This window comes from Ambystoma mexicanum, chromosome 6p, assembly GCF_040938575.1.
Source record: "Ambystoma mexicanum isolate Mex_15411 chromosome 6p, UKY_AmexF1_1, whole genome shotgun sequence".
Lineage (NCBI taxonomy): Eukaryota > Metazoa > Chordata > Amphibia > Caudata > Ambystomatidae > Ambystoma > Ambystoma mexicanum.
Window position 1 is genome coordinate 536941064 of NC_090935.1, and position 576716 is coordinate 537517779.

The window sequence follows — 576716 nt, forward strand, 5'->3', positions numbered from 1 at the left end:
GGGACAAAGGGAAATGTAAATGTGGTTGCTAGGCAACCGATGAAAACGTTGAGAATACGTTCACAGTGGCGGCCATCTTACGGTGAGGATTCACGCCGGATTCTGGATGCCTCAATATTCCTCGCTGGCGATGGGCAGTTTACAGGGGCAGAATGCCAGAATGCCCTTCTAGGCCGGTGCAGGCACTGGTGTAGTGCAGTCTTCCAGCCCGAAGCTGGGCGGGATCATAGGATGTCGGGCGGCCTTCTATGCTCGGTTCCAGGCTGCTCCTGCAGCCTGGTGCCACGTCGGCTCTCGGTGCAGTTCGAAGAGTAGCCATGTGGAGAGTTGGCAGAGATATATGTTGGGGCCGGCCAGTCTATCTGTTTGTATATTGGATTTATATAATTGGGTACTCCCAGTTTTTTGTTTGTAGTCGACCTGTGTTTGTATATTGTATGTATTGCATGTGTTAAGGAAATTATGAAAGGTCGAAGAGCGACAAATGAAAGATTGTGTTAAAAGGCTGAGGGTAGATTATTTATTTAGTTGTTAAATATATTAACTGAACAGGTAGACTGAAGTTAAGTGAGATGTAAAGGTTTGGAGCTGTGACGATTGGTGCACGCTCATATTGTATTATTTTACTGAAAAGTATATTCTTTGTAAAATAACGGTAAGTATTGACAGTCGATTGTGACTAGTCATGATGGAGGATGTTACTCCGCTCATGCACCTGTGCAAACAGCTGCCAAAGCACGTACCCAAGCTTAAGCAGTATAGTGCAAAATGGGTTAAGGGCACAGCAGATAAAATGTTCATGCCATGGCCACAAGGGGGATCTCTGTCGAAAGCAGTTTTGCAACACTTGACCACATACTTGCTCCCTGCGTACACGGGAAAGAAGTTAGAAAAAAGATGAGCTAGCCTAGAGCTTTGGAAAATGTACCAGGAGGAAAGGGAAAGACCTGCTTCCTGAAGACTGGATGCTTAACCAATGTAAAGAAGGGGTTGCTGAGCCTTCTGCTCTCCCTACCCGCCTGAAGTAAATGGTGATAGTATGAAAGACAAAGGAGTGTATCAATTAAGGGAGCTTAAAGCTGCGGCAGGATACAGTAATCAAACGCATGAGCCACCTGCGTATAGTAGTTATGAGAGTCCAGAAAAAACTCCAGAAAAGGATGTGATCTCTAAAGTCTTATGGGACAAAGAAAGAAGTGAACGACCGAGCATGACTCTAGTTATAGAACGAGAAATTAAAAGATGGAAAGGAGAAAAGGCCAAAGTGGAGGAGATAGAGCTCATTCAGAATGAATGGATGGACTGTCAGATTTTGCCCAAACTTGATGGGAAGAGCATTGAGGAAGTACGGCAAGAGGAAGATCCAGACGAGCAAGATAAAAAAGGCAGGGAGCGAGAGAAGCGATTGAAAGAAGACAAGGCTAAAAGAAAGAGTAGACAAAGATGGGAACAAATGTATCAGGAAGAGCAGTTAAGAAAAGAAGAAAGATTGGAGGAGCAAAGAAAATATGACAATAGGCAGAGAGCAATCGAAGAACGTGACAGGCTAGAAAAGAAAAGAGAAGAGGAAGAACAGAAACTAAGAGACAAAATAATATAAAGATGCAAAGAAGACGAGGTGTGTAGGGCAAATGAAGGAAGGGAATCAAAAAGACAGGAAGAGGAAAGGATTAGGGAGGAAGCGAAGAAACTATGAGAATTTGCTGAGCAAATGGAACGAAAGAGAAGGCAGAAGGCATGCAACATTGATTGCACTGAGAAAGAGCTAATGGAACCAAATCCATTATTTGCATGGGAGGACATAGAGGTGTTGCTCCCATCACAAGAACCTATGCCAGGACCCTCTCGGTTAAGCCTAGAGGAGAACTTTAAGATAGGAAGCATCGGAGACAGGATCGAGAAGGCTTATCAGGACATGAGGACAAAAAGTGAATTTAGAAATAAAGGAAAAGATGATTGATTTGAAAGTACCCAGTCACGAGGCAAGGAGGGAGGCCTGTTTAGCCTCGAACATAGAGCCATGTCTTTGGGCATGCTAACTCTAAATATAGATGAGAAGGAGGACAGCCATGCTAGTTGGGGACAAGATATGTCAGACAAAGGCAGGGAAACCTTCCGTGGGAGCGTGGGAAGGAGGGAGCTGGTGCGTGTTGTCCCGAGGGATGTTTTCTGACAGACAAGGAAGTGAGATGGTCAGATTTGGACCTGCCTAAAGAAAGGATACCAGAGTTCATGGCACTCCCAGAGTGACCTAAAAGGCGACCTCTTAGTGAGAGGGGGAAATCACCACCATATGTGAGCAGGCTGAGGTAATTAACAGGAAGAAAGCAACTAGGAACCATTGTCCCTGCTATGACCAGGCATACGATGGAAGACGATTGCAATTTTGGAATTTGGCAGTGTCCCTTGTTAGAAAAAGGAGGGGCCAGACCAAAATATATCCTGTGGCCCCAGATGGATAAGGATAATTTGAGATGTAAGCTCCCGAGTTTGACTTCGGGCACCGGGAAATGGATCTATGAATTAGAGAATATGACAGGAGGAAAAACATTGGCGATAGGTGACATTAAGGGTCTTCTAGCAGCTATTCTTGGGGGAAGGGCTGACGACATTTAGACGAGTGCAGGATAGGCAAGTGTCACAGCACAGAACACAGCGCATGATGGAACGCCATTTAATAATTGGAGAGCAGCATTCTGGAAAGCGCTTAGAGTACAATATCCTAATACCTCAGATATTGGCGCAATCATGGCACGCAAGATGCAGGAAGGCGAGGATCCGCTTGCTTACATTCTGAATTTTCAAGTGCAGTGGTCTTGGGAAACTCGAGAGCCATGGGGAAAATCGATACCTGTATTCTATCATATTTTTTGTCAAGGATTGCCAGAACAGGTACAAAGACAGCTCAAGAAGCTAGTGGGTATGGAGGCAAAGCCATGGCCAGAAATACAGCTGACCATTGCTCATCATTGCGGATTGTTACAGTAGACACATTGAAGGAGAGAAGAAGCCAGGAAGATCAAGGAAGCTAAATTAGTTCAGAAGAAGCTGTCGAAGTATGCAGTAGAATGGGCAATGCTGACTAGTGGAGAAGGGCCAGGATCACAGCGGACAACAGGTATGCCATAGGTGAATAACCAACAGCAGTCGGATCAAGGAGGGAACAGAGTTTATGCCGAGAGGCAGGGGAGGTTTCCGCGGAAGAGTAGGCTTTCAGAATAATGAGGGACATTTTCAGAATAACCAAGGTGGTTTCCAGAGTATGCACAATGATAATCAAAGCATGCAGGGAGGGCAGGTTAGGAGAGTCCCTCCTATGTGTTGGACATGTGGAATGACAGGGCACATTGTGCGAACATGTGGGAGACAATTGTATGTGCAGAATGGGCAATTCTCAAGAGGGGGGCAGCTTATCCACCAGCATTTAGCCCACAAGGTAGGGACGGGTTTGCCCAAGATCAGACAGTGTATCAACCACAGGTAACGCAAACAGAACAAGCTTTGCCACCACAGCAAGCACCATTGAATCCGCTGCAAGTGCAGTCACAATACGCACCCATGAAAATACAGCAGAGCACAAACACAGGACAGCTATTGACTCATGGAGTAGGGGCTGTCACTGTTGTGGGAGGGAATCCTTTTACAGCTACTGAAATAAGTATGTACCCCCAATAGGTCAGCTCACAGGGTGACTTGATGTGTTCAGTACTATTGGTAAAGCCCAATCCTCAAGAGGAACTGAGGGTTGATGTTACCATAGGAGGCAAATCCTTTTCTTTTTTAGTAGACACAGGGGCAACTCGCTCATGTATACGAGAGGGAACATTTTAATTATCGGGAAAAGCCATGAATGCTCATGGGTTCTTTGGACCTACAAGTAGAGGTGCTTTTATTGAGAAATTGCCAGTCTCTATAGGAGAATGTGACATGTATGTCCCAATGTTGTATTAAAGGCAGAAACCAGTTAATATACTGGGACAAGATTTAATGACGCAGTTAAATATGAACATTTCTTTTACTGATGAAGGCATAGTGTGTCCAACGCCAGGAATACATTATTTAAATGTGGCCGAAATTATCATGGCATTTACTGGGCAAATAGCTCTGCAGGGAACGCCATTAGAGCCCGAAGTCTTTCACTATGGCGTACGCATTTTGTTAGCATGGCTAGCCGGTATCGTGGGCAAGTCTATGAGAAAACCTGATGAATTTCTGTTCAGGCCACAGATACCTATGGACCAAGAGTGGGGACGGGTTATTCCCTTTTAGTTACAGGCATCCATAGTGTGAGGGGAATTGGCCATGCTCGAAGTTTCAGATAGAGGCAGGCCATGGAGAACGGTGATTGCTATTGGGGAAGGATGTAGATTAACTGCCGTCACTGACAAGGATATGTTTAGAGACGACCCGTCAGATGACAAAGTAGTGTTTGAGATGAGCATGACATATTGGATCAAGACAGAAAGACAAGAGGTTCCACAGAAAATGTTGATAAAGCAGAAGCGTTCTTAATATTTTGATGAAGATATGGAGAAAGTGCCAATTTCTTTATGGACTATGGGCCCCTATAACGTAGGCCTGTTAAAAGGGGTGTGAGAGGTTAAGATTAAGCTGAAACCAGGAGCAATTTTACCTCAAGCAAGGCAGTATCCCATGTCTCCAGAGGCAGATAAGGGTATTTTCAAGACTATGTCAGCCATGCTGGATGAAGGCATCTTAGGGATGTCAGAGTCACCATGGAATACCATGGTGTTTCTGATCAAAAAATCAAAAGGGGGGTTGTGGCATTTAATTCAGTAAATTAGGTTATTAACCAGATTGTAGAGGTAGAATTCCCTCTAGTTCCTAATCCGACGATGATACAATGTAGTATCCCGTTTGTGGCGTGATATTTCATTGTGATTGACTTGAAAAATGTGTTTTTCTCAATCCTGTTGCATAAAGATTCCCAATATCTTACGTCAGTTACGTTTCGTCAGAATAAGATGAAAAGTACACGTTTTCCCCAGGGGTACTGTGAGTCATCATCGATTTTGAACAGGGTAATGCAGATGGACCTAAGCAGTATTGATTTTCCAAGTGTTGTGCTTCAATACGTAGATGATATTTTGGTCTGTAGATCAGAAGAAGAGTGCAGACGAGACTCAATTCAAGCTAATGATTATTTTAGCAGAGAAAGGATATAAGGTGGACAAAGAGAAATTGCAGTATTGCCAAGAAGAGGTGTTGTACATAGGACAGTTAATCTCACATGAAGGAAAGAAGGTTACACCTGAAAGCGCTGATGCAATTTTGAAAACATCAAAACCACACACGATAAAGCAAATGCAACAGTTTTTGGGCCTTTGCAATTATGTTAGAGCATGGGTATTTGATTATATTCAAACAGAAGGCCTGTGTTGCAGGCCCTGAAAAAGACACAGGTGAATCAGGAAAAAATTGAATGGACTGAGGAAATGGAGGAGGGGCTTGATGAACTAAAAAAGGCAATTTGCACAGCTCCAGTATTAGGAATTCCCAATTATTCTGAGGAGTTCTTATTATTGTTGCACACAAATGGGACATTCATGACAGCAGTACTCACACAGAGAACTAAATTGGGGTACTGACCCTTAGCATATTACAGTGGGATTTTTGACCCAGTAATGAGGGATCACTTCCCTTGTGAACAATTATTGGCAGCAGCTACGTTCGCTATGGCAAAGTCTGCCAGCATAGTGATGGGGTGTTCCATGACATTATTTGTTGAGCATGCTTTGCTCGTTGTTTTGGAGAAACCCAAGGGTACACTAACATCTCAAAGAGCTTCTGCTTATGAGGTAGTTATATCGAATCCGGCGATTAAAATAGTCAGGTGTAAAATGGTGACCCTGCCACGTTTTTGTAGCTGAACCACTGGCAGAGGATGAACAAGTGCATGATTGCTCAAACTATGAGGAATTTTATGACGAGATCCAGAGAGTAAAAGAAAATGTTCTAGCAGCTGGGGAGATTCTCTTTATTGATGGTTCTTCAAGTATCGCACAAACTGACGGAGAAAGGCATTCAGGCTCAGCTCTGGCACAGAGCTAATGGGCAATTTGAAGTGGTAGCAAGTGTGAGACTACTGTCTCAATTTTTCAACATCGGCTGAAGAATTGGTGGTGCTTATTGTCATGCTCGAGAATCACGCAGACCAGGAAGTAACAGTGTACAGTGACTCCGCCTATGTGATGTCAACTGTGCAAGCAGGGCTAGCACATTGGAAAAGGAGGGGCTACCTCCGAGCGGACGGCACTCCGGTGAAACATTATGCTTTATTGGACAGGCTTATTAAAGCACAACTCCCAGTAGCCATCGCAATAGTTAAGTGCGCAGAGCACACTAAGAGAACAGACTTTATTTCACGTGGAAACCAAGCCGCGGATGAAGTGGCCAAAAGAATTGCATATTCTTCTGATATTTTTAATTTTGAAACACCTGATGTGAAAGAGAAAATGGTTGTGAAAGAAAGCTTTAGTCACTTATCACAAGCACAGTTAATGGAAGTTCAAGGTGGAGCTCCACAGGGAGAGAAAGAACTGTGGACGCAGAGGTGGCATTCTTTATCCCTTTCCAATGTATTGTGGCAACAAGACAGCACTGGTAAACCAGTGATGCCTGTAGCCTTACTAAGGGTGGCATTAGAACAGCTACCCTACCCTGTGCATGTCACTATGGAGAACTTCGCAACAACTATTGTGGAGGACTGGTTCGTGCCGAACATGTTCGAACACATTGCTTTTTATGTAGTAAATGTCATTGTATGTCAAATGTTTGCTGCTGGGCACACGATGCGAAGAGTTAGAGAAGGAATTCCTCGACCAAATGGTCCTTTTCAGCATTTACATATCAATTATGTTGACATGCTGCAGGTCTGTAATGCATATAGGTATATGATAGTGGTGTGTGCCCCTTCACCAGGGTGGTCCATGCACACATCCCGACGCCACTTGCGCTGCAACGTTTTTAGTCCAAGAAGTGTTCTCTAAATGAGGAGTATGTAAGGTGCTGAGATCAGATAATGGTCCCCATTTTGTGAATGGGGTTTTTGAGCAAATTAGCCTATTGCTTAGCATTAAACACACATTTTCAGACAGGATATGTGGGAGACTCAATGGTCTGCTCAAAGAGAGAATAGCTAAGTTGAAATTAACACTGAAAAAGGTGTGGCTGCATTGCCTGCCCTTTGCATTATATACATTGAGAAATCAGCGCAGCTCAGACCATCATTTCACACTCCATGAATTAGTCACAGGGAGGCGAATGAGAACGCCTCTAACTCCTCCATCAAGGAATAGGAGTGATGTCCAGACAACTGCAGAATTGTTAGGAGATGAGCTTGGTGGGTACTTAACATGTATGACAGCCAGTATGTCTGTCATTTCAAATCAAGGCAAGCGGACGGGGTGTCAGTCTCAGAACACAGATGAAGAACATACAGCAACCGGACCTAAAGAACTATGTTTACATAAACTGTTTGCTGGTGATCAGATTTTAATCAGAAATTTCACACGAAAGTGGCACAAGCCTAGATTTAGTGGCCCTTTTGTTGTGGAGGACATTATTCTGTCAGCAGTCAAAGACCTAGCGAATCGAGTGCAGATACACCAAGGTGATATTAAAGTCTACGCTGGAGAGGCTGCCGCACCCACAACCCATTCGGAAGCAAGTCAAGAAGAAGAAGTTCTGCACATGCAGACTCCATCGATGAAGAGGAAAAAAGGACACAGTGACTGTCCAGTAGACAGATGAAAGTGTACATTTGGACTGTGGCTCCCGTAATACACTCTTTGTACCTGCTAAACAAGGAGTGAGTGAGTTATTGTTCTTGCGCCACAGGAGTTTGCTGACATTGGACTGTGGAGTGCGGAAGTAAACAATACACACCAGATTTGGACTTTTTGTTTGATGACTGGAAGAGGGAGCATTTCCCTGAGTCATTTCTCACTGAGTTTCTCTTTGGAGGTGCCCGTGACTTCTTGCTCTCTTCATATTTATACTCAGAGCTAACCTTGCTCTTGTTGGAAGGAGCACTGACATACGTACTTTTATCCAGGTTCCTAGGAATGGCCCGAACATTAGACTTTTATTGGCAGCAATTATAGAACAGATCAGTCTATTGGCTGAACATCTTTCCAGAGGTACAGATGGTCCTGTCTAACGAAGATGCCCACAAACTACTTTCTATGATCTTTTACTATTTCCTTCAAGTTCATCCCTATCTTGTTTGGTGAGACACCAATACTTTTGTGTCTATGCGTGCTCCTATAAATCGTCCAGCAATCAGCCAGTTACTTGTGGAGATTATAGAGCAAATTCAACAACGACCGAGTTTGCTGAATAAAATGAGTTTTCCTTCCTTAAAAGTAATTACAGGCAAACATCTTGTCCATAGAACATATTGCAGGTCCAGAAAGTGAGCAAGGTCAACGACGTGTGGAAAGACATCGATGGTGGAGCCTCATTTATTGGTGCATTATATATGCCTGTTCTACGTTTATCATTGTTTTTCCGATTTTTCTAATCCACACTGTGTATTTCATTGGTCCTAAGAAAGCAGTGGTCCCTTTGATCCTTCCCACACCAGTCACCTTGGCAGAACTAGACATTGTGAGAAAGCCAAGGCCTTATGCGATTGTCCCTTCTGCAGTAGTTCACATAGAGGCACACAATTTCTCTGACAGGTGTCCTTAGAAATCCTTTTGCAGGAAGGACTCTTTTAGATATTCTTACTGAGCGCCATATATATATTCTTAGAGAGAAGCAAAGAAAGAGACCTAAGAGAAGTGCAGGAAAAGATGATTATTAAATTGAATAATTATTTAGGGAGTACAGTACATTTGTGGACCAACATGTGGTATCAATACACAAAAGAAGTGGAAAATAGTCCTTCTGAGGAGAATTGATATGTATGTGCACTCCTGACTTATGCTATGGATAAGTCTAAGATATTCATAGCTATCGAAATACATGTTCAAATGGCTCATTGACTTACTCACCTTGCACACTGCCATACTAAAGGTCAATTCTAGGGTCGAACAACATGTTTGATATGGGTGACAGAATGGGCAGCACCAGATGAAGATGATTATGTTCAAGATATAAAGACAAGAGCGAGAGCACACACCAGAAATCATGCGATAAGATATGAACAGCCTGGTATGAAAGGAGCTGAAATTAGATGGGAAGTAAACAGAAGACTCGGAAGACTGAAGAAGAAATTTGAAGCTGCAAGGAAGGAGGCCTTCTCCAGATGGATGGGAAGAAAGTGTAGTCACTTGCAGAGCTGTGGCAGTAACTGGTCATCACAAGCTAGCCATTGAGAGAGAAGAAAAGGGATGCAAACCTATTTGTCCAAGGCATGCAAAACTTATGACGTGGGTCAAAGACAAAGGAGGTTGATTGCAGATAGTCCCTCTGGCAAGTGCAGAGCTATGCTTCAGAAACAATGGCACGAGAAAAGTTGGAGAGAATCAACAGTGCATTTTTGATGTGCCAGGAATGAAGGACGGGACAGTAGTGATAATGGATAACTATTGTGCCTGTGGATCAAGAGCTTACATGAAGCTGCCCAGAGACTGGGGAGGACTATGTTCTATAGTGATCGTTCATGTTCCAGCATTGGTGATTCCTAAAAGTGACTTGAACATTGGCGAGTTTCCAAAAGCAGATGCTCACCAGAGGAAGAAGAGATCTGCTGAGCTCTTGAATCGAATGAAGAGGGAGAACTATTTCTCAGCCAAAACGATAGAAGCTTTTGATGCCATTCCATATGAACATAGATTGTTCAGTCAGACTTCAGCAATATTCACGACAATCTTTATGCCTAGGATCCAGGTGATGATGAATGCCAAATGGTTACAGATAACCAGATGGGAGCTTCTACAGATGATCAACACCACCACAAAGGGATTCAATGCTATCAAAGAAGAGCTGAGAGCCATAAGACTGATGACACTTCAGAATAGATATGTCCTTGACATGATTACAGCTATGGATGGAGGTGTTTGTGCCAAAATCGGGGAATCATGTTGCACGTTCATACCTTCTCACGATGACGAGAATGGCACCCTGATGGAGGCTATAACAATGCTGACAAACCTAGACGTCAAGATGGAGGACGAAGTGGAAGACATTGCTGATGACAGTTGGTTTGTGTCAATCTTCTCATGGGTTCCACAGTGGATGGCGAACATTGAACATGAAAGGAGTCAGAAAGATATGGTTCCCAAAGAAGAAATTCTTCAGACGAGGATGTCATGATGTGAAGACTGATGAGAGAGTGGTCGATGAATTGCCCAAAAGGTGGAGTGTAGAGAAGGAGTCAAGTAACCCCACCAAAAGCTCCACCCCCATGCTGCCTATATGTTGGGAGCCAGAAATTGTGACACGTGCAGTACCAGTGAGGATGCCTATACTGCAAAGAATTCTTGAAACAAGGTATCCATTGAGAAAACCCTATATGCATTCACAAAGATATGATGGCTTTCTGGACAAAGTCCCAGAGGAAGTGTGAAAATGAATGAGACAGAAGACTGGTGACATCACGTGAAGCACAACTGTTGTACCATGACGAGGCAAAAGAACATAAACATTCTATAAGATCTGAAGAGGAGGTGTTAAAGATGAGCAACATTTCGGGCTCATGCTAAAAAAACACTGAAGAAGATGTAAAATCAGTTTACACTTGTACAGATGCAGTAACGTAAGTAGACCAAGTGATCTTAAGGCTGGCTATGTAGGGAATAGTTTGCGGCGATGCTCCAACGTATATACATAGGAATGTATATAATCGGGATGTTCCAAGATGCACTTTACCAAGGCTTGAATCCCTGTGATTGGAAAGGGTTTTCAGTGTGGCGCAGTTGGAAAATAACTGATGGCAAAGGAGAAATTCAAGAAAGGCTTGGCTGGCACAGCACCAAGAAGTCGAGGCCACCGTGAGCCTGGTTGTCCATTCAGTAGTTACAAGAACGTGGGAAAGAAACAAACATCTGTTTGATTTGAAATGGACAAGCACTGAAGGTGTCAAAAGTTCATCATTTAATATTATTAAATGCAGCAAAGAGCTCGAAGATATGGTCTCGAGTCACATGATCAGATCAAAATAGACATTGTGTCGAGCTACACCGAAACCAGAGTACAAACTATGCCTATACTTCCTTTTATTCTCAGATACAGAGCTTCTGCAAGGCCAAGTTCAAAGCCTTAATTGACTGGCAGACTGCAAGAGTGATGATAGATGTTGGGCAAATTGGGAGGGAAGACATGATCGCACAGAGCCTCTCCGCACCTGGAGTGGTAGCCTGCGTGCTGCTAGCGTGTGACTATTCCAGAAGGGTACAAGGGTGCCAAACAATTGTAGAGGACCACATATCTAAGAGCCCTTTAGTTTGTGTAACCAATGGAGCGCTGTATATTTGGTGACGATGAAGATGACTTACACTAGAGGAGGGCTTAGTTGTCCACATGATGTTAGAGACCAAATCCCTTCCCCCATTAGTATGGAACATATACTTAGATGTTCCTTGTAAGCCTATCACATCCCCAAGTAGGTTTTAGTAGTTTTCCACATAGTGTGAAATCAGTGATGATGAGTTTTTACTATAAAAGTTGTATTTTTTATAAAAATTAGTTGAGAGAAATCGAGCGAACGTCCGTTGATGTCCATTGTAACTCCCTGTTTTAGATAATTGCAAATAAAACAGTACCTTGTTTTGCCAACTTCCTGAGTCAGTTTAATTATTGATGTTTGAGTAACTTCTGCATCCCCATCCATCTCTACGTATTGCTACCTTGTCTTAAAGGGCCCCAGATCTATGGGTTCAACAGCAATGGTAAAGATAGCTTTTATTGGAAAGAAACATGAATGTACAAGAGGGGAGGAGCATATTCTATAGTGCCTCGCACAGAATCACCCACTAACTAGGGTCCTATTGAAGGGGCATTACCAAATGTAATGAAAGGGAAAGTCATGTGGGAATTCACCACTCTGCAGTATGACCACTGGTGAGGTAGGTTAGCAAGAGTCCTGCCTCCTCAATCATGATGTAATTCAGAATAACGCTAAACAACATTCTGAATGTGTTTCTGGTGTACACTATGTTATACCATGACATGTAGCACTGGAAAGTGATTGTCTCTTTGTAGCTGAGTGCATTGTGATGTATTGGGATAGATTGAAGGTCATATACTCTTCCCCAGGTTTTTCTGTCACGGTGGTAGTTGTCAAGGATCATGAGTGTTTTGGCTTCAGTGAAAAGGAGCAGTTTTTGATTGCTAACTCTGCCAATGCCCTATGGAATTGCTTTTTTTAAATGTATTTTAGTTCAGTTCTTTTTATGTCATCAAGCAATTACAATTCAAATAACAATAAGAGGGAAAAACAGCTTGAGCAAAAACACTGCTTTTGAGTAAGGAAGTCTAGTGGAGTGCACGTTCATCGACATATGTAATGCAAACTAGATAATTTTGGTTTGTAAAGCAAAAATGAAAATCATAAATACATACTCAAAAAGGTTGCAAATGTAAAAAAATTACAAATTAATGAGTGCCTTACAAGTATCATGGGTGGGTCGATTAAATCCTGGGGCCCATTTTATTTGGGGTCACCTACTTAAAGTGGTGCTTACCCAGTTTATGAGGCTTAAACCAGGTTTGAGACCTGATCCCCAGTTTGTCATGGGTACACCAGGTACGAGCAATGGATATCTGAATGTCTGTATGCTTGGAAGGATGCCTACATCACACTCTACTCCCACATGCCCCATGCATAGGGCCAAGGTCAGTTCAGAGGTGAGTGGGTGCTCCCACACCTGTTTAACAGGAAGGAGGCACCTACTGGTAAAATGAAAAACAGCATCTCAAAAAGGCTGTGTGTTAACTGTAGCAAAGAAATATTAGGGAAAACCAGTGCTGAGATCTGTGGCTGATACAGTCAATTCGGTCGATAACAAAGGCAATACATACTTATCATGCAGACAGGTTGGGGTGGGTGAAAAATCCTGCCGTGGAAATGGACTTGGCAAAATCTGCCAACAATTAAATTCCCCAGCTGGACGTATTTCCACCTTTTTTACAGCACTTTTGGAGGTTTTTTTTTAAGCAGAAAGTTTGTCTTTTGCTGAAATTTCCTTCTTTTGTGTTTGACAAAAACAACATTTTAAAAGGCGAAACACAACTCACCTCCCCAAAATGTAATTGTTTAAAAACACAATTTTGAATAAAAGACATTTCAGGTGGGAAAAGGTACTAAACTGCCAATTCTGCTCCAAAGTCAAAATTGGCATATTCGATGAAATTTGTCAGCAATCCACCAATTTTCCAAAGGAACGCAATTAGCCATTTTCTCCCACCCCTACTGACGGGTACTGTACATCCCTTGGCATGGACTCTTATTCTGCTGGATGACTATGTGCTTGTGTACTTGCCCATTTCCATAGCAGAAGTGAAGCGGGTTGGTGTAGCCTCAGAATATCTCTCACCTTCCTCTTCTGTATGTGTGACAAATTGCCTTCTGCCCTGCTGGAGTACAAGGAGAAGTAGAGGCTACAACGCCCACTCAGCCCTCACACTTCTACATACCAAGAGCCAACACAATCATAAAGGTAAAACAGGCATAGTCAAGAGATATACCTCCTTCGCCTTTTGTGGTAATGTGAGACAAGGGAAGGCTATACTCTTAAAAGGGGGGTGAATGCGGTTCAGCAGCAACCCAAACAGTGAAGTATAACAGTCCAAAATGAAGAAATGTCCAATCAATGTTCTATAAAAATATATACTTAAATCTGACACACCATGTACAATACTATCTAGAAAACACTCTAATAACCTACCTGCCTAGAAGAATCACAGAAATTGCACAGAGAGAATAGTTGCAGCACTCTTGGTGATGAGACAAGGGGAGAAAGGCAATGAAAAGACCACAATGTTCAAAAGGAGATGGGGCCCAAAGATGGACCCGTGGGGTAGCTATCAGTCAAGAATACCTTTGCAAATGTCTTGGTGGTTCAACAGCGTTGAATCAGGTTTCTCGGCATCGATCGTGGTGCCAGCTCAGGTCGAGGATGCAGGTGTTGCAATAGCCAAGCGGCAAACTGGCATCGAGTTGGGCTCGAACAGAAAGTGGCTGCAGTCTCTAATCGTCTACTCATGCACTCATGCTGTGTGGATCAAGTGGTTTCCAGGTTTAGTCGGCAGTTGCAGTTTGACATTGGTGTGCTGAAACGAGGATGCAAAGGTGAGTGGAGTCTACGCAGAGGCTCTGAGGATGCTGCTCGGGTAACACCAGGGTTGTTTTGTTTCGCTTACAAGAGCAGTGATAAAGAAACTGATGTTTCAGATGGCGGCTCGAGCAAGTCAAGGTAGCAGTACTTCGTGGTTAGAGACAAGGCAATGATGCGCATTTGTTGGTCCAGTGTAGTGCTGAACAGAGTCGAACAGTGGACGGTGGTTCAGATTACAATAGACACTCCTGCTAGATTGCCCAGCATCGAAAGCACTTGAGTCACAGCTCAGAGTGGGTGGTCGTTGCGAACAGGGGCATTGGCTGTTCTCGCTTCAAGGTGCTGTGTGTCCCCCTCCATGGTCTCAAGAGCCAATGTCAGTACTTTTCTGGCAAACACATGGAAGGCTGGTACACACCTTCAGGGAACTTGCAACACAGTGAGGTCCTAGTCAACACAGGGTCAGCTCTCCTGCAGATGTATGGTCCAGCAGGAGAGTTGACCCTGTGGTCCCTGTGAATGGTTTGGGGACAGAGCTTGCCTCTGCCTTCGAACATCTGCCTCACCTCACAACTGGAGGACTTTAGAAAGGACTACTTTCTAAGCAGGGTCCAGAGAATTTTCCCAAGAGGTGATCCAAAGATGATTCAAGATAATTCAAAGAAGTGGTGGGAGACCCATTTGTTTATATGGAAATGTCTCCAGGTGATTGAACTACAGTTAATTGCTTTAGGAGTCGAATCCCTGACCTTGAAATGAGTTGACTTTGCCCTTCTGATGTCACACCCAAGGTGTTTTGCTCCAGAGGAGTGGAGGGGCTCAGGAAAGAGACAGAGCCAGAGAGATTCAAAATGGCGGATGTCTCCTTTTTTTTAACAGAGTTCCCCTGACTTATCTTACTCTGGCCCCTTCCCTTCTCTCTAAGACCAAAAGGCCTTTCCTTAAATTCTGTTCCCTACCAACTCCCTGTGGAGTGGCTGTCCCTGGAGAAAGGGCTTGCCCTTACAAAGGAACAAAGAGAAGCAATCCCCCAAGTTTCAAGTCCTCCCAATGGGTAGGGGTGAGCCATGTATGAGGAGAATACACATAACCCACCCACAGCTGAACTGGGCCTACGGGGCTGACACATGTGGTATCAAATTGGATGGGGCTGCAATGATCATAAGTAGGGCCATGAACCATGTCTTAACCCAGGCATAGCTTTATTTTTATTTTATTAAGCCACCGTCATGGCTACTTATGGTCACTATTGTTTTAGTACAAAGGTGCCTATCTTAAATGTAGCCCCTGCACCAGAGACTTGGCTGTCAAATGGGCTGTTGTAACCTCTGAACCTGCTCTGTGCCACTGGTAGTGTAGGTGCTGTAAATCAAGATACTGATGCAGCAGGTCACATGTGACACTATGCTTTTGGCTTGAAGTCTTGGAGCCCATGAAAGGAAAGTTTGAACAATAGATTCCCCTTTCAGAGATGGAATTATCTTCATCCTTTTATTATGTATTATTTAATATCATTCATAGACGCCAGCGCTTTCACACCCTAGCCAGATGGCAATTCATCACATATGCCCTTGGGGGGGAGGGGTCCATTGGGCAGGGCTGGAGCAAATCCGGGCCTCGTGCGCTGCTCATAACCATGACGCGTGTCTTCTGAGGCCTTGGTGCTCAAGCAAAGCAGGAGTATATTCTGTACGAACATGGAGCTAAAGAGGGGAAACCTATCCTTCTTTACCACTGCCAAGAGACACCCATTTTGATATGGTTGTCCCTGCCTCTCTAGCACTACAGGAGCAGCCTGGTTGTCACTCGGCAGATTTTGGTTAGTACGTTGAACCTGTGCCCACTGCCCTAATGCCCTGGGTACAGCCCTTCACATTAGGGCTCTCTCACTATTGTCCTGCCCAGCTGGTAGGTTCTGGTGAGTTACCTTTATCCTTTTTTCTGTTCATTTTTCTGCGGCCCTAAGCCCCTGTCCAGTGGACATCAAAAATGTTGGAGGAACTAAGGCGCAGGAAGCGTTCAAATCCTCGAGAAACACAGGGAGGAGCAACAAAGTAAGGAAATATTACTGGATTGCCAGACCGGTGGGTGGGGCCTACCCTAGCATAAGTACTGGTTGAAGGAAGGATATGGGGTGCAGTATATTGTAGAACCAGAGTAGTCTCCCTCTGTGTCATTTTGTCATAGGAGGACCTTTCCATTTCCCCATAGTATTCCGACCCGTCAAGCAATATCCCACACAGACAAAACAGAGAGAAACACGTATTTTCTATTACTGACATAATTCATCTCCAGAATGTTATATTTCCATTTTCGAAATGCTGCCTCGAAGAAGCAGTCGATTTCGTTTGGCAAATAAGAAGTGCTTCAAGATGCGGTGAAGTGCCTTTTCCAGTGAGCAGAATGCGCCGCGCGACTGATTGTGGAGGCTCGCTCCGCCCTCCGGCAGGAAATGAGTGACCAAGACGCTCAGGTCAGCCCGAGTGGAAAGGGAAGAAAGGCCCGCCGTTCTCAATCAGCGACCAATTACAGGTTATCAGCAGGAGAGAAAATCAGAAATGAGTTTCTTTTCAATTGCGAATCTGCCTACACTGGAGCCCGCTCCTCTGAACTCATAAATAATCCATGAGATTTCATCCGTTCAGGACGGTTTAAGCGAGTCATTTCATCTACTGTAAAGTGGCTCCACATTTTAATATGCGAATTAAAGAGCAGCTTGGGGCGAAAAATGACTAGCAATATCTCTGATCGTTTTTCGTTGAAAAGATGTGTGTTATGCAGAGTGAAGCCACGGCGGCCGACTATTGACGTACTTCGAGAGGATTAGGCGCCGCGTTTTTCACGTTACCAATCCACACTCAAGCAACAACAGACCCATCGTATTATGAGAGCTCTACTCCTCCTCTGGATATAGAGATGTCCTTAAAATGAACCGGAAAAGAAACGGTTCGCGAATACTGACTCTACTACTCATTTGTCACTGTCACCCTGCTCCGGAAAAATGTATACCTGAGGCCGGGTGAACTAAAAGTTCGAAACTTTCGCAAACGTGTTTAGGAACAATTTTGTTGACTGTGCAATACAGACAAACACGTTTTCCCCAGATCCATATTACTGAAATAAATACAATGGTGTGAAATGTTTTTTTTTTTCTTCTTTTTTTTTGCAAGTGTGATAGGGTTGGTGCAAAAAGCCTTTGTCCCGTAATTGGCTAGCACAGCATTTTCAAATAAAACCTAACAAATAAGCACACAAACTGCAAGTGTCTTGGTTAGGACAAACATGCATGAATGTGCCTAACAGCAGATGTAAAAACAAGCAGCGATAGTTCAAAGTAATTATTTTGAAATAGCCTTGAAGAAACGCTGCAGCTCGTCACTCTGAATTCTTCTTGTGACTTTTCTCAATGAAAAAACGCTGCTTTCAAAATCGTATTACTTTTCTAGCTCCTCGTCCTTTTTACTCGAGTCTTCGGCCATCTTAACCACCTTCATCTTCCCCAGGTCCCTGATGTCGCTCTTCAATTTAAATTCTCTGTGTCGTTGCTCACTTCTAAAATCACTGCACTTTGTTCCTCCTTTGTCCCTCCCTTCTTTTCGTTCTCTGCAGTTCCTTCTCCCACTCTTCTTCCTTTTCCCGTTATTTGCCCTTCTTTCGCTCTCCTTTTTGAAACTGGACTCAGTCATCTTCTGCAATGCACCTATCCCATGGCCGCCACTTGATCCTTTAACCTTCTCTACTGATGCTACTGATGTCTGAAGACCACTGCCTATTTCAGTATCTCACTACCCTCTTTATTTCCCACATTTCCAAAGGAATAATTCCACTTTTGTTTAAACACGCCACCATCGTACCCATTCTGTAACATCTTTCTCTGGGTCATTTTCTCTCTGCTAACTACCAACCTGTCTCATTGCACCCATTTGCGTCTAAACCTCTTGGGCACGCTGTGTAACCGTAACCGGTGAACCCAGAGTTTGCAAGCTAATAAAACAAAACCACACTGTCTGCCCCAATGTGCCACATGAAACGTTGGGTGAGTGTTGGCAATAAAAAGGCTGTGGTTTTTTATTGCACATCATTATGGTATCATAAACAAAAAAACATCATAATCATCATAACCATAAAACATAATGTGTACTTTTGGGCATAAGGTGCCACCACGATTGGAAGGGGAGACGGCCTTCCAGGTTCCCCCAAAAGTTGTTACCAACATCCCCTAGCTGCCAGGTTGTCCACAATCTCTCTGTGGAAATGCTCCATTCCTGCCACTGATAAATGTATTCCGTCTTTGTGAAACAGCTGCGGGTTGGCAATGGCTATGGCGCTGTACTTTATGAAACCAAACCCCCTTGTGGTGCAGAATTTTTCTATTCCTCTGTTCAGTTTTTTTTGGCAATGTCCTCTGCCTTAAATGAATTTGCCCCCCAACATATTTTTCTTGGCAGGATGGCTGAATAAAAAAATGGCTGTGCCCTTCCAGTTGTGGGCTATGCCTGATAAAGAGGCGGATGTGTCCTTAGGTAGGTTTCTCCTCCTCATTGCTTCTAGGTCGTTCCCCCCCAGGTGTATGACCAAGTATTCGGGGGGGTCCCCGTATGCCACCAGGTCTGCCAGTTTTTCATTTATGTCCGGCCACCGGAGCCCCCTGTAGCCCCATCATGAGGTGATGGTGTTTTTAAAAACTGTCCCCTCTTTTGTTTCCTCAGCCCATCTCTCTGTTCTGAACACAAAGGAGTGCCCTACGATCCAGGCTGATTTGAACGGAGCGTCTTGATTGGTTTGGGGAAAATGAAAATTGGTTTAGTTTAAATCCAGTGTTATGTATTTTTTAAAGCATTCAGATCTCCAGCCCCCTATATTTTTTACCCGCTGGGCCCCCAGGTCTCCTTGCCATGCAGCTGTCGCCACCCCAATTCTAAATGAATGGGTCTCAAACTCTTTTGAACCCCAACCTGCTTTGCCAATGGCCTTCATTAGTAAACCTTTGAACTGGAAGTGACTCAAAGCAGATGAGTCCTTGTGGATGAAGAACCTGCCCACCGCCAGTGGGCGCTGCGCGCATTAGCTGTTTGTGATGCATACTGGACAGTTGCTGGCATCATGAATACAATAGATGTTTATTTCTCTTTTGCATCCTGTTTTGGACATCTGTACATCAATGGTGAAGTTGTCTGATCGTACTCTTATGTCCGTCATCCCAAGTCCATTGTTGGCTTGGTGTTTGATGCTATGAGTTCGCCCACTCTGAAAGCCCCAAAATATGCTAACGATAAGGCTGTTCTAAACAGTAATTCATCATATGGGTGGGAGCACATCCCCTCTAGTAATCCCGTTATTATAACTAACTTTTGGAAGTCCGGTGGGCGCCTTTTGTCAATTTGTGGCCCCTCAACTTTTCCCCAGACTTCTAAGGCATAGGAAATTAGGGAACTCTGTCTGGGATCAGACCCTCCCTGTAGTTTTGCAAAATAAGCTATTGTTGTCAGGTGTCTTTTTGCCCATTCCTTCTTAAAGCCCTGTTTGTGTGCCCATCCCAAAAAAAGCATTGATGTATTTTGTTGTTAATAATTCTACATGCTTTAGACCTGACACATTTAGTACCGTTTTCAGACACCTACTATATTGTGATGAGGTGCTTTTCAACAGGGCTTTCTTGGCCAGCTCTAACAGTAACCCTGTGTCAGGGTCTATATTTTCCATTGGGATCTTTTGACTGCATTCACCGGCGTTTAAGGGGCTTGTTGTGGCAAGCTGTGCATCCCTGCCCCGGCAGTTTGGCGTTGGCGTTGCTCCTGCTTTTGTTATCTAGGGTCTCTCAGCAGCCCATTGGGAATTTTGTCATATCTATCTGGGCATTTGGCACCATTTGGCAAAGTGTTGTCCAATGAAAATGAGATAAAGCATCAGCAATGTTATTGGCTGCTCCTGCCATGTGCTTAGCTCTGACCACAATATTTTCCAAAAAAGTAATTTTGGTGATGGCTCTTAGAACTTTTAGTACCAGCTGGCACTTGGTTGACCTTTTGTTGATATTAATTCCCACTACCGCAATGGTGTCTGACCATGCGGTTAACTCAGTGTTTGCCAAACGCCTGCCCCACATGTGCAATGCTATCCAGATCAGCATTATTTCGAGAAGCATAATAGTTTTGGTCCAGCCTGCCAGCTGCCAAGTGACTGGCCATTCTCTGGTGACCCAATCTGTCCCCAGGATGTCCCCAAAACCTTTGCTTCATGCTGCATCAGTAAAGAGTAACCTTTTACCATCTGTATTCGAAGGCGTGCGCGAAAGAGGAACGCTTCCCATACGCTTAGATCTTTCCTCACCTCTTCCCCCATCTTAAGGTGCAGATGGGGTTTGTTGCAGACTTTTGTCCTTATTTCTAGGCTCCTTGCAACAGCTTACCTTGCGGTATCACTATGGCTGCAAAGTTCAAACGCCCAGCAAGTGATTGTATCTGCCTAACCAAGCTTTTTTCTCTTTTCCCCATTTTTCTGATTTTATTTAATAGTTTTATTATTGTTTCACTTGGTAATCTGCATTCCCCTGCTTTGGTGTCTATTTCTATTCCTAGAAAAATTATGCTTGTTGCTGGTTTCGTAGTTTTTTCGGCTGCCATCGGTATGCCCCACTGAGCAGCCATTTCTATCATTTTTGCCAGTGCCCTATGACACTCTTCTGTGCCTGGTTGCCCTACCAGCATGACGTCATCTAAATAATGAACTACATGTGCCCCTGGTACTTGTTTTTGAAAAGCACACTGAAAAAATGAGCGGAACTGCTCAAATAGCGTGCATGATTCTGCGCACGTCATGGGTAGCCATCTGTCCATGTAGAATTGATTATCAAAAGAAAAACCTAGCCATTGTTGTGATTTCGAGTGGACTGGTAGTAATCTAAATGCTGACTATGTCTAGTCTTGCCATCAGGGCCCCTTTTCCACATGTCTTGACTATTCTCAGTGCTTCCTGGAAATGCGTGTATGTCACTGCCGTTTCCATTTCTGGGATCCTGTCATTTACGGACTGCCCTTTTGGGTATGATTAATGATGTATCATCCTCATTTTTCCCGGTTCCTTCTTGGGTACTAAACCCAATGGTGAAACTGTGTAGTTTTGGAACAGCATTTTTTCCTATGGCCCCCCAATTCTTCCGAGCTCTAATTCTTTTTTAATTTTTGCTGCACTATTTCTGGGTTGTCTCTTGCCGAGGTGAGATTTCTTGGGATTTTTGGTGACCCTGCTCCCTCGAATGGGATGTGGAAACCTTTTTCTATTGCTAAAGTATTCTTGTCGAGGTATGCAGCCAGCACTGCTTTGAAACCCTATATTTTGATGGGGGACTTCCCTGGCTCCATTCTCATTTTGTCTCTTGTTTCAATGCTGCTCTTTTTTGGGGCCTTTAGTTGGCAGTCGGGTGCAATTGCTGCCGAAATGTTCTCCCCCGCATTTTGAATGAGTGTGCCTGTGTCTGCATTCCTTGCCCCATGAGCACAACCCTTTTTCAAAATTCCAGCAAAAGGGAGAGCCTTGTTGGCATTTTGCGTTTTGAAATGGCTGCGGGTATTAGACTTAGCCCCCATGGCTGCTTCTTTTGACAGGGTTGTTTTCCCTTCCTGTGTTTCTCAGGTTCGCTAGTTTTGTTGTTGTCAGCATATATTGTCTTGCCGTGGGCCTGTGACTTTTCCCCCTCTGATTGTGGTTTGCTGTTCATTAAGTATAAATCATGTTGGACCTTATCCCATTCGATCACTGGTCTTTCTGAGATGTTCCTCATGAATCTTTCATCATAGGCTAATCATGCATCCCCTCTGTAGAATACTTTTACCTCCCTGATTTTGTCTATGTATGCTAATAACTTGAAACCGTCCCCTGTTTTTTTCCCAAAAATATGGTTGACAAATTAATAAAAGCTGTTAACTAGTTGTCCCAGGTGCGTTCTACTTGTGCATTTCCTGTAATAGCTTTCTCTTCTATCTTTTTGGGATCGTTGAAAGCATCCAGGCATGCTGGGCTTCTACCAGTGAAAATACGTCTACATAGCCCTTCTTCCAGATGGCCTCCCTCACTGTTTGATCAATGTTTTGTATCTGTTTAAAATCCCAGTCTCTAGAGCCTTCAACATTTCTCCTAATTGCACGCTTGTGACCATTATGCCCTTTTTCTGTGCTGTGATCGCTATTTTGTTCCCCCCTCCTTCTTTGTTTGTCACTACCTGTTTTATTGCTGTGGGGTCTGCCGGTGTGGGGGCCGGTGGCCTGGATATTGGGTTTTCTTCTTCCTGTGTGGGTTTGGGGCCTGCCCATGCTTTTAAAGGGCTCTCACCCCCCACCCTGCTCTATAATCACATTTGCCTCTATAGGTATTTGCCCATCTTTTTCTATGATTACATTTGTTCCTATAGGTATTTGCTGTCTTTCCCTCATTTCAGACATAATTTTCTCAATTTTCCCCATTTTCTCATTTTGCTGTGTCAAATATGTTGTTGCAAAATTATCAAACATTTCAGCTACTGTGGGTGCTTTGTTACCTCTCTTGCCACCTGTCTTTCCCTGCACTGGGTTCTGCTTGTTTGCGTCTGGACCTTCCTTGGTTTTCTTTGCTGCTCGGGGAGCAGCTTCGTCTTCTACAGTGATGCCTCCTACTTCCTCATCAGCTGTCCTCTCGTTTAGCCGCTTCCTCACCCATGGCCACCCATAGATTTCTGCTGCATTTTCGGACCACAGCATGAGCTGTGATTTTTTCTTAGCGGCTGGTTTCTTGGCTGCCATGCTGCTTAAAATTGTTGTGCCCTGTGAACAGGGTACTGCAGTTGTAGCTGTTATTTTATGCACAAAAAAAACGTATTTTGTTTTGTGGCACTTGCACCAGTTTTCCCCCTTCTGTTGTTCGGTTTTCTTCCTTATTGTAGAAACAGTGTGGCCATCTTAACTGCTGCTTGTGCTTCGTGCATATGTTTTGCTTTGTGTCCTCTCACTTCCAGAAAAACGTTTATGCTTTTTAACTACAAAAAACACTTTCGTTTTGTATGGATCACAGGCTGGGGCAACCACTCTTGGATCCGTCCTTCGTTACCATAAACGTGCGTGTTAGTGCCTCATTTTGATGGAAAGTAGCCAGCTTTTTCCCCTTCCCAGTTAAGAGATATGCTGCTGCCAGGCCTCTTCTGCTTACCGTCGGCTTCGACAGCCTTATCAGTGGGTACTTTCGCTGTGGTTCTCACCCCTCTCGACAGCTTCTGTCCTTCCATTTTTGGTGTGAGCGGGCAGACTCAGCTTTTCCCCCCGACACTGAGGCATGCCGAACGTTTCTTTCCTCAAAACCTGAGATTCCGTTTGTAGCAGGATAAACACCCACCGACCAATGCAACGAAAAAAGAAGGTATGTCCTCCATGTGAACACCGGAGCGAGAGCAAGGCTTGCGTCTCCCTGGATAAAATTGATGTGAACAGACACTGTTAAAAAAAAGAAAAAGTACTCTGCGTAAGCAAGGTACTTACTTGTTTGGGTCCCTGTGCAGGGTCCAAAACTGAATGTAACTTCTTGCTGCCAAAGCAGCTCCTTATATTGGGCCCACAGGCTGCCCTGGGCTTTGATCTGCCTGAGTGGGGGCTGTGGTGCCAGCCCCCGGGCCGGCTGGCACCGACGGAATGCTGCACCCCTGAGGTGCTCCTTTTGTTGCATTTAGCCTGCTTTCTTCCTGCCCTGCCCTAGGCGTTTGGCACCTCCTTGGTGTGGAGGGCAAGGTGTTGCTTCCACCTTGCCCTTCTTCCTGCCTGGCCCCGGGCACTTTGTGTAAGACAAGCGTGAATGGAGATGGAGAGGGGGGTTGGGTTTAGCTATGATGTATTTCCACCCCCCTCTCCCTGTCCTGTCAACCCTAGGGCACAGGTTACTGGCCCACACCCTGGTGCTGCGGGTTCCCCTGCGCGGTGCTGGCTTCAACTGTCTCATCACTGGGACTCTAACTCTCTTCCCTCCATCTGGCTTTTATCCCTCTCAATCTTCTGTAATTGCCTTTCTTCGTGTCACTCACTTTCTTACATCCACTCACCACACCATCCTCTTGTCACTTCTTATCCTTCCCAAGCTGAATTCTGCTTTGTACAGTTTGGATCATGGCATTCTAGGCGTCTCTCTCTTGGTATTACGGTCCGTGCACAAACCTGATTCACTCTCGATTGTTCCAACCAATCCTACTATGTCTCCTGGGCTGGTGACCGATCCCTCAACACCCTCCTTCTCTCCTCAAATATTTCCTCCTTTGGCTTGAGTTGCAACCTCTATGAAGCTGAGTTTCAGATCAACCTTTACAGTCATAGGCGTAGACAGGGTAGAGTCTGGGTGGGCAAGGCCGAGCCGAGTTCTATAAATGCACACTCAGAAGCACTCTGTGGGCATTTGCAGATGCTAATGTCATTGTGGTGGGCCCAACTACAGTAGCTTCAGGCCCCACTTGTTAGACAATCCTGACTACGCCTATGCTTTTAATTCTATCAGCTGAACACTACCATATGCACCATTGAACACTGTATGCATACTCATTCTCTTCATCTCAATTCCGCAGACACTGACCCTTGCTCCACCTTCACCCTTCTCAAAATCCACTCACTGGCTGGGATATGCTGCTTGCAACTTTTTAATCTTCATTAAATCTGTCCTCTCCTTACTTTCCAGCCACCTAACTGTAATCCTTAGATTTACCTTCTGCCGTCTGGATTACTTTTCTCGCCCCAAGACCTTGACACCGTTACTTATCTTTTCTTCGCTCCCCAATCCACCCTCAGCTCAACTTCTTGTCTCTTGACTCCTCTGCCCTTCTTTGCTTACATCTCCACTGCTTAGTTCTCAAATGGTGGTCCTTCACTATCTGATCCCTCCACTCATTTCTGTTTATTCTCACATTCGCTCTCTGCTCTCTTGGTACTGTGCCTGCCCTGTGCACTTTCCTGTTTCCATTGTTTTCGCTGCTTGCATTCAAGCTGTGGAATGACTACCTCCTCTCTATTCACTATGCTTTTGTGCAGCACTCGGTCAAATGCACTATATAGATGAATAATTATTATGGAAATTGTACGCATACGGATAGACCTATTATTCTATTAAAGCCACCTAATTCATTCAAAAGTTCTGCACCTTTAGAGCCTACTGCAGACCGCAGGATCTTGTCTAACTAGGGCCATCTATTGGAGTCTTATTTTTTTATTTATTTATTTGTTTATTTATTTTTGCCTTTGTAGAGTGCGTGTAAGCCCTCAGGCATCAGGACACTGTGGAGAACAGTTTACATGAGGCCACATAGGCCCAGAAGGCGGTTACAGGTTACATTGATGCATTGGTTACATTGTTGCATAAAGTCATATAACGTATAAACAGTGCATACATATTGCTGCAAGGGTCCGTAATTGGTGGGAGGCCAAAGACATTCAAGTTAATTGAAGAGCCAGGTTTCGAGGCCTTTACGGAAAGCCTAGTATGAGCCTTCTGATCTGAGATTCAGTGGGAGGAGCTCCATTGATTTGCTGCAATGACAGGGAATCTTGAGCCACTTGCTTTGGCACGTGTGAAAGTGGGTTGAACTAGTCTTTGTACATAGGGTGTTCTGATGGGCCTGGTTGATTGCGGTTGTGAAAATCTTTGAGACAGGTAGGGTGGCACTGACTTGGAGATGCATCTATGGGTAACGGTTAAGGTCTTGAAAATAATTATTTCTCGAATGGGTCGAATAGGGAGCCAGTGTACCTTCCTACGGGCAGCTCTTAGAGGCATTATTTTGGATGACTTGCAGTTTTTTTAGGTTGTAGGATGAGGTGCCGGCAAATAGAGCACTACAATAGTCTAATCTAGCGCCCACCACGGCACATGCGATCATCTGGCAGCTATCTGGTGATAGGTAGGGTCTTGAGGCGTTGAGGAGTTTGTGGTGTATGCAGCTGAAGAGGTGATGGTGTTGACTTATCTGGTGAGTGTAAGAGATGCATCTAGATAGACTCCCATGGTTTTTACTGAGGGTGAGACTGGGACAGGGATGCCAGCGATAATGAACGTCGAGTATTCAGGATTCAATTTGTTCAGAGCAGTCCTATGATAAGGAGTTCTATTTTGTCATCGTTCAAGCGGAGGCCGTGAGTGGCCATCCATGCTTGAATGATGACAAAGCTTAAGTTTAGTGCAGAGGCATCTTCTGAGTAAGTGCGCATGAGGGGGAGGAAAATTTGGGTATTGTCTGCGTAATTTCTATATGCAACGTCAACCGAGTCAATGAGGTTGAAGAGGGGTTTCATGAATATGTTTTAGAATGTGGGCGAAACACATGAGCCTTTGGGGACTCCGCAGTTGATTGGTGAAGGTATAGCGCTTGTATTCTCAGAGAAGACTTTCATTCTTCTACCTTCTAGGAAGGAGGCTATCCATGCTGTTGCTTCTGGTGAGAAGGAAGCTTCTTGGTTAAGGTGTCAGAAGAGTATGCTGTGGGCAACTAAGTCAAACCCTGCTGATAGGTCTAGTAGCAGCAAGAGGGCACGTTTACCTTTATCCCTATCATCCATTTCATTTTTTAAATCAAGGAGGGCAGATTTGGTTCTGTGCCCATGGCGAAGCCAGATTGGCGGATTCCGAGTATCTGGTTTGTTTCTAAGTGTTGCTGTATTTGCACGTGTGCTGCTCTGCCAAGTATTTTTAACAGGAAGGGGGCATTCGTGACAGGGCGGCAGTTATTGGGGGATGTTGGATCCAGGGTTGTTTAATTTTAGGAGCAGTAAAACCGATGCTTCTTTGCGACTTGCAGTTACCACACTTGAGGTGAAGGAGGAATTTATGGCTGCTGTGGTAAACAGGGCCAAAGTTTCAGCGCAGGGGGCTGGGCATGTGTTGCCTTTGCATTTAGATGGCTATAGGCTTTTCAGCATGTTTAGGGTGTCTTGATCGGAGATGGTAATGAATTTTAGTATCAGTGGGGTGTTGGGTAGGGCAGAGAGGGTGTCCTCGGGCTGGTGTCGGTCAGGGTAGGTTGTTTGGAGTGGTTCAGGGTGTTTTGTTTCGTGATGATTTTGTTTTGGAGTAAGCAGATTTTTTTTAACATAGCGCCCTGAATGCTGTCGCACCATGTGTGATCTTTGGATAGCGGGGACGGCGGGGACACGGGGTCCTCAAGATCCTTGAGGATGGAGAATAGTTCTCTGAATTTAGAGATCGCATTGGCTATTCTGGAATTTAACATATTGTCTTTGGCTTAGATGGTAGCATTTCTGTATTGTTTGGATACAATCAGAAATTCTTGTTTGACGGAGTCAGAGGCCCTTTTTCCCCAGGAGATTTCAGATTGCCTCTTTTTTGCTCTGAGTTCAGAGAGGTGCTGGTTAAACCAGGAGTTGGAATGTGCTAGAGGTTTGTCTTTTTTAGGAGCTAATGGGGCTATTGTTTCAATTGCATTAGCTAGAGTTTCAGTATATAGGTCTAGCAGATAGTTTATGTCAAGGCTGGTTAGGATAACTGGGTTGAGGGCTTCTAGATAAGGCAGGAGGTTTTCTTTAGTAAGCTTGTGGGCATTGCTGGCTAGGGAGGGGGGGCATTGTGGTGGTGGGAGTTTTGGTTTGTCGACCAGTGCGGATGGTGAACAGGATGATATGGTGGCCTGACCATGCGCATGGGGTCTTTGACTTGATATCGATGTGGCAGTTTAGGTCGGCTATCCAGTCTTGTTGTGTGTGGGGCTATGGATGCAGTTACTGAAGCCGACTCCGGATAATGAGTTGGTGAGAGAGGTGGCTGATGAGCTTTTGGGATCATTGAGGCCTAGTTTCATGACTCACAGGAGGAGTATTTGTGAGGGGGGTTTGGTGTTTTCTTGTAAGATTTGAAGAAGATCTTGTTCAAAGGTGAGGATGGGGACGGGCGACTGGTAGACTAAATGGGCGGTGATAGTGTTGGATGGAATATGGGAATTTTTTGTGAGAGGATGTCACAGTTGTTTTTGAGGGAGGTGTTGGCTTGTCTGATGCATAGGTGGTCTGATAATGGCTTCTCCGCCTCCTTTAAAGTCTATCATTCCTGAGTATGGTGTAGACTGGGGGTATGGTGAGGGAGAGAGCTGGTTCTGCGGCCGCATGGAGCCAGGTTTTTATGATTGCCAGTGCATCAAGGTTTTTGGTGGTTAGGTGGATGAAGATGTCTAGAGCATGGACTGGCAGGGATCGGGTATTGATGAGGACTAGTTTGAGTGAGGGGCTGTTGGGGGCAGCTGATTTTCTGTGGTCGGTGGTTGGGGAGGCAAGGTGTGCAGGCTGGATGGGGGCGCACCAGCAATGGCCGTGGGCGTACAGATAGACTGAGTGGGCATGCAGGCATTGTCAGAGGGCACAGAAGCAGCGGGTGGGGTTATGACTGTGGCATTGGGTATGTTACTGCTGGGTCAACATTATGCAAGCCTTCACTAACATTGATCAAGGCTTTGGTGAAGTGGGCATTGTTAGTAGTTACAAGAGGCATGTATGCATTGGGGTCGGGCATGCAGGTAGTCATAGTTGGCAAGCAGAAATTTTATGTGGGCCGGTGTAGACCAGGGGCCTGTCATGAGGGCTGTGTGTGTGTCAGGGACAGGTTGCTTATATTCATAAAAAGTTGTGAGAGTTGCATGCAGCGTGGGTAGAATCTGGAGACGATTGGAAGGTTGCCTGATTGCATAAGTACCGGGGCGGCTGATGTTGGGGCTGCGGACAGAAAGGTATTGTGTTAGTTGCGTGCGGCCTAGTAGGTTTCTAGAAGCGATTCTGAGGTTGTGTGACTGCGTAGGTAGCAGGCAGCTGAGGTTGAGGCTGTGGGCAGAAAGGTGTTGTGTACGTTGCATGCGACCTAGTGGGATTCTAGAGCCAATTCTGAAGTTGTGTAGTTTCGTGGATATAGTAAGACTAATGTCTGGAATGAGGGCCGTGAAGCATGTGATGCTGGGCGGAGGCCTGCCGGGTTCGGCTGGGTGGGGGATAGGTGTATTGGGTGAGCTGTTTGAGACAGTCGAGGTGTGGAGGCTAAACTCTCGGGGTCGGATGGAGGGCAGGAAGGTGGTGGGGGATGTTGAAATATGGGGGCAATATGTTTGCCATGCTGAGCTAGAGAGGGTGCGATTGACACTTTCCCAGCAAAGCAGGAGCACGTACTGTGTGAGTCTTTTGGGTGGATGAAGGTGGCCATCATAGCCGCTTAGGCATCAAGCATGACGGCACCATTCTGCAGCGCCTAACACCTGCGGAACACAACGCCACCACACCCTTGGCCTGTGGGCTTTGCTGCAGAGGGTCGGGTGTGTGGTTTCTATCATACATGTAGGTGGAGAAAAGTGTCGGTTGTGGCATTAAGCATTGTGTAGAATGAAGAATCAGGCAGCGTGCTCTGCAGACCTGCGGAGCACAACACTGTGCCCTTAGCTTGCTGCAGAGGGTCGGGTGTGTGGTTTTTATTGTACATGTGGGCAGAGAAAAGCATTGAACGTGGCATCAAGCATTGTGTAGAATGAAGAATTGGGCAGCGTGCTCTGCGGACCTGCATAGCACAACACCACGCCCTTGGCCTGCATGGCTTTGCTGCAGAGGGTTGGGTGCATGTTTTTTTTTGTACGTGTAGGTGGAGAAAGCGTTGAACGTGGCATCAAGCATTGTGTAGAATGAAGAATCAGGCAGCCTGCTCTGTGGACCACAATACCGTGCCCTTGGTCTGCATGGTCTTTGCTGCAGAGGCTTGGGTGCGTGTTTTTTCTCGTACGTGTGGGCAGAGAAAAGCATTGAACGTGGTGTTAAGCATCGTGTAGAAGAAAGAATCGGGCAGCGTGCTCTGCAGACTTGCAGAGCACTATACACTGCCCTTGGCCTGCACGGTCTTTGCCACAGAGGTTCGGGTGTGTGGTTTTTATCGTACGTGTGGGTGGAAAAAAGCATTGAACATGGTATCAAGCGTCATGTAGAACGAAGAGTGGGGCAGCATGCTCTGCAGACCTGTGGAGCACAACACCGCTCCCTTGGCCTATGCGGGCTTTGCCACAGAGGGTTGGTGTGTGGTTTTTATTGTATATGTGGGTGGGGAAAAGAGTCAAATGTGGCATCAAGCGTTGTGTAGAACAACAAATCAAGCAACGTGGTCTACGGACCTGTGGAGCACAACACTGCGCCCTTCACCTGCGCTGGCTTTAGTCCAGAGGGTCAGTGCGTGGTTTTTATTGTACATGTGGCCGGATAAAAGCATTAGACATGGAATCAAGCGTAGTGTAGAACAAAGAATCGGGCAGCGTGCTCTGCGGACCTACAGAGCACAACACTCCGCCCTTGGCCTGTGTGGGTATATCCACAGAGGGTCGGGTGCGTGGTTTTTATCATATGTGTGGGCGGAAAAAAGCATTGTACGTGGCATCAAGCGTAGTGTACAATGAAGAATCGGGCAGCGTGCTTTGCGGACCTGCAGTGCACAACACTGCATCATTGGCCTGCGTGGGCTTTGCTGCAGAGGGTCGGGTGGGTGTTTTTAATTTTACGTGTGTGCGGAAGAAAGCACTGAATGTGGTGTCAAGCATTGTGTAGAACGAAGAATCGGGCAGCATGATCTGCAGACCTGCGGAGCACAACACCACACCCCTGGCATGCGTGGGCTTTGCCACAGAGGGTCGGGTGTGTGTTTTTTATTGTATTCGTGGGTGGGGAAAAGAGTCAAACTTGGCATCAAGCATTGTGTAGAACAAAGAATCAAGCAGCGTGCTGTACGGACCTGCAGAGCACAACACTGCACCCTTCACCTGCGGTGGCTTTGGCTCAGAGGGTCGGTGCGTGGGTTTTATTGTACATGTGGCATCAAGCGTCTTGTAGAACGAAGAATCGGCCAGCGTGCTCTGCGGACCTGCAAAGCACAACACTGCGCCCTTGGCCTGTGTGGGCTTATCCACAGAGGGTCGGGTGCATGGTTTTTATCATATGTGTGGGTGGAAAAAAGCATTGAATGTGGCATCAAGCGTAGTGTAGAATGAAGAATCGGGCAGCATGCTTTGCGGACCTGCAGAGCACAACACTGCATCCTTAGCCTGCGTGGGCTTTGTTGCAGAGGGTCAGGTGCGTGGTTTTTATCATTTGTGTGGGTGGAGAAAAGCATTGAACGTGGCATCAAGTGTAGTGTAGAATGAAGAATCGGGCCTCGTGCTCTGCAGACCTGTGGAACACAACACCGTGCCCTTGACCTGCGTAGGCTTTGCCGCACAGGGTCGGGTGCGTGGTTTTTATCGTACCTGTGGTCGGAGAAAAGCATCGAACATGGTGTCAAGCGTTGTGTAGAACAAAGAATTGGGCAGCATGCTCTGTGGACCTGCGGAGCACAACACTGCGCCCATGGCATGCGCAGGGTTGAATCACTTAATGATCATGCACTGTTGCTCTGCGACCATGTCATACCTGCGAGATTTGATAAAATCTCGCAGGTATGTTCATAACCAGATCCTACTAAGGTAAGAGAAGTGATTAAGATGGTGTTTTATTTAGAATGAGGAAGCCCTCTGAACCAGCATGGGAAGTAAATAAAATTGCACAAGGACTCAGTTAGTCACTGCCAATTACTGTTGGAAGAATCTCTGATAGGTTCAAAGGAGGTAAACAAGATCATCTTGGGTTTTCAGTGGTTTCTAGCCACGGTCAAACACGTTTTTATCAGTGTGGTACAGTTTATAGATTTGGAAAGATTTGTAATAATATGGGAAAAAGAACAACCCTGAACAGGTGTGCGTACATTAGGTTTGTAACACTTAGGATGCTGACATCTGTGCATTTGTAAAACTGCACATTTGTGTAATTATGAATTCGTAATTAAATGAAAAAGTGATTTTTCTCTATGTGCAAAAATAAGATGTTTATCTTTTATATAATAAAATTAATATTTTTTAACAGTACCTTTTTGATTGCTCACTACCCTGTGTTTCCTGCCCTCCTGGAAAGTAGGTAGATTATTGTACATTTATGTTATTTTTTTCTTCTGGAAAACACACCTACTTCCGCTCAGGATTTACCATTACCGGGAATCAGCCATTTTTAGTCATGTTTAAATGGAGGTGGTCTGGAGACCACGAACATCTTCACTTACACTGATAGCCAGCGCATGCCACACTGGCAGTGTTAATGCACAGTGTGAATGTAAGTGTGTGTGCACTCCACATGCAGTGAGATGAGTTTATCACTGCAGCTCTCCGTGGGTGGGTGGGGAGGTTGCACTTTGGCACCTTTCATTTCTCCCTCTCATAGAAAGTATGTGATCTGTTAGTGCTCTCTACATTTGTGCCACCTCTTGAGGACATGCAAAACACACTAATTGTTCATGTTTCGACAATACAAATCATGGACATTAGGGAATGGCTCCTTAGCATGCGGCATGCCCCAAAACAATGAGAGAATTCCCTTACTTCATTTTGCATCTTACATTTAGCAGGCAAACATTTGGCCACGAAATAAAAGGGTTGTATGGCACCTTTATTTTTGTTCTTATATTGTATTTCAAGAAATGAAAGCTGACACTTAGGATAGATAGTTGGCACTGAACACAGTCGGTTTACAAACAAATGTTAATGATTTATTTGACTGTCTTTATTAAGGCAAAAGTACCTTAAAACAGCAGGTTTCCTTTCATGCAACTGTTCTTTGATGGGCAATTTGGGACCCTGATAATCTCAACAGGCCTCTTCATCTCGGCACTGCCTTCTTGCCGATTGCACTGACTCAGTTTTGGGAGCATTGCACCTCTGCTGGCCTAGAGAACCCATACGCTCTGGGGTATCTGAGGTCATCAAGTCCCTATTCACGGTGACAGCCGTCTCCCCAAGGCTGAGGATCGCATCTCTGCAGTGTGCTGACGGTCCGAGGACTGGACGATGGTGCCACCATCAATTCTGCCTAGCCTTTCTATAGGATGTTTAAATATCTATTGGGGACTCGGCCAGGGATACCCTGGTAGGCTGCCATGACAATGTGCCCTTCCGCCCTTACATCCCCTTCTGCAATACTAACCTGCAGCGCCAGCACATGTGCTATTTGCACTTGGGACACCCTTTTAGTAATATAACCCCTATATCAAGGGTGACACCTTCCTTTACTGGTTCAGGCTTTATACGCCATGCTGAGTTATACGTCTGAGTTTTCGTAAACAACGTGGTTGTACCTTTATCTCTTTAGTCACCACGATCGCGACACATTTACACCACAATGTGAAAGGAAACACAAAAAAGAACAGTCCTTGCTGAATGCCGGCACTAAATGTACACAAAAGACCCATGAACAGGTGACAGCAGGAAGGTGCCCCAAACTCACTCTAACATAGGGGTAGCACAGAACATTTTTCAAATTGCCAAAAGATCTAGATGATGTTTTAAACTTCCCTAAATGTGCTTTTTTTTGGGGATCATAAGATACCAAGTGTACATTTAACCAATAGCTGAATGTTTTAAAAAATAATTATACAGATATTTACATAAATGTATTGGTTATGATTCATTGTTCGCAATATATAGACAAATACACATGCGCGGGCACAGACACACCCACACACACACTATCGTGAGATAGATATCTAGAAAGAGAGGAGGGTAGAAATGAATGGCCCGGGGCAGGGGACATAAGGTAAGGTGTAACCTGCTCCTCAGCATCCATCCACAAAACTAACAATCAGCTACAAAGAGGTCAATGTTCATTATATCGCTGTGGGTACTCATGCCTCCCCTCTTGAACTCTCTGCAATCATCTTTGGTTATTCCACTTCCTTACTCCTGCCTTCATCAGGATACCCGCCAGATTGCACTCCTCCTCACCTATAGGCTCAGTGAGTGGTTGGTCTGAGACCAACTGAGGGAGGCTAACGTTGAGAGAAGGATCGGAGCCCGGCTCATAGGGATCCAAGGGTGAAGAGTAATCGCCCGACGTGAAGATTAGTAGAAAGAACTTTTGTTTTGTTGTTTATGTCACATCATGCCCTCTAAAGCAAGAGACTTTGCATGAAAGAGTCTTGGCCACAGAAGGCTCTGATATTGAGAAAAGACATTATAACCTCATGCTGGAGAAGCCCAGGAGTGTGCTGGGCTCAAGAGTCCCGCCTTGTCCTGTGCTAAAACACGTGTGGAAGGGAGACCCCAACCTTAGCATACTGGCATCATTTTGTCAACACTTCTTTCCTTTCTTGTGATCATTACCCCACAATATTCTTTAGCATAGCGGTAACGATTGCCAATATTTTTTTTGTTTTTTTGTATAGGCCCGTTTTATTTGACTAGGTCTCCACTAGAACTGTATTATTATGGTTTGATGGTCATAGCTTGCTCTCATCTTAGATTTAGGTATAAATTAGGCATTTATCTTACCTATTTTACAGTTTAATAAACGCCCTTGAACTGTGATCACTTCACAGTAGAGGACAGAGTCCACTTTAAGAGCATGACGATGTTTCGTCGATGTCTATTTGGGCAGGCTCCTTCCTACCTTAAGGAAAAAATCACTCTCTGTGTACCAACGCAATCTATAAGATCAGAGGCTTTGGGTCAGATCAACTGTCCCCCCCTGGAAAAGGTCCAACGCACTAAGCGGGCCCTTCCCGTGAAAGCAGCCCAGTAATGGAATAGTTTTCCGAATGAGCTCAGACAAGAGAAGAAATACCAAAAGTTTAGGTAAGCGCTGAAAACATATCTGTTTAGATGATAGCACCTGACACAGAGGCAGGGGCGTTGCTAGGGGGAGCTAAGGGGGCTATAGCCCCTGATCTTTTGGTTGTAGCCCCGGATAGAATCTCAGGAGCTACAGCCAAAAGACTAGCTAGCCCCCAGTCCCAACAGTTCCGACATCAGCTTAGCCCCGGGTCTTTTCCAGACCTAGCAACTCCCCTGCACACTCAAGCAAGGTAGGAAATTCTGTCTCATTTTATATGGTAGGCTGCGTCTACTTGTATGCACCCGATGCCTGTGGGCTTTCGGCGCAATATAAACACACAAATACATAAATAAATGAACCACACACCTGCAACCTGTTAATATCACACAGGTGCTTAAAAGGGGCCTGAAAAGCGAGAGAAGGCAGTTGCTCTTGGGAACAGAGGAGGGAGGCTGCATGGCTGAATCCGGCAGAGGATCCTTACGACAGACCCAAGCACACCAAGAAGCAGGAGGGAGCAGAGGAAGTCACGGAGAGTGCCTAGAGGAGGAGCAAGGGCAAGGTTGTGAGCCAGAACCTTTGTGGGGCTAGAGCCCAACTAATAAGCCTTACCTCCTAGAACTAAAGAAAGCAGACTGCAGCCTGATGGTCGTGTTTACTGCAAAGGTTACTTCCACTGGGCATGTGAGAGGAAGCCCAGGCGCAGGTGGGGCAGGTGGTGAGACCCTGACCTCCTACCAGAACTCTCCCCCCAGGGATCTACCCACCAACGCCACACTAGCTGAGTAAGTCTCACAATGTATGAAGAGAGGAACCCGGTAAGCGTATGGGTGGCTGGAACGGGGGAGTGAAGCAGAAGGGGTACTCGAGTGTGAGTAAGAGAAACCCTGAGTAAATATAAAGCAATTACATGTCCCAAGAGGCACTGGGGCGAACGTGAAAACAAGTGCAGCTTGAGCCCGGCTGAGGGAAGCGTACACAAGGAATGATGAGAGTGGAATAATGGTCAGAGTGGTCAGGCTGGGGTTCCCGTAAAAATCCTCGCCCACTCGAAAGTCTCTGACCTATCAAATAGTAGAAGGCGAAGTGGATCGAGCACGACAGAGGGAAGCCAAGGCGTAAGAGCCACTGAGAAAGGTTTGAGCCCGACGGAGGGGAACCTTATGTGATAATAGAACTCGTCATCATCATGAAAGTTTATTCGGAAACAAATTATCCATAAACCATTAACAGAATAAAAATGCATACATTACAAAAGTCAATTCAACGTATTAAAAAAATATCTAGAGTATAAATTTACAAACAATACATACAGATTTAAAATGTGCATGTGTGTAAGTCAGGTAATATCCGCAATGAGCAGCCAAACAATTCATACGATTAAAATTTCAAAGCTCAATCAAATTCTGTGCCACGGTTTTGGATCTCCGATACCAGGCCCGTCTCAAATAATCCACCATACCCCAGGCCACTGGAATCGTAGCAACAAATAACATAAGGCATTCTTAGCCTGAAACATGCCCGCCGATCTTAGTAGTGGCAAATGTGTTCTCCGTCTTAAGTCTATATAATGTGGGCAGAAAAATACAAAGTGTAGGAGATCATCCGCCGGCCACTGACAAAAGGGGCAAGCTGTAGGTTGCACACTATCTGTCCAGCTTTTAGTTCATGCCCCTAACCATAAGCAATCAAACCGTGCTCGAGTCAAAGCCCAGCGGTCTACAGGATTATCACTATGGAGTAGATATGGCTGAATAGCATCTGTTGTTGCATACACAATATGCCTTCTGTTTGCATCAATGCTTAAGGCAGCAGACTCCCTATTTGCCAGATGGTTTTGAACAGTTGCTTTTGTGCCCTGACCATACATGGGGTCAGAATATTTGGTGGGCAAACTAGATTGGTGCAGTTTAACTGTCTGATGCATTTCTGAATATAACTGAGCCATGGGATTTTCTTTACTGCTGAGCTGCTTAGGAGGGCTCTTAAAATCTTATGTGAGAGAATTGCTTTCTGATTTGCCCATAATGCCAACCAATGCGAGACCGGAGCCAATAACCACTCATCAGCAATATGGGGGCATCCTAGTTCCAAATGTGTCCCATAGTTTGAGGCAGACTGCGGCAATCCAAGAAGTTTTTTAAGGAAGGCATTCTCCACGTTTTCAATTTTTTGGATCCTTTCCATGCCCCACAGTGCAGCCCCGTAGTTAGTAGAAGTTTTTGTTTGAGCCCTGTATACTTCTAAGATAAGTTTAATTGTGCCCCCCACACACTTATGTTGAAAGCGTGACAGAACCCCTAGCGCCTGCCTCATCCTCAGACACTGCTTATCAACATGGCCCAACCCTCGCCAATTCTCCGTAAAGCAAATTCCCAGGTAATCAAAACTAGTGACCCTCGGAATGGGTTTACCTCCACTCCATATCTTGCACTTTTTAAGGTGTCTAACGCCCGAGCTCTTACATGCCATGACTGCAGATTTTTTTGAATTAACAGAAAGCCCAGGTGAAACCATAAAGTGGGTGTAAACATCCACCAGACTTTGTAGGGTTCTAGGGGTGCGAGCGATTAGAACCATGTCATCGGCATAGCCTAGGACTGGGAGGGGGACACCACCCACCGTGATATAGTCAGTGTCGGATTTGACCAAGGCTTGGTAGACACCATTTACATAGAGAACAAACATTACTGGGGCCACAACACAGCCCTGACGGACACCCAGAACAAGTTTCAAAGAAAGCTGTGCACTGTCCCTGTTCCCCAAATCTGACACAGGCTGATAATAGAACTGTGTGAAGCCTGACTGGGGGCTTAAGGGAAAGCCTCACTGGGTGCTTAAAAGAAAGCCTGACTTGGGCCTTAAGAGAAAGCCTGACTGGGGCTTAAGGTAAAGCCTGACTGGGGGGCTGAGACCCGGAATTGGTTAAGGAAAGATCCTAAGGGGTCTAGAATGACTTTCCTTTTGAACTGTGTTAAAATGGCAATGTGAACCCGATGGAGGGATGCCAGGGGAAAGCTAGGGGAAGTGAATCCCGCATTGTGAGAAAACTAAGTGAACAGTGTTATTTTGGCAAATATGAACCCAGTTGAGGGATGCCTAAGAATTAAGTTGACGTGTAATACACCTGTGAACATTGTGACGACAAACATGAACCGGATTGAGGGATGTCCACAGTGAGTTGTTGGTCTGAGCCCGACTAAGGGAGGCTAACGTTGAGAGAAGGATCGGAGCCCGGCTGAGGGGGATCCACGGGTGAAGAGTAATTGCCTGACGCAAAGATTAGTAGAAGGAACATTTGTTTTGTTGTTTATGGCACATCAGTCCTTCGAAAGCAAGAGACTTTGCATGAAAGAGACTTGGACACAGAAGGTCCTGATATTGAGAAAAGGTAACCTTGTGCCGGAGAAGCCCAGGAGTGTGCTGGGCTCAAGAGTCCAGCCTTGTCCCATGCTAAAAACGTGGTTTAGGGAGACCCCGACCTTAACATCCTGACTTATCATTTTGTGAACACTTCTTTCTTTTCTTGTGACCATTACCCCATACTATTTTGTAGCATACTGTTAAGGATTGCCAATAGGTTTTCTTTCGTATAGGCCCTTTGTATTGACTAAGACTCTAGCAGGACTGTATTATTATGATGTGATGGTCATATCCTGCTCCCATCTTAGATTTAGGTTTAGATTAGGCGTTTATCTCACACCATTTTACAGTTTAATGAACACCCTTGAACTGTGATCACTTGTGTCTATCTTACTTTGAAACCATGCCTTCCTTACACACACAGACATCAGAATAAGTGTGACAATGAAGAGCCGTGATAGACTGTCCAATGCTGTAGTAATGAAGAGTGGAGTAAAACGGGTGTGTGTGTTGGCCCCTGCACTGTTCAACTTATTTCTGGCTGATTTGGAAAACTATCTGGAAGGTGCCATGAATTTTCCACCTAATATAGGTGTAACTCACATAGGCCAACTAGCATATGCCAATGATGTTCTTGTATTTGATCACACAATGGCATAACACAAAGTCCGACCAAACTGTGCGAGCTTGTCAAGGACAACAATCTCGAAATTAATTGGGAGAAAACTAAATATATGAGAATTGGCACTGATAAAGATTGTGGGTTAGTAATTAAGGTGAGCTCTTAGTGTATCTAACCAGTAGCCTCTTATGGTTATCTAGGGCATGCAGTTATTTATAAGTGCAATAGTAAAGAATGAATTGCAAGTAAGCAATCGAAAGCTATGACCTTGATGCTTGAGATCAAAAGATGTGCTCGTGAATAATCTGCTTACAGTTTAGCAGGGGTTTGTTTGGCCTAAAAGCAGTTCATTACTACTATGTGATCATAAGGTTTGGAGGTCAGCTATGCACACCATGACCCCTGATTAAAAACAAAACTTGAAGGGTTAATATGGAGAGAGATACTAGGTCTCCAACTGGGAATCCCTGTTGAAGCCATTCATTTAGAATTGGGGATGACCTCCATATTTACTGCAGTTCTAGTGAAAAGGGGTCTGTTATATTTAAAGATAATGTTGGGTGCAACCTGTCCTTTGTTACAACTTTCAGAGGATGCCATGAAAAAGCAATTGTAGTAGGGGTTTATATAAATAATAAAGTTACTTTGATGATGAGGAATTATTTAAAAATTGTTGTGAGGAATATTTTGATTTGATTGGTTGGTCCCTGAATTGGGACAATGGTTATAATGTGACAGAGCGGGAATTTAAAACCAGAATCCTGGAATGCGATTTGATGGAGTCAAACTAGTTTAAAGAGCTACCAGGAATGTTTATTTTATGTATTTTTGGATTTATAGAGCGCACTACAGCCCACAGGCATGAAGGCGCTATAAGGAATGTAAGAAGATTTAATTCAGACTCACAAGAATGTGGCCCAACAGGGTATTGCCTGGTATAAGTTGTTTTGTTGCTTATAAAGAGGTCCATAAAGGGTTCAGGAGTGCTGCTCAACAGGAATAGCTTTGATGAAAGTTACTTATATACATAAACAGAGATACATACAGGTGGTAAAAATGAACTTTCAAACGAAGAGCCTAGTTTTGATGGCTTTCTGGAATGCTGCATGAGAGTCAATCAACCTAATCTGGGACAGGAGGGTGTTCCAAAAGGTGGCAGCCATAGTTGGGAAGCTGGTATGACCCACACACACTCTGCGGGTTGGAGGGACAGTGATTCTATTGGAATAAGCCACTCTGGAGGGTGTATATGGCGTGTTTCTGACAATCCTTTTAGCTAGATAAGGGGGAGCCAAGTTGTGGAGACATGTGTGTGTCAAGGCAAAGATTTTGAAAACAATCCTTTCCTTGATGGGGAGCCAGTGTACCTGCCTTCTGACCTCTGAGATATGGTCCCTTCGCAAAATGCCTGTTGCATCCCTCAAGGCGTGGTTCTGAGCTAGTTGAAGTTTGGCCAGATTCTTGCGGGAGCCCCCTACAAAGAGGGCATTACAGTAGTCCAACCTAGACCCAGTTATTGCCTTAGCAATGGTGAGGCATCTCTGTTGGGAGAGGAAGGGTCTGGCTGCGTTAACCAATTTGAAATGATAGGCTGAGGAGGATGCTATAGCATTAAGTTTTCTATCCATGGTCAGGTTGGGTTCGAGATACACGCCCAGTGTCTTGATGACTTGTGAGACAACAATGGGGATGTTATCAATGATAAAGGAGCAACATTGCTTATCCAATTTACCCAGGGTGGAGGGGGAACCAATTAGGAGAAGTTCGGTTTTCTCGTTGTTGAGACATATACGTTTTCTGCCATCCAGGGTTGGATCGTTGAGTAAATGGAATTGAGCGTGTTCAGGTCAGATAGATGATCACCCGAGAAGGGAAATGAGCACCTGAGTGTCATTTGCATAGTTAGTGTATGCGAAGCCCAGGGGGTCCAATATTTTGAACAGGGGCCTCGTGAAGAGGTTGTAGCGTATGGGAGCTATGCAAGAACCCTGTGGGACCCCACATTAAATGAGACTAGGGTTACCACATGAGGATTCAGAGAAAACCTTCATCACTCTTTCCTGTAGGAAGTTATCCATGCACAGGCCCTCGGGGAGAAATTGGCTGTGGAAGAGAGATGATGGCAGAGGGTGGTCCTGTGATCCACCAGACCAAAGGCTGCAGAAAGGTCTAAGAGAAGGAGGAGCGCAGGTTTTCCTGCATCTCTGAAGTGATGAATTTGATTTTTTAAGTCAAGCAGTGCATTTTGTTGCTATGTCGTGGCCGGAACCCGGACTGCCGTAGACCAAGAAGGTGGTTGTCTTCAGGGAATTTTTGGACTTGCAGATAGGCTTCTTTATCCAAAATATTTAGTAGAAAGGGGACAGTGGTAATGGGACTGTAGTTCCCTATGACCGATGGGTCAAGGGAGGGTTTTTTAGGAGCGGACAGACCCACGCTTCCTTGAGTCTAGTTGGGACATGACCAGACTGGAAGTAGGAATTAATGAAGGTGGTGATAAATGGGGCGAGAGGGGAGGCACAGTCTTTGATGAACTGAACCAGGCAGGCGTCACCCTTACAATTAGATGGCTTGATGGATTTTAGGAGGGCAATGACTTTGGGTTCACTTATAACCTTGAATTCAAACACTGGGGATTGGAAGGGTGACTGGGGCTGAGGTATTGTGACTATTAGCCAGTAGATTGGACAGGGCCTTTTGGTGGGCTAAGATTTTGGTGTGCAAGGTATCCAGTATGTCAAGCATGGCAGCTTGAATTTTATTACACCATGTCTCGTCCTTCAGGAAGTAGGAGGCTTGGGTGAGGGAGTCTCAAATACTCTAAAAATTTCAAAGATTTCCTTTGTCCCGGATTTAGCATTTTCAATCCTTGAGTTGAATAGGCGGCTTTAGCCTGATTGATAGCAGTTTTATAATCTTTAGAGATATTCTTAAAGGCTGCTTTAGAGGCGTCATTAGGGATGTTTTTCCAAGTAGCAAGTGCTGCCCTTTTTTAGAATGAAATTCCAGGAGCTCCTGGGTGAACCAGGCATTGGAGTGCTTTGCTTTCTTGGCTTTTTTAAGGGTGAGCGGAGCAATAACATCTACCACTTGCGTAATTACCTTATTGAATGCTGTTGCCAAAAGCTCCGGGTCATTAGGGAAGGGGGCCAAGAGAGCGGGTACTAGGAGGTAGGGGGATAGATTATCCTTAGTGAGTTTACGCAAACTTCTCGAGAATGCAGCAGGGAGAGAGATAGTAGACTTTAGAGGCCCCTTGGAGGTAATGATGTCTAATTTGATGCAAAAGTGTTGAGACCAAGGAATGGGAGAAATTTCCAAGGTGAGGAGGGAACAGTTTTGACTAGATACTAAGTTGAGCGTGCAACCTTAATGTGGGTAGGCTTAGAGATGGCTTGAGTAAACCCTAGGTGGATAGGGCTTTTTGCAGGGAAGAGGCATTAGCATCATTAGGGTCATTAAGCCCAAAGAGCATGACATTGGAGGATTTTTTGAGGTTATCTGATGCATGGATAAGGGCCTAATGGAAGTCAGTGGAGGGGCCTGGCGGGCAGTAGACAAGATGGAAGGCCTATAGTACAGTTAAGGGAGAGCTTCAGTTTGAGTAGGAGGTAGTCAGAGTTCTGACCCAATTCCGCTTGGATAATTCTGATGGTGAGCATGTCCTTGGCAATGACAGCTACTCCACCGCCCCTTTGGCCTGTCCGGTCTTGCCTAAATATGGTGTAGCTGCATGGGATGGCAAGGGAAAGGGCAGAGTCAGAGGTCTCACTTAACCAAGTCTTGCAGAAAAAGAGTAGGTCAAGATTGTCCTTAATGATAAGGTCATGCACATCCAGGGTGTGTGCTGGTAGGGAGCAGGATTTGACCAAACCACATTTAAGTGGGACATCCGAGACGGGAGATGGGGTGGCAGAGGGAGGGGGTACGGTGCACAAGTGGTCAGGAGCAGACGCCCTGGGCTGGAGGGAAGCCTGCTGATAGCATGAGCCGCTAATGTAGTAGTAGTGCAAGACAGGAATGGTGGGTGGCCCGCAGGCATGCCTACATGACTAGTAACATTACTAACATCAAATGGCAGTAGTGGTAAATGGGCTGCAGGCATAGAAACAGGGCTAGTGGCCTCACAGAGAAAATGTGCCACTAGCTGACTGGCAACAGTAAATATAGTAGGCCCTGCAAACACTGGTGATATTAATTTCGGTGGCACACACCTGGTGGCAGGATGGGCAATGGGCTGGTGCACAACCAAGCTTAAAGAGCCAAGACTGAGTGCAGCGCTGTAAGCAGAGGAAGGAGACGGGCACAGGACCCGATTGCGAGGAATTGTTATTGTCTGTGCCGGCAAAGTAGGAGTCTGGGTGCATGCGCCCATATGTGGCAGAGTTTCTGCGCAGTGTGCTACGGAAACAGATGACTGCAACGTCATTCAAAGTGTTGCAGGGGACCGCAAGGATTTAGGATCTGGCAGCGGTGAGTGGGCGCCTGGGCAGTACCTATCACACCAGAATGCATATCTTCATGAAGATGGAGGGTGCTGGCGTAATGAGCTTTGACCGTGGAAAGTTGAGGGAGGTAGGGAGGCAGTATGCTCTTCAGCGATCGGGTGGAGGGGACACAAATCAAGTGCGATGGGCTGTTGGGGTGAGAGTATAAGGCAGTGGGAGGCAGCATGCCCCTGCCTCCTAAGCGCTCGTTCCTGTGGGCTAGGCTCGGGGTAATGGACAAGCAGCACCCGACCATAAAGCGCGCTCTGAGGCGCAGGTTTCTCTGGGCAATTAGGTATAGTTTGGAAGATCTGAGAAGGGGGGAGCCGACGTGACCCTTACCTTGGGCCAGGCATCAGGAAGCAGCAACCAGTGACTCCAAGCAGCAAAGAGCTGCAGAGAGGGATTCATTCCTTTTCTCCTGGCCTTCCCTCTGCGGCTTCGCCTCCTGGCACACCTCCCCTCTATTTAAAGCAGGAGGGGAGGGCAGTGTGAGGTGTGGCAACAAATCCGGGTGCCAGGGCTGTATTATGTTTATGTTTTCCACAGAAACCTCAGCGATGGCCACCTTAATGGTCGTGGAGGCCTTGTGGTCCGGAATGGAGACAGGCTTAGTCTTCTTGCTCTGCGGAGCTTGCAAATAGGATCCAGCAGCTGTAGCTGGATGCTGGAACAGCTGATCTCTCCCGCCTCACAGCGGAGCTATGTTGGCGAATTTATATAGGAGATTCCTGAGTAAGGCCAGGTATTAAGTCACTCATCCCTCACCGGTACATCAGAGAATAACAATGATGCTGCTTTTGAATAATCTCACAACTCTTTCAGTAACTGGTCCCTGGCGTGGCATGGATAGGTCAAACTGTATATGCCACTTATGTAAATATGATATCGAGACAGACATATTTTAACTGTTCTTCATTACGTGTTTGGTGGTATTCTGGTGGTAAATCCACCAGAATACTGCCAAACAGTATTACTGCCACCGAGGTGTACATCCCCATTTTATGTAGCCCATATAACTTCATTGGGGATTTATGGCGATATTACCACCAGCACAGTTACCGGGTGGTAATATAGATGATTTTTGTGGATGAAGCATAAAGCTGGAGGTATATCCTCCACTTTACCTCTTAAATTCAGCCGTATTACCACCCAGTAATTCCGCTTTTGGTAATACTGCCAAACTTGTACTTTGAGGTGTGGGATAAAAGGAGGTAAAGAAATTACCTCCACCGTTTTCCTGAACTGTGAAACTCTTAATGAGGCCTAGTGTCCTGAATTGGCAGAATTCTATGGGCCTCATTACACGGATGGTTCATGCCGGTAAAATACTGGCACCGCCTTGGTGGAAAGGGGAATTACCACCCTATTCCAAGGTTGGCGGGGCGGTAATTCCCCCTTCCACCATTGCCCTTCCCCATTCTTGCCCCATAGGGCTCTATGGGAATGGGGAAAGCGCTAATTACGGTAACGCAAATTGCGGTACTGTAATTAGCTCCCTGGTCCCTTTGCGGGTTGGTTTTTAACGCTTGCGTTAAATTCCCCAACCCACAAAGGGACCTCGTAGTAAGGCGGTAAGGATTTACCGGTACCGGTAAAATACTGGTACCGGTAACCCCTACCGCCATCCGTGTAATGAGGCCCTAAGGGATGTTTTTAGTCTGCTTTGTAGCTGACCATAGTCGTATTCAGGGGATGTATGTTGGGTCCGATGTTTGGAATGTAATAGTTGACAGTGAGGTTGGCGCTGTCTAAGTTATGGTTGTGTGTATCTAAAATTCGAAATGCTAAAGAAATGGTGCTGGATTAGGCATGATAGTAGTATAATATTTAGTAATGATTTGTAATGTTATTGCAAACATATCTGTCAGTAGTGATATGTATAATTTGTAGGTATTTTCTATATTTGTTGTATGTGATGCATATTTTATGGTGGTATGTTTTAGTGTGAAAAGTTATTATCAAATGAAATACAGTTAATAAGAAAATTAAAATAAGTTTGCCCCTACACAAAGAAACTTTACAAAAAGAAAAAAAAAAGAAGGGCAAAGAAGATTGTGTGCAGAATTTAATGTATGGAATATTACTGCATAATCCTCAGCATGGAGGTCTAGGAAGTAATCTCCTACCATAAACAATGTACTACTAAAGAACAACGGAAACCTATCTTCCCTTTGCCATAGAGTGGCTGATACGCCTCGAAGGATCCTCTCACAAAGACATGGGCATCACAAAGGAACGCATTCTGAAGTGTAACACTTGAGAAAGATAGCAATACATAAACATATAACTATTCCTTAAGATTCTTGTTTCTCTCGAATATGTGCTATGCCAGGTTAGTACAGGGCAAACTAGATTTAAAAAAAGAGGAATAAGTAGTCTGCTCCTGTTTTGTGGATCCACATGCTGCTTGTGGGCTTGGCTCACAGGCATGGCATATATGCAGTGTTCACTGCCCGGACAATAGTTTGCTACTTCTTTTTTTGTATGCACATTGGGTGTAATTACGTTTTGCATCCGAGTCCCCCAACTTTTGAATAACTATACCCACCTTTGCTTATCTACACATTGGGCAATCATGGCACAATTAACACTCTCGCAATGCTATGATTGCATTTGCATTTCCCCTTTCTGGTCGGTTAATAAAGGTAATTCAGCACATTTGGAAAATGGGGGTACAAGAATCTATGCATGTGCAATTTAGATTTCTGAATCATTCATAAATGTCCAGAAGAAGAGACTTTCAAAAAATGTAAATTAAACAGAATTTTGCAACTAACGAAAATCAATGATATACTAACATCTAGACAAGCATAACATATGTTTTTAGGGCTAGGGTCACATAAAAAAGATATATTTATGGGGGGGGTGATGAAATGTATATTAGTAGAAAAGTGTTCAGGCATTGCTACGTCTTTTGGTAAATGGACAAGGTTCAAGGACTGGGCTGTGTTCTAGGGACAGGGACCTGGTGACGGAGAGATTCAGTAGGACCAGACCAACATTTAGTTCATGATGGGCACATTGAATAATACTTTATTCACATTTTGGTTTGTATTTGCATGCATTGTCACAGATTGACTGTATTCACATAATACATACATCAGCATCCAATATATACATTGTTTACAGAAAAATATTGTAAAGTTGGATAAAAAGTTGAGAATGCAAGTCCAGCACCATACTGCATATAAGAATATCACACCATTAAGAGGCACAATCACTTAAAATCTTCAATATCTATTCTCAATCCCGAGTGTCTGATGCAAGTTTCCTCTACAGCACTACCTATCTCTTGATATGAACAGTCGGTTTATTACCTGGCCTTTGAAAGTGAATACGTTTTCTGAAAAATTGCAAAGTTCAACATTGAAGTTGCACAACAGGAATAACGGTTGGTGCCAACAGTTTCAATGATCAATCAATGCAAGCAGATAAGGCTTTACAGAGTCTCCAGAAAAGGACTTTTAACTTAGACTGTGTTCTTGATTTCTTGCCAATGTTGTCACCCTCTTGGCCAGAAGAGCTGAGTGCTGAAATAGATGCCAGCTTCCTCCTCTCCTTAAGTGCATCCCTATGGCTCCACAGACGACAGAAGCAATGATGTCCCAGTGCAACTCCATTGTATGGGACAATGTTCCAGTCCTATGCATATTTTATGCTTGATAATCTTATTTTTCATAACTCAGACAGTTGGATAACCTAGTCCCTGAAGGGCAGTGGAGCATGCTAAGCTTTTTTCGTGTTTCCATCACTCTTGTCCGGGAAATAGAAAGGCAGGTTTTTATTTTTTGGGGGTGCTGGGTGGGGCGGTGGGAATCCATGTCTTGATGTGGTATGAGAAGGAATGGTTTGCCAGGTGGTCCCAAAAGTCACTTGCAAGCATACATGTGTGAATGATTGAAATCTGGAAAATAAAATGATTCAGGTAATTCTCTCTCAAAGATGGTGGTCTGCTGACCAGACCACCTCTCCACAAATGCATAGTGTACATTTGTGCCCGGGTTAATCAGTAGATTGATCTGCAGCCCCTGCTTTCTCACGGCACAGAGCAGGGTCAAGACACAGGTGCCCTCTTGAGAACTGCAGTGACAGCAATGTCCCTGGAGAACAGGGGCTGTATTTAAGATATGGCACTCTGTCCCAAAAACTACATAACTATGAGTAGGCTTTCAAAAGCTGTTTAGAGGTAAAGAATGAGTGTCCACTGCTCCCTATCCATTCCCAGGGCATTTTGGTGTAACCTTCTGATGGAACAAGACCTGCATCTCTTCCAGCCACCCTGTTGCACAGGACCTCATTGTGGTGGTATGGCCCAGCCTCCCTTGCTTGTGAGGCCGGAAACAAAGACTGAACTTGTACCTGAGACCTTAGAGTGGGTTTAACAGCTTTGTGAGAGCCAGTATCCCTGTTTTCAATTGCATCCAACTGTTATTACTGCCCTTGAACCGGGGTCGCTGCATCTTGACCCACAGGCCCCACCGGTGCTGCTTTTACCATGACATCCGATCTTTGAACTACTGTGCTTGCAACATTGAATCATCTGGACAGTGCACCATGTCTTCACAGAGCCCCTCATCTGCTTGGCTCAAATCAGCCACGTCTCGCTTGAGCCTGACTCAAATCGCAGGAGTGCCTCTCATCGACTCAAACCAACAGTTACTGAACAGCTAGATCCAGCTTGATTTTGAACTGCTGCTTTGTGGAACAGTACACTGAAGCATTAGGATCACCTTTAGAACCATCATCGACCTTGAACTCAAAGGTCGATGATGGCACATTGATGCTGGATGGATAGGTGGATCGATGGATCGATGCTCCAGTATTAATTTATACTGGAGCATCACACATCGACCTGACCCGTCTTGAACTGGTTCGATTCCAAACTGGTTCTGGTGAATGCTCCGACCTGCTTTGCCGAATGCAACCCTCGAAAAACATTCAAATTGGCTTGATGTCACCTTCCTGCTTGGGCCAACACAATCTGCCATACTGGAACTGAGCTTGATCTGCTTGCACAACACTTCAAAGCCTGTTTCGATGCTGTGGACCCACCAAGAAGGTACTATCGACTGATGACTCGCTCCCAGGTCCATTTTTGGCCCTTAGAACCTGGTTAGGTTATTTGTGCACCATTTTCATCACAAAAAAGTACTTTAAAAAGCTCATTGTGGTTACTGTATTGCCTTAAACTCCTATATGCTGTCGTAGAGTGCTGAATTTTCAGTGTCCTTGCATATTTTCTGTTCTTTGCACACGGGTCAGCTTTGTACAATGTTTCATACTTAGATATTCTTGCCTATGGTGTGTTTAATTAAAGTGTTTATGTCTTAAGACTGTAGCGTTCCCTCGGCCCACGTTAACACAAAAGGCGAAGGAGGTATATCCCTTAACTGTGTCTTTTTTACTTTTCTTATTGAGATTACTGTTGCTTTGTAGGCCGAGTAGGTGGTTTTAGTAACACTGACCCTTTTACGCCTGCAGAGAAGAAGTAATTTTGTCATGCCATTTGTCAACAAACCTGGAAGCTTTGAACCGCAGATATTCGGTTCTAGATCATACTGCTGCTGTATAAATGCCACCAGAAATAAACACTGCCGATGCAATTTCCTTTCCTCTTTCTTTTCACATGGGGCAACAGCCAGGAATATTAATCATTTTAAAAAAAAGAGAATAAAAAAGAAAAATAATAATAATAATAATAATAATAATAATAATAATAATAATAATAATAATAATAATAATAATAATAATAATAGCCAGGACATTTCTCCAAGCCCTTCCACTGATACTTAGTATGGTGTTGACGTATACTGCTCCTTCATCTGTGCTTGCACACGTATTAGGACCCATATATGAGCTGTCAGGCCTAGCTCTGAGGAGTGGAGTGCAATTCAAGATACCGGGCAGCAAGCCAGATTCCAGCAATGTCTAGTTAACAATAGTTGTATGTATTCTACTACCATTGAAAACCATGTGAACTTTGGCCCGGATGAAGCACTGAAGCTATTAAGCATTACTGCCCATGAAATTAAACACCCTGTAAAACCTTCTAATTTATAAACTAATCCTGAAATCAACAACAAACCACTTTTTCGAGTGAAACTTGTTGTGGGTTTACTTTCTCGAAATCTCTGCCCTTTTGGATTTAACATTCAACTTGATCTATATTTCCACCACAGCTTGTATCCAGAATCAGTCTCATTTGAAATGTTTTTGCCCCGATTCACGAAATGAGATGTCATCTAAGAAAGCCATATTCTTTTCAGTGACATATATCCATCCAATTTGGTCAAAGACAATATTGCATCTTTGTATCATCTGTGGACTACTTTAATGCATACCTCATACAGTCAATGCACCTTTCCAAACTCTATAAATCCGATGATTTAAGATCATTACTGGAGAAAATCTCTCAACCCGCTTCCCAGTAACTGCAGGCCAATTACCTGGCCATCATTTATTGAAAAGACTATGGAGTTTGAGTTTTCTATCTACCCCAGTAAAATTGTGCTAGATAACATCAAGCTATTGCCAAATCTATCAGAGTAAACCTGACTACCACACTTAAACTGTGACATTACAGAATCTGTATTATGTCTACTAAATGCTGGAATATGGAGCTGCCTGCCTACTGTTGTTATTACACCTCTACATGGCATTTAAAATGATGCCCCACGGGGTTCTGTATAACATCCTTCATCACCATATGGCAATGGAGCGAAGTGTGTTAGTGTTACACCATACAACCACTTATCCAGATGGGGAATACAAGGATGCCCCTGTGCTGTTGTCCATTGGTGTTCATCATTGGATCGTATATCAAACTACTAGGAGAATTACAGGCTTTGCATGATAATGTATTGTCCAATCAGGAGCCTTGAATATTGAGTCAAATCTCAGGATTATTTGTGGGTTTAGCCCTCTTGAGCAGAGTCATAGAGTTTGTTTGAGTTCATTAAGGCAATGTAAATACTCTCAATCCACTATTTAAGGCCCAGCTCACTTCCTGTTAATTTGTAGGTTTTGCTAGGTTATGAGGGAAGGAGGCACAGGGCAAGCTCACACTTGTAGGGTGCTTGGAGTGTTTCTGAAGAATTGGAGTGGGTTTTGAGGAGTTTTCTATTCTATCCATTTAGTGTATGTTTTTGTAGTAATTTGTTGAGCTCATTTGTTTTAATGTTAGTTCAATGGGCCTCATTACGACCCAGGCGGTAAGTTACCGCCTGGGCCATGACTTTACCACCATGGCGTAAACTATGTTTACGCCATGGTGGTTGGCGGATTTACCGCCCAATTCCAACCTTGGCGGGGCGGTAAATCCCCATTTTCCCATTTTCCCTTCCCCATTCCCATTTTGCCCCATAGGGCATAATGGGAGTGGGGAAGGCGTTAATTACGCCACCGTAAATTACGGTGGCGTAATTAACATCAAGGTCCCTTAGCGCCATGGATTTTAACACCTGCTAAAAGCAGGTGTTAAAACCTCCATGGCGCTAAGGGACCTCGGAATCAGGCGGTAAGGGTCGGCGCTGTTTACGCCGCCGTAAAACCCTTACCGCCTGAGTCGTAATGAGGCCCACTGTGTTGTTACTGTGTTGTAACGAATATGAGGATATTGTCCCATCTCCTCTAGCTGGAGACCTCTTTCAGTGCTCCAGGTCGATGCATCCACAGTACTTAAATCTCCCTGGGGGCATTGCGCAGTTGCGCAGTTGCGCAGTGGGAGGATCACCTCGGAAGGGAAGCCCCTTATGGGACTGGGGACGATCATCTACAGAAGACGCAGTATAATCCTGCTGAATGTCCTTTAACTCCTTGTCAGGAATTAAATTCCCCTCCCATCTGCCCTGATGTGACTGATATGTTTTACTGTGAAACTAATCCAACTAATTCATTCATGCAGAGTAAAAAGCAAATCAGTACTGACTTATCATATCTGACAGCATGTACTCAGACGAGGAAGAAGAGGACTATGAGAATAAAGATCACACAAGTAAGGCGAAGTGAGCAGTTTAGTTCTTTGGGGAATCTCATTGGTTCAGGAAAACTCCCTTTTCCAGCACTGAGGTTTAAATGTGTTATAGCTGAGAAGCAGAGATAGGTCCCTCAGTGTTGCTGTGACCAGAGAAACGAAGCTGCCAGCTAGAGAGCGGAATACTGAGACACAAGATGGACATGGAGAGAAGAAGCAGTCTTCCAGGGAAGGAGAGAGAATTAATGTAGCCTGTAAGCCGGCTCCTCCGAAGATCACTTACCTAATAGATGTGAGAGCATTTTACCAAGACCACAGCAATAGAGAGGCTAGGGTGACCACAAAAAGGACACAGAAATCTGAAAACGGGAAACTGAAACGAGAACATTCTCAAGGGCTACTGGAGCCTCTTGACGGAATCCAGCAGCCCAAAGGATGCAAACCAAGAAAAAAGGTATGTGGGCTAGTGTGAAGGAAGAGGAAGTCGGTGGAAGCTGAGAAGAGCACAGAAAGCACCAAATAAAGGTAAAAGAACATTTTGATCTAATATTCTGAGAAAAATACAGAAAACTAGGGGAGTAGTTACCCCAACCAAAAATGGATATCTGGCAAATGAATGCATAACAAGTAAGTGCAAGATAAAAGAAATGTTAGCTTGGCAGGAGAGAGAACCAGGCTTTCGTGGACAGCAATTGTGAATCTGGGACCCACACCCAAATGAAGTAGAGCACCAAAGGGAGTCAGGGACTTTGCATGAAAGCACGTTTGAAAAGAAGGAATGCTGTGTTTTGCAGAAGAGTACACCAAGCAAGCCCGAAGTTGCATCACAAGTCTGAGACCTGCACCCAAAAGAAAGACTAAAGATAAAAGGGTCCCGGACTCCAAAGATAATCAGAAATAACTGGGGCTGGCACCCTACATGAGAAATAAAAAGAATATAAGAAGTAACTTGGCTTTGGTAGGAGAGTATACCATGACCCCTCAAGTATTGCAAGTATGGGATTTGCACCTAAATTAAAAAGCAGGAACAAAATGGGTTTAAAAACTGTGTGACAGAGAAGCATGCTGAAGTATTGTTTGGAAGACCACTTTGTGTTTTACAAAAAGAGACATTCAGAAGCAATTTCCTTAGATTGGTACACTATTTCTTGAACATTGCTTTTAATCCTTTGGAAGCCTGACTTGCTGAGAACATTTGTTTTTTTCATGAATACAATTTTCTTTAGAGTGAGATCAGCCCTGCACCAGTGGGATGTAACTGGGACAGACTTTTACTTCTGATTATCCTGACTGTTTTCATTAGTTCCTTTGAGGCATGGAAACCCCTTGTCGATTTAGGGATAGAGGTGCTTTTCCCCAACCTTCTGTGAGCAATAAAAGTCTATACCCAAAATTATGCCACCCTTATGCCCAACCCTTATTTCTGGTATCTCACATATGGTGTTAGTAAAAGGATCAGCCCTAGTTGATACAAACTGGGAAACCCTGATTTTTACTAAACCAAATGAGCTACTATTCCTTCAGTTGTCACTAAGGGATCCATAGGGTTGGACCTCGCCAGTAGTAGGGAATTAATCATGGAACCCAGTTTATACAATTAGTTCTTACTGACTTAGTATTGATTCCACCTCCTGGGACATATATTGGACTGACTTCAAAGTCTGTTATGGCCTGGAAGCATGGTCTAATTGTCCTAGCCGGTGTAATAGATCCAGACTTTTGAGGAGACATCAAAATCTATTGCAAAATAACAGTAAACACCCTTCTCAGATTAAACCCCAGGAGAAAGTATCTCAAGGAATTTTGGAGAGAGCTCTATTCCTAAAAATCATAGAAACATTTTGTCCAGGGGATACTAAGAGAGGAAACAAAGGCATTGAGGATGCTGATATAGAAACATCCACTTGCCCTGTATTAATTCTAACCCTATCTACAGAAGATGACACATAAATTATGCCAGATTTCACCTTCACTCAGTAGAATGACCCAATCTAGGCTGAAGCCCTCCATAAGGTTATTCCTGAGGAAGAGGGAAGGGCTAAAGAGGGACAATTTATTTTTCTTTTACACTTGGATTGTTGTACTGGGGTGATGTTGGACCGAATGGAACTCCCCGCTCCTAACTTGTCAAACCTCGCACTTATAGGAGGATGGTGCTTGAGATTGCGCATTCCCATCTCACGGCTGGACATTTAGTAGCTGCTAAGACTCAGACCCAGTTAATAAATTGCTTTTATTGGCCCGAGGTACATATAGAAGTTAACAACATTGCTCAGACCTGTCCAATATGCCAGAAAACCAGTACCCATATTCCTCCTCCAGTGCCCTTACACAGACTCACTATCATTGATATCCCGTTCTCCTGAATTGGAATGGATATTGTTGGCCCTCTAGAACCCTCCAAACTGGGAAATCGATATATATTCTGGTGATTGTGGACCATACTAGCAGATATCCAGAAGCTTCTCCCATGAGGTCCAACACTAGCCAACAAATCCTTAAACATCGGCTCCCATTCCTATTCTGGGTTGGTTTCCCTAGAGCAATATGTATCGACCAAGGGATCACATTTATGAGTAAACTGATGGCTGAAGTCAAAGAGATTCTACAAATCCAAACTCTTCGTACTTCCATTTATCAGCCCAAACTGACCGTGCAAACAATCCTCAGAAAATCAGTTGAGGCCGATGGGAGAAATTGGGACACTATTGTACCATGGGCACTGTTTTGGTCTGAGAGACCCCAGAGGCATCCCTTCGTGCTTTGGTACAGAAGAGACCTTAGAGATGTTCTTGACATGGTGAAGGAAACACAGGAAGAATGAGAGGTGGCCGTGTTACCACTTTCCCAAACAGCACAACGCCTGAAAGTATATATCGCTGTAGTTAGATCAATTGCACATTCACATCTTAGTAAAGCTCAGGAACATGAAAAGATCCACCATGATAAGAGTTCTGTTACTCGTTCTTTTCCATTGGTCAGCAAGTGTTGATGCTTCTTCCCACTATGGAACACAAAATGACCTCCCAGTGGCACGGTCCTTATGAAATTCTAGAGCAAACATGACCCTGTAATTATCCAGTGTCACAACCAAACCGAAAGGCCAAATTCAAATTTACCATGTTAATTTATGAGTGGAGGGAAGATCACGTCAGCAAAACATCTGTCGGTTGCCAGTGTATTAACTGAGGAAGCAGATTAAGTCAGCTTAGTTCCCGTAGATTCATCTCCCGAAAGAAAACAGGACTTACAAAACCTTTTAAACCAATTCCCTGACATGTTTGACTGTGAACCGGGGAGAGTGAAGTTTTTTTTCACTATATTCACTATATGTGCTCCCCTCCCAATACAGTTCTTAACCTAATACCACTTTTGTTTATTGGACTAGTATGTCCACCATTGCTCCACGGGTCTCCTTACTATTCTATATATTGCTGTGTTTAAATATCCTTTTTATAACACCAAATCTGTCAACAAAAAGTGTTTAGGCCTTTCACTTAAGACTCGCCCATCCTGTAGTGTTCTTTTTTGTTTACTTTACATCAAGGTATTCATCAGGACAAAACATTAATTTGCATAACAAAATCCATTCTTTCGACTACCCCTAGAGTTTCATATTCATTCTGCAATACAATAAACACAAAACAAATTAAACCATTAGGTCAAGGTACTTATTCTATAACCACTTATATCAAACTATTCAAGCCACAGATTGCTACTGATACCAGTCATGCTAATAGTTGGGTAAGCATTCAATTTACATTCTTTATTTATGTACCGTGCATGTTCATGCTGTGGGACCAAGATAATGATATACTACTATCATTTATCCATCTTTTTCTCTTAAGTTTTCAGAGCTGACGTAATTGTTGGGAAAAAAAACACACTAACCATAGTCCTCAAACCGCACACATCCTTAATAAGGCACCTGGTACTCTTCTCCTGGTGTCTAGATTTAATTCTACACCCCTAATTACAGTATCTAAAGAAACATGTATATAGCAAGTATTTCATTCAGATTAGTTGCATGTGAGCCTTTAGCAAATTGACTGGGGCCATTATTAATAAAAGTGCCCCATTACTGTATTGCCACTTTGTTCCTTTTTTCACACACCTCTGCCTCTAGGGTAATTCACACACCACTTCTTAGTGTTGAACCATGTATCAAACTCACTTAAAGCTGCTGTGAATAAACATCCAGGGATTTTCAAAGCTTTCCCTTTCTGGTCTCACGTCAATTCCGGAAGTCGTTTCTTGGCTTGTTGGCTTCTCTTATCATGTGATAACGGTACGTCCTGACCGCATTCCTCAAGGCCGATTTTATTGCAGTAGTCATAATAGCATTGACATTCAAGATACCCAACGGCGGCGATCTTTGATCACATCTCATTGATTTATGACATTCATGCATCCTATTAGGGATCCCTAAACTCAGCAATTTTTTTCTCGTGATTACAAAAGCATTCACGCTGCCTTATTACATGGCTTTTTGACATTCATCTTCTCTATTTACAATTTTTGAAAAGCACCACTACTTACCATTTTTAAACATATTAGGCCTCATTACAGGGTAGGTGGGTTGCCGCCGGTATTTTACTGTGTCCGCCTTGGTGGATGGCGGAATTACCGCCCTACTCCAAGGTGAGCGGGGGCGATAATTCCCCATTCACCAAGGCACTTCCCCATTCCCATTTTTGCCAAAAATGGGTCATAATGGGAATGGGGAAGGCGCTAATTACGGTACCGCAAATTGCGGTACCGTAATTAGCACCAAGGTCCCTTTGTGGCACCCTACTTTAACGGCTGGTAAAACCAGCCGTTAAAGTGGGGTCCCACAAAGGTAACTCTTAGTAAGGCGGTAAGGGTTTACCGGTACCGGTGCCCTTACTGGTACTTGTAAACCCTTACCGCCTACCGTGTAATGAGGCCCATTATTGTGTTTAGTTGAGGAAGCAGCATATACAAACCTTTCATTAATACTCATTCCTTATTGGGCACTGATTTCTCTTTTATCTGTGTGTGGCTTTTCAAATAAAAAAGAACCACCACTTATCTTATCACACTGTCATTTACCAAGGTGATGCAATTGCATTAACTTTCATGTTTTGTTCCTATTTCCTTAATGCTCTCTATCGCCAATTAGGGAGATTCTTATCGCAGTTTTATATAGTCTAAACCTATACAGTTTCAATGAACCCAGCACTTTTTTCTCTATATATTTTACATCAACTGTGTCATTAGTATAGGTTATATTCTTTTAACTAGATGCATTACTGTCGACCCTCTCAGGGGACTTACTGAATATCTTATGAATTGACATGAAGCAAATCTTTTTTACAGGAACAATGTCCATTCAATGCTGGTATTGGGCCCAGATTTCATGGTATCAAGACATTTTATCCATCTCTGTTCTAGTATACATAATGCAATGTCTCGATCTCCTCCCCTTGGGAGTGGCGTCACTGTTTGAATAACAAACCATAAGATGTCTATGTGTTTGTGTTTCTTCATCATCACGTATTCCACCATACGTTTCTTTGGTTCCAGATTTTTCATACATAATCTGTGTTTGCAGATTCTTTGTCGTACCTCACGCGTTGTCTTCCCGATATAAATAAGGTCTCAGGGGCACTTTATGCCACTATAATTGAACAGTCTCAGAGTCCCTGCTGCTCGCCTATAGTCTTAGTATCAAAACCAGATAAGACGTGGCGGTTCAGTATTGACTTTAGAAAGCTACATTTCTATCCCAATTTGATAACTACACTTCGCCCAGGTTAGACACACCTATGGACAGCTTGGCTTCAGCAAAATGTTTCTTCATGATTGATCCAACTAACGGCTACTGGCAAGAACCAATTAATCCATAAGATAGGGAAAATACTTATTTCTCCAATCCTATGGGACTGTTTCAATTCAAAGTATTGCCCTTCGGGCTACATGGAGCATCGGCAACCTTTCAAAGGTTAATGGACCGAATCCTTAGGCCATTCTCCCAGGTTTACGGTGCCTACTTGGATGATATGTCATTCACAGGAGGACCTGGGAAGTACACCTAAGACACCTTTATGAAGTCAACCAAGCTTTAAGGGAGGCTGGTTTTACTGCTAACCCAATAAAGTGCCACTTTACCCAATCGGCTGTCAGATATTTAGGGTTCTTTGTCAGCAATGGATTCTTACAACCACAAGTTAAAAAGGTTAGAACAGTACAAGAGGTAAGCGTACCTAAAACAAACATGGGATTGAAGAGGTTTTCTTGGATTAGTGGGGTGCTATAGACGCTTTGGCCCAGATTTCTCTTCCATAACCTCATGTCTCACAGAAAAACCTATGAACAGAGAAACCTAGACACTTAAACGGGATAAAAAAGATCAGGCTTGCTTCAACACTTTAAAATCTCTACTGTGTAGTGCTCCAGTCTAGAAAGTACCTGATTTCACCAAATAATGTATCCTTCAGACTGACACCTCAAAGTCTGGCGTAAGAGTTGTTTTGTGCCAGGAACATGAAGGAATAGAACGTCTGCTATTGTTCATCAGCTACAAGCACTTGCCTAGGGAGAAGAATTACTCAGCAATTGAATTAGAGGCTTTTGCCATAACATGGGATGTGGGACATTTAAGATACAATCTTAGTGGTTGAAAATGTTGGTTAATCAATGATCATTCACCCCTTAAATGGATGAGCCTATATAAGGATACAAATCGCAGAATTATGCACTGGTTTCTTGATCTACAACCTTTTTGTTTTCGTGTGGAATACTGGAGAGGTAAGGAACAAGGCAATGTTGACGTGTTGCCTCGTTTCCCAATTGGAGATGGAGAAACCAGTAGCATAAGCAGAAAGGAATGTGATGAATTTGAGGAAATCATCCCATCTCCTCCAGGGGGAGACCTTTCCCAGGGGACCAGGGCTGTGTGTCTGCAGTGCAATAATCCACCTGGTGGCAGTGTGCAGCGGGAGCATCCCCTGGGAAGTGAAACCCCTTGTGGGACTGGGGACGATCATCTTCAGGAGATGTGGTATAATCCGGCTGAAAGTCCTTTAGCCCTTGCCAGGAATTGCATTCCCCTGCCATCTGCCCTGATATGACTGCTACATTTTACTGTGAAACCAATCCAACTAATTCATTCATGCAGAGTAAAAGCAAATCAGTATTGACTTTTTACATCAGAGACCATTTACTGAGAGGAAGAGGACTGCAAGGATACAGATCACTTAGGTAAACCAATGTGAGCAGTCTAGTTCGTTTGGCAAACTCATAGTTCAGGAGAACTCCCTTTTCCAACATGGGAATTTAAATGTACTACAGATGAGAAGCAGAGAGAGATCCCTCTGGGTTGCTGTGACCAGAGCTGCCAGCTGGAGAGCAGAACATGGAAATGCGAGCCGACACAGGGAGAAGACGCAGCCTGCCCAGGAAGGTGAGAGAACAAATGTAGCCTGGAAGCGGGTTACTCTGAAGCTCACTTACAGAATAGACACGAGAGCATCTTACCATGTCAACAGCAGTATTGAGGCAAGGGCTGACTGCAAGAAGTACACGGAACGCTGCAGACGTGAAACCAAAGCGAGAACAAACGCAAGGCTACCAGAGACTCAGGATGGAATCCCACAGCCTAGAGGAAGCTAACTGAGAATACAGATACGCAAGCTTGTGGGAAGGAAGAATGGTTCTGTGGAAGCTGAGAAAAGCACAAAAAGGACCAAATATGGGTCTGAGAATATTGTGGGCTAATATACGGAGAGAAATACAGAAAACCAGTCGAGTAGTTACTCCAACCAATAATGGATATGTGGCAAATTAATGCCTAACAAGTAAGCGCATGATAAAAGAAACATTAGCTTGGCAGGAGAGTGACTATTGTGGACAGCAATGGCGAGTCTGGGACCGACACCCAAATGAATTAGACCACGTAAGGAAGTCAGGGACTCCGCATAAAAGCAAGTTTGAAAAGAAGGAATGCTGAATTTGGCAGGAGAGTAAAGCAGGCATGTCTGAAGTTGCATTGCGAGTCTGGGACCAGCACGTAAAATAAAGACTAAAGATCTGGGATGCCAAAGATAAACAGAAATAACAGGGGCTGGAGCCCTACATGAGAAAGAAGGGCAAGGGCCTCATTATGATTGTGCAGGTCCATTGTTACCGGACCAGCACACTCTGTGTCTGCAGGCAGCTGCCGTCCCAGCCGCCGCAGATTTTTATGGAAGCACCGGCACCACTATTAATGGTGACGGTGCTTCCGTCATCTCCATTCCCATGGGGATTAATGATTTTCCGGCGCCTGACTTCCAGGATCACCAGGGTCGTAATCCCCTGGTGTATTTGTGAAGCCAAGCGTCATAAAAATTCACAAATCTGGCAGCAACCTGCTAGTTTTACCGGCACGGCAACCGCCAGACTTGTAATGAGGCCCTTGGCAGGAGAGTAAATAAAGACCTCTCAAGTATTGTAAGTCTGGGATTGCACCCAAAATAGAAAGCTGGAACAAAAGGGGTTTTAAAACCCTAAAACTGAGAAGCGTGTTGTACTATGTGTTTGGAAGATCATTTTATGTTTTATAAGAAGAGACTGGAAATACATCTGTCCATTTTGAAGTCTAGTGGAAAGGAGCAGACTCTAAGAATTGAACACTATTTCTTGAACATTGTTGTGAATCCTTTTGGAAGCACGACTGGCTGGAAACATGTATGTTTTCTTGAGGACCACTATTTTCTTTAGAGCGAGATCAGTCCTGAACCATTTTGCTAGTTATAGAGCAAGGGACAGAAATAGGTTTTCTCGGATACAACTGGGACAGACATTTACCGTTGGACATTCTAACATTTTACATTCATTCCTTTGAGGCAAGGAAACCACTCTTAGCTTTAGGAATAGAGAGACCGTTTTTCCAGCCTTTTGTGAACAATAAAAGTCTACATCCAAAAACATGCCACTTGGGTGTCCGAGCCTTACTTCTGGCACCTGACACTGTATAAAAAGAAAAATATCATTTTTTGCCTTTTCCCATTTGTTGTCTCTTTTTTTAAAAATTAAAAAGAAAATGTCTTGTCCCTATCCTTACTCCACAGAAAACATGATGTTTTTTGTTGTTGTCTTATCTCCCCACTTGATGTTCTGTTGTTTTTTTTTGTTATATTGTTTGTAGTGGAATTTGCTCACTTATTTTAAACTTCTTGGGGTTGGTTCTTGGAGGTCATTTGGGTTCACACTTTTGTTTTTCTTGGAAGAAGAAAGTTGAACAAGTGGACGAGGAAGAGCAAGAGACCATTTCTCGTTGCAGTAGGAGAATTCATCCACGATATCTGCAGAGGGGGGACCTTTTGTTGTTTGTTGGTCCTGGGGTTGGCCATGCATCATTGACAAATTTCTGAATTTGTGGGAGAGCCAGAAGTAATGAGGGCGGCATCAGGAGTTTGAAGAGAGGGAGAGGAAGCAGAGTCTTCAAAGGAGTCCCTAACTAGTAGCACAGAGACAGTAGAGGCAGGGCCTCTGGTAGATTCCAACACAGATTCAGAGGAGGTAGGGTCTCTTATGGATTCCCCCACAGAAGAGAGGCAATTCTTCCTGCACGTGCTGTGGCAGACCTTAAGAGCCAGATACAGGAGAAGCCCCAGGGAGTGTCAACCTATACCCTCTTGCAGCCCCCATTGTCCTGGGAGTGGTCATATTTTACCCTGCCACCAGGGAAGACAATCAAGGGTAGTTGTATGAGCTTTTCGGCATGGTGGAGGGCTGTGGAGAGAAAACGTATCAGTGATCAAGGCTTTCTATGTCACAACACAATTGTTCAAACATTTGATTGGTATTTAAACTTTTCTGTTTATTATAAAACACACATTTTTATTATTTTTTATACCAAAAAACACTCACCTATACACATTCTATGGCCTTAATTAGGGCCTCCATACGACCAACCAAGACAGTTGCATACAATTGAGATATATTAGTTACATACTGCCCTCTTCTTGATGCAATGTTTACAGATCCTGACGTAGTTCAGGATGGATACAAAGTTGTGTTCTTTTTTCATAGGACCTGGCCTATCTTTGCAGTGTCAATGGTTGCTATATTTTGTAGTCGACACAGTGTGTTTCGGCTGTCAGGTGTACTAGGGATGTTGTTCCACAACTATGCGGCCTTCATCAGGACGAAGGAAACAAATATATGTGTGTATTAGACAAACGGTGTGACATGTATATTCAAAAAGGACGAACAAATGCATCAGAACTGACTCAGGTTAGACAACTAATGCAAGGCATCCTACCTTTTCGTAGTAGCCCATCCAAAGGGGAATCAATAGCCCTCCTGTGAAAATGAGATCCAAAACCGTATTGCTCGGTTTGAAAACTGTGTTAAAATAAATGTATATCAGTATGTATCTAGTTTACAACCACATTTCAAACTGCTCCAATTCGCAAGCAGAAGAGTGCAGAGCTTACCCGTGCTTGAGTCTGGGTAGACTTCTCTCCCAACAGTCTCTTTCTAGTTGGTGATGGAAGAGGCAAACAATGCCTTTTTCGCGGGTCCTGCAATGGACATGGCCCAGGGTTAGCCGTGTGTACTGTACCCCAATCAGTTTCATTTTAGTATAAAGACTGTATGTTAGATGTAGGAAACAGCATAATTGCCTGCATGGTGGGGTAGTGAAATGATCCCCATCTGCGTCTAATGACCAGGATTAGTTATACAAGTAACTTCAGTGCAGTGCGGAACGGCACAACTTACTTGCCGAACACCGCAGAGTTGTAGTATGTCTCTAGCCGCTCGTACTTGTTGCTAGAATACCACGCCACGTCAAACCAATGGAATCTGGGCGTACAGGAAAAGCGGGGCTATCTGGAACACGGTTGCTAAAATACCATGCTGCACACAGCCGATGTGGTCTGTATGTGCAGAGCAACGCGGCAGCCCCTATTGAATGGCCCAGTGTGATACAGACGCACTGTCTCTGCCTTGATATCTCAATAACGCATATTTTTGAATAGTGGTTACTAATTTTTCTATATTTTGAAAGCGCAAAAATATATCAGCACAAATGATATTACTGGAAAGGAAACGAGTCGAAACAAGTTAAATACATAACATCCCCAAAAGGATCTGAGGTAAGTGTAGGTCACCTAAACCGTATACCATGTTCCATACCAAATGTCATGTCAGATTCCCTTGTATAATGTGATTTATAGCTTATTGGTAGGTTTAGAGAATGAATATGCAAAGTATCATTTACATCTTCTGAATGTAATTTCAAATAACCGATTTCAATCATGTGCCCTATTTACAAAGTTAGTTCTAACTAATCAGTGTGATACAGAGTATAGAACAGCACATGTATGCAGGATTTCATATCCATATTCTCATTGTGGAGAGAGAGTGAAGCTGTGTCATAATGGAAATGGCAAGGGCCATACCCTAGAGACAAACGTCTTGAGGGACCATGATCGCAATTGGCACAAGAGAATATGCCTGGTGAATGAGTCCTAAACTTCCCAGAGCCACTAGTGACCCAGCTGCCACCACCGCTTCTAGCAATGGTGACGAGGCAGGATAAGGTCTTAGCATTTCCGAGAGACATGGCACAGTTCAGCAGTGGCATGGCACAGTTCAGCATGACATGCCAAACCCCTGCTCACATCCAGTCAGCTAATTAGGAGCATCTCGAGCCATTCAGATATGGGCTTGGCCCATTGTCGCTTGCCAACCCAAGTAACATGCCCTCAGGCTCGATCTCCTTTGGATCACTATAACTCGAGCACTGAACACTGACTCAGCCCAGCAGAAGCTATTTTCTTGCTGGAGACTCAACCAATGGCCAAAACTTTGGAATGGATTGTCTCACAGTCTCAAATGTCTGTTTGACCCTTCCAGAGCCCGCACCATCAAACCGACTCAACTGTGACTTCAAGTGAGATTACATTGACGCAAAACTTCACCTCGGCTCGGCCACTGCTAAAGCACCAAGAAGCCCAGGTAAAATCTGTCGAAAATCCAAAGACAAAGAATAAGGTACTGTGAAGATGCCTCTCACCTTAGGTCATTTTTGGGATCATATTGACTCTAATTTTCCTCTTCTACTTTTGTCTTCTAATAACATTGAACATTGATATTGTTGGCCAATCTGATTGCTTGAGCATCATTTTCATCTGTCCAGCGAGCTGTTACTCAAAAGTCTGCATTCTATGTGTTTTCTTTTACATGGGTGTGTTTTCTAGTATTTTCTCGTTAGTTGACTGCAATTTATTGTTTAATTAAAAGACACTATTTTGATAGAACCTTGATTAAACATTCTTTGATTTTGGGGTCTTTGCACTATAGCTGTTTGCGTTGCTACTGTTATCAACGTGCAACCATCCTAAAGGCATAGCCTGTTTTTGGCCTGTGCTATCGCACAAGGTGAAGGAGGTATACCTGTCAGGCTGTGCCTGTTTTAGCTTTAGGCTTGAGATCACTGCTGGTTTAGTGGCAGTGTGGGGCTGAGTAGTTTGTTTAGCCACTACTCATCCCTGTTCTCATGCGGAGCAGAAGTCATTTTGTCACAGCAGAATATTCTTTATTGTAGGCATCCAGTCGATGGGAGGAGCTTGGCCATGTAGGGGTGGTGGTCAACTTTAAGAGGAACATGTAGCTCCATCCTGTTCCTTCCTGTAGGGTTGTGTGAACGTGGGAATAACAGAGGCAGTAATTGGGGAGGCTTTTCCCCACATATAACCTCATCCACAAGAATGCTGCTGAAATCTATCTCCCACCATGCCATGTTATGAACTTTAAACAAACGTTTCAAATATTTTCTCCAGCATTTGACTTGGTGAATCACCTAAAGTTCTGATGATATGAGGTTTGTATGGAAAAGTTCATCCAGGCCTATGATTGTGCCTAACCAAACTGTAAATAAATACATAACTAAAGACATGTGTAAATTAGCATAGTTCTTTGTTTTTTGCTGTTGGTCTATGGTGCGTTGCATTGACTATCCCATTGACAGCTTAATGTTTACTTGACATGTTAACTCTTTAATTCATCATATAACTGTCAATCATAAAAAGATAAGAAAATAAAGAGGGAAGTGAAGAGAGGGGTGTGAAAGGGAGGTTAAGGGCGAAAAAATACTGAGTGGGAACAGATGCATCTAGAACAATCCCCAGGATAAAAACCTCTTGTTTATGACTTTACCTATGCTCTCCAAGACAAGAAACTCCATAGCTATACCCTCTTCCTCCATCTTACATCCAGGATATACTTTCCCCACATGGATTCTTCCTGACTTGGCAGGCTCTTTGCAATGGAAGCCCTCTAGTAGTACCCAGTTAATGTTAGGTTTCTTTAACTGGCGCTGCGTGGGAAGCAGCTCTCTCTAACCTGTGTGTACTGCTCACCGTGTTCCAACAAACCTTCATTGAGAGTTTATGAGCCACCTTCCAGTTCCATGCAATATTCTAAAAGGCCACAGTAATCAACAATTCCCAGTTGGCAGTCTGCAGAAAGAGGCATGGATTCCCTCCACTGTCTGTCACAGACTATATTGATACTCACCAGATTTCTATCTAAGTGGAAAATCGTTTTTATTTTACAGGATACCTCGAACTAGAATTCCTTCTTGCACACTCAAAGCGCATGTGTTCTAACCCAGCCAATGCTGAGTTACAGCTTACCTCATTCTCTTACCGACCTTGCAAAGGGCATACAGGCTCCAAGGTGCACAAAGAAACTCTGTGCAGGCATACTCCAATCCTTCGCATTAAGCCCGAAACCTAGTTTTTCTTTACACTGGGATTAAACTCTCCTGAACAAATGAGCCACCTTCTGGCTTCCTGTTGGAGGCTGATGCCCTAATCGTGGTGATTGGGGCCACATGACTCTGGATTCATTTACAGTCATACACAACTGTTCTGGACCATGATCTTTCAACTGTGTGTGGCAGCTGCATGCACTTTAGGAATAATTATTTCTGTCTCATACCATATTTGTTCACAAAATCCCTAAAGGGCAAAGGTCTACCCCCCTTAGATAGCTGTCCTATAGTACATAGAAATATCTCATACCAGTCGCCCCAACCCCCATTTCCCCCCCTTGCCCACTTTAACTCATTCATATACTCTTGTGTATAGGCGCGTTACAAATGCCATATCATATTTTATCATATCATATCATTGCCACTGTTAAGGCTATGTTCCTAGACACGAGGGATACCTAATACTTGACATATCCCACCCAGTGACATTCTAGCAAACCTCGGCAAGCAGACATCCCTAACCACATGCCAGCCGTCAAAAGAAAATATAAGATGCTGACCGGATCCACTGAATTCTCCTCTCCATTTATCAGAGCTCACAATTCCTTCCCTTTGCAGGTCTGAAGCACCCCCCTGCCCCGGATGTGTTTAGTTGCAAAGGCCAGGTGGTACAATTTGAAACAAGGGAAGTGGACTACAGCTTTACATTACGGTTGTTAATATTGCCACAGTGCTATCCTGGCATGGGATTTCCATCCCACAAACAAAAACCTGACCAATTTACTGTCAATTGCCTCACAAAGATGTGTCTTGGAACAGAGGCATCTGCGTCATGCTTAAGGGGTAGAGATAATGGGCATCATCACGACTTTGGTGGTAACCCTTAAATCGGGTGGTCGCGCTATTACCGCTGGATTTAAGGGTCCGCCAAATCAGGGCTTTGGCGGATTTCACCCCAGCTCTGAGCCTGGGGGGAAATCCGCCGAAAATTTGCGCTATTACCGCCGGCGGGAAATCCGCCGGCGGTAAGAGTGCGAAAAATCCCCATTGAGCCCAATGGGGCATTCCCGAATGGGCTCAATGGGGAATGGGGATTAACATTACCGCCAAACTCGTGATCCGGCGCTATTAGCGCCGGGGAGTTCGGCGGTAGGGATAATACCGCCGGCAGTAATACATCCGGCAGTAACGCCCAAGTCGTGTTGAATCTGCCCAACCAGAACAGCACCATTGTCAGCCCAGCCATGACGCCTCTTTAATCTTGTCAACCGTCACATTTTGCAGTGAATCAAAAGTTGTGCGGCGCTCTCTGACAAACCTAATTCTGAGAAATGAAATGGCATCTGAAGCCTTAACCATATCATATTCGCCCATACTATCCCAGGTACTCACTACCTCAGCCACTCCTACTCAACTATTCTAACTTCACTCCAGTTGGTAGATCTTTCCCAAATGAATCCTGCCTCCAGCATCAGTCGCTTGCCTCTTGAAAGAGAGTATCCCCAAACTCATGCCCCCCTTTAAGCCATGTTATCGAACTTCTAAAAAACCTTTCAAATAGTCTGTCCATGGTTCAGCCTGGTCGAATCAACTGCAGTTCAGGGGATTAGAGGCTTGCATGGGACAGTCCATCCAGTCCTTTGCTTGTGACTAACACTGTAAAAAATAAATAATTACAATGCTGAAGCAGCACAGGTTATTTTCTTTTTGCTCTTCACTTTTTTTGCATTGTTTTTTTAAGTGTAACATGATTGCTTACAAGAAATCAATGTTAAAATACCTATCTGATAAAGTCATAGAAGCAGTGGATAGTGAGGCAAATACAACCACCACTACCGTGTAGAATCCCCACAATAATTAAGATTTTATTGAAACACTTCAAGCAGCCCAGCCAGTGGTCGAAGTGTTTGAAAAGAAGTAGTGGAGCTATGTTCCCTGCTGGCCTGCCCCTGCTCCCCACAAACCCATCACCACGCCCCCTCCCAAACACAATACAAACCCCCAAACACTTTCACCTGCTGTGTAAGGGAACATTCAGTGCAGTGCACTGAAAGTGCAAGCTGCAACGTCTTCCTACACTTTTATTTTAAAACGAAACCATTCAGGAACGGTTTCTTTTTAAAATAAAAGTATAGGAGCTGTAACACCTAATTTAAAAAAGTAGAGGAGCACCGCTCCCGACCGCTCCCGCTCACTTCGACCACTGAGCCCAGCCATGGCGACACCATTACAAGATACAGGATAGGCAAGGGCCTTTATGTCAAGATAAACAACCACTGATTTATTGAATTCATTATAGATTGTAAATCAGAAAAGAACAGAGTGAAGACAAAGGAGATAAATGGAAGGCTTTTGGGAAAGAAAAACCCGCGGGAACAGGTGCACCTCGTACAATAAGAAAGTCCCGAAATACAAACCTCTTCTTTCAGAGTGAATTGATGTGCTTCAAGACAGTACACTTAAACAACTATGCCTTGTTCAGGTTTAATGAAACAGTGTTTAATGCAGGATGTAGTTCCACAGTGTGCGTACATCTCAGCCACAGTTTAGGTGGCTTCCTGAATGTTCACATCATTTTGGAAATAACGTCCTCCGTCGTAGCCACTTAGCATTCAATTGTTTTGATTCAGCAGCTGAGCAGGCAGCTGCTCTCTCTAATCTGCACACTGTGTTCACCACACATGCATTGAGAGATTAGGAGCCACCTTCCAGTTCTGCACACCATTCTGAAAGGCCAATGAGATGAACAAGTTCCAGAGACTCGTCTGCAGAAGGGGTTTGGATTTCATCCAGTGTCTCTCACAGCCAATTATTTTAATAACCACACGATTGTTTTCCAGTTTATTTATTTTATTTATTGGATATGGGTAAAGCGCCTATGCAGCACATGGTGTTTGAAGGCGCCACATGCAGGAAAAGGGGGGGGGGGTTGGGCCAATGGGACAAAGATACAATAACGGTCCTACTGTGCTTTGTGGTATTCAGAACTTGCAAGTGCAGAACAAGAAGTGCGAGGGAGCGGGCTGCAGGGGGTAAGAGCCAGTCTGCGCAAAAAAGTGCTAAGGTGGGAAGGGAAAAGGGTGACCATTCAGAGGGAGGCATCTGCAGAGAAGAAACATCTAGCCCCCACTCTTTGCTTAGAAGCATCTGATTTGCAGAGAGGTGGATCTAGAAGACCAGAGAGCGCCAGCGGGGAGGAATTTAGGGAGTGAACATTGGATGTAGCGGGGTCCCAGGCCTCAAAAAGCCTTGTGGGTGATGCAGAGGGTCTTGAATTTGATCCTAGCAGTAACCGGGAACCAGTGGAGAGAAAAAAGGACTGGAGAGATGCAGTCCCTGCGCTTGAGGCCAACAACAAGTCTTGCAGTCCTATTCTGGATTAGTTGATGGCAATGAAGGGAAGAAGAACGAAGATTGAGGAAGTGGCTGTTATTGTAGTCAAGTCTAGAGAGGACCAGAGCTCTGGAGACATTGGGCCTCATTACGACCCAGGCGGTAAGTTACCGCCTGGGTCGTACCCTTACCACCATGGTATATGGCGGATTTACCGCCCCATTCCAAGGTGAGTGGGGCGGTAAATCCCCATTTCCCATTTTACCCTTCCCCATTCCCATTTTTGCCCCATAGGGTATAATGGGAGTGGGGAAGGCGCTAATTACGCCACCGTAAATTATGGTGGCGTAATTAGCACCATGGTTCCTTAGCGCCATGGATTTTAACGCCTGTAATCAGGCATTAAGGGTCGGTGCCGTTTACGACGCCGTTAACCCCTTAACGCCTGATTCGTAATGAGGCCCATTGTGTTTCTGGGGGAAGGTGAGGAAAGGGAGAATGCCTCTCAGGAGGTGAAGCTGATAGTGTGCCTTCTTGACAAGGGCCGTGATGTGAGGATCGAAGGAGAGCGAGGCATCTAATATGAAACCAAGGTTTTTTGCCTCACAAGAGGGCGAGGGGAGGGGACCCATAGAGGGCGGGCAGAGGGAGAGAGGGAAAGTGGGTGCTGGGGTCCCAATGCAAAGGATTTCAGTCTTACTGGCATTAAGGCAGAGATCATTGGCAACGCACAATGACTGAATAGCAGTCAGACAGTCAGGAATGAGAGAGGTGGAAGTTGAGGAAGAAGAGGGAAGCTTGAAGGAGAGCTGTGTGTCGTCTGCATAACACTGGAAGTGAGGAGAGAAGGAAGAGATCAAGTGGGCCAAAGGGGGAAGGTAGATGTTGAAAAGTCATGGCAAGAGGATAGGGCCTTGAGGTATGTCATAGGTGGAGAGAGTGATAGGGTAGAGAAAAGGGACAAGTTGAACCTGGGAAGGTCAATTGAAGAGGAAGAGCTAAACCAGTCCAGTGCCAGGCCCCTGATGCCAAGGGTGTCACAAAACCGATTTATCAGGATGGCATGATTGACCGTGTCAAAGGCAGAGGAAAGATCCAGGAGGATAAGAATGGATGGAGAGTTAGAGTCAAGATTAGAGAGCAAGTCATCACAGGTGTTTAGTAGAGCAGTTTCCATGCCTCTAGCAGCGCTGAAGCCAGACTATTGGTCATGGAGACAGCTGACAGATCTGGTGTGCTAGGTCAGTTGGGAGACGGCAAGTTTCTGCAGGAGTTTTCCCAGGAAGGGGGTGATGGAGATAGGGTGATAGTTAGCGGGACAGGAGGGGTCAGCCAGGGAAGTCACAAGGAAGGCAATGTTGTCCGTGATAGTCCTTGATAGTTCTGGAGGAGCAGGGGAGCACCTATTTGGAGGAGACGTTTATAGAAAGGACTAGTATAGAGACCTCATCTGGTGCTATGGGAAAGAATGAGGAGAGAAGTCGGGAAGAGATGGGGGGTTAAGGGTTGAATGACAGCTTGGGTGGGTGGAGGGGTGGAGGAGAGTTTGGACAGAATGTCCTGAGCTTTGGAAAGGGTGTGGGAGGCCATAGAGGAATAGAGGGTCAGGGAAGACAGCAGAGATGTGGAGACTGCAGAAGGAAAGGCTGTGCCTTTGGAGCAGGTGACAGGCCAGATTGTCATAGGATGTGTCAGATGTCCGCCACTTGCCACTCTGCACCTGCGTTTCAGAGAGGCAAGGTGGTGGAGAGAGTCAGCAACAGTGATGGAGAGACTTCGAGCCTGCAGATGAAGCATTCATAGGAGGAGTAGGATTGAGTGGGAATGATAGTAGCAGGGATCCAGTTCGGAAAGATCAAGGCCACTCTGCCTCCAGACCAGTTAGGCCTGGGCTTGGAGAGAATTTTGTAACCCTCAGGCAAGAGTGTGTCAAAAGCAGTGACAGAGCTGGCAATGAACCACATCTCAGTGAGGGTGAGAATGTTGAGGTCCAAGTCTTAAAGAAGGAGACAGATATCAGAACCATGTTTGACAGAAGAGCAAGAGTTGAGGGTAGCAAGGTGGACCTGGTTGCCACCTTTTGAAGTTTTTCCGAGGAGGGGTGCAAGGATGTGGTACGTGCACGGACGTGGAGTAGGGAGTAGGGGTAAGAGGTGTGGCCAATAGAGGAGCGGAGTTGGGAAGGATAAGGTTGGGCTGAGAGCCCTGGGCCATGATAGTGCAGTTGGAATATCAACCTTCATATAATGCTTACCTCTGATCAGAATTTCTTACCGCTTCCACTGTGAGCATGTGTTTAAAACCAGCCTGTGGTGAGCTAAGACCACCACACATTTGGATTACCCGGTGCTCTTACACACCCACATGGAGGACATATGGCCTTTCTGTTGCAAAAAGTAAAGCATCTGGATATCTTTCGCTGACAAAGTAATGGTGTGCTGCTGCACCCACTATTCCTCCCACTCCTTCAGATCTAGCCTAACACACAAGTCTACCTTGGACTCAATGCTCCCCTTTATAAGAATAGCCAAGCCACTGATTTGCTTCCTCTACAAGATCAATGCATTAATCTTCGAGATTGGGTCTATACAGATTAATATAGGATTAATCAGGATTAATGTATAATCATACAAAGCCTTTCTCAACAGTGATGTTTCAGTTGTGTGCGTGTCACTTGCATACATCTTTGTAATTCTGTCTATTGTATACATATTTATCAACAGGATCCATAAAGAACAGGGGTCCTCCCTCTTTCTACTTCTGCTCTACAATACCTAAAGTCTTCAAATATGATTCCCACCAAGCCTACCTACCCTCTGCAACCCATCCATATTGCCATGTAAGTGTATACTCTGAGAGGCTGGAGATACCTAATACTCAATAGTGTCCTACAAAGTTACATTTTAGCACACCTCAGCATATGGCGATCCCTAACCACATATCAGTCTAGAGATTGAATGTCTAAGGTGTACAATTGACTGAAACAATTATCCTCCTATTTTAACCAGGGCTCATGATACTTGCTGTGTGTGGTCTGAAACACTCCAAAATGTGTTAATCTGCAAAGGCTCAACGGTACAATTTGAAACAAGAGACGTTTTGGGAATCCGGGGCCAGTACAGCTAGGCTTGCAGATTAAAACAAAACCACGGACAAGACATTACAGACCTGTCTTGTGTAAGCAGATGCAACATTACCTGTCACAAACATGTGTGCTCTATAAAAAGCAGCATGGAGGCATCCATTTGGGCAGCCAGTATCTTGCCACATATCTTACAGTCAGAATGTATTATTGAAACAGGATGGTCAGTTATTCACAAAACTGTGTACCGTCCTTGCCTGTGCAGGCAGGAACGCATTGCTTCTAAAATAGTACCAGATATGGAGCCCACCTCCAGAAAGTGTTCATACGAGGACAGGAGATTAAGTGCCAGAATGTCAGGAAAGCAATGGTAAAAATCAGATAAGTACCCATCTGGTTCAGGGGACTTCCCTTCTTTAAACCATGTATAGCCTTGACCACTTCCTTCAAGCTGATAGGTTGCTCTAAAGTGCTAAAGTCAACCCCTTCCGACCGCATATGTTTAGAAATGCCCAGAGACTGAATTATCTCTGGGTTACACACGTTCTTCTAAAAGTCCACAAAAATCCACACAGTACCTTCATTTTTGATCATCATTTGCCCACTTGAATCTATAACATGGGCCATCTTTGTTCACGCTTCTTTGACCTGGAAGTAAGCTGCCAATAGCATCTTGCTAGCCTTGTTTGCACCTCCACAATGTTTCGCTTTGGTCTGAAGACGGATGCTACCACTCTGCACAGCAATCTCGCTATTATATTGCCATCTAGGATTTACCGACTCTTAGCCACCAACAAAGGGTCATTGCAAAATAAGCCTATGTTCTCTTATTATCCACAAGATTTTGGCCTACTTCACCAAAGAAGCCCTCTTGTGGGTGAGGGAAAGGCAGGAATGGATTGGGGATGTGGGGGGCGGGGGTTGTGAGTGGTCTTGAGGGACGGTGGGATCCAGAGGATGGTACATGAAGAGGCTGGGTGAGAAATCACCCACAAAAATAAAAAAGGCAGGGACTGGGCACGGGGAAGTTCTATCCCTGTGTTTACAATAACCTGATTGGATGAGCATCCTTCCCTGGGTGTGAATGCAAGATGTGTCATCAAGTCCACGTTGAACCTCAATCTTTTTCCCATGGTACTCTCTAGCACATGCGCAAATGACCCTTAATCAGTCATGATCAGAGATAACCTCAGAGTCAATAGATGCCTCCAACAGGCTTCCATTGACAGGAAAGTTTTTCTAATGAAAACCTAATCTAACCTTGACAAATTGTTATGCATGCTGTAAAAAAAGTTATAATCCTTGGTTATAGGATTACAGAACTTCCAGGAATCACAGAGGCCTATCTCTTAGGTCAACGTTAATAATGCTTTCCTTGCTTTAGAATTAACAAATGTATTACCGGATTGACTGTCCACCACAGGCATTACGATTCTCATACTCTCATCTCTTCAAATGCTTTTTCATGGAGACACATAAATATACACATACCACCATCCACCCATATTATTATAATAATAATAATAATAATGATAATAACAATTATTAATATTATATTTATTGAGCATGGACCTAGATTTGAGAAGCAACAGAGAGCTCTACAGAGGGATACAACAATACAAATATTAAATGAAGTGCTTTTCAGAGGTATACAGCAGTACAGATGCATAATAGAGTGCTTTTCAGAGGTAACAACAGAAAATATATACAGCGGGGGTTAGGATACAGAAGGGCACAGAGGAGGGGTACATCTGTGCAGGGTGGCGAGGAGGAGAACGGTAGATAGCGTCTAGCAAGTCAGGTGGCACAGAGTGCAGCTTGATGGGCTAGGTGTTGATAAGACTTCTTGAAGAATCATAGCAGTCATTCTTCTGGTATGACATCCTTTCATCGTAGGATGTTTTGCATGTTTTTTTTTACTGCAAATTCTTTGCCGAAAAACACATTTTTGGGGAGGGGGATTAGTAAAATATAATTTGGGTGTGGGTGTTTGGGATCATATAAAAAAGTAAAGGGGATGGGGGATACCCAAAACCACCCAAAAATAAAAAAATAAAAATGTGAAGATTTCTTTTGTAAAAAAATCCACAGTTAAAAAAACCCGCGAAAAAACATCCCGCGATGAAATTACATGGAACCTATTCTCATTTGCTCTAGTTGAAAATCACACATTATGAACCTTCTGGGGCAGTGCTCGAAGTGTGGGGAGCAGTTGCGAATGGTGCTCCTCTACTAAAGTGTTACTGTTCCTATACCTTTATTCGAAAAAGAAACCGTTCTAGAATGGTTCAGTTTCAAAATAAAAGTGTAAGAAGAAGTTGAAACTTGCACTTGAAGGCACTGCACTGAACATTCCCTTAAACAGCAGGTGTGTTTGTTTGGGGATTTGGATTGCGTGTAGGAGGGGGCATGGTGTTGGGGTTTGCGGGGAGCGTGGGCAGGTCAGCAGGGAACATTATTCCACTACTTCTTTTTGTACTCTTCCACCACTGTTCCGGGGTATTAGCTGTGCCAACCCATTACTTCTGCCCTCTGTTTTGGAGCAACACACCACATTCTGGGAAAAAACCTTGATGATGGTTGAGAACTTTTTTTTTATCATCCACACAGGTCTTGCTTACTCCATTTCACAAGTGGGCACATGCTTTTGCAATGGAATACTCTCATGTCCTTATTGTCCAAAGGGTAAGATTAGTGGCAACCCGTATTAAAGATCTGAAAGACATTTGCAATTTCCTCACTTTTAGTTCATCAACAGGGCTGGCATTAGCAGCCATAGCACCCTGTGAGGCAAAACAAAAATTTGACGCCCCCCTCCCTCAAGTGTGACCCTGGTCATGAGGGGGGGCACCAAATGTTTCAATAGGCGCTGATGCTTTGCATCAGCTCTCTATTGTTATTAAATGTGCTCCACTCCCGAGAGCAGAGCACATTTAATTTCAATAGGGCACCTGCCGGGCCTTCGCCCACCACGCCAGCTCAGGGGAGACCTTGAAAGACTCCCGGGAGCTGGCGTGGTTGGGGGATGACGGCAGGGCACACCGGGCCATCGCCCAAGAGGCCCACCGCTAAGGCCAGCCCTGTTCAGCAATGCCAACGCATCAGTTGCTTGCTTTGAGATATAATTATATTCACTCAGATGTTTAAATGTTTCCCCTAGGGTAGGTTATATAATTCACCTAGTTATGGTGAAAGAGGTACAGCTGCCACTCAGAAGGAGCCAAGTGTAGCCCCCATTTTAGGACATCGGTATTACTTGGTGGGCTACACCATTATCAATACCTGATTGCTCTGTGGTTCTTTGACATATGAATGAGGTGGACTGACTCACCAATTGTTTGTCACTTGCAGATGACATACACTTTGAGTGGAGAGGGAGAATCCCAGTCAGTATATTTGTGACCGTCAACAGCTTCAAATATTACAGCTGAAGGGACCGGAGGTTTATTGAAATTGCTTCATTGAACATAGCAGGTCCATGCAGTAAGCTAGCAGATGACGGCTGCATTTTTCTATTAAAGAAAATGGCATTATTACGAGTTCAGGGGGTATCCCGCCTGTGCTACCGGCTGGTTGCGGCCAAACTCTTGGCACCGTTCCGCCACCTGATATCCCTGTGCCACCGGGACATTACAAGTTCCCGCGGCCCAGGATGTCAGGTGGCATAAAATATAAGTCCCATTCCCGTGGAGTCCGATAGGACTCCACGGGAACGGGGACACAGAAGCACCAGCACCATTGCTAACGGTGCTGCTGCTTCTGTGAAAACCATGCCTGCAGTGGCCAGTGCCCATGGCAAGTCAGACCTAGTCTGGTGGTCCGGGAAGGGTGCCGGTACGCTGCTACCGGCACCCTTATTTCCAGAGCGGCACCCTTGTAATGAGGTGTCTTGTTTCTGGAGACACAGGAAGGAAACCTATATTGTTTTATTGTTTGAAGGAGTGTTTCTCAGACCAAAAACATGAAGACAAATCAATTTATGGCTGGAAGAATTGGAGGCTGTTCATGTTAGTTATATATTTAATCAGCACAATTAGTGGTCTTGCTAGTGTTCATAACGGCAGCAGGTGTTTAATTTGGCTAACTCATGGAAGAGGCCTGTCTATTTATAGACTTTTTGATTCTCGAAAGGAATATTTTGAACTAAATGATGGTTTAACATGATGACAAACAGTGGAAGTGTTTCTGTTAAAATTGGCGCTCAAGCAGAACATCATTTTCTAGATCAGGGAGAAAAGGGGCTGTCAACATTGAACATGTTGTCCTCAGTGATTCTGGTCAGGATTTAGGTAGTATGTGTTGAAACGGTTTATGGGTACATTTTGACTACGCATTTTCAATGGCTTTCCCAGTGAGAGGCATTTATAAAGTCCCTTCTTCAAGTGCCATTATGTATTTACTCAGAATGTGAGTTGACTATTCGGATACGATTACTAGCTTTGGGTGGCAAGAAAGGTTGAACGTGATACTACCCTCTGATTATGTGTTGCCTCTCCTGGAAATTAGTTCCAGTTGTCTATGTGCTTATGTCTCCTTCTAAAGGAATAACTAATAGTCACAAGCATTTAATGTGTTCTAGTTATAATCTCAGTGTTTTTCATGATCGATTTGTGACAGAAACCCAAGTGGACAGCCAGCAATATGTGTCTTCTTCATCTTATATAGTCTTTTGCAGGAAGGTAACACTGAATTACCTCTCGTGCTAAAGCAGTATTACCTTTCCAGTTAAGACATGAGCCTCATTACAAGTTTTGCGGCTCAGTAAAAAAGGTGCTGGTGATTTTGTTACAGGCACTTTTTTGGGCGGTTAGGGAATTACCACAGTTTTTATCTACTGCTGAAGTACGAGTTTGACGTTAAAGAGGAGGATTTACCTTTACTGTTCCTCTACATTCCCCCCTCTGGTCTAGTCCTCTACCACCTCCTCCATTGTCTCCACCTTGAAGTGCTTCTTCAGTGTCCAAATCTTCATCACCCCCCTCAGGGTGGCGGCTGATTTAACATGATTTAACATGCTCACCTACACTCTAGGTCATGTAGTTGCATTGTCCATTTGGATGACAATAGATCCATCGTACCACGTACTTCTTATTATTCTTTAAATACAGGAGCTGGCATCTATATATGTTCTGACATCTTGGTCCATCAATTCCTTGGGTCCAAACCAAGATTCAACATCGATTATGAACTTCATTCCTACCGCCTTCTTTTCTGTTTTCTTGCATTGGGCAATTGTTATCCTGATCACACAGAATCCAAACATCACCATCACTAATATTGCTCGAAGAATCTTGAATATGTTTGCCAGCCACTGCGGAATCCATGAGAATATGGAGGCGAAACAACTGTCATCCTCAATGTCCTCTGTCTCGTCTTCCATCTTATTATGCAGGTTTGTTAACAACGTTCTGGCCTCTGCCAATGTCCCATTCTCGTCATCATTAGAAAGTTGGAACGTGCAACATGAAGGCCCCATTCTGGCACAAACTCCTCCTTCCATCGCTGTGATCATGTCAACGACATACCTGTTCAGCAGGGTCATTAGTCGTATGTCCCTCAGCTCTTCCTTGATAGCATTGAATCCCGTTATGGTGGTATTTATTGTCTGCAGAAGCTCCCTTCTCATAATCTGCAGCTGCTTTGTATTGGCCATCATTTGGATCCCAGGCATGAACACAGTCATAAATATTGAGGCAGTCTTGCTGAACAACATGTGTTCATAAGCAATGGAGTCATATGCTTCTATTGATTTGGCTGAGAAGTAATTTGCTCTTCTGGTCCGATTGAGAAGTTCAAGCAATCTTCTTTTTCTCAAATGGGCATCAGCTTTTGGAAATTCTCTAATGTTTAGGTCACTCTGAGGAATCACTAATGCTGGAACATGGATGAGCACCAAGGAGCATACTCCACCCAATCCTTGGGCAACTTCATGTAGGCTCTGGACCCACAAGCCCAATATCGATCCATGAGGATGGCTGTCCCTTCTCCCATCCTACAATCGTTAACTGTAGTTCTGCATTCCTTGTTATCTCCCACACGAATATGTCTGTGTCTTTAGAAGCACAATGTGGCATTTGCCTATGGGATTACAACCATTGGGCCTGATTCATCTTCCACTCATGTCAATAGCTTGGCATTTTTAGCCCATGACTTCAAACATCCATCGTTCACCCTTTGCACCTCCTGTACCTATTCTGAGGTGCACAAGACATCAATCCTTCTTCCCATCCCTTCTTGGACTTCACTCGTCCATATAGTAAGAATTGAGTTCACTCCCAACATCCAGGGGATCCAGCTATTTCTGTCACATCAGGGCAGTTTATTCTCTTCATCTCTTCAATGACCACCTCGTCCTATACGGCTGCAGGATACGCAAGCATATTGCTCTTCCACCTGGTTCCTTTTTCATCTGTGTGGTCTTGGTATAGTCATCCTGGTATGGAAATGGCCATTTTGATCTCCATCGTGAAGTGGCCCAGCTTCCCTGAAATTGTCTTCTACTGAGGGGCCTTGCATTGTGTTCTGGGACTTCCCTGGCAATGAAAGTTTGCACTGTATTCATAGCATAGGAGATGAGAGAGGAGACGTAGCAACTCTCCTTAAATGTCCTTTCCCTCACTTTTCTCATGTGCTGGTCCCACATGTTATTCCTCAATTGTGCTTTGTTATCTAGATAGGCATGTATCCCCTCACTATCTTCCTCTGCATCTCTCTTGTGTCTTTTAGAGGCCATGTACTATTCATGAAGTATATCAAAAGAAGTTCCCATGGTAGTAAGGACATAGGGACCTCTTCTACAGTGGAACTGCTAACATGATAAAAACTGTGAAAGCTGGGGAACAGAAATACAAAAAGAGAACAATCAAGCAAGCATATATTATGCATAAGAACATAGGCATCCATCTCTCACACCATCCTACTAGTCATTGCACTTGTTCTTCAGCTAGAACCGTACCATTTTCTTCTTTAATCATTTATAATACAATCATCAAATTTCTTTATAATTGCAACTGTCAAATCTGCTCGATGATTGCAATTAGAGGCCTTCCTATCACTGGGCCATTTTTAGGATCCGATAAGAAAGTGTGAATATCAACGTCTCTTATAACAAGAGCTGGGTAAATCTGAAGTATAAACACAAAGACAGCAAGCACAAGTCGGTGACCATCACTATCAGTAAGTACCATATGTTTAACTGCTTAGAACAGGTATTCTCCAGGAATTGAATGTGGATGTTGATCTTGTTTCCTATTTCTAATGAAGAACTGACATTCAGGCATAACTCTGATGCTTCAAGGTATCTCTAAAAGTTAATTTAAAAATTCCTAGAATTCTCTGCAAGCCTTTGCACTCTATGCTAAAATATCTATCAGGAGTGCCCACTGAATTCTAGTCCAATATAAAAATCTGTATGAACCGCTGATTGCTTTATCGTCCTTCTTCTTCATCATCGATCGAGTCTGCACATGCTGACATTCTTCTTCTTGTCTTGCTTCTGGATCAGCAACAGTGGGAGGGTGGATCTCACCTTTATAGGCCTTTACGTAACTCGTGTGAAGCCAAGCTCGTCTCCCTTGGACCTTCACTGCGGAAGCAGTTATATTCTCAACATAAAAAGGACCATTAAAACGTGGCTCATGCCGCCTTCTAGTAAAATTTGTAATGAGTACTAGGTCTCCAACATATAACTTAGGTGCCGATAATAGTTCAATTCAGTTGGTTGTTGAATTGTCTCCTTCTGTGTTCTGAGACCAACCCCCCTTGCGCTTCCTTTGATCTGAAATGAAAGAAATGGTAGAGGCCATACATATCAAATAGTCATGCATTGATTCACCTAAAGTTTTAGCTACAATCTGCGCATTACTTTTACACCTAGATGGAGGTGTAAGGGGTGTTCACTTTCGGTGCCCCATCACTAGCTAATGCGGGGTGAGGTGTTGGTCCATTCCTGGCTGATTTCAAAGGGCAAATAAGGCTAGGGGTAGGCAATATAGCCATCCGTTCTTCAGAGTCAATCTAATTTTAGCAATCCTTTCTTTAAGGAGGCTGTAGAGTCTCTCACATATCACGTTCACTTGCAGGTGATAAGCAGAAGAAAAGGTATGCTTAATACGCTCATTAACAAAATGGGGCCCATTATTGAATCTCAGCACTTCACACACACACCCCACCTGGGGATAACTTTGGCCACTAAAACCTTTGATGCGAAAGAGGCGTCAGGGTGTGTACACTGACCTGCCTCGATACACCTAGGGAAGGGACACACCACCACTAATAGATACCTATATTCATTACATACTTGCAGCATACCAACAGGGTCAATATGTAAAGGCTGAAACGAACAATTCTTTTGTGGTATTGCCCCTCTATTCGTCCTCAGTGTATGCCCAGCAGTAAACCTTTGACACACGATGCAGTTTACCATAAATAGTGCAATGTGCTCCAACAAATTAGGACCAGTCTTCTGCAATTGTAACAGCAAGACTCTCCCTAGTTACATGTACGGGGTAATGCAGCTTTTCAAGCATAACCTTTAATAATGCTACTGGCATCACCGGCTTTCCAGTGATGTCTTGTCGCCATAATGCTTCTGTGGGGGATAAGAACCCCCCCTTTAGTTTCCACAATTCCTGCTCTTCCTGTTGTGCACTCCCTTGAATCTCCGTTAGCATGGTGTGACTACTTTTTCTTTAATACTCTCAGTATAAAAACTCGAAATGTCTGGGGAATATGCAACACTTTCAGCTTCTTCATATGAGGCTTTTTCCCCCGCAACAGATAATGTGTTTGCTTATTATGCGCTATACATTTAATGACCTCTATGGCCACTGGGACTTGTAGTGCCTTAATATGCCTATCCAGTAAGGATGCATGTTGGACTGGATTGCCGTCTGCGTGGAGGTAGCCCAACCCTTTCAATGTGCTAACAATGCCTGTAAGGTTGACGAGCGATGGGGACTCATAGTACCCTTGGGGCAGCATAATATGTTTCACTCGAGTTTGGCGGAACGTAAAATAAGTCAAGTCTTGTGAATCCTTGTGCAAGGGGATCGAGAAAAATGCATTCTTCAAATCGATCACTGTGAAATAGAAAGCTTCCACCGGGATACTGCACAGTATCGATTCCAGATTAGGAACTGAAGGAAACTCTGCATCTACAATCTGGTTAAGGAGTCTCAAATTGTATAAATCCACACAACCCAATACACTGCAGTATCACGCAAGGATTCTGATTGCACCAGAATCCCTTGTTTCATCAGTACTGTAATGGTCTGAAAATTACCTTCATCAGACTTTCAAGACATGGGGTACTGTTTTTCTTGATGTAAAATTGCTCCTGGCCTAAGATTTATTTTAACTTATCCTATTCCCTTTATTAAACCTAGATCATAAGGGCCTGTGGTCCAATGGATGCTTGGCACCTTTTTCAAGTTTCCTGAAGAAATGCTGGATGTTGCTGCATTATCACCATTCACTGTGGGACTTCTCTCTTTTCTAGCCTTATCCAGTATGTGATGCTCATGAAGAACACAACTTCATCATCTGTTCCGTCTTCCCTGAACATGTCATCATCAGTTATTTCAGTCAACTGTACCCTTCCTCGAGAGCTATTACTGTTCTCCATGGTGTTAGGCAGAATCATAGGAAGTACCCTTTGGGAACACCACACACAATTAAGACTACAAGTGACAGTATAAATTCACCTTTGGTACAAGCCTGTACTACACAGTAAAGTGGTAGCGATGGCTGAGCAGCCAGACTTATCTCAAGAGTAAAGTGAGCAGTATCAATAGTTACACAAAGGACAGCAGTTACTATGGTTCAAACAAATACTGACTCAAGGTGTCTGAATAAAAGAATATACATTTATTTACACAACAGTTGTAAAACAATTCACCAAAGTAAAGCAGTAGAAAAATCACACTCTTAATATACAATACCCTACCCAATAGATTCTGGACAAGTTAAGCTCAAAATGAAGTGTGAGCAAAATGGCACTCCAGCAATTCAAAAGGGAGGGAAAGACAAGTTAGACAAAAATTGAGCCGCACCAACAAGTAAGTAAGCAGGGCAATCTAGAAAAAGTTACTACAGTAAGGAAATCAAATCAAGAGGCCTGGGCCAAAGTCAATGGACCAAAGTCTTTGCAGAGGATAACACAGTTCAGGGTAGTTTGCGGTTAAGTCTTTGCCAAGAGTTCAGAACGAAGTTGGTTGGACGAAAAGTTACTTTAAAGAAGAGAGGTCAAGCACTCAGATTGGCGAAAGATTTCAAACACTTTCACCGCGGACGGACGTACGTAACAACCGGTTTTGAACAGTACCTTAAATGTAGAAGAAGGATGTAGCTGAGGCAGACGTTCCTGGCAGGTCCTGCAGGCTCACGGTTCCTGAAGTGACTGTCGGACTGATGCGAAGTAGGAAGACTGGAGGGTCATGCACTGCCTAGGGAAGAAAGCAGCAGCAGAGCAAAGCAACAAATAAAAGGTGCGCTCCTTAAAACCCAAGCAGGGTCTGGTCCTCCTGGCTATCCGGTTCACACTACCTGTGTAGAGCAAATTCGACCAGGGGAGGGAGGCCTGGCTTGCAGTTTGGCAAACTGGTTGGTCCCACCAGCTCAAGGGGAGAATATTCCTTGCAGATCTTCCCTGTCGTCGAAGTTTGGAGATTTGGACCCGCAGCAGGGATTCACTGGGAGGTTCAGTCGTGGTAGAGGTCCTCTTCTGTCAACTTCTCTTCGGTTCTCTCGATCCAGTGGCGACTCTACCTTCTCAGTCCCAGAGCATGCTTTTTATGCATTTTTCCCCCATTCACACAGCCTGGCTGTCAATCACAGAGCAGGGTGGCTGTCCCGGCGGGATAGTCACCACAGCCAATCATACAGATTGTGAAATGGGTCTCCAACGAGACCCTGTGGAGGGAGTCTCAAACCCCTCCCTCACATCCTGTCCCCTTCAGACATTCAGGCGCCTAAGGAGGGCTTCTGTGCAGAAGCCCGCCAAAGGACGCTGAACCAAGGAACTAAACCTGGTTTGGTGCGCAGAGTAAAACACGAGAAAGACATTTACAAAAAGAAATGGTGGATAAACACAGCTGGAAACAAATAAAAGTAAATGGGGTCCAGCGGGTTTAAGTTCAAGGCTACTAACTTAGCCTAAAACAGTACCAAGGCTATTTAAATAGACAGCAGTAGGAAAAAAAGGGTAGATACCACTGCCACCAGCCAAATCTTTAAGAAAGGGGAACAAAATAATGTTCCATGAGAAACAGACAAAAAGGAATAACGATTAACCCTTTCCAGAACTCTATGTAAGATAGTTTGTACTGGGTCTGTGAATTTAAAAAGACTAATAAAGTCAATAGCAACTTAAGTGGGAAGTCCGAAAAAGACAACCCTGTGTCACTGCAATAAAAATGCTGTGTAACACACAGTAAAAGGATGATGCCTGTGGAGTAGGTGAGGCACCACAGTCTATGAACACAAACATGTTAAACACACATAGCAAAACACATGTAAGAGTGGGAAAAAAGGCTCACACTCTTACCAGGTGAAAAATAATCAATCCTAGCAATCCAGAAGAGCTGCTGAGGGACTCAGTAGGTAAGGGAAATTAGCCATTCTGGAGAATTCTCCCAAACACATGGTCTACCCTCATACTCCTTCAAGCAGTGCCATTTCCGTTTGTACTATGGCTGCTTCCAACTCTATAGGCAAAGTCTGTCCCCCCTCTACATCCATGGGCATTCGTGGTCTGAACAAAAACTCATCAGGTATCCTCACAATTTTTCCCACCAAGCCAAGTAGCCATGTCAGTAAAATGCTCATTCCATATAGAAAAATCTCTGGATCTACTTGAACGCCTCACAGAGTCACTTGCCCTGTGAACGCCAGTATAAATTCTTCCACATTTAAATAGTGTATTCCTGGAGTGGAGCACACTATTCTTTGATCAGTAAATGAAATTGTCATGTTTAATTTTGTCATTAAATCTCTTCCCAAAATGTTAACCAGTGTCTGTCGTGAATATAACGAAGGAACAGATATGTCACATTCTCTTATAGAGACTGGTAATTCATTAGTAAAAGGAACTTGACTCGTAGCGCCAGAAAACCCTTCAGCTTTCATGGCAATTCCTGACATTGGATATTTTCCCTCCTGTATACACGTATGAGTTCCTCCAGTCTCTAGAAGAAAAGAAAGGGATTTGCCTCCTATTGTCACATCGACCCTTGCTTCCTCCTGGGTGTCTGGTGTCATAGATAGTACTGAACATATCAAGCCACCCTGTGAGCTGTCCTATTGTGGGTACAGGCTCATCCCCATCCCTGTGAAAGGATTTCCTCCTACCACAGTGACACCTCCTATTCTGGGTGTCGGTAATTGTCCTGTGTTTGCATACTGCTGTGTCTGTATAGGGCTTGTTGCGACTGCCCTTGTGGTCTATTCATTTGCACTTGTTCTTGTTGCTGTACCCGCTGTACTCCTTGCGCTTGTGTCTGATAAAATGTGCAATCCTGGGTGTAAAGCCCTCTCTGGTCTGTGTGTTATATGGTGGAGAATAAGCTGTCCCCCCCTCTTGAAAATTGACCATATTGTACATTCCCTTGGCTTCCACATACATGTACAATATGCCCTGTCATCCCAGAAGTCCAACATACTGGGGGTGTTCATCTGACAAGCCCTCCTTGGTTATATCTTCCCTGAGTACTCTGGTTCTCATTCTGCGTACCTTGAAAACTACTGTGATTAGTTTGGAATCCACCTCCTCTTCCTCTATAGCCTGTATCTCTGCCTTGTGGCACAAACCCATATCCACCTTGATTCATTGCGCGCAGATTGCTCATCTGTGATGCACCCATTACTTCCTGCATACCCAATCCTTCTCCGCTTGTCAATCCCACCCCTTCTATGGCACATTTTGACAATTATTTCTGAACTAACTTGGCTTCCTCGATTTTCCTATTCTCATTGTGCTTCTTATTTTTCTCTTGTAATAACCGTTAATGATGTACTATCATCAGCTGTATCTCAACCCATGGCTTTGCTTCCAAACCCACTTGTTTTTTCATCTGCCTTTGTTAGTTAGTACCGGCTCAGGCAACCCCTGGTATAAAATGTGGTAAAATAATGCCACTGTCTTTTCCCACGGCTCGTGAGTTTCAAGTTGCCATTTCTCCTGAATATCCTGAATGTAAGCAATAGGTTCTTCATCTTCCTTCATCTTTCATGTCATAATTGTACCCTAATCTGATGTATCGGGTTACTGTACCATGAGAGCCCTCCAAACGTCTGCTCTACAATTATTAAATGGTGCTCCATCATGCACTGTATTCTGTGCTGTCACACTTGAATATCCCACTCTTCTCCATATGTCATCAGCCCACTCCCCAAGTATAGCTGCTACGAGACCTTTTATGTCCCCTATGGCCAACGTGTTTCCTCCTGTCATATTTCCTAATTCGTATATGCATTTCCCAGCGCCAAAGTCAAACTTGGGAGCTTACACCTTAAATTATCCTTTTCCATCTGTGGCCATGGGATATACTGTGGCCTTGCTCCCCCTTTTTCCAATAAGGGAAACTGAGGGAACCCCCTCCCAGAGTCAGATCCCATCATTGGTCTATCCAATGCAGGGACGATAGTCCCTGTCTGTCTCCTCACGGTGATTCTGCTCACATATGGCTGCACTCTCCCTTCTCACTATACAATCATCCTCGGGGATGCTCTGGATATTGGATAGAATAAAAGAGTTCCTTCCGATAAAGGAAGCAACATCAGCGGTCCTCCTGCTGCAAAATCTTCTTCTGTGCTGAGGTACTGTGCTGGCTTAAGTATTTACTTACCTTAAGTCCCTTGTGATTCCTGTGTAGTTTTAGGGTGTTTTATGTGATTGGGAGTCCTCCTAGGGTGTTTTCTGTGAAGCCCCTGGACCCTCAATTAACTCTAAAGTAAAGTAGTTACTTGTTCTAACAGTCTTTCTGAGGAACTCTGACTTTTTCTGCTTAAGAACTTATCCTGACCTGCCTGCTGGACACTAGACCCTAGTGACCCCCCTTCTGCCACTTTGGAAACTCATGCATCAAGAATAAGGGAAAGACTTATAAGGATTGGGCCTTTTGCTTAGAAAGAGAATAAGTGTTTAAAAGTTACTTACTTGCAAATGAAGTTGGTTGGTAACTGTAACTCTGAGAGTGAACAATTACAAAAGTTATTATTTACCTTAGACATGTTCGGCCATTCTGAAATGTACGTAAGGTCATTACTTACCTTAGACATGTTTTGCCATTCTGAAACGTATTTGTAACATATTTTTTCCTTAGAAACTGTTTCACCATTCTTACAGAAAATAGATGTAAGGTTATATTACTCATCTGTGATTTGGTTGTGCCTCTTCCCAAAAGTAATGCTGTTGGTTTCACTTCACTATTCCTGTTAGGATAAATGTATGAGCATCCCCAACTGGGTCTTGCTTCCCCTGACTTGCTGTTAGCATGCCCAAAATAGGTCTGCCTTAGGCTTTACCTACCTAGAATAACTTTGAGTCATTCATAAAGTGTGACACTGGGTTTTGCTTTGCCTGGTCTGTTTTTAGACAGACACAAAACAGTATTAGGTTTATACCTGCCATTAAGTTGCTGATAGCTCCTGTAAAAAGTGTATAGGTTTTACTTACCTTGAGTATAACTGTGTTATCCTAAAATAGCTTATCGCTTCCGTTAGTCTGTGAACTGAAAAGCAACTGTAATTGAATATTACATCCCAAGCTACCCTAGAATAACTGTGGTAATAACTGTGCAGCAACACAAGGCCATGCAGTGACTCCAAAGTCACCCACAAAGCAAATTCTGCCCAGGGTCTAGTATTGCCACGAGACCCATTAGGATGGCCGCCGCCAGAGCGTTGACGATCAGTCTCCCTGAGGACCCACATACCAGCACAACAGGCCCTGATTGGCCGCATTGACTTCCTGTATGCCTGCCCTTGGCCCGCCGGATGGTGGAGCTGGCATCATCCCAAGGCACTCATCTAAGGCAGAGTCAGCTGTCTACTGCTGTGCTGCGACACAAGTCCATGCAGGGAATCCAACTGCCCCCACAAAGCGATTTCTGCCCCTGGTCTAGTGTTGCCATCACACTTATTGTGATGGCCGCAGTGACGATGATCAGCCTCCCCGAGGACCCATATACCTGCACAACAGGCCCTGATTGGCCGCATCGACTTCCTGTATGCCTGCCCTTGGTCTGCCAGATGGTGGAGCTGGCATCATCCCAAGGCACTCATCTAAGGCAGCAGCAACTCTCTACTGCTGTCCGCTGCTTGCTGCCATTGCCCATTGCAAGATCGCTGTGTGCAACTCTCTGCTTCCTCAAGACCGAAGGTAAGGTAAGCCCACCGTACCTCCCTGTATTTTCGGCAGCCAGATTGTTTTAAAAAATGTCCTTTACCCCAACACCTGCACATGCCACTCACTGCATCCCTGCCCAACCCCCTTCCTCCCACCCGCTGCTGCATTAGGAGCACATGGAGTAGCTCATTAGCCAGTAAAAACCTGTGACAACTGCTCCCAAGGGCCAGGTAGCTGTGTCCTCAGTCAATCGCCCGCCACAATCCCTTCCATCTGCACAGCAGCAAAAAAAAATGATCCGTCCTAGCGAAACGCCTCCCCCTCCTCCGCTCATCAAAGGACAAGCAGCATCTCACCACAGAGGATAAATCTGTGGCACTGACCTTCTTGAGCCCTTGCGTACCCACTCCACTCCACCATCTCCTGCTCTTCCCCCATCTCTCCCCAGATGCACTGCTAACTTTACAGACATGTAAGCCCCACCTCACAGCGCAGTAAGAAATGCTAGATTATGCTCTCACACCACCACCAGCCTCCCCACCCACTTCCCAGCCTCGAGCCAAATGAGAATAAGTCACTTGAGTTCAAGATCCCTGGCTAACTACCCTCCCCCAGTCAACATACCATCTAATGCCCATATCTAACTACCTAGTAAAACTATGACTCCCAACACATGCTGTCACAAGCAAAACCCTGATCTGTTCACTACCCCCATTCACCATTGGCACTCCCACGACTTGACTAGCACCATCCCGGGAGGATAGCTTAGGGGCAACGTGCTCGCCTTGGAAGCAAGACGACAAGCAGCAACACAGGTTCGATCCTCGGGTTCGCGCTTAGAAACCTCTGGTTATTAAGCGAGTTATAAATAACCTATCATATCATCATCAAACCAACACCAGGATCTCTTGTCACAAAAAATACAACATCATAAATCAAATGCCCTGATGGTGACACAGCCCCCCAAGCACCCCAACAATACCCAGAGCTCCATGGTGCACTCATCAATGCTATGTCACTCCCTGCTCATGCCCTGGGGATCAATGACCTGATCACCAGTCTAAAATTAGACCTACGGGCCATAACAGAAACCTGGCTCTATCATGCCTCAGGCCCTGCACTATCTCTAGCCCTTCCTGAGGGTTTCACCAGCCTAAGGTGTGACAGACTAGACTCCAAAGGCGGAGCTGTCGCCCTTTTCTATAGGGATACCCTTCAGATCAGACCCTGAAGCAACTCCACAGAGGAGCACTGTGAGCACCTTGCCATTAAACAGACTACTGCCCCCACAGACTCCATCACTGGGAAGCAGGATACACAGCTACCTTTGAAGAACATATCAGACACACTATAGGCAACAATATCAAGCTACTGTGAGTCATGATACTAGGCTACTTCACTCTAGGTCTTCATGACCTATCCAACACTGCTGCTTCTGCCGCAATGAATGCTCTTTTGGACATTGGCTTCAGACACTGCATCTAATCCCCCACCCACAACAAAGGCAGAACCCTTGACTGGATAGCAGACGTGAACAGCCAGGTCAACATCACATCCAACACCCCCTGTCCATGGTCAGACCATCATATCTTGGCTTCTCATTTCCCTCGCTGAAACAACCCCTTGCCCCCAGCCCATGCTACCACCAACCCTAGCCTGTAGTTCCCAGAAAATCCCCAAAGAATCTATCTCCCTTCCCTCAAGCCCCTGAGCTCAGACGCTGTAGAGGTAACTGGCCCCCAAGGACTAGCAGACTTATATGCCAGCACTCTAACCAAGGCAATGAAACTGGTGGCCCCCCTGCTCCCCAATAAGTCCAAACCAACATGCCGCCTCAACTCGTGGTTCACCAAAGACCTTCAAGCCCTGTGCAGTAAGAAAAGACAGGCAGAAGCCCTTTGGAAAAATGACCCCACAAATCACCCCAACACGGCTTTTAACAAATTGCCAAATAATACAAACAATCTATTACAGTCTCAACTCAATATACAACTCTAAAATTGAGAAAGCCTGTGACAGTTTAAGTGCCTGGTCTCCCTTTTCTCCCCCTTCTGTCGCACTCTCCTCACCTGAACCGCTGGAATTGCTGTCGGCGTCCTGCAGACGCCGTTGGAGTAGATAATCCTTCTCCTTTTTCCGATGAGCTTGCTTGTCACGGAGGGAGGCCACCGTGACCGCTGGAGAGAACAGCTGTCCGAGGACCTCCCTTCCGGAACCAAGCCGAAATAGGGGAAAAAACCCAGAATGGGGAAAAAACCCTTGGACTCCTCTGGTCTATAGCCCGGAAGACGTAGTTCCAGCCGAAAAGTAGACTTTCAGATGGGTAGGAGGTAGATAGTAGACTGGATCCGTATGTGTAACTGAAGGTAACACAGCAGTAGAACAGAGGAATCCTGTCGTGGGAGCCGGAACTCCCACCAGCCAAGGCCTGCAAGGGGGGTCAGGACCGTAGGAGAGGAGAGAGATAAACAAAGGAGAAAAGCGCCAGGCAAGTAGCGGAGAGAGAAAAGAAAAGAAAAGCACAGGGAAAAAAGGGGCGGCGCCTATCCGCGGGGATGGGGCCGCAAGAAAAGAGAAAACAGAAACCGCCGAGGCACGGCGGCAGCAGAGAAAACTGGAGGGAAGAGTAGAAAAACACTCGCTGTAGGGCGCGAGTGGCTGGAGCCTGGAGCCTGGATAGCGCAAAAGCAGGAGCGAAGGAACCCGGAAGAGCGAGAGCTTCCAAAGGAAAGTTGCAACGCAGGGACCGCTGGGCTGGGAGAGTAGATATACTCCCAGCGGCCCCGCGCTACAAGGAGAAAAAGTAACGGACACAAAGGAGGGACTAGTACCTCCCGTACCTGTGTCCCAAAGCCCAGCGCGGAAGAAACCGCCAGTCGGAACGCCTGCGGGTGACAGTATGCCCCCTTCCAGTCCGCACCACACCAGGTTTCCCCGGATGCAGGCGGTGGAACCTGGCAAGCAAGCGAGGAGCATGCACCTGAGAAGCAGGTTCCCAAGAGTCCTCCGACTCCGGGTAACCCTTCCAGGACAAAAGGTATTCCAACCTTCCTCGGTAGAACCTAGAGTCTCTAATGTTGGAGACCTCAAATTCTGCTTGATTGGGTGTCTGTGAGGGAATGTGTCTGACCACTGGTCTGTGATGAGAATCGGAATAGAAAGGTTTTAAGAGAGACGAATGAAATACAGGGTGAATGCGATTTAGAGAAGGAGGCAGCCGAAGACGGTAAGCCACAGGATTGATCCTGAGAAGAATGGGAAAGGGACCCAGAAAGCGAGGGGAGAGTTTAGAGGGCCTTGTCCATCTGGGTAAAAACCGAGTGGACAACCACACCTTGTCGCCTGGCTTCCAGTCTGGACATTCTTTGCGGTGTTTATCTGCTCCGATCTTCGATCGTCTCCTGCTGTTCTCTAGGCTCCGCAATGCCGTGGCATGGGCATCTTTGATCTGACCCAATACTTCTTCGGCTGCTGGGGAGTTGGTGAAATTTGGAACCTCAGGAAGAATGGACTTAGGGTGGACCCCATAAGTACAAAAGAATGGCGAGAGACCAATGGCAGCGTGCCTGGTATTGTTATACGAGAATTCTGCAGTAGGCAGTAGAGAAACCCAATTGTCTTGATGCTGAGTGACGTAACATCTCAGATATAGTTCGAGAGTAGCGTTCAGACGTTCCGTCATCCCGTTGGATTGGGGATGGAATCCCGAAGAGAGTGCTCTCTCAATCCCCAATCGGTTACACAGGGCTGTCCAGAATCTCGAGGTGTACTGACTACCCCGATCAGAGATGATCTTGTCAGGTAAACCGTGAAGTCTGAAAATATCTCTTGCAAACACCTCAGCCATCCTGGTGGCTGTAGGAACACCAGAAAGAGGAGAGAAATGTGCCATCCTGGAGAACGCATCCACCGTGACCATGATGCAGGTACAGGATTCGGATACCGGTAGGTCTACAATGAAATCCGTAGAAACCAACCCCCAGGGGCGAGTAGGCATCTCAACTTGGGTGAGTGATCCTAACGGTTTCCCTGTAGGATATTTAGACCGAGCACAAGTAGGACAGGTCTTCACAAAGTTCAGGGTATCTCTTCTCACAGAGGGGCAAGAAAAATTCATCGAGATGAGCTCCAGGGTGTTGATTCCCCCACGGTGACCTGCAAGGCGAGAAGTGTGACACCAATCCAGAATCTTCTTTCGCAGCATGCCTTCCGGAACATACAGTCGTTTCTTGAAGAATAGCCAGCCGTCCTTCTCCTGGTAATGAGAGTCGGAGTGTAGCGGTAATTGGGGAAGCTCCTGAACCACAGCGGCTTTAACCTCTTGTAGGAAAGAGCTAACGAGGGCCAATATCGGATTGCGAGGAAACATAGGTTCAGCGGATAACAAAGCCCTTTCCTTGCTGGAGTCCTTGCGGGATAGGGCATCTGCCAGACGGTTTAGTGACCCAGGAATGTAAGAAATCTGGTAATCATATTGCGAGAAAAGATAGGCCCAACGTGCTTGCCTGGAATTAGAACACTCCATTTCCTGGAGAGCTTTCAGGTTCTTGTGGTCAGTCCTGATAAGGAAGGGATGTCAGGCCCCCATGAGCAGATGGCGCCATTCGTCGCAAGCCAATTTCATTGACAACAGCTCCTTCTCTAAGACAGAATAATTCAATTGACTGGGTGAGAGTGTCTTAGATAAGTAAGCTACCGGATGGTCCACTCCACCGACAGCCTGAAGTAGTACCGCTCCGATGGCAATTGCAGAGGCATCGGTCTCCAGGATGAAGGGCTGAGTTTGGTCCGGGTGTCGGAGTATCGGAGCTGAGCAGAAGAGATGTTTGAACAACTTGAAACTGTTCTCGGTATCGGTTGACCAGCGGAACGGCAAGGCCTCTTTCTTGAGTAGGCGAGTGATGGGGTACACCACTTCCGAGAAGTTGGGGATGAACCTTCGGTAATAGTTGGAGAGTCCCAGGAACCTCTGCACCTCTCGGACAGAAGTGGGGGCTGGCCATTCAAGAATGGCCTGCACCTTCCTTTGATCCATGTCTATTCCCTCTTCGGATAACTTGTAACCCAGATACTGCACAGAAGGGACCGCAAATTTGCACTTCTCGGCTTTAACCAATAGCTTGTTTTTCTGTAGACGTTCAAGAACTTGAGTGACATGAACGATGTGTTCCTGTAAGTTTGAGGAGTAGACCAAGATATCATCCAAATAGATGATGACAGAAGTGGAAAGCATGTCGGAAAACATTCTGTCCATAAATCTTTGGAACACTGCAGGAGCGTTAACCAGTCCAAATGGCATCACCTTATACTCGTACAGGCCGAATGGAGTGTGGTATGCCGTCTTCCATTCGTCACCCTTGGAGATTCTGAGCAGATGGTATGCGTTTCTGAGGTCGAGTTTGGTAAAAATTCTGGCTCCTTGTACAGCCTCGATGATATCGGAGATCAATGGCATGGGATAACGATCTCGGATAGTTACCTTATTTAGGCCTCTGTAGTCTATACAGGGTCTAAGTTCAGTGGAATCCCTTTTCTTGATGAAAAATAAGGGAGCCCCTGCAGGGGATTTTGAAGGCTGAATCAGCCCATTCGCCATATTCGTGTCCAAATAGTTACGTAACACAAGCTTCTCTGTAAGTGTTAGAGAGAACATTCTGCCGAAGGGAACTAGTGCATTGGGTTCCAGATCTATGGTACAGTCCTCGGGCCGGTGGGGTGGTACTTTGGAGTGAAGGCTTTCTTGGAATACTTCGGAGTATTTCAAACAAAAACTGGGTAGTGCAAAAACCCCCACACAGTTGGAGGTGTGAGCCGTAATAGATTGAGGGGCCTTCTGACTCTTCGGTGGAAGACAATGTTCGGTGCAGTATGTAGAACAGAAACTCAGCTGGTTATTGGTCCAATTGATTTGGGGATTGTGTCTACGAAGCCATGTGATCCCCAAAATAATTGGAAAATGTGCAGCCCGAATGATGTCGAACCTTATCACTTCCGAGTGCTGAAAAACTGTTAAGGATAGCTCTTCAGTGGTATGGGTGATGAGTCCGGATGATAGTGGAGAGCCGTCAACTCCTTCTATCTTCTGACCTTCTTTCCGGGGTATCCTGCGTAGACCGACCTTATCGGCCCATAGGGTATCAACGAAGTTTCCTGCTGCTCCGCAGTCCAATACCGCGAGAGTCTCCACCTTCTCGCCTTCTATCATGATGATAGCTGAAACTACCATGAGTCTGGAATCTTCCTTGGAGTTGGAAGAAGAAACAGTTAGAGAAACATAGGGACGAATAGACAGAACTGGAAACCCCCGGACACTAGTCCCTATTGATGCCGAGGGTGCTCGTTTCCCTGCCTCTTGTTAGGCAGTTCTGTGCAGTCCTTTAGAAAGTGTTGATCCGACCCACAGTAAGCGCAAAGTCCTTTTTCTCTTCTTCGCCGTCTTTCGGCAGCAGTCAGAGGTGCTCTTGTGAAGCCAGTCTGCATCGGTTCCTCTGAAGCGGCAGCGGGAGAACGACTGGGGGGAGAGTATGCCCGAGAATCCGGGAGGAATCCTGAGCCTCGTTGTTTGCGTCTTTCCATCTTCCTTTCCTGTAGACGATACTCGATATGTAGTGCCGCAGTTAGCAGGTCCGAGAAAGTAGGTGAGCGAGTAGATCTGGCTAACTCATCCTTAATCTCCTCTTTTAGACCCCTCCTGAAAATGGCATACTGTGCCGGTTCTGGCCAGCCTGCGCCAGAGGCTACTGTTTTGAAAGCAGAGATATACGACAGGACATCCAAAGAACCTTGCTTTACATCCAACAACTCTTCAGAAGCAGTAAATGACAACTCTGGGCGTTCAAAAGTCTGTCTCAGAGAACTTTGGAACGCTGCGTAATCTTGGAGAATGGCATTGTTGCTTGTGACTAGGGGAGTGGCCCAGGTCAGAGCGTTGCCTGTCATGTTCGAGATTAGGAAGCCGACCTTCGCTTGGTCTGTAGAGAAAGTGCGGGGTCGGAAAGTAAAGTAGACGGTACACGCCTCTAAGAATTCCTTCACTTTCTTGGGGGCACCATCAAATTTTCCCGAGGATAGTGTTGTAGGCGGTAATTCTGGAGGAGGAGGTTCCCGGGCGGATACCATTTGTCTAAGGAGGGCGTTCTCAGCTTTGACTCCCTGAAGTTCCTGAGACATAGCTTGAATTGCCTTCCAAAGTTCTTGCACTTGCCCTTCGGCTGACATGGTGTCTTTCTTTGGCGTTGCGAACTGTGACAGTTTAAGTGCCTGGTCTCCCTTTTCTCCCCCTTCTGTCGCACTCTCCTCACCTGAACCGCTGGAATTGCTGTCGGCGTCCTGCAGACGCCGTCGGAGTAGATAATCCTTCTCCTTTTTCCGATGAGCTTGCTTGTCACGGAGGGAGGCCACCGTGACCGCTGGAGAGAACAGCTGTCCGAGGACCTCCCTTCCGGAACCAAGCCGAAATAGGGGAAAAAAACCCGAATGGGGAAAAAACCCTTGGACTCCTCTGGTCTGTAGCCTGGAAGACATAGTTCCAGCCGAAAAGTAGACTTTCAGATGGGTAGGAGGTAGATAGTAGACTGGATCCGTATGTGTAACTGAAGGTAACACAGCAGTAGAACAGAGGAATCCTGTCGTGGGAGCCGGAACTCCCACCAGCCAAGGCCTGCAAGGGGGGTCAGGACCGTAGGAGAGGAGAGAGATAAACAAAGGAGAAAAGCGCCAGGCAAAAAGAAAAGAAAAGAAAAGCACAGGGAAAAAAGAGGCGGCGCCTATCCGCGGGGATGGGGCCGCAAGAAAAGAGAAAACAGAAACCGCCGAGGCACGGCGGCAGCAGAGAAAACTGGAGGGAAGAGAAGTAGAAAAACACTCGCTGTAGGGCGCGAGTGGCTGGAGCCTGGAGCCTGGATAGCGCGAAAGCAGGAGCGAAGGAACCCGGAAGAGCGAGAGCTTCCAAAGGAAAGTTGCAACGCAGGGACCGCTGGGCCGGGAGAGTAGATATACTCCCAGCGGCCCCGCGCTACAAGGAGAAAAAGTAACGGACACAAAGGAGGGACTAGTACCTCCCGTACCTGTGTCCCAAAGCCCAGCGCGGAAGAAACCGCCAGTCGGAACGCCTGCGGGTGACAAAGCCAACTCAAACTCGAAGGATCTTAAGACACCTGTCACTGCCCCAAACTCTATTGACAAAGACAAAACATGGTGTTTAAATATTCAGAATGCCATGCGAGAGAAAATATGCTTACTACAGAAAACAATTGAACTGAAGCAAAACAAAATGACCCCCACTAACCTACAACTCTGTAACAGGGTGCACCCTGGCCTGGCTTTCCACTTCAGGGAAATCTCAGAACTAGAAACAGCCATATAACCTCAAACCTTCAAACTGCAAGGAATACAACTGCCCAGATTCGGTCAATAAAGATTGCTCAGAAGACCTGGTACCCTTCATTGCCAAATTCATCAACTCCTCCTTCTCCTAAAACACAGTCCCAGCCAGCCTCAAGGAATCTTGGGTCCACCCCCTACTGAAAAACCCATCCCTTTACCCTGCAGCGCCAAACAGCTCTCGCCACATCACAAAATGACCCTTCTTGCTAAAGATCTTAGAAAGAGCAGCCGACAACTAGATCCAATCCTACCTCGAATCCAAACACGTCCTAGGTATGTGCCAATCAGGCTTATGACCGGGCCATGGCATTGAATCTGCTCTACTAGACTTAAAAATCACACTTGACTTCTTCAGAGATGAGGGCAAACCAGCCCTTCTTCTCCTACTAGATCTTTCAGCCGGTTTCAACCTAGTAAACCACACCACCTATCTCACCACCTTATCACATCAGCTAACATCTCCTCTAATGCCACTTCTTGGATAGCCTCCTTCCTAGAAGGGAGAACCATGAGAGTCTTCTAAGACACTGCTAGTGCTCTCCCCATCCTCATTCCTTGAGGCATTCCCCAAGGATCCTATGTCTCCCCCTCCCTCTACAACATATTCCCCAAACACCTATTCGACATCCTGGATGACATCAGCATATCATACAACAACAATGCTGATAACACCCAAATACTCCTAACCAAGGTCAGGCTCCTACGAAAAAGACTCCCTCACGCTCAACAAAATGTACTCTACAATTCAAACGTGGATGGCTTCCAACCACCTGTGTCTTAACAATGATAAGTCTGAGATCCTGCTGGCAGACCTTCCTGCTATGCTGCAGAAACTCACCCCCAATACACCACTTTCAGGATAGGTGGGTTACAGATCCCCGTCTCAGCTACAGTGAAATCTCTGGGTGTCCACCTGGACTCCTCCCTCTCCCTCACCAAACAAATAAGCGCTGTGGCATCCTCAGCAGTATACACAGCCAAACTCATCAATGCAATGAGACAATTTTTGATGCCACATAGCTGCCTGACCATTGCCAGAGCCACCACAGGCGCAAAGCTAGATTATTGCAATGTCCTGTTTGCCGGGACCTCCAAACAGAACATTGCAAGACTACAGATGATCCAAAATGACGCCCTCAGAGCTGCATGAAACATCCTCAGAAGATACCATAGTTCAGCCACCAAAAGAAAGGCACACTGGCTCCCGAGCAGGGAAAGGATTATTTTCAAAACATTATCTATTACCCACATGTGTCTAAGCAACACCGCCCCACAATACCTGTCCCAGATAATTTAGAGCGCAAAAAACAACAGACCAGTTAGGTCTATCTATGCACATCGACTCACCCTACCAAATCAAAAGAGCCAAAGGAGGGAGAGTAAGCTTCCCGACTGTAGCAGTTAACCATTGGAACACCCTCCCTCAGATCTAAGAGCAGAGTACTTCTACTGGACCTTCCGCAATGCATTAAAAACTTGGCTCTTTGCCTAACAGACATATACCCACACCGGGCATAAAAAGATGTTTAAGCTGTTGGCTTAACTTGCCTCAAGATGTTCTGTCTGTATGTTCCACGGCAAGCTGCATTTTGCCACATTTGATCTGTATCATGTTGTCTTAACTTGCCCTGAGATGTTCTATCTGTATGTTCCACAGCATGCTACATATTGCCCCATTTAAGTCTGCATCATGCAACTGGTTTCCCAACAGCACCCTGATGCCCCAGGGTTTGGGCGCTTTACAAATGAAAAAATAAATAAATAAATATGCCATGTAGAATTCCACAGTCAGTCTGTCCGGGCCTGGCGTCTTACCCCTGGGGGGGCCTTCAATGACCTACATGACCTCTCATACAGTAAATGGCATATTGATTTGCACCCTAGCCTTTGTCAATATTATGGAAATTGGAATATCTTTGAGCAGGGAGTGTATGGCCCGCTCGCCCTTCAATGGAGAAGCACCATATAAGGTATCATAGAATTGGCAGAAGACTCAGAGTATATCCCGGTCCATAAATGTACTATCTCACTGCATGTCGGGTACACAGTGTGAGGAATCTGAGGGCGTCCTCACTTCTTTCCTCAAAATATCCTTCCTTCATGTGGTCAGGGAAAGGCCATCTCTCTTGGATCCCTTCCCTGGGGATGGAAATGCAATGGAGGATCTCCTGGGAGAAGCAGAATTAGGGAGTGGGGGTGAGGCACCCTTGGGTGAGACACAGTATCCCATATTTCTATTTAATCAGGAATTAAATATCTCCCAGGCTTTTAAGGGATATTTCCAATCCCTTCCATATTGTGTTAGAAAATCATCTCCCAATATACATAATTGTGGTACTAAAACGAGGAAGAGATCCATTAACTCAGACATACACACACACCACTCTGGCACTGGGATGAGGAAGAGGGATGCTGAGAACATTGTGAATTCAATGTGAATGGCCTGCACCTGGAGCCACACGGGCGGTATAAATGGCCCACTCAGGTGAGGCTAATGAGGAAGAAGGAGAAGAAGATTCAATTGGTGAAAGCTGAGAGAAGGTGCTTGCAGACGGAGAAGACTGAGGAGAAAGCAGGGAGACACGTGTTCGAAGCAAAGACGTGCTGCAGAGTCTCTGCAGTGGAAGCAGAGTGTGGCTTGCGTTGTTGGAAGGTCTCAGGTGGCAGGGTTTGGCTGCCGACCTCATAGAGTCAAGAGGACTCCCGCTCTGGTAATCTGAGATATCGGATGCCCTGGACGAGGGGCTTGCCGAGCCGGGAACAGCTGCAACAGAGAAGGACCATCCGAAGCAGAGAAGGGCACATGAAGAGAGCATATCCGCTGAGTCAAGTGAGGCTGAGTGACTTCGGGATACTGTGGTGCAGACTGCACAGTGAAGGAAGGTGTGAGTGAGCTACAGCGGAGGCAATGTGACTGCTGGTACAGAAAACGTAAAACACAGATGTTTAACTGTTACGATAATGTCATGAGGAATGATTTGAGAATACCGAACTGTACCAAAATTGAGAAGGCCACAAAGAGGGCCAGAAAAACAGTAAACCTGAAAACTTGAAACTGAATGAGAAGCGTTTACGCAGGGAGCAAATTCCCAGCAGGATATTGAACTGGGAATCTGCAATTACATTGTTTTGGAGATGAGTGAGATACAAGTTTTAATACCGAACCAAAGGAAAGCAATGATGAGTGAATGCCAAATGAGTGGAAAGAGGAGAAAAGTGTTCCGTGATACAAAGGAACTGTGAATTGTAAAGGTTAAGAGAAAGCAAGCATTGGCAAGGGCAAGAGCCATAAGGAAAAGAGGAACTGTACAAGTTGCAAGTTGAAACTGAAGCAATAATTTGAGAAAGCCTGGTAATCTAACAAGTGAATGGTGGCAAAGACGTTTTAAAAACTGTGAAATCTAAGTCCAATTACACTGGTGGGCTGAAGCAGTGGTGGTGCAACTGTGGAAAAAAGCCAATTAGGTGTGTTGTTTGAAAAACCTGTAATGGGTGAACCGTGTGGTCTGAGAACTGCACCTAGACAGAGCACACTCCACTAAAGAGAGGCCACTTGGTGCATCTATACATTTATGGTTGAATATCCAGAGAAGCTGGCATATTGTGAACTGAAAGAGTTGAACTTTATGATATGGATGAAAGAGCCAAAACGAATGAAAGTTGGGAAGAATCCGAGGAATTGTGTTGTGAAAACAGAGAGAGACTTGCACTTTTCTTGAACACTTTTTCGTTTGATGCTGACATGCCTACACAGTTTGAACAAATAGAAAGGTTTTGGACACAGTCATTTACTTTGGACTTCTTGACACAGACTATTGATAGATTCAGTCAGGCCAATTTTTACACATGGGTCTAGGAACCTGTCCTGTTCTATCCATTTGCTGCTCTAAAATGATATTCATTTTGCCACCCATATGCAGCGCACTATGACATATCTACCGCTGGGGTCAAAATGTGTGTGCCTTTCTGTGTGTATTGAGCATGTTGTGGACCAGAATGATGACACCCCTTGATTGGGGATAAGAAAGACGTGAAGAACCTGTTGCTTCCCCAGGATGCAGCAATGCCCCCACTGATAGCAGCAGTAGTGTGTGTCTCCAGAAAGAAGAGAATGTTAATTTTGTGCCTAGCAACATATATGCCATTATTTTCCTGGTCTTAGAGCAATTTCCCAGCGCATGAATGTTCCTGCTCATTATGTTGATTGATGTCATTTCATGCTGTTGTCAGGGCTCTGTTGTCCAACAGTGTCCCAGTGAAGCCTATCTGTCCTCAATGATGTGGCTGTGCTCCTGGGGTGCCTGCCTGCCAAGGCAACATTTTATAACATTTAGCCCCACAAGGAACAACCTCCCTTCCATCCCTCAACTGCCAGCCAAATAGGGAAATGTCAAACTTTCCCAAGTCCAAAAACAAACCACAACAACTGACCCTCCCATCCCACCTCCCAACAGTAACCAAAGCATTTGCACTCGCAAAGGGGGTAGCTGTTACCATCTAGAGCGGGCGTCTGTGTAACATTATAGTATTAACAGGATCACAGAGATTGAGCCCATGAAGATTTACATTACCATAACTGCATATAGAAATAGCATTGTATTCAAAGCAGTTGCAATCTATTGTTTCAATCAAGAGAGGAGGAGCCCCCAGGCAAGGATCCACCCACAGGTATTTTGGATTCAATAAAGGATATGACTACTTCTGGGACCATGAAGAAGTAGGATTTGTTGTTGTACTGGAAATTAAGTCTTGCTGGAAACAGCATTGTGTACAGTATGTTCCTTTCCCAGTGTACTGGGGAGACCCCCGGCCAGCCCATAGAGCCGAGGTTTGCTCTGAAGTACTTTAAGACGATATAGCTGCACCTTTGAGATGGATGAGGGTGCAGATTTATTACTCCAACACCAATCAATAAGGACATCTCAATGGTTTGGCAAACGGAGTCCGTTAAATGACAAGTACAAAAAACGGGGAGTCATGGAAATCAGCAGTGATGCGATAGTCCGTTTCGCTTCAACTCCAACGAACTTCACATAAACAGTGACATTTCTACTCAAAACTCGTCATAATTGACATGTAACAATCAAAAGTTAGCATGCAATTTTATTGGCTAGGAAAAGTAACTTTAATATAGATGCTATATCTGTATATGGTAACGGAGTGAGGTGATTGGGTAAATATTGCCAGGTGGGCGTCTAAGCCCTTCCTTCAAAATGACTACTGTAGCCATCACTAAAGGTATGACATCCCATTGGTTCTACAACTATAGGACCCTAGATTATTTGGTCCATTGTAATTGGGTTGGCACCAACCCCATGCATACATTTCCACTTCACTTAGCAGCATGCAGAATGGTCAGCCAGGTGCAGGGTGTCCCCTCAGCTACCCTGCATCTTCTGTTTGGAAAAGTTTTGATATCTCTGTCTGGGTGGATGCCAAGTGTAGGTGTGAACTCGTGCTTCTCCTCGCTCAGATGGTCACGTGATGCAGACACCGAGAATTTTCCTAGGTTCTCTCAATTCGTGTATTTTTTAATTCTTATTCGGCTTGCCACTGGCCTACGCTTCCTTATCGTGACCTTTCAGAGACAGGATATTCTGTTCTTAAGTTTCAATTAGATGTAGCTACTTTTCATTCCTTCTATTGGTATGACCTTGACTCTCTTGGCATGAGTTGCATATGTTGAGTTTCGATTCAGCCGTCTCTTCTCATTTTGCTAGAATATGAATCTTGTCTTGTTTGGCCTCTAGTAACCTGAGTTGATTCTGCTTTTCATGTAAAGTGGAATCGCACTTATAATAATGTGCTTCGTTTTGAGGTAGATTATGTACAATGGTGCTTGCCGCGCTATTCTTCTACTTAGCATAGCAAGCCGCACTGTTTTCTTAGCTTTTTGGCGGTTTCAAGCATATGTACAGGCGTTAGCTGGTTGAATATCTTCATCCTGCTAACAGCTTAAATCTCTTACATTTTGATAGCTTTCTATCACTTTAAACTCACAATCTCTTTACTCATGGCGTTTCGTCTCCTTGTGTCATTCTTGGTTCGCCATTTCTTCTATCTGTGAGTCCGCCCGGGCTCTCGTGACATCACCATTCATCTTCCATTAAGGTCTTTTTGGTTTCTTCCGGTACGGTACTTAGGCAATCTTCATTTCGTCTCATTTTTTGGTAGGGTTTTCTCAATGGATACCTTACTGTCCATGGTTTTCTGGGTATCAGTACTTCAATAGGCTTTGTTCTTCTGATAGGCACTGGGCAGATCCCTACTGCAGCTCTCTGCTGGTGTATTTGCTCATCATACGTCACATATTTTGGTGTGAACGTTCCTGGTACTTCAAAATGGGCGATCGGAGAGCAGGCTTTATTTTGGACCTCCTCTACACTCCCCCCCTCTGGGCGATTCATCGACCACTTTCACTTCCTTCTTCGGATTCATCTTACTTGGTTCCTCTGTATTCATCTTCACTTCATCGTCTGGGTTGATTCCTTTTTATCTTCTGGATCTATACATGATGGTTTGAAAAATTGTCTCTTTGGAGTCCATATCTTTATTCCTCATTTCAGGCTTCCTCCTGTCCTTAAATGTTCGTCTTTATTCCATGTCATTAGTTGACATTGTCCATTTGGGCTACAGTAAACCCATCTACCCACATAATTTTTGTGTTCACTCAGATAAAGAAACTTTGTACCTTCTGGCTCGTGCCTGCTGGCCTTCACAAAGTCTCTTATTTCTTCATCAGTCAGATCTTTGGGCTACCATCCTGGCTTGACATCAATCATGATCTTCATCCCCATGGCTTTCTTTGCAGTTTTCTGGCATTGTGAGATTATTATCTTGATAACACAAAATCCTAGTAATATCATCACTAGCAGGGTTCCTAGGAACTTGAATATGTCTGCCATCCATTGTGGAACCCATGAAAACAGTGATCCAAACCAGCTGTCATCATCAACTTCGTCAATTTCGTCAATCATCTGGTTCTGTAGCTTCGTCAGCATAACTATGGCTTCTGTTAAAGTTCAATTTTCCTCGTCGTGAGATGGTGTAAATGTGCAACATGATTCTCCAATTTTTGCACAAACTCTTCCATCCATGGCTGTGATCATGGCAAGCACATATCTGTTCTGGAGAGTCATTAGTTGGATGGCTCTTAACTCTTCCTTAATCGCATTGAATCCTTTTATAGTCATGTTGATCTTCTGCAGTAACTCCCATCTGGTTATCGGTAACCATTTAGTATTTTCTCCAACTTGGATTCTTGGCACTAAGAGCGTCATGAACACTGATGAGGTGAGGATATGGGATTGCATGAAATGCTTCTTCTGATTTAGCAGAGAAGTAATTCTCTCTCTTCATCCTAGTTATCAGTTCCACAGATCTCTTCTTCATCAGGTGAGCATCTGCTTTCGGGAAACTGTCAATATTCAGGTCACTTTTCGGGATCACCAATGCTGGAACATGGACATTCACTATTGTGCATATGCCTCCCCAGTTTTTGGGTAGTCTGATGTATGCTTTAGATCTGCATGCCCAATAATGATCCATAATTACTGCAGTTCCATGCACCATTCCTGGAGCGTCAAAAACTCGTCTACAGTTCTGATTCTCTCCCATCTTTCTTGTGCACTGTTCCCCAAATTTGCATTTGGCCTCGATTCTACCATCTCCGGGCTTCTTCTGGAGTTTTTCCTTGGACATTTAGCTTCTGGTTTGCTTCTCTTCTGATCTCTGCTCCTTTAACTCCAGGCTTCCCATATCTAATCACAAGGTTTTTCGTCTTTCCATTGTTTCTTGTCCTTATGTCCTGGACATAATTGTCTTAATTTGGATCAGTTGCTTTAGTTGCCCATTTCAATGAGGCATCACATCCCATGAACTGACCTCTGGTCTTGCACATTGCTACGTGCGACATACAGTGTGCTGGCTGGACATCAATTTCGACAGCCACGAAGATCTTGGACTTCGACATGCTGTATGGTAGGAGTGCTCAAACAAAGCATTCCCCTTCAAAATGTTGTCTTCCAACCTCCTTCATGTGCTGGTACCAAATGTTGTTTCCCAGATGTGATCTGCTATCCAGGTAGTTGTTTAGTTAATTGTCATCTCTATGCATACTTCTTTTGATTCTTAATGTTTTCTTAATGTTTTCCTGTAGATGACATCCCTGAATGCATTGGTATGGCTTTTTCTTGCTGGAGGATTTTCAGGTATCATGGTCCATGGTGCAGGCCTCCTCATCTATGCCATTTGAGTGGACAAGAGTCTGGTAGCTCTTTCCCTCTCCTCATACATCTTTCTCCTGCTGGTTACAAAAGCCCATGCCAACCAGCCTGACGCTGGTCTGGTATATGGCTGCATTGTGGGACTGGTACTTTTCCCTTGCATGGGAATATATGTGCTTAGCAATACAGTCTCTGTGATTTTGTTCTCCAGTTCCTCTTGCAGTTTCCTCGCTCTGGCTATGTGCAGAACTAAAGAGTCGACTATCAGTTGTGTCTGTGCAGACAGTTTCTCAGTGTTGGCTCTTGTTTACTTAAGAGTTTCTGATATAACTGCTTCTGTTGGTTTTTGCTTTAACTCTTGTTTTCTCACAACATCTGCTGTGGAGTTTCTTGTGGCAGGCAGTCTCTTCCTCTCTGCTGCTTTGAGTTTTGGTTCTGCAGTCATTGACACTAAGCCTGTTTCGTGTGCATTCAGTGTTTGCATGCGTGTAGTTGTCAGTGATGTTACTTCATTCATGCCTTGCCGACCGTGTCTCCGGCTTTTCATTTTGTTCATTACCACAAGTGCGTGTGTATCGTTGCTAATTACATCCATTTCAAGTTCATTCACTCCACCGTTAGATCTTCTAGGGACTGGAATGACTATATAGGTTCTGGGTGCTTTTGTGGGTTTCATGCGTGCATCATTAGGTGGGTGCACTGAAATTGGAACGCTTTGTGCACAAATGCAGTTCTGATCGTTAATGAAAGTAAAACAATAATGAATATGATGCATAGGTACATTATGCCCCTGTAGGTCAGGCGGCAGCATTTTCTTCCAGAGAAGCGGGGGTGCCTCTCTTCTTTTGGGAGGACCAGGTTGCTGCTCTGGACCCCCATCTCGATCATTCGCCAAATGTCAATGTTATCATTCCCTTACCCAATATCGGCTTTTGAGTTCTGTATTAAGAGTGTCAGGTGCTCCACAAGTGTCCCCCCTCTTGTGAGTGACAATTGTCTCTTATTTCAGGATACAGTTCCTTTGCTAGACTATGGGAACAATCATTAAGTAACACTTCAGTGAGTCCCTTTACTGTGCATGTTCAAAGTAGGTAAGCTCCCAATCCACTCCTCGGATTTGCTTCAGTCCTGAGGACATGTTGGACACTGATCAGTATGAAGAATTAGGGAAAAATAACAACAGGTATAACAAGTGAAGTTCTTGACTCTGCTTCCTCGATCTGTCCCTCGGTGAAATGCTTTTTTAGAAATCTTCTCAGATAGCTCCCCTGATGGTTAGAAAGTTCCACTTGGAGCATGATTCCATGCAGGAGCATTCCCATCTGTGCAACATTAGTTGGGTCTCTGATGAAAGTGAGGACGTCAACATCGATTGGTCCCCCCACTATCTCTGGAAAGTCAGTGACTAAGCGAAAAAAGGACATTGTGTGCCAACCAGCTATCTTCTGGTAACAGGGACATCTGTCCTGTCTTTGCTGAGGTTCAAGAATATATGTTTTCTCCTAAATGTGAACAATGTCTGCACTGCCCGGTCGCATGGAGTGCGACTAGAATTATGATCTTATTCAAAAGATGGCTTAAATGTTCTGTATTTGCCTACCAATGATGGGTATGATCTTAGCACTAGAACAAGATAGGTTATTAAGTCCTTTGTGATGTCTCTACTGTGGGACACCAAAAGTGATTCTGACTAGTGTCTCAGTATTAAACGAATCAGGATACTGTATTTGCTTCCAATGTAAGTGTCCTCAGTCAAAATTTGGCATATTCTTTCCTCAAAGCTTAAGTATGCCTCAGTTCAAAGCTCAAAGCCAACAGACTGTGTTGTGGCATGTGCGTGGAATTTTCTTCTTCACCCTGCAACTAGGATACACAGAGTGTCTGTTTTTTATTTCCTTATGCCCTTTTTTGCTTAGAGGATATGTCCAATTTGAGCCACAATTTGCAGAAAGTTCTTTGTCTTTGTCTGGATGGTCATGCGTCCTACTTTCGTGTCATGGATCTTGTTGGGGTGCAGGCAGGGGGCCTTCTCCGATGCATGGTTTGATAGCGCTGAGAAAAATCCACGCTCTCCTACCTTGTAGTTTCACTGCTGGCGGAGTGCAGTCCTCCGCTATAAAAGGACCGTTGAATCTTGGATCGTCCAACTTTTTCCTTGTATGATTCTTCACAAGGACGGCGTCTCCAGGGAAGGAAGGTGGAACACGTACACCTTGAAGTTGGTCTATTGTAGTGTCTCCTTCTGTGTTCTGTGCTGCGTTGCACCCTTTTCATCGTCACTGCAGCTGGTCTGAAATTACAGTAAGGCAAGATGTCATGAAGTTCAGATAATTTTGCATTTCAGACCCTAAAACCTCTCCTGTTGACTGGGCATCACTACTAGCTCTATCTCAGGGTGCCAGGGGAGTTCTCATTCTTCTTCCTGTGGCTATCGCGTGTGGCGTAAGATGATGGTCGGACCCGGGTTGGTTCCGAAGTGCATACAGTGCCGGTGGAAGGCAGTGCAACCATCTCTTCATTAGAGTAAGCATCAATTTGGCTATACTTTCCTTTAACAAGCCGTTGAGCTTCTCACAGATCACATTACCTTGTGGTTGATATGCCGACGAGAACCTGTGCATTATACCAAGTAACAAGCTAATCTGTTCGAACACTTCATTGACAAAGTCATGGCCAGTATCTGATCTCATGACCTCGCACACACCCCACCTGGGGAACAATTCTGTCACAAAAAAGTTGGCCACACAGGTAGAGTCTGGGTGTGTACATGGACCTGCCTCAATCCATCTAGAGAATGGACACACCACAACAATTAAATATCTGTACCCGTTACATTCTTGAATCATATCGACGTAATCGACATGCAAGTGCTGAAAAGGCCCATTTGGCCTTGGGATGATTCCTCTCATTACCTTTAATGTGTGCCCAGCTGAGAATTGCTGGCAGATTATACAGTTCACTATGAAGAATGCAACGTGCTCAGCTAAATTCGGTATGATCCAGGCTTCTGTGAGAGTTGCTGCAAGATTCTCTTTTGTCATGTGCGCTGGGTAATGTAACTGCTCCAGGGCTATTTTTAATAGAGCTACAGGCATTACTGGTTTACCAGTGCTGTCTTGTCGCTGCATGCTGTCAGAGGGGTTTAAAGAACACCCTCGACTCTTCCACAGGTTCTTCCCTTCCTGTGGTGCCTTACCTTTGAGTTCCATTAGCTGTGTTTGCCCCAAATTACTGTAACTTTCAGGTGTAGTTCGTGTAACCATCATTCACTTTTTGGCATGGATAATTTCCACTGCCATGATCGTTTCACCTTTGGATGCCATACGCTTGGCTTCCGTGTCTGCTGCTTGATTTCCGCATGAGATAAAATATGTCCCTTTCGTGTGGGCAGCGCATTTCATGACCGCTTTGCCCACTGGGAGCTGTAGTGCCTTAATTAGCCTGTCCAATAAGGCTGCGTGCTGCACTGGTGTGCCGTCTGCTCGGAGGTAGCCCCTTCTTTTCCAGCGTGCTAGGCCTGCATGCACTGTCGACGTCACATAGGCGGAGTCACTGTACACCATTACTTCCTGGTCTGCATGATTCTCGATGGTGATTATCAACACCAATAATTCTGCAGACTGTGCTGAATAATGAGATGGTATTCGTGCACTAAGAAACACTCGAAATTCTCAATTTGCTGTTTGCTTTGTCACAGCAACGCCTGTGTATCTTTGTCCGTCACCTTGATCGATCCTTGAAGACCCGTCAATAAAGACGATCTCTCCTTCTGCCAAGGCATTTTCTTTCACCCTGGGGATTTCATCATAGAATTCTTCATAATTTGCACAGTCATGTATCAGCTCTCCTTCAGTGACTGGCTCTGCTATAAACGTAGCTGGCTTTACTATTTTACATCAGATTATTTTAATCAATGGGTTTGATATGACCACTTCATAAGCAGAAGCTCTTTGAGATGTCTGTGTGCCATTTGGTTTCCCTAGAATGGCAAATAGCGAGTGCTCGACGTACAACGTCATGGAGCATCCCATTACAATGGTTGTGGCCTTCTCAATGGCGAACGCTGCAGCAGCTAAACTTTGTTCACACGGGAAATGAACTCTCATTATTGGGTCTAAATTCCTACTGTAGTATGCCAGGGGCTTGTATCCCAACGTGGTTCTCTGAGTGAGTACTGCCGTCATAACGCTGCCATTTGTGTGTGAAAACGGGTAAAATTCCTCTGCATAATTGGGGATCCCTAAAACTGGTGCTGTGCAAATGGCTCTTTCGAGTTCAGCAAACCCTTTCTCCGTGTCTCAGACCATTTGATCTTTTCTTTCGTCTCTTGGGCCTTCTTTAGGGCCTGAAGTAAAGGCTTAGTGTAAGAGCTGTAGTCGAAGACCCATGCCCTGACATAGTTGCATAGGCCTAAAAAGCTTTGCATCTGCTTTATCGTGTGTGGCTTAGCCATGTTCAATATGGCTTCAGCCCTTTCTGGGGTCACCTTCTTTCCCTCATGTGAGATCAGCTGGCCTATGTACAGCACTTCCTGTTGACCATATTGTAACTTTTCTTTGTCAATTTTATATCCTTTCTCAGCCAGTATCGCCAATAGCTGAATAGAATCGTGCCCGCATTGCTCTTCTGTTGTGCTGCAAATTAAGATGTCATCCACGTACTGCAGGACGACACTTTTTATGCAATATTGTTCAAGTCCATCTGCAGGACTCTTGTTGAAAATAGAATGAGACTCACAGTACCCCTGTGGCAGCCTTGTGCTTTTCAGACGCATTTGTCTGAACGTGAATGACGTCAGATCTTGTGAGTCACGGTGCAACAGCATTGAGAAAAATGCATTTTTCAAGTCAATCACTGTGAAATATTTGGCCTCAATGGGTATATTACATAGAATTGTAGACAGGTTAGGGACTGGAGGGAACTCGGCCTCAACAATATCGTTTATTGGCATCAGGTCTTGCACTGGCCTCCAAGACCCCCCCTTTAGATTTTCTCAGAGGGCACACTGACTTATTACATAGTGACTCTGACGTCACTAAGATGCCCTGGTCTATCATGGCAGAAATTGTCTTAAAAATCCATTCATCTGCCTCTCTGGACATAGGATATTGTTGGGCTCTTGGTAGAATTGCTCCTAGTTTCAGTTTAATCTTCACTTCTCCAACCCCCTTCAAGAGACCTACACCATAGGGGCCTGTAGTCCATACTGAGACGGGCACCTTGGCTATGTCGTCATCAAAATATTCACTACGATTTAGTGCCAATATCATTCTCTGAGGTACTTCTCTTTTAATCATTTTCACCCAAAAGGTGAGACTCACTTCCACCATTGTCTCTCCCATCTCTGCTTGTTCTTCAAACAGATCGTCATCAGTGACGTCACTCACTCGATATCCCTCTTCATTGGCAATTATTGCACACCATTGTCTGCCCTCGTCATCGTAACTGTCAACCAAGGCCACTTTCCCTCGTATTGCAGCTGTATGTATCATCAAGGAAAATACTTGTCCCTTCTCCTCGTGCATTGGTATTCTGGGTCTCAATAAGAACTCATCAGTGGTTCCCATGATTTTGTCTGCAAGGCCTGGCAATCCTGCCATAAGCACATGCATACCATATGCGAACATTTCTGGCTCTATTTGTATGGCCCTCATGGCTATGTGTCCTGAGTATGCTCTAATCATTTCACATAAATTTGAGTAGTGCATTCCTGGAGTAGAACATACTATGCCTTTCTCCGTGAACGAGATTGTCATATTCAACGTTATCATTAAATCTCGACCCAAAATATTTACTGGGGTCTGCCGAGAATATAATAAAGGTACATTCATTTCACATTCTCCTATGGAGACTGGTAGTGCATTTGTGAAGGGAACACGACTGGTAGTTTCTGTAAAACTCTGAGAATCTATGGCCTCGCCGGACAAGGAAAACTTGACTTCACGTATTCGAGCGTGTTGCACCTGTGTCAACTAAGAAGGAATTTTCTTAATCCCCTATAGCGACATCCACCCTAGGTTCCCTGTGAGGGTCTGGTGTCACTGATAGGATAGAACACATCAGGGTTCCCACTGAACTGTCCTAGTTGATATACAAATTTGGCCACTGTGTGCTTGTGAATTTCAACACTTCCCATTGTTACTTCCCATTCCAGGGTTCATGGTCTGCGATAGTTGCAGCATTGCCTGTTGGGATTGTCCTTGTGGAAAATGGCCCATGCTTTGCGGTTGCACCCCTTGTTGCGCTCCTTGTACTTGTTGTTGCACCATGTGATTCTGTGCACCAACCTGCTGTAAAAATGACGGTGGATTTCCCATGCCTGCTCCTGTTCCTTGGCCGTTCTGCATCATGCCTTCATTTCAGCATGTGCGCGTCAAATGCCCTGTCATTCCACACAGCCAACAAACTGCCGGTGGTCGAACCATTTGCTCATTTGACATATCTTACCATTTTGCATATTTTGAAAACCTCCTTGATTATTTTGAAAACCTCCCTGATTGCTCTGCCATCCTCTTCCCCTGAATCCTCTTCCCCTGGGGTAAAATCCCGTATTTCCCTGATTATTCTGCTGTGGATTAGTCACCTGCTGCATGCTCGATTCAGCTGTGCAAGTTATCATGGCTCCCTCTAGAGCATATTTTGACAATTTCTTTTGCACCAATTTCGCTTCCTCACCCTTATGAGTTGCTTCCTTTTTGCGATTCTTTTCCTGCAGCAATCTACAGTAATGTGCGATGGTCAACTGTATTTCAGCCCAAGGCTTGGCTTCAATTCCCACCAATTTCTTGAGTTGTTTCTGTATCGGCTCTGACAGCCCTTGGCAAAATATATGATAAAACACAGGTATAGATTTCGCCCAAGATTCGTGAGTCTCGAGCACCCATGCGTCTTGGAAATTCTGTATATAAATGAATGGATCCTCAGAATCCTTCATTTTTTGAGTCATTATAGCTCCCACATCGGAAGTTTCTAGGTATAGCACTCGTAGCGCTTTCCATACTGTGGCTCTACAGTTGTTAAATGGAGCTCCGTCATGTGAGGAATTAATTGTGGTTACACCAGGGTAGCCTGCTTGTGCCCACACATCGTCTGCTCTCTCACCAAGTATGGCGATCAGGAGACCTTTAATGTGCCCTATAGCCAACATGTTTCCTCCTGTCATTTTTTGTAACTCATGTATCCACTTTTGGGCTCCCGACGTCAGCATTGGAAGTTGGTTTTTCAGATTTTCTTGTTCCATGTGTGGCCATGGAATATATTGTGGTCTTAAGCCCCCCCTTCTCGAGTAACGAAAATTGGAATGTATAGCTCTCTCTCTTATCTCATTGTTCTTCTGTCTATTGCTAGGTAAAATTCCCGCAACATCATCCACCTGGCAATGCCCTTGGTCTCTCCACATAGGCGGTGAAGACACCCACTCTGAACATGAGATACTTCTTCATATCGGTCAGGCTGCGTGGTGGACTCTGATGCTCTTGGTGTAGATTTGCTATTGTCTGACCACCTTAGTCCTTTTTCCCTTGGGAGTCATCTTTCGCTTCATCCCTCTTCCTCATTTAACTCGCGCTCCTCCCTTTCAGAGTCAGACATTGTCAGTCCGCAACTAGTGTGACTTCTCATATCCTCTTTGCTCCTACTTATTTCTAATCTATCCATGGATAGCTCTCTATTCCCACTACTTCGGGTGACATCCTCAGCTGAGTGCTCTCTAGGCGCTCGTGTTTCCCCTCCCCTTGGGTTATTTGTACTAGCCCCATTTCATCATATATTCTATCGATCGTGTCTCAGATGCTTCTGGTGTCGAAGTCATCGGCAATATTTGCCCTAGACGTGCCTGGTACTGAATCGTACTCAGGAAAGAATTCTTCGATGTCTTCCCAGTATACAACTGGAGTGGGTTTTTTAACCTCTCTCCCCGGATATTCAAGCTTGCGTGCTCTCTGTCTTCGCTTACGTTCTACATCGTCATCAAATTCTTTGCGTTTCCTCACTTCTTCTCTGACCCTATCTTCTTCCTTTCTTTTTTCATTTCTACGTCCATCTGCCCTTCGAATTTCCTCATCTCTTTGTCTTTTTATTCTTTTCTCACGTATACTTTGCTCTTCCTCTAACCTTTGCTATTTCTGTCTGTCTTGATCATTGGCTGTTCTTGGGTTGTGATCGAGGTGTCTTTCCTGCTCTTTGCAATATAGCTGTTCTCGCCTTTGTCTGTCTTTCTTTCTTATGCTTTAGTCTCTTAACTCCTTCTCTTTCCCCTTTCTCTCTGTCTCATCTAACCTCTCCTTTTGTTTCACGTTATCAATGCCTTTGCCATCGAGTTTCAATAGAATTTGTCCTCCCATCCATTCGTCTTTTGCAAATGCTATCTCATCAGTTCTGTCTTTGCTTCCTTTCCATCTCTTCCCTTCTCTCTCTTTGTCGTGAGATGTACATGTCGGTGCCTGATATCTTCTTTCGTCATCACGTCTCCCCTTGTCCCTTGGGACTGTGGAGGTAGTATTCTTGTCCTTATCTTTCCCTTGATTTTCGTCACTACTATGTGTAGGTAACTCATATGCAGGGTTGCTATACCCCGTGGCTGCTTTGAGTTCTCTCAGTGGGTATATCCCCTCATCCTTACAGTCTTCAATTTTTGTTTCGGGTGGGGCAGGTGGCGCGGTAGGCGTTTCACCCCCCTCTGTGCATATATAAAGTATCCAATCTGTTGGCGGCTCTTCCTCCTTTCCCTGTTCATACATTTTCCATAACTCGAGAACAACAAGGCGTTTTTCTAATCTCTTGCCTGTATATGTGGCATGTAAATATGTCCTCATGTGTTGTAAGACGACTTTAGATAAAGACCCATTTTGTGGCCATGGCATAAACCTCTTGTGGGTGGTACCTTTGACCCACTCAATACTATATTTCTTTAGCTTGGGTGCGTGTTTTGGCAACTGCTTGCATAAGTGTGCCAATGGAGTCATGTCTTCAATGCTTAAATCTGTTCCTGATCCTCTTATATGACACTTGTCAACGCTTTTGCGTGTCTTAAACAACTTCTAACAATATGTGCAAGCACCAAACACCACAAGCTCCCATCCAAATTCACAAAATGTTATATCTTTTGATTTACTCAAAAACATCAATTAGTATGCGATTTTATCTCAGCTATTAAATCTCGTAAAATTTTAATCCGTTTTCTCTAAGAATTATTATTATTTTTTTTTTACATATGACCTCACAACAAAAACATGTAAAACAGACTCTTGACAGACTAGACAGACACCAGCTGGACACAGATATCTCTGCCTCTAATCATTACTCCTTCATGGAGTGTAAACATACCCCTTTCATGATGTATTTAAACGTTGTGGTAGTCTATTAGTCTATTGGTTCTCCATTATGTGGGACTCTGGGTACATGTTTTTTCTAGCCGCTATATTAAAGTGTAGGAATAAGGCGAATCCTCTCACTTCTCGGGTGTATATATATATATATATATTCTTCTCTACTTCTAACTATATTTTGTTTTCCCTCCTCCCTCCGTTACCTTTTCCCTTTACTTGTTGTAAGGTATGCACTATTTGCCAAAACATTCAATTTTTTGTTTCACTCACCGTTCACATGGTTCCTCTCTGGACCCTTGGGATCACTGCCTGTATTACCGCCTTCTTCAGCTTTTCACCCGCTCAGCTGCCCGTAGGAATGGGAAGGGAAGTGTGGGGAACACGGTCCCTTCAGGCCCTTTCTGCAGGTTTTTCTAAACTACCACTGTCTACGGGGAGCTTCAAGGTCTACTCAGCCGAATTCCAAAGGACACGTGATATTGCCGAAGACCTAGAGTTACTTTATGTTGATGGTCAATAGGTGTCTTACTTTAGTCAATAATCGATAGTCGGTAACCATCAAATCTCTGCTACCAAGTGTACTGGGGTGACCCCCGGCCGGCTCATAGAGCCGAGGTTTACTCCAAAGTACTTTAAGACGAGATGGCTGCACCTTTGAGATGGATGGGGGTGCAGTTTTATTACTCCAACACCAATCAATAGGACAACTCAATGGTTTGGCAAAGGTAGTCCGTTTAATGACAAGTACAAAAAACAGGGAGTCATGGAAATCAGCAGTGATGCGATAGTCCGTCTCGCTTCAACTCCAATGAACTTCACATAAACAGTGCATTTATACACAAAACTCATCATAATTGATGTGTCACACTCAAAAGCTAGCATGCAGTTTTATTGGCTAGGAAAAGGTAACTTTATTATAGGTGCTATATCTATATATGGTAACAGAGTGAGGTGATTGGGTAAATATTGTCAGGTGGGCATCTAAGCCCTTCCTTCAAAATGACTACTGTAGACGTCACTAAAAGTACGACATCCCATTGGTTCTACTACTATAGGACCCTAGATTATTTGGTCCATTGTGATTGGGTTGGCACCAACCCCATGCATACATTTCCACTTTACTTAGCAGCATGCAGAATGGTCAGCCAGGTGAAGGGGGCCCCCTCAGCTACCTGGCCTTCCTCTAATTATGGTTACAATCAATCGTCACTTCAACAACAATGTTCAATTATTTTACTCTGGTTGGCCTCGAAACTGCATCTTTTGTCTGGAAAAGTTCTGATTTCTCTGTCTGGGTGGATGCTAAGCGGATGCCAAGCGTAGGTGTGAACTTGTGCTTTTCCTCGCTCGGATGGTCACGTGATGCGGACACTGTGAATGTTCCTAGGTTCTCTCACTTCATGTATTTAATTCTTATTCAGCTTGCCACCTGCCTACGCTTCCTTATCTTGACCTTTCAGCGGCAGGATATTCTGTTCTTAAGTTTCAATTAGATTTAGCTACTGTTTGTTCCTTCTATTGGTATGACCTTGACTCTCTTGGCATGAGTTGCATCTGCTGAGTTTCGATTCAGCGTCTCTTCTTATGTTGCTAGAATATGATTCTTGTCTTGTTTGGCCTCTAGTAACCTGAGTTGATTCTGCTTTTCGTGTAAAGTGGAATCACACTTATAATAATGTGCTTCGTTATGAGGTTGATTATGTACAATCGCGCTTGCTGTGCTATTCTTCTACTTGGCATAGCAAGCTGTACTGTTTTCTTATCTTTCTTGTTGTTTCAAGCATATGTACAGGTGTTATCTGTTTGAATATCTTCATCCTGCTTACAGCTTAACTCTCTTACATTTTGATAGCTTTCTATCACTTTAAGCTCACAATCTCTTTACTCATGGCGTTTCGTCTCCTTGTGTCATTCTTGGTTCGTCATTTGTTCTATCTGTGAGTCCGTCCGGACTCTCGTGACGTCACCATTCGTCTTCCATTAATGTCTTTTTGGTTTCTTCCGGGACGGTACTTAGGCAATCTTCATTTCGTCTCATTTGTTGGTAAAGTTTTCCCAATGGATACCTTACTGTCCATGGTTTTCTGGGTATTGGTACTTCAATAGGCGTTGTTCTTCTGACAGGCACTGTGCAGAGCCCTACTGCAGCTCGCTGCTGGTTTATTTGCTCATCATACCTAGCATATTTTGGTGTAAACGTTCCTGGTACTTCAAAATGGGCGATTGGAGTGCAGGCTTTATTTGGGACCTCCTCTACAGCTCAACAGTTTCTTAATGCCCAGGAAGGTGTGTCGGCTCCTGCTTCACCTCAACCAGACAATCTGAGTATATGTAAATGTTGTAGGAGTTCCTTCATGTCCCTGGCTTGGTGTAATATCAAATCTCTATCCCTGTAGTTCAGGATACCTGCAATGATCGGATGTGGGTATTCCTCCGGTTCAGGTTTCAATGCGAGTACTTGTGGATGCACTCCCCTGTAAAGTGTGGCAATAGGGCTGGATCTTGCAGGAGGTTCTTGAGTAAATTCTCCACCACCGTCTACATATTTCAATACAACATGTCCTCGGGCACTCCTATTATACAGTGGTTGTTTCCGCAGGTTCATGAATCAAGGTCATATCACTTAGATTTCAGCACCTTCATATCATCAATAGGGAGGTGACAGTAGACTGCAGGCCCTCAATGTTGTCCTCAACCATACTAATTCTGCCCTCTGTGGTAGTAATCATCTGTGTCTCTTTCTCAAGCTGTGCACAAATGGATGCAACACTGGTGGTTATATCATCTAATTTCACATTTACTGAGGTAAAACCGCATTGCATTGTGGGGGCTCGGAGGCTAGCTCAGGGGCAATGCGCTTGCCTTGGAAGCAAGACGACGCAGAGCAACACACGTTCAATCCCCGTGTCTGACCTTAGAAACCTCTGGGTATTAAGCACGTTATAAATAACCAATTACAATTCAATTACAATTACAATAATAATCATGTCCAGAATTTCCAGGATTCGCTGCATGTTGAGTGGCTCCATGACCGGTGGGGCAGAGGGCTCCCCAGCGTGCCCACGACACAGGGCCCTGCCTCAGTCGGCCTCTGAGTTACCTTTGCAAAGTGGTCCATACCTTCGCCATTCATAGTGCCCGCACCCGAGGTCATATTGTGCACTGTATCACATTTGTTTACTACAATTGCCCTGTAGAGAACGCGACAAGCAGATGGTGAAGAGTGGGCGGCCCCTAGTGACTGGTACTCCAAGGGGGCAAGTATGATGTCCAGCAACCAGAGTTCATCTGTCACCTAGGTACCCAGGATGTGCTGTTGAAATGTAAAGGTAGGATGGTCTCACGCCAGGTAGGATGGTCTCACACCAGTGCTTTCAGCAAGCAATGGCCACAACCGCTCCTCAAGTAAAGCGGGGACAGTGCAAGCTCTCAGCAAGGGCACAGCAGGTCCCAACTGCTCTAGTCCCAGCACAACACAGCCCAAGCCCATGAGCAACAGGCATAGAAGTCCTGCAGTATGTAGCTGGCAAAGTTGCAGGTTCTAATGTGGCTGGGCTGCAGCTTAGGGCCCAGGCAAATCACAGCACCTGCCAGCTCAGCAAAGGTCCTGCCTCCCCCTTCTCACAATGGCAGGCTCAGAACGCACAACCGTTCAGTGGGGATCTCCACTACAGTCGCCCGCTCAGCCCTCCACTAGCAGGAGTGAGCGAGGATGTTGGCGAGGGCGCACCTCGTCGCCAGACCAATCCATCAGCAGTTGCACTCCGCCCCCGTTCTCGCTTGCTGCCTGTAGCTGTGTGGCCTGTGTTCAGACCGCAGGCACGCCATCAGCCAGCATGCAGTGGGTCTTCTGGGCTCCTGAGAGCTTGAGAAAGAGCCATGGCTGTCTGCAAAGCTGTCAGAATGTGTACGGCTCAGTGGCGGGGTTCCCCAAGACCACGACTCACCAAAGGTTCCAGGAATCGCCCACTCTGTATGGAGGAAGCAGCCTTCTTGGCTCGGCTGCTCCACAGCACCCCCAGAAAATCACATTTTGATGGACATTGAAAATTGTTTCTTGGAGACTGTCCTTTTCTCATAAATCACTCTATTAATTATTAATGACAGCTCAGTAAGTCAATGAGGGCAAGGTGTAATGTTTTTGGGCTTTAGGGATTTAAAGAACACATTTATCAGCAAACATCTTCAGAACATTTAAGACATATTGTTAAGAAAGGGTATTGTATTGAAGATGCATGCTAGTGATAATGTGGGACAATTATCAGGACTCATATGGATTTAATAGGGGAAATAACACATCCAACAACATGTGGCAAGGATGTCAAAAACGGTTGTGTAATAGCATCCCTCTCATACAGCATTTGGGCAAACTCCTGTGGAGGCAATTTTACATGCTGTTACTTTCAAACGTCCTAAATTGGATCAGCTCAATCTTCTACTCTTGACATGTGCAGATGATGCTGTCCTGATTGCCCGAACTGCTGTGGCTGTTGCTGACAGATTTGAATGCTTATAAAGTGTGTTTGAAAGAGGAGAGAAGGAAGTCTCACAGATCATTTTGTGACAGCAAATGCAATGGCTCTTAGCAATGGAAAAAAGAAACTTAGAGCCCTGTGGATAGAGAACCAGAAAATGTAATGGACACATACATGTAATTATTCTGATATACCATTCATTAAACAAGACATGGGCTCCCTATGTGTGTGAGCAAGAGGTTTTGAGGTCTCAGGTCAATGTGGGGTTAGTCAGGTTTTCACATTTGTATGGAAGGGTTGCAAGTTGCTCCTGCATTGACAACATATCTGGTAAATACATTCACTTTCATAAACTACTAGCAGAAGTATCCGATCTCACAATGAGTTCTGTAGACAGACACAATACTGCTCCTGTAGGTTGCTGTTCACATTCACTTATCATTGATGTGATTTTCCCTCTGAAGTAAACTGCACTGAGAATGGACATGTATGGCTGGCTGACATACCCCGCTGCTGCATACTGGGAGCTTCTGTGCTCTCTTCCAACCTGTCGCCTCACCCTGGCATGGTCCAGTTCATTGCGGTGCAAATATCTTGGAAACCATGCATCCTAGGGCCTGGACCTCGAGTTTTGTTCCTCGTGACAGGACCGGTCCTTCTACAACCACATTGATGTTCCATCTATTTCAGGGAACCGTCTCATGTATGAAGGTGCTGAAAGGAGTGCCCAAATGTCATGTAGCCAGTAATGTTCGGAGGGTCCTATCTGGTAGCTATGCAAAATTTGGTGCATATTGGTGAAACGGTTTGAAATTGTATAAGGAACAACGCTTTGCCAAGCCGCAAACCCACAAACAAATGTTGACTTTTGCTGAAATCCAGTGAAAGGGGTGGGTGTCCATATGTCATGTAGCCAGTAATGTCCAGAGGGTCCTAACAGGTAACTATGCATAATGTGGTGCACATTTGTGAAACAGTGTGGAATTGTATAACAAACAATGAATTGCAACACACCTACAAGCAAATGTCGACTTTTACAGACATCCAGGGAAAAGGGCAGTGTGTACAAATGCCATGTTGCTAGTAATGTCTCAAGGGTCCTAAAAGGCAACTATGCAGAATTTGGTGCACATTGGTGAAATGGTGTGGAAGTGTATAAGGAACAATGCTTTGCCACACATCCTGCCACAAACACAATTTGACATTTATATATATAGATAGATGGAGCATGAATGTTTGTCTGTTCTCAGGCTTCCTACTTGCAAGTAATACAGAATAATACATTATAGTGTTTATTTGCTTTTACCAAGGGCACTGTAACCTATTTATCACATGAGGACATTTGCTAGGATTGTGTAATGGATAAGAGTAAAGTAAAACAAATGCAGCTGTCGGTTACATTTTAGTCTAAAAAGAGATCCCACATTTTAGAGCAATTTGAAAAGAAATATTAAATACTAGCTGTTTCACTCAGTCCCTGTCTCTTTGTGAATGGGTGAGAGACACATTGTCAGATGTATGTTTGCTAGAGCCATCCCAGCCGTTGCTGATAGGTGTGGGGAAAAAACAGATATCTTGCAAGGTGTGTTTTTTTAAAAAAGAAAACAGTTATTAAAACAATAAAAAGGATTTTTCTTTAGCTGCACTAACATTGTACATTGGCTCTTTTTTAAAGTGTTATAATGTTCATTTTGAATTATCTCTTTCAGAATATATTTTGACATAAGAAGGTTACAGTTGTTTTACTGACTAAAAACATGGAATAAACATACACATTACTTTCTGATAGAAGACTGTCTTTTTAAGATGTGCATTCTGGTACACTCCTATTTAAGATGCACCATGAGAAAAGTGATGGAGTAAAATAACATCTGTGAGGGCTCCCACCTGCTTTCTATAAATTAAAAGACCATTTTGGGAACATACCAATGATCAAAGATCTTTACATTTGTCAAATGTAACTATGATAAAAGGTTTGTATGCTTGAATCACTAAATACAAATTGCACAATGGAATAGGTGCTCATTTCATTTTTTGGACAAACTCAGGAGAGAATGGTTGTGACATCAGCCACTACATCGGGCACCAAGAGCTATCAAGATATAGGGCACAATTCATGGAATATGCGCATGGTACAAAGTGAATTTGCACTGCTGAAAAGTGACTTTGCACTGCCGACACAAACCCTAATTCATGGAACCATGCAAAGTGTATTTTTGCCGGGCAAAGTCAGCGCATAGTCATTTTTGCAGTACAAAATTACTTTGCCCAGTTCAATGAATCAGGGTTTTTGTCTGCAGTGCAAAGTCACTTTTCAGCAGTGCAAATTCATTTTGAACCGGGCAAATATTCCATGAATCGGGCCCATAATGTTTATTTTCCAATGCAGCATTGCAAATTCGTGTCAGGGTAAGGATGCTTATGCACATGGTTGGTTGCCAATACACAGACCTCCTACGAGAATTGCATAAAGGATTCATACTTAGAGAAGATTTATTGGTTATTATATGAAAAGGAACATTTTAGTAAATTAGGCAGAATACCGTGGTTTGATAACCCAAGGTATATCCATAGCATGGATGCAAATGAACAAGCAAAGTAATGTCTTGACAATATAAAGAAGAAAAGAAAAAACACAGTGTTGACAGAGAAGAGAGTGAGAGTTTATGTTGTGCTGAAATTATTGGCAGATATGCAACCCTATCAGAGTTGGAATAACAGAGGGTGGACGAATGATTTTTAGCATGATAAGATGAGGGCAGATGTTCTTAGCATCAGAGAAGGCTTGGTGGTCACAGAAAGAATTAGGAGCATTTACGGTCACTCAGAAGTACCAACTCCCATGCATTTCATACCATTCTATAATCTGTTCATATTCCAACCATGAGTAAAGGAGCATTCTGAATATGTCAAGGACTACTAATGCAGGTTACAGATGCCAGTACACGCTCCAAAATTGAGAGATTTAATTCAAACTCGTGGATGGTACAAAGGTTTAAGAACAATTACTTTTTATAACTATGATTTGCCATCTGTTAAAATGATTATGTTGGCCTGGAATTTTAGATTGTTGAGGTGTCGTTTTATGATATATGTTTAATACACCAGTATGACTCTTAAAATCTTACAACATTTATGTCAGTTTAAACTGTCTCAGGCTCTTCAAGTGTATTTATATTTATATGTATGTTTCTGTACAGGGAGGAACAATGCTATTTTGATCACATAAGAACATACAATAGATACTAAATCCGATTTGAGCAGTGAGTTTCTTACAATGGGATTAGTTTGAGTGGCATTCTGAAAAGGCTGTGTACGGAAGTAAGAGTAAAAGTCAACGGGGGCAATACATATGTGGACAACCAACATCAGGCATTTTTAAGTGCATGTAAGGGGTACAGCCATTTTCTTTAGGGATGTGACCATGATGGATCAAGTGCTAGTGTGCAGGCAGAGAAAGTGAGGGGCAAAGGCAGGATAGAGGTGAGGGAAACATTTTAGTTAGAAGGCAGATAAGAGGTAGGTTTTATTGGAAAATCAGAGGTGAGGATGAGGGATTTTAGTTTGGTTTTGAACAAATCTGTGTGGACTATTCCTCTGATGTCTAGGATGTCTAATGTGCACGTGTAGCAAGAAGGGAGAAAGAGCGGAAGTGAGCGGAAGCAACGGGAGGGTGTGGTGCCACAAGGGTAAATGAGGAAGCACAGCAAAGATTACGGGAAGGCTTGCAGAGGTGGATAGATAAATATTGAGGTGCCTTACTGTGGATAGATTTTTGTACCAGGAAACATTTTTTTTAATCTAGCCCTGTTTTGTATCATCAGCCATCCAGCCTGGTGATGGAACACAGAAGTAGTTGTGAAGTTAGTGAGTTTAAAGAGAGTCTTGGCAGTTAATTATCTTGTTGAGAGGACAGAAAGTATAGTTGTGGAGACCAAAGGGGATGCTTGCACAATAATTCAGTTTAGACAAGACAAGAGGGTTTAAGAGATGCTTGGCGGTATGGAAAGGAAGAAGGGTCCTGATTTTGAAGAGGTTGAGGCCATCCACTGTTGCAGTTTTTTAAATGAATGTAGAAAATGTGTGAGAAGGGTCATAGATGATGGTGAGATTGTAGATGAAAAAGAGTAGGAGAGAGAGTCAGGTGGGAACTGGATAGGCAGGGGAAGAGATGAGAGAGAATATTTGGTAGGAAAGAAAGAAGCCATGCAATATTTAATGACAGAGTGACAGTTGGTCAATTTTATAAAGAGATCAGAGTAGAGTTCAGGGAAAGAGAAGATGATTTGGTTGTCATCTGCAAATTGTTTGCATAATAACCCAAATGAGGAGACTAGTGCCCCAAGAGCCGAGGTGCACAGTGTAAAGAGGAGAAGACCCAATACAGAGCCTTGTGGAACACACAATGATAGAGGAGTCAATTGAGTCGTGTTGTTGCTCCAGGAAACAGAGAGTAGGCAAGGTGGCAGGTAGGATTCAATCCAGGCAAGGGCGTGATCGTGAATCCAATAAAAAACAAAGTATTAAGGAAATCAGAGTGATCGACAGTGACAACGGCAGCAGACAGGTCAAGGATGCTGCCCATGCTGCCAATTGCCTCCCTTGCCCTGCTAGCTCACCGCTCCCTTGTTCTCTGCTTTCCTTAATGTGTTCTTCCCATTATGATTGTGAATAATTCAGATGCTTACCAAAAGCCACGTCTGAAATACAATAATAATAATAATAATAATAATAATAATAATAATAATAATAATAATAATAATAATAATAACAATAATAATAATGAGAACTAGGATAGGGTATGAGTTGGACTGCTTAGCAGAGGTGAAGAAATTGAAGATATTCCTGAGAGCAATTTCCGTGGAGTGACAGGAGCGGAAACCTACTTGTAGGGGTCTCGGAAGTTGTGGATGTATACACATTTTGTAAACCTTTGAACACAGCCCTTTTGAGAACTTTAGAGTAAGTCGAGAGGAGAGACACAGGGTGAAAGTTACCCGGTAGGACTGGGCCAGCCCCTTGCTCTTTTAGGAGAGGTTGACCATGGCTGTTTTGAAAATACATGGACAGCAAGTTGAAGGGCAAGTTTTAGTATTCAGCGAGGTGAGAGGCCACTTAAGGGGCAACACGCTTGGCTAGTTGAGGAGCAAGAGAGTTTGATGGGGCACAAAAGGGGTTAGCCATTATCAATAGAGATAGATCTTCTTCAGTATTAGTGTAACTAAAGTGGGAAATAGAGGCAAAGGTTGATGGTAGAGTAAGCAGGTAGAATTTGGTGGGAGGAAGTGTGAGGAAGGTCAGGAGAGAGCCTCTAATCGTTGACATTTGTGCAGCAAAGTGTTCAGCTAGGTCATTAGCTGTGAGAGTGGCGTTGAAAATCATAGGTTTAGGAGGAGTGTAGTCAGTGTGAATGGTAGAATTATGTATTTGCACTATCAAGAGAGGACGTGAAAGAGTTCAGGTTAGAGAGGTAGAGTTGCAGGTACTCTTGTCAGTTGGTACACCTCCATTTGCACTGCAGCCAACGCATGTCTGTCAGAAACAGTGTACGAATTGGGTGACCCATTGTTGAGAATACTGAGACTTAGCGGTAAAAGTTATCAGTGGGAAGTGAGAGGAGAATGAGTCATATAGAAGAGATCGGAAGCTGTAAAAGGCAGTGTTAAGGAAAGAGGCATCAGCTATCAAGGAGGAGAATGAGAAATATAGGTCCAAGAGAAAGGGAGCAATGGCAGAATGTTTAAATATCCTTTTAGTAATAGGTGAGGGAAATGGTGAGGGGAGGTCAGAGGGTGGAAAGAAAATGATGGTTGAAATAATGGAGTGATCAGATATGGAAGGGTGGACATTAGTATTGGTAGCTGAGAGAGAGGTAGAGATTAATAAGGCATCCAAAGGGTTACCCCTGGTGTTGGTATGTCAGTTATTGATTGAGTGAAGTGTGGTCACTAAGTAAAGACTGAAGTTCAGATTTTGGAGAAGTATTTGGAGCGGGAAGGTTAATGTCATCTAAGAGAATGAGATGATGGTTAGTGGCCCAAGTCCATCAAAGAATTGTCCAGTGGGACCAGGATGGCCATAGATGGAGATGAAGTAAATCGAGGTAGCAGACCAATAGTAGAGTTGATGAATTCTAAAGGCTGTGGCATTGGAGATTTGTGAGGCGCTGAGGCTTGAAGATAGTTGGTGTATGACGCCTCCACCTCTGTCTGCCAGACGAGGAGAGTGAATGAGGAGTGAGGAGAGTGAAGGAAGCATAGTTTGGAGTCGTGTATGGCCACCAGAGTGGCAGTGTCAGATGGAAAAAATCATGTTTCAGTGAAAGCAAGGAGTTGTATGGGAGAAGAGCTGGTGTGAAAGAGGTCCATGATAAAGGAGGTTGTGAGCATTCCAGAGTACACTGTTCAGTTGATGAGGTATAAAGACTAGAGATGTTGAGTCTCAGAGGACAAGAGGAGTGCTGTATAGGTCTAGGGGAGGTATGAGTATCTCATCAGCTTTGTTTGTTGGAAGTAGGAGTTACAAAGAGAGATGGAGTTGTGTGAGTTTAAAGATGTGAAATTTATAATAGGGATAGGAATGGAGGAAGTTGCAGCATGATTGGAGAAAGTGTAGGAAAAGGTAAGAAGAGCAGAAGGAGCAACAGAAGTGAATGCATATTAGCTGAGTACTGTAAAGTGGAGAGACAGCACTGTAATCAGCAAAAGTGTGACTCTCACGGATATAGCAGTGAGGAGGGCAAAAACAAAGGCTCATAGGTGAAGAGGCTGGTCAACAGCTGTTCTTCACCTTTCACTGTTTCACCCTTAACTGGGATGCCCTTGGCTCGACACCCCCAGGGAGTTCAGAAGTGATGTCACCCTCTCTCTTCACCTGATCACCTAGTCCAGCAGTGGTTGGTCTCTTTGATTTTGTCCCTGATTGTTGATCCCAGAGGAGTTTCTTATGGTCTCCAGCGGGAAATTAGGCTGACTCAATATGGCCACAGAAAGTGATGTCACTGATCCAAGGTGGTGGAAGGCAGTGGTGTTACCGAGCCAAGATGACTGCAGGAACTTATGTTACCAAACCAAGATGGCTGTAGGAAGTGATGTTACAGACTGTAAGTGAAGCCATTAACCAGAAGGGTTGACACACACTCTCGTCACATGAATACCTAGTCCAGGATTGTCCAACTCCAGATCTTGAGGGCTGGAAATATTTTTGAATTTCAGGTTGTCCCTCATGAATATTAATGAGGGATATCCTGATAACCCACAAGGTTTCTGGCCTTTGAGGCCTGGAGCGAAACAACTCTGGCCTACACCATCAGCGGTTGTTGGTGTCTTTGATGTGTCTCTCCGTTTTACTGCAATAATGCAATTTCTTTCTTATTGGTGTTCCAAGAGAAGTCTCTTGTTGACTTCAGCTGAGAGCGGGCTGACTCAAGATGGCCGCAGGAAGTGATGTCACTGATCCAAGATGATAATGATATTGATACTGATAATGATGTGTTGTTTATATTTCACTTTCACCAAAGTGCTTTACGTAGAACATTTTACATACAATATCACCCAACAAAAGCCAGTACTCCTTTATCGACCTTGGAAATATTAAAGGCAGTGTTGACATTGCTGAGATTCGAACCTTCGACCTGCAGATCACGTGCAGATTACAGCAGTGAGCGCTCACCCGCTGAGCTATCTTACCAGCCACAGAAAGTGATGTCACTGATCCAAGAAGGCTGCAGGAAGTGATGTTACCAATTCAAGATGGCCAGTGGAAGAGAAGTAATTGACCCAAGATGGCCACAGAATTGATGATACCAATCCAAGATGGCTGGAGGAAATGATGTTACAGACAGAAAGTGAAGTCACAAACCAGAAGGGATGAAATATTCTCTTGTTATCTAGTGTGGTATGATGGATTATTTAAAAAAAAACATTTTTTATGAATGCTTAATGGTATATGTTTCTATTCTCTGCAACACGTCAGAAACTTTTAATCTTGTTAGACACAGTTGTGTTTTTGGCTGTTAGATTATATATGATTCCTGGGGTGACATCACCTCGGGGATATTTAATCCACCCCAAACGCAATTTGCACAATTAATGTATGTTTGTCAATTTGTCAGACATAAATTACACTGGCTTAATGAGTGGAAGGTTACTAATTAGTCTTAACCATTGGCTTGCTCTGGGCAACCTTATAGACCACTGGTGTTTAGCCCAACTATAGAATTGCTGAAGTGGACAAGCCATATACAGTACAGCCCAAACTGTGAGGCTATGTCCCCTCTGCAAGGGAAGTACCCATCCTGATCTGGCAGGCTATGTCCCCTTTGCATGGAAACACAAGTAGTTCCCAACATAAACGATACAGAAACAGCTTTGTTTCCGGCCAGCCACTTTTTCACAGCAGCGCAGAAGAATATCCCAGACTGGGTTAAGATTGAATCTATTGAAATGCTGAATAGATGAGCCACCATCTTTATATAAGGGGTAGCAATAAGGTGCAAAAACACATCTCTAGACAGTACACAAAACACATGCAAAATTAAAAGAAATTTGTGGACCAAAAGCCAGAAACCAATTTGACACATCACACTCCTGCAAATGGGGCAACGCTATGTGGAATTAGTTGGACCTTGCCAGCAAGTAACATTCATTCTTCCTGCAGTTCCCCAACTTTATTGAGTCATGGCTGGGTGACATGATAGAGCCATAAAAGCTCCACTGAGTTGACCACTTGTCGATTCTTGAATGAAATAAAAACCCAATGAACTGCAATGACCTGCAGACAATGGTGGGATAGTAGCATGCAACCTTTCAGAAAGCATGTGGATGAAGGGAACAAGGAACTGTGTCTGGATAGGTCTGAGGAAACATGGGAAATGAACCATGGAGATATTACACAACTGAACTTTTGTATGAAAGACTGACTCAGACAACAAAAACGGTGTTTCCAAATGTACCGGGCATCTCAGCTCAATCCTAGAGCTAAACTATGTGGTACTGACTCTGTAGGAAATGTCAGAGGGTGGGATTAGACAAATTGCTTCTGCTCATTCCTAAAAGTCTGACCTGACTGGTTGTCCATAGTGACAGGAACATAGATCCAGCTGAATATACATACGGTACTCTTCAATGATGAAAGGCTCTCTACAAAGACTTTGGGAGCACAAGGTTCTCGCAGTGGTTAAACATGTATCTTGACGCATAGGAATAATAAGCGAGCACTAAGAGTGGAGTAACGGCTCATGGAAATGGGGAAGCTAGCAACAGTTGCCAGAGAAACCTTGAAATGTAGGGATTGAAGATATATTTTAAAGGCATTTGGCAGAGAGGGCTAAATCAAGTGCTATGATATTTAAAACCCAGTGGCATTGTGGAACCCCACTAATGACACATAAATGAACAGGGAAAATATGTTGGCTCCTTAGTCTAGTTTTTATGTCGCCTGGCTAAGGGGGAAATGAGAATCTTCCAAGTAGATTTACAATGCAAAGTGGTACGGGGAAATTGCTGTAGAAATACACACCGATGGATGGGCTGCATACCAGATTGGCTCCTCTGTATTAGAAGTAGACAGAGTGGGATACCAACTCCCCAATAAGTTCACTATTTTTAAACATTATGTTAGGTTCTGTAAAAGTGTTAGCAGATCTATACAGTGCAGTGCTTGTTAAACATTTGGAAAAATGTAATTCAATATCTTGCCTAAAAAAATATAAATCACATTAAATCATGTTTAACAGATTCACATAATGTACTGGCACCACACTTCCATTGTTAATTCCGCTATTTTTTTCATAAGTATTTGGACATTTGCATCTCAAAAGAAATAGACATTTCGACCATTTTGGTTGTAGACTTGAAGATGGCAGATTCATGTTCCATTACACAATTCATTAGCTCGTCTATGAACTGATAGCACAAAACGTGTTGTGAAAAGAGAAAAATAATATGAGGCCAGGAATCCCAAAGGAAACACACCAAACACCGGTTACAAAGGAACATATAAAGTATTTTATTTTAAGGTCAAGCAATGACAAAGTCAAATGACAGATCGGATAGCTATCGGCCCTCAGTACAACACAACAAACTTCAACGGGGTTTGATGTATTCAGTGAGAGACTGTACATTGGGACATTCAGGCTTTTATACATTTCTCCAGCCTATTGTCCAACCCCTTCGCGGGTTAACTATTCCATGAATGTATTACTGGTCTAGGGTCTCGGCCAGGTCAACTCTAATTTATTCATCAGTATGTGCATAGATCAGTTCCGTTGATACAGGTAATCCATTTACATGCAGGTCAACAGAAGGACAAGGTCTCAGTTCACGAACATAACAAGTGGCCTGTAGGCAAGTTATACATTAGCTGTACAGAGGTCAAAACGACCTAGATTCTATTCAGAATGGCATCGTGCACCATTTTGATGTACAGGGTGACTTTTACACAACAAGAGAACCTAAAATGGCGGTTTGATTCAAGATGGCGGCCTACATCAATTTCTAAGGTCAAGACCTTTTCGTAGAGAGTTATTCGCGTACAGTTTTAAGCAACTTGGCGTAGGTCAATATACATACAATCGTTTAAAATAGGAGGCATAATTTAATATCCAGTTTGACAAACCCTCCTTTTGGCCTATGCCAAGTGCTAAGACTACTTCTGATCTCCTTGCAAGTAACTCCATACATCATCGTCCATACACCCTGAATCGCTGTCAGAGATATCTATGGCCATCAGGTCGTTCACTAAGATCTCTTTTAACACATACTCCTTGGAAGTTTTATCCGAGGCATATACTTTTTGTCCTATCGTACCTATCGCCTGAGAACAAAATCCCCTTAGCATCGAACATATACTAGGCAGACATTGGATACAACAACAAAGGAATAGCAGAACTCCCAAAATGATCAATAAAACTGAAAGTACCTTCCAACCCCAAGATCGCAAGAAATCCCAAAACCAAGCACTAAGATTCCAGTTCCCCTTGGGAACATGCACTTCTGAGCTAAGGACGTGCAGATTCTGAATTGCTTTGAAAATGATTGGGGAGGTGTCTGGTGCGAAAACACAGCAAGCGGACCCCACTAATTTACATACTCCACCACGTTCAGCCGGAATGACATCTAATGCCATCCGGTTCTGGAGTGCTACTAATCTTATTGCTTTCTGCTCTAATTTCATGTTATAGAGTATATCTGTGGTCCGGTTGATGGTTCTCTCCAGTACTCTCGCTAGTCTCCTGATGTCTTCGGAATTTGCTATCTGCCCCCAAAATGGCACAACTGATTTTGCTATATCTCCCATCACGTGTGAGGGGGTATCACCATTCTCGTCCCGCCGTGGACAAGCCTTTGAAACTTCCAAAGTGCTTGCTATGAATATCCCAGGTAACAGGATCCCTAAATAACAGGTTCCCTGCCAATCCCTGGGCAACCATGGAAATGCTACATTACCACAAACGAAATAGACAGGTTCGCCCACATACAAAGTTCTGTCTTCCCCAGTCAAATTTGCAACGTTGACACAGCCTTTAAAATCTCCCATTGACCGGGTACCATTCCTCTGTATGCAGAAAGAAACTGAATCGGGGCTATGGTTAACAGAGTAAGAAGGAGGCATGGCATCCTTATTGCCTATCGGAGCTATTTTAAAGGAAACCAAAGATTGGAAAGTACGAGATAGTCTATCAGAAGGCCTAATTGAAGCAACATTGAGTTTGCTCCTATTTGCGAAAAGCGAGCATCCCAGGGGAGTCAGAACACGTTTTTTCAAAATTGTTCAAATTAGTTCCATCAAAATTCCCCGAGATGCTATCATTCCATCGGCCAAAGAACAGTGCTCTAAGAGAGGCATAGCAAGCAGTCGTCAAAGGTAAGGGATGAATATACCAACAAAGCCCCTTATCCCGATGTTGCGGTAAATGCGAGCAGATCCAGCAGTTGGTTTTGTTAAAAATGGCATGTGTCGAATTCATAATCAGCATCATAGTATTATTGTGATACTTCTGTCTATGCTGAGAGTCCCTAGGTGACAGAGTATGCAAATGTACAAAAGGAGTAAAAACAGTAGGTACAATTTCAGTTGGCAAAAGAGGCCCTAGAGGATAAATCTCCTCGATGTACCAGAATCCTAAAGAAGTTACTATAAAAACCTCAATTATTATCATCAAAACACAGCAATACGTTTTCGGGGCCCAGGCACATTGTTCATTGCTCAAGTTGGTCACCCCCTTATTTACAAGTCCAATACGGGAAGTAGCGGTGGCAGGCATCGTAGTCTTCGGATGGAAACCCCTATGTTCGTTGCTGGCGACCCCCCGGTTGCGTGGCTTCTTAGTCCTTCCCCAACCCTAGCCGACAGAACCCCCTTTCTCAAATTTGGGCAAAAGCAAGCCTTTGATGATCTTTTCCTTTTTTTGTTTGAATGCACAGTCGAACCGTGCCGTAGGTCTATTTTCTCCGCCGCAGATTATATCTGGTGGTTCCCGGTACTGTTTGATTCGGAAATAAGGTAACGTCACTTCCTGAGGGAAGCAACGTATCAGAGGCAATGGAAGTTGCAGAATTCGGAGCAATGGTTTCCGGAAATGATTTTTCCAAAGAGTGTGGAGACAAAATGGACAGTTCCCGAAGCCCCAAGGGCTGAGAGAGATTCTCTGACTCACTCACAGTGCTATTTGCTGCTTCAAGATCATTGATTGCAGCGTTAGTGAGGGGTTATGTTTCTTCTGTAACGTGCGGCGTTGGGTGAGGAAGTTTCTGTCATGATCACTGCTTCCAAGGGGCTAGGACCAGCCCAACGTCCTTGGAAGCAGGCCTCTAACCTTCATCCTAGGCACCAGCCGGTCCCCATTGGAACCTTTTGGACCTTGTCCTGGCGCCGGTGGCACCAGGCTCATCAAAATCACTGGTCCCGGCACTGGAAGCGCCGGGCTCATAACATGTATAAAGATGCTTGGGTGGATTTACCTGCAGCAGACCATGCTGCTTACTTACCAGCCATATGGGAATCCTCTACGAGCCGGGACTAGTTTCTTACCTGGGTGGGGCAGGCTCCACTCCCTGGATACAACACTGGAACTCTTCTAGAACAGGAACTCTTTTCTTTCCTGGGCGAGGCAGTGGAGGAAGACGCCTCATCACTCCAAGGCTATTTAAACCACACCCGATTGATGCAACGTGCTTCGCGTTATTCTGCATCTGCAGCAGAACGCTCACCGTGTCAGTTCCAGTCTTCATTCTTCCGATCCTGAACCTGTGAGAACAAAAGCTTACCTTTCTTGTATCCAGCCTTCAGAAGCACCTGCAAAGACAAAGAAACAACAGGTTAGCACTGCAACCTTCACTCGCAGCGCTTTCCTCACCTGATCCATCGGCAGTTACCAACTCTTCGCGCTGCTCCTCCGCCATTATAAAAGCCTGTGAAGACAAAGCATAATTATTCCTGTGGGGAATTTACTTACCGGCACCCCTCGAATTCCGGTTTTCTTCAACGCTGCACTCCTGCACCTGAAAGAGAAAAGGAGAGACATTAGGCAGGCTATTTGCTCACGCGCCATCGCGCCCTCCACAATAGGGCGCCTGCAAATACCCCAGCGTTTTCCAGAGTCTCTTCAGCATCCGAACTCATACCTGCAAAAGAAAAGAGACAGTTGGAGTGCATTTCGAAAGCAGGCAACATGCACTTACTTACGCACTCCCAAGCGCTTCATTCCTATGCGCTGGCTCGAACTCCGGCTCTCTTCAAACCACCATCTTCCGCCTCAAGAGCCCTGCAAGACAAAAGGCACCATTTGAAAAGAACATTATACTGAGCCCTATTCCATACTAATGTGCCCACGCACCTAAAGACTGTAAGGACATTAAAGGTGCCCGGAAACTCACCGTTCGTGCAGTTAACGACGGTTAGCAATCCTCTGAAGTCAAGAGGCCTACGTTTCAACCCAGTGAAGGAACTGGTAACGGCACCCTGCACCAGACGCAGATGGAGAGTCCAGCATTCACCTATCTAAGGTGAGCACGTTGACCTTGGGGCTCCACGGAAAAGTGAGAGGGGGAGAGAGAGAGACACCCGACAATCCCAGGTCATTAACCCCATATTCTTTCACCTGCAGACATCTTACTCTTCGAGTTAGACACACAGTGCGAAGAGGCCCAGCCCCGGAAGCCAATCGAGTCCTGCACTTCACTTTTCAAGATACAGTTACCACCCTGCCAAGACCAGCGCCTCCGTGGGAATCAGGTGAGCGTTACAGAACGCGAAGCCCACCGCAAAACTCCTACCCAGGCGCAATGGAAACCTCAGATACCGATCAATTGGCCCAGTTACTTGGGGAACTAAAAGCGGAAGTACATGCAGCTCGTCAGGAAACGAACGCTCTAAGAAGAGAGCTGATTATATCCAAGGAGCGAACAGATGATCTCGCTAGGCAATTGCTGCAAACGCAGGTAGGACAAACACCTCTGCCCGCTTCAGGAGGAAACTATCCTTCAGCATCCTCCACAAACCCAGTGCAAATCAATCTACCCGGTAATGTGCCCTTGGCTCCGCCCGAACGCTTTTCTGGTGACCCAAAGAGATTTGCAGTGTTCATTAACCAGTGCCGCTTACACTTCTTATGTAGGCCAGCAGCCTTCCCAACAGATCAGGCCAAGGTGGCCTTCGTGCTTTCTTATCTCAGTGGCAGTGCCGCAGATTGGTCGATCCCTTTAGTCACTCAGGATGATCCGGTTCTTCATAATTTCCAGGCTTTCCAGTCCAGCATGGAGAAACTGTTCGCAAGACATTCACAAGGGCAGGCCTTGGACAATGAACTCCTTTCGTTACGACAGGGTAATAAAGACCTTTTGACTTACATCGCATCTTTCAACAGACTTATAGTGGAAACTCAATGGCCTGAGGATAAGAGAATTACGCTTTTCTACAGAGGCCTGCGTGGAGAGCTCAAGGATGTGTTAGCTCAAGTTGTGAATCCTCCACAAGACTGCTCAGACTATATTGACCTAGTTGTTCAATTGGACCACAGATTACAGAACAGGAAGGCTGATCGTTCCAAATTTGATACCCGAGTGTTTTCCAAACTGCAGACCTTAGCTAGGGGAGTTGACACCGTGGAACCCATGCAAATAGGGGGCATGAAAGGACCATTAACCCAAAAAGAGCGAGAAAGGAGAAGACAGCTGCAATTATGCCTCTATTGCGGAAACTCGGGGCACTTTCTTCGAGACTGTCCAGTGAAACCAGCTAAGAAGGCTGTAGGAGCTGCAGTTACCTGTACCACAAATTCTGAGCAGGGAAACGACCTAGCCCGACAAGAGTAGAGGTTCTCTTGCCGAGCGTTAAAATCTGTTCCGTGACCTCGCATTTCGTGGTGCCTATGGTCCTCATTAGCCCTGAACGTCCGGATCGTTTGCATGCAATTGAAGCTTACATCGACAGCGGAGCAATCGGCAATTATGTGGACCGTGAAATGGTATCAAGGATGAATCTACCTCTTTGTCCTAAGGCAGTAAAAGATGTCATTACTACAGTGGATGGCACGGAGATAGCCTCCGGACCAGTAACTCACACCACCCAGGAAGTGACGTTAGTAAGCCAAGATGGACACCGGGAGAAAATCGTGTTCGATGTGATCAAGGCCCCTCAGTTCCAGATCATTCTAGGAATTCCTTGGTTAGAGAAGCACAATCCTCAGATCGATTGGCGAGCAAAGACGGTTCAGTTTCCTGAATGTATCCCCACTTGTTATCCTCGGCCCGACGTTTCACTGGCAGCAATCTCTTCTGAGGTTCCCCAACTACCTCCTGAATACCAGGAATTCCAAGACGTCTTTCAGAAGGACCAAGCTAACTCCCTGCCTCCTCATAGGTCTTACGACTGTCAAATAGACCTGATACCCGGATCTACTCCTCCTTGCAGTAGGATTTATGCCCTCACCGAGCCAGAGAATCTCCACCTCAGACAATATCTGGACCAATACCTAGCTAACGGGTTTATCCATCCTTCAAGATCCCCAGCTTCTTCAGCTTTGTTCTTCGTTCCGAAAAAGGAAGGAGACCTTAGAACTTGTATAGATTACCGAGCCCTGAACCAAATCCCTGTTAAAAACAGATACCCGTTGCCTTTGATCCCTGAACTCCTGGACCAAGTCAAAGACGCATGTATATATACAAAGTTGGATCTCAGAGGAGCCTACCATTTGGTACGAGTAAAAGAGGGCGATGAATGGAAGACGGCCTTCCGCACCAAGTATGGGCTGTTTGAATATCAAGTTATGCCCTTTGGACTATGCAACGCTCCGGCCGCCTTCCAGTATTTTATGAATGACGTCCTCAGAGAACTCATAGATGTGTGTGTAGTTGTCTATATTGACGACATCCTCGTCTATTCACCATCTGAAGAGGAACATCGGAAACACGTTAAAGAGGTCCTCGAGAGATTGCGTCAACATAACCTTTTTGCTAAGCTTGAAAAATGCGTTTTCAACGTAACTGAAGTTGAATTCCTGGGATTCATACTGTCGCCTAACGGAGTCCATATGGATTCAAAAAAGGTCGATGCAATCATCAAGTGGCCTTCACCAACCTCTGTAAAAGGAGTTCAAAGCATGTTAGGCTTCGCTAACTTTTACTGCAGGTTCATTCCCGAATTCTCTCGAATAGTCCAGCCCATCACCGCTCTGTTAAAGAAAAACAAACGTTTTGAGTGGTCTACAGAGGCAGAACAAGCTTTCCAAGACTTAAAAGCTAAATTCATCTCTGCACCTGTTCTGAAACATCCCCGCCCAGAACTCCCCTACATCGTTGAAACAGATGCTTCTAGTCTTGCTATGGGGGCAGTTTTATCACAAAGGGATCCAGTTACACACCAATTACATCCTGTAGCCTTTTGGTCCCGCAAATTCTCGGCTCCCGAGATCAACTATACTATTACAGACAAGGAACTTCTAGCTATCAGATCGGCCTTAAAGGCCTGGCGGCATTACCTTTTAGGAGCCAGACACACAGTCACAGTAATGACAGATCACCGCAACTTACAATATCTGAAGACGGCCAAAGCTCAGTCTTCCAGGCAGCTCCGCTGGGCTCTGTTTTTGGCTGAGTTTAACTTTATAATTACTTATCGACCAGGCAGTAAAAACGGAAAAGCAGATGCCCTCTCCCGGATGGGAATAGATGAACACTTGACCAATCCTGAACCAATACCCATAATCCCTGAACAAAGAGTTTTGGGTTTGGTCAGCGCTCAATCCCTTGAAGACATCGAGACAACGGTCAAATCACTCCTAACTCCGGCAGAATTACAGGACTGGCAACTCAAGGGGAAGGACTTCTCAGTGGATCAAGACCTACCATATTTCCGAGGACGATTGTACTTGCCCTGTGAGAAAATACAAAAACAGGTAATCTCCTGTTATCATGACTCATTAATGGAGGGCCACCCTGGCATTACCAAAACCATGGAAAAGGTCAAAAGACATTTCTGGTGGCCATCATGGAAGAAGGACATTAGAGACTTTGTAATCTCCTGCGGTGTGTGTGCTCAAAATAAAAGCCAGAAGGAGAAACCAGCCGGCCTCTTACACCCGCTTGACATCCCTCCCTGTCCATGGCATACCCTGTCCATGGATTTCATCACTGACTTACCTCCGTGCTCAGGGTATAATACCATTTTAGTAGTCGTGGATCTATTCTCCAAGATGGCTCACTTCATTCCCCTAAAGGGCCTACCTTCAGCTTCAGTGTTAGCCCGAGAATTCCTAGAAAACATTGTTCGGTTACACGGTTTTCCCTCGGTTTTGGTCTCCGATAGAGGAAGTCAATTCATCTCCCACTTTTGGCGAAGTTGCTGTTGCTTAGCCCAGATTGATGTGAGACTTTCAACTAGTCACCATCCCCAAACTGACGGACAAACCGAGAGGACAAATCAAACTTTGGAGCAATATTTACGTTGCATGGGCCAACAAACTGAAAACCCTTGGAAGGACATCCTTTGGATCGCTGAATATGCTTATAACAACTCGATCCATTCTGGAACCGGGAGGACTCCCTTCTTCCTGTTATACGGAACCCATCCTAGGACCTCTAACCTGGATCCTCCCCAAAAACTCGAAACACCTGCTGTGGATCATTTGCACTCGGTGATCACTCATGCTTTTAAAGAAGCCACTGCCCATCTGCAAAGAGCTAAAGCACTATACAAAAAAGGAGCGGATCTACACCGTAAAGAGGCCCCTCACTACTCTGTGGGTGATCAGGTGTGGTTATCCACTAAGCACCTGCCTCTAAAAGGACCCCGCACTTTCATCCCGAGATACCTAGGACCCTATCTCATCTCTGCCATAATTAATCCGGTGGCTGTCAAATTGGAATTGCCTTCTCATATGAAAATACATCCAGTATTCCATGTCTCCCTACTAAAACCAGTACAACCAGAAACCCGATTGACCAAACTCCCAGAACCTGTTCTAGTGGATGGAGAACTTGAGTTCGAAGTAAAGAACATCCTAGACTCCAAAATCTCCAAATCTAAGTTATACTACCTGGTTGATTGGAAAGGATACGGCCCCCAGGAAAGGTCTTGGGAACCCTCAGAACATGTCCATGCACCTCGTCTGGTCAAGAAATTCCATCTAAATCACCTCGACAAGCCAAAACCCCCGGAGAAGACGCGCTTGGGAGGGGCCTTGAGGGGGGGTGCTGTCATGATCACTGCTTCCAAGGGGCTAGGACCAGCCCAACGTCCTTGGAAGCAGGCCTCTAACCTTCATCCTAGGCACCAGCCAGACCCCATTGGGACCTTTTGGACCTTGTCCTGGCGCCAGTGGCACCAGGCTCATCAAAATCACTGGTCCCAGCACTGGAAGTGCCGGGCTCATAACATGTATAAAGATGCTTGGGTGGACTTACCTGCAGCAGACCATGCTGCTTACTTACCAGCCATATGGGAATCCTCTACGAGCCGGGACTAGTTTCTTACCTGGGTGGGGCAGGCTCCACTCCCTGGATACAACACTGGAACTCTTCTAGAACAGGAACTCTTTTCTTTCCTGGGCGAGGCAGTGGAGGAAGACGCCTCATCACTCCAAGGCTATTTAAACCACACCCGATTGATGCAACGTGCTTCGCGTTATTCTGCATCTGCAGCAGAACGCTCACCGTGTCGGTTCCAGTCTTCATTCTTCCGATCCTGAACCTGTGAGAACAAAATCTTACCTTTCTTGTATCCAGCCTTCAGAAGCACCTGCAAAGACAAAGAAACAGCAGGTTAGCACAGCAACCTTCACTCGCAGCGCTTTCCTCACCTGATCCATCGGCAGTTACCAACTCTTCGCGCTGCTCCTCCGCCATTATAAAAGCCTGTGAAGACAAAGCATAATTATTCCTGTGGGGAATTTACTTACCGGCACCCCTCGAATTCCGGTTTTCTTCAACGCTGCATTCCTGCACCTGAAAGAGAAAAGGAGAGACATTAGGCAGGCTATTTACTCACGCGCCATCGCGCCCTCCACAATAGGGTGCCTGCAAATACCCCGGCGTTTTCCAGAGTCTCTTCAGCATCCGAACTCATACCTGCAAAAGAAAAGAGACAGTTGGAGTGCATTTCGAAAGCAGGCAACAGGCACTTACTTACGCACTCCCAAGCGCTTCATTCCTATGCGCTGGCTCGAACTCCAGCTCTCTTCAAACCACCATCTTCAGCCTCAAGAGCCCTGCAAGACAAAAGGCACCATTTGAAAAGAACATTATACTGAGCCCTATTCCATACTAACGTGCCCACGCACCTAAAGACTGTAAGGACATTAAAGGTGCCCGGAAACTCACCGTTCATGCAGTTAACGACGGTTAGCAATCCTCTGAAGTCAAGAGGCCTACGTTTCAACCCAGTGAAGGAACTGGTAACGGCACCCTGCACCAGACGCAGATGGAGAGTCCAGCATTCACCTATCTACGGTGAGCACGTTGACCTTGGGGCTCCACGGAAAAGTGAGAGGGGGAGAGGGAGAGACACCCGACAATCCCAGGTCATTAACCCCATATTCTTTCACCTGCAGACATCTTACTCTTCGAGTTAGACACACAGTGCGAAGAGGCCCAGCCCCGGAAGCCAATCGAGTCCTGCACTTCACTTTTCAAGATACAGTTACCACCCTGCCAAGACCAGCGCCTCCGTGGGAATCAGGTGAGCGTTACAGTTTCTTGACATGCATCGCATGTATCCAGTTCTTCTTTCCAGCCACCCGCACTGCCATTTGGGTGACCAACAAGACCTGGAATTGTCCCCGCCAGCGAGGCGCGAGGCAAGAGGACCTCAAGTATGCTCTCACCAGGACCCAGCTTCCAGGCCGGATGTTGTGTCCTGGGCCCTCGTAGCATACAAGTAAAGCTGATCGTACCTGATGATAAATGAAATACAGATTTTTTGTCAACTGGTTACAGTAGTCTGAAAGCAATTCATTCTCAACATTTCTCAGTGCTTTAGGTTTCGGAAGACCCCAAATATTGGCAGGCCTCCCCATCACCACCTCAAATGGAGAGAGCCCAGTCTTAGTTTGAGGGGTAGTACGCATAGCTGGTAACACGATCAGTAAGGTGTCCGGCCATTTTAGTTTGGTACCGGCACACGTCTTAGCGAGTTTGTTCTTTAGGATACCGTTATGTCTCTCTACCAACCCGGCACTTTGAGGATGTCTAGCCAAATGAAATCGCTTATCAATATGTAGTGGCGTACATATCTGTAAAATTACAGCAGCAACAAAATGTGGACCATTGTCCGACCAAATGACTCTTGGCAACCCAAACTGCGGGAAGTATTCCTTTATCATAATTTTCGCAGTGGTCATGGCTGTAGCATCTTTGACAGGGAAAGCCTCAACCCATTTACTAAAGGCACAAATGACCACAAGGACATATTTTAAACTATTGCACTGCTCCATCTCAATAAAATCAAAAAGAATCACTTCAAACGGGACAGAAGGAGGCCCAAAGCTTCCCCTTGGAGTTACCGTCCCCTTCCCCACATTGTGCTTTAGGCAAATCATGCAATTTTGGACATAATGCTGAGCAATTTTCGAAATCTTATCCTTTACCCAGACTTTTTCTAACATTTTCATAATCTGTTGAGCACACACATGTGTGGGACCGTGTGCCATAGTAACCATCATGACTATGTAGGCATTAGGAAGTAACCATTTCCCTTCAACTGTGTCTACCCAACACGCATCATCATCTAATTTCCCCAAGCCTTCAGCCCATTTCTTAGATTCTTCCATTGTGGCATCAGCTTGGATATCCCGCACAGATCCAATATCCTCGTCCATTACGTAGACATCCCTAGTTTCTCTTAGAGCATACATTTCTGTGCGAAGATCTGTGGCAGTTTGTCTGGCTACCTGATCAGCGAAAGCATTCACTTTTCCTACATCGTCTGTGATCATGCGATGCGCTGCGCATTTTATGATCGCTAACTGACTAGGGAGCGCGAGCGCCAAGAGCAATTGTACTATCAGGGGGCCAGGCTGAATCTTGGTCCCATGTGAAGTTAGAAACCCTCTCTCTGACCAAAGTCTCCCAAAGTTGTGAGCCACCCCAAAAGCATACTGACTATCAGTATATATATTCACCTTTAGCCCTTCGGAAAGCTCACAAGCTCGGGTTAATGCTATAATCTCTGCGGCCTACGCAGAGTTATTTGTAATTTGCTTGGTCTCTACAACCGTACTTAATGTAGTGACTGCATAAGCAGCTGTGGATGTACCATCCGGAAGTTTGAAACAGGAGCAATCACAAAATAGCTCCCCTTGCGCATTATCCAAAGGAGTGTCCTTAAGATCCATTCTGTCCTTTGTTTCTTGTTCTGTGGTATACAGGCAGTCATGTGACTCATCATCACCACAGACAGTATTTTTCGGGAAAGGTAGGAGTTCAGCCGGATTAAGAACACAACACCTCCTAATTTGTATGTAGGGAGCAAACAAAATCAATTCATATCTTGTCAATCATGCGGAAGATAGGTTTTGCGTTTGAGTTTTGTTCAATAGAACATCTATAGAGTGAGGCACCATCAGGGTTAGATCATGGCCTAGGACCATTCCCTCACTCTGTTTTACAGACGCGGCAGCAGCAGCGACAGCTCGCAAACATCTTGGCAAAGCGCATGCGACAGGATTAAGGGTGGAAGAGTAGTAATCGCACGGCCTATTCTTCCCTCCATGTTCCTGCGTTAATACAGCCAATGCACATCCATCACATTCATGCACAAACAACACAAAGGCTTTGTTATAATTTGGTGTACCCAAAACCGGTGCAGAGCATAATGCAGTCTTGAGAAGCCCAAATGATTGTTGATGTTCCGATTTCCATGGCAATGGCGAAGAAATGCCCTTTTTTGTCAAAGCCAACATCGGTTTTATCACTAGTGAAAAGTTTGGGATCCATAACCTACAGTAAGAAGCCATACCTATTAAGGCTCTGACTTCCTTCTGTGTACTTGGGACAGACATGCCAGAAATGTGTTTTATTCTTTTAGGTGTCAATCTTCTTCCCTACTTTGACAGGAGGTAGCCTAAATAGGCGACCTCCTGGCAACAATATTGAAACTTTTTAAGCAAAGCTTTGTGACCATACTTAGCTAGATGGATGAGCAACAATACAGTGCCCTCTTTACAAGAGCTCTCAGAATCTGCTGCTAAAAGCAAGTCATCAACGTACTGAAGCAGTGTACAAGTAGGGGGTAATTCAAGAGTATCAATCTGTTCTTTCAAGGCCCTACTATAAATGATAGGACTCTCGGTGTAACCTTGAGGTGTACGAGTAAATGTGAATGAGCGTCCCCCTAAGGTGAAGGCGAACAAATATCTACTGTCCTTGTGTATAGGAATACTGAAGAAAGCATTCTTCAGGTCCACAACACTGAAGTAAGTAGCCGTAGCTGGAATCATAGTTAATATCTTCGTCACATCAGGCACAATTGGAAATTGCGGAGCGACAACTCTATTGATGGCACGCAAATCAATTATAAAACGAAACGGAATAGCATCATCGCCTTTTTTGTACACGGGTAGGTTCGGACTATTGCACAAACTTCCTGTAATCTCCTCAATCACTCGCTCACCTCCAACCGAGATCTTATACTGCGGGATATGTGGCAGCTTAATACCATGTTTCAAGACTATTCTAACAGGCTCAATCTGTAGAACACAGACATCATTGTCGTCAGCCGCCCACAAACACTCCGGGACATTACTGAATTCTGGTGGCAAAGGTCTAGTCAAAAATTGTGAAACAGAAAACTGCTGTGGGGAAATCGTCAAACGCACTCCATCAGTTGAACAATGAATTACCGCATTTAATTCCTTCACCAGATTCAACCCCAACAAATTCTCTCCACAATTGGAAGTCAAAAGAAATGGACAGTGGTCCGTAAAGGGACCCAAAGAAATAGGTACCAGCAAAGAAACCGGACAAATGATTGGTGTGCCAGAAAACCCTACGGAGACATTGGTTTGCTCTGACAGTGGAATGTTTGGAACCCGTGAATGATCAATGGAGCACTTCTGTGCTCCAGTGTCTATCAAGAACTGATGTTTCCTATTTCCCACTACCATTTCAACGTAGGGACCTTTCTGACTAACGGTAATAGGTGTAGGTTGCAAACCCTGCTTCCGGCAATCCTAACGAAACAGAATATCATCAGAAGGAAACTCCTCAGAGAGGTAAGCAGCAGAAGGGTGATCGAATATGTTTCTAGTATCCACACTCGAAGTCTGATTGTCCTGCGAAAAAGGTTGCTGAGGATCCTGTGAAAACTGACCCCAAACAAGGCACCCCACCCCAGGGCGACCTCTGGGTTGTCTACCCATACTCCCAAATGTGTTATTCGACCTCTGTCGAAGGACGGGGCATTGTGCACGCCAATGACCCTCCTAACGACAATAGGCACACTGGTTAATGTTCACAGGACCCAAGGGCACATTCCCTTGTGGAACATACTGGCCTCTAATCTGCGAACTACCCCCTCTGGGGCCTCTAACAATTTGTTGTAACAATACTTTAGTCTTTAAGTCTCCTTTCTCTTTTCTACTCTATCTTTTTCATTATTGACACGGTTCTCGTAGTACTGAGCCATGTGCAGTACTTCTGATTGGGATTTCGCCTGCCAAGCGCTCTGGGAAGACATAATCTGTGACTGGATGTCAGGCAGCAATCCACGCACACATTTTTCTACAAATAACCTTTTCCCAGATTCTGTGCCTAATTCCTTTCCACTGAAGTCCGAGAATTCTTGTTCGAACCGATTAAAGAACTCGGTGGCACCCTCAGATTTTCCTTGGACACAGGCCGTAAGCGTGTCCCAAATAATTATTTTTTCGGGAATTATAGTTTTTAATTTTGCAATAATTCTGTCAGGCAAAGTGAGCATCACCTGAGGCGGTCTCTCACCAGCTGGCCTTGCCCCGTCAAGCCTAGTTATATTAACCCACATATCTCCCAACCCAGGTGCATCATCTATTGTTCTAATCTGCTTCCACAAATCTACGGGCAGGAGTACAGGGAATAACAAGTCAATATCGCCTAGGGTGAACACTGAGGACTGCAAGACAGACTCTATCTCCTTATAGAATCCTGTCAGATTTTTCCTAATGTCGGGAATAGATTGCCTAATAGTTTCACTTCCTGTCGTGAAAGCGGGACGTGAACAAACTGTGATACATAATGTGCAGGAATGTCCACAGCAGCTATACCTGCTGCAGCATTAGCGGCAATTTCAACTTTTGGGACAAATGTCGGAGGTACCTCTCTCATAGGCAACTGAGATATAGGCAACTCCGAACGCTTACTAAGCAACAGAGCTAAGTCGAGCGCTAAAGCAGTCGAAGAAGTGTCAAGTGAAAAAGCTCTCTTACCCAGTAACTCTGTGGGGCAACTAATCTTCTTCCTTATACATTCATCCTGCAGGTACTCTACCATTACCTGAATCACCTTCCTCTGCATTTGTAGCGTATATTGACTATATGTGTCATATACCTCAACCGGAGTTATTGATAAATCCGAAATCCATCTAATCGCATCTCCTGTACAAGTTTGTGCTCCCTCAGATGCCCATTTACGACACGGAAGAAATCGTTTCTGTACATACATACTCTCTTCTTCGTTATCCTCATTCCGTAACTTCTCCAAGTCTCTCCTATACTCAAACAATCTTTCAACATGCTCATGTACTTTCTCTACAGTATCTCTTGATAGTGCTAAAGTATTCAGATCCCTCAGCCCTTGTGGGAGATCCACATTATTTAATTTACCCCACATTACGCATAAATGAATCCCTAAACCCTCAATAAAAACATTTTTCTCAGGAAAATTATCCATATTAGACAGTGTGGCAAAAACATTAGCTCGATCATCTCTCTCTATACAATGCTTAGCCCATGCAAACAAATCCCGCTTTTTATCTGTAGGTACAGTATTACGAGTAACAACCTTCGACCCCGCACCCCGATCAACTATAGTCGGTACAGAACCACTCGGGAGTGGAGGTGCAGGTAGATTCAATGGAGGTGTTATTACTGGTGCAATGGGAAGAGGTAGTATAGCAGGCGGAGGAACAACAGCCGGAAGAATAGGAACAACAGTTTGAGCAGGGAGAGCAGGAATAACAGCAGGAAGAGGCAAAGCAACAGGAAGAGGATCATACGGAGGTGGTGCAGAGGCACCAGACCTTCGCTCGTTTAACAATTTGTCGAGAAACTCGTCAGAAACATGAAGGTCTGTAGGATAGATTTTCTGAATACCGAGTGGGAAAGCCTTATCCATATTCCTAACTGACTCAGATTGTTTATCCTGATCATATAACAACGCCTTTTCAGCGTTCGTTTTATGATGGCGCGCATGTTTTTCTCTACTCTTAAGCTGCTGCAACGCTTCTTTTTTCGAATTCTGTAGAACATCAAATGCTGCGGGTCTGGCCTTTTTCTTTAACAAGGCCGACTCCCAGTATTCAATACGAGGGATCTCAAAACTACCATTGATTGGCCACTGAAGTTCGAAGGCATGTCTGGTTTGTCTGTGCCAAATATCATTAAATACTACGCTTCCAATGTCATGTTTACAATACGTAGTAAACGCTGGCGACCCTTCCTGTGGTGCCTGGCGGCTAAATTCCAAAGATTGTCGATCGCTGCGGAATAATGCCCTAAAGCAGCTAGACAATTTCCCAGGCATTTCTCAAAAACTTCGTGTTACCTGGTCAATAATTGTGTTTGCAGATACAATGCGCCAAATTCAAATTGTCAGGGTTAAATTAAGAGTCGGGTCACGACTCACCTGACCAAACCTAAGGAGGACCGTACGGTTTTTCAAAGAACTTACCTAACAAATTTTACCTTGTGTTTGGTGATTTCGGCAAATCTACCCGCCTCAAAAGTGGACCCTCGTCAAGATGCCATCTCAGACCGCATGGCTATCGTCCAAGGATCGGATCGTGCAGCGCTGTAGAGGTGTTGCGTCTCGTTCAGTCGGGCCTGTAGTATCACACCGTCCGATCCCGGTCCGATAGCATGCGTCAACCTTCAATGGTCCGGCATCAATCTTGAGGGTCCCTATTCGGGCGCCAACTGTGAAAAGAGAAAAATAATATGAGGCCGGGAAACCCAAAGGAAACACACCAAACACTGATTACAAAGGAACATATAAAGTACTTTATTTTAAGTCAAATGACAGATCGGATAGCTATCGGCCCTCCGTACAACACAACAAACTTCAACGGGGTTCGATGTATTCAGTGAGAGACTGTACATTGGGACATTCAGGCTTTTATACATTTCTCCAGCCTGTTGTCCAACCCCTTTGCGGCTTAACCATTCCATGAATGTATTACTGGTCTAGGGTCTCTGCCAGGTCAACTCTAATTTATTCATCAGTATGTGCATAGATCAGTTCCGTTGATACAGGTAATCCATTTACATGCAGGTCAACAGAAGGACAAAGTCTCAGTTCACGACCCTAACAAGTGGCCTGTAGGCAAGTTATACATTAGCTGTACAGAGGTCAAAACGACCTAGATTCTATTCAGAATGGCATCGTGCACCATTTTGATGTACAGGGTGACTTTTACACAACAAGAGAACCTAAAATGGCGGTTTGATTCAAGATGGCGGCCTACATCCATTTCTAAGGTCAAGACCTTGCCATAGAGAGTTATTCGCGTACAGTTTTTAGGTCAATATACATACAATCGTTTACAATAGGAGGCATAATTTAATATCCAGTTTGACAGTTTGACCTGTTATGGGAAATGCATTTGTTTAACATTTTAAACAATTTTCATAGAAATGCCTTTGTTGGGGCATAAAAATGAATAATTATGCACAGTTCTAATTACTCAAACATACATCCAAACCCTAACAAGGCGAACTTAGGTATCAAGTTTTAAGAGGGGATCGTGATTTAGAGTACCGCTAAAATGTTATGCAGCTTCTCGCGGCCACAAACCTGTCTCTGTCAATCCTGTTTCTCATGACCCCACCGTATGGAACAAAAAAGGGCCAGAAGGGACACATGACAAAAGGTGAAAAACGTGGCAAAATAATGTGGATGGTTCCTGGGTACAATTTCCCTCTGCTATCTTCAGAGCTAGTTTTCAAACCTTTTTAAAAAGATGCAATCCTGTTGTATCTTTAGTTTTGGTTTTTGCACTGACCTATCAAACACTTGACTGCTGTAGCAAAAAAGAGCAATATTTGAAGAACTGTTCTGCCAATAATCATTGAAAGTTTTTGTTTTTGAAAAAAATTTCACCATGATGCCGTGATCTGACTTCAGGCCTGATTCATGGAAAAGTGTGCAGAAATCCTGCCGTGCCCGTGCACTGCTAATGTCACTGCACGAGACTGTGTGCAGAAGCTTTTCTGCGTGCTCCGCCTATTCATGGAATTGTTCATGCAAAGTACCCGTATACGCAAGTTGCGGCCGGAACAACCCCTACATGCCCCCACGCCTTTACAAAAAGAGCCAGAAACAGCCACCTTTGTGTACTCCCCAGGTGCGAAAACATGCACCCTCAAAACAGTGCGTGGGGTTCCCGCAATCAGGCCTGCATCCTAGGGAACCTGTGCAATGACCCATGTAACTGTTGCCGGCACCCTGACAACATGCATACAATTCATCGCAACTCGGGTAAGAACCCCCGTAAATCATTCTTGCACCCCTTTCCTTCACCCTGTTACACTGTGTACGAGCACCCCTATGTTAGATCGTAACCGCGGCTGCCTGCACGCACCCCTAAATCTGACAACAGAGCTTAACTATGTGCTGTGATTCCTATGCGCAAGTGTCTGTACATCTGCCTACGGGTGGCAGATAGTATCAGACCCTTGCATGGCCATTTCACTGTTGGGAGGTTGTGCAGTCTGATCCCTGAATAAGTATTGTACCGAGCAATAGAGGGCATGCAATGTCCCTGCCTGCGGGCCGTCCCTTGTAATGCCCACTTGTTTGCATGTTTTTCCCCATGTTCGGTACTCCGCCCACTTCCCCACCCTCTGCGCAAGCCATGCCCACGCTTTGCATGGTGTCTCGCACAAGGATCTCGGCCGCTCGCATGGGTGTGCCTGGCCGACTCAAAATCCACGTTCAATTCCATGGATCGACAAACGGTATTACGCATTCAGTTTGGCGCACAAGTTCACTATTTTCCACGCAAATGATTCCAAATAATTCCAAATACCAGATAATTCAATAGCGAAGTTTCAAGTTCCATAAAGAAAATTAACTTAATGGAACAATTTTTTATGCAGTGTCCAGTATTATGTTTTGGATAATATTAACCACTTTTTGCTTGACTATTATTGCTAGGGGCTGTTAGGATTATATGTCCCTCGTGTTCTTGAATATGATGCTAGAGGTATTTACATGTATGTACACCAACATGGAGATGACCCAGAGGCCCTGGCAGGAGTCAGAGCTGGTGAGAGTACAGAGAGAGCTCACAATAATAATAATAATAATAATACTAACAATACTGGTTGTGTTTTGTGTTTCTCGTGGAATATTTTATGGTTTAATGCCTCTCACATTATGATGCATGCTAGTATGAATAGCTCTTATTCCTGAAACAGACAGAAAGCCCGTGTTTAGCATTAGCTTTAGAACACATACACATTAACAATACACTCTTTATCCACCACCCTAATGATGGGACTCCTCATTGTTCTGATTACTGATACTGCTGGGGACTTTAATTTTCAAAAAAGCAAAATCACTGGTTTTGGCATGAAATATTCTCTTCAATGGTAAATTGTGAGTGATTGAATTTTGGCCTACACCGACACAAAAAGGCAAACACAATGAAATTAAGAAACAATTACATTAATTAAGAAGGTGTGGCGATTCCCTGGTCCAGAAAAAATGGTGCGTTGCATGTGAAAAGTATAACTTTTGGATATAATCATTGACAATTAGTTCATCGAGCAGGTCAGGTACACCTTGTGGCACATTGATGTTCTGTGGGTGTGTTTGAGTTTGTGCATACTTACAGGTGTGCTGGATTGTTGAGTATAGTGTAGTACACTTTTTGTGTGAAAGCCAGTGGTAGAATGTGCTTGCTGGGGTGGTTGAGTGTGTCTTCCATTCATACCCAGTAAGGCCCCTGACATGCACAAACACGAACACATACAAAGTAACAAGACCAAGTCTAACCCCTGTCTGGAGATAGAGGTGCCTCATCTATACACTCATAACCCACTAATGCCTTCATAGCCACGCTACAATGAGTAGAACAGCAAACCTCCATGACAGCACTGCCCAGGTCATGGGTTTAGCACTTGCATCTTTAACATTTTCTTTTTGTTTTTTTATAGTTTTCATAGTTTATTACAAACTTTTATCAATTCCTCATACAAAAGATCAACAAAATAAAGACCTACCGATAACACCGCTATCCCAGCAACACCCTCCCTATCCCAGTAAATCATTCATCACTTCAATTCCTACTCCCTCCAACACTGCACTTTAATAATTTCTTTCAGAAACTGTATCAGAACAAAAATCACCTGAAAATCTTCCCAACCCATAAGAAGAGACCAGAAGTCCTGGACCACGTAACATTGCCTTTTTTTATACAATCTTCCAAATGCTTCGTTCTGATTTCCAACAGCCCCCTGCAAAATAACGTGGTTAGGCCCCCTTGCTATTTTATGCAATGCGTCTTTGGCACTGCAAACAGGAGATGCAAAAACTATCCCTTTGAGTTTGTGTGGAGGGCATAGATATGTTTGTAATGCACTCTGGATGCAGCTGGGCTAAGGTAAACTATTGCTACTGGTTCATTGCACTTACCATCAACAAGATTTGTAGGGTAAATCTGGCGACTGAACACAGTGAAAATCTCACAAAGATCATGGGCCTCATTACAAGGATGGCAGTAAGGGTTTACCGGTACCAGTAAGGGTACCAGTGCCGGTAAACCCTTACCGCCTTACAACGAGGTCCCTTTGTGGGACCCTACCTTAACGGCTGGTTTTACCAGTCGTTAAAGATGGGACCCGCAAAGGGACCTTGGAGGTAATTACGGTACCGCAATTTGCAGTACCGTAATTACCGCCTTCCCCATTCCCATTGAGCCCTAGGGGGGCAAAAATGGGAATGGGGAAGTGCCATGGTGATTGGGGAATTACCGCCCCCACACACCTTGGAATAGGGCGGTAATTCCGCCATTCACCATGGCGGACTCAGTAAAATACCGGCGGCAACCATGGCGCTAATAGCCTTCCCCCTTCCCATTGAGCCCTATGGGGCTCAAATGGGAATGGGGAATGGCTCTGGTGAATGGGGAATTACCGGTCCCGCCGACCTTGGACTGGAACGGTAATTACTCCCTTCACCAGACTGGAGTCAGACCGATTTTGGAGGCAGCCATGGCGCTAATAGCGGCGTGGTTACCTCCAAACTCGGAAGGAGGCCCACAGTGTGGCATTTCCATTACAGTACCCTTCCTTATTTCATGTGTGTTTTGGCTTTCTCAAATTTGCTATCTTCGAAAAAGGTGCAACTGAAGAGTGGCATTTGTCTGTTAGGGCCAAGCAGACTGGATGGCCCCGACCCAGAGCTACTTATTTAATGTTTCTGAAGCCTATCATTCTGTACAGAAATACTCCACATTTTGATGTTACTGTGGCCTAGATGTTCCTGCATGCAGGTAGAATAGTTGGCATTGTTTCATGTTTTATGTTTAAGTGTTATTATGACCAAATGTAATAATACTGAATTTGTCATGTCAGGAGGATGAAGCCTTGCTGAAGCCTTGCTGAAATATGAACTCGGAAAGTGCATGCTAGCACATGTCAGAGATGAGCGTTTAACTTTCTGAGCTATCCAATTATGGCACAGTATGCTATTTAATCCACTGTGCAGTAATAAAGGAACATTTATCAGGATACCTACCAACAACCCTCTTGTGTCCCCGCCAGTTCTTTTAAAAACAAAATATAACACTAATATTGTTACTTTTACTAGTATGCCATGACACACTCCTCCTGCTTCTGTAGTGCAAGTACTGTGATAATTAGTGTAATATTAATAAGAAATGCAACCCCCATAGCCAATGCTTTACCAAATGCTTTGGTATGCATGTATAAGGAGAACAATCTGGTGGGATAGCTCTGTGGGTAAAGTGCTCACTTCCGGGATCTATATATGATCTGCAGGTCACAGGTTTGGATCCTAGCATGGTATAATCAACCATGTATCCATCTGAGGTTAAATCCTTGGGAAAAAAAGCACTGAAGGGATTATTATAAATGCCTAAATGTTAGCATTAATACATGCAAGCATAGGCTCAGAATAACGTCACTGGGCTGCATTCCTCGATTGGAGGAAGCCATGGCGCTATTTGCACCATGGCTGCCTCCAATACCGGGTTCGGCACTGGTCTTGTTCAATGGGGACTTACCGGTGCATTCCGATCCTGGAGGGACCGGTAAATCCCCATTGAACAATCCATTCCCCATTCCCATTTGAGCCACCATAGGGCTCAATGGGAATGGAGAGGGCGCTAATAACGGGCTCCCGACTAGCAAGCCCGTTATTAGCGCCCTGGTCTTTTAGCGGGACCCGTAAGGGATGTGTGGTCAGATCACACGTTGCTTACGGTTCCCGCTAAGGGACCTCGGAATTGGGCAGTAAGGGATTACCGGTCTCCTTACCGGTGCCGGTAACCCCTTACCGCCCAACTCATAATGACCCCTACAGTCTTAAATGAGTGTTGCTTTAAATGTGACTTCTGTGTCTCTTATTCAATTGCATACATGCTGGTATAAAAATCATGCCTGCCTCCTCCATTTTCAGTGGACTTGAACACCCCGTTTAGGACACCAATAGCAACCTTAATATGAGTCAGCAGGCCTGGAGGTGAACTACCCATCCTGGGGCAGTATTACAGAAACCTTTCACTAGTGCAAGTGCCTTTAGCACTAGGGCAAACTTTGCTCTTGTGCAAAACACATTCTTTTAGTGCATTTTATCACCTTGGTACTAGTCCTTTTACCCTGGTGTAAAAGGGCATTGAAAGACTGTGGGGATCACTCTAAATGACTTCTTGATTGCACTGGATGGGACCGTGCCCATTTACACCTAATTGAACAATGGCCCCTCTTTCAATTTTGAAAAAGGTGTACATTCCAGCTGCAAATTGTACCTTGCAGGGAGCATTTACAATGGATTCCTATGGAATCTCCTGCTTTTACCATGTGCTAAAGCCGTGTGGATTCCGTAGGACTAAATTTGTTTTCCACCAGCATGGAATACATGCTGGCAGAAAAGAAAAACATGGTACTCTTTGAAGTCAGGGAGGAATGCAGGTCAGAAATGTATATTGTGTTCCGTGACCCCACTCTTCCTGCAAAAAGCATGAGCAAACCCCATAGTATGAATAGCAAGGCCTTTTCCCCCCAGTGCTAATTGCACTTGTACTGCTGTCCCATTTCTGTATTGCCACCCATAATGATTGTTTAACTTGTGAACATAATTTTGTTTGAAAATGAATACAATGAAGCAGCGGTAATGATGGATTTGCTGCATACTTACAGTGAGTCTGTATGAAGTGTATGTAAGAGAATTGGATATTTGTGGGTGGAAAATGAGTGTTCATCCTTTTGGGATGCAAGTCGTGAGTGACCTCTTATGAGTATGTACATCTCCAGATGTGCATATGCAAATGCGTACAGCAGTTACTCACAAACATTTCACATTTGTAAAGCATTTCTACATCAAAGATGAATTATGAATGAATGCAATTTTGATATTTATCCCCAACACCTTTTTTCAACAGGGCAATTTAACTTTTCAGCTTCAAATATATTATTCCCCGATCTATCTGTAATGAAGCAGTGAGCATACAAGGACTAAGAGAGACGAGGACTAATTATACACAAAAAAAACACAGGAAGCTATTGCTTTTACATGGCTCAAATATGAAGGACCCACATTAGCTTCACAGGATCACAAAGTTAGGGCTGATTTGGAGAGCGGTAATTGGCAATTTGAAAATCGTTGAGCCTCATTTCAAGTTAGTGACACAGCATTGCCCCGAAACGACCTTTCACCTAAGGGGGTACATTTTGCGAATCATATAATAAATGAATATGAATAGCGGTGAAAAATTAATGTGCCCAGCAAATGAGATTTATGAACGCGCTGCCTCCATAATACATTGAAAACTGGCAGGCACCTCTGGAAATAGAGCAAACGCCATTTCTGGGGGTACTTAAAAGATCAACACTAGAAATCCCCGTAGAGGTGCCTGCAGGTACCAACTCATGCTACCGCCAACGAACAGGAAACACAAAACCAGTGGGGCACCTCATTAGTTCCTATTCAATCGGTGCACAGAGTTTTATGTCATAAGTAATCATGATGATTGAGTGGCTTCATCGTGGCACACATCACATATGAGCTTCACGCTATATCCTCTATTAGTTAGGCAGCATGAGGACAAACCAAGCTCGGGACTCCAAGAACTTTTCAAATGTAGGGGAAAGGCTCATCAGCGTGATTTGTTTTTTGTTTATATAAGTGACGAAAGGGAATATAGATGGTAAGTACGGATGGGCAATGTACTTTACTCAAAGGCTGCACTGTCCAACCTTGACAATAATGAGTGACAGACTAAAGTGTCTCTCACAAAGCCAGAATCAAGGCCGCAGACACCAACCTCAGAAATGGAGCCCACGGCTTTTTAACACGAGGGGGCAGCTCGCAAGGTAACAACCCCAAATATAGTGAGAAATGTGTATTGTATGCAGCCATTTCACTGGTCTGCAGTCATAAAACCTTGACATGTAGTAGAGAGTGTTCATTTAATCACACGAGTGGTCTGTATGCAGGAAACACGTCCTTGTCAGATATTTGGTTCAATGGATTATGTGGGTTCCAACTGAAGTTAAGAAAAACAAGAGAGGGTAAAATGTACGACAATGGACTTTGTGGCACATGCGTTAAAGAATCTACTGTCGAAATTGTAATTTTGACACTGTCCTCAGCTGATAATGGGTCACCACGCCTGATTAACTGTGTCAACACCCTGAAGAATGTAAATGGCCTTTCAACCATGATAACTTTATACGGCCACTGTCTTTTTCGATACAATGACAAGGCAAGGAAGAAGGATCTCCACATCTGGACAGTGTGGGCTTTTTTTAGTGGCTGAGCCCAATCACTGTCCCCTACATTCAATTAACCATGAATGTTGCCTGATTGCTGAGCCCTTCTCTGTTGACAGGCTGCCAGAGTATTTTTACCATCATGGGCCATCCTAGACGCTGGTTGTTGTCTGGACTTAGCCAGTGACTATAACATCCCTAACAATGTACTCTTGGGCAATAGGTGTGAAGCCCAGTGGTCTGCATGTGCAGTCTCATTGTGAGAAAGGGACATTAGGCAACCACATGTCAGGACCAAACCAGAGACTGCTGAGGAGCATACCTTCATGAACAGCAGACATCTCATAACAATGCTTTAATAATCTCATTGGAATACTGAGAGGAAATTGTAGCTATGTAGGGACAGCTGTGGATTCTGCATTTTGGAATCTCTGCACTAAGTCTGGGGGAATAGGTTTGGCGGAAACCCTAATCACATGAATTTCCACTGTTTGAGTGATTGGCTTTGGGTAGCCAGATGTGCCTGTCTATATAAGGAACATGCTCATTGAGATCTTCAGCAGTCACTGGCAATCCTTCGAGAGGAAGAAGGGAAAGGTGGTGTCTGTTGTGGCTTCAGATCTAGAGCAGTGTATTTTAGATAGGGCTTTTAGGCATGGATTTCAGGGGTGGTTTTAGATAGTGCTAAACAGCATTTAGTTTTAGTTTGTTCTTTTTGCAAACATCTATTAAGTGCCTACAATTAAAGGTATCAAAACCTCCATTGTGTCTGATTACATAGAAGAAGAAAGGCTAGCTGAGCATTGGTAGGGATTTGTGATTGCTTTAGACAGATTTCTCACGACATTTTCCTCCTTGTCTTACAGGCCGATTACCGCCTGCTCAAATACTGCGTCATCTGGAGTACATTCTCCTCAGACTCGATGTTCCTGATTGCCTTTTTAAGTTTTTGGTAATGACGTTGTAAGCAATTTGGTATTTACCATCTCTCCTTCACCTGATTTAGAGTCAACCATCTTCCATTACTTCTCAGGTCTCCAATCCACTGTACTCCCCCCAGGAACCATTGTGGCCAAAAAAGTGTTTTACCATTTTCCCTTATATCAGGGTTGGCCCTATATGGATGAGTCAAGTCTTATGAAAGCATTTCCCCCCAGTAGATTCACAAACTCCTTCCAAGAGCTTCTCAAAAATTGTGCTGTGTTCTCCACTTTAGTTGTTCGTCCCGATGTGGTTGTCAGGGTAGCCAATGGGACCAGAGGCACTAACAGACATGTTTCCATCTTGGTCCAATCATCCGGCTCCTTTTTCATTAATGGTGCAAAGTATCATGAATGCCAGGTGATAGGCATCAAAATTTGGAACCCCTAATCCACCTCTCTCGTGAGGCAATTGCAATTTCCATAGTTTCAACCTAGGAGGTTTGTGTTCCCATAAACATTTCTGTATGAGATCATCAACATTTTTCCAAAATTCCTTGCCAACATGCAAAGGTAACATGCTCAGTACATAGGTTATGTTTGATATCGAAATCATTTTAAGTGCGTTGACTTTACCCCATAAAGATAGATTCAGCAGTTTCCATCTCTCCAGGTCCTGCTTAAGTCTTATACTCAGAACCTTCATATTCTCCTGTACAAAGGGAAGCGGGAAGCTGTGGAAATGAGGGATGCAGGCCGGGGCAGGGGGCCCAAACATTAGCCAAAATGGTAAAAACAAAGGCCCAGGATGGTCTTCCGATAGCCCAACTCACCTGTGGTGCCTGACTATTTTATGTACATACATTTTGACAATTTTCAAAAAATAAAACATGGACGGATTTGCAGCAAAGTCATGCAAGGAGCATTGGAAAGGACCTGAAAGCATGGTTTTGAAAATGTGTCTGTGTTTATTTTTTGAAAAGTGTCATAATGTAGGGACAAAAAATAGTGATATACACTTTTGCTGACTGAGGTATAGCCTGTGGCCATGGGCAGAGGCCAGATTGTACGAGTCATGGACTGTGGCCATGGGCCATGACTCAGACAATCTGGCCACTGGCCATGACCACGAGGCACTGGCAATGGAGTTAAAGTGGGCATGGCCTCCAGGGAATGGCTATGTGGTCCAGTTTTCAAAATCGGGATAGGTTTGAATGGGAAAAAACTTTTTGCCTGTGGCTAAAATTCTGCCCATGGCTACAGCTTGAAGTGCTGCACAGGATTGCATCAACAGATCTACATGACTACTGATGCATACTCTCTGAGACACTGCTAATCAGCAGATAATTACTGAGGGCGCTGTACCAGGTGCCCACGTGGTCACCAGGCCACAACTTCAAATTATTAACCACCTTTATTTGCAACCATACCGGGACAAGATATTGGGATTGCATGGCGGTCTCATTTCCACAACCTTGCAACAATGACTTGTCCACCATTCATATGCATTGATAACGATCTTGGAGAGTGTAAACATGTTGGCTGACTTCTAACAATAAATTTATAGCACCAGCAATGGTTTTCAAGACTGCTTTATTATGACAATAGTTACTTATTGACTAACCCAGTGAAAAGGTAAACAGGGCTCACTCTCCTATTCTAAACCATGTAAAGGATTTCAATCAGGCAATACACCCTGGTCACAGCCTAGTATGAAGCACACAACTGAAATGCCTATTTTGTTATATATAGGTTAAATATTTGAAAGATACACCACTCATATCACACCCCCTTTTGAAATACCCCGGGTCACAATGGACCAGGCACCAGGCTGGTAGGTAAAGGTAATATTTATTTATTTAGGAATTCAAGAAAATCACACGCTTTTTAATATATGGGGCAGCAATCACCAAAGTTAAAAGCAATCATAAGCAATAGATTGGGCAAAAGCATACAATTCTAAACTGAATGGAAGGTTTAAAACAATTGATAGTAAAAATAACACGTGTAAAACTTTGCAAAAATGCTCATTCCCGCCTGAAATTAACCAAACTGTGATTTTGAGTGCGGTTCTTGTTTTCAGGTGTAGCTATAGGTCATAGGTACAATAGGAAAGCAAAATGAGGTCTCTAGCTGTTAAATTGAGTGAATTATGCAAGATCTAGTCAGGTGCATTTTTGGAAAATTAAGGCGCGAAAAAGGAACAGAAATCAATTTTTACCAAGGACAGTTTTACTTTACACTAGGGCATTCAGGCTAGGCTACCAGCTTGAGACACAGTAAGCTCTGGAGTTGATGTGCAGGAATCAACTCTAGCACCTCCGCACCCGCCCTGGCGGACCCAGTCCGATTACCCGAGGGAGGATTAAGGCATTAGGATTTCACAAAACAAAATTATTAAAGATATTAGCACTAACACAAGGAATAAAAGCAGTGTTTCAAGAATGATTGTGACAATATTACAGTTATCAGGATGATGTATTGGAAGACTTATAGATTGGGATGGAACAAAGCAAGGCAAGGTTTACTATGTTTCTATGGTTCCTATTGATACTCACAGTCCACTTCTAGTTTGGATTTTGGACAGTCAGCGTTCTGGATCACCACACTGATCTGGTCTAACACAGGGCAGCCGGACAAACTCAGCGGGGCAGAGACAGCTGGGTAGGGACTGTATACCAAAGGATAGTTCTTCTGGACTGGCAGTCTCGTTACTGGATACTATAGGGCATCAGAATAGCAGGATAACAGGATAGCAGTGAGTGGCAGCAAGCCAGGTAAATTCAGGATGCTTCCCCAAAACACCACAACACTTCCCTTGGTTCTGGGGATGATTTTAGAAGTGAGGCCTAGCTGAAGCAGGATCAGCAATTGCTTGGCCTTGTGGTTGGGATTTGGAGTTTATGTGGATAGATGCAAGATGAAGACAGGAACAGACAGGAACAGGACGCTGGCGTAGGAATCAGGAATCAGTGTGTGTGTGTGGTTGTGTGTGCTAGTCAGGGGCCCTTATTTATAATGCCAGATGACATCATTACAGTATATGACAGGGGCAGGATTCACTACCCACGCCCTTGGGCAAGGGCATAGTCTCCGCCTTGCTCACAATTGGTTGCATAACAGAAAAGTGATGTCATGTTTATGAGGTGATTTTTACTGTATCTAGAAACTCCCACATTTCCATTACTGAAAATCTGATTTGGCCAAAAACAGATATTTATGCAGTTGCCACCTCTTAATAAATTAGATACACAGGTTACATATTTTGTGCAGCACCGATTAGTCCAAACCTCCAGTCTGTGTGACCTTGTGTCACCTTTCTGACACATTTTGGTAATTTTCCACATTAAAGATTTGGCCCACAATTCGCCAATTTTATACACAGATGCAAATTTTCCCCAGGGATGTATGTACAAAATGTGACATTTGCAACATAGATACTTTTCTGGTAATACAACATATATCATAGTTTCTGTCCAGAGTGTGTCACGACATTCTACCAAGTTTTCAAACACAGCCCACAGTTCCACTTTTATGCTGTGAAAATTCCACCTTTTCACCTATTTTGACAGCTGAGATATGTGTTTTAAAGTTCTTTATAAAATAGCCTTAAGATCAATGGGGTTATTGTCTACCATTTTATTCTTCACAGCTAACACCAACTGGCAGTTTCTTTAAAGCATGATGAGGGTCTCTCTTTTAATTGAAGGTTTTATTGCCCTTCACACTTGACAGGGGAGAGTCCCTGGACTGCTATTGTCCGAGCCTCGAGCAAAGACGAATGTCTGATGAAAATTTGAAATCCGTTTGTCCTGGTCCATTCAAAGTCTTTCAAGCTGGCAATTAGTGCTTTCCTGTGCCAGTATTTTATAGTGTGCCTCTCTTCCTGAAGGAAGTTACAGGGCTGTAACTTGAAGAGCAGTTTTTCTTTGTTTATAGCTTGCCAACTTGGCCTATGAGTTTTAGTCTTCATTCTCTCATTTTAAATATTGACTTAAGCAAAACCTCTGGAATCAAAACAGCTAATAGGTGTACGTTTACCAGCAACAAATCCTTTACATTGCTAAGTAAGCAGGCCTTCACCCAACAATTTACTTTTAAATAGGCCAATTGTTCTTCAATCAGCAAAAGCACATTTTACCACATGTGTTAACAACTAATAACATTTCTTTCTTTTTAAATTCGACTTGGCAACCCCATCTGCCTTTGCAAACCCTGCCTTTGCAACCAAGGTCATTTTCTTGAAAGCATGAGTTTTATCAGCACAATGATGCATGCCACTAACCAGGCGCAGATAGTTAGAAGTTCTTTTAAGACAGCTGATGTTTGATACATTGTAGAAAAATACACGCGCTTTTCCGTGCGAGTGAAAGCAGAGTCTTTGGTTGATTTTTTCAAAGTTGCTTTTGACTGAAGCTGTCATTCAAATGAGGCCCGGTTCCTCTGAGACATAATGAATGATCCTGGACATGGCAGGGCTTTATCTATCACAGCAGTTTCATGAAAAATTGATGAATTTAGCCCCATGCAGCACTTTTAAGGTTTAAAAAGGTGTAATTTTGTATTGGGAATTTTGAGATGTCCAGCAAAGCAATGCTGCCTCTTTCACTTAATTTGTAGAAAAATATTGCAGAGCACACTGACACACTCCTGCGGTGTGTACTCTGTTTCTTCCCGCCTGAAATATGTGCGGCAGGGTGATGCAGCCATTATTTTGGTGATTGTAAAAACTCAATTCTGAGATCCTGGCACGCACAGGAGTTAGCACAGCCAGTTTGCTGTTTCTTGCACCAATTCAGCAAGTGATGTGGTAAAGCACATCTGAGTGGGTCAATATATCGCACAACCTGACATTTGAAGAAGGAACCCCATCACTAGCAGCAGTTTAAAGTACTAGATAAAGCACAGTGATCTACCCATTCTACTGCCCTACAATTACTTGATAATCATGTACTCTGGTTATTGGGGCATGCAGCATGGCTGAAGCCCTAGGTTTGAATGGGAAAAAATATAGTGCTGTACTGAAATACAACAAACCAACGCGAGCAGCATCGGTAAGGACCTGAAAGCGTGCTTTTGCATATCTGTTTTGTGTTTTATTTTTCCAAAGTGGGCAAATGTAAGAACAAAAAATAGTGTTGTAAGTCTGGTGCATGGACAATGGGCCTAGCCCTTGGCAAGGACGAATGCCCACTCTGATTTACTTATTGGGGCATGCAGCATTTTCAGCCAATCCAGGGTTTTTCAAGCATCCCACCTTGGCATCCCTTCGCAATTTTCTCCTAGACTCCCATGAGCACTTGTCCATCCATACTGCCACTATTATTTATGGAGTTCTCTCACTGCACAATGCGTATGTGCATTTATAGGAGCACTTTGTATACTTTGTGGGTATAAGTATGGGAAATGCAGAAGCAAAAGATTTGTAGAACATTGTTAAGTAGCAGTTGGTGGTGGAAGTTTAATATGTTGATAGGATATATGTAGAGTTTTCGTTTTTTAATTGATTGGTGTATATTTGTGTGAATGGTTTAAAGCAGGCAATGAGGGAGTGTTACAAACATAACGGTAAAAAGAGTAGAAGGGCTGTCTTGTGTGATGGTGTTCATGTGCAATCTGGGTTTTGTAATAAGGCACGAACTAGACAATGGAATGCAGAGACTGTGGATAGTCATAAAGGGCAATAGATTATGGTGTTTATTGTATACTAGAGAGAAGAATTTTGGACAGAAAATTGTTTCTGTGCTTTTTTCTTTTTCTCTAGTATAAATAGTCCATTATTTTCATTAGCATATTAGAAAATGCTAATGGGAATGTTGGAGAATCTTATTGAATCTAAATACTTTCATTGAAAAATGTAAAGTAGATGGAGTCTATAAGCTTATTTTTTTTAGTTGTATTTTGTAACCCTTTTCAGGAGAAGCCAGAAAGTAAGGTGGGGAGGGAAATGGAGGAAGGGGCACATACCACAAATATGGAGGGGCAGGTGAAAGGGGGAAGATGTTACATGTGTGTTACATCTAAGGAAGGGGAAAGTGTTTCTCATGCTCCTTGATTACAGCTCCAAACCACTTCAAAATTGCTCCCCCTGCAGAGTTTTGTGTTGCAGTATATACAGAGTGCTGTTGTCTTTGAAGAATATGCATCAACAGCCTCTGTTATCGCTTGCAAGTTAACTGGTGGGATTTTGTGTCCCACAGAAGTAGGCTGTGTGGTTACAGTATTGGTTGAGGAAGATGAGGTAGAGGAAGACAGCCTACTACTTCTTAAGAAAGGAACGGCCTTTCTGAGAGCATTGCGGTGGTTGGATTTGGTATGATGTATGATGTATGATATGGCATTTGTAACACGCCTATACACAAGTGTTTCAAGGCGCGACTAAATACTGGTGGTGCATGACGGTGGTCCTGTATGAGTACTACCCAGGTAGTCTACAACTGAGTACATTTCACTTTGGTAACTTCCCAAAAGTGGTAAAGAATTGCCACATCCATGATTCTCTCTGGGTGCTAGTGATATGCACTTCCTCTACCTCATCCTCCTGGTCCTCTTCATTGTCTTTTGAAGTACTCTGCTTCTTTCATTGTGTAGGTCCTCCAGCTGGCGGTCGTGTTGGCTCTTTGGGAGGAGCAAAAGGCAAAAGCTGATGCCATTTTTTAGATAACTAGCAGTTTTGTTAATATTCATCCAAGCATGTGCTGTGTGCTAGATCGTTAATGGATAATCAGTAAGGATAGGTGTAGGAGCTGTGCAAGGGTACATTTCGAGCTTCAAAGTTCCTATATCAGCTTAAAATGCACTTTCAAACTGTTGGCAAAGCACTGACCCATTTGCGAAGTGCAGACACATTCGCAAACCGGTCATCATGCAGCATGCACGTGTGGCCACGTGACACTGTCTGGAAAGTCCACAATGACATCAGACATCCATGAACATCGATGAAAACAAAAACAGTGGAAAAGGTTGGAAAACTTGTATAGAAGTGTTCAAAATTATGATAGAAGATGGCGAAGGCAATGTTTTAAATTGAAACTTCTTTAAATTGGACAGAAATGTTGCTAAATTGGGGTAAGTAAAATATTAGTAAGTAGTAGGAAAATAGGGTGCACTGGTAAAATCGATGCAATTCAATGAACAAATTTTAAAGGAATGTTATGGTAACAAGTAAAACCGAAAACCGCCAAAAATCCATCAGTTAGGGTAAGCTAAGCAATCATAACTCGCACCAGCACTGTGCACTGCTAAAACTAACACCCAGGACATGAAAGATGATGTCATACATGTCATTGATGACATCACTGATGACATCACAAATTAAATTAATTTTGATGAAAAGCTCCTACAAGAGGTTGTGTTTATAATGTTGGTAACAAGATGTTAGCGTTGATTGGGAGACCTATCATGAACTACATAATATATTAAAGAATGTAATCATGTAAACACATTTTTTTATTTGAGTGTTGTTGTTAATAGAGGAACCTATTCATACATACATATAGGCAATGTTTGCAGCATGCACCATAGAAGTACAATATTTTTAATCTGGTAATTTCAGATTGTAAAATAATAAATGCTTCTTTATGAGAGTTTTGAGTAATGTTAAACATGGAATAAATAGGTAACAATTGAAAACCTGTATTAGTAGAAAAAATACATATACAACCCCACAATGCATACACATGAGAGCCACATACAGGGAAACTAAAGTAAGGAAGAAAGAAACAACAGCACAAAAAAATGACAATAACATGAGATTTGATCATGCTCACAAATTAATTGTGTGTTTGAGTGTTAATCTTAGTGGTGCACTGTGGTGGCACGAGTTATGGTTGCTTAGCTCACGATAACTGGTGAATTTCCGGGGTGTTGTGCTTTTATTTGTAACCATAATGTCCCATTAACAAAGTTTTTTCACTGATTTTGATAGGTTTTTATTTGTGCAACTTAACCATAATGGTTCTTTAACAACGTTTTTTCAGTGAATATATATATATATATATATATATATATATATATATATATATATATATATATATATATATATATATATATATATATATATATATACATTCATATTACTGTAATATAATGAAGTTGGCCAGCAACCAAACCCCCAGCTCATACAGCAGAAGCAGGGCAAATGGAATCATGAGAAAGGAAGAAAAAGTAAGAAATGTTTCCAATAAAGAGTTGCAAAGTTGAACTAGTGATGAACAGTTCATAGTGATGGGAATGGTAAGACGGTGCCAACCGATTAGGTCAATGGGACAGGGCTGTAAAAGTTATAACTTCATTGTCACACTGTCACATCTCACACAGGGATTGAAAATTACTCAGTCACTCACTCCATGCGTACTCCTCCCAAAACAGCCAATCAAATGTCAGGTTCCGCTGATACATAGTTAGAAGTGGACTTTCCAATCAGCACCATGAGAAAGGAGACGATCTTAATGTTTATTAAATAATAAACTGATGTCTCGATCAGGCCAGAAGGATAGAATGAGCCAATAGGAAGTGTATGGATTCACCTACAACGCAAATTACTATGTCCAATCAGAGGCCAGGAAAATCTGAATAACTTGTAACATTTGTTGTCATTACTCTTCTGTAATTTTCTATAAAACCAGCCACCAGCCGTCTTTTGTCATACTGTTGACAAAAGTCTTTTTGATAATTCCCAGCGTAGGACGTGTTATAATAATGTTTTGTTTTTTATTTTTGTCATATCTTGTGCATTCTTTTTTGGCTCTATGGATAGATTTTTATTCTGGATATTGGGACTTGCCTTACACCCGGTTAATAGATATCGAAGGTTACCCCCTAAAGCCTAAAGTCTGACTTGTCCTGGTGATGTGGACCTAACGGACAAAAAGGCATTTTCTATCCACGGTTCTTTCAGGGGCTTCCTTGGAGTCCCTAAGTCATTAGGGTTCTAATGGAAATTGGGATGTGTCTTGCAGTTCCGCTGTTTTGATTCATTATTTTTCTAGTAAAACTCACTCTCACCTCTTCCTTTCTACCCTTACTGCTCTGACCTGTCTCCTTACTTCTACGATCCTTCTTCTGTCTCCCTTCCATTCCTCCTTTGTCCTGCCTCACCCATTGTTGTTACCCTTCCTTCCATGATTACTACTCCCTCTCCTTAGCTGCTACTCTCTCCTCCACACTACTACTCCCCTCCTCCATGCTACTACTCGCTGCCTCCATGCTACTACTCCCCTCCTCCACACTACTACTCTCCCCCTCCTCACTACTACTCCCCTCCACCACACATCTACACTATTACTCCCACCTCCATGCTATTACTCTCCCCCTCCTCACTACTACTCCCCTTCACCACACTTCTACACTACTACTCCCCACCTCCATGCTACTACTGCCCCCTCCACAATGCTACACTACTACTGCCCACCTCCATGCTACTACTGCCCCTCCACAATGCTACTCCCCTCCTCCCTACATACTATTCAAACTTCCTTTCACTCTGTAACATTTGCTTTACACCCACACCTTACAATAGCCTTACTACACATTTGCCACACAAACACACAATTTCACATGGCAGTACCACTCCCACTCTCTAGCCAATAGGTCACCTGCTCTGCAAATCACCTCCAAAGTTTGCTGCTCCTTCTTCCCTCCTGCTGGTCCCTTGCTAGTCCTCCTCCTCCACCTCTGACCACACCAAATAGTCCTGTTCTGGGCAATGCCGCAGGGACGCCCATGGTGAGGCAGGGTAACTACTGTTACCATCCGGCAGGCCTGGGAGAGCGGCAGCCCCCACCCCAAGACTGCTCCCTCTCCCCCGCAGGCACAGAGACACGCAGTCTCTGCCTACACAAAACACAGGAAGGGTGAGGTGTGAGCAATCACCGCACCCTTCCACCAAGCAATAACAGTCAGGCATGGAAGAGGTTCAAAGACCTGCCTCCCCTCGGGGGGCCAGACAGTCGGCTAAGTTGTGAGAGTGATGGTTGTGTGTGTTTTTTGAGTGAGTTAGGTATGCAGAAAGTTTGGGCTTTTTGGTTAGTGGGTTATATGACATTGAACATGTTCACTTTTACAGTTCTGTCTAAGTGTGGCATTTGGTGATCTTCATAGTTTTATCTGCTTGTGGCACTTGCTAACCTTCACAATCCTATCCAGGTGTGGCACGGGATAATGTTCACAATTCTGTTCAAGCATGGCATTTGCTAATCTTCATAATTCCATATAAGTGTGGCACTTGCTAACATTCATAATAGCATTTAATGTGGCACTTGCTAACCTTCAACTATCCTATCTAGATGCGTCTTAGGCTAATGTGTAATTTCTAAGTGTGGCACATGCTAACATTCACAATTCCATCCATGAGTGGCATTTGATAGCCTTTGTAATTCAATCTGAGTGTGGCACATGCTGACATTCACAATCCTGTCTAGATGCGAGGCAGGCTAATGTATACAATTCTATCTAAGTGTGGCACATGCTGACATTCACAATCCTGTCTAGATGCGAGGCAGGCTAATGTATACAATTCTATCTAAGTGTGGCACATGCTAACCTTCACAATCCTGTCTAGATGCGAGGCAGGCTAATGTATACAATTCTATCTAAGTGTGGCACATGCTGACATTCACAGACCTGTCTAGATGCAACCCAGGCTAATGTATACAATTCTATCTAAGTGTGGCACATGCTGACATTCACAATCCTATCTAGATGTGACGCAAGCTAATGTATACAATTCTATCTAAGTGTGGCACATACTAACATTCAGAGACCTGTCTAGATGCGACGCAGGCTAATGTATACAATTCTATCTAAGTGTGGCACATGCTAACCTTCACAATCCTGTCTAGATGCGAGGCAGGCTAATGTATACAATTCTATCTAAGTGTGGCACATGCTGACATTCACAAACCTGTCTAGATGCGATGCAGGCTAATGTATGCAATTCTATCTAAGTGTGGCACATGCTAACCTTCACAGACCTGTCTAGATGCGACCCAGGCTAATGTATACAATTCTAACTAAGTGTGGCACAAGCTAACCTTTACAATCCTGTCTAGATGCGAGGCAGACTAATGTATACAATTCTATCTAAATGTGGCACATGCTAACCTTCACAATCCTGTCTAGATGCGAGACAGGCTAATGTATACAATTCTATCTATGTGTGGCACATGCTGACATTCACAATCCTGTCTAGATGCGAGGCAGGCTAAGGTGTACAATTCTATCTAAGTGTGGCACATGCTAACCTTCACAATCCTGTCCAGATGCGAGGCAGGCCAATGTATACAATTCTATCTAAATGTGGCACATGCTAACCTTCACAATCCTATGCAGGTGCCGCGCAGGATAATGTTCACAATTCTGTTCAAGCATGGCACTTGCTAATCTTCATATTTCCATCTAAGTGTGGCACATGCTAACATTTCACAATTCCATCCATGAGTGGCATTTCCTAGCCTTCGTATTTCAATCTGAGTGTGGCACAAGCTGACATTCACAATCCTGTCTAGATGCGAGGCAGGCTAGAGTTGTGATGCAAGGTAACATTTACAGATCTGTCCTGAATAGGTTCAGGCTGGACTTCTCGATCTTTCTTAGTTTGCATGGTGTACGTCTATGGCAGTATATGTTATGGAAGATAAGGTGGAGTAGACTAATTACTCTACTCCCCACCCCTGCCACACTTACAGTTTTTGTCACCTTTAGTGTGGTGGGGATGCCCAGACATGATGTTCAAGCCTGCTTTGCCCAGAGTAAGATGCCCAATCAGGTGGAAACATGAAAGGGGTCGTTTGTGGTCTCATGCAGACCAAGCCTGCACCCCCACCCCCAGGCGTTTTGCCCAGAACAATGCCCATGGTTATGCTTCATTTAAAACCTTCTAGCAACAATCCTTTACTTTTGCTAACATTAAATTGACCCTGCCAACAGCTGTGTTAAATCCCAAAACCAAATCCCTCTCATAAAGAAGTAGAGCTTGTGCTGCCCCCGCTGTCACAACCTCCTTCCTATTCCTTTGAGTCTCCATATTCACTCCAGAGCACTCCGCATAATGTATGTGTTGCTTCCTCACTCACATGCCTTCAGAGTCAGTACAGGTGATGGTGTCAGGATTAAGACACACTGCTGCAGCGGTCACACCTGAGCTTTCAGTGCTGAGCAAGCAAAGGGGATACGTGCTCTGATGGGTGTGGGAATGAGACCCTTTGCTGATAAGCTGCACCACAGCAGGAGGCCTTGCAGAGGTGACACACTACACAGCCGAAGACTCTTCCTGAGTATAAAAGGAGTTCTAGTGTTCCTTCTCACCTGTAGGCAAGCAAAAGGAGAAATGTCATCATTCCAGGCACTCGCTGACAAAGCAATTTCTGGAGAATACAGTAGTGTTTGTCTTGAAAAAAGTGGAGCCTCCAGCGGAGAGGGTTGTTCCTTTCATGCACATGGTTCCTGAACCCCCAAGTTGACCAAAAAATGATCTTTTTGATTAGAAAGATTTCCTTGGAGGTCAAACATCTATGAAAATCAATATGGGTTCTGTTGAGCCCTACCAAGCAGTGACATTAAAGAAGGTTAATCTGCGATAATGCATGAATCTGATCACTGAAGGTCTTCCTGTTGTTGTGCAAATGAAGCATGTCTAACTAGGGGACGCAAGGAAGCATCCAAGCAATATTGCTAAATTGGGTAACTAAATGCATGCTGTCCAGGGATTTGATTATCATTTCCGGTCCTTCTAAAGGGTGGATTCACTTCGGCACAGCATGGCTGTGTATACCGCTGTTTCCTTGGGAGATGCCCTACACCTTCCATTCCAGTGGAGAGAAAGGTTTAGGTTTCTTTGAAAATGTCCTACACATTGCATGTATGCACGTATGTATGGGATTGATAGCACGCAAACCCAGCTGGGAAGGAATCGGGTGCTGTACAAAGGGAATCACCTATGGGATACAACAGGGATGCAGGAGGAGCTGGGATGGCTTCAGGGAGCATTCATAGTAGATATAAGACACCCAGGACAATAGTCAGGTTCAATACCAGGTTCACAGTACAGACAAGATGTGCAGTGAAATGGACGAGCACACTACTAGTTCACAGTACAGATAAGGTGTGCAGGGCAATGGGTGATCACTACGATGTGCAGTTGGTGGGGGCAAGAGTGCAACTCACCCCGGCTTGCTTCTTGTTACTGTGTATGATTGTTCTTGCCACTTCTCAACAAATACTGATTAGAGCAGTTTGGATGAGCGCTCCACCCATCCCAATACACACAATGCACTGAACTACAAAGTGACAATCACATTGCCCCGTGCCACACTACTCAAGGCTCTTTACCACTCAGAGGTTGTCTGTTTCGCTTTCCATCGATACTGTTCCAAAATCAATTAAAACTGGCGTAAACACAACGTGGGCATTTTGCGTTATTAAACAATAGCAGAATGTTGAGGTAGTGGCACACACACGTTTTGCCTCTTCTCCTTTGTCATCCTGCCCAGCTGACTGTCGCCATTGCACCCCACCATGCACTTGCATTCTCTCTCTCTGCCTCCAGCTGCTCTTCCAGAAAAGTTCAGACCTGACTGTAATCCAAGCCCGTGACAATTACTTTAGCCATGTCTCTTTGAAGGGCCCTCAAGTAATGGACGAGTGTTGACCAGGCACCATATACTTTCCCCTCCCCTCTGGCACCACCTTTCAGACCAACACCTTCCTTCCCATGAAAGGAATCATTGCCATCGCTCCCATTGCTCCATCTCTGCCCTCAAAGAAATGCCATCTGCCAATGGTTGCACGTTGTTTCCAATCAACTGGCTAATGGCCATGTGATGCCTTCCCACAGCTTCTGTGGCCATGGATGGTGTGGGGTTAGATTTGCAGGTGGCTGATGGCCAAGACTACAGATATGTTTTCTCAGTGGGTGCCCATGCAGGTGTATATACATACATATGGGGAGGCTGGTGCCACCCTACTTAATGTGAAACCTGCTTACATAGACTGGACTTGACACCAGATGGTCTTCAGCGAGGACTTCACTATGCTGAAGAATTTCTGTGTGTGCATAAACTGACAATAAAGAAGTGGCCACTTAATAACACAATACAGAAATAGTGGCTGCATATTCATGCCTGGGCTAACATTTGTGTGCAGTGGGGTGGTCCTCCATTAAGGAAAACTAAACCTGCAAATTCAAGCGAGACATCTAGTTCAGGTACAGATACAGAAAGAGAGCCTTCAAACAGAGAAGAGGAGAATCCTGCAAGCACCTCGGGTTCACCGAGACCGACAGAGATACCACCGAGAGGTAGAACAACATCTTTTTTAGACAAAGGAAGAAGAGAACAAGGCGGGGAAGGAGAAAGACAAAGAGGGAACCCCAACACGAGACTTCAACAAAAGAAAACATAGTGATGAATCTATCTAAAAGGACATTGACCACCCAAGAAACAGAAACATTACAAAATGGTCTTAGTTTTGTACCGACATTTGACAGTACATTATTCGAATCCAAGATAGAACTGTACAAGTTGATCAGAAAGATGAAATTAAAAGTTTTCTTTAGTGAACTTGAACATGAACAAGTGCAGACTACTGAAGAAGAAGATCTGAAAGAGTTTAAAAGCAAGAGTACATTCATTCCCCCGATCAGTATACCTTCGATAGAAATCTTTCAAAAGCAGGTGACAAGGGATTTTGAAAAATTCGATTTAAAGGCAATTCTACACACAACATGAAGCCACATGAATTGAAATTAATATGAGATCTGTATGGAGATACATCTATCACTATACGGTCTGCGGACAAGGGAGGTGGCCTAGTATTGTTAAACACAATTGATTACGAAGAAGAATGCGATAGACAATTGAGTGACATAAACACCTATGCACGATTAACAAAGGACCCTACACCAGAGATCCGAGAGAATTTGGAAATACTTCTTTAAAAAGCTGAAGAGTTGAGGTGGATCAATCATCACACAAAGACATTTTTGACTAACCCTCATCCCCGAATACCACACTTTTATACCATTCCGAAGGTTCATAAAGATCCTGTTAAACCCCCTGGGAGACCTATTGTAGCAGGGATGAACAGCATATTGGAACCTCTTGGCAAATATGTTGATTACTTTTTACAACCGCTTATCCAAAAAACAAACACATACATTAAGGATTCGTCACATTTCTTACAATTCTTGAATTTGACACCATTTGACCCCAATAACATATGTTTCACTATAGATGTGAAAAGCCTTTATACCTCAATCCCTCATGACCTAGTGAGGCTGTAGAATGGATGCTACTGAAAGCAGAAGAGATACCAGCACAAAAAGAATTTATAATGGCCCTACTTGAATTCATAAGTAACAACTCATACTTTCGATATAAAGACCGATACTACCTCCAAGTAGCTGGTACCGCCATGGGGACCACTATGGCTCCATCTTATGCAAACTCATTTATGCATACATTTGAGACAGAACACATACTACAGAACCAACGATGGCAACAAAAGTTAAGTTTGTGGATCAGGTATATTGACGATATCTTTGGGGTATGGAAAGGCACAGAGGAAGAATTATTAATATTCTTCGAATACCTTAACAGCAAAGATGCACGAATCCAATTTACACATGAATACTCTCTGGAAAACATAAATTTTCTGGAAGTAAAGATCAACATAACCAACACAGGATACTATACTACCATCTTTCGTAAACCGACAGATCGTAACAACCTGCTCCACCGTCTAAGTTTTCATCAACTGAGTCTTATCAAAAATCTGCCATATAGCCAAATGCTAAGAGTGAAAAGGTTGGTTAGTGACCCAGAGGATTATGACATTGCCATCATAGAAATGGGGAAAAAATGTCTTGATAGAGGATACTTAGATGAAGAAGTAAGTGCAGCGCAATCACGAGTAGCTACCTAAAGCAGGGAAGATCTACATGAAAGTGAAGATCAAACAAGATGTTGCTCCTCCACTTGTATTTGTGTCCAAATATTCTCAACAGAGCAATCTCATCAAAGCCATCATCAAAAAACACTGGAACACATTATTATGCGATCAGCGTGTTGAACATTTGTTTAAAGAAGTTCCTACATTCGCATTTCAGAGAAGCCAAAATCTAAAAGACAAGCTTGTTCAAACCAAACCAGCAACCAAGAAGAAAATCACAGAACAAATTGGTACATTCCCCTGTTTGAGTTGTAGCAATTGTGGATATATAATGAAGGGGGCTCAACGAAGAAATTAATTATATGTGTTTTTTGTAATAATAATTGGTTCAAAGAAATGTTTGTTTTTTGCAACTTGATCAATATATTTGCATTCCATCTCTCTTTTTTTAGACATATGTTATTTGTGATTCTAGAAGCCTAACTGATTTAACTAGGGGTTTTGTATGTTCTTTTGAAACTCTGTTTTTTTGCTTTCGATTGATTCTTTGATTAATGCTTAGGAATATCGTATTTTGCACAATTTGTGTTCCACTGACTACTAGACTTTATCCCATAAAGTAATGGTTGATTTGGCCTTAAGCCCCCTTAAAACACACATTACCCATCTCACTTTATGCAGTGGAACGTTATGTGTGTTTTTACATTTACTTTACCAAGGGGTTACATCCTTAACACATTATAGTCTATTTAGGAAAATTAGAGCAATCCGCCATATACTATTCATGTTAGCAGGCACAAACGAGTTTTTTTCTATTAAACAGCCTGTTTTGCAGAGATCAGTAAGCGCACGCATTCATATCACTTTTTAATCACACAACGCGATTCTCTATAGCCCAGGAATTAGCATCCTAATAGACTAGGTCTCCATGGAGACATCCCCGCCCCTGGGCTCACACCCGGGGGTGGGGTGCAAGGCGTACGTGCTCCAGCTGGACCACGATACCTTGCACCGTCTCCATGGAAACCAATAAAAGGAATCCGAAGCCGACGCGAGCACGCTTGACAGCAGCTCACTCAGCATTTGCTACTCGCACGAACAAGACACACGGTAAGAGAGGGTGCCTAAGAGGAATCACTGCTACAACATTAGTGACAGCAATAGTCTAATTACAGTTTACTTTTCTCTCTACAGAGATCACTGTGTACACGTTTGTAACCAAAAAGGTAAATAGCATTAACCCAGGTAGGACCCGCACTTTGATTTTATTTAATCTAAACGATGAAGACAGAATTTACCACCATGTTAGCTAATTTAAATGTGCTTTTATTGTGTTTTCTGTCTACTATGGTGCGCACAGATTATTTCAACACACAAAATGGTATGTGTTTTTTCATTGGTTCAATGTAAATGACGGTTTGTTAATTTGTTAATTTGCTAATTATGAACAAGTATATGATATTTATGGAATAATAGACATGTGGTACTAAATATTGCCTATATACTGCCCTGAAGAAGGTTAATCCGAAATGCATTGGCAATTATGTATTATGGGCAACTCGGGATGAAAACTCAATTTTTCACAGCAATGTCACTCTAAAGAAAATAACAGGAATGTGAATTAAACATATCCAGTTACAAAATATTTATTTTGAATTGATTTATTATACCCTGGACAAAATTTCTGCAAAACCTTTCCCTTATTTAAAATTGGCAGCAACCTTATGGGGCAAACTGAGAAGCGCCACTCCTAACAGAGTGTTTTTACTTTGTTTTTTGTTTTCGTGGGGTGTGGTCTGCCCATATTAAGACAATAGCAGCAACATCCTCCCTGAAGGCCAAAGGACTCCTACGATTCTACTATATGTATGGACCCCTTAAACTCAATGAACCCCTGGAGGAGTATAAAACGAAGCTCCACCCAATGACCCTGTTTGGTAGCGAAACCTAGGGCTACACAAAATGCCTCGAACTTGAGGTGGTACACAACACATTTTGAAGGCAGTTACTAGGCCTCCGGCAGCAACCACGAATAGGGGTCTCTGCCCAAGAGCCAAATTCAAGATTAATCTGGGACTCTGCACCAGGGTGAATGTGACTGCAGGGTTATCTGAAATGGCGGCTGCCCAGTCCGGGTCTAAGCACAAGTGGTCACAAGTGGTCAATGCGGCCATTAGTTTGTGGAAGGCTTGGTCGATTGACTACAAAATAACGATATTATTTTATTTGTTTATTTGTAATGCGCCGGTAGCCCGCAGGCATCAGTAATTTAAGTAATTTAAGTAGCTTGAGGAAAGAAATCAAAATGAAAGCGACCACATGGGAAGAAATACAGAGATGTAATCAATGAATAACGTCACATGCAGTCTGTCCGTCACGCCGGTCAGCAGAAGGAAGGTGGTTGCATCTTGTTGGAATAAATCAACCCCCTAGCCCCAAGATAAAAGTATACGACATCTGACTAATTTTCTTTTAATTTTTCCTGGCTTTTTAGACCTTTGCAGGCTCTGGCCCAGATCATGTGTTAAGGCAAATGGAATAGGGACATGTCAATCAGCAATGAGGTATGTGATGAAGACCCGGATTTCATGTACAGTATGGTGTAGCTTCTCAAAGGAGCAGACCTTTTTAAAGAAAAGTTAATGTATTATGACGGGTTTAAAGTAAAGATGACATGTTGGTGAAATGCTCTCGTTTTTAGTGCTGTATACATGTAAATGTAGAAATCCGAATACAAATATATATTTGCTGTTGTATATCAAAATATGCATCTATCGACTATCGGAATGACATAGCTTTAGCTTTACTTCAGAAAAGCCTCTGATTTATAAGAGGCTTTGTACGAAGCTGCAATTCCGCCATTAGGCACATTTTGTATGCGGGCAACTCTGTTCATCATAATAAATGATTCATGTTTTTATTTGAACAACTCCAGAGTTTTTTTAGTCTTTGGGCCTCATTACGAGTGTGGAGGCAGCCATGCCCTTATGGCTGCCTCCAAACTCGGGTCCGGGTTCCCTGAATGGGGAAATACGGGGCCATTCTGGCCTCGGAGGGCCCTGTATTTCCCCATTCAAGGAACCCGGACCATCCCCATTCCCATTTGAGCCCCCATAGAGCTCAATGGTAATGGGGAGCATGCTAACAACGGGCCCGTTAATGACAGGCCCATTGTTAGCATGCTGGGCTGCTCGCAGGTCTCACGAGTGGACCTCGTAATAGGGCGGTAAGAGGTTAATGGCTCTGGTACCTTTACCCGCGCCGTTAACCCCTTACCGCTCACCTCGTAATGAGGCCCTTTGTTTCTGTGCAACCCTCTGAAGTGAAGATTCCTTGTCTTGTCATCAGATGCTGCTGAGACTTTTCTAGCAGGTAGGCCGATCAAAAGCCAAAGGCCACATCTGCGATTACATTTTTTTTTCGAAACCTCCATTCAGTTGAGGCTGAGTTTGGGGTTTAGCACTATTTGAAAGTCATTAATACACTGTGGGCCTGATTTACAGAGCTGTTTTCAATGGGGGGTTTCCCATTGAAAAGTGTTTTGTAAATCAGGCTTTGTCTTCTGGGTGCTGGTGCCACCAGAATAGGTGGTGCCTGTCAGCAAGGGTACATCACATTTATCTCTCATCCAGAGGGCTGTGCAAAGGATAGTAACACGATGGCTGCCAGTGTTGGGCAATGGGCACGGCTGTATTTTGTTTTTTCCTTTCTCTTGACATTCGCAACTAGGGCAATGTCACAGGTGGCTAATGCCGATAATGCCTTGTTCCTTGGGCCAGTACCATTTGGTACCATCCTACAGCCCTTATTAAAGTCCCTCATTACTCTTGGCCATACAATGTTAGACTGCAACATTTTACCATCTCGTAACAGCCCTCCGAATGCAGCATTATTGCTTATATAATTCCAAAATATATCTCCACTTCATGCATCAGTTTGGAAGAGTTCCTAGAATAAAGATTTTCCCCTCAGTTCTTTCTGATGTAAGTAGTGTGTATTTATTACATTTAAACAACAAATCAAGCCCCTTACTGAAATGAGAACATCAGCCTCCACAGCTACCTGAAAGCTAGGATTCTTAAAGCACAAACCTCAACCTATCGCTCAGTTATTGGCAAATGAAATTGAATATGGTGTTTATGACACAGCACCGTTACAGAGAAAATGACTTGGCATGACCATAGTCTAAGGTCTTGCTTAAAAATTCTAGCGCAACACAGGGTAACAGATGGCAGAACAAATGTGACAGGTGGTAGAGAAAGAATGGTGCTTGTCTGTGCCATGAAATTGTGAGAGCCCAGACAGGAATGTAAGCTATTCCCGAAAGTAAAACATATCAATTCCACACAAGAAGAGATCCAGGAAAACGTAATACTGCTTCTTTCAATCAAACAATGTTCATGCACACCTTTGTATTTGTTTGTTCCTTGGCTCTGTGGAACAACAACACCTCTCAAATCACTGCTCTAACTGTCTGTGTTCCACAAGGCTCTCTCCTGGGCCCTCTCCTCTTTACACTCTACACCTCTACTCTTGTTGCACTTATCTCCTCCTTTGGGTTCTGTTAAGATGGATTTCTGAACTCTGACCTGGAGGGGCAGAGGTTCAGAAGGCCAACCTAGTTTCTTGGAACAGGGTAACCTCTGGACAAGCCAGACCAATCAGGGTAGCTATGGCAGGCGGTCAAGACTAAGTCTCAAGAGGGGTGAGGGTGACTGAAAGACCTCAATGAGCACACAAAGCAAGGACACTTACAAATTACTCCAGACAGGTGTTATATTAAAAATATACACATTTATTACAAGGCCTTTGTAACATAGACCATAGCAGAGTCACAATAATACTGAAGTAAACCAACACATCACAATCAACACGATATATATACAAGACCAGAGAGGTCTAATGGATTAAGAAGCACGAAATATGTAGACCACCTAGATGGGGAGGAAAACAGGCAGTGCAAGTAAGCTTTTAGACCCAGTTCCACATCAAGAATACACCTAACCAAGAGGCAGTCCAAGCCCTACGAAGAGAGGAGCCTTATGCTCAATAGTACATGCACACGCTTGTGCCACTGGACAAAATAGGGTCTCTTCAAGGGTCAGTAGCAGCTCAGAAAGGTGGATGCGGTTGATGAAGAACAAGTCCCCACTATTTAAGCAGGACCTCCACTTGCGGGCAGAGGCAGGTTGAGATGGCGGGATACAGTCGCTATTTCGCAACAGCGGTAGGAAAGAAATGGGCTCCTGCGCTAGGGGCCACCGGTTGGGGTATGGACTACTCACCGGTCCCCGACGCAGGCAGACCCAGACTTCGCCAGTTCAATCCACTTCGCTGGCAGGTTCGAATACGACAATCAGGACGTCTCGACACCGTGTAGTTTCCGCGGTAGCAGGCTTTTCGGGATCAAGAGGGTCACAAGTGCAGCGAACTTGCACAGGTCGTTGCCACAGCAGGGCAACACGGTAACCGCGTTTACTCCGGTCCGGGTGCACTCGTCTCACTTCAGACCTGGGAATGCCAAGTGTACAAAATTCTGGGTGAGGGTGCTGTGGACACAGAGCAAGCAGTGTACCAGGTTTCGAGGGGATCCTCGAAACCGCAGTGATGACAGAGCAAATGTCCTGCGTAAGCTGGTCAGCCCACTGGTTGGGCCAGGGACACTTCCGAAGAGGCTTACTTGCAGGGTTTGATAAAGGTGCCGAGAATAGTTGGTCCCACTATTCCAATGGGTCAAAGCGCCTTCGCAGACCTTCTAGGACGATCAGATGCAGAGGGGTCTCGCAGGATGACAGCGGGCTCAGTGTGCCAAAACTTGCAGCGGGTCACCAGCGGTTCCTCGACTCGACTTCTTGATGCAGGATACTTGGCTCCTTATCCTTTGTTCCTGTGAACTCAGGAAATCGACATGGTAGTGGTGTTTTCGACCTCCTCTTATCCAAAGTTCCCTTTGCGCCAAAACGCAGAGGACCCAATGGGAGATCTGCTCACAAACACTCATTCCATACGTGGACCAATCACGGACCACAGTGGTCCCAGGCATTCAGGACACTCCAGACTCTCTGGCACCCAGGATGTGTATTGGGAACAGACATCCCAGCCCAAATCCTGGAGGCACACACACAAGGCATGCAGAAGCCCACGAAAGCTTTGGGTTTCGCGGGAAAGTGCATGACCAAATAAGGACTGACCCGGGTCGGCTTGACTTGGGGAAGGTGAAGGGGCAAGATGGCCAAAGGACAGGACAAAGAACCTAGTGGCATGGCCATTTTGGAGCCAGGCCACCTATTTGTGCCAAATGCGGTAAGCGCGGATAACATGGCAAAATAAGGTTCAAAACATAAGATAAACGATAGCTGCCACCAGTCCTGTCCGTGACACACCTGCACCGTTCATAATAAGGCCAGCGAGAGTTTCTAGGGCCTTTGGCATGACTAGAGACCCAAGGGTGCGGTAAAGTAAGTTACATTGCACTCTTGTTACATGTTGCACAAAAGCTGCAACATGAGGAAAGGACTAAGGGAAACAAAGTCTCCCATTACTGACTGTCTTAAGGGCATGTCGGTTTCACCATAAGAAGTGAGCGAAAGCCCAGAGGAGTGCGGCTGAGGGCTGCGCTTCTCTGGCAAAGGTTAGATCAGGGTGTAAAACAGCAGCAAAATGTGTGGGGGTTGACACATTTGACAGATTACATTCAAATATGAAATCTTTCCTAACAGGTTCTCATACCAAACCTTTGGGCACAACAACCAAATCTTCTTCTCCTTCCTCAAACTCTCCTGTGATCTCTCTTTCAAAGGTTCCAACTGTCTCTCTGCCATTAAATATTAGATGACTTTGCAATCTCTCGTGTTATGCTCTACCAAAATAGAGGAGCTCTTCATCTCTGCCAAATACTCTCTCTCCTATCTTCCCCTGCCCATTCAGTTCCCACCTGCCACTCTCCCCTACACCACCTCTTCTGCGAGAAACCTCGGCATCATCTATTACCCCTCTAACACCTTCTCTCATTTCTTTTTCAAAACTGCAATGGTGGTTTGGCACAAGCTCCTAAATATTAGGAAAACCATGCACCTTCTTCATTCAACACCACCAAGCATCTCTTAACCACTCTTGTCTTCTCTAAACTGGACTACTGTGTCAGCACCCTTGTTGGTCTCCCCAACTACGCTTTCTGTCTTCTCAACACGATGAATAACTTTTCAACTGGGACTCTCTTTGAATTCCCTCACCTCCCACCTACTTCTTCTTACCTTCTCCAGGCTGAATGGCTGGCAATGCAAAACTCTGCCAGATTTATATTTCTGCTCATGGTTCACAAATCTATCCATGGTACAGCACCACAGTATCTATTTTCCTCTATCAAACTCTACAAGCCTTCTCATTATTTATTTATTTATTTAGCATTTTTACAATGCTCACAAAGCCCGCGGGCATCGAGGCGCTGTTACAGGAATTCGTTTTTTTGGATTTCTTAGTTGCGTATTTATAACACACTTAAATACTCAGAGGTTTCTAAGCGCGGACACGGGGATCGAAACTGTGTTGCTTTGTGTTGTCTTGTTTCCAAGGCGAACACGTTGCCGCTGAGCTATCCTCCTGGGACAACCTCCTCTCTGTCTCCTCCACTACCCTTGTGGCACCTCGCCCTCCCTGTGTTTCCTCTCGCTTCTGGTCATTCTCTATTCTTGCTCGACTTGCATGGAATTCTCTTCCCCGGATATCCCAAAAGCTTTCCACACTGGTTTGCTCAAAGACAAGATGGAAGTCTACTTCCTCTGCTCCGAGTTACTCTCTTAACCTACCTCTCATCTGCCTTCCAGCTAACATGTTTCCCTCACCTCTAACATGCCTCTGTCCCACACTTACTCTACCGGCACAGCTGGTCAGACTGCCTACCTGGACTTAAACATTTCTAATGTTGATTGATGCATTTCATCCCATGTATTGTCCCTGGTGACTGTTCCATTTACTCCCATTCACAACCTGGGCAGAATTTCACTTGAACTCACCCCATTGTAAGAAACGCACTGCTTCCCATCAAATCGGATTTCTTATCTATAGTATGTTATTTTGTGTTCAAAAGAGCACTGTTCTTGCCTGCAAATAAATAAATAAATAAATAAATAGATAGATAGATACATAAATAAATAAATAAATAAATAAATAAATAAATGTGAACATATTAGCCCAGACTTTCTGGCTGCAACCAGGCAAGAATAGTGTCTGCCCTTCCCCTTAAAGCTGTGGTCATTACTATTACGTATTATTGGGACCCTTTCCCACCGTAAAAGCCGTTTATGTGAGTGAATTTCAGTTATGTCAAGTCTCAAAAATCACAGCTAGGAAGGTTTAATGGTTTTGCCAATAAGCAACCAAGAATGGCTCTCTCCAGAATATGATTGTTACACTTTTTTTAAACTCATTTCCATAACTTAAATATGTATATTGACAAGTCAGCCAGCAAAATGATAACATTGATACTCCCATTGAGTAATGGTTGTGTTGTCAGTTTTTTTGTTTAGCTTTTCATTGATTGCAGCAATTATGAATGTCAGATGTGGTGATGTCTCTAGTATTAATCAATATGTGTAATGAATGTATACTTTTGCTAGAACGATTTTCCGTTCTTTCGTTGTTTTTTTCCATTTTCGCGTAATTATGTATTTCGAGTAATTGAGATGAGTTGGAACTTATAGTTCAATTATGAAAATGAGTTTGCACAATCTTTAACAAATACATTGCGCAGAGAACAGTTCTTTGTTGTTTATTAGGCAATATTTGCTGATGTATTATGATGCTGGGTAATTGCCTTTTTTGGAAAAACCCTAATGATTCTGCCAGCAGGTGCTTCCTGATGTTATATTGATTCTTGCACAGTCTTTTGGCTCTTCCTCAACATCACCAAAAATCCCTAGACATTCATGGACCTTTACTTAATTGGAATGTAGCCTCTGGCTTCCCGAGCAATGGCGTCTGTAGAAATTGAACTGCTTATTCAGCCAGCCACCTAGTAACCCTTTTAAAGACCTGACACCTAAGGTCACAGAGGTTGCGATAATAATTCTCAGAAATGGATCCGCATTTCTATGGTTATTTGATCACGTGTGCTCTCTGGTGCGCATGGTCACGGGGATACCGATGATCAGAGGAACACACATCTGTGACGTGTGCAATCCCCTTAGCCCCAGGTGTCTGCATGTAAATTGTTTTCAGGTGATGGTTTATTTTGAAAGGGGCGGGGGATACGGTGGACGCAATTAAAGAATGAATTGCCACCTGTGGACAAGAAGAAAGTAAGCCACAATGCGTGAAAGTGGCTAGCATGATATTACACAGTGTAGGGGCTATGAAAAAGCATACCTCAGATAAATACATAGGCATTGAACAAAGAGGAGTTGCTAGGTCTGGAAGAGAGAACTGTTGGGACTGGGGGCTAGATGGCCTTTTGGCTGTAGGTCCTGAGATTCTATCCGGGGCTACAACCAAAAGATCAGGGGCTAAAGCCCCCTTAGCCCCCCCCTAGCAACGCCCCCACCAACTATAAGGTGTAAACACTACACATCTTCCCAGTCGCAGAGCTATGAACCCAGCAACGTGATCACACAGATGCGCTGACGTTAGCACGCAAGTGCAAATAGCTATTGCCATTGCAGGACATAGGACTGAAGGAATCATTTGCATGGCCACTTCTAGGAAATTGACATATCTGCCTAATAATTGCAAGCACCAGCGCCATAACACAACAATGGAGGACACGGCCTGTGCCCAAATCTGCAAATACATAGTGCCGAGCTAGGCTATTGCCTTGATGGCTTGAGAACGTCAGTGCAACTTGAACTTTCTGTTGCACAGTACTGAAATGCACTGAGCGGAAAGAATGGTTTGCAACTGTGCAGAGTGATTGTTGGGTTTGGTGGTAAATGCTCGACAGAGCCTTCATATAAGGAGTATCCAATCAATAAATGGATGCGCCATAGGTCAAAAATCTCATTTATGAGCACAACACTCACCTGCCATGTCACTCTCAGAAATCCAAGTTTCAACAAGGCTTTTCTGGCATTCGACTGTCGCTGGCTCTTGGCCCTCCAGTGCAATGCGCTGAAGTTCAATAAACAGAATGAAGAATTTGGAGGGTCACGGCGGGGATATTGGACTGAATATGTGTGGCAAATGCTGTTCGGTACATCCAATAACAATAAAAAAGGTGTTGAAGCCGATAGCATATTATATTTGATAAGCCACGGAAAGAGCAAAATCCCCCAGTCATTACTAAGAGATGATCCAGTGGCTGTAGTCATGTTTAAGGAGGTTGCACAGAGAGAAATCTGATTGGATGGCATGCCCATAACTACCTATAAGACCACGCGCATGTGACTCTTTCGAAGACACGGGTGCACCCAGCAATACAGTCTGCATATACCAATGAAGGCGTATTAAGCCACCTGAGAACTGGAGCAAGGATCAGGTGGGGCTAATAGAAAGATGTAAGGCCATGCCCACCAAGGGCAGAGGATGCTCTGATAGGAGGCTCTTTGTTAATGTAACTGACTTAATGCAGCATACTGACTCTTCTTTATATGTCTCATTGTGGGAAACTATGTAAAACTCTGAGGTTTCTTTGCTCAGGGCCACACTTTTGGGACTGAGATCACTATGCCAGTTTCTCTGTCCATATCTGCACAGCTGTTTGGAAATAAATCCTGTCTCTACCCTTGCTGCTTGCAGTTGCTTATTACGTAGTGATGGATTTGGGAGGCGTGCCCTAAACCATACTTGACATATATATCACTCTGCATTTGCATACTTTTACCAGGTACCTCTGTCATCAGAATACCTGACCAAGGAGCTTGGCCATGTACGATGAGGAATGGCGCAAAACTTTTTCGCTCCTGCTCCGGCACATATATTAGAATCCATTTGCACTTTTAATAAGCTTAAATATATAGATCTCTTCTTACCATATCCCTGGTGGTCCGTGGCGACATGGTGGGCGACGTTTAAGCCGTTTCCTGAGTTGTTCCTGTGGCATTCGTCCAGAAGCCACAGGAATTTTAGCAGAAATTAGGGCCCTTAAGCCCTTAATGGAGGCAACAAATGAACTACAACAGCCAGATGACAAATGGTATTCTTTTGAGGCAAGAATGGTAGAGTTGGAGCGATGAGCAAGTGATGCAGAGGATGTCACTAACAGAGTAGTGACACGTGAGGCCACAGTCAAATATCTACAAAAACAGTCGGAAAATCTCGAACACAGAAATAGGTGGAATAATCTATGTATTTTATGGCTTTCTGGAGGGATTGAGAAAGATAAACCCATACTTTCCCTCAATGCCTTGCTTCCAAAGCTCCTTGATCTTCCAGGGTCTATGCAATTAAACATCCAGAGAGCCCATCGGGTAGGCCCAATCAATTCTAATGTCCCTTCTAGAACCTTTATCTCTGCTCTTCTAGACTATACTCATATCCATCTTATAATGAATAAGGTAAAATAAATTAAGCAGCTTGTTTGGGAAGATAGGAATATATACATATCCCAAGATGTGTCCAATGCAACAGCTGCTAGAAGAAAATAACAACGTATGCGCTTCTTAATTCTCAAATCGAGTGTATAGCATTGTCAGACCATGTTCCAGTCATGTACAACTCGCAACTACATAGTGTAGCCAAAAGTCTAATAGGTGGAGATTTTACACAGCCCTTTTAAAGGATGAACTTTTCTTGACCTCCATTATTCAACAACATAGTAAATTTTTCTCTGATAATAAGGCTCAAGATATGTCTATTGTTAATAATTGGTAATGCTACAAGGAAATAATTAGAGGACAGATTATTTCTTTTGTAGCAAAAAATATAAAACATTCAAACAAGAATCTGATACTATTCTTAAAGAACTAAAATCTCTCAAATCCCAATATGTCAGTACTAATGCTCCTGCTACTCTCAATTACATTATCAAACTAAGACTTCAATATAATACAATGACTTTGAAATACTCCTGTGCTAACATTTTAAAATATAAGGCAAAAATGTTCAAATTCTGAAACAAACAAGCAAATCTCTGCCATCATATCTTAAACTTAAAAAGGAAAGAGCTAGGGTTGCCATTAATAAATATAAGAAGGAGACATGAAGTTCTCAGGTAAGAGAATTCTTCAAGTTGTTTCTAAATGTTATCAAAAACTATATTGTTCAGAATCTCAACCCAACCATCCTTATAGTCATGACTATCTTCAGCAAGACCCTCATTCTACACACCCAAGAGTGGAGCTTGATTCACAGGTCGGACCTGGCGGGGGTACCGGCACCCACGAGCAGAGCATGTCGGATGCACCAGCACCATTATGAATGGTCCCGTTGCATCTGACCTTTCATTCCGGCACCCGCGAATGGGCAATTACCGGGTCCGGCAGGGCCGTAAAGACCCGGTAATTGCCCATTCACAGGCGCAGGAATATTTTGCAAGTTTGTCGGCAGCCTGCCGGTTTTACCGGCAAGGCTACTGTCAAACTTATAATGAGGCCCATTGTGTCTATTTGAAAAGCCCACTCCATGTGCCTATAGATTTTAAGATAATGACCCACCCTACTGTAGCTCTCAGGGTAAGGCCATTCCAGCTGTTTCCAGGTACGCATACATTCCTAACTCTGAACCCTATGAACAATTAAAGACCTGCTCTAAAATGAGAGTATTGGCAACGCAAACTTACCCTTCAAATGCATTGAAAGCAAGGAATCATTTGGAAAGCCCCAAGGAAACTGTCTTAAAATGTGCACGAGTGGCAAATACAGTGCAGTCAATGTTGCTGCAAAAGGCTGCTTGGGAAGTGAATACCACCCTAATAAATAATATGCACAAAAGCCCCAAAACAAAATGAGTGTACCATCGTCACTCTACAAACACATGCCACTTAAAAATTACAATCCAAAATAATAACACTGTTTCCTGCTCAGCAAATCTTGTCAGTGTTTTGGAGCCAATCTATCTGAATTTGATGGGTCATGGGAGGCCTACGGCTAGAAAATGCAGCTCGAGCCCATGCACCAGCACACTCCTGAGAGAAGAGGGCCAAACAAAGATGTTTGAAGACGGGCTCGAATTTAGCCTAAAGAGGAAAGGAATCTTCCTCTCGGCAGCTGACTAACCTGCATCAACAGTGGCAGTCCATTGAGAGATGACTTGGATACAGACGATGAAAGCAAACACCCATGATATGTATATGAATAATAAGTTTCAAGAGAATGACTGTAGAGTTTGGTCAATGTGACGAATTGGATTCTGCCCTGTTGGAGTACAAGGTTAATAAGGGATTAGGAGTACTCAGACCTCACACTTCTACAAACTGAAACCCAACTCAATTATAAAGGTAAAACAGGGACAGTTAAGAAATATACCTCCTTCGCCTTTTGTGACAATGTGGGCAGAGGGAAGGATGTGCTCTTAAGAGGGGTGTGAAGGTGAACCAGTAGTGACCCAAACAACACACCACCACAGTCCAAATTAAAGGGAATATCCAATCAAGGTTCTATACATATTATCCGGCCCGCGGCAGCGGGCGTGTAGTTATGGTTAAGTTGTTAAACCCTTCGGAAGACCACTTTTTTTGCCGGCTTATAACTTCGCTCCCCCTGGAGGAATTGTCACCAAAGTTTGCAAAAAAAAGTATATGACAGGCTCTAAATTGTTTCGCCAACTTGGGTGAGGTTTCGTGCGTGGGGGGGGCAAAGTTATAGGGGGTTCCCACATTTATTTTTGTTGCCATAGACTGTATGGCTGGATGGATTTTCAACATATTTGCGGCAGAAGCAGGGGCTTGAGTCAGAAAGCATGCTTTTGTTTGTTTGGTGGAAATCCAACCAGTAATTATTTACCAAATTACTGAACTATAAATCCCAAGAAATCGTGATATCTGGGTCTGCTCCACAGACCCATTTCCCTGTTCGCTTTGCGAACCGAAGTTTCATTGGCCTGCGGTACGCCATGCTGTCCATGAACAGCGGCCAGTGGTTGGCTGGAGGGAAGTGTGCTGTCCATCAAAGGTTTTGGGAAACACTGCCATGGTGTATCTGTGGATAGTGTTGCGGTATGTGTGGCAAGGCTGTTAGCCATTATGTGCATGGCTGAGCCTCTTGTACGTAGCAGTGTGCATACTAAAATTAGTAATCTCTGGCTCTGCTCCGGCGTCCCATTTCCCTGTTTGCAGCACGGTTAAAACTTTGATTCAACTGCAATGTGTGGTGACGGGATGTGTGAAAAGTGTTCCATGATGGCAGTATGTTGTATCGGAGGACAGTGCGGTGGCAAAAGGATCTGAAAAACTTAGTGTACGGCCTCTGGTGGTGGGAAGAAGGGATGGAAAGGGTACGGGAGTGAGAAGAGCTTCACATGATATCATTATACAAGAAGACGGATCTCTGCCAGCGCTATCCATGCATGTTCCGCCAATGTGCAGATACCTCAACAGGCAACTATCTTGTGTGGTCATTTTAGGCAGCCTGCGTTATGGCATGCGAGCTACAGCGGCAATGTCTTTCTGTCATGAGTGGTGACAGGCAAATTTGCAGAAGGGGAGTGCATTCCATGACACATGAGGATTTAAACATAGTGTGTACTATGGGGTGCTGTGTGACGTAAGTCTGTAGCCCCTTGGATGCATGGCTGCAGCCCTAGCACAGATAAGCATGTGCACTGGTTGAAAAGGTATGTCCACTGGTTGAAAGTAGGTGCCACATTGTTGTTTATTGTGTACGATTTGGCTGTAGTGCACACAATGGTAGTTGAATGTGTGTTGTGATTGGTAGAACAACCTACAGGTGTCGGTGTATGGGTGGAGATGGTGCAGTGACCAGTCATGCATTGTGTCCATTGGGGAGACAAATTTTCAACTGAACATAACATCTCGTGTGGAGTTCCTCAGGGAGCCAGCTTATCACTGCTGCTCTTTAATATCTACATACGTCTCCTGTGTGAATTACTGGAACAACTTTAAGTATTTTTCACTAACTATGCTGACGACACCCAGCTAGTTATGGTATTGAGCGGTGATTACGTTAAAGAAAGTATTACATTGAATACCATCTATAAGAATATAGAAGAGTGGAGGAACAATAATTGGGTGTGCCTTAACAGCAACAAGACCGAGTTAATGATATTTGGATCCACCCAGGCTCGTGCTAAACTGACATCTGACTACAAGGCATTCCAAATCAAGGAATCCTGCATTGATGTAGTTGGTAAAGTCAAAACACTTGGCATGACCCTGGAAGCTACACTCAACGCAGATGCTCAAGCCATGTATGTCAGCAAAAACTGCAACTACTATATCAGACTCCCCAAAGCAATTAGGCCCCTTCTCAATGAAAAAAATTGCGCCACTATAGCCAGAGCCACCATTTTATCGCGCTTGGACTATGGTAACGCACTCCTTGCTGGTGCCAGCAAACAAAGCTTACACAAGTACCAACTGATTCAAAATCAGGCGATAAGAGTTATCAAACAAAAACCAAGGAGAGATCATTTCAGTGAAGCCAGACGAGACCTACATTGGTTGAAAATGGAAGACCGCATACAATTCAAGTCCTTGTGTCTAACCCATAAATGCCTTTATGGAAAAGCCCCTGCCTACCTCAAGACCAAACTAACACCCTACAACCCTACCAAAACTGTAAGATCTGAAGCCAAGGGACTGATATCAACTCCTAAATTTAAAAAAGAACAAGGTCTAGGAAGAGCATTCCACACACGTGCAGCAGCTTTCTGGAACAAACTACCGAAAAGCCTCAGACTAGAATATAACCTATATTCTTTCCGTAAAAAACTCAAAACCATGCTTTATGAGTAATCCTAGATAAGACCCTACGTCCTTTGATGGCCTAATCCTGATGTGTAATGAAGTGTCCTATTATTGTTCTGTCCATCACTGTCTGTTCGTGTCTCCACGTATGCGCCCCGATGCTTGCGAGCAGTTCGGCGCAATACAAATAAACAAATAAATAAATAAATAAATGGCCGTATTAACAGAGTAGTGTACATATGGAAGAGGTCCTGGTGCAAATGTTTGTTCTATGTGCTTGTGTAGTGTCCATTGTGCAGATTAGTAAGTGTTGCAGTGCAGTACGCAGCATTGGTTCTATGCACGTACTAGAGTGGTTGGAGCAGGCTCAATATTGTGAAGATTTTCTTGTTTGGTTGGCATGATTATAATGCTTTGTGATTGGCAATGTGTAGCGGTGCCAAACACAGAGAGATGTTTCTGCATTATGGTAAGTGGAACATGTGTTCATGTGTCCCCACTTTATGGTGTGGCGGTTGGGTGGAAGTGCTGGTGCATATGTTGCCTTTGTGATTCATGTCACATGTACACCTGGACTCCTGCATGCTCTGTTATGTTGTGGTGAGTGTGGGCGAGGCCTAGACTGTTGGGTGCACCTTTAATCATAACGTCCCTGTAACAATGTTTTTCCATTGCATTTTATAGGTTTTACTAGTGCAACTTACACATAACGCCCTGTAACAACGTTTTTTTCAATTACTATATATATATATATATATATATATATATATATATATATATATATATGTGTATATATATTATATGGACGCAGTAGCGTCCATATAGTTATGGTTAAGTTGGTGTTTCCATAGGAAGAGCATTTTTTGGGTGGCTTATAACTTCGCTCCCTCTGGACGAATCCTCACCAAACATTGCAAAAAAGAATGATATGGCCCACTCTTTTTTTGCAAAGTTTGGAGAGGTTTGGGGGCAAAGTTATAGGGGGGGTCCCAAAACTTTTGTTTTTTCCCATAGACATAATTGGAAAAAACTTTGCGCACGCCTACAGCCCAAACCGCTGGACGGATTTACACCAAATTTGCGGCAGGAGCGGGGGCTTGGTCCTGAAAGCATACTTTTGCAAATTTGGTGTAAATCCGTCCAGTAGTTTTTTTTTAAAATGACCAAAATGTAAGGCAAAAAAATTATTGATATCTCCGTTCGCTCCGCGGACGGACATCCCTGCTCGCTCTGCGGACAGCGCCCCGGTTGGCCAAGCGGCTTCCGTGATGTCCGCGGACATGCAACATGTTCACTGATTGGACGGCGTGGTGCGTGAAGCGCGTCAGATTTTTTGTGGCGCCCGCCATCTTGGATTCGCTGACGACCGCGGACAGCGCAGTGAAACTTGGATTAAAAATTGTATTTAGTGGAGTGTGTTGGTGTGTAAGAGTGTTTGGGGAGGGTGGGGGAGTATGAGATAGGTTCAATGTTCTGTTTTTTTTATGTGCTAGACGCTTTTGTTGTGTTCGATTTGTCTGCGGACAACACAGCTGTTCTGCAATTTTCTATATAAACTAAATGGTGGGGTGTTCTGAGGACGGAGTATGTGTCCATTTTGTTTGCAAGCAAGCTAAAATTGAGCTAAGAACACTCGCGGTGTCCTTAAATGTTCGTACATAAACAAAATGGGGGTGTCCTGAGGACGCTGTCCGTATTGTACTCTGGCAAGTTGAATGTGTTCTAAGAACACTCGCGGTGTCCTGAAATGTTTGCAATTAAACAAAATGGGGGTGTTCTGAGAACGCTGTTCGTATTGTTCATTGTCAGGTTGAAAGTGTTCTAAGAACTCTCCTTATATCCGTTGACATTACAATTTCCTATGGTCCTTACTCGACCTTTTGTCCACTAAACAAACGATAAATCAGGCTGCTGTGCGCCGACATTATGTGATAATCCTATCACTTGCCCCATCGACCTGGCTGACCTGCTTTTGCGACACTAAATCATATCTCCCGCCCCTAAGCCTGACAATATCAAAGCATTCATATTCCCCGTCTCTCTCCGTGATGTTACAGGGTGCGTAGCCAAACGCTCCCAGTCGTCTCCAGTCCTACGCGACTTTACACAGAACCCGGAAAACAACACAGATCATCTCACAACACAGCTTGCCACAATTCGGAATATGAAACTTTGATTTAAAAGCAAACAGCAAGATTGTACATTTCGTAAAGTACATTTATTTGACATCAAATGTTTAGAGAATATTCAGCGATTTGCATTTGTCTTTGCTGTCGATCCGCAAAAGTTCATCTTGAGTCACGCGCTGTTCCTTTGCGCTACACAGGGTGTTGGTTTATGATAAAAGAAGGACTGTGGTCGCACTGATAATCGGAAGGCTGTTCCAACAACGAGGCATTAGACCACCATAACGGTTGGTATGTTGCTTCTAGCCTCTAGTACCGTGTAAGGGCATATTGGTCCTTGGGGATTTGTCCCATAAAATGGTGAGGGTCATGAAGTTGTTTACTAGGAGCTGCACCTGGCAGTTAAAAAAATCCGTCGGCCGGGGTCTGAAAATCGTGGCATGGACAGTAGGGAAGGATGTACCTGTTTTAAAAACATAAATTAGTCTCACCAGCCGATCTTCATTAAAAATATTAATTTTATTTATTAGGGCGTGAAACTATTTGCTAGCGAGGATAGTTCAACGGAGTATGTTAACTTATTCCCACTAACCTACCCTCTCTCCTCTGCCTTTTTCAGAGCCGTCTGAGTGCCAGGGGACCACTTCGGCGGTGATAGTGCACGGTACAAAACAATATGCCACATTGAACGAACAACTCTGCATGCTCTGTTATGTTGTGGTGAGTGTGGGCGAGGCCTAGACTGTTGGGTGCACCTTTAATCATAACGTCCCTGTAACAATGTTTTTCCATTGCATATTATAGGTTTTACTAGTGCAACTTACACATAACGCCCTGTAACAACGTTTTTTTCAATTACTATATATATATATATATATATATGTGTATATATATTATATGGACGCAGTAGCGTCCATGTAGTTATGGTTAAGTTGGTGTTTCCATAGGAAGAGCATTTTTTGGGTGGCTTATAACTTCGCTCCCTCTGGACGAATCCTCACCAAACATTGCAAAAAAAAATTATATGGCCCACTCTTTTTTTTGCAAAGTTTGGAGAGGTTTGGGGGCAAAGTTATAGGGGGGGTCCCAAAACTTTTGTTTTTTCCCATAGACATAATGGGAAAAAACTTTGCGCACGCCTACAGCCCAAACCGCTGGACGGATTTACACCAAATTTGTGGCAGGGGCAGCGGCTTGGTCCCGAAAGCATGCTTTTGTAAATTTGGTGAAAATCCATCCAGTAGTTATTTAAAAAATGACTAAAAAGTAGGTAAAAATAAATTAGTGATATTTATGTTCGGTCCGCAGACACTTTTCCCTGTTCGCTCCGTGGACAGTGTCCTGATTGGTCAAACGGCTTGCGTCATGTCCGCGGACATACAACATGTCCACTGATTGGATGGTGAAGAGCATGAAGTGCGTCAGATTTTTGGAAACACCCGCCATCTTGTATCCGCGGATGTCCGCGGACAATGCAGTGTCAAATGGTGGGGAAATACAATTTTGGCAAGTGTGCTGGTCTGTAAAATTGTTTGGGGATGGTGGGGGGGTAAGAGATGGTTCAAATATTGTATCTATTTCAGTGGTAGACACTACTGTTGTGTTCGTTGTGTCCGCAGACAGTAGCGCTGTCCTTGATGTCCGCAATTGTCCCATATGGGGATGTTCTAAGGACGCTATACCTGTCCGTGCTGTTCGTAGGCAAGTTGAACTGTTCTAAGAATAGACGCGGTGTCTGGGATGTGCATAATGAAACGAAAATGGGGGTGTCCTAAGGACAGTGTACCTGTCCGTATTGTTCGCAAGTAAGTTGAAACTGTTCTAAGAGCACACGCCATGTCCGGGATGTCCGCAAACAAATGAAAATGGAGGTGTCCTGAGGACACTTTACCTATCCATATTGTTCTCAGGCAAGTTGAAACTGTTTTAAGAACACACGCTGTGTCCAGGATGTCTGCAAATAAATGAAAATGGAGGTTCCCTGAGGACACTTTACCTGTCCGTATTGTTCGCAGGCAAGTTGAAACTTTCTAAGAACACACGCTGTGTCCGGGATGTCTGCAAATAAATCAAAATGGAGGTGTCCTGAGGACACTGTACCTGTCCGTATTGTTCGCAGGCAAGTTGAAACTGTTCTAAGAACACACGCGTTGTCCGGGATGTCTGCAAACAAATGAAAATGGAGCTGTCCTAAGGGAACTATACTTGTCCGTATTGTTCGCAGGCAAGTAGAAACTCTTCTAAGAACACACACGGTGTCTGGGATGTCCGCAAATAAATGAAAATGGAGGTGTCCTGAAGACACTATGCCTGTCTGTATTGTTCGTAGGCAAGTAGAAACTGTTCTAAGGACACCCAAGGTGTCCGCGGACATAAAAAATGCCATGAGGCCTAGTTAAAAATATTTGATTCTATGGGTGTGATCATAGTTAAAAATGTTTGATTCTATGGGTGTGATCTATGGGTGTGATATGCTGCAGTGGTTGCAGCCAGGGCCTAGAGTCTTGGGTGCATGGCCGAAGGCCGTAGGCCATGCACCCAAGACTCTAGGCCCTGGCTACAACCACCGCAGCATATCACACCCATAGATCACACCCATAGAATCAAACATGGGTGTGATGTATGGGTGTGATATGTTTTGGAGTTGTGGCCGGAGTGTACCCAAGACCGAAGTTATAAGTACTGATGTTATAAGCTACTGTGGTGTGATATGTTGTGGTGGTTGTGGCAGGGTGCATGGGTGAAGGGTGTAGGCTGTAGGCTGAATACTCAATACTCTAGGTCCTGACCACAACCACTGCACCATATCACAGCTATAGATCACACCTATAGATTTGATTATCTTTCAAATGGTTTCAATTATACTTACTGCATGATTTGTTGACATTCGATACATTTTTTACATGAGTTTGGTACCTGGAGGAAGTATTCTTTTTCAAGTTCTGTGATAAAAGAAAAGAACATGTTAGTGTATGTATTCTATAAAGACTTATTACATTTCATAATAGATATTTCAGCTTTTTTTTGTTGACCCTCATATTTGGTTTACACACCAGTGTACTGTGCATTTTGCTCAGTTTCTGTGTTTGTTTTTGAAATCATTGGGTCTGTGGGAAAAATGAATCCTTGTCGGATTAAAAAACCCTTTTCTGTTATGCTACAGTCTATTTGTTTGTTTCCTTTCAGTGTTTACTTCTTGTTTCCGGTTAATGTTCTATTTGTTGGATTGTTGCAGATTTCTGAAGCAGTTAGATACCTTTTGGCATATTCTAACTGTCTATTTTTTTGTTACAATTAATTGGTATTCATTTATCTCTTTGGTTGTTATACAATCTTGGGCTAGTTAGATACCTGTTGGCGTATTCTAACTGTTTATAGTTTTTTCACTGAATTTTTTTTAATGTTGAAGTACAGATTAATTATTAAATTTTGGTTTTAAGAAGATTATTTTTTTTTATTTATTTACTTGTTTATAATCAAAAGCATTTGAATTTTTACAAGATGTTGATATGCAAAACAGAGAAAAACACATTTTTTAAAATACATTTCGTAGATGCAGATAGGAAAGAGGGAAAATAGAAATCAAAGAGGATAACAGGAAGCAGAAAAATAATTGAAACCAGGAAACTAGGCACTTCACTACTGAAACTTTGTGTCTCAACATAAAAGAAAGTCAATGTTCTTTGAATTACACTTGAATAGTTTGTAAGTTCTGGTTTAGACTCAATGCTGCTTCTAAAATCTTTACTGTCGCTGTCGACCACTTAGTTCTGTCTCCAGCAATCAGACGACGCCACCATGTGTTTTCCTCTCTAAGTGGTACATCACAGATCAAAGGGAGCAAATAGGCTTCACACAAAAATGTGGTTCTAGTGCAAGTCATAAGTAAATGTCTCAGAGTTTCCACTTTTTTCGGGTCCAGACAGAATCTGCAAATACGAGCATCCGTTTTCGTACGGATTGCTGTGATTTCCTGCGTTGGTAATTGATTGAATCTTATTTTCATAAAAGTTTTCTGCATTTTTTTGTTGGGGAATTTTATGCAGTAGCTCATAGGTTGGTTAAGTTTATTTGTTGTTGCTGGTAAATGAGCCAGGAGTTTGTTTCCTATTATTTTTTCACCAGTTTGGATCCAATCTGCTTGCGCTTTTTTGCCTTGATTCTGTTGGGGTTCGCGATCAGATCGTCTGCCGGACAAGCCAAATCTGCTAGTTGTTTTGTGAGTTTTTAAACCCAATTATTTAGTGCTCTGCAACGTCCTTGGTTGAGCTCTGTCTGGACCAACTTATAAATTGGAATGGTATCTGAAAGAATAATTTTCCGAAAGAGACGCATCTTGCTTTGGTCTACTGATGCTTGTAATGATAGTAAGCCCAATTCACGTCTAACAGCAGCAATTGCAGAGGATGTAGGCAGCCCTAGCACGGCTTTCCATAGCTAGCCTTCCAGTTTAGTCCATATGGTGTTATCAATGTTCAACGCAGCGTCCATGCCATAGATTATAGACGGAACTACCTTTTGTTTGTAGTATTGGATCGCTGGAAGAAGCGAGAATTTCCCAAATTTCCGATCTACTATTTTCATTTGGGTTGTCAGAGTTTTGGTCTTTGTCCATAGCGCTGAGATGGTTGCACTTTCTGACCTTTTTGAATCTATCATGATTACCAAGTATTTTATAGTAGACACGGATTCAAGTTTTGTGTTGTTTAAATACCAGTGGTCTTGGTGTATCGTTGTTGGACGACTTTTCCCCATCGTCAACATTTTTGACTTATGGATATTTATCTCCAAGTCATTATCGCTGATATAAATTGGCAGGTTCGTAAATTGGCGTTGGAGACCTATTTGGGTTTGATCCATCAGGATCAAGTCGTCAGCATATAATAATCTTGAGATTTCAGTGTTGCCCAATTTAGGTGGAAAGGCTCTGACCGCTGTTTGTGTGTGCTGGAAGTCTCCCAGGAAGGCGATGAATAGGGCCGGAGCGAGCGGGCAACCCTGTTTAACACCACGCTCTGATGAAAATTGGTCCGATAACATCCCTTGCCGATTTAAGCGTACTCTTAGTTTGATGTCCGTGTGCAATGCGATCACTGGGCATAAGATCTTTTCAGGGCAGTTCCACGTTCTTAATTTCGCCCATAGCTTTTGCCGGCTGAGCTTGTCAAAGGCTTGTGTTAAATCGATGAACGCAATGTAGACTGGAGGCGCACCGTTCTTAACATTGTCCTTTTCGATGTTCAAAATCAGGATGTTTATGCTGGTACTTGCGTTTTTAACAAAGCCTGTTTGAAATGTATCTAGACAGGGCGCCGATCTCGCCCAGTTGTGAAATCTAGTTAATAGAAGGGTGGCGAAGATCTTCCCCATGATGTCAAGAAGGGCAATGGGGCGGTAGTTTGCTGGAATTTCTCTATTTCCCTTTTTAAAAATGGGAACTATTACCGCCTCAGTCCAAGTTTTAGGTATTAGCCTAGTGATCATACATTGCTTAAAATGTTTTGTGATTAGGGCGGTCCATTTCTCTGGGTGCTGCTTTGGATCGATATTGGTTAAGCCATCAAGGCCAGGTGCCCTAGAGGTTTTTAATTTCAGGATAGTTGCCAGAATTTCGTCATGATCTGCCAGAACTTCCCATGGTGATGTTGTGCAGCATAGAGATTTGTTTGAGGTTTGCGAGATAGAAGCAAACTGAGCTGAAAAAAAGGTTATCCACGCCTGTTCTGAGATGGCGTTCGAGAGTTGGTTGTTTGTCTCATCATTTTTATCTTTGATCAGGGACCAGAATTCTCTTGGATTTTTTGTTGTTAGAGTTTTTAGCATTTGCTCTGAGTCATTCTGGTACATTGTTGCTTTGTGGTGTCTCACCCAAGATTTATAAGATCTTGTGGCAGCTTTGGTGTAGTCCTTTTGTTCCTGATTGTTGGAGACTTTAGCCAGACGGTTTAATTTACGCATCTGCTTTTTTTTCAAGGCTAATTCTTTATCATACTCGTGGACCCCTTTTCCATCAGGTCGGTGACATAGACCCTTTTCTTTCCTATGCGGCACCAACAAGGGCATGTAATTTGGTCTACTTGTTGAGTCTATCTTTGTTTTACGGAGTGCATAAAATTTCTTGGCGATTTCCTTGATGTTAGTTGCTGTAAATTGGATTTGCGACGACTTTCGCGCTACCTCCACCTCAAATGGATATGTTTGCTTTGGAGTTGATTCGGACTCGAGAGTCATTATCAGAGGATTGTGGTCGCTAAATTTTGTTCTGTATACCTCAAAATAGTCAACAAAGGGGAGGAAAGAATAGGAGACGTAAATATGATCCAGTTTTGCTGACGTTTCGGCACGTTCCCAAGTTGGAATTCGGGATAAATGGCCTCTGGCTGGTGCAACATTGTAAAATTTTCTCGCGACTGAAGTGGGAGAATGGAAGACCAGGCTCCCGTCCTTCACCTCTCGCGCTTGGCCTAGAGGATCACGGCCCAGACACCCGCCGCGAGAAGAGTTTGTCCATTTACCAGACGACCAGGTACCCTGGTACAGGAACATACGGATGTGTCCATCTGCCTGCCCAACAGCCCGCACTGGCCATGCCGACACCTGCGGTTCGGATCAGCTAGACTAAAATCCACACGTCGTTAGAGATGCCATGACGACCTAGACAACGGGAAGCACTTCTGTACAAATATACACACTGAACATTTCCACACCAATCTACACGAAGAACATACTCAGTGCTCTGACGTAGGCGACAGGCATATTCACGGACGTGCATCTTTATTATTTTTATATAGGCTTTCAGAATGCAGAAACGCAAGACGTATCATGAGCTCATTTATAACGCTTGCTCACGCTTCTCTTGAAACCCATTACCACCATAGAGGTATAATGGAAACACGATACTGGTCATGGAAATATATGCTATTATAACCTAAAAGCACCTATGCACCAAACGGACTAATTATGCACCAGGCCCAAGTAGGCCTCAACCAAGAGCTCCCGTGGACATTAACAAAGCACGAGTCAGGTTGCTGATCCTGCAGAAAGAACCCAGTGGAGCAACCAGCCAAGGTCGTAATGTTGCAAACTCACAGTCCAAGAACAAATCATCAAAGGCACGATGTTGCAACCTTGCACCCCGCGCACCAACGTTAAAGTCACGCCGGCAAATTAAACCAGACGCGCAGTAGAAAAAGCAATATTAATTGTGCAGAATTCTGCCTCTTTCACGGTCCCTCCCCACGTGACCAAGCCGAACCTGACGAGATGCCAAAGCCCAGGAGAAAAAAGGCGTCTGGGTCCCTCGCTACGAGACACAGGCCAATACACTTGAAAGGCTCAATGGACATCTGCTACAGTGGGAGCGGTCAGCCTTCCACCTATGAATAAATCCTCACATTGTCTGCACGAACCCATATTGAAACGTTGTTGCAATCACAGGTACACCGAGAGCTGGGAACAACGGTGGTCCCAGGCTGGGAAGCTCACGGGTGCACCAATCAGAACATGGGGCTCTTATCTCAGACGTCAGTAACATTAGCCAATCCTCAGGAGTCTTCATGTAACAATTCTTATGTATCTAATTGTAGGGACAACCCAGATATACCACCTGACTACACCTTGTCCACTAATATCATTCTCTATATGTGTACTATACTAACCCTACCACTCGAGCAACCAATTAAGAGTGGCGATAGGTTTTTTGCTAACTTTTGAAGTGACGCAAGTAGCGCGTCATAATGCAGTAAAAAGGGCCTGCGAGCCCCACGATTGTGTGTGTCAGGACGAACGCGTACGCTCCTTGACCCATCCCTGCCGTTTTGTATAAATAAACAGCAGAGTCACCTTGCTCCTTGTGTGTGTCTCATACTCTATCTCATCTGGGATATACGGGAGGAGTTGGGGCCTCCCTGCCCGGAGGTCTGCGGACGGCCCGGCCGACCCCGGCAGAATTTCCCCCCGACAAGTTGGAGGCACTGCTGAGATCTGTTTAAGATCGACTTTTATTTTTAATTTTTCCAGGCACTCCCGTTGCGAGGAGGCCCGGCGGCGCGGCCCCCTCTGCCGTTGCCCCCTTCTGAGGACTACAGGACCATCGCGGAGCTGCGAGAGGACCGGACAGCGCAATCCGGATATTGGCCCTCGGGAGCCGGTTGAGAAGTATCCCGCCCGCGGTCGGCGAGTGTCCAGACGTGGTCCAGACGAGGGGAGGTGGCGAGCCGCTTGGAGGGGTGCACGCAGTCGAGCGGCCCTGCATCGAGAGAACTTGGTGAGCATGACACGCACAACAAGCAATGCGAAATTGTGAGGGAGGGGGAGGAAGTAAATAAGGGAGGAGGGAGGTGTTGTACAGATGCGCGGCGAAGGTTTAAACAACTTAGTGTTGCTAATGGAATGAATGGTAGCGAAACGAGTGCGAGAGCAATCGGCTACGTCACGAGAAAGAGGGGGGCGGAGCACGAAAACATCACATGCGACCGCTCGTAAGACACTGATTGGCCTAAGTCGCGACTACGTGTGAGGGTGGGTGTGTGTGGTTTCCTGCGATTTGACATTTATTGATCAATGAGTAGATGAGGTTCCCTATTGTTCGAGCAAGAAACTCGATAGGTAGATGACGTTTCCCTGTGGGCGGTAGCTAGTTACATAGTTGCCCAAAACGGAAGATAATTGGCTGGTTAAGCCCTCCTGTTGAGGGGCGTAACACACGCGAGGCGACGCAGCGTGCGCAGTCCGGTTATATTATTGATGAGATTACCTTGTTCCAGGAGAGACAGGAAGACAGCTGTAGGGTTAGCGGGGTAGATTGCAAGTGTATTTTGAACTTAAAGAACATAACAAGAATGTACCAGTAGCTCGAAGAAATCGGTGACGTCACCAGTAGGGATTTAATAGGATATCGCGAGCACAAGGAACTTTGGGTTTGAGAGTGGTGGGGAAGAGAAGCATGATAAAGGAGCTGATACGGAGATAAACTATAAACCAGTGGATCGAAAGAAGAAGGGGAAAGGGGCGTGGCTGCGCACGGAGAACGCCGGCCACGGCAAGTGTAAAAGGGGGAGGAGAACGGAGAAACAGGACGACTGTATAAGATCGTCGTAAGGGGTACGCAGCCGCAGGGGGCTGCGTGCGCTTCGGCCGCAGGGGGCCGTAGGGGAAGGAATATAATATAACATCATATTTATTATTATTGCATAATTTGTCAAAGGATTGTCGTAAGTTCCCGCACTTGCGGGGCGAGGTAAGCAATACAAGGTTGTATATTGTAAACTGCTAGTAAGGGGAAGGGTAACAAGGGGAGTGCAACTATGTCATACGGGAGAGGGTCGGGAGGGTGGGGGAACACCCTCACTACCCCACTACAGCACATATGCACCACACTGCCACCACACAGGGAGAAGTTAATTAAGTACAGCATAGAGTGGACCCAGGGGACAGACAACAAAATGTTAACACCATGGCCGCCTAATGGTAGTTTCGATCCATATGCCCAACATTCACTACTGAACCATCTGCACAATACATACAAGGGGAAGAAGTTGGCAAACCATGTGGAGGTGTTTAACTTATGGAGGATGTTCCAGGGGTCTCGACCAGGACCAAATGGAATGTTCACTATGGGGGAAACACCGGAAGAAAAGGAGATTAAGAAAGAAGGAACGGGGGGGGGAAAGGAGTGCGAAAGCACAAAGAATACGGGGAACGAAAGACAGGGAGGAGAAAAGATTGATAAATCAGACGACATAAAAAAGGAACCGAGCAATGAGATACCCATAACACCGGGAGTGAAAACAGAGGGAGGAGGGTTGTACCCTTTAAGAGAATTAGGAGAAATAGAAGGACAGTTAAGGGCGGCTGAAGGATACTCAAACCCGGCATACAGCCCTCCACCATATGTGGCTCATGGGAAGATACCAATGGGGGAAGGGAGGATTAGAGAAGAGCAGACTGTAGAGATAGGAAACGATGAGTGGGTAGCTGCACAGATATTGTTGAAATTACGAGGCTCACTAACTGGAGAAGAAAGGGAGGCGGTAAAGAGAACAAACGAGGATAGTGCCAGAGAGAGTGAAATGAGGGGAGAGGAGCTACTACGGCAGAAGGAAGAGATTTTGGAGGAAAGATTAGCAAAACTAAGGGATGAGCAGAATGAACTGATCAAACAACTTGAGAGGGAGGAAAGAGAGAGAGTGAGGAAAAGGAAAGAAGGTAAGGACGAATTGGAAAAATTAAGGGAACGAAGTGAGGAGCAAAAGAGAGAAGCTGAAAGGGTAAAAGCAGCAGCAGATAGGGTATCAAGAGTAGTGCTGAGAGAGAAGAAGAAGGAAGAAGAAGAAAAGGAAAAAGAAATGGAAATATGGAGGAGGAGGATAATATCAGAGACAGCTAAGAAATATGAAGAGGGGAAGGTAATAGAGAGTATAGTAGAAAGAGAAAGGGTGAAATGGGAAAGGAAGAAAGAGGATGAAAGGATATTGGAACAGATGAGCAACGAAGTAATGGAGGAATTGAAAAGGAAAAGGGAGGAAAATAGTAGGGAAATGGAGGAGAGAAGTGAAGGAGGAAGAGAAGGGAGGGGTAGGGAGAGTGAAAGATGGGGAGATGTATATAAAAGTAGGGAGGTAGCAACGACATCAGCACTAGGGGGAACAGTTGGTAACAACGAAAGGGGAGAAAGAGACCTAGATTTGAAAACAGTAACAATAAAAGGAAAAAAGGCAGATTGGGGGGTGCCATTTATGAATGATTTTTGCAGTGAGGAGGAAGGAGGAGTGGAGAAGGATGGAAGAAAGAGTGAAAGGGAAAGCTTAGATAAACTGTACCTCACTAGAACAAACATAGATTCGCCCTGGATGAGTAGAAGATGGGAGGAGCTGGAGAGAAGTAAGGAGGAAGTGAAAAGAATAGGGGAAACACAAACCAATGAAACCACGCCACCCACATCCCCATCACGCCCTCCCACGTCACAACCTACATGTTCAACCACCGCACGCTCTCTGCACAGAATAAAGCTTGCGCCCTTCATGAACGAACTTACACCTTATGCATGTCGGCTTAGGGACCTCCCTAGTCGCAGGCAAGACAGACAAATAAACATACCAATATTGAACACAGGAAATGATGAAAGAAGGGGAAAGGAAGAAGAGGGAGGTAGGGGCAGAGGTAGTAAGGAAGAATTTGAAGTAGTAAAAGAAATGGGGGAAGAGGAGGGGTGTGAAGACTCAATATCATGGAGCGTAAAGGGTGACACAAGACAGAATTTAATGCCACTGCTGGAGAGAGGAGGGGTTAGACCACAGTATGTACCTTGGAAACATACGGATAAGGAAAATATAAAATGTAGGCTCCCATCACTAAGTGGAGGTGCGGGTAAGTGGATATATGAAATGGAAAAACACACCGCAGGACAGAAACTAGCAGTAGGAGATGTGAAGGGCCTGTTAATATCAATATTAGGGGATAGAGCGGATGACATTTGGAAAAGAGCGGGATTCCATGGGGTAACAATAACAAACACATCGCATGATGGGGCACCATTTGCAAACTGCAGACATGCGCTATGGCAGGCACTGAGAGTGCAGTACCCAGACACATCAGACATAGGAGCCATTACTTCCCGTAAGATGGGTGAAAATGAGGATCCTGTTGATTATATCCAGGATATTCAAGAGAAGTGGCGCATGGAAACTAGAGAACAATGGGACAAAACACCAGCCATATTTTATCATATACTAGTACAAGGGCTCCCAGAAGGAGTTCAGAAACAACTAAAGAAAGTAGTGGGGATGGAAGCAAAACCATGGCCAGAAATACAACTGACTATAGTACATCACTGCAGGACATGGCAAGGAAAAATGAAACAAAAGGAGGAGGACAGGAAAACAGAAGAGGCCAAATTAGTACAGAAAAAACTTACTAAATATACAATGGAAGGGGCACTAATAACTACGCCCACACCAATGGCCCAAAGCCCAACGCAAGTAGTGGCTGCACAAGATCCAGCTCAAATAGCGCCTCCACAAGGTGTAATACAGCAAGTGCCGCCTCTGCAATTACACGCACCAAACATGGGAGGAGGGTACCCAATGCAAGGAACTGGGTATTATAGTTATAACAGAGGGAGAGGAGGGTTTATGAGGGGGAGAGGATATGGATATAATACCCAGCAACAGGCTGGGGGACTCAGAAATTACTACCCCACAGGGCAACCCGTATACCAGGACAACACAGGGAGCTTCCCATGGCAAAACAGGGAACCACCCGTGTGTTGGAGCTGCGGACTATTAGGACACATGTCACGTACATGTAGGGTCAGGCCAGGAACACCAGCATGGAATGAACAAGCACAACATAGGACCTCACAAGAACAGCAGGGCATACAACAACAGCAGATGTCACAACAAGGGAGTGACCAACAACAACAAACACAACAGCCACAAACCTATTCACTGCCACAACAACAAATAACACAGCAACTGACGCCGCCACAACAACAAGTGGCGTTAATACAACCACCACCCCAAACTGAACGAACACAATTGGGTGGGGTGACGGTGTTGGGACACAACCCTTACACAGGGAATGGCCAATCATTGTACCCCCAATAGGTCAGCCCACAGACGGCCTTGGTGTGTCCCATCCTGTCAGTAACACCTAATAGTGCGGAGGAGCCACGCATAGAGGTAACGATAGGTGACAAAAAATTATCATTCCTTGTTGACACCGGGGCAACCCGGTCTTGCATAAGGGAAGGTAAATTTAAGATGTCAGGCGAAGCCATGAACACCCAAGGATTTTCTGGGGCTAAAGGGTTGGTTCCATTTACTGATAACGTTCCCTTATCTATTGGAGATTATGATCTGTCAGTCCCACTTTTGTATTATAGTGCCTCACCAGTAAATATACTGGGGAGAGACATAATGAACAGGTTGAATATGACGATCTCCTTCACAGAGGATGGCATAATTTGCTCTACTCCAGGGATTAACATGCTCGCAGCACGACAGATTTTGCAAGCATACTGTGGACAGATAGCGATTAGGGCAGAGCCAGTAGATGGCGAGCTATTCCAGTATGGCACAGACATGGCATTTGCATGGATGCCAGGGATAGGAGGGAAAATATGGAGGAGGCCAGCAGCCTATCTGTTCCGACCAGAAACACCAGTTAATGAACTGGAAGGGAAGGTGTTTGTAATGGACATCGAGAGCATTATTGCAACAGCTGATTATGTTGCTGTGCACGCCCAAGATAAAGAAGGGAGAGCATGGAGGGCAGTGATAGCACTAGCAGAAGGATGTAGGCTGACCCAGGTGTCAGATGAAGAGCTGTTTTCAGAAGAAAAGGAGGAAGGTGAAATGGTGTTCATGATGAGTGTAGAAATATGGCTAAGAGTGGCTCACAAACAAGTAGCACAGAAAATTGCAATGGCACTTGAGGCACCCGCAGGCACCCCAGTCCCATTTTTTAAGGAAGATATGTCAAAGGTGCCCAAATCATTATGGACTATTAGCCCTTATGACGTGGGATGCATAAAAAGCATAGGGGGTGTAAGGATAAAATTGAAAAAAGGTGCCATACTACCAAGAGTGAAACAGTACCCATTGTCAAAAGAGGCAGATGAGGGCATATATGAAACCATAACGGCCCTTATAAACAATGGCATATTGGTCCCCTCAGAATCACCATGTAACACAGCTGTGTACCCGGTGCGCAAGGCTAAAGGGGGGTCTTGGCGCTTCATACAGGACCTCAGACCCTTGAACAACATAGTAGAAGCAGAGTATCCAGTAACAGCAAACCCGGCCACAATATTGTGTGGCATTCCAGCAGAAGCATCACGATTTACAGTGATTGACCTTAAAAATGCTTTTTTCTCAATACCATTACACCCAGACTCACAAGATTTGACAAGCTTCACTTACCGAAATACAAAGTGGAAACATACCAGATTACCACAGGGGTATTGTGAATCACCCTCAATTTTCAATAGAGTAATACAGATGGATTTGGGTAACGTTGAGGTGGAAAGCACAGTGTTACAGTATGTGGATGACATAATAATTTGCAGTACAAACGAAAGCAAATGTAGAGAGGACTCCTTAAAAATGTTGACAATATTGGCTGAAAAGGGGTACAAGGTAGACATGGAAAAGATACAATACTGTCAGGAACAGGTACTTTACATTGGCCAACTGATATCCCAACATGGAAGAAGGATTGCACCACAAAGAGCACAGGCCATCTCAAGCACTCCCGTGCCACAGACTGTGAGAGAACTGCAGCAATTTCTGGGGCTGTGCAACTACTGTAGAGCATGGGTATTTGATTATAGCTCATACATAGGACCCCTGCTTGAGGGTTTGAAGGAAGCAAATAAAGGGGAGAAAAAGTTGGGGTGGACTATGGAAATGAGGGAGGCATTTGACGAATTAAAAGACGCGATATCAACTGCTCCAGTACTGGCATCCCCAGACTATGAGCGGCGCTTTTTTATATTTTCACATTGCGACTCAGCAGTGATGAAAGCAGTGTTGGCCCAAAAAACTAGCATGGGCTATAAACCAGTAGCATTTTACAGCGGTCACTTAGACCCTATAATGTTAGGCTACTTCTCTTGTGAACAAGGTCTTGCTGCAGCTGCTTTTGCAGTAGAAAAAGCATCAGCAATAACTATGGGGTGTCCAACTACACTATTTGTGGAACATGCACTATTTGCGATATTGAATAAACCTAAGTCCACACTAACGACACAGAGGGCATCAGGTTATGAGATTATTTTGTCTAAAGCTGAACTAGCAATTGTTAGATGTAGCACGGTTAACCCTGCAAGGTTCCTAGCAGAAGTAATTGAAGAGGGAGATTACGCCCACGACTGCACCCAAGTAACTGAAATGTACTCATGTACTAGGAAAGTTGAAGAAAACGCACTAGAGGGAGGTGAGCTTTTGTTTATTGATGGGTCATCAACTATTGATCAAGGAGATGGGATACGAAGGACTGGGGCAGCAGTAGTAAAAATGATGGAGGCGCCGGTGTGTGTGGCTATGAAGTGTGTACAATTACCACAGCATTACTCTGCTCAAGCCGCGGAACTGGTTGCACTAATATTGGCATTAAAGGAAAGTTTTAATAAAAGAGTAACTATATATTCCGACAGTGCATATGTTACATCGACTGTCCACTCAGGGCTATCAAAATGGAGAAGAAGAGGGTTTAGGAGAGCTGATGGCACTCCAGTACAACATGCCCTCTTGTTGGCTGAACTAATTGAAGTAATAAACGACCCCCAAGAACTAGCCCTAGTAAAATGCACCGCACACACAAATGGAGAAGACTACGTCTCAAAAGGAAATGCAGCAGCAGACGCACATGCGAAATATGCTGCATATTTTGGTGAGATATGGAACCCCACAGACTCACAGAGAGGGAGAGGGAGGGGAATAGCTAGGGAGATGTTAATAAGAGAAGGGTACACCCATCTCCCAGCCACACAGATTATGGAACTACAAGCGGCTGCACCAATGGCCGAAAAAGAAGTATGGGTGAAAAGAGGATGCACAATGTCACCAACCGACGCACTATGGCGCCAGGGTGGCACTGGGAAAGTTGTAATACCGTTGGCACTGTTAAATACCGCCCTGAGCCAATTACATCACCCTGCCCATACAGGCAAGGAAATAATTGCAGCACGAATTAGAGAAGATTGGTTTTGTCCCGAGTTAACCTCTCATGTGTCAAATTTTATCAGCAATTGCCTCACATGTCAACAGTTTACGGCCGGTCATACTTTAAAAGTGATAAGAGGTACCATACCCCGGCCAGAAGGACCTTTTCGGCACCTTCACATTGACTATGTTGATATGATCAACATATGTCAAGGTAATAGGTATATGATTGTAGTAGTATGCCCATTTTCTAGGTGGATTGAAGCAGGGCCCTGTTCACACCCTGATGCGTTTAGAGCAGCCAAATTCATAGTAAGGGAGGTCTTCCCCAGGTGGGGAGTGTGCGAGGTGTTAAGATCAGACAACGGCCCCCATTTCGCAAACGAAATGTTCCAGCATATCACATCCCTGCTGAACATTAAACACAAATTTGCATGTGCATACCACCCACAGGCTAATGGTGTATGTGAACGCCTGAATGGCTTATTGAAGGAGGCAATTGCTAAAATACAACAAACAACAAAGAAAAGTTGGTTGTATTGCTTTCCGTTAGCATTGTTTGAACTTAGAAATAGGCCAGGGTCCGACCACCACCTCACCCCTCACGAAGTGGTTACTGGACGTCAAATGCGCCTTCCCCTAACACCAACGTCAAGGGCATTCACCGACCACGAAAGTTCAGCGAATGTGTTAGGTGATGAAATGTATCAATATGTGTCTTCTTTGATTACTAGTGTCGTGTTTGTGTCTCAACAGCTCAAGCGCACACGGGGCGGGTCTACCAGCAATCAAGAAAAAGACGAAAGTACAGAATTGGGAAAGGAGAACTCGTGCAAACTTGCCAAAGGTGACCACGTACTACTTCGCAATTTCAATAGAAAGTGGAACGAGAAGAGGTTCACTGGCCCCCATCTGGTGGAGGACGTATCAACAAGAGCAGTAAAACTAAAGGATAAGCGTGCCTGGAACCACCTACATGACGTAAAGATCTACAAACTGCAGACCCGCCCCAGCGCCAACGACAGGTCCATTGGAAGGACAGTAACAACACCCCCGACAGCGGAAGAAAGTTCCATCACAGACAACGACCCAATTGTTGCCTCGGAGACGATAACTGACGAAGAAAGGGGTGATCCCCATACTGCCCACCCTATGGTCACACGCTCAAAGAGTAAAAATACTTCCGCCATCTGAGCAAACCCCCCCCCCCCCCATTGACTGCTAAGTACAGTTGTAACTAAAACTGAAGGACATTGCTTGCACCAATACACATGTAAACACATGAATGTTCTCTTTTTTCTCTCGCACATACAGGAACTGCGTAATATTGTATTGTTAAGAAAAGCTAATTAACAAATTCAGTGTGCAGGCGTAGATGGTGCTGCCAGACGATAACTACCCAGAAGAATTGTCACACCAATTTGTATACGAAATAAAAAGGCCAACATACTTAAAAAGGAGAAGGGTACGTGTCTACTACACAGCCTTCCTCCTGGCCATAGAAAATTACATGCCCCACCTCCGCCCATACTTGCCGGTCCTAAGAGACCGATCACTTAGAGTAGCGTGGGAGCAGCTCTTCACCTGGGCACTGAATGACTACTTGATAGGGAGAGCTTAAGGAAACAAAACTAACATTTAATAACGAGCACTTTTGAGAATTTTTAGGCGGGAAACTTTAACGTCACAAGAATACGCTGCCAGGACTGCAGCAAGGTAAGAGCAAAATGCCGGTGAGATTAGCATATGTAATAAAAATAATAGGGATTTTTATGATCACCGGGTTCTTGGCTGCCTCTGTCTGGCAGTACAGCTATGCTATCAGTTTTATTGCTGCACCCAAACCTAATATACCCCCGTTCCCTGCTGCAACAGGTGTTACGTCAGGTGGTAATAGTAACATTGCACCCAAGCAAAATAGAGTTAAACGCAGCACATACTCAGACAATAAAGGTATTGATAATTATGTACAAGATTCAGCACACGTCACAAACAACATATGGTACCAGCACATGACCCGCATTGGTAAGCAGACAACTGAGGATAGCTGTTACGTTTGCTCATTAATACCATACGCCATGAGCGCTTCACGAACATTTGTTGCCACTGAAATAGATGAAAAGACAGCACAGTGCATAATATATTTGGCCCTGTTCCAAACGAAAGGAAGATTTCAAGGAACAGTAGTGCACATGACATGGAAAACACGAGACTCATACCCATATGAAAACAACTTCCTTAAGACCTATCTGAGTTATCACAAGACCAGTTTACATGCTGAAGCATTCAAATACATAACAAGTGGCCCTGCAAAAGGAGAAACAAAGAAGGTAACACTGCAGTATCTACCATGTGATTGGTACGCCACTGAAGTTCCGGGTAAACAAGGATGCTGGGAGAGGCCGCTACTGACGATAACAGGAAAGGTGTATCTGGACAACAGCTGGGAGATAGGAGTAATTGGCAGCAACATGGTAACAAAAGAAACTATCTCAACCATCGAGACACACAATCATCGATGTTGGACGACATGGATCAAGTACGTACCAATGCTCACGTGGGTAGAAGAAGATGAAGACCCAATAACAATACTACCATTGACTGCGCCCAAAGTATGCTACCAGCATAAAGGAGAGGTGGACGTAGGATATAACACCAATTGTGCAAGCGTGATGGAGTTACCTGAGGGGGGAGCGGGAACAGCAGTAATAATGGACCATTATTGGGCCTGTGGAGAAAAGGCATATCATACACTGCCTCCCCTGTGGAATGGTGTGTGCACAATGGTACACGTCAATGTACCATCACTAGTGGTACCTAAGAAGCATGTCAATGTGGCGAAATTTCCTAAAATGGATGAAGGGGATAAGAGACGAAAGAGATCTGCACCACTTCAGAAGGAGCAAGGGAACAAGACCAACAGCGAGGATACTGTCCTAAATAGGAGAAAACGACAAGGAGAGCCACTGACAGGAAATTACCTGTGGGGAAGGTCGGAAACGGAACTAACGTCAATACCGCCAGAACACAGACTATTCAGCAGAGCAGCAATGTTTTTCTCCTCAATAATACATCCGGGACTGCAGGCATACGCAAACGCAAAATGGCTCCAAATAACCAGATGGGAACTAATGATGACCATCAATTCAACAGTAAATGGGTTCAACGCAATTAAAGAGGAGCTGCGAGCTGTAAGGATGGTAGCACTACAGAACAGATATGTATTGGACCTTCTCACAGCAATGGAAGGAGGAGTTTGTGCAAAGATAGGACAATCTTGCTGCACGTTCATACCTGCCAACGATGCTGACGATGGTACACTGACAGAAGCAGTATCACAATTGGCCCAGATGCACTCCAAAATGATGGATGAAAGTAACGGTGTAGACAAGGATAAGAGCTGGTTTTCAATATTATGGTCATGGATGCCATCTTGGCTGTCAGATGGACTGAAAATAATAGTGGGGTGTACTATTTTGGCTGGAGCTACTCTGATCATAATTAGATTTTGGAAAGCCCGGAAGGCACGCACGACTGACGAGTTGCTGGAAATGGTGGGAATGCACCTCTTGATGCCAGCAGATGATGGCCAGCATACAGGGGTGATAATACAAGAGAGGGAGAAGTTGCGCACCCAAATCATCACCAACCATCTAGACCCACCATCAGTGAAGATCGAGAACCCAAGGAACCCCAGGAGCTACATAGGAAGATGGGTATACTGTACTCCTGGAGGAACATGTGAATATATGTATTGGTCATTTGAAGATCATGTAAACCATTATGGACATCTCGGAGGGATAACTAAGATATGGAGGGTAAGAGGAGATAACGAGAAGGATATGTTTGTGGTCGACAAGTCGACCAGAGGGGGGACTGAAGTGGGAGAATGGAAGACCAGGCTCCCGTCCTTCACCTCTCGCGCTTGGCCTAGAGGATCACGGCCCAGACACCCGCCGCGAGAAGAGTTTGTCCATTTACCAGACGACCAGGTACCCTGGTACAGGAACATACGGATGTGTCCATCTGCCTGCCCAACAGCCCGCACTGGCCATGCCGACACCTGCGGTTCGGATCAGCTAGACTAAAATCCACACGTCGTTAGAGATGCCATGACGACCTAGACAACGGGAAGCACTTCTGTACAAATATACACACTGAACATTTCCACACCAATCTACACGAAGAACATACTCAGTGCTCTGACGTAGGCGACAGGCATATTCACGGACGTGCATCTTTATTATTTTTATATAGGCTTTCAGAATGCAGAAACGCAAGACGTATCATGAGCTCATTTATAACGCTTGCTCACGCTTCTCTTGAAACCCATTACCACCATAGAGGTATAATGGAAACACGATACTGGTCATGGAAATATATGCTATTATAACCTAAAAGCACCTATGCACCAAACGGACTAATTATGCACCAGGCCCAAGTAGGCCTCAACCAAGAGCTCCCGTGGACATTAACAAAGCACGAGTCAGGTTGCTGATCCTGCAGAAAGAACCCAGTGGAGCAACCAGCCAAGGTCGTAATGTTGCAAACTCACAGTCCAAGAACAAATCATCAAAGGCACGATGTTGCAACCTCGCACCCCGCGCACCAACGTTAAAGTCACGCCGGCAAATTAAACCAGACGCGCAGTAGAAAAAGCAATATTAATTGTGCAGAATTCTGCCTCTTTCACGGTCCCTCCCCACGTGACCAAGCCGAACCTGACGAGATGCCAAAGCCCAGGAGAAAAAAGGCGTCTGGGTCCCTCGCTACGAGACACAGGCCAATACACTTGAAAGGCTCAATGGACATCTGCTACAGTGGGAGCGGTCAGCCTTCCACCTATGAATAAATCCTCACATTGTCTGCACGTACCCATATTGAAACGTTGTTGCAATCACAGGTACACCGAGAGCTGGGAACAACGGTGGTCCCAGGCTGGGAAGCTCACGGGTGCACCAATCAGAACATGGGGCTCTTATCTCAGACGTCAGTAACATTAGCCAATCCTCAGGAGTCTTCATGTAACAATTCTTATGTATCTAATTGTAGGGACAACCCAGATATACCACCTGACTACACCTTGTCCACTAATATCATTCTCTATATGTGTACTATACTAACCCTACCACTCGAGCAACCAATTAAGAGTGGCGATAGGTTTTTTGCTAACTTTTGAAGTGACGCAAGTAGCGCGTCATAATGCAGTAAAAAGGGCCTGCGAGCCCCACGATTGTGTGTGTCAGGACGAACGCGTACGCTCCTTGACCCATCCCTGCCGTTTTGTATAAATAAACAGCAGAGTCACCTTGCTCCTTGTGTGTGTCTCATACTCTATCTCATCTGGGATATACGGGAGGAGTTGGGGCCTCCCTGCCCGGAGGTCTGCGGACGGCCCGGCCGACCCCGGCAGAATTTCCCCCCGACACGTCCATGAAATCAGTCCAAAGCACACCTCTCAGAGCAGAGGGGCAAAGATTTGGTGCTGCAGCAGTTTGGTCAACTCTTGCATTAAGGTCGCCACAGATTATGATGTAGTCAGTTTTCTCTTCAAGAAGGAATTTATCTATGGTTTCCGCGATGTTATCAAGAAATTCCATGTTGCTTGTTCTTTGCTGGTTCCAGTAGACATTGATGATTCCGAGGTTAGATTTCATATTGCTTCTTGATATAGATTCTATATGGAACCACTCAACTAGTAGAGCTAACATGCCATATGATTCGGCCACTTTCTTTTTGCTAGAAATGCCCGATGCAATTTTAATTGCCGTTAGGAGGCCTGATGACGATCTTCCAAACAAACCTTTAACTGCTGAAGAAATGTGTATGTCATATCCATCTAGTACTGGTGGTTCCATGAGCCAAGTCTCCTGGAGGCAGATAATGTCGAAGTGACTCAAGTCAAAAGCGTCTGGCTTGGTAAGATGATCGTGACCCCTCGTGTTCCAAGAACACATGATACTCCTGTTCCATCGTGAACATTCCAATGTTAGAGGTCCCGTAGGCGTTGCTGAATCTTTTAGTTGTTAATCTTGCTGGTTTGGGTTCAGAACCTTTTTTAACCATCTCCAGGGCCCCGACGGTTCACGCTTTTTATTATGGGCCCACTCAGCAGTTTCATCAGTGCCTGTAGTTTTTCCCCCGTCTGTGGTTTGGACTCCAGTTACCTTCATGTTGGAATTTTCGATGATTTGTATTGGTGTTCAACGAGTGTAATCTCGATCTAAATCTCCCTCTGCTAAGTTCAGGTTTCTCTCTGAAAGCGACTCTTCTACTGCCCACCGGCAGATCTGTAGTGTTTAGGTGGCGTTCCGAAATGTCCACCGCCGCATTGCTTCGCAGAGGAAGAGCCTTTCCCGCACCTTCAAACACAGGAACTTCCTCTATCAAGAAGCCTAATTGAATTAAGGCGGCGATCACATCTTCTCCACCGTCCAGGTCCACGGGATTGTTCACGTGAAGGTAAGTTTTGGCCTTCCCGTCTCTATGGTAAGACTCCACCAATACAAGATCTGATGTTTTTAAAGATTTCAATGCCGGTATGCTGGTTAAGATTTTCAGGACCGTCTTTCTGTTCAAGACAAGGACATTTTTCCCAGCTGCGAGTTGTTGCATTTTATAGACTCTGGTAGATGTTGCTTTAGAATCGCACTGAAACCTTGTCTCCCCCGATATCTTTGTAGTATTTACAGTTTTCGTCTTTTCAGGTATTTTTTCGTGTTGTTTTGGCCGCACATCCCATTTTTTGGCAGATGGGTCCACTGGTAGTTTTTCGCTCTCTTTACACATTGTAACTTTTGTTTTATTTGTATTTGAATGCAAGGATTTACTCACAATTTGTGGTTCTTCTCCATCATTTACATTTAACTCCAAGTTTGTTTCCTCTTTGTTCAGATGGACCGTCAAGTCAAGAAGTGACGAATTCCCAATTGAACCTTGCTCGTTTAGTTTGGGATTGTCAAGTTCAATTATAGTTTGTTCCATTTCTGAATTGCTGCCTACTAGAGCTTGAGGTGGCGCGTGGATAATTGCAATCTTTTCCTGAGTCGAAACAGTTGCTTTAGGAGTTTTAAACATTGATGGCGTTTTTGAATGGTCTTTGCTTTTCTTCCCGTTTTGAAGCGTAGAGTTTGGGCACTGATTTCCAACGGCTTGGTTTACCTTTGCACCTTTTGTTTGTAGATCCTTTGTATTTAAGGATGGAAGATGTTCTGACTGGGGGTTTTACCTGTTTTCCCCAAGATTTCTTGCAGTGCTTAGTATGGTGATTAAAGATTCAAGCCGGGTAAGCTTTGAGTCCCATTGTTTTTCTTTCTCCACGTTTTGTTAGTTTTGGGCAGTAATGAAGCCTTCCAAGAATGTTACTTTTGTGTTCAGGGTCGAGACAAGAGTAAAAGAATCCTTCATTGCATCGTTAATTGATTCATACAATTTTACAAAGGGTGCCAGCCCCACTGTTATGGTGGACATGATTGTAACTAAATCTGGCTTTTTTGTTGGCGTTTCTTTGGGAAGGTGGCCCACCATGTCACTTGGTCTTCTATTTCTGACTGGTGTTAAGGTGTCTTTTGGAAAGTCATTATATGAAGACTGTCTTCCAGATGGAGGGTCAGATAGAAATGGCTTTTGTCCATGCGTAACCAACACATGTGGAACGATTTTAGAAAGGGACTTATTCCTCAAGTCCGGTTGGGCTGGTATTGGTGACAAAGTCTTTCTTTGGTTATTTACTTTCATTTGAGGGGAAATAGTTGATGGTATTAGTAGATTTTCCCCCTGTCCGGCTCTCTCCGAATGATGTGGGGGGACATCTTCATCGAGCAGATTTATTGTCTCTGTTTGTACACCCCTTCGACAGGGATTCCTTGCACATCCCTGTCACCTCGGCTGCTGGATAGTGGGGTGGTTGAACAGCCACACTGGGCCTCAACTGCACTATGAGTGGAATCCGCTATTTTTTCTCTTTGTAGCACCACTGGAGGTAATTCCAGCAGGACATCAAGTTTTTCTGCATCGGAAAGTTCGGTATCTGTTTCTGGTATCCTCTTTGTTTGTTTAAAAAAGAATTCTTAGAGCGTGTATGGTGTTGGAAGATTTTGAAAGGTATATTTGACTAGGTCACATTTTTTTTGTTTCTGAATTGTAGCCCCTTTTAGTTGCTGGGAGTTATGGTCTAAGTGTTCCCCCAGTTCCTTTCCACTCTTTCTTGCTGATGCTCTTTTTTTTAATAGAGCCATTGCAATTTCTCTTTTCTGGGCAATTAGCTCGCCAGTTACGGCATTTTTTCTGTTTCCCTGAGTTGGTCGATTTGGGGTTGCACCCATGAACCCATTTTCAATAACAGGCAAAGGAGCCTGTTGCTGCGAGTCTTGGCTTTGCCACGAAGTGGCGGCAGAGAGAAGCTCCGCTGTGGCGTCGCCTGAGTCTAACACAGGCTGATGTTTGGAAACGGCAGCTTCCGCCTGTGAAAGGACTTGGTGGTCTAGGATATCTGAAACCTCGGAAAAAATAGCGGGTGGCCCCATCACCCTCACCGATGGGGCGAGAGGGACATGGGAGCCACAAGCTGAGATCAGCCGCGCGGGGTCCTGCGGCTCCGCTTGGCTCACTCTCACTCGCCATGGCGGAGGCCTGTGGGGTGCCAACGGTCGACGGCGGCGGGCTCGTACTGAGCGGCGGTCTCCCAAAATCCAACCTTGTGTCTGTTTCAGCATGAAGGGCCGCCCCTCGCTGGTCCACTGCAGCCTGGCCTCCAGGTATAATCAGGGGCGAGGGGAGGGGAGGCAAACTGTGTAAGTTGGAAACAGAAGGCTCAGATTGGGGAGGTAAAGATGCCAGATGCAATGTTTCACAGGAAACATTAATAGAATCCTCCTCCGAGCTTTCACTCGTCGCATTCTACAAAGTGCCGTAGGAAATGTCATTTGATGTTTTCTGAGCGGTCAAAGGGCTTACGACCTTACCGGATGCTTTTTCAAGAGGGTTTTCAAGGGGGCTAAAGTTCGTTTGGATGGGGGACACTGAGGCTCCTGAAGGTAGCGCTTTTTTCACTGGCATAGTGCCAGAGTTAGCGTTAATTCCACAGTTTTTCCTTGCCGTGTAAATTTTACGCGATTCTTTCTGTTTCTCAGGGCATACAAATTTGCTCCTCAATACCCTACCAGATGGGCTTTTTACTTGGGGATAAAGGGTTGAAAGTTCAGAGTTATCCATAACAATTTCAGGTCTAGGAAGTAAGGGGTCCGTTTGCAAATCCATGCCTCCTTACCTCTTAGCTTCCGTAGACTGCTTCCTTACCACCGTCCACCAACAGCCACACAACAGCCGGCACCCTTTACTCCGTCGAGCTTAACGCCGCAAGGGTGGGCTGTGCTCCTCTAAGTACCGGCAAGGGTCACGTGACTTGACACGTGAGCGCAGGCGCCTCCTCCAGGTAGCGAGCACGAGCGCAAGTTCTTGTGCACAGGAGAAAGTGTTCCACCGGCAGCAGGCGGCAAGATTGAAGGTAGGATGAAAAGCAGATGTCCCAGATAAGAAGATTAAAAAAGCGTTTGTAAGATTTGCTGGTAATCTCTGCTTTAGAGTAACCATCCACATTTTTGTTGCAGATTTCTGAAGCAGTTAGATACCTGTTGGCGTGTTCTGACTGTAATTATTTTTTTTTAAATTTAGTGATATTCATTTATCTGTTTGGTTGTTGTAGGCCATGCACCCAAGACTCTAGGGCCTGGCCGCAACCACCGCAGCATATCACAACCATAGATCTTGTTGCAGATTTTTGAAGCAGTTATATATTTGTTGGGGAATTCTGTCTATTTTTTTGTTATAATTTAGTGGTATTGATTTATCTGTTTGGTTGTTGTAAAATCTTGGGGCAGTTAGATAACTGTCTATTTTTTGTTATAATTTAGTGGTATTGATTTATTTATTTGGTTGTTACAAAATCATGGGGCAGTTAGATACCTGTTGGCGTATTCGAACTGTTTTTTTCTTGTTATGATTTAGTGGTATTCATTTATCTGTTTGGTTGTTATAGAATCTTGGGGCAGTAGGATACCTGTTGGCGTATTCTAACAGTTTATAGTTTTCTAATTGAAGTTTTGTTAATGTTTAAGTACAGATTAGTTATAAAATGTTGGTTATAAGAAGATTAAATTTGCGTTTGTAAGATTTGCTGGTAATCTCTGCTTTAGAGTAATGGTACTATCATTACATTCGAACCATCCACATTTCTTTTTTATACATGCAGTGTAGTGACCTGCATTGGTTGTGGCTCCTGCGTGATAGATTATACCTATTGTTGTGAAGGTTTTTTTACCAAGTGATACTTGACCAGGTGTGAATCCAGTCAGCTTGCAGTTGTTTTTGGTACCATCTGCATTGTAACGTAGAACCATTAGTATTAAGTATTTACTATGTGTTTGTATTAGTAAGGTGGCACGATTATCTGAATTGCAGGTAGTACATAATCTACCATGGTTTGCATGTTCTACAAGTTGCTGAAATGGAATGGATTCACAATTTGGTATGGATACATATACGACGCGCTCGATAGGGATTTCCTCTTCTGTAACATTGTTTCAGAGAGTGCAGGTATGTTTCCACATGTATGAAACTGGAAGAATTCATTTATAGGTATGTTTTTGTTTTCCAATACTTGTAGTAAGTACATTAGAAATTCTTGTGGATCTTCTTGTGAGTTTATAGTGAATTTCACCATTCCAGCATAGTAGTCCAATTTTTGTCTTATTCCGTGAAGACTATACGTGTTGTCAGGATTGTTTGTTGCGTTTCTATGAAGGACTAACATTTGCAAACACAATTGTTCTGTACTGTGTACGTAAATGTTGTCAACAATTGGTGGCAATTGAAATAGAATATTCATTGCTACATTTGCGTAACAACTTACACCAGTTACATTGGAAAATTTGATTGGACCAGGTAGTTCTGTGTCCAAGTCATTTTTTCGGAGTGTATGTTGCCTCTCTGAAGAAGAACCTGAGTTACTTTGACCTTTAGGTTCTTCTTTACTTATGGTAAATGATGAAGTATTAGCTTCTTTTAGTCTCTTTGGAGGATTTGCAGTCAGATTCTGTTGCATTTCTGTTTGAATTAGTTTTCTTTTACAACGTTTTCTTTTTCGTGGAACAGGATATGCTTTTAGATTGGGGGTGTATAGTGAACGTAGTCTTTGTATTCTAGAATGCAAGAAATATCAGCGTTGACTTTACTTGCATCAAAGTTGATTAGAAATAGACCGTCAAGTGTACATAAGCGTGATAGTGCTATGCAGCTCATGCCTTCTTTAAAGACTGTGTTACCAATATCTATCAATGCTTTGTATAGGATAAGACCTTGGGATTTATGAATGGTGATTGCATATGCAAGATTTAGAGAAAATTGTTCTCTGCGTACATACATGTCTTTGAAGAGAAGGAATCGGGCTGTTGAGCACGCTATCCTTTTAACTTCTGAAAGTTTGTCAGAGAGTATATTGACAAACTGAATGTTGTTGTCAAGTGGGTATTTTTGAAAGCCAACAATTGTACCCAGTGCCCCATTAACTAGTCCTGGCTCCACATCCATGTTGCGTTTAAGCATTACTCTACAGTTTAAGGATAATTTTAATATTTTTTCCAAGCCAGCTGTGTTGGAGATAGAATTTTCTAAGGTATTTAGTCTTGTTGTGGCTTGTTGACACATTGGTAGTGTAATACCATGTACGTCCAGTTTGTCTGTGGAGCAAATTTCAATTATTGGTTGCATTTCTTTTTTTAACATTGTTTCATTGAATTTGGAACAGCTTGCAAGCGTTGGCATTAAGGCCATACAATTGACATTTTTTCTGTGATAATTGTTCCATAACATCAGTAGCACATGAGTTATCGCCATAAAGTTCATTGATGTGCGTTGTTTTTAATATTGTTTGTGCTTCTTGAGATAGTACACCAACTCTAATACTTTTTAAAATGTTGGCGTAGGTGAGGTCTGTAGATTGGCGCATGTTTTCTGTTGATTCTTTGTATTGGAAATGTTGCCAAAGGTTGACATTTCCTATGCTGCCAATAGTTTACGGCAGAGTTTGTGTCCTAATGTTTTAAAAATAGGTTCACCTTTCACTGGTGTCAATTGAAGATCTCTGAAAACAATAATGTGTTTTCCTCCAAAGAGTTCTCGTAGTTTGTTTTAAGCACTTCTTGCAATCTGAGATGAATTAAAGCCAACATTAGGTTGGAGACCATGCTCACTTCATCTATTAGTAGCATTTTCATTTGTTTTAACACTCTGCGTAGTTCCATTGCAGCTTCTGTAGAACGTTTGTAATAATCTAATTTGTTTTGGTGTTCTACTGGAAGGAATAGTAATCGGTGTAAAGTGACACCGCCTATGTTGTAGGCAGCTAAACCTGTGGGGGCAGTTACAACAGCTGACAGTTTGTTGTTTGTCAATTGTTGAAGGAGCTTGCTGATGATTTTGATTAAGAATCTTTTGCCTGAACCAGCTTCACCGCTGACGTATAGTAGTATAGGTTTGTAATTTTGGGAGGTACATTCTTTATTTTCATGTTGTACAGCATGTGCAATTTCTTTTGTTACTTCTTCAAAAATGGTGTGCTGCTCTTTGTTTAGTTTTGATTGTAGTGCAGTTAAGTCTTCTGTATCTTCTTCATAGTGACACATGGTGTTCTCTACTTCTGTCATAGCTAATGCTGCTTCATTTGCTATTAGTGGCTGTCCCAGTGGTTCTTGGCTTCCTGCTACAGGAGGTTTTCTACTGTCGGGAGTGTCCTTATCTAGTTGGGCCTGGAGTTCTTCTTCATGTTGCTGTTCATTTTGCAACATTGTTTTGTACTGCATAAAGTTTACATCAGTGATAGTGCTTTCATTTGCTTTGAAAGCGTCTTCCTAGCAGTCATAGTTATCTAGTAACTCTTCTTCTTTTCTCCATGGTTTAAAAAGTTGTAGGAGGGACATGTACCATAGTTCTTTCTGTTGAGGAGTTTTTAATGACAATTTGATATGATTAATTAAACTTGGTTTGGTAAGTTTTACTAAGCTGCCTTCACAATCTGTCACTGTATATCTACCTTTGGTTTCATCAGGTTTTATATTATTTTTGTATGCAAAGTTTTGGGCTATGTGGTATAGACACATGTTTTCCAAAGTGGTACTCCTGTTCAGGTAGTATAGAACTCTTTTTCTAGATTTAGCAGGACCAAGACTTAGCCATACTATATTTTCAGATTTTCCATACAAAGAAGTACCGGTTAAACAATCTGCAGCTTTGTAGGCGCCGCAATCTCTATGAGAGAGCATTTTTATGCCTAAGCTGTACAATTTCTGAGATAGTGTTTTGTCTGATGATAGGTCATTCCAGAGGTCTTGAAGCTCTGTTTTTTCTGCTTTTGGTAAGTATGCTGTAACATATCATGCAACTGCAGTGGAATTGCTGCAATGTACTGCACATCTATGTTTGCATTCCATAAGTGGGCAATTATTTCATTGTAATCGTTGATATATTTTGATTCTTCTGTTCTTTTTATGTAATACATGTTCTTCGGTGATTTACCTTTAACACTATGGCCCTCATTACACAGAATACGGTAAGGGTTTACCGGTACCGGTAAAACTTTACCGCCTTACTACGAGGTCCCTTTGAGGGACCCGACCTCAATGGCTGGTTTTACCAGCCGTTAAGGAACGGGCCCGCAAAGGGGCCTTGGTGCTAATTACGGTACTGCAATTTGCGGTACCGTAATTAGCTCCTTCCCCATTCCCATTCAGCCCTATTGGGGCAAAAATGCGAATGGGGAAGTGCATTGGAGTAGGGGTAATTCCGCCATCCACCAAGGCGGACATGGTAAAATACCGGCGGCAACCATGGCGCTAATAGCGCCATGGTTACCGCATACTGTGTAATGAGGCCCTATGTCTAACTGAAGACATTAACAGGGTAATTCATAGAATTTTGCAGAAAAGTGTCGCAAGCGGCTGGCGCAGAGTGTCTGCGTGCGATTGTGTGCGCCAGGCACGTGCGCTAAAACCGATTTCCGTGCACAGCGTATTCATGGATTTCATGCTCCCAAACCAGCCGTGGTGCAGAGTATCGCAGCGAGCCTGCAGCAGCGCCAGTAACGCCCCCAAGAACGCCCTCGCGCAAGGAAAAGCCATCAAAATCGCTAAATCATCGCAAAGGGCTGCGCTAACCCTGGACCAGTTTACAGGGCTGCCAAACAAGGAACGCAAAGCGGGCAACCTTCATATCAGGAGTACGCGGGAAGTTTTACATGCGATTAGCCAGGGTACGTGTATTACAGGGGTACGCGGGAAGTTCAACACGCGATTGTCCAGGGAACGTGTATTACAGGGGTACGCGTGAAGTCTTACATGCGATTAGCCAGGGCACGTGTAATACAGGGGTACGCGGGAATTATCACACGCGATTTGGCAGGGTACGTGAATTACAGGGGTGCGTGGGAATTATCACACGCGATTAGGCTGGGTGGGTCCTCACAGGTGTTCCCTGTACACCCTCCACGGCCCCTGCAGGCAGCCCACAAAACAGGGGACTACCCTGCACACCTGCTCATGTCCCCCTGCACCCCCACCCCCCAGCCACCAGGGGCAGCCTCCACCAGGCCCCCACCCATGTCTCCCACCACCCCCACCCCCCAGCAGTGCAGGGGCAGCCTCCACCAGGCCCCCACTCATGTCTCCCACCACCCCCCCCCATTAGCCACCAGGGGCAGCCTCCACCAGGCCCCCACTCATGCCCAACTCATGTCTCCCACCACCCCCACCCACCAGCCACCAGGGGCACCCTCCACCAGGCCCCCACCCATGTCTCCCACCACCCCCACCCACCAGCAGTGCAGGGGCAGCCTCCACCAGGCCCCCACCCATGTCTCCCACCACCCCCACCCCCCAGCAGTGCAGGGGCACCCACCACCAGGCCCCCACTCATGTCCCCTATCACCCCCACCCCCCAGCAGTGCAGGGGCAGCCTCCACCAGGCCCCCACTCATGTCCCCTATCACCCCCACCCCCCAGCGCTGTGGGGCACCTGCCAGCAGGCCCCCACCCATGTCCAACCCATGTCTCCCACCACCCCCACCCCCCAGCCACCAGGGGCACCCTCCACCAGGCCCCCACTCATGCCCAACTCATGTCTCCCACCACCCCCACCCCCCAGCCACCAGGGGCAGCCTCCACCAGGCCCCCACCCATGTCTCCCACCACCCCCACCCACCAGCCACAAGGGGCACCCTCCACCAGGCCCCCACCCATGTCTCCCACCACCCCCACCCACCGACAGTGCAGGGGCAGCCTCCACCAGGCCCCCACCCATGTCTCCCACCACCCCCGCCCCCCAGCCACCAGGGGCACCCTCCACCAGGCCCCCACTCATGCCCGACTCATGTCTGCCACCACCCCCACCCCCCAGCCACCAGGGGCAGCCTCCACCAGGCCCCCACCCATGTCTCCCAGCACCCCCACCCCCCAGCCACCAGGGGCACCCACCACCAGGCCCCCACCCATGTCTCCTACCACCCCCACCCCCCAGCGCTGTGGGGCACCTGCCAGCAGGCCCCCACCCATGTCCAACCCATGTCTCCCACCACCCCCACCCCCCAGCCACCAGGGGCACCCTCCACCAGGCCCCCACTCATGCCCAACTCATGTCTCCCACCACCCCCACCCCCCAGCCACCAGGGCAGCCTCCACCAGGCCCCCACCCATGTCTCCCACCACCCCCACCCACCAGCAACCAGGGGCACCCTCCACCAGGCCCCCACCCATGTCTCCCACCACCCCCACCCCCCAGCAGTGCAGGGGCAGCCTCCACCAGGCCCCCACTCATGTCTCCCACCACCCCCACCCCCCAGCCACCAGGGGCAGCCTCCACCAGGCCCCCACTCATGCCCAACTCATGTCTCCCACCACCCACACCCCCCAGCCACCAGGGGCAGCCTCCACCAGGCCCCCACCCATGTCTCCCACCACCCCCACCCACCAGCAGTGCAGGGGCAGCCTCCACCAGGCCCCCACCCATGTCTCCCACCACCCCCACCCCCAGCCACCAGGGGCACCCTCCACCAGGCCCCCACTCATGCCCAACTCATGTCGTCCCACCACCCCCACCCCCCAGTGACCAGGGGCAGCCTCCACCAGGCCCCCACCCATGTCTCCCACCACCCCCACCCCCCAGCCACCAGGGGCAGCCTCCACCAGGCCCCCACCCATGTCTCCCACCACCCCCACCCACCAGCAGTGCAGGGGCAGCCTCCAGCAGGCCCCCACCCATGTCTCCCAGCACCCCCACCCCCCAGCCACCAGGGGCACCCACCACCAGGCCCCCACCCATGTCTCCTACCACCCCCACCCCCCAGCGCTGTGGGGCACCTGCCAGCAGGCCCCCACCCATGTCCAACCCATGTCTCCCACCACCCCCACCCCCCTGCCACCAGGGGCACCCTCCACCAGGCCCCCACTCATGCCCAACTCATGTCTCCCACCACCCCCACCCCCAGCCACCAGGGGCAGCCTCCACCAGGCTCCCACCCATGTCTCCCACCACCCCCACCCACCAGCCACCAGGGGCACCCTCCACCAGGCCCCCACCCATGTCTCCCACCACCCCACCCCCCAGCAGTGCAGGGGCAGCCTCCACCAGGCCCCCACTCATGTCTCCCACCACCCCCACCCCCCAGCCACCAGGGGCAGCCTCCACCAGGCCCCCACCCATGTCTTCCACCACCCCCACCCACCAGCCACCAGGGGCACCCTCCACCAGGCCCCCACCCATGTCTCCCACCACCCCCACCCCCAGCAGTGCAGGGGCAGCCTCCACCAGGCCCCCACCCATGTCTCCCACCACCCCCACCCACCAGCCACCAGGGGCACCCTCCACCAGGCCCCCACCCATGTCTCCCACCACCCCCACCCCCCAGCCACCAGGGGCACCCTCCACCAGGCCCCCACCCATGTCTCCCATCACCCCCACCCACCAGCCACCAGGGGCACCCTCCACCAGGCCCCCACCCATGTCTCCCACCACCCCCACCCACCAGCCACCAGGGGCACCCTCCACCAGGCCCCCACCCATGTCTCCCACCACCCCCACCCACCAGCCACAAGGGGCACCCTCCACCAGGCCCCCACCCATGTCTCCCACCACCCCCACCCACCAGCAGTGCAGGGGCAGCCTCCACCAGGCCCCCACCCATGTCTCCCACCACCCCCACCCCCCAGCCACCAGGGGCACCCTCCACCAGGCCCCCACTCATGCCCGACTCATGTCTGCCACCACCCCCACCCCCCAGCCACCAGGGGCAGCCTCCACCAGGCCCCCACCCATGTCTCCCAGCACCCCCACCCCCCAGTCACCAGGGGCACCCACCACCAGGCCCCCACCCATGTCTCCTACCACCCCCACCCCCCAGCGCTGTGGGGCACCTGCCAGCAGGCCCCCACCCATGTCCAACCCATGTCTCCCACCACCCCCACCCCCCAGCCACCAGGGGCACCCTCCACCAGGCCCCCACTCATGCCCAACTCATGTCTCCCACCACCCCCACCCCCCAGCCATCAGCGCAGCCTCCGCCAGGACCCCACCCATGTCTCCCACCACCCCCACCCACCAGCAACCAGGGGCACCCTCCACCAGGCCCCCACCCATGTCTCCCACCACCCCCACCCCCCAGCAGTGCAGGGGCAGCCTCCACCAGGCCCCCACTCATGTCTCCCACCACCCCCACCCCCCAGCCACCAGGGGCAGCCTCCACCAGGCCCCCACTCATGCCCAACTCATGTCTCCCACCACCCACACCCCCCAGCCACCAGGGGCAGCCTCCACCAGGCCCCCACCCATGTCACCCACCACCCCCACCCACCAGCAGTGCAGGGGCAGCCTCCACCAGGCCCCCACCCATGTCTCCCACCACCCCCACCCCCCAGCCACCAGGGGCACCATCCACCAGGCCCCCACTCATGCCCAACTCATGTCGTCCCACCACCCCCACCCCCCAGCGACCAGGGGCAGCCTCCACCAGGCCCCCACCCATGTCTCCCACCACCCCCACCCCCCAGCCACCAGGGGCAGCCTCCTCCAGGCCCCCACCCATGTCTCCCACCACCCCCACCCACAGCAGTGCAGGGGCAGCCTCCACCAGGCCCCCACCCATGTCTCCCAGCACCCCCACCCCCCAGCCACCACGGGCACCCACCACCAGGCCCCCACCCATGTCTCCTACCACCCCCACCCCCCAGCGCTGTGGGGCACCTGCCAGCAGGCCCCCACCCATGTCCAACCCATGTCTCCCACCACCCCCACCCCCCTGCCACCAGGGGCACCCTCCACCAGGCCCCCACTCATGCCCAACTCATGTCTCCCACCACCCCCACCCCCCAGCCACCAGGGGCAGCCTCCACCAGGCCCCCACCCATGTCTCCCACCACCCCCACCCACCAGCCACCAGGGGCACCCTCCACCAGGCCCCCACCCATGTCTCCCACCACCCCCACCCCCCAGCAGTGCAGGGGCAGCCTCCACCAGGACCCCACTCATGTCTCCCACCACCCCCACCCCCCAGCCACCAGGGGCAGCCTCCACCAGGCCCCCACCCATGTCTCCCACCACCCCCACCCACCAGCCACCAGGGGCACCCTCCACCAGGCCCCCACCCATGTCTCCCACCACCCCCACCCCCCAGCAGTGCAGGGGCAGCCTCCACCAGGCCCCCACCCATGTCTCCCACCACCCCCACCCACCAGCCACCAGGGGCACCCTCCACCAGGCCCCCACCCATGTCTCCCACCACCCCCACCCCCCAGCCACCAGGGGCACCCTCCACCAGGCCCCCACCCATGTCTCCCATCACCCCCACCCACCAGCCACCAGGGGCACCCTCCACCAGGCCCCCACCCATGTCTCCCACCACCCCCACCCACCAGCAGTGCAGGGGCAGCCTCCACCAGGCCCCCACCCATGTCTCCCAGCACCCCCACCCCCAGCCACCAGGGGCACCCACCACCAGGCCCCCACCCATGTCTCCTACCACCCCCACCCCCCAGCGCTGTGGGGCATCTGCCAGCAGGCCCCCACCCATGTCCAACCCATGTCTCCCACCACCCCCACACCCCAGCAGTGCAGGGGCAGTCTCCACCAGGCCCCCACCCATGTCTCCCACCACCCCCACCCCCCAGCCACCAGGGGCACCCTCCACCAGGCCCCCACTCATGCCCGACTCATGTCTCCCACCACCCCCACCCCCCAGCCACCAGGGGCAGCCTCCACCAGGCCCCCACCCATGTCTCCCACCACCCCCACCCACCAGCCACCAGGGGCACCCTCCACCAGGCCCCCACCCATGTCTCCCACCACCCCCACCCACCAGCAGTGCAGGGGCAGCCTCCACCAGGCCCCCACCCATGTCTCCCAGCACCCCCACCCCCCAGCCACCAGGGACACCCACCACCAGGCCCCCACCCATGTCTCCTACCACCCCCACCCCCCAGCGCTGTGGGGCACCTGCCAGCAGGCCCCCACCCATGTCCAACCCATCTCTCCCACCACCCCCACCCCCCAGCAGTGCAGGGGCAGCCTCCACCAGGCCCCCACCCATGTCTCCCACCATCCCCACCCCCCAGCCACCAGGGGCACCCTCCACCAGGCTCCCACTCATGCCCGACTCATGTCTCCCACCACCCCCACCCCCCAGCCACCAGGGGCAGCCTCCACCAGGCCCCCACCCATGTCTCCCAGCACCCCCACCCCCCAGCCACCAGGGGCACCCACCACCAGGCCCTCACCCATGTCTCCTACCACCCCCACCCCCCAGCGCTGTGGGGCACCTGCCAGCAGGCCCCCACCCATGTCCAACCCATGTCTCCCACCACCCCCACCCCCCAGCCACCAGGGGCACCCTCCACCAGGCCCCCACTCATGCCCAACTCATGTCTCCCACCACCCCCACCCCCCAGCCACCAGGGGCAGCCTCCGGCCCCCACCCATGTCTCCCACCACCCCCACCCACCAGCCACCAGGGGCACCCTCCACCAGGCCCCCACCCATGTCTTCCACCACCCCCACCCCCCAGCAGTGCAGGGGCAGCCTCCACCAGGCCCCCACTCATGTCTCCCACCACCCCCACCCCCCAGCCACCAGGGGCAGCCTCCACCAGGCCCCACTCATGCCCAACTCATGTCTCCCACCACCCCCAACCCCCAGCCACCAGGGGCAGCCTCCACCCGGCCCCCACCCATGTCTCCCACCACCCCCACCCACCAGCAGTGCAGGGGCAGCCTCCACCAGGCCCCCACCCATGTCTCCCACCACCCCCACCCCCCAGCCACCAGGGGCACCCTCCACCAGGCCCCCACTCATGCCCGACTCATGTCTCCCACCACCCCACCCCCCAGCCACCAGGGGCAGCCTCCACCAGGCCCCCACCCATGTCTCCCAGCACCCCCACCCCCCAGCCACCAGGGGCACCCACCACCAGGCCCCCACCCATGTCTCCTACCACCCCCACCCCCCAGCGCTGTGGGGCACCTGCCAACAGGCCCCCACCCATGTCCAACCCATGTCTCCCACCACCCCCACCCCCCAGCCACCAGGGGCACCCTCCACCAGGCCCCCAAACATATCCAACTCATGTCTCCCACCACCCCCACCCCCCAGCCACCAGGGGCAGCCTCCACCAGGCCCACACCCATGTCTCCCACCACCCCCACCCGCCAGCCACCAGGGGCACCCTCCACCAGGCCCCCACCCATGTCTCCCACCACCCCCACCCACCAGCCACCAGGGGCACCCTCCACCAGGCCCCCACCCATGTTTCCCACCACCCCCACCCCCCAGCAGTGCAGGGGCAGCCTCCACCAGGCCCCCACTCATGTCTCCCACCACCCCCACCCCCCAGCCACCAGGGGCAGCCTCCACCAGGCCCCCACCCATGTCTCCCACCACCCCCACCCACCAGCCACCAGGGGCACCCTCCACCAGGCTCCCACCCATGTCTTCCACCACCCCCACCCCCCAGCAGTGCAGGGGCAGCCTCCACCAGGCCCCCACCCATGTCTCCCACCACCCCCACCCACCAGCCACCAGGGGCACCCTCCACCAGGCCCCCACCCATGTCTCCCACCACCCCCACCCCCCAGCCACCAGGGGCACCCTCCACCAGGCCCCCACCCATGTCTCCCACCACCCCCACCCACCAGCCACCAGGGGCACCCTCCACCAGGCTCCCACCCATGTCTCCCACCACCCCCACCCACCAGCAGTGCAGGGGCAGCCTCCACCAGGCCCCCACCCATGTCTCCCAGCACCCCCACCCACCAGCAGTGCAGGGGCAGCCTCCACCATGCCCCCACCCATGTCTCCCACCACCCCCACCCACCAGCAGTGCAGGGGCAGCCTCCACCAGGCCCCCACCCATGTCTCCCACCACCCCCACCCCCCAGCCACCAGGGGCACCCTCCACCAGGCCCCCACTCATGCCCGACTCATGTCTCCCACCACCCCCACCCCCCAGCCACCAGGGGCAGCCTCCACCAGGCCCCCACCCATGTCTCCCAGCACCCCCACCCACCAGCCACCAGGGGCACCCTCCACCAGGCCCCCACCCATGTCTCCCACCACCCCCACCAACCAGCAGTGCAGGGGCAGCCTCCACCAGGCCCCCACTCATGTCTCCCACCACCCCCACCCCCAGCAGTGCAGGGGCACCCTCCACCAAACACCCCACCAACCTGGATGACTCCGTGCCATCTTCCCCCGTTGGGCCCTGTGGGGTCCCAGCTGCCCCTTCTGCTGCCGAGGAGTCCAACTCCGACCTCCGCCTCTTGGTCCTCCCCTCGCCAGCTGCGGCCTGGGACGCCGCACCAGACTCCTCACTCCCCGACGAGATCACAACTTGGGAGGGGATCCGGGCCTTGCGTCTCCGGCTGGTGGTGCGACCCCTGCCGCTGTGCTCCACAGCACCTTCTCCGCCCTCTTCATCAGTTGACACTGCAGACAGGGAGAAAGAAAACACAGGCATCAGGGCACTGTAAAATGGACTCATACACACATGACAGTTATACATGTGTGGCATTGGTAAACCTCACACATGGCATCACAATCCCCAACACACATGTCATTTCAACTTGCACACATGAGCCATACCACAGCCATAATGCAACAGCCAGCACCATCCATTCACATACAACAGCATGGGCAGCCAAAGGTCATCCACACATCACATGCAACATAGGGAGTACACTACACATGCACACACAACACCAAACCTGCATGCATGTGTACACCTCCGCCAACTGTCGCAGTGTCTCGATCGACATCCATGTCACACCTGACAATCATTCCTCCACATCCTGTGCCATGCAAGCCCACACACACAAGCACCATCCATGTGTCACACATGAGACCCCTCGCATGTGTCACCCTCACAGCCCTGTACAACCCCCCTACTTGGCCACATAAAAATACATGCTCAACCTGCACACTCCTGGCACACCACCACACGCACAGCTTACAATCAGTATGCATGTACACTTACCGCTCGACTCCAGACGAGTCTGCTTCTCAAGGACCTGGATGTGGAGCGCTGGGGATATGCGTTCCAGGACACTCCTCTGATCTTCCGACAAGTGGCCCCGCCCACCCCTTAGCATCTGCTGCCATCATGAGGCGCCGGGCCTTGTTGAGGGTCCTGGACCTGAAGTCCTCCCAGCGCTTCCTGACACGTTCGTAGTCGCGGACTGCCACCTCCTCCGCGTTGATGGCAGTCATAATGTCCATCCAGATCCGAGTCTGTCCTTCCTTGTCGGCGCGCAACCTTCCGAAGAGGGCATCATACTGCCCCAGGACATGCTCCACCAGGACACCAACTTCCCTGGCACTGAAGCTGGTGCCCCTCTGCCTCCTTGGCAGGGGGTTGCCACTGGTGCCAGATGTTGTAGTGCCCGACATGGCAACCCCAGAGGCAGGAGTGGGTGGGCAACTGGGTCCTGGGGCTGGGCTGTGGGGCGACGGAAAAGCAGTCGGGAGCCTTTGGTTCCAGCAGGGGTGGTCACAGCAACAGCACCCCTGGCTGATATGCAGGCAGCAAATGGCAGGGCACGTGGGCAGCAGGCAGTCAGGCAGCAGCAGATAGCAGGTGGGAGCGTGCTCAGGGCTCTGGGGGGCAGTAATTTGGCCTCCTGGGCAGGAGCGTGGTCTTTCGTGTGTGAACGCGTGGACAGCTTGATACGGAGTGATTTTGCACGTGAAAATCCCACACGTCTGCGTGTAAATCGATGAAAGGCCCTTAGCGTGTAAACGCGTCACCAGCGTATGCGCGTCTATGAAGTCACGTGCACGCGTAGGTAAAAGTTGCGTGGCACGTCCGAGTGTCAAAGCGTGTTATTGGTGGAAATAGCCCTGCACTCAGAAGTTACAAAGCGTGTAATTGGTGAAAATGGACCTACACGCAGAAGTGTCAAAGCGTGTAATTGGTGAAAATGGACCTACACGCAGAAGTGTCAAAGCGTGTAATTGGTGAAAATGGACCTACACGCAGAAGTGTGAAAGCGTGTAATTGGTGCAAATGTACCTACACGCAGAAGTGTCAAAGCGTGTAATTGGTGCAAATGGACCTACACGCAGAAGTGTCAAAGCGTGTAATTGGTGCAAATGGACCTACATGCAGAAGTGACAAAGCGTGTAATTGGTGCAAATGGACCTACGCGCAGCAGTGACAAAGCGTGTAATTGGTGGGAATGGGCCTAGCATGTACACGCCGCGTAAGTGATGCTGTACGTGTGGGCCTGCATATAAGGTACGTGTAGAACACCAATTCCTTGTACGTGCTTTTCGTGGAGAGCGAGTGGGTGAATTCTGTACTTCTTGTCGTTTCACACGCGATTTACTTCACGGCGTTTCAAGTTCGTACTCCCTGTTACCTCTGACAGCTTTTTCTATTTTTTCTCTTGTACTGGTTTACCTGGGCCTGTTCCCTCAAACCGTGTTCCCTTCTACTGTTGTCCTGTCTCCTCAGACAGCGTACATATCTTCTTTTGGCGGGGGTGTTGCCAACCAAACGCGCTCATTTTTCACGCTCTTTTACCTGGCAGACGGTGAGTCACGCACGTATCTAACATCTGTGCTTGCCCCGTGTGTAGCCTACCCCTTCAGAGGTCATTCTAGGCTGCGTGTGACACGCATACGTTCATTCTTGTGTTACTGGGTGCCACAGCGTAGTGCAGGTTTTTCTTTCTGCACACGTGGTCTAGGAGGGGTTGTGTGCACGTCATCTCCCTTTTTTGGGCCTCCTGTGCGTTGCGTGACCCGTCATCTTTCCCCAGGGGTTACATTCAGCCTTGCTAGAGCACTAGGGTACAATTACCATCTGGTACCCAACCCCTTTGACCTACAATTGCCCAGGACAATAGTCTACAGCCACTCCCATACGCACATTAATATCAGTGCCATGGCTGGGAGGCGAGGATTCCGTAAGGGTGGCAAAGGTGGAAGAGCCACAAGTGGTGGCCGTGGTGGATCCGGTAGGGGACGTGGTCGTAACTTGCAGGGTGAGCCTGTCCCCCCATGTGTGGAGGACCAGTCAAGGGCACCCATAATCCCCCCCCCTCCCGTTGAGGCTGATGTGGCTGACACCATCCATGCTCAGCCCTTGTTGGACCAGCCCATTGTGGCACCAGACCTGGCTGACTCCATGGCTGACTTCCAGGTCAGCAGGGCTACGACACGTGCGCTGGTGCATGTTGATGCCATCATGCCACGTGGATCTGGGGCAGCAAGGTCATCTGCTGCCCCAAGTAGGCAGGGCGGAGAGGCTGCAGGGGCAGCTGCGGCTCCATCCACCCCAGCTCTCACACACCCAGCCAGGACAGTGTCGGTCCTAGTCCATCCTGCTGACATTCCCCCTGACACCATTACACTTGAGCCAATGCCTGCACCAACTCCCATGCTGAGTGTGCAATCCCACACACCTGATACAGAGCCCACCAGGGCTCCTGCCCCTAGTGTCCAGAGCGGCGCAGGACACTCAGGATCACCACCACCTTCCAAGCGGAAGAGGAAGAGTGCTCGTCCGGCACAGGCTGATGCCCCAGACACGGCTACACAGTCCGGCCCGTCGAGGAAGCCCAGCTTCACGGATGACGAACTGAATGCACTTGTCGAGTATGTGTCCGGACATGATAACGAGATGGTCATTGTTGCAGGATCCAAGACCACACTTGCACAACGCCAGGCACACTGGCAGACCGTTGCGGACATCGTAAGTGCCCTTGGAATCGTGAGGCGCACAGCCAATGATTGCTATAAGCGCTGGAATGACCTAAAGCGCAGGGCAAAGAAGAAGCTGGCCTCAAGTCATGCCGCAACTCTAGTGACTGGAGGTGGTTCTCCAGTAGTAGACATGGAACTCACTCCACATGAGTCAGTCGCTGGGACCTACGTCACGGAGGAACAGATCCAAGGCGTGGGAGATCTGCCTGATTACGAGGCATTGTCCGGTGAGTGCACATGCATGTGTGTGTCATCCATGTGCATGGTGTGTGTGTGAGGGCTTCTGTTTGTGTGCCAGGTGAGAGTGTGTGCGCCTGAGTCGTATGGGTCAGCCATGTGCTTCATGCAATACATCCTGCGCAGCTGCATTTGGCCATTGCAGTATCCCTTCTGCCAACAGTAGACATCTAGCCCAACAGCACGCCAGTTGCCCTTGAAGTGTCACCTTGCCACAACATTGTTGCTTATTTTTCTCTGTTCATTCAGACAGATTGTTTGCATTCCACCACTTATACTAGGCATTTCCCAGTCCTCTAGTCACAAGTCTGGCATGGCTATGGTAAAGTGGAGTGACTTTGTTACCTGGATATCATATGTTCACACATGTCCCTGTGCAATTGGACCATTTAGGACTGCCAGCTCCAGGTGAAAATCAGACCTGTTTGAATTAGAAAAGCTATTACATGCGGGAACTGGACTGAATGAATAAGTGCTGCCCTCCTCTCCATCTTGCCTCAATAGCAATGGTGCATGCCATCTGTGTGATGGCATGTGTGTGTCACCTGGCAATCACAGGCCAATGTGTGATGCCACTGCCAGGCAGCATGCAGGAAATGTGTTCATCTTCCATCTTTGTGTCATCAGTGTGTGCCATTTGCCTGCCCTTCATACGCAGTGAGGGTGCATGCATGGGAGGGTCTTAGTCATGTGGGACATGTGTCAATCAAGTACTGGTTCTCTTGCTTCTCAGCCCTCATTGTGTGCCATGGTGCTAATGCCTGTTTCCATTTCTTTGTTATTATGTCTTTGCAGGGGAAGACGCACCTGATACTGCTGGGGTTGTGGAGATGGTGCAGAGCCAGGAGGGGTCCGAGGGCCGACCAACCACCAGTGAGGGACATGGTGTGCTGGTGGGTGAGAACCCACAAGTGCTGCAGGTCGTGCTCTCAAGGGGTGTCTCTGGCTGCACCTCCCCCGAGCTGTACTCAGCTGTTGATTCGGATGATGAGACCTACGTGCCGTCGCAGGTGAGTGTTCCAGGGAGGGATTCTGTTCTGTCCCACCCACCTGCACCAGGGTCAGAACCCTCAATGGGGATGTCAGTGTTGGCAGCTAGGCCTTTGGTGGTTACGGATGCAGGGTCACACTCCGCGACATCTGATCCTGTTCCTGGGCCAGCAGATCAGAGGGGGAATGCAGTCCTGCAGCCTCAGGCAGTGCCGGCACAGCAAGGCGCAGTCCGCCTTGCCCCAGACAGGTGTGGTGCCCGCCGACGTGGTGGCCGTACGCCACCTGGCAATACCGCATGGGAGCAATCCATTTACGGTATGGCTACCCAACAGGCAGCATCATCCGAGATGATGGCTCAGGCCATGGATAGGGTGGCCACTTCCATTGTCCCCCCTGAAAGGCTGATGGAGCGACTAGAGCAGGCAACCGACTCCATCTGCCAGTCACACAGGGAGGACATGTTGGCGTCCAACAGGGACAGGCGGGCGGCACTGGCGACTCTGCAGGAGGCCATCTCCATAGAGTCCCAGGGCCACAGGGAAGCCCTGAGGCAGGAGCTCCATCAACTCAGGACGACTCTTGTTGAGCTTGAGGCTTCAACACACCAAAGGACAGAACAGCAGCTGGAGCGTCTCACCCGTACGCTCTCAGCTGAGATGCAAGCAACGAGGGCGGAGGTCCGGGCATCCCGTGAGTTGTTGCATGGGGACCTCCGCGCCCTCATCCTCCAGAACGAGACCTACCACACCCGCATGCTTGCAGCCATGGAGGAACAGAGTAGGGCCTTGCGTGGGCTGCCTCCCATAGTGCAACCACCTCCGGATGCAGCTGCACAGGGTGATAATAGCGACAGCTGTGATACTCCCACAATAGGATAGCCGTGTGGGCCATGAGCCCATGGAGGTGTTTTTTTTTCCCAGGATCCACACAGGTGGGTTTTGGTGTGCACCCTGTCCTCGGACCTCCTGGGTGGCCTCCCCAACGCCCCCCGGACCCATTAATTGCCATTTTTGATTTTTTTTTATTTTTATTTTTATTTTTATTTTTATATTTTTCCCAATTTTTTTGGGACAATTTGTTGGCATCCGTGGTTCCTGTGGGCATATGCTGCATTGTGGCTGGGCACATGCAGGCTTGTCATGTATTTGGTTCAGATGCCTGGGTTTGAGTCACACACACCCCTCCTGCTTCCCGTTTCCATGGGCTTGCAAAGGGTGTGCCCAAGTGACATTGAAGTACATGGTGACATTGGACTCCCACTACATGTGTGGGTAGTCTAGTCAATACTGTGTATACATTCCTAGTGCATATTGCTGTTCTGTTGTACACTGCATGTTGCATTGATGTGTAACTCATCATCTGTGTCTGCCTCCCAATTTGCAGGTCCCTTCCTCATGTCTACACAAGGACCTCTAGTCTGGAGATGGGGTCCTTGTTGGCAGCAGTGCACCTACAGCTCTACATGGCGCCAACACTGTACAGTTGGAAGTGGTGGGAGTGCAGGTATTTCCAGGTGGTGAGACTACTGATTTATTACATTAGTGAAGTCATGTTAATGGTAGTACCTGCTCAAGTTTGTTGTTGGTCCTGCACTACAGTGAGCATTTCAGGTGTAGCAAGTTTCAATTGGGGACACTGTACATCGTGACACTTGTCATGTTGTGGGGATTACTTTGTTTACCTGCACATAGCATGACATGGCACGGTGTGTTGTGTGGCGGTGCTGGGGATGGGTTGGGTGACATGGCACTGTCCTCTTGTTGCATTTAGGAAGTGGGTATTCATTTTAGCTGCTTGAATGTGTTTCTTCACAAAACTGCATTGGTGGTGTGTGTGGGTAGGGATGCACACATTGTAACACTTCCAGGTGAACAATCTCAGGCTGATATGCTTTTCACGGTTGAATCTCCAGACATTCAGGATCAGTGTCAGGTTGAGTCATCATTGATTGTCAGATGGAATGTGCCAGGCCAGTGTGCACTCCACAGGGGTGTGATCACTATGTGAAGTAATTAGCCACTAGCTGTGTACGGGCTGCCTCCCCCGTGCCCTTTCCCCTCCCATGCGCAGCGGCTGTGCATGTGGTTGGGGATGTGGGGCCACCACCATGTCCACGGCCAGGCCCCGGCGTGTTGCAACGTTGTGCAGGACACATGCTGCCACTATGATCCTGCACACTACTGGGGGAGCGTATAACAGCTGCCCGCCAGAACGGTCAAGGGAGCGAAAGCGTGACTTTAGCACTCCGAATGTGCGCTCCACTATGCCCCGGGTCGTAATGTGGGCTGTGTTACATCTTACCTCGGGTGGCGTGGTGGGGTTCCGAATTGGCGTCATCATGTGGGGGCTGAGAGGGTAGGCACTGTCCCCTGTGGAGGTGGTGATTGGTATCATTGGTGGGGTTGTGACCTTGCTCAGTATCCAACATGCATGCATGTGCAGTGGCATACATACTCACCAAGCAGCCATGTATCGCCATGCCGCCCAGCTTCTAGGTCCCGGCTTAGGGTGGACATTCGGTAAATGAAGCTGTCGTGGGTGGACCCGGGATAGTTGGCATATACTGAGGTGATGATTCCCTTGGCATTACATGCTACCTGCACGTTGATGGAATGCCAGTGCTTGCGGTTCCTATAGATGTGCTCAGATGCCCTGGGGGGACGTAGAGCCACATGGGTGCAGTCGATGGCACCTAGCACTTTGGGGAATCGTGCCACACCGTAAAAATCCAGGGCGGCAGCATGCCTTTCTGCAGGTGTTCTGGGCAGGTATATGTGCCTGCGGACTGATGGGCGTGCAGTGATGATGTTCAAGACCTGGTGTAGGCAGCATGACTGGGTGGCCTGTGACACCCCACCCACTATGGCACTTGTCCGCTGAAATGATCCAGTGGCTAAGAAGTGCAGTACATTGAGGACCTTCTCCAGGGGGCTGAGTGCATGGGAGCACAGGGTGGGTGATGTGAGGCCATCCTCCCACTCAATCACCAGGTCCAGTATTATGTGTGGTGGAAACATGTACCTCCCATACACCTGGTCATCAGGCATCCCGAAAAGGCTGGTTCTGGGTGTGAATGTTCTGGCCCTGACTATCCTCCTCCTCCTCCTTTGGTAGCCCACTGCCACTGCTGCTAGGAACGGTATGTTCATCCTGGCGTCTGAGCTTGTTATTGTTAAAGTGCGCAAATTTATGCTTTGCGCGTGTTCTAGGCGAGCGTGTGACCCGCGCACCCCTGGAATCCAGTTCCCAGTCCAATAGCGTGTGGAAATTCCCACGCACCACGGGATACAGGTGCGCTGACGTACTTGCGTGTGTAAGTGCCCGCGCACCTCTGAAATACACATACATAGGCCAATCGCGTGTACGCGCACTTTTGTCCAATTACACGCGATGACACTCTGACGTGCAGTATTTCCACGTGTGCTCCGTCATCACGTGCAGAGTGGGGAACACCTGTGCGGGTCACGTCACAGACGCGCTTACGCGCTGAGGGACTCTGGTCCAATAGAATCGCGTATGCGTGCTGACGCGCTTGCGCGCTAAGGGCCTTTCCTCGGATTTCACGCTGACGTGCAGGATTTTCACGTGCCAAATCACTCCGTATCAAGCTGGCCACGCGAAAACACACGGAAGACCACGCTCCTGCCCAGAAGGCCGAGTTACTGCCCCCCAGTGCCCCGAGCAGCCTCCCACGTGCCATCTGCTGCTGCCTGCCTGCCTGCCTGCTGCCACCGTGCCCTGCCATTTGGTGCCTGCACATCAGCCATCTGCAGGGGTCCAGTTGCTGTGTCCACCCCTGCTGGAACTGAAGACTCCCGACTGGGATTACATCGCTCCACAGCCCAGCCCCAGGACCCAGTTGCCCACCCACACCTGCCTCTGGGGTTGCCATGTCGGGCACTTCCACATCTGGCACCAGTGGCAACCCCAGGCCAGAGGGGCAGAGGGGCACCAGCTTCACTGCTACCGAAGTTGGTGTCCTGGTGGAGCATGTCCTGGGGCAGTATGATGCCCTCTTTGGATCGTCCCGCGCCAGCAAGGAGGACGGGAGAGGATCTGGGCCGACTGTGTGGTTGCCATCAGCGCGGAGGGGGTGGCAACCCGCAACGTCCAGAAGATCAAGAAGCGCTGGGAGGACTTGAGGTCCAGTACCCTTGTGAAGGCCCGGCGCCTCATGGAGGGGGGCCGGGGCCGCATGAGTTCCATCCAGATGAGGGTCCTGGAACGCGTACGCCCAGCGCTCCACGCCCAGATCCTTGAGAGGGAGGCCCGTCTGGAGTTGAGCGGTAAGTGTCCAAGCATTACTGTGTGAGACAGGGCATGTTGCGGTGTGCTGGTTCTATGATACTTGCCTGTATGTGTGCCATAGGCCATGTATGCATGTATGTGTGCAGGGACATCATGGTAATGCATGTGCGACCAGTGATGTGTGACCCACATGGTTGTTGCATGTGTTCAAATGCCGCATGGGGAGCCCTATGCAGATTTTGAACATGAGAGCATGCCAGTCTCTGTACCTGGACATGGGTGGGGGTGAGGGATGGATGCTGATGCCAGGTACATATATGGTAGCCATGTCTGTGTGCCTGACCTGCGTGTCTGTGACTTGTGCATGCCATGGATGCATGACACATGTGTGTGACAATGCACAGATTCAGTGAAGCAGCCAAATTACCCTTGTATCCGCTGTGTTTGGTGTGTTTGGGGCCAGATGGATGTGACTGAGGTGAAGTGTGTGCATGTGATAGGCATGAGCCATGATGCATGTGAGTTACATATCATTGAATGTTTCAAGAGTCCATTGGACATGCATGGAAATGTCCATGGCATGCACCATGCCTGTTACTGTGTGTGTTTTGCCTGTACTGACCCATGTGTTGTGGAGGGACATGATGGAAGTGTACTTTGACAGTGGTGCTCATCTGCTATTGCTTCCTGTCTAGGGGACCATTGTACAGTACCCTGATGCTTGTGTTCTTTGTCTCCCTCTACGCAGCGGCTAGTGAAGAAGAGGGCGGAGACGGCGCTGTGGAGCAAGGCGGCGGGGATGCCCCCACGGCTGCAGCGGAAAGGGTGGGTGAGCCCCCACAGGGGCCTGCTATGGTGAGAGACGGTGAGGAGCCATCCTGGTTGGTGGTTTGCACAGAGGAGGAGGAGGCCGCCACTGGGGCACACATGGGGCCTGGTGGGGGCATCCCTGCTGGTGCAAGTGGTGCAGTCCAGGGCCAGGGGCAGGAGGCAGCACAGGTCACCGTGGAGGGGCCTGTGCATGTCGCTGTCCCTGACCCTGTGAGTGCACCACCATGCACCAGCAGGGATGCCCCGTCCCAGGCCCGTCCGCAGGTAGAGGGGATGTCCATGTCACCTGACTCACCTCCACCTGCGGACGTGGGAACCCCTGGCCGTGTGGAGAAGGTCCTGATTGGGGTCGCGATGCGCACGGCTGTGATTTGTGATGCCGTGCGTGCTTCCCGGGAGGAGCACGCATGTCATCACGAAGTGCACCGTGCCGACGTGGCCCAATTGGGATCGGCCATGTTCGGGGGTTTCCTGCATGTGTTGGCCAAACTGGCGGCCCTCTCCTCCTCTGTGCAGGCTATACACCAGTCGTTCTCCTTGCCGTCTTCCGGCCCAGATGCCACCAGGGCCCCCTGTGGACCTGCCCCGACCAATGCAGCCAGCTCGGTGGGGATCCCATCCCTGCCACAGTTGGGAGTCGGAGGTCCAGCAGGGGTGGACAACACAGCAACTGGACCCCAGCAGATGGAAGATGTGACAGCATCATCGGGCAGGGCACGTGCCCGACGGCGTCGGTGGTTTCCATCAGCCTAGATGCCGTCGTGCTGGCAGAGGCAGTGGCGTCGGAGGCAGCAGCAGGCTCGACGTGGGAGGCATCATGGCTCGGGGCCATCAAGATCAGAGGGGCAGGCATCGGCCGGAGGGCAGGGCAACCCTGGGATGGTGGTGTCTTCCGTGTGGGAGCAGTTGGTCCAGCGGATAGGTGCGTAGCGGCAGCGGGCGGAAGAGGAGCGGCTCACCATGGTCAGGGCGGAGTTCTCCATGCGTCGGGCGTTGAGGCGGGCTGAGTGCCTCGAGGAAGCTCGCAGGGAGTTTGAGCTGAACATGGGGTTATCCCTGCGAGACCTCGGGGCCAGGACAGAGTCCCGCCTCCAGGACATCGACATGGAGTTCGATGATGCCCTGGCCAGCAACATCACCGAGTGAGCCGCATGACTTGCCCGCTGCCTTTGTATATAGTTATTTAGTTAGTTAGTGTTAGGTTTCCTTTATTCATTTTTATTTTTTTGGACCGCTCGGACAATGGCCACTTTTTTGTATATATTTTTTTCATTAGGTAGTAGTAGGTTTCATTTATGGTGTTGGGCTCATGGACCCTGGAATATTCGTGTATATAGTTTGCTTTTTGAAGAAATATTTTTTTTATTAATTATTGTGTTCACCATGAGGAAATGGTTTTTCATTATTTTCCTTCCACATGATATTGCTTTGGACAACATTTGTTTTTGGATTACTTTGTTTTTTTTATTTTTACATTTGTTCTCGGACATGGACCATTTATTTTGTTATCCCCATTGTTGTATGTTTGATTTGTTTACTTATTTTTCATCTTTAATACATGTTTTTTTAACTTTCACTTGTGGTATTTTCTCATTGGTTTAACATGTCATGATATGGGTTTTGACATTCACTTGCACCCATTGTGTATGTGTGTGTGACGGACATGTGTTCATTTACATACTTGCCATTGGGGTTGTATCATGTAATTGCATTCACTATGTGGGTGGATGCAATCCTTGCCTGGGTGTTTGTGCTGGGTATGCTGCCCATTACTGCCATGATTGAGTATCGTCAGGACCTGGGGGCAGGGGGACATGTGTGGGTGCCTGGTGGAGGCTGCCCCTGCACTGCTGGGGGGTGGGGGTGGTGGGAGACATGGGTGGGGGCCTGGTGGAGGGTGCCCCTGCACTGCTGGGGGCTGGGGGTGGTGGGTGACATGGGTGGGGGCCTGGTGGAGGCTGCCCCTGCACTGCTGGGGGTGGGGGTGGTGGGAGACATGGGTTGGACATGGGTGGGGGCCTGCTGGCAGGTGCCCCACAGTGCTGGGGGGTGGGGGTGGTAGGAGACATGGGTGGGGGCCTGGTGGAGGATGCCCTTGCACTGCTGGGGGGTGGGGGTGGTGGGTGACATGGGTGGGGGCCTGCTGGCAGGTGCCCCACAGTGCTGGTGGGTGGGGGTGGTGGGAGACATGGGTGGGGGCCTGCTAGCAGGTGCCCCACAGTGCTGGGGGGTGGGGGTGGTGGGAGACATGGGTTGGACATGGGTGGGGGCCTGCTGGCAGGTGCCCCACAGTGCTGGGGGGTGGGGGTGGTGGGAGACATGGGTGGGGGCCTGGTGGAGGGTGCCCCTGGTGGCTGGGGGGTGGGGGTGGTGGGAGACATGGGTGGGGTCCTGGTGGAGGATGCCCCTGCACTGCTGGGGGGTGGGGGTGGTGGGTGACATGGGTGGGGGCCTGCTGGCAGGTGCCCCACAGTGCTGGGGGGTGGGGGTGGTGGGAGACATGGGTGGGGGCCTGGTGGAGGGTGCCCCTGGTGGCTGGGGGTTGGGGGTGGTGGGAGACATGGGTGGGGGCCTGGTGGAGGGTGCCCCTGGTGGCTGGGGGGTGGGGGTGGTGGGTGACATGGGTGGGGGCCTGGTGGAGGGTGCCCCACAGTGCTGGGGGGTGGAGGTGGTGGGAGACATGGGTTGGACATGGGTGGGGGACTGCTGGCAGGTGCCCCACAGTGCTGGGGGGTGGGGGTGGTGGGAGACATGGGTGGGGGCCTGCTGGCAGGTTCCCCACAGTGCTGGGGGGTGGGGGTGGTGGGAGACATGGGTGGGGGCCTGGTGGAGGATGCCCCTGCACTGCTGGGGGGTGGGGGTGGTGGGTGACATGGGTGGGGGCCTGGTGGAGGGTGCCCCTGGTGGCTGGGGGGTGGGGGTGGTGGGTGACATGGGTGGGGGCCTGGTGGAGGGTGCCCCTGGTGGCTGGGGGGTGGGGGTGGTGGGTGACATGGGTGGGGGCCTGGTGGAGGGTGCCCCACAGTGCTGGGGGGTGGGGGTGGTGGGAGACATGGGTTGGACATGGGTGGGGGCCTGCTGGCAGGTGCCCCACAGTGCTGGGGGGTGGGGGTGGTGGGAGACATGGGTGGGGGCCTGGTGGAGGATGCCCCTGCACTGCTGGGGGGTGGGGGTGGTGGGAGACATGGGTGGGGGCCTGCTGGCAGGTGCCCCACAGTGCTGGGGGGTGGGGTGGTGGGAGACATGGGTTGGACATGGGTGGGGGCCTTCTGGCAGGTGCCCCACTGTGCTGGGGGGTGGGGGTGGTGGGAGACATGGGTGGGGGCCTGGTGGAGGGTGCCCCTAGTGGCTGGGGGGCGGGGGTGGTTGGTGACATGGGTGGGGGCCTGGTGGAGGGTGCCCCTGGTGGCTGGGGGGTGGGGGTGGTGGGTGACATGGGTGGGGGCCTGGTGGAGGGTGCCCCTGGTGGCTGGGGGGTGGGGGTGGTGGGAGACATGGGTGGGGGCCTGGTGGAGGATGCCCCTGCACTGCTGGGGGGTGGGGGTGGTGGGAGACATGGGTTGGGCATGGGTGGGGGCCTGCTGGCAGGTGCCCCACAGTGCTGGGGGGTGGGGGTGGTGGGAGACATGGGTGGGGGCCTGGTGGAGGATGCCCCTGCACTGCTGGGGGGTGGGGGTGGTGGGTGACATGGGTGGGGGCCTGGTGGAGGATGCCCCTGCACTGCTGGGGGGTGGGGGTGGTGGGTGACATGGGTGGGGGCCTGCTGGCAGGTGCCCCTGGTGGCTGGGGGGTGGGGGTGGTGGGTGACATGGGTGGGGGCCTGGTGGAGGGTGCCCCTGGTGGCTGGGGGGTGGGGGTGGTGGGTGACATGGGTGGGGGCCTGGTGGAGGGTGCCCCTGGTGGCTGGGGGGTGGGGGTGGTGGGTGACATGGGTGGGGGCCTGGTGGAGGGTGCCCCACAGTGCTGGGGGGTGGGGGTGGTGGGAGACATGGGTTGGACATGGGTGGGGGCCTGCTGGCAGGTGCCCCACAGTGCTGGGGGGTGTGGGTGGTGGGAGACATGGGTGGGGGCCTGGTGGAGGATGCCCCTGCACTGCTGGGGGGTGGGGGTGGTGGGAGACATGGGTGGGGGCCTGCTGGCAGGTGCCCCACAGTGCTGGGGGGTGGGGGTGGTGGGAGACATGGGTTGGAAATGGGTGGGGGCCTGCTGGCAGGTGCCCCACAGTGCTGGGGGGTGGGGGTGGTGGGAGACATGGGTGGGGGCCTGGTGGAGGGTGCCCCTGGTGGCTGGGGGGTGGGGGCGGTGGGTGACATGGGTGGGGGCCTGGTGGAGGGTGCCCCGGGTGGCTGGGGGGTGGGGGTGGTGGGTGACATTGGTGGGGGCCTGGTGGAGGGTGCCCCTGGTGGCTGGGGGGTGGGGGTGGTGGGAGACATGGGTGGGGGCCTGGTGGAGGATGCCCCTGCACAGCTGGGGGGTGGGGGTGGTGGGAGACATGGGTTGGACATGGGTGGGGGCCTGCTGGCAGGTGCCCCACAGTGCTGGGGGGTGGGGGTGGTGGGAGACATGGGTGGGGACCTGGTGGAGGATGTCCCTGTACTGCTGGGGGTGGGGGTGGTGGGTGACATGGGTGGGGGCCTGCTGGCAGGTGCCCCACAGTGCTGGGGGGTGGGGGTGGTGGGAGACATGGGTGGGGGACTGGTGGAGGATGCCCCTGCACTGCTGGGGGGTGGGGGTGGTGGGTGACATGGGTGGGGGCCTGCTGGCAGCTGCCCCACAGTGCTGGGGGGTGGGGGGGATGGGAGACATGGGTGGGGGCCTGGTGGAGGGTGCCCCTGGGGGCTGGGGGGTGGGGGTGGTGGGAGACATGGGTGGGGGCCTGGTGGAGGGTGCCCCTGGTGGCTGGGGGGTGGGGGTGGTGGGTGACATGGGTGGGGGCCTGGTGGAGGGTGCCCCATAGTGCTGGGGGGTGGGGGTGGTGGGAGACATGGGTTGGACATGGGTGGGGGCCTGCTGGCAGGTGCCCCACAGTGCTGGGGGGTGGGGGTGGTGGGAGACATGGGTGGGGGCCTGCTGGCAGGTGCCCCACAGTGCTGGGGGGTGGGGGTGGTGGGAGACATGGGTGGGGGCCTGGTGGAGGATGCCCCTGCACTGCTGGGGGATGGGGTGGTGGGTGACATGGGTGGGGGGCCTGGTGGAGGGTGCCCCTGGTGGCTGGGGGGTGGGGGTGGTGGGTGACATGGGTGGGGGCCTGGTGGAGGATGCCCCTGCACTGCTGGGGGGTGGGGGTGGTGGGAGACATGGGTTGGACATGGGTGGGGGCCTGCTGGCAGGTGCCCCACAGTGCTGGGGGGTGGGGGTGGTGGGAGACATGGGTGGGGGCCTGCTGGCAGGTGCCCCACAGTGCTGGGGGGTGGGGGTGGTGGGAGACATGGGTTGGACATGGGTGGGGGCCTGCTGGCAGGTTCCCCACAGTGCTGGGGGGGTGGGGGTGATGGGTGACATGGGTGGGGGCCTGGTGGAGGGTGCCCCTGGTGGCTGGGGGTGGGGGTGGTGGGAGACATGGGTTGGGCCTGGTGGAGGATGCCCCTGCACTGCTGGGGGGTGGGGTGGTGGGAGACATGGGTTGGACATGGGTGGGGGCCTGCTGGCAGGTGCCCCACAGTGCTGGGGGGTGGGGGTGGTGGGAGACATGGGTGGGGGCCTGCTGGCAGGTGCCCCACAGTGCTGGGGGGTGGGGGTGGTGGGAGACATGAGTTGGACATGGGTGGGGGCCTGCTGGCAGGTGCCCCACAGTGCTGGGGGGGTGGGGGTGGTGGGAGACATGGTTTGGACATGGGTGGGGGCCTGCTGGCAGGTGCCCCACAGTGCTGGGGGGTGGGGGTGGTGGGAGACATGGGTGGGGGCCTGGTGGAGGATGCCCCTGCACTGCTGGGGGGTGGGGGTGGTGGGTGACATGGGTGGGGGCCTGGTGGAGGGTGCCCCTGGTGGCTGGGGGGTGGGGGTGGTGGGTGACATGGGTGGGGGCCTGGTGGAGGGTGCCCCTGGTGGCTGGGGGGTGGGGGTGGTGGGAGACATGGGTGGGGGCCTGGTGGTGGATGCCCCTGCACTGCTGGGGGGTGGGGGTGGTGGGAGACATGGGTTGGACATGGGTGGGGGCCTGCTGGCAGGTGCCCCACAGTGCTGGGGGGTGGGGGTGGTGGGAGACATGGGTGGGGGCCTGCTGGCAGGTGCCCCACAGTGCTGGGGGGTGGGGGTGGTGGGAGACATGGGTTGGACATGGGTGGGGGCCTGCTGGCAGGTGCCCCACAGTGCTGGGGGGTGGGGGTGGTGGGAGACATGGGTGGGGGCCTGGTGGAGGGTGTCCCTGGTGGCTGGGGGGTTGGGGTGGTGGGTGACATGAGCAGGTGTGCAGGGTAGTCCCCTGTGGTGTGTGCTGCCTGCAGGGGCCGTGGAGGGTGTACAGGTAATACCTGGGAGCACACAGCCAAATCGCGTGTGGAACTTCCCGCGCACCCCTGCAATCCACGTACCCTGACTAATCGCGTGTGGAACTTCCCGCGCACCCCTGAAATCCACGTACCCGGCCAAATCGCGTGTGTAACTTCCCGCGCACCCCTGAAATCTTTGTACCCTGACAAATCGCGTGTGGTACTTCCCGCGCACCCCTGAAATCCACGTACACGGCCAAATCGCGTGTGGAACTTCCCGCGCACCCCTGCAATCCACGTACCCTGACTAATCGCGTGTGGAACTTCCCACGCACCCCTGAAATCCATGTACCCGGCCAAATCGCGTGTGGAACTTCCCGCGCACCCCTGCAATCCACGTACCCGGCCAAATCGCGTGTGGAACTTCCCGCGCACCCCTGAAATCCACGTACCCGGCCAAATCACGTGTGTAACTTCCCGCGCACCCCTGAAATCCACGTACCCTGACAAATCGCGTGTGGTACTTCCCGCGCACCCCTGAAATCCACGTAAACGGCCAAATCGCGTGTGGAACTTTCCGCGCACCCCTGCAATCCACGTACCCTGACTAATCGCGTGTGGAACTTCCCACGCACCCCTGAAATCCATGTACCCGGCCAAATCGCGTGTGGAACTTCCCGCGCACCCCTGAAATCCACGTACCCGGCCAAATCGCGTGTGTTACTTCCCGCGCACCCCTGAAATCCACGTACCCTGACAAATCGCGTGTGGTACTTCCCGCGCACCCCTGAAATCCACGTACAGGGCCAAATCGCGTGTGGAACTTCCCGCGCACCCCTGCAATCCACGTACCCTGACTAATCGCGTGTGGAACTTCCCGCGCACCCCTGAAATCCACGTACCCGGCCAAATCGCTTGTGGAACTTCCCGCGCACCACTGAAATCCACGTACCCTGCCTAATCGCGTGTGGACCTTCCCGCGCACCCCTGAAATCCATGTACCCGGCCATATCGCGTGTGGAACTTCCCGCGCACCCCTGAAATCCACGTACCCTGACAAATCGCATGTGGTACTTCCCGCGCACCCCTGTAATCCACGTACCCGGCCAATTCGCGTGTGAGACTTCCCGCGCACTCCGGTATACACGCACACGTTTTTTTTCTGTCAGCGCGTGTCTGTGTTTTTGGGTACCCCTTTGCATGTCATTTGTCCTGGAGGGCCACAGTATTGGGCATTCATCATGGCTGTATATAGGTGCTATTTGTTGGCGCACCTTTTGGCGCACATTTCTTACAGGCGCAGAGACGCTACCGCCTGCTTTCTTGTGGCGGTCGTGTTTGTGCCTGTGCGCTGGTTTGAGCGTGTGCTTTTTTGCCCTATTCTATTCCATGAATACGTGTTGTAGGCGAGCGTGTGGGCGTTCCGCGCACTTGTTCCCTGTGCTTCCCCCGTGACGCCCACATTTTGGCAAGTTGTTCCCCATTCCGAGTGTTACGCCCCGTGTTCCGCCTACTTTTGTTGCGTGCGCCGCGCTATGTGCGATTTTCGCTGTGGCCTGTGCGATTTTCGCTGTAACCTGGCGCACGCCGTTAGATGGCCTGTGCGCCAACGTGCGTCGCGCACTTTTTTGTCGCACATCCAATGGTTTTCTCGCGCACGGCCTTCCATGAATCGATGTGCGCTGCTTTTCGTGCGATTTTCGCACTTGCACTGCGATTTTCGCTATTCCACTGCGATTCGCACGTTTTTGGCCACTTGCGCCGCGCTAATAATTCCATGAATCGGCTTGTAAGTTGTTTACTTCACCTGTTTCTGTAACTGGTCTAGGGAAACTAAACCGGCATTTGAATAGTATTTCTCTTTCTTTTTGTATTTGCGACGACAATATTGGCCACATTTGTGTCTTCAAAATTGTACAAAGTGCAGGTCACTATTTGTCGTTTGGGAAGGGATTTCACAAGTGACATATTTTTGGATGAACTGCAAAACAGTGGCATCACTGTCCTGACCAAATTTAGGAGCATCTTTAATCCATAAAAGCTTGTGGATATGTGGGGCTCCTCTGGCTTGATATTCTTTTCTCCAAAAGAAGTGTTGCACTTCTCCGAGTGGAGGAACAGTTTTATTACAAATAAAGTTTAGCATAGCAATGAAACGATGGTGGAAATATCTTGAAACATTAACAGGATCTAGAGAGCAAAGCTCTCCATGTGTTAGTATATCTATGTTTGTTTTGTTTTTGTTTGATATGAGTAGGAAATCATGTAAATCTTCCCATGCATATTTGCACAACTTAATGTCACAAACCAAGTGGGTGGTCCAGGTTTTCTGATCATACAACGTACATCTCTGTGATGCCGGAACCAGTATTCTTTTGTACCATGCATGTTTGCAAACAGATTTGTAATACTTGATTGTAAAACCTCATCTTTTTCTTGCACTTTTTGTATTAATTGCATAACTGACATATTTTGAAACTGTGTTCCCGATTTCAAAATGTGTGCAACTCTGTAACATAGAGTTGCTAGTTCACTTCCAAAGAGTAGGTGGAATATGTATTCCACATTTTGTCAAAATGTGGGATCTTCAGAATACATTTGTAATGAAGGGTATTCTAATGCTGTTATTTGAGTGGGTCTGTCATCGTATATTCCTCCGTTGCCAATAGGAAATAGTAGAGGAAAAGTACGTGCTTCTATACTTTTTTCCCATATGCTCATTAGTGATCCTTTGGTTTGTCGTATTTGTTACATTTCTAGTGCATCATCTATGCTGTCTTTAGAGTGCAATGGATGAATGGATGAATTGTATAATGGTCTAAAATATTGGATACTGCAGCTGGATCCAGAAGTTCAAATTGACCAGTTTCTCGTGACTCTTGAATTATTTCAGTTATTCCGCTTAAGTTTTCTTCAATATTTATTTCTTTGTAGTACTCATTATTGTCCTTTAGATATTGCAAAGCATGTCTAACTTTATGTAAGTCGACGAGTTGTTGCCAAATTATTTTGTCATTTGTTGGTACACCATTTACTAAGATAATTAAAGATTGTTCTATTGGATGTTGCACTCTTAGAGTGTGCACATTTTCTGTCAGATTTAATGGTAAATAAACTACTTTGCCATGAATGCCTTTCACCAATTCAAAGAGAGGTAATTTTGCTGTTTTTGATTGAAGACGTATTATTGCTTGAAATGGGTGTACTTCTTGAATTATGATGCTCTCATATAAATTGAGTTGTTGTAGGGGTTTTGGTAGTGGGAATAATTCTAAGTTATTTGTGATAGCACGTGAAGGAGTTTGGTTGTTGTCAAGTTTTGTAGTGCAGTACCTGCAAAATATTAAAGGGTCAGTTATTTCGTATTTGTTTTCTGCTATAAGGTAGAGAGCTAATTCAAACCATTTAGAATCTTCATTGTCATCTATTTTGTATGTTACGTCTATAGTTTTTGTATTCGTTTTATAAAATGTTCTGCAGCAACACACACACACATGGTTTGGTATTTCAGCGGATGTACTTTTAAATTTTAGTATTTCTTTTTTGTATGTGTGCAGTAGAAGGCTGTCATGTGTACAATTGTTGCTAGTTTGTTGTAAAGGTATTGCATTTTCTAACTGGCTTTCACTTCCAAAATATTTTTTCTGGATATGGTTAATTTCTTCAAGTAGTTATTTGGCTGTACCATGTAGAAGATTGTTATTTAAATTGGCTAGTGCTAATGCGAGACTTTTAGCATAGTACAGTTTATAGACTACATTTCTTATAGTTGGATGATGTGTTCATATCATTTTGATATGATGGAAGGTGCTTTTGCAAATTGGTCCTGAAATGCAGGCTAACGAATGTCCTTGTAGCCCTGTGTATTTACGCACTGGACAGGTATCCATATTTTGCAGCAGTTTCATTTTGATTTTGTCTTTGCCTTTCACATATTGATTGAGGAATTGGCGTAAAGATTTGAACGTTTTTTTGGGAATGTTACACATTGACGTGCATAACCATTTGTATACTGGATTTTTTTGTCCAGTCAAATGGAGAGGTAATTCTGAGTTTTCAGGGGATATTTTTGTAAGCAGTATTTCTTGTTCCATTATGGTATTATTGAGTTTTTCATAACCTCGCCCACTGCTATGTATAGCAATTGTATGTGTTTGCTTTTGTTTGTATGCTTCTTCATTAATACATGGTTCTGTGTTTGTGGTGTGACTCCATTCACCTCCACAGATTTTTAAGAAGTTATTTTTGTTGACATTCCGTATATTGAGAAGTCTTTTTTGTAACTTACTAATTAGTTTTGTTAGTGGTTTCATTCTTTTTAACACTAAAATAAATAATTTTCTTTTGAGTAGGATTGCACTGCCTATCAAAGCTTCTATAATTAATTTTAGGTTTTAAAGGTTGTGTATGATTTCTCTTCTGTTTTTATAAGATTTTGAAGGACTCTGTGGCAGAACATTTTTGCAAAAATATTTTTTTTGGTATGTTTACTTGCCATTATATCAAGATTTATAGGAGCAGTTTTAGCAGTAGTGGTAGCTGAATTCTTGATAATCATTTTCTGTTTCGTTTTACATTTCGATAGAGGAGGCAAAGCTTCTGTACTTGAAGTATGTTTTGTTTTGCTAAACAACTGTATTAGCTGTTTTGTTTGAACTTTTTGTACAAATTCTGCTAGAGATGAATGCTTATTTTGGATACTTCTTTTTTCATTTGCTCTACTTCTACATTGTTTTCTATGGACTTGCTTTTTGTTAGGCATTCTTTGGGGTCTGTTGAAAAAAATAAAGAAGGTATGGGTTGGGTTGTTCTGTGATGCATGTGTGCTGTGTGCATGAGTGTCTGAGTATGATGGTAGAGATGTATGTGATGGTGTGTGATTGTGTATTGGGTAGCTACAACTAGTTGGGAAGGCTATTCTTCTATTTGTGTGTTAATATACTGGAGTTCAGATGACAGTAGAAAGTAAGCTAGTGGTGAGGAGAAGCACAAATACTAAATCTAATGGTATAGAATTAAAACTGTTCTTTGTTCTGCAATACTAACATTCTAGAGGCTGAGTTATGTCATTTGTGCACCGAAAAACAGGGATTTGGGCGGCATTCTGCCTGCAAATCCCTGTTTAACAAATGGGGATTAGTGGGCAGAATGCTGCACTAATATTTTTATTTTGGTGCACAAATACCAAGTATCACCCACACAGTGTGTTTGAGTGACAGTACGAATATTATGGTAGTATTGTACTTACTTTCTTTGTGTGGAAAGATAAGGTTTCTTCTGAGTGTTTTTGTACTTCGGTCTCTACTGCTTTTCAGGAGAGTGTTCTTCACTGTAATTGTAAAGCAAACAAGTTAGTAATTTTATGTGTATATAGTATGTCGTTTCTTTTGACTATGTGCAGCCTTTATATTTTATTTACATTATGTTAGTTCAACATGCTATGCAAATGAGTAGAATAAAAAGTGTATGAAACACGCTTGGTTTCTTAAGGCTGTGTTATTGGATGTTAGGAGACAGAAGAAATAATGAAATACTTATTTTGCAATTTTTATAAGGTAAATGGCAGATACTGTATAGAAAAGCATGGAATGTATGCATTTGTGAAAGTGTGGGTAATAAATCAGAAGGATGTGATTTACAGGTAGTGGTGTTATTGCAGTCGGGAGTTTTTCAATGTTAGTGTCTATCTGTGTGAGTGTATGAAGGTGCATGACCTTATCCGGCTGTTTGTAATTTTATAATACACTACTTAGTGTTTTTCTACAATTATACTGTTATTTCTCCCATCTTCAAATATTATAATTTTTTTGATAGCTGTGTGTGTAAAAATTTGTTTAGATAGCAGACAGGTTTGGAAATGACAGTTGATTATAGCAGATGGGAGAAATGACAGTAAGTTCATTTTATAGGTTATACAGATTAAGTGACAGTTACTCTGTTTATATGCATTCATAAGAGTTGTACTTGTACTGTGCAGAAAATATGCATACCTGTAGTTTGTATTCATGCATGTGGATATGCATGCATCTGCAAGTAGAAATCTTGGAGACTTGTACATTAGTTTTTGTAGTAGGTGCTTTCAAATGATATGAGACTTGTACTCAGAGTAATCTACAGTATATTTGAAATGCTGACCTCTGATGATGCAGTTAGATGTAGAGGTCTTGAATGTGATTGATGGATGGTTGTGTGACTGTTTAGCTGTATCCAATGAGAGAATGGCACAGAGAGTGAAGTGGAAATGGTATTACATACAGTGATTTTGGGGTGGAGAGGCATGCAAACGAGAATGAGCAGAGGAATTGATTGGTCAGTAAAGTTTGGTGGGTGTGTTGTGTAAGAAGACAGTTTGTTAGAAGGTCTTTTTCCTGAGAGAAGAACAGTTAGCTATGGCTGTGTGTTTCAGAAAACAGATTGTCTGGATTTTGGGAGACTCATGGATACATTGGTTGGAGGTGCATGCACAACGCTGTGGAGTAGCCGTAGATTTTGGATTCCCTCATGTGGAAGTGCACTGGCATGGAGTACGCGGAATGAAGTAGCTAGCCTTGCTACCTCTCTGTGCTAGTTTGCAAACAGAGCATCATCCAAACATAATTATAATTCATTGTGGAGGGAACAGTTTGGGACATGTGTCAGGAATTTCTTTGCAATTTGCAATGAAAGAAGTACTTAGGAAGGTCATGTATATGTTTCCAAATTCCAAAGTACTTTTTTCTCGTATTGCGCAGAGACAAATGTGGCTGCGTTCTTCTTCATTTGGTCCACAAATGGAGAAAGCGAGGCGCAATGCCAATAAGGCTGTTTGTGCCTTTCTAAGAGATGCTGGCGTTTCCTCTTTTCACAATGAAAATATTATGTTTCGTAGCACAAACATTTTTGGTAGAGATGGAGTCCATCTTACTTATGCTGGTAATCAGATTTTTCTGAGAAATGTACAAAATGCATTGTGTCCTTTTGTGAAATTACTGCCAGCTTTTTTTGCAGTAGGTGTTGATTTTTTTAAATTTTTCAAATACAAAAAGATACCACAAAAGGCTCTTTTCAGAGCCACCACTTCCTCCCAGAGAAAAGTGCAATAAGTTTGATAGGGCAACACCGCAACATTTTTGATGTTCGCGAACTGTCCGCAGACCTTTAAAAAAAAAAAAAAACAGGAGCCTGCTCAATTTATTTCCCACTTCTATTTTTTGATTGTGAAAGGCGGCTCTGAAATGAGCCTTTTTTGGGGGGAATTTTTGTTGTTTTGTATTTGTTTTGTTTTTTTACACACAACACACTAGGAGAGGAGGGGAAAGGCGGGTAAGGGGGGACACCAACCACAGGAATAAGAAAGGGCGGGTAGAGAGAGGAAGATGTAGGATGGGCCTTACTTAGGTAGTGAGCAGGTCTTCTTGTGCTCTGAGACCAGAGTCTCAAAAGCACTTCGAAGTCTCTCCCCCCTGCAGAGTACTGCATTTCAGTACATACACAAAACTGTGACCCTCAAAAGGTAAGGGTCATCAGCATTGTGAATTGCTTGTGAGGCAGCTGGAGGGATGCTCTCTCCCACAGGAGTGTCTCTTGTGGTGAGAGGAGCAGAAACAGAGGATGAAGTAGAGGAACTCACCTACTACGCTCGTTGCAGGGTGCAACCTTACGAACGGCCCCACCGTGGAACGACTTTAGGTAACGCTTCATAGTAGTCGTACCAAAGCTGTATGAACCAAGCCTCCCGTGACTCAGTACCATTTTGCACTTGTTGCAGGTGACTTTGTTCGCACGCGCCTTGGATACGTTACCATGAATGGTAAATAACCGCCATACCCAAGACTCACGGTGAGTGCTGGTAGTAGGGACTTCCACTTCCTCATCCTCGTCATCCTCTTCATCCTCCTCTGTATCCTCACACCTGTTCCCCTCTTCAGGCCCTTGGGGAGTTGGTGGTGGTGGAGGGGGTGGGGGTGGAGCTGAGGCAGATGTAGCACCAGTTGGCAGTAGAGGAGGCATGGATGCCATCAGGATTCAGAAGAAAATCTGGAAAATTGGCAGCAAAATGCACCGTGTTCTGTAAGGTAGCACACAGGACGAACACCCCTATAGTGCTAAAAAAGTTCTAAAAATATGTAGAAAGTCAGGGTTATTGTCTGGAACATGTGCTATGGTGCATTTTTCGTATAAAACATCGTGAATTGCCCCAAAAGGATACTTTTAAAATGTTCGGGGACCCGTACAGTGTCCGCAATTCAGGACACACGCTCAGCGTGGGTGCGGTCACATGATGGCGTCGCGAACATGTCCGTGAATGGAAGAGGTGTTCGCAGGACATCAAATGTACCGGAACCGTTGTGCGCATGCACGCGGGTGTTCTACAGACAGTGTTCGGGTCCTGAAATTAATTAAAAGTGCGACACAAGCGACGCAAACACTAACCGACAGGCGCAATGTTCGGAGAATTTACGGGTGTGGTGCGCATGTGCGTAGATGTTCTCTAGGCAGTACGGACAGGTATAGTGTCCGTAGAACACCTACATTTTGGTTAATTGGACATCCCGGGCACCGAGTGTGTTCTTAGAACAGTTTAAACTTGCCTGTGAACAGTACGGACAGGTATAGTGTCCTTAGGACACCTCCATTTTGATTAATTGCGGACATCCCGGACACCAAGTGAGTTCTTAGAACAGTTTCAACTTGCCAGCAAACAGTACGGACAGGTATAGAGTCCTTAGGACACCTCCATTTCCATTAATTACGGACATCACAGACACCAAGTGTGTTCTTAGAACAGTTTGAACTTGCCAGCAAACAGTACGGACAAGTATAGTGTCCTTAGGACACCTCCATTTTGATTAATTACAGACATCGCAGACACAGATTGTGTTCTTAGAACAGTTTCAACTTGCTTGTGAACATTACAGACAGGCATAATGTTCTCAGAACACCTCCATTTTGATTAATTACGGACATCCCGGACACCTTGTGTGTTCTTAGAACAGTTTCAACTTGCCTGCGAACAGTACGGACAGGTATAATATCCTTAGGACGCCCCCATTTTCGTTTGATTGCGGACATCCTGGACACCAAATGAGTTCTTAGAACAGTTTGGACTTGCTTGCAAACATTACGGACAGGCATAATGTTCTTAGAACATCTCCATTTTGTTTAATTGCGGATATCCCGGACACCTTGTTTGTTCTTAGAACAGTTTCAACTTGCCTGCGAACAGTACGGACAGGTATAGTGTCCTTAGGACGGCCCCATTTTAGTTTGATTACGGATATTCCAGACACCCGTGCTGTCCGCGGACACCTCAACTGCTTTTAAAAAAGAAAAAAAAAACAAGAACTGAATTAGGACACATATAATAATTTTGCTTTATTTTATATAGATGTAAAATTCATGAAAGAGAAGGGGGAGCAGAAACTGAGACAAACACAGGAGAATTGGGGGTTTCAAGCAGATTGATAGGAGGTGAAGAAGGGATGGAAGTCCCATCAAAACGTTTTTGCTCATGGAGAGGGTTTGGGGATAATTGACTGGGATAGGCAGATAGGGGACAGGTACATGTGGGACAATGGTATCTAATTGTTTCTTTCAAGTGATCCTCCACAAAGTTTTTCAAATTGTTGAAATTTGCCTTGAGCATGTCAATTTTTTCTTTTGGTGTACTATTTTCAATGTTTGTATGGTCTGTACAAAAAATAATATTTATATGTTAAGTGTATATAAAGTAATACTTATTAATTTATTTATATAGAGAAGTGTCTACCATTAGGACATTTCCTCACGTGGCAAATTCTCCTCAAGCCACTCCAAAGTACTGGACATTTCTTTGGGAAAAGAAAATTATATCACTTTTTTTTGTATCTAATACAGAAATTTTACAAATATATAATAAAAAATAAAGTACGCTTACTAGCTTCTGGTAAGTTGTGTTCTTACTGGTTTGTAGCTCTGCTGTTGCTCCTAGTTGTGCAGTTTTTGTGAGGTAATTATGTTGGAAGCCTATCTTTCTTCTTTTGGTATATTCCATTTTAGTACATATTGTATTTAAATGAATGGTTGATGTGTTACATATAATGGTTACACTTCTTATTTATTACTACATATAATGTGTATGTGTGCTGGTTTGTGAACTTGTACAGTGTTCATTTGGCATTATATAACAATTTAAGATACCCCCTGACTTTTTGGGTACTGTTGCTGTTGTCCGCTTCTGTCCGCGGTCATACGAAGCGTCCGCGGACATCAAATTCAGTAGCAGGGGTTCAGTATGTTCTATGTTACATGTATATAAAGTCTGGGATATTATGGGTAAGCCGTGCTACTAAAAACCTATGAAATTCAGTAAAAAAAACTTTGTTAAAGGGACATCATGGTTAAGTTGCGCTACTGAAAACCTATGAAATTCAGTAAAAAAACATTGTTAAAGGGACGTTATGGTTAAGTTGCGCTACTACAAACCTATGAAATTCAGTAAAAAAAAATGTTACTGTTCCAAGAAAACCGAAAAACCCCTCAAATTCGCCAGTAATGGTAAGTTAAACAACCATAACTCACGCCACCACTGTGCACTGCCAAGACTAACACCCAGGACATCAAAGATGACATCACAAATGTCATCTATTACAACACTGATGACATCACACGTGCATTTTCTTTTCATAAAAAGTCTGTCCAATGGATTCTTATTATAATGTTCACAAAAAAGTGTCAAGGATCATAGGAATAAATATGAGCTACTTAGTGCATTAATCAATACATTGATATAAATAGCATTGTATTATGAAATTCTATCAGGTATACTAAGCTACTCATGTAGAAACATAGGCTTTGTGTGCAGCATACATGATGGAGATGCAATATTCATAATTTTGCCATTTTGAATACTGAAATGATAATTACTTTCTTATTACAGTTTTGCATACTGTCAAACATGTAATAAGTAGCTAATAAAACATACTTACTTACTACATAATTGTACAACACAAAGAGATAACAACACATACAAATATGAGTATATACAGGGAAAGTGAAGTAAGCAAAAAAGCAGCAGTAGTAGCAGAAAGTGTTCATAACCTAACTGAGTATCTTTATGCGGAGAAATGATTGCTCTGTTTCAAAGGTGCAACTTACTCTATGTATATGTATCACATGATGTGACTGCAACCTAAGGAAAGTAGTGTGAGTACAATGTATACAAATATGAATATATACAGGGAAAGTACAGTAATAAAAAAACGAACTATCAGAAAGTGCTACTAACCCTACTGATTATCTTCATGCACAGAAACCATTGCTGTCTTTCAAGCCTGTGTCTTCCCTTATGTATATGTTTCATATGATATGACTGGACCCTAAGAGAATTACTTTAAGAACATACTTGAGGGATAACTCTACAAATATAGTACCTTTTTAATTTTTATTTCCTGACTGTTACTGAAGAAAACTATGTGCCCTAGATATGTCAGTAAAGGGAAAAAGGGGGAGCCAGACATGTGATGTCATCAATGACAATTTGTGATGTCATCTTTGATGTCCTGGGTGTTAGTCTTAGCAGTGCACAGTGGTGGTGTGAGTTATGGTTGTTTAATTTACCATAACTGGCGAATTTCAGGGGTTTTTCAGTTTTACTTGGAACGTAACGTCCCTTTAGCAAAGATGCAACAGACTGAAGAAAATAGCACTCAGAATTGGTTCCAGAGGTGGTGGGTAAACTACTAGCCACGAAAACAATATAATATTGTTGAAAATAGGTGCAATCATGCGATTTGGTTGGTGTGCGTCTGGGGTACGCAATGAGTTTCCACACGACTTGGTAGGGGTGCGTGGAAACTCAGCGCGTACCCTTCGAAACATTCACAAATCCCCTGGAAGATGACCCTCCTCACGGGACAGCCACATCCCAGCCTCCATCACCTATGACCACTCACCGCAGGCAGCCCATACCACATGGGACTGCCCATCTCCTGTGACCACCCCCCACAGGCAGCCCACAACACATGGGACCCCCATCATCCATGATCAACCCCTCAGGCAGCCCACAGCACATGGGATCTCCATCACTTGTGACCACACCCCACAAGCAGCCCACAACACCTAGGACCCTCATCACGCATGACCTCACCCTGCAGGCAGCCCACAACACATGGGACCCCCCATCCCCCGTGCCCACACCCGCAGGCAGCCCACACCACATGAGACCCACCCATCACCCGTGACCACATCCCTCTGGCAGCCCACAACACATGGTACCCCCCATCATCGTGACCCCCCTGCTGCAGGAAGCCCACACCACATGGGCCCCCATCACCTGTGATGACAACCTGCAGGCAGGCCCCACCTCATGTCCCCCACCCAAATACCAGTGATGGCAAACTGCAGGCAGGCCCCGCCTCATGTCCCCCACCACAGCCAGTGACGACAATCTGCAGGCAGGCCCCGCCTCCTGTTCCCCCACCACCACCAGTGACAGCAACCTGCAGGCAGGCCATTGACTCTGATGCGGCACCAGCCTCCTCGCTCCCGGAAGATGACAGTACCTGGGAGGGCGACTGGGCCTTGCGTCTGTGCCTGGTGGAGGCATCCCTGCTGCCTTGCTTCACAGCGCCTTCTCCACCCTCCTCCTCCATCATCTCTGTGGATAGGGAGACATTGAACACAAGCATCAGGGTACTGAACATATGTATGGTTGTCAAAATGCAAATGTACATTAGTGGCACAGTTAAACGTCAGAACCATCATCATTCTCCACAACACACAGGCCAGTGAAATTAAAACAGATACACATTCATGTATGTCATGCGCAACAGAAAATCACATCCATGTACAAGACACTGTCAGCACATCATATTTGTGGATACTCCTCACATGCATCTTGGGACAAACACATCTCATTCACACACCACCGGACAGTCATGCATCAGGCCATGGAGCAATCACGTCAGAGTGCATTTGAGGACAATGTGGCAGCATGAGTCAATCACACATTTAAATGCTCATGCGTCATATATCCATGAGTGTTGGCCATTCACACACTCACTTCCCTGACACATGCACATGTACACCATGCATGCCCATGATGTTGCCAAAAGCACACATGTGTAACACCACTCACATGGCCCAGTACAGACACATGTATGCAGACATGTGCAGGTCGCTACATGCCTGGGCGCATCACTCATTTCAACCCAAACACATTGCTGTCACACATGTCTGAATTGACTCACATGCAGCACTGCCTGAGACATGTACGCAGACATCTGTACAAGAGGCATGCCAGACATGAGGCCAAGGTGCACACTCCAACCATAGATCAACATGCACATGCACCATGTTGTCCAAGAACACATGAACACTTACCAGTCGATTCCAGACGGTGATCCATCTCCATGACCTGGGCGTACAGTGCTGGGTAGAACCTCTCCAGGACCCGATGGTTGTCAGGGGTCAACCCTCCCCGGCACTTCCCTTGGTTCTCACCAGCCTTGAGGAAGCGATGGGCCTTGTTGACGGTCCTGGCCTTAAAGTCCTCCCAGCGCTTGTGGACATGTGTGTAGTCGCAAGGTGCCATCCCCTCTGCATTGATGGCACCCATGATGGCTGCCCAGATCTTCCTCCTTCCTTCCTTGCCAACTTGCGATGGTCTGTGGAAGAGGGCATCATGATGCCCCAGGACTTTCTCCACCAGGATGCTAACTTCCCTGGCTGAGAAGCTGACAGCCCTCTGCTGCGCTGCCGGGGGTTTTCCACTTGCCTCAGGTGATGTTGGGTCAGATATGGCAACTCCCGAGGCAGGTGTGGGTGGGCAGGTGGTCCTGAGGCTGGGCTGGGAGCAGTGGTATCGCACGTCAGGAGTCTTCGGGATCAGAAGATGTGGTCACAGTGACAGGAGCTCTGGCAATGGCTGTACAGCAGGCATCAAATTGCAGGGCACATGGGCAGCAGACACACACAGTGGGCAGGCAGCAGCAGATGGCTCGTAGGAGGCGGCTCGGGGCACTTGGAATCAGGTAAATTGGATGGTAGGCAGGAGCATGGATCTTCTGTGGCACTCGCGTGGCCATCCAGAAACAGAGGGACTCCGCTCGTGTGGAAACAGCGCGTTAGCGTGAAACCAGAGGAAAGGCCCTAAGCACATAACTTAGATGACACGCGCTGAATTTTAGGCATGGCGTTCAGGATCGGGATAAAGTAGTCCACAGGAGAGCATCACACACCTGCTGAGTTATAGCGGTCGGATGTGTGGACTTCGTAACCACTCGATCTCTTCACTGCATGCAAGACTCTGCTTTTGGTTGGGGATTGCCTCTGTGCACACGCGCATGTACTTTTGAGCCTGACGGTGAGTTGCGTATGCATTTTGCAATCTGTGGGTGCTCCTGTGTGTCGCGTAACCCCTTATTTAACATCAATGTAGCTTACATGTCCTTCGCGTATGTATTTTGTGTGTTGCTGGGTGCCACAGTGTAATGCGTTAGGTTTTTTCTTTACACGTGGGCTGCTGAGGGGTTGCGTACATGTATTTTCATATTTCCAGTGCCTGTGCATTACGTGGCCCATTTATTTTTTCCCAGGGGTTACATTGAGCCTTTCTGGGGCACACTGGTACGTTTGAAATCACATACACTGCCCCCTCACTCAAATTGCCAGGACAATCGATAGCTGCACCTCCCATTGCACCAATCCATCTGTGCCATGACTGGGAGGGCAACTAGTGGGAAGGGAGGCAAAGGTGGCCGGATTGGAGGAGGTGTCCGGCAGAGGCGGCCGAGGTGCTGGAGGTGTGTGAGGTGGTGGAGGTGTGTGAGGTGGCTGAGGTGGTGGAGGTGTCTGGGCACGTACAGGGAGAGCTATGCCCCCCACCCAACAGGATCAGGAAGCTGCAGGGCAGATGTAGCTCAACCAATCAGCCTCTGGGTCACCCAGACATGCCTGTGGTGCTCTCCGCCCCGGTCCACGGAGATGCAGGGGCAGATGCTATCCGTGCATCGAAGGGGAAGGCACATGCTGTGCGGTGTCATGGCACCGGCACCCAGGTACAGCCACCTGCAAGGGCACCTACAGTCACACCATCAGTGTCTGATGCCACAGCCCAGGCCACCAGTGCTCCAGCCCCTACTGACCGAAGTGGTCCCAGCCACTCAGGGTCTGTACAGCCTTGCAAGAAGGCAAAACGTGCAGTAGGCTAACACGTACAGTCCCAAGGAACGGCACAGGAGACCTGCACGTCAGAGGAGCTTTAGTGATGAGGAGCTCCAGGTCCTCGTGGACTACGTTTAGGGACACCAACACAACATGCTTGTGCGGGCAGGGAGCACACATACGCCTGCCCAGCATATGCCCACTGACAGTGTGGCGCTGATCTTATTAACGCCTTGCGCCATGAGAGGCACTCAGCTACTGATGCAATGAATTTGTTGGTATGACCTCTGACGCCAACCAAAGGTAAAATGGGTGCCAACTACACCTCTACTCTAGTGACTGGAGGTGGGTCACCACAAGAGGACGAATAACTCACTCCACAGGAGGAGATCATAGGTGCTATGATTGATATGTAGCAGATCCAAGGCGTGGGAGATCTGCCAATTTATGAGGGAATGTCTGGTGAGTGGTGATGCGTCTGTGTCCAGGTCATGTGTATGTTGCTTGGATGAAGTGTGTTCATTGTCTGGCAGTTCTGGCTGCATTTGCATGACAGCAATGGGTGAACCATGTCATGGTGGACTGACACGTGCTTGTTGACCTTCAGACTTTAACCACACAATGTGCTGCACACCATGACAAACCCCATCACCACCTCTGCTCACTCCTTCCATGTCACTCTGTCCAGGCTCTCTTGACCCTCTTCCTGCTCCAACCTGTGATGGCGGATAGCCTGTGACAATCTTGCACTACACACTTGCCTTCTCTTGGTTGTAGGTCAAATGGTCGAATTTAAATGGTCGACAGGATAAATGTTTGACACCAAAAGGTCAACAGGTCAAATGATCGAATTATTCTTTTGGGGTGGGTCCCCCAACCCCTTTTTTTTTGCTAAAAAAACCCCTTTTTCCCTAAACGAGACGCTAAAAAAAATATATAAATAAAAAAAAAATGTGATCATTTGTCCTGTCGACCAAATTGTGTCGACCATTTGTCTGTCGAACATTTGACTAGACACCCCTTCTCTCCACACATCTCTGACGTCTATGAGAGGTCACCCTGCCAGCTGCACCTCCTCAGGAGGATTCTTCCTTTCCTCTCATTCCCCCAGTAGCTCACTGTCTCCAGAGGACTGGTGATACCTATGGTGGGGTACTGCAATGGCCTATGCCCAGATTTCTGTGTCTCTACTCTCTTCCCTCTGCAACTCATCCTGACCTGGACAGTGGGGAGTGTACCTTTGTCTTGGTGCCAGCTACTGTGTCTCCCTAGGACTGCGATGATGGAACTGGCTCCCAGTGGCTACGACTGTTCATTTCCAATTGCTCTGCATTCTCCACAGGGCCTTATAAGTCCTTGTGCCGCAGTTCTTTCAACTCCATCTTCCCAACTTGCTTCCTTCTCATGGTATTTGATCATCCCTTTCCTACTCCCTCAGGGTCAGTTACTTCTCAGAGCAATTAGTTGGTGGTTAATGTCTATCTTCGGCTAGAGCCTCCCTCTGCTACAGCCTCCCTACCTCAATGGCACTGGAGGTGAACCTTCTCTGGATCTGGGGGCACTTATGATCTTTCCTCATGTGTTCTGCTTTCTCAGCCTCCTCTCCCCTGCTGGAGTACATCATGACTGAGAGAATGAACTAGTCACCTGCCCACACTCTGATCTCTGACACAGGCCTCTGAGCCACCAGCTGTACCCATGCCCTGCCTCCCTGCCATACGCCACACTCGGTGGCTGTTTACTGTATCCCCACAGCCCTCTAGCAGCTACTAATACCTGATGTCTGCACGTACACTTCCACCAGCCCACTGCATTTTCTTTGATGATAATGTAGTTGCATTTCATTGGTATGCCATTCCCATGTACTGCACTGCCCACTTCGACTTCCAATGCCAGGTCTCACCTTCACCAGGCATATTCACTCGCGTGATGTCAATGTGACCTGGCCTCATGGGATGGGTGTGCCTGGCTTCACTATATTCCACTACCCTTGCATTGTAGCACCGTGTGACACTTGTGTGTATTGAGTTTGTGACTTACATGTCATGTCACATCCATTGTACATGGCCCTGGGACAGTAGTCAGCAAGTCTCATCTCATGCAGTATTACAGATCAGGCATGGCTATGGTACGTGGCATATGTGTTTTTGCATCTGTGATGTTGGTGGATGAACCATGCCAGTCAGGTGCTCATGTGTGTAGCAGGTGCTATGCACCATGCACTACATGTTGTATTTAGCCCTTCCACAAAGGTTCATGGCTGCTTTCATGCTACCCTTCACTTGCATTGACAATGCGTAGGTGCGGGCGTTTGTGACATAGCAGGTTGATGTGTTGCATGATGACATTGTGATGCCTATGTGTGTGGGTTATGGTATTTTCATGGCTCTTCATTTATTTTTCTGTCCATGTGCAGGTGATAAGGCACTGGATGCAGAGGAGGAGGTGGAGGAGGAACAGGATAGTGAGCCACGACCAACTACCAGTGGAGGACGTGCGGTGGTTGCCCATCAAGATCCACTGGTGCTACAGGCTATCCTGACCCTGACTCAGTCTGAGTCTGCCTCCGAGGAAGCCTTAGGCTCCGGTGGTGAATCAGATATGCATATCTCTGTGCTGTTACAGGTCAGTACATTGACTGTGGTTGCTGTTGCATCCCAAATGTCTGCAGGGGGGGAAGACCCCTCACAGGGCCAGCCCGTGTCGGTACATCCGTCTGTGGTGGTTACGGTTGCAGGGTCATGCTCCACAGTATTGACTCATGTTCCTGGGCCAGCAGATCAAGGGAGGAATACAGTCCTGCAGCCACAGACGGCATCATCACATCAAGGGCCAGGTACTCTTGGCCTAGGCAGGCGTGGGGTCCGCCAACATGGTGGCCGTGTGTTGGCTGGCAATACTGTGTGGGAGCAGTCCATGTATGCTGTTGCACAACAACTGGCTGCTTCACATGGGATGATGGCTCAGGGCATGGATAGGGTGGCCAATTCCATGATACCCCCAGCAAGACAGGTGGAGCACCAGCAGCAGGCATTGCGTGTCACTCGCACAGGCTGAACATGGTGGCCAGCAACAGGAGCCGACGGGCAGAACTGAGGGCTCTGCGTGCATCCATGGCTGCAGAGAGTCAGGCCAACAGGGAAGCCCTGAGATCAGACTATAGGTCCCTCAGGATTACACTGACTGCACTCGAGGCATCCAGCAGTAGACAGTCTGAACAGCAGATGCAAATGATGACTCGAACCATCACAGAGGACCTGCATGCATACTGTGAGGTGATGCATGGAGAACTCCGGGACATCATGTTGGAGATGCAAGCAACTCAGTACAGAATGGCTACTGCCATGGAGGACCAGTCCAGGCCTATACGTGGTTATCCTCCCTTTCCACTACCACATTCTAATGCAGCACTAGAGGGTGGCGACAACAGCGACATGTCTCCCACTCCATCATAGCCGTGCAGCCCATTAACACATGGAGGGTTATTTTTTAACAGCAACACAAATGGGTGTTGACGGGTGGGAGCCCTCCCCCCTGGGTACCCTATAGCCCTCCCCCCCGGGTACCCTATAGGAATTTTTGATTTGTTTAATTAGTTTTTTTGTCTATTGTGCATTTATGTGACAATGGGCGTCATTACAAGTCCGGCAGTAACCGCGGCAGTAAAACCGCCTGGTTACCGCCGGACTCGTATTACCATTCCGCCTCCGTGATTCCCGGAATTAGCGGGGCATTACAACCCGGTTTTCCGGGAATCACGGAGGCGGAATGGTGTTAATCCCCATTCCCATTGAGTCCTATGGGACTCAATGAGAATGGGGATCATGGAAACACAGGCAACATCTCGTAAGGCTGCCGGTGTTTCCTCGTCCGCCTGCCGGAGGGCGGTGTTAAACCCGCCAGGTCAGACCTGCAGGAGTTGTGATCAGGCGGTCCGGAAACAACGGTGGCGGCGGTTTTACCGCCACCGTTATTTCCAGACCGCCTGATTTGTAATGAGGCCCAGTGTGTTGCTTTCTGTGGCAGCTGAGGGCATCCACTCTAGGTTCCAGCTGGACCCACAGAGGCTTGTCTCATGTTGGTATTTGTGCCTTGGGTCCAGACACATATTCCACTCCTGCTTCCCCTTTCCATGGGCTTGCTAGGAGTGCAGCGTGTGAAAGTAACTACACAGTGGCATTGAGCTTCTATTCTATATGTGGGCAGTCTCAAGTTCAACCTGGTTTTACACCCTTAGTGGGATTCATGGTTGTTTGTCCAGTGCATGGTTGGCATCCCTTTTTGTTTGTACATTGAGATGCATCCTTTGTTCATGTTCCATCTTCATGTGTTGCCTTGACTATTTCCGTTGTTGTTAGCCTTCATGCTGTATGCGCTTCCCTGGCCCCATTGGTTAGCAGTGCCACATGAATTTAGAAGAGTGGAATTTAGAAGGGTGGCATGTGCACGTCACGACACATTAAGGCACATGTGCTTTTGGGTATGGTCACGGTCAGACAGATTAACTCTTGGGTCCTGTGTTTCTGGTTTGTTGTACTGGCCAATTGATGTTCCTGTGTACATGATTATTTTGATGAGTGAGTTATTTCTGGACTTTTTAGGTTGATCATTGCACGCTTTGTGACAGTAGTGTTATGTGTTGGCCATTTATTTCTCAGTTTGAACATTGCATGCCATGGCATGGTATGTCAAGCAGGTGACATGAAGTGTGGGAGGGTTTAGGTGACATACTGGCATTTAGTTGTGTACTTTGTCATGGTGTTGGTGGCATACTCCATCTTCCATGTTTTCCTTTTGTGCACTCCAGATTCAGATACTTTTATTACTAAGGGGTGCACACAATGAGGCACTTCCGAGGACACATTTGCAGGGTGTTAAGGTTGGGACAGATGATTGTCCCTTTGTCATCATAGATTGTCACCTGGAATGTGCCAGGGCTGTGTGCACCCCACAGCGGATAGATTTTAGGTGAAACATTGTGCCACAAGCTGGGTACGGGCAGCCTCGCCACGTGCCCTTTCCCCTCCCATGCGCAGCCGGCATACATGTGTTTGGGATACCACCATGGCCACTGGTATGCCACGTCGTGCTGCAACTTTGTGCAGGACACATGCTGCCACAATGATCCTGCACACTACTGGTGGGGCATATAGTAGGTCACCACCAGTGTGGTCAATGGAGCGGAAGCGTGACTTTAGCACTCTGAATGTGCGCTCCACTATGCCCCTATTTGCAATATGGGCTGCATTGTATCTTACCTGGGGAGATGGGGTGGGGTTCCGTAATGGCATCATCTGGTAGGTGCTCAGATGGTAGGCACTGTCCCCTGTAGAACTGAGATGGGTTGTAAGTGGTATGGTTTTATCTGTGTGAGACATGCATGTATTTACAGGGCCATTTGTACTCACCAATGAGCAATGTGTTGCCATGCCTCCCAGCTTCCAGGGCCCGGTGTAGCGGTGACATTCTGAATATGAAACTATCATGGGTGAACCCCGGATAGCTGGCATATACAGAGGTAACGATTCCCTTGGCATCACATACAACTTGCAGGTTGATGGAATTCCAGTGCTTGCGATTGCGATAGATGTGCTCTGTGGTTTTAGGTGGACGTAGGTACACATGGGTACAATCGATGGCACCAAGCACTTTAGGAAAGTGTCCCACCCTGTAGAAGTCCTGGACCATGGGCTGCCTTTTAGCAGGTGTTCTGGGCATGTGAGGGGCAGCCATAAAATGCAGTACATTGAGCACCTTTTCCATGGGGGTCAGAGCTTGGGAGCACGGGGTGGGTGATGTGAGGTCATCTTCCCACTCCGTGACCAGGTCTCATATTATATGAGGTGGAAACCTATACCTGCCATAGACCTGGTCATCAGGCATCACAAAAAGGCTGGTCCTGGGTAAAAAAATGTGTGCTCTGGCTATCCTCCTCCTCCTGCGGTGTCTCGCAATTACTGCTGCAAAAAATGGGACATTCATCGCAGCTGTATAGCGCTTTGGTTTTTGGTGCACCCTTTTTATGCATTGTTTTTAGTGCACAGTGATGCTTATGCCTGCTTTCCCTTGGCGGGCATGTTTCCGGATTAGCACGTCTTTTTCTGCATGCCGGAGAACCCTGTTGAATTCCATGAATATGTGCTGTTAGCACGCGTGTGGGCATTGCAAGTATTTTACTGTGGTACTTCCCATGAAACGCCCACATTTGCGCTTGTTGTTACCCATTCCACGTGTTCTGCCCCCTTTTTAGGTGACTGCGCTAGACGGTATGCGCCTTTGCTGGGCATCTCACGCAAGGCATTCGTGGTGTCGCAGTGATGTGTTGGACCTGCGCGGAGTCAGTGCCAGTCTCAGGTAAGCCACGTGCAATGTTTTTCCATGAATCAACAAACGGGCTCTTGCACGCATTTTGCAAGCAAGCACCCGTTTTTCAGAGCTATTTTATTCTATGAATCAGGCTACTTACAACATGGTGTGTCTTGGGCACTCAACCGTAGCTCTGTAGTTAAGAAAATTACATTTAGGTCCTGATTCATGTAATTATTTGCGTGTGAAACAGGGATTTGCGTACCAATATGCCTGCAAATTCCTGTTTGACAAATGGGAATTTGCGGATCGAATGGCATGCATATCCCTGTTTTATACGCAAATAATTCCATGAATAAGGGCCTTAAGGAGAACCTAAATTTGTTTATATTGGTGAGAAGCCTCACAAGTACTGAAAGTAGTGCCTAGAGGGATTGATTCCAAACGATTTGGATTGCTATGTTAATAGTTCCAAGAGTCCTCATACTGTTTAGTAATTTGTGTCTGTAAGCAACATTAATTCAAATTATGTAAATGAAAAAAATGAAATAAGCAATATGAATTCTACAATTAATTTTCCATTAAATATTTCCAATATGAGGAAAGCATGCACTTGTAATACACAACTTATGAAAAGCAAGCATTGGCAAAGAAAATGTCTGCTGTTGTTTATTTCATTTTAAATTCATAGGCAAGTGTGCAGAAAATATGTGTTCCCGACATACCCAGTAACTTCAAACATGCTTCCAGGTTAGCGTTTGCAGACACATATCATTAGAAATAGACATAGTGAAATAGCCTAAATTCACTGTGGTTTACACATGTCTTTCTAATATAGTTATAACTAATGCGCTGAAAGGTTGAGGTAGGGTGGGGTGGGTGGAGGCATGCATGAAAGCAGGACTAGGCTGGGTGATTGGGGGAATAGACAGCCATGATCTAGGTTTTCGTAGGCAGGAGTGTTGTAGGGTGGCTGTAGACAGGAATGGGATAGGGTGGGTGTCAGAATGGATGGGGTTGGGTGGATGTAGGCAGGCTTGGCATAGGGTAAGGTGGGTGCAAGCAGGTGGTGAGCACGTTGAGGGAGGCATGCACTAAGATGGTACAGGGTGGGGATATGAAGACATGGAGTATAGTTGGTTAGGTAGGCAGCAGGTATAATGGAATAGGAAAGCATAGAGTGGAGTAGACAGGTATAGGGTAGGATGGGGATAATGTGACACGTAAGAGCATTGACAGGAAGTCATGTGGTACGTCGGCATAGGTAGGCTGTGTGTAGTCAAATGTATAGTATGTACAGTATGGGGCACGTTGGGACAGGGTGGTTTAGGCAGGCATGGTGCAGGATGGGGTAGGTTGTGATGGGATTTGATTGGGTAGGTAGGCTTGGGGCATAGTGGGTGTGGACAGGCAGTATGGGTTATGGTGGGTGGAGCGAGGTATGGGGTAGTGTGGGTGTAGACAGGGCTCCTGTATTGTGGCAGCCAGTCAGAATGGGTAGTATGGTGAAAAGGAATTCGTTGTGGAAGGTGTGGTAGTTAGGTGTGGGATATTGTAGGATGTTAGCATAGGGTGGGTGTATGCAGGTATGGGGTAGGTGGGCAAGAGGTAGGGAGGGTGCATCAGGGAACCATAAGGTTGGAAAGATAGACGAGCAAGATTGGTGTAGGGTTTAGTTAGGCAGGCATGGTGGTAAGGATGGGTGTAGTATGGTGGTCGGAGGCGTGGAATGGTAAGGGTAGATGATGTGGGGTAGGGTAGAGGTCTGCAGGTATCATAAAGGCAGTTGAGGTAGGCAAGCATATGGCCAAGGGAGGGGGCAATACAAGCCAGGCATTTGGTAGTAAGGGTAAGAGTGGGTATAGGCAAGTGTAGCACAGGGTAGTGTGGACGTAGGCAGGTGTGAGGTATTGCAGGGTAGGGTTGATGTTGGTAGGCTTGTATAGTGCAAGGTGGGATAAGTAGACTTGGGGTAGGGTGGGGGAATGCTGGCATAGCCTGTGATAAGGTCAGGTAGGGTGGAGATGGCAGACATAAGATAGGAGGGTTTGAGTGGGTAGTCAGGCATGTCTTAGGATGGGACTAGTGATGCATGCAGTAGGGTGGTGTAGATTGGGTGAAAGCAGTAACGATAGCAGATTATAGGGTGGGTGTAGGCAGGCATGGGCTATGTTGGAGGCAGGCAGATAGGGGTTGTGTGTTAGACAGGCATGGAGTGGGGTGGGGCTAGGCAGTCATGGTGTTGACTGGCAGCAGGTTTGTGATAGGCATGTGAATGGTATGGTGCGGGCTGACAGATGTGCTGTAGGCTGTGTGTTGTCTGGCATAGGGTAGGGTAGGTGTCAGAAAAGCATGGGTCTGCAGAGGTAAGGTGGTTATAGATCAGCATTTGGTAAGGCAGGCAACAGGTGCAGGGTAGCATGGCGTACGGTAGGTGTAGGCAGGCATGGGGTAGGAAGGAGTATGGTGTGTGTAGACATGCCTGGGAAGTATGTGGTAGGTTGGCTGTTGGAGAGGTGAAGTGGGGCGAATGAGGAGCGTGGATAGCTTTGGAGTATGGTTGGATTGGTTGGCTTCAGGTAAGCATGAAATAGGCTGGCATAGTGGGTTGGTTTCCAGGCTTGGGCTATGGATGGGTAGAGTGGGTATAAGAAGACATGGAGTAGAGTGTGGCAGGGTGGTGTGTGATAGAGTGGTTGTATGCAGGTGTGTGTATGGTGAGGATATGAAGGTGTGGAGTAGTGTTAGGTGTAGGCAGTTTAACAGTGACATAGGGAGGGGTAAAGTTTATATAAGCAGGCAAGAGCTCAGGCGAATGCAGCCTGTGGTTGTATAGGGTCTGGTAGGGTGGGTATAGGAAGGTGTGGTGTGGAGTGAGTAAGGCAGGCATTGGGGGAGTGGGTGTAGGCAAGAGTGTAGTAGATTGGGGTTCAGGGGGTTCTGGGTAGTGTGTGGAAAGGTGGATGTGGACAAGGGTGGGGAAGGCCGGTGTGCGGTGGGGTGGAAGCAGGATGGCATAAGATAGTGTTGGGAAAGGCAGCTGTGGGGTAGGATGGACATAGGCAGGAATGTGGTAGGATAGTGGTAGGCAGGTGTGATGCTTGATGGGTATAGCCAGGTGTGCTGTAAAACGGGTAAGTTAGGGTGGGAGTGTGTAGGATAGTATTACATTGGGATAGGGTTGTGTAGGCTGGTGTGTGGTAGGGTGTGGTAAGGTGAGTATGGGCATGCATAGGGTATGATGCAGTGGGGTGGGTTTAGACACATACACATTGGTATGTCTAGGCAGGCATGGGGTAGGGTGGTCTAGGAAGATGTAGGGTTGGGTGGGTGCAGCCAGATGTGCTGATGATGGAAATACGCAGGTGTGCAGTAGGGTGGTGGTATGCAGGAAAGTGGTAGGATGGAATAGGGTGAATTTAGACAGGTTTAAATTAAGGAGGGTATAGTTAGGCATGGCTTAGGGTGTGGTATGGTGGGTTAGACAGGTATTGGATAGGCTGGCTTTCGGTAGCTGTAAGGTAGGGTGGGTGCAGGCAGGCGTTCAGTAAAGTGGTGTTTCGCTGGAATGTGGTCAGGTGATGCTGGAGTGGGAGTAGAGAGGTGTGTGGTACAGAGGGTGTAAGCAAGCTTGGGGTAGGAAGGGTGTATGCAGGCATGGAGTAGGGGTGGGTGCAGGCACTTGTGGAGGAGGGCAGAAATATGGACAATTAGGGTAGGGAGTGCCCATGATGGTGTGGGGACAAAGGGGTATAGGTCATGGTATGCATGCGTAGGAGGGCATAGTGTAGGGTGGGGCTAGTTCCACATGGGGTAGGATGTGTAAAGGGGTGGTGGAGTAGGATTGGTCAAGCAACCATGAATGAGGGTCAAATATGTTGAGCCAGGCAGGTGTTAGGCTGGTTGGGTGTATGTAGTTGCTGTGTATGGTGGGTGTAGGCAGGCATGGGTATGGTGGGGATGGGTGGGCATGAGTTGTGGTGCAGGTAGATTGGGTGCAGATATATATGGGCTAGAGCAATTGATGATAATGATGATGTGTGGGGTACTGTGCAGGTAGGCAGACAATTTGCATAGTGGGGGGTGTAGGCAGTAATGGAGTAGTGAGAGGCATGGTGGAGGCAAGCAGACATAAGGTGGGATAGGGCAGGGATAGAGAAGCATGGGGTAGGATGGGTGGTGAGTGGTGGGGTGGGTGAGAAGGCAAGTGTGATGTAAGATTTGGATGGGGATCAGTGGGGTGGGGGAGTGCATACTTGAGGTTGAGTGAGTTAGAGTGCTTGTAGGCATGAATGAGGCAGTTTGAGGGTTGACAGGCATGGGATATGCTTGTGGTAGGGTAATGGAGTTAGATTGGATTTAAGCATATGTAGGCTAAAGAGGTTTTGGGTAGGCATAGGTTAAGGTGTGCATGGTGGGTTAGGTAGACATTGGGTAGGATGGGTGTAGGTAACAGTAGGGTAGTGTGACGGATAGGGTAAGTATGGTGGGTTAGGCAGTTGTAAGGCTGGGTGTAGGTAGGCAATGGGTAGGATCGCAGTAGAGTGGCATAGGTTAAGATGAGTGTAGGCTGGTGTGGGATGTGGTGGGGTGTGTGTAGGTTGAGTGTAGGCATGCATGAGGTAGAGTGGGTTTAGGAAAGTTTGGGATAGGTATTGCATAATGTATATGTGGTGGTGGGGGTGTAGGGGGTAGTGCGTAGGTAGGCAGGCATGAGGTAGTACGAGGCACATTGGGGGTCAACAAATATGTTTTATAATAGAGGTATGTGTGTCTGGGCCAGTGTGGAGAAGGGTTGAGGAGTATATGCTGGGAAAAGGCAGGTTTGGGTCCGGGTGGATAGGGTATACAGACATGGGTTAGGGTGGGTGTGGGTAACCATAAGTTAAACAGGCATGATGTATGATAGCTGATGATAAACATGGGGTAGGGTCGGTGTAGGCAAACATGGAGTAGGATGGGTGTAGGCAGGCATGAGGGGTGGTTGGGTATGAGCAGTAAAGAAGGTGAGATCTAGGGAGAACATATGTATAGATATTATAGTGGGACACTTTGCAATATTACAGTGGGACTCATAGGAGCACATTCCAGCAGTATCCCGTATCCCATAGACAAACGGGTGCTTCCTTTGGAAAAAAATAAATCCATTACATTGACTCCACCACCCTCTTCATTGCCCCAGTACCTCATTAGTAATCTAATACATTATCCCCTTCCTCTTTGTTCCGCATCCTGGTTCCCCATTTGTGACCCTTTCCATCAAAGATTGCCTGGTAAGTGCTACCTGTCCTGCGCGCCCATATTGTGTCCAAATTTGCCTAAAATCCGCCTGCATCGGCCGCTCGCACCTTCCCACTCCCCGCTTCCTGAATCCCCTGAAGCCTGCCTCCGGAGCCCACCCCGCGACCTGATTGGCCCTCCTTGCCCAGTGTTTTCCCATTTAGTGTGCATTGAAAGCCACCTGAGCCCCTTTCCATCAAAGATTGCCTGGTAAGTGCTACCTGTCCTGCGTGCCCATTTCATGTCCAAGTTTGCCTAAAATCCGCCTGCATCGGCCGCTCGCACCTTCCCACTCCCCTAAAATCCGCCTGCATTGGCCGCTCGCACCTTCCCACTCCCCGCTTCCTGAATCCCCTGAAGCCCGCCTCCCGAGCCCGCCCCGCGACCTGATTGGCCCGCCTTGCCCCGTGTTTTCCCATTTAGTGCGCAGTTAAAGCCCCCTGAGCCCCTTTCCATCAAAGATTGCCTGGTAAGTGCCACCTGTCCTGCGTGCCCATTTCATGTCCAAGTTTGCCTAAAATCTGCCTGCATCGGCCGCTCGCACCTTCCCACTCCCCTAAAATCCGCCTGCATCGGCCACTTGCACCTTCCCACTCCCAGCTTCCCGTGTGGGAAGGGAGGGGCAGAATCAGTTACTTCACGCCATACTACCCTACCACTCAACTAAGGAAGCCTCACTATTGTAAACTCGTTTTAATTTACATTTAGAAATGTGCCCAATAGCCCCTCTCTGAATTTAGAAGTGTGCCCTATAACACCCCTGTGAAAGTTGAATTAAGAAGTACATTAGTAGCTGAATTTAGAAGCGTGCCCAATAACCTTTCTGTGAATTTAGAAGTGTGCCATTCGCCCCTCTGTGAAAGTTGAACTTAGAAGTGTGCCCAATAGACTCTCAGTGAAAGTTGGAGCTAGAAGTGTGCCTAATAGCCCCTCTCAGAATTTAGAAGTGTGCCCTATAACACCCCTGTGCAAAGTTGAACTTAGAAGTGTGCTCAATAGACCCTCAATGAAAGTTGAAGCTAGAAGTGCGTTAGTAGTTGAATTTAGAAGTGTGCCCAATAGACTCTCAGTGAAAGCTGAATTTAGAAGTGCATTAGTAGTTGAAGTTAGAAGTGTGCCCAATAGACTCTCAGTGAAAGCTGAATTTAGAAGTGCATTAGTAGTATAATCTAGAAGTGTGCTCAATAGACTCTGAGTGAAAGTTGAAGATAGAAGTGCATTAGTAGTTGAATTTAGAAGTGTGCCCAATAGACTCTCTGTGAAAGTTGTATTTAGAAGTGTGCCAATAGCCCCTCTGTGAATTTTGAAATGTGCCCTGTAGCACCCCTGTGCAAAGTCGAATTTAGAAGTATGCCCAATAGACTCTCAGTGAACGTTGAAACTAGAAGTGTGACCAATAGACTCTCTGTGAAAGTTGAATTTAGAAGTGCATTAGAAGTTGAATTTAGAAGTGTTCCCAATAGACTCTCACTGAAAGTTGAAGCTAGAAGTGTGCCCAATAGACTCTCAGTGAAAGCTAAATTTAGAAGTGCATTAGTAGTTGAATTTAGAAGTGTGCCCAATAGACTCTCAGGAAAGCTGAATTTAGAAGTGCATTAGTAGTAGAATCTAGAAGTGTGCTCAATAGACTCTCAGTGAAAGTTGAAGCTAGAAGTGCATTAGTAGTTGAATTTAGAAGTGTGCTCAATAGACTCTCAGTGAAAGTTGAAGCTAGAAGTGCATTAGTAGTTGAATTTAGAAGTGTGCCCAACTAGACTCTCTGTGAAAGTTGTATGTAGAAGTGTGCCAATAGCCCCTCTGTAAATCTTGAAGTGTGCCCTTTAACACCCCTGTGCAAATTTGAATTTAGAAGTGTGCCCAATAGACTCTCAGTGAAAGTTAGAAGTGAAGCTAGAAGAGTGCCCAATAGACTCTCTGTGAAAGTTGAATTTAGAAGTGCATTAGAAGTTGAATTTAGAAGCGTGCTCAATAACCTCTCTGTGAATTTAGAAGTGTCCCATTTGTCCCTCTGTGAAAGTTGAACTTAGAAGTGTGCCCAATAGCCCCTCTCTGAATTTAGAAGTGTGCCCTATAACACCCCTGTGCAAAGTTGAATTTAGAAGTGGGCGCAATAGACTCTCAGTGAAAGTTGAAGCTAGAAGTGCTTTCGTAGTTGAATTTAGAAGTGTGCCCATTAGACTCTCAGTGAAAGCTGAATTTAGAAGTACATTACTAGTTGAATTTAGAAGTGTGCCCAATACACTCTCAGTGAAAGCTGAATTTAGAAGTGCATTAGTAGTGGAATTTAGAGGCGTGCCCAATAACCTCTCTGTGAATTTAAAAGTGTCACATTTGCACCTCTGTGCAAAGTTGAATCTAGAAGTGTGCCCAATAGCTGCTCATTGAAAGTTGTATTTAGAAATGTGCCCAATAGGCTCCTTGTGAAAATTGAATTTACAAATGTGTCCAATACCTCCTCTGCGAATTTAGAAGAGAGCCCTGTAACACCTCTGTCCAAAGCTGAATTTAGAAGTGTGCCCAATAGCCTCTCTGTGAATCTAGAAGTGGCCCAATTGCCCCTCTGTGAAAGTTGAACTTAGAAGTGTACCCAATAGCCGCTCATGGAAAGTAGTATTTAGAAGTGTGCCCAATATCCCCTCTATGAAAGTTGAATCTAGAAGTGCATTTAGAAGTTGAATTTAGAAGTGTGCCCAATAGCCTCTCTGTGAATCTAGAAATGTCCCAATTGCCCCTCAGTGAAAGTTGAACTTAGAGGTGTACCCAATAGCCACTCATGGAAAGTAGTATTTAGAAGTGTGCCCAATATCCCCTCTATGAAAGTTGAATCTAGAATTGCATTTAGAAGTTGAATTTAGAAGTGTGCCCAATAGCCTCTCTGTGAATCTAGAAGTGTCCCAATTGCCCCTCTGTCAAGTTGAGCTTAGAAGTGTACCCAATAGCCTCTCTGTGAAAGTTGAACTTAGAAGTGTACTCAATAACCTCTCTGTGAAAATTGTATTTTCAGAAGTGTGCCCAATATCCCCTCTATGAAAATTTGAACCTAGAAGTGCACTTAGAAGTTGAATTTAGAAGTGTGCCCAATAGCTTCCAGGTGAAAGTTGGATTTAGAAGTGCATTTAGAAGTCGAATTTAGAAGTATACCCAATAGCATCTCTGTGAAAGTCGAATCTAGAAGTGTGCCCAATAGCCTCTATGTGAAAGTTGAATTTAGAAGTGTGCTCAATAGACTCTGTGTGAAAGTTAAATTTAGAAGTGTGTCCAACAGCTTCCATGCGAAAGTTGAATTTAGAAGCCTTCCCAATAGACTCTCCGTGAAAGTTGAATTTAGAAGTGTGTCCACTAGCTTCTGAGGGAAAGTTAAATGTCCAATAGCTTCTGAGGGAAAGTTAAATGTAGAAGGGTGCCCAATAGCCTCTCTGCGGAAGTTGAATTTAGAAGTGTGCCCAATATCCTATTAGTCTAATACCGCGCCTGGTTGAATCGACTTATCTCCCTAATAATCTCTGTACAAAGTTGATTTTAGAATCATGCCTAATACCCTCCCTGTATAAAGTCGAATTGAGAGAAGTGTGCCTAGTAGTCTAATATCCCCTCTACACAAAAATTGAACCTAGAGATAGACCTAATAACATCTCTATACAAACTTGAATCTAGAGGTAGACCTAATATCATCTCTGTGTACAGTTGAATTTAGAACTGTACCTAATAGCCTAATATCCCCTCTATAGAAAACTGAATCTAGAGGTAGACCTAATACCATTTCTGTGTGCAGTTGAATTTAGAAGTGTACCTAATGGTACCTAATAGCCTAATATCTTCTCTGTGTACAGTTGAATCTAGAAGTATACCTAATAGTACCAAATAGCCTAATAGCATCCTCTATATGCAGTCGAACCTATAAGTGCACCTAATAGTCTAATATCATCTCTGTGCAAATTGAACTTGGAAGTGTGCCTAAAAGCGTGCCCCCACTGAATTTAGAACTACAATTAGAAAGCTCTCCTAAATTCCACCTAAAGCTCGTACCAAGCATGAGTACACCCACTCCACCAGAGTTTGTCGGAAACGACGACTCTAGACCACCCCACTGCCCGATCTGCCTTTCCTCCCGTCCCCCCTGCCCAAATCATCCCACCCCCCTTCGTATTCCCTACCATTCCCCTCTCCAAACACCAAGCCAGAGGGGCACGATGTTGAGCCAACCACCCTAAGACCACTCCTCCCCCGAACGCCACCACCGACCAGCCAATGTTAACCGTGCCTGCTCCCCTCACTATCATAACAGGCACACCCCGCCCTGCAATCATCCACCCCCCGCCTTGCCCACAAACCCCTGCCACCTTCCCCCTGACCGCACCCTTTCCCCTCCCTAAAAACTGCACGCCTAGCCCTAGCAAGAACCAAAGCTGCATCCCTCTCCCCCTGTTACCCCCCTACCCTCTCTCACACTCCAATTGCAACAAAGAAACTAAAGAGGAAACTTACCTGGTCCCCCTCAATCTCTCAGCACTCTGCGCCTCCCCTGTCTCGACCCACCACTTCATTCCTGCAATCACCTCCTTCCCCCGTGGCTTCACCCTTCCTGAAACCCCTCTCCCTCGATTTCTCCCTTGATTTCTCATCAACTGCAGCTGAAACTCCTAACCACCCACACCCCAACTTCAAATCCCCCGAACCAAACACGATCATCCTAACACACGCAGCCACCCAATCCCACCCGAAGCCCACCAATTTTTCTGCTCGCCCACTATTCCCATCGAGCATCACCCACCCTATACCCTCTCCCTCCTCTCTCTCCGCCACCACCCCCTTCCGCTCCAGCTCCGAGACCAACCTCGCCTGCCGATGTGAACTGCATTCTATTTAATGCCCGATCCGTAGCAAAAAACAGACACTGCATCTTTGACCTCCTCGCCTCTGACAAACCAGACCTAGTTTTCATCACTGAAACTTGGTTCTCTGACGACTTCGCCCCAATCGTTAATGAAGCCTTCCCCCCCCGACTACACCCTCATCCCACTGAACCGTCCCCCCAGAGGAAGGGGAGTAGCATTCGTCTTCAAGTCTCTCTTCCACGCCTCAATCATCAACAACCAACCCTCCATTCCTTCCTGCGAATCCCTCCTCGTTAAACTATCCCTCTCCCCGTCGCTCTCACACAGCTTCCTAATAATCTACAGGCCTCCTGGCTACGATAGACAATTCGCAAACAACCTCTGCAACGCTATTGCAACCCTTCAACTAAACCATCCCAACCTCACCCTTCTTGGAGACTTCAACAGATGGCTCGACATCCCCACCAACCCTATGACACACTCTCTGGTTGACGGGTTGGACGCAATTAACCTCCAACCCCACATAAATGGCCTGACCCACTATAAAGGACACACTCTTGATGCCATCTTTAGCTCCAACACCCTGATCCATTTAAAGCCCCCCATCCCTATTATCTGGTCCGATCACTTCATTCTCTCATTCACCATTCGCTCACCCGACCCCCTTCTCGTACTTGAATCTGAACCACCCAATCTATGCAAATACTGGAAAAAACTAATAATCGCCCCAGACCTAGCCGACGCACTCCTCCAGTCTCCACCACCTACCTGCCATCTCAACAAACAACTAACCCCTGACGCCTTTGACTCATGGCTCAACGCATCTCTGATGCAGCTCACACCCCCTTGCAAACCATCAACCCACTGTGGCCTATTCCCCAGATGGTTCACTCCTGAGTTGAAGATCACTAAACAACTATATAAATACCTAGAACGCAAATGGCAGAAAGACAAAACCAAGGAGAGCAAGGCTACCTTGGCCCGACACCTTTCTCAGTACAAGGCCGAAATCCAGAAAGCAAAAAAAGCCCACTACAACTCCCGAATCCAAAACTGCAAAAACCCATGCAAAGAAATCCACAAAATCATCTCCGAATTCACCAATCCGGCTTGCACCACGACAGTCCTGTCCCTCTCACAATCACTGTGTGACTCACTCTCCCTCCACTTTTACACCACAGCTCTCGAAAGAACAAATACTCTAGCCACCAAACTGGCTCTCTTACATCCACCAGGCAATTCTCTCCCGTACCGGCCAGCCCACCAGTAGCGACCACTACGTAACCAACGTTCGAATCCTTTAGTCCAATATCACCTGAACAATTTCTAAAACTTTTATCTGCCCGCAAATCATCTGGCTCACCGCTAGACCCTTGCCCAGCCACAACCCTCAAAGAAATTTTTGCTTCCACCTGCGCAGGAGAACACGCAAGATCCATCATAAATGCCTCCCTTTCCTCTGGTATCTTTCCCGACACATTCAAAACGGTTCATGTCAAACCTCTAATTAAAAAACCTTTGCTCGACCCTCTCGAGCCCAAAAACTACCGCCCCATCTCAAACACCAGTTTCCTTGCCAAACTCATTGACCGAACCGCCTACTACCAACTAAATGCCTTTGTCGAAGCCAACAATCTCCTAGACCCCGCCCAATCAGGTTTCAGAGCCTGTCACGGAACGGAAACCACCCTAACCTCAATCTGGGATGACCTTAAAATGACGGCAGACTCTGCGGGATGCGCCACACTAATCCTTCTCGACCTATCCACCGCCTTTGACACGATCAATCACTCAATCCTCTTAGACCGCCTCCACTCCCTAGGAATTCGTGGAACTACTCTTAAATGGATAGCTTCATTCCTCAAAGATAGGTACCAACTAACGATACTCTTCTCCTATACCTCCCAAGCTCAACCAGTCGACACGGGAGTCCCACACGGAACATGCCTATTCGCCACCCTGTTCAATCTCTACTTGATCACCCTCCCACCAATAATTCGTTCACACAACATCCTGTGCTACAACTACGCCGACGACACTCAACTAATTCTAAAACTCCTGAACTCAAAACCCAACTCCCGACCTGACCTGGCCTCCTGCCTCCTTGACATAGAACTTTGGATGACCCAAAGCCACCTCCTGTTAAACCCCTCCAAAATGGAAATCATGGTATGTGGCAACTCCAAACTTCTTCCGCACCCACTACCATGGCCATCCGCCATGGGTAACTCACCGACCCCCTCCAAATCAGTGAAAAATCTTGGATGCACCCTTCACTCTGACCTAACACTCTCGCGCCAAGTCAACAACGTCTCAAAGTCCTGCCACTACCATCTTAAAACCCTTAGGCGCATCTTTCCTTATCTCTCCTTTCCCAACAGACTCTCTGCGGTCCAATCAATCATTAAATCAAGACTGGACTACGCAAACCCCCTATACCTCGGAGTCCACGCGTACCAACTGAATAAACTACAAAGGACATGAAACGCGGCAGCCAAATTGCTACTTGCGCTTGGCCCAAGAGACCACATCTCCCCAGCCCTTAAGACGCTGCACTGGCTTCCAGTAGCCCAAAGGGTGACTTTCAAAACCTTATGCATCGCCCATCAAGCACTGCATAAAACCGGACCTCAATATCTTCAAGACAAGCTAAAACCCTATCACCCCCCACGTACCCTAAGATCAAGCTCAGCCGGCCTCCTAGTCATACCGAAGACAAACTCAGTCAGGTTAGGCGGATCATCATTCTCAGCCTTGGCCCCCACGATATGGAACTCACTCCCACCCCACATCCGCCTAACTGAGGATTTAGCGTCTTTCCGCAAACTGCTGAAAACCTGGCTCTTCCCCTAAAACCAAACCGTACCAAACTAACCCAAACAGACTAACAGAAACTCAATGACACCAATCCAACAAACTAACTGATGCGAGAAATTGACAGCCAATAACCCCTAATATAAACTAGAAGGATGAACAGAATTAAACAAATAAAGTGGATCAAAGCAGTGAAATGGTAAAGAAGAGTAAATCATACGGAAACAGTCAAGAGATTTAAACTGCTAAAATAGACAGAATGCACGAGGGGTGAACGTAGTGAATGGCATGGATGAAATAGAATGGATGAAGCAGGTGGAACAGATGAATGCGCTGAGTGGAAGAATACATAAGTGGAAGAACAGATAACTATATAGCTTGAATGAGTGTGGAAATCGAATGAATATGTAGATCGGATGAGTGTATAGAATGGATGTAGAGCAGACGAGTGTGTAGAGGGGATGAGTGCGTAGAGGGGATGAGTGCGTAGAAGGGATGAGTGCATAGAGGGGATGAGTACATAGAAGGGATGAGTGCGTAGAGGGAATGAGTGCGTTAGAGGAGATGAGTGGGTAGAGGGGATGAGTGGGTAGAGGGGATGAGTGCATAGAGGGGACGAGTGCATAGAGGGGACAAGTGCGTAGAGGGGACGAGTGCGTAGAAGGAGCGAGTGCATAGAAGGGGCGAGTGTATAGAGGGAACGAGTGCGTAGAGGGGGCGAGTGCGTAGAGGGGGCGAGTGCATGGAGATGGTGAGTGCGTAAAACAGGTGAATGCATAAAGCGGGTGAGTGCCTGGAGCGAATGAGTGCCCAGAGTGAATGGATGTGTTGCGTAGAGCGGACGAGTACGTAGAACGAATGAGCACAGATTGCATCCAGTACTGATGAGTGCGTAGAATAGATGAGTATTCTGCTGAATGCATAGAGCATAGGGCAGACAGGAGTGCATGCGTGGGGCAGACAAGAGTCCATGTGTGGGGCAGACAAGAGTCCATGCGTGGGGCGGACAAGAGTACATGTGTGGAGCAGACAAGAGTGAATGCGTGGAGTGGACTGTAGTATGCAGGGTGGACTGGAGCGCGCGGGCAGACTGGAGCACACACAGCGGCCTGGAATACATGAGTGCATGGAGCAGACCGGAGTGTACGGAGCAGGCTGGGGTGCATGGAGTGGATAGGAGTGCATAGAATTGCGTGACGTATATAGTATGGTTTGGAATGCAGAGAACGTTTGAAAGAGCATATAACCCATCATATCACACCACCACGCTTACTCTCTCCTTTACATCACCACTCAAATAGAACACAGAGATACTATGACACCATTCGGTATAACTGTTCTCATACCAACATCCGCCGCTCACTCCACATCATTCTAAATAAACACTGCTGGTTACACACCCCCAGCCAGGCGTTCTCTTCAGGCCTAACATAGCCACATCCGGTCTGGATATATCCTGCCAGAACGAACACATACTCCTGATCTCTCAACCACCACACCTACAGCTAAGAAGCAGCTATTAAACGAATACTGCACCAGCTACACACATACCCGGTGCTCACACGCACCTTTTGACTCCCTCTACTCTCTCTACTGATCTGAACTTCGGTTCCCAAGGGCGTTCAACTTACGAGCGCCTTCAGACCATACCAATGGTAAATAAGGCGCTACATAAATGCAAAATAACATAACATAACATTACCCCTTTGTCTCCCTCTTCCTCTTCCTGGAACCCCATTATGAATCCATTACATTACCCCAGCTCCCTCTTCCCACCCTGGTACCCTGTTAGTAATCCATTACATTACCACCAACTCCCTCTTACTTCTCATAGTACCCCATTAATACTCCAATACATCACCTATGCCATCCTTATCCTTGTCTGGGCATGTCATTAGTAATCCATTACATTATCCCTGCCTTTCAATTCCCAAAACACTGTTAGTGATGATATTATAGCCATCTTCCTCTACGTCATTCTGATACCTCATGTGTAATCCACTACATTACTACTGCCTCCTGCATACTCATGGCCAGAAGTACTTCATCGCCCCACCTTGCGCACATCCCATATTTGAATCCCTTGCACACATGCCTTTTATAGTCCTTGAGTGCATCTTCCCAGAGTCCTTTCCATGAATCTTCCTCAAAGTGCCGTACACGCATCCTTGTTCCATTCTCCCATCTGAATGTCTGTTAAGTTCTGTGTGGGAGTATCCTTGTCATAGTCCCTTTTCCTCTTCCTTAGTCTGCTTCCTTGTTTTAGTCCATCTTCCACTTCCTTGCTCCATTTCCATCTCCTTTGCCTCATCTAGTGTCAAAGCAGTACATGTTTCATGCTCAAAGGCCATGCCCTCAGGAACATAGCCACTGGCCACAGCCTTAGGGCATATCCGATGGCCCATTGAAATACAATGGGGAGAGCCCCATGATGCCTAGCTTAGAAACACACTTTAAAAAAATAAATAACATATTTAGCATTGCTGGTGGTGTGAAATACAGCATTGTTAGGCAGAATCCTGTGCAGTTCCCTTGGGGAACACTGCAAGAAGATGAAGACTTCAGGAGTGAGCAGTAAACCCAATTGGTAGCAGTCTGTACCACCCAGATTTACCTGGTAGCTGTGGCTGTGCAGTCAGACTTCTCTCAAGATGAGTAGGGCAGCATACAGAGAATACACAAAAGGGCTAAAAACACAGTAGAGCAAGCAAACACTGACCAGAGCTTGGTATCAAAAGTATATAATTATTTATTTAAAACACACTTTAGGCAATACACTAAGCACTCTAAATCAAAGCAAGTTCAAACACAGTCAGATAACGTATACACACCTCCCTTAATAAATATTAGACAAGTCTAGGTTAAAACACCACTATTTGTAAGAACAGATGTAAGCGTGTAACTTAGATGGCACTCCAATAATTAAGTTAAAGGGAGAGAAAAAGGCAGGTCATAAAAATAAAACAGTTCCCAACACTTTTATAAGACCACAGCAAGTTAGTGAAGGCAGAGTCTACTGTAGAGTCAAAGTTCATAGGCCAGGCCCACTTTAAATGGAGCAAGGCGAAATGTGCCCAAGATCACTCAGTTTAAAAAGCACTCAAGTCTTTGCAGAAATGTTCAAAGGAGGTTGGTTTGATGCTGGGTTGGAAAGCCAAGGATTTAAGGGTCACCTTTATCAATCCGCAGAAAGGGAGGCCAGGCGGAACACAGTACCTTAAAGAGTGAGAAAGCTCCAGCAGTGGCAGTTATTCCTGGCAGCGGGTGCAGTTCATGGTTTCGACCAGTGGAAGAGAGGATCTCATCGAGGAGGAAACTTGGAGTCGTTGCACTGCCCAGGGAAGAGACCAGCCACAGAGTTCGTCGGTTAAAAGGTGTGTTCCTGTTATTCGCGGTCACAGTGGTGAAGCTTGGCTATCCAGCCGCCGGGGTGCTTGGCACGGGCGATTTGACCAAGAGACGTCCCGGAAGGTGAATGGCGAACTGGTTGTCCCCACCAGCTCAAAGGGAGAAGACTCTTACAGCAGAAGATCTTCTCTTGTCATTTGGAAAGTGGTGAGGTCGTTGCAGCAGGGCTCCACCGGTGGTGTTGTCATTGCAGATGGCTCAGCTACTCTCCACTTCAGATTTCTTAGGTCATGTGGCGACTTCTGAAGGTCCATTCCCCAAACGCCTGCTTTTATGCAGAAAACCGCGCATTCAACAGCCTAGCAGTCACTCATCCATGCTAAGTGGTGAGCCGGACGGCTCAACACTGGGCCAATCAGAACAGAGTGCGACTTCAGTTGCTAAGGCAACGCAGTCCAGGTTGCCAATTCCCCCACCCACGCATCCTGTGGAACCCAGACGAAGTGGCACCAGTTGGAGGGCTTCTGTGGAGAAGCCCACCAAAAAGTGGAACAAAGGGCCTGACCTTGGTTGGAGTTACAGGGACGGACACAAATGCCATTTTAGAAAAGAGTTCTGGTGAAAAGACCCAACCGGTGATTTTATATTAAATAAATAAACCGGCGGTATCTTTAACATTGCACCAAAAAGTGGTACATTTAAGACCAATGGGAAAATCCCATAGGGAATATTCTGGTGGAATATTTTGCGTGGTAACCACTGCCACCAGCCAGAAACTCGACAAGGGGGGACTGGATAGTGCCCCCTTGTAAACAGACCCAGGGGCAATCGAACCTTCCAGTACTTCCACAATATGATGGTTTGTACTGGTTCTGTTCACAATTTTTGGACTAGTAAAGCCAATAGTAACTTTACATGCCCTGGGAGACAGTAGTCAGTCCCAGGGTATGGAATCTATGTTTGGGGGTCACTATGACACCCCTGTGTTACTGCACTGAGGATGCTGTGTAACACATACACTAAAACAGATGATACCCTATGGAGTAAAAGACCCCATAGCCCATAAGCACACAATGGCCCTCATTACAACACCGGCGGTAACCAATGGCGCTATTAGCACCATGGTTGCTGCCGGTATTGTAACGAGTCTGCCATGGTGCAATGGGGAATTACCACCCCATTCCAAGGTTGGCGGGGCGGTAATTCCCCATGCACCATTGGCCCTTCCCCATTCCCATTTTTGCCCCATAGGGCTCAATGGGAATGGAGAAGGCGGTCATTACGGTACCGCAAATTGCGGTACCGTAATTACCTTCAAGGTCCCTTTGCGGGTCCCTACTTTAACGGCTGGTCCAGACCAGCCGTTAAGGTCGCGAGCCGCAAAGGTACCTCGTAATTAGGCGCTAAGGGGTTAACGGCGCTGCAGCCTTTTACGGCGCTGTTAACCCCTTAGCGCCAGGGTTGTAATGAGGCCCAATAAGTCAAAGACATACCTCAATTCATGCCTAAGAGTGGGAGGAAAAGAGTCTCACTCTTAGCAGGAGAAAAAAACAAACCCCAAAAATCCAGCAAAGCTGCTGGGGGACTCATTTGGGAAATTAGCCTTATACGAGAATTCTCCCTAACAAGCATGACAAACCCCTTTAAATATATTTAACAACTTTTGTTAAGAAACTTTAAAATTCAGCTTAATGCTTTAGTAGAATTGACCTAAAGCTTTCAGCAGGTATTGAACGCTATGACACCTTGACTCTGAGCTGCCCCATTGTGCAGCCCATGAGCGCAAAGATGGTTGTATTTGTTTGTTAGGTGCCGAAAGCCTGCACGCATCGCACAGATGACATCACTGGTGGCATTGCACATGACATCACTTATGACATTATGTATGGTATTGTTGATGACATCAGTGGAAACTAGAGTACAAGGATGACATCACAAATGGCCTCACTTATGACAGCACTGGAAAGTAAATGTCAGTATGAAAAATGTCATGCCCTTCATTTCAATGTATTTGAGAAATATTCTACAGGTAGACATTTAGTGTATGCTCTACAACTTGAAGTATACACTTTCAGTATGTCATGCCTTTCTAAATGTACCTCAAGTTTTAGAAAAACCACACAACTTGTTTATTGTATCACCAAACATGTAACCATAATTTCTCAAGATTGACCTTTAGCTGTCATTTTACCGAAGTACTGCCATGTTGCATGGTTCAGCACTATGTTCTACTTGGAGGAACAGACAAGTTCCATTTCTCTTTCAAACAATGATAAAATGAACCTAAAGGTTTCGCCATCTGAGCTTACATTCTGTAGACTTGCCCCTGCCTCCTTAACAATGGTTTAAACATAAAATCTTTCCTAAATTGTAACAATAGGAAGCAGCTCATGTGTTTCAGCTTACAAAAGGGACCATTAAGAGCTTGGCTATTTGTCAAATGGAAACACTGCATGCAGAAATGACCATTCCCGCATGTGGCATTTCTGGAAATTCACTTAGTTATGAAAACAATGGAAATAGAGAGCTTGCAGTAATGGATGCTGGTCTCCTGAAATTATTAATGCAGCATTTCTGGAAATAAGCATGCATTACTGCTATAGTGTTATTGTTATCCATTGTGCTTCGTTTTGACGATAAAAACGAGTGACCCTTCTGTGCTCTGCATGGCAAAAAAACATGAGCAGGAGCATCAGAGATTGCCACATTCTCACTTCCTGCAGAAAGTAAACCCCTGCTCTTCTCTTTAAAGCAGTAACAAAAAGGTTTAAAAACGTTTATCATCATCATATAAAGTTGATTTCGGAAATAAAAAGACATTTCCATAAAAAACACTGAAACATCAGAGCAGACACATATTTTGTCAATGCATAAAACTCGTAAAACGGCATACAGACAGTAAAACCATTAATTAACATTGATACCCAGATTAAAAAAAGATTTAAAAAACGTTCAATTAATTCAAAATGTTCTTTTACGTAAAGCTCCCCTAACAAATGACAGGATGGGCCAGCCCACTCTAGGAGCATCAGTCCACAGCTGGAGAAGCAGCGCTGGTGTACTGAGTGACCCGAAGGTCACGCAGAATGGGTCTCAGGGTCCTAGCTCTTATCTCGGAGGATGACGGACAGAACAATAAATCATGAGCCCAGTCCTCCAAAGGGGCATTGCACAGGAGACCCGATTCATTGGCAAAGTCCCGTTCCAAAACAGCCGTAACGGCTCTCAGGCAATTAAAACAAGCTCTTGTTATCAAAACCCCTGGACTAGCCCATAAAAGATATTTCTGCATTCCCTGTCCTGTAACACTGACACACCTCCATATCAATTCTACCTCTACCTATAAGATAGAGGTACACACTTGAATTGTTTTAAATATAATTCAAACAAAGAAAATAGTATAGTATTTTGAAATGCCTCCTGTATTACCACTACCACCAAACTCATAATGTGTTTGCACTGCTGCTGACGTCTATAGTCAATGCTTCACAGTCAACATATAACGTTCCACTTCCTTGAACACAATGAGAAACAACGTTGTGTAGGCTAATGTGAATACGGTCTCTTTTCGTCACTATATTATGTTATGGTATGGTATGTTGTTCGGTTTTATACCACCCCCTGCTGCCATTTCTTGGCATTGACGACATTTTGAAAGTGATGGGGGCTGGCAGTGTTTCAGTAGAAGGAGGGAAATGAGAGAGAGTTTAGTTACTGCGTTGATGCATGACGTTCAGACGGATTCTGCTTCGTTCTTAAGAACAACGTGCTTGACTGATCCTCCCCTTCCCAGCCCCTACACATTGTGTGGCCCACCACATTCTAGTGAAATGTCCGTCTAACTTTGTTAGATCCCAAATGCTGCGCATTCGGTTAAATCTATGTGCCACAAGGCAGATCCTAGGAAGGAGACGACTAATCTCTAAAGACGAAACATACTGTCGGCATTGTAAGGACTTTTGTCAAATTGAAACATTGTGCCATTTGGTTGTTGATTGTCCTGCCCTGAATGTAATTCGGAACCAACTGTTAAATAAGTGTTGTCATCTCTTATTACCTCGATCTAGTGAAGATATCTGGGTTTACCTTTTAACCAACGCTAAAACCTCTATACAAATTGCATTGGTTCAATGTGTTAATGCTATAATTACAACATAATTAACTTGAGTTTTAAACTGATAATATCTTGAATCTTGGGACTTATGTGTAACATAATTGTGGAGGTAAGGAAGAGGTAATTTGCCCATAGGTCGGAGGAAATAGCTCATTGACTGTCCCTTTGTGGGTTTTTTTTGTATTTTATGTTAATATTCTGAGAAATGTTTGGTGCTTAACATTGAAACATGAACAGATGAATTTTATTGTTAAATTGGAAGCTGTATAATAATGTGTTGTTGTAATTTGTATATTTTGAAAGGTTGTAAATTTTTAGCCAACCAAAATAAAAATAAAAATAAAAAAATGTGTGGCCCACCTCTCTAATGCCCATCCCCTCTCTGCTCCGGCCCCCCTTTGGCTGCAATACGCTGTTTTGCAAATGGAGATTCCCCTTATCCTTATTCTTCTTCCTTTCCCCTAGTGCCACCTGCCCTGTCTGACCATGCACTGCCCTCTTTCGTGTCCCCCTGTGCCTTCCACCCCCCTGATCCCGTTTCTGTTTGTCTAATGACTGCTCACCTCTCTTGCGCCTTATTTGTGTCTTGCATGTCAGGGGTGCACCCCTTGCTTACACCCCTGCCCACCAGATCTCCACTGCCCCTCTTTCTGATCTCCCAATTCCCTCCACCACCCTCAAGCCCATACCCCTACCTCCATACATGTTGCTTGCTCTCTGCCTACCCCCTTATGGCAGGCTGACCCACTACGCCAGGTCATGATCATAGTAGTCAACCTATGCTTGTGTTGACACCCAGGCCACATTGATTGTGTGGTGCACAAATGGTCATCGGGGCTATTGAATAATACGCATCTAGCAGGGGTGGCTGTGCCGACATTCTGGCTGTGATACTTCTAGGGTGGCATCATTGTAAGGAAAAGTCCCGAGGCACCCTTGAGTGGCTAGCTTTCGACGTTGTGGAGAGCGTGCAATGCCTGCTAATATATTACAATGGAGAAGGATGTGAGAAGCGTCTGGAGTCCAACTCATCAATCGGTTGAAATTGCCCCAACAGAAAATATGGACACCTAGGAGTAGAATTTGTGTGGGAGGAAAAATACAGTGGGACACACGGGAGCAAAATGACAGTGGGGTATAATTACAGTAAGACACACAGGTGCAAGATTACAATGGGGCACATGGGAGCAGAACCCAGCAGGCAGATTCAAAGTGGCATACCTAGAAGCAGAATTTTAGTGACACACAGTCACAATGGGACACCAGGGGCCAGATTACAGAAATTGTGCAGTGGTGCAAGTGCAAAAATTGCACATTATTAGCACTAGGGCAAAGATTGCCCTATTTTTTAAAAACACTGCAACATATTAGACAGCTATTGTACCATGACACTTGCAGTTTGGAATGGTATAAGCACCACCGAAAAAATTGCCATTGTGCAAAAAGATACCTTTTCAATGTGTTTTTTCACCGGGGCAAAGCTTGGCCTAGTTGCAATAATGCAGAGAAAATGTATCTTTTTTGCCTGAGGGCAGTTTTTGTCAAAGTGTTTTTACCATGCCAAATTGCACTTGCTATGGTGCAATAGTTTTCTATTATGTCCCATAGTTTTTAAAAATAGGGCAAACTTTGCCCTAGTGCGAATACCGTGCAACTTTGCACTTGCACCAGTGCAACATTTCTGTAATCTGGCAGGTATCATTATATTACACATTACAATGTTTAATTGTGAGCAAGTAAGGGGCACAGGCATCAATCTACATATATCAGGGTATAACAAGGCAGAGGAAGACATAAGCAATGTGACAATTCATTAAAGTAATAAACCTGCATGGGAAAACAGCATGATAATCTCCCCACACTGCTACTATTTGGGCCAGATTACAGAAATGTTGCACTGGTGCAAGTGCAAAGTTTGCACGGTATTAGCACTAGGGCAAAATTTGCCCTATTTTTAAAAAAACTGGGACACATTAAAAACACCATTGCACCTTGACAAGTGCAGTTTGTCATGTTAAAAGCACCAGGGCAAATATTCCCCTAGTGCAACAAAAGAAATTACTATATGTTTGCACCAGGGCAACATTTTCCATAGTGCTAATACAAAATGAAATTAGCACTAGGACAAACTTTGCCCTGATGATAAAATGTATCAAACATGTATTTGTTTAGCACTAGGGCAATTCTAGCCCTGGTGCTTTTAATAGCCAACTTGGCCTTGTCGAGGTGCAATGTTTTTTTTTATGTGTCCCAATGTTTTTAAAAATAGGGCACACTTTGCCCTAGTTCTAATACCTTGCAAACTTGGCACTTGACCCGGTGCAAAGTTTCTGCAATCTGGCCCCTGCAGTCAGGTCCCTTCGCGCTCTCTTTCTCATGGATATATTATTATTATTATTATAATATTATTGTTACTATAATTATTAATATTTTGAATTATTTATCGTATTTATGGTTACAATTGTAACCTTTACACGTTACAGAATAGAAAATCAAACAACTGCCATTCTATAATAAACATAAACTGTATGATACAATGAAAACAAACTATGCCGCACATTTGAAAAGGTTAACCATTATGTCTAAAATATTATTAAGTTGATGCAGTTGAAGAAATACAGACAATTATACACATCCCGGTAAAAAGAAGGTGAATTCCGAAGATATTATTCAATACATTGTTTATATAAAGTGCAATATGCCAAAGCGCCTAGTGAAATGTAGTAGCTTATGCGGGAGCCTCTTCATTGCCCCAACCTTTTTAAACAGGAAGAGCAGACCCTATAACTTGGGGTGTCTACATCTATTGTTTCAATAAAGCTTAAATGGATGGTCTACTAAACATTTTTATTTATAAAATAGATAGGCAACATAAAAAAAGAAATACTAGCATTCTCCGTTTTAAAACTTCCTATGTAAAATGTTGAGCTATTCAAGCTCAAAATTCGCAAAAGCAAGCACATGGGCGCATCCATTTTGTGAAATGGAGGCCCTCCTGTGCTGGCTTTTGCTTTGCAGCACTAATGAAGGAAAAGCCAGCCAGCTGTAGTAAACAAAGGCTACCGCTGGGTGGCTTTCCCTTCATTAGTGCTGTAGGCGGAGGACGGGGACCGGAGACCAGAGCAGGAAAGCTGCAGCTGAATCTCGGTAAGTGCTATTTATTTATTTTTTAAAAATAAGCACTAGCTGCATTTTTTTTCTAAGTTTTCCGGGCTGAGGAGCCTGGAAAACTTAGAAATAAAACCGCAGCTTTAAAAACGTTGTATTTATGTTTGCGGTCGCTTTTGAAGCGACCGCAAACATAAATACAACGTTATTGTGTTGGAAAACGCTGCGATTTTTCTTTCCAAGTTTCTCAGGCTCCTCCGGGTCGGAACTCTAGCTCTAGCAACAGCGAAGGTATCTCGATGTCAGGGGTATGCCCTCAAGCGGCAAGTCCGATCTCAAGGAGGGGAAAATCGGCAGAAGAAAGACCGCAGAGGCTTAGTCAGGAGATCTCAGGTATAAATGATGAAACACGTGAAGGCTGCCTCCAGACACAATCGCAACAAGAGGGGATTGCTCAGCCTAAATCGGTGGAAGCAGACGAAAAACAGCTCCAATCACCCGAGACGCCCAGAATTGAACAGAGGGTACTACATGAGCCCGACGTTGGAGATGGAAGTCACTCAAGAGCTGAAAAGAAGGAGGGGATTGGAATGAACTTGGAGCAAAGGAAAACCTATGGCCGAGACTCAGATGGGAAAACACAAATGAGCGATCAATCTTGGACAAAAACCCACCTGCAGATGATAGAAAGAGGTGAAAAACAGAGAAAAACAGATAAAGAAGGATTAACTCTAAACCTTAATCCCTCCAGAACTTCGTTCAATAGTTCTGAATCAGTAGAAGGCACAAGTGGGCGACCGTTGGGAGCAATCTCAGCACAACAATTTAACATTTGCACCAGCAGGGATGGCCAAAATACACCAGGAAAGCACAGAAGATACAGTGAAATTGCACCTGACTATCAAAGAGCATCACCAAACAAAAAACAAGATATGACCACAATTATGGCAGTGCTCACAATCGCGCTTGCGCCATTTTGCAAATTATATGAAACGATCGGAGACTCAACAAAAGACAATACAACGATTCTAGGCAAAATTCTAACTAAGATGGATTTCTTAGAGGGATACATCACGGCCATAGAGACAAAGGCAAGAAAGCAGGAAACAAATTGGGAGGGAAAATGGGCCACCCTAGAGGCAGAATGGAAAGAAGTCACAAGAGAGAAACAGCCGGTAAAACAGACTATGGACAGAGCCTCCCAGACAGCTCCTCAGAAGGAGCTTGGAGAATTGGAACCAATTTTCACTAAGCATAAAATGACAAACACAAGTGAGCGACCTGCGCAACAAACCCAGAGCCCCAAGGTGGGAGCAAAAACCACGCCAGTAGTAACTAACCAAAAGCAAAAACTGGGTTTACGACTGGCAAACGACTCAAACAAAGGGGCGAGGGACACAAAGAAAAACGAGACCTCAATCACAACGAAGGAAGTGGAAACTATTAATTTAACAAAAAGCCCCTCAACTCCACCTTGCAGGACCAACCCCAGGGCAAAAAGCCAACAAAGGACAGTAACATCGCCCAAAACGACGGAGGAATTTTTGAGGACAAGCGCCCTGTTGGACCTGTCAATCTACATCGACATGGAATTAAGAGAAGAAAATGCTAGAGGCGCAGATGGACTGACGGAAGAACAGCCATGGGAGCCGGCAAGGGGAAAAGAAATAAGAGGCAAAAAGATGACAGGAAAAACCGCGCCAGTATCTCCTGAGGAGAAAGACTCTCCACAAAACCAGAAACACCGCGAGCGGGGTTCAACCCCAGTGAAACAACAACAACAACAACAACAAAAACAGCAACAGCAGGAAGAAACCGCAAGGAGAAGAGACGAGAAGGAGACCAGGGAAAATCCTAGTAAAACACAGACAGAGCATTCCAAGATCCAACTTAACCACCAAAAGGAGTTAAGAGTCTTTAAACTAGAGCAAACGTCCTGTAAATCCAAATACATAGTGCTGAACAGAAAAACAGTACTGCAGATAATAAGTAGAATCCACTGTCTACAACATCTAAAGACTGACGACTTCGTATTAATAGAACCATACCATAGGAACCAAAAGGCCAAAACATATCTACATATCAAAAGTAAGGCTGTAAAAGAGGTCACGGATGAAGCATATAAGGACCTACAGCAAGCAGGTTATACCCTGGCTGAACTAGAGCTAAACAAAACAGGCCGGAAAGAGCTACCCATAAAGAAAAATTCTGAAAATAAAGTGCATTACAAATCCCGCACGAGCGCCCTGTTGGACCTGTCAATCTACAGCGACATGGAATTAAGAGAAGAAAATGCTAGAGGCGCAGATGGACTGACGGAAGAACAGCCATGGGAGCCAGCAAGGGGAAAAGAAATGAGGCAAAAAGATGACAGGAAAAACCGCGCCAGTATCTCCTGAGGAGAAAGACTCTCCACAAAACCAGAAACACTGCGAGCGGGGTAATGCAATAAAGTGCATTACATATCCCGCACGAGAGACTTATATAACAGAAAGAGACAGTTTCCGATGTACTGCACAGGATATGAAAGCAGTCGCCAACAGGAGTGGGAAACGTGGGAACCAAGGAATGAGAGATTCAGAGGCAGAGATATTAAAGGAACTGAAGATCGTAAGGAAAAGCACACAGAGAAGGGGGGACAGTCACGTGACAGAAGGGAGTACCGGAGAGAAGAATCGCCCAGTAAGCCACAGACACCCCGAACAAAGAGAGAAGTGCCAGATCGAGAGGGCAGAAAAGAAAAAGACAGAGAAACAATGAGGGGAGAGACGCAAGTAAACAGAACACCAAAAGGTCCATGGAACTGGCTAAAAGCAACACTAAATCGACACACCGAGAAATAGCAATCACCAGGAGGTGGGACAAAAGAAACACCGCCTCCAGCAAATAAGGAAGAAGCCAGGAAAGGGACCATAAAGCGAGATTTTCTTTCCATGGCCTCCTGGAACACGAGGGGCCACCGGCACCTGACAAACCCGGAGAATCAGGATCTAGGGGCATTCGATATCCTATGCCTGCAGGAGCATTGGCTAACCGAGAAACCGGCCCTAGACGGCTTTGATATTACATTCTCGCCAGCATCAAAGGGCCTGTTTGGACGACCATCCTCAGGGCTATTGAAAGCCATAAAGTCGGGGGTCGGAATATCCCGAGTAAAAACCATAGTCGAATCGTACGGGGTATTGGCAATCCTTGCGACATGGGCGCAGGGAGAACTTGGAGGAAAGAGAATGGAAAAAGCAAAAATCGCATTAATAACGGCATATTGGAACCCAGAAAGAACTACGACAGCAGATTTTTGCAACTTATTAGCAAAAACAATTGATGACATCATGGTGGATCACCCTACGGCGCATATAATAATCTGCAGAGATCTAAACGCAAATTGCAGGACGGATAAGGTAATAACACAATCTAAGAAGCTGAAATCCCCAGCAGAAGAAAGAGGAAATGCATGGATGAGGCTTATGAAAGCGAGAAATCTTCACAATGTCGCTGCACTGAAATCATGGATGGTAAAGAATCACACATGGGAAAAGAGGCGTATCCAAAGCCGATATTGACTACTTCTTTGTCTCTAACAGTCTAGTGGCAAGTATTCAATACTACTCAGTGGCCAAAACGAAAGAAAGCGACCATAATCTTGTGGCTATAGAATGGCAAGCAAGATGGCCGGAACACGAGAGATACAGCAACTCCATCAAAGCGAACAGCCAACAAACCCGCATTCGGCTGACTGCAACTAACATCGAATGCATAACTGAAAAGTACAAAACGAAGGCCGCCCTACGAGAAGAAAGAACAAAACTCCGGACTATGTTCCTTTCTTATTGCAGTACAGGACAAAATTGCAGGGTAAAAACCATAGGCAAAAGCCAAATAAACATATATATGACAAAGAGGTTGTAGAAAGGAAGAGAACCCTGAGAAAACTTAAGAGGCAAACCATAAAAGAGAACTCACCAACAGCATGGAATGCATTGAAACAAGAAAGTGCAAAATATAAAAACTGGATACGTGGTCATAGGCACGCGATGTACCAGAAAGACGCAGCGGAAATGCTGCGCGCTTTAAACACAAAAAAAACTGGAGACTTCTGGGCGCACATTAACAAAGCTGACAAGAAGGCGGAAAACCAAATAGTAAACGCGGTGAGTGAAGTGGCCTGGGTGAACTTCTTTGAAAATCTGTTCAAGGCACAACCATCACACCCTCCAAGAAGCAGGAACTCAGGTCAAACCGCTTGGATCGACATTACATCAAAGGTCGACATAGAAAACGTCATAAGGAATTTAAAGAAATCCAGGGCCCCGGGGCCACATGGATTAAGTAACATCGACTTAAAACAAAACCCAGAGATCTGGACAGCCCTAATCAGTACCATCTTCGAACAGTGTAGACTGACAAAAACGCTCCCGCCGTCTTGGGTAAACGCAGTGGTGGTGCCAATTTTCAAACGAGGGAACCGAGAAGAACCGAGTAATTATAGACCAATTGCACTACTCGATATAATAGGAAAAAATGTTGCCACCCTCCTTCTGACCCATTTTCGTAGCTGGGCCAGATCTTCACCGGCAAATGACCCGTTTCAAATGGGGTTCCTAAAGAAGGGAAGCACTACAGTAAACATCCTCATCCTAAATTTGATAAAAGCCAAGGTCAAGCAAGGAGCGCCGACTGTGTTGATGGCTTTTGTGGATCTGTCTCAGCCGTTCGACAGAGTGGACAGACGGAGACTGTGGAACAAATTGGAAAAATGGAACTGCCCTAGGGAAATACTGGACCCGGTGAAGGCGTTATATACCAACACCAAGCTAAGAGTGCGCCTAAACAATCAAGGCCTGCTGTCGCAAGAGATGCCGGTGGAACAAGGAGTAAAACAAGGGTGCCCTCTGGCCCTGGCCTTGTTTATTGCTTTTATAGGGGTCCTTAAAGACTCGGACGAAGCAGTAAGAGCATTTCCTCCAAAGCTGGGTAAGACCAATATACCATGTCTACTATACGCAGACGATCTAATATTATCAGATCAAACCCAAATCGGCTTACAACGACAACTCGCCAATTTGGCACAATATACGCAGCAAAACAACCTCAAAATAAACAAAGCCAAAACAAAAATATTGATATTTGGAAAAAAGGCTAAGGAAACATCTGCAGGCTACAAGTGGGAATTGGACAATTTAGAAATCGAAGTGGTCCAAAGTTTCAAATACCTAGGAGTCCACATCGATAATTCGGCAATAGAAGTTACAACGCAGAAGATCCTGTGGGAAAAAACAAAATATCTTGCGGTCCAAATGAAAATGTTAGACCGAAAATATGGCAAGTTCTCCCTGGTCCCGACGATTGAGTTCTATAAAGGGAAGGTGGTGCCAACCTTGACATACGGCATGGGAGCGACCCTGAGCATTCCTAAGAACATATGGCGGAAACTTGAGAGCTACATCTGGAAAACGGTCCTGGGTCTGCCAAACGCGACCGCAATGGAACTTATCAGAAGAGATTTAGGCCTACTCTCTCTAGAAGCCACGGTGGAATTAAATGCAATGCAACTCTGGAGAAACACTCTCATTAAGGACAGCTTGCCTATTTACAAGATAGTGGCCGATGAAATAGCAAAACATAGCCTGGCTATTTTAAACAATTGGACAAACAACCTGAGAGAAAAGCTCACTGATATCGCCTGCAATGAAGAGGACCTTATAAATAACCCTACAAGAGTGAAGTCAAAATTGGAAGACCAAGACTGGATAGAAAAGTTGGAAAAAGTGCAGAAGAACAAACTGATTAAAGATCTGCCTCCTAACTTCAATAAGTTAAAAGAACCAATGAGATACTGCAGCAAACTTCCAAATAAGCAACTAAGAAAAATGTTCATGAGGGCACGTTTCAATCTCCTACCAACCCGGGAAATCCAGGCGATCAGAAGACAAACGAACGAGAATTCCTGCCGACTCTGTAAACAGATAAATGAGATTGAATCGATAAAACATCTGCTGTTATATTGCCCAGAGTTAAGTAAAACAAGAGCCACATACCTGACTACCCTATCTACAGATCTTTCTAGAACACTAGAAGGTGCAGATACAACATGGTGGAATAGGCTGTCAGGGGAGAAAACTAAATGGACGATAGCGACCGTGAAAATTTTGGAATGTGCATTAGAAGCAATTGCCTCTAAAGTCCCGATGCTGACCGACAACGAGGCCCCCGACCTGGAATCGACACTCTAACAGGGAAGAGGAGGAAACCAGGCGGTTTGGTTCTCAACTGTGGAACTGCTGCACTTTTCTGTCTTCTTCTGTCGCTCTTCGTGTGGCTCTTGTTATTTGACCAACATCACCTTTTTGTAAAAATTGTTAATGCAATTAGATACGAATAATAATAAAAAAAACAAATATGTATTCCCAAGCGTGGTTCAAAGAGGGGACATAGAAGGTAAGGATTGGCTCTCACTCTGCCAGATCCCCCATATCATTCAGCAGAGGAATGTCAGTCCTGCCTGTTTCTTTGCATTCTTGGACGGGTAGTTTTCTGTTTTGCTTGATCACACCAGGATTACAAGTCACAATGTAATGTTGGTGTTAGGGAGAATTCTCAAAATTGTGCTAATTCCCTTCACTTTAGAGACCCCCAGCAACTTTGCTGGATTTTGAGGACTTGATTTTTTTACCTGGAGAGAGTGTGACCCTTTTTACCCACTCTCTCATGTATTTTGATGTGTGTTTTACTCTTGTGTTCTTTGATTATGGAGTTTTATACAACTCCATAGGCATCATCTGTTCATGTGTGTCACACAGCACCCTCAGTGCAGTGACACAGGGAAGCCTTTCAGGCTCTCCAAAGGTTTAAGGTTTACCTTCTGTGAATTTAACTTTACAAGTCTTTTCAAATTACTAGACCCTGCACACCCTATCTTACAATAGAGTTCTGGAGGGGTTACCTAGTATCCTGTGTCTAGAAACTCATGTAGCAGTCAAATGCCACCCTTTCCTCTCGAAACGGCTGGTGGCAGTTGTTTTACAACGAACGATCAAGATTTTTCCCGACCACGAACACCGGTAGCGTTAAATCGAGGGAGCAATTTTTTTCAAGATGGCGTCTGAGCCACCTTTGTTTAAACAGGTTACAGTCTTCTTATTTCGCCATTTCTTTCTGAGAACTTTTGCAAAGACTTTTTGGTTTCACTACCAGAACTGCATTATTCTATAGAAGATTTTAGCCCATTGACTGTGGCCTAACGTATTGCATTGAATTGCCTCCTCTGGTGAACACAAAGTATTTGAACTGCCTAAGAGTAACTGTTATCTTCTTTTTATTAACCTATGCCTTTTTTCTCCTACTTCAAAGTACTCTAAATGCCATTTTGCTCCTCCTTCAAAGTACTTTAAATGCCTCAGAAACGTACAGTGTAAATTACTAAAGTATATTTTACTGGGACTGTGTCACACATATTTAACTGCAGATATTTGGCTGATCTCCTCTGATCTATATTTTATCTGCCTTTTCTAATGTGCTTCTTGTTAGGCAGAATTATTTGCAGTACACTTTGGGAACACCACACACAATTAGGATTACAAGTGACAGTACAAATTCACCTCTGGTACAAGCCTGTACTACACAGTAAAGTGGTAGCGATGGCTGAGCAGCCAGACTTATCTCAAGAGTAAAGTGAGCAGTATCAATAGTTACACAAAGGACAGTAATTACTATGTTTCAAACAAACACTGATTCAAGGTTTCTGAGTAAAAGAATATACATTTATTTACATATCAGTTATAAAACAGTTCACTATTATCAAGCAGTTGAAAAATCACAATCTTAATACCCTACGCCACACCCAATAGATTTTGGACAAGTTAGGCTCAAAATGAAGTGCGAGCAAAATGGCACTCCAGTAATTTAAGAAAGGGAGGGAAAGACAAAGTTAGACAGAAGTCGAGCAGCACCAACAAGTAAGTAAGCAGGGCAATCTAGAAAAAGGAACTAAAGTGAGGAAATCAAATCAAGTGGCCAGGGCCAAAGTCAATGGACCAAAGTCTTTGCAGAGGATCACACAGTTCAGGGTAGTTTGCCGTTAAGTCTTTGCCAAGAGTTTAGAACGAAGTTGGTCGGACGAAAAGTTACTTTAAAGAATAAAGAAGGTCAAGCCCTCGGATTGGCGAAAGATTTCACACACTTTCACTGAGGCTGGAAAAAACGATCAACCGGGTTAGCACAGTACCTTTAGAGCAGAAGAATGCTGTAGCTGAGACAGACGTTCCTGGCAGGTCCTGCAGGCTCACGGTTCCTGAAGCGACTGTCGGACTGACAAGAAGGAGGAAGATTGGACGGTCCTGCACTGCCCAGGGAAGAAACCAGCAGAGGAGCAAAGCGACGAATAAAAGGTGCACTCCTTAAAACCCAAGCAGGGTCTGTTCATTCTTCCTATCTGGTTCACTGTAGCTCTGCACAGCGATTCGACCATGGGAGGCCTGGCTTGCAGTTTGGCGAACTGGTTGTTCCCACTAGCTCAAGGGGAGAAGATTCCTTGCAGATCTTCCCTGTCGTCAAAGTTTTGAGATTCGGACCCGCAGCAGAGCTTCACCAAGAGGTTCAGACGTGGTAGAGGTCCTCTTCTGTCAGCTTATCTTCGGTTATCTCGATCCAGTGGTGACTCTGCCTTCTCAGCCCCAGAGACCTGCTTTTTATGCAATTTCCCCCCATTCACACAGACTGGCTGTCAATCACACAGCAGGGTGCCTGTCCTGGCGGGAAGTCACATAGCCAATCAAACAGGAGTGCGACTTGGGTTACCAAGGGAACCCATGGCAGGGGTCCTAAACCCCCCCTCACATCCTGCCTACCCAGTTTTCAGGCGCCTAAGGAGGGCTTCTGTGCAGACGCCCGCCAAAGGTCGGTGAACAAAGGGACCACACCTGGTTTGGCAAGCAGAGTAAAACACAAGAAAGACTTTTACAAAAAGAAATGGTGAATAAACCCAGCCGGAACCGTATAAAAACATATAGGGTCCAGCGGGTTTAAATTCGAGGCTACTAAAATAGCCTAAAACAATACCAACGCTATTTAAAATAACCGCGGTAGGAAAAATAGGGTAGTTTCCACTGCCACCAGCCAAATCTTAATGAAAAGGGAACTAAACAATGTTCCATGAGTAACAGACAAAAAGGGATAGCTATTAACCCTTTCCAGTACTCTATGGAAGATAGTTTGTATTGGGTCTGTGTTTTTAAAAGACTAATAAAGTCAATTGCAACTTTACATGTTCTGGGAGACAGTAGTCAGTCTCAGAAAATGGAGTCGGAGTTGGGAAGTCTAAAAATACAACCCTGTGTCACTGCACTGAAGGTGCTGTGTAACATACAGTAAAAAGATGATGCCTATGGAGTAGGTGAGGCTCCACAGTCTATGAACACACAAATGTTAAACACACACAGCAAAACACATGTAAGAGTGGATAAAAAGGCTCACACTCTTATCAGGTGAAACAAATACATCCTAGAAATCCAGCAAAGCTGCTGAGGGACTCAGTAGGTAAGGGAGATTAGCCATTTTGGAGAATTCTCCCCAACACTTCTCATTGCCTTCCAGCAGGAATAGCCCAAATGGTTTGCACAGACATGCCAGGCGGAGATAGACATGTTAACGCAGATAGGCCAAATATCACCTTAAAGCAGCAATGGTTTGTGGACCAGGTTGGAATTCTCTCAGAAATTGACAACGTTCCTCTGGCAATGGAACTCAACTAAGTTCTCACAAAACCTTAATTCCTCATTTGAGATCATGAATGAAATTCTCATCCACTCCACTGTGTCAAGGCCGGAGCAACATTAATTTTCTATTACAAAATTCAGGAGAATCTACAAAGAGTTTTAATTACATGTCACTAAAGGGAAGAACATTGTCCATCCTCACTACAGCTGGCCTGATAATGGTTTAACATACCTTGCACAATGTGGGGACAACCATCGCAGACATGACTGACAGAATTATTTGCATCTCAGGATACCTAAAAATGGTATGCATTGTCACCAGCATATCATGTCCTTTTTTCAATGGGTCAAATAAATGAACAGCTTCTGCCGGCTATATGTTTTCAGACAGGGGAGTTATGAACAGCAGGCTTGTCCACCTTCTGATATTCTGACATAACGGATTCATTGTTCATTGTCGTATCTACTATCTTGTCTACACAGGTGAGCCACGCTTCCCGTCACATGCTTCATCTGTTGGACACAGTGCCCCAGAGACGCCTGGTGCCAAATCTACTAGCTCTTTCTCCAGGATCCAATGATGACATTCTTATTATTATTTTCTCTTTGAAAGATATTCCAGAGTCACTGACAGTTCTTCTAGAAGCAACCACAGCAGCCTGGACACACATATCCGGGGCGAGCGCTCAGCTACTGTGCTATCTGACCAGCTTATACAATTGTTTGGAGGTTAGTGATAAAAACAATCTCTTTCTGGGGTTACCCTTTTGAATTTCATCACAGGATGAGCTATTACTAATAGTTGTTTGTCATCATTTTGTGGCAAGAGTTAAGAAACTCGTGAAGAAGGGCATACAGGGTCTGACACGTGTTGAGAATATTTATGTACTGGATAAATAGTCAAAATCCAGTTAATTAAATCTGTCTAGGATAAAATAAAACAACTAGAGAACTTGTTTTATTAAGTTATACATCAGTTCATTGAATTCTCATTTACCTATGCTTAATGTTATGCTATGAGACGTCTGTTTGAGGTTTCCCATTGAATATATTATATTATGTTTACCGTTTGGGTGTCAATCAGCAGCTTGGAGCTGGGCCTTCAGGTCACGGACCTCTGCGTGTAGCAGTTTGGTTCATTGCAATGGTGTCTCCCAATGGCAGCCATGGGAATGGACTTCAAAACTGTGTCCAGCCTCAATGGCTCTACATAACATGGCAGTGATTCTTTATGTTTTAGATGCTACAGACTCCCACCCCTCCATGTTGATGGCAGTCCTAATGTGCCCCAGATCCCCTAACATGCCTTGGCTCTAAGCTGCTTCTCAGTTTTGGAGACTCATTATTGCTGAGGATCTGGTCACTCAGGATGACACATTCCGGTGCAGAGAAGTTGACAGCCCTAAACCTCACCACCTTATTTGGTTCTAAAGATGAGGCAGCCATTGTGGATAGGACTGCGCCAGGGTGCAAAGTAGGTCCTGAGATTTACTAGAAAGAGGAGCAGCAACTAACAGATGGAGGTGTTGGTGTGCAGCTGGTGCAGACAAGGTGACTTGGGGCAGTTGATGGTACACCTGTAAGCACCTGCAGTCTAACAGGGGATGACTGGCTGTGGTGGTGACAGAGTGACTCAAGAACAGTGCCATTGGTGTGCTACTCCAAACAAATGAACAGACAGCAGTTGTTGTTGAACTGGCAGGCTAAGCAGACAGGACTCTGAGGTAAGGCAGGAGGATTAGGTGCATTTAGGTGGCAGGAACATGCATGCAGTAAGCGGTGAGAAAAGCCCCCAATGTGTATGGTCCACATTACGACACGTGTGCGCTTTACAGACACACTGTTCGGATGCACTAGTGATGTGCACGTGCAGACCTTACTGTTGTTGCGCACAAGCCATTAGCATATGCACAGCTGTTTAGCTGTGGATGGAAAGCACTCATTAAGGCATGCTTGAGAGGGACAGGCTGGGAAGGAGAAGGTCCCACCTGGAAGACGGGGTTCGCTGATGAGCTTGTGATTCTGACAGAATTTGTTGAAGAACATCATGTCAACCTTTAGACTTGGGATGGCAGTACTGTTTTAGGAAATGTCGAAATGATGTGAAATGTTCAGTAATTGGAATGCTTTGATGTAATGGTATGCTATGTTTTATATGTCTGTGCATTTCTGCAAGTGTTTTTGTAAACTAACTGCACTTTAATAATAATAAAAAAAAACATCTTCTTGCGCTGCCACATGAAGGCCACGTTATGTTGCAACAATGTACAAGATGCAACAGGCGAGTATTTTTGTTCACACAATGGGTGATATGGATGATATGTACAGCAACATGCCACCCGAATGATCAAGGCAACAGAAGTGTGATGTCAGCACAGGCACTGTGTGTTACACTATTGCTCTTGTTTGGTGTACTAGTTCTCTCCTGGCTTTGAGGAATTCTAGATGGGTGCCTTTATGAATGGTGACCGTGGGTATGCATGGTCCCACGCAAATACACGTATATGGAACCATTCATAGCTTTAATGTCTGTTGAAATGACAGATTTCTCATATGCATATTTGGTTATGTTGAGGGATGTATGTTATAAGTCAGACTCCCCAAGAAGCCAAATGTTGCCAAAGGTTCCAGATGTCAGAGCCTGATGCAGAAGAAGCTGTCCTATGTGGATCCAGAGTAGTTAACATGCATTCTGTGCCCCTTGGCGCCACAGTACACTTGGACATTGAATGCCAGTTCTTCCTGTTGTGGTCTTCGTGTTCAGTATGTCTGGCTGGCTGCATGGCTGCATAGGTGAAGCTGATGTCTCTGAGGTTCCTTGGGAAGTGTGGAATGGAAAAGAAGGCCTGTGCTACTCTTCACCTTGCCTGTATGGTGTGGGGAACTGCTACGCAGCTGTTCAAGTGAGCCATGATGCATTGCACCACCTGATGTAGACATCATGATTGGGTGCGTTGTGATATGCCCCCTGTGATGTCTGTGAGGCACTGGAATGAGTCAGTGACAAAGACATGCAGGGGAGCAAGCACTTTGCATGGGAGGTATGGCATGTGAGCGTGTGGTTTTGGATGTTTAATCAGCTTCCTACTTCCAAACATTGACCAATATGACGTGTATTGGGAATAGTATCAGTAAACAGCTTCTCATCTGGCATTTCAAAGATGGCTGCCTTAATGTGCTGCGAGCATCATTGTATCCACTGTTGTCGGAAGCTTTGCCTGTGCTTGTTTGCTGCATGTGTACTCTTCCCCAGCACTGGATAGGTGTAAAGTTTTGAGCCTTGCCCACTTCGCAGGATTGCACTTGTGTATATTAGCACTTTGGTAGGTGTTAAAGTTCCTTTGACTGTTGTCTCCCAGGCGACTCCAATGGAATGTCGCTGTATCATGTAATGAGCCTTGAAGCATATTTCACCCCGTTCCCCTTCTTTGCGTTTCCGCTTCCTTTTCGCTCTTGTGGCGCTGACACGGCTAGGCACGGTGTGGTTACCCAGGGTGCTAAGGGTGCTTTCTTGGCACTAAGAGACCTTTGCGAATTGCTAATATTCCTTGCGCCACACGCATACATGCGAATTGGGCGCAACGCCACTTTACGCGGCTCTCCACATTGTGTGAATCGTGCCCTATAGGTCTATTCTCCAGATCATATCTTAGGAAATATCACACTATAGCATCATTAATCTCTATCTCTTAGATTCAAAACCAAGAGTAATCCAACAATGACACGTTCGCAGCTCCGGCCCACAAGTGCATGCTCTTTATCACAGAGCACAACTGTGTGAAGCTTCTGCCCAGCTGCTTCCATCAGCCATCAATTAGCAGCACCCCCTGCAGTGCGTCATTCTGCTGAGCATTCAGGGTGGCCTCTGCGTTATTATATGTGCATTATTTATATTGATATACATTTGGCGACGGGAGTGATACGTGGCACTAATCACCGGATTATAAAGGACAGCTTCCCAGCTGTCAAGCTGGATACATTGTGACAGACCATAAAGCACATGAGAGCACCAGCGCCGCTCGCGCACTTGCTTCACTCAAAATGCATGTTTGTGAAACCTACTCAAAAAGAAAGTGCTACTAAAACTAAACGCACGAGTGCATTCACGCACATAACAGCCTGACTTTATTTCAAGGCAATGATGGGAATGCAGCGTATTGTAGTGTTGAATGCTGCATGGTTAGGCATCCTCACATTCCGCTCTCTCATCCACATGCCTGTGCAAAGCTTCCGCTGCTTCCGGAGTAGCGTTGCAGGGATTGGCTGCGTTTGGCAGCGCGCATATTTCTGTGGCGTTTACGCTCTTCTGAATCCCTCGGGGCGCTGCAGTCGTTGATCTGAAGGGATAGGACACAACACGCATTTCCTAAGCTAGGAGGCAGCTAGAGGCCGTTTTGCTTGTTGTCTCTTATTTTCATTGAGCAGATTGTGTCGCTTATGAAAGGGGCACCAGTAGACATGCTACTGAATGAACTAAATGAATGCAATTAAAAAGAGATCAGTTACAGAGCCAGCTGATGCTGCTAGCAGCAAGTGTTGAGGGAAGGGCCACATTCAACAGTTTGTGGGTTCTTTTTTCTGTTCATGTCACGTTTGTTTATCTTAATGAAGCACACGAGTTATGTCTGTGTGGTGGACTTGGCTTTAATGTCCCAAATGTATACATGATGTGTTATAGTGCCCCTACTCCCTAATTAAGGACTTGAGAGGGCAGGGCCATCTATCTACAAACTATTACTGCAGCATCATTTGATGGTGCACTTTCAAAGAAAAAGCATTACTGGCATATCATTGGGAGAGCCCCTAGATCCCGCACCTGCATTTGCAGAATTTAGGGTGACTTATGCACTGGTAGCACCTAGAGGTCTCTTGTCTCACCAAATCTCTTATATTTTACATATATGTGGCAGGGATGGCATTTCACCAAAATGCCTGGGGTAGTGGAAGTGACAACACACAACCCTTGACCTCTGATGAAACCACAGGAAGTGATGTCATTTGACCACACACCCCAAGGGACATGACAGGGAGTGATGGCACATGACCTATCACTGCTTGACAAAACAGGAAGTGGCTTCTTATACCATTGTTCCTCAGGATACTAAGAAAAATATGGTTGCGATATCACGGTAATGTGATATACATTTCATACAAGAATGGATCACCATATGTAGCGTTAAAATCAGTGAGAATAGGCCCATATTACCAAATTAATGTGAACGTAAGCATTTGCACTTACCATATCTTGCCTGCAGTTATGTCATCTCGGGGCTCCCATCCATGCGTACCGACCCTGCTTAGCTTTAAAGTGAGGAAGGGGCTGGCCATTCCAGGCCATGCTGCCTAATAAATGAACACAACTTACAAGACCACTTAGAGCGACATGACGTGAGGGGGCGGCCACTTCCTCACTTTGCAACTGAGCAGGGTGGGCCCGCATGGATGGGAGTCCCGGATGCCTATTGTGTCACTGGCCATGGCCATCTGCCATGGCCCGTGATATTTCACTCCCGACGTCACTTTAGCTGTTATATATATATATATATATATATATTTAATTATTTTCTATAACCACAACGATGAACTACAAATACCCTTGGTTATACCCTTAGTTATTACTTTGTAATCCCTATACCCGTGATCATCGGGATAAACACCCGATAAAAATGCTTCCCTCCGCTCCCAGAGGCTCACCAAGTGCCCCACACATCTGCGCCAGCTGCACCTGCACTGGAACACTCTATTTGAAGAGTTATTAGAAATGCTGGAGAGTTTTAGAGAGGAGACTTCATTTTTTTGTGTCATTGTCTTTTTAGAGTTGTCATTTTTGTTATTTAATGTTTTGCTCACCAGTTGACACCAGAACAGACAGGGACTGAAACAATTTGTGCAACCCTCTCTGGGTAGAAAACTCCACTGTTATCTCACTGTTATATTATAACACATAAAAAGAGGTATGGAGCACAACTAAGTACATACATGATTTTTCATCTACTCAATTAATGAATCCACTAACACTGTCCCTAGTCAGAAGCACGCCCTAACCATGTAGGTGGGTGCTGTACCTAGGCCAACGGTGGTGCGCTACCTATCTAACAGAAAAGAGGAAGAGGACTCTCCCTATCTACATAGAATGCATCACAGTATGTCTTTAAACAGTTCAACCATTGACCAAACTCCTAACATTCAGGACATTTCAAAGGGGAATTTCTTCTTTACAAAAAACGTTCTTTATTCACCCACAGAGAGGTATGTGCACCCAATGCATGGTAAGGGCCAAATGGAAACCAAAAAATGCTGTTCCCATCCGCAGCTTTAATGCATTTTGTGTGCGTGTTCTTTTCAGTTTTTTGTAAATATAAAACAATTAGTATTTCTGGCCCTTGTGCCGGTATGGGTTGTCAATTCAAACAAGTAGTATCCACAATTTTATAAGGATATAAACACTGAAGAGAGGTTGACCAGTTTTGATGGCTCCGTTTTTGGGGTCATCTTCTTCAAGACCAGTAGTTTGTGTAGTGCAATCAGTCACTGTTGTCCATCAAATAAAATCTGGCAGACGATCCATGACCTAGAAGGAAGTTGGACAATTGTTCAACTAGGTGTTGTGGAGTGGATATAACTTTTTCTATGGTTATAGATGGCAACAAACTGGTTTTACAAAACCAAATGTCATAATTTGGACATTAACCATTCTCCCAATCAGGATCTCTCCCCTCAAGGCAAGGCCTCTCATAGTTCCTCATAATGGACTCATCTGAGGCATATTACAGATGAATAAGTCTAGTTCTCAACAGACATGTTGTAGCACATTAATACAGTCCATAAAGGTACATATAGTAGTTTACCTTGTGGCCCAGATGGAGGGCTTAAGGGCGCAAGGAAGGATGGATTGTCTGAAGTGTGAGCGGCTCTTTTTTGAAGACACGTCTCGCTATTTCAGGAAAGGATCAACATGAGAAAAAATGAAAAAGAGAGAAGCGGGGTCAGGTATGTGCGGCATATACACCCGATCCCCATCAGGTTCCACACATCACAGATTGTGTTCATGGTTATAGTGCTGTCAATAGGATCTGCATGCTCAATCCAAAACAAAGACCACACCCGGTGGGAACACTGTCTTCTGTGTGCCCGGGGGTCATCTGTGCTCATAATAATTTACCATGTGGGTTGTATATGGAAGGAGAGGAAGGCACGGCCGTTCGTGCACCTCATCTATTCTCATTTGGTTTGAGGGCCATCTTGGTGCAAACAACATGTTCGATTTTAAGGGGAAAGGCACACCAATGGAAATGCTAAACTGTGTGAGCCTGTGGGACCTCTGTGTTGCTAGTTGTTATGTGTTATTATTCGGTTGAAGACACTCCGGCATTTTGCAACTAAAAAATAAAAAATAAAAAGATGCCCACCATGGAATGGGATATGAAGTCTGTTCACTCTTTTGATAGCGGTCATTTAAAACAGTTGAGAAAAAAAAGAAGATGGACACCAGGAAAAGGGGGAAGAGACTACACTTAGTCTGTTCTCCCTTTTCATGACTGCCATTAAAAAGATAGAAGAAAAAACAAAGAAAATAGCCGCTATGAAAAGGGAGAAGGAAATACATGTAGTCCCTTCTCTCTTTCCATGGCAGCCAGTTACAGGCCAAACACCAATGTATGTAGTGGTGACCGGTGCCTTGTCTGGATGCTAAGGACCCGGTGAGAGCAACAAACCAATTATCCCTTGTTGGGTACTAATTGTACTTTAAACTGTCTACTTGGATCACATTAGAAGAATTAACACATTCAAGACATAGTGGAAATGCAAAACTGTGACATGATCCGATTAGCTATTACAAACAGGCGTGAAGCCGCATAGCTGTGTCAATGCAGTTTTCAAAATTATTGGGACTTTCCTCAACGTAGCTATGGCTATGTTGATTTAGGCGATTGGGCAATAATTTAGGCATGAACACCTCATTGTCTTTGGGCGTAACCGCACACACGCAAAAATAAATCGGGTTCGATATATTGCATAACCACGGTTGTGCCCCTCTCCCAAGAACCTTGTTCCTGTTTTCTATAATTGCTTTTTGTCTCACGGTGGTTGAACTTCTTTGAAAGTCTTCAGGAACTTTGAAAAGCAGTACCTTGATGTATCCATTCTCTTTTTACCTTTCTTTTTCATATACCTTTGTCTTGTGCTTTGTACTTTGTTATTTTTTGTTATTTTAGCTTGTGTAGATATATATATCTATATATATGGGCAGTAGTCTTGTAAAGATTAATTTTAAGATATATTGAGTGTAGTCCTTGTACACAGTTACGGTAGCGCTTTATTTACTTTCTATTCATCAACATTACATATAAATGTAAACACTTTAAAAAGTTAAGCACATACGCAAACACATTTTGTTATGAACATGTTTATCTGGGGGGAAATGTGGTTGCACAATTTCTTTTTATTTTACTTTGTAGACATGATACATCATTTTCATTAGCCCAATTGTCTGTATTTTTGATGTCAATTATGTATGGAATAACAATACCCTTGAAATTCAAGGAAAAATGTTTAGTTGCAGGGATGTTAAGGACTTAATGCAACAAACAGTGGTCACAAACTTCACCCATGTGCACTGAATATTTTAAAATACGAAGAGGCTACCAACCATAGATTTGGGACTTTACCAGTGGATACAGCTTCCAACCATGTCAACTGTATATTATATACACTGATCACGCACTTGCAATGGATTGGCCAGTGGTCACAATCTTTGGCTGTGTCCACTATATATTTGAACAAATATATGGGCCACTAGCCATGGCCTCTGACCTTGAGCAGTTTGTGCATCTTTTGGTCATTTCCACTGTATATTTAATAAATAATAAAAGGCAATAAGCGATGACCTTTGGCAGTGCCCACTGTGTATTATACATCACTAACCGGCCACTAGCTATGGCCTTCAGCCGTGCCCACTGTATATTATATACACTAACCAGCCACTAGCCATGGACTTTTGCACAATGCTAGATAGTGGCCATGGCTTTTGGCTTTGCCACGTGTATATTCTAACATATTAATGGGCACTAGCTATGGCCTTTAGCCATGGCCACTGACTACAGCTTTCAATGTTAAAAACAAAAAAGGTAGCATGCGCCCCTCTGTAGAAAGAACATGGCATGATAACCTGTTCAGTGTTTTTCCCACTTTGAGAGTCTACAGCCATCGCTTTTAGATCACTGTACCTTTCACAAAGGAGGCAGCCCATTTGCATATCAGTCTTTGTCCCGCCCAAAAGGGCAGTCCAGCACCGAAATGCCAGGCAAAGCTCCTTTGAACAAGAGTACCAACAGCAACCCCAGACACGTGTTTCAGCCTTGTTGGGTTTCATCAGTGAGGTGAAGCTGTGCCTCTCTGAGCACAGTGAGCAAGGGGTCTACATCTGGGTTCACATAGGGTGACCAGCCCCAAGTTCCTTGCACAATACAATACGCAAAAGGTAGCAGGTAGAAAGGACATGGCATGATAACCTGTTCTGTGGTGTTTTCCCACTTTGAGAGCCAGCAGCCATTGCTTTTAGCTCACTGTACCCTTCACAAAGGAGGAAAATCCATTTGCATATCAGTCTTTGTACTGCCAAAAAGGGGCATTTGGTTATACATCCCATGGAAGACAAGGCTCCCACCAACCTGGACCTCACCAGCCTGCACCGAATCAGCAAATTTCTAAAGTAAACACCTACACTGCATATATGTTTTTGTATTAAATGACAATAGTGCTCACCAGATAATGCATGACATTTGAGAAGGCCTACGTTTCAGTATTTAAATCCCACCTGCACATGTATACCCACTGCCACATGTATGCTATGACCACTAGGATGGAGTAGAATTCAGAGCCAACAGGACTACTTTATGTTTTCCAAGTGGAATGGCCTCATCTCACCACAGAAGGCTGCAAAACCACATGCCATAGCAAAGTGCAACTATCCTTTGACCACAAAGTTCCAAATGTAACAGACATGCCTCATACAAGGCTGTCACATAGCCACTGTAACTGGAAACTGACCCGCGAAACATACTTCAGAACTAACATACAGAAAAAACATGTTCCAGAATGCCATATTAACAGCCATACATTTATCAATAAGAAAAATCATAAATTTTCCATGCAAAACATGTGAATGTATCATGTAATATGTTCATAAAGGTGTGTCGAGAAAGATGTTTTCCTATGTCATGGAAAAAAGCAATATGTGTACCTGTGTACAAAATTGGCAATCAATTATACCCTGAAAGTTATCATTTGCTATCATTGCTTGACTCCGCCAGAACTTTTTTCCGGATTTGTGCTAAAACATTTACAAGCATGGGTCACTAAACATCACATTTTGCATACTTTTCAGACCGGTTTTTGCCAAGGCTCGTGCACCACTCATAACATTAGATTGTTAGACTCAGTCATGGAGCGGGCTAAGAATAATCCTTCAGTTTAATTTACTTACATTAATTTTTTCGGGCAGCATTTGACCAATTCAATCGTGAGTTGCTTTGGTAGAAGTTGTGGGCCCGAGGCTGTGACGAGTGGTTGCTACAAACACGTATGGCCTTACACACGGAAACCACTGCACAGATTCGGTTAGGTGACACTGGTCTATTGTCGGGTGACATCCAAATAGGTAGAGGGGTGAAGCAGGGATGTATTCTCGCAGCACTCCTCTTTATGTATTTATGTATTTATTTATTTATTATTAGTTTTGTATTGCGCACCTAACCCTCAGGCAACTGGGCGCGTGACTTAAGAAAGTGGTTACATGTACTGCAAATTTAAGAGATTGGTTACATATGTATCAGTCTTACGAATATGGTTACAGATTGTACATCCTTACGAGATTGGTTACAGGTGTGGCAGGTTTATGAATATGGTTACAGGTTCTGCAATCTTGAAGAATAGGTTACAAATGTAGCAAGCTTAGGGGTTGGTTACAAGTGGAACAGAACTCAAAATACAGCTTGAGGACATGGTTACATTTTTTACAAGACTACAGTACATCTTAAGAATATGGATACAGAGTAGGCAAACTTTATGTGATGTTTGCATATTTGCCAAGCTTAGGAGTAAGGCTGCAGATTGAGGATATGTAGGTCACAGAGAATAAAGAATAAAGTGTAAGACCTTAGTGTTGTAGTCTAAGGCGCGCTGGAGTCCTGTGTAAAGAGCCAGGTTTTTTGTGAAATGAGAGAAGGCCAGGGTCCAGTCTTATGGCTTCTGCAAGGGTGTTCCAATAGTTAGCAGCCATGGATTGCCTGCTCTTTGTCTTTGGTATCTAGGTTTAGACAGAAAGCCGAGGTAGGGGGCATGTGTGGGTCTAGCGGACTGTTTTTTGTTATGAGGCTGGATAGGTAGCGTGGAGCAGTGTTGGACAGGCATTTGTGTGTAAGGGTGAGTACTTTGAATTTAATCCGGTCCTTCACTGGTAGCCAATGTTCCAGACCTCCCGGCTTTGATGTCTCTGAAAGGTAAGTGTACACCTAGGATCGGTCAATGTATTGTTGTGGCAATGCTTTATGCTGATGACCTGGTCCTATGTGACCATTTATTTTCAGGCATGAAGTTTATGTTAAACACCCTCGCTAGTTATGCCAAAGGACATGGGTTGTCTATTAACTTATTTAAAACTAAAACTATGCTTATTACAACTCGTAAAGTAAAGTTGCATCCCCTTATAAGTGATCTTGGGCATATTGAGTATACCCATAATTATAAATATTTGGTGATTGAAATGTCTGACAAAAAAGGTTATCATGAAAGTGTATCAAGTAAATCCCGCAGAGCTAAACACATTTCTTTTATGGTCCGTACATTTGTATACCATCAAGCTGCGTTCACATTAGGGGGGAATTCTTCAACTCTTCAAGCAGTGGTTCTGTCCGTAGTATTGTACGGGCTAGATGTCGTTGAGATGCAAAATAAAGAGTGATTGCAGGTTTTAAAATATTCTTTTGGCAATTTGTCCTTGGGCTTCTATCCCCAGCCTCAATTGAGTATATACAGTTAGAATTAGGGCTAATGTCTCTAAAATCGTTTGCACTTATACGTAGAGGGGAACTCTGTATGAAATCCAAATCTTTTCCAGTATGCTCCCTCCTTACCGAGTTAGGTAATGACTATTGTCTTGAACATACCTCTGAGAAAAACAATGGTTACTTGAAATTAATAAAAGATGTGTTCCTTAAATCAGATTGGAAACCTGATTTTGGCACTGTTCAAATTTTATGAAGCTGAAAGGAGCTTTCACTCGCCGCTTAAAAAAATGGGACTGGGTCAATAATGACGAACATTTGTAGACACTTGATCGAATATGTAGAATCAGTAAAATCCCAGGTTGTATTGAAATGGTGAGACACATTTTGAGAGAATGTTCTGAGTTAGACATATTTATATGACCCTGTTAGGCCACTTTAATCATGATTATGAATTTATAAAAACAATTGAATTTTTGACCTACTGTCTAAACACAGAGTGTGGGTCTACACATATAGCCCTATATAGAATATGGAGTCAGGTGAAGACATACCTTGAATAAGCACTAACCAAATTGTAAAGAAATAGTGAAACTAATGTGGACAAGATGAACAGTCATATACCCCAGTCCAAGACCGCATAACAGAACCCACACACAATAAAGGTAGAACCATAGATTGGCTAGCCAATGTAAACTGTGACATCGATATCCTATCCAACACTCCATGTGCCTGTACCGGCCACCACGTAATCTCGTTCACCATTAAAGAATCTTTGACACCCAATCGACAAAATCAAGCACCAGCCATGATGACCAGAAATAAACGTAATCGGACTATTCAGAAAATAATACCATTACTTCAACTGATCATTAAACCTACCACAACGCTATCAGATCCTACAGCCTTAGTCGACCTGTACAACAATAGTATCCTCAAGCATATTAGCACACTAGTGCCACTTTAACTACGGAAATCTAAACCTCGCGCACATCTCAACACTTGGTACACCCCACACCTCAAAGCTCTCAGGAAATTTAAAAGAATCTCCAAGGCATTATGGACGAGCACCCCATCCCAAGCAAACAAAGACAACTTTACCACAGCTTCCTTCAACTACAAGGTTGCCATTGTCCAAGCCAAAAAAGATAACTATAACGACTGCATAACCAAAGCTAAGTCCAGCACTAAGGAACTCTTCAACATTTTGAAAGAGTTAGAATTGCCTGCCCCTCTTCCTGATGCCCGCACCAAAGATACTCTGTGGAGCACTAATATCCAGAATTCACTCCAAGAAAAATCACCATGCTCCAAAACAAAATAAAAACTAAAAAACTTGTATTACTAATGCTGAGCCCACTCAGCACCCACCCTCTCCTACCAGGAAGGTGCAGCCCCAATTTAACTTCACACCCCTCTCCATCAAAGAGGTTGAGAGTGTCATCCTAAAACTTAAACCATCTAACTGTCAGGGAGACACTTGTCCCTCTCCTCTTATTAAGGAAGCCATGAAGGAACTAGCCCCCTTCATCACATCTGTCATTAACGCTTCATTCAAATCAAGTATAGTACCTAACAATCTGAAAGATGTGGAGGTACTTCTGCTTCTAAAAAAAACATCCTTAGACCCTAACAATCCATCTAACTATAGACCCATTACGACAGTACCTTTTCTGTAAGAAATATTAGACCGAGCGGCCTATTTGCAGATACAGACATATCTTGAATCTAATAACTTACTAGGCCTAAGACAATCAGGATTCAGACCCAGGCATGGGACCGAAACAGCGCTGATCGACCTCAAGACTCAAATCCAGACCTTGAAAGATAAGGAAAAACTGGCCTTGCTTTTCTACTCGACTAATCAGTGGCATTTGACCTGGTGAACCATGAAATTCTATGCAAACACCTCTCATCAGCTGTGCACTTCTCTGACCAAGCGAACGCTTGGATTGAGTCCTTCCTCAACAACAGATCCATGAGGGTCTTCGCACCCTCAGCCTCTGCTACACCCTCTCCAGTCACCTGTGAGGTTCCTCAGTGGTCATGTGTGTCTCCTACTCTCTATAATGTTTTCACCAAGCCAGTTTTTGATGATCTCGACTATCTGGGTGTCACTTACACTAACTATGCGGATGACACCCACATACTCATCCCCATTACTGGCGATTACACTGTAGGCAGTAGGACTCTCAATGACATTTACGTCATTATACAAGCCTGAATGGCGAAGCATGGGCTCTGTCTTAACGACGATAAGACAGAGCTGCTCCTCTTGGGATCACCAGCCAACCTGAACAAATTGGATGTGTTATTCACCTCCTTTAATATTGATGGCAATATAATTAAAGTCTTCAAAGTTGTTAAAACTTTAGAAATTTATATTTACTCTTCACTAACCTTAACGAGATAAAACAATGCCATGGCCTCTTCATCCTCCCACACATGCAAGCACATAACTGCTTGCCGGCCCTACCTGACAACAGCTAATTGCATCACAATAGCAAGAGCCCTAGTCCTCTCCAAGCTCGACTATTGTAATACGCTCTATCTTGGCACTTCACAACAAAACCTCAATAAAATGCAAGTCATGCAAAATAATGCCATTAGACCAGCTCTGAACAACTCAAGGAAACAACACATCTCGGAAACCAGACACTCAATAAACTGGCTTAACATTAAGCAAAGTATAGCCTTCAAAACATTATCCCTCACACATAAGTGCTTATATAAACGGGAGCCTATTTACTTATCCAATACTATCACCCGCCACACCACAACACAGCCCACCAGAGCAGCCGAGACGCACTGCGTCAACATCCCACGCTTCAGGCAACAAAGAACAGGTGGGGTTAGTTTCCCAGTCCTCGCTGCAAAGAAATTGAATGACCTCCCGCTACCGCTAAGAGAGGAACCGTCTTACCTCTTATTCCGAAAAAGGGTCAAAGTGGGGTTCAATGAGCAAAACCTCATTTTGTTTGCATAACCACGGCCGCCCATGTACATATGTATGTAAATTCTGGTCTGATGTATATATGTAACTCTTACGTATGCAACTCCTATGTATTATACTGCTGCACTCCATTTTTTGTATATGTTGAAACTTTTAAGCATAGCACCCAGATGCCTCTGGGGTTGGCGCGCTCTACAAATAAATAAACTAAACTAAACTATAGCTGTTAAGAAATTATTACATGTGTTAAATGTTTTAAATGTTTAAAATATTGTATACATTTTAATATCAAAGTCAATGTAACAATCAAATGCTTTCATTACTTATACTATTAAGCACTTTCTAGAAAATGTGATGAATTAAGATTTGTATGCATTAAGTCTTTTTATTCTCTATTTATGTATTGAATGTGAAGATATTAGTTAATTATTTGATCTGAATTTGCATATGATTGATTTTGTAAAAGTTAAATTATGAACTGCCTACAAATAATTAAACAAATAAATAAATCAACATTTGTGTAATGATTGGATACAGTGTAGGGTGAACTCTGATCGCATCAATGTGAGTTTGTAAACAGGTAAGTAGTGCCAACCCATGCATTAAACATTTCCACGGCTAGAACTCCAACACTTGTGCTAGGCATTATGCTTATGTAGCCACCAAACGTAAAACATATCATAGAGATTCAGGCTACCAAGATCTACTGCAGCAACAAGGGATATGACTTGTCAGGAGAATGCACAGTCTGTCATCAGAGCACATAGAAAGGACATAGAATCACCAAGATCCCAAGAAGAAGGCAACCATCAAGAATGAATATCTGAGCCACTACCTTCTGGCAATCGACAATATTGAATAACTATCAACTTGTCTGGCATTGCTGGGTAGTTCTGAAAGTGTGTTTACCTGTATTTCCAACAGATGAGGGAGGCCTCCAGTGACCCTGATTTTCCTGTGACATCTACCACCACCACTATCAACTGGGACACACTCACTTCTACCACTCCAACCACCAATACCACCAGGATGGCACCCTCTTCCATACTCCCACCACTAGTGATGTTGCATATGGCTACAGTGTGGCCAAAAGCTATAAAGGCACCAGGAAAAACTTTGCCTCGCATGCACAGTCACCACCATAGTCTGCAGAAGTGGACACCTGACTTACAGGTTATCAGTCATAACTTCCTATTGAACAGTCCCACAGAGGAGATGGAACCCCTGATCATGCCAGAACGCATAGCAGCTATTGTGGGGGACACCTGAGGAACCTAGGTTGAATTGATAGTAGAACCACTAGATGATACTCATCATAAACAGGATGATACTGACACCAATGTTGAGCATCGTCCATTGGGTGCGATAGGAAGGATGCTGACCTCTTCAAAAGCCCCATTTAGCCACCATGGATTATGAGAGAGGCCAGTGTGCTCCTGCTGAAATATCCCTACCACACATTATCATGCCATAATGCAGCTGCGTCTGTCAATGCTACAGCTGCAGGACTACCAAAATAACCCGGCCATCAAGCTGGTGCAGGCCTTACGATGATGGTGGGACAGCATAGCACTCTGCCATGTGAATCTGTTGAAGTCCATTGGTACACCTATGCTGGTACTTGTCCTTGCCTAGCTGGCCACTGTGAATGTGAGAAAGAATGTTGAAATCTGCCCGTATCTTGATGGGTTTTCAGGATATCCCTCATTAATATGAATGAGGAAAAATTAGCATACATTTAGAATAATTCTATGCAAATTTATCTCATCACTATTAATAATGGTTATCCTGAAAACCTGACATGTATCCGGCCCTCGAGGTCTGGAATTGGACACCCCTGGCTTAGATAATTATGGGAGTGTGGTGTTTACATGATTGTTCTATATGTTTGTGAGTTGGGGCTGAGCTAGGCTGGTGAGTTGGCTGGTCAGTGTCTCTTGTTTGTGTGCTTACCTGAGGCTTAAGAAGTAACCTGAAGAATGTGATCTGTGAATAAAGCCCAAGTAATTTACAAGTTGCAGCCTCCTGCACCATTTCTTTGAAATACCTGGCAGCCAGATACAACATTTTGGAAGTCAGTTGCCAGAAGGACAGCACCGATTGTTGTAAGGAGAGAAGCCTACTGTTTATTGAGAGGAGACACCCAACAACCCAATCAATGGTTCACCAGGAGAGCTGCAGTGAAGTAACATTTCACCTGGGTGCCGTAGCTCATGTTTCAAGGATCCAGTGGATAGCTGAGAACTAAGGTGAACTACGCCTGTGCTATTTGAGGGGCCGTGTTACAGAGGTTGTGTTGGTTTGTGTTGTGGTCAATTTTCAAGTACGTATTTGGCAGTCTAGCTATTCGATCTGGTGGAGAGGCTGTTGAAGGAATCTGTGAATTTAAAGACAGAGCACACATGGAGAGATTTGGGAAATGTAGGGTAGTTCAGCTGTGAACTGTGCTCGTTGTTAGGGCAGGAAGGTCGACCATTTAACCCCAGTCGTAAGTGCACTAGCAGACTCCCTTTCAATAAGGTGTGCACTTAACCCACCGAGGAATGTGCCATTATGTGGAAAGGGGGCACGTGTAGAGCTCTAGAGATCCAGGCTTCTCTTGTGATGACGGCTGGGAGGGCTATCCTGGCAGAGTGTGGGGTTCTCTTCTCATCATGCGGGAGAGCGGAGGTCTGCTCTCCTGGGTGTCTGAGGTAAAATGAGGAGGTGTGTGGACTGGCATCCAATGGCTGGACCCACTCTCCCTATCTCCGTCATGGAGGTGCGCGGATAAGGGGCGCAGCCCTGAGCAATAATGCAGAAGCCTTGTACGCGTTCCCGTGTGAGAAAATGGTTTCTAAATTACACATTATTACATACCATCAGCCTGTAAGCTATCGGATTCACACAAAATGCACAGTCCCCATAACTCTCAATACGTTTGCTCAATAACCCACAGACTACATTGATTTATTTCTTCAACGTGAGATGGTGAGGTCGCTGACTGCTACACACTCATTTGCAGTGCTGATTGGAACTGACAGGCTACTTACTGATCAAGGTGTGTTTTAACTCAGTGAAGTAACTGTATGAGTGACTCTTCGGGTTCGCGTTGTTTGCCCCAATTCCATTGTAATTACTGTTTTTTGTAACGGGTTCCTGTTGTAGTAACGCGCAGCTGAGGGTAAGGTTTATTGAAGGCTATTTGTAATGTGAGGCCGCTTGTATATGTTTAAGTAACTCGTAGTTGTGGCATCCTTGCTCTCGGTATACGAGCCTTTCCTAATTACCTCGATTAAAGGTAATGTTATGTAGCTGTGGATGAATGCCCTGTATCAATGCTGCGTTGTGGGTGGGGACATTGTCTCACCTGCCTGTCCTGGTTTATACTTGAAATATTCAGATACAATTTGGATTCATAAATCCATGCTACCTATGTCTTAACCACTTGAAGGTCAGCAGGTTTTGCATGACTATGTTGTGAAATATAGTTCAGCCTGATGACTCCAAGTACTGCAATTATTTGTATGCTGCATTGGTTGTGCTTGTTGTCTGATCTTATCAATTCTATGCTTTGAGGCATTATATGCGAGCTACTTAAAAGCGCCTACATGGGTACTCAAAGTGTTGTGGGCGCTTTGTACTTTAAATGTCCCTGTTATTTGTGGGGGGTTCTACTCCTTGTGCAAGGTCACTATAAACCTGGGCATAAACGATCTACTTATAGTTTGGTTATCATTGAGTATGTGTTTGGGTCTTGGCCTGTACTTGTGACAGAGTGTGGAAGGGACACTCGTTGTGAGTGAGTTTATGAGCTAATAGTACACCAGTGAGTCTTTCTGAGTTGAGATGTACACAGATATGCCTATTTTCTATTCTCACTGCAGGGTGTAGCTTTAATGCATTTTCAGATAGATACACAGGTGGCAGGCCTTGTCTTAGCAAGGCAGTCTTGATGTTGCCCTTTGTTTTCTATGGACTTGGCCCGGGTGAGCACACTTTAAACTTACCCCAGGGAAGTAATGTGTCACACTGGAACCAGGCCAGATCAGCTGTTCAGGTGGGGCACTGAGCAACCTGCAATGTGAACGTGTTAGGGCCACAATCCTGGGTTCCTGATATTAAATAAGGCACACCATATCAGATGGAGAGTTTTTGACCATTATGAGCTTTCATATATAAACAATTCAAACCTATTACCAGGTACACATTCTGACGTGCTTTGCTGGCCCTATTCCCATTCAGAATTTGTCATCATATAAAATAAACTATTCATAGCAAAGCCCCCTCTCAGTGAACTTTGAGCAAATTCCTAATCTCATATTTCTCTGCTTCCATCCCTTTATTCCTACCCTCCCTCTTTGCTCCAAACACACTTTTTGTCACATTCATGGAAAAGACATTGGCAGCTGCAGTCTGCCCTTAATTTCCAATTGCAGTCCCCACTTGTCAGTTATATAATAGGTATAATAATCCAAAAGTACAGAACCTTCCAGTTGGTCAGGTATCTTTGTCGTTCAACTATGTGCCAACCTCCCGCTCTGCCAAGGTGTGGCCTTCCAGGGGCCTTCTGGCTGTTGTACTATGATTATTTCCTCTGTGGTGGTGCTGATGCTTACCGGGCTATGGAAGCCCTATTATTCCCTCTGTGGTGCTCCTGCACTTCTTTGGGCTTGTGCAGCCCCCATTTATGCTCCGTGGTGGCATTAGTTTATTCTTCTTTCCCACCCCTATGCCAGGCCAAGTGGGTGTGTCTTTTGTTGGGCAGAATTTTCCTCCATGGTGGTGCTCTTTTCTCATTCCGGACAGTGTTAGACCTGAGTGGTACATTCTTAGTTGCACTCCACCCAAGACCTGCCTACTGTGCTGAGGCCCGGGTTGTGGAGGATGCAGCAGCCGTGGCTCCAAGTGAGCCTTATCGATGCCGCTCTCCCCGTGGTGCACTACAGGGAGGGTTCAGTTCCTAAAGGCCCGCCGCTGGTGTTGGCGGCCATGCGCATGCCACTGGCACCATCAGGGTTCTTTCCTCTTCAGCACCTGGCCCCGGGGAGAGTGGGCTTCCCTCCCAGTTCACACCATTGGCTTCACCTGGGTCACTGCATGCCTCACAACCCTGTACTTCAGCGTCTTCTCCTTTGCCCAGTCTGGCCATCGTTTCCCTCACCAGCAATGCATCAGTTCTGGGAAGTCTGCTCCCGTGGCCTCGGGGTGGGGCACATATTCAACGGGCCACACCAGATATGTGGTCCAGACTTCCTCTTGTTCCCTGCCAGTCTGGATTGGCCCCAGGCAGGCCGTTGCCTCCTGGGCCATGTCACTAGTCTCAGTGTCGCCCTGCACACACAGCTTCTGATAGGGGTGTTACTTCAATCAGGCAGCATGCCACATGTGTCCTGGGGCTTCAGATCCACTCTGGGCTGCACTTGGCATTCGCAAATCTTCTTTCCTCTCTTCGTCTCCATTGTTTCTCTCTTTCCAACTGTCTTTTCTTCTGTTAATTCCATTTTAGAACCCCTTAAAGCCCAGTCTGTTCTGACTGGCGGGGGAGACCTCCCTATTGTTGTAAGTGGCAGCGTTCTTTCTGTCCCTCATGGTCGGGAAACTGGTACAGTCACATACAGATTCATTAAAATATTCTTAAAACTCCTGTGTCTGTGTCTTTTTTCTTTTCTTATATTCCCTCCGTTATTAATCCCATCTTATAACCCCCTACCTGAAATACCCTATTTGGGCCCATGGTTAAATTTGACATGTATGTGTGGAATGATGTGCCCTCTGCATGCGGGTCTGTATGTATGAGTACTCTTTGGTGTGGTGTTTTATTTGAGTCTGTTTGAGTCAAGCAGGGCATGTATTTGTTAGTTGCTTTTCCAGTACTGTGTGATTACATTTATGATCACAATATAACTACCAGATACCTGGCTCTCCTATCCGTGATTTATTCTGGGCATCTAAAATCAAATTTTACCTTATAACGTTGGTTCCCAGGGTCAAATTCTGAGGGGAGTCCTGTCAACAGATAGTGCTCTTTATGTGTTTTCTGAAAAGGTATGACCCATCTCTGTATCTATTACGGTTCCCAGCTTTATGAGCAAAATATAATTTACAAAGTGACATATTGTATGTTCTCAATTATTATTAGTTCAATAAAGCTCTGTGATCCAGCGTGGACATCTCCTCTCTGTTGACATATTCTGGAATACAACCTCTTAACATTCTTCCAGGGCTAATGACCAGAACATGTGTTTCCTTATCTTGGGCAGAGGGACTACAATAGTATCTACCTTTGCATGTCAAATGGGTTTCAGCCCTAGACCCTGTTAGGCAAAGTTCTCAAGAATGTGCTAATTTCCCTTACCTTTTGAGACCCCTAGCAACTTTGCTTTATTTCTAGGATTTGATTTTTTACCTGGGAAGAGTATGAGCCTTTTTTCCCACTCTTACATGTATTTTATAAATTTAACTTTATTGGTTTTGCAAGAAACAAAAAGAGGCAAACAATATTCAAAACAAAATCATACATCTTCCAGAGGTACATGTCGAACAAACGGTGCACACTAAAACAATATGCTGGAATCTCTTAGTAGTGCGTCAGTCCCGATTATCTGGGTATGTCTCATTGACTGTTCGCCATAACCCACTCCCAGTCCCGGGAGGATAGCTCAGCGGCAACGTGCTCGCCTTGGAAGCAAGACGACACAGAGCAACACAGGTTCGATACCCGGGTCTGCGCTTAGAAACCTCTGGGTATTAAGCGCGTTATAAATAACCTATCATATCACATCATACCTCTCCCCCCCACTTGGATTGGTGTACATCACAAGTGCAATTGATTGACGAAAGTATTAGTATCGTATGGTTGACACAGTGTCACATCTGGCAGTACCATGTTCGCTGGAGATGAGATTCTCATCCTTTGTAGTGTTCTTTGAGCATAGCATCATTCGGTCAGGCTTTTGGGGGTTCCTCTGGTTGGGAGTCGTAAGTAGGTGCGATATATGTATTCTTGAAGTCCATCCATAGAGTTTCACATTTCGCCGATTTATTATGCGGGGAGGCAGTGATCGTTTCCATCACATAAATGCTCGTGGCCAGTTTGATCCACTCGGTCTTAACTGGGACCAGAGGAGATTTCCATTTGGTCGCTATCAGGGCCCTCGCTGCCAGTAATAGCTGGGGGGCCAGGCCTTTCACCCGAAAACAATCCTCCTCGTCTCTTTCAAGGCCAAACAAAACATGGTATGGGTCAAGTTCTCTGTGGATGTCGTCTACCTCTTTAATCCATCCCAGAACCTCAGTCCAAAACACTTTGATGTGCGGGCAGCTCCACCACATGTGCCAATAGTTGGCATTTTCTCCACAATTTCTACAGCACTTCGGGCTCATGGACTGGGACATTTTGGAGAGTCGAAGCGGATCGTAATGCCATCTGTGTAGAAGCTTTATTGCATGAAGCTTATATTGGTTGGATATGGAGGATTTAGGTGCAGTTCTGCACATTAAGTCCCATTGATCGGGGAGTATCTCTTCGCCGAGGTCTTTTTCCCATCTGGCCCTAAGGGGTTCTGTAGTTCCACCTCCTGCTGCTAATAGCGTTTGATACATTACAGATATAAGGCCTTTCATTTCTGTTCTGGAGTCTAGCAGTTTCTCAAAGGCGGTAAGGTCTCTTCTCAGTTTTTCTCTCCATTCAGGTCTCGTTAACACCCCTTTTAGCTGGATGAAGTGAAATGTTGATAAAGTACCTATCCCCAGTGCCGTTGTCAGATCAGGTAATTTGATGAACGAGTCCTTTCTCTGGAGTTGTCCCACCCTTTCCAGGCCCGCCTTGTACCATGACTGGAACCGCTCTAGATTCGGAATTTGGTCATTTATGCCAGGAGACCACAAGTTGCTGAGCGGGGATGGCCAGGTGGTAACTTCTCGCATCTCTTTCCCAGTGCGCCATATGGCCCATATGGTAGTCAGTATGGGATGGTGATTAATTCTCCTCTGAACCCGTTGGTATGGTGACCACAGCCACTCTGCCACTGTGGCGGGGGACATGTAGTTGTGGCCATCTGAACCCAATGCAGGTGTTTGTGGTCCCTGAAGTGCGGAATTAGGACACGTAACTGGGCGGCTTTATAGTATTTTCCCAGATCAGGAAGACCTACTCCTCCCCTGTCTTTGGGGAGAGTAAGTGTGTCATAAGAGATCCTCGGTCTCTTCCCCTGCCAGATGAACCGCAACATGATCTTTCGGGCATCCACAAAGAATTTTTTGGGCATCTCGATCGGTAACATCTGAAAAGGGTAGAGAAAACGGGGGAGGCACACCATCTTGACAGCGTTGATACGCCCCAGCCAAGAGATTGTCAGTTTGCTCCATTTCTCGAGGTCTCTCTCGAAGCAACGAAGGAGCAGTGGGAAGTTATCCTCGTAGATGTCGTCTAGGGTTCTGGTGATCTGTATGCCCAGGTATCGTAATGTCGTGTGTTCTACTTTGAGCCCTAAGGGGAGGAACTTGGTGTCATTATCCTCCGGGGTACCTTGGAGTTGAAAGAGTATGGATTTTGACATGTTTACTTTAAACCCAGAGAACCGGCCATATTCTTCTATTAGAGTTAGGGCATGGGGGATGGAGGTCATAGGTTTAGTTAGATGTAGAAGGATATCATCAGCATACAACCCTGCCTTATATTCTGTCCCTCCCAGCCGTATTCCCTCTATTCGGGGGTCGTTCCCTATTTTTTGACCTAAGGGCTCGAGGGAAAGTGCAAACAGGATCGCGGAGAGTGGGCATCCCTGTCTGGTCCCCCGTTGCAGTTCAAACCACCTGGAATATTCCCCATTCACAAATATTGATGCTTTGGGAGAGGTGTATATTTCTCGTATCCCATCACGGAATTTGGGGCCTAACCCTACTTTCTGGAGGACTGCCCCCAGGAAATCCCATTCCACCCTATCAAAGGCTTTTTCTGCATCAATCGATAGGAGGGCCGGATCATCTGGTAGACTGTGCCCTACGTGGACAAGATGTAGAGTTTTACGCATGGTGTCGGCACCCTGCCTTCCAAGGATAAATCCCACCTGGTCAGGGTGGACCAACTTGGGCATTAAAGTTTCCAGTCTGGCCGCCAATACTCGAGCGTAAAATCTTCGCATCGAGATTGAGGAGGGAAATGGGGCGATATGACCCACATAGTTTGGGTTCTCTACCCTCTTTAGGGATGACAGTTATGGGGCTTTCTTAAACGAATCTGGTGCGATCCCAGAGCTCATTATCTCATTAAAGAGTTCCGTGAGAAAGGGTGACATTGATCGGTGAAGGTCTTATAGAAGCCGGCCGTGTAGTCTTCACCCGGAGACTTCCCCAGTGCAAGCCGTTTGATCGCCTCTCGTGTCTCGTGTTCGGTTATTGGACTATCAAGGAGTTCGGTCTCTGTGTGTCTTATTGTAGGCATAGTAATTGGGGACAGGTAGGAGGATATGTCAGAATGAGCCGAGAGCAGCTCGGAGGTATATAGGTTTTCGTAAAAGTTGGCAAAACACTCGGGTATTGAGTGGGGTGGGTGCATCGCAGGATTGGTGGGCTCTAGTATCTCTTTCACCTTGCGTTCCTCCCTCCTTTCCCTGAGCCTGGCGGCTAAGAGTGCATCAGCCTTGTCCCCATTCTCATAATATGTCTGTTTCAGGAATTGCAATTTCCGCACCACCTGGCCGTGTTCTAACAGCCGTAGTTCCTCTCTTTTACGATGGGCCATGTCTAGTTTGGTGGAGTCCACCGTTGTTTTGTCTCTTATTTCCGCCTCCAGCTGGTGTATTTCATTACGGAGCTTGTTTTCTACAATCTTACGCTCTCTCTTTTTAGAGGAGCCCTCGCTTATTAATATGCCTCTCCAAGTGGCCTTCCCCGCTTCCCAAATCACTTGTTTGGAGACCTCCCCGTTGTCATTCGTCTTGAAGTATTCTTCGATATCGGTCTCCATTTCATTTCTGAACACCGCGTCAGTCCAGAGGGACTCATTGCAGCGCCAGGATCCCCCAGGGACAGGTAGGTCGGCCCAGTTGACGTCTGCTAGCACCATGTCATGGTCTGACCATGTTATCGGGACAATACTCGTGTGACTTGTGGACCTTGCAAGGTCAGGCGCGAGGAATATATAGTCTATGCGTGAGAATGTGCGATGGGGGTTCGAGTAAAAGGTGAAGCCCCCTTCGTCAGGATGTTGTGTTCTCCACACATCCCGTAGATCGTATAGCTCCATCATGACGGTGAATTCAGTACAGTCCCCTCTATGCTGGGTCCGCCTCCAGTCTACGGATGGGTCCACCCACTGGTTAAAGTCGCCTCCTATGAAGAGGTGGCCTGCAGTTTCCAGTACTATTTTGGGAATCGTTTTCTGAAGGAATGCAGCTTGTCTGCTATTAGGTGAGTATATTGTAGCAATTGTGACCTGAACTCTTACGATTTTCCTCACTGTCAGGAGGGCTCGTCCACTCACATCTGACCAGGTCTTCTCTAGTTCAAAGCCAACTCCCTTCTTGATGAGAATTCCGGCCCCTCCTTTCCTGAGCGGACCAGAGCCCCAGAATTCCATACCTCCCCAATTCCCCAGAACCGTCCGCTCCTCCCCTCTCGTAAATTTCGTCTCTTGAAGGAGGAGAATGTCAATGTCAGATCTTCGGAATTCTCTGTGCACCAGCGACCTCTTAGTAGGGGAATTCAATCCCTTCACATTGATAGTCACAATTCTGAGGAGACCCTTGCCCTTAGGCTTCTCATGTGATGCCATCAGCGGTTTGCAGTCTAGGATCCTTCAGCACCAGCGGCCAGAGAGACAAGTGGATACCCTGTGCCATCTTGACTGTGATACTTTGGAGCAAAGGTAGTGTTATCTGTACATTTCCCAAGTGTCCGTTACCTCTCTCCCCTTTTCCCATGTTCCACCATAGTTGATGGTGCTCGATTGAGCTTACGAACAGGGGGTGCTGCATAGGCAGCTGTTGACGGCGTCCGGTACAGACTGGATGGCAGTATGTTGACCTACGGTCCCGATCAGATGTACCATCGCAACTTAAGGGTGAGCCCCCATCTCTTTCTCCCCTCCCCCAAACATTATGCAGTTTCAACAATAGTAACAACAAACATGTGAAAGTTTCAACGTTACGTGTGGTTCTCAGGTCATCCCGCAGGAGTTCACGCCGCCTCCCATTTCCGGGGGGTGCCCTGCCCACAGCGGCACCAAAGTGGGGGATTTCGCCATGTCGCACCCTCCGCGGGAGACAACGCCTCGTGTTTTAGGTATGACTGTAGCCGGCACGAATCTGACGCAGCTTCTCTTGCTTAATCATGGTCGGGGGTGTTGTTGGGGCATCTACATTTTCTCGATCCCTTTACCCTCTTGCGCCTGGGGCCCTGGAGCTCCCACTGCGATCCCGGTCGTCCGTCGTTGCAACCTTCTTTGCCCCGCGGGTCCGTACCAAGGAGGTCAACGATGCAATCTTTGATTTCATCTTCAGAGCGTAGGACTATTTTCCTGCTGCCATGCTCGAAGGTGAGCGAGAAAGGGTATCCCCATCTGTACCTTATGCCCTGGTCCTTAAGCCATTTCGTCAGGGGGCTGCAAAGGCGTCTCAGCGCTAATGTTAGCGAGGATAAGTCTTGAAAGATGGTGATTTGAGCGCCTCCCGTTGTGAGCGGGCCTCCAGACCTGGCCTTCTCAAGAATTCTGGTTTTGTCTTGATATCGATGAAATTTGGCCAGGACAGGCCCACCAGCTCTATGTATGCGTTCCGTCTTATGCTCATCGATGTCTTCATCGGCGGTCAATATTCTAATGATGTCGTGGATGGTGTCTTTGAGGTCTTTTTCAGTTTCACCTTCACGTTCCGGAATACCAAAAAAGCGGAGGTTATTCCTCCTCTCCCTATTTTCTAAGTCATCCATCTTGAGTCTCGCCTCGACCTCCCTTTTTTCGATGTTTCGGATCCGTACGCCCATCTGGGCTTAAAGGGTATCAATCGAAGCCTGGTTATTCTCCACACTTTCCAATCGTTCTTCGAATCTGTCCATCCTCTGGGTGATTTTGTCGATTTTACCGCTGAGGTTGGCTCGCATGTTTTTTATTTCATTCAATAGTGTGGCAATGTCGCCTTTGGTGGCAGCGGCACCTGCTTCCGATGGGTCCTTGGCCATTGCACCTGTAGATCCGCAAGGCGGGAGGGACGGTTCGTAGGAAAATCTGGCTAGTTTGTGGCGTAGGTCCATGCGACTAAATCCGGATTAGAGGAGGCACACACCCCTGAGTAGGGGGCCCTACCCTCTATGAGGATACGTGGGTTGCAGGGTCAGTATTGTCCTCGATCTTCAGCACTTTGTGTGATATGGGTCAACTCCTCGATTCAGCTCCGCAGGGGGATCATTGGTGTCCCCAACGCGGGCTATGTGTGGTTCAGGAGTGTGCGCGGGCAGAGGGGCTGCACTGTAATTGGTGTGAGGCCAGCAGACCACCTTTGTTCCTCCGATGTAGTGTGTTGTGCAGGGAGCGTATGGCCCAGGCAGGCAGGAGACGGAAAGCCAGGGTGACAGTGTGGAGATCAGCGTTTCCTCAAAACCGCATTATGCGATGTGTCCTCCAATCCACGTGGTGTCCAATGTCCTTCTCCCCTCACAGCATTCAGGGGGGTCGTGTGCAGTGCCGCTGCAGGGGGGGCAGCCAGCGCCAGAACGGGGGTCCCTAGGATGCTGCGGGCTCTCACACCGGCCCAACGCGGGTCGGCGTAGGAGGATGCCTCTTCCCCTCCGGTGCAGCGGGAGGGAGCAAGTCCTGCAGCGGGTTAAGCCGCGGACCCCCAGAACGGGATGCAACACCTCGTGAGGCCAATGCGCCGCCCGGTTCGGGTAGCACACAGCCCCCGGGGTACAGTTCACCGCATGAGCTCCGCGGCAGGGATGGGGGTCACGCGTATTATGCGGCACCGCGAGGCGCGGGCCCTGGCACCGCGGAGTTTTGCGTAGAAGTCCCTCACTCACCCCTTGCAGCCGCCCGTTATCGTTGGGAGTCTTTGGGCTCGCCGCCTCCCGCGAGCGAGGGATCACCACCACAGGCCTGGGGCACAGATGTTCACCGCGGGTAACGCCTGTCGCACGGGCCATGCAATGCCAGGGTTCGCGCTTTCCGTGGCGCAGCGGATAGGCACTTCTGGAACTACCGAGTTCTCGGTCAAAACGGGCCCGATTTTTGTTGGGTTTTTTCTCAGCTGTTGGGGGGTCCGTTCAGGTCACAGAATCTCGAACTTTCGTGGGGGGGGGCATCAGCGGGGGCTCATACCGCTTATCGGGACCGCAGGGACGGAGCTCACACAGGAGGGATACACATCCGTGCGCCCCCTGGTGGCCAGTCCTTCCATGTATTTTTATGTGTGTTTTTCTTTTGTGTTCTTTGGTTATGGAGTTTTAAAACAACTCCATAGGCATCATCTTTTTCTGTGTGTCACACAGCACCTTCAGTACAGTGGCACAGGGGTGTCTTTCAGACTTCCCAAGGTTTAAATACCTTCTCTGGGACTGACTACTTTCTCCCAGAGCACGTAAAGTTAAATTGACTTTACTAGTCTCTTTAAATTTACAGACTTAGCACACATTATCTTCCTATAGAGTGCTGGAGGGGTTGCCTAGCATCCCCTGAGTCAAATCACTCATCTAACAGTCAAATGTTACCCTTTCCTACTTGAAATGGCTGGTGGCAGTAGTTTAGATCAAACTACCATGATTTTTCCCGACCGCGAACAACGGTAGCTAAAAATCGGGTCAGCAATGTTTTTCAATATGGCGCCCAAGACCTATCTGTAAAAACAGACTCTGGTCAACATTTTTCGCCATTTCTTTTTGGAAAGGTCCTTCTTGTGTTTGTCTGTGCGCCCCAAATCAGGTTTGGTCCATTTGTTTGTTGGCCTTTGGAGGGCTTCAGTGCTGAAGCCCTCCTCTGGCGCCTGAGTGTCTGGGGTGGACAGGGTGTGAGGGAGGTGCCAGAAACTCCCTGTGCTTAGTCTCCTAGGAGACCTGAAGGCACTCTGGCGTGATTGGATGGCTGGATGTCCAGCAAGGACAGCCACTCTGCTGTGTGAGTGACAGCCAGGCTGGAATGAATGGGTGAAAACTGTTTAAAACAGGTCTCTGGGACTTGGAAAGCAGAGTCGACCACTGGAACGAAAGAACCGAAGACGAGCTGAAGGAAGACGACTGCTGCAACTCCTGGACGACCAGTGAAGCCCTGCTGCAGGTCCGAATTGCCTGAAACTCCATTGACAGAGAAGCCCTTCAAGGTTAACTTCTTCCCTTGAGTTTGGTGGGAACAACCAACTCGCAAGCCGCCTGGACACCGTCCCGGTCGAATTTTCTGCAGAGTGCTGTGAAAAACCAGATAGCTAGTGGGAAGGATACCAGTTTGTGGTCTTTAAGGCACTCACACCTTAAACCAACGTTTTGCCAAGCTTGTGGCCTCTTCCCAGGCAGTGCAAGAACCTCCCGAAGTCCTCCTTCTTGTCCCCATGACTGAAGTTCAGGAACAGCGAGGTTAGCTCGAACTGACAGGAACAACTGCCTCAGCTACAGCTCTTCTTCACTTTAAAGGTACTGTGCAAACACGGTCCAGAAATCTTTTCAGCCACAGTGAAAGTTTGTGAAACTTTCCCAACTTCGAAGGCTTGTCCTTCCCTAAACCGATATCTAACTTTTCGTCTGACCAAATTCTTCTAAAATCCGCGGCAACGACTTAATCGTTTACTACTAGAACTGTGCTATCCTATACAAAGTCTCTGAAGTATTGACTTTGGCCCATGCCTGTGAACTGAATTGTTGGTTGTAGTTAACTGAAACTGTTTGCCTTGCCTATGAAAGTATTTGTGCTACATTTCTTATAACCTTATCTTTTTACCCCCTTTTTAAAGTAACTGAAGTGCCATTTTGCTCCCACTTCAGGGAAGCTGAACTTGTTCAGTAACGTATTGGTTGTGTATTTGTAGTATATTAGTATATAATATTGAGCTGCTCTTGCTAGTGTAATGTTTTCCAAATGACTGTGTAAATAAATGTACTACTGCTCACTTTACTCTTGAGATAAGTCTGGCTGCTCAGGAACTGATACCACATTACTGTGTAGTACAGGCTTGTACGAAAGGTGAAATTGTACTGACACTTGTAGTCTTAATTGCATGTAGTGTTCCCCAAGGGTACTGCTTGTGATTCTGCCTAACAGACCGCACCCCAAAACTTATTTCAATTTTGGATATTTTACAAAATTCAGGATCCATGGGTTGCATTTTTGTTTACTTTGTGAACAGAATTCCCTCCATAAACATCACTCCCAGTCCCAAATTCTGACTGCTTTCTGGCTACGCTAAGCTTCAAAGGGGTTTGACCAAATGGAGAGGTGAAGGCATGTTTGACCTCTGTGGGAACAAAAATTGTACTTTTCGTTTTTAAATGCATGATACATTAGATCTGTTTTCACATTTTGCATAAACACATGGCGCTTCATTTCCCTTGTCCTGCTTATGTCAATATTTTCCAACAGGTTAACAGAGTCACAGCCTTCCTTAAAAGTGTGTCTTTGAATAACATCCGGCTAATGGAGTTTTCTTTTGATAAGATACGTGTTCAATCAAAATTACAGGCTACACAGAGTTCTCCCTGCCAGTTCTCTGATTTCAAAGCTTCACTTTAGTGCATCAGTCAGATGTACTCGGAAGTATGCCTCTAGCTTTTCGGCCTTTTCACTCGAACACAGTTATTGTTTTTATTGTCTGAATGTTAGACAGTTGAGAGTTAAATGCTGGATATCTGCTGGACTTTCATCTAACAGCCGACAGTTAGTCATCCATACTTCTGCACCTTTGGCCAAACTCAGCCTGATGTGGTGTCCAATCAAAGGATCTAAAACAAAAGGATCGAATACAATAGGGTCGAGTCAAAGGGACCGAAAAAAAAGGTTGAATGCCTTTTTTTAAATGTATTTTTTTTTGGGTTTCCGTATAGGAACAAAAAGTGGTTTTTACACCAAAAACAGGGATTCGGGGGGGTGGGCCAGGAAGCCCTCCAGGAAGCCCCCCAAAAAAAGAAAATCAGTCCTTTTAACTCGACCCTATTGCATTTCGATCCTTTGTATTCAATCCTTTCACCTATAACCGCCTGATGCAGTTCATTTCTCTTCTGGGGCTGAAAATACCCCAAAATTGTGAAATGTGGGATTACCCAACTGACATTAAACATAGACAACCAACAATAAAAACAACAACCCGAAAGGAAAATCATACAAACTACTTTGCAGCATTCTCAACATTAGATCCATGGCAAAACACTCAATAGAAATCCATGATCTTCTAAGCGAAGGCGGCAGAGATGTGGTCTTTCTTACAGAAACCTGGTTATCGGACAACTACAAAGCCTTCGCAAATGTAGCCATACCAAACAACTTTAAACTAATACGAGCCAACAGAGAAAATCGAGAGGAAGCGGAATCGCAATCATACACAATAAACACATCCAAGCATCTCAACTCATCCCAACAGACGTAAAAGACTGTGAATTCCTCCTCATCAAGCTAGAACTTTATGACCAAACCAACATTGTATTCCTCCTGATCTACAAACCAACATCTTACAACCACAACTTTTCAACATAATTACTCGACGCTTTCACCATTTTATCAACCTGCCACAAGAGCCTAGTCATACTGGCAGACTTCAACATCTGGTTTTAAAAAGAAAACAACTCCACAGCAAACTCACTCTGTGCACTTTTAGAAACTTTGCATTTCAAGCATATAGTAAATTGATCTACCCCCAACGCCGGACACATCATGGATGCAATTTTCTGCAAAGAAGGACTATGCGCATCTGCGCCACCTACACCAATGGTATGGAGCGACCACTGCTTGATACCATTCTACATCACATCACAAACCACCTACTGGCTGGAAAGATTTATTCCATGCCAGCAAGAAAAGAAACTGGAAGAACCTAGACCTGGAAACCCCAAACAACCTTCTAGACTTGACCCCCCCAAAGAAGAACAGAACCTACCAAAACAACAGTAGACACAGCAGAAAACACACTCAACAGGTGGATAACCAAGGCCCTAGATCAGCTGGCACAAGCAAACATATTCAAAGCAACGCCAAAAGAAACGACAGTGTAGAGGAGGAGCCAAAAGCCTCTACTGGAAGTCCTGCCCCTAAATTGACTTTCTGTTGGGAACCGGAAATGTGACAAGCAAGACACCTGTAATAATGCCAATAACACGAGCAGCCTTTGAAGCAAAGTACCCATTGAGAAAACCGTTCTTTATGTATCCACGAAGAGCTGACATGGTCTCTTGAGGAAGATCCCTGAAGAGCGAGAGAAGATGGACGAAAGAGCAGACTGGTGATGTCCCATGACATAAAGTGACACACCAAGAAGAGATAACAGAAGAGAAAGTAAAGAGAACATATACAATCCAGTGATGAAGTAAGAAATTGAGTGAATGTTCACATGCAAAATCAAGATTACATGTGTGGAAAAGCACGGGAGAAAAAACAATCAATTTTTACATTCGTACAGATTATAACGCAAGTAGATTAAGTAATCATAAAGGCTGGCTGTACGTAGTGAATAGATTGCAGCGATGTGCCAAGGTACATATATGCATGAGAAATCTGGATGTTGCACATCGTATTTTAGCAAACTGGAACCACATAAGCAGAAAAGCTGAAAGTGTGGTCCAGTAAATAAAAGTAGCTGATGAGCAAGAAATAATCTGAGAGGGCTTGCTTGGCCCAGTGTCAAAAGGCCAGTGTAGCCGATTACTGGTTGTCGAGCTTCAAGAGATACAATGAATTCAAGAGACGGGCCAAGTCCCTGCCAAGGTACAGCAAAAAGACAATGAGTACCAAGTTTTATTTGTTTTAAAACCATTAAATACAGAGAAGAAGCTTGAAATGTGGTCCTCAGTCACATTACCTAGATGGCAATAGACTTGGGCAGACAACCCTGAGGTTAGAAAATTAAAGCATGCTCACACTCCCTTTTTATTTCCAGGAGTTGTGAGGCTTGCAAGGCCATGTTCAAAGGCTAATTGAATGACAGAAAACAAGAGTGATGATAGATGTTGGGCTAATTGGGTGGGGAGGCATGGTCAAGCCCATTCCACCAACACTTGTGGTACCAGCTTGCATGCTGCTAGTAAGTGGAATATTCCAGAAGGGTAGAAGCGTGCCAACCAATTAAAGAGGGCCACATATCAAAGATCCCTATAGTTTGTGAACCAATAAATCATCATGTATTTTATGACCTTGAGGATGACTTACACTAGAGGAGGCCTTAGTTGCCCACCTGACAATAGAGACCCAATCACAACCGCATACCCCATAGAAAGTATATGCAGATGTTTCCCGTTATCCAACCACAATCCAGTTTAAGTTTTACAGTTTGCCACGTAGTGTGATGTCAGTGATGATGAATATTTAATATAAAGGCTTGTTTTTTAGGAAAATTGTTGAGACCTTGCCGTTGATGTCCGTTGATGTCCTTTGTACTCCCTGTTTTAGAGAATTGTTATTTAAATAGCGTACATTTTGCCAACTTCTTGAGTCAATCTTTTTAATGATGTTTGAGCAACTTCCGCATCCCCATCCATCAGATAAGAGTGCCACCTCATCTTAGAGGGCCTACAAGTTCAAGTGGTAGCGGGTCGATGGTTAGATAAAGATCCATCGGTTTAGTAGACTCGAGATGTTTGGATAGTCCAATACCCTCCGCTGTCTAGCTAGAAGGACGTGACGTTTCATGTCGAGAATGGCCGAAATAGTCAAGCCTACAAGTAAAGAAGATATAGGTGGGACAGGCCCCTCTTTGATTAAAGCCCTCCTGCTTTCCCCATGCGCCAAGCGGACTGAAGGCAACAGTGGCCGGCTTGAAGGAGGGGAGACGATACCGAGGGGCTAAAGCTGAAACACAAATGCTGAGTAGGCTAAGGAGAGTGGCAAACTGTGGGGATGGGATTGTGATAATATAAGGTAATGGGGGGTTATTTTAGTGTGTGACGAGGACAGTCTAAGATATATGAATAAGAGTTAAAGTGAGACGTATAGTGTCTGAAAGCCTGTAGTCCTCGCTCTCGGAGGATAGAATGTATTGTCTTAAAATCCAAGTGGATAAAAATAGGCAGAACACAGACAGTGCATGTGAGAGAAGACAATTAAAACTCCATTGGAGTACTTTAGAGGCTAAGTGAAAAGAGGTGTCATGAAGTGAAGTGCATGTGAAAGTTGACTAGTTTGTCTGTTTGTGAATGTTATGGTTCAAAGAAGTATTAGGAGAGACGGCAAAGATAGGCTCTGTTGAATAGAGGTAAAACGATATTATCTATCTTGGGTCATTGTCGCCGCCGAACGCAGTATAGATTGAAAGCATTGAGAAGTAAAGGCTTGAGCGGCGAGTGTGGAGCACGCTCATATTTGTTATTTATCTGAAACGTATTGTGTGTAAACGCTGGTAAGTATTGATAGTGAATAGAGACTTGTCAACATGGGTGAAGTCACACCCCTGATGCATATGTGCAAAACCTTGCCAAAACACATGCCTAAGATCAAACAGTACAGTGCAGAATGCATAAAAGGACAGCTTTTCTATGTCGGATAAGCATTTTGTTAACATGGTTGCCCAGCTTAGTGGGAAAGACTATGAGAATACCTGATGAGTTTCCGTTTAGACCACAGATACCTATGGACGAAAAGGGGGGGATGAGGCATCCCTCTAGAACTAGTTTCAGCTGTAGTATGAGGAGAATTAGCCATGCTCAAAGGATGGGGTGAGGGCAGACCATGGAGAACAGTCATTGCTATTGGGGAAGGGTATAGATTGACCAATGTCACAGATGATGAGTTGTTTAAAGACGATCCAGCAGACGATGAAGAGGGAGGTCCCGCAGTGAATGATGATCACGCGGCAATGTCCAGAATATTTTGACGAGGAAAAAGTGCCAATCTTGTTATGGACTTCAGGCCCCTATGACATAGCCTATTGAAAGGGGCAGGAGAAGTTCAGATTAAACTGAAGCCAGGAGCTATTTTACCTCGAGCAAGACAGTACCCCATGTCTCGAGAGGCAGATTAAGGTATTTTTAAGACTATTTCAGCATTAATGGAACAGGGTATTCTAGTGATGTCAGAGTCATTGTGCAATACCGAGTGTATCCTGTGAAAAAAAAATTAAAGGAGGGTTGTGGTGTTTAATTCAGGACATGAGGCCAATAAACCAGATTGTAGAGGCAGAGCTTCCTCTAGTTCCAAATCCTGCGACAATACTATGTAGTATCTCTGTTAAGGCACGATATTTCACAGTGATTGACCTGAAAAATGTGTTTTTCTCAATCCTGTTAAATAAAGACTCTCAAGACTTGATGTAATTTATGTTTTGTCAAACTAAGTTGAAAGGCACACGTTTACCTCAAGGGTATTGTGAATCTCCATCGATTTTAATTGGGTCCTTCAGATGGAATTAGGCGATATTTAATTAAAAGGGAAAATTGGTGTGTTGCAGTACGTAGATGACATTTTAGTTTGCAGAATGACAGAAGATGAGTGCAGAGAAGACTTAATTCAGTTAACGGTTATTCTAGCAGACAAGGGATATAAAGTAGACAAAGAGCAATTACAATATTGTCAAAAGGAGTTGTTGTACATAGGCCAGTTGATCTCACGTGAAAGAGCAGAGGCAATTATGAAGACAGCACAACCGCAGAAGATCACTTTTGCAGGCATTAAAGAAGACACAAGCGAGTAATGTTAAATAGAATGGACTGAGGAAATGCAGGAAGGGTTTGATGAATTAAAGAAAGCAATTTGTACCGCTTCAGTTTTAGGAATTCCCAATTATTCTGAGGAGTTCTACCTATTTTCGCATACAAATTGGACAGTTATGCTAGCGGTGCTTACACAGAGGGCTACCCTGGGGTATAAACCTCTGCCATATTACAATGGGATTCTAGATTCAGTTATGAGAGGACACTTTCCTTGTGAACAATCGCTGGCAGCAGCCACGTACGCCATTGATAAGGCTACAAGGATAGTGATGGGGTGTTCTATGAGCATGCTTTGTTTGCTATTTTGTTTGCTATTCTGGAAAAGCCCAAGGGTATGTTAACACCTGAGAGAGCATCGGCGTATGAAGTTGTTATATCAAATCCTGCAATTAAGATAGTCAGGTGCAGGATAGTGAACCCTGCCACATTCGTAGCTGAGCCCATGGCAGAGGGTGAACATCTGCATGATTGTGCTAGCTATGAGGAGTGATATGACAACATACCATGTGTAAATGAAAATGTGTTGTCAGAAGGAGAGATTCTCTTCATTGATGGGTTGCTGAAAATCGATCATAAAGGCTGCCATCTGATTTTTCGGCAGAGGTAACTCAATTGGTGGCGCTTACTATTGGGCTCGAGAAATACAAAGGGGAGGAAGTGATGGTGTACAGTGACTTCGCCTATGTGACGTCAACCATGCACGCAGGACTAGCACATTGAAAAAGGAGGGGCTACCTCTGACCAGCACTCCAGTGCAACACGCAGTCGCATTGACAGACTTTTTAAGGCACTACAGCTCCAAGCCGCCATTGCAATAGTCAACTGCGCAGCACATACTGATTTTATTTTGCGCAGAAACGAAGCCTCGGACGAAGAAGCCAAAAGGGTTACATTTTCTTCAGCTATTTCAAGTTTTGACACTCCTAGTACAAAGAGGGGGGTGACTATAGCTATGATAATACAAGAGGGATTTAACAATTTACAGAAAACACAGTTGATGGAAATTCAAGGCAATGCTTCATAGATGAGAAGGAGTTATGGGAAAGGATGGGATGTTCTTTATCCCCCACTGAAGCCTTATGGCGGCAAGACAGCACTGGAAAGCCAGTGATTCCAGCAGCATTAGTGAAGGTAGCACTTGAACAGCTTCCCTGCCCCACGCTTTTAACTAAGGAAAGCCTCGCAGCTACTATTGTGGAGGACTGGTTTGTACTGAACCTTTTAGAACACGTTGCATTTTATGTAGTAAGTTAATTGTATGTCAAATATTTACTGCTGGGCACACACTGCGAACAATCAGGGGAATGATCCCTAGACCAAATGCTCCTTTTCAGTATTTATATATTCACTATGTTGACATGCTGCAGGTATGTAGTGGATATAGGTATATGATAGTGGTGGTATTTCCCTTCTCGAGATGGATTGAAGCTGGTCGATGTACATACCTTGATGCCACATGTGCAGCAAAGTTTTTAATGCGAGAAGTATTTGTTAGATGGGGAGTATGTGAGGTTCTGAGATCCGACAATGGTCCACATTTTGTAAATGAGTTATTCAAACAGATTTGCTTGTTATTGAATATAAAACATATGTTTTCTTCTGCTGATCACCCGCAAGCGAATGAGATATATGAGAGACTGAATGGTCTTCTCAAAGAGAGAATTGCAAAATTAAAGTTGACACTGAAGAAGGGATGGCTTTATTGCCTACCCCTAGCATTATATGCATTGTGGAATCTGCCTGGGTCAGACCACCACCTCACGCACCATGAACTAGTAACAGGGAGCCTAATAAGAATGTCTCTGACTCCTCCATCGAGGAATAGAAGTGATGCCCAGAAGACAACAGAAATGTTAGGAAATGAGATACGTGATTATTTGACATGTATGACTGCTAGTATCTCTGTCATTTCAGAACAACACAGAAGCAAGGGCTGTCGGTCTCAGGATGCAAGTGAAGACCATTCAGCAACCAGTCTACAAGAACTTTTACCTGGACCAAGATTATTTGTGGGAGACCCAATCCTAGTTCTCAATTTCTTTAGGAAGTGGCATAAACTCTGTTTTGTTGGTCCCTATATCATTGAGAACATTACTGCCTTAGCAGTAAATGTCCAGGAAAGGCATGCCTGGATACACTTGAGTGACGTGAAACCCTATGCTGTTGAGACCGATCCACCCCCACCCGTTGATTCAGAAGCAAGCCAACACGAAGTAGTTCAGCACATGCAGGCTCGATCTATGACCAGGAAGAAGGACGCAGAAAGTGCTGAGTAAATAAATGCACGTGTGCATTTGGACGGTGGCTTTCAGTGAACACTCCTTATTGATATTATAGCAGGCGTGCAAACTTGTTGCTTGAGCCACAGAAATCTTTTGAACTTGGACTTTAGAAAGTATTGAAGTCCTGAAAAAAATGCCAGATCTTGATTTTTTGTTTAACGACTGGAAGAGGGAGTAGTTTCCAGATTTGTTCCTCAATGAGTTCTTGTTTGGTCTTCCTAATGGTTTTGTCTGATGTCGACACACATCGGCTCTTATTGGCTGTTTTTTTTTTTATTTTGAGAGCGTATGCTGCACTGGTGGGGAGAAGTACTGATGTTTATGTTTTCCTGCATGATCCTGAAAATGGTCCAGTTATAAGGAGATTGCTTTCAGCAATAATCGAGCAAATCCTGCAACTTCCTGAGCATCTGACAAGGTTGCCTGATTAAAGAAGTTTTCCCTTCCTTAAAAGTAGTTCACAGGCAAAATGTGGAGTCCTAATAATGATACAGTAGTAGACAATGAAAGATCCCAGCGAGGTATGAGGAATCCTCGCTGGTGGGGATTAATGTACTGCTGCCTGATTTATGTTTGCACAGCATCTATTATTGTTTTTCTGTTTCTATTAATGTATGCTGCTTATCTTGCCAGTCCAAAACAAGCAGCAGTTCCTTTGATTCTTCCCACACCAGTGACCCTTACAGACATATCAGTTGTACGAAGACCAAGGTCATATGTGATTATCCCTACACCAGTGACACATGTGAACTCACCTATTTCTGTGACCGTTGGCCCTATACTTCCCTTTTGAGGGAGGTTTGTTTTTGATTTGCTCCATGATTATTATGTGCTGAATCACTTATCAAGAAAGAGACCTAAGAGAGGTATAAGAGAAGAGGATTATGAGCTAAATAATTATCTAGACAGAACAGCAAATTTGGGGAATAGCATGTGGTATCAACACATGAAAGAGGTAGGCAAAACTACCTTGGAGGAGAGTTGCTATGTTTGTGCTCTCCTACCTTATGCATTGGGGAACTCTAAAATATTCATAGCTATAGACAAAGATGTCCAGACAGCTCATTGCCTAACTCACTGTTACGAAGTTCGTTGGTCGTGTAGAGTATGAACTACCCCTCTGTCCCCAAGAAACACCCTGACAACACCTAAAATACTGTCAGCGTGATTATTAAGGCCACAGGTGGAAGTCCCCAAACCAGGACGCGGGACAGCCGGAAGAATCCCTTGAGCGCTGTAAGGCAAGGTACAATGGTTATGTAAGTATGAAAGCAAGACACAATTACTTGTATGTAAATAGCAGATACTAAAATACCTGTGAGGACTTGGAAGAGGTGTGTACCTCCAGACTGTGGCGGGACAAGGCTGTATGGTATAGCAGGCAACAACCTATTGTAGGACCGAGGTCCAACTGGAAACACGTGGAAATCCGAGGTCAGAAACTTGATGATCAAATGTTCCAGCGTCAGTGAAGGGTGAAGCAAAAACAATCCGTGTACTAAGCGTAGGTCGGCAACAGGCAATCCAATGTTCCAAAGTTCCAGAGTCAGAGAAGGGCTAAGCAAAGATGATCCGTGGAGCAGGCGTAGGTCGATGATAGGCAATCCAAAGTTCCAAAGTTCCAGAGTCAGAGAAGGGCTAAGCAGAGACAATCCGTGGAGCAGGCGTAGGTCGACAATGAAAACAGGTCTGTAGAACGAAGAGAGTGCGTCACGTGATCCTGATTGAAACAGCTGTGAAGCAACGCCTTCGGTTTCCGAACTCTTTTTATCCCTGGAAAGGACACACGTGACAACGTCACGTGGAAGCGAACCGAAAGCGTTGCCGCGTTGCTAGGAAACCAGGGTCACATAGTCCGTGACGCGCCGGGCAGCACTGATCTCCGCGGAAGATACGAGTTCCTGGATTGCAAAAGTCTCCACTTGGTTTGCCACCGCAGTGAAGGGCGATAAATGCCTGTACCGCCAAACATGCCACGCCGTGCCCTGCGGAACGTGAGTGGGAAATGCTGTGCAGGAATCTGAGCGTGTGTGCCGGGAGGCGCTGATAGTGGTAGAAGCGGAGGGGCGTGTCTTCGGCTGAGTAGGAAGCGGTGTGACACTCACCTTGCACTCTGTCATATGAGAGGTCAGTTCCAGGGTCGAACAGCATCCTTAGTATGGGTGACAGAATGGTCAGCATCAGAAGAAGATGATTATGTACAAGATTTGAAATCAAGAGCAAGACCACACACCAGAGATAATGTGATAAAATACAAACAGCCTGAAATGAAAGTAGCAGGAATCATATGAGAGATAAATAAAAAGCTTAATTGCCAAGGAAAGACTGAAGAAGAATTCCAAAGATGCAAAGAGAGAGGACAGATGCAGATTTGGGGAACAGTACTTTTACCAGATGGATGGGAAGAAGGCATAGTTGTATGCAGAGCAATGGCATTAACAGAACATCAGAGGCCGACTATTGAACTTTTGGAGAAGGGATGCAAACCCTTCTGGGCAAAACTTGCCAAGCTACTGACCTGGGATGAAGATAAATGAGGCCCACTGCAGATTGCCCTTAGCAAGTGCAGAAATGTGCTTCAGGGAAAACGGCACATGAAAATTTGGAGAGAATCAACAAAGCGGACACATCTTTGATGTACCAGGAATGAAGGAGGGGACAGTAGTGATAATGGACCACTACTGGGCTTGTGGATCCAGAGCTTATGTGAAGCTAACCAGAGACTGGGGAGGACTATGTTCTATAGTGATTCTATAGTGATTATACATGTTCCAGCATTAGTGATTCCGAGAAGCGACCTGAACATTGGAGAGGATGAAGAGGTCACTTGGATTTCTCAATCGAACAAAGAGGGAGAACTATTTCTCAGTCAATAGAAGCTTTCAATGCGATTCCATGTGAGCACAGGTTACTCAGCAAGATTGCAGTTTAATGTTGTTCAATGTCATCCAATTGAAGATGTCTGTGAGGCAGTGTTGAGACAGTTATTTTGTTCCTGGGTTCTGTTTGTTTTCACAATCAGTTATGTGTCGTCAGCATAGTTGTAGGCGGTAAGGCCCTGGGTTCAAATTATTTTCATCAGTGGGTACATGTAGATATTGAAAAGCATAGGAGAGAGGCTAGATCCCTGGGGGACTCTGCGGGATATATTTCTGGTGGTTGAGGTAAATGGTGGCAGGTAGGTTCTTTCGGTTCAGGTTGTTAGGAATGAGTTAAGCTACTTTAGTGCTGGATTCCTGTATGCCACATTCATATGGCATATTTAAGTAGGATCTTGTATGCATGGTTCTCCAAGATCTTTGCTGGGTAGGGCAGGTTGGATATCGGTCTGTAGTTGCTCGGGTCTTCTACTCTTTCTGATTTATTTTTATCAGTGGTTTGATGAGAACTGTTATGAAGGCAGATGGTACTATTACTCTTTTGGGTGATAGATTCATTAGGTTCCAGAAGTGGGTTGCCGGGGTTCTGTGGTTGAGGATTCCTTTGGAGATGTCAGGGTGGTAGGGGTCCCTTGGGGATCCTGCAAGGTTGGTGTCTTTGATCAGCGTGGCAAAGGTTTCTTCTGTGATTGCTTCTAGGGAGGTGAGTTTTGCTGTAGTCTGCATTTGTGTTTGGCCCGGCAGTTGTGGTTATATTTGTCCAGGCTGTGTTGATGGTCTCCTGGATTCTGCCTATTTTTCCCTCAGGTGGTTGGTGATGTTTTTACAAAGGGCTTGTTTTGGGTTGTTGGAATTCTTGCAGGATGAGGTTTTCTTTTAATCTCTGATGATTTTGAAGAGTTCCTTTTGCAGAATGTTTGCTGAATCTATTCTTGTGGCCTAATAGTATTTTTTTGCTTTGAGGACTGTTAATTTGTATAGTTTGAGCTGCCTTAGGTAGTTTATTTTTTCGTTGCGTTTATGTTGTTCTCGCCATTTGTTTTCCATTTTGCTGTTGAACCCATAGGCCCTCTAAGATGAGGTGGCTCTCTTATAGGATGGATGGATGGAGATTCAGAGGTTACTCAAGCATCAATAAAAAATCAACTCAGGAAGTTGGCAAAATAACAACAGTCATCAACGGATGTCTCATGGCAAGGTCTCAACAATTTTCATAAAAAACAAGCTTTTATAGTAAAACTTCATCATCACGACATCACAATATGTGGCAAACTGTAAACCTTAAACTGGATTGTAGTTCGATAACAGGAAACATCTACGTATACTTTCTATGGGGTGTGTGGTTTTGATTGGGTCTCTATTGTCGGGTGGGCAACTAAGCCCTCCTCTAGTGCAAGTAATCCTCATCATCATAAAATACACAACGATTTATTGGTTCACAAATTATAGGGCTCTTTGATATTTGGCCCTCTATACTTGGTTGGCACACTTGTACCCTTCTGCAATATTCCACTTACTAGCAGTACGCAAGCCGGTACCCCACTAGTAAAAAGACTGATTGAATGTTTGCATACAGGAATCTGCACCAAAGTACCTTACCTCATTCCTAACAAACTGAACCTACTGAACCTAAGGACACCCTTCACCTCAAACACCAGAAATATATCCTGCAGAGTCCCCCAGGGATTCAGTCTCTCTCCTATGCTTTTTAACATCTACATTTGCCCACTGATGAAAATCATTTGAACCCATGGCCTTATCGCCTACAACTATGCAGACGGCACACAACTGATTGTGAAAACAAACAGAACCCAGGAACAAAATAACTGCCTCAACAACTGCCTCACAGACATCTACAATTGCATGACATTGAAAAACCTTAGACATCATGTAACTACTTCAAATTACTTTCTTTTTAACATTACCCATAGTGTAACTCTAACATAACTTGCCCTCCAACAGATCTAACTATTCCGTAGTGTGATGGCTACCCGTAGGTAGTGCTGATGAACCTCGTATCTACTTAAGGATAGCCACCACACTAGGGAATAGTTAGATCTGTTGGAGGGCAAGTTATGTTAGAGTTACTCTATTGGTAACGTTAAAAAGAAAGCAATTTGAAGTACTTACCCGATGCCTCATTGTGTGATATAATAAAAGAGGAATTATCAGGTACGAGACCCTAATAGTCCAAATAAGTGTGTTATTAAAAAACCTTAAACTGAACCCGGCAACAACGGAAATAGTACAATAATCTGCAGGATTCGATGGAAGGAACCCACAACTGGACGGGCCAGCTTGCATTGGAACGCAACAGGGGACTACCGATGTAGTAAATAACCTAGGAATAATAATGGACCATCCCTGGAACCGCAATTCAATGCAATTACCGAAAAATGCTTCTTCCCCTTAAGACTACTCAGAGGATTGCTCCCATACCTCTCCTTCCCTCACAGAATCCTCACAATCATATCCCTGTTACTTACAGGAATTGACAATGAAAACAGCCTCATGCTCGGAATGCTGGAAAGACTCATCAAGAAACTCCAAAGGGTGCAAAATGCAGCAGCCATGATTCTATTAAGACTAAACATAAGAGACCACATCACACCAGCAGTGAAAAGCCTCCACTGTTTACCAGTTAAAATTCAAAGCAATCTGCATCGCCCACAAAGCTCTGCAAAGACAAAGAGCTGACTTCCTCCAAGACAAGATTAGCCAGTACCACCCAAGAAGGGACCTAAGATCCAGCAACTGCCTACAAATAGAGGCAAAACATTGCAATAAAAAAGGAAATTCAGAGAAACAGTGTTCTCATGTCTAATTGCTAACCTCTGGAACACCATGTGCAAATAAATTAGAACCAGAGAAAATCACATCACCTTCAGGAAATGACTCAACACCTGGTTATTCAACAGACAATAAAAGCCACAAAAGGGACACTGGCAGCAGTAACATCACTGATAAACAACAGAGAAGAGGCGAGATGAGCTGATGAACCACAACCAAGAACCTGGGTAGATACCATCAGGCGGCAACCAAGGAGTCATACCAGAAGCTCCAACTAACCAACAGAATTAGTAACCAACTCCCCCTTCCTGCTCCTCCGACATAACCACGCCACTATTCCAGACCTTGGGCTAGCCACACTACACATAACACACCAAGAATCAATTCTATGATCACACCCACGATGTCTGTGATGTTGCAAGCACACTTAGAGTCAACCACCCCACATAGTCCATGTAATTGAATTGTCAACACGCAAGTGCACACCACAACACAAGATAGCCTTACAGCTACAGCCACCTGCGACTCTGGATCTGTTATGGACACTAACCAGTGCACACATCCACAACCTACCACCAACACCACACAACACACTAACACAAGCACTAGGACACACTGGAGGCACTGAGTCTTACCCATACCGTTTAATGCACTGGGCCTCTCACACCAACTCCCACATGCAAAACAACAAAACCAGTTCCTGCTGGTGCTGAAACTATCCTCTCATCCTAACCTCACTAACCTCCCCACCCCCCTTTTCTTTCAGAGCCATGCAAGCACCTGGAAACTGCCCCTGGGTGGTAGTGGTGGATGCTATAAATCAACATAGCATATTTCTCCATATTCCATGAGTCATTATATAATGTAGGGAGAGACATGTGCATTTCAAATGTGCAATATTTAAGCCACTTTAGTGTGGATTCCTGTATGCCACATTTGATCAGTCTTTTTATTATTGTTGCTTGGCTGATTGTGTCAAATGCCACTGATATGTCCAGTAATATGAGGGCCGATTGGGCATTGTCTGCATTTATTTTCAGGTCATCCCTTATTGATTGGAGAGCTGATTCTGTTCCTCTAATTGTTCTGAAGCCAATTTGTGACTGATCGAGTAGTCCCGTGGCTGAGGACACCTGCTAAGAATCCATGGACAACACAGGAAGAGGCGTACAATGAGGCACATATAAGGATCATGCTCAGCATTGAGCATACCTTTGGCATGCTGACATGTGCTTTAGAAGACATTTGCCCTGCCTCCGGATATTGACATGGCTGCCCGAAAGAGGATGATGACACACACGCTGGGGACCATTTGCTGCCATGATGTGACTGTTCTCTTAAGGACATTTTAATTCACATACCTCACATGATTGTACTTAGTGACAGAGTAAAACTGCCACACCCACTGAAAGTTGACTGTGCTTGCATCTATTCAAGTGTATATGTGATTCTTTTTGCATTCCAAAAAGCATACTTGCCCTCCTACCTACCTCTTCCTTAACACACTTGCCCTCCCATCTCTATCACTCCCAACACCTTTACCTCATTCACAACAAGCTTTCCCTCCCACCTCCCTCATTCACAATACCTGTGCCCTCCTGCCTCCCTCACCGCTAACACCTTTGCCCTCCCACCTCCTTTGTGCCTGGTATGAGTGTACCACGTGCAGTCTCATTTGCGTGACTCTTTTGGCATAGCAGCTTGCTCAGACTGCGTGCATGCAAATTTGCGTTGTGACTGGTGACCGGAGCTGCCAGGGAATGGGCCAGCTTGGCAGTGACTGGGATTGAAGGTTCTACTTATGGCCCCATATATGCTGCAAGGTGATGAGCAGGGTACATTTCATTGTCTCTGCACCAGCTGAGCTTGCCTCCATGAGCTCTTTGTATTTGATTCTGTTGCTGCAGATTAGTGGTGGCACTGCTGGTGCAAAGCCATTTCCATATAGTGGATTTATTTATGTATTTATTTATTTATTTATCTATTTTAGCATTTGTAGAGCGCACTACAGCCCACAAGCAACGAGGCGCTATAAGGAGTTTTTAAGAAGGCTTGCTTGAGGGTTACAATAAGCGGCCCCAAAGGTCTGTTTAAATACATTCGCTTATGCACATTTGCATGGTTACATATGATACAGATTGATTGTTACAGTTGGTTACTAATCTTGACTACGTATATAGTCTTCTGTACATGGTGAATACAGTAATAATGCATCCCTAGAGTGACAGGCTCTTTAGATGAAGAGCTTGGTTTTTAAGGCCTTGTGGAAGGCTGTGTGTGAGTCGATTGACCTCATCTGAACTGGGAGGTTGTTCCAAAGGGTAGTCGCCATAGTGGGGAAGCTGGTGCCTCCTGCACGCACTCTCCGTGTGTGTGGAACAGTGATGCATTTGGCATAGGCTGCCCTTGAGGGTCTGGAGACAGTTTTTCTAGTTATCCTCTGTGTCAGATAGGGAGGTGCTTGATCGTGAAGGCACTTGTGTGTAAGGGCCAGAGTTTTGAAGATCACCCTTTCCTTGATAGAGAGCCAGTGTACCTCCCTCCTGATCCCCGAAATGTGTTCCTTGTGCGAGGTGCCTGTGGCAGCCCTTAAGGTATTATTTTGGTCAATCTGGAGTTTGGCAAGGTTTTTTTGGGAGGTTAAATGAACAGGGCATTGCAGTAGTCGAGTCTGGAGCCGATGATGGCTCTGGCTATTGAGATGCAGTTTTGCCGTGATAAGAAGGGCCTGATGGCATTGATGAGTTTGGAGTGATATGCTGCGGATGAGGCGATGGCATTTACCTGTCTGTCCATGGTGAGGCTGGGCTCGAGGTACACCCCCAGTGTTTTGATTGTTTGAGAGACTCTGATGGGGATATTGTCCACTGTGAAGGGTTGGTATTTAGTTTGCCCAGAGTGGATGGGGAGCCGACAAGCAGGAGTTCTGTCGTATCGCTGTTTAAACAGAGCCAGTTCTCAGCCATCCATGATTGAATAGTGGCGTAGATGCTGTTGAGTGTGTCCAGGTCCTTGGTGTAGTCACCTGACAGGGGTATGAGAACCTGTGTGTCATCTGCATAGTTTGTATAAGAGATGCCCAGGGAGTCAAGTATCCTGAAAAGAGGTCTTGTGAAGAGGTTATAGAGGGTGGGGGCTATGCAGGAGCCCTGTGGAACTCTGCATTTGATGGGGCTTGGTGTTGCGTTGGCGGAGTCTGAGAAGACCTTCATTACTATCTCCTGAAGGAACAAGGAGATCCATTCACACGCTTTGGTTGAGAAGTGTGCTGAGGTTGTGAGATGGTGGCATAGCGTTTTATGCTTGACCAGATCGAAGGCTGCAGAGAGGTCTAGGAGTAGGAGGACTTGACTTGATTTTAGGTCAAGTAGTGCCGTCTCGGTGCCGTGTTGCGGTCGGAAGCCAGACTGGCGAAGCCCAAGGAGGTGGTTGTCTTCAATACATTTTTGAACCTGCAGGTAGGCTGCTTTGTCCAGAATCTTTAACAGAAAGGGGATGGTAGTAATGGGGCGGTAGTTCCCTGGGATAGATGGGTCGAGAGAGGTTTTTTTAGGAGAGGTTTAACCCAGGCTTCTTTTAGGGATGTTGATACATGAGACATTTGAAATGATGCGTTGATGAAGGCTGTAATAATGGGAGCCAAAGCAGGCGCACAGTCTCTGACGATGTGGGAGGAGCAGGTATCTCCCTTGCAATTGGAGGGCTTAATGGATTTCATGAGTACAATGACCTCATATTCAGTCATGTTAGAGTATGTGAATTTTGGGATGTGACTGGGCGCGTTTGGCGGTAGGGCTGGAGGAGCCGATGTGCGCTCAAGAAGAGTGGATAGTGCTTCTTGGTGGGCTAGAATTTTAGAATGTAAGGTATTTAGTTTATGCAGCATGGCTGCTTGAATTTGGTTGCACCAAGTCTCATCCTTGGTAATGGTGGATGGTGGAATGGACGGTGATTCAAGTTCCCTGAATATGGCGAAGATTTCCTTAGAGTCAGAGTTGGCGTTGCTGATCCTAGTGTTGTAAGAGTTTGCCTTAGCCTGTGTGGTGGCTATTTTGTAGTCTTTGGATAGAGATTTGAAGGCAGTTTTGTTAGACTCCGAGGGGTCTTTTTTCCATGTGGCCAGTAACGCTCTTTTCTTTGTTGCAGAGATCAGCAAGTTCTTGAGAAAACCAGGCATTAGAATGCTTAGTTATTTTTGTTTTTTTGTGGTGAGGGGTGCGATGGCATCTACCGCTGTGGTTATCACTTGGCTGAATGTGTTAGCTAGGACGGTGGGATCATTAGGGAATGGGGGTTGCAATGCCGGGATGAGCAAATGCGGGAGGAGAGAGTCCTTTGTTAGTTTTTTGGAGCTCCTTGAGAGCCCTGCAGGAAGAAGGATGGAGGGTCTTGCGGGTCCTGGTGAGGTGTTGATGTGAAAATTGATGCAGAAATGGTCAGACCAGGGGATGGGAGATATGGCGTGGAGGAGAATGGGGCAGTTATGTAGTGTCACCCAAGCTAGGGTACGTCCCTTGATGTATGTAGGTTTGGTGATAGCTTGGTCAAAGCCTAGGTTAGCTAGCGCCTTTTTTAGGGATTGGGCGTTGAGGCCTTTATCCCTGCTGGGCATCCCTAATTTCCTGCAGTAGTTGCATTTGTTTCTCTGCAATATCATCTGTGTGCTATCGGCCCTGCCCTGTATTGCTGAACTTCCTCCAGGTCACTTCAAGAGCGTACTGGGGCACACTCTCAGGGATGTGGACAGGTTTGGCAGTCTCGCTCAGGTACCTGTCCCCTGACCACCTTCTTCGACTGGCCCAATGCCATCCTCATTAGTCCTTGTATATGTGTCCTGATGCTGAGGGAATTGGATCAGCTGAGGAGTGGGAGTGAGGTTCCAGGAGAGTGGCTGCCTTTGTCACCCCATAGGAGTCATATTGGAGTGATCCCTGATCTCCACAGGGGCCTTCATGCTGGCGATGATGGCAGAAGGTGGGGCAGCAGCTTCGGCAGCAGTGTCAGTTGTGGTACCAGCTGATGGTGGAGCAGCATCAGCGGTATTGTCAGTGGTGGTTGTGTCAATGCTGACAACTGCTTGTATGGTGGCAGTGCCATTAGTATGTGCAGCCGGAATGCTGTTGCTGTCAACAGATGCTTTTCTGGAAGGTGTCTTCCTTTGGGTGCCTTAACTGCAGGTTGAAGGGGTAAGCAGTTGTTGTTGGCGCCTCTGTGTTCCCAGCAGCATTTCCTGTTGACCCAGATGTACTGGGTCCAGCTTCATTTCCATGGGTGGTCTGTGAACCTGTTGGGTGATGAATAATATCCAGCCACTCATCATGCACACTGGTCCATGGCATAGCAGGACACCCATGCATGTTGGTGGATGCTTAGCAAGGCTAATAGTGTTAGGGTGGGTTCACATACAGGAGGATGTCTACCCAAAAATTGGTACAAATGGCTTCAGAGGTGGACAACCCTTGCTGAATGACTTTCCTGTTATATGGTACTTATCACCATGTTTACCTTGTTGATTGCTCTGTGGAGTCAGCAGGGAACTGTACCATCATGGAATAGGGTATTTTGGCAGGTCCTCCATACAGCTCTTGGGGGCATGGGGACTTGCCCCGCCATGTTTGCAGGCCCTCTTTGGCAGATGCTTTACTCCAATAACATTTACAGATGTCAGGCCAGTTATTGTCACAGATGTTTTCAATCTGGTTCAATTGGCATTTGGGTGTTTTAGGGATGCATGTGGGCATAAGGTGTTACAGTTGAGAACACGGCCATGGGCTGCCCTGGCAGGGGCATCTCCATATTGCATGAGGTCACATAGTCATATATGAAATCGTAGATTTTTATTTGCAAAGACATGTGGTCATGGTGTCCCACCATGGATATCACGCACGTTGTTGCTCTGGCGTTGATCCCATGGCCTTTTGGCAGGGCATTGCCCTAGACAGTGTGACCATCTCAATTCACAGCCTGGCACTTACATAAGCAAGGGAGAAAAGTCAAGCATAGTTCACAGTCCGACTCACCAGCCTGGGGTTGACATGCTACTGCAACTTCTGCTACCCCTATTCACTCAATGTCTACCATGTGGAGGACACTGCTGTACGTTCCCCTCCAAATATCCAGAAGTAATGAAGGATTTACTGATGAGGCACAAATTCCACTGGACGGAATGTCCTTTACCACTGATGGTTGGTGCACACACCCGTCAGCATGTATTGTGGCACTAATTCCACTAGACACTGCAGCAGTAATAAGACTTCTGCCTGTGGAATGAGTGCTGATTTCACCACCCAACTAGTAATGCGCAACTTCTTTTTCCGTAGGATCTCAAGATGTGGCTGTCCGTGCCTGATTAATCAGCCACTCACCCGCTGTCACGTTTCTTAGGGCTGGAGATACAGAGAACGGAGTACATTGCATTTTCACATGGTTCACCAATTTGCTTATGAAATAGTTAACAATGACATGCATGTTGGTGACCCAGAGGACAGCTCAGGGGCCATGGGATTGTCTTGGAAGATGCAGAGCAACACAGGTTTGAATCCCGGCCCCACTCTTACAGACTGGTCTCCGGTATTAAGCATGTTATTAAAGATACATTAATTAAATTAAAGCCTTCAATCAGGCTCTCTAGATTAATGAAGAGAACACAAAGCTAATGAGCAGCAGAGTGCCCCAGTGCCATATTCGCTTCAGTGTTGAGGCAAGATAGGCTATTCCATCACTGTAGACTTTATAGTCGGCTTTATAAAACTGGAATGCAACATGAATGGGCGACTTGAATTCCACGCCACTTCACAATGCAATGTACATGGACTACAGATAAAGGAATCCGTGTGCTGTTCCTTGTACATCAAATTGCAAAATTATTATAATTACCGTTGCATTGGGGCACGCATTCTGTGAACTCTCATCCCGCAGCGGGGCTGTGCCAGTCAACATGTAGCAGGTGCGATACACACGCGGTTTGCATTCAGCGGACTCACGGACATGCCTTTTTCAAATCAGCCTATTGTCTATTTAACGACCTAACGTCTGATTACAACTTCACCACTGTTCCAAGCACCTCGGCCCTGCCAGCCCTTTCCAGCGAATTGGCCGGCCTTTGTTATGTCAATTGTGTCTGCACCGCCTCGGCCCAGTGGGCAGCCCAATCCGAAGGCAAGCCCGGCTGTATTACTCATGGCTCCGACAGATTTACCACTTCCGGTTATTATTATCATTAACTGCTGCCGCTGCTATTAACAGAGATCTATGAAATGATTTCGGAAAGGAGTGGGTTTCGGAAGCAAGCTTCGTAGAAATCGTTTCTACTGCTCTTTGCCTGGGCAGACACTTCTGCTTGAGTTACAATCTATGGAACAGCATTCTTGTGTCAGGCAACACTCTTTCTATCTTAATGTGTCATTATTAATTTTAAAAGCAGCGATATACAACCACAACTCTTTTCTTACTGAGTTAATGTTCCACTCTGACTGGTTTACTACCTTCTGCCTCTTATCTACTGGCATGTAGCTCTCTTTCTGCCATGCCTTCTGATAATTGAAGGTCAACACAATTATTCCTCATAAATTCACATTTACTTCAGAATCCAGGACCTGTATCTTTATTCATGCATCCAGGCTTCGCATGACATGGACGAGACTGCTTAGTGAAGGCGCACTGCGAAATAGATAAACTCCGGCTTAAATAGGAACTCCTAACACATGCTCAGTTAGGCATGGTGGTCGTGATTGACATCTTATGAACCAATCATTTACTCATTAGCAAAGTAACGTTTAGTTCAACACTATAAGTGCACAACCTATATTGCTATAACTACTGTGACTGATAGCCTTCTAGATTTCGATAGGAGTCCTTATTGCCTTGGATAAATTACAGACTTATAGCCCACATGTTTTTTTAATTGTATTGTTTACTAGCAAACGTACCCGTTCTCTGAACGTTCTCCCCTTCTCTGTTGAATATTCAAACAATTACTGGATGGATTTACCCGTCTGATACGTCGCACATTGTGCTACGTCCACGCAGTGTATGCTTTTAGAACCTAGGATCAGACCCTGGGCAGCAAAGCCCACAAGGCCACAGTGTTGTGTACCGCAGGTGTTTGGCAACAAAGGGGTAGTGACGCACAGTGCGAGTATGCTGCACTGTCGTCGACCAGCAGCAACTGAAAATTAAGAAAGGTGCGGACAGAGGGAGCAGCTACTACTGCTCTCTACTAAACTGCCAACCCATGCAAGTGCTTCTATTAACCGCCTGGCTTAATGAGCTCTGTCTCTGCAAAACCATAGGCTTTCCCCTCTTGCGGTTCACCATACTTTGTGTTTTGTGAGTCCCTGTTGTGTCCTGATGCTGTTGTGCCACCTCACGGCTAACTGCTGTTTTCTAGACCCTCTTTCCGTTTCTAGGTTCCCACCCCACTGGTCATTGTTGGTTAACTGTTGTGCTCTGTAGGTATTTTTTTTCCCCTTCTAGGTTCCTATTCCACTGTTGGTATCCGTATGTAACTGTTTATGAAGAACAGAATTTTCAAGTCACCTTCTAGCGCACCTAACGTTAACGCTAACTATAGGTTAAATAATGTTCCAAAAATTATGTTTGTTGTATCATGAGGCTTTTTTATTCCAAAAATGATCCTCCAAAAATTGTTCTTAAATAGTAGTGCCCTCTACACGTGTTTCACCAAATCTTTTGGCTCATCAGGAGGGATTTATAACAGAAAATTCAATTCAAATTCATTGATTAGATATAAACATGCCTAATGATTAAATATTTGCATTCATCTAGAGAACTTGGTCCATGTTTAGATTCCAAATTAGTTTGAAATTGGAGTGGTCTTGATAACATGTGTGTTTGGGGTTTCCCCTGTGCTGTTTTACCCCAATAGGAGTTTCTTTAAAGTCTTTCAATTGAGACTTGAGAGCTTCTGAAAATCGTCTTCTTTCCTTGTTTCTCGTATGTAACTGTGTTTGCTGTGTCCACTAGGCTCTCAGCCACTCTCTAGGTTCCCACTCCACGGTGTTACTGTTGGATACTGTGTTGTTCAGCTGCCTTGCTTCTTCTTCTTGTGTTCCCCACTGTGTGATCGCAACCTCCTTTTTCTGTGTATCTAGTGAGGTGCTGTGCTGTGCTACCCCCCTTTCTCTCTCACTCTCACTTCATCCAACTTTCCTCCTTGCACCCTCTATTGGGCTCTCAATTTCTCTGTTCTTCTCTAAATCTCTATCTCCTATCCTATCCCTCGCACTAAGTCTGGAAGGAAAAGGTTCAAGCAGGATATTTTGGTCTCCAACCTAGGCATTCCTATCGCTGATATCTACATCAGCGCTTCCTCCAGACTACTCTCACCCACATCCTCTGTGTCGTTCCCTCGTCAGACCTATGGACCCCTCATATGGTCTCTGTTCTCTCTCCTTTCTCCTCCTCTCCCATTAATGGTGGTACCCGGTGGGAGGTCCTATTGGCCTCCATCCATTCCTCCAAAACCTTCATCAGTGTCTATCTAAATGGTCCTGTCATGGTCCAGAGCTCTCAGCCAAATCTCTGCCTTCTGGATAGGCGTCTCCTGCATCTTAGCAACTTTTTCCCTTCTCCTGCTATTCCTTCTCCCACCTCTCTAGCTCCTATGCCACCCCCTTCCTCCTCCGCCGCCTCTCTCGCACCCCCTCCTCATCCTCTCTGGCCCCTATGCCATCTCCCTCTACTGCCTCCTCCCACTCCTCCTCCTCTCTGGCCCTTATGCCACCTCCCTCTGCTGCTTCTGCTCTCAGGCCCATCTACCGCTTCTGCTGGGTGTACCTCACTCCTGCACCCCACCTCGGAAGTCTTTCAAATGTGGCAGCCTGCTCCAGGTCTCTACTCTCAACTCTCTCTCTCTGCTGCAAACACTCCTCTGACATATGCCACCTTCTCGAAGACCTTGACCTGGATGTCCTCGTTCTCACCAAGACACGTTTGATGGCCAGCTCTGCCACGAGTTTTGACACTCTCCTCCCTGAAGGCTACAAGATCCTCTCTGAGTCCAGAACCAATCTGCATGGAGGTGGTGTGGCCCTCATCTTTCCAGAGTGGGTCCCTGCTTCTGTCATTCCTACGCAGGCCTACCCCTCTTTTGAATGCCTGGTCTGCAGGCTCTCTATCTCTCCTGGCATCTCTCTGACTGTGGTCACCATCTACAGACATCCTGGTCAGGTCGCCCTCTTTCTCCCAGAAGGAACTGACCTCTCCTATTCTCTCCTTGCCGTTACCTCTCAACTTCTCCTCCTCAGAGACCTCAACATCCACCTGTATGCTTCTAATCCCACCTCTAGGAACTTCTGCAACCTTTGCAACACTCTCTCCCTTTCCACTCTACCCTCGAGTCCGACACACTCTGCTGAACACACCTTGGATGTTCTCTTCTCCTCAGACATCCCCCTCTCTAACCCTCTCACCACTCCTCTCTCTTGGACTGACCACTTTCTGCTCTCTTCCTACATGAAATGTCTGTCCCCCAGGAAAGGCCTACCCAAGCACTGCCATCTTCCTTCTCAGTCATTCGGTTCATAAAGCAAGTATCAGTGGAATCCTTTGCCTCTGCTCCTCCTCCTCCGGTGGATGACTCACACTCTGTCACAGCTCTCTCTAACCTGCATCTTTCTATCTCCAACACTTTGGACATCCTTACCCCAGTCATGAGAATCTGTCTGAAGCCTACCTCCAAGTGCAACTCTTGGTATGACTCTGACCTCGCCGCCCTGAAACACAAGCCAGGGTGGCTCAGAGGAAGTGGAGGGCCTGGGGCACATCCTCTGAAAATATTCCCTGCTTCAGAGCAGCCAGAGGCACTGAAACTGCTCTCCTAGACACCTGCGAAGATCTGCTCTCTAATCTTGACTCCTTCTCTCCCTCTGTCCTTATCCTCCTTGTCCTTTCCTCTGATTTTGACATGGTCAATCACGCCACCCTGATAAACTGTCTCTGCAAGAACCTGGGCATCACGGATCAGACCCTGGCATGGTTGACCTCCTTCCTCCATGACGGACCTCCCAGGCACAACTAAGGTCCTTTCTCTCCCCCACCTCTTTCTCCACATGTGGTGTCCCCAGGCTTCCCTCAGCCTCCTTTCCTCCCTCCCTCATTCCTGACTGTCTATCCCTGATTCAGGATTGGTGCACCTCCAACGATCTCTGCCTTAATGCCAGTAATATGGAGCTACTTCTCAATGGGACCCCTGCTTCAGCTTTCCTTCTCTCGCAGTTGCTGACTGTCCTTGGGCCGTTCATCCTTGACTTCCTGTGAGACAAAAAACCTTGGTGTCATCTTCGATCCCACACTCTCCTTCTCTCCTCCCATCACAGACCTTGCAAAGAGGTTCCACTTCCATCATCACCTCCTTAGAGGCATTCTACGTTTTCTCACTTTCCCCCAGAAGCTCACTGTCTCCACAGCCCTGGTTCTCCCCAGGCTGGACTACTGCAACAGCCTCTGTCTAAATCTGCCTAAATCTATGCTTCGCCCCTGCAAATAATCCAGAACAGGACTGCAAGACTTATACTTGTTCTCAAGCCCAGGGTCTGTATCTCTCCAGCCCTGAAATCTCTCCACTGGCTCCCGGTGTCTTCAAGGATCAAGTTGAAGACTCACTGAATCATCCACACAGCTTTCTGTAGTCTGGGCCCACACTAAATCCAACTCTCTCTGCTGAAATACCTTCCTTCAATCGCCCTTCGCTCTGCTACCACCAACTCTCTGAGGGTCAGGCGCTTCTCCAAGCAGAGACTGGGGGGGCAGATTTCTCTGCAGGTGCCTCCCACGGGAACTTCCTTCCCGCCCCTCTCATACATGTGCCGGACCACTGGAAGTTGCAGAAGCGGCTCAAGACCTTCCTTTTCTCCTCTGCTTTCTCATTCTTGCTTCCTTGCTAACTTACCTGTCTGCTGCACCAACTGGTTGGTTGGTACCCTCAGAGTCTCACTGGGTACCAGGCTCCTTCATGAGCAGTCCTCCTTGCGCTGCCTCCAGGCCTACCGCGTACTTAAGGCCTGTAACTGTAATGCCTACAGCCCCACAGCCTCCTTGCACTTACCCAGAGCCACGCTGCACTGGCTGCACTTTCTCTTAGCCTGCTGCCATGATCGCACTTTCACTGTACACTCTCCATTGCACTTCCACCTCTTCCTTCCCTCTGCACTTCTCGTGTTGCACTTGCACCATCTGAATGACATAAGACCTAGTAAGATTGTTTTTCTTGTCTTCCCTTTGTCTTCCCTCACTTGTCTTGTGTCGCCTAGAAACATTTGTGTACAGGCGCTCTATGAATGTCATATATCATATCATATCATACCACAATCCTGTCAAGAAACATAAGTCCACACTTTATGCCCAAGTCGTTTCTGATTTGGTCCAAATCTGCCAATCAGTTTTAAAGCTACAGCTGTTCAAAAACTGCACTTTTTCTCTATGGGAAAAAGGAAGGGCTGAAAACTGTAAAACTGTTGTGTTTTGTTTTCTGAATAACGTTTTCATTTCATAACGTTTGTTCCCAGAATTTGCAGTTGGAGGTCAGAGGGGGGGGGGGGGGCGGGCTTGACAAACTTTTCATTTTGAAAATGTCTTCCAAATCTCTTCATCAAATCAACAGTTATTAGCAATTCAAGGTTCTGGTTTCCTATTGAACCTGATACTCGCCTTTACTCCTTAACTATACCGCTGCACTCTAACATGGTTCTTCTACAGATCATGGCACTAAGTCCTTCATATGTATCCTATCTCTGTCTGTTCCTATGTCACTGTCCCAGTCTATACTTCATTTTCCCACACCAGCATCACCTGAAGCATTTTTAGACTGTGTATCTATTGCATATTGTAAAGGCTCCTTCTGTTATTCTCACTCAGCATTATTGGGTAACTGGCATGTGTGAGAAATTGGATTTCTTCCTGAGAACTGTCAGCAAAAAGCAGCATCGCAATAAAGCTGAGTGACTGCCACAGCAGCAGCCCTAGATATTGAAAATCACCTTGAAAAGCAATCTGTGTACTTGCTATCGCTGCTGCTTTTTCACTGTATAAAGTCTGTCTAGCCGAGCTTCCATACCCAGACCTTTTGCTGCTACTCATCTCGAAGTGGTTGGTGCACTTTATCAAACCATTCTAATTAACATTCCAATAAACACACCCGCATTGGTCACTATTTGTCAATTCATCATCCAGTATATTTGGTTAGTTATTGGCCCTTGCACATTGTCTTTTCGCATAGCAGCCCATTGTTCCTTGTTGAAAAAATCAACTTGCAGTAACTGGCGGTCTGGTGACCTTTGAACTACAAGTTGAGTCTTTCCTAAAGCCTAAGTAAATTGTTGCAGCTGCTCTGGTGGTGCTTGTGGTATGTTAAAAGATGCCCCCAACTCGTAAATCCACTCTGCGCCGTGCCAGAGCTAAACATGCACATATGGGCAAACGACTTAGCCTAATTCAAAGTGTAAATGGAAAAGCAACAGAATCCGCTATTGCGACACCACAAAATGCTTCACAACTGGCAATTACAGGTTTCTTTGAAGCAAAATCATCTCATAAAAGAAATAGTCCCTCGACATCATCTGCTATATTTAGCGATCAATCTTTATCTCAAACAATAGACAATAACTAATTATTAAATCTGGTTGTAAACTTGAAGCAGGCTTCAGTTGGAGGGGATAAGGATTTACCTAGCCAGTTCTGTGAGGGGGATATTATCGACATTAATGTATCCAATATACCAGATTTGTCCACTTTTGCATCCTCCTTAGTCTCTTCTGAAATGTTTGAAACAAGTTACCTAAGTGTGATACCAAATATAAATGGTAAAGAAATAAACTGGGAAAATTTGCGACCTGTGTTCAATGGTTTGAATACAATCATATCATATCGAAAGTTGATGCAATAACATCATTCTAGGAATCCATAGCCAAAAAACAGCAAGAGGCAGACACATCCTTAGGAAAAGTATTGGAAAAAATATCCCGCCTGGTAAGAGAGACAAAATCTTTTCACACTGAGCAAAAATACAAAATACAAAAACAGGAAGCAAAAACCAAGTACAAAGTACCCCCTCCGTTTTGGAATTTCCTATTAGAAACATACAGAGGGCAGTCCCATGCCCATTTGTCCATTCTACAGAGGCATTCTACAGCACAAATTGACCTCCTCCAATAGCAAGCAAACAAAAATGGATGTGCTGGAATATGCAAGGGTATCATTCTTTCCTGGTCAATCCCAAGGGACATGAGGCCCTGCAGTCCTGTGACGTATTGTTTCTCCAAGAAACCTGGTGTACAAAGAACATTGCCATAGATGGTTTCCGGACAATTACTAGAAACGCTACTCTGTCCAAGCGAGGGCATGCCTAATATTATTGGTGATGTCTATTATTGGAGCGATAATAGGTACTGCAATGTCAACAACCCATGCCATTTCAGTAGGGGCACTGAGTACTAAAGCACAACAGCTGAGTTTTGATTTAGAAATGATCCAAAAGACTTTAGATTTTACCTGATTTTTTACCTGATTGTCAGCAAGGGAGGCATGGTAATTATGTCTGCCCCTTTTAAGCCATTAGGCAGTGTTGGTTGCACGAGACTTTTTGAAATGCAATAAAAGACGTTTTTTGTAGCAAGCGGTTTGGTCGTGTGTGCAGGGTTTATTTTCTACATGATGTGGTTGGGTTTTTTTTGAAGTGTTACAACTTTCCTTCACACATGTGTATTTATACATATTTAGAAATCTGGCCAAGATTTCTGTCCCTAGCACCAGCTACGTGAAGGCTGAGCACTATTTTTGGCGTATCAGTGTATTTTTTCGACCCCCCACAGAACCTGGCACCTGCGGCGAGTGCGTTTTCATCTCTTCCTCCTTTTTCCCAATATATATATATATATATATATATATATATATCAAACAATTACAATGTCATGATACAGATTTTACCATTTACATTTTCAGTGCTACCTGTAACAAAATAAGTGTTACAACTTTCCTTCACACATGTGTATTTATACACATATATATATATATATATGCTTCTGAGTTGCCTATGCAGATGTGGGGAAGATTCGTGTTCTTTGGTAATACAGCCGCCAATTTGTACATGCAGATGGAATAATAGATAGACTTAGTGGCGGTAAATAGAAGTATGCGTGTGTTCACCAGTGCATGTTGTCTGGGGGAAATCTAATACAATATATAGATTACTGGGGGTCTATGAACCAGAATTGAGGCCTACGGACGCCTAGTTCACTGATGTAAATACATCAGTGATATTGGCCACAGGTTGTAGGTGGCACTCTATGTAAAAGTGTGGTGTCCCTGAACGTAGGTCCAAGGCCCTCTATAGATCACTAAGAGTATTGTAATAGTAAGGAAAGTTTTGTGTATGATGGGGCTATAATGTAGGGAAGGATAATCATGCTCACCACTAAGTAATTTACTACCACCAGATACCGCCACCAATACATATTACTGGATTAGCCAATATAATATAATAAGGTATGGTCTCTAGGATGATGCGAGGACAAACCCAATCTAAATGCGAGGATAAGTATTTCTAAACTACCACTCTTCTTTGGTGGTAAGAAAATACCGGCAGACCCCAAATTTACACAAAATATGCTACAGTCCTGTGACGTATTCTTTCTTCAAGAAACCTGCTGTACAAAGAACATTGCCATAGATGGTTTCCAGACAATTACTAGAAATGCTACTCTGTCCAAGCGGGGGCATGCCAGCAGAGGTTTGGCCATCGGAGTAAAATCTGAGCACTCCTCTCAATTTAATAATTACAACAATTCCCCCTATGTATTGACGGGTATCTTACAGCTGCCAAAAGATAACCCTGCCAAGATTTTGCTTATTAATGTATATGATCCCCAGGGGAGGGCATGCACACAAACAATATTTATATAGTTAATTTAGAATTAATATACCCCAAGTCTAATGAGTAAAACCACTGTAGCCCATACGGGAGAATGGACAATAAAGATAAATCATTAACTATAAAATTGGGATTAATCCCTCCAAGAAATATGAATGGCCGATGCCTGAAACAAAGAGGTCTTTCGGCTGGTTACCGTGATGCACAGAGGAGGAGAATTGAGAAGCCCAAAATGGTGTCTACAACGTAATGACATCATGCGCAAACTCTAAGCCTCACTTCCTTAAGCGATACGAAAATTGTAGTTCCAATGTAAACGTATAATGGACAGAGGGTTCTTATCAAAAAGGACATGGTTATGGTTCAAAAAAGACATAAATGTTAGTGATTATACCACTGATCTGATGAGTGAAAATATTAACACATTGAAGATTATCCTACATAGAGTACGATGTCACAGGCAACCAGCGAGCTTATATCAAGTAACTCGACAAAGCAGTCAGGAATCGGTATACTATATTTGATCCGCAGTGTACACCAATCAATTCTTATGCGTATTGTAGAGTAATTTGAGAAAAATGAAGGCTTGATTAGACATATACTACTAATCCCTCCTTAGGGAGAATGGTAAATCATAGGTCCATAGGCAAAAGTTAAGAAAAAATATTGCAGCTGCGTTTCTACATCGGTGTAGAATGTGGGACCATTATTAATTCTTAAGTGTTGTTGAATTCATCAGTAGAACAAGAGTAGCTAATGGGGTTTTAATTCCAATAAGAATTGTGTCCAACTATTGTTAATCCACATGACTCTTTAGAGGTAGAAAAACCTGCAACAAACAGTACCCCGGGTACACATAGAAATTCAAGCCCTTAAGGTAAGTCTCAAAGATATGTAAAACTCTACCTATTCAGTTCTTAGTGGGATCGGCAATAGGGTTTCACAGTCTGAAAATATTGAAGATACCATCATCCATTATCACATCAAATATTACATCCTCTAATGCACATCCAAATGTCCCAAGCAAGAATCATAAAAACACATGCATCTCATGATCACAATTTAAACCAACTTGAGCGCATCTCAGAAAACAGATCTGTTTGCATTCCAATTGTCATAGTTTCAGCCTAACTTTATCACCTCTTTTCCCTCTTTTAGCCTTAATCAATCCAATAAAACGTATATCATCTCTATTACTCAGCTGATGTTGTTCCTGCCAATGTATGGCTACTGAAGATTTTGGGTCATTATTTCTAAAACTTGCCATGTGTTTCCTGATTCGAATTCTGAGCTGTCTAATTGTACTCTCTACATATAGTTTGCCATAAACACATACAATAGCATATACTGCAAAGCAAGTTTTACAATTAATAAACCCATTGATCTTACTAACATTTCCATTAGTATCTGTGAAAGTTTGACAATTCCCATGAGCATATTTGCTATAGTTACAGCTTCCACACTTGGAAAAAACAATGCTTTTGTTTAGCCAGTTCCCATTGGTACAATCATCTTTAATGTTCAAAAAGCAAGGGATAAGCTTCTGCTCGATTGTCTGAGCTCTTGTGTAAGTAAACTTAGGTCTATCAGACAAATAAGGTAACAAGTCCTTGTCCAATTTTAGAATATTCCAATGTTTTAAAACCAGATGATAGAGAGTGGATGAATCCCGAGAGAATTGGGTAATGAAAGCAATATGTTCCTGTTCTGGTTCCACATTGGAATGTTCATAAAGCAAGTCTGACAGTTTGTATCTAGTGTACTTATTCACAGCTTTGCTGATGCTGTTCGGATGGTACCCTCTAGTCAGAAACCTTCTGGTCAAAACATAGGACTCTTCAGTCTGTATCTTTGCTGCAGTTTCTTCTGGCCCTATAAAATTCTCCCGAAGGTATGTTATTGATTGTTGTGCGTTGATGAGTGCCATGGGCAAAGAGTTAGCAGATCATGTGAAATTGATTCCATAGTACGTTAGTATTTATGTGCAGAACACATTTATCGAAAAAGGCTTAATCACCCTACCAAATAATAAGTACATCATCTGTAAAGCGCCTCCATGCAACAAGATTTGTTCTGAAAGCCACTTGGTTGTATATATGTGATTCCTCAAACTGGGCCATAAATAAATGTGCCAAAGTTGGGGGAAATTTGGCGCCCATGGCAACCCCTTTTGCTTGAGCATATTACTGGTCATTGATTATGAAAACATTATTGTCCAATGCAAATTTAATAAAACTCTTTAACATTTTGACATGTTTCAAATAAGATGCTGATAAGTTTCGGAACGTATAATCAATGGTTTGTACTGCCAAATTGTAGTCTAGTATACAAGGCCGAAACATCTATAGTAGCCAACAGATTCCCATTCCAAAGTATTGAGAAATTGGAGAACATGCATGCTGTCTCTTATATAGGATTTCATTAGGAGAACATGGGGTTTGAGGGCTTCATCTAGATTTTGAGATAACCTTTCTATATGAGGAAACATTCATTTTTGAAAGGTCTGTGAAGTTTTTGTGTCACTTCCAATTGGATGCATTTGTTAACATGTTGGTCACGGTAATTAAAATACAAACGTATCACCAGAACATGTACTTTTTAAAAACCTGGTCTGTTCCTATCTGCCAGGTCGGTCTGAGAGGAATTGCTGCTTGTTGTTCTATGGGAACTACCTACCTATCATTTTGGTTCACTGTACAGCACTTGAATTGGCCGAAATACCATATTTCACAGCCAATCAGACTGGATGGAACATTCTGGCCAATAAGGTTGCCAAAATGTTCTGAAGGGTTTGAATTGCATTGCATTTGTGGAAAGCCATGTCCTGGTATGCCCTGCTTCTGCGACATCTCATTTTGGGGGTGATGGAGAACTGACAGTCATTCTACATAGCCCGCCCAAACTGGTGCATCTGGACATTTGAAGGAGGCATGCTAAACAAAGTTTGAGCATAACTCGAACCTCTAGAATGTTGACCGATTTGACCAGGTCGAGACTTGTCAAGCTTTTTGCAAATGGTCAAAGTTTGAGTTTTGAGCAAATTCAACCTTGCGTATATATATAAAGGCTGGTGAGTAGAAATTTAGAACAGTTTGCAGTTGGTGTTTGAAGAGGCAGGCATGATATCTCAAAGTGCTAGCTGGTTGGAGAAGAGAATTTGTGCAGCTAGGTGTACTTTGGGGTTAGTAATAATGTGGGTTAGAGCCAAAATGCATTGATAATAAGGCCGGGGTAGAGTTGTAGAATTAGGGTACAACTTTTGGAGGGTTAGAGGACACAAGATTTGTCAGTGAATGGGAGTACACAAAACCAAGATGTGTTAAGCAGGTGCATGTTTGTTTTCTAGGCAGAAGGGAAGCCCAAAGCAGTGAGAACCTCACATGTGTTTTGTAGGCAGAGAAGAGTGCTAGAGCAGTCCTAGGCACACATATTCTGTGGGCTTGGAGAATGCCAACTCAGTGTTAGGCCGACCTGTGTTTTGTAGGCCGAGGAATATGCCAAAGCAGTGAGAACTCAGGTGCAATTTCTAAGAAAAGGAAAACATCAAAAGCAGTGTTCAGCCAACTTGCCTTTTGCCTTTTACGGGGTCAGCCAAAGCATTTTTAGACATGTGTGTTATATAGGTTGGGTGAATGTCAAAGCAGTGTTTGTCAAGTGTGTGCTCTGTAGGAGGATGAGAACACTAAAGCAGTTATAAGCACACATGTATTCTTGTAGGTGGAGTACAATGCCAAAGCAGTTTTATGTACATGTGTGCTTTGTCGGCGAAGAGAATGGCAAAGCAATGAATGATTGGCACATTAGCATGTTGCAGGTGGGGAGCATGTGAAAACAGAGTCAGGCACAAAAGTGTTTTGTAAGGAGAGGAGAACAATAGAGCATTGAGAATTGCTAGTGAGAAAGTCATAGCAGTGAGAAACTTAGGTGCATTTTGCAGACATAGCAGACTTTTAAAACCGTGTTAGGCCCATGTGCATTTTTGTGGCAGAGGAGAACACCAAAGCAGTTTTAGTCTCACCTTTGGTAGGTTGGGGGAATGTCAAAGCACTGTTAGGCTCATATGTGTTTTTTTTAGGTTAAGGAGAATGCCAAAGTAGAGAAATACGTTGTGTAGGTGAAGAAGAATGTGAAAGTAGTGAGAGGCACACATACATTTTGTAGGTGCAGGAGAGCACCAACTTACAGTTAGGTGCAAATATGTTTTGAAGTTGGAACAAAATGCTAAATCAGCAGGAATTCCAAGAACGTTTTGTAGTCAAATTAGGACACCAAAGCAGTGTTAGGCACACATTTGTTTTGTAGGCCTAGGAGAACATCAAAGCAGTGTTTTGAACACATTAATTTATTAGGATGGGAGAATGCCAAAGCAGTGTTAGTCACAGGTGTGTTTTGCAGGCAGTGCGAAACACCAAAACAATTACAAGACAAATTAATTTTGGAGTTGAAGGAACCCAAAGTAGGGTAAACACACATGCATTTTGTTGCGGGGGAGAATGCCAAATCAGTGTTTGGCACACTTGGGTTTTGTATCTCGAGGAGAATGCTAATGCATTCAGGACACATGTGTGTTTTGTAGGCATGGGAGAATGCCAAATCAGTGTTGTGCCCACATGTGTTTTGTAAAGCAGTGTTTGAAACACATAATATTTCTAGGTGGGCAGAATACCAAATTATTGTTAGACATGCATATGCTGTATAGGTTAGGAGAATGAAAAAGCAGTGCGAGGCACAGATGTGTTGTGTAAGCAGAAAAGAATGCCAAACCAATGAGAACCCCATTTGCATTTTGTCTAATGAGAACACCAAAGCAGTGCTAGGCAAATGTGTGTTTTGTAGGCAGAGGAGGATGTCAAAGTATTGTTAGGCACATATATGTGTGTTATTTGGTAGGAAGAATACCAATGCAGTATGAGGTCCATATGTATTTTGTAGCCAGAGAAGAATTACAAAACAGTGTTAGTCCCACATGCACATTGTAGGCAGAGGAGAACGCCTAAGCAGTGTTAGACACATATGGGTTTTTTAGGTGGCGAAAATGCAAAAGCAGTGCTAGGCACACATGTTTTGTAGATGGATAGGAACACCATACAAATAAGAATCCCAGATGCATTTTGAAAGCAGAGGAGGAGAATGTCAAAGGAGTGTTATGCCCACATTTGCATTGTAGGTGGAGGAGAATGCAAAAGCAGTGACAGGAACACATGTTTGTTTGTTTGTTTTGTGTTCTGCAAGTGGAAGGAAGGCCAAATACGTGTTTGAAACACTTGTTTGTTTAAGCAGAAAAGAATACTAAATCAGTGAGAATACCACATATATGTTGTAGATAGAGGAAAATGTTAATGTAGTATTAGATATATGTGCATTTTTGTAGACAGAATAGAGTGCCAAAGCATGTCAGGTCTATTATATCCAAAAAACTATCAGGGAAAACAATGTGGGTATAATACACCAGAGGGTATGGGCCCTGCTGTTAGGTACTTCATATATTGTATCACACACAAACATACAAAGAGCGTGCATCTTTTATAGCATGAGTGTTTCAAAGGAGAACAATAAATGTGTCCACTAGCACTGTCCCTAGTAAGAAGCATACCCTATCCCTATAAGGTGGTGCTATCCCTAGGGTAAACCTGAGACGCTACCTATCTAATAGAAAAGGGTGGCAGAGAGAATCTATCAAGGTCTCTACAATGTCTCTATCATATAGCATTTAAACAAGATTTAAAAGGATTGAGCCAGATCCGTTCACAGTATGAAAATTTCACGGAGGCAACATTTCCTTACAGCTGTGTGATGTTTCTTTATTCACCTCCGGTGAAGTGTGTGCACAGAGTGCAGGACAGTGGGTGTGGTGTGGCTCGACACATTAGAGATAGTTAAAAAAGATATTGCATGGTGTCAAAAGATCAATTCAATGGAACCAGTAGGATGCTATACTGGTTACCCGTAACTATGGTTCCAGTCTTCTTCTGGTCTGACCAAAAACACTGGTCCTGAAGAAGATGGCTGCACTGAATATATCATTGAAACCGGTCGACCCCTTTTTTGCACGATATCCCTGATGGGACTTGGGGATATGGTATATGTAAACTAATTTCCTATGTTGATTGTGTTACCAACATACAATTGGTGATATCTGTCCGACCAAACTGGTCAGACCAAAAGGAGACTGTAACCATAGTTAATCAGTAATAATCAAACCGGGTAGGAGTTCATACATGACTATTTTGCCAAATTTTCTTAAGTAACTTGTAACAAAGCTGTACATTCAGTTCATTGTAACTCTACTTATAGCACAATACAAATTAAATCACACATATTAAACATAGAAGCATGGATGCGAGTGCCTATATGAAGCAGTACACAGATGTAAGGGCTCTGTTAGGCAAGACTGTATGCAGTACCCTGTGGGAGACTGCACAAGCCTCGTCCTCTTGGCAATAGTTAACCCAACATTTGGTACACGCATGTACTACACAAGTTGGTAGAGTGACTGAGCAGCCAGGCTCAACTCAATAGGGGTCGACGTGAGCTATAGGGTTGCAACATAGAGTTTCACAATGACAAGTATCCAAATAAACACTTACACTCAAGGTTTCTTGATTAAACAATTATTTATTAATTTAACAGTCATTTGAATAAGCCTTCATTAGAAGGGAGCACATATGTAACACAAAAATATACTTCAACGTATACACACTCTCAGTTTCAATAATTCAGTAGATACCCATTTGGGATGGCACATAGACGCTTCCTACACCCTCAGGTGACTTAAATAACTAAGACACTGTGGACATTGATAAATCAGTGGTACATTTAGAGCAGTACTGAGTTTGGTGTCAAACGGAACAGTTTTGGGAATAAAACAATGGTTGACACATATTCTCAAGCAGGTAAGTACTTTTTAACCACCCAATGCAATGTATATTAACCCTTTCCCAGTTACACAAGTTATAGAATGTGTGACTTTTTGGAGGGATAGTTAAAGCACAGAGGTTATAAGAGTCTTTCAGTGAGCCAAGACAACCAATGTCAATTGAGCAAATGTCTAGGGGAGATGAAGCACTTCTTAAAGGTAAGTAAAAAGTCTTGCACAATGTTTTAGAAACCTTTGTAGATAATGAAATCACTTTTGGGCAACAAGCTGGGAGGCTTGTGAAGGGCAAAGCTGCAAGTAACTGCAACAGGCAACCAAGCTAGCTGAGAGCTAGCAAGGTTACACGACAAGAGATTAGATTAGTACCCCTTAGTTTACAGTACCTTAGGTCTGAAGAAATTGGTTCCAGCTGGCTTCTGTTCCAGTTGTAGTATGGCAGATCCTGTTGTTCCTAGTCCTCAGTCGTGGGGACAAGAGGGAGGATGTCTGAGGACTCATGCACTACGATTCGAAGGTCGGTAGCAGCAATGGGCAAACTTCATATCAGCGGCACTTCGCGGTTACAGCTTCTCGCGAATAGCACCACCGTTGTTCTCGGTTACCTTATGGGCGTTTCTTGCTTCTGGGGTCCAGCACTCTGTTGAGGTAGTTCAGGCTTGGTCAGTCCTGCTTCATGGGAGTCCAGAGGATCTTCCTGGAGCTCGGGTGCGACTTAAAGATGACACACTCATTTCTGGTGTTCCACTCCCTGGCAATCGGTTCCTGCAGCAGCAATGGAAGTACAGCCTGCTCTAAGAGGATTTCCAGATGAGTTCATCATGGGGTTGATTGGTCCAACAAACCCAAGAGGAGAAGTCGTCCTTTGCAGGGTGTCTCTAGTTGAGGTGAATTCAGAGATTCAGTGAAGCCCAGGACAACAAAATGGTAAACAAACTCTACAATATCATTTAACAGTGGATGGACCATAACTGGATGTGTTTGAATGGGAAAAAAAACTGTGCTGATGGTCTTCGGATCCAAACATGCCAGGGCCAAATTACCATTCAGCTACGAGTCATTCACGATAAAAGAGTCCCACATCCAAGTAGTGACTAGTGTCAAAACCTTGGGCATGACACTGGAGGCCTCCCTTAGCTCAGATGCTCAATCCTCCTATGTCAGCAAAAATTGTTCCTACTACTTGAGATTATTGAAAGCCATCAGACCTGTACTTAGCGAATCTAACTTCGCTACCATAGCCAGAGCGACCATTCTTTCTAGACTGGACTACGGCAACGCCCTACTATTGGGTGCCAGTAAAAATGCCTGACAACATTTCAGCATATTCAGAATCATGCTGTGCGAATAATCAAGCATAAGAAAAAATCGTATCATATCAGTGAAGCAAGGAAGGAACTACATTGGCTAAGGGTTGAAGAAGGTGTAATGTTCAAATTAATGACACTGACACACAAGTGCCTATATGGTAAAGCTCCATCTTGCCTTAAGTCCAAAATTGTGGGTTACATCGCAACCTGCACTCTCAGATCTGAGACCCAAGGGCTTATTACAACTAACCTCCACAGGAAAGCAAATGGTCTGAGCCTTTCCAAACCGGTCCGCTCGCCACTGGAACAAATTGCTTCTGAACCTGAGAATTAAATCCAACCTCCTCAGTTTCAGAAAGCAATTAAAAACCGTTCTATTCAAATGAACTAAGCAACCCTGAGTAGTACCTGTTTCTACCCGTTTCTTGGCATGCCAAGCGTCCTGTGCCTGCTTCGTCCAGTCCATCTATTTTATGTATGTAATCGTCTTTATGTGGCACCCCGATGCTGGTGGGCTTTCGGCGCCTTATAAACAAATAAAATAAATTAAAAAATCAGCACTGCAGCAGGGCTTCACCGGGCAAACCAATGGTCCAGGAGTTACAGCAACCGTCTCTTCTAAGTTCTTCTTCAGATTCCTTCGTCCAGTGGTCGACTCTGCCTTCCAAGAAAAAGACTTTGCCTTTTATGCAGGTTTCTCCCATTCATCCGCAGCCTAGCTGTCACTCACACAGCAGGGTGGCTGTCTTCCGAGGACATCCAACCAGCCAATCACCTTTGAGTGCATTTCTGTAACCAAGTGGATTAAGCACAGGGATTCCGGGCACCTCCCTCACTTCCTGTCCTGCCAGACACGCTGGAGCCAGAGGCGGGCTTCACTGGTGAATCCCCCCAAAGACAAAACAAACAAAGGGACCAAACCTGGTTTGGCCAGCTGAATACATCTCAACAAGGACCTTTCCAACAAGAAATTGTGAAAAAAGAAGACTAGGTCATTTTGGCGAAATGGGCACCCATGGGTGCTTTACTGTACCTGCATTTGCAGCACACGGTAGAAACACACAATGGTAGGAAAAAGTAAACCACTGCACCAGCCATTAATTGTAGAAAGGGTAACATAATAGTAACCCTCCAACACCCTATTGTAAGCTAGTGTGTGCTGGGTCTAGAAAGTTACATATGTAGGGTAAAGTCAATTGTGCTTCACTGCACTTGGAAACAGTAGTTTAACCAAGATAAGGTATTTAAACCTTTGAGAAATTGGGAAGATTTCCCTGTGCCACTGCACTGAAGGTGCTGTGTCTCACAATGTAAAAAGATGATGCCTATGATGTTTGTCAGACTCCAAAACCAAAAGAAACACAGTGTTCAAATCAATGAAAAATACATGAGAGAGTGGGAAAAAGGTCCCACTCGCTCCAGGAGGAAAATTAAAAGTTCTTAAGTCCAGTAAAGGGGCTGGGGTCTCTAAGGTAGAAGGGAATTAGCACATTTCTGAGAATTCTCCCTAACAGGCTCATTACGGAGTTGCCGTTAAACCCTGCCGTTAGGCAGCGGGTTACTGGCAACCCCGTAACAGCCTTTCAGCCACCTGATATCCCTGTGCCACCAGGATATCACAAGTGGTGGCAGTAATGGTAAATCCTCATTTACATGGAGTCCTTTAAGACTCCAGGAAAATGGGGTCACTGAAGCATAGTGCTTTAGTGACAACCATTCCAGTAGGGGCCAGATAACCAGTCAGGTCGGGCCTGTCAGGGGATCATGACCACTACCGGCATTGTTGTAGTATGGCAGTCCGGAAAAGGTGCCTGTACGTTGCTACCAGCACCCTTATTTCCAGACCACCATGCTTATTATGAGGGCCATATTATTTTTATCTTGTTATTTTGAAGAAAAAAATCAATCATGTTGATCATTTGGTGATGCACAAGTTACTGATGGGTCCCTTTTTTGTAAATACTGGCAATACTGCCAGTACGTTGCTCAGTCGATTTCTTCTTCTTGCTAGTAGATGTGCTAAAGTTTCCTGTGCAGTTGCTTCATCAAACTTTGATTGGCTTCTGACTCACCAATGGTACAGAATACATCTCTTTAATTTTCCTAGATGATCTTTTATGGATTGTGGATAGCAAGAGTTGCAGTACCTTGACGTCTCAGCAACTTTCAAAATCTCAACCATCCACAGTTTCTCTGCAGCCTAAAGGAAGCAGTGATTGGTGGGACAATCCTTCATTGCCTAAACTTCTTTCTGTCCAACTGGAGACAGTCAGTCTCCAGTGTTTCTTTCACCCCAGTGACTCACCCTATTCAGTGCATAGTCCATCGAGGATCATTATTTTCTCTTCTATTATTCAACATTTATATCCGATCTTCAGCTGAACTCATTTGCTTTTTCATTCTCCAGTTTTACCCCCATGTTGTAGACAGCCAATTGTTCATCCGTATGGATAAACACAGTCATGACCTGAAAATGTCATTTATTTTGTTTTAATGTGATACAGTTTTATATAAAACTTTACACATAAGCAAAATACATATAATTATTTTACAACTTAAAATTCAATATCCAAAAATTCAAGCTTAATCATAAAATCACATTCTAATTCAGTGTAAAGAGATAATAGGAATAAGAATGAGAGTGAATAAAATATCAATAGAAATAAAAATGCATTAAATGAGTAAAAAGGGGGAAGAGAAATAATTAATTGAAAAAAGTTAATTGAAAAATCAAAGGACCATAGCATGCAAACAATTTGGAGGATCATCAATGTGGTGATTTCAGTGCTACCTATCAGATAGCAGACTTGATAGTTAGTAGACACGGTGTTGTTTCAATTACAATAACAAAAGATGTAAGTTAATCATCATTTATTTACAGAGGTTGTTATTGAATGTCATTTATTATCTATTATTATTATTATTATTATTATTATTATTATTATTATTATTATTATTATTTCTGCGCCCAAGTGTTAACTCCGAGTTCATCATTTTGTCAGCGTCATTCCAAACTCTATAAAGTGATATTTGAAGCTTAACGCTGAGGGTATTTACACACCGATGCCAGAAATCCTTTCCCATAATGTGGTCAATATTGTGTATTGCTAGTAGTGAGGATAGTGCTGCACGTAAGGATGTGCCTGGCTGTTTCTGGGGCAGTTTGTTGTTTGCACAACCTGCAATATCTATCCACTTCAGGTATGGATCTTTCAGATCCTAGAGTCGACAGACTTGGAAGGTGATTGATTCGTAGTAATAGAATGAATCGCCTAAGGTGTTCCGATGGGCGGAGGTTCAGGTATTTTTGCCCTTTTTTATAGGTATATAAAACATGGGATACAAACTGATAGCTTTTTAGGCTAGCTAGATGGGCGTAGTTCTGCTGCCATTCCCAGAGTTTTAATCATTTGCACATATGGTGCTTTATGCATTCTGAGCCCTCTTCCCAATGGGGTGTCCAAGTCATTGGGCCTCATTACGACCCAGGCGGACTTCGCGGTGCTAAATGCACCGCGAAGCATGGCGGAAAGCCGCCGATAGCGCCATGGGGGTTGGCGGATTTACCGCCCCATTCCGACCTCGGCGGAGCGGTAAATCCCCAATCCCCATTCTGCCCTTCCCCATTCCCATTTTTGCCCCATAGGGTATAATGGGAGTGGGGAAGGAGTTAATTACGCCACCGTAAAATACGGTGGCGTAATTAACAACGAGGTCCCGTAGCGCCATGGTTTTCTCCGGCTGGTAAAACCAGGCGGAGAAAACCTCCATGGCGCTACGGGAACTCGTAGTATGGCGGAGAGGTACGCCATGCACTACGCTGGCGTAATACCCTCTCCGCCAGGGTCCTAATGAGGCCCATTGACTCAAAAAGGCTATTCATTGCAGCTGTTAACCTAGATTGCGTACCTACCGCCAAAGCCTCCTTTAGGGACTTAAGTAGGGCAGTATTAGGACAAGAGCAGATTTTGAGATATAATTCTGCCCTTATCCTCAGGACTCTCGCTTTCATCGACAGTATTCCCAGTTCAAGCCTGAGGATAGCCATGGGGATACATTGCGGTAGGCCCAATAACTTCCTCCAGAAATGTCCTTCTATGATCTGGAGCCACTCAAGATTCATAGTAATAAGTGCCTCCAGAACATAAGTTCTCATAGGTATCAAACATTTCACATATAAGTGTCGAGCACCCCATATGGAGTAGCCACTCTGATTTTGTGTGAACCTGAAAATGTTATGAAATGCTTGCAATCAATGGATAGATGACTACATGGGACTTTTTGGCCAAGGAGTATTTTCTCCCGCCTCACTCCCACTCCCTGGGTATAACACTTGGCCCTTAAACGTGATAAAATCGCTCTTCCTCTTCTCACAAAAAAGAAATGTGCAACCATTTCTTGCCTCTAACAATTTCGAAGTTTTTATTAGATGCTCCTGTTTCCCCTCACAAATACCCGGGCCTCAGTCTTAACTGGCATCCTCTTATTTCATATTGATTATGGCAACTTCCTCTACCTGACCCCTCAACTATCCTTCAGAGTTCGTACAGAATGTGGCTACTACAGGCCTTATGGGGCAAGGACCACATCACTAATCCTGAGACAATCGCAATCTTTCCCAGTTAAAAAACCTATCCTGTTCAAGGTACTCTGCACTATCCAGGGAGCATTCACCAGGTGTGATCGTCCCTTACCTTCAGTATTGTTTCTATCAAGACCTATTTGCTCAAGCTATAGCATAATGCTGGCCATCCCTACATTTTGCAGAAAAAGAATACGAAGGAGAACTTTTTTGGTTGAAGCTTCCAGTCTCTGCAACACAATTTCCCTTCATTATTTGGTCTATCACTGATCACTATCATTTCATGAAATCTTTACAGACCTTAATCTAACCTAATGTAATCTGTGTATACAACCTCACCCACCAGGATCCTTCAACTTTTTACATGCCTACCAACATACTATGAGGCCAACCATGCCACCACCTGGTGGTATGCATCATCACTGACTCTCTCTTATCATGGTGCTTGGCCTTTTTGTCCTCCTGCTAAATGCCACAGTAAACTCATACATCACTCTAGACCAATAATGAAAAAACAACAAAGTGATCCAAAGACAACCAATATATTCCAGGAAAATAATAATATTGCCAATTCCATAACCACCATACTACAACATCAGTGCTAACATCATCTAATATATAAAATGAAAAAAGTAAAATAATACTGTATGATGTTAGCAACACATGTAGAATTAAAGATGGTTAGCTATCAGTATGCAGCTTGAGTTGCCTATGATATCACTTTAAACCCAAGTTTGCATTCACTGGGTAGTTGGAAGCTATGCTTCTATAATTGTACATTGTGTATGGCCCCCTAAGACACTTTCCACTCCCTGTGCTGTCTTTTACGGACCAGCAGTGCAGGGTCTGCATACTGGAGGCATGAGGGGGCTAAATAAAATATGCAACGTACCAAGTCTCATTTCTGCTCATGCCAGAGCAACCCACAAAGGCATACAAGATATCTGGCATAGGAAATGCTGCATCCCCCTACTGTGACATCATAGCAGTTGAAGACGAACCACACACTCCTCTGCAATGACATGACAATAGGAGGACACAGCATTTAAAAAAGGAAATAGTTGCTAAACCACATACAACATACCAAGTCACCAACATTAAACATCAACCATACAAATGAAAATGATGTGACATCATAAAAAACACAAAAAAAACACAACACAAATGAATTGTATAAAGTTCAAATTAACAGAAATAGAAATATACAGCATCAATTTATAACAATCCATACCTTTTGCATGAATAAGAGAGCCTCCAATTATCTAATGCAGCAAAAACACTCACATAAAATAAGCAAAGATATACTTAACCAACCTATCTTAATTTTTTAATAAATGTATTAATCATTTCAATCAACAGAAAAAAGTCACCATCTTCCAATTTCCAAAATTAAATTAACAATTTAACACATTCATCTACTGCCAATTAGTACTCTGGCGAGAGCCAATCAGAATGCAACAAGCATTCTGATTGGCTCTCGCCAGGTCCCTACCCGGCCGGAAATCACTCTGTCGGGATTCCACGGCCTTTGTCCCCGGCGGGGGGCGTGGAGCCCCTCAACCAATGAGGAGCTCGAAGTGGGGCCATCCCTGCTCCGAGCCCCCCCGCGCTGAGAGGCTGCTTTCGCCCCCTGCCGGGGACTCGGGTAAGTTTTTTTTTTTTCTTTCCCTCCCTTCCCTCCCACCGCCCCCCAACTTACCTTCTTGATCCTGCGTCCCCGGCGGGGGACGAGGGAAGCCTCCAGCCGTGTAGAGACTCGGAGCGGGGCCATCCTCGCTCTGCGCCTCCACACGGCTGGGGGCTTCCCTCGCCCCCAACGGGGACGCAGTTTTTTCCCCGTCCCACTCCCGCCCTCCCAACCTCACTTACCTTTTTTTTTTTAATCCTTTTTCGGGAGCGGACGCTCCTGATGGCCGCCATGGAAAGGGAAAACGCACTCCGTTTTCCCTTTCCATGGTGGCTGCCATTTTCTTGGTTGTTCTTTTTTTCTGTCCCAAAACGCTGCAGCGTTGAAACGCCACAGCGTTTCAGGGCAGAAAAAATTGCTTTTAGTACCCCTGTCACGCAAATTTTGCGGGCCGGGATACTAATAGCAATAGAACCGTCGCGGTGGGGGCATTACCGACTCTGGTAATGCCCCGGGGCCTTCGGTAAGGCCCTCGCTTCGTTCAAGTCCTTACCTATGGGCCCCGCCGCTCGGGTTCTATTGCTTAATTAGATCAAAGTGAGGAATATCCAACCTAGTCTTCCTACATCCAGATTCAGTGAAAAAACGTTATTAAAGGGACACTATGCTAAAGTTGCACTAACAAATTCAGGGACAAAACATTGTTAAAGAGTCGTTATGGTTTCAAGCAAAATCGAAAAACCCAATAAATTTGGCAGTTATGGTAAGGTATGAAACCAAAACCTGCCCCACCATCATGCACTGCTAACACTAAGACTCAGGACATCAAAGATGGCATCAAAATGACATCATTGATGCCATCACTCATACTATCACAAATTATATCACTACTGTGTGACAATGCAGGGTGGGGTCTAGTGGCGCCAAAGTTATAAGACATCCAAAAACTGCTTTTCACCAACCCTATAATGCAGAAATATGCCTGAATGTCCTCAAACCTTTGTCAAGTCTGCGACCATCCGGCAATGTCCTCGAAAATCTGAGATGGTTTTTGGCTTTTTATGGTGATATCCCATTCCATCCTCATCACTCCTCGCCTCCCCAGAGATTGTTTAATTAGTTTGACAACTGTTATGTTGTGTTTTTTAATGTTTTTACCACGATATGCACAGACTATTGGTGCCATTTGCAAATCCAACATGGCGTTAGTTTCATATGTTTTGATGCACCTCATGTTTTTAATTGACCAATCAGCGGGCACGTATGATGTCTGAAAAAGTCACTAGGCTCTCTGATTGGTCCAGAGGTGTCTGCAGACACTGAATCAGCAAGTGAGTCCAGGGACCAGACACAGATATCACTCATTTGTTTTAACCTACTTTTCAACCATTTTAAAAATATCTACTGGACAGATTTACACCAAATTTGCAAAAGCACACTTTTAGGAGCAAGCCGCTGCTCCTCGCACACGTTTAGTGCAAATCCGTCCAGCAGTTTGAGCTGTAGGCATGAGCAAAATATTTTTTCCATTATATCTCTGAGGATTTCATAAGTTTTAGGCCCCTCCCATAACTTTGCCTCCCCTCGATGAAAGGGCACCAATCTTTCAAAATCATTCAGAGGTGGCCATATAGTTTTATTATAAAGTTTGGTCAGGACTCGTGAAACAGCGCCAAAGTTATAAATCGCCCAAAAACCTGCTGTTCCCATGGGTTGAACAATTTACCCATAACTACAGGGCTGCTACCGCAGGCACTGTAATATAATGCGTATTCTGAGAAACATCATCGCTACATCCTCATATGAAGCAATCAACTGAAGAACAAAGAAGATCTTGCTGACCTGGTAAGAATAAATGAAGAAACAAAGAATCTTGCTCATTCTTTAATACTCAATACACAAAACTGATGATTCCAGCCCAGGTAAGTGAATCCTTTTAGTGACACTGGAGCAGGCTTAGTCTGTTTTCCATGGCTATCACTGTATACAAACCAACACTAGTCTGTGCCCCTTGCTTGCATCTGCTACAGCATTTTACTGATAGCAAACTCAAAATTACTACCACTATGTTGATTGCATGAACACATCCTACTTCCTTATCCATTGCTATTACTCTCATGTTCCCATTACCATTGATGACCGTCTCCTGTTATCTATGTAAATGATCTAATCTCTGTTGGATCTATTACATTTTTAATGATAACTGTAAGGGGAAAGGAAGGAGAACGAAGTAGAGGAGAGGAACTATAAACACTGTGAGGGCCTGTGGCCTCCAGTGCCCCCCAATTATCGGAGCAGCCAGGATGGCAGTCGGCCAATCTGGGGGATAGAACGGTCGGTCTTATCTTTATAGTCCATGGACCGCTGCATGGCGCGGTCTAGGCCAAAAAAAGAAGAACCACACAGTCCGGGCCACGTGTTTGAGTAGGCATAAACCAGGAGACTCAAATATGCCGACTGACAGCTCACAGCTTGCTGGGGTGGGACCTACACGTAAGCCCTTCAGGGCAGCATATTCTAGGAAAGTCCAGGAGCTGAACAAGAAGTCTGCCCCACGCTCTGCGGGTAAGTTGTTGAAGGCAAGACCAAGGCCATGGGAGCAGTCTATGTAAAGGAAATTCATGGTCCGCCTGAATGGTCCAGGTGAAGAGTAAAAGAGAAGTCACGGGCCACTCTGCCATCATTGCCTGGTTAGAAGATGAGGGCTACATCATGCCAGACAAGAGACCAGGGAGTACACTGCCTGCCCCCTTTTTCACTCTGTTGCAGTGGAGAGGGGGCGTGTCCCCAAGGCTGTAAACAGTGCTGGGGCAATGGCAGTGAATAAGCAGACCCATGTTGCAAATGGGGATGTATAAAGACAATTGTTTGTGTATGACCGCTATGAGTTTGTGTGGCCCACGTGGTGAACAAGGCCTATCAAGAAGACCACACACTGGTATAACACAACCAATCATTTCATTCGGGGGTAGACCCCACTTCAATTACAAGAGACAGCACCCAAAGGTACAGAAAAAGAGTGTCTGACTGCAGCAGTCACCCCATGTTATATAATGGTTTATATATTATTGTTGTTATTGTTTGTGTATATGTATGTGTATATTTAAGAGCGTGTGTATTTTTATAGTTATAGCTATGTATAGGGTATGTTAGTATGTGTGTGGTGGGTCATTGGGGGAAATGTATATAATGTTAAGTAGATAGGGGGGAAAGGACTATGAGGTTGTTTGTACCCTGGCATGAGACAGGTTAGGAAAGTGCTCCACCACTGAGGTCATCCTCTAGCACCGATCTACAGTGGAAGGTGCCAGGTGAAGGTCAGGAGGCTGTTCCTTCAGTCCCACCCCATGGGTGCCATCTTGACACCTGTAAGCATGGATGGGATGATGGGACAGATCATTTTGAAAGAACTCATGCCAAGGGTAATAGTAGGAATGTATAATAGTAAAGATTGTGGGTTTCTTTTATAAATAAAGAAGGGTCCCCATTGTGATCCCCCAGAAAACACCAGGGTGTCTGTGTCTCATGAAAGAGTAAGGTAGTACCCAGGACACATGCCATCTTCCGTTTAACTGCAGTTTTTTTTAGGTTTTATGTGCAACACCCCTTCCTATCCAGCTGGCCTGGGAGAGGGGTGGTATGGGGTAAAGGAGGTGCATTATCTTGCCTCAGACCAGGCCTGGAGAACAGGGGCTACATATTTCTCTAAGACAAGACAGTGCCTGGGAACTTGGAGATACTCTAGGTTTCAAGGGTGGACACTTCTTCGAAGACAAAATTGATTACTGGTCCATCAGTCTATGTCCCTGGGACTCCATTGTGTGCCTTGGCAGTTGCTATCAGTTGAGGTTGTCTGTGTCTGTTTGTGCTGGTCTCCAGACAATGGGCCTCATTCTAACCCTGCCAGTATCCTGTTGGTAGAGCCGGCTAATTTAGATACTGTTTATGGGCACCTAGTCCAGCGGCATGGATTATGGGTGCTGGAGGGACAGTGTAAATCGCCATTCATGGAGTCCCATAGGACTCCACGAGGGCTTTTGCCATCATTACTGGTACTGACAATGCCAGTGCCAGTAATGAGGGCTTTTTTTGCTGTGGGAGGTAACACAAGTGCCCAAACGGCAAACCCATAGTTGGCTGGTCAGGTAAATTGCCAGTATCCATGAATACAAGCACTATTTTACCGGGCCGGCCGACTCAGAATGAGGCACATTGTACCTCCCTTGTACCCACTACATGTCATGATCTCTGCTTCCAAAAGGTCAGGGTTTTCCAAACTCCCTTCGAAGCAGATCCATAACCCAGGTTCCGAGTGCCAACCAGTCCCAATTGGGACCTTTTGGACCCAGTCCTGGCGCCAGTGGCACCAGGCTCATAAATATGCCCAGTCCCAGCGCTGGAAGCACCGGGCTCATAATGCTTGGGTGGACTTACCTGCAGCAGACCATGCTGCTTACTTGCCTGCCAGTTGAGCCTCTGATCCTCTTCTGTTTGGAACTACTTTTCCTGTTGGGTGGGGCTGGAGCCACTCCCTAGATTCAGAACACTGGAACTCTTCTGGAAGGCAGGAACTCTTTTCTTAACAGGAACTCTTTTCTTACTTAGGCATGGCTGTGGAAGGAGACACCTAAGCACTACAGGAGGCTATTTAAACCACACCCGGTGGATGAATCTTGCTTTGCGTTATTCTGCACCCTCTGCAGCAGAACGCTCATCGTGTCTTCTGCATCCGGTCCTGGGCCTAAGGAAAAAGGCTTACCATCCTGAATCCAGTCTTCAGCAACACCTATAAAGACAAGAAAGAACAGGTTAGCATTCCGGCATCTGAAAGGAAAAGGCTTACCATCCTGAATCCAGTCTTCAGCAACACCTATAAAGACAAGAAAGAACAGGTTAGCATTCCGGCATCTGAAAGGCAAAGGCTTACCTACTCTTCGTGCGCTCCGGAGGTCTTCACACTGCATTCCGGCATCTGAAAGACAAAAGCTTACCAACTCTTCGCACGCTCCGGAGGCCGTCGGCGCTGCATCGCGCATCTGAAAGACAAAACAAGGTGCGTTTAAAGACATTGGGGAACTTTAATACTCACGTGCCAATACTCCTTTCCACATCTAACCCAGTGGGTATTCCGGCACCCTGCAGCCGCTCCGAACTTGTACCTGCAAAATAAAAAGACAGAGCGCATCGTGAAGCTGGCAACAAGCGCTTACTTACGTGCTTCCAGGCGCTTCTATTCCTCACACGGGCTCCATCTTCAACTCACGTCTGCCCGTCATCCGCCATCGCCTTAACCCTGCAAAACAAGAGACATCATTATTAAAGACTTTAAAGACATTTGAGTTACTCGAAACTTACCGTTCGTGCAGTAAACGACGGACAGCAGTCCTCTGAAGTCAAGAGGCCTGCGCTACCTATCCAGTGAGGAAACTGGTTACAGCACCCTGCCCCGAGGCAGATGGAGAGCTCGGCATTCACTTACCTAAGGTGAGAGCGTTAACCTTTGGGGGTCTACAGGAGAGGAGAAGAGGAAAGAGATAGGGACACCCCAATAACCCCAGTTCATTAACCCCCATATTTTCTATCTGCAGACATCTTACTCTACACGTCAGGCATACAGTGCACAGAGGTCCAGCCCAAAGAGCCAACCGGGTGCTGCACATCACCTTTGAAGATACGGTAGTCGCCCAGTCAAGACCGGCGCCTCTGCGAGAATCAGGTGAGCGTTACAGAACGCAAAGCCTACCGCAAAACTCTCGCCCAGGCGCTATGGAAACCTCGGACACTGACCACCTAGCCTGGTTACTTGGGGTACTAAGGGCAGAAGTGCATGCAGCTCGTCAGGAAACAAATGCTCTAAGAAGGGAACTAATTATTTCCAAGGAGAGAACAGATGATCTTGCTAGACAATTGCTACAGTCACAAGCCGGACAGACCCCGCTACCCGCATCAGGGGCAAATCTTCCTTCAACATCCTCTATGAATCCAGTGCAGATCAACCTACCTGGGAATGTACCTCTGGCTCCGCCCGAACGATTTTCTGGTGACCCAAAGAGGTTTGCGGTATTTATCAATCAGTGCTGGTTGCACTTCTTATGCCGGCCAGCAGCCTTTCCAACTGATCAAGCTAAAGTAGCTTTTGTACTTTCGTACCTTAGTGGCAATGCGGCAGACTGGTCGATCCCTCTAGTTAATCAAGATGATCCGGTTCTCCATGATTTTCAAGCCTTTCAGCTTAGTATGGAAAAACTGTTCGCAAGACATGCACAGGGGCAGGCCTTGGACAATGAGCTTCTTTCGTTGCGACAGGGTAATCAAGACCTTTTGGCTTATATTGCATCTTTCAATAGACTAATAGTGGAAACTCAATGGCCTGAGGACAAAAGGATTACGCTGTTTTATAGAGGTCTACGTGGAGAGCTCAAAGACGTTTTAGCCCAAGTAGTGAATCCCCCACAAGACTGTTCGGATTATATAGACTTGGTCGTTCAAATAGATCACAGACTGCAGAACAGGAAGGCCGATCGTTCCAAGTTTGAGGCTCGAGTATTTTCCAAACCGCCAACTCCTTCCAAAGGAGTAGACTCCGGGGAACCCATGCAAATAGGGGGTCTGAAAGGCCCTCTAACACAAAGGGAGCGGGAAAAGAGAAAACAGTTGCAATTATGCCTATATTGCGGAAACTCAGGGCACTTTCTTCGAGACTGTCCGGTGAAACCTGCCAAGAAGGCAGTAGGAGCTGCAGTTACCACAGTTACAAACTCTGAGCAGGGAAACGACCTCGCCCGACAAGAATAGAGGTCCTCTTGCCGAGCGTGAAAACCAGTTCCGTGACCTCGCATTTCGTGATACCTATGGTCCTCATTAGCCCTGATAATCCGGATCGATTACATGCAATTGAAGCTTACGTCGACAGCGGTGCCATCGGCAATTATGTGGATCATGAAATGGTTTTGAGGATGAATCTAACTCTTTGTCCCAAGGCTGTAAAGGACGTCATTACTACGGTGGATGGTACGGAGATAGCCTCCGGGCCAGTAACACATACCACTCAAGAGGTGACGCTAGTAAGTCAAGATGGACACCATGAGAAGATCGTGTTCGATGTGATCAAGGCCCCTCAGTTCCAGATTATTCTAGGAATACCTTGGTTAGAGAAACACAATCCTCTGATCGATTGGCGAGCAAGAACGGTCCAGTTTCCAGAATGTGTCTCTACTTGTCACCCTCCACCTGGTGTTGCACTGGCAGCAATTTCTTCAGAGACTCCCCAGTTACCTCCCGAATACCTAGAATACCAAGATGTTTTCCGGAAGGAGCAGGCTAACTCTCTACCTCCTCATAGGTCTTATGACTGCCAGATAGACCTGATACCTGGATCTACTCCTCCTTGTAGTAGAATTTATGCCCTCACCGAGCCTGAGAACCTTCACCTTCGACAATACCTGGATCAATACCTGGCAAATGGGTTTATTCGTCCTTCCAAGTCCCCTGCTTCTTCAGCTTTGTTCTTCGTTCCAAAAAAGGAAGGAGACCTTAGAACTTGTATCGATTATCGCTCCCTGAACCAGATCACCGTTAAGAATAGATATCCGTTACCTTTGATCCCTGAACTCCTGGACCAAGTCAGAAAAGCATGCATATATACAAAGCTGGATCTTAGAGGAGCTTACCACTTGGTACGAGTAAAAGAGGGCGATGAATGGAAGACAGCCTTCCGCACCAAGTATGGGCTATTTGAATATCAGGTCATGCCCTTCGGACTTTGCAATGCCCCGGCCGCCTTTCAATATTTTATGAACAATGTCCTCAGAGAACTCATAGATGTGTGTGTTGTTGTTTACATTGACGACATTCTCGTTTATTCTTCATCGGAATCTGAACATCGGAAACACGTGAAAATGGTCCTCGAAAGATTGCGTCAACACAAACTTTTCGCTAAGTTGGAAAAATGTGTTTTCAACGTGACTGAAGTTGAATTCTTGGGATTCATATTATCACCTGGCGGAGTGCGTATGGATTCAAAGAAGGTCGATGCAGTTCTCAAATGGCCATCACCATCCTCCGTAAAAGGTGTGCAAAGCATGTTAGGCTTCGCTAACTTTTACCGCAGGTTTATCCCCGAGTTCTCTCGAATAGTCCAGCCCATCACTGCCTTGTTAAAGAAAAACAAACATTTTGAATGGTCTACCGAGGCGGAACAAGCTTTCCAGGATTTGAAGACTAAATTTATCTCTGCACCAATCTTAAAACACCCTCGCCCCGAACTCCCCTACATCGTGGAAACTGATGCTTCAAGCCTTGCCATGGGGGCAGTTCTATCACAAAAGGACCCGGTAACCAATCAGTTGCATCCCGTGGCATTTTGGTCCCGCAAATTCTCGCCTCCTGAAATCAATTACACGATTACTGACAAGGAACTTCTGGCTATCAAGTCGGCCTTTAAGGCTTGGCGGCATTATCTGCTGGGGGCCCGACACACCGTTACTGTGATTACGGATCACCGAAACCTGCAATATTTGAAAACCGCAAAAGCCCAATCCTCTAGACAACTCCGTTGGGCATTATTCTTTGCCGAGTTTGACTTCATAATTACCTATCGACCTGGTACAAAGAACGGTAAAGCTGATGCCCTTTCTCGGATGGGAGTGGAAGAACACTTGATTAACCCAAAACCTGTACCAATCATTCCCGAACAAAGAATTCTGGGTGTAATCGCCACAGAATCCATAGAGGAAGTTAAGGATAAAGCCAGGCAACTTGTAACTCCAGCAGACATACAGAATTGGCATCTGCAGGGAAAGGACTTTGCAGTAAAGGACAACTTATTGTATTTCCAAGAACGATTATACCTACCCAGCACAGATTTACAGAAAAAAGTAATCTCTTGTTATCACGACTCTTTAATGGAAGGTCATCCCGGTATAGCCAAGACCTCAGAAAAGATCAAGCGCTACTTCTGGTGGCCGTCTTGGAAAAAAGATATCAGAGACTTTATAATGTCCTGTGGAGTATGCGCCCAAAACAAGAGTCAAAAGGAAAGACCAGCAGGCCTCTTACGCCCTATTGACATCCCACCTCGCCCTTGGCATACGCTTTCTATGGACTTCATCACCGATCTACCTCCATGCTCCGGATACAATACGATTCTAGTAATCGTGGACTTATTCTCCAAGATGGCGCATTTCATTCCGCTCAAAGGCTTGCCAACAGCAGCAACTCTGGCCCGAGAATTTCTCGAAAACATCGTCCGACTGCACGGTTTTCCTTCGGTTCTAATTTCGGATCGAGGTAGTCAATTTATTTCTCATTTTTGGCGAAGTTGCTGTCGGTCGGCTCAAATTGATGTGAGACTATCGACCAGTCACCACCCTCAGACCGATGGACAAACCGAGAGGACCAATCAAACTCTGGAACAGTATTTACGCTGCATGCTGCAACAAACTGAAAAAACTTGGAAAGATATCCTTTGGATAGCCGAATATGCCTACAATAACTCTGTCCATTCGGGAACTGGGAAAACCCCGTTTTTTCTTTTGTACGGCAGTCACCCTCGAACCTCGGAGTTGGATCCCCTCCAAGATCTTGAAACACCAGCAGTAGACTACCTGCATTCTACAATCACCCAAGCCTTTAAGGAAGCTGTTTCTCACCTTCAAAGGGCTAAAGAACAATACAAGAAAGGAGCAGATCAACATCGGAAGGAAGCCCCTCACTATCAAGTAGGGGATCAAGTCTGGTTATCCACCAAATATTTATCTCTAAAAGGGCCACGCACATTCAACCCAAGATACCTTGGTCCCTATTCCATCACTACCATAGTAAATCCAGTAGCGGTCAAGTTGGACTTGCCCCCGCACATGAAGATACATCCGGTCTTCCAAGTCTCTCTATTAAAACCCGTGCAACCTCAAACCCGACTAACCAAATCTCCAAAACCTATCCTAGTTGATGGAGAACTCGAGTTTGAAGTCAAAAGCATTCTGGACTCCAAGGTCTCCAAATCTAAACTATTCTACCTAATTGACTGGAAAGGCTACGGCCCCCAAGAGAGATCCTGGGAACCTGCTGAATATGTCCACGCTCCTCGCCTAATCAAAAGATTTCACCGAACATTTCCTGACAAGCCAAAACCCCCGGAGAAGCCCGGTTTGGGAGGGGCCTTGAGGGGGGGTACTGTCATGATCTCTGCTTCCAAAAGGTCAGGGTTTTCCCAACTCCCTTCGAAGCAGATCCATAACCCAGGTTCCGAGTGCCAACCAGTCCCAATTGGGACCTTTTGGACCCAGTCCTGGCGCCAGTGGCACCAGGCTCATAAATATGCCCAGTCCCAGCGCTGGAAGCACCGGGCTCATAATGCTTGGGTGGACTTACCTGCAGCAGACCATGCTGCTTACTTGCCTGCCAGTTGAGCCTCTGATCCTCTTCTGTTTGGAACTACTTTTCCTGTTGGGTGGGGCTGGAGCCACTCCCTAGATTCAGAACACTGGAACTCTTCTGGAAGGCAGGAACTCTTTTCTTACCAGGAACTCTTTTCTTACTTAGGCGTGGCTGTGGAAGGAGACACCTAAGCACTACAGGAGGCTATTTAAACCACACCCGGTGGATGAATCTTGCTTTGCGTTATTCTGCACCCTCTGCAGCAGAACGCTCATCGTGTCTTCTGCATCCGGTCCTGGGCCTAAGGAAAAAGGCTTACCATCCTGAATCCAGTCTTCAGCAACACCTATAAAGACAAGAAAGAACAGGTTAGCATTCCGGCATCTGAAAGGAAAAGGCTTACCATCCTGAATCCAGTCTTCAGCAACACCTATAAAGACAAGAAAGAACAGGTTAGCATTCCGGCATCTGAAAGACAAAAGCTTACCAACTCTTTGCACGCTCCGGAGGCCGTCGGCGCTGCATCCCGCATCTGAAAGACAAAACAAGGTGCGTTTAAAGACATTGGGGAACTTTAATACTCACGTGCCAATACTCCTTTCCACATCTAACCCAGTGGGTATTCCGGCACCCTGCAGCCGCTCCGAACTTGTACCTGCAAAATAAAAAGACAGTTAGAGCGCATCGTGAAGCTGGCAACAAGCGCTTACTTACGTGCTTCCAGGCGCTTCTATTCCTCACACGGGCTCCATCTTCAACTCACTTCAGCCCGTCATCCGCCATCGCCGGAACCCTGCAAAACAAGAGACATCATTATTAAAGACTTTAAAGACATTTGAGTTACTCGAAACTTACCGTTCGTGCAGTAAACGACGGACAGCAGTACTCTGAAGTCAAGAGGCCTGCGCTACCTATCCAGTGAGGAAACTGGTTACAGCACCCTGCCCCGAGGCAGATGGAGAGCTCGGCATTCACTTACCTAAGGTGAGAGCGTTAACCTTTGGGGGTCTACAGGAGAGGAGAAGAGGAAAGAGATAGGGACACCCCAATAACCCCAGTTCATTAACCCCCATATTTTCTATCTGCAGACATCTTACTCTACACGTCAGGCATACAGTGCACAGAGGTCCAGCCCAAAGAGCCAACCGGGTGCTGCACATCACCTTTGAAGATACGGTAGTCGCCCAGTCAAGACCGGCGCCTCTGCGAGAATCAGGTGAGCGTTACACTACAACAATTTCAAATGTTTAACATCTCCCCTATAATTTGCTTCATGGATTGCCAATCAGTGTTCCAGTGTGCATACTCTTCAGTGCAAGGCCTCCGGCCATGCACCCAAGTTGCTAGGTGCTTACCACAGTTAACACAGCACACTACACCCAATGGACATATCCTGATATCATCTGCAATGCAGTCCACATCCCCAATTTAGCCTTTCTGTAGTCACCACAGAAGCTAGTCACCTGAGGAGCTACCCACGAATTTCCGCAGTACTCGTGGACACTGCTCGCACACCACCATCTTCTTCCACCTAAACAACTATATCTATTGACCCCTTTTCACTCTCCCACCCTCTCCATCCCCTCTTCCCATCACCAGCTGCCGCAAACCATGTTTTCCAGCCCCTTTCGGCACCGCATTATCCTCTGATACAACATGGCGGCGTTACCTAAAATTGTGAAGCACATCATGCTTCCTTCCAGCCAACCAGCGGGCAAGTCCAATGTTCGGCGGCATCATGCCACACTCCAGGCCAATGAAACTTTTGACCGTGGAGCAAACAGGGAAATGGGACCGCAGAGCGGAGCTTTGGGACCCCCTCTATAACTTTCTCCCTGTCAACAAAACCTCACCCAACTTCCCCATAAAATTCAGAGTGGGTTGTATACTTTTATTGCAAAGTTTTATGAGAATTCATCCAGGGGGAGCGAAGTTATAAGCATGCCAAAAAGTAGTCTTTCTATGAGATGAGCAACTAAACCATAACCATAGCTACCGCGGGCCGTGTAATATATCAAAATTGTTGATTTGTATGTGTGTCTTTCGTTGGTCAGATAAGAATGATCTAGACAATACAACAATGAAACATGTATGGGGGTCATTCAGAGTTTGGTTGTTATGGTAAAATCAGTGGTATTCGGCAAATACAGCTATTTTTATTGTTGGCCCACTTCGTAGGCCTCTGTATGCACCCAAGAGGCTAGGCCTTGGCCACACCCACCCCTAACCTAATGCAACCATGCATGCAAACACTGTGATACTTCTATATGGATTCAACAAATATGTTTATGGAGTGCATGTTTCATCCCTTTGCTCATTCGGTTAAGTTGTTATAACTATACTTGCTCCATCATACACACTTTGAAATATGCCTCTCTCCTATGGGTGATCACCACTACAGAATTGTTTTGGAGGACATTTTAGACTTGGTAGAGCACCAGAAGTGACCTGAAATGCGTGGACTTGCATATGGTGTACTTCATTAGACTTGTTTCCCTTTACGGAGTGACATGCCACCATTTGCATTTGGTATGGTTTGCCCCTGATCAGACCCTTTGCTTTGGGAGTGAAGTAAGATATTGTGACATGGAACAAGTTCCTTAGCATCACACATTTAAAATATGGATAATGTACGCAGATACCCACATATAATTGAAGGTCTACTTCACATACGTATGATATGATATGATATGATATGATTGTTTATTTATATAGCGCCTATACACAATGTGTTTCAAAGCTCTTCAAGGCAAGGGAGGGAACAAGGGAAAATACAACCACATTGTTACAGGCCATGAACAGTAAGGATGTGATATTAACTATCATACTCGGACTGACGACATTTCAGATAGTGCAAGAGCTAAAACATAGATAAGGAAGGGAGGGTCAGAGTGGGAAGGAAATGGAAACAGACAGGCGACTACCGTACTAGGCCTGACAACATTTCTGGTAGAACCGAAGAAAAATAAAAGGTGAGAGAGAGCGGTGCAGAAAGGGAGGGGCGGAACAAAACAAGCGACTATCAAACTAGGCCAAACAACATTTTAGAAAACAGGTGAGGTTGCTATCATATTAGGTCCAGGGACAATTCTGATAGAGTAAGTGCATAGAAGAAAGTAAGGGGAGGTGATAGGAAAAGGGAGAAGGGAAAGGAGGAGAGAACAGAGAGTAAGCAGTCAAAAAGAGTGGAGAAGCAAGAGTGGAGAGCGAATACTACTGCAGAAGTCAGTAGTAACACATAATGTTGCAAGCCAGGATACAAGATGAAGATGGGAACAGCATGATTCAGGGCCACCATGAGTACAAGATGCAAAGGAAGTCCAGCATGAGAGTTGAGAAAGAGTGACGCACCATGAATGAATGAAGTCCATAAAAGTCAAATCCAGCATTGGCCACAAGACGGTGATGGTGAAGGAAGGCACCAGGTGGGCAGGGCTTGCTAAGTGGTGAAAAAGAGCAGCAGGCAGGAAGGCACCAGGTGGGCGGGGCTTAGGCCAGGTGACCTAGATCCACTTAGACCTGCTCCCCATCTGCAAAGGAAAAGAAGCTGGAATGCTGCTTAAGTAGGGAAACAGAGCGGCAAGCAGGAAGACACCAGGTGGGCGTGGCTTGCTAAGTGGTGAAAAAGAGCGGCAAGCAGGAAGACACCAGTTGGGCGGGCTCCTTAAGTAGGGAAACAGAGCGGCAAGCAGGAAGGCACCAGGTGGGCATGGCTTGCTAAGTGGTGAAAAAGAGCGGGAAGCAGGAAGGCACCAGGTCGGCGGGGCTTGCTAAGTGGTGTAAAAGAGCAGCAAGCAGGAATGTAAACATGGTTGCCTTATAGAAATGCTTTGCAAAGGAAACATATCCCATTACAAGAAAAGGAGCACTTCACAATGACATACCCTTGCGCTGTATAATTGGTCCTAGAAACATGTTCAGCAAAATCAGTATGCTGTTATTCTTGTCTCTCCCTTCCAACATGGAAGGTATGGCAGTAATAGATACACTACTGTGGGAGGAAAAATGTACACTTCACTCTGAAAATTACATTCTTACTTGCCAGACAACATACTGTACTGCTGCTTGTAATGACTCAGAGTACACATTGCTTAAGGAAGAACAGTCCTTGCTAATATCACCCTCTGGCCCCTATTGATGTTTATCTGCTGCCATTGCAGTGCTCTGTTTACACAGAGAAACATCTTCAAATGCTGCACATCCTGGGACAGCTCCCCTACCGCCTTTCTGCCTTGGCGTTCAATTATCACACAGAAGTGTGAGCTCAGGGTATAAAAGATTTACTCTGGCAGGGGGTGAAGGCAAATTCGGCATGTTTAGAGGTCCGCAGAGAATGCGAGCAAATCACAGGACAAAACCATTGATGCAGGTAAGTCCAGCAAAATACAGGACGGTTGGCCATCTCACTATTAGCTTTGTTTTGTGTACTTTTTGAGATGCACAAAGAACTCGGTCAGCGTTGCCATTCTATGCTATTGTTATGTGTGCATCACTTGCACTAACTTTACATGAGGGCACGGCTCACCATGACAACACTCGCCTCCATGGCTGACATTAGTTGTTGACAGTAGTTGCTCAAACCGTGCACTCCAGGTATTTTCATAACATGCGTGCCTAGCGTAGTCCAACGTGTCTTGTGAGCAGGTAGGTCCGGAAAACAGCAACATAAACAGAAGCTAAAGCAGACATGCACACACGGAGTGTACGGTCATGGTCTTGTTGCACACAGTAGTTGCTCAGAGACTAGTTGAATAATTTACGAACAACACTCTGTACTGCTGCAAGTGGTTTTATTTTTCATACAATGTTTACAAGAATGTGTAAGCTGCCTGAAACCACAGCTTCTTTCATTTTGCGGGTAAATTCCAGCATAGAATGTTGTCTGTGCTTTTCTTTACTTATTTTGTCATCTGCTGTGAGATGTATTAACCCACTTATGCCCTGCCCTGTGGCATCCCTGTGTCCTGGTGGTGTCAGAATCATCAAAATGGCCGCAAAACCCCTATGCGTGCCAAAACCTATGAAAATTACACTCTACAAAGCACAAAAAGATGTCTGCCCAATCCACAATGCATGTTGTCAGTGGTGGAACGGAGAGTGCACCCCTGAAACATGTCACTGGGCTGCCCGACAAGTAAAAATGGAGCCTGCATGAAAAGCAGTGCTTGCTGAAAGAAAACCGAAATCTTGCATTTTAAATCTTTGCTTGGTTGCGGAAAATACGAAATGCTGGTGCAAAACAGCCACAAACATCCAATAGTCTTGCTGGGTGTCACATTTTACTGAATTCAAGAAATCATTCTGAAATTGCAATATCCTGGAAAGCTGAATTGGTCAGCGAAAAACACCCACTGCACAAGTTTGCCTGCCTGTGGGATCTGTCAAAATCTGGGCGCAGTACCAGCGGCCGCCTGAAGGACTATTTCAAAAGCCTGCATTAAAACTGTAAATTTGTACCATTAAGATCTAATGTCTAAAATCTAAGTGACCTGTTATCAAGAGTAACCTAGGTGGTAACTATTAAAACTTCATGGTTTAGAGTCTGGAATCAGTGTTCTATCTGCTTGTTTGAAAATTGCAAGTTTATTTTAAACACAGAAACATGTAATAAAATGACATTTAAATGAAGACTGACTCCAAGCCAAAACCAGTAGAACCACTTCCCCTGGAGGGGACACACACATCCCTTCTGCTCTCTAGACCAGGAACTCACACCCTTGCGTTGATTAAGAGGGAAGGGGAACTTGGGCTGCTGTGGAAAGAGCACAATGGACTTCCCCCAAGGCAAGGAGATGCTAATCAGGAAGGATCGTAAATGGCCTCTGCCAGAAGGAAGGGGGCAGAGATTGCTTCTGAGCTGCAAGAAGGAGAAGGAGGCGGGGACAGACAACCTTTTGTTGATCACAATGGACAAAAGGCATATTTCTAAAAAGAATCATAATTTACTGTGTACAATTGTAAAAAATATGGAAACCCCGGACTTCTGAACCTAATTTTTGGCTACACATTTTAAGAGGAGCCAGAACTCTGTGCTATGTTCTGGGAAGGTACTGTAGAAATTGTGGTTTTATACCAAATGTAATTATGTCAAACGCATGAAACTTCACACACTTATGCCCAGATACAATGCGCACAGTTGAATAAAACTTTGGATAAACGAGATATTGTGCAGAATTCTGTCAAAAGCGAACACAAGATCCTGCAATGACAGGGCTTGGAAGAGCATTTGCTCCAAAATATATGTGATCTAGATATGTTATTGTTATAAATTTTGCAAAATTGTAAATATGTATTATCCTAAAAGTAGTTTTCATGTTCATGTGGGAGGATTCTCTGACTCATAAACCCACATCATCATGGTGACACCCTGTTTTCTCCTCCAATCAAGGGAGAGGGAAGACTCTAGCCTTCAGCTAGCCTAGTGGGCGCACTTAGGATAATCCAGCATACACACCCCTTTATCAAATGCATAAATAGAGAAAGCTGAGGACTTAGAAACACGGACAGATTCACCCACCAACCGATTCCTGGCAAAGCACCCAGAAGGAGATCCATCCATATTCCTTGCTCCAGACTCCAGAAACTTGGCAAAGCAGAAAGGCCCATTCTATAGCTGAATCATTCTCAGCTAGGCCTTAAACTTCTAGAACCAGAATCCCACAAATGTAAAAGGGGAAAACAAAGAAGCAGGCGGGCTGTGCTGTAACTGCTTTCCTGCTAAATAATTATCTTCAGAACCCAGAAGGGCAGATTAAACCAATCTTGTACCATGCTGTGCCGTGCTGTGCCAATCCTGTCCAGTCCTGTTGTGCGGTGCCCAGAGCGCTGTGCTGATTGCAGACCCAGTCCAGTCGTGCGGTGTGCCCAGCAGAATTCCTGTCCAGAAATCTTGACTGACCAGAATTCCTGACGGTTGTGTTCAAATACATATAGTGAGTATCCAGAGTATAGAACTGTGTCACTAGCCTATGTACTGTCCATAGTAATCCCTATCCAAATCCATCCTGTCTTGTCTTCAGAACTGCATGGTTAGAAATATTTTTGAATTGCCTGAATTCTTTATCTCATCCCTACTATCTTCCTTCTGTAATAGTATTGTTAAACATATCTTTGCGCTGATATATTTCATCTGAAGAAGGCAAGCCCCTCGGCAGGCAAAAAACTTGATCCAGAGGCATCCTGGTCTAGTGGCTGTGCTCCCGTGTAGTATTTGCTTCTTCATAGTCTGACCTTAGTGTAAAGAAATCATTTTGCGCATCCCTGTTTTCTCATTTTGGTGCATATTCTTTTTTAAAAAACTCCACGAAAACGTCCATAACTTCTTCAAATTTTATGCTAGAAATAAAATTTCAAATCCCTATAGTTTTACCAGAATCGCGATTACCACACACAGAAAAGTTTGCTGTGAATTTCGTTTTGGTGAAATATTACTCGTGTAAAATAGTTTTTCAAAGCACCCGACCTCAAATTTCAGTTTGCACATTGCTTATTGGTGTCAAATCATTGCCAGTGTTTGTCTGCAACCAGATAAAGTGGCTCCCATTAGAATTTAAACAATTTCAGTGATTTAAGCCATATTTAGTGTTTTACCCAATCCATTCTCAGACAACTTTAAAAACCAGTTTGATAGTTTTCCAATGAACACTGTTTCTCTCCTGTGTTTGCTGGGGGGAAATTGGGATTGACATATGCTTGAATTCTGCATTCCTGAAACCTGTTCTCTCTCCTCCTATCCCTCTACATTGCATATTGCGGGGTTGAGGGGTGTGCAGGGGGAAATAGTAACCATTTTGCCATTTGATGTAAACACACACCCACAAAAGTATTATTTATGGGCTGCATTGTTTTTGATCATTATTACTCCTTGTGATTAAAGAGATTGCTTAGTGTGATATCACCCCATTGGTGGTTATGGTATCCCCATTAAACATAGTGTGATTATATTGTGAATATACAAATAAATATTTTAACTTTGCAAACCAGCCTGATTCCTGGTTCAGTGTGACCGGGGGGGTTCCAAGAGAGGGGCGTGATATAAGTGGTACATCGTTCAGAATAAAATAATTTTTGGGCACAAATAAATAAATAAGGATTTCAGTTGTGCATTACACGCTAGGCGTTGACTTAGGTGAAGTGCCGGGTTGAAATCACTTTCAGATTGGAGGCTCGTCATGAGATTTCTGAATTAGACATACCACTTGTGACAGTCTAATACAGCATGCTAACTGACGGGGTACATAAACCCTGTTGGGCTACCACACTGTGCTACACTGTAAACGCACCCTTCAATAGAAACGCTCTAAGGAGTTGACCTGTTATGCAAAAATAAAATAACTCCTGTAAGTCAGAAAGGAAATTAATATTTCTGGAATAGCGACCCCAGTAGAAATTAATATGGCAAAAGAACACCTCAGGCACAAATTATTTGTCTGGGGTGAATGGACAGAGCAGGATCACAATGTTTGATTGCAGGAAATCAAAGAACAAGCCACTGCCACAGGATTAGATACATGGTAGGATCAGGGTCCATTACACATGACACTGAGCGAACTGTACATGGCCCCTAAGGTAAAAGAAGAGCAAAGTGAAACTGCCAAAATAGCGGCATATCTGTTCCTCCACATTGGAGCAATACAGGAGAAATATGCCGAAAACCTAGATCTGGCAAATAGGTGAGTACAATCACTAGAAAATGCCCAAACTGATGTGGTCTCTGCAGAGCAAAGGCTACAAAAGAGCCAAGAATCAGTGAATGAAACCAGGCAGTACCTGATAAAAGTAAAAGGAGATCTGGATATCCTGCAGCAAGAGAAGGTAGAGCAGGATACCAAGGTACTGGCGATGCAAAAAGAGTGCCAAGAAAATCTGGACTCTCTAGTACAGAGCCAACAAAAGTAGGAACAGCAATTAAATTTTAATAGAGCCTGTGCAGAGCAGGTAGTCACCCTGCAAAGCCGCCTAGACCAAGTAAAAGAAGAAAATAATAAATTAATCCTGAAAGACCTTAACTCCCAAACTGAATTTGATGAAGAGCATCAGAAAGCTGGTGCACTCAAAAAACAAAGGGACAACCTGGCTGCACAGAGGGGTACTCTAATTCAGGAAAGGGACACCTTAGGCCAGGAGGTCAGTTATTTAAAAAACAAGATGGAAGAAAATCACCTGGCCCTTCAAGGACTGGGTGAGCTCCAAAAAGACTACGAAAAACTGTTAGAGCATGCCATGAGGGTGGAAGATGCTCTGGCAAAGAATGACCAGTCCAGTAAGGACAGGACTCAGGAGGTAACATTCCTGCAACAATAATTGGCCCAATACTCAAAAATTACACAGGAAGCACAGAGAGACAATGAGGCTCTCTGTGAGAAAAATGACAGGCTCCATAGACAGGTAGCTATGTAGGAAGAATTAATAAAGACTAGTAAGGCCTTGATAGAAGAATAAAAGGGTCAGGTTCTTGCATATCAACAGGGAGCAGGGGCTGAGAGAGATGAGGTCCGCTGGGAGAGGGAAACATCTGAGCATAACCTCAGGAACCCTGGTACCAGAGACTTTCATCTCTTCAACTCCATGGACTCTGCCATCCCCATGTCCAACGGCGCACATGTGCCAAGGGCCACGGGGATGGAAGACTTCAACTCAATGGGGAATATGGGGCTCATAGATCAGAGCCTCCCAGGAATGGATGGGCGGGCATCTATGTATGGGTCCTCAAAAATATAACTTACCCAGAGATCAGATGGTAACATTTGGTGGGGAACTCCATGAGAGTCGGCCCACTAAGGGCATCCTGAAAACCTCTTCCCAGCTAGGACAGTGGGGGGGTGGACTGAGCCAATCCTGGGAGAAAGGAAGAGTCAGAAGACTCTTCTGAGTGCCACAGGACCCAAGAAACTAGGCCCCCACATTCTGCCATTTATTCCCCAGCTCGCAGAATCCGGGAGAGCCTAGAAGACCAGACAGGCACCTCTGGTAGCAGTGCCTCTGAGTCAGAGGATGAGTGGACCAGGGTGACCCGAACCAAGAAAGACAACAAGGCCAGGAGGGCCTTGCTCAAGGATCCCCTGAAACAAATAAAAGACATTAGGAGCGTCATCACGCCCTATCATAAGAATGCAAAATATTCGGTTTGGGAGCACCTGAGCTATTTGAACAAATGATGGCAACTTTCCATTTGAAGGACAGCCAAAGCTGTATGCAACATGTAAAGTGGAACTTTTCACCCGAGTACTCCAGCTTCTTTGCGGGGCTGGAGGATCAGAATCATTCCAGATGGTCCACCTATAGGGCGGCCATCCCGAAACATTTTTCTATTCACAGGAATCGTCAAGAGGCTCGCAAGGCGGCCTATATCTTACAATGTGGGGAAGATCAGGCCCCACAAGAATTTGTTCAAGAGTTAAAACGTGCCTTTGCGCAGACCACTAGAATGGTGCGCACTGACAGCAAAGAATTTGTAAACACTTTCTTTCATGCTCTCCCTAAGTATATCATGACCCAGTTAGTGAGGGACTTTCATGAGAAAAGATCACTAGACTGGGTCATTGAACAAGCCACGTGCATTTATGAGGTGCAAAAGCCAGTGGAAAATAAAACAATAGCAAAAGCCCCAGAACAACCAACACCCCTGCTGCTGCTAAAGTAGCGGAGGTGAAGGTTGCCCCCATTTTAGACTTAGAGATGAGAGGGCCTAAAAACCTGCCCACACAGAATCAAAACAACCCCAAGCTCAGAAGGCCCTCAGGCCAATTACAAACAGGGAGCCAGGGAGATAATCCCACAAATGGGACCCCTAACGCCCCTGACTACATCAGCCCACGCTACAAGGACAGTAGACCCATCCTGGGTTAGGCGTGGGCTCCTCCAGCCCAAGGGGGGGGGGTCCAACCAGACAGCAGTGAACCCAGGGAACTTCCCTCCTCACTTTCCCCCAGAGGGCAGTAATCCCCCAAATACAGGACATAATTTCTTTCCTAGGTACCCCCCAAACTTTAACACCCAAAACAACCCATCCTTCTTTCCCCACTTTCCTGAGCCCAGACAGCCCAATCCAGGAGAGGGGAGGCCAAGGTGGAGGGGTACCCAAACTTTCCTAACCCGGGGTATTTTGGGAGAAGGGATAGCTACCCTTCCCGGGATTTGATTTTGATTTTGAGTAATTTATTACGCGCACCAGACGGAGACAACCATATTCAGGCGCAGATGGTAAATATAAGAATTTGCGGATTTCATAAGAGAAGAAAAAGAAAATATCAGAGGATATGATTTAGTTTACCTGTTTGCATTTATCTAAATAGAAAGGTTTTCAATCTCTTTCTAAAGAGCTCCAGGCATTCACACTTTCTAATTTCAAGAGGGAATTTATTCCAAATTTTAGGTCCATAGACACCAAAGCTTCTATCTCCTCTTGTGGTGCATTTTGTTCGTGGAATGCAAAGAAAGAGTTTGTCCTCCGAACGAAGGTTCCTTCTCGGCTGATAAAATATTATTTTATCAGCTAAATATGCGGGGGCCAGCCCTTTAGTACATTTAAACACTAGGCATGTCATCTTAAAAGTGATCCTATCTTCCACCATCAGCCAGTGGAGTGATTTCCGCATAGATGACACATGATCACTTTTCTTTAAGTTTCCAATGGCTCTCACTGCTGCATTTTGTGCTCTTTGGAGCCTCATCATTTGTTTCTGGGGAATCCCTGCTAGTAGACTGTTACAATAATCTAGGTAGTGGTTAGTCATTGCCCCCACCACCACTGCTCTCTCTTCTATTGGGATATAGGGGAGTATTTTCCTTAATGATCGAAGTGCGAAGTGAACTGTTTTCACTTTAGCCCCTACTTGGGCATCACAGTTCAAATTTGCTTGCCACCAGCAACCAAGATTTTTTACTTTTTAGCATATTGCAGTTGTTCTCCAAGAATCATAGGGGGAGAGCTTTGAGTTCCTGCTGTTTTTTTGTTATTTGAACTAAACAGTATGATTTCCATTTTAGCAGCGTTTAATTGTAGTGGTTGTTATTCATCCATTCATTAAGTTCCTTCATACATTGATTAATTCTTTCAAAGTCCTCTTCACTATTTTGTAACTCAATATATAGTTGCGTATTATCCGCATATGAATGAAATAGCAAACCATACTTCCTAAAAATCCTAAAAACTGGCCGAAAATAAAGATAAAAAATAAGTGGAGACAGAGACGAGCCCTGTGGAACCCCGCAATCAAGTTCCACCATTTGTGAGATGAAGCCATCGAGTATAACCCTTTGAGTTCCCTCTTTAGGAAATGATTCAAACCACTTCACAACTTGTTCAGAGGCTTTCCCTACCTGCTTAATCTGTTCTGCCATTACCTGATGATTCACAGTGTCGAAAGCCGCGGAGAGATCCAACATTAATAACACTGTGGATCCTCCCCTATCGGCTACCTCCATTAAATCATCATGCACGGCTAAAAGAGCCGATTCTGTGCCATGGTTTGGGCGAAAACCTGATTGAAGATCATCCAATAGGTTCTCTTCGTCCACAAAGGCCTGGAACTGAGAACACACCACCTTTTCCAGAATTTTTGTTGGCCACATTAAATTAGCCACTGGTCGGTAGTTCTTCATTACTTCCAGGTCTAAAGTTGTTTTCTTTAATATGGGTTTAATTAGTGCTTTTTTTAGCACTACTGGTACCTGTGAATCTTGAAGTGACTTGTTCACGAAGACCCCCATGAATGCCGTTAATTCCTTTGCTAACCGTTTGGCCGCATATGCTGCCATTCTACAAGTGGAATCAGTAGAGGGTTTCAATGGCCCTAACAAGGTAAAGATTGTCTTATTCTCCACTGTTTGGAACTGAAAAGCAATTTCCCTTTGATTTTCCTTTTCACATTCCTCTTCTTCCTTTGTTTGTCTCTATGTTCTAGGGTCCTTTCCCAGTTCAATATTATTTTTTTTTTTTTTTTTTTTTTTTTTTAACATTAGTTTATTACAAAAGAAAGAAAAACTTTTTGTTACATTTGTACCTCAAGTCCTCAGTTTTCACTAACTGAGGTCACTACTTACATTCCAAGTTGTTTAAGTGTAGTGCATCCATAAAATTTATTACTGCACAGGTTAACTGAGTGTTAAAACCTGAGATCAGGTAACACCACCAGGAATCCATGTTTCCTGACTGGGGAGCAAAGCGATCCAAATGCAGACTACGCTGCTCTGTAATGGATTCACAGTCCAATATTAGATGTCTCACCGATTCTTGGCCAAGTTTGCAGAATCTACATTCTGTCCTCTGCACCAATGGATCATTCCTCAGAAACTGTATCTCCCTAGTTTTGTATAGGTTGAGTCTCATCCGCAGGAACATATTGCGGTGGTATTGTGATGGGAATTTCGCCAGGTATTTTGGAATTGCATCAAGTTTATTTAGCGCACTTCCAAGGTTTAGGGCGGTTTTCAATTTGTTTCTGCATTCTTCGTTTCTTAACCAGTTGTGATGACGGATTTTTTTCTTCGCAATTTGGGGGCGAAGTATTACAGTCTCTGCCGAAACTCCAGCATCTTCTAATACAAGAAGTAGTTTTCTCTCCCACTCCTTTAATAAGAAGGCAGATGAGTGTTCAGAAACCGAATGTAATATTTCATACGGTTTTACTACCGTATCCATCCGCAATTTCCTAAACATGGAGAATGATTTCCACAGAACTGTTCCATATAGAGCCTCAATACATAGTTCATATCGTATTGCCACAATTGATGAGCTGTTTGGTAATCTCAGCACTTTACGCCAAAAACTACCTTCGAGCTTGTCCCATAGGTCTTCTGGCAGATTCCAACATGTCTCACTCCCAAAAGTTATCGCGGGAATTACCTTTTGAAGGTAGAATGATAGAACCGGCTTTAAAGTAAATTTTCCATACGCTGCATGCAGTTTGGCTCCTTGTAGTGCATACATTTTCATCCGGGCCACCAGGTCTTGGGACCACTCCCATTCTCGAATTGAGGTGTTGAACAAGACACCTAAGTATCTTATACTATTATTTAACTCGAGAGGTTCATTTTTTATCTTCCATTCAAAGTTACCTGGTCTCTTTGATTTATTCTGGCCCACCTGGATGATTTTTGACTTTTCGGTGTTTATTCGTAGGTCATTTTGCATGCAATATTGCTGGAATTTATTCAGTAGGCGCTGCAGTCCAATAGGAGTAGAGTCCATGAACACAATATCGTCGGCATAAACAGCCCAACTTATTTCATGACCATTCACCAACGGGGGAAAGACTCTTAGATCACTTAATGATAGAGGTAGGTCAGAGATGAAGAGCTTAAATAGCTGGGCTGCTAGAGGGCAACCCTGTTTGACTCCTCGTTTTGTCAGTATCTCATCAGATAAGTCACCTTGCTCATTTAGCCGAACTCTGATGGATGTGTTGGAATGTAGCGCAATCAACGGGGCCAACAGCTCGTTTGGACATTTCCAGGCATAAAGTTTTTTCCACAGCAGGTTACGATTTATACTGTCAAAAGCCTGACTCAGATCTATAAAGGCGAAGTATACTTTTCTCTTACACCTCAGTGCGTCTAGTTTTAGACAGTTCAAAAGCACCAAGTTAAGCTCGACGCCCACGCCCTTTGTGAATCCAGTTTGACGTGGATCGACCGCTGCAACTTCTTCCGCCCAGTGAGCAAGACGTTTCTGGAGAAAAGATCCAAATACCTTCCCAATTGTATCCAAAAGGGCAATCGGGCGATAGTTGTTTGGATCGTCCCGATTACCCTTTTTGAATATCGGAACAACCACCGCCTTGCACCAAGAATCAGGCAGTACTCTTTCCAGAGCAATTCTTTCAAACAAGGTACTCATCAGGTTCGCCCATACAGAGCTGTGGTTTTTTAGCATCATGTTCGAAATTCCATCGGGGCCGACTGCTCTGGAAGAGTTTAGTTTCTGAATTGCCCGTTTAATATCTTCCTCTGTGTCTGCCACATTCCATCTTACATCGGGGAGCACTGGTTGGGGGACCTTAATACAGTTGCAATCATCAAATGTGGTAGTGAAATGCATCACCCAGCTTGCTCCACTTACACCGTTTGACATTGCATAAGTGTGTTTAATCCCGCCGGTGTTAATTATCTCCCAAATATGCCTACTATCTTTTTGCAGAATAAGTTTCAACATCTGTTCGGCTTGATCTTGGACTCGACTCAAGTTGAAAGATTTCATCCAGTTTCGGTAACGCTGTTTTCTTTTTTGAATTCGTATAATATTACAGGGGTTAGGATCCTTTCTTAAGAGCCTGATGTCGTTCCGAAGATTTTGCTTCTCTCGTTGTATTGTTGGATTAAAAGTATGTTTTACTTCTACGTCATGCCCTTTTCGTTTATTGGACTTCATTTTGTATTGATGTAATAACAAGGTATAATTTATCCTTGCCGTTGTGTCAGTCTCGTTTGCGAAACTGGATTTTATCTTATCCAGCTTTGTTGCACTCAGACGTAGCCTATTTCCTCCATTGTTTATAGTGATCTTCTCTGGGTATTTTATCAAAGTTGTTTTTTGAACTTTCAGCCATTTCAGCATTAGTGCGTCATGGTCGCTTTTTTCTGTCTCGATGACTTTGAGAGTAGTTATTTGATCTAAAAAGTTCCTGGATACCCATATATAATCGAGCGTCTTCCTAGAGTCTCCTCTCTTCCAGGTAAAACCTGGGGGGATGTCACCATGAGTGCAGCCATTCAACATAGAGCAATCTCTAAGGGCAAGTTCCTTTGCCCATCTTTCTCCCCGGTCCTGCAAATGATTATTACTTCTCGATACAGTTGTTGATCTTTTTATCAGAGGTTTATTTACCCAGGAATAATTGAAATCCCCACATATTATAATTGCAGGATCAGTGTATGAGAGTAAGCACTCATCAATTGCAGTCATAACATCGGCAATGAATCTTGATTGTGATATCATTGCTGGATTCCAATAGATGTTCACTATCAAAGTCACCTGGTCCCTGGAATTTAAGGACTTGGAGTTTTGAATTGTCGTGACTTGTGCGAACATGTTTGGAATCTTAGTAGATAGAATCTTCCAGTCCTCACTGTTACTTATCATGGTTATCAGACCAGAGAAAGGACGGCCAAACAAGTTCTTTCCTGCCGGGTTGAGAAGGACAGTGTATCCATCGCACACTGGGCATTCACGTAACCATGTTTCTTGTAAACATATAATTGAAATTTTGTCCGTTAATTGCCATTTACCTTCAAAAAGATGAGAAAAGCCTCGTGTGTTCCATGATATTAATTGATTATTAATGTCCAATCCGTCCCCACTGAGTTACTGTCCAGTTTGCTTTACATGTCTTTGGCACGATGATCGCTTTATCCTCATGTGGTCCCACAGTTCTTTTCTTCTATTTTCATTCTCTGTTTGTTCCGTAGAAGAATTGGAAAATCTTTCTGCATCCTGGTCATCAGCACATATAATTTCGAAGCCGAAGAACAAAAAGTCAGCAGCAGCCTCCTTTACGGCTTCCTTTAACGTTCTGGAATTCAGATGTAAGTTTACCCAGTCTAGATGGTCTTCAGACATATACTCAACTACCGCTATATCATCTGATTTAGTAGCTCGAAGAGTTGGAATGCACTGTAATAGTTTTAGTATGTTCCGACGATTCAAGTTTACTTCTTTTTGTTCTAATAGGATGTTTTTGATTTGTATTTTCCAGATGTTTCTCTCAAATGGAGCATTCGACTCTGTGATTTTCAGATTAGAATTTCTGCCAAGCTTTTCAATTTGTGCTCTTGTTAATTTCGGATTAAATTTACCGCACATGTCATTAGGCTGAGCACAGACAGCTGGCAATTTACCGCTCTGCTCTTTTATTTCTGTATTTATTGCAATAGGCTGAGGCACCTTTTTGATGCTTTTGCTTGCTTGCCCACTTCCTTGTGGTGGAATGGCCTTTCGAGGGCCCGGTCTAAACTGAGACTCTTTGGCCTTACCCATGTCACCCGATAATTCATCCGCCGTAGAGGCAGCTGCTTCTTTTTCATCGTCATCATCAATTGAGTAGGTTGAAAATTCACATAAGTCAATAGATGATTCAGATGTTTCATCATCCTTACAACCTGAACAGTCTCTTGTTCTTTTCAAGCATCGTTTTGGTTCTCTCATTGATTCGGTTTCTTTTGTTGAATTCTCGGACTCCTTTGATTGTGTCGCCTGGCGTTGAAACATTGACAGGCGTGCCGGTGTTGATAAATTCCGTATGAATTTTTTGCTGCTTGTTTTACGCGCGCGTTTGGCAACTTGCCTCTGGGTAGAGTGCGTCTGTATATTTCTTTCTCCTCTCTTTTTATCCAGGGGTTGGATTTTGGTCACTTTCCCTGCTGTTGTTGATTTATTAAAGATTCCAAATGAGAGGATTTCAGATAGATTTCCTGGAACAGCTCTTTCCACATCAGGCCCTGGGAGCCGTTCCCCTTGTACTAGCTCCGGCTCTACTGATGCTACAATCACGACATCAGTATTGGTATTGTCGGATGCTACTGTCTGGATCAAGGGATTTATCTGGATCCCCGACGTTTGCTTTTTGCTTGCTTTGTTTGACTTCAAGCCCTTATCACTTACGTCAGGGCTGATTTTCTCAATATTCATTTGCTCAATGACTGGACGCACGGTGCCTTTTTTTCCATTAGACAATCCTGCACGTTCACAACAAGGATTTGGGATCATGCCGGGCTTACTATTTGATGCTTCAGTCAATAATGGTACTCTAGGCGGATCATCAGCTCCTACGCTACCTGTCTGGTTATTCGTTGGATTATTATGACGTATCCATTTTGTACATTCGATTACTGCGTCAATTAAGCCTGCATTATCACCATTTGCCTGTCGAGCTAGTTCGCACAATCTACTTTGCCATTTTAGTGATGTTTCAGCTTCGTGGTCCAATCTATGCATTATTACTTGTGAGAAGGTTTCTAATGATGAAATCTTTGCATTGACAGAGGCTAAAAGCGTTAATTGGTCACTCACAGCGTCATGCAAGGATTCATATAATTTCATAAAGGGTAGTAAGGCAATTGATGTTGCGGCCAACACATTATTGTGGATTTGTATTCCGGCCGCTGTAGATAGCGAGCTTTTAGAGGGGAGTTCAGACCTATCTTGTTCGGAGACATCTTGATTGTCTCCAAGGGGAGCTCTTTTTTCCTTTATCCGACCAGACAACTTGGATTTACTCATAACAGCTCTTGCCTCTACATCCTTTAAGCCTACCGAATCCAAGTTTGCATCCGATTTTTGAAGTATTGAGTTTTCTACAGCTGACACGGATCCCTCAGACCTGAAAGATGCATTCCAAGATGAATTTCCTGCTAATTTATTGCCCGCAGATTCTTTTCTGGATGAATGTACCGTTTGCTGTTGTCGAAAGCTATCGTTTAAACGCTCATAGGTTGCTATAAGATCGGCTTTTAGCCTTGTCGCCAGCCTTGCTTCGCGACCTGAAAGTTCTGTCGATGGTACTTCTGTGGGTTTCTTACCTCTGAGTGAGTCCTGTGAATTTTGCATCTGAAATGCATGTGCTTTATTTGTGCCCGCGGCCTCAAGGCAGGCTCGTTGGCTAAGGTCTTTCACCGCCGCTGTGGTAGGTTCAGATGGCATTACATTCGTCAATTCAGTCGGCATAGAATCAACACACACACCCCCCGCCCCTCCCCCCGCTTTGATTTTATTAGCTGGTTTAAAGCCAACTGCCTTCATAGTATTGGAAGGTATTGAAGGCATGGGTATGTTTTTTGTAGCAAGAGGAAACATTGGAAAAAAAGGTGCGGACTGTTTTCCTGATCCTCTATAATCCACTAGGGGGGGAGGAAATGAGTCATTGTTCTGAGATAGAACATTTGGAATATTAATACCCAACAGATCGTGGTCAGTTAGTTCAAAGGGAGAGATTTGTGGGGTTTCATAGGCATCAATGTATATCGACGGCGAAAAAGCTTTTTCCGGTTCAGCAATATGGCTCTCAAGTTTATCTAGATGCATATTGTGAGGAGTTATGATGGCATCATTACTTTCATTTCCCGTGTACGCAGTCTTCGTCTGCGGGAAACCCATTACCATCTGTGACAAAGTGGCTAAAGAGGGTATTATACCTTTTAATGGTCGACTAGTTTCCAGACTGTCCACATTTATAATTGACCCAGTTAGATCATTCGTTGCCGACACGTCCGCCAGGCTTACCTCCTTATTTGATCTCTGTGGTGGTTTCCTTCTATGTAGCAGTGATTTTTGCCGAGTCTGTGGCCCCTCCTTCAATATTGTAGTCACCATTTTGTATTTATGCTGTGTCGTAGCTGATTCCTAAGTGTGATGGCGTACAGCAGACTCCGGGAACCAGTATTCGTCTCTGAACTCCTGATGGATCTTATGCTCACCTCCGCGTAACAGCCGCTTAACAGCCCGGTGCCTTTACCCCTGACGGGCTTAACGCCGCAAGGGTGGCTGTATCCGGCTTTTGTAGCTGGAAAAAAGTCACGTGACACAACACGTGACCGCCAATAGGCTCCGCCCCTTCCTGGGAGCGAGCACAAGGCTGCTGGATCTCTGCAACTCCACAATTCAGCACGGGCTTCGCTTGGATGCTGGGTGCTGGACTGAGTATGCTTGCCACAAAGGTTTAATATGGTAACTATTTTATCTTTAAAAAAGGCATTACATTTATCAGCCTGTTCCTGAGATGCTGTTGTGGTTTAGTCCATACATACTGGTTTACTAAATGTTTTGACCACATCAAATATGGCTTTAGACTGATTTCCAGCTTGCATAATCTTGCTATGTAGGTAGTCCCGTTTTGCAACAAATAGGGCAGTTATATATATTTTTAATACTGTCTTAGCCCTAACTGCATCATTATTGTTCTTACTGTATCTCCAATTATCGTTGGCTTTGCGTAATTGCTTCCGGAGCAGTGCAAGTTCGGGACCAAACCAGGATTTAGATTTCTTGGGTTTTTTTTGTTTCAAAGGGGCATACCTATTACATATTTCTTCCAATATGTCCATACCTTTATTGAAGAATTCATCACATGTCAGTGACTTGTCAATGGCATTCAATTTCTCCTGTATTTCTCCGCCTGGAATTTTATCCAGCTCAGTGACTGCCCGTTTCCATATTGCTGGCATTTCTCTGCCCTTACTCTTTGCTAGATCTTTACTAGTAAATGTAAAGAGTAGGGCACAGTGATCCGACCATAATACTGGTTGTATTTCTTTAAAGGCTGCTTCTTTCCCTCTAGTTGCTAGCATATCTAAGCAGTGTCCTTTATTGTGAGATGGTGCTGTTGTCAATATATTTAATCCATGATTATCCCAAATTTCCCTCAGGGCCATGGAATCTTGACTAGTTAAGCTGTCAGTCTAGAAAAATAGATACCTCTCACGACCAATGGCAATGCATCATATTGGCCGACGACCAACCGTCTCATGCACTATACGTCAAAAATACAGACTCATAAGTTTGACCAATGTGCGGCCATTTTGATGTAGCTAGAATCACCATTTTGTTCACTAACGTTTGCTCATTGCTTTTTGTTCAAAACTGCTTAGCCAAAAGCTTATTCTGCTTATTCTGCTTCACTGATTACTTTGTTGTTCAAAGCGAAAGAGCAAGGCTGCGAGGCTGGGAGTTATTCGTTGAAACATAACGTAGGCAGCCCCAGAGAGGAATGCCCAATCCCCTCCCGCATATAGCCTTGGAGGAGAGCAACACTGCATTTAATCATTTCACTGATGCCAGCCAGTCTCATTAATATGGTAGAAATGCTAGAAAGAAACAGCTAAAGTCATGAATTATGCTTTTCTTATGGCCCCCCTTTCCTAAGCCCAGCAGAGCGAGCTGACTCCCAGGACACGAACAGCAAATAGGAGATAGCAAGGCCTGGAATGCGACTCTTCCCCCGTACGCAGCTTGCCTGCAAGAACAGAAGCACTGTGTTCTGTTCAACAAAGAAATATGTCTCTAGACACGCAATGTTGCATATTTTTGCTAAAATAGATGTTTTAACGTGTCATATTCGTTGAAATTGTCAATCAGACCCAGTTCAAAGAAACTGTACAATGGGCGTAATGAACATGTCATGACTGATTGCAGGATGTCCATTTTGTATATATGTAACTGATGTACGTTATTTGCTCTCTTGCGTCCCTCGAGGTCTGGAGACACATGTCACGGGGCGTGAGACCGAGTTGGCCAACTGAGACTATTTGCTTTGCAATAAACCCTAGCTTTTGGAAATACAACCTTGTGTCTGGCGTGTCAGTTTGTGTGTGGTAATTTGCCTTGTTTCCACTACACGGGGGTCCCCTAAGGGCCCCTTCAAGATGGCACCCGAATAGGGACCCTCCCTCCCCCACTTGTTCTATCGTGTACGTTGTAAGATAAGAAAGGCGGAGAGAACGGCGAGGACGGGATGATCGAGCCGGGATCAAGAGGTGTTCGGGGTGCCCCTGTGTAAGTGATGAGACTCCTATGCAGATCTGCACACATCTGATCCCTGATCGACATACCCGGCCAGAGAACAAGGTTGCGTCAGTATATGGACGAATTGTGTCTTGGAAGACAAATTGACTTATCAGGTGAGTCGCACCCCGATTTGAAATAGCCCTGATATTGGTTGAGAGTTGACTTTGCAAAATCAAATGCCCAGTGTAAGGTTGATTAGCCGAGGGTAAGGTTAAAACATGGCTGGGGTATTGTCCACCCTAGCAGGGTTTTTCTGCTGCAGTAGACAATCTTTGGAAGATGGCCAAGTTGCGCCACCTGGGGGAACGCCGGCGTACGAAATGTATGTAAAGTATGGTATAGGTGCGATAATGTTCTTTGAGATTTGGCATAAGCAAACCAGAAACCAAGAAGATTTTCAGTGGCCGATTAATGCGAGTTTTGAGATTGAGAGTATAGATAACTTGGAGATAGTGTTGATAAGAAAGAAAGCACGTCCCGCAGCATTCGATATCCCTAGGGACTGGAGAAGGGAAGCTATGCTTCGTTGGAGAAGTAGAGAGAAACATGCGCACAGGCATAAATCAAAAACTGAGATAGCGGAAGAAAAGGAAGAGGAGGAGTGGACTGAGAGTCTGAGAAGGACAGGTAGACGTGAACAGTTGAACATAGGAATAATATACCCACAATGAGAATTGCATATAGCAGATGATTTAATAGAAAAAATGTTGACCGATACAATGTGGGGTCCAAGACCGGAAAGTAAAACAAACACGTCAGGAACCACTGTTCAGCCCCCTCCTTTTGCCCAAACCCCCGCGCCCCTCCCAGTTGTTCAAATCCTAGCACAGCCGCAGACTGCGCACATAGCACCTCCCATTAGCCAGCCAGTACCACAACAGTCACTTCCCGTTCCTGTTATCCAATCCGCACCTCCTGCCCTAGAAACAGACACAGTCCTGTCCGTCCCGCACGCGGTTGTACTTGAAACTACAGAGGCGAGAGATGGGACTGTACAAAGTGGATGCACAAGAGTGACCCGCAGTGCGATCAGCAAGGAGAGGAAGCGGGAATTGCAAGTTCAGGCAGAGATGTATATAGATGGGAACGATGGGATGACAGCATTGGCCTCGATGTGTGACTTCCGAAGAAGCAATGAAAGACAGGTAGTGTTGGAATGCATGGGTGAATATTTAGTAGGAAGATGGAAACAGTTAATTGGGAAATTACCGCCACAACGATTGTTAGATTTGAATGCATTAGCACGTTGTAGAGAAAGACATGAAGAAGTAAGGGAACATGTATATGGACTTTTTGAGCTTAAAAATGAACTTGATAATGAATATGCTGAAGTGTTTACCCCACCTGGGTATACAAGCAAGGATTTTGGGAAAGGGAGTACGCAAAAGGTGATTGTTAATGAGTTATTATTGTTAAAACAGGTGGGGGAGGATTTGAGAGCATGCTTATTGAAGACAAGAGTGTTACTTCAGCAAGTAGCGGGACACAACAGAGGGAGGGGGAACACACAAGGAAGGAGTAATTCAAATATGCATGGAGGACCGTTGGGACAGAATCAGTGTGCATACTGCAGAGAGGAAGGGCACTGGAGAGCACAATGCCCACATTTGCAAAATAGAGCTGGGGGTGGTCAGAGAAGACAGCACCGGGGGCATCCAGGAGCAAATGGACTGAATAGAAATAATATGCAGCAGCACCAAAGTAACCAAGGAGGTCAGAATCAAGCTCAGCATCAGAACACTACCAACCAGAGTAGGGGCCAGAGTAACCAACAACATGGGAATATCCAGAATGGGGGAGCTAGAGGAAGGGATGGGAACATTTTCGATACATAACAAAATGCGTATTACAGCAATAGCAGTGATTACACATCAGACGATGTGTTTTTCCGTCAATAGGACAGCCCAACACAGGGGTCAGAACCAGTTCCTATTCCCGTGAATCAGAAAGGACCCTATGTAGAGATGAGAGTCGGGGATACAGAACACCATTTTCTTGTAGATACGGGAGCGCAGAAGTGTTCAATAGATCATCACTTGGTTCCAGATATACCACTGTCAGGGCAAAAGAATATTTCTGTAGGGTTCGCAGGTACACCAGTAATTAACCCAGTGTCCCAATCAGTCCCAGTAACAATAGGTCCATTAACTGAGCATTGTCCATTTCTCTTAACAGATAATTGTGGAGAAAACCTTTTGGGATTGAATTTATTGAAAAAACTAGGTGCAGTTATTCCTTGCACTCCCGATGGTGTGTTTTTAACAATTTGGCCACAAGATGCACAGGTGTCTGAATTTTTGTCTAAACCCTTGCCAGGAGAGTTGAGTAAGGTGCCAATCTGTATATGGGCAATACATGACAATGATGATGGATGCTTAAAGATAGAGCCAGTAAAAGTGATTTTGAAAGAAGGGGTCACGCTGCCGCGTATTCCACAGTAAAGAATTTCAGCTGACGGAGAGCAAGGATTGAAAAGGATTGTTTCAGATTTGGTGAAATTAGGGGTAATTGAGGAAATTGCAGGTAATACATGCAACAGCCCCATTCTTCCGGTATACAAGAAAGGAGATAACGAGGTACCCTATCGTTTCATAATTGATCTGCGCGCGTTAAACAAGGTAGTCGACCCTCAATTTCCCTTAGTGCCAGACGTCACCACCATTTTGACAATAATACCTGCATCAGCAGAATACTTTAGCGTGATTGATTTAAAGAATGCTTTCTTTAGCATTGCAGTGAGCAAGGACAATAGATATTTGTTCGCGTTCACTTTAGGAGGACGATCATTCACATTCATGCGCATTCCACAAGGATACACGGGAAGTCTGAGTATTTACAGCAGGGCATTGAAGGAATAACTAGATATGCTAGAGCTACCAACAGGTTGTGTATTGCTACAATATATAGACGATCTGTTGATCACTGCAGACACAGAGAAGATTTGTAAAGAAAGTAGCATTTTACTATTAACACACTTAGCAGTGCATGGCCACAAAGCCAGCTTGAAAAAATGTCAGTATTGTCGAAGGAAGTGGTGTATTTGGGTTACTTACTTTTGAAAGAAGGGAGAAGACTAACGCCAGAGCAAATAGAGAGCATTTCTGGTATGCCTATTCCAAAAACACAGAAAGGAGTCAGAGCCATAATAGACATGGCTTCTTATTGCCGGCAGTGGATTGGAAACTTTGCGTTAATTGTGAAACCAATGGTGGCAGTGACGAAAAAGGATGCTGTGATGCCTTTGCAGTGGAATGAAGAATGTCAGAGAGCATTTGAGTTATTGAAAATTGCATTATACTGCTCCAGTTTTGGGCGCACCAAATGATGAGAAGATTTTTAGACTGTTTGTATGCGAAAGTGAAGGATGCGCATTGGCTGTTTTGACACAGGAACAAGTTGGAAGAAATAGGCTGTGCGGCTATTTTTCTTCCGCGCTGGACCCTGTAGCGCGAGCACTGCCACGATTTTAGCGAGCAGTTGCAGCGGCTGCTGCGTCAGTGAAGCAAACGGAAGGGATGGTATTGGGGCACACTTTAATTTGGATGGTGTCACATGCCATAGACGTTCTGCTAAATAGAACACAGACGCAACACCTCACCTCTGCTAGACTGACTAGATATGAAATCATCTTATTCGCGCCCCACATCCAAATTATGAGGTGTAGCACTTTGAATCCAGCAGAATTAATGCCACTGCCCACAGAGGAACTTGGTGACAGCGAATCACCTCCCCATGATTGTTTAATGGTTACTGAGGAAGAAACGAAGAGGAGAGTTGATTAAAGTGACACCACACAGAAGAGCCAGATGGAGAGTTATTTTGTGACGGCTCTTGTTTTACATTACCTGATGGCACATCAACTGCCGCCTATGCTATCAATAACCTAGAGAGCATTGTAGAAAGCAAAAGAATATCCTACAACTCGGCACAAGCCGCAGAAATAATAGCCTTGACCAGAGCCTGTGAGATTTCTGAGAATTTAAACATGAACATATATACTGATAGCCAGTACGCCTTTGACGTGGTTCATAACTTTGGCCGACTCTGGGCTGAGAGGGGTTTCTTGACATCACATGGGGCCAGAATCCAACATGGCCCTTTGATTGTACTATTGCTGTCTGCACTCACGTTTCCAAAGCACCTAGCAATAGTGAAAGCGAGGCGCATAAAAGAGTGACATGTAAAGTGGGAGAGGGAGACGCATTTGCAGACAGGATTGCGAAACAAACTGCCACTGATTTAAATACCAAAATGATGACAGTACAGTCTGAGGAAGTGCCTTGCATGAGAGAAGATGGGATTGCCATGGTCAAAGAAATGCAGGCTACTGCTGATGAGATACAAGGGTGGGCTGAGGGCTTTGCTGAATTAGATTTGGAGGGTTGTTGGGTGGACATGTGAACTGAAAACTGGATGTTGCCAAATTCCTATGTAAATGCAATGGTCACAATGGCCTACAGCCCTACCCACATAAGTGCCAAGAAAATAATCCAGCATCTAGCTACGGTATGGGAGAATGTGAACATTAAAAAGAATGCAGAGAAGTTGGTCCAGAACTGCATTACGTGCTTACTGCACAATGTAGGAAAGGGAACGGTGTCTCCGACAGGAAGTTTTGGCCCTCCCTCTATGCCTTTTGTGGTAATCCATTTTGATTTCATAGAAATGGAGCGATGCCAAAACTTGAAATATATTCTAGTGGTAATATGTGCGTTCAGCAAATGGGTGGAAGCATATCCTTTAAAGGACTGCACGGCAATGAGCACAGCAAAAGTAATGCTAAAGGAATATTTTTCCCGGTTCGGCCTGCCCCGTGTCACATGGTCAGATAACGGTCCACATTTTGTGGGCGCAGTGATATTACAGATATGTGCAGGTCTACAGATTGATAAGCGATTCCATAGTGCGAGACATCTGAGTTTGGCCGGTCTTATTGAACGCCATAATGGAATCTTAAAATCTAAGATTAGTAAGATATGTGCAGGAAGCAAGTTGAGTTGGGTGGACGCATTACCATTAGCGCTATTGTGCATGCGCACGTCTGTACAGGCAAGAACTGGGCTCTCCCCGTACGAAATTGTCATGGGGAGGTCGGCAAATGTTTGGTACGCACCTCACCCTAAGCGGCTTTGCGAAGTTGAGCATCCTGTGCTCAGTACTTATTGTGGACTTTTAATACAGAAACTGCGTTTGATTCATCATCAGGTGCAGGAGGCTTTACCCGTGAGGTATACTGGTCCGGGGTACTTGCTGGAGCCAGGAGACTGGGTGCTACTTAAAAACTTCGAACGAAAGACATCGTTAGCACCCAGATGGCATGGCCCCTATCAAGTACTTCTGGCAACGCAAACAGCGATTCGTGTGGATGGGAGGAAGGCGTGGATCCATGCCACGCATGCTAAAAAGATCCCACCGACGTGAAAGACTTGCCTGACCGAGACAACCAGAAAGAAACAGCAGCTCCAGAATCGAAAGAAACTGTTGCCAGTCCCTTACTACAGAATCTGCCTAAACCTGAAGTGAAGCTTGACGCGAAGCCTGGAAGGATTGCTATAAAGGAGAAAGGGCAAAGAGTGCCCCAACGTTGGCCAGCTGAATCTGCATCACTGTGGACCGACACAAAGCGTGTGCCACGTTGGCGCCCACCAGCATCTGCCATTGTGCCACAGCTTGAAACGAAATTTGCATCACCGCTGCGGCGCCCATAGCCACTTGTTATTGCGCCACAAGACTCTGAGTTTGAGTCTGGGAGTGCACCGGCACTATTCATTAACCACACTGTACTTGATGTAACGGTACAATCTGCGGCCTCGAAAGGAGTGATCGAATCTGCATTTCATTGATCTTTCATCATTTCCTCTGGTTCCCATCATGGATGGAGAAGGAACTGGAGGTCTAGAGGAGAGAAGCGTGAGAGTTGTGCAAATCGGGCAACTCAAGACTCGCGGCTCCTCGGTGCGATCATAAAAATCCATGTGTCCTGGACCCGAGTGAACAAGTGGGGTGCACATGGTACAAAGGCAATTGATAAACTGCTCTGGAGTTCTTTTGAGCAACATGCGAATGCATAATGATCTTGCCTAAACGAGTAAGCAATCCAGGCTGCTAAGAACTGGCAGAATGAACTGTTGACATTTATCAAACTTATTGACATTTGGACGAGTGCCACAAGGAGAGATATTCACGACGACCACTGCGGAAGAAGAAGGACTGTGAGAGAGAGAATGCCAGAACCAGCTTTAGCCTCCTCCTGCACCGCTGCTGATAACAAATTAGGTATAAAGACTGAAAAGTTAGAAAAAACACATTGTCGAAAAAAACTGTATGCTGATCTTAACTATAGTTATGTATGTTCTGAGTATGTTAGCACCAATAATGACAGCATTGATACTATGGTACGTGGAAGCAACGCACCCATTGAATATGCTCTTTCCGCTAATTAATATCTCCACCACTGAAAGCCCGGTTCATGTAATTAATGACACCTTGTCCCCAATGGAAGAGAGGCATAGAGAAGGATATGGGAATAATAACCTCTTGCTCATAATGAACATGACACATGCAATTTTAAAGAAAAATGATTGCTGGGTATGCGCCCATTTACCGCAGAATGCTGGGAAGGGAATAGGATGGTATGTGCAGCCATTACCATTAAGTTCTGCATGCAGTGCATCACTGAGTGCATTATTTTATGGGAAATGGAATAAGAGTGATACGGGTCAATTAGATAAAACAAACATGAATGAATTTGAGGATATAATTATGAGACCCATAGGCTGTTCTATATTTCATAAAGCACGAATGATAATCCAAAAACCTACGCCTAAACCTGTATGACGAGATAGATTGTCTCCACCATCCAAAACATCAGTAATCACGTTTCGTGTTAGAACAGAAGAAAATAAAGATGCAATGCCCTATTCCTATACTGTGAATTATAGCCGACGAACTGTCCCTTTTTGCCTAAAGAAGAAAGGCTCCTATTCAGTAGGAACGTTTACTGGTTGCATGAACACAGCGGTTCTCAAAAGAGAAGTAGAACCAGTGTATGTAGGTGATCCCGTTTATTTTATATGCAGAGAAAAAGTGTATCCCTGGTTACCCAGAAACTAGGGAGGCACATGGTTTTTCGGCCTACTGTTCCCAGGAGTGATCCTCTTGGAGACAGCAGATGTAGCTAGGCTATCCAGATCTAGGCCACGAAGAAGTACAGAAGGCTTTTTGATTACAGAAGACTTAGCAAAATCATTCGTACCATTTCTGGCCCAAGCAATACATTCCGATAACATAAGGCAACTATCCAGAATATTAGAGAATACAATAAACATAACAACAGCTATACTATACAACATGACGCTAGAAGAAAAGGGGATTAGATTAATGACGTTGCAAAATAGAATGGCTCTTGATGTAATCCTGATTGATCGTGGGGGGTTTGCAAAATCATGGGATCAGCATGCTGCATATTCGTAAATGACTCCTCCCCTACGATTTTTGAAGCGATAAGAAAGTTACACGTCCTGAGTTCTGAACTCCCTCCTGGGAACTGGGAGTTAAGGTCCTGCTTCTGGGAGATATTACGTGCGTGAGGATGGAAGTTAATTGCAATACTAGTAGTAGTGTTCTGAATATTTATGACTTGCTGTTGTTGCATACACTGTTTGCCCCTAGTTTGCACTGAGATAAGTGTAGAGTGTATGCATATGGTAACCCAAAAACAAACATATGGCCAAGATCAAAAAGATACTCATGAAATGAAAACAATAGAAGAATTCATGGCCATAAATATTGGTGAGAACGAAGACGCATATAGTGGCATGCAAGATTCAGGTTCAAATTCAAATTCAGATAATTCAGACACATCACCAGAGGAGGATGCAATGTATGGATAAGGCGTTTGGCATCATCCAAAAGGAGGGGTTTGTCAATCTAGAAAAATAGATACCTCTCACGACCAATGGCAATGCATCATATTGTCCGACGACCAACCGTCTCATGCACTGAACGTCAGAAATACAGACTCATAAGTTTGACCAATGTGCAGCCATTTTGATGTAGCTAGAATTGCCATTTTGTTCACTAATGTTTGCTCATTGCTTTTTGTTCAAAACTGCTTAGGCGAAAACATAGGCCGCGAGGCCGGGAGTTATTTGTTGAAACATAACATAGGCAGCCCCAGAGAGGAATGCCCAATCCCCTCCCGCATATAGCCTTGGAGGAGAGCAACACGGCATTTAATCATTTCACTGATGCCAGCCAGTCTCATTAATATGGTAGAAATGCTAGAAAGAAACAGCTAAAGGCATGAATTATGCTTTTCTTACGGCCTCCCTTTCCTAAGCCCAGCAGAGCGAGCTGACTCCCAGAACACGAATAGCAAATAGGAGATAGCAAGGCCTGGAATGTGACTCTTCCCCGTACGCAACTTGCCTGCAAGAACAGAAGCACTGTGTTCTGTTCAACAAAGAAATATGTCTCTAGACTCACAATGTTGCATATTGTTGCTAAAATAGATGTTTGAAGGTGTCATATTCGTCGAAATTGTCAATCATCAGACCCAGTTCAAAGAAACTGTACAATGGGCATAATGAACATGTCATGACTGATTGCAGGATGTCCATTTTGTATATATGTAACTGATGTACGTTATTTGCTCTCTTGCGTCCCTCAAGGTCTGGAGACACACGTCGCGGGGCGTGAGACAGAGTTGGCCAACTGAGACTATTTGCTTTGCAATAAACCCTAGCTTTTGGGAATACAACCTCGTGTCTGGCGTGTCAGTTTGTGTGTGGTGATTTGCCTTGTTTCCACTACGCAAGGGTTCCCTAGGGGCCCCTTCAAAGCTGTCCATCCAAATATTCCAATCTCCCAAACAGAGGAGTTCATTATATTTACTTCCTATCGATTTCAAATAAAGGTCCAGTGAGTCTTGGAATGTACCTAACGTACCTGGGGGTCTATAACCTAATACCATTTTAATAGAGGTTGAGTTGGACAGCGTGATGGTAAAGTCTCCCATTTGTATCTCTTGACCCCAGTCTAATGCCTCAATATGAGAAAGTATCACTGTTGATTTATAAATAATTGCAATACCTCCTCCCCTTTTATGTACTCGATCAATTTTCTGAATCAGATAGTTATCAGGCTCGAGTAAATGGAACATCGCTTGACTCCCCTCTGAGAACCATGTTTCTGTTAGTAACAATAATTCCAAGTCGTATTCAAGTATAAATTCTTTCACCCCTACTGCATGTGATACAGCTGACTGTGCGTTAACTAGGGCTGCTTTAATCATTATGGGTTACCCTTTACTGCCATGGATCCCTTCTTTTTCTGTGGTTCTCATATCAATCTCCAGGGATCCGATTTTATTTAATGTTCTAATATCAATGTTGCCCCTTGCATTATTGAGCTCTTCAAAAACTGTTCTGGTATACATAGTATTCTCAAATAAGTGAGGTTTAATGAGGTTTAGGGGTGATGCTTACCTATCCAGTTGATAAAAACAGTTAGCATCCAGCATCCTAGAAACATACAGTATTCCCTGCCAACTGCCGGCAATCAGGCCGCAAACAGGAGTCAGTTAAGGTCTGTGTCGGGCTGGGATTACGTGTTCCAGCCACGACTCAGCCAATAACTATGGGAAATGTAGTTCCCGGTTCAACGTGTTTTTCTCCTAACCACGCTCGGTGCTGCACTAAAGGCAGACACTGGTTCAATACTAATCACAATATTAATTTAAAACACTATAATACATTTAACACCAATTTAAAATACATATAAAGTTAAAATATCCTATTATTAAAAAAATTCTACAGACGATCAACCCAGGGGGAGAAATCAGAACCCCGTACCAGACCGAGTGGGTGTCCCAACTAGAGCGCCAGGTCCAGAACATGGCACAGGATCTGGGTCGCATGCTGAGGGCTCAACAGAACCCTCAGATGAGCATGTCGGTGCAGAATTCCCCAAACTCTGCACCTGGTGCTCCAGAGCAATGACGGGGGAAGAACCCTGACAGCCCACCGGTTCCCAGGGTGGAGGCTCAAGGGGAAGGGGTGTGTAAAGCCTTGGAGGAAGCTTCCTTCCCCACTTGTAAAAAGCCCCTGGAAACCCAGGAACAGGAACCAAAATCTCCTGCCCCCGAAAGTCTGAAACCCAAGGAGCAGAGAGAGGGTAGGAGAAATAAAGACCTCAAAAAGACCCATTTTGAGGAGGAGGTACAAGTCTTCCAGTTTGAAGGAGAGGGATCCTCAGAGGATCCTGGGAAAAGGATCTTCTCCTTCAGAGATGGGGAACTCCTCCCAAAGAAAAATGGGTCCCAAAGGATCCAAATCCAGACTGGGTAGATTTGGGGACCGAGTTAGCACTGCCCATCATCAAACCCCAAGATCACCAGCACGAAAACCCCTGGTTCTAACCCATCCTGGTGACCGCCTCCAAAAAGGGGGGGGGCAGCCCAGAATCAGACCAGGGGAACCCAAAACCTCCCCCATATCTAGCTGTTACCTTTTACTTTCAGATTCCCAAGGCACCAAACAGAATCCTGCCCAAATCACCTTTCTGTCAGTATCCAAAACCAAGAAACTAACCCACCATTTGTCCATAAATGTGCATTATCTCTGCCCCTTTGTCCAAATACAGGGGCAATGTACAATTTTGGCACTGGTGGACACTGGATCCCAAGCTACCCTTCCGTCAAAAAGGGCCTTTGATCAACTGAATTCGGGAAGGGGGAGGAATACCAAATTCCTCTCACCCCTCTTCCTGGACAACTTCAGAACTTTGACGGCAAGGAAATTCCTTCGAGGGGACTGCAGATTTGGACATTAAAATTGGGCGACACAAGGTGAAACACCCGGCCAAAGTTGGGACTCCAGAGGGCACCCCTTGTTTACTAGGGAATGACATCCTGCGTAGATTGTCACCCCTCATAGATTGTGTAAACAAGGTCCTCTGGACCCAGACTAACCGACCAATGAAATTAAAACAGAATGTCAATCATGTTAGTTTAAACTGCACATGCCACATGGTTGAACAAAAACCTGACCAAATAGAATTTCACTTCCAGAATAATCAAATCCAAGATGTGACACCACAATAATTGCAGTAGGACAACAAACTGGCGATGGGGGGTCCTCTCCATTTCTGAAAATCAACCTTCCTTCCAGTCTAAGGTGGTATTCCACACTGGAAGGAAACACTCTGAAATTTTTTGCAAATTCACAATCAGAAAATCCCACTCCTATAGTTCAGAAAGATGAGAAATCAGCTCAAAGCTTGGCTGATATTCAGAAAATTGGAGAGCAGTTGTTCATCCCTATTCAGTTAAATGAAGGGAAGAACTCTGTTCTCGCCCGAGTGTGTTTGAACAACGGAAAGAGCTTCATCAGTGAAGCCATGTTCCGCAAACTCCCAAAAGATCCTGCCATTCCCACATTTAAACTGATAGACAAATGGGAAATGGATCTGGAAACATCCAATTCCAAACATCTCCTGCCTAGCAGGTGTATGCTCAAAATGTCCATAGGCAACAAGAGCACAGTCCATAATAGTTGGGTCGTGCAAGATGTCCCTGCTGCATTTTACTTAGGCAGTGTCATTCTCATTCGCTTTGCCATTAGTTTGGACCTAATAAACTTCAAAGCCTGGTCCTGATTAGCGGGTAATCCCATGGACTATGATGACCCATAGAAAGCATTTAGGTCAGCTCAATTGCTGCCTTATGCAGTTGCAATTCAGATTGGAGAGGAAGTCTCCATCCCAGAATGGACCCGACAATTCTCACTGGAAGTGAAAGCTAAAAGAGGTCAGAAACTGAAAAACCCTGATGCCTATGTCCAACTGAATGCTCATTTCCAACAGCAGGGGTTGGGGGTAAACCCAACACCACTAGTCAACATAGAACACAACGCCATTCCAATAGAGGTGGATAACAGCGACCTAAAGAGTATCACTCTGGCCGCAGGCACCATTATTGGAATGGCGGTTGATGACCAACATGTTTCCATAGATTTAGTTAATGAACTGTTAGGACCAATCCCCAAGGACTGTTTTGGCAGTGATAGCGACGATGACGCAACACCAGACAGGATCTTCACCCGGCATGGGGGGAATTTCCTGGTGTACACTTCCAGCCCTTATGGTAAGGAAGATGTGACCTGCGACTTCAGGAGGGTTGAGGTGATCTTCCAAGTCCACGAGGACTGCCTTCCCCTAGGGGGAACAAGTACATGTTGACCGTGACATGCTTGTTCACTAAATGGGTGGAATGTCTCCTGGCCCCAAATTGCAAGGCAGAAACAGCAGTTGCCCTGATGATCAACCACATCTTCTCGCATTTTGGACTACCCCAAAGGATTGAGTAAGACCGAGGTAGTCACTTCACTAGCGAAGTGATGACAAAGATGTGGGAGATACTTGGGGTCAAAAGGAAACTACACATTGCCTACCGGCTAGACTCTAGTGGTGGAGTTGAGAGATACAACAAGACAATTGTGAGCATATTAAAAAAGTTTGTGGCAGATTCTGGGCCAAGTTGGGACATTTGATTACCTCTTGCCCTGATGGCCATCAGATCAACCCCTTCTTCTGCAACTAAAATGTCACCGTTTGAGCTGATGACTGGATGAAGGATGGTGCTTCCCCAGGATCTGCTCTACAGAACCCAAGAGCAGACATTCATCAATGCCTCCACAACTCATGAGTATGTTGAGAATCTGAGAAAACACCTTCAACATGCTTTTGCCTATGCTCAGCGAAATCTAGAAAGATCTTCAGACAGTATGAAGACCCACTATGACCTTACGACTACTAGAAAAGAATACCAAGTAGGAAACCAGGTCTACTTGTACAATTTCCAAAGGAACCAGGCCAAACCGTGCACATTTCTTCCTAGCTGGCAAGGTCCTTTTGAAATTGTAGACAGAGTCTCACCAGTCATCTACAAAATCCGTATCCCCAAAGGCAGTTTGGCAGAAAGGGAAGATAAATGGGTCCACATCAACCAGCTGCAGTGTTGCCATCCTAGGCATACTCTGCAGCAACTAAAGGATTCATCTGGAAACCCAGAGGGGGACACTCCAGCTCCCTAGAAAATTCTGACTGTGAAAAACCATATAATTATAAGCGGGAAAGATTGTCATTTGTATGTCAAATGTATGCATCTGCACCACTGCATGAATAGTGGTGGGGAAATGTCTACAAATATGCTCTATTTTGTCATCATAGGACTGAAACCATGGATGCTAAGCACCAAGGAGGACCACTCAGGGACCAGAGGGAAAGACCCAAGGGGCCTGGGGTATCGCTCCATATTCTCATCCGGAACCGGCGAGGAGAACCTGTGGATCCACCACTGATAGGAGAAGCAGACAAAGCAAAACCCTGATGCGCGCCAAAACCGATGAAAATTGCGCTCTACAAAGCACAAAAAGATGGCTGCCAAATCCACAATGCATGTTGTCAGTGGTGGAACGGTGATCGCACTCCTGAAACATGTCACTGGGCTGCCCGACAAGTAAAAATTGAGCCTGCATGAAAAGCAGTGCTTCCTGAAAGAAATCCGAAATATTTTCTTGGTTGCTGAAAATACAAAATGCTGGTACAAAACAACCACAAACATCCAATAGTCTTGCTGGGTGTCACATTTTACTGAATTCAAGAAATCATTGTGAAATTTCAATATTCTGGAAAGCTGAACTGGTCAGCGAAACACCCAGAGCACAAGTTTGTCTTCCTGTGGGATCTGTCAAAATCTGGGTGCAGTACCAGGGGCCGCCTGAATGACTGTTTCAAAAGCCTGCATTAAAACTGTAAACTTGTACCATTAAGATCTAATGTCTGAAATCTAAGTGACCTGTTATCAAGAGTAACTTAGGTGGTAACTATTTAAACCTCATGGTTTAGAGTCTGAAATCAGTGTTCTAGCTGCTTGTTTGAAAATTGTAAGTTTATTTTAAACAAAGAAAATGTAACAAAATGAAATTTAAATTAAGCCTGACTCCAAGCCAAAACCAGTAGAACCACTTCCCCCGCAGGGGCCAGGCACCTCCCTTCTGCTCTCTAGACCAGGAACTCACACCCTTGTGTTGATTAAGAGGGGAGGGGAACTTGGGCGGCTGTGAAAAGAGCACAATGGACTTCCCCCAAGGCAAGGAGATGCTAATCAGGAAGGATCGTAAATGGCTTCTGCCAGAAGGAAGGGGGCGGGGATTGCTTAAAGCTGCAAGAAGGAGAAGGAGGTGGGGACAGGCAACCTTTTGTTGATTCACAATGGACAAAAATCATATTTCTAAAAAGACTGATAATTTACTGTGTGCAATTGTAAAAAATATGGAAACCCCGGTCTTCTGAACCTAATTTTTGGCTGCACATTTTAAGAGGAACCAGAACTCTGTGCTATGTTCTGGGAAGTAACTGTAGAAATTGTGGTTTTATACCAAATGTAATTATGTCAAAAGCATGAAACTTCACACGTTTATACCCAGATACATTGCGCACAGTTGTACAAAATTTTGGATAAACTAGATATTGTGTTCTGGCCCAAAAAGGGCGGAATTCTGTCAAAAGCCGACACAGATCCTACAATGACGGGGCTTGGAAGAGCATTTGGTCCACAAAATATGTGATCTAGATATGTTATTGTTATAAAGTTTGCAGAATTGTAAATATGTATTATCCTAAAAGTAGATTTCATGTTCAAAAGCCAAGGGGAGGATTCTCTGACTCATAAACCCACATCATCATGGTGACAGACGCCCTGTTTTCTCCTCCAATCAAGGGAGAGGGAAGACTCTAGCCTATAGCCAGGATAATCCAGCATACACACCCCTTTATCACATGCATAAATAGAGAAAGCTGAGGACTTAGAAACACAGACAAAGATTTACCTACCTACCGATTCCTGGCAAAGCACCCTGAAGGAGATCCATCCATATTCCTTACTCAAGACTCCAAAACTTGGCAAAGCAGAAAGGCCCATTCTATAGTTGAACCATTCTCAGCTAGGCCTTAAACTTCTAGAACCAGAATCCCACAAACTTAAAGGGGAAACCAAAGAGGCAGCCGGGCTATGCTGTAACTGCTTTTGTGCTAAATAATTATCTTCAGAACCGAGAAGGGCAGATTAAACCAATCCTGTGCCATGCTGTGGAGTGCTATGCCAATCGTGTCCAGTCCTGTTGTGCGGTGACCAGAGCGCCGTGCTGATTGTAGACCCAGTCCTGTCATGTGGTGTGCCCACCACATTTCCTGATGCTTCTGTTCAAATACATATAGTGAGTATCCAGAGTATAGAACTGTGTCACTAGCCTATGTACTGTCCATAGCAATCCCTATCCAAATCCATCCTATCTTGTCTTCAGAACTGCATGGTTAGAAATATTTTTGAATTGCCTAAACTCTTTCAGGCCGATTCATGTAATTCCTCTCAAAAGTGTCGCACGCGGCTGGCGCACAGCGTGCCCGTGCGAATGTCTGCGCCAGCCGAGTGCGATAAAATCAATTCCCGCGCACAGCGTATTCATGGATTCTCGCCTCCAAAAGCAGACGTGGCGCAGAGTGGCGCAGCGACCCTGCAGCAGCGCCAGTTACGCCCCCAAGAACGCCCTCGCGCAAGGAAAAGCCATCAAGATCGCAAAACCATCGCAAAGGGCTGCGCCAACACTGTACCAGTTTACCGGACTGGCAAAAGCGGGGAACGCGTATTACGGGTGTCGGGAACACGCGTGCGCGAGAAGATTCACACGCGATCGGACCAGGGGGAGCGTGTGCGTGTATTTCAGGGGTGCGCGAGAAGTTCTACACGCGAATGGCCTGGGTGCGTGTATTCCAGGGGTGCGCGGGAAGTTCCACACGCGATTGGGCTGCGTGCGTGTATTTCAGGGGTGCGCGGGAAGTTCCACACGCGATTTGGCTGGGCGCGTGTATTTCAGGGGCTCGCGAGTGGTTTCACACGCGATCGGGCCTGGGGGAGCGTGTGCGTGTATTTCAGGGGTGCGCGAGAAGTTCCACATGCGAATGGCCTGGGTGCGTGTATTCCAGGGGTGCGCGAGAAGTTCTACACGCAAATGGCCTGGGTGCGTGTATTTCAGGGGTGCGCGGGAAGTTCCACACGCGATTGCCCTGGGTGCGTGTATTTCAGGGGTGCGTGGGAAGTTCCACACGTGATTGGCCTGGGCGCGTGTATTTCAGGGGTGCGCGGGAAGTTCCACACGTGATTGCCCTGGGCGCGTGTATTTCAGGGGTGCGCGGGAAGTTCCACACGCGATTGGGCTGCGTGCGTGTATTTCAGGGGTGCGCGGGAAGTTTCACACGCGATTGGGCTGCGTGCGTGTATTTCAGGGGTGCGCGGGAAGTTTCACACGCGATTGGGCTGCGTGCGTGTATTTCAGGGGTGCGCGGGAAGTTTCACACGCGATTGGGCTGCGTGCGTGTATTTCAGGGGTGCGTGGGAAGTTTCAGACGCGATTGGGCTGCGTGCATGTATTTCAGGGGTGCGCGGGAAGTTTCACACGCGATTGGGCTGCGTGCGTGTATTTCAGGGGTGCGCGGGAAGTTTCACACGCGATTGGGCTGCGTGCGTGTATTTCAGGGGTGCGTGGGAAGTTCCACATGCGAATGGCCTGGGTGCGTGTATTTCAGGGGGGTGCGCGGGAAGTTCCACACGCGATTGCCCTGGGCGCGTCTATTTCAGGGGTGCGCGGGAAGTTCCACACGCGATTGGGCTGGGCGCGTGTATTTCAGGGGCTCGCGGGTGGTTTCACACACGATCGGGCCTGGGGAAGCGTGTGCGTGTATTTCAGGGGTGCGCGGGAAGTTTCACACGCGATTACATCAGGGTACGTGTATTACAGGGGTGCGCAGGGAGCACCACACGTGAATTGCACATGTGGGTCCTCCCAGGTGTTCCTTCTACACCCTTACCCTGCACATGTCCTGCAGGCACCCCATCCACCATGGCCATGCCCCCAGCCAACCCACATGTCAACTTGCACTACTGCCCACCAACGCATGTACCCCTGCACCCCCAGCCACCAGGGGCACCTGCTAGCAGGCCCCCACCCATGTCCAACTCATGTTCCCCAACCCTCCCACCCCCCAGCACTGTGGGGCACTTGCCAGCAGGCCCCCACCCATGTCCAACTCATGTTCCCCACCCCCCCACCACCCAGCAGTGCAGGGGCACCCTCCACCAGGCCCTCGCCCATGTCCCATCCATGCCCCCCTGCACCTGGGTCCCAACAATCCCCAATCATGTCCGTAATGGCCATCCTCCCCTGCCAAAAGGCCCAACCAACTATCACATCCACCCACATATCAAAGGCAATTACATGTTAAGCACCCAATGTAAATAATGCAAATGAACACATGTCTGTCACACACAATGGCTGCAAGTGAATGTTAAAACACCCAACATGACATGCATGAAAGCAATGAGATGATACAACACATTGAAGGATGAAAATTAAAATGTATTGAAAATCAACTTGAATGGAAATGAAATGAGAAAAACCACAAAGCAAAACAACCAAAAGAAGATGAATGTCCATGAAAAAAATCAAAAACACACAGCACAATCAAAATGAATGGTGTCCAAAGTCACAGTCAGAAAAGTAATCCAAGTGTAAATGATTAATAAAAACCATTGCTCCATGGCGATGAAAAAAAAACAAAAAATAAAAGAATCCATTGAAGAACTATTTACAAGATAATCAGTCCATGAGCCCAACCAAATGAAACCTAACTATGACAACTAACTAAAAACGGAACTATATGCAAAAATGTGCGCATTGTCCAATCGCAACCAAATAAAAAAAACATTAAAGGAAACCTAACACTAACTATATAACTACATACAAAGGCGGCGGGCAAGTCCAGCAGCTCACTCCGTGGTGTTCCGGGCCAGGGCATCATCGAACTCCTGTTCGATGTCCCGGAGGTGGTCCTGTTCCATGGCCCCGAGGGTCCGCAGGGACGACGCCGTCTCCTCCTCAAACCCCCTGCGGATTGCTTCGAGGCACTCGGCCCGCCTCAGGGCCCTCCGCATGGAGTTCTCCGCCCTGACCATTGTGAGCCGCGCCTCTTCCGCCCGCCGCCGCTCCGCACCTATATGCTGGCCCAACCGCTGTCACACGGAAGACACTTCCCATCCTGGGTCCTCCTGCCCTCCGGCCGATGCCTGCCCCTCCGATGTTGATGGCCCCGAGCCATGATGCCTCCCACGTTGACTCAGCTCCTGCCTCCGACGCCACTGCCTCTGCCAGCACGACGGCATCCAAGCTGATGGAATCCACCGACGCCCTTGTGCACGTGCCCTGCCTGATGATGCCGGCACATCCTCCATCTGCTGGGGTACAGTTGCTGTGGTGTCCACCCCTGCTCGACCTCTGACTCCCGACTGTGGCAGGGATGGGATCCCCACCGAGCTGGCTGCATTGGTCAGGGCAGGTCCACAGGGGGCCCTGGTGGCATCTGGGCCAGAAGACGGCAAGGAGAACGACTGGCGTATAGTCTCCGCAGAGGAGGAGAGGGCCGCCAGATTGGCCGACACATGCAGGAAACCCCCGAACATGGACGATCCCAATTGGGCCACGTCGGCACGGTGCTCTTCGTGATGACATGCGTGCTCCTCCTGGGAAGCACGCACGGCATCAGGAATCACAGCCGTGCGCATCGCGACCCCAATCAGGACCTTCTCCATACGGCCAGGGGTCCCCTCATCCGCAGGTGGAGGGGAGTCAGATGACATGGACATCCCCTCTACCTGCGGACGGGCGTGGGACGGGGCATCCCTGCTGGTGCATGGTGGTGCACCCACAGGGTCAGGGACAGCAACATGCACAGGCCCCTCCACGGTGACCTGTGCTGCCTCCTGCCCCTGCCCCTGGACTGCACCACTTGTACCAGCAGGGATGCCCCCACCAGGCCCCATGTGCGCCTCAGTGGCGGCCTCCTCCTCCTCTGTGGGAACCACCAACCTGGATGGCTCCTCACCGTCTTCCGCCGTAGCAGGCCCCTGTGGGGGCTCACCCACCACTTCCGCTGCAGCCGTGGGGGCATCCCCGCCGCTTTGCTCCACAGCGCCGTCTCCGCCCTCTTCTTCACTAGTCGCTGCGTAGAGGGAGACATAGAACACAAGCATCAGGGTACTGTACAATGGTCCCCGAGACAGGAAGCAATAGCAGATGAGTGCCACTGTCAAAGTGCACTTCCATCATGTCCCTCCACAACACATGTGTCAGTCCAGGCAATACACACACAGTGACAGTCATGGTGCATGCCATGGACATTTCCATACATGTCCAATGGACTCTCGAAACATACAATGTAATGGTACTCACATGCATCATGGGTCATGCCTATCACATGCACACACTTCACCTCAGTCACATCCATCTGGCCCCGTACACCCCAATCACAGTGGATAAAAGGATGACTAGGCTGCATCAGTGAATCTGTAAATTGTCACAGACATGTGTCATGCATCCATGGCATTCACAAGTCACAGACACGCAGGTCAGGCACACAGACATGGATACCATATATGTACCTGGCATCAGAACACATCCCTCACCCCCACCCATGTCCAGGAACAGAGACTGCCATGCTGTCATGTGTGCAATCTGCATAGGGCTCCCCATGTCGCATTTAAACACATGCAACAACCGTGCGGTTCACACATTACTGGTCGCACATGCATTACCATGATGTCACTGCACGCATACATGCGTACATGGCCTATGTCACACATACAGGCAAGTATCAGACAACCAGCACACTGCAACATGCCCTGTCTCACACAGCAATGCTTGGCCACTTACCGCTCAACTCCAGACGGGTCTCCCTCTCAAGGACCTGGGCGTGGAGCGCTGGGTGCACACGTTCCAGGACCCTCATCTGGATAGAACTCATGCGGCCCCGGCCCCCCTCCACGAGGCGCCGGGTCCTTTATGAGGGACCTCAAGTCCTCCCATCGCTTCTTGACCTTCTGGATGGTGCGGGTTGCCACCCCCTCCGCGTTGATGGCAACCACACAGTCGGCCCAGATCCTCTCCCCTCCTTCCTTGTTGGCGCGGGACGATCCGAAGAGGGCATCATACTGCCCCAGGACTTGCTCCACCAGGACACCAACTTCGGTGGCAGTGAAGCTGGTGCCCCTCTGCCCCTCTGGCCGGGGGTTGCCACTGGTGCCAGATGTTGATGTGCCCGACATGGCAACCCCAGGGGCAGGAGTGGTGGGCAACTGGGTCCTGGGGCTGGGCTGTGGAGCGATGTTATCCGAGTCGGGAGTCTTCTGTTCCAGCAGGGGTGGACACAGCAACTGGACCCCTGCAGATGGCTGATGTGCAGGCACCAAATGGCAGGGCACGGTGGCAGCAGGCAGGCAGGCAGCAGCAGATGGCACGTGGGAGGCTGCTCGGGGCACTGGCGGGCAGTGATTCGGCCTTCTGGGCAGGAGCATGGTCTTCCGTGTGTTTTCGCGTGGCCAGCTTGATACGGAGTGATTTGGCACGTGAAAATCCTGCACGTCAGCGTGAAATTCGAGGAAAGGGCCTTAGCGCGTAAGCGCGTCAGCACGCGTATGCGATTTCATTGGACCAAAGGCCCTTACAGCGTAAGCGCGTCTGTGGCGTTTCGCGCACGGGCATTGCCATGGCAGGGCTTGGAGGTCCCGCATGCCTTTACACTGCTCTGTACGTGCATTTCGTGCGGTGCGTGTGTTTTCCATCCGTTGGGGTTCACACGCTATTACTTCACAGCGGGTGTTGGCTAAGCGTTCTTCTACACGCAAGGCAGACAGTGAGTGGTACCCCGCTCCCCCCCAGGCCCGATCGGGTGAAAAACTTCACGCGAACCCTTGGAATACACGCACCCAGGCCAATCGCGTGTGGAAGTTCACGCGCACCCCTGAAATACACGCACACGCTCCCCCAGGCCAGATCGCATGTAAAACTTCACGCGCACCCCTGAAATACACGCACACGCTCCCCCAGGCCCGATCGCGTGTGTAAACACCCGCGAGTCCCTGGAATACACGTACCCCACTCCCCCAGGCCCGATCGTGTGTGAAAACACCCGCGAGCCCCTGAAATACACGCGCCCAGGCCAATCGCGTGTGAGAAGCTTCTCGCGCACCCCTGAAATACACACGCCCAGGCCAATCGCGTGTGGAACATCACGTGCACCCCTGAAATACACGCACACGCTCCCCCAGGCCAGATCGAATGTAAAACTTCGCGCGCACCCCTGAAATACACGCACACGCTCCCCCAGGCCCGATCGAGTGTGTAAACACCCGCAAGCCCCTGAAATACACGTACCCCGCTCCCCCTGGCCCGATCGCGTGTAAAAACACCCGCAAGCCCCTGGAATACACGTACCCCGCTCCCTCAGGCCCGATCGCATGTGAAAACACCCGCGAGCCCCTGAAATACACACGCCCAGGCCAATCGCATGTGAGAAACTTCACGCGCACCCCTCAAATACACGCACACGCTCCCCCAGGCCCGATCGCGTGTGGGCCTTCTCGCGCGTGTAGGACTTTGGCGCACATTTTTTTCCTGCGCAAGGACGCTACCGCCTGCTTTCGTGTGGCAGACATGTATGGGCCTGTGCACGTCTTTGGCCGTGCGCTGTTTTTCCCTATTCGATTCCATGAATACGTGTTGTAGGAGAGCGTGTGGGCGTTCTGCGCACTTGCCTCCTGTACTTCCCCCGTGACGCCCACATTTTCACGAGTTGTTCCCCATTCTGCGTGTGACGCCCCGTGTTACGCCTACTTTTGTTATGTGCGCCGCGCTATGTGCAAATTCGCTGTGGCCTTATCGCACGGCATTCGTTGACTTGTGCGCCAGCGTGCGCCAGCGTGCGCCAGCGTGCGCCGCACACTTTCTTAGCGCACATCCCACATTTCGCGCGTGCACGGACTTCCATGAATTGATGTGCGATGTTTTCTGTGCGATAATCGCACTTGCACTGCGATTTTCACTGTTTCTCTGCAAATCGCACGTTTTCGCACACGAAAAATGATTCCATGAATGGGCCTGTTTATCTCATCCCTATTATCTTCCTTCTGTAATAGTATTGTTAAACATATTTTTGCACTGATATATTTCATCTGAAGAAGGCAAGCTCCTCGGCAGGCAAAAAACTTGATCCAGAGGCGTCCTGGTCTAGTGGCTATGCTCCCGTGTAGTATTTGCTTCTTCATAGTCTGACCTTAGTGTAAAGAAATCCTGTTTGTCTTTTGAAAGCGCCTCCATGTATTCTCATTTAGGTGCATATTTAAAAAAAATGACCTCCACGAAAACATCCATAACTTCTTCAGATTTTATGCTAGAAACAAAATTTAAATGTCTGCTTGTTGCTAACATCCACAGCTTTCCCTATAGTTTTCCCGCAATCGAGATTACCGCTCATGGAAAGGTTTGCCACGAATTTCGTTTTGGGAAAATATTACACGTGTAAAATAGCTTTTCATTGCACCCAACCTCAAATTTCAGTTTGCACATTGCTTATTGGTGTCAAATCATTGCTAGTGTTTGTCTGCAACCAGATAAAGCGTCTCCCATTAGAATTTAAACAATTTCAGTGATTTAAGCCATATTTAGTGTTTTACCCAATCCATTCTAAGACAACTTTAAAAACCAGTTTGACAGTTTGCCAATCAACTCTGTTTCTCTCTTGTGTTTGCTGGGGGGAAATTGGGATTGACATTTGCTTGAATTCTGCATTCCTGAAACATGTTCACTCTCCTCCTATCCCACCACATTTGGAATTGAGGGGTGTGCTGGGGGAAAAAGTAACCATATTGCCATTTGATCTGAACACACACCCACAAAAGTATTATTTCTGGGATGCATTGTTTTTGATCATTATTACTCCTTGTTATTAAAGAGATTGCTTAGTGTGACATCACCCCATTGGTGATTATTGTATCCCCATTAAAAATAGTGTGATTATAATGTGAATATATAAAACCATATTTTTACTTTGCAAACCAGCCTGATTCCTGGTTCAGTGTGACCGGGGGCGTTCCAAGAGAGGGGCGTGATATAAGTGGTACATCGTTCAGAATAAAATAACTTTTAGACACAAATAAATAAATAAGGATTTCAGTTGTGCATTACACGCTAGGCGTTGACTTAGGTGAAGTGCTGGATTGAAATTACTTACACTGCCAAAGTAGCAACAGGATTATTGTATGGTCCTTGGTGGTTTGTGTGGGAGAATACACCTTCTTTGTAAGCTGGGAAAGGTTCCAGCTGTTGTCTCTGTGATGCCTTACATCATAAAGGTTTGCATAGTGCTTCTTATTGCCAGAAATGTAAATGGACATAGAGGGCCATAGCGGTCGTCCCTGATAACAATGAGTGAAAACACACCGCTTATGGTAATCTTGTAATGATTGCTCGACCACCCATCTGTTGGGAGATTTAAGGGGTGACATGGCAGTAAGGTGCAAGGTATCTGCGAACAAAGAGGAATAAGAATACATTTAAGTAGACATTATCAGTGGCAGAATAAAGCACAAGGGTCTGTAGGAAGGCTGTTGTAAATGGGCCCTAGGTGGCCGGGTCATGGACCTTTGTGTGATCTAATGTGTGTTGTTGAGTAGCGTCATTTGTTCACCAACTGCCTTGCTCTTTGTTTTGTAGGTGCCACTCTCCTTCTATGGCTACACACATGCAAATAGTCTTTCAAATGTTTTACGTGTTTGCTTTTCACAAAAGATGTTAGTGCCAGCGAATGTCATCAGACCAACGGCACATTCTCTGTGTGTGTGTGTCCAAACAAACATACATGAAAAAAATCCTCATGAAGGTCCCCTCCGATTGCAGGACAATGCAGGAGCTGTTTTGCAACACTACAATATTATCTGTCAACGTCTGTATGCCGGCCAAGTGCTATATGGGCCTGTACCCGTTATTCATTTTAATAGACTGAAGGTGCATACAACTACTAAGTGTTTGAAAGGTCATTTTAAGGATAATACAGGGAATGTAGCAGCACTCGATTGAGCATACGGTGTGCTGTTTCTGTGCACAAGTTGCGTTCCCTTTCAGTGTTGTGCTGGAGAAGCATGTCAACAAAATCAACAACAATCATAGCTGTAATTTACACTGAATGGTGGAGACATGGCACTGTAACGCAGCGTGGCCAATGCTGTTAGGAAACCCCGTACAGTGCACACGGACAAAGTCTACGGTATGGTACCTTCATAATTATGCATACAGAACTGTATCCTACTAAATTTTAATCCCATTTAACATATAATGTAAAGTTGTATTTACATACGTTCTGCAAATTCCATGGTTACACTGTGTGGATGGGAAATTTCTCTGTACAGCGTATTGAACATTTGCAGGCTACCTTTGAGGAACATGTGTGCAGCGACTATACTGTAAGTTATCTTTGATATGTTTTTTTATTTCATACAATGTCAGCACTTGGAGCAAATCATACGTCCCGCTCAAGGCTGTTTTACAATGAGCATTTATCCTGTTGAAAGAGAGGTAGGTTAGGTTTCGCTTTCCGGCTACCATGCGGCTAAAGAAAAAGATGCATGCAGCAATGTGTTTCGATTTCACAGTGCCTTTCCAAATGTTAGTAGTGTGTTATGTAGAAGTTAGTATGACGTACATGGAGAGATGATCGTACCTTACACATGCTGCATTGAATGCACAGATGCCACAATACATAAATGGACATTTACAGCCCCTATGTACTATTTATAAATGCAGTGACTTCCGAAGCAACGGTGTACATTGGCAGACTGTGTTTGTGATGGTTCGACATATGTGGGTGGCAGGGCAGGGTGGCAGGGCCATTTTACACAGTTTGGTGTCTTGCAGCACAGAGATATGTGTGGCTCTCGTTCATCAAACAAAAGGAATTAGTTAACACCTTCTTCAAAAATTGTAAGGAGGTATGGTTTTCAAACTGTGTCTCCATTAAACATTAAAAAAGAGAAACAGAAGTTTAAGGAGTACAGCAGACTTTGAAATGTGGTTGCCGAGTTGTGCACCATGTGCTCCACTCTATTGTGTGTTCTATACCTTCCAGTCAAATGCTGTACATAACAACAAAGATGAACTCATTACCTAAACGGTGCCAGTGGCATGCGAGAAGGCAAATCTTACAGAACATAGGACAGTTACGTAAGACATATGGATGTATTTTCCTGTTTGGGTTGTTGTGATTGTGCAGATTATTGGGTAGGTTACTGTACTGTAGTGCATTTAATGTGTCCACTTATTACAGGCTTAGGTGAAGAGGGGATTCAGCAAAGAGGTTGTCCATTGTGTGGAAGTAATGTAATACAATGTGAACTGAAGTGGCTGTGTTATGTGTCGGGTTTGTGCTAAGTGGATACATGTTTCTATGCATGGTTGTACTGTGCTGTGGTAGTTGTGGCCAGGGTCTACAGTATTGAGTGCATGGCCAGAGCCCGTACACTGTACATATGTAGTGAAGTGTGTAGGCCGTGTGCACAGCTGCATATTGTGGCATTGGTATGTGGATTGCAGAAATATGTGGACACATTACACTTTACAGATTCTAAAGAAGTATGACAACAATAATGTCATGCTTACTGTTTCTATTGTGGAAGGCTTGTGCAGTTTTTGTGTATGGGATGTAAAATGTTGTAGTAATCATTGCTTTGTGGACCCTCATAATTAGTACTTCATAAGTACTATGCTTTACATAAGTGCACTGTGCAATGTGCGCAGTTCCTGTGTTTCTTTACATAATCACTGTGTCTGTGGAAAAATAAAATCCATGCTGGATTTAAAAAAAAACTTCCAAATGTATTTTCCGTTACATTGCACAGTCCACTTCAGTAACGTTTGCACTGCTTATAGCAATGTTTAAGGTGCACTGTTGCAGTAGGAGGAATTGCAATGGTGTACAATTATTGTTTTGAACGTGTTGGTAGTATGGTTGGAGTTATATAGCAGTTGCTATATTCTAACTGTTTCCCTGCTTCCTTTTTTAGCACTGTTTCTTTATGTGCTTGGTTGCTGCTGATGTTTTGCAAATATTGTGCCACTGCATTGTGCTACTGCAGAATTGTGAGGGCAGTTACGTACCTGTTGGCGTACTGTAACTGTTGATACTTTGGGAGTGTTTGAGGGTATGTTTGTAGCACAGTGGTTGCTAAAGGTTGAGTTGGGCTGTTTAAATGCTGCGAGTAATGTTGCAGTATTCTGGTTGCATTTAGATACCAGTTAGCGTATTCTAACTGTTTACAGTTTCCCATTTCTATATGGTATGTTTACAAGGTTGTGCATTCCTGTTGGTAGTTTCACATCTTTCCACATTCTGAAGTGGTGATGCATTATTATGGGTTTACATAATTATATGTACATATGTATTCAATTTGTATGGGCATTGTTAGACAGATGGTGACTAATTTGCTTAGTTGGTGGTTTCAGAGGTTACTGAGGATAGGTTTGAACCCTCATACTTAGTACTTATTGTTTCTCTTAGTGTAATCATTGGGTTCAATGGGGAATAATTGTAGAACAAACACATTGATGTATTTGTTGGATACCTACTTTATGCTAAGTTGTTCTAATTCCACAGTGTAGAAGGTACATCTTTTTTTTCTCCAATTACGTAGGTACTGGTGGGTGTTGGGGAATAGGTTATTCTAATTGTGTACATCAATGAGTACATTTTGGCTTCAAGAATATTAAGTAGGCATTTGCAAGATTTGCAGGTAATCTTTGCTTTGGAGTAATGGAAGTATCATTGCATTCCAACCATGACCATTGCTTTCTAATGTATGCAGTATAGTGGCCTGCACTGGTTGTGTTGCCTGTGTGGTAGATTATGGCTACTGTTGTGAAGGTTTTCTTGCCAAGTGATACATGTCCGTGTGTGAAGGTAGTATGTTTGTAGTAATTTTTGGTTCCATCTGCATTGTATCTTAAAAGCATTAATATTACATATTGATTATGTGATTGCATATGTAACATCGAACAATTATCAGAACTGCAAGAGGTACATAATATGCTATGGTTTGCATTTTGTACCAGTTGCTGAAAAGGAATGGACTCACAGTTAGGTATTGATACATAGACAAAGCGCTTGTTAGGGACTTGTTCCTGAATGACATGGTTGCAGAGAGTGCATGTATGTTTCCACATGTAGGAAATCTGACGATTTCATTTATGGGTATGTTTTTGATTTCCAGTATTTGTAGTAAGTACATTAGAAATTCCTGTGAATCTTGTCTGTTTAACGTGCATTTCACAATTCCAGCAAGGTAGGGCAATTCCAGCCTTATTCCTGAGTGACTGTAAGTGTTGTCAGGATTATTTGCAGCATTTCTGTGAACACAACTGGTCTGAGCCATTTAAAATCTTTTTCAACAATTGCTGCCATTTGAAATAGACCATTAATTGCTACATTTGCATAGCAATTTACACCAGTTGTATTGGAAAATGTGAATGGACCAGGTAGTTCTGTTTCTGAGTACTTTGATGGAAGTGCACGCGGTTCCTTTGAAGAGGTACTTTTCTTTGTGTGTGGAGTTGGCTATGTGTTGTCCTTTTCAGTACATTCTTCTGTGTTTTTGGTTGTTGATGCAGTATGAGCTGATTTTTATTTCTTCGGTGGTATTTTTGGGAAATCATTTAGAACTTCTGATTGCATGAGTTTTCTTTTAAAACACTTGCGTTTTTGAGGAACAGGGTACATTTTGAGACGGGGTGTGTAGACTGCACGTAGTCTTTTGTACTCTATGGTGCAAGGAATGTCAGCGCTGACTGCACTGGCATAAAAATTGACTAGATATAGTCCTTCAAGTGTAGGCGTGACATTGCTAAGTAACTCATGCATACTTTAAAGGCTGTGCTGCCAATATCAATTAATGCTTGCTCTAAGGTTAGACCTTGTGATTTATGAATAGTCACTGCATTAGCTAGCGACAGAAAACTGTTCTCTGCGTACATAAATGTCTTTGAAAACAAGGAATCAAGCTGGTTTGCAATATATCCTTTTAACTTCTGAAAGTTTGTCAAACTGGATGTTGACAAACTGAATGCTGTTGTCACGTGGGTATGTCTGAAAGCCAACAACTGTACCAAGTGCTCTATTAACTAAACCTTGCACTATGCCAAGGTTACAATTTAGCTTTACTCTACAGTTAACACATAATGTTAACATTTTCTCCAAACCAGCTGGGTTGGAGATAGAGTTTTCTAAGGTATTTATCATGCTATGGCGTGTTGACACATAGGTATTGTTATACTGTGTATGTCCAGTTTGTCTGTGGAGTGAATTTCCACTAGTGGTTGCATTTCTTTTTTCAGTATTGTTACATTGCATTGTGCACAGCTTGCTAGAGTTGGCATTAATGACATACAGTTGACATTTTTGTGTGCTAATTTTTCCATGACATCAGCAGCACATGTGTTATGCCCGTACGGCTCATGGATGCGTCTGTTATGTAGGGTACACTGCGCTTCCTTCGATAGTACACCAATCTGCATGTTTTTTTAAAATGTTGGCGTAGGTGAGGTCTGCAGACTGAAGCATATTTTCAGTTAGTTCTCTGTATTGGAAATGTTGCCAAAGATTTGCATTCCCGATGCTTCCAAGACTTTTATGGCACAGTTTGTGTCCTAAAGTTTTAAAGATAGGTTCACCTTTCACTGGTGTTAATTGAAGGAGATCTCTGAAAACAATGACATGTTTTCCTCCAAAGAGTCCTCCGTAGTCTGTTTTGAGGACCTCTTGCAATCTGAGGTGAATCAAAGCTAACATTTCTTTTATTTTTTTATTTCTATTGGTTTATTTAAACCTTAAAAAAAGTGAACAGACAACACAATACAACAACAATACAACATAAATCCATCCATATCCACAATTCTTCTCATTTGTCTCAAAAGGTCATCAACCTTTAGATACTCGTGTTACATCTCTGAATTAACAGGGGTCAGGCATGCCTGTAGTTCTCCAAGGAAGTTTATCAGGGCAAACATTTGTTTCCGGTCCACACCGTTGAACATGCGATACCACCATTCATCAGCAGTGATCGTAGGATGTTTACAGATTACAGTACCCAATGTCCGAGTGTGCAAGTAATGCAATTTTATACAAGATAGAGTCAAATGCTTCAAAGTCTCACTGCTTAGCTCGCAAAACTGGCAGATTGTATCCTCAGTGATTTGAGACCAAACTCCTATGCGCTCTTTAGTTGGGAATAAGTTCAATTTAAACTTCATATATAAGGATCAAGAGTTCCAATTCGGAAACTGTTGTAGGTAAGGTTGTAATGTGTCAAATGGTCTTGCTTCAAAGCCTGCTTCACTCATCAATTTAGATCTGGCTCTTAAGTCACATGTTTGGCACAAATCAGATCTCCACAGCTGTTTTTTGGCTAGATCAGGGTTTTCCAACAATGTGGATATGGAAATATCATGAGATTGTAAAACTTCCGTACATTGGTGTTTCCACAAGTCCAACATCATATTGTGATTAGGTCTGTCATAGTCTTTTAGAATTTCATACTGTAACATTGGGTCAGGGATCATGATCTTTCGGAATATGGTTAATGCATTCCAACATATTCTAAAATGGATCGATGTAAGGCCAAGCTCATGTCTTATACACACTGTGGACGTTCCTTTTGGTATTTGTAACACCTTACTCCAAAATATATTCTCCAACGTACCCCATAGATCGTAGGAGCAACCAAAGGCATTTTCCGTGCCAAAAATCATCGCTGGTATCGCCTTTTGAAGATAAAAGGCAATAGTTGGTTTCAGTGAGAAGTTCCGGTATTGTTTGTTAATAATTGAGGCATGACAGGCTAGCATCCGACATTTAGTTTTTATCGACTGTGCCCAAGGATCGTCGTTTAGATTAGTATTCAACCAAGTTCCTAGATATTTGGCACTTCGAGTTATTTGAAGCCTCGTTTTGTCCAAACGCCAATCATATTTCTGTGATTTTGCAGAACCAATATTTCACATTTCTTTTTGTTGATTTGTAAGCCATTATGTGACACATAAGTTTCTAATGCGTTAAGTTTCCGTTGGTGTCCAATAGGGGTCTTATCCAAAAGGATCAGGTCGTCGGCGTAGAGGAGCCACCCAACAAGCGCTCCGTTTATCTTTGATGAAAAAGATGAGATTCCACTGAATGCCTCCCCAATATCAGATAGAAATAAGCTAAAAATTATAGCTGCCAAAGGGCATCCTTGCTTGACGTCCTTAAAAGTTTGTATGGGGGCAGATAAAATTATGCTGCTATCCAATCTGATGTCAATAGATGTGTTGGTGTGGAGTTCTCTAATTGCCTCTATTAAGCTTGGGCATTGCCAAGTAGACAGTTTTTTCCACAAAATACCCCTATCAATACTGTCACAAGCGTGAGAAAAATCGATCAAGGCTAAGTAAACTTTGGTGTTTGTCTGTATAGCTTCCATTTTAAATAAATTTGAGAGGAGAAGATTCAGACTACATCCGACACCCTTCACAAACCCAACTTGTCTTGGGTCTACATGCTTGGTGTCAACAGACCATTTCAACAGTTTACATAGTAACTGAGTGGCGTACATCTTGACCACAATGTCAAGAAGGACAATAGGTCTGTAATCTCTCAGATTAGCCCTGTTCCCCTTCTTGAAGACAGGGACAATTATGGCTTTCTTCCAGGATGCAGGGGAAGTACATTGCGTTTTTATTCTTTCAAAGAGTGTCATACAAAAGTCTGCCAGTGCTTCCGGGTTTTTCTTTATAGTGTAGTTAGTTAACCCATCGGGTCCAGGAGCTCTTGACGCATTGATGTTTTTTATTGTGTTCAAGATGTCCTCATAATTGAACTCCAACTCCCAAACATCAAGTCTAGGAGAGCTATGATCGGTTGCTTCCTCGTTTGTACTATCATTTCAGTACAGAATTCAGCTCAAGTTGCTTCTAGGATTTGAGATATCTGTAAGGAGTCTTGTGGCGCTAATTTATCATTGATAAGTCGCCAAAAGTCTGAGGAGTTTTTATTGGCCATTCTGGTCATCATTTCTTCAGAGTCGTTTTGAAGTAGTACATTTTTGTTTAACAACTTTTTTCATTGCTAAAAAGACTTCATTGTCAGATCTTGAAAGATTTCTTATCACTTGCTGCATCTGCCTTTTCCTCAGTTGAACTTGGAGATCAAATCTGTGCCTATGTACAAACTTCGAATGCTTCAGTCCCTGTTTATGTTCAGAAAATTGCATGAACAACTGTTGGTATTCAATCAACCCAGTCGCAACGTCCAGCTTGTCGACAATGTTAATGATATCTTTCTTCACTAGCTCCAATCTTATTCTACCAGAGTCGACATGAACCCACGTCTCATTAGTTGTCCGACCTCGGGCATTAAATTTCAGCTTTATCATGTCATGGTCGCAATTGGCCATGGGAATGACTTCAAGCCGTGAGGCTCGTATGTGCATAGTTTTTGAAACAAAGATATAATCAAGAGTTGAACTCTGATCCTGTCTTTATCCACGTTGTTTGCGGAGGTATGTCACCGGCCAATTTACCGTTTAGCATTGATAACCTTCTAGTATCCATCTCTTGCCCCCAGTTGAAAGCTGCCAGCTCCTGGGCCGTCGTGTTCCTTTTTTTGCCATTCGTTATTTTCCCAGGGTTTACACAGTTTATATTGGGGTCACCACAAATAATTAAGTTTGATGACTTTGAATCTTCTTACACTTTATCGATGGCATTTGTTACTTGGTCAATAAAGGCTAGATTACCTACAACGCCCTGATTCCAATAAAGATTGAAGATGTGAAAAATGGTGTAAACCCCTGTGTCCTTTTGACATCTTGTGACTGATACAACTTGTATAAAAGGTGAAATGATAAGGGAGTTGACAATTTTTAAACCAGCTGATTTTCTTACTGCTGTCAACAACCCAGCCGCGGGTCTTCCTTTTGAATGTTTAATTGCAGGATTTAAAGCTAACTCGAATTCCTGTAGAGTAGGGCAGACAGATGACCAAGTTTCTTGGAGGCACACCATGTCAAGATCATTAAGCCATGGTGTTTGGAACAAATTGCTTGAATCCCCTATTGTTCCAGGATCCCAGCTTAAGTGACATCTTGTCCTTCAATATCTGGCATTATTTTCTTGATTTGATGTACAAGGCAGATGCCACCCACTCCCAGTCGTTTTTAGCTAGTTTGTCAGAAGCCAGTTGTTTAGGGCTACATGTGGTATTCGTGCATTGTTCCTCTCCCAATATGGTTATTTTTAGTTGACCGCCCTCACCAGGTTGGTTGACTGATTCTTCAGAAGTCACTCTAATCGAGGACATGGAGTCAATGTTTGGATTCATCCAAGCCACTTTCTTTGTGCATGGTAAAGTTTCCTGCAATGCCTTATTTATCTCCAGTTTGTGTTTATAGATGTCTTCGATGGTTGTGTTCGAGCATTTGTAAATGTCAAAACCCAAACAAAATAAAGCAGGGTATGCTTCTAGTAAAATGTCACAAATTATTGTTGACTGAACATGCAGAATCACTTTATCGTTTCGTGATTCTTCAGCAAATTCCACAATTTTCAGATCATCGGAAGTGATCACTCTCAAACCTGGGACGAGGTAAAAGAGTCGGAGCACATTCCAAAGATTGAGAATTAAATCATCCTCACCGTACACACGCTCCAGAGTTAGTTTGTGGCCCACAGCCTTCTTCTTAAGAGTACTTTTTAGTTTGTTGTTATTCATGTCTGACAGTTGAGAGCTTTTTCCTTGTTGTGCATCTTGTCGATTGTGGAGTGGTTCCTGGAACCTACATTCAGTTTTTTGGTCATCCTTCAATTGGTACTGTGATCCGTTCAAGGTACTCAATGTTTTTTTGGTCAAAGCAGTAATTTCACCAGAAGCAGCCAACTTTATTCTTCGTTCCTCTATGGTGTAAAAGGGAAGGTTTACTTCAGTGTTGACCACATCAGCCACAACCAACGGTTGAATCAAAGTGCCGACTTTGTGCAGTTTTAGCGTGTCGCGAGTATCCCGACCGCGTAAAATATCATCCTCCATCCTCATTTGTTTATCAGCAATTTCTTTGTTTCTCTATTTTCCACATCTGTCATCCATGGTTAAGCAGGGATTAACTCTAGTTTTGTTTGTTGCTTCAGTATGCGTTTGTTGAGTTTGTACGCATAATTTTAGACACTTCGCTCCCTCACGACCTTCTTGTTCATTTATTTTTACAGTCTCTGTTGGTTTTTCAATTTCCTGGGCCTCAGACATTTCAAGTTCAACCAATTTGATTGGATTATTATCAGGGCAAACTGGTGGTACTTTGTCCGTTAACGCTTTTGACACAGTTGAAACTAAAATGTTGTTGTCTTCATAAATGGACATATTTATCAGATCGATTACATCTTCAGATGCATCCATAGGAAAGTGACCAAACCGCTCGACTGTGTTTTTGCAGAACTGTTTTTTTCATGCAAATTGTTAGTGTTAACAGTTACGTTGACTGTTTTTAAGTTTCTAAGGAATTTTTGTGAGTTATTTCCTTGTTTCATTTTTTTCAATGGTTGGTTTTTTGTTTTTCTAAATGGGCCCAGTCTAGTTGGAGGCATCTGCTTTTCGACTTTAGGATTCTTCTGAGCACTTTTGAAAATGCCAAACAGTTCTCGTTGATTGAGTTCATCTATAGATTTTAGGCCTAACAGGCTATATGTTATAGTAGACCCCACATTTGAACTATGTGTGGGAAAATTCAAAGTCAAAGCAGTTTGTGGATTTAAGATCGCTTCGTTGTTGGAAAATAAGATGTTCAGTAGAATCTCTGCAAACATAGCTACAATAGTCGAGTCCTTGTTAAGTACCACGGTTTCTTTTTCTTGGACTGTGCTGTTTTTTTTTATAGATGTACAGTCCGTGTTGGTATTACAGTTTATTTGAGGCGTACTGCAGTCTTTTTTAGGCACTGGCACTTCAGATGTGTTGTTTTTAGGTTTCACATCATAACCCACAGTGTGAGGCCTAGAGGACCTCTTTTGCTTGCTTGAGTCCGACTCGAGAGCTGTAGGTTGTTCGTGGGATTAGCTTGTTTTTCTTCAAGTCAGTTACCATATTGACACCCGACATTTGCAGTTGTTGTCATAGTTGGTCCCATTTTTTTTTATTCATAAATAGACCCAAGGCATCTTTAGCAACCTCAGCCAGTAGCTTCTTTTCAGCGTTGTTGTTTTTTTTCTGTTCTGTAATTATAATGACTGTTGATCCATTTTTTTACCTAATGTAGCTTGTGCTTCCTTGATATAATTACTGCTGATATCATGGTCAAGAATCTTCGTATTCAAGCTAGCTACTAAGGTCAAAAGATCATTTATGGACTCATTCAGGTGTTCATAGAGTTTGCTGAAGGGTGTGATTGTTAGGGAAATTGACGAGATTATAGTAGATTGTAGGTCTCTCGTCTAGTTAACATCTCATGTTAAGTCATCTCCTTTGATGGATTTTTGTGGTTTTCTCCTTTGATGATGGTAAGTTTTTAATTTCTTGCTTCTGGTATATGGACGCTCCATTAAGGAAGACTACGCAGAGTCACAATCCGAGAGTGACACCACATGTCTCACAATGGACTCATTGGAGTTCGTGTTCAGCCCATAGTGAAAAGACTGAGATGGATTTGTAAGTGGAGTACCCCATTTTGGTTTTTTCCTTTGAGAAGAGCCAATGCCCGTGCTCATCTCTTTTCTGCTGCGTTTGGCTACACCAAACGTGTTTGCTAAAGATGAGTTGAAATATGTTTGCGTTTCAGCAAGATCTACATATTGATCAACTGGAGCCTGAGCCACACTGTCTAGCAACTCATGTTCTTTCGATTTCAACTATCTGTCTTTATTTAGACATGTTAAGTCGAGCAGTCATTTGTTTACTATGTCCAAAGAGTTCCTCCTGTCTTCTACGCGCCCATCGACCAGTGCATTCTTCAGGTGTTTCAGCTGTGTATTACCCTACATTACTCCCATAGTGCCCACAACTCCACCATGTCAGACGTTTAAGTAAACACATTGTCCTCTGCGTCAGCGTTTGTTTTCCTTAAAGGAGATAACTCGCCAAAAGTGTCAGAGAATGCATTGGCACTAAAATATTGAGATCTCCTTTGTTTCTCGGGGGTCGTTTTGTTATCACATGTATTGTCAAGCACAAGGGGACAGATAGGTTGATTAAAAAGTTCAATTTCCTTTGTTGACACATGCAAGGGAGTACCAACAGTTTGGTTGGAAGCACTATGCGACAGCAGGTCATATGACTCCCACGCAAGCGATCTTCATTGGGGAATTACGTTTGGCCGTAAAGACGACTGAAGTGTGACCACCCAGACACTCCGGTCATGCCCGAAGACAATGTGGGCAGCTCTGAAGATACCCCATCCCGCGTCCTTGCACCAACCACAACCTCTGCAGAGCATTCAGTTAGTGCTGCCGCGTTGTCAACAGGCAAGTTAAGCATGCCAGTGTGGTCTAGCATTTGAGGCAGGGAGGGTTTTGGGGAAAGATTGGGTGGAAACAGCACAGGGGCAGAGCGCCACTGCGGTTCAAAAACACACAGTTCAGCCTAACCAGCTACGTCATTGTCCCCAGAAACCCCAGAGGCCCCCCACCCTCTCTTGTCAGAAACACTCACTTGCTCCGTCTGCTGCACCGTTACTGAAAGCAGCCTCCGTGACCATGCGTTTCTCCAGGTTTTCTGGAAAAAAGCAAATGTTTTCTGAATGAGGGAGCAATGGAGGAGGGTGCAGGGCTTGCACAGACTGCCAAAGCAGCCAGCTACCAAGAGTCAAAAATCGCTTGCTACCACTTGGAACAGCAGCTTGCAACCAGCTGTGAAAGGTACGGGGGATGGGGGAGTATGGGGATAGAGTAATAGAGTAGATAATAGAGTGGCACTGGTTAGCAGCTCCCCCCCCAATATGGGTAAGGCTTGCCGCCACTACTGCCAATGGACTGCCTGCCAGCCGCAGATGGCCGCTGATGGCCAATATTTACCTTTATGACTGCTGCAGACCGGCCGTCGAGCCAACTTGCCAGGTCAAGTCTGCTCACGTCCCACAATTGTAAGCAGCCCTGGCAGCCCGTTCACTGCTCACTGCTCACCGCTGCCACAGATCACGGGTCACTGGTCTCCGCCACGGGTCTCGGCGTAACTCACCAGACTCCCCAGACCGAGTCCGAGACGCGTATGCTCCTGCAACAGTATGGTGTTCGAGGTTCGAGTAAAGGACCTCACGTATTGTGTCATTGCTGTAACAGATCGTCAAGCTGCACTGACACAAGCACAAGCACTATGTCAGCCGCCTCCGACAATCCTCACAAAGCTAACATTAGGTTGGAAACCATGCTCACCTCATCTATTAGGAGCATTTTCATGTGTTTCAAAACTCTGTGTAGCTCCATAGTAGCTTCTGCTGAAAGTTTGTAGTGCTCTCATTTGTTTTGGTGTTCTACCAGAAGGAGTAGTAATCAGTGTAAAGTGACACCACCTATGTTGTAGGCAGCTAAACCTGTGGGGGCAGTTACAACAGCTGAAAGGTTGTTGTTTGTTAATTGTTGGAGGTATTTACTGATAATTTGTATTAAGAATGTTTTCCCTGACCCAGCTTCACCACTTACATACAGCAGTACAGGTTTGTAGTTGCCACAGGTACATGTTTTGGTTTGTTTTGTTCTGTATACCATGTATACCATGTTCAATGTATTTACTTACTTCTAAAAGAAATGGTACACTGCTCATTGTTTAGTTGGGATTTTAGTACAGCAAACTCCTCCTCATACTGGCACAAGGTGGTCTGTACTTCCGTCATAGCTAATTCTGCGTCATTTGCTATGCGTAGCTATCAAAGTGGTTCTTGGCTTCCTGTCACAGAAGGTTCACTACTCTCAGGAGTGTCTACATTTAGTTGTGCTTCAAGTTCTTCTTCTTGTTGGCGTTCATTGTCCAATATTGTTGTGTACCGTGTAAAGTTTATATCTGTTATGGTACTTTCACTTGCATTGAAAGCATCTTCATAGGAGGCATGGGTGGCTAATACATCATCTTCTTTTCTCCATGGTTTGAAAAGTTGCAGTCGAGCCATGTAGTACAGTTCAGTGTTGAGGAGTTTTTAATGACAATTTCATATGATTAATCAGGCTGCACTTGGTAAGTTTCACCAGGCTGCCTTCACAATTTTGGACTCTGTACCTACCTTTTTTCTCATCTGGTTTAATGTTATTTTTGTTGAGAAGTTTTGGGCTACCTGGTACAGGCACATGATTTCTAAAGTAATACTCCTGTTTGGGTAGTAGTGTCCAATAAGTTGTTTTTCAAAAATGTCCTGGCTGTTGGAATCATTTTTGGCTATTGTTTCTATGTCGTCATACGATTTGAGAACTCTTGTTCTGGATGCATCAGGTCCAAGGCTTAGCCACACTATGTTTTCAGATTTCCCATATAAGGCAGTGCCGGTTAAACGGTCTGCGGCTTCGTAGCAGCCACATTCTCAATGGGACAGCATTGTTATGCCAAAGCTGTACAATTTGAGTGACAGTGTTTTGTCAGATGATATGTCATCCAAGAGGTCTTTGAGCTCTGTTTTCTCTGCTTTGGTTAAGTAGGCTGTGACATATCGTGCAACTGCAGTGGAATTTTCTGCAATGTACTGTACATCTGCATTTACATTCCATAGGAGGGCAATTATTGCATTGTAATCATTGATGTACTTTGATGCTTCCGTTCTTTTTATGCAGTATGTGTTCTTAGGAGATTTCCCTTTCACACTGTGTCGAACCTAAGACATGAAGCTGTTTACTTGCACTGTTGTTGAAACTGGTCTAGGGAAACAAAGCAGCATTTTATATAGTATTTGCCTTTGTTCTTATGTTTGCGCCGAAAATACTTGTCACACTTGTGTATTTGAAACTGCAAAATGTGTGCATGTAGATCACTATGTGTACTTTCTGAAAGGATTTTGCAAGTTACATATTTGTGAATGAACTGCAAAACATTTGCATTACTGTCCTCACTAAATTTAGGAGCATTTCTAATCCACAAAAGCAGGTGGATGTGTGGTGCTCCTCTGGCTTGATATTCTTTTCTCCAAAAGAAGTGTTCTACTTCTCCGAGGGGGGGGGTGCTTTATTGCAAATGAAGTGCAGCATGGCAATGAAGCGATGATGGAAGTACCTTGATACATTTACAGGATCAAGAGAGCAAAGTTCTCCTGGTGGTTTCATGCCTACACCTGTTTTGTTTTTGTTTGCTATGTGTAGGAAAGTGTAGGAAAGTGTGCAAGTCTTCCCATGCTTACTCTGCACAACTTAAAGTGACAAACCATGTGGGTGGCCCAAGTTTGCGTAGCATACACTGTACATCTGCATGCCATCAGAACCAGTACTCTTTTGTACCATACATGTTTGCCAAGAGAATTGTAATACTTGACTGTAAAACTTCGTCCTTGTCTTGCACCTTTTGAAGTAGTTGTGTAGCAGACATGTTTTGAAAATGGGAACCTGTTTTCAATGTGTGTGCAACTCCATAACATAGTATTGCTAGTTCACTTCCAAAGAGGAGATGAAATATGTATTCCACGTTTTGTCTAAATCTAGGGTCTTCAGAATACATTTGTAAAGAGCGGTATTCAGATGCTGTTATTTGTGTGCATCTTTCATCGTATCTTCCACCTTTTCCAGTTGGGAAGAGAATAGGAAAGGCTTTGTTCCCTTATACTAATTGGTGATCCTTTGGCTTGTCGCATTTGATATGTTTCTAGTGCATCGTCTATGGTGTCTTTGGAGTGCAGTGGGTGAATTGTATAGTGATCTAAAATATTGGAGGCAGCAGTAGGATCTAGAAGTTCAAATTGGCCAGTTTTTGCAGAGTCCTGAATTATTTCAGTTGTTTCACTTAGGTTTTCTTCAACGTTTATTTCTGTGTAGTATTCATTGTTCTCTTTAAGGTATTGCAAAACTTTCCTAACTCTGTTTAAGTCCACTAGTTTGTTGCCAATTTTTTTAATCTTTTGAAGGCATTTCCCAGGATAATCAAAGATTGTTCTATTGGCCTTTGCACTTATAACGTGTCTACATTTGTTTTCAGATCTAATGGTAAATAAACTACTTTCCCACAAATGCCTCTTAGTAATTCAGTGGGAGGCAATTTTGCAGTTTTTGGTTGTAGTCGCATAATTGCTTGAAACGGGTGTACTGTTTGGATTATAATGCTCTCATACACATTAAGCTTCTGGAGTGCGTTTGGCAGTGGAAATACTTCCAACTTATCACTGATCGCCCTTGAAGGCTTTTGGTTATTGTCAAGTTTTGCAGTGCAGTATGTGCACGGTATGGAGGTGTTACTAATTTCGTATTTGTTTTCAGCTATAAGGTACTGAGCTAATTGAAACCATTGGGATTCCTCATTGTCTTCTATTTTGTGCATTATATCTATAGTTTTGGTGCTCTTTCTGACACATGTACCCCTCCACTATTACATGTAAAATATTCATAATGTATTTACTGTATATAATTTGTTACCTTTCCACCCTTACATGTATAGATTGTACATAATGTAATTACTGTATACAATTTATGTTACCAACAACCTGTAATATGCAACCTGTAACCAAGTTCTAAGCATTCTTGTTATTCTGTGTGCCCAGCTACCCAAGGGTTTTCTGGCGCACTATAAATAAACAAACAAACAAACAAACATTTGTATTGCGCTCGTACACAAGTGTTTCAGAGCGCAACGAGGCAAGGGAGGGGGACAGGGGAGAACACAACCACGATCTTACTAGGCCCAGTGACATTGAGAACGCACAAGTGCATGCGAAAAGGAAAGGGGGAAAGTGCATGGAAGGGGGAGCATGGAAAGTGCAGAGCAGAGAACAGATAAATAATAATAAATACAAATAAATAGATAATGGAGGCAATAAACATTGATAGTGCAGCCAACAAGTGACAAGTGCTGTGGTTACGGCAGCAGAACTGAGTAAGTCTGATAAGTGCAGAAAAAGAAGAAAAAGGGGGAGGGAGGACTGTATGGGTACAGATACAGTCCCCAGTGCAAGGGGTGGCCAGGAGGCAGTGCAGGAGGGTGGCAGGCGAGCGGGTACCTGGGCCCGGGGGACAGAGGGTGGCCAGGTGCACAGTGCCAAGAGATAGCAGATCAGCAGGGGAGAGGTAGAGCAAAGGCAGAAGCAAAGAGGAAGGTCTTGAGGTGCTTCCGGAACCAAAGATGGTTCTCCTGAAGTTTTAGAGTGGCAGGGAGGCTGTTCCAGAGGGATGCCCCAGCCGAAGACAGAGATCGACCCCCAGCTCTTTTCTTTGAAAAACAACTGACTCTGAGGGAGTTAAAGGTAGAGGAGCGAAGAGCTCGAGAGGGGAGCTATTTGCGGAGGGATAGCTGAAGGTATTTTGGACCCAGGTCCCAGAAAGCCTTGTGGACAATGCCGAGGGTTTTGAATTTAATCCCTGCATCCACTGGGAGCCAATGGAGAGATTTCAGAGCTGGAGAGATACGATCCTAGGGCTTGAGGCCAAGGACAAGTCTTGCAATCCTGTTCTGGATTAGTTGCAGAGGGTTGAGAGGAGAGGCAACTAGATTTAGAAAGAGGCTGTTACAATAGTCCAACCTTGAGAGAACCAGAGCTTGGGAGACAGTGACCTTCTGGGGGGAGGAGAGGAAAGGCAGAGTACCTCTGAGTAGGTGAAGTAGGAAGTTTGACTTTTTAGAGACATCAGAGATGTGGGTGGAGAAAGAAAGAGAGAGAGGAAGCTCTAATTACCCTCTCCCAGACTGTAAATAGGTTGAACAAAACATGACTGTTGTAAGGTCTTTGGTGCAGGCTCACATGGTTAAGGCACAAGAAAAACAAAAGACCTGTTATGATGAAAAGGTTTCACTGCTATCCTTTTCAATAGGTCAAAAGGTACTCGTCTTTTTGACTACTTCAGCAAATAAACATATGTCCAACTAGCATGGACCATATGAAGTAATAGAGCAAACGGGTCCATGTAATTATAAGATCTCACAACCAGACGGCTTCTCTAAAACACAAATCTATCATATACATTTGTTAAAGGGTAGAAGGAAAATCCCACAGAGTCTCCAGTTATAATATTATCTTGTCTCTTGCCAGAAGACACAGAAAGTAAGGCCCTAATTTCATCTGACCTCAATAACAATTAGAAACAAGATCTATATGAGCTTATAAGGCAGTGCACTGATGTGTTTTGGGAAGAACCTGGAAGAGTTAAGAGTATTTATCATCATATCCGCACACCTGGGGGTAAAGTGGTACACCTGAAACCGTATAGTCACCTGATGCTAGAAAAGAAACCATAATTCAAGAAGTTATAATCATGCTAGTGGCTAACATCAATGAAACTTCTAATATCCCTTGGTCCTCTCTCATCGTGTTGGTGGCAAAATCTTGATGGGAGTTGGAGATTCTGTATAGATTTTTGTAAACAAAATGCCATCTCTGCCTTTGACGCTTGCCCAACGACCCGTATCAATGATCTTATAGATCAGCTGGGTAATGCCGTCTACCATTGAACACTTGATCTCACAAAGGGATATTGGCAAGTACCTTTGCATTGGTCTGATAAAGAAAAAACTGCCTTTGCTACTCCCATAAGGTTGTTTTCATTTCAAAGTCCTACCTTTCCGTCTACATGGTGTTCCTGCAACATTGGAAAGACTTGTGTATAAAATCGTATAGGCAGAGCCTATATATATATTGCATTGTGATACACATCAAGACATGGGAAAATCATTTGTTCAACTTCTATACCATCATGAGAATATTTAGGAAAGGCGGGATTGACCGCTAATCCCAGAAATGCAAAGTAGCCCATTCAGTGGTAAAATATTTGAGGGGTTTTGTGGGTAATGGCACAGGCCAACAACAAGAGGAGAAGGTGATGAAAGCACCTATCAAGGGGCTGCAGGTCTTTAAAAGGAGACTAGTTCAGTAAGTGAGAGAGCGACGGGGAATGCAACAGGGAGGCCTGTGTCTGGTAGAACAGCAGGAGACCCTTGTGAGGAGGCAGCCTTGCTGATACCGGGGAAAGAATCAGGATGCCGGCCGTTATCCCAGAAGACTTGTGGGACCTAAACTAAGTGGGCCGTGTATTTCCCACAAGCCTGGGAGCCTCCATAGCCCAGCGCAAGCAACAGGAGCTGCTAGGGAGCCCAGAGCACAGAGGACGCTATCAGCGTCCATCAAAAAGCGTCAGAGGTGCCATTGTGAGGAATGTAACAGACAGCATGCAAGCAGAGCTCACGCCAGTGGATATCCCAGCTTCAAAAGCAGAGAGGAAGGCGCAGGAACCACTGGTGAAGGCACAGATGGCTGCTCCAACAACGGTCCCTGAAAGTAAGCAAACAAATTCTTATTGATTACCGAACCAAGTGGAAACTTAAAATCGAGCTAAACAAATGCATATTGAATACCGAACTAAATGAAAACTTAACATTGATGCAAACAAATTCATATTGAATACCGAACCAAATAAAAGCTTTACATTGACCCAAACAAGTGCAAATTGAATACCGAATATAATTGAGCAACATGAGTATACATTGAACATTGAACTGAAAGTTATACCATATTGAATATATGTTGCACACCAATTTAACTAAAGCCTTGAAGTCAAGGATATTAAAGGCTAAACGAGCGAAACAATAAACTTTAATGAGTAAATGCAGTGTGGCAAGGCCACAGTTTGGCAAGAGGTGTGTGACACGTGGTGGCTGAGCAATGGGGCAGTCCAGGAGAAGCCGGAGGAGTGCAAGATTACAGATTAAGCCAAAGGCAAATGTAAGGAATTAAGTGAAGGTGTCTTGGTGCACAGGAGCAAGTGCCAAGGAACCTGGGTGGGCGGAGGAGCCCAGGGATCCTGCTTGCGCAACCTATGATGGGTGGACCGTGCGGCCTGACAACTGCGCCTAGACCAGAGAACCCTGAATGGTGAAATGAACTGTTGAGGTAAGCCAGAACAACGGTACATTTTACCTGGTGTTTTGTTAAGACTTTTTGAAAGACTGAAAACAGTGCATCTGGTACTCAGGGTTTTCATGTGTATGTGTGGCAAGGCCACAGTTTGGCAAGAGGTGTGTGACACGTGGTGGCAGAGCAATGGGGCAGTCCAGGAGAAGCCGGAGGAGTGCAAGATTACAGATTAAGCCAAAGGCAAATGTAAGGAATTAATTGAAGGTGTCTTTGTGCACAGGAGCAAGTGCCAAGGAACCTGGGTGGGCAGAGGAGCCCAGGGATCCTGCTTGCGCGACCTATGATGGGTGGACCGTGCGGCCTGACAACTGCGCCTAGACCAGAGAACCCTGAATGGTGAAATGAACTGGTGAGGTAAGCCAGAACAAGGGTACATTTTACCTGGTGTTTTGTTAAGACTTTTTGAAAGACTGAAAACAGTGCATCTGGTACTCAGGGTTTTCATGTGTATGTTGCACTTCAAGTCTCAGGGTTCTTTTCCCCAAGTCTTGGGGAAAAGAACCCTGAGACCTGAAGGACCAAACTTGTTGTCTTGGGAGTGGAGTCTCAAGACCCTTTTGTTTTGGATTGTGTTACTGGACATTTGGGGAAGGGAACCCCAAGGATTGGTTCTAAACTATATTGCTGTGTACTGGAGAAAGGTAAACTTGAAGACTTGTTCATGGAACTTGGCTATACTTGGCGAAGGGTAGCTGAGAGAGAGCTAGAAGAAGCTCAGAACCCTGACTTGAACACTGTTTCTTTTAACTTTGACATCCATACAGATTTAGTAGCTTTAGTTGTGAGGGCAAGGATAGGTTTTGGACACAGGCAGATTTTTAAGTTGAATGCAATGACTGTTGTGACCAAAGATTGTATGAATAGGTGTAATTATAGGCCCTGAGGAAGGGTTTCGACCCGAAATGCATAGGCCATATATGTGATTTGTTCTGCCAAAATAATTTGATTTAAAGATTGGCGTATTGTGCAAATGAAACTTCACTAATTAAAACTTTTTGAAAAAGGAATTAATTTATCAATACTTTTACTTGAACTATACCACTTCAAGTGGCATAAGGGTGTGCAGACCACTCCGCTGGCCACACGGCCAAGGTCTTTTTTCTTCAGATTCTTAAGTTGAACTCTTTGACTCAGGCCTTTCTTAGTTTCGTTCAGGTAGAGAAATCCCACCTTAGTATAGGGGGAGTTAGGCCTTCAAACATTCAGACATTTAAGTTAATAAATATCTTTTGTTTGAACTTTAAGTCTGTTGTCTGTGTCTTACTTCATGATGCCTTCACACCTGGCGTCACTGAGATGGTTAATGCTTTTAGAGAGAGACCATAAAACGATGATCAGGTAAATTCAATAACCTCAAAGTGAGGCCTCCAGAAGAGACTAAGAAATAACTGACTGATAATTTGCTGTTTTGAGCTTTTCAAATTGTTGGGTGTTGAGTCAGGCATCCCAGTTCCATTCCTATAAATGTATCCACTGTTAATAAAGAGTAGTGTTGATATGGATCTCGATCCCTGTGTACAATTCTTAGAACCATTTGGCCAGAGACACTACATTGATGTATTCCTCGACACAGCTATGATTTCAGATGTTCAACACTTTATTATTTTTTTTTTTAAAAAAAATGTATAAAGTGCTCTAAGCAGCTCAGAGGCATTGAGGCGCTGTTACATGAATGTGTCTTAGTTAGATCGTTATAGAAAGTCATCATTCTATTGAAGAAACAGAGGCAAAGGATTATTCTTTCTCTTAACTTTAGTTCTCGAGCAGCATAAAAAACAAGCAATAATATATGCACAACAAATAATAACAAACTACATTACTCATAATATTTTGAGTCTTTGATAGTTCATATATTATTGGTCTTTCCTTAACACATGATATCCCTGACCAATCATCTCATTTGAAGTCCCATAAACACTGCCACCATCTTGACATCATCCTCTTTGTTTTCCTGATCTTTCATAACTTTTGCGTCCCAACCAGTAAACCTGAACTGACAAATAATGTCTAGTCAACTCTTCAGGACCCAGAAGGCTTGCTGTTGATGTTAGAACCTACAACAAAAATCCAAATCTCAGGACTCTGTTGTAGACTGGTCAGATCTGTGACATACCATCAATCATATACATTGCAGTGTCACAAACATATTAACCGTATCAACTTATTAACATTCATTAAAATTAACGATTGATAGGGTGGGATAATCCTTTGCCTTAGTGTCTTTAATAGAATCATGACTTTCTATAATAATAGTGTTGAAAATCTGAATTCTATATCAAGACCCAGAGGTGAAGGATTATGCTTATTCAAAGCTTACCTGCCAACAACGTTGCCACCTTTTTGATCAGTTTAAAATAAAAAGTCTTAAATGTCGATTCATTCAACCAATCTGCTGACTTCATAATATCCTCCAGACGTGCTCTTATATTATAAGCCTCAGAGGCCATTGCTCCTCTAACTGAATATGCGCCATAGCATTCTATATCGATGCCCTCTTGCAGCAACAGCCATCTCACCCATCTCGCCGGGATCACTGCCCCAAAGGGTCTCCATAATGCAATGAGCAATTGTGATACCCCTGTAGGTCACCAATCTTTTGTCATGTTACCGTAAGCTGCTGAACAATGGCATGGGCATAATTTGGGATGATCCAGGAATGAGTCAAAAGATACTGGGGGTCATTCCAAGGTTGGAGGTAATGGAAAAACGATACTGGTAAAGGATTACCATTTTCGCATACGTCTCCGGCCTATTCTGACCTGGTACACCGCTATTAGCGGTACCGTAATTAACGGTACCTCTAATAGTGGCATGGGCGCGGGCACGCAGCCCATCATACCATCAATACGGGCATGTGGTAAATCCGAGGAAATCACAAGGTAGGCGGACAAGCAAATGCCAGCATCATGAAGGCGCTAATAGGCGATAACGGCATGCCGGTAATACCAGCATCGCAAACCAACCGTAAAATTCCATGTGCAGTGTTCCCAACTGCCACAGGTGCACACAATCAGCACAGTAAGAGGCAATGGAATCTGACCCAGTACAAAAGGAGCACCCCCACACACCACACCCCCTCCCACACCAATATGATTCCAATAGTTGTAGCAATACTGGAGCTGAAGGACATGCTTGCATTGCCACACCAGCAACAACAACATCAGCTGGCACCACAAAGGAGATGCAGGAGGAGAAGGAGGGTGAGACAGGCCCAGCATGCCCCACCAGTGATAGCCAGTGTTACCACGCAGGCAGCCCCCAATCCCTTGCATCAGAGCCAGTCCTTTCAACCTAACCACTGAGCAGATCCACACACTGTATCGTCTGGACCGGGATACCATCTCCACCATCGTGGACATGATACACGACGACATTGTCAGCCTCATAGAAATACGCACCGCCATCCCCCCTCTACTGAAGGTAGTGTCTGTGCTCCACTTCCTTGCCACTGGCACCTACCAGCACACAGTAGGCCAGCTGCATGGCATATCACAACCCTTATTTTCTCACATTCTGAACCAAGTGCTGGATGCCCTCCTCAAGCACACAAGGGACTACATATTCCTACCACGGACTCCCCAGGAGATTTTTGATACAAAAGTTGGCTTCCATGCACTGGCAGGCATGCCAAATTGTGTAGGTGCCCTCGACTGCATCCACGTGGAGTTGGTGGTCCCGCATGCCGTGGAGGTGGTGTACCACAACCGCAAGCAATACCACTCCATCAATGTGCAGATGGTATGAGACGCCAGCAAGATCATCACACATTGTTGTGCCCGATATCCTGGATCAATTTATGAATCTATGGTCCTGCGGAACTCCACACTACCACGATTCATGGAGCGACATGCTGGATGACGTGCCTGGCTGCTTGGTAAGTTGCATGACTGGCACATGCCATTGAAATGGGGGGAGAGATGCACACACCACCATGCTGTCAATGTTGATGGGACTGCTCGATGTGCACATCACCGAACACTGTGCCCCAAAGTATCACAAATGGTACATGACACCCAAATCCCATAGGAATGAAGTAAGGTCGACACCTATCGCTACATGACTATCAGTAAACCACCCCACATCCCACAGCACGTGCACCGCTCATCAGCGGACCTCACCCTCCGTAATGCCATCCAGCAACATGCAGTGCATATGCACTATGTTGCTGTCCCCAGCAAATCACCACACAGGACAAGCATCCCTGGGAGTTCATTGAACTGAACCAACAAGGGAATCCACTGTCTGTCACAGGGCCGCCACACCCACAGGAATGCTGCATGTCACCATCTGTAAAATCAGCGCTGAATGCCTAATATTGCCAACGCTCCCTGTAAGTAAATCACACAGAACACAACACATCACAAATTTGACACGAACACAGCTGCATGCGTACAGGATGCATGTGCAACAAGACAGCAGTGCACACCATGTCTCATCATGAAGATGCAACCCACACCATTAGTGTATGGCACAGGACACATTGAGGGACTGAAAATGGCGTGCATACAACCAGGGACATGTGCATGTGACCAATGATAATCTGCTGGCATGTGTGACTAGTACAGCTGTCCATCATGATTCGACTGACATGTATTTTTTGTTGCCTCCCATGCAGGTGACAGTGGCTATCCCTTGAAGCTGTGGCTCCTCACCCCTATCTGGAACCCACAGAACAGGTATGAGGAGGACTACAATCGTTCCCACATCCATACATGTGTGGTCATTGAGCAGAAATTTGGCCTGTTGAAGGCACGATTTCGCTGCATTAGCTGGTCGGGTGGGGCACTCCTCTACAGGCATGTGAAGGTGGCCAAGATCATCATGGCATGTGTCATGGTACACAATATGTGTATCCGTCGGAACATGCTCCTGCCTCCTGATATTGAGCTGCTACCACCTGGTGATGATGAAGGGGATGAAGAAGATGTGGCTGGACATCATCGGGGTGCCGATGCACAGGAGGGACATGCTGTGCATCAGTCAGTGAATGCACAATATTTCTGACACACATGGTTGCAGAGGGTGAAATGATAGTTGAACAGAGGGCAATGGGTGTGGGGGTACATGTACACTATGCACTGTATATGAATAAATGACACATGCGCAATGATGAATGTCCACTCAAGTATTTCTTTTAACACAACAGGTGTATTGAATTTTACAATGATAGCTAAAGTGCACTAACCCACCACCACCCTCCCTCTCCCCCCCACAACTCCCCCACACACGCTCACTCCCCTCTCCCTCTCCCCCACACACCCTAACTACCCTCCCCCTTCCCCCGCAACTCCCCCACGCATGTCTCATCAGGTCTCTAATGCCTACATCAAGCTGCACAGACTTTTAATTAGCACTCCTGGGCCCTGGTGGCGGCATGTCGGGCCGGCGCAGGGTGTGTGACGACCCGCAGAGCGGGCTCATCTGGGTACAGCTAGACGAGGATGGTGTGGCCGTCTGCTCAAATTGTGTTGCCGGACACCCTGACTCCATTGCATCTGCTTTGCGGCTTCGTACCTGGCACAGGGTGGATACCTCCTCACAGAGGCGGCTAGTGTTCTCCGAAAATATCCTGCCCATGGAGGCGCTGCTCTCAGAGATGGTCCTGCCTAGAGAGGTGATGTTCTCCCGCCACTCCTGCCTTGCCTGTGCATTGTCCTCAACGAACTGCCGCACAAGGGCAGTCAGCTGCTCAGCACTCTGCGGCCCTGTGAAGGTGGACGGTTCATGGGTGCCTTGCTCGCCCTCATTACTTGCCACTGTCGGACTAAAGGGCCCTTCAATTAGCTCCTGCATAGACTGCTCTGGGGTGTTTGCGTGGTCTGTCTCAAGGGATGCCTGTGGACTGGGCGTGCAGGGCAGTTCTGATGAATCGTCTTCCACGGCCACCGATATCTCATCCTGTGCCCCCTCCACAGCCTGGGGTGCTGTGGCTGCCAACTCCCCAGCCTAACTTGACTCCTCCGAGTGTGGTGCCTCGGCTGATTCCTCTGGCTGTGCAATTGGTGTTGGCGCTTCCGCCTCTACGGGCCTTGGCAGCACCTGTGCACTTGCAACCTGGGGTGTCTTCACTGGTGGGGCACGGTGGCCCCTTGGTTGGCCCTTCAAGGTAGAAGGCCAGTTGGCCTCATCCCGGGACCTCTTCCGGGGTGTGGTTTTCATGGGGGTTGGTTTCTGGACATCGCTGTAATGGTCAGAGCCTGTGGGGGTTGAAGAGAGTGACGGCATGAGTGACGTTTTGATAGGCATCAGACATACATTTCTACAATTGATCATCCACACAATCCAGAGTAATAGGCATTTGAGTTTGGATGATCACGTTGTTTGATACATGAGTGGGTTAGCAGGCATATGTCGGGGTCACTCGGGGTCACTCATGTTGGGCAAGACCTATGCTATGTGACATGCATATTTGTTGGGGTCTGCATGCTGTGTGACTTATGGCATTTGCATTTTGTGGTATGTGTTAGGTACGGCATTGTGTGTGTGTGTTGGGCCATGGCTAGCCTCTTTGGACGGACATATTGGTTGACTTTCATCAGACTCTGCATTGATTTTTTCTTAGGACACTCACCTCCATCGGCCGATGTTGTGGTGCCACACTCCATTTCACTGACACCTTTGATCCCCTACATGCCAATCATGCTGGCACAGATGTCCTCCCATGGGGTCAGCTTGATGGGGGAGCTGCCACCTCCGCCTGTTGCCATTGCCTGGCTCCTGTTGTCGGAGAGTATGTTCCTTACTATGAGACGCAAGTCTTCCCAGCGCTTATGGCAGTCTTTGATGGTGCGTGGGGTGTTTCCAACTGCACTCACTTTCTGTGCCACAAGTGCCCAGATCTCTTTTTTCTTTAGGATGGCCTCCGTCTTCATGCTGTTGGCAAAAACAGTCTCAGCCTGTTCCTGCAGTTTCCCGGCTAGCATCTCCAACTCGTCCTCGTTGAAGTGCTCCTTGCACTGGCGGGCAGCTCCCTTCTTAAGGGCCTTGGGCATTGTGGTGTGTTTGATGAAGGTTTTCAAACAAACAGCAGAGTCCCACAGGCCCTGTGTGCTGAGGATGGCAATGTATTGTGTTTTTAAAGATGGTCGCCATGCTCCTTCCTGTTCCTGTGCGATGACGCTACTTCCGGTTCCGCTTATTTACAGTGACCGTTATTAGCAGTGACCACTATTAGCGGTGACCGCCAATGCCGCATTGGTTCATGCCGGTAGTGCTATCTGCGCTATGCATGATGCTGCAAAGGTCATTTTTCATGCCTTTTACGGCATGGAGGTAATGCCCTTACCGGCATGGCGCAAAGCTCGTGCCTGCGATGTCGTAATAGCCCTCTATTGACTACACAGACACGCTATTTGCGCCATGACGGTAAGGGTCGTTACTTACCTCCAACCTCGGAATGACCCCCACTGTTCTTAAACTCGTCTTTGCTCTCTTTGATATATGAAATGTTACTCCTGATGGAGATATCAATTTTCTGTTAACCTCCAATGCTCTCAAGTCAAAGACTCTCTTGCATGATAAAAGGCATAACAGCATTGTCACCTTGGCAGTCAACACCTTTCTGGATAAATCCCTGTTGTCTGGCCATGATGTGAACAGTTTCAAACCTTTATACACATCCGACAACTGTGAATACCTCGCATTAGGGGGTGTGAGCAATTTAATTCCCCTCAACAATCTGCCTATTAAAGGGTGCATCCCCGACTTGCGACCCTTCTACATGTGGATGCCCAATGCACCATATTAACTGTCTTGTAAGACTTGCCCTGTTTCGCCATCTGTGCTAGGAAGTTAACTACATGCACCACATCTGTTCCAGACGGATGCACATCCCTCTCCACACAACAGATTTGCCATTTTGCCCATGCTGATCTGTTTGCCTTCCAGGTACCTGAATCCCAGGATTCTTCGATAATATGTTCAGTATCACCCGATGTTCCTAGCCTATGCCAGGATCCCCAGAAATTGCCCATGAAATTAGGCTGAGCCTGCCCGTTCTCACAAGTGAGTGTCTGTTTCCCATGGAGTCTCGCACAATCCTTTCAATCTTTGGTAGAGCTATCCAATTGTCGTGCGTCATCTCCAAAAGATTGGGGAACCAAGCTTGGCTCCTCCAATCTGGAGTTTCTAGAATCAGAGAGACATACTTCTCCTCGCTTGGGCCTTGCTATCATTAAAAATTCTGTGTTCGGGCCCCAAGTTAGGAGAAATGCATCCGTTGCTTCCACTTTGGTGTCCAGCCTCCAGCTGAAAAACCGAGGCAGTTGTCTGTTCAACCTCAATGCAATTAGGTCAGTCTGATATGGACCCCAAAGTGCCATCAGTTCTTGGAATACTTTCTCGTCCAGCTTCCAATCAATGCCATCCCTGAGGAACCTGGAGTTCTAGTCGGCCACCTTGTTTTGTTAACCAAGCAAATATTCCGCTGTCACCAACACTTTCCTCTGAAGGCATAAGTGCCCAAATTCTTTTGCTGGTTCCACCAACATTCTGGATCTTGTGTCCCCCAGTCTGTTTATGTATCTGATTGCAGACACATTGTTATCTTGAGGCGTACCGAACATTGTGCTCTCTCCTGTATCCAACGTCTCAATGCGAACAACGTCAGCAATTCTAGGCAGTTAATAAGTAGGTCTAGTTCTTTCCCTGACCACCTGCTTCCTGTCGACAGCTGTCCACATCAAGCTCCTCAGCCCCTTCGCAGGCATTGGGCTCTATTATTAAGTCCGGGGATGAGCCAAATATTACTCCTCCATTCCAAGCATCCATATTTTGTAGCCACCACTCCAGTTGCTCTCTCACTTTCTGCGATAGAGGCACCCTCTGTTCGTAAAATGTTGAATCTACAATCTCTGCAGGGCCCTGTAATGGAGTGGTCCACAGATAATAGCTTGGATTGATGACGCCAAGTGTCCCACCGGTCTGACTATCTGTAGAGTGATGAGCAAAAACATGCGTAGGTGCATGCACCCCCAGAGCTAACAATAGTGCATATTAGGCCTATAGCCTCCTGCATTAATTGCTTATTTGAAGAGTGAACTAAATGCTGGCAATCATAGCCTTATAAAATTGATTAGTAATGCATCAGTAGTGCCTAAACACCTAGCACAGTGAGCTATATAAATCACAGAAAAAATGAGCCCGCATGAAGTTGCCTGCAGAGGGTTAATCGCAATATTTGTATTCAGCTTCCACTTTTTTATCGTTCACTGTAAACAGACATTGGGTCACATGGGAAGCAAAGCTGAAAGCACGCTGAGCTTGGCAGATTCTGATAACACTACATTCCTAATGAACGCTTCCCAGCCATGGAGTTGGGAGGGGTAGGAGCAGGTTGGGTCAGTGCAAATTGGATTTTTCCATCAAAACATATTATGCACCTCATGAAGATTCTAGAAGGTTGTGTCACTCTGATTGACAGGCCTGCCCAATAAGAGTGGATTCACACATCAATCATGAAGGACTCGTCTGTGGGCTTTGCTGGTGTGCATGTGTGAAGCACCTGGAACTAACTACTGCCCCGGTTGCAGAGGTTCCTAGACAGTCTCATCCCACCTCCGTGCTGGTTCTAATGATGGGGAAGGCTAATTGCAGGAAAGGGGTGCCAGGAACAAGGCGCTGTGGGTCCTAGCTGTCACAGTGTTCCAGAATCGAAAATACCTAGGAACTCAAGCCCTTGTGCTCTAGGTAATTGTGATTCATAACTTGCATCCTTTCCAGTTTACTAAAATTGCTGTTCATTTATATTATCTGATTGTTGGCAAATAAATGCAAGTATACCATAAATTGGTTGAGTTTCTTCCTGAATGAGTTTATAGTGTGTTGCATAAAGTTTGTACCTGAGAAGGGAGGGGGTATATTTGGGCTGTTCCCAGAAGTTAGCTCACACCCTTCGTAATACACTATCCCCCACAATTATGTAAACTCTTTCTCCAGAGTATTCCTGATCTATTTTTTGATTTAGTTTAGTTTTGATTTAGTTCCCTTTGCTCAGAGAAAGACTTAGCATTCCCTGCAACGTATCTACCTCTACCATGAAACCCAGAAAGTCCATGGTTTGTTTCGGGTGTGGGAGGGATTTCTCCCAGTTCACTAAAAAGCCTAAATGAAGTAGAATATCTATCATGGTTTTCAGTTGTTCCTTGATGAAATCCTTGTCCAGACACATTATGAATATGTCAGCCAGGCATATGATCAGATGTATCCCTTGCTCTCTCAGGTATGTCACGATCCGTTTCATCAGCTTGGTGAAACGTCACAGCGCTGATGCCAGCCCAAAAGGAAGACATATGAACTCCCATATGTGTTCCTTCCAGCGGAATGATAGGTACTTCTGTTGATCTGCTGGAATGGGAACCGTTAGGTAGGAATCCTTGAGTTCTATCCTGACCAGCCGGTTCCCTTTAAACTGTCCCTCAGTAGGTGTATGCCGTCCATTTTGAAACTCCTATATAAAATGAAGCTGTTATACTCTCGCAGATTGATAACTGACCTCAGTTTATGCCTCCCTTTCACCATGAAACTATTTGAGGAATATGTCACCCGCACAATGGCAGCCTTTTGCTGCAGCCCTGTTATTTCTGCATCTAGTAGTACCTTGTCTGCTGTGCTGTGTACTAATGGCTTTTGCCACTTCTGTTGAACTGGTATGGTATCACAAAACTATATTAACACCTAGGACAGTATCTAGCACCCAAGCATCTGTGGAGATGTGAAACCATTTCTCTAAGCATCGCGCTAGCCTCCCACCTACTGCAGGATTCTCTTCTTTCAACATTCGCGCATGGTAGTCTGCTCTGACTGAGTTGGGTTGTTGCGGTTCTGTGAGTCTCAAGCCCCTTCTCCTGCCTATTCCCCGTGAGGGGAAGAACAGGTTGGGCTTACAATCATCTTGTTCTTTCCAATGGCTCCTGTCTCCGAAGGACCTGCCGTGTGCATAGCGGCCAGCAGAGCGTCCCAAAAATGTGTTTTCCAAATACCCTCTTCAGGGAAGCCTGTGCCTTGTCTAAGGCAATATAGGTGGTTGTGATCTTTGTAAGTTCTTTTATGAATGAGTTGCCAAACAAATTTCCCTTAGTTGCTGGCGCTGACTCTGAAGTGGCCGATTCACTGAGCTTTGGGTCAATTTTCACAAGACTGGATCTCTGCATTTCCACTGTAATTGCGCTGTTGGCATTCCCCAATAGACAGATGTCTCTCTGAGCCCACCCAGTCAAAGTCTCAGGGTCAATGTCCTCATTCTTTTCCTTTGCGTCCTCGGCCATCTGCAGTAATTTGGTAAGTGGTGCTACCACATCAAGCATTTTGTCCTGACATGATCGCCAGGATCTATCTAGCCCCTTCTTTACATCTTTAACGTATCTACTCATCAACATAACCATCCCGTCATCAATTTCTGGGGTCTCTGCAATTCCATTCCGGGAGATGTGGCCCTGAGCACTCTGCCCTGAGCTTATTCCTAGCGTCTTTCACTAGAGGCGTCCTGAGATGCTTTCTCAGGTAGGCTGCAATCTTTGTCGGTGGTGCCCACTCAGATGATCGTGGGTGTAAGAGGGAATCCGGGTCAATGTCATCCCTGCCTTCCCATTCCATCCCATTTCTGCACTTTTCCTTTTCTTAGGAGCCTTTTTCACCCTTCTTTACTGGCAGATGATACTATCCCCACTTCTTCCTCAGAGGAGTGACTGCTAGTCCTCATCCTCTTGCTCCTCTGAGCTCTCTGATGATGTATCCTGCCACCTGCTTTCCTTATTCCCTTATCTCCCTAACCTTCTTTTACACTTTCATGGCAAGCCCGAGGGCATCTTGGCATATAGTGCCTTATGGGATTTTTCCTTCCCCTTTGTCTCTCCCCTGCTCATCTGATCCTATGATCTCCTCCATGCCCTGGGAAAACTTAAGCCAGTCCTCCACAAAGGATACTTATAATTGTTCTTTTATAAACACACTTAATACCAGAGATAGGTTTCTAAGCATGGGATCGGGATTTGAACCAGTGTTGTGGTGCATTGTATCGTCTTGCTTCCAAGAAAAACGCGTTGCCTCGGAGATATACCCCCCATCACCTTTATGGGACCAATGTCCAAGACTGGCTCCCAAAGCTTTTTGGATCACTTGCCCCATACTGGGGTGAGCTCTCCTCTGGCTACATTAGTCTTTCCTTCCTCACTAGAGCTACTCATGATGCTCAGTGATTATTGGGAGATTATTTGATTATAAACAGAGGCTTCTTGGGCCTGCACCCGTCAGGTTATTGTTAATACTGTTGCACAGTGTGAGAATCAGTGAGTCAGGTAACTGCTGATCACTCAGCCAAACAGTTGTTACCAGGGACTTTGCCCGTCATATATATATTCCACACAATACCTTCAAGGTCCAGCAGGGGTGCTGTACTGCTCCTTAAACATTCTGTCAGTTTTTCTATGAAATTCTCTCCACAAAATATGTGTGTGCCAATGTTTCAGTGCTTCTTACTATATGCATGCGTATCACATGATAATAATGCAGCCCTCCCATTCATAAAAAGAATTAGAGTAATCACACCAGACCTCCTTGCCGACTTGTGCGTATACGAACAGTCAAAGAAGAAAGATCTGAAGTGAAGGAACTAATTGTAATCCTGTCGCTCGATCCTCTACCGTGACTGTGATGCCCATACTGGTCGACCTATACGGTTGGGATCACCGGAGCTCTAGCCCTGTCGCGACCACACTAAAACAACTAATACCTATATGGATACGTTCCACCAGAAGCCTAGATCGCTGCGTTCACGCTGCACTTGCAACCCACATCAGCCACAATATAAAGACAAATAATATTACCACATTAAGAAAGTCAATATGAAGCTTAACTTGCTGCTCGAGCAACAAAGAAAGAGGATGATGTCAAGAAAGTGGCAGTGTTTATGGGACTTGAAATGAGATGATTGGTCTGGGATATCAAAGACTCAAAACTTTATGGGAAATGTAGTTTGCCATTCTTTTTTGTGCATATACTATTGCTTGGTTTTTATGCTGCTCGAGAAGTAAAGTTGAGAGAAAGCATAATCCAAGCCTCTGGGTCTTGACATAGAATCTAAGAACTCTCAAAGAGAGGAAGTTCTATTTTTGTGTTAAATCTGTTATCCCTTTCCAGTCTTATTGGACCTATCTGCTATTTGAAATGAACAACTTTATATTCCTGCTCTGTCTTTCTCGGCAAACCAGTTCACCCAATCCTCTCTTAGAGGGGGAACATTCTTATCCTTGAGACAGTACTCTGGAACTTCCGTCTTCACAGATGGGAGGCTATGTGCCTATTTGCTAATTTCAGAGGGCTATTCTGTTTTGAGAGGTTCTGTGCTACTACATTAAGAGCACTGTTGTTGTCGAGCACATCCTGAAAAGGTTTCCCCCTCCTCTAAGTCCTGTGATAATAGGTGTTGGTACTAGCCATTGTAATGCTAGTCAATGTATTGTAGCACAAAACTGGCAAAGGGCTGAGTTGGGCTTTTCAGGCTTCAAACCTGTGTTCTATAGGCTGAGCACAAATGTCTGAAGCAAACGCTTAACTCGCTATACTATAGGCTTAATAGAAACCATCCTGTCTGCATTCAACTTGTTCTGTATCCCCTGAGTGCCCATCCATTCCACAGGTAAAATTGCTTTTCTCTGGACTCATTTTATCTACAAATGGCTCATTCGCCATCTGTGTATGGACCCATCCTTCCTAGGGTCAACCGTTTCCCCAGCCGTGTTCACTCATAGAACGCACCTTTGCTACAGTTGAGCAGTTCGATATCCCCAGAACGTGTCCTTAATGTAGGTGGCATTTTCTCTATCCTTGGTCAAAAACTCAGAAAATGTTGTTGCTCTGAGTGGCATGTGTTATATCCCTAGATGAGTGGATCCCAGAATCCCTCCTTTCTACAGATTGCAGAATGCATTTCTTGAGTTTATCCCATTACTACATTTTTTTTTTGTATTTGTATTTCTTAATTCCATTGTGTTAGTCGGTCATTAGCCTACTGGCACATCTGGCAAAAATCTTGAGCTTGGTGCATGCTTCTTAAGTTAAAGCTAGGCATCATTTTCAGATGCTTTTGTCCTCTCTGGCAACAGTTGGTTGAGCACAGTGTTGTGGAGACTCAGCTTTAGTCATTGGGCTAAGAGTCACTCTCCTAGCTTGTTCCTTACATGTTCTCCCGCGCTCTTAGTCTAAATTTTATGGATGCCATCCCTCTTGCAATTGGCCAATGTCTCTGTCTCTGGTGAATTCTCAAAACTGTCCACACATAAAACGCCTATTATCATGGATTTACTCCCCAGAAACAATCCTTCATATAGACGAGTGGTTTGCCACCCTTTGCTGATCAACAGAACCAACTCTTCCAACATAACAACAACGTGTGCTTGTATGGCTCTGAATAGCATATTTGCACATTTTAATGACCGGCTCTCTATCCACAAGAGCCCATTCTTTCTGCAGGTGGAAGGTTTTTTGGCCATTGGTGAAACCCGCAGACCAATCCTTCCTACAGGTGACATACCTACAATGAAAAGGATGGTTGAAAAGAAATACCAGAATGCACCCTTCCTAAGGCAGACAGATTAGCTATCTCTCTTTGCATCTGCAGAGCAATGCATCCTTCAGGTAGGTCATGCTTTGCTCATGGGACCTGGACATTCCAATGGACTCATTATTACAACAGTTAAGCATGTTAGACATCCTTCCTTTGAGTAAGGCAATGCTCAGAATCTAACTGTTGAAATGCATTGTTTCCCCATGGGGCAATGGACAGAATCTATACTTCTCAGAAAGAAATGCAATTTTCTGGCCAGTAACAATGCCCACAACTCAACTGCACGTGAAGGTGAAAGGTAGTTTGTTCATGAGCAAATGTCCAGACCCCATCCCCTCAAAGTGGCAATTCCCTCTCCATAGCCAAACTCATAGAATTCATCAATCTTTCAGTTGAGAGCCCACAGCATTTTATGAAGCCCCTCAACTCATGCTTTCCATAAAAAGATTCTCACAAAAGCCCATCCTTCCTAAGTGGAAGGCAATTCTCACTGAAGTCATCCTTCCTGCATGAGACAGGTCCTTCATTTCTTCCTGCAAGCTGCAAACATGGTTTAAATATACACTTCTACTTTGCTTTGCAACAGTAACTGTACAGTAGTTTTGCAAAGTAAAGCTGCTATAGTGCACCAACACCACCATTGAACATCTGGCAATATTGCCCCCTCCCCAATATTCCAATGGTGGTTGCTCCCCTGGGACAAATGGAGCCAGGACATACCATTAAGTATATGTTTCTGACCGCAGTGACTCTGATACTTGTGGTTCATGTTCTTTTTCTCTGTTGTGAAATTATCAGACAGAGTGATTCTGAAGAGTGAACGCTGGTGCACTTGTACGGGGTGAGCTGCATGCATACGGGTGCAGCCACACTGAAAAACAGTCTCACATGTATCATTGTATGTTTTCCAAGGAATGTGCCTTTTAATGGTACCAAGAGTTGAGCTATCCAAAAATTATTTTTGAAAGGGGACATGGACAGGTGCCAATATAGTGACCAACATGTATCTTTCATTAGAGTAGACCAAGGCTTTTTTGTATGCTGTGACCATTTTTAAAGAAAGCAGAACTACTTAATTTGTAACATATGCAGATGTGATTACTGAATAGGAAAGATGGCAATATCGTTGAAACTCTTGGCAAACAGCTATCACAACTATACAGTAGTGTTGCGACTGTGTTTGGACTCATATAAACACAGAAAAATCAAATGTACTATTCCTTTACCTTATGGTGCATAGAATGTCCTCCTTTTTGTGGAGAAAGATATTATTAAGCAGGAAATTTTAATATTTTGACATAAGAAGTGCTAAATCAAATTATTGGGACTTAAAAATATGAAACATGCTGTAGTACCCTCACAGGCCCATTGTGGAATTCTTACATTTTCCCCACACTTAAAAGCTCATGCGATGGGACTGAAACTTGGCATTAATATAAATTTCATGTCCCCTGTCCGGGTGGACATGGCGTTTAATGGCCCGCAACCCCGAGCTTTGGTAGGCCCCAGTTAATCGAGGGCCTCAGTTTGGGCTGCAGGCTGTTAAACGCCATGTCTGCCCAGGGATTTCCCGGAGTGCAGTTCATTTTCCTTTTTTTTATTCTGATGTCAGACGTGCTCAGTGAGCACGCCTTCGGTCAGAATGAACAAAAAAAGTTTTTAAAAAAATGGCCAATATAAACATAGAAAAGGGACAATGTCCCTTTTTGGATAACAGCGGTCATTGAAAGCATGTTTAAAATTGGCACGTCCCTTTTCAATTTTTATGGCGGTGGCCATTTTTGTTGATGTTTATTTTTACACCACAACAGAGGGTGAAGGCAGAATCGGACCCGGGAGAGGCGGATTCTGATTGGTCAGACCGCCTTTCCTTGGTGCGAATATAACAATGTCAGTTGCCTCAGCAATTTACTATGTCTGAATTTGGGAAGTGAATCAATCAATCAATCAATCAAATACTTTTTTTCGTCAATTCTGCCATAAAAGTCACATAATACAATGTACACCCACATATTAATAACATTTATAAACACTTGAACTAAGTGATAACACATTCACTGTACAGTAATTATGATCAAAGCCACCCCCTTCTTACCTGTACTGAGCACCCTCAGTCGGCCGTAGGAATTAGGCCCACACCATTCCTTCCTAACCTACTCATTACTGCATCCCAGAATAACAATGAGCCTCCCTTTATCCACACCACAAATACTAGTATTGCTAACTTAGCTACAGGTTGTCCTACCACCCACCCTGATACCATTGACAGAAATAAAAGACTAAGAGCTAGGCTCCATACGGGCTACAGCCAAACAGCTAAACATAACCCCAAGACCATAAGCAAATCACCCCTAGAACACACTGACCAAAATTCAAACCACAAAAGACATCATTGCAAGCCTAAAAGGACCCCTGCCAATAAGAACCCTTGCCTCATCCAGAAGCACCACATAAAAGGGGACTTACTAAATGCCAGGTCCCTTGTGGCCCATGCGACTGAGATTGCAGACACCATTTTGTCCAACAATCTCGAGTTCCTTGCAGTAACGGAAACTTGGCTGCATGATGCAGCTGGCCGGACTATTGCTCTAGCAGCCTTGAAAATTACTCTAATCTCAGAGCTGATAGACCTAACTCTAGAGGAGGAGGCACCGCCATTATCTTTAGATCGACACTAGACATGAGAATAGCTACCCCACCTCCTATCGCCTCATGTGAACTCCTATCGATCAAATTTCAAACCTCACCCAAAAGTACTATCACTATCCAACTCATATACAGGCCTCCTGGTCCTTTAGGATCATTTGAAGAAGGCATCTCCGCTATGGCAGCGGACAATACCAAACTCACGGCGCAAAACATTATCTTAGGTGACTTTAACCTCGGTTACAATGATCCCAATGATTTACCTGCCATATCTGTAGCTAATGCCCTGTTAGAACATCGCTTCCTACAAAAAATCACCCAACCTACCCACGAGAAAGGTAGGAGACTCAATTGGGTTGCGGACCTAAATTGCAACATCACACTAAAGGAGTCATCACCCCTATTATGGACAGACCATCACCTCATATCATTTGATTTTAGCATTAATAATCTAGAGACGATAAAAAGCCCAGTTGCACCTCCTTGCCTCACCAGAAATAAATGTAATATTACAGCTGAAGCCATCCTACCTCAAGTAACCCCATTACTCAATGCTCTACCGCCCCACGAACTACCCGAACTTGATGGTAGATCTGTATAATGATTCTATGATCAAACCCATAGATACTATAGCCCCACTAAAATTGCGTAGTGGAAAACCTAGAGCACATCTGAAATCCTGGTTCACCCCCAAACTTAAACTACTACGCACAGAAAAGAGGAAACTGGAAATGCTATGGAAGAATACCCCCTCCTCTGAGAATAAAACCAACCTAGCAAATATCCCAGCCACATACAAAAGTCAGATCATCCGTATAAAAAAAGAAACCTTCAATGACTATTTAACATTTTAAGAGAATTGGAAAATCTTAACCCACCTGTAGATTCTTGCATTAAGGATAAACACTGGTGTACCAGTATCCAAAATGCTCTCACCAACGAAATCTCCAGTCTCCAGACTAAAACAAACGACACCAAATAACCACTGGTACACTACTTAGTCCAAAACAGACCTGCTCCCTGAAACAATAACTCAGGTTTTAAATTCACAAATGTATTAGTACCAGAGGTACAAAAAATCATTACTTCCTTAAAACCCTCCAACTGAAAAGGTGACATTTGCCCAGCACAGATCATAAAAGATACGGCCAGAGATCTGGCCCCCTTTATCACCAAATTAATTAACTCTTCATTCAATAGCAACTCTGTACCATGTAACTTAAAGGAATCATAGGTGCTCCCTTTACTCACGAAACAAACGTTAGATCCATCGATATCCACAAACTATAGACCAATAACAACTGTCCCCTTTCTTCTAAAAATATTAGACAGGGTTGCATATTTGCAAATCCAAGACTAGAGACTAACAAACTTCTTGGAACACAACAATCTGGCTTTAGACCGCAACATGGCACCGAAACTGCCCTCGTTGACCTCAAAAGCCAGATTGACGATATAAAAGATAAAGGTAGAGTGGCCACCTTACTCCTCCTTGACTTGTCGGCGGCCTTTGACTTGGTCGACTACAAGGTACTCTGTGACCACCTCGCATTGGCAGCCCATTTCTCGAGCTCAGCTATCAAATGGATTCAATCTTTCCTTAATAACAGGACCATGCGGGGCTTCTCACCATCGGCAGCTGCTGACCCCATTCCCATCCCCTGCAGCGTACCACAAGCCTCATGTGTTTCGTCATGATTGCCCTCCATGGCCTCTGCCTGAATGATGATAAGACTGAGATTCTCCTGGTCGGATCACATACCAACCTACAGAAACTCATCCCAAACTACACAAGCATCTGCATAGACGGAAACAACATACTCACTGCCAAAGATGTAAAAACTCTAGGATTTTACTTTGATGCAAACTCCAAATTTACTAAACATGTAAATATGACTGCGTGAGCTACCGCCTACACAGGAAAGCTGATCAGGGCGTGCAGACCCCTACTATCTTCTAATAGCCGTCTCATACTAGCCAGAGCACTTATACCTTCCAAACTGGACTACTGTAATGGTCTCTACCTAGGTGCAAATAAGTCTATCCTGAACAAACTGCAGATACTGCAAAATAATACTCTTAGAGCTGCCCTCAATATACCTAGAAGAGCGCACATGTCAGTAACTAGAAAACTCTGCAAATGGCTCTCCATAAAAGATAAAATCAACTTGAAAACTATTTGCCTCACCCACAAAGCTTTGAACCATAAAGCACCCCCCTACCTGACTGACAGAGTCACACTGAGATCTTCCACCTGCACTACGCGATCCTCTAACACCTCCTGCTTCCTAGTACTAAGATACAACTTCAAAAGAGCTGGCGGCTCCAGCTTCCCTGTCCTGGCCGCCCAACTATGGAACACACTCCCACAGGACATAAGACATATCCAAGTATTCAATAAATTCAGAAGCAGTGTTATCACTTGGCTACTCAACAAGAACTAGCTGTATCTCCATCCTAGCATCCTGCACCTAGCTTGGCTATATGTGTCCTCACTGGTTCATGTATGGATTGAATGTAATTCCCTGTATACTATGTTCTATGTTCCACACATATTGAGTGTAACCTTTGTATTCTCAAATTGATTGTGACTTGTATTAAGTGACTTCTGTACCCTTCTAAGGACTGTAACATGTAACATGTGACCTCTGTACACTCAAATTGATTGTGATATGTATTAAGTGACTTCTGTACCCTTCTAAGGACTGTAACATGTAACCACTTGCATCTTTTAAGCGCCCAGATACCTAAGGGTCAGGCGCGCTATATAAATAAAATAAACTCCTCAATTAACCCATAATCCCCAATCCCATTGCCATCTGTTTAAATCAAGTACCACTTAAAATGCAAAAGGACGTAAATAGGCAGCTTTCAGTATCACCAAGTCTTAAAAGTGTCCGCACCCACAAGTTTGGACTCTATTTACACAATATGATGTATCATATTCTCCTACTTATCCAAGCATGAATTACAAGATGAGTCACAGCCTGAGCAAGTATAACATTGTTTGTGCTTCTGCAGCTCTAAATGCTGCTCTGCTGTCTCGAATATTCCACTCAATGAATCTTGGCTTCAAGATAAGCCTTCTCAGAGTAACATAGCTAGGGCAGATAACTAGGGAATGTATCTCTGTTTCTCGCTCATCTAGACAACCTGGACAATAATAACAAACGTTTATTCCCCCGACAAAAGTGCTTACAGATCGATTACTAAATCTACATTTCCTATATAGGGTCCGTGCTAGATTGGGTTTAATCAGATTCAAAAACCAATCAAACCCAATTTCTATTTTCCACGCCCAATACCTTCGAGCCATGCTCGAGTTAGTACCAGCATTAATATTCTGATAGAAGTCCCACAGCTCGAATTCCAATTGTATAACACTCTTGGGGGCTCATTAAAAGTTTCCCGGTAATTCCAGTGGGATACCAGGAAACTGCCCCTACTGTCTTCGCCGCCTGATATCCTGATATTACCGGGATAATACAGGCAGTGGAGACGCCAGTAAAATCCCATTCCATTGAGTCCCATTGGACTCCATGAGATGGGATTTCCAGAATTACTGGCACAGGTAGTACTGGTGCCAGTGATTCCAGCATTTATTTGACAGTAAGGGCCAGATCTACTGGCAGGTCAGGCCTGCCGGTAGATCTGAGCCCCACCGGAAAACGTGTGTTTCCGTGGTGTGGAAAATATGCTGGTGCCGGAATATCCGTCTTTCCTCTCTTCCCTACAAATGCTCCAGCATTTGCGCTGCCATGGATTTTCATGCCGACACAAATGCTAAAGATGCCTTTGCTTTTAGTTACATTTGTACATGCTGCCTGAAAGGCGACCATTGCAGGCAGTGTGTACAATGGACCCCTATGGGGTCTGTCAGCTTTATCCTGGTGCATAAAGCCGGCTGATCCCATAAGCATCTCCAGCATTTGTGTAGGCATAAAAATCCATGGCAGTGCTGTGAAGATACTGGTGGGGGGTGCCTGTACTTCCGCTCTCTATATGGTAGAGGAGCGGCACAGAGGACCCCAGCCAAGATTCTCAAGCGGTAGCAATGGACGAGCAATCAAGGCCTAGCTTCTCAGGAGGTGATGCAGGCTGGTTCTTAAGTACAGTGTAGTCCCAGAACCCCCACAAAGGAATGTCCACACACTGGGCCTCATTACAACCCAGGCGTTAAGGGTTTGACGGCGCTGTCAGCGACGTCCTGCGAGGATGAGGAGTGTGGGGCACCTCGGCGATAGATTGTTCAGGACCGCAAAGAGTTTCAGAAGAGCTGTGGCCCAATCGAGGGCGTCGAGTCATCGAAGTTTTTGTGGCCTTCAGGTGGCGGGAAACCCACTGGCGGATTCTCCTCGGCGCGTTGGTCGTCATTGACTTTCTCTGGCGGGACAAAGCGGTTGATGATGCAGACAAGGGAGTCCTTGGATTCAAATGTTCTTCGGCAAAGGAGCGGGCGACTCCGGTCATCGGCGGCACAGCTTCAATTGGTCCCCACGGCTGGGCAACACAACTTCGACGGGCCTCCAGTGGTTACACAAACCTGTGAACCCTGGTCGACGGCAATGGACTTCGACGGCGGCGAAGTCCGGGTGCTTCACTTCGATCTCCTCAGCGGTCCCGTCTCGGGTCGGCAGCCTTTCGAGGGTCTGACTTCCATGGAGCTTCGGCGAAGGTTTTAGCGGCGCTCGATGGTCCCTCGGAGCACGGGAAGAGGGTGCATTACCAGGTCCTCTTTCGGATCAGGTGCCTGGGGATCCCCAAAATGGAGGATACTCAGTGCACCTGTCAAAGTCAGCATGGAGCTGCCACCAGCCCATACCCTGCTCTGCGGGTCACCCACAGGTGCCCAAAAACATATACCAGGGGCACAGGGTTTGTACCCCCCACCCATGGGTGCCGTAAGGGTATCCCATGGGTCTGTTCACCAAACCAAAAGAGAGAGAGCTGCACCGCCAGGAGTCCCACATGAACTCCTGTGCGGAAAATACGACAGAACACATGATAAAAAGACAGTAAAGGACAGGGATACGGAGGCCCTGTCCCTCTGATGCATTTCCAGCATCACAAGTGCAAATGCTGGAGCATTTGTAGGGAGGAGAAGAAAGAAGGTGGAGGAAATGCAAGTTGCAGTCCACCCCCCTCTCCGCCATACAAATGATTGAAAATGTGCTGCAGCGTCAATGCATGGCCTAACAAAGCAAACAGTAGGTTTAATTAGTTAATCTATTGTGAATTGTACAAACATAATTGTCGCATGTCGGGCAGCGTTTGATATGCAGGTTTGGCAAGCAGCACTCACAATTAAAAGTAAACACTGCCTGGTAAGCTAGAATGACAGACAGCATTTACTCACTTTGCACAACAGAGTCCAAAAATGCAGGGCAAAAGGCGGCATAAACATGTTTACCCCACATTTTGCCCTGCACTTTTGCTCTCGTACATTCAAATGATGAAAATGTGGCTGCAAGAAAATATTTACGTTGCAGTGCTAATGTAAAGGCTCCCCACTGTCAAATTTCGAGCTCATAGAAAATGACTTAATCTGCCTCCAAATGTGTAAAAAATGCACTGACGTGTAAAAGTCAAGTGTAAAAGACTTCTACCTTGTTTATGCCTCATGTTTGCACTCTAGCTCATATATAATGCATTATATATGTATATATGCATATACGTTAAGGGGTGATTGATGTTAGTACAGCGCATGGGTATAACTGTTACTTTTCCAAAAAAGAAACACAGTTTATCTTGAAAGATAAAAAAGACACTTTGTTGAGTGAAAAAAGATAACTATTGGTAGTTTAAAAAGCGTTCCCATTGCAATGCGGGTTGCATAGAAAATCAGTAAGAGGGTTGATTATAAGACTTAGTTCCCTCTTGAAAAAGATAAGCACCATGGAAAGGTGTGAGGGAAGTAAGAAGTTAACGTCTGTAAATGGGAGGGAGGCATCCTTGGATACAGGACACAGGCTCCTATTGGAGAGGGCAGTTCATGGTCGGAAATGGTTTTCTGTCTGCTGGGAGAAGGGAAAGTGGTATAGAAAAGAATTAAGGCGGACCATTTTTCAAATGTGAGGTGATCTTTGAGCATAAAGCACTCAGACATTTCAAAACGGGCTCACGTTGTGAATTGAGCTTAATCATAATCCACATGAATCACTCTAGACTGGCAGATGAAAATCAGACCAGACGAGCAGTACAACACAATCATTTGAAGTATTATAATCTGCCTTTGGCACAGAAATGAATCATAATTTTCTCTTTTGAATGTCCCCAAATCGCTTTGTGTGACTTCAGAGCATAAAGAATACAATGTTACTCTTCACTTCAGAACTCCTTCTACACAACTGCACTCCCAGGCTGCCTCGCGCGCCTGTCTTATTTCCATGGCCACAGAGTCTTTGCGCGGTAGACAATGCGCCACCACACCGAGACCCTCGGTCATGGAGGAAGAACTGCACTGCTGCAAGAAGAACGAATCCCTCGCAGTCACATAATTCCAAGTTTGTTTTAAAAAATAACTCACTATGACAGCAGCCAGTTTCAATTAGAATTTTGCTTCTTGGATTTAAGGGAACCTATACGCACTTTGCTTCCTCCAATGTGAGAATTCCTCTGCCGGCTTCAGACCTTCTGCTGTCTGGCACATGCGCAAATGCGTGTGGTTTTCTTTTCTGTCTTCGTGATATGGCCATAGGTTCCATGGATATCATTTGAGGATCACTATGAGTAGCAGCTGCTAACCCCGGCTCCGTGTTGGTGCCCATGGCACTGCCCTGGCGAGCCTGGGCTCAGAGGTTGCAAGGTTAGTGTCAGGAAGATAAAGTAAACAGGGCACGAGCCTGATTTATTTCCTGCTGCGCATGTGCAGGCCATCATAACAGACCCGAGTGGACACCACTTTACCTCTTTATCTTAAGAACACCCAGGTTGACTGTTTCTTGAACAATGTCATTCATTATCTTAAAAATGATTAAACTCAGCACATAAAAGAAAGTTGCAAAGAATATTACAACACCATTTATGAAAACATTTGTGTGCAAGATCCAGAGGGACAACGCTTTTGATGAGTTACAGCAAAGCATAAAGATAACAGTAGTGAAGTCAAAGTCGCCCTGAGGCACAGCAGAGAGGTAGGGTTTGATTGTGTGGCAACGGAACCATACATGCCAACATGCCCAATGCGAGAGATAATCATGTGATTCTATTTTATTGTTTGTATTCTGGGACATATTAGTATTAATTTATCATGAGAGAGGCAAAGCTACAAGAACCAGAATGCATAGAAAAAAACATGATTGGAGGGGCATCTCCTGAGTGGCAATGGATATGGTGCCATTTCTATTAAACTGATGAAGGGCAGCCAGTGACTTGTAGGAAGCACCTTAAAAGGGTATCAATCGTCCACAGCTATCAGCGCCCACTGGACTCTATGAAATACCAACATACTGCCATGTCTCATTGCAATCGAGGGCTGCTTCTGCAGTTATATTCTTTTCCCTACATTCTGGTCCTTGTCTTTCTTCGTTTCTCTTTATAAATCTTGGATTACAAATCCAAGAATGCAACAACAAATTTAGAACTAAACGGGCATCTCTCAATTGGAATGGGGCATGTAGGTAAGCATGGCAGATGATTTCTCATTTTTTCTTGAAGTAGTAGCCTTGTACGAACTTAAATATTTCCATGGCACTTTCTTGTATCCGCATCCCTAGAAGGAAAGATGCAAGTAGGTGAAGATCCTTGCGGGTCAGAGCATTGGGTTATTGGCCGTTCATAGGATTGCCATGAGAGCACTTATTTTGCTGCACCTCCATCAAGGGCCCATCCTGTGTACGTGTGTGCAACTTGACTCTGTCCTTCCTGAGTCCAGGGAAGGGCAAAGTCGATCTTTGCCTCTCACAACACAGGATACACAATACACCTGGAGATGGGGAGTTGCTCTTGTGGATGAATTGGGAAGGTAACGCTGGAATGCACTCAAACACTGGCAGGCTCATCACAGAAGAGTTGGTGAGTGAACATGGATTTTTGGGGTAAAATATAGCCCCTGAATGCCGGAAATAAAGAGGGCAGAGTGATTGTGGAATCCTATTGAAGTCTAAAGCCAGCACAGAAATGGTGATATCAGACATGAGGCCTATTGAGCCAAAACAGGCCTAAATCTCTTAGGAAAGAAAGTGGCCTTAAATCTGAAATGTGCGAAGATATGTGCAATGCATTTCAGCAAGGAGAGGAAAGACATGTGACTGACAATGCATTTTTACTAAATCCATGGAAATCTACACTTTTTACTTGAAGAGACAAATAGCAGTGTGTACATTATCTTCAATTTAATACCACAGTGTTATCCCGAACTCTCAAGTGAAACCAAGCTTCTTGCGTTTATAAGAAATAAAAGAACTCCCTTTTTCCTCAGCCTAAATGACAGTACGCAGAGAGAAGTGCCTACTTGGGTTTAAGGTGAACATCGTTTTGTCATATAACTGCCCTATATATGGACAATCCAGAAGTGATACTTATGTCTTTTACAACTGTGAAATTAAAGAAATACATTACACGTGGATATAAGGCCTGGATGCCATATAAAATGTCATGTAAAATGCATTGTGCGTGAGTTAAAAGTAATTTCTTGCAGAATTCTACATGCAGCCGGACATTTCTCCTGAAATGAAACATTTACCTCAAAGACCTTTCCTCTGCTTGTCTGGTTGTCAACAACCGATCAGGTCCATTGTTTAAAAAATATAAAGAAATACACTGCCAAGATTTAAACCACGGTGGAAATTGGTAAAGCCCTGCCTGACTTTTCAGCAGAAGTGACCTTGAAGTCACAACTCCCATAAATTGGCCGTTAAAGAGGCAGCCAGTGCCATTACAGGCCAAGTAAGAAGAGATAGGCTAAGATAAACATGAGCGAGCATCTGGCTGGTCAAATGCTTAAGGGGAAAAGAAATTAAAACTTAAGAGAAAATAAATTGGGGGCCATCGTGAGCAAGGTATGTGAGGCTGGAGTTTAGTTAATAGAACAATAAATGTTATTCCATAAAGAGGGCAGCTGTCACTACCCTCGCCCAAAACCCCCTCTGGCAAACTCATTGGCCAGGTGGAGTCAGGACTCGGGCCACTAGAGCCTGGCATCCTCTTCAGAAGTCCTCATGGGGCCAGTCCTGGCACCTATGGTGCCAGGCTCATACACCATGAAAAACAATGTGCTTGGGAACTACTTTATTGTATTGTCAGCCAACATGGAGGCATCCACATAACTTGGTTCTTAAGAACCAAGGTATGCGGTCTAGTGTTTTGGGTGTGGTAGCCTAGTGACTACTTTGCCTGGACTATTTTGTTGGGGCTATTTAAACCACACCCGAGCAAGACAACACGCTTTGTGTTACTTTGCAGCTTGCAATGTGATGCTCACCGTGTCCAGCTATTCTCCCAAACCTCGGAGAAGCAGAACCTGCAAGGAGACAAAAGGAACATCATTATGTGGAAACAGAAAAATAATATGAGGCCGGGAAGCCCAAAGAGAAACACACCAACACAGGTTACAAAGAACATACAAGTGCTTTATTTTAAAAGCTACAACAGTTACCAAAGTTAATTGACAAATGGATAGCTATTCGGCTCTCAGAGTAACGTAACGAACTTCAACGAAGGTTCGATGCATTAGTGAGAGAGACCGTACATTGGATACATGGGCTTTTTATATTCTTTATCCAGCCCTTGGCAAACCCCCTCGCGGGTTAACCATTCTAGGGATCGGGTTTATGGGTTCCTTGTCAGGTCAATCCTATAATATATGCATTTTGATAAGTTTTGCTGATATAGTTGTACATTTACACATAGGTCAGCAATAGGACAAGGTCTCAGTTCGCGACCCCGACAAGTGGCCTGCAGGCATATTAATTATTTGTGCGTACGGAGGTCACAACGGCCAGAATCTTACTCAGAATGTCATTCGACCTCCATTTTGATGTTCAGGGTGACTTCCACATTACAAGAGAACCTAAAATGGCGGCTTAATCCAAGATGGCGACTTACATTACTTTCTCTAAGGTCAAAACCTTGCCGCGGAGTTTGTTCGCATATGATGTTTTAGACAACTTGGCGTAGGCCAATACACATACAATTGCTGCGATAGGAGGCATAATATTGTTTCAATTCCGACAATTAGCAGCAGCATCTTACCTGCAGTCTTCAACTTTTAACACTCGCAGCTACTGAGAACAGCTTCCACGCCTCCCGGACGACCTGAAAAAGGAAGATAGAGGCAACATTAAAGAAAGTAGTAGAGACATTTACAAAATTACGAACTGCTCAAAAGGCTTACCTGGCTGGTCGCCTCTCAGCTGGCACCACTCCGGACATTCCACTCGTGCTGTAGAACACCGCGACCTACAAGGAAAGAAAACACAGGTTAGCAAAGGCAAGACTTTGCAGCAATGCGCATAGCACTTACTTACCGCATCATAGCACTCTTAATGCACCATCATTTACCAGCGGGGCTCAACCAAGCCATTTCGCCGTGCTGAAGCTCTGCATATCTAAGGGAGAAAAAAAGAGACATTTTAAACAAAGAAAGGCATGCAGGATAGCAACACAACTAAAGAACAGCAATAAGACCTACCTGAACAATATCAGGTAGGACGGAGAGCATGCCTAGTTCTACCACAAGGTGAGGAGAGGGCGCCAGAGGGACTGAAATCATACGTGGGTGGAGGGAGGATACTTACCCCAGTCGGTCAGTCTTGAACACAGTCCTCCTGTATTTTCAGGCAGAACCTTCCCCGCAGACCACATCAGGGCAAAGCTGAGAAGCATACCAGCGAGTAACCCGGCTGGGTGGCGTCCCTGTGGATACCAGGTGAGCATAACAGCAGCATATATAGTACAATGCTCATTCCAGACTTCTATTAAACCATGCCAAAACAATTTTGGTGTGATAAACCTAACAGAATTTATTAAGGAAAATTTGATTTGTGCCTTCCCATGATTCTGAGAGTTTTGAAAGTTGGTGTGAGGGTGAAGGTAAAATGTAACATGGGAACTACGAAGTGGCATAATTTTCACTGATACGGCTCCTGAGTAAACAAAGAAAAAACTTATCTCTGCATAGGGAGGGCATGCCGACTTGAGATTATGATCATCTGATTGGCTTTAAAACATAGTTTTCAAAATAATATCCATTATTGTAAAGATTTGAAAAATTAGGGTACTTGCCATGTTGATAGATTTTCAGGGTTTGAACATGCCAAACCCACATGTCAGTTTGGGATGACAAAGCTTTCTCCTCTTACAGTTTTCCTAACTCACACCCCTCACCTCCTTGTCGTATTAGCACACAGGTGCGTGGTGGGTAGAGAAAATCAACCAATCCTTTCTGCAGGAATCATGACAAGTCGTGATGTCATTTGCCCCATATATTAACCAGTTTGCATCAGAACTCTGCTTTTTCACTTATTCCAGGAGGTAATTTGTGCTGAACTCTTGTGCGAAACACCCAAGAAGAGAGGCCCCAAACCTTGCATTGGAGACAGGGACTAGGAGACATAGAAGCTGACTGGGACCCCTTGGAGGAGTCAGAGGGGAGTATCCTTGACTGACACTGTTGCTGTCCCAGAGGTGCCCTGCGGTTCCCTGATGCCCATTGCAAGGCCTCTCCTGTAGGTAAAACTATCCCAAAGCCATATATTGTGTAGGCCCCACATTTTCAAGTACTGTTTTAATTACTTCCCCATAGCAAAATACCCTGTTTGTCTGTGTAGATCCTTAGCATATTTATTTAAAGTAAATCAATTAATTTGCCTATAGAAATCACAGCGTGGTTTTGTTAGCATTCAAAACTAACAAGCTCCTCCCAGAGTGTTTTGAGCCGGTAAAGACATAAAGATTTGATTGACTATTTGTAAGAATACTCCTGACGTCAGTACAGAAAGGGGGTTCCTGAATCCAAATGAATTAATCACAAAACCCTGTTTCCACATGAGAGTGCAGGGTGCAAATCAAAATTCCCCCTTTGTTCCCATTGTGCTCTGACCCAAACCACAAAGCCCTGCCTGTTCTTTTTAGGTGTGGCAAAACAAATGTTCCCATTGTTTTTCCCCCTCATATTGCATCTGTAGTAATAATTGGAAAAAAAAAATCCCCTTGAATCCCTTTTCCAAAGAGTGAATTGCTATCAGAACCCAAAGCGATTTTCCCAGTGCATTCTCACTTTCTGCCACTGGCCTTCAATTCAGAGGGGTCAAGTCTAATTGAAATTTGGAGGGTGGGGGTCGCTGAGCAATCACTGTGTGTCTTGAATTGTTCTTTTTCTGTATTGGTGGGTGATTTGAAAAGAAAGCTGCGGGAAATTGTGACTGCATATCTCAGTTTTATCTTGCTTGATGTTGGTGCCAATACGGAAGTCATTTTTGTTCTTGTGTTGCCACAGCATTGGTGCCGATGTTAGTCTCTCAAATTTGTTTAAAATAAATGAATAAATCTATATTCTTACTACACACCGGCCTGGCTCACAGTCCATTGTGGCACCGGGTATTTGTTGGGGTTGGGTGCGAGATGGGTTGGAGGCCTTACCAAATTAAACCTGAGTCAAAATAATAGTGATTTGTTGTGCGCCACCTTGTTTGGGGGGGAAAGGAACTCCCTGAGCTGAGGGTGACTGCATAATAAACTGCAACAGATTACTGCTAGTCCGTAGTATTTGCCCTTGAAGTAGAGATATATGTTGAAGTGGGGTACACTTTAATGTGCACAAGTTTGGGTTTAGTGTTGTTAGCTGAGATTAATTTTGTATTTTCTTATTTTCTCTTTGTGTTCAATATTTGCCAGTTAGGGTGTGCCCCCAAACCCCCTCCCAATTGCATGGCATGTTTTAACGCAGCTCAGGCTAAATCCCATTATTACCTCGTGGCTGTTGTGGTGTTTCATCTGTGCGGTAGCATCTCAAAAGAAATATATTGTTTTTCTCGTGTGAGTAGTTAATTCAGGACTGTCTTGTCATTTGATGAATACAATACCATAAAATACAATTTGCATTCTGGTAATTATAGTTTTAATTTTGTCTTTGAAAATGCATGACTGCAATTACTGTAATGGACAAAAAAAGAACTGAATATGTCATATACTCTTGATAGGGGGCAAACTGAGATCTGCATTATGTGTAAGATGCAAAGACCTGACCAGGATCACACTGAGTTTTAGGGGTACAAGGATTGCACTTCCCAGCTGCTGACTCCTGTACCCAGACATTAACCCTGGTGGCTTTGGTTCGCTACTGTGCGGTGCTGCGTGCATTTTAGGGACATGTCTAAATTTTAAAAAAAATGATAAAACGAAGAGGCAACCAACCCACTTCACAAAGATAAAAGTGCAGTTCAGAAAAGCTGAAATGCTATTTTCTCATGAAGAATTCAGCAAAATGCCTGTATTTACATACGCGTGCATACAAACTGACTTGTAGCAACATGCACAGCCAAGCTATTACATTATAAGTAGAAATCAGAATGCTGAATTAAGGAATTTAGACCGTTAGCATGTGAAAAATATGAGTGGACAAGTGACTATCAGGCCAGTGGAAGAAGGCTTCTGGTCCAGAGCGTCCTATTGCCCGCTTTCAGTTCAGTCAGCCAGATGTCTTATCCGCAGATCCAAAACAATGTTATTTCTCCCTTCCATCTACACCTAGTCCAACGATAATTTCGAGGACTATGGGATATGGTGCACAGCTCTGTTTTTGGTTCGCGGTATATAGTGGTGTGTTTTAACAACACTTTGCAGTGTTTTGATGCACAGTGTTGTTGAACGCCATGTAGAAAAATGGCGCACAGCTTTGTTGCAAACATTCCATTAGTACAATGCACAACTCCATTTCAGGGTGCATTCTGCTGTAGAAAAACGAACAGCGCTGTATTGGGAGCACTTAGCGATAGTCCTACTTTGGGGCGCAGTGAGAGACATACCGTTTTGCGTTCTAGCCTTGGTTGGATGCAGAGTCCTTTGGGATGTCATGATGAAATGGTGCGTTGCATATGCAGACGCATAGTCTGTTTTCCATGTCTATTCGCTCTGCCATTGACGCCCTTCTGCTTATGTATTACTGATGAGCTGATTTTTGTCCTCCGATTTTATGAATAAAAGGGGAAATATTGTTTTGTTTAATGAGATCAACATTAGTTTAACAGAATGCATAAAATGGAGCATGCATCTCTGCAAAATCTCCCTGGTCTGTCAGTCATGTTTCTATGCGTTCATCCTAGTGATCGATTAGTTGCTATGAGAGGCTGAATTTGTTCTTTGATGGCAGTCAGGGCCTGTGCATGTATGAACGTGCTTTACATGTTATTGCTATACCTGGTATAAGAGCATAGACCTGGTTAAAGATGGCAGTACCTGGTTATTGTGGGTGTGATGGCGGCAGCACCATTGCATAAGATGCTGTACATTGGACCTGATGGTTACATGTGGAACCTGGGATTACAATTGGCATACAGTGGGGGTACTTGGGAATGTGCAGTTGTTAGACCACATATGGAATAAAGGCACAATAACCATATACTAAATGACACGCCAGTTGTGAGGTTCGAATTCCAAACAAGTCTGGTTTATTCATAAAGTATCTCAGTCGGCCGACCTGGTCTCAACACCTCACGAGGTGTGTTCCCAGACACTGACATGGGAGAGAGCGGGTAGCGCCAAAGCAGTCATACATATATACATAATACATCATCATTTACAATATCATGCGGCCCGCCCTTATACATGACGGACAAGCTAGGGATCGGTAATTGACAGCTATGCATGTAACTTCAGTCAGTCTAAACATTAGTATTCTTGCAAAGGCTGCAGAGACAGTTTTCTGTTATGGTGAACACGGAGCACTGGCACAGGGGAGGGTATCATGTTCTAGCAGGGAGACATTCCAGCCAACGTTATCTGTTCGCCTCGGCTCTTGAGCTAAGGGTAAAACAGTTCTGAGGCAGAGAAAATACCATCCTCTGTGAAGGAGCACCGTTAGTTGCATATAATTCACATTTAACTGCCTTTTACAACAGCGCTTGCAAGACAATCCGGCACCTGGGCTACTGATTAGGCATGGCTCTTTGCACAGCTTCAAGGCCTCCATGAGAGGAAAACAATGTATTTCTGTACGGCTCTACATTCTTGTCTGTGTTAGCATTTCAGAGTTCAAGCTGTGGCCTTGCATCGTGTGTGGATTTCAAGCATAGTATATATTTGCAAAGCATGACAAAAACAAAAATGGCCGGCATTTACAAAATGGACTCGCAATGGTCACATTCAGGTTTCACTGTTTGCAATGTTTGTCACATGATGCGATTTGCTTCTGGCCAACATACTATTCATATCATTTGGGCTATGCATTTGCATTTTCAGTATAACACAGTTTCATTAAGCATCCGATTAACGCATTTTGGGTATGTGGTTGTATTTAGCATATGGCAAATGTAGCTGCCATATGAATGAATAGCTGGCATTAGATAGTAGTAACTGGCTCTAAAAGGCTGTACTGGCATGTGATGGCAGTGACATTCGGTAATGTGGGCTGTGCTTGGTGATCCCTGTGAATATCACAGCAGCACCCTTGTCTTATCATGTCAGTGCAATAGTTAAGGTAACAATCTTTTTTTGCTTTAAACACGATTTATATTTTTAATCTTGCACACATTGCAGTTTGTATTTGAGCGGTGTGACTTCTGCTGATGCCATCAAGGTCAAAGGTCAATTGACATAATTTCTTGTGATGTCGACAGCTGCATGATGTCAGTTCCGTTACCCGAGGCATTTTGGTGAATTGCCGACCCTGCTAGGATCTATGCGGCAATGGGATGTCCTTGAATGGACTACCACGATACAATGTTTATTTCCTCAGTAAAGCAGACCAGAACATGTTAATTTATTTAAGTAGTGGTTTCATGCATCTCCGTAATCATAGATCTTACTACTAGCATGAAATAGGGATGTTGTTGGTGTGTACGCAGAAGGAGAACAGTAAATTCCATACTTCCGCAACTACAGTTGAGAATGCACGACCTCCAAACTGAGGGTGAGGTAGCATTGGCACTCCGAGGCACATCCACCGTGACTTTAGGTTGATACCCCACAGAGCACTGCAGATTAAGTACTGAGTTTTTCCTGAAAGGGTCTAAAAGCCACAATGACCAAGTGGTATTTCACAGGGAAACGAAGCGGTAGTAAAGTCCGGTCATGCATTGTGGGTCTATTGTGCTCCAAGCAGTAAACACACAACAGCCTGAGATTTCCTCAATAGAGATACCGAAAGCTCTGCAAACATCCAAAAGGCGTAAGCGAAACCTCTTTCTAGTCTGTCCCACTTTTTAGATATCTCTAGAGGGTTAGAACCCACCAGAAGCCCATACACTCGATTTCCTGAATCAAGGAGATTTAAGCACAAACAGTCTCTCGTCCCATACTCATCCAGAGCGTCATCGGCCACAAGAAACTCTTTTCTGCCAAACATCCGAATGCAACCAACACATCAATCTTTCTGCAGGCCTGTAAAACTTTACACAACTGCTCATCCTTTGGTATCTGGTCCCCCGCTGTCCCAGCGTGGTCTTCCACCTTCAGACCTCCCCTGGCTACCCTTAATTTCTCCACCCTTTATCCTCATTCTGCCCCTCCCCCTTTTTCTCCCGACCTGCATCATTACTTTTTTCTGTGGTTGCACCTCGTTTCCTTTTCAATACTCACTCTGGTCTCTTTAAAGCAATTCGATAGCTTGTTGGTTATTGTCTGGGCTACACAGTATTGTTAAATGAAGGAATGCATACATGAATGTGAAAACTAGCAGAGACCACATGGCTGTCACTGGTGGCAATGGCAATGGCTGCCCAGGATACGCATACCTGCCCTCTATTCCCAAACGCTATCTCTACACAGAATTCTTACAAGTGCATATAACTTCAAAATAGGCCTGAACTCACCAAAGCAAAAAGGAAACTATCTCAGTGCAGTATCTCACATAGTGGTGGGATGACTATAATTCATTTTCAGTACAAAACAAAGGAGCTGATATTTCGCTGGCATAGAAATACACTAAAATGATGGCTATGACAGTTCTTATATTTATGAAATGTTTACTATAGGGCATGTTACTATGCAGCTGAATAAGTTACCATCAGTCCTAGACTGAAAAAGCCCAATGTCAATCTAACCGAACTATAAAACTACCAGCCCCTTTTAAAGCTTTCAGATAAGGCTAAAATCAAGGAGCATGTGATGGCCCCTCAAATCTAATAGTACAATGAGGAGCAAAGCTACTCCATGAATGCCAATCAGGCTGTAGACCGTCAAAGAACCCGAAACAGCCTCAGTTGATATCTGAACAAACCTTCTCCAAACCCTTAGTTCTAAGAGGCCTGCATCCTTTATACAATTCAATATCTGGGCTGCCCTGTGTAATGGCTGAGCATAATATCCTATCCCTCCGCTTTCAAACCCACCACTCCCTAGATGGCAAAGAACTCAGATGGTTGAAAGACTGCACCTACAATTTCAATTTGAGCCTCTACAAATGTAGACCCTTCTGACCATGCTGCTGGTCAATGCTACTTATTTGAAACACCTTACATCCCTCCTATATATCCTAGCTGTTTGGGTAATGTTCCAGCAATATTACACATATTAGGTGCTTAGTTGTCTATGTACCTGCTTTTCACTGCTTGCAAACATGTTGTTAGGGAGAATTCTCAGAAATGTACTAATTCCCTCTACCTCAGAGACCCCCTGCAACTTTGCTGGATTTTGAAGACTTGAATTTATTACCTGGACAAAGTGAGACCCTTTTTCCACTCTCTCATGTATTTTAATGTGATTTCTGAACGTTGTGTTTCTTTTGGTTATGGAGTCTGACAAACTCCATAGGCATCATCCTTTACATTGTCTCACACAGCACCTCCAGTGCAGTGGCACAGGGAAATCTTCCAGATTTCCCCAAGGTTTAAATACCTTCTCTGGGATAAATTACTGTTTCCCAGAGCAGTAAAGTGAAATTGGCCTTACTTACATTTATAACTTTCTAGACCCAGCACAAACTATCTTACAATAGGGTGCTGGAGGGGTAACCTAGTATAACCTTTGTCTAGCTTCTCATGTAACATTTTTATGTTACCCTTTCCTCAATGAATGGCTGGTGTTAGTGGTTTACTTTTAACTATCGTGGTGTGCATTTACTGCGGGCTGCCAGAAGTACGGAAACTGCTCTCCTGAACATCCGTGAAGACCTGCTCTCCAACCCTGATTCTAACACCCCCTGTGTCCTCATCTTGCTTGATTTATCCTCTGCCTTTGACACGGTCAACCATGCCATCCTGCTCAAATATCTCTGTGCTAACTAGGGTATCACCGGTCATCCCTGGCTTGGCTGACCTCTTTCCGCTCTGACCGACCCTCCCAGGTCCAACTGCGGTCCTTCCTCTCTGCCACCTTTTCCTCTACCTGTGGTGTTCCCCAGGGGTCTAACCTCTCTCCCTAGCTCTTCAACCGCTACCTGGCACTTCTTGCCCACCGCATTGTCGCTCTCTGCCCCAACTTTCAGTGCTATGCGGATGACACTCAGCTCATTTTCAGGCTACCTTCAGCCTCCTCTTTTCCTTCCCTCATCACTGACTGTCTTTCTGCTATCCAGGAGTGGTGTGCTGCCAATGACCTCTGCCTTAATACCAGTAAGACTGAGATTCTCCTCATCAGCACACCCACTCCATCCCTTCCTGTCACACTCTGGCTGGCCTCCCTTGGCCCTCCTTCTGCTCCCACCTGTGAGGCTAAAAACCTCGGGGTCATCTTTGCCTCCACACTCTCCTTCTCTCCTCACATCTCTGATGTCTCTAAGAAGTCACACTACCAACTCCACCTCCTCAGAGGTATTCTTCATTTCCTCACCTTCCCCCAGAAGTTCACTGTCTCCAGAGCTCTGGTTCTCCCTAGGCTGGACTATTGCAACAGCCTCTTTCTAAATCTGCCTGCTTCTACACTCCGCCCTCTGCAACTCATCCAAAACAGGACTGTGAGAATTGCCCTTGGCCTCAAGCCCACGGATCGTATCTCTCCAGGACTGAAATCTCTGCACTGGCTCCCAGTGGCTGCGAGGATTAAGTTAAAAACCCTTTGCATTGTCCACAAGGCCTTCTGGGCCTCAATATCTTCAACTCTCTCTTCCTAAATATCTTCCCTCTCGAGCTCTTCGCTCATCCGCCTCCAACTCCCTCAGGGTCAGTCGCTTCTCCAAGCAACGAGTTGGTGGTAGATATCTTTCTTTGGCTGGGGCCTCCCTCTGGAACAGCCTCCCTGCCTCCCTGAAACTTTAGGAGAACCATCTCTGATTCCAGAAGCACCTCAAAACCTTTCTCTTTGCTTCTGCTTTTTCTCCTCCTCTCCACTGCTGACCTCCTGGTTAAAACAGCAACTGCACTGGTTACCTGGCCAACCTCCGATCTCGGGCCCAGGTCCCTCCCACACCAGTCGCACATGCCCACATTGCCTGCCCGGCAACAGACGCACTCAGAGATGGTTTCTGTATCCCTACAGTCCCACTACCAGAACTTGCCACCCGGCCATTATTTCTACTTTGATATTATTCTATTCCCATGTATTGCACTGTTCCTTCCCATGCCCCCGCACTTTTCCCCTCCCCCATCCCATGCACTTGCGCCTTCTAAATACACCTGGCCTAGTAGGATTGTTGTCTGTCCTCCCTTTGTTCCGCCTCCCTTGCCTCGACGCGCCTTGATACACTTGTGTATAGGCACGTTATAAATGCCATATCATATCATATCAAGGGTGCCATTTTTGTCAAAATGGCCCCGTCTTCTTTTTTCGCGATTTCTTTGTGAAAAGATCCTTTGTGAGATTTACTCTGCGCGCCAAACCCGTTTTGGTCCCTTTGTTTGCTTAGCCTTTGGCGAGAGATTCATGAGTGAAGCCCACCTCTGGCTCCAGGGTGTTTGGCGTGGGCAGGAAGTGAGGGAGGTGCCCAAAACTCCCTGTGCTTAGTCTCCTCGGAGGCCCAAATGCACTCTGTAGTGATTGGCCGGCTCACTGTCTGGCAAGTACAGCCACCCTGCTGGGTGACTGACAGCTAGCTGGAATGAATGAGAGAGAACTGAATAAAAGACAAGGCATTTGGCTTGGAAGTCAGAGTCGACCACTGGACGAACAAACCGAAGAAGAACTTGAAGAGGACCCCTGCTGCAATTCCTGACCATTGGTTTGCCCGGTGAAGCCCTGCTGCTGTGCTGAAACTCCAAATTCGTATTGACAGAGAAGCCCCTGCAAGGACGACTTCTCCCCTTGAGTTGGTGGGACCAATCAACTCCATAGTAAGCCACCTTGACATTCTCTCAGAGCAGGTTGACTTTTCCACAGAGTTGCTGCTGGAAACCAAAATGCCAGGGAGAGGAACACCAGATTGTGTGCATTGCTTTTAAGCTGGCTAAGAGCTCCAGGAAGATCCTCCAGACTCCCAGGAAGCAGGACTGATCAAGCCCGAGCCCCCTCAACAAAGTGGGGGACCCCAGAAGCAAGGAAATCCCTTCTCAACAGCCAGGAACCGCAGCATTGCTATTTGCGATAGACGCGAGGAGCTGAAACACCAAACAGCCAGTGATTTGAAGATTGCTGGTTGCGAACGGTGACCGTCCCATTGCAGTGTAGGAGTCCCCAGAAGTCCTCCCTCTTGTCCCCACGACTGAGGCCCAGGAAAAGTGAGATCTGCAGAGCTGCTCAGAAACAGAAGCCATCTGCTGCACTTATTCTTCAATACAAAGGTACTGTAAACGTCTGAGAGAACTTACCTCTTGCTGTAGAGTTACTTGCATCTTCTGCTATTCAGAAGTCTAACGGCTTGTGGCCCTACATTGATGCTTCTTTTTCTTAAAAGACTTCTAAAACATTGTGCAAATACTTTTTTTATTTACCTGCAAAGAAGTGCCTCAGCTCGTATAGACCTTTGCCCATTGACTTTGGATTAGCCTGTTCCACTGAATGACTCTTATTGGGGGATCTGAAAATATTTGCCTGCTTGAGAATATTTATGGTCTCTTGTATGTTCTAATAACCTTTTCCTTTGGCTTACTTCTAAGTGATTCTAAATGCAACAGTGATATATTAATGTCTACAGCTCCCTACCTACTGAAGTCACCTGAGGGTGTAGGTTGTGTCTGTAGGTCATCCCAAAAGGGTACTCACTGCTTTAGAGATATTAAGAGTGTGTACTTTGTGAAGTATATGTGAGTGTTATTGTTATATTGCTCCATTCTGAAGAAGGCTTACTCTAACTGACTGATAAATACATTAATAATTGTTTATTCAAGAAACCGTGTGTGTAAGAGTTTATTTGAATGCTTGTCACGGTGTAACTCCCCTACAGCTCACATTGACCCCTCTTGAGATAAGCCTGGCTGCTCAATGAAACTACCAACCTCTATAGTACAGACCTATACCAAAGTTTGGGTTCCTATTGCCAGGATGTCATGGTTGTTGTAGTGCACCCAAAGGATACTGCATGCAATCTTGCCTAATACTGGTGGAGAGGATATTTTGTAGAGTTGTTACACTAAGAATTTACTTTGCTTTTGTTCAACTAAAAACCATCACGCGGCTAAGCTCCACTAGAAAAGCAATTGTAACATGCCAGATATGGATAACTTCAGGAAGGAAACCTTGATCATTTTAACAGTAGAACAACTGAAAGAAATGTGTAAAATCAGGAATCTCCCTGTTAAGGAAAGAAAAATGAACTCATTGCAAGATTGTTGAATAATCAAAGTCTGGGTAGTAGGCCTGTCACACCTACTAACCCAGGAAATGTGGAAAATGATAATGAGAATGATAATTCAGAGTCTAACTCTAATATTGTTGAAGAGTCAGAAGAGTCAGAGGAGTCACAGGAAGAGAGCCCCTGTTTACCTCAACAGGCCCTTTTGCCTCAACCTGTATCCACAGGGACCCCACAAGGTCCATCACTGAGTCCAAAATGTGTGTCTCTTGAGAAAATGATGCTTGAGTTAGAGTTCAAAAGATTACAAATCCAAGCTGAAACCAAACATCAGGACATCAAACTAAGGAAATGGAAATGAAACCTGCTCTTGAAAAGAAAAAATTGTCTCTTGGAATTGTTTCTATTTCAGAGTCTTCTAGGCCTTCGAGTCCAAAGAGACCTTGTATGCCTAAAGAAGCAGTGAGTATGTATGATGTGCCACTTGATATTTTGGATTGGTTGGGTGCTTTTGAATATAACTATGGGATTCAGGGTTTCATAGGGAATCCGTTGATTCCTTGGCTTTTGTCTAGGCTCCCCCAGGTTGCAACTGATGCTGTAATGGAGGTGGGGGATCTTGAAAGATTGGGGTATGAAATGTGAAGCTAGCTTTGATAGCTAGATTTGGGAAAACTACTTCCCAGTACCTTAAGAGGTTTAGGACCCTCAAAATGTCTGATGGTACCCCTTGGGCTACCTGGGTGTGTGAATGTTTGAAAAACATAGATGGTTGGGCTAACGGTTACAGAGTGAACTCCTTTGAAGGTATGAGAAATCTATTTTTGTTGGAATCCATTTTTGGTGCCTGCTCTCCTGAGCTGAGACATCACTTGGCTGACTCAAAAGAAATTGATCCCAAGAAGCTAGCATAAGCTGCTGACATGTAGGTTGCCAACAGGGCTACTCACAAGGATTCCTGGGCCACTCACAAAAAGGATGACAAAGAGAATTCTAAAACCTCCCATTCAAAAGAGGGCCACAAACATAAGAAGGATAAGCCATTTGGGAAACCTGCTCAGTCTAGTGAAAAATCTGGTGCCAAACCAGCGAGAGGTCATCAAAAGCCCCATTTGTCAAAACATTTGAAAAATGTTATGTTTGTGGGTCAACTGACCATGTGAAAGGGTATCCCAGATGTAAGGGTAAACCTTCAGGGGTCCACACTGCGTCCTTAGCCTTCATCCCCAAGGGAGATTTACATGTGGCAACTGGAAACTTTCAACTACTGGCTGAAGACCCCATTTGAATCTCTGCCAGTGTTTCTTTAGTGTCCCTTGGTCTGTGGGAACAGCAGAATGTAGATGTGTATAACTCTATACCAGATAACACAAAATCATATTACAAGGACAGTGTATTTGTGAATGGCCAGGAGACCCCTGTCATTGGAGACACTGGGCCCAGCATTACAGTGGTGGATGAAACCTTTTTCTAACCTGAGGATGTTGCTAAGGCACCCTAAGGCCCCACAAAGCTTGTTGGAGGCCCTATCCAGATGGTTCCAATACTACCAGCTCTCATCCAGTGCAACAATGTGACTGTAAGAATACCTGTTAGTGTACAAAGTGAGGTGCAAGGGAGAGTCCTGGTGGGGAATGACTTAAAAACTCTTGGAGTTGTATCAAGCACCCCCAGGCCTGCCAGTAAAAGGAAGCAGGAACAGACTAGGAAGGCCAGAGAGCACCCCTTAAATGACTCTCAGTGGGTTGTTACAGAATAGCCTTTAGCACTCAGTCCACAGGAAGAGCCAACTTCTATTTCCAGGAAGAAAGAGACAAAGGGTAAACCCAAAGTCTCAGGAAACAAGAACGATAGCACTCCTGTGCATCAAACCAGGACATCCCCAAGAGGACAGTCCTGAGTCACACCAGCGACTCCTCCACCAGCTGAGGCCGAGTGTGAGGTCCAACCAGAAGAGGATGAATCAGCTACTGATGACACAGAGCTGGAAGAAGACCTTCCTCCTGTTGGAGATCTGGATCCTAAAGACCATCCTGAGCTACAGACATTGCTTGCAAAATGTGGCCCTTGTAGGGCAAACTTTAGCAGAGGTCCAAGAGAGTGTCCTACTGTTGCAGGTCTTCGCCAACATGCAGCTTCCCTGCTGGAAGGGCAAGAGCTAGGGAAGCACAGGTTGTACTGGGAGGATGGCCGCCTCTAAAGTGAACCTATTGAGTCTACCCCAGGGGACTACAGAAGACTTGTAGTGCCTCAGGAGGTGAGACCTCAGTTTTTACAGTTAGCCCATGAGATACCATTAGTTGATCACTTAAGCTTTAAGAAGACCAAGGAAAGGATTTCTCTTTATTTCTACTGGCCTAAGATAAGGTCTGATGTAGATAAGTTCTATAGAAGATGTCACACTTTTCTCTGGCAAGAGTGGAGCAAGAATGTGGCACCTTTGGTGCCTCTCCCAGTGGTGGGAATCCTTTTTGAGAGGTTAGGAATCAACATTGTTGGTCCCTTAGACCCTTCCACATCTTCAGGCAACCGATTTATATTGGTTTTGGTAGACCATGCTACCAGGTATCCTGAAGCCATACCTATGAGGCCTGTTATTGCCCAGGCAGTGGCTAAGGCCCTACTTGGTATTTCGACCAGAGTAGGTTTCCCTAAGGAGGTTATCTCTGACAGGGGATCCAACTTTATGTCCCACTGCATGCAAGCCATGTTGAAAAACGGTGGAGTGGCGCACAAGTTCTCAACAGCCTACCATCCCCAAACCAATGGATTGGTAGAGAGGTTTAACAGAACTATGAAGAGCATGATAGGTGCTTTAGAAGAACCCCTTAGAAGAAAGTTGGACATTCTACTGCCATGCCTTCTCTTTGCTTATAGAGAAGTCCCTTAAGAAGGGGTTGGATTCAGTCCCATTGAGCATCTCTGTGGTCATCCGGTTAGGGGTCCATTGGCCCTAATCAAGGAGGGGTTGGAGAGTGCTCCTTCCCACAAGCCAGTGAGAGTCACTGACTATGTGTAGGTCTCTGAGGAGAATGACACACATGATGAGAGAAGCTTCAGATAGCTTGAAAGCAGGTCAGGCTCTGGTGAAGCATTGGCATGACGAGAAGGCCAACATGGTTAAGTTCACTCAAGACTAGCTAGTTCTAGTTATGGTACCTACAAGGCAGAGGGCCTTACAGGACAAATGGATTGGGCCCTTCAAGGTTGTGGGAAAACTTGGAGAGGTCAATTATTTGATGGTCTTAGGCAATCCTAAGAAGGCCCCCAGGGTATTTCACACCAACCGCCTAAATGCCTATGTCTCTAGACCCGAACTGGGAGCTTTGCTTCTAGCCTCTGCTCAGGAGGAGGAGGAGGAGAGTGAGCCTCTACCTGACCTCCTCAGGGGACAACCTTTAGCTGGAAAGATAGGAGTCAATCTCTCTTCTGATCTGACCCTGGAACAACAGGAGGAGTGCAACATTCTATTAAATCAGTTTGCCCCTCTGTTTTCACTATCACCAGGCTTGACCCCTTGGGACCAGAATGATATTCTCACTGGTGACTGTTTACCTGTTAAAAGCAGAGGTTACAGGATGTCAGACCATGTAAGGACCCACATAAAGGAAGAGGTAAACAAGATGCTTGTTCTTGTGGTAATAGAGTCATCTACAAGTCCATGGTCTAGTCCATTTGTACTATTACCAAAGGCAGGATCCAAGGAGTTGAGATTACGTGTGGACTATAGAGCCCTTAATGCAGTCACCACGACTGATGCCCATCCTTTACCTAGGACAGATGAGCCGGTGGGAAAACTTGGTTCAGCCAAGTACCTCAATACATTTGACCTATCATCACGCTATTGGCAAATAGCTCTGACAGACCATGCCAAGGTGAAAACTGCATTCTCAACCCTTGAGGCCTCTAACAGTTTAAGGTTATACCCTTTGGACTAAATAATGCAACTGCTACATTCCAAAGGATAGTGAATCATGTTATTAATGGTATGGAGGACTTCTGCATGGCATACTTGGATGACATTGCAGTGTTCATCACTACTTGGAAGGAACATATTGACCACTTAGGATATGTATTGCAGGCTCTTGAGCGGGCCAATCTGACCATGTAGGCAATGTCAAATTGTTCAGAGTAAAGTGGTCTACCTTGGCCATAAGGTAGGAGGAGGTGAAATAAGGCCATTGCCTAGCAAGGTACAAAATGTTCAGGACTGGGCCAATCCTACTACTCAAACCCAAGTGACAGCCTTTTTAGGTCTCACAGGTTACTATAGGAACTTCATTGAGAACTATGGGACCATAGCTTCTCCCTTGAATGTGATCTCCTCACCCAAATTCCCCAAGAAGGTCAGGTGGAATGAAGAGTGCACTAAGGCATTTGAAGGACTTAAGAAAGCCCTTTGTCAAGCTCCAGTCTAAAGAGCTCCTGAATACAACCAATCCTTTATAGTACAGACAGATGCTTCCAATACAGGTAGTGGTGCAGTTCTGAGTCAGCTGGATGAGAAAGGCCGGGAACACCCAATCTGCTTCATCGGTAGAAAACTGAACGACCCTGAAATAAGGTGGGAAACCATAGAACATGAATGTTTTGCCATTGTGTGGTCTTTGAAGAAGCTTAGACCATACTTGTATCGATCTACTTTGTGATTCAAACAGACCACCAGCTTCAGCTCATATAGACTTTTGCCCATTGACTTTGGTTTAGCCTGTTCCACTGAATGACTCTTATTGGGGGATCTGAAAGTATTTGCCTGCCTATGAATATTTGTGGTCTCTTGTATGTTCCAATAACCTTTTATGTTGGCTTACTTCTAAGTGATTCTAAATGCAACAGTGATATATTAATGTCCCCAAAACCCTAGCTACTGAAGTCACTCGAGGCTGTAGGTTGTGTCTGTGGGACATCCCAAAAGGGTACTTACTGCTTTAGAGATATTAAGAGTGTGTAGTTTGTGAAGTATATTTGAGTGTTACTGCTATATTGCTCTTTCCTGAAGAAGCCTTACTATAACTGACTGATAAATAAATTAATAATAGTTTATGCAAGAAACCTTGTGTGTAAGAGTTTATTTCAATACTTCTCACTGTGAATCTCTGTGTAACTCCCCTACAGCTCACATTGACCCCTCTTGAGATAAGCCTGGCTGCTCAATCACGCTACCAACCTGTGTAGTACAGACTTATACCAAAGGTTGGGAAGAAAGTGCTTTGATCAAACCATATTACTGCACCAAAAGATGATTACAAAGTGTTATTCGGTATCTGATTAGTTAGTTTTATTGGTGGCCCTTCGTGATATCACGTGTTTCGGCATTATAAATGCCTTTCTCAAATCAGGGCATATGTTTATGTTTGAAAATATATTAAACAAAAAAGTGTGCACATTCAATTGGACGATAGAGAAAAAGCATCATATTCAAAGAATATACAATCATGTCATCAAGAGAAAATTAAGAAACATCATAGAAAGAAGAAATAATATCAATGTACAGTTGAGTCCAATTGCAGTTGAAAATAACATGTGGAGTGTATGTGTTGAAAAATACCAATGTATACAATATGGTATGATATAAGCACACAATAAAAATAGAAAATTGTGTAAACAAAATAAAAAGGTCTTAAAATAAAAAGACATAGATTTTTATTTTGTTTACACAATTTTCGATTTTTATTGTGTGCTTATATTATACCATATTGTATACATTGGTATTTTTCAACACATACACTCCACGTGGTATAATTGGCAATGTATTGTTATTTTCAACTGCAATTTGATACAACTATACATTGATATTGTTTCTTCTTTCTATGAGGTTTCTTAATTTTGGGATGAGGAAAGAAGCTTCTTACATGTTTCCAAACCAATTCTACCAACAATCTATTTCCTCCCTAAGGTACACAAGCCATTTACCAATATTCCAGAAGGGAGACTGATTCTCAGCAGAATTGGCTGGTCCACTGAGCCATTAGAAGAATGCATTGATAACATATTAAGACCAAAAGCAGAAGAAGTACATGAATACTTGAAAGACTCTACTGCAGCCATACATATTGTGGAAGACATACAATGGCTCCAAACATACCATCTTGCAACTTGGGATGGCAAGGATTTATACACATCCGTTGGCCATGATTTAGCATTGGAAACAATAACCTACACATTCAAGAAAGAAAAGGCATCTCATTTTCCCTATGTTTGCATGATAAAAGAAATGCTCATGGCAACTCTAGAAAACAGTATCTTCATATTTGAGAACCAATTTTTCAAACAAAAAAGAGACGTTGCATTCCACACTGTTTGCCACCAGTTGCCACCATGAACCGGTGATCATAAATATTCCAAAAGGAGAATTTATAAGAGCCAGAAGGAACTGTGCAGACCCAACACATTTGAATGATGAATGTAATCTTTTGTCTACCAGATTCAAATCCAGGGGTTATCCACCCAAATGTATTCAGACAGCTCGGAAGAAAGCACAGCAAACACCAAGACTACAAACTTTAAACACAAAAGGACAAACAAAAACATGACAATAAAGTTCAATTCATCACCACATATTGCACTAACAACCGTGTAATTAAGAAGATCTTAAAAAGAAGTTGGTACCTGCTCAAGCTAGATCCCCACATAGGGAAATTTATTTATGACCACCCATCTATAATCTACAGAAGAGCCAGAACACTTCGAACAAGTTTAAGTCCCTCCCTATTACCAGAAATGACCAAAGAAAAAACAAGGACCTGGCTAGATGAACCAAGCCCGGTTTCAGAAGATGTGGTACCTGCACTATATGCAAGTATGCGACAGCCAGCATAGACACCTTCAAACACTCAAATTGTGTCCAAATGGAAATATAGGAACAAATTAAGTGTCGCACTAAATATGTGGTATATGCAATCATATGCATTTGTAAACAGATTTACATTGGCAGCACAATCCAAGAGCTACGGACAGGAAATAGATAACATCTTTCAGCAATTGGCAGCAGCCAAGACAAGAACCTACCTTTAGCTGTCCATTGGCAGAACTCACATCAGCTAAATGACAAAAAAGAAATCAAATTTATTGGCTTAAAAAAGGTAACCCTGGGACTGAGGGGCGGAAATCAAGAACTACTTCTACTCCAAGAAGAAGCAAGACTCATTTGTCGCTTCAGAAGTGTGGAAGCAGGTTTAAACACATACAATGAAATGGCATATTTTCTATGAGACATCTCAAAGTACTCCAGCCCTTAGAGGGCCTATAACCTAGACATTTCTAACGACATTGCAATAATGATTTATCGACAATCATGTTTTAGGTGCCAGGAACCAATAGTACTCATTGTCAAGTTTGATACATCACCTACATGTTTTGGTCTCTACTCTATGCTTAATAATGGTAGATCATTTGACTTTGGGAAACATCACAACCACAAGTTTCATATATCCTCATGTGCATCTATAAACATTTTGCATTTTTTTAATTATTTCCTGCAGTGATTACAAGCTGCAAACAACACCTAAACAGGTTAACTCACAAGTACGTAGCATGAGCCAATTAGAAACTGCAATTCCCATAAGACACGAGCACTAGGTTAGTATTCAGTCATTATCCATCAAGCTCTACTTAGATTCTGCAGTGGCATTGAGACAACAATAGGTCACGTGTGACCACTTTGCACAACAATATAAGTAACATCACTTTATTGCTCTTGTACTCCGTCCTATGAATGCTAAACAATCAAACATATTAGACTTGATCACATCCATTACATTTATTTAAATACACAATTTGGCTTTAAACATTTAAAATGTAGCAGCTTGAATAATCGCAGCACGGCGATCACTAGTCTGCACAATCTTAAACAATTAGTAAACTATCAGCAATTTACGAAACATAATGTTAATTTGGTCCCGTACACAGCTTCCCATATCATTCACACTTGAGCTACCCAAAATATGTCTGACAACTCCAGACACTCACCATGGAAACAAAGGTAGGACCACCCAGTTCCCATGGCAATGTCAATACACATTAGAAGACAGGGGACCTGCGGCCATTTTCAAACTGACACGGGACGCGAGAGCTCTATTCTTTTCAGGTAAGAACTTAGGGGCTTAGGCAGCCCACCAACCATGCTGTCCAATCCCAGCAGGATCCGTTTATCCATACGAGACCTTGCTCACAATAGAACACGGCGTTATGATTGAAAGAAAATACAAGATTTTCAGTTGCATGCAGATGAATATTAGCACAACCATTCCCACCAACAATATGATGCCCTATCACACTTGTAATGACAAACAATTTTCAATTACTATCTCAATCCCAGCAGGATCTGAGTTTCCCACAAGGGACAGTATGAGCGAATGGGCGTGCGCTACTGCACTTTGCTTAAAACGAGGTTTTAAACAGATTAAAATGGGCTAAACCATAGTCACGTAGAACCGTTTTCCATACCTATGTGTAATGCGACAACAATACGCAACTGTTACTTATTTTTTATTCATTGTATACCAGACAATTACGCAAAGAGAATAATGACATGAACGCATAGTAAGAAACGCAAGGAACAAAATGCAGGGACACATACATGACAACTTATCTTCACTATCCCCTGTACTTCCTTCCTTCTCCTGTTCCAGATGGGATTTAACCCGGTAACATTCAACATTTTCTAGCCACCTTAGCAGTTAAGACTGACGGCACAGGGTAAGAGTATTTCCCTTTGCAACCTGTTTAATAACATTGGCACCAAGTCCGCAATTGACTAACGTTCTTCTGTAAATCTTTTCTATTTTCATTTTTCACCGAATTTACCTCCCTTATCCCCTAACCTAAATCTCTGTCTTTTTATTTTAAAAAAGTTTTTATTTTGTTTACGCAATTTTCGATTTTTATTGTGTGCTTATATTATACCATATTGTATACATTGGTATTTTTCAACACATACACTCCACATGGTGGAATTGACAATTTACTGTTATTTTGAACTGCAATTGGATACAACTATACATTGATATTGTTTCTTCTTTCTATGATGTTTATTAATTTTCTCTTGATGACATGATTGTATATTCTTTGAAAATGATGCTGTTTGTCTATCGTCCAATTGAATGTGCACACTTTTTTGTTTAATATGTTTTCAAACATAAAGATATGCCCTGATTTGAGAAAGACATTTATAATGCCAAAACACATGTTATCACATAGGACCACCAATAAAACAAACTAATCAGATACCGAATAATACTTTGCTATCATCTTTTGGCTCAGTAATAAGGTGTGATCAAAGCACTTTCTTCTCACTTTGACAAATGGAGATGGGGAAGTCAAAGGCTCTGTTCTCTTTGACACACCAATGTGACATTGCATTTTGCAACAAATAGGTCACGGGGTCACAAAGCGATATCACTGAAAAGTTCCCTGAGTTTTTTCCATTATACCAAAGGTTGGGTTCCTATTGCCAAGAGGTCAGGGTTGTGGAAGTGCACCGAAAGGGTACTGCATACAATCTTACCTAACACATGTCATACGTATTGTGTTTCTGTCCATTGCACCCTGAAATCACACCCAAAAGTTTTATTTTACCATGAACAACAGTGCACCATTCTAGATTAAAGATGCACTTCAAATTGGAAGAATGTGGCAGTAGCTTTCTCTCTCCCCTTATGCTTCTTTCTTCCGCTTCTCATTCCTGCCTTGTTTTTTTCCCTTGGTCTTGCTTGCCATGCTCCTCTGTCATGCCGTAGCATGCAGAAACATATTGTGGGCAATCATTTGAGTGTTTTACAGTGTCAATACAGGCATATGTTTGGTCAAACGAAACATGAACATATGTTTTACAGTGGCATTGCTGACATATTGTGAGTACATTCATCAGATAAAAAAAGTCTGTTTCTCCTGTGTTAACCTTCAGGACCAATTGCACATTATATGGCCCTTTACACAGTTAAAAAAAAAATACTGTGCACCCCTCTTTTCCCATCAACTCCTAATTTGGATCAAGTTTCCTCAGTACACTTCGTTATTCACAATAATTCAGTGGATCTATGAACACACCACTACCTTAAATAATCAACAGCAGTCACTAAACTTAGTAAATATATAATGGAGGTGCCCACTCAGGATCCTCCCACACTCGATATCACAAAATTATGGGCCTCATTACGAGTTTGGAGGTAGCCATGCCCTTAACAAGGGCCTGGCTACCTCCAAACTCTTGTCCGGGTTCCCTGAATGGGCAAATACCAGGCCATTCCGACCTTGGAGGGCCCGGTATTTCCCCTTTCAGGGGACCTGGACCTTCCCCATTCCCATTCGAGCCTCCATAGGGCTCAATGAGAATGGGGGGGGGCTAACAATGGGCCCGTTAATAACGGGCCTGTTGTTAGCTCCCTGGTCCCCTTGCGGGACCCATTATGGACGTTTGGTAAAACCAGACGTAAAACCAGACGTCCAGAGCGGGTCCTGCAAGGCAACCTCGTAATAGGGCGGATGGGTTTAACGGCACCTGCACCTTTTTTTTCCGGCGCCGTTAAACCCATCCGTCCGCCTCGTAATGAGGCCCTATGTCTCTACCACTGTACAGCCTAAACTCACCAACAGCAGTTGTGCTTTGAAGTGGCTTGCTTGCAATGTAGTGTGTTATAAAACTCTAATAAAAATAGAACATATTTTAATTATGGGCATGCAATAGACAATGCGCACAGAAACTCAGAAAAGCAAACTCAGAAAAGCAACTACAAAGTATGCTGCAAGGGAATTAGTGCAGCTGATCCTTGATTCGAGGAAAATTTAAATTCAATCTGCAATACAATGACAGCAGTACATTTAATGTGCATCCAAGACACCAATTGGCATCTCAAAGTCCCCTGGGCCCCATCGATTCATCCTCTGTGAACTTCCCATTCCAAGTGCTGAGCTTGACATACTGGTAAGCGTGTCAGACACTGCAGGAACTAGCAACTGTTTAGCTTACACCCAAGAAGCTGTCTGAATTAGAGCTAGTATCGTCTGCCAATTGCTAATTAACACTTAGTCAAAATATGCTCATCAGCTATTCAGTTGTTATCGTCGCATAATTGCAATCTTGAACTGCACTGCCTGGTACTGACAGCTCCCATTCATTCTTTCATTCGGGGTGGTTTCTACGTGTACTGTGTTTACTGCACGGACGACTGCAGAAGGCACTGTAAAGCACAGCAATAGACGTAAGCACATCCACGAGTCACACTTCCACGCGAAACGTGCATTTAATGGTCACGTGCTGGCAGTCTCTCCATACCGACACTTGGCTTTGAGAACGAGTAGCAGCTTTTCTAAGCAGGAATCCAATACTTTCAGTGGGAGAGTAAGAGCACGTTTGAACAGGGCTAAAAAGCAGTCCTCAGTAGGAAGTGGGTACTTTGGGATAGGGAGTGTCTGCACATATTTGTTTCAAAAGGAAGAGTAATGGCACTGCTCGTAGGGATGCAACACATTGGAGTTCACCAGTACTTCTGACTAGGGCTGCCATGCTTTCAATTCGGAGTTATCAGCCCTTCTAAGTAGAAAGTAAGTACTGCGTGATAGTGAGTACCTCGCCTCTTTCTTGATTTGGGCCTTCTTATCCGAGGAGTAGTAATGTTAATGGGTTGGGACCTGCTCTTCTCTCAGTGGCAGGTATTTAGCGCCTGCTAGTTTTCCCAGGGAGAATACTAGTAGTGCACTACTTTCAATAGACAGGACAGCAGTTCTGAACAGGGGTGCACTGCTTATGTTTGGGCGTATAGTCACTACTCATTAGAAAGAATGTGCTGTAGGGTAGAGAGAACCCACATTTCGTTTTTTTTTAACTTGAGTGCCCGTCACTGAACAACATGGATGCAATACATTAAATGGGCGTGTACACCTATGGCTGAGCTAGAGTGCAATACTTTCATTTGAGAGTATCAGCACCCCTTTGTAGGCAGCAGATACGGTACCATAAATTATCACGTTTTTCACGAGTACTCCTTTTTATCACACAGTCCAATTAAAGCAGATTCCTGAACACCTACCAAATAAATGAAATCCACAATAATAACAACAACAAGGTTATATATATATATATATATATATATATATATATATATATATATATATATATATATATATATATATATACACAAAAATACACAAATGTAGAGGAAGGTTGTAGCACTACAAAAAAAACCCACCCACAGCATGTAGAAAATAAACCCTGCACACACGACCAAACCGCTTGCTCAAAAAAGTATTTTAATTCATTACAAAAATTCTTGTGCAACCAACACTACCTAATGGCTTAAAAAGGGTAGGCATATTTCCCACGCCTCCCTTGCTGACAGACAGGTTGTTAAGACACTCACCCCACCAGGGTGGACACGGCCACGCGTTCCGCTTGTGTACCAAGCTTTCTCAGGCTTTCTTCTTCCCAAATACGTGAAAACAACTTACTTTTATAAAAACAGGAACCGGACTGGCATTGGTGTTAGGCTCCTCCCCTGCGCTTGCAATTTTGTCGATCATGTGATCGCAAGTGGCTAGCGTCGCATACGGGCAAAATTACGGCCATCTTTGAATGGATTCAAAGTACCTTAATATGAGTTAATACTCGCCCCATATCAGCAAATGTTGTATTGGGGATTTATATACGCAGAGGGGAGAGGCTGCACAACACATGCCTGATCCTGTTCTCTGACCTATTAAAATCTAGAATTAATGTGTGTTATTCGCGCCAGTGCGCACAAAACTTCAATTCAATGGTTTAGTTTCATCCTACATGATGTAAACAACAAACCATTACACCCCTTGGCTTAGAGTGCCTTAAGCAAAAGCCAAAGTAAAGTGCGGCGCATTTCCTTTCTTTAAAATCTCATCACATGACCTTCCTCTAACAATGATATTATTTAAAGAGGCCTCGTTCTATTTTCAAACGAACAGAGCCAGCTGTATTTGTATATGTAAATCCTGGCCCACCGTTCACAAACAAATCCAGAAGCATTTACGAGTGGAATGCCCACATGTGTAATACATACAGATAAAGTGCATGGTGCATTTAGAACAATTTCCCCATAATAATAAAATTGATCATTCTATTAAAGTGCCAGTGCATTTTTTGCAGATTGTCTCAAACAGATGCAATAGTACTCAAGTCCGTAGTAAACAGGAATGGTGCATATTGCATCTGTCACAAAAATCAGTACAATAGTAAATATAGTCATATTTGTAAAATATCAGTGCTTCTTCACAGCATCAGACATGCCTCAAATGTATATATATACAAAAATTGATTAAAGGGAACACAAGGCAGCATAGTGTAATCACAAGTACCTTCTCGTGCAATTATTGAAGAAAAACATACATTTCCGGGTCAATATTTAATCCCAGAGGTCTCAGTGTGTCAAGCTTACAGATAAGTGAGGCTTCTAACTGTCGCAATTTAAGTTCTCGATTGCCCAGTCTCTTATGCACTTGAATATGGGCAAGCCCCACAAAAGGCATCGCTTTAACATCACCTTTATGTTTTTCAAGTGTCCCGTAAGGGGGTTGGTAAGGTCTCCATTTTTAATTGCTCTGTAATGTTGCAATATACGCAATTTAAGGGCTCCTATAGTTGATCCAATATAGTGTAACCCGCATTCACATGTAATAGCATATACTACAAACTTAGTGGTACAGGTGATTTTGTGTTTATGTCTCCATTTAAGACCATTACAACTAATGAACGGTTTCGTGGAAACAAAATTGCACATTTTGCAATTAGCTCACTTACGAAAGCCCCCAATTTCTCGGTTCAAAAAATGACTTTCAGACATAGTGGTTTCTGTGATCGCCATACTAGGGGACAGAATTGTTTTAAGAGTGGGAGCTTTACGATATGCAACACTCAGGGCAGTATTCAATACTTTTGTGAGATCAGGATCTGCCAGGAGCACATTCCAATGTTTGTTCATTATTTTTTTGATGTTTCTAGCCTGATAATTAAAGTTAGTGATGAATCTAATGTCATCCTTTTTGGTTCTAGTCTGCTTTTTAAACAATTCTGTTCTTTTTATTTCTTTTGCTTTATCAAAACATATATATATACATATCACTAACAAAAACATTGTTAAAGGGACGTTATGGTTAAGCTGCGCTAGCAAAAACCTATGAAATACAATGGAAAAACGTTGTTACAGGGACGTTATGGTTACAGGTAAACCCAGAAAAAAAATTGTTGACAGTTATGGTAAGCTAAGCAACCATAACTCATGCCACCAGTGTGCACTGCAAGGACTAACACCCATGACATCAAAGATGCCATCACAAATCTCATTAATGACATCACTGATGACATCACATGTGCATGTAGTTGTAATAGGAAGCCTCCACAAGGAATTGTTATTGTAATGGTGGCAGAAAACTATCAAAGATTATTGGAAGAACTATCATGAGAGAAGTAGGTCATGGAGGAATGCATTGCTATATACACAATTGTATTACACACTTCTTCACTGTACATGAAGGAACTCATGTGCAAACGTAGCCGTTGTATGCAACATGCCTCATGGAAGTGTAACCTTCAAAATCTTTCCGTGTTACATAGTGAAATCATGAATGCATTCGTTTTAGAGTGTCGGGTACTGTGAAACATGTAAGAAGTAGCTATCATTGCCTTTATGACAACATAATTGCGCTACTGCACAGAAACCATAAAGACACCACAATGCATAAAAACATTACCATACACAAGGGAATTAAAGTAAGCTAAAAAGGAACAGTATTACCAGAAATTGTTCATAACATAACTGATTACCTTCATTCACAGAAACCAGTGCTGTGTTTCACGCTTTCCTCTTTGCCTATATATGTATCATATGATGTCAGTGAACCGTAAAGAAAGTAGTGTAAGAACATATGAGAAGGGCGCTGTACACAAATATAGTACCTTTTGAATTGTTTGTTCCTGACTGTTAGTGAAGAAAAGCACCTGGCCTACTTATGGTAGTGAACAAAACAGAGGGAGCCACACGTGTGATGTCATCAGTGATGTCCTGAATTAGATTTGTGATGGCATCTTTGATTTCATTGGTGTTAGTCCTTGCAGTGCACAATGGTGGCTTAGCTTACCATAACTGTCGAATTTCGTATTTTGTTCCGGTTTAACCTGTAACCATGACATACCTGTAACAACCTTTTTCCATTAAATTTCATAGGTTTTTGCTAGTGCAACTTAACCATAACGTCCTTTCAACAATGTTTTGTTAGTGAATTTCATAGGTTTTTGGTAGGGCACTGTAAGCAGAACGTTGCTTTATCATAGCGTTTTCTGTAAAGAGGATAGATATTTGGTACGGCAACATAACCATAAAGTCCCGATAACAACGGTTTGTTACTGATTCCTTGGCTGCCCTCATGATAAACATGTGGAAAGGGCAAATTGCCTGGTGTATGTATCCATTTCCGCTACCCCTTACTTTTCTGAATAGTGTTGGTGTATCGTAGCAATTACAGATGTACATAGTAAATGTTGTTAAGTGTGTCAATAGGCTCTCTTTTTGTGTTAACAGTGCATGGTAAATCTGTGCCGCACACTACTAGCTGAGATGACTACAGATGCGCAATATGGACGTATTGCTAGGGAGACTGCATCTGGTGGGCGTATGTGCAAGCACACTGCAAGTATCCATAGGACGTCATTAGTGACCACATGTCTGTATTTTCAAATGTACTTTTAAGTAGTTGTGGAAGTGCATGTGTTCCCGTTCCACACCTCGACCCATGCATAGGTTATCCACTGTATGCTGGTAACACCACCACTGTTGCCAGCCCTACGGATTCATGCAGTAGGCTACCGCATTTAAAGTACTGCTGTCGACTTCGTGGGTGGCTCTGCAAACCTACCAATGTGTGGCTAAAGCACTCCTAACTGTAAAACGGCCAGTGGTAAACAAGGAACAGCAACCTGCAGTGTCAAGTGGGCATGTTAAATGTCGCATTACTTTGATTAATCTGCTGCTTGCCTTTCCATGACTCGTGAAATAGATACATTGGGCCTCATTACGAGAATGGAGGTAATGAAAAAAGGAAGGCGGAATGGTAGTAGCGGCATTGTTAACGGGTTCAGGGCATTCCGACCCCACAACCCGTCAATACCGGCACCGCCCGTACCGTGACCCCTCATACCGGCATGGGCACATACAGGCCCCCCTTCGGGGAGTAAATACTGGCATTCCGGTAATAGGAGGACATCACAACCCACGCGGGCATGCAAATACCAGCATCGCAACGCCGGTAATGAGGGCCTGCACGATGGCGGCCCTACAGGCATCGCGGACCACCCGGAAACAGCAATCAGCAATCAAGCCAACTGCCACAGGTGCACACAATCACCACAGGTTGACTTAATGGAGTCTGGCCCAGTATGAAAGGAGTACACCCACACACCACACCTCTTCCTACACCAAAATGCTACCACTAGCTGTTGCAATCATGACGCTGGAGGACATGCCTATACTGCTACAACTACAGCAACAACAGCAAACTACAACAACAACTACAGCAGCAACAACAGGCAGCACAGAGGAGATGCAGGAGGAGAAGGAGGGTGAGACAGGCCCAGCAATTACCACCAGTGCAGCCAGTAGTACCTCGTAGGCAGCCACCAATCCCTCGCATCAGACCCAGCCCATTCAATCTAACCCCTGACCAGATCCACACCCTGTACCGGTTGGACCGGGACACAATCACCACCATAGTGGACATGATAGGCAATGACATTGCCAGCCTCATAGAAATACGCACTGCCATCCCTCCGCTACTAAAGGTGGTGTCTGTGCTCCACTTCCTGGCCACAGGCACCTACCAGCACACAGTGGGCCAGCTGCATGGCATTTCACAACCACTATTTTCACGCATGCTGACCCAAGTGCTGGATGCCCTCCTGAAGCACGGTAGCACCCACATATCCCTACCACAGACTGCCCAGGGGATAGCCGACACCTAAGTAGGCTTCCATGCACTGGCAGGCATGCCCAATTTTGTTAGTGCCCTGGACTGCACCCATGTAGAATTGGTAGTCCCCCATGCCATAGAGGCGGTGTACCACAATTGCAAGCAATACCACTCCATCAATGTGCAGATGGTATGTGACTCCAGCAAGATCATCACACATTGCTGCGCCCGATTTTCCGGATCAACACATGATGCCATGGTGCTGCGTAACTCCATGCTACCCCGTCACATGGAGCGACATGCTGGACCACGTGGCTGGTTGCTTGGTGAGTTGCCTGACTGGCCCATGGCAGTGCATCGGGGTAGTGATGTGTTGGGATGCATACTCCATCTGGGTGGGAATGGGGGGGATGCATGGAATGGGGGGATGCATGCTGCATCTGGGTGGGAATGGGAGGGATGCATACTCCACCTGGGTGGGAATGGACGGATTGATACTCCACCTGGGTGGGAATGGGGGGATGCATACTCCACCTGGGTGGGAATGGACGGTGAGTGGAGAATGCACGCAGAGCTAATGACTCCTGACCTGAACCCCCCAACCCCAACATGACATATCATTGGCACACATCTGACCATTAACGTATATAAATGACCACATGTAAAACACACAACCTGGCCACCATGTGTATGTCAAGCAATGCATGACAAAAGAGGATTGCAACTGTGCCAATGTGGCTAGCGTGACCATGCACAGTGTAGTATACACAGCAAAAATGGGAGGTGAAACATTGTCGTACAACCACAGTACATCCAGCTCAGCATGCATTTTTTCACCCTGCATCATCTATTCGACGCCATCCAGACTACCACATCTCATAGCAGTATAGAATGCATCTAGATAATATTTTGCATGTCCACACCAAATAGCTACGGGCATGACTGTGAATCCTGAAGGTGGCAGCTCAGAGTGACACACACCTATTTGTATTTGCCTGCAGGTGATGGAGGATATCCCTTGAAGCCGTGGCTACTTACCCCTGTGCGGAACCCACGGAACAGCCATGAAGAGGAGTACAATCGGGTTCACACCCGTACCCGTGTTGTGATTGAGCAGACCTTTGGCCTGTTGAAGGCGCGGTTCCGCTGCCTAAGCAGGTCTGGTGGAGCACTCCTTTATAGGCCTGAGAAGGTGGCAAAGATCACCATGGCCTGTGTCATGCTGCACAACATGTGCGTCCGGAGAAATGTACCACTGCCACCTGACATTGACATGCATGAACTGGGTGAGGATGATGAGGATGGAGACGGAGGTGGAGCAGCACCCCTGCCAGTACGTGATGCACAGGATGGCCATGCAGTACGCCAATCACTGATTCACAAATACTTCTGAACCACAGGGACTTTGATAGATATGTGTCAGTGACACACTGGGTCCATGTGGACATGCACACAGGGAATGTTGGGAGTTGGGCACTGAACACTGTCATACATTAAATGGATACATACGAAATGAACAATGTCCAGGCAATGAAAGTTTTTTCACACAACGGGTGTATTGATTCAAACTGCAAAAATGTGACAACCCCCCCTTAAACTCCCAGTGAACTCCCAAACCCCCCCAGTAAACTCCCAAATCCCCCCAGTAAACTCCCAAATCCCCCCAGTGAACTCCCAAACCCCCCCAGTAAACTCCCCCTAATGCTCCCATTCACCCCCAACACCATCTGAGCCACTCCCATAGTTCTCCCACACTATTTGCGGGACTTCTTGCTGTCCGGGGGCAGCATTTCAGTGTGCCTGGCACTCCTTCTCGTAGGACGCACAGGGCTGGGGGGTCCAGAGGAAGTGGGGACAGAGTAAGCAGCTGTGGTGGCTGGTGAGGAGTCAGTGGGGATTTCCACGCCTGCTGCAAGTCGTGGCCGCTACATGTGCAGCAGGATGGATATCAGGACCTGTTTAACGGCCCCCAGACAGTCTCTCATCAGCACTGCCGAGGCATTGACTGCGGCTGTGTTGGCCGTTATGGCGGCTGTGGTCCCCGCTGTCACAGGGCCTGCATTATCAGTGCTGTCCTCGTGGATGGGGCTCAGGTCGGAATCATGCAGGCAGGGATCGGCACTGCTGTAGGTGGGTGAGGGCTGAGTTTGGGGTGGGGGGGTGGAAACAGGGCTTGGGGATTGTGGACATCCCACATGGGTGACTCCTTCCTGGTCCACATACTCCTCACATCATCTTTGGTGGTGGCTAGTGGTTGTAGGGCCTCGCCTTCCACTGGTGTAGGTGTGGGCAGCTGGGTGTCCACAGTGTCAGGCACGCTGGGTGTAGGTGTGGCCAGCTGGGTGTCCACAGTGTCAGGCGCACTGGGTGTAGCTATGGGCTGTGAGGCTGTCCCGGAGGTGGTGGTGTCGGTTGCCCATTTCTGTGGCCGGGACGTGGATGCCCTTGTGGTGGTATACTGGCTGGCATCTTCTCCATCGGTGCCTGGTGGGTAGAAGAGATGCAGGGCTTCAGTGATGGTGTTACATGCCAGATGCATTCTATGGTGCTGTGGAGTATCTCATTAATCATGCATTCATGTCTTACAGGTGTGTCACACAGGGTAGTATGAGGGGGCATTGTGGCATTTGCTGCACGGCAGGTGGCATGCCGTTGTATTGGGGTTTGTGTGATGTATTACATGGGCAAGGTCTGTGTGTGGTGTGTTGGCTGTGTGTTGGTAATGGGATTGGCACGCAGCATGCATTTCAGTGTGGCAGGGTTTGCCCCTCCATCTGGACAAGAATATGTTCATGTGTGTGTTGGGACATGCATTGCCTTGCCTAGACTCTCTTCCACATAACTGGTGCTACGTCATGGTTTCCCCTACAGGAATCTGCAGGGTCACTCACCTCTATCTGCTGATGTTGCCGCAACCGTCTCCATCTCCCCAAATCCCTCGATGGACTCCAGATTGATGAAGGTGCTTGCCGTCTCCTCCCAGGTGGTCGGTTTGGCAGGAGAGTGGGGACCCCGCCTGTAGCCATGGCCTCCCTCCTGTTGCTTGCAAGGATATTGCCGACCCTGAGGCGGAGGTCAACCCACCTCTTCTTGCAATCCCTCACTGTCCGTGGGGTGGTTCCAACAGTGGAGACCTTGCGGGCTACCTCCTGCAGATCTCCTTAATGCACTGCCGCACCTCACGCTTCAGGTTCTGGTCTTTTATCACATCAGCATGTGCATCAAGGGTGTCTGCAAGCATGTACAATTCTGCATCAGAAAAGCATTTATTCCTCAGGCGGGGGGTAGTCTTCCGGGTTGCCTTCGACATGGTGCATGTATTGCCACTGGTCTCTCCTGTAAACAACTGTTGGTTTGGGAGGATTGCAATGGATTGTATTTTTAAAGATGGCCGCCGGCGCATTTCCCGTTCCGATGCGATGACGTTACTTCCGGGTCCGGTATTACGAGCCCGGTATTAGCATGTTGTTATTACCGGGTCGGTATTAAGGGGTTCCTCCTAGGCCGAGGTGGTATCGACGGATCCTGTGATGGTGCTATCGTGGGGTTGGAGGGCCTTTAGCGGCATGCCGGTATGGCCATTACCGGCATGGGGGTTTGCGCGTGCTCGCGCACTCATAATCACCCGATATTAGCGGCGTCATTCTAGCACGGACCCGCTCTTACCTCCATGCCGGTAATGACCCCGTTTTTACCGTGCTACTCGTGATGAGGCCCATTGTGTCTGCACTCATCAGTGTGACGGAAAGTATCAAGAGGTCGCCTGCCAGTTGTACAGTTGAAGAAAACATGTAACTGCTGATGGGACAGTCTGTAGTAAGTTTGCAAAATGGCAAAGCTGGTGCACCTTGGTGATACACATACTAGTGCATGTAAAGGCAAGTAAGGAAACAGCAGAATATGCAGAGCGCAAACAATCTTAGTGGTGGTTAGAAAAACGCTGTAGCTGCATGGGTCTTACAAAATAAATGGGTTCCTGCTGCATGTAATGAAGCTATGTTTTGCTTTGTTGTTAACATTCTTGTATTCCACAATGTATGTATATCTGTGAATGCTACCCCTAACACTAATGGCGTAGCATAAAGTGCATGTACTGCATGTGACAACAACTGAAATGAAAGCACAAGAGACCAGTGGGCAGGCTACCGCCCTTCCAACAATTTTGTAGGGTACTTTCATGTACAGCATTTGCCACATCTGCTGCGGGCAACAAGAGGGGCACTCCTGTAGGGCAGCAGAGCTGTAAAACAACCTTTGCAAACCATATGCCGTGCTACAGACCCTTACCCGGCAAAGGGCATTGTATTGTGCATGTACGGCAATGCGCTACTGTACAGAGGAAAGGTACTTGAAGGTGCGTGGGAACGGTCCTTACAGGAGCATTACAATGACTGGCGCCTATGTAGGCGAGGGCCACCTAATAATTCTATCTCCCGCCACGTCACCTCTAGTATCGATGCAGGTGCTGCCCCTTCTGTACTGGACCTTTCCTGCTATGTAGGCGAGGGCCACCTAATAATTCTATCACCCGCCACGTCACCTATAGTATCGATGCAGGTGCTGCCCCTTCTGTACTGGACCCTTCCTGCCATTCCTTCTATGGCGTGTGTGAGAAAACCATAATAAATGAAAATGGACTGGGAAAGGAAAAAAGGTAAATAAAGAAAGCACCTTTCACAGAAACAACGGAATAGCCAATGCACGCATGCAGGACGGGAGGCGTGGCAGTGTGATAAACACTGCAGTTCAATCGGTTAGAAAGGGGGTCTCTGTACAAAGAGGTTTCTTTACGTGTTGCAGAGCATTTTCAACTAAGTGCGCAACACTTAGTACAAAAAAAGTCACTACTTTCAAGAAGGGCACCAAGCCAATTTAGATGGGGTGTGCAGAAATCGGGATGGCAGGCATAGTAAGATGAACTTTATAGCTGGGGAAAAGTATTTGTGCTGTGAAACGTCATATTCCCACGGGCGAAGTATGCTATTGGCACATGTCAAACAAAGGCACAAATACACGCTGTCTGCATTCACGGACCAAATAGAAAATGACGCTGCCACATTGGTGGCTGCATAATGCAATAGAAACTTATGCAAGAGATCGGAAACAAACGCATGAAATGGGCAAGTGCCTCCTTCATCGCAAACGGCACTGAAACTCGTGTAACATGCTGTGCAATTTTCTCTGCACAATAAACAACAATAATATCGGCATGATTGCCTGTCAACAAAATTTCACACAGAGAAACCAAAATCAGTCTCTTCATTGTAGCTACTCCATAACACTACACATGCACATGATAGATTGAAAAATGAGCAGCCACTGCACAGTGTTTTCCATTCACTTACAGTCAATGTATGTCGGAATCCCCTAAAACCTGCACAATGTGCCTCGTGAAACACACAGCCATAACTGCACCCTCTGCATTTCTGTCGGCAAATACACTGTGTAGCACAGTCTGTCCGTACACACCACACCCACAAACTTTATTGCCCAATCCTGTAGACCCATTTCTACGGCTGTCATCTGCAAAAGGGGCATATGTATCACGTGCCACCCTGCAACTATCGCAATATTCGCAGACATTTCGTGCTGTGCACGCAGGGGAGTGGGGGAATAACTTTCAACCAGGGGAGCAGACATTGTTAGTTGTGGTGGCTCTTCAAAAAGCTGTTGTGTTTTTTTTTTAAAGTTGCTTCCCTAGAAACACTTTGTTTGCGGTTTTCATACGTAAATGTGTTTTTTTCGACATCAGCTCACATTCTTACAATAGGGTCTTCAGTGCAGTGAGTAGATTGTGAAACAAGATTTCATTGCCACTGGTCGATAAAGACATGCCATTTGGCATGAAAATGTGTACGTATTGTGAACCAATGTTCTCATTCTCATAGGAAAACATCCCAGCAGCACTCAAGACGTCACAGATGCTTCTGTTGATGAGACCCCTTCCAGCCCCTGGCTGGTGACAGGAATCATTGGAATACTTCCTCACCATTCTCGGGGGTATACATGAGAAAAGCACCTTGACAGTAGGAAAAATGTGCTGCACTGCTTTCATCATAATCTTCAATTGACGGTACACACAGGAACTAGGCATGTAAACAAAAAAGAAGGCTTCAAAGTGCACGATCACAACATGTACAGTTGCCTAAGAGGCCACATGTCAACATTCTACAAGCAGTCCGCTGAAACAGCACGCTTCGACACTATACCACAAAGCGTCCACTCCCTTCAAACCAAAATTGCCAGATAAGTCTTCTGGAGGGCATTCACGCACAGATCTTCCACAAAGGCATCACCGATGAGGAAAACTGTGCGTCTTGCCATATTTGCCAGCCGCAGTACACAAAGTAATGGAAATAGTGAATGCCGCCCTTTCCTGTGACGCACACCAAGAGCACCGATTAGGCAAAGGCCATAGTCCCATTCCCATTGCCCAGCATGGTAAGAAGCACAGAATGTGGCACATGCTTTTCCCCAAGTACCGCAAGGGCCACACCCCGCCAGATCTCTGCAGCACTACCTCATTGGCTTACACGTAAGTAGACACACATGCATCCACCAATAGCATTGAAGCCGCCATCATCCAACACTGTCACTCCTGTACAACACTTCAAATGTATAGTTACACATTCGCAATACAAGTATCATGCCATTCCAAAGCATGTCCACTACAAAGTTTAGTAAAAGTATGCACGATTTCACCATCCATATACAGCCGGTGTCCCGTCAAAGTTTCGAAAACATAGTTTCAAAATACAAAAGTTTCAAAACAAAAGGATCGGAAAAAAACATTTGAATGTAATTTTTTAATGTAAATGTGTTTTTGTGGGGTTCATATAGTAAAATTAGTGGTTTTTCACAAAAAAACAGGCGGTCATGGGGAACCCTAAAAAAAAAAAACATGCATTCAAAAAAAATGTTTTTGATCCTTTTGTCTAGAAACTTTTGTATTTAGACACTATGACTGTCAAACAATTCACTATAAACCCATACAGCCACATGGCCACCCAGGATGTGGCATGTGTAATCCTGAAACTACCGCACAATCTGCAACCTTTTCATGATAGTGAGGGTTAGGTGGTGGCGGGGTAAGCAATATCAAGCTGGGTAGGGAATCGGGGCTTCCATCGTAGATGTATTAAGGTTTTTGATTGTTTTTTTTTTTTTAACGTCCGAGCAAGTAACTTTTTTTTGTTCTCTTTATATGCGTTTCTGTTTGGCTCTCCTCACATTTTTATCACATTCTAGTCAATGCTTCTTAAACAGTGTAAAAGAAAACAGTATTGCTAATGGCGCTCACATAAATGTCATTTCTACGGAACCGCTGCATGTGTTGCAACCTCATGATCTCATAGTGGGTGGAGAACATGGCAGCAGTCTGCATACATTCACACATGCTTCTATTTATAACACACTTTCCGACCTCTGGCTGGGGACAAATTATACCATCATGGGACCATGCTCCTCTTGGTGTTATGCATGAGAAAACAACATTGGCAGTAGCAGAAATCGCATCATTTCATTCAGCAACCTCTTCAGGTGACTTATTAAAAGTCCACACGACATGTAACCCACATGTACACTTCCATAGTGCACAATAAGAAAGTCAACTTTCGTGATGGAGGCCACATATCTGCAAATGCGAACCATCCTGCCGAAACTGCAGTCACCCTGACAGCCCCATAAAGCGTCCAATCCTTCCAAGCCGACATTACCAGCAACTCGTCTTTGCACACAACACCTGTGCACATGACGCACAAAGGTATCACCGACAATAAGCACTGTGAGTCTCTCAATCTCGACTAACCTCACGACAGAGGATTGGGACGAATTGTTACCGCCCCTTCCTGTCGACCACACCCTAAACACCTAATGGCCACAATTCAAATCCCATGTACACAATGGTCATAATGCCAGAATATGGCACGTGCGCTTTCCCAGCTGCAATGAGGGCCACGGCCAGTAAGGCACACACAATACTTCTTCCCTTCTCACAGGCATTTTTGCAGCACTCCCCCATTAGATGTTGTCACATTTTCAAACACACATGCCACAAACACATAAAAAAACCTCTGCATTGCACACTATAATTTCTGTACACCACTCCACATTTACTGTTACACACTCTTATTGCACGTTCCATTTCATAATAAAGCCCCTCCACCAGAAACTTGCAGCCCTTTCCACACCCACCACAACACTATGGATCCATGCATCCAAAAATGTGGGCACCTAACATTATGTACAAACGTAACATATGTAGTGCCACTTCTACCCAACTCCCCTACATATAAAACACACATTCACCAAAAAGTGTCACAATTAGCAAAATACACAAATATACCACAACCTGCACCAACCCTACCCACCGCCATTCACAAATTATTGTGTCACTGGCAACCTATGCACAACAGCTTCACAACATTGGGCCTACTTCAATAAATCTGCACACAGTACTGTAACCAAGCACATATAAACTGCACCTCACCCATACCCTCTTCCATACTCACATTACATAAACACTGCACCCTGTGTCCACACTACACCTCTTCTCACTGCAAAATCTCCTGCCGTACACCAAATACTGTAGCATGTTCCAACTATCACCACAACCATGGAACCCACAATACACGCTTTTCAACTCAATTCTGCTGCTCTAGCACGTCAAAAATGTGCTTCACACCGACTCACCAAACATCACCACCCTGTGCCTAATGCACTGTCAAACCTGCATTGCTGCAGTGGGTGTGCTCCTTGCACACATTTCCCGCACCGTAATGCAACCACTGGCACCAGCACTCCTACCCAACCTCCACACTGCAATGCATATGCACAGCGTTAAATGCAACAGTTACCATAATGTACACACATTACACTGTCTCCGGCACCACTACGCCCTTTCATTCACATACTATTGTCTTACCCACTTTCACTCAGAAAGTTTTGTGTCACTGCCAACCTAACCACAAAATCCTCACAACATTGCCCATACTACAAACAATCTGATGCAGCACACTGTCCAAGCACATATAATCTGCCATTCAGCCATACCCTCTACCATACTAACAATATGCAAACAGTACACCGAGTGGCCACACTGCGTGACGTTTTGCGGCATCTCCAACCACACATCAACAACGTTATCTAGTTCTAAGAGTCACCTCACCTGCAAACCAAACATAGACGCACGGCAGCTCTCTTCTGCTGCTCAATTGCATCTAAAATATGCTCCACAACCATTCTGTAATAGTCACCACCCTCTAACGGATGCAGTGTCAACAATGCATTACTGATGTGGTTGTGGTCAAGACCTAGGCACTTGAGTGCATGGGCTGTGATGTAGAGTCCGACATGCATTGCTGCAGTGGGTAAGCAGTAGGCCTAGGCTCTTGAATGCAAAGCCTACGGCCTAAGGGCTTCGGCCATGCACCCAATAGTCTAGGCCTTGTACACACCCACCACAATGTAATGCCACCATACATGTCACCATCTCACCAACTACTACAATCCACATACACAGCACTGCCACCAGCACTCCTACCCAACCTGCGCATCACCATGGAGCTATGCTGAGAAAAAATTGCAACAATTACCATAATGTACAAATAAAGCACTTTCTCCTGCACCCCTGTGCACTTTCATTCGCATACTAGGGCCGTACTCACTTCCATTTACAAAGCATTGTCTCCCTGGCAACCTACCCACATACTGTTCGCAACATTGGCCCTACTCCAACCAATTTGCACACACCACACAATGCAAGCACCCCCCTCTACAGGATGCAAAGTCAGACATGCATTACTGCGGTGGGTGAGCTGAAGCCCTAGGCTCATCAGTGCATGGGCTCCGGCCTACGGCCTTCAGCCATGCACCCAATAGTGTAATTCTTCAACACACTCAGCACAAATAAATCTGCACCCAGCACAGTCACCAAACACATATAAGCTCCACTTCAACCCTACCCTCTTCCATACTCACATTACATGAAAACTGCACCCTGTGGCCACACTACACAACTTCTCACTGCACCATCTCCTGCCGTTCACCAAATACTGTAGCATGTTGCAACTATCACCACAACCATGGGAACGCACAATACACCCTTTGCAACTCACTTGTGCTGCTGTAGCACGTCTACAATGTGCTCCACATCCATTCTCCAAACATCACCAGCCTGTGCCTAATGCACTGTCAGACCTGCATTGCTGCAGTGGCCGTGCTCCTGGCACACATTCCCCGCACCTTAATGCAACCATTCGTGCGACAATTTCACCAAGTACCACTATGCACATATGCACCACACTGCGTGACTTTTCACTGCAGCATCTCAAACCAAACTTCAAAAACTTTACCACGTTCTAACAGTCACCTGACCTGTAAACCAAACATACACGCATGGCAACTCTCATCTGCTGCTCCATTGCATCTCAAATATGCTCCAAACACATTCTGTACATGTCACCGCCCTCTAACGGATGCAGAGTCAACCTACATTGCTACAGTGGCGGTGCTCCCTGCAAACATTCCCTGCACTGTAATGCAACCATTCATGGCAGCATCTCACCACGTACCACTATGCACATACGCACCACTGGCACCAGCACTCCTACCCAATCTTCACACCACAATGCATATGCACAGTGTTAAATGCAACAGATACTGTAATGTACACACATTACACTGTCTCCAGCACCCCTACGCCCTTTCATTCACACACTATTGTCTTACCCATTTCCACTCAGAAAGTATTGTGTCACTGCCAACCTAACCACAAAATGCTCACAACATTGCCCATAATACAAGCAATCTGCACACAGCACACTATCCAAGCTCATATAAGCTGCCCTTCAACCATACTGTCATGATCCCAGTCAGGGAGCATAGTCCTCATTCAGGTATTCAGGCTAGGCAGGGAACATTATATCAGTCAGCAGGTCGAAGGTGGGTGTTAGCCTGGCGCATATGGCATTTACACCATTCACAGCATATTCTTTCATAGACTCTTGTGGTGTTTTACAGTAATTTCCTACACTAAACATGGCCGCCGCCAAGATCCATTTACAAAATGCAGCACGTTCTATTCATATTGCAGAGGGAGCTACTTAAACCCTGCCTCCACTGGAACGCGTGCTTCGCGTCTGCTCCGCTGAAAGCGGGTAACGCTACCAGCGTATCTCCTCACAGAACCTGTAAAAGGAGAAAATAGAGACATTAGCTTCACTGAAAACTACTGAATACTATAGTTAATAGAAAAGACTTACCAGACCGAAATCATCTCCGAAATAGTTAACTTCAGTTAGAAGTTTCACTCACAGCCGCAGCATCTTCAGTTAGCAGTTTTCGCTCGTAGCCGCAGCATCTTCAGTCAGAAGTTTCATTCACTGCCGCAGCATCTTCACTCAGCAGTTTCTTCCACAGCCACTGCATCGTCCGAAGGTCTTTTCCTCAGCTTTCCAAAAACCTGCAGATAACACAAGAGGTATTTAATTTTCAAGTGAACTTAACAGTAAAAAAGAAAAGACATCTAATAGACATTTACATACCTAAAGGTCCTTCAAGTTTTCACCTCACAGTTGTTTCCGCGCTCTTCTTTGAAGACTGCAGTTACTCTGTATTGGCGAACTTACGTGTTTAAAAACATTTTCTCATCCTGAGTACTCCACGGTCATCCACAGCTTAATTCTTTTCCCAAATTCGGAAAACCTGCAAAAAAAGAGAACGAGGAAATCATAAGAAAGAGAGATCTGTCCAACATAGGAATCAATTCAAGCACTTAAAGATTACAGTATTTTCACCGGCTTACTTACCCAATGACTCATTCTTAAAGTTTAGACATTTCAAGGCAAGATGCTATAGGGTACATCAGCTATACAAGTTCCATGGTTCCTTCATCTCAACATGCTCCAGTAGAAAAGCAGGATGGAGAGCTCCACAATAAATAAACACAGGTGAGAAAGGAGGGATTACAGGAGTATACATCTCATGCTGTACTATCTCAGTTAATAGATGTTATAGCATTTCTACTGCTGTCATTGGTTGTTTAAACAGAAAGAGAATCCTAAAAGTGCCACGGTACCAGGTCCACAGGCTGAGAAGGCATTACGCTCCCGAGGAGTCCAGGTAAGCGTTACACATAACCTCTACCATACTGACAATATGCAAACACTGCACCCAGTGGCTACACTGCATAACTTTTCACTGCAGCATCTCCAACCACACATCAAAAACTTTACCACGTTCTAACAGTCACCTAAACTGCAACCCAAATGTACACACATGGCAGCTCTCTTCTGCTGCTCTATTGCGTCTTAAATGTGCTCCTCACCCATTCTGTTCAAGTCACCACCCTCTAAAGGATGCAGAGTCAACAATGCATTACTGCCGTGGTTGTGCTGAAGAACATGCCCTGTGGCCTACAGCCTTCGTCCATCCACCCAGTAGTCTAGGCCTTGCACACACCCACCACAATGTAATGCCACTATACATGTCACCAACTATGACAATCCACATACACAGCACTGCCACCAACACTCCTACCCAACCTGCGCACCACCATAGAGCTACACAGGAAAAAATGCTACACTTACCACAATGTAGAAACAAAACATTGTCTCCTGCACACCTGTGCACTTTCATTCACATAGTACGGACACCCCACTTCCAGTCACAAAGTATTGTGTCACTGTAAACCTACCCACATACTGTTTGCAACATTGCACCTACTCCAACCAATCTGCACACACCAAACTATGCAAGCACCCCCTTCTACCAGATACAGAGTCACACATGCATTGCTGCGGTAGGTGAGCTAAAGCCCTAGGCTCTTGAGAGCATGGCCTCCAGCCTACGGCCTTCGGCCATGCACCCAACAGTCTAATCCTTCAACAGACCCACCCCAACTTCATGCACACATGCATGCCACCAAGGCCCCAACTACCGCAATCCATCTGCATAGTACAGGCACCTGTGCTCTCACCCACCCTATGCCATGTGCAATTAACCCCCCTTCTGAAATTCACCTGCCAACACTCACCACGGAAAGAAGTCGCTGCAAACAGGTCACGGCAGAAGCTATTGTGCCATTATGACAGCTTCCTCAATTCACCATACTAAGTTGTCGGCTGTCTAGGTACCCACGAATTTGTGCAATACGCACCAATACTGCAGCCACTCCTCCATCTTCTTCCACCTATTTACATATTTCACATTAACTACTTCTCACTCCCCCACCCTTCCCTTTTTGCGGCCAACACATGGCGTACATTATATTTTACAGACCCTCCGCCTGTGCACTGTCCTCCGAGACACCATGGTGGTGTTTCTCACAAATTGTTGATTCACAGCACGCTTCCCTCCAGCCAACCACCGGCCGCGTCCAAAGTTCTCAGACAGCACGCCGTACTGCAAGCCAATGGCACTTTGGTCCGCGGAGCGAACAGGGAAATGGGTTGGACCTCCCTATAACTTTCCCACCGCACAAAACCTCATCAAAGTTGGCAGCAAAATTCAGAGCGGCCCATATACTTTCTTTGCATAGTTTGGTGAGGATTCGTCCAGCAGGAGCGAAGTTATAAGCCACCGAAAAAAGTGGTCTTCCTATGAGTTTAGCAACTTAACCATAACTATACGGCTGCTACCGCGGGCCGTGTAATATATATATAAGTATATACATCAGTGAAAAAACTTTGTTAAAGAGACGTTATGGTTAAGTTGCACTAATAAAAACCAATGAAATTCAGTGAAAAAACTTTGTTAAAAGGACCTTATGGTTACAAGTAAAACCGAAGAACCCCAGAAATATGCCAATGATGGTAAGCTAAGCAACCATAACTCGCACCACCACCGTGCACTGCTAAAACTAACGCCCAGGACATCAAAGATGACATCACAAATGTTCTTTGATGACATCACTAATGACATCACATATCTAGGCCACTTGTTTGTGTTCACTGACATATCTAGGCCAGGTGTTTTTGTTCACGGACAGTCAGAATATAGAAATTCAAAGGTTCTATATATCTAGACATTAACCTTGTATGTTTTAAAGTACTTTTGTTAGGGTTTGGTGTCAGCTCATTTTGCACATACACAGGGAAATAAGCAGGCCTCCAACACACAATTGATTTGTATACCTGAAGATTAACTTTAATGTTATTAATATTTTCTGGTGATGCGGTTTCTTTCCCCCTTACTTTAGTTTCCCTGTATATGGCTCTGATTGGTATGCATTGTGTATTGTGCTTCTTCAAATGTATTGTTTGTACTAACACAAGTGTGTAGCAAGTCTTGAATTGTTAGCTATTTATTTCTTGTTTAACATTACTGAAAACTCTGATAAGGTACCATTCAATATTTTACTATCCAACATTACCAGATTAAAAATATTGTACATCTATGGTGCATGCTGCAGCCATTGCCCATGTGTATGTATGAGTAGGTTCCTATATTAAAACAACACTCCAATATTATGTTTTGTTTAGATGGGTACATTATTTAATACATTAAGTAGTTCATGATAGGTCTCCCGATCACCCATGACATTTTGTTACCAACAATATAAACACAAGCCTGTGTTCACTGACATATCTAGGCCAGTTTCTTTGTTCACTAACGGTGAAAATTTGAAAATTCAAAGGGTGCTATATATCTAGACGTTAACCTGTTCATATGTTCTAAAAGTACTTTACTTAGGGTTTGGTCTCAGCTCATGGTGCACATACATGGGGCAATAGGCATGCCTCAAACACACAATAAATGTTTAGACATGATGATGAACTTTAATGTCATCGTCATTTCTGGTGATGTTGTTTCTTTCTTACTTACTGTAGTTTCACTAATAATGCGAAAACGTTCAGAATGTGACTTTCTCCCCAGACCACCTCGAGCTCCTCTTTAGCCCTCCCCACTTCCAGCCTGATGCATTTTCACATAACCACGGTAACGGCTTGCATCGAGCAACTAAAGAATTGCAGCTTTTTAATTTCTGAAATGCCTCACAGATGCACTGTGTGACACATATATAGCTACATTTTTGGGAGAAGGAGACACCCCCTTCTCCGTCAAATATTTTAGCAACCACTACAACAAAGCTTCTTGCCCAAGTTGTTTCTGACCTGGTCGTACCTTGTTCAATTCTGTCCAGAGGTTTTTACCATATTAAGGCAAATGCATGTGTAGAAAATTGAACAAGTTTAGGTTTAGTATATGAAATAGACATCTTTTTTCATAATATTTGATCACCTTTAAAAAGTAATTTTCCAGTATTTGATCAAACACAACATTTTGTTTTGGGTCTAAACCCATGATATCATTGCAAGATTTACGTGGATGAACTTTTTGATAGATGATTAGACAAAGAAAGGGATATTTTATGAATGTATCACCCTGTGAATCATAGGGTGCACTCTTCCTTATCTCTGAAAACAAGGAAGAGGTGTAATGATGAATTGGAGTTTTGAATAAAAGCTAAGTAGTAATAGATGATGTTATTCCTAAATGCATTTCAGCAGAAAAGGAGGTGAATTCAGTGATATTACTTGATATAGACTTTATTCAAAGTAGGGAAAAGAAGTTAACAGTGACCTTGTAGCCGACATAGAGACTTTTTGTATTATGTTAAGAGCCAACTCAAAGCACAGCTCAGATGGACCACAATCATTACCTACAACAGCACCAAGAGCAATGCATGGTGAGGGAACGTTATAATTCCTTTTCTACCCATAATTGTGTAACTTAAGACATTTTTAGGTTTTTCATTGCATTCTTAATGTTATTTTAACAATGAAAGGTTTGTCTAGAACATTATACGGTGGTTCCAGAACTTGTGTTTCCAATTCAAATTTTCATGTGCACCAGACTGGTACCCGAAGCTGGCTTATTTTCCCATGTACATGCTTTGTTTGGCTTGGTGAAGATCTGTCCAGCTTTTATTTTTAAAAAAACAAAAAGGCCAAAATATCGATAGTTATATTTCTCGCAAACTCATTTGTGTAGCCATAGGGAATTTTCAATGTCCAAGTACACAGTCAGAGTCGCACATTTTATTCAAATCAAATTTGGATGTAAATGTCCGATTGAAAGAAATACATATTGATTGTTTTGAGGTTCTGAAAAATGTGGCCCACATCATTTGCATTTTCCCAGTGGAACCCATTGTGAAGCTTCTCTTGATAGGGTGAGGGGGGAACCAGAGGGGTGAAATATGGACCTAAAAAGAAGTAAATGTCTGGATTGGCTGAGAGGTATATATATATATATTTGTCCAAAGAACTGACAAACTGCCAGTCATCGAGGAGCACTCTCCTTCCAGTACGTTATTCACTCGGATCAGAATACCAATTTAATTCACATTTCTTCTTTATTAATTATCACCAACTCGTGTAGCACATCATGACTCAATAATGTGCAGCCGCCATTCGTCCCGGTTCTCCCAAAAAACAGTTAACGCGTTTCACGCCGACCTTGCTGCTTGCTCACAACACCGACAGGGTAATTCATAGAATTTCGCACAAAAGTGGCGCACGCGGCGGCGCACAGTGTCCCCGTGCAATACACTGCGCCAGCCGCGTGTGATAAAATCCCTTTCATCGCACAGCGTATTCATGGATTTTAGCCTCCAAAACCAGCTGTGGCGCAGAGTGGCGCAGCAACCCTGCAGCAGCGCCAGTTACGCCCCCAAGAACGCCCTCGCGCAAGGAAAAGCCACCAAAATCCCCAATTCATCGCAAATGCCTGCGCTAACCCTGGACCAGTTCACAGGGCTGCCAAACAGCAAACGCCAAGCAGGGAACGTGTATTTCAGGGGTGCGCAGGAAGTTCCACACGCGAATGTCCTGGGTACGTGTATTTCGGGGTGCGCGGGAAGTCTCACACGCGATTTCAGCAGGGTACGTGTATTTCAGGGGTTCCGGGGAGTACTACACGTGAAGTGGCCGTGTGGGTCCTCCCAGGTGTTCCCTATACACCCTCCACGGCCCCTGCAGGCAGCCCACACCCCAGGGGACTACCCTGCACCCCTGCTCATGTCCCGCAGGCAGCCCATCCACCATGGGCATGCCCCCCAGCCAAGCCACATGTCACCTTGCACTACTAATCAACAACGCATGTCTCCCAGCACCCCCACCCCCCAGCACTGTGGGGCACCTGCCAGCAAGCCCCCACTCATGTCCAACTCATATCCCCCTGCACCCCCACTCCCCAGCAGTCAGGGGCACCCTCAACCAGGCCCCCACACATGTCTCCCTGCACCCCCACCCCCCAGCAGTGCAGGGCACCCTCCACCAGGCCCCCACTCATGTCTCCCAGCACCCCCACCCCCCAGCACTGTGGGGCACCTGCCAGCAGGCCCCCACTCATGTCCAACTCATGTCCCCCTGCACTCCCACCCCCCAGCATTGCGGGGCACCTGCCAGCAGGCAGCCACTCATGTCCCTCAGTCAACACGTCATCATAATCTAGATCCCTGGCCCTTATGGGCAGCCTCCACATGCCAAACACCCACACAAGTATTGCATCCACCCACTTAGAAATGCCAATTACATGATACAACCCCAATGGCAAGTATGTAAATGAACACATGTCCCTCACATACACACAATGGGTGTCAGTGAATGTCAAAACCCATATCATGATATGCATGAAACCAATGAGATGATACTACACATTGAAGTTTGATGAAAAAAATGTATTAAAAGCAACATAAATGGAATCAAAAATAAACAAATGATAATGGGAATTAAAAACCAAAAGCAGCATGTCTGTAAAATAATAAAAAACCACAAATCATAATCCAAAGGAAAGGTGTCCAAAGTCACAGTTCAAAAAAGTAAATCCAATGGAAAAACAAAACCGAAAACCATTGCTCCATGGGTAAATTCCAAATAAAAAAATAAAATCCAACAGTCATCTATATACAGATAAACAATCCAGGGTCCATGATCCCAACGGAAGAAACCTATCTAATAATACTACCTAATAAAAAAACTATATACAAAAATGTGGTCCATTGTCCAAAAGGTCCAAAAAAAAATAAAAAAGCAAAGGAAACCTAACACTAACTACATAACTATTTACAAGGGCAGCGGGGTAGTCTGACGGCTCACTGGTTGTTGTCATGGGCCAGGGTATAATCGAACTCCTGTTCAATGGCTTGGAGGCGGGCATGTTCCCTGGCCCAGAGGTCTCGCTGGGATAATGCAGTGTCCAGCTCCAACTCCCTGCGAATACCCTCGAGGCACTCAGCCCGCCACATCGCCCTCCGCATGGAGTTCTCCGCCCTGACCATTGTGAGCCGTTCCTCCTCAGCCCGCTGCCGCTCCGCACCTATCTGCTGGCCCAACCGCTCCCACACGGAAGATACTCCCATTCCAGGGTTCTCCTGCCCTCTGGTCGATGCCTGCCCCCCTGATGTTGATGGCCCCGAGCCATGATGCCTCCCACGTCGAGCCTGCCGCTGCCTCCGACGCAACTACCTGTGCCAGCACGACGGCATCCAGGCTGATGGAATCCACCGATGCCGTCAGGCACGTGCCCTGCCCGATGATGCCGTCACATCCTCCATCTGCTGGGGTCCAGTTGCTGGTGTGTCCACCCCTGCTGGACCTCCGACTCCCAACTGTGGCAGGGATGGTATCCCCACCGAGTTGGCTGCGTTGGTCGGGGCAGGTCCACAGGGGGCCCTGGTGGCATCTGAGCCGGAAGACGGCATGGAGAACGACTGGCACATAGCCTCCACAGAGGAGGAGAGGGTCGCCAGAGTGCCCGACACATGTACGAAACCCCCGACCATGGCCGCTCCCAACTGGGCCATGTTGGCACGGTGCTCTTCGTGATGACGTGCGTGCTCCCCCCGGGAAGCATGCACCTCATCACGAATGACACCCATGCGCAACACGACACCAATCAGGACCTTCTCCATACGGCCAGGGGTCCCCTCGTACTCAGGTGGAGGGGAGTCAGATGACTTGGACACCCCCCCTACCTGCGGACGGGCCTGGGATGGGGCATCCCTGCTGGTGCATGGTGGTGCAGTCACAGTGTCAGGGACAGTGACATGCACAGGCACCTCCACGGCGACCTGTGCTGCCTCCTGCCCCTGGACTGCACCACTTGCACCAGCAGGGATGCCCCCACCAGGCCCCATGTGCGGCTCAGTAGCGGTCTCCTCCTCCTCTGTGGAAACCACCAACCTGGATTGCTCCACCCCGTCTTCCGCCGTTGCAAGCCCCTATGGGGGCTCACCCACCCCTTCCGCTGCAGCCATGGGGCATCCCCGCCGCTTTGCTCCACAGCGCCATCTCCGCCCTCTTCTTCACTTTGCGCTGTGTAGAGGGAGACATAGAACACAAACATCAGGGTACTGTACAATGGTCCCCTAGACAGGAAGCAATAGCATATGAGTGGCACTGTCAAAGATCACTTCCATCATGTCCCTCCACAACACATGGGTCAGTGCAGGCAAAACACATGCAGTAACAGGCATGGCACATGCTATGGACATTAGCAAACATGTCCAAGGGACTCTTGAAACATACAATGTTGTTTTTGAACTCGCATGCATCATGGGTCATGCCTATCACATGCACACACTTCACCGTACTTTCATCCATCTGGACTCGTACACCCCAGACACATTGGATGCAAGGATAACTAGGCTGCATCTGTGATTCTGAACATTGTCACAGACATGTGTCATGCATCCATGGCATTCACAAGTCACAGACACGTAGGTCAGACACACAGACATGGACACCAGGGCTTTAAGTGGGCCGGGGCTTGCCGGGGCTGGGCCCCGGCAAGCTCCGAAATTTCGTTTTGAGGCGGGGCCCTGCCGGGGCCCACTAATCTCCCCTGGCAGCCCTGGCCAATACACGAAAAGGCATTTTTTTCTACAACCTGAAGCTCTCGCTCGTGTGCGAGAGATTCAGGCTTCAGAAAAAAATGCCTTTCAGCCATAATGGTGGCGCCGCACCTGCGAGACATCCCTTTAATTAAGTGATGCACGTGGGCCGGCGCCACCATTATGGAGAAAACGTGAGGCCGCTGGAAGCAGAGGCCTTGCTTTCTAAATACTGAAGCTCCCGCGGATTCGCGGGAGTTTCAGTATTTAGGAAAAAGGCCTCTGCTTCCAGCGGCCTCACCCTTTCAACCTTAATGGTGACGCTGCCCCTCCCCAGCTGGCGAGGGGCAGCACCACCATTAAGGCTGAATAGGCGAGGCGCTGTCCCCTGCCAGGCAAGCCTATAGAAAATAAATACAGAGATTAGCACCCTCTCCCCCACAGGGGAGAGGGTGCTAATCTCTACAAAAGGCTGCCTGGCAAGGGTGCCAGTAGCCCATTGAGCCGGGGCTCGTCAAGGGGACGTGGCCTAACGGGCCATCAAGGCCCCCGCTGTTAGGCCACGCCCCCTCTATGAGCCCCGGCTCCATTTGTAGTGCCACTTAAGGCACTGATGGACACCATACATGGACATGGCATCAGCACCCATCTCTCACCCCCACCCATGTCCAGGAACAGAGACTGGCATGCTCTCATGTGTCCATTCCGCAAAGGGCTCCCCATGTTGCATTTAAACACATACACCAACCGTGTGCTTCACACATTACTGGTCTCACATGCATGACCATGATGTCCCTGCACACACACACGCGTACATGGCCTATGTCACACATACAGGCAAGTATCAGACAACCAGCACAATGCAACATGCCCTGTCTCACACAGCAATGCTTGGCCACTTACCGCTCGACTCCAGACGGGTCTGCCTCTCAAGGATCTGGGCATGGAGCGCTGGGCGTACGCGTTCCAGGACCCTCAGCTGGATGGTACTCATGCTGCCCCGGCCCCCCTCCACGAGGCGTCGGGCCTTCATGAGGGTCCTGGACCTCAAGTCCTCCCAGCGCTTCTTGACTTGCTTGATGTTGCAGGTTGCCACCCCCTCCGCGTTGATGGCAACGACAAAGTGGTCCCAGTTCCTGCCCCGTCCTTCCTTGTCGGCGCGTGATGATCCGAAGAGGGCATCATAATGCCCCAGGACAAGCTCCACCAGGACACCAACTTCCATCTGACTGAAGCTGGTGGCCCTCTGCCCCTCTGGCTGGGGGTCGCCAGTGGTCTTGGATGGTGTTTGCCCCGACATGGCGACCCCCGAGGCAGACGTGGGTGGGCAACTGGGTCCTGGGGCTGGACTGTGGAGCAATGGTATCCCAGTCGGGAGTCTTCTGTTCCAGCAGGGGTGGACACAGCAACTGGACCCCTGCAGATGGCTGATGTGCAGGCACCAAATGGCAGGGCACGGTGGCAGCAGGCAGGCAGGCAGCAGCAGATGGCTCGTGGGAGGCTGCTTAGGGCTCTGGGGGGCAGTAATTCGGCCTTTTGGGCAGGAGCGTGGTCTTCCGTGTGCTTACGTGTGGCCAGCTTGATACAGAGTGATTTGGCACGTGAAAATTCTGCACGTCAGCGTGTAATTCGAGGAAAGGCCCTTAGCGCGTAAGCGTGTCTGTGACGTATCGCGCACGGGCGTTGCCCTGGCAGGGCTTGAAGATCCCATTTGGATTTCCATTGCTCTGTACGTGCTTTTCGTGGGGTGGGGTGCGTGTGTTCTGGAGGCGTTGGGGTTCACACGCTATTACTTCACAGCGGGTGGGTTTTGGCTACGCGTTCTTCTATACGCAAGGCAGACGGTAAGTGGTACCCTGCTCCCCCAGGCCCGATCGCATGTTAAACTACCCACGAGCCGCTGAAATACACGTACCCCGCTCCGCCAGGCCCAATCGCCTGTTAAACTTCCCGCGAGCCCCTGAAATACACATACCCCGCTCCCCCAGGCCCGATCGCGTGTTAAACTTCCTGCGCACCCACGAAATAAACGCACACGCTATTATTCACACAGCGGGTTTCTGTGTTTGTCGCATACCCCTTTGCACGTCATTTAGGGGTGCGTGGGAAGTTTCACACGCAAATTCAGCAGGGTACGTGTATTTCAGGGGTTCCGGGGAGTACTACACGTGAACTGGCCGTGTGGGTCCTCCCAGGTGTTCCCTCTACACCCTCGACGGCCCCTGCAGGCAGCCCACACCACAGGGGACTACCCTGCACCCCTGCTCATGTCCCGCAGGCAGCCCATCCACCATGGGCATGCCCCCCAGCCAAGCCGCATGTCACCTTGCACTACTGATCAACAACGCATATCTCCCAGCACCCCCACCCCCCCCAGCACTGTGGGGCACCTGCCATCAGGCCCCCACTCATTTCCCCCTGTACCACCCCCCCAGCATCTAGGGGCACCCTCCACCAGGCCCCCACTCATGTCTCCCAGCACCCCCACCCCTCAGCCCTGTGGGGCACCTGCCAGCAGGCCCCCACTCATGTCCCCCTGCACCACTACCCCCCAGCATCCAGAGGCACCCTCCACCAGGCCCATACTCATGTCTCCCAGCACCCCCACCCCCCAGCCGTGCAGGGCACCCTCCACCAGGCCCCCACACATGTCTCCCAGCACCCCTACCCCCAGCATCCAGGGGCACCCTCCACCAGGCCCCGACACATGTCTCCCAGCACTCCCACCCCCCAGCATCCAGGGACACCCTCCACCAGGCCCCCACTCATGTCCAACTCATGTCCCCCTGCACCCCCACCCCCCAGCATTGCGGGGCACCCTCCACCAGGCCCCCACTCATGTCCCTCTGCACCCCCACCCCCCAGCAGTGCAGGGCACCCTCCACCAGGCCCCCACACATGTCCCCCTGCACCACCACCCCCCAGCAGTGCAGGGCAGCTGCCAGCAGGCCCCCATACATGTCCCCCCAACACCTCATGACGATCCATAATCATTGCCTTCATGCCCCCTCAATACACTGCCCACGCCACCCCTGTCCGAACACACCACCAGGTATGACACCCACCCCACAAAGAAATCACCAGCACATGATGCATCCCAAATGGCTAGTCTGCAGATCAACATATATCCGTCAAACCCACACAATGACAGCATGTGAATGAAAAAACACACATTGCGACATGCATGAAACCAAAGAGAGAATACCACACATTGAAGTACCAAATGATAATGTATTAAACAGAAAAGCAAGGCAATGAAATGGAACTGAAGAAAATGGAAATAATAAATGAAATCCAGCATGTCCAATAAATCAAAAAGACGCATGAAATCCAAATGAAAAGCAATCCAAAAGCAAGTCTCCAAAGTGTCAGTTTGAGAAAATAAATCCAAGGTGCAAAAATAATAAAAAACCATTGATCCATGGCAGAAAAAAAATCAACAATCCAAATCCATTGTCAAACTATGTACAAAGTGAACATCCAGGGTCCATGTGCCCAATCCTTTAAATGTAACGTAGAAAATAAAATCCTACCTAATGAAGAACTATATACAAGAAGTTGGGGCATTGTCCAGCGCCCCAAAACAAAACAAAACCGAAAGGAAACTTAACACTAAAGAACTATTTACAAGGGCAGCGGGCTAGTCCGACGGCTCACGTCTGGATGTTCCAGGCCAGGGCATCATCGAACTCCTGCTCAATGTCCCGGAGGAGGTCCTCTTCCATGGCCCCGTGGGTCCGCAGGGATGACAACATGTTCTCCTCCAACTCCCTGCGGATTGCCTCGAGGCACTCGGCCCGCCTCAGGGCCCTCCGCATGGAGTTCTCCGCCCTGACCATTGTGAGCCGTGCCTCTTCCGCCCGCTGCCGCTCCGCATCTATGGCATGGCCCAACCGCTGCCACACGGAAGACACTTCCCGTCCTGGCTCCTCCTGCCCTCTGGCCGATGCCTGTCCCTCCGATGTCGAAGGCCCCGAGCCATCATGGCTCCCATCTCGTTGCTACTGCTGCTGTGCCTATGCCCGTGCCCTGGCTCCTGCTGCCTGCACATCCTCCACCGGCCGGGGAGCAGTCGTTGATGTGGCCACCCCTGCTGGACGTCCGACTCCCGACTGTGGCAGGGATGTGTCCTCCACCAGCCTGGCCGCACCGTCAGAGGCAGCTCCACAGGGCACCCAGGTGACAAATGGGTGGAAAGATGGCATGGAGGATGACTGGCACATAGCGTGTTCAGTTGAGGAGGGTCCGAATAAGCTCCAGAAAATGGAGGAATCCGGCCTGGGTGACCTGTCCCAGTAGGCCAAGGCGGTCAACGAGCCATTCGGGATGACGTGCAGTCTCCTCATGAAAAGACTGCAGGTCACCTCGCGTGGCCCATTGACGCAATGCCACACCAGTCAGGACAGTCTCAACCTGTACCTGGATAGCCATGTCCGCAGGCAGAGGAAGGCCAGTTGTTGTAAACTCATCCCCTGCCTGAAAACGGGTCTGGACGTAGGCATCCCTGCTGGTGCAAGATGATGCAGTGACAGGATCAGGGACAGGATTGCACACAGGCACCTCCGCGGCGGCCTGTGCTGCCTCCTGTCCCTGGTCCTGCACTGCACCACTAGCACCAGTGGAATCCCCACCTCCAGACCCCGTCTCTGTCGCTTGCACGGCCTCCTCCTCCACCACACCCCCCACCAACCTGGATGACTCTGTGCCATCTTCCCCCGTTGGGGCCTGTGGGGTCCCAGCTGCCCCTTCTGTTGTCGAGGAGTCCAACTCCGACCTCCGCCTCTTGGACCTCCCCCCGGCAGTTGCGGCCTGGGACACGGCACCGGACTCCTCACTCCCTGACGAGATGACAACCTGGGAGGGGAGCCGGGCCTTGCGTCTCCGGCTGGCGGTGCAATCCCTGCCGCTGTGCTCCACAGCACCTTCTCCGCCCTCTTCATCAGTTGACGCTGAAGACAGGGAGAAATAAAACACAGGCATCAGGCACTGTACAATGGACACATACACACATGACAGTTGTACATGAGTGGCATTGGCAAACCTCAGACATGGCATCACAATCGACAACACACATGTAATTTCAACTCGCACACATGAGCCATACCACAGCCATATCGCAACAGCCAGCACCATCCATACACATACAACAGCATGAGCTGCCAAAGGTGAGCCAGACATCACATGCAACACAGGGAGTGCACTACACATGCACACACACCACCACACTTGCATGCATGTGTACACCTCTGCCAACTGTTGCAGTGTTGAGATCGGCATCCATGTCACATCTGCCAATCAGTCTTCCACATCCCGGTGTCACATGCATCCATGTTGCATCACTGTTGCCCCCTTGTCAAATACACACACATGCACATGTACACAGTGCAAATACATGTAGCTGAAACCAACATCCATGTGTGACATCACGAACATGCCTACTTACATACACATTCATTCAAACATGGTTGCCCACACATCTGCATTTGGCATGCACGCCTACACACACAAGCACCATCCATGTCTCAGAGCCCTCGCATGTGTTAGCCTCACGGCCCTGTACACCCCCCGCCTACTTGGCTCCATTAAAACACATGTGCAACCTGCACACTACTGGCACACCACCACACGCACAGCTTACAATCAGGATGCATGTACACTTACCGCTCGACTCCAGACGGGTCTGCCTCTCAAGGACCTGGACGTGGAGCGCTGGGGATATGCATTCCAGGACCCTCATCTGATCTTCCGACAAGTGGCCCCGGCGCCCCTTAGCATCCGGTGCCTTCAAGAGGTGCCGGGCCTTGTTGAGGATCCTGGACCTGAAGTCCTCCCAGCGCTTCTTGACATGATGGAATAGTCGGACTGCCACCCCCTCCGCGTTGATGGCAGTCACGATGTCCGTCCAGATCCGAGTCCGTCCTTACTTGTCGGCGCGCAAACTTCCGAAGAGGGCATCAAACTGCCCCAGGACTTGCTCCACCAGGACACCAACTTCGGTGGCAGTGAAGCTGGTGCCCCTCTGCCTCTCTGGCTGGGGGTTGCCAGTGGTGCCAGATGTTGCAGTGCCCGACATGACAACCCCAGAGGCAGGAGTGGGTGGGTAACTGGGTCCTGGGGCTGGTCTGTGGAGCGATGGAATCCCAGTCGGGAGTCTTCGGTTCCAGCAGGGGTGGTGACAGCAACAGCACCCCTGGCTGATGTGCAGGCAGCAAATGGCAGGGCACGTGAGCAGTAGGCAATCAGGCAGCAGCAGATGGCAGGTGGGAGCATGTTCGGGGCTCTGGGGGGCAGTAATTCGGCCTTCTGGGCAGGAGCGTGGTCTTCTGTGTGCTTACGCGTGGCCAGCTTGATACGGAGTGATTTGGCACGTGAAAATCCAGCACGTCTGCGTGTAATTCGAGGAAAGGGCCTTAGCGCATAAGCGCGTCAGCACACGTACGCGAATTCATTGGCCCAAAGGCCCCCAGCGTGTAGGCGCGTCTATGACGTTACGCGCACGTGCGTTTTCCATGGCGCGTAGAAAAAATAAGCACGTCAGAGTGTCATAGCGTGTAATTGGTGGAAAGGGCATCAGCGCGTATGCGCGTCTGTGACGTGGCTGCGCGGGCGTTTCCCTGTACACGGGTGCATGTTACACGTCCAATGACTGCACAGAGTGTCAGTGTAATTGGAGGATAGGGCCTTAGCGCGTACACACGGAAGTGACGCTGGATGTGTGGGCATGTTTAAAAGGTACGTGTAGAATGCCATTTCCTTTTACGTGCTTTTCGTGGAGAGTGAGTGGGTGAAATCTGTACTTCTTGTCGGTTCACACGCGATTTACTTCACGGCGTTCCAAGTTTGTACTCCCTGTTACCCCTGACAGCTTTTTCTCTTTTTGTCTTTTTCCTGGGCCTGTTTCCTCAAACAGCGTTCACTTCTTCTGTTGTCCTGTCGCCTTAGAGAGCGTACAATTCTTCTTTTGGCGGGGGTGTTGCCAACGCGCACACGCGTGTCTTTTTCACGCTATTTTTCCAGGCAGACGGTGAGTCGCGCACGTATTTAACATCTGTGCTAGCCCCGTGTGTCGCGTACCCCTTCAGAGGTCATTCTAGGCTGCGTGTGACACGCATACGTTCATTTTTGTGTTTCTGGGTGCCACAGCGTAGTGCAGGTTTATTTTTCCATGCACGTGGTCTAGGAGGGATTGCGTGCACATTATCTCCCTTTTTTGGGGTGCCTGTGCGTTGCGTGACCCGTCATCTTCCCCCAGGGGTCACATACAGCCTTGCTAGAGCACTAGGGTACGAATTCCATCTAGTACCCTACCCCTTTGACCCCCAATTGCCCAGGACAATAGTTTACTGCAACTCCCATACGCACAACAACATCAGTGCCATGTTTGGGAGGCGAGCACGCATTAAAGGTGGCAAAGGTGGCCGAGCCTCAAGAGGTGGCCGTGGTGGATACGGTAGGGGACGTGGCCGGGACTTGCAGGGTGCCCCTAGCCCCCCATGTGTGGGTGACCAGTCACGGACACCCATAACCCTCCCTTGTTGAGGGTAACGTGGCTGACACCATCCCTGCTCAGCACTTGTTGGACCAGCCCATTGTGGCACCAGACCTGGCACAGGGTGACTCCATAGCTGACTTCCAGGTCAGCAGGTCTAGGCCACGTGTGGCGGTGCACGTTGGTGTCACCAGGCCACGTGGATCAGGGGCAGCTATGTCATCTGCTGCCCCGAGTAGGCAGGGTGGGGAGGCTGCAGGGGCAGCTGCGGCTCCATCCACCCCAGCTCTGAGTCTCCCAGCCAGGACAGTGTCGGTCCCAGTCCATCCTGCTGACGTTTCCCCTGACTACATCACACTTCAGCTAATGCCTGCACCAAGTCCCATGGCGAGTGTTCGTTCCCACACTCCGAGTCCACAGTGCACTGGGGCTCCTGCCCCTAGTGTCCAGAGTGGCGTAGGACACTCAGGATCCCCACCACCTTCCAAGCGGAAGAGGAAGAGTGCTCGTCCGGTACAGGCTGATGCCCCAGATACGGCTACACAGTCCGGCCCGCCAAGGAAGCCCAGCTTCAATCAGGCCGAACTTGATGCATTTGTGGAGTATGTATCCGCACATGACAGCGAAATGGTGATTACTGCAGGATGCAAGATCACACCTGCACAACGTCTGGCACACTGGCAGACCATCGCAGACATCATAAGTGCCCTTAGATTCGTGAGGCGCACAGCTAATGATTGCTACAAGCGCTGGAATGACCTGAAGCGCATGGCAAAGAAAAAGCTGGCCTCAAGTCATGCCGCTACTCTAGTGACTGGAGGTGGGTCTCCAGCAGAGGACATTGAACTCACTCCACATGAGTATGTTGCTGGGACCTACATTACGGAGGGACAGATCCAAGGCGTGGGAGACCTGCCAGATTACGAGGCATTGTCCGGTGAGTGTGCATGCATGTGTGTGTCATGCATGTGGATGGTGTGTGAGGGCTTCTGATTGAGTGCCAGGTGAGGGTGTGTGTGCCTGAGTGTTTTGGGTCACCCATGTGCTTCATCCAATCCATTCTGCGCACCAGGATTTGGGTATTGCAGTTGCCCTTGAAGTGTCATCTTGCCACAACGTTGTTGCTTATTATTCTGTGTTCATTCAGGCTGATTGTTTGCATTCCACCACTTTCACTAGGCATTTCTCAGTCCTATTGTCACATGTGTGACATGGCTATGGTACATGCCATCTGTGTGATGGCATGTGTCATGTATGTGTATTGGACATGCCAATCACAGGCCAATGTGTGATGGCACTGCTAGCCAGCATGCTACAAATGTGTTGGTCTTCCATCTTGGTGTCATCAATGTGTGCCATTTGTCTCCCCTTCATACGCAGTGACGGTGCATGCATGGGAGGGTTATAGTCATGTGGGACATGTGTCAATGAAATACTGGTTCTGTTGCTTCTCAGCCCTAATGGTGTGCCATGGTGCTAATGCCTGTTCCCATTTCTTTTCTTTCATGTCTTCGCAGGGGATGACGCACTTGATACTGCTGGGGTTGTGGTGATGGCGCAGACCCAGGAGGGGTCTCAGGCCCGACCGGGCACCAGTGAGGGACGTGGTGTGGTGGTGGGTGAGAGCCCACACTTGCTGCAGAACATTATCTCAAGGGGTGTCTCTGGGTGCACCTCCGCCGAGCTCTATTCAGGTGTCGATTCGGATGATGAGACCTATGGGCGATCGCAGGTAAGTGTTTCTGGGAGGGATTCTGTACTGTCCAACCCACCTGCACCAGTGGTAGAACCCTTAATGGGGATGTCAGTGTTGGTAGGTCCGCCTTTGGTGGTTACGGATGCAGGGTCACACTCCGCAACAACTGATCCTGTTCCTGGGCCAGCAGATCAGAGGGGGAATGCAGTCCTGCAGCCTCAGGCTGTGCCGGCACAGCAAGGCGCAGTTCGCCTTGCCCCAGACAGGTGTGGTGCCCGCCGACGCGGTGGCCGTACGCCACCTGGCAATACCGCATGGGAGCAATACATATACGGTATGGCAAACCAACAGGCAGCATCATCTGAGATGATGGCTCAGGCCATGGATAGGGTGGCACTTCCATTGTCCCCCAAGAAAGGCTGATGGAACAACTACAGCAGGCAACAGACACCATTTGCCAGTCACACAGGGAGGACATGTTGGTGTCCAACAGGGACAGACGGGCAGTACTGGAGACTCTGCGGGAAGCCATTTCTATTGAGTCCCAGGGCCACAGGGAAGCCCTGAGGGTGACTTGTTGAGCTTGAGGTTTCAACTGACATGAGGACAGAACAGCAGCTGGAGCGGCTCACACGTACGCTCTCAGCTGAGATGCAGGCAACTAGGGAGGAGGTCCGGGCATCCCGTGAGTTGTTGCATGGGGACCTCCGCATGATTATCCTCCAGAACCAGACCTTCCACACCCGCATGCTTGCTGCCATGGAGGACTAGACTAGGGCTTTGCATGGGCTGCCTCCCATAGTGCCACCACCTCCTGATGCAGCTGCAGAGGGTGAGGAGAGTCACAGCAGCGATTCTCTCACAATAGGGTAGCTGTGCAGGCCATGAACCCATGGAGGTGTTTTGTTCCCCAAAATCCACACAGGTGGGTTTTGGCGTGCACCCTGTCCTCGGACCTCCTGGGTGGCCTCCCCCACCCCCCCCCTGGCCCATACATGGCCATTTTTGATTTTTGATTTTTCATTTTTCATTTTTCATTTTTGATTTTTTTTACAGTGTGCTGCTTTGTGAGGCTCCCGTGGGCATACGCTGTATTGTGGCTGGGCACATGCAGGCTTGGCCTGAATTTGGGTTAGATGCTTGGGTTTGTGTGACACACACCCCTCCTGATTCCCGTTTCCATGGGCTTGCAAAGGGTGTGCCCAAGTGACATTGACTTACACAGTGACGTTGGACTCCCATTTGATGTGTGGGCAGTCTGTAGTTAATACTGTGTATACATTCCTAGTGCATATTGTTGTTGTATTGTACAGTGCATGGTGTATTGATATGTGCCTCTGCATCCATCTCATCCTCCTAATTTGCAGGTCAATTCCTCATGTCTTCACAAGGCGGTCTACTTTGGAAATGGAGTCCATGTTGTAAGCAGTGCACCTACACTTTTGCGTGGCGCTAACACTGTACAGTTGGAAGTGGTCTAAGTGCTGGCATTATCAGGTAGTGAGACTACCAATTTTTTTAATCCGTACTGTCATGTTTATGGTAGGTTGGAGGTTGTGTAGGTGATAAGTATTATTGCTAAATATTTGGTAATGTGTGTTGTTGGTCCTGCATTACTGTGAGCATTTCATGTGTGGCCAGTTTCCATTAGGGACACTGTACTTTGTGACACTTGTGTCATGTTGTGGGTATTAATTTGTTTGCTCTCACATAGCATGGCATGCCATGGTGTGTTGTGTAGTGGTGCCGGGGAGGGGTTGGGTGACATGGCACTGTTCTCATGTTGTATTTTGCAAGTGGGTATTCATTTTTGCTGCATAGAAGTGTGTCTTTTGATGAAACTGCATTGGTGGTGTTTGTGTAGGTAGGGATGCACACATTGTGACACTTCCAGGTGAACAATCTCAGGCTGCTATGGTTCTGACAGTTGACTGTCCCTTCATTCATCATAATTGTCAGATTGAGTCATCATTGATTGTCAGATGGTATGTGCCAGGGCTGTGTGCACTCCACAGGGGTGTGATTTCTATGTGAAGTAATTAGCCACCAGCTGCGTACGGGCTGCCTCACCCTGTGCCCTTTCCCCTCCCATGCGCAGCGGGTGTGCATGTGGTTGGGGATGTGGGGGCACCACCATGTCCACAGCCAGGCCCCGGCATGTTGCAATATTGTGCAGGACTCATGCTGCCACTATGATCCTGCACACTACTGGGGGAGCGTATAACAGCTGCCCGCCAGAACGCTCAAGGGAGCGAAAGCGTGACTTGAGCACTCCGAATCTGCGCTCCACTATGCCCCGGGTTGCAATATGGGCCGTGTTGTATCTTACATCGGGAGGCGTGATGGGGTTCTGAATTGGCGTCATCATGTGGGTGCTCACAGGGTAGGCACTGTCCCCTGGGGAGGTGGTGATGGGGATCATTAGTGGGGTAGTGACATTACTCTGTATCTGTCATGCATGCATGTGCTGTGGCATTTATACTCACCAACCAGCCATGCATCGCCATGCCGCCCAGCTTCCATGTCCTGGTTTAGGGTTGACATGCTGTAAAGGAAGCTGTCGTGGGTGGACCCTGGATAGTTGGCATATACTGAGGTGATGATTCCCTTGGCATCACATACTACCTGGATTGTGATGGAATGCCAGTGCTTGTGGTTTCTATAGATGTGCTCAGATGCCCTGGGGGGACGTAGAGCCACATGGGTGCAATCAATGGCACCTAGCACTTTGGGAAATTGTGCCACCCTGTAGAAATCCTGGCTGACAGCCTGCCTTTCTGCAGGTGTTCTGGGCAGGCATATGTGCCTGCGGACTGATGGGCGTGCAGTGATGATGGACAACACCTGGTGTAGGCACCGTGACTGTGTGGCCTGTGACATCCCCCCCACTATGGCACTTGTCCGCTGAAATGATCTGGTAGCCAAGAAGTGCAGTACATTGATGACCTTCTCCAGGGGGCTGAGTGCTTGGGAGCACAGGATGGGTGATGGGAGGTCATCCTCCCACTCACTGACCAGGTCGAGTATTATGTGAGGTGGAAACCTGTACCTCCCATACACCTGGTCATCAGGCATACCAAAAAGGCTGGTTCTGGGTGTAAAGATTCTGGCCCTGACTATCCTCCTCCTAATCCTGCGGTATCCCACGGCCACTGCTGCTAGGAACGGTGTATTCATCCTGGCGTCTGAGCTTGTTTGTTGTTTGCGCACACTTTTATGCTACGCGGGACGTGCGCCTGCTTCATGCTGGCGTACGTGTTTCCGGATTGGACCTTTTTTTTTGGCGCGTTGTAGGCGACCGTGTAAATCTTCCCGCCCACCCCAGGAATACACGTAACACGCTCTCCCAGGCCCAGTCGCGTGTAAATATTCCCGCCCACCCCAGGAATACACGTACCCCACTCTCCCAGGCCCAGTCGCGTGTGGAAGTTCACGCGAACCCCGTAATACACGTACCCTGCTGATATCGCGTGTGGAAGTTCACGCAGACCCGTGATACACTTACCCTGCTGATATCGCGTGTGGAAGTTCACGGGGACCCGTAATACACGTACCCTGCTGAAATCGCTTGTAAGACTACCCGTGCACCCCTGAAATACACGTACCCAGGCCAATCGCACTGCTGGGGGTGGGGGTGCTGGGAGACATGAGTGGGGGCCTGGTGGAGGGTGCCCCTGACTGCTGGGGGGTGGGGGTGCAGGGAGACATGAGTGGGGGCCTTGTGGAGGGTGCCCCTGACTGCTGGGGGGTGGGGGTGCAGGGAGACATGAGTGGGGGCCTGGTGGAGGGTGCCCCTGACTGCAGGGGGTGGGGGGGAGACATGAGTGGGGGCCTGGTGGAGGGTGCCCCTGGATGCTGGGGGGTGGGGGTGCAGGGAGACATGAGTGGGGGCCTGGTGGAGGGTGCCCCTGACTGCAGGGGGTGGGGGGGAGACATGAGTGGGGGCCTGGTGGAGGGTGCCCCTGAATGCTTGGGGGTGGGGGTGCAGGAAGACATGTGTGGGGGCCTGGTTGAGGGTGCCCCTGACTGCTGGGGGGTGGGGGTGCAGGGAGACATGAGTTGGACATGAGTGGGGGCCTGGTGGAGGGTGCCCCTGACTGCTTGGGGGTGGGGGTGCAGGACGACATGAGTTGGACATGAGTGGGGGCCTGGTGGAGGGTGCCCCTGGATGCTGGGGGGTGGGGGTACAGGGAGACATGAGTGGGGGCCTGGTGGAGGGTGCCCCTGACTGCTGGGGGGTGGGGGTGCAGGGAGACATGAGTTGGACATGAGTGGGGGCCTGGTGGAGGGTGCCCCTGACTGCTGGGGGGTGGGGGTGCAGGGAGACATGAGTTGGACATGAGTGGGGGCCTGGTGGAGGGTGCCCCACAGTGCTGGGGGTGCAGGGAGACATGAGTGGGGGCCTGGTGGAGGGTGCCCCTGGATGCTGGGGTGTGGGGGTGCAGGGAGACATGAGTTGGACATGAGTGGAGGCCTGGTGGAGGGTGCCCCTGACTGCTGGGGGTGGGGGTGCAGGGAGACATGAGTTGGACATGAGTGGGGGCCTGGTGGAGGGTGCCCCTGACTGCTGGGGGGTGGGGGTGCAGGGAGACATGAGTTGGACATGAGTGGGGGCCTGGTGGAGGGTGCCCCTGACTGCTGGGGGGTGGGGGTGCAGGGAGACATGAGTTGGACATGAGTGGGGGCCTGGTGCAGGGTGCCCCACAGTGCTGGGGGTGGGGGTGCAGGGAGACATGAGTTGGACATGAGTGGGGGCCTGGTGGAGGGTGCCCCTGACTGCTTGGGGGTGGGGGTGCAGGGGGACATGAGTTGGACATGAGTGGGGGCCTGGTGGAGGGTGCCCCTGGATGCTGGGGGGTGGGGGTGCTGGGAGACATGAGTGGGGGACTGGTGGAGGGTGCCCCTGACTGCTGGGGGGTGGGGGTGCAGGGAGACATGAGTTGGACATGAGTGGGGGCCTGGTGGAGGGTGCCCCTGGATGCTGGGGGGTGGGGGTGCAGGGAGGCATGAGTGGGGGACTGGTGGAGGGTGCCTGCTGGGGGGTGGGGGGTGGGAAACATGTATTGGACATGAGTGGGGGCCTGGTGGAGGGTGCCCCACAGTGCTGGGGGGTGGGTCTGCAGGGGGACATGAGTGGGGGCCTGTTGGAGGGTGCCCCTGACTGCTGGGGAGTGGGGGTGCAGGGAGACATGAGTTGGACATGAGTGGGGGCCTGGTGGAGGGTGCCCCTGACTGCTGGGGGTGGGGGTGCAGGGAGACATGAGTTGGACATGAGTGGGGGCCTGGTGGAGGGTGCCCCTGGATGCTGGGGGTGGGGGTGCAGGGAGACATGAGTGGGGGCCTGGTGGAGGGTGCCCCTGACTGCTGGGGGGTGGGGGTGCAGGGAGACATGAGTTGGACATGAGTGGGGGCCTGGTGGAGGGTGCCCCTGACTGCTGGGAGGTGGGGGTGCAGGGAGACATGAGTTGGGCATGAGTGGGGGCCTGGTGGAGGGTGCCCCTGACTGCTGGGGGGTGGGGGTGCAGGGAGACATGAGTTGGACATGAGTGGGGGCCTGGTGCAGGGTGCCCCACAGTGCTGGGGGGTGGGGGTCCAGGGGGACATGAGTTGGACATGCGTGGGGGCCTGGTGGAGGGTGCCCCTAGATGCTGGGGGGTGGGGGTGCTGGGAGACATGAGTGGGGGCCTGGTGGAGGGTGCCCCTGACTGCTGGGGGGTGGGGGTGTAGGGAGACATGAGTTGGACATGAGTGGGGGCCTGGTGGAGGGTGCCCCTTGTTAGGTGGAAACCTGTGCAGTTCCCTCTGGGACCACTGCAAAAGATTTAGGACTACAGGTATTTGGCAGTAAACCCACTTGGTAGCAGTCTGTACCACACAGATTCACTTGGTAGCTGTGGCTGAGCAGTCAGACTTCTCTCAAGAAGAGTTAGGCAGTATGTGGAGTATACAACATAGGGCAATTCTACACAGTAAGACAAGCAAACACGCAACAAGGCTTCGGTGTAAAGATATAAAGGTATTTATTTATAACGACACATCTATAGAAAACACTCTGGCACTAATACGGCAAAACAACTTCAATCGCAATTACTATCAGAAAAACAATCAATCCCCCTAAAAATAGTTCGACAAGTCTAGGTTCAACGGCATCTCTTATTTGCAGACAGAGGTGTATGCTTTAACCTAGATGGCACTCTAGTATTCGTTAGGACGGGAGAGAAAAAGGCGGGTTAAGAAATCAACTCGATACCAATACTTGTAAGAACAAAGATGCAAGGCAAGAAGACAAGAACCACTGTAGATACCAAAGTTCAGAGGCCAAGCCCACTCGGAGCGAGGCAAGGTGATATGTCCCAAAAAGTATCTTAGTGGAAATGCGCTTCGAGTCTTTGTCGCAGATTGTTATTGGCAGATTGGACCAGTTCAGAACAAAACGTTATAGAAGCTTGGATTCGACCCTATGGAGAGGCGAGGATTAAGACACCCCACTCTCTCCGGCAACAAGGGAAGCCAGGCGGACACAGTACCTTGTTTGTGGAGAGACAGCTCCGGCAAGGGCAGTTGTTCCTGGTGGTGGATGCACGTCCGGTCTTTGCCAAGAGAAGAGATGATCTTGTCGTCGAAGGAAAGTTGAAGATCGTTGCACCACCTGGGAAGAGACCAGCCGCGGAGTGCTCCGTCACAAGGCACCACCTTTTGGTCGAGGTACAGGGGTGGTGGCTATCCGGTTGCCGAGGTGCTCTGCACGGGCAATTCGACCACTGCGACCTGGAGCGAAGAAAAAGCAAAGGTGAATGGTTGTTCCCACCAGTCATGGGAAGAGACTCTCCGGCAGAGAGATCTCCTCTGTTGTCAGGAAGTGGTGAGTCGGTTCAGCAGGGCTCCACCGGAGGTGTCGTCGTTGCAGGTCAGCTCAGCTTTACCCTCGTTGGATTCTCAGGTCCTGTGGCGACTTCTGAAGATCCAGTCCCAAAAGCCCTGCTTTTATGCAGAAAACCCCCATTCATTCAGCCTAGCTGTCACTCAAAACACGCTAAGTGGTGAGCGGGGAGGCTCACCACTTGGGCCAATCACACCAGAGTGCGACCGGAGTTGCCAAGGCAACTCAGTCCAGGGTGCCTAAACCCCCTCCCACACCCCTGTGGTAACCCAGGCAGAATGGCACCACTTTGGAGGGTCTCTGTACAGAAGCCCGCCAAAAGTGGAACAAAGGGCTCAACCTTTGGTTTAGGAGTTACAGAGACGAACACAGACGCCATTTTAAAAACCAAGTTCTGGCAGAAAATACCATCCAATAGACTTATTTAAGATAAGTAAACCGGTGGTATGTTAGAGATTAACGGGAAAAAGGTATCAATCTCCAACAATGGGAGAATCCCATAGGGTTATATTCGGGGTCGAATATAACAAGTAGTTTCCACTGCCACCAGCCAAAACTCGACGAGGGGGGACGGGACAGTGCCCCCTCGAATAACAGACCCAGGAGTAATCGAATTACCCCTACTAGCACGTCCACAATAGGATGGTTTGTACTAGTTCTGTTAGTAAATTTAGGTCTAGTAAAGCCAATGGTGACTTTACATGCCCGGGGAGACAGTAGTCAGTCCCCGGGTATGGAGTCTATGATGGAGGTCCGCTAGGACGCCCCCGTGTTACGGCACGTAGGGTGCAGTGTAACACACATAGAAAAACATATGAGACCCTATGGAGTAAAAGACCCCATAGCCCATAGAACACATTGACATTCAAAGGAATTACACACATTCATGTCCAAGAGTGGGAGAAAAAGAGTCTCACTCTTGGCAGGATGGAAAAAAACAAACTCCAGAAATCCAGCACAGCTGCTGGGGGACTCACTAGGTTAGGAAATTCAGCCTAAACAGAGAATTCTCCCTAACACTGCCCCCCCCCCCAGACTAAAGGACAGGAGGATTTAATGCACTCCTGGATGAATCTCATTCCTCTAGTCGATGACATACATCCTAGAGAGACCATCAGCATTTTGGTGGTGACACCCTGACCTGTGCTCAATGGTGAAATCAAACCCTTGCAGGCGGATCGACCATCTCAATAGTTTTGGGTTTTCCCCTTTCATTTGCATTAACCATCTCAAGGGTTGGTGGTCATTCTGAATGACAAAAGTAGAACCATACAAGTACGGCCTAAACTTCTTCAGAGCCCACACGATAGCAAAGCACTCTCTTTCGATTGTTGCCCACCTTGTTTCAGGATCCTTCAGCTTGCGGCTGATGAAGCAAACGGGGTGCTCCCTACCTTTCCCATCCAGTTGACTGAGTACGGCACCTATTCCTACATTTGAAGCATCTGTCTGCACAATGAAGTGTTGGCGGTAATCAGGAGCTCTGAGTACTGGGGCTTGGCAAAGAGCCTTTTTCAGGTTTTCAAAAGCCTGTTTGCACTCCTCGTTCCATCTAACCTTTTTAGGAAATTTGGGCGAGGAGATGACATTCAGTGGAGAAGCTATGGTCCCATAGTTCTCGATGAAATTCCTGTAATACCCAGTGAGGCCTAGGAAGGCTCTCACTTGGGTCTGAGTAGTAGGTGTTGTCCAATTTTGCACAGCTTCAATCTTACTGAGCAAAGGCCTTATTTCTTCACCTCCTACCTCATGTCCAAGATAGACTACCTTACTCTGTCCAATTTGGCATTTACTCGCCTTTATGGTCAGATTGGCTCATCCAAGAGCCTGCAAAACATCTCTCAGGTGGGTTACATGTTCTTCCCAGGAATTGCTGAAAACTGCTATGTCATCCAAGTATGCCATGCAGAAGTCCTCCATCCCATTCAGAACCTGGATTACCATCCGTTGAAATGTAGCAGGTGCATTCTTCAGTCCGAAAGGCATTACCTTAAACTGGTATAAGCCAACGGGGTTAGGAAATGCAGTTTTCTCTTTGGCATGGTCTGTCAGGGCTATTTGCCAATAGCCTGACGTCAAGTCAAATGTGCTGAGGAACTTGGCTGTGCCAAGTTTGTCCACCAACTCATCTGTTCTTGGCAAATGGTGGGCATCAGTCTTGGTGACTGCATTAAGAGTTCTATAATCCACGCAGAATCTAAGCTCTTTAGATCCGGCCGTTGGTACTAACACAACTGGGCTAGACCATGGACTAGTAGAGGGCTCTATTACCCCAAGATCAAGCATCTTGTTGACCTCACCTTTGATGTGGGTTCGTACGTTTTCTGACATTCGGTATCCTCTGCTTTTGACTGGAAGACAGTCACCAGTGAGTATGACATGCTGGCCCCAAGGGGTCAAGCCTGGTGAAAGCGAAAACAGAGAGGCAAACTGATTCAACATAGATTTGCACTCTTCTTGTTGCTCGGGTGTCAGATTTGAAGAGAGATTTACTCCTTCAACTTTTTCGTCCAAAGGTAAGCCTCTGAGGAGATCCGGAAGAGCTTCACTCTCTTCTTCTTCCTCGGATGATGCTAGAAGCAACGCTCCTACATAAGGTCGGGAGACATACGCTTTGATTCGGTTCGTGTGGAAGACTGTCGGAGCCTCCTTGGGATTGCCCAAGTCCACCAGATAGTTGACTTCTCTGATTTTACCCACAACTCTGAAGGGTCCCATCCATTTGTCTTGCAAGGCCCTCTGCCTTGTCGGGATCATAACGAGATCGAGCTGGTCTTGAGCGAACTCAACCATGTTAGCCTTTTGATCGTGCCAGTGCTTGACCAATGCTTGTCCAGCTTTCAAGTTATCGCTTGCTTCCGTCATCATGTGCGACATTCTCCTCCGGAGACCTATCAGGTAGTCAGTCACTCTGACTGGCTTGGGGGAAGGAGCACTCTCCAACCCCTCCTTAATCAGGGCCAATGGACCTCTGACGGGATGACCATAGAGAAGCTCGAAGGGAGAATAACCTACTCTCTCCTGAGGGACTTCTCTATAAGCAAAGAGAAGGCATGGCAGTAGAAGGTCCCACTTACGCTTAAGGGGTTCCTCTAAAGCACCTATCATGCTCTTCATGGTTCAGTTGAACCGTTCTACCAACCCATTGGTTTGTGGGTGGTAAGCTGTTAAGAACTTTTAAGTAACTCCACAGGTTTCCACATGGTTTTCATGTAGTGGGACATAAAGTTTGACCCCCTGTCAGAGATTACTTCCTTAGGAAACCCGACCCTAGTAAAAATACCAAGGAGGGCCTTAGCCACAGCCGGAGCTGTAACAGTCCTCATAGGAATTGCCTCAGGATACCTAGTAGGATGGTCTACTACAACAAGTATGAACCTGTTGCCTGAGGAGGTTGGAGGATCAAGGGGACCAACAATGTCAATCCCCACTCTCTCAAATGGGACTCCCACAACTGGGAGAGGCACTAAAGGTGCCACATTCTTGGAGCCAACCTTACCAGAGGTCTGGCAGGTGTGGCAGCTCCTGCAGTGTTTTTCCACTTCGGCCCCCATCTTCGGCCAATAGAAGTAGAGAGAGAGCCTTTCCTTAGTCTTCTTGAAACTCAAGTGACCAGCCAAAGGAATCTCGTGGGCTAACTGCAAGAACTGTGGTCTGTTCTCTTGGGGTACTACAAGTCGTTTGTAGTCTCCAGGTGCAGACTCGGTCGGTTCACTGTAGAAGAGGCCACCTTCCCAGTGCAACCTGTATTTCCCAGGCTCTTGTCCTTCAGCCTGAGCTTCTGCTGGTGGTGAAGACCTTCCAGAGTTGGACATTCTTTCTGTCCCTTACTGAAGTCTGTCCTGCTGGGTCCACCTTCTGCCAGTAAAGACTGCAGCTCAGGATGGTCAACAGGATCCAGATCTCCAATGAGTTCCTGGCCTTCCATTAGCTCTTCCTCAGAGTCTAATTCTACCACACAGGGTTGTACCTCCTTCTCAGCCTTGGCCGGAGGTGGAGTCACAGATGTAACTTTGGACAACCGCGGGGAAGTCCTTGTTGGCTGCACTGGAATGCTGGCTGCTGGTTTCGGGGTAGAAGTTTTAGGTTTCCCTTTCGCTTCTGATTTCTTCGAGACAGCTGCCGACAATTCCAGTGGAGCAGGAGTGATTTCTTTCTTCATCATCTCCTGGAGAGTGCCGCGCATGGTCCTCTCTCTTGCGGGTCTGGTTATCTCCTGTAACCGTTTACTAGGAGGTCTGGGGGTGTGGGATACAACTCCGAGAGTTTTCAAATCGTTACCCAACAGAACGCGTCCTGGTACCTCACTCTGTTTGCTGACAGGTATCTTCGCAGTCATGTCGTTACACTGGATGAGAACTGGTAATTGGGGAAGCATCTGCACAGGACCTCCAGCTAACTTGGTGAGGCATTTGGGTGCCTTAGCAACATCTTCAGCCTGAAAAAACGATGTATCCACCACAGTTATGCTGGCCCCAGTGTCCCTAATGGCAGGAGTCTCCTGTCCATTCACCTGGACACTGCCTTTATAATGCTCTTTAGTATTATCGGGGATAGAATTATAGACATCTAAATTCTGTTGTTCCCACAACCCCAGAGATACTAAAGAAACGCTGGCTGAGACTCCGATGGGTTCATCAGCCAGCAGTAGAAAGTTTCCACTTGCCATTTGGACTTCCTCCTCTGGAGCGAAGGCTAAGGAGACAAGCTGGACCCCTGAAGGTTTACCCTTACATCTGGGATCTCCTTTCACGTGGTCAGTCGAGCCACAAAGCATTTACCGAATGCTTTCTGGAATGGTGGCTTGTTCTGGCCCCCTTCCGGTTTGGCACCAGAAGACACACTATTCTGCTGCGGTTTTCCTTGTGGTTTACCCTTCTGGTTTTTTTTGGGGCCCTCTTTGGAATGTGAGTTATTCGAATTCTCTTTTGAGTCTTTTTTAGGCTGTTTTCCCTCATCCTTTTTCTTAGTTGCCCCAGAATCCTTATGAGTAGCCCTGTTGGCAACCCATAAGTCAGCAGCCTTAGCTAGCCTCCGGGAATCCAATTCCTTTGAATCAGCCAAGTGCTGTCTGAGCTCAGGAGAACAGGCATCATAAATAGACTCCAACATAAAAAGATTCTTCATACCCTCATAAGTGTTCACTTTGTAACCCTTAATCCATCCCTCTAGGTTTTTCAACCCTTCACTCACCCAGTTAGCCCAAGGGGTACCATCATGCTTTTTGAGGGTTCTAAACCTCTTAAGATACTGGGAAGGGTTCTTCCCGAATCTAGCTATCAAAGCTAGTTTCACACTTTCGTAATCCGTCTTATCCGCCTCCCCCAACTCTATTACCACATCAGTCGGAACAGGGGGGAGCCTAGAGAACAACCAGGGAAGTAAATAATTCCCGGTGATGTCCTGGAGCCCATGATTGTACTCAAACAGCTTTCACCAATCCAACACATCCAATCTCGGTTCATACATACCCACTAATTCCTTTGGCATCCGGGGTCTTTTGGGACTGGAGCTCCTAGAGGAACCAGAGGAGAGAGAAGCATTTTCCACAGACAACTTTTTCATCTCTAACTCGTGATTAAGTTATATTTCCCTGAGCCTTAACTCAGCTTGCTTCTGCTCAGCCTGGGCATTCATCCGCCTGAACTCGAGCTCTTGGTTTCTTTCAGATTGAGCCAAGAACCGTTTGTATTCTAATTCGATCTTCATTTTTTCAAGTTCAAAATAAGCAGGGTTACATGTGGGACCTGGTATGGGCCCCGTAGGTACAGCTGGTAAGACAGGTAGAGGGGCAGGGGAGACAGTTTCGTTAGCCTCTCCTTCCTCTTCAGCCTCTTCATCACTATCATCAGAATTATGATTTAGATCAACACCATCACTGTTATCTACATTTGCTGGAGAAGTTGGTTCCTCTGAACCAGTACCCAGACTTTGGTTCGCCAGCAATCAGTCTATCAGTTCTAACTTCTTGCCCCTTACAGAAAGATTCTCTTGCCTACAGAGAGCTCGTAAACTCTCAGTATTTTCACCTGACAAGGATTCTTGACTGTAAGCTTCCATAGTAGACATGTTTTTGAAAGTTGCTTTTTAGTGCTAAGCTTTGTGGTTAGTTATCCTAAAGTGTCGAAAAGCACTCTAAACTGTATACTCGATACAAATCCCACCGCTGTACACCAGTGTTAGGCGGAAACCTGTGCAGTTCCCTCTGGGACCACTGCAAAAGATTTAGGACTACAGGTGTTTGGCAGTAAACCCACTTGGTAGCAGTCTGTACCACACAGATTCACTTGGTAGCTGTGGCTGAGCAGTCAGACTTCTCTCAAGAAGAGTTAGGCAGTATGTGGAGTATACAACATAGCAATTCTACACAGTAAGACAAGCAAACACGCAACAAGGCTTCGGTGTAAAGATATAAAGGTATTTATTTGTAACGACACATCTATAGAAAACACTCTGGCACTAATACGGCAAAACAACTTCAATCGCAATTACTATCAGAAAAACAATCAATCCCCCTAACAATAGTCCGACAAGTCTAGGTTCAACGGCATCACTTATTTGCAGACAGAGGTGTATGCTTTAACCTAGATGGCACTCTAGTATTCGTTAGGACGGGAGAGAAAAAGGCGGGTTAAGAAATCAACTCGATACCAATACTTGTAAGAACAAAGATGCAAGGCAAGAAGACAAGAACCACTGTAGATTCCAAAGTTCAGAGGCCAGGCCCACTCAGAGAGAGGCAAGGCGATATGTCCCAAAAAGTATCTTAGTGGAAATGCGCTTCGAGTCTTTGTCGCAGATTGTTATAGGCAGATTGGACCAGTTCAGAACAAAACGTTATAGAAGCTTGGAGGCGACCCTATGGAGAGGCGAGGATTAAGACACCCCACTCTATCCGGCAACACGGGAAGCCAGGCGGACACAGTACCTGGTTTGTGGAGAGACAGCTCCGGCGGGGGCAGTTGTTCCTGGTGGTGGATGCACGTCCAGTCTTTGCCAAGAGAAGAGATGATCTCGTCGTCGAAGGAAAGTTGAAGATGGTTGCACCACCAGGGAAGAGACCAGCCGCGGAGTGCTCTGTCACAAGGCACCACCTTTTGGTCGCGGTACAGGGGAAGTGGCTATCCGGTTGCCGGGGTGCTCTGCACGGGCAATTCGACCACTGCGTCCTGGAGCGAAGAAAAAGCAAAGGTGACTGTTTGTTCCCACCAGTCAGGGGAAGAGACTCTCCGGCAGGGAGATCTCCTCTGTCGTCGGGAAGTGGTGAGTCGGTTCAGCAGGGCTCCACTTTTATGCAGAAAACCCCCATTCATTCAGCCTAGCTGTCACTCAAAACACGCTAAGTGGTGAGCGGGGAGGCTCACCACTTGGGCCAATCACACCAGAGTGCGACCGGAGTTGGCAAGGCAACTCAATCCAGGGTGCCTGAACCCCCTCCCACACCCCTGTGGTAACCCAGACAGAATGGCACCACTTTGGAGGGTCTCTGTACAGAAGCCCGCCAAAAGTGGAACAAAGGGCTCAACCTTTGGTTTAGGAGTTACAGAGACGAACACAGACGCCATTTTAAAAACCGAGTTCTGGCAGAAAATACCATCCGATAGACTTATTTAAGATAAGTAAACCGGTGGTATGTTAGAGATTAACAGGAAAAAGGTATCAATCTCCAACAATGGGAAGAATCCCATAGGGTTATATCCGGGGTTGAATATAACAAGTTGTTTCCATTGCCACCAGCCAAAACTCGACGAGGGGGGACGGGGCAGTGCCCCCTCGAATAACAGACCCTGGAGTAATCGAATTACCCCTACTAGCACGTCCACAATAGGATGGTTTGTACTAGTTCTGTTAGTAAATTTAGGTCTAGTAAAGCCAATGGTGACTTTACATGCCCGGGGAGACAGTAGTCAGTCCCCGGGTATGGAGTCTATGATGGAGGTCTGCTAGGACGCCCCCGTGTTACGGCACGTAGGGTGCGGTGTAACACACATAGAAAAACATATGAGACCCTATGGAGTAAAAGACCCCATAGCCCATAGAACACATTGACATTCAAAGGAATTACACACATTCATGTCCAAGAGTGGGAGAAAAAGAGTCTCACTCTTGGCAGGATGGAAAAAAACAAGCTCCAGAAATCCAGCAAAGCTGCTGGGGGACTCACTAGGTTAGGAAATTCAGCCTAAACAGAGAATTCTCCCTAACACCCCTGGATGCTGGGGGGTGGGGGTGCTGGGAAATATGAGTGGGGGCCTTGTGGAGGGTGCCCCTGGATGCTGGGGGGTGGGTGTGCAGGGAGACATGAGTAGGGGCCTGGTGGAGGGTGCCCCACTGTGCTGGGGGGTGGGGGTGCAGGGAGAAATGAGTGGGGGCCTGGTGGAGGGTGCCCCTGACTGCTGGGGGGTGGGGTGCAGGGAGACATGGGTTGGACATGAGTGGGGGCCTGGTGGAGGGTGCCCCTGGATGCTGGGGGGTGGGGGTGCAGGGAGACATGATTGGGGGCCTGGTGGAGGGTGCCCCTGACTGCTGGGGGGTGGGGGTGCAGGGAGACATGAGTTGGACATGAGTGGGGGCCTGGTGGAGGGTGCCCCTGACTGCTGGGGGGTGGGGGTGCAGGGAGACATGGGTTGGACATGAGTGGGGGCCTGGTGGAGGGTGCCCCTGGATGCTGGGGGGTGGGGGTGCAGGGAGACATGAGTGGGGGCCTGGTGGAGGGTGCCCCTGACTGCTGGGGGGTGGGGGTGCAGGGAGACATGGGTTGGACATGAGTGGGGGCCTGGTGGAGGGTGCCCCTGGATGCTGGAGGGTGGGGGTGGTGGGAGACATGAGTGGGGGCCTGGTGGAGGTTGCCCCTGGATGCTGGGGGTGGGGGTGCAGGGAGACATGAGTGGGGGTCTGGTGGAGAGTGCCCCACAGTGCTGGGGGGTGGGGGTGCAGGGGGACATGAGTTGGACATGAATGGGGGCCTGGTGTAGGGTGCCCCTGGATGCTGGGGGTGGGGGTGCTGGGAGACATGAGTGGGGGCCTGGTGGAGGGTGCCCCTGACTGCTTGGGGATGGGGGTGCAGGGAGACATGAGTTGGACATGAGTGGGGGCCTGGTGGAGGGTGAACCTGGATGCTTGGGGGTGGGGGTGCACGGAGACATGTGTGGGGGCCTGGTGGAGGGTGCCCCTGACTGCTGGGGGGTGGGGGTGCATGGAGACATGAGTTGGACATGAGTGGGGGCCTGGTGGAGGGTGCCTCACAGTGCTGGGGGGTGGGGGTGCAGGGAGACATGAATTGGACATGAGTGGGGGCCTGGTGGAGGGTGCCCCTGGATGCTGGGGGGTGGGGGTCCTGGGAGACATGAGTGGGGGCCTGGTGGAGGGTGCCCCTGGATGCTGGGGGGTGGGGGTGCAGGAAGACATGAGTTGGGGCCTGGTGGAGGTGGCCCCTGACTGCTGAGGGGTGGGGGGTGGGATGACATGAGTGGGGGCATGGTGGAGGGTGCCCCTGGATGCTGGGGGGTGGGGGTGCTGGGAGACATGCGTTGGTGGGCAGTAGTGCAAGGTGACATGTGGGTTGGCTGGGGGGCATGGCCATGGTGGATGGGCTGCCTGCGGGACATGTGCAGGGGTGCAGGGTAGTCCCCTGTGGTGTGGGCTGCCTGCAGGGGCCATGGAGGGTGTAGAGGGAACACCTGGGAGGACCCACATGGCCAAATCACGTGTAGTACTCTCCGGCACCCCCAAAATACACGTAGGCTGCTGGATTCGCGTGTGGAACTGCTGAAATCGCATGTGGAACTTCACGCGCACCCCAAAATCACGTACCCTGCAAATTCGCGTGTGAAACTTCCCGCGCACCTTGGAATACACGTACCCTGCTGAAATCGTGTGTGAATCTTCACACACACCCCGAAATACACGTACCAAGGACAATTGCGTGTGGAATTTCCCGCGCACCCCGAAATACATGTACCCAGGCCAATCGCATGTGGAACTTCCCGCGCACCCCGAAATACACGCACATGCTATTTTTCACACAGCGGGTGTCCGTGTTTGTCGGTACCCCTTTGCACCTTATTTGTCCTAGAGGGCCACAGTATGGATCATTCATCATAGCTGTATATAGGTGCTTTTTCTTAGTGCACATTTTGGTGCACATTTATTTCAGGCGCAGGGACGTTACCGCCTGCTTTCTTGTGGCGAACTTGTTTGGCCCTATGCGCGTCTTTGCCCGTGCGCTGATTTGCCCTATTCGATTCCATGAATACGAGTTGCAGGCGAGTGTGTGGGCGTTCCGCGCACTTGCCTCCTGTACTTCCCCCGTGACGCCCATATTTTCACGCGTTGTTCCCCATTCCGAGTGTTACGCCCCGTGTTCCGCCTACTTTTGTTATGTGTGCCGCGCTATGTGCGATTTCGCTGTGGCCGTGGCGCACGCCATTGGATGACCTGTGCGCCGGCGTGCGCAGCGCACTTTTTCAGCGCATATCCAATATTTTTCTCACGCACGGACTTCCATGAATCGATGTGCGCTGGTTTCCCTGTGATTTTCGCACTTGCACTGCGATTGCGATTCGCACATTTTGGCACCTCTGCGCCGGAATTTTCGGCGCACATTAATTCCATGAATCAGCCTGCTAGTCTCTGTATTTATTTTTTATTGATTTAGCTGAATACAATCAACTTTTCAACATTTACATTTTTCAACATATAAATCCAACAGATGAATGATAGGATGTTATATATGAAGAGATAGCAAAAAAAGAAATTACGTTAAAATTAATAAACTTTAACACTTTTTACAAGTATATTAGCAATTTTTGATGGTTGTGCTAGCCAAAGCCCATCAAGGTATGTTCCGGCATTTGCACGCACAGTTCTTTAACATAACATTTTCAAGATTCTTAGCACATTTTTGTTTCCCGAAATCGATGTTGTATGTATACATACTTGTGCCTGAATCACTTTGAAGAACTTAGTCATGCATACACAACAATACAAAGAGGAATGCTGCAATAGTTCTATTCTGCACATCATATTAGCTCTCGAGTCAAACTGAATATAGTTTCCCGTTTTTCACTATAATTGTAGGATTTGTAAAAAAAACAATTGAAGCAATTCTTACAGAGGTATAGTGGGTGCAAAAGATAGATTGCCAACAGATATCTGGATGAACAATTCTCAGATGCTCAAAATGCTTTTTTTGAAAAACGTTTTGTTTCTCCTTTAACATTGGGCACTCTGAGAATAAGTGTCAAAGTGTTTCAGCATGATTTGGATTTTTACAAAATCGACATCTGTTTTCGGTTTTGTTGATCATTTTCCATCTCTCTAGAACATCGTATGTGGGCCACAAATTGAACCTTATATGCATGAAGGCAGATCTATGTGCAGGAGAGGGACATTTTAATAAGTATGATTTGATGGTACAGTCTTTTTTATCAAAGAAGGAGTTATTTCTTAAATCTCTGTAGGTCTGACATTGTTCACATGTTTTGATCCAATCAAATTGGAGTATCTTTATTTTTGCACGGGTCGGATTATCTAACAGAAGTTCCAATGAAATGTCCACCGAGGCCAAGACATTTAGAATTGTGGATTTCCACTTAATCATAAATGTGTGCTTTGAAGTGAATACCTATGTAGATAGTATACTGATTAGCATTTTCGACTTGGGTGCCAGAATGCATCTAAAGAGTGCACAAAGTCTCCATAGATATATGCTATAGAGGGAGATCAGCCCCAGTTCATACCTGATCAAGGAATTTGGTAGGCATTGGGGAAGATTTAAAATATGTATCCAGAATTCCTCTTCAAGTTTCAGCCAAAAGATTTCAGGTAAAATCCCCTTTGTCTCTGCTCCATACAAGATTGTAGGTCTTACCTTCTGGTTATAGTAAGTTAATGCTGGCCTTAGAGAGAATTTGCCATATTTCGCAAATATGGTTTTGGTTTGGGAGATTGCGATGGAGAGTTTTTTTTCTAGATCATGTATGTATGGCTTATCTTGGTCTTGGTCATTTATATTGACACCCAAATAGGAGTAGTGATGGACCAGTTCAAGTTTGGTATTCTGTAAGGTCCACTTATACGGTTTCTTCACTCCTTGAGAGTGTCAATAATACATGAACTTAGTTTTATCAAGGTTAATGGAGAGCTGATTTTTCTCTACATAAGATGCAAGTGCCTCGAGCAATCGATGTAGTCCTTTGGGGGTTTTTGATAATAGCACAAGATCATCCACGTATAGTTGTGACGGGATCTGGTGCAATCCCAACTTCGGCACATCTGTTATGATACCACTGAATGGTTCTTTCAAGTTGGCTATAAAAAAAAATGAAAAGCGCTGAAGCGAGACTGCACCCCTATTTTAGACCTCTATGTGTGGTAATGGGTGCAGATAGAACTCCCTCCAGTGTTAATCTTATATGTATCATGGTGTTGGTATGTAGGGATTCAATAAGAGAACTTATAGTCACTGGGCATTGCACTTTATGCAGTTTGTCCATCAATAATTCTCGGGAAATGGAATCAAACGTAGCACGGAAGTCTACGAAGGCTAGATAAAGTGCCTGATTTTTAGTGCAAGAATGTGTTTTTATGGTTGTGATGGACATTGGATTAATTGCTGTACCCAGCCCGGACACAAACCCTGTTGGACACATGTCCCGTTTTTGGGCCCTTGTGGTCCATTTGTTAAAATCCCTTAGAATGAACCGTGCAAAGATTTTTCCAGGCGCATCCACTAACGCAATAGGTCTGTAGTTATTTGGCAAAGAGCGGTCGCCTTTCTTAAATATTGGCAAGATTATCGATTGCAGCCAGGAGTCTGGGGTGGAGTTAGTCTCTATCACATTGATAAAGATATTGTAAATAATTGATGTGCATTCTTCTGGATGGGTCTTGAACATAGCAGTGTTCAAGCTATCCATGGAGCATGGAGTTCAAGCATGGAGCACTGCAACTGCTTGATTTTTGTGTGAAGTGCTCGATGTCTTCTTCAGCAATTTGAAATTGTAACTTCTTCATTATTGTTTTAGGGTGTCGAGAGGAGACGGATGCGGTAGGAGCATAAAACACTGAGAAATGAGTCAACCATTGTGCTTCTGAAACTCCGTTGATCTGGATTGGTGTTTGCAGCACATGATTTGCTTGGTTGAGGAGGGCCCATGTTTGCACTGAGTTTGTGCAAGTAATGGCCTTTACCATGAGTTCTCCATCTCGTTGGAATAGCTGGGCCTTTCTGGCTCTTACCCAGTTTCTATATTTACACTTTATGCCTCATAACACCCCAGCTCTATTTAGTCAGGGATAAAAGAGACACACTTTTTTTTCTCGTTGGGATTGCCTTTTTTATTCTAAGTTCCGAATCGAACTGATGTTTGTTTTGTTTGTGCTAAATTAGCAGGCAGCCCGGGTAGAAGGAACAATGGAAGTAAGTATGGCTGGTGCATTACCAAGAGGTGTGATTTCCTCCAACACCCACTCTGAAAGAGGAACTGTCAAACTTCAAAGGGCAACATAAAAGTCCTTTGTTGTAAGCCAAGCCTGGCAGGGACAGTTTTCTGTGGGGGTCTGCAGCACCGCCCACACATGTGACAAATCCACCCCATTGACATTAAAGGAGTCCTGTATTTTAAGACATTTTTCCCAGCACCCTAAATAAGTAATAATTTTGTAGTATACCAGTTTTACATGTGATTTTGTGGCAAATGTAAAGAGACCAAGTACATGTTTCTAGCACTTGGTGAACTGAAATGGCCATGAAAGACGCATTTTGTGGTGAATTATAAATGGGGCAAATATGAAACTAGGTGAGAAGATGCAACTTATTATTGGGAATATGTGTAGTCATTGGCAGAATTTTAAATATTATGCATTTTATAAAAACAGCAAAAATGTGCCAAAGGGCGACGCAACCTCGCACAGGGTCGGTGATCAGATTGTCCAATTCTCTGTGACCTAGTGAATCTGCATATCTACTTCTTATGGCAGTGGCTAGTATAAATTTGAAGCTCTGATCTATAAGTCATTTTTGGTAAAAAGTAGGTTGGAGAGACAAAGAAAGGTCATACATGCAAACACATAAAGGATGTCATTTCCCCTGAACCAATCGGCCCAGGGGGAGGAGGGAGGACTGGTAGGCTGAACTATCCCAGGATAGGAATAATTCCAGAGTACTTCCCCAGATTGTAAATTTGATTATGTCATTTTGGCTATATACCGGGGGGACAGGGACTCACTGGGAACTCACTTAAGAATCAAAATCCTTTCATGATCCAGGAAACCAGATACATCCATCCCGGCAGATCCATCCATTCATCCAGATCCAGGCACACCCAAGAATCCAGGGAGAAAGGAGAGGAGGCAGCTGATACCATCCACGAGAGTGCAGGGGCCAGACTTGCCTAGCTGTGTAGCATCCCATCCAGGAGAGCCCAGTGACCAGATCCCTTGGCCCAGCCATCCCAGTGACCATATCCCTCTTCCCAACCATCCAGAGTGACCAGATCCCTTGGCCTAGCTGTCCAGAGACCTCGCTGGCTTTCCAGAATCCCAAACTCAAGCTTACATTGTAAGTAGCACATAACCCCAGTTCCCCAAACTGAATATCCTGCTCTTTTGACCCTTGAACCCCATTGAAATCCCATGCAGTTCCCAAATCTGCCAGTGTAATATGTTCACCTTCCCATACACTCATTTTTAATAGCCTGTGTATGTTAGGGTATTCCTTTCATAAATCTTTCAAAAGTCAGTATAAAGCCTTAGCATTATTTGCAAGTAGATCAATTAATTCCCCTATAAAGAGATTCACAGTGAGTTGGTTGACATTCGAAATCAACCACCTCAAGTCAAGTGCCTTTCTTTATTGAGCACAGCCATTAAAAGATAGCCTCAACAGAACTAGCCTTTGTCTAACAAAAACTGAATTTGCGTGTGTTTTGTGTGCTTTCCTACCAATTCCGAGTTGCATCTGTCCCATAGAAAAACCCAAACAGTAGTCCCATTGAGAGTAACCCAGTTCTATCAGAAGAGGCTATGTGCCTCTGTTCCTTGTCCTGAAAACCGATTTTCAATTGTGACAGCCAAGCCCTTTCTGTGGCTGCCTCCCATCACAAGTCCCATGTAGAAATGAATTTCCATTCTGTCGCATGTGTTTTCTTATGCATTTGGTTTTCTTTTCAAAACTCAATTGTCTTACCTTGTGTTCACGTTGCCTTGGTGCCCTGCCTAGTAGTCTGTCAGCATCCCTATCTCTCAAATGTAGCAACACAAATTTCTGTCCTAGCTATCCCACTGCGGTTGTAAACTGCTGTGCGAGTAACAAGTGAAATACGATTATGGCATTTTGCTCACAAATAAGGTTTTAATTTTCTTTACTCACCTCCCATCTTGGGGTGGTGGGCTGAATCCTAAATCTGATTAGTCCCGCTTCATACGGCCTCCTGCCACTGCCTTCCATCCACAAAGAATTTAGTTAGCAGATGTTTGGGGGGGGTGTTGTAGGGGGAGTACTTAACCTGAATGCTATCTGTTGCTTTTAAAAAATGGTTTCTCTTCTGCTTGCTATTAAAGGTTTTGGTATATTCTGTTCGGAGTGTGCATTAACTGTAAAGTGGGGATTTTTTAATTTGTATTGCTACAACCTTGGTGGCTGCTGCCCAATTGTTTGATTTTGTTTGATTTTTCATTTGACCCTAAAATTAATAAATATCACATTGTTACACACCGGCCTGGTTGCTGGTGCATTGCGACATGGGGTGTTTGTTAAAGTGGGTGCGAGACGGGTTGGGGGCCTACTCAAAAAAGAACCCGTGGTTGATTAAAGATAAAAAGCATTTTTATTGTGTGCCACATTCATAGTGAGTGGAAGGAGTCCCTGGCTGGAGTGTGCTGTGTTATAAAACCGTTAGAGTAACTGAAGCCTTATATTTATGCTCCAAAATGTAAAAAAACTGGCGCTGCCATGCCCACTGAAGAGTTAGCCTATCGTGATCACTGTGTATTTGTTTTGTGATTTCAAACTTGATTGCTTGAGCAAATATGTCTTTAACGACGTAGACATTATCAATGATGCCCTCTAAATTGCCCCGTCACCAAGTGCTTTGCAGTGGCAAATCGCCCAATAGAGCTCCATTACTCATTATTAGTTGTCTTTCCTTCATGAGTTTTGTCCATTTCTGACATGCTAAGTTTTTGGCTTAGGGAAGCTGAGACAAACAATGGAGATTTAGATCTCCTACTAGAATGGTGTTAGTGATGTCTGGAGACTGAGCGACTAAATTAAGGGTGCTTTCAAGATCAGAAAAGAACTTGCTATCCGTGATAGCGGCAGGATTCCTATAAACATTGAAAAACGCTACTACTCTTTCTGCAGATTGTATCTTTACCAATTGTAAAAATTGGCTTGGGGCCGCCCCCGGCTGAATGGTTAAGGCTGAACTGATCTTGACTGATACCATTAGGCCTGATGTTGGTCTGCTCTTTTGAGCTCACTTAGCTGGATTCAGGACAATGTAATGACCGTCCCACAAAGGAACTTCTAAAAGCCATGTTTCTAAATGTTAAGCTATGCTATGATGTCAGAGCTGTTTATTAGATTGTTAGAGCCGTCCATAAAATGGATGAAACCACATGTATTCCAACTTGCCAGGTAAATGTTTTCTTTATGCTTTTGCTTGCATTGTTATGTTTGCACGCCAGCCCGGTTTTGTGGGGAGTGTGTATTTTCAAAATAAGGTTCTGTATATTGCTTTGTGTGACGTTGCATTTTTGAGCTTGTCATTTGGAGGAAGAGTCTCATTTCTTGATCAGGAACGTGTACTTTCATTTGAGAACGATTGATACTGGAAGGGTCCTGGGCAATGACAAATCCCAAGGCGAAGAGGTCCATCTTTGCTTTCCATATCGTATTCAAGGCGACTCCTGATTGAATCCACAATTTCACGATGGATAAGTCTGAATCATTCATAAATTCCACGTGATGGACATCAGAAGAAGCTATATCCTCCAGTTCTGGAATGTCACCAAAAATACTGAGTATACTTGCTCTGCTAAGATCGTATGTTGGATAAGGTAATGGGTGACACTTCATAATCAGGCAGTGATACTGTTGTTGTAATAGTTTTCTTAAAGAAAGGGAAAATCTCGAAAGCATAAAGGGGATAAATGAGCTAAACAACTATCACACAAAGGGGAGTCCCCTAAATGAAACACTTCAAATTATGATTCTGTAAGGCCGCACCCTTGCTTGGGCACGTGGCTATTGTAAATTATATTTGAATGAATCTATTAAATAGCACACAATAGAATATAAAAAAAAAAAAAATTATTCAGTAGGCCCATGGATCCTACAAACATACACATGAATATAATCTGTTTCAAATTACACAGATAACGCAAATGAATGAATGACAAAAAATTAAAACCCCACCTAAAGCCTGTTGTCCAGACCAAACATTACATGCTAGTGGACCATTAATACAGTCAATGACACCTATACATGATTTGTTATCAATTACGAAAAACAAAGGAACCAAGTCTTCTTTGTTGACAACAGGTTAGAGTGACAATATTTAAACACGAAATTGGCTACATCCCAAATACATTGACAACCCCCAAAGATTTTTGTAGTGAATGTTTTGTGCAGACAGGACATTTTAGCAGAAGATGAAGTCCACTGCCTTCTTCAGGACCCCAAGGGAAGTTGGAGCTCTGTGGATGTGATACATCAATTGTTACTACAACATTAAAATTGAAGAAGTAAAAACTAGATTAAAAAGAACTAAGAAAAGCAGAAGATGTAAGATAGAAAAAGATTCCAACTATAACCAGATGCATCACCCGCTATGTGTGCCATCACCCCAAACCCAAGAAGCCTCAGGATGAGAAAGGAAAATATACACCTTGAGTTAACGGAAAAGGCAACAAAAGGCAACAAAAGAAAAAACAAAACAAATTTTGTGTAAAGTGAGATAAGTTCCAGAACCACGGAGCCGACGTCAGCAGAAAACCACGCAGTGTAAACTTACTGTGCAATAATGATGTATATTGCGCTCGAAAAATATTCTGTAATGGAGGAAGACAGCTGATGTCTGTAGATGTATCACAGGCTGTCACAGTTGTTCTAGTGTTGGAGCATGAATTCAGGTAGGGTGGTAAGGAGGCAAATAGATGAATCAGAAAACCTCACGGTTTAAGGAATTTATTGGCAAGTCAGCTAAATGGCAGCCATTCATAGCCTAGATAAGTGGCTTAGCCGCAGACTCTAAACTACAACTATGCCACTTGCTACTACATTATGATGGCAAATCGACTGGTCCTAATTGTGTGACCTGATCAGAGGACTAAATCCTACTTACCCACAGCACAATTTTGAGGAAGATATCTCAATTAATGAATATGTCCAAGTGAAGGCAAGCTCTGGCAGAAAATGTTACATCCGCCTATATATTCTATATAAAAAAGAATGAAAATATGAGTGCCAGTCATTTCACTACAGCCCTGTTATAAGAATATCACAAGACGAGAGGAGACAAAAATAATTGCACAACAGCAATTTATAATGAAGCGCTCACCCTCTGGACCATCTTGTATGGCTTAAGGTGTGGAGGCACAATTTGTCTCTCCTGCTATGGCCATGCCCGGGCCAATATGCGGCCAATTGCACATGTCATGCTGGAAGACAAAACGCAGGCAGCCAAGCAGTAACACAGTAGTTGTGAATTGTTGCAATACTGTAATCGTGTGATAAAACACTGGACTGAAGTGAACAATAATTGCTGCAATGGCATTTTGCCAATCATGAAAACAAATGAATTGAATGAGGAACAGAGGTGAGTACTGAAACCCAAGATATATTATGGCCCCGTACCAAAAATCGACTCCTCCTCTCAACGAATAACCCTTTTCACGGTGAACCGGGAAAGATATACAACACATTATTTTTGCTATTGCAGCACCTCAGCAGAACAACACCGCGAGTATCCGTAGGTCAGAATGCCTGCTCCAAATTGATAAGGAAGCTAGTTACCCGGCTTGTTTTAAATCAAGCGTGAAAGTCATGTGTCCACACGTAAATGGTAAGCATGGAAAACAAAATAGGACTAAGATGCTAATAGTTGTTCAGTTTCCTCAGAGGCAAATTAACCTGTTATGACATCCACAGCCATCAGGACTTTTTTTTAGAAATAATGAAATTTACAAAACTCATTGCAGAGTTGGATTCGCAAAAATATAAAGGAAAGAGACATTTTAATAGAACCTATATAGGAGTGGAGGGCTATGGTTGTGGGAGAGGTCAATCAAACCTCAAACAACCACCCGACAACCTATGAACACTAACAGAGCCGTAACAAGCCCCAGATCTAGATTCCAGTGTGTTGGACCGTACTCCTCTGTGGTCATAACTCAGTCTGACATGTACAGTGCAGGCCTAACGAAGTCAGACCTGGTACGGTGTGTCTCCTAAGCCCATAGCTAGTTGTAATGTACATGCAACAGATCTAATATGGAATCACCTAATCAAATGTCACAATGATAGGTCCAAACTGCACATAAGAGGCTAGGCCTGAACTATACAAGTTCCTGTACTGATCTAGGATATTTATCTAGGTACAGTAATTCGGCCACGATGTGGGGTTAAGGTGACAATCCCCCGTGCACCCAGAGAAATGCTGGAACTATGTGTTGTTCATTTTTCACTCAAACCCTAATACAAAAAGCTGAGATAGATGGTACTTTACATGTATTATATTCAATACAAATGGATCTCATCTCGTGCTACATTTTGTGCTACTGCCACTTAGTTTACCAGTGCTGTGGAAGGACCTCATTTAAACCATTTTCTATAGTGTCCAGTTGGTGCATCCACCATCCGCCTCTGATATATTTAACTGCTGGGCTGTACATGTTCTCTTAGGTAGGGCTTCAAGTACCCACAATGTCAGATCTTTAGTGGAATGTCCATATTCCATATAGTGGGATACCAATGGTGTATTTATGTTCTTGCACCTTATACGGGACCTGTGCTCCACAATTGGTATCTGTACAGTTCTTGGCGTCTGTCCCAAATATTTCAGTCCACAGGGACATTCTTCACAATAGATGGCATTGGGAGTCTTGCAGTTGGTATGAACACAGAAGTTCCATTACATACCTGGCACTTCAAATTCCTTAATTATTTTGCTATATCTGCAAACAGAGCATCCACCACAAGGGAAGTGACCTGTGAGGGGCGCAGATCCCAACATTGATTTCCTGTTCTCCTGTGGTCTGGAGTGGACAAACAGATCCTTAAGATTTTTATGTCTTTGATAGCAAACGAGGGCAAGGTTTCGTCTAACTCCAGTCTGATAAGGGGCCAGAATTTCTTGATGACCTTCTTGATGGCGAAGGTATGTGCTTTGTATAGTAATACACACCAATTTATCTTCCTTGCAAGGTTCTTTTGGGGTTAATAGAGGTTCCCTAGGTGTATATCTGGCTCTCTTGACTGTTCTCATCACCTGTTTGGTGGGATATCCTCTGGCCACCAAGCATTCTTTCAGATTGTCAGTGTGGATTAGATAATCATAGATATACGTAAAATTTCTCCTTAATTGGAGAAATTGACCATACGGTCGGTTATCCTCTACACCCCTAGGATGGAAGCTGGCAAAATTAATCAAGTTGTTCCTATCTGTAGGTTTTCTAAATAAAGAACACTCCAGTGTCTCATTCCTCACACTGATGGTCAAATGCAAAAAATGAATCTCGCTGATGCTGGTATTAATAGTGAATTTAATTTTCATATGGCATTGGTTAAGCCATAGTAATACATTTTGGAGTGTGTGCACCGGGGCCCTGTGCCATATCATGAAAATGCCATCAATATAACAACGCCACAATTGGATGTGAACCAGGAAATGATTTGCATTAGTAAGAATGAAGTGGTGACCCACATCGCCATATTCCAAAAAGCAAGGCTTGGCAGAAAGGCAGCGCTCATCACTGAGCCTTGGGTTTGTAGATAGAAATTATCTTTGTATTTGAAGTAGTTCTTTTCAAGGGCAATGGTTAGTAATTCCAAATTGAATTCCGCTGAGATATCCCGAGGTGGTGGTTTGGTAACAAATATCTCACATAAACACTGGATTGCCTCCTCCTGCGGGATACTCGTATAGAGTGCCCGCATATACAAGGTGAACAAGATTTCCTCATTCGATTTAAAGGGTCTACCCTCAACTAGTCGGATCACTGAGATACTGTCTTGTAAGTAGGTGTCAGTTTTTTGACTGAGGGGCTGTAAATACTTATCAATATATTTATAAATTTGTTCCAAAACGGAACCGCAGCCTGCAACTATAGGGCACCCTGGAGGTTTATTGGCATCCTTGTCAAACTTCGGTATTGCGTAAAATGCAAGAGTACGCCCCTCTGAGGAAATCAAATTCATCATTGGTGAGCCACCCTCCCTCCTGGGTAAAAGTTGTTACTGGCCCTCATTACAACTGAGGTGCTAAGTGCACCAACTTTACCACCATGGTGTAAACTACGTTTACACCATGGTGGATGGCGGATTTACCGCCCCATTACAAGGTGAGTGGGGCGGTAAATCCCCATTTCCCATTTTCCCTTCCCCATTCCCATTTTTGCCCCATAGGGCATAATGGGAGTGAGGAAGGCGCTAATTACGGCACCGTAAATTACGGTGCCGTAATTAGCACCAAGGTGCCTTAGCACCATGGAACTTAACGCCTGCAAAAAGCAGGCGTTAAGGTGGGAATCAGGCGTTAAGGGTTAACGGTGGCGTTAACCCTTAACGCCTGAGTTGTAATGAGGGCCACTGTCTTTATCTCTCTCTTGAGGTCGCTTCAGGGATATTTCCTTAATTATTTTTAACTTCATGATACTGTAACTGGTTAAACACCACTATCCCACCTCACTTGTCCGCAGGCTTAATCACAAAATCGGGGTTATTGGATAGTGTACTAATTGCGTGCCTTTCTGCATTGGTTAAGTTGTATCTTAAATGTTGTTTGTTCTGTTCCAGCTTTCTGACTTCCTTGAGGACACATTTTTCAAATGTCACGATTTCCTTTGAGACCTGATTGTCGGATGGTGTGAAAGTCAAGGGGCACCTCAGGCCTGTATCTGTAATAGTTTCAGGTGGGCCAGTGTCCCTGAAAAAAGACGTCAATCTGATCTTTCTCAGAAATTTTACGTATGTCAGTCTGGACTGAAAACCAGTCAGTATTCATTGTCGGACAAAAGATAGACCCATCGCCAAGACGCTACTCTGTGCCAATGAAAGTGTTTTCCCAGATAGATTAAATACTGGCAGTGTCAGTTGGTTTGCCATTAGTAGTTGGTCCTCCGTTGTTGTCGAGACCGCCACAGGGGAAGATACCAATTGGGGGAGGGCCAGAAGGTTGAGGTGTAATAGTTTTGTCTTGCTATGCGAAGAAGTGCTGCTAATCCATTTTTATATATGATTGGGCACTTTTGGTGCTTGTGTTACTCTCTGGATGGAGAGGAAATGTTATTTGAGTATGTCGTTGCTTAAAGTAGTGCTCTGAATTGTTTTCTTCTTCTCGAAATGTTTGTGTCTGAAACATCTGCTCTTTGTACCTATAAGGATGCTGATTGTAATGAGAGGCCACATATTGATCTACTGAAATTTGAATTTCTATCCGTCTCTGGTCGAGGGTTAGATGGTCTTCACTTGGCGACAGAGCCTTTATTACACCTACTGTAGTGTCACTCAAGCTCATCACTATCTGTTTGGAAACTTTGTTTTGTAGAGGAGGAGGCAAGTATCCCCACCTCAATTGACCCGCCCCTTTTACCTGCATGCTGGAACCAGAGTATGTGACGTATACAGAACAGCTGAATCGACAAAGAGCAGAGTATGGACTCAGTCCAGTACCTGTGAAATAGCCAGTACCTAAGAGAATCTGAGAGCCAATGTACCCATTGAGAAAACCATATCAACATACAAAGAAATATGATGGCCATTAGAATGAAATCCCTGAAGAAGCAGAGCTAATAAATGGCAAGGATGGATGGTAATGTCAGGAACCATTGCCAGTATGTGTTACATGGAGCTGAGGATGAAGTACATAAAAGAGATGCAGTGACCAGAGAATGTAGATATTCTATAAGGCATCAAGAAAGCAATAAGTATAAGTGACATCTTGGGCTCAAGGTGAAGAGCTTATGCCACAGAAACAGATGAAGATATCAAGTTATTTTACACGTGTAGAGATGCAGAAGAAACGCAAGTAGCAAAGTAATCGTGAAGCTAGCTCTAAGCTTATAGTAAATAGACTGCGGCAAGCACCAACGTATACATACATAGGAATGAGAGAATTATGGATGTTTCCACTTAATGTATTATAGCAGGTTGGACCTTAGCAAAAGGCCTCAGTACAGTGTGTCGCAGTAAAAAGCAGATGGAATTTCAAGTAGAATATTAGCAAAAGGCCAGGCTGAGAGAGCCATGAAGTCAAGCTCTTATCAAAACTGGAGTGAACTGACTTTGGATTCAAAATCGTGTGAAAGAACAAACCTCCTGTTCAAAAGGCATGAATATAACAAGGAAGATGTCAGAGGTCTAGTAGAAAATAATATTAAATACATGAAAAGGCTTGATTTCATGGTCTCTAGTCACACGGAAGCATGAAGTTGTATGAACAAGATGGTCACACCTACGCATGAAGGCAGACTTTAAATCTCATTACCTAATTTTCTCAGAGCTAAGAACACTCTCAAGGTGAATTTCAAAGGCCTAATTTACAGTAGACCACTGAGACGATGATGGATTGATATGCTAATTGGTGGGAAGCTAAAGTTAATGCAACCTCACCAGCATCTGGATGGGCAGCCTGCAGGCTGGTAACGTAGGTGGAAAAATACTGAAAGAGGATAGAGAGCCAACCAATTGTAGAGGACCTGTGTATTTAGGGGTCCTATAGTGTGTAAACCAATGGGACGTTGTGTATATAGTGACGATCATAGTGGTCATTTTTAAGGGAGGGCTTAGTTGCCCCACCTGATGTTGAGTAACCAATCCCATAGTTACACTTTTTTAGGCTACTATGGATGTATTAGATGTTCACTCAGAACCAATAGCCCATGCTTATAAGTCTTTGTAGTTTGCCACGCAGGATGACGTTAGTACATATGTGATTTAGACGTCATTGATGACACATACTGCTTATAAAAGTGCGGTTTTTTCTTAAAGTACTTAGAGTTTGAAGATTGAGCGATTGCGTTGATGTTCGTTATGCTCCCTGTTTTAGATAATTGACATTAAATCAGTCTTCCTTTTGTCAATTTCCTGAGTCGGCTCCATTACTGATGTATGAGTAAGGTCTGCATCGCCATCCATCTCGAGGGTAATTACTGCTCATCAAAGTGGCTGGGTTATCCAGTTCACTTGGTAGCAGAGGATGGTTTAAGAGCCATCAATCTGAGTAGACTTTAGAGTTTCGGCAATATCGTACGAGTTTTGCCATTTGGCTGAAAAGACGTGAAGCTCCCCATAGATAGTGGTTAGTGTAAAGTAAAAAAAATAAAGTCTTGCAAGACTGGGTGTGACCGTTCCCCGAGTTTGCATAGAGTCCCCTCGCACTTCTACGTGAGGCAGATCAATCGGAAGGTTGAAGAGGCCGTAAAAAAGTCAGACGATCCCGAGAGTCAGAAGACGAAAAACGATATTGGTGAGTAAAAACCTGAGTGAGTTGACAAAAGCATGGGTAATGAGTGAAGAAAAAAGAAAGTAACGGAGGGTGGCGGGATAAAATATAACGTGAGAGTAAGTGTAAAATATATGTGGGGAATGAGATATTGACTTGAGTGTGGCTGAGCAATAATATAAATCATGAGAGAGGCCACGATAAAAGAATACGCACTGGCCTGCTTTTTTTACAATGTAACAGAAGAAGTTTGAACCCAGAGTCCCATAGAGGAACATTATGAGACGGAACCGATTAAAGACAGTTTCAAAGGGGTTAATTTGCACTTCACTTGAAGTATTTTTAGAGGGCAAGATGAGTCTTAACAGAGAAGATTGTAAGAGATTTTTGTAACCGGTTGAGTTTGTCTGTTTGTTTTATGTGGTTTTGTGAACGATGACATAAGTGGAAAATATTATTTGATTGATTAGAATTGAACCTGGTGGTTATTTTTAGCAAGATTGAAGTAAAAATTGTGGTTAGTGGGATCAGAGATTGCGACGAGTGGTGCTCGCTCATATTATATTATATGTTATATTATTTTTATGAAAAGTACTTTTAAAATCTGTGATTGAAAATAAGCGAGTGTTATACTAAGTTAAGAATAGACGAGTCAAGAATGGAGGATATTACTCCACTTGTGCATCTCTGTAAGCAGTTACCGAAGCATGCACCTAAGCTCAAACAGTACAGTGCGGAATGGTTTAAAGGACCGGCGGATAAAATGTTTATGCCGTCGCCCCAAGGAGGTTCACTATCGTAGGCAGTTCTGCCGCATATGACGACATATCTGCACACAGCATACATTGGGAAGACACTAGAGAATCAACTAGCTAGTTAAGAGCTTTGGAAAATGTATTAACAAGGGAAAGATAAGGAGCCTCCTATAGATTGGATACTTAATATATGCATAGAGGGGGGTGAGGAGCCTTCAGCTCCCCCCGCCCCAGCTGAAATAGGAGACAAGAGCAAGAAAGATGATGGGTTATATCCATTGAGGGAGCTTAAAGCAGCAACAGGATATAGCAACCTGGCATATCAGTCACTTGTGCAAAGCAGTGACGAGAGAACAGAGAAAAATATTGAGAAAGATGTAATCTCTAAGGTCCCGAGGGACAAGGAGAGACGCTATAAGGAAAAAAGTGATCGAGCAAGTACATCTGTAGACATAGGAAGAGAGATAAAAACGATGGAACGGAGAAAGAGACAAGGCTGATGAGACAGCACTTTTACAGAACAAATGGATGGGTGGTCAGATTTTATTAAAGCTCAATGCTTAAGAGCATTGGGGATGTAAGACAACGGGAAGATCAAGACAAACAAGATAAAAAAGATGAGGAAAGAGAGGAATGATTGAGGATGAAGGGGCGAAAAGGAAGTATAGGCAAAGAATAGAGCAGTAATACCAAGAAGAGCAGTCAGGAAAACAAGAGAGAGCAGAAGAGCACAGAAAACACGATAATAGACAAAGAGCGATCGATGAGCAGGAAAGGTTAGAACAAAAAATAATAGAGGCAGAGGACAGAAATTAAGGGATAAAAGAATATAGAGACGAAAGGGTGAGACGATCTGCAGGGCAAATGAGAGAAGGAATGTGAAGAAAAAGATAGAAGACAGAGTGAGAGAGGAAGCAAGGAAACAAAGAGAATTTGATGATGATATGGAGAGTAAGAGAAGGCACAGAGTGGTCTCGATCGCCTGGAAAAAGAGATAAAAGATCCTGAGCCAGAAGTAGCATGGGATGACATAGAGGAATTCTTCCCAGAATACGAGTCATTACCAGGCCCGTCTAGAGTAAATCTAGAAGACAAGTTTAACTCTAGGAGCATTGGGGAAGCAATTGATAAGGTATATCATGAAATGAAAGCCCAGAAATAAATGAAAGGGAAGGGAAAAAACAATTGACTTGAGAGTACTCAGTTGTATGAAGCAAAAAGAGCTGCCTCTAGAGAGACTGACTCTGAGCAGAGATGACGACCTTCCATGGAGAAGAGAGAAGGGACGAATGAGGTCCTGAGGGATGTTTTTCAATGTAGAAAGAAGTCAGATGGTCAGGTTTAAACGCACCTCTAACCAGGGTGCCAGAACCACTGACACAGTCAGATTCACCCAAGAGGCGATTCCATAGTGAAAGGGGAGAATCGAAACCTTACGTGAGCAGATTAGGATCACTACCAGGTAGAAGGCGATGTGGTAATATTGGTGGACAGACAAATAATGAGAGATGAAAATGAGTTTGGGGCTTCACAGTTTCCCTTGTTAGAGAAAGGAGGGGCCAGACCGCAGTATATACCGTGACCACAGATTGACATAGATAACTTAAAATGTAAACTTCCCAGTTTAACTTTGGGCGCTGGGAAATGGATACATGAATTAGAGAAAATGACGGGGGGAACACGTTGGCTATAGGGGACATTAAGGGTCTCCTTATCACCATACTTGGTGAGGGAACTGATGATGTGTGGACGAGGTACCCTAGTGTGACTATAGTCAACACTGTTCATGATGGAGCACCATTCAATAACTGTAGGGCGGCAGTCTGGAAAGCTCTTAGAGTACTGTATCCAGACACGTCCGATATGGGAGCTATAATGATGAAAAAGATGAAGGACAGAGTAGATCCATTGGTTTACATTCCAAATTTTCAGGAATCCCGGGTTTTTTAAAACGCCCGAGTCTCGGGCAAAATTTATACCGGTATTCTATCATATATTATGCCAAGGGCTGGCAGAGCCGGTTCGGAAGCAGCTCAAGAAATTAGTGGGTATAGAAGCCAAACCGTGGTCGGAGATTCAGCTGACCATTGCACACTATTGCAGGCTCTTGCAGGAGAAGAATCACAAAAAAGACATGCCCAGAAGGGCGAGGAGGTAAAATTAGTACAGAAAAAACTGACTAAGTATGTCATTGAAGGGGCGATGTTGAGGAGTGCAGATGGCTCAAATTCACAACAGATTGCAAATATGCCGCAGGTGAAAACCCAAAGGCAGTTTGACCAGAGCAATAATGGGTTTATTTCTCGAGGAAGGGGTGGATTTCGCGGAAGAGGTTTTCAGAATAATCACAGAAACTGGCAGAATAATCGGTGAAGCTTTCAGAACAATCAAGGTGGGTTTCAAAATATGCAGACCGACGGTCAGAACATACAGGATGGGCAGATTAGGAGGCCACCTATATGTTGGACATGGGGGATGATAGGGCATTTTGCTCGCATGTGTAGAAGCCAAGGGTTCGTGCAAAACGACCAATTTTCAAGAGGGCGGGTTTCAAACCCGCCTGCATATTTGCAGTGGTACAGTGATGGGTTTACTCACAATCAAACTATGTGCCGAGAGTGCAGATAGGCTTTCAGACACAGCAGGTGGCAGTGGCTCCGCCACAAGAGCAGTCACTGCATGCACCCATGCAGATTCAGCAGAGTACAAGTACAGGACACTTAACGACACCTGTGATAGGGAGTGTCACTGTTAGTGGAGGGAATCTGTTTTCAGGTAATGGAATGAGTCTGTACCCACAATAGGACAGCTCACTGGGAGACTTGATGTGTTCAGTCCTATCCGTAACGCCGAATCCTCATGAAGAACCGAGGGCAGACATCACTATAGGGGCAACATTTTACTCAAGGCTTTTCAGGAGCAAAAGCAGAGTTCCTTTTACTGAAGAGTTGCCAATCTCCATAGGAGAATGTGATATGAAGGTGCCTCTGCTATATTCAAGGCAGACACCTGTCAATATATTGGGTCGAGATTTGATGACAAAACTGAATACCTTTTACCGATGAAGGCATAGTATGCTCAACACCAGGAATGCATTATGTAAAAGTGTGTGAAATTATCAGAGCATTTTCAGGACAATTAGCCATGAGAGCAATAACTTTAGAGCCAGAAGTTTTTTTATAATGGAGTACGTTTTCTGTTGGCATATCTGCCAGGCCTAGCAGGCAAGGCAATGAGAATACCTGATGAATTTCTGTTTAGACCAAAGATATCTATGCGTGAAGAAGAAGGGCAAGTGTTTCCCTTAGAGTTACAAGCAGCCATAGTGCAAGGTGAAATGGCTTTGCTTGATGGGAATGATGACAAAGGCAGACAATGGTGTGCAGTGATTGCCATCGGATAAGGTTACAGATTAACTGACGAAACTGATGAGGACATATTGGGCGATCATCCATCTGATGATGAAGTAATATTTGACATGAGTATTACTTATAGGGTAAAGGCAATTAAACGAGAGATACCTCAGAAAATTATGGTAGCACAACAATGTCCTGAGTATTTTGAGGAAGATATGGCGAAAGTGCCAGCTTCATTATGGGCCACAGGCCCCTATGATGTAGGCCTATTGAAGGGGGTTGGAGAAGTGAAGATTAAACTGAAACCAGGAGCAATTCTACCTTGAGCACGACAGTATCTCATGTCCCGAGAGGCAGATGAAGGTATTTTTAAGACAATTTCCGCCATGATGGAATGGGGCATCTTAGTGACGTCAGAGTCACCATGTAATACCACAATTTATCCTGTGAAAAAAGGGAAGAGGGGGTCTTGGAGACTAATTCAATATTTAATGCCGATAAACCAAATAGTAGAAGCCGAGTTCCCTCTAGTTCCTAACCCATACAATTCTATGTAATATACCTGTTGGAGCACGATATTTCACTGTGATTGATTTGAAATATGCATTTTTCTCAATCCCATTGCAGAAAGACTGGATCTGACGTCATTTACGTTCAGGCAAAGTCGTCTGAAAAGCACTCGTTTGCCCGAGGGGTATTGCGAGTCTCCATCGATTTTCAATAGAGACCTGCAGATGGACTTGAGCAATATTGATTTGGAAAGTGTTGTTCTGCAATACGTGGATGACATTTTGGTTTGTAGTACTTCAGAGGAAGAGGGCAGACACGGTTCTGTTCAGCTAATGATAATACTTGCTGACAAAGGATGTAAGGTTGACAAAGAGAAGTTACCGTATTGTCAACAAGAAGTGTTATACATTGGCCAATTGATTTCACATGAAGGAAAAAAAGTTACTCCTGAGAGAGCTGAGGCTATTTTGAAAACTGCGAAGCCATACACGATAAATCACATGGAGGGGTTTTTGGGATTATGTAATTACATCAGAGCATGGGTCTTTGATTACAGTTGATATATAAGGCCTTTACTGTAAGCTTTATGGAAAGAACAGGCATCACAGGAGAAAATCGTGTAGACTGAGAGAATGGATGAAGCATTTGAAGAGGTGAAAAAAGCAATTTGCACAGCTCCAGTTTTAGGGATTCCTAATTATGCTGAGGAATTCTTTTTATTCTCGTACACAGATGGCACTGTTATGACAGCAGTCCTTACGCAGAGAACCACATTGGGGTAAAAGCCCCTTGCATCTTACAGTGGGATTTTAGACCCAGTAATGAGAGGTCACTTTCCATGTGAACAGTCTCTGGCTGCCGCCGTGTTCACCATAGAAAAAGCTCCAAGCATAGTGATGGGATGCTCCATGACATTATTTGTAGAGCACGCAGTATTTGCTACTCTAGAGAAACCTAAGGGCACGTTGACTTCTCAAAGGGCTTCTGCCTACGATGTTGTCATATCGGATCCAGCTATCAAAATAGTTTAATTTTTTTTTTTTTTTTTTTTATTTATTTGTTTACAATTCAATGAAAAGAATTTTTACAAACAGTTGAGAGCGACAGCAACCCTTAATGAGATGCGCCTCGAGGTTTCATGTAGGTATGTCAGATTCCTGGTGAGAACGGGGTTACCTCTTCCAGGTCAATGTAATGTTTAAATGAAGTAGGTAAGGCTCAAGCGGACGTAAGAGTCCGAACGCGGAGAAGATACCAAAGGAAGCTTGAGCTCCCTTATCAACATTGTTGTGATGGAATGGTGGCTTCGGAGATTTTACTCTCGCTCGTGGTTTGTGAAATGGAACTGATCATTTCAAAGGCAGACTCCAGGATTTTGACAGTCGCAATTGTCCATCTGGTTTTTTCTCCCGACATTAACCTGCTCCACCACGTAAGTTCTTCTTCCTCTCCAAAAGATGTGTGTTCGCAGACCAGTGTCGACAGATAGGTGGCTCGAATTTTTCTCACCTTAGGACATCTAAGTAAGAGATGTTTGATTGATTCTGTCGTAGTGGAATTGTGGCAAAGGCGACAGATAGTGTCAGTTGAACTGGATCTAATTGCTAAAATTTCTCTCGTCAGCAGGAGGTTGAAACGAGCTCGCATGAAGAATTTTCTTAGCTGTTGGCTTGGAAACTTAGAACAGTATGGTATAGGTACGTTGAGTCTGTTAAAGGTAGGTGGGAGATTCATGGTCAGTTTGTTTGTTTGAGCTTTCGATAGAGTCAGGATCCAATCAAGTTCCTTTAACTTTCTTTTTACTCTTTCCGGATTATGCTTAAGATCTTCGACTGAGCATGCTATGTCTGATAGCTTTCCTTTTAAGTTTTCTGACCATGCAGTTAAGTTCGCTGTTCGCTGCTTTGCGATTTCATCAGCTACGATTTTGTAGCTGATAGTTTAATGCAGAGTACTGAACCCTGCCATGTTTGTAGCTGAATCACTGGCATAGGATGAGCATGTGCATGACTGTAGAAATTATGAAGAGTTCTATGACAAAATTCCAAGAGTAAAAGAAAATGCCTTGCCAGATGGAGAAATTGTTTTTATTGAAAGTTCTTCAAGAATCGATCAAAACGATGGACAGAGATATACGGGTGTTGCTGTGGTAAAATACACAGCCAATGGGGAGTTTCAGACATTGCTAAGTGAACGACTACCATCTCACTATCCAGCACAAGCTGCAGAGTTAGTGCCGCTGATTGTCACGCTCGAGAACCATGCAGACCAGGAAGTAATGGTGTACAGTGACTCCACCTGTGTGACGTCAACAGTGCTTGCAGGGTTAGCATGTTGGAAAAGGAGGGGCTACCTCTGAGCCGATGGCACACCAGTGCAGCACGCAGCCTTACTGGACAGGCTTATTAAAGTACTGCAACTCCCAGTGGCATTGCGGTCGTTATATGTGGAGCACATACTAAAAGGGCAGACTTTAGCTCATGCGGAAACAAAGCAGCAGACAATGAAGCGAAAATCGCTGCATGTTCAGAAAACATAATGAGCCTCATTACGAGCTTGCCGGTCCGGGTACAATGGTACCGGTAAGCTTGCCGGTACCATAATATCTTGACTGGCAAACTCTGAGTTGTGCTCGCGAGTGCCTTTCATTCCACCAGGTCTGACCTGGCAAAATGAAAGGCACCCGTGAGCACCACATGCCTGTAGCACAGGCTCCATTATGAGCCATGCCTGTGCTACAGGCATTCCCATTCCAATTGAGCCCTATGGGGCTCAAATGAGAATGGGGATCACCCGATTCTGGCACCCGCGAAAGGGCAATTACCAGATCTGGCGGGGCCGGAATACCCCGGTAATTGGCAATTTGCGGGAGCCGGACTTTCTTGCAAGTTTGGAGGTAGCCTTGCTGGTTTTACCGGCAAGGCTACCTCCAACCTTGTAATGAGGCCCAATGTCTTTTCAAACACTCAATGTAAAAGAGAAAATGATTGTATTGATGAATGTGGTTGAAAAATATAGTGATTTGTCAAAAACGCAGCTTATGGAGGTTCAGGGGGAAGCACCTCAAGATGAGAAAGATTTGTGGACACGAAGAGGGTGTTCTTTAAACCCCTCTGAAGCATTGTGGTGACAAGACAGCACCAGTAAACCGGTGATGTCTGTAGCCTTATTAAGGGTGGTGCTGAAGCAGCTACACTAACCCGCGCACACACTATGGAGAACCTTGCTAACCTTGCAACAATTGATGAAGATTGGTTTGTACCAAATCTGGTGGAGCATGTTGTATTTTTCTATGACAAATTGTATAGTCTGTCAAAAATTTGCGGCTGGGCATACACTGTGCACAGTTAGGGCGGTTATTCCAAGACCCATTGGCCCCTTTCAGCATTTGCATATCGACTATGTCGATACGATTCAAGTATGTAATGGATATAGATACATGATTGTTGTAGTGTATACCTTTTCAAGGTGGATTGAGGAAGGTCCCTGTACATCCAGATTCCACCTGTGCAGCTAGGTTTTTAGTGCAGGATGTATTTCCTAGATGGGGAGTATGTGATGTAATAAAGTCAGACAATGGCCCGCATTTCGTGAACCAGACATTTGAGCAGATCAGCTTGTTGCTTGGTATAAAGCACAAGTTTTCCTAGGCTTATCAGCCGCAAGGAAATGGGATCTGTGAGAGGCTCACCGGCTTGCTTAAGGAAAGGATAGCCAAGTTGAAGCTTACTCTGAAGATTGGGTGGTTGCATTGCCTACCAGGCACTATATGCTTTAAGGAACCACCCGGGTTCTGACAACCTTCTCACGCCTCACAAAATTGTTACTGGGAGGTGAATGGGAACACCCCTAATGCCTCCATCCAGAGTTAGAAGTGATGCTCAGTCAACTGCAGATTGTTTGGAAAGGAAATGCATGATTATTTTAACTGTATGACTTCCAGTATTTCTGTCATTTCAGGACAGTTGCAGCGACAAGGGTGCAGGGCAGTACAGAACATAGAAGGAGATGCTTCAACACATAAATCTCAAGAATTTTGTCTTCCCCAACTATTCTCCGGAGATGAGGTCCTAATTCGTAATGATATGAGAAAAACTTGGGTCGAACCCTGTTTCAACGTTCCATTCATTGTGGAAGATGTCACGCCGTCTGATGTCAAAGTGCAGGGCAGGAGTGCTTGGATATTCATTGGTGACATTACATTCTTTGCTGGGGAAACCTCTCTGCCCTCTGCACCCCAACGAGAAGCAAATATAGGCATCGGGGAAGAACCACAGCACATGCAGACGAGATCTATAACAAGGAAGAAGGATGCAGAAGCTGACAAGTATAAAGACAAAGACTTTGTTGGACTGTGGCTTGGTTCGGGACACTCTTTCAAGCCATCTTTGAAAGGGTTAAGGGAAGCTGACACAAACACTCTGTGCTGTTATATCAGAGTGAAGGAAAATTGTTTATTTAAGCCTCAGATGAGCTTGTTAAAAAACTTTGGACTGAGGCATGCTTAAGCCTTGATAAGAAGATAAATATGCTAGACTCTGATTGTGGCTTTGATAATTGAAAAATAGTGCAGTATCATGATTCATTTCAGACTGAGTTCTTTTTTGGATTTGCCCATGGTATTATCCAATGACAACGTTTCAAGGATTATATTTGAGGTTTTTCTCTATGTGCTGCACTCATATCCAGCAATTGTGGGGAGAACTTCTAACGTTCGTACTTTCTTGCAAGATCCTAAAAATGGCCCGATTGTGAGGAGACTACTTGCAGCAATCATCGAGCAAGTGTTGCAGTTACCTGAATACAGTGGGGATAGCACAAATGCCACCATCACTTGATGCTGCACACAGACTTGTCGGAAGGATTTTCTTTCGTCTGATTGAAGAATAACCACATCTTGTTGGCAGACGCACAGACATGCTCACATTCCTAAGGGATCCCAGAAACACTGAAAATCTAGTGTGATCCTGGAGGAAATTATAATTCATGTGATCCTATATTCTGAGAGATCCTACAGGATGGTGATATGAAACTTTCCTTCGAAGGACAGATCAAGAAGCTTGCTGGTAAAGACAGAATTTTTGTTTCATGCTGAAAGAAGTTTGTCATGTCAGCTGTACTAAGACAGATTCGAGGAGTTGATTGGGAGCTGGTGTGTATCGTTGAACTGGCTTAGACATACTGAGAGCAGTTTTCTTCCTGCTGGAGACATTTATATTTGGTATGGTTAAAAACTGGTTCCAGAGAAATAGAGATCGAGAGTTTGTTCTTATCGTTCAGCAAGTAGACTGTGGATCAAGGACGAAAGTGTTGAAGCCAGACAGCAGTTTCCAGAAGGAGTGCATAATGCTGATTTATTAAAGATTACTTTTTCCTTCCTTAGGCAGTAAAGATGGGCAGCACTAATACCAATTTTGTGATACCTAATGTAGAAAGGCATCCACGTTGTCCACGGAATAGGTGTTGTACATCAACATACCTTTGCCTCATTTATGGTTGCATTCTGTTTATAATCATAATACTCTCACCTCACAGTTCACACTTCTTATTATTTTGATGTACATGGAGCAAAGACTCAGGTGAATCTTCTTAGGTGAAAGGAAGTAGCAATTGTGGCACCTATTAGGCACCCAAGCCCCTATGTAGTTGTTCCTGTTCAAAAGAAAGATGACCAATTACCTGAGTTTGAGATAAGTGCCATTAGCAATCATTCACATGCAAGAAAGTTTGTAGAAATTGTCAGGATACCCCAGGTGGTTGGAGGGAGCATGCAGCACCAAAGTACTGTAAGTGGTGGCAAGAGGTTGAAACCCCTTTATTTTAGGACCTTGCTTTGTGTCCTTTGCAGGCAAAGGGCTAGGCGTGGACAAACCAGCCCCCTAGCCCTTCCAAAACAAGGAAAAGAGACACCGGACTACATTTCCCAGCAGCCTCGCGTGCAGGAGAGACACTGGAAGGCTTCTGGACCCCGCCCAGTACAAACGCGCATGCGCGCCCGAAACACGTGGAGCGCTGCTTGCGCTACGGAATTCGAAGAGGCAAGACGTGTTTCCAGCGGGCTCCTGCAGGCAGCTATCAGCGGGGCCACACCCCGCCTGCGAACTCTGCAGGCCCCGCTGAGTCCTACAGATAAGTGCATTTAATTCTTGACACTCGTTCCGTGTGCATTACGCTTGTAGTCAGTGGCGTTTCGGAGTCCGGCGGCATTGTGATATTTGAAGCCGCACAGCTCCACGCCAAGTAGCGAAGCGCGGAGTCGGGCTTCCCGACTTTAACCCTTGCAGTCCTTACGGCCGGAACTCCGGCACAGCTAATTCACGAACGGAGCGCCGGCATTGCTCATTCGCTACATTGCGAGCCGGAGCTCAGTCACTCGTGTTAGATCTAACTGTGGCTAACATTTATCAGACACGAGTTATTTGTATTTGTCTACCTGTAACGTGGCTAATGTTTATGCCGGGTTCCGGCGGTATGTCATGTCAAGAGCGCTCCATATTTAAGCGTATGTGTGCTCACTCCTGTTTTTTGGTTCTTGTAGCGGAGTTCCGTTGTTCGCTCAGCAAGAAAGAACACTGGTGAATTAACCCCGAGTCTCCTGCTGACACCCGAAGCTAAGTGCTTTCCCTTGTTACCTTATGGCATTGTGATTCCTATGTGTGGTGCTCATATGTTCTGTAGATCAGTGGGTAATATGCAAACTGCTAGATATCGTGTTCCTTAGTGTATGGAGTGTTGATTGCTTAAGCAGAACCCCCGGAGGGGCAACACATCTAATCATTCAGCTTTCCCTTATCCCTCCTCTCCCTTTCCCTACCTTGTTACCCGGTTTTCCTAATCACCCCAACCTAACCAACCAGCGGACCCTAACCCTCTTTCCCCGGAGGGTCGCGGAAGCCTGTGTCATAAACACTCCCAGGCCCCAAGACCCAACGGGGAGGTAGGTGTACGTGCTACCTCCGCGCAAGGCCAAGATCGTGACAGGAGCGCAAGCCCACGTATCATTAAGCGCCCAGGTAGCACGTCACCATGGAGGAGGTATTGCAAGCCCTGAGAGACTTGAAATCTGATTTGCTTGCCACAAGGCAGGACTATGTAAATTTGGCTGGCCAGGTCCATACGTTAACAGTTCAGGCAAATGCACAGGCCACCCCATTGCCCGCGGACCATGCACCACCCATCCCAGTCCAGGTACAGGTGTCCGCCGAGCCTACACTTCCTTTGTCAGCTCCAGAACGTTATCATGGGGATCCCCAAAAATTCAACCAGTTTGTAATGCAGTGCCAATTGCATTTCATCACCAAACCAAATGTGTTTCGCACGGCTCAGTCTCGCACAGCCTTTATGATTTCGTATCTTGGGGGTGATGCAGCGTCATGGGCCACTCCGCTGGTTACGAAAGATGACGCACTTCTCTATCAGTGGGACTTGTTTTTAGAGGAATTTGGGAAAATATTCAATCGAAGGGATGCAACTCTAATTAAGGACAGGGAATTGCTCACTTTACGTCAAGGGGGAAGGGATTTGGTTTCCTATGTAACCACCTTTAATCGGTTGGCTGTGGAGACAGACTGGCCTCAGGAGAAGCGCCTAGCACTATTCTACCAAGGACTAAGGGACGAGGTAAAAGACTTAATAGCTCAGGTAGATCCCCAACCCGAAACATGCTCCGCTATGATCGACCTGGCCCTGCGGTTGGATCAAAGACAGTATGAGAGGAGGTTAGATAAGCGTAAGTGGGATCCCAAGCCCATGGTCCGTCTGGATCACCAACCGAAACCAGGTAAGAGCGAAAAACCCTTAGATGAACCAATGCAAATAGGGACGGTTCGAGGCCCTTTAACCCAGGAAGAGAAAGACAAACGACGTCGAGAGAAGCTCTGTCTTTACTGTGGGAAGGCCGGACATTTTGTTCGAGAATGTTTAGCAAAGCCCAAGGGTGAGCAGTCAGAAAACGCGAAAGCTCGTCAGTAAGGGTGGCCCCGGCGAGCCAATCCGAGAACACCCCTAGTTCCTTAGCTAATACCCTGCAAAGCAAAGTAGCACATGTGACCGTTTCAGGTCATATCTCCTGGCAGGATCATCGGATACCAGTATCATTGATGCTGGACTCAGGTGCTACTGGAAATTTTATCGATGAAACCTTAGCAACACAATTAGGGGTTCCGTTACTGTTCAAAGAACGGAGTGAAGAGGTAAAGTCTGTAGATGGATCACCCTTGATTTCAGGCCTAATTACTAAGCAAACTCAGTGGGTACGTTTAGAATGTAGTCCACAACACTCTGAGAACATCAGCTTTGACGTAATAGCAGCGCCCCAGTTTGGCATGATTTTAGGTCTGCCATGGTTGAGGACCCATAACCCCCAAGTTAATTGGACCCAAGGAACTGTGCGTTTCGTGTCAGACCATTGTAAAACAAATTGCCACCTTGAGGAGATCAAAGGCGTAATGCCCTACGAAAAACATGTCATTGGGAGTGTTGAAACTGGCCTCCCATCTGTTTATCAAGACTTTAGGGACGTTTTTAGTAAGGCCGCTGCAGAAACTTTGCCTCCTCATCGGACTTTCGATTGCAGAATAGATCTGGAACCAGGAGCGGCCTTGCCCTGTAGCAGGATTTATGCACTGACGGAATCTGAAAACGAACACCTTAAAGACTATATTGAGACGAATCTGGCCAATGGCTTCATACGTCACTCTAAGTCACCAGTGTCATCCCCTTTGTTCTTCATTCCTAAAAAGACCGGGGACCTAAGAACGTGTATAGACTATAGGGCTATTAACCGGATAACCATAAAAAACCGCTACCCTTTACCGCTGATACAAACTCTACTAGACCAGGTGAGGGACGCCCAGATTTACACCAAGCTAGACTTAAGAGGAGCGTATCATCTGGTGCGGGTGCGCGAGGGGGACGAATGGAAGACTGCCTTTCGAACCAAGTTCGGTCTATATGAATACCAAGTCATGCCATTCGGCCTCTGCAACGCGCCCGCCGCCTTTCAGCATTTTCTGGACGAGGTCTTACGTGGATATTTGGACGTATTCACTATGGTCTATATTGACGACATCCTCATTTATTCACGCAACATCGAGGAGCATCAGGCTCATGTAAAAGCAGTGTTACTACGGTTGCGTGAGCATCAACTCTATGCAAAATTGGAAAAATGTGCGTTCCACCAAACCTCAATAGAATTCCTAGGGTTCATTTTATCACCCAAAGGCATTACAATGGATCCGAAAAAAGTCCAAGCCATCACGGAGTGGCCGTCTCCCACATCTGTAAAGGAAGTACAAACGGTGTTGGGGTTTGCAAATTTCTATCGTCGGTTCATTGAGGGATTCGCAGCCAAAGTACAGCCCATCACCCGTTTACTAAAAAAAGGCGTAGCCTTTCAGTGGGATGCGGCTGCAGAGACAAGCTTTGTAGCTTTAAAAACTGCATTCACAACTGCTCCTGTGCTATTTCACCCCGATCCCACGCGTCCTTATATCATAGAAACTGATGCTTCCAGCTATGCTCTTGGTGCAATTTTATCCCAAAGAGACGACTCCGGGCAATTGCACCCAGTGGCCTTCTATTCGCGTTCCCTGTTACCAGCTGAACGAAATTATGTGATTGCCGATAGAGAACTCCTGGCCATCAAGGTTGCATTTGACGAGTGGCGTCATTACTTGATGGGTGCTCGGCATACGATCACGATACTGACGGACCATAGGAATCTCCAATTCCTAAAATCAGCCAAGGCTTTGAGTCCCCGACAACTGCGATGGGCGATGCACTTTGCCGAGTACGATTTCGTGGTAACATATCGTCCGGGTACGGAGAACAGAAAGGCTGATACACTGTCTCGTTACCCGGAACCCGACCCTAGTCAGGGTAAAAAAGAGGAACCAAAGCCAATGGTACCACTCACACGTATTGTGGGTAGTGTTGTAGTAGATGATATGTTCAATAACATACGAAAAGCCATGTCAGCTCAAGAATTAGTGCAGTGGAACAATCCAGGGAAAAGACAAACAATCAAAAATGGTTTACCCTTCTTTGGATCATCCCTGTACTTACCAACACCTGCAACGCGGAAACAAGCCATTAAGTGGTGTCATGACTCGCCCTTTGTAGGGCACCCCGGAATAGTCAAAACCCAGGAACTGGTAATGCGTCACTTCTGGTGGCCTCAAATGAAGAAAGACATTCGAGAGTATGTGCATACTTGCGAGTGCTGTTTGAGAAACAAATCAGACCACCAAAAACCGGCTGGCATGTTGCAACCCCTACCCACTCCTCCAGTACCCTGGCATACTGTTTCCTTGGACCTGATCGTGGACCTACCAGCAAGTCATCATTTCACCGCCATAGTGGTGGTAGTAGATTCTTTGAGCAAATTAGCACACTTCATACCATGCAAGGGGGTTCCCACGGCAAAAGAGCTTGCAGACCTTTTTCTCCAGAATATTGTACGCCTACATGGCATTCCACAGCACATCATCTCCGATCGGGGTGCACAGTTCACCTCTCGCTTCTGGAGAGCGTTCTGCGAATCATTAGGAATTACCTTGCGATTGTCCACCAGTTACCACCCCGAAACCGATGGGCAGACCGAGCGAGTAAACCAAACATTAGAACAATACCTACGATGTATGACCTACGACAATGATTCTTCCTGGGTAGAAACCCTTTGGTTAGCTGAGTTGGCGTATAATAATGCCATGCATTCCTCCACTAAAGTGACACCGTTTTATGGCACCTATGGGTATCATCAGCGGTTCCAGCCTGTGCCCCATGTTACAGACTCAGTACCAGCAGTCAAGAACCATAGGCAACATTTAACAGCAGTATGGCATGTCATCAAAACAAACCTAGAAAAAGCTAAACAAACATATAAGACTTATGCAGACCGGAAAAGACGAATTAGTCCACCATATAAAGTTGGGGACCGAGTCTGGTTGGCCACACGAAACTTACACTTGCAAGGCCCTAGGAAGTTCCAACCCCGATTTGTGGGCCCTTTTCCCATCGAAAAGATCATAAACCCAGTGGCGGTTCGCCTGACCTTACCACCCAGAATGCATGTACATCCAGTTTTTCATGTATCCCTGTTAAAGCCAGCCTCACCCTTAACACGCCTTAATAAGCCCCCACCTATCATGGTAAATAGTGTACCAGAGTTTGAAGTGAAATGCATACTAGATTCTCGTGTTGTGCAAGGAGTTTTACATTACCTGATAGATTGGTTAGGCTATGGTCCCGAGGAGCGCTCATGGGAGCCGGCTACTAATGTCCATGCTTCTCGTTTGATTCGAACTTTTCACCTGAACAATCCCTCTAAACCAGGACCTGTTGGGAGGGGGAGTACTGTCAGGATACCCCAGGTGGTTGGAGGGAGCATGCAGCAGCAAAGTACTGTAAGTGGTGGCAAGAGGTTGAAACCCCTTTATTTTAGGACCTTGCTTTGTGTCCTTTGCAGGCAAAGGGCTAGGCGTGGACAAACCAGCCCCCTAGCCCTTCCAAAACAAGGAAAAGAGACACCGGACTACATTTCCCAGCAGCCTCGCGTGCAGGAGAGACACTGGAAGGCTTCTGGACCCCGCCCAGTACAAACGCGCATGCGCGCCCGAAACACGTGGAGCGCTGCTTGCGCTACGGAATTCGAAGAGGCAAGACGTGTTTCCAGCGGGCTCCTGCAGGCAGCTATCAGCGGGGCCACACCCCGCCTGCGAACTCTGCAGGCCCCGCTGAGTCCTACAGATAAGTGCATTTAATTCTTGACACTCGTTCCGTGTGCATTACGCTTGT